The sequence below is a fragment of the Pleurodeles waltl genome, chromosome 6, assembly GCF_031143425.1.
Source record: "Pleurodeles waltl isolate 20211129_DDA chromosome 6, aPleWal1.hap1.20221129, whole genome shotgun sequence".
NCBI lineage: Eukaryota > Metazoa > Chordata > Amphibia > Caudata > Salamandridae > Pleurodeles > Pleurodeles waltl.
In genome coordinates, this window is record NC_090445.1 from 28,493,937 (window position 1) to 29,016,658 (window position 522,722).

General features: G+C 54.0%; 1 protein-coding gene across 2 annotated transcripts; it reads left to right on the forward strand.

Moving 5' to 3' along the window:
- Positions 1 to 30,033: 30,033 nt before the first annotated feature.
- On the forward strand, positions 30,034 to 477,948 carry NTNG2 (netrin G2). Of its 2 annotated transcripts, XM_069237102.1 has the most exons (11): positions 30,034 to 31,687; positions 104,961 to 106,467; positions 152,956 to 153,599; positions 219,312 to 219,484; positions 395,939 to 395,965; positions 428,897 to 429,034; positions 439,231 to 439,323; positions 448,556 to 448,630; positions 453,418 to 453,585; positions 472,793 to 472,927; positions 476,394 to 477,948. In XM_069237102.1, the coding sequence occupies exons 2-11, from the start codon at positions 106,255 to 106,257 to the stop codon at positions 476,615 to 476,617; spliced, it is 1,890 nt and encodes a 629-aa protein (XP_069093203.1). In that variant the 5' UTR covers positions 30,034 to 31,687; positions 104,961 to 106,254; the 3' UTR covers positions 476,618 to 477,948. The 2 variants fall into 2 exon arrangements, with proteins under 2 accessions (XP_069093203.1, XP_069093204.1); XM_069237103.1 differs by lacking the exons at positions 428,897 to 429,034; positions 439,231 to 439,323; positions 448,556 to 448,630.
- The last annotated feature ends 44,774 nt before the right edge of the window (positions 477,949 to 522,722 follow it).

Sequence of the window (522,722 nt, forward strand, 5' to 3'; positions counted from 1 at the left end):
CAAGAGAGGTACAAAGACAGAAACAGAAGGTGGAGGAACACACAGACACACGTCAGGAACACACAGAAACGTACAACATGCCAGAGACAAAAATACACACATATAAGAGAGACACAAAGACGGAGACAGAAGGCAGAGAAACACACAGACACACGTCAGAAATACACAGGAACATACAACATTTGAGAGACAAGAAAACACACATACAAGAGAGGCACAACGAAGGGCACAGAAGGCAGAGGAACACACAAACAGATGTCGGGAACACACAGAAGCATACAACATGCGAGAGACAGGAAGACACACATATAAGAGAGACTCAAAGATGGAGACAGAAGGCAGAGGAACACAGACACACGTCAGAAACACACAGAAACATACAACATGCGAGAGACAAGAAGACAAACATACAAGAGAGACACAAAGACAGACACAGAAGGTGGAGGAACACACAAACACACGTCAGGAACACACAAAAAAAGATACAACATGCGAGAGACAAGAAGACACACATACAAGCGAGACACAAACACACACACAGAATGCGGAGGAACACACAGACAGACGTCAGAAACACACAGAAACATACATGTGTGAGACAAAAATACACACATACAAGAGAGACACAAAGACAGAGAGAGAAGGCAGAGGAACACACAGACACACGTCAGGAACACACAGAAACATAAAACGTGCGAGAGACAAGGAGACACACATATAAGAGAGACACAAAGATGGAGACAGAAGGCAGAGGAACACAGACACACGTCAGAAACACACAGAAACATACAACATGCGAGAGACAAGAAGACAAACATACAAGAGAGACACAAAGACAGACACAGAAGGTGGAGGGACACACAAACACACTTCAGGAACACACAGAAAAAGATACAACATGCGAGAGACCAGAAGACACACATACAAGAGAGACACAAAGACGGACACAGAAGGCAGAGGAACACACAAATACGTCAGAAACACACAGAAACATACAACATGTGAGAGACAAGAAAACACACATACAAGAGAGGCACATAGATGGGCACAGAAGGTGGAGGAACACACAGACACACGTCAGGAAAACACAGAAACATACAACATGTGAGAGACAAGGGGGTGGGGTCAGCCAGTGAGAGCTCACTCACTGGCAGAATGCAGAGCATTCCTCATTCTCCAGGAGCAGCAGGGTCATGAAAGTCTGCACTGTGACCTCTTGACGGGCGTCTCACAATGGATTTACCACAACACGGACTATGACTGATGCAGAAGGGTGACCTCTTGTCATGTGTGTCCAGAGGTGTCAACATGGCGGAGTTACCTCTCGCCCTGACACAGGGGGTGTCCGCTCAGGTGGACACTGGCTGCTGGTAAGATGTGTGACCCCCACCGGATGCCGGTTTCGGACTGACTTGGCTTCGCTCAGGAAATCTGAAGGCCGCACCAGGTGATATTACATAGAAAATCAATGTTTTGGTCCTTTCCTTTGACGTCATGATTTATTTATGACCGGGCACTGCTTGCTCTAAAAACTCCCTCATTTGCATGGGTCAGAGTGAATTGTATGGAGAGATGGCTCATGGGACATTAAATTGTGTTTTTTTTTATAATGCTGTGTATCTCTGGCCTATTTTCATATTCAAATAATTCTTTTTAACAGCTGAACCCTCCCCGAAGCCTCTTCGATGTAGCTAACTTGCGACCAGTGGGGTCTCTCTCAGGTAGGGGGTAGCAGGGCCTCTGCAGCTGACCCCAAGCCGCTATCTTGCATGGAGTGTTTCATGTTTCTTTCAGTCTCGCATTCACGCCGAATGTTTTTGTTTCTTGTAACAATGTCAGGCCTCTTTGTTTTTCATGTGTATGGGGCACTGATAGCTTGCGGATGGGTGCGCTTAAAAATGCAAAAATACATGAATGAAAAAATATTGTATGTGAAATGTATAAGGTGTGTTCGTCTTGTTATTTTGTTTTGGTGAAACTAAGCGAATGTTATTTCATACAAACACATGATATACCAAAAGCCAGACACACAAGGAACACACTTTGCACACAGAGGCTCTGAAAGTGAGAGACACAGAGACACACATGACCGACATATGCAAATCTACCCAAACACATAAACTACACCCATGCAAGTGAAACTGTCTTTAAATGTGTGTACCTAAACATCATACAAAAATAAATACCCATCATATATTAAAAATGCAGTTCATGTGATCATATATTCACTCCAGTGGCTCTCTACAGCTCATTTACAGGTCAAATTGATTACCTGCAACCTCTCCCAATGAACCCAGGTTTTCACAACCTTGACCGCTTGTATCCAACCTGTAGTCCCCTCCTCTACGACCCCTCTAAGGCCCTCACTACGAGTGGTGGGGTTTCATCTGGAATGATAAACCTTGAGTTCTTCTATCCAACCTGTAGCCCCCTCCTCTACGACCCCTCTAAGGCCCTCACTACGAGTGGTGGGATTTCATCTGAAGAGATAAACATTGAGTTCTTCTGTCTAACCTGTAGCCCCCTCCTCTACGACCCCTCTAAGGCCCACACCTTGAGTTCTTCTATCTAACCTGTAGCCCCCTCCTCTACGACCCCTCTAAGGCCCTCACTAGGAGTGGTGGGATTTCATCTGAAGAGATAAACATTGAGTTCTTCTGTCTAACCTGTAGCCCCCTCCTCTATGACCCCTCTAAGGCCCTCACTAGGAGTTCTGGGATTTCACCTGGAATGATAAACCTTGAGTTCTTCTGTCTAACCTGTAGCCCCCTCCTCTACGACCCCTCTAAGGCCCTCACAAGGAGTGGTGGGATTTCACCTGGAATGATAAACCTTGAGTTCTTCTGTCTAACCTGTAGCCCCCTCCTCTACGACCCCTCTAAGGCCCTCACTAGGAGTTCTGGGATTTCACCTGGAATGATAAACCTTGAGTTCTTCTATCTAACCTGTAGCCCCCTCCTCTACGACCCCTCTAAGGCCTTCACTATGAGTGGTGGGATTCCACCTGAAGAGATAAACCTTGAGTTATTTTGTCTAACCTGTAGCGCCCTCCTCTACGACCCCTCTAAGGCCCTCACTAGGAGTTCTGGGATTTCACCTGGAATGATAAACCTTGAGTTCTTCTATCCAACCTGGAGCCCCCTCCTCTACGACCCCTCTAAGGCCCTCACTACGAGTGGTGGGATTTCACCTGGAATGATAAACCTTGAGTTCTTTTGTCTAACCTGTAGTCCCCTCCTCTACGACCCCTCTAAGGCCCACACCTTGAGTTCTTCTGTCTAACCTGTAGCCCCCTCCTCTACGACCCCTCTAAGGCCCTCACTAGGAGTTCTGGGATTTCACCTGGAATGATGAACCTTGAGTTCTTCTGTCTAACCTGTAGCCCCCTCCTCTTTGACCCTTCTTAAGCCCTCACCACGAGTGGTGGGATTTCATCTGAAGATACCTCTGGGTGGATTTGCGCCACCTCACATTTCCGAGTTTCTGGAACTACTGAATTCCCAAACTTGACATCTGATAGTCCTGGCCCCAGACACTTCTGCACGCTGCAGGTGTTGTGCAGCAGCACAGCCCGCACCCGCCCAACTCCTGCAGGACCACGGAGGGAACAGACCCTGTGACCCCCCGCCCCAGACTCCCATCCACCACCTGCCAGGAAGTGACGTGGAGGTAGGAGGTTCCCTTGAGTCATTGCACCACATTCTTACAGCCACGCTAGCCCCAGGCTAGCTGCGGGCCTCAGATCCCAGCCAGCTCGCACTTCTTAAGAAGACTTTTTGTTTAATACAGCCACCTTCAGTACAAAATAATTATAAAATATTTCCCCTTGAGGAACTCCTTCTCCTGACTGCCCCACATTTTGGGGTGTTCACTTCAGCCCCCAAAACTGAAGAGGAAATTACTCCTACCTCGTTTAAGGCATTCACAACCTCACTTGTCTGTAGGTGCTTGCAAAAGATTTCTTGGAAAGCGCAGTCCACACCACTGGTGGGGTTTACTCCACCATAACATACACCACGGTGAGGCACTATCGCATGTGAGTAAAAGGCCACCTGGTGTGAGTCCGAGCAGTCGTAAACCCTGCCAGTGAGAGTGTAAGCTAGATTTACAAACAGAGAGGATGTCTGATACAGACCTTGCCATGGCCAGCACTAAACAGCACACGCACCCCCCCCCCCCCCGCACAAATTAGGAGGCACGCTTTTAAAACACAAACACCCAAAAAATGAACAGGGCAGCGATAAGTACATGCAAAACTCAAAAACTCTAATAGAAAGTCATGAAAGGAAATGCACAGAAATAAATACTCTCGACTTCATTATGAGAGGTCAGTGTTAGGTGAGATATTTATCACACATGATGGAGAAATATGTCAATAAAGATACACAAAGAGAGATACACAACTAGGCGTACACAGCCACAAACATTCACATGTGAAGAGATGATAGTTAAAATCGAATTAAAAGGAAATACTCCGTATCTGAGGATGTGCAGAGTAACACACACAAGTAACACACACACACACACAAGTAACACACACATACACACACACACACATACACAAGTAACACACACAAGTAACACACACACACAAGTAACACACACATACACAAGTAACACACACACACACAAGTAACACACACACACTTATGCACACACCCACATATATACACACATACAACATGACACACACACACACGAGAAATATGGAGAAATAGAGTCAGAACACACACATTTGTAGACAATCCGCAAAGCATACGCAATGAGAGACAGAGATACATATAGACAGACAGGCAGACATGGTTTGAGATAAAACATTGGTGACCATGCAGTCACAACTACAGACACCAGCATAAATCCACAAAGAAATACACACACGTACACACCTAGAGGTGGTCAGTTACTGAGAAACACCACATAGGCAAATAGTGCGCGCGCACACACAAACACGCACACACACACATACACAGACACACAGGGGCACACAGACAAACAGATACACACACAGACACACAGCCACACACAGACACATAGGGACACACACACACACAGACACACACGGGCACACACAGACACACAGGGGCACACAGACACACACACAGACACACACAGGCACACAGATACACACACAGACACACACAGGCACACAGACACACACACATACACACACAGGGGCACACAAACACACACACAGACACACAGGGGCACACAGACATACAGATACACACACAGACACACACAGACACATAGGGACACACACACACACAGACACACACAGGCACAGAGGGGCACACAGACACACACAGGCACACAGGGGCACACAGACACACACACAGACACACACAGGCACACAGATACACACACAGACACACACAGGCACACAGACACACACACACATACACACACAGGGGCACACAAACACAGACACACACAGGCACACTGATACACACACAGACACACAAACACACACACAAACACACACAGGTGCACACAGACACACACAGGGGCACACGGACACACACACAGACACACACAGGCACACAGACACACACACTCACACAGGGGCACACTGATACACACACAGACACACAGACAGGCACACAGACACACACACACACAGGGGCACACAGACACACACAGGCACACTGATACACAGACATACAAACACACACACACACACACACACACACACAGACACACAGACACACACAGGCACACAAACTCACAGGGACACACAGACACATAGGGACACACAGACACACACACAGACACACACAGGCACACAGATACACACAGACGCACACAGGCACACAGATACACACAGACACACACAGGCAAACACAGGAATACTGATACACACACAGACACTAACACACACACACACTCTAAAACATTAGGGGCCATATGTACGAACACATTTTCCCATTGACACAGAATGGGAAAAACCCTTTGCTACATCTGGCCCTAGGAATCTAACTAACAAGGCGTCAATTAACCCTGATGTAGGACAAGGGTCGAGAAGGAAGGACGTGGGCTGGGAGGAGGGTCTAAATCCGATTAGACCAACTGACATCTGTCCGACTTCCGCCTGGACATTGTCAACAAAAGTGACGACAAAGTGAGGTGCAGCGGTTCTGAAAAACACGAAATAAATGAACCAAAGAAATAGAGGTAGATACAAAAGATTAAAGAAATAAACACGAACGCTCTTGTAATTAACAGAGTTCACCATGTATAAATGCAGCAGACGCGGATGGTCAAATTATTGTGGAAATAGACCGTGCAGAAAGAAACCTTCCCATTCTAGCCCAGTCAAAGAAATACACACACAAAATCGTTCGAAGGAATGGAGGCATTGACTGATTCTGGGGAAAAACACAGGCACAACCACACCGTGAAAGATGCACGCATGCAAGCACTACCCTTAGTAGAGAAAGGCACAACTGCCGACAAATTATCCAAGAAGCAGAGCCAGGTGTGCTCATTAGCAAAGAAATAGAGACAAACACACTTATAAACTAACAGGAAAACGTATCAAACTAATACAGACACACGCACACTCTTAAACCATTTAAGAAGTTGACAAATAAGTTTATGAAGTTATTGAAACAAGGTTAACCACGCCATTAAAAATAGATACACGCAGGTATAAACTATTAAAGGAATAGAAACACACACAAACTAAAAATGTAACGACCTCCCAGCTGTTAAAGAAAAATACACAAAGTTAGATATTGTAAAATACATACACATACCCTTTAAAAGAAATACACGTCCAATCTATCAACGTTACTGACTTCAGCTCACAAATGAGTCGTTTCAGCCTTGAGTTAAATGAATATTGTTTAGGCAACAGTGTCACAAAATGTGTCAAACTCTCTAACACCTGAGCACCGATAAAAGTGTGTACTCAGGAAAGGGATTCACCTGCTGTGCACTCAGGAAAGGGATTCACCTGCTGTGCACTCAGGAAAGGGATTCACCTGCTGTGCACTCAGGAAAAGGGATTCACCTGCTGTGCACTCAGGAAAAGGGATTCACCTGCTGTGCACTCAGGAAAGGGATTCACCTGCTGTGAACTCAGGAAAGGGATTCACCTGCTGTGCACTCAGGAAAGGGATTCACCTGCTGTGCACTCAGGAAAGGGATTCACTTGCTGTGCACCCAGGAAAGGGATTCACCTGCTGTGCACTCAGGAAAGGGATTCACCTGCTGTGCACTCAGGAAAAGGGATTCACCTGCTGTGCACTCAGGAAAAGGATTCACCTGCTGTGCACTCAGGAAAGGGATTCACCTGCTGTGCACTCAGGAAAAGGGATTCACCTGCTGTGCACTCAGGAAAAGGATTCACCTGCTGTGCACTCAGGAAAGGGATTCACCTGCTGTTCACTCAGGAAAGGGATTCAGCTTCTGTGCACTCAGGAAAGGGATTCACCTGCTGTGCACCCAGGAAAGAGATTCACCTGCTGTGCACTCAGGAAAGGGATTCACCTGCTGTGCTCTCAGGAAAGGGATTCACCTGCTGTGCACTCAGGAAAGGGATTCACCTGCTGTGCACTCAGAAAAGGGATTCACCTGCTGTGCACTCAGGAAAGACATACACCTGCTGTGCACTCAGGAAAGGGATTCACCTGGCGTGCACCCAGGAAAGGGATTCAGCTTCTGTGCACTCAGGAAAGGGATTCACCTGCCATGCACCCAGGAAAGGGATTCACCTGCTGTGCACTCAGGAAAGACATACACCTGCTGTGCACCCAGGAAAGGGATTCACCTGCTGTGCACTCAGGAAAGGGATTCACCTGCTGTGCACCCAGGAAAGGGATTCACCTGCTGTGCACTCAGGAAAGGGATTCACCTGCTGTGCAACCAGGAAAGGGATTCACCTGCTGTGCACTCAGGAAAGGGATTTACCTGCTGTGCACTCAGGAAAGGAATTCACCTGCCGTGCACTCAGGAAAGGGATTCACTTGCCGTGCACCCAGGAAAGGGATTCAGCTTCTGTGCACTCAGGAAAGGGATTCACCTGCCATGCACCCAGGAAAGGGATTCAGCTTCTGTGCACTCAGGAAAGATATACACCTGCTGTGCACTCAGGAAAGGGATTCACCTGCTGTGCACTCAGGAAAAGGATTCACCTGCCGTGCACCCAGGAAAGGGATTCAGCTTCTGTGCACTCAGGAAAGGGATTCACCTGCCATGCACCCAGGAAAGGGATTCAGCTTCTGTGCACTCAGGAAAGGGATTCACCTGCCGTGCACTCAGGAAAGGGATTCACCTGCTGTGCACTCAGGAAAGGGATTCAGCTTCTGTGCACCCCGGAAAGGGATTCACCTGCTGTGCACTCAGGAAAGGGATTCACCTGCTGTGCACCCAGGAAAGGGATTCACCTGCTGTGCACCCAGGAAAGGGATTCACCTGCTGTGCACCAAGGAAAGGGATTCACCTGCTGTGCACCCAGGAAAGGGATTCAGCTTCTGTGCACTCAGGAAAAGGATTCACTTGCTGTGCACTCAGGAAAGACATACACCTGCTGTGCACTCAGGAAAGGGATTCACCTGCTGTGTACTCTGGGATTCACCTGCTGTGCACTCAGGAAAGGGATTCAGCTTCTGTGCACCCCGGAAAGGGATTCACCTGCTGTGCACTCAGGAAAGGGATTCACCTGCTGTGCACCCAGGAAAGGGATTCACCTGCTGTGCACCCAGGAAAGGGATTCACCTGCTGTGCACCCAGGAAAGGGATTCAGCTTCTGTGCACTCAGGAAAAGGATTCACTTGCTGTGCACTCAGGAAAGACATACACCTGCTGTGCACTCAGGAAAGGGATTCACCTGCTGTGCACTCTGGGATTCACCTGCTGTGCACCCAGGAAAGGGATTCACCTGCTGTGCACCCAGGAAAGGGATTCACCTGCTGTGCACCCAGGAAAGGGATTCACCTGCTGTGCACTCAGGAAAGGGATTCACCTGCTGTGCACCCAGGAAAGGGATTCACCTGCTGTGCACCCAGGAAAAGGATTCACCTGCTGTGCACTCAGGAAAGGGATTCACCTGCTGTGCACTCAGGAAAGGGAAGGGATTCACCTGCTGTGCACTCAGGAAAATGATTCACCTGCTGTGCACCCAGGAAAGGGATTCACCTGCTTTGCTTTCAGAAAGAGCTGTTTCGTATGTCCTGGCTACAAGTTTCGACCATTGATAAACAACACAGGGCCTGATTAGGAGTTTGACGGTTGGACCACCAGACCGCCAAGGCGGCGGTCCCAAAAAGATAGCTGAGTCGATGGTCTCTCGCACGCCGTCTTACAATGTTACCGCTGGCCAGCAGCGGTGTGCTTTGCGGCGGCGGCCTGGCGGGAGATGCGGTCAGCGATACAGCGTAAATGTCTATATTTGTCGATGCAGGTGTGTACATTTTGACCAAAAAGTACACATATGCATGACACGTGTAAAAGTACGCCATGCATGTACCAATCCGTTGCTGGTGACTGGGCCATATATGTCCAGTCCAGTCAATGGCATGAAAATGCTAAATGTACTTATCAGTTTTTTTTCCAGTGGTGCAGATGCTGCACTGAGGAAGGTGGGGGGTGCACTGGATGAAGAGGCCCACATTGCAGACTGGAGGGAAAAGAAGAAAATGGTGGAGCTACAACCTCCGCTAAGGCGGAGAGGCGTCACCCCACTGCTTCGTGCAGTGAAGCAGAAGGAAAAATAAAATGATAATAACGCAACGTTCGGAGCCAGGTTAGTGCAGGACAAGATGGGGCTGGGCTGGACTGAAGGATGAGTGGATTCCACCATAAGCGCGCATGACCGTTTGGCCGGCTGTGTTGGGCCGGCCAAACGGTCATACACACTTAGCTTTTCTCCACTCGGATGTATTGCACAGCCGGGTGGAGAAAGTCCCAAGGCTCCCACTCGCTGTCTGGGGAGAGAAGAGGACAAAGGAGAGATGGAACCATCTCTCCCAACGAAAAAGGTAAGTGTTTTTTTTTTTTATCCCCACCCCGTTGAGTGGTAGCTGCCAATGGCTAGCACCCCATTGCCTTAGATCCCGCCGTTTCATAGCTGGGGGTCTCTCCGGCCATGGTCAGCTCAGATACCGCTCTGTGACGGCTGCTTTTTCCCAGACACTGTCAAGGTGGTCGGCGGATGGGTGGTGGTGTCGGTGGGACTACGGCGGTCTCTAGTTTGGCAAACCGCCAACACAGTGGTGGTCAGACTGCCACCATGGCAGTCCCTATACTGCCACGTTTGTAATCAGGCCCTTAGATATTGATGGATGAGTTACTCCATCATAATGGTGACGGATGTCCTGTCTGCCCAAATCTAAATCCCATAAGATATAATAAGATTTTGATTTCAGCAGACAGGATATATTTCACTGTTGTGACAGAGTAACTTGTCTGCCAGTATTTAAATCAGACCCATGGCCCTTCAGGCTATATACATGTTTCGACCTATATATGAACCATGGGAGGATTCAAAGCTCTGGACACAGCTGCAACTTCACAGGGGCATCTTCGATGCGGCATCTGAAGGTATCCTTGGTGTGGGCGCCCACAACCCAGCTAATAACTTGCAGGTTTCTCCTCCCGCTTGGCTTTAGGGTCCTTGTAGCTCAGGCATTTCTAGTCATCTCCAAAAAATCAATTTCATATAATTCCTGACACTTGTTTCGCTCTGGTTAAAAATCATCAGAGTAAAGTAGCAGCACTGAAAGGCTGGCCTGAACAGAGTCCAGTCTATGAAGGATTGGGTCACTCTGATGACCTCAGGAAGAACAACGAGTATTGCGGTACCAACATAGGGTGCACAGTCCAACAACACAGCTATTGCATTACAGGTATGTTTCATGGTTCAGGCTACACGCATGCACTCAGCTGCTCCAAACCGACCATATTGTTAAGTTTAAAGCATCTATAATCAATATATAGAATCAACTGCTTTCATCCCCCTAGAAACATATTTCAAATAGCCTGGGGCACTTCTATCCTCCCACTGAGTTCTGAACTTGATGAGTGTACTCTTCCCTCGGGAAAGTCTAGGGAGAATCATTAAACTTTATCAATGTGGATACATTATGAATTAATTCACATACATGCTATTTTATTTTATGAATGATCATTTTAAACTATAATTTTTAACCCCAATAACATGTTTATTGTATTTAGTATGTAGTTCATTTGTTATATATGTTTAATTAATTTAAACATGTTTTAATTTTTTAACTACGAATGTAAACCTTTAATTGTTTTTTAAAAATTATATCTAGTATTTTTTAAATAATAAAATAGTTACTAATTATGTATCATTTTTTACATTCAAAATGTTATATATATATATATATATATATATATGTTCATATATATATATATATATATCCACACTTTTTTCCTATCAAAAGGAAAGATGGCACTCCATGGGCATGTTGATTTACCAAGATTTATTTGCACAAGAACGCGTTTCGGCGTTACCGCCTTTGTCAGCTCATCGTTCGCCATTTTACTTTCATTTTTATATCATGTGATCCCATCGTTGATTACAGACAGTTAAATGATTCGATATGTTATGAGAGAATAGACATGAAAAATGCGGAAAGTGTAAAATGCAACTTTGATATGGAATTACAGCAATGGAAAGATAAATGTTTAATTACTGAGGATCAATATAGATTTCTAAAAGTTGATCATCCAAAATTACCTGTTTTTTATTTGATACCCAAAATACACAAGGATGCAGTTAAACCCCCTGGGAGACCTATAGTTTCAAGTAGAGGCAGTCTCTTTGAACCTCTATCACAACACATAGACAAGTTTCTATCCCCTCTGGTTTGTAATTTGTCATCTTATTTGAAGGACAGTACAGATTTCCTAAAAAGGATTTTTGATGTTAGTTGGGAGGCAGACTTTCTGCTAATGACGTTAAATGTGACCGCATTGTACACTAGTATACCCCACAATTTGGGAATCAAAGCCATTGAACACTTTTTGAGAGTTAGACCTATTAGGTTTCTCCAACACAGCAAAATGTTAATAAATATGATTCACTGGTGTCTACAACATAATATGTTCTTCTACAACAATTAAATATTTGAACAAAAGTGCGGAACAGCGATGGGAACCTGTTTCGCACCAAGCTATGCTAATTTGTACATGGGATGGTGGGAAGAACAAGTATTAAACAACCCCCCTTTAGATCAGTGGAGCCAACACATTATTTTGTGGCTAAGATACATAGACGATATTTTCGTCATTTGGAAAGGAGACACTACCAGTGCATCACAATTCCTGCATGATGTCAACAATAATAATTGCAATTTGAAATTCACAGGCAAAGTACATTCCACCGAAATTGAGTTCCTGGATGTGAAAGTGGTGATAGAAAACAACAAAGTAGAGACAACAGTGTTTAGAAAGCCAACTGCAGGCAACAGCATTCTACACACGACCAGCCATCATCTTTCAACCATTGAAAGATAGCATTCCTTTTGTCGAAATGCTGAGGGCCAAAAGAATATGTAGTACCAAAACTAAGTTTCAGGAAGTACAGGGAGAAATGATGAAGAGGTTACAGAATAGGGGTTATACTGATATGACATTAGAAAGAGCAAATAGAAAAGTGAAACCCTGGGCTAGAGAGGATTTGTAGTTCTCTCTATAGGGAAATACAAGTGAGAAAAACAAAGTGAAAAACAAAGGGAAAAGTGGTGATAATACAGTGAGGTTTATCACCACTTTCAATGTGGCACATGAACAGGTGCGCAATTTACTGCAAAAACATTGGCACATGCTAAGGAGTGACCCAGTGATAGGGCAAGACCTAGCAAGGAGACCTCAGATAACTTTCAGAAGAGGGAAATCGATTAAAGATGTTCTAGTTAAGAGTGACATAAGACAGTACAGCAGGCAGACTACATGGCTCAATATGCAGGATGGCTTCTATGAATGCAGGAAATGCAAAGCGTGCAGAAATGGGGAAAATATCAAAAGTTTATCCATCGACAATAGGACACTGCATACTATTAAAGGAAGATACACGTGTAAAAGTGATTATGTAATTTATATTCTTAAATGTAGTTGTCCTAAGTTATATGTGGGAAGCACGAAGCTCCAGGAACATGAAATAATTTTACAACACTTGAGAGCTATCTCAAACAGGGGCGACACATACCTGGTGGCTGGGCACTTGCATGATGTCCACGGAGGGAGAGTGGAAGAGCTATGTTACAGTGTAATTGATGGAATTTCCAAAGAGAGTAGAGGTGGGGATCGAGAGAAGAACTTACGTAAACTAGAGTCAAGGTATATATTATCCTTAGATACCAAGGAACCTAATAGATTAAATATAAGCCAAGAGTTATATATTCATCTTCACTAATTTATGAAATTAATGTATATATTATCTACCACGATATGCCACAGGAAATAATGGACTATATATGGGATATAAGTTTTAGAAAATAAACAAGCTTATAATATCTAAGTATGCTGAAAGATTCTCCACCTAAGCTTCCTTGATAATTAGAAGTGGGATCGCAGTGCAGTTCCAGTTATTTCCATTGAGGAAAATATAATCAAGTGAGTCATAATCACGGATATAAAATTATGAGTAACAACGGTTAAAATATTGGCTTGTGCCTGTAGGACAAGATGTGGAACACCAATCTGCATTGTCATCGACAATGGCTTAAGTAGGCCATCACAAGCATTAGTTAAAAAAGAAAGTAAAATGGTGAACAATATTGGTTAAAACATTGTTTTGTGGCCACAAGACAAGCAATAATACCATCATGCCGAAATTTCAATTGTAATTTTATCAACATCGTTATATGAAGGTTGGATCGTTTTTGTAAGCACAAACGAGAAATCAATACAAGTATAAGAAAATATTTTTTATTGATATTTTTTATTGATATGAATTATGTCAAATGCAGTTAGTCGTAATAGGACTGTGTGAGAAGTACAAAAATATACTTTGTTGCAATGATGGTTAGGTGATTAACGATATACCACCATGCCGAAATTCAAATTGTGTTGTTATTAACATCGTTATATGAAAGTTGGATCGTCCCTGCAAGCACACACGAGATATCAACACAAATGCAATATTTTTCCAAATGATATGAACTGTACTAAATGTAGATAGTAGTAATAGGATTTTGTGAGCAAAATAACAAGATATTTTGTTGTAAAGGTGTTTAGGTAATCAACGATGGGATGACATGATATAAAAATGAAAGTAAAATGGTGAACGATGAGCTGACGAAGGCGGTAATGCCGAAACGCGTTCTTGTGCAAATAAATCTTGGTAAATCAACATGCCCATGGAGTGCCGTCTTTCCTTTTGATAGGAAAAAAGTGTGGAGAATTAGGCGAGGTGGCGCGCGCCATCTGAGGAGCACAGCTGACGGTCAGGAGCAGGACCGGCACGACGACACGAAGTGTGTTTATATATATATATATATATATATATATATATATATATATAGAGAGAGAGAGAGAGAGAGAGAGAGAGAGAGAATTTTGAATGTAAAAAATGATATATCATTATTAACTACTTTATGTATTAACAGATGTTCTACATACTCAGATCCAGGCTGGTTAGATGCCTAAAAGCAGCCCCACCACCTTGCTGGGTCAAACACTGATTTCCCTCTTCCAAGGCTTTACCATCTGGTTACCTCTGTTATGAGGTCACGGTTTAGGATCACTGTCACTTGTACCTAAGCCACTAGCGCTCTGAAGCTACCTGGGTTGCTTGAGGCCCTTCATGGAACTCATACATAAAATGATTCAGGGAGGCTTTGGTTTCTATGAAACACATTTCATGGGTTTGAGGGTACAAGTGCTGCTACTGGCTTTTGGGATACATTTCTCGGCACCAGAAAGGAGCTAACATCAGCCTTGGAGTCAGTTGCGATTGCCACGGTGGTGAGTTCTTGTTTGAGAGGTTTCAAGTTAAAACCCATGAAGAAGCAGCATGATCATTTGTTGAGGTTTTATTGACAGTGGTGGATGGTTCAGGCCAGAGGGCTGTGGTGAAGATGGTACCATGAACCGTCCAACCCACCATTATTTGGAATCTTGCAGCATGGGTTGTCCAATCCCCAATTATTTTGAAGCTTGCAGCATGAGTTGTCCAATCCACCATTATTTGGAATCTTGCAGCATGAGTTGTCCAATACACCATTATTTGGAATCTTGCAGCATGAGCCGTCCAATCCACCATTATTTGGAATCTTGCAGCATGAGTTGTCCAATACACCATTATTTGGAATCTTGCAGCATGAGCAGTCCAATCCATTATTATTTGGAAGCTTGCAGCATGAGCCGTCCAATACACCATTATTTGGAATCTTGCAGCATGAGTTGTCCAATCCACCATTATTTGGAAGCTTGCAGAATGAGTTGTCCAATCCACCATTATTTGGAATCTTGCAGCATGAGCTGTCCAATCCGCCATTATGTGGAGTCTTGCAGCATGAGTTGCCCAATCCGCAATTATTTTGAAGCTTGCAGCATGAGCCGTCAAATCCACCATTATTTGGAATCTTGCAGCATGAGCTATCCAATCCATCATTATTTGGAATCTTGCAGAATGAGCCGTCCAATCCGCCATTATCTGGAATCTTGCAGCATGAGCCGTCCAATCTGCCATTATTTGGAAACTTGCAGCATGAGTTGTCCAATCCATCATTATTTGGAAGCTTGCAGCATGAGCTGACCAATCCGCCATTATTTGGAAGCTTGCAGCATGAGCCGTCCAATCCACCATTATTTGGAATCGTGCAGCATGAGCCGTCCAATCTGCCATTATTTGGAAGCTTGCAGCATGAGTTGTCCAATCCATCATTATTTGGAATCTTGCAGCATGAGCTGACCAATCCGCCATTATTTGGAAGTTTGCAGCATGAGCTGTCCAATCCACCATTATTTTGAAGCTTGCATGGTTGCAAAAGCCAGCTTGACAATGCTGACTTTTAGCTACAATGGTCCAGAGGTCTCTTCAATGCGTTGAGAAGTTTGAACAGGTCTTCTCTCAAAATCCTGCTGGAGGAATTGTCTTGGAGTTTGAAGTCCAAGAGAAAGATATTGGGCCTGATTTCTATTTCGGCAGAGGGGTGACTCTGCCACAACGGTGACGGATGTCCCGTCCGCCGAAATCTAACTCAGGCCCATTGTTGGATTAAATGGAAGAGGAGGTGCTGGTGAGGTCTGTGACTTCCGGGAGGAAGGTTTCGCAGGGGTTGAGTTTGCAGATCAGTTCTGGTGGTGGTGGTCTGTGTTACTGGAGGCAAACATGGATGGTGAGTTTTACAGAAGGCTTATGACGATGGCTTCATTGTTGAGAGTACATGGCCAGGACAATGTGTAGAGATCTGCAAGGTTATGAAGTCCCTTCGAATAATAATTACATTTAAATGTTGAAAGGAGCTTCAACAGCTCCTACCCAAGGGTAGGTCGCTCCCCCTGCCGCTGCAGCTCCTCCAGGTTCCTGAGTTCCTGAGACCCACCCCACAGTAAGTACCCCCCACCTCCCAGCCCCTCGTTCTGCCCCGCGCTACTCACCCTCTCTCCTGCTCCTGCTTCTTTTCCTCTTTCCTTCTTCTCTGTTCTTCCTCCTCGCTCCTCGTCTGTATTCTTCTTCTGTACTCCTCTTCTCCCCGTCTTCTCTCCTCTTCTCTTCTTCCTCATCTTCTGCTGTGGTATTCTGCACCCTGTTTCTTCGTTTTTTGTATCTCCCTCCGTGTTCTTCTGTGTTCTTCTGTGTTCCTCTGTCTTCTTCTGTCTTCCTCTGTCTTCTTCTGTCTTCCTCTGTGTTTTTCTGTCTTCCTCGGTGTTCTTCTGTCTCCCTCTGTGTTCTTCTGTATTCTTCTCTGTTCTTCTGTCTTCCTCTGTCTTCTTCTGTCTTCCTCTGTGTTCTTCTGTATTCTTCTCTGTTCTTCTGTACTCCTCTCTGTTCTTCTGTGTTCTTCTGTGTGTCTTCTGCACTTCTGGTCTTCTGCTCTTCCGGTCTTCAGTCCTTCCGGTCTTCTGCTCTTCTGTTCTTCTTTTCTTTTTGTCTTCTTGTCTTCTGCCTTCGGCTCTTCTGCCTCCTCCGTCCTCTTCTCCCCGCGCCTGCCCTCCTGCTCCTGCCTCATCCCCCTCCCCCACTCGCATCCCCCCCTCTATCTCACCTATCTAACCCGTTCACTTTCTACCTCCCTCACTCCTCCTATCTACCTATCTCTCCATCTCTCTATCCCACTATCCAACTCCCTCACTCTCCACCTCCTCCTATCTTCCTATCCTCCTATCTCTCTATCTTTTTCCCTATCTATCGATTTCTCTATCTACCTTTTCTCTCTACCTATTTCTCTATCTCTCCCCCCCTCCCGCCACCCCCTCTATTACCTATCTTCCTATCACCTCACTCTACCTCTCACCCTCACCCACCTCTACAACCCCCCTCCCCTATCTTCACAACCCTACACCTATCTTTCTCCCTAAACCTCCTAACACTCTCCCCCCTCCACCCTTAAACCCCCCTCCCCCAGCTCTTCCCACTCTACCTGTCCCCCCCCTCCCTCGCGCTTTCCCGCCGCGACCTCCTGCACGCTTCCGCCCCCCAGCTCCCATTCGCCCCCAGCTGACCCCTCCCCCCCTCCTACCTCATATGGCGGCCGCTGCGCGACAGTGGTAGCGACCCTTGACCCAAGGGTAGGTCGCTCCCCCTGCCGCTGCAGCTCCTCCAGGTTCCTGAGTTCCTGAGACCCACCCCACAGTAAGTACCCCCCACCTCCCAGCCCCTCGTTCTGCCCCGCGCTACTCACCCTCTCTCCTGCTCCTGCTTCTTTTCCTCTTTCCTTCTTCTCTGTTCTTCCTCCTCGCTCCTCGTCTGTATTCTTCTTCTGTACTCCTCTTCTCCCCGTCTTCTCTCCTCTTCTCTTCTTCCTCATCTTCTGCTGTGGTATTCTGCACCCTGTTTCTTCGTTTTTTGTATCTCCCTCCGTGTTCTTCTGTGTTCTTCTGTGTTCCTCTGTCTTCTTCTGTCTTCCTCTGTCTTCTTCTGTCTTCCTCTGTGTTTTTCTGTCTTCCTCGGTGTTCTTCTGTCTCCCTCTGTGTTCTTCTGTATTCTTCTCTGTTCTTCTGTCTTCCTCTGTCTTCTTCTGTCTTCCTCTGTGTTCTTCTGTATTCTTCTCTGTTCTTCTGTACTCCTCTCTGTTCTTCTGTGTTCTTCTGTGTGTCTTCTGCTCTTCCGGTTTTCTGCTCTTCCGGTCTTCAGTCCTTCCGGTCTTCTGCTCTTCTGTTCTTCTTTTCTTCTGTTCTTCTTTTCTTCTTGTCTTCTTGTCTTCTGCCTTCGGCTCTTCTGCCTCCTCCGTCCTCTTCTCCCCGCGCCTGCCCTCCTGCTCCTGCCTCATCCCCCTCCCCCACTCGCATCCCCCCCTCAATCTCCCCTATCTAACCCGTTCACTTTCTACCTCCCTCACTCCTCCTATCTACCTATCTCTCCATCTCTCTATCCCACTATCCAACTCCCTCACTCTCCACCTCCTCCTATCTTCCTATCTTCCTATCTCTCTATCTTTTTCCCTATCTATCGATTTCTCTATCTACCTTTTCTCTCTACCTATTTCTCTATCTCTCCCCCCTCCCGCCACCCCCTCTATTACCTATCTTCCTATCCCCTCACTCTACCTCTCACCCTCACCCACCTCTACAACCCCCCCTCCCCTATCTTCACAACCCTACACCTATCTTTCTCCCTAATCTCCTAAACCTCCTAACACTCTCCCCCCTCCACCCTTAAACCCCCCTCCCCCAGCTCTTCTCACTTTACCTGTCCCCCCCCTCCCTCGCGCTTTCCCGCCGCGACCTCCTGCACGCCCCCGCCCCCCAGCTCCCATTCGCCCCCAGCTGACTCCTCCCCCCCCTCCTACCTCATATGGCGGCCGCTGCGCGAGCGCGCCGCTGGCGCGCCAGAGGCATGCCCGTCTGCGCCCGTCCGCGCCTGGCCCGCGCCCAGCGACATGACCCCTGGTCCCCAGCGCTCCCAAGCCCCGATGATCCGCTATGACCCCACCACCCTCCATGCCCTCAACCCAGGACGCTCCAACACCTGCTTCCAAGCTCACTCCAAACGCACCCATGGACCCTTCGCCTGCAACTCCTGCAAACGCATCTTCCACCACGCAACAACTACGACCACAAGCCCACGCGCCATCAACCACCTCAAGTGCATCCTAGTCAACGCTCGCTCCGCTCACAAACACGCCGTTGAACTCTGGGACCTCCTAGACTCCAAAGCACCGGACGTCGCCTTCATCACGGAGACCTGGATGAACGCCTCCTCTGCTCCAGACATCGCCACCGCCATCCCCGAAGGCTACAAGATCTCCAGGAAAGACCGCACCAACCAAGTAGGAGGAGGCATCGCCATCGTCTTCAAAGACTCCATCAGCGTCACCACCTCCACTGAAGACTCCCCTCTTGCCGCTGAACACCTGCATTTTCAGATTCGCACCGACCCGAGGACCACCCTCAGAGGATCCCTCGTCTACCGTCCTCCCGGACCTCGCGCCCCTTTCAGCGACACCATCGCCGACTTCATCTCCCCGCACGCCCTCGCCTCACCGGACTACATCCTCCTAGGCGACCTCAACTTCCATCTGGAACAAAACAACGACCCCAACACCACCACCCTGCTCGACAACCTCGCCAACCTCGGCCTCAAACAACTGGTGAACACTGCCACCCACATCGCCGGACACACACTCGACCCTATCTTCTCCGCCAGCAAACACGTCTTCTTCAGCCACGCCTCCGCCCTTCATTGGACCGACCACAGCTGCGTCCACTTCACATTCCGACGCGAGACCCGCCACCTCCGCACTCAACCCATCCCTCGCCGACAGTGGAACAAGATCCCTGAAGAGCAACTCTTTGCCGCACTCGCCGCCAACCAACCCACCCTCACCACCGACCCCAACGTCGCAGCCCTCAACCTCACAAACTGGATCTCCAACTGCGCAGACAACCTTGCTCCCCTCAAACGCTCGCAGCGACAGAACAACACCAAGAAACCCCTCTGGTTCTCTGACACCCTCAAAGAATCAAAGAAAACTTGTCGCGCACTTGAGAAAGCCTGGCGCAAGGACCGCACCGCTGACAACATGACCGCCCTCAAGAACGCTACCCGCAAACACCACCACCTGATCCGCACTGCCAAAAGGAATTTTTTCACCGACAGACTGGACAAAAACAGCCACAACAGCAGAGAACTCTTCAGCATCGTCAAGGAGTTCTCCAACCCCAGCGCCAACGCCAACGCCGTCACGCCCTCACAGGATCTATGCGAATCCCTCGCCACTTTCTTCCATCGCAAGATCAGCGACCTCCACGACAGCTTCGGACACCAGACCCAACCTAACACCACCGAACCCACATCCCCGACCATCACCCTCAACAACTGGACCCACATCAGCACGGAAGAAACCAAATCCATCATGAACTCTATCCACTCCGGCGCCCCTTCGGACCCCTGCCCGCACTTCATCTTTAACAAAGCCGACAACATCATCGCCCCGCACCTCCAGACCGTCATCAACTCTTCTTTTTCTTCTGCTACCTTCCCCGAATGCTGGAAACACGCCGAAGTCAACGCCCTACTAAAGAAACCTACGGCTGACCCGAGCGACCTGAAAAACTTCCGTCCCATCTCCCTTCTGCCTTTCCCAGCCAAAGTAATAGAGAAGACCGTCAACAAACAGCTGACCACCTTCCTGGAAGACAACAACCTGCTCGACCCCTCACAGACCGGATTCCGAACCAACCACAGCACTGAAACCGCCCTCATCTCAGTCACAGACGACATCAGAACCCTGATGGACAACGGTGAAACAGTCGCCCTCATTCTTCTTGACCTCTCGGCTGCCTTTGACACCGTCTGTCACCGCACCCTAATCACCCGCCTCCGCTCCACCGGGATCCAAGACCAGGCCCTGGACTGGATCGCCTCCTTCCTCGTAAACCGCTCCCAAAGAGTCTACCTCCCTCCGTTTCGCTCAGAACCCACTGAGATCATCTGCGGCGTACCTCAAGGCTCATCACTCAGCCCGACACTCTTCAATGTCTACATGAGCCCCCTCGCTAACATCGTACGCAAGCACGACATCATCATCACCTCCTACGCCGACGACACCCAACTTATACTCTCCCTCACCAAGGACCCCGCCAGCGCCAAGACCAACCTACAAGAGGGTATGAAGGACGTCACAGATTGGATGAGGCTCAGCTGCCTAAAGCTGAACTCTGAAAAAACTGAAGTCCTCATCCTCGGCAACACCCCGTCCGCCTGGGACGACTCCTGGTGGCCCACGGCCCTCGGCACCACACCGACCCCCGCAGACCACGCCCGCAACCTCGGCTTCATCTTGGACCCCCTTCTCACCATGACCAAGCGAGTCAACGCCGTGTCCTCCGCCTGCTTCCTCACCCTCCGCATGCTCCGCAAGATCTTCCGCTGGATCCCTGCCGACACCAGAAAAACCGTGACCCACGCCCTCGTCACGAGCCGCCTGGACTACGGCAACACCCTCTACGCTGGGACCACCGCCAAACTCCAAAATCGCCTGCAACGCATTCAAAACGCCTCAGCCCGCCTCATCCTCGACGTACCCTGCAACAGCCACATCTCCGCACACCTGAGACACCTGCATTGGCTCCCAGTCAGCAAAAGGATCACCTTCCGACTTCTCACCCACGCACACAAAGCCCTCCACGACAAGGGACCGGAATACCTCAACAGACGGCTCAACTTCTACGTCCCCACCCGCCCCCTCCGCTCCTCTGGCCTCGCACTCGCCGCCGTCCCTCGCATCCGACGCTCCACGGCGGGTGGGAGATCTTTCTCCTTCCTGGCGGCCAAGACCTGGAACTCCCCCCCCACCAGCCTCAGGACCACCCAGGACCACTCCGCTTTCCGGAGACTCCTAAAGACCTGGCTGTTCGAGCAGCGATAACCACCCCCTTTGTTCCTAGCGCCTTGAGACCCGCACGGGTGAGTAGCGCACTTTATAAATGCTAATGATTTGATTTGATTTGAAAATGTGTTTGAGCTCAGGGCCCCCAAAAACCTTAAGCTGTTGTGAAAATGATTCTCCAAATTTGTCCAATTTCACCTGCAGTCAGATGCCATTCAATAAAGGCCCTTACTGGAAGGGTGTGAAACTGAGCAGCTGTTTCTAGGAAGACAGTATTTAAAGGGACAACTTTCACACCTTGGCAGAAAAGTTTTGCTTACTGTCTACTTGTTGTGTAAATACATTTTGCATTTAATTCTTCTGTAAAAGGCACATCTCTGCTTTCTACAGAACCGGCAAAATATGAGTCATGGCTGCATACTGTGAATTACCGAAGCAACAACCATGCTCCCTATATATAGGGGACTTTTTTCAATGTGATCCTTAAAGGCACAGGTGCAACAGTGACACTAGGCAGTGATGTCATTGTGTTGCTGACTCAGCGTGCCTTGGACGGGAAGGGCTGATTTGCCAGGCCTTAGGCCATTCTCTCCCATACAAGCTCTTCCTATCCTATCCGTAAAAGGGGAGGGGTCCCAGACTCCTCCCCCTTTTCGATGAAAAAAAAAGTTTGTTAGAGAATAGGCAGTGGTCCATGGGAATACTGCCAACTGTTAAACAAACAAAAAAAGGACACTTTTATTTTTAAACACAGTCCAGTTTCCTTTAAGGAAAAGAATTGATTTAAACAAAAGTGTTTGCTTTATTAAGAAGTATTTTCAGATATGGTGGTCTGCTTACCACTGCCGGCCACTATCCACATGATTTCCATCAATCGCACACAATTCAGTTTGTGACATACCTCATTTATGTTGATGATGTTGGTTGGAGTGCGACCCACTACGATTAGGATTTTTAAGAACCTACCTATTAGTGCATAGTCCGGTTATTAAAAATCTTTTATGGTAGCAAAAATGTTTTGCAACTAGATTTTCGTTCCATCATCCCTCACTGTTTGTGGATCACTGAGTCCTCAAGTTTTTAGGAGAAGGTCAGGTTCACAGTTAAGGGTAAGAAGTGTGTGTTTACCACCTGCCCTAATCGAAACATCTTCTTTCATTTGGATATTTATGGACAAGAACATCCAGAGGCATGAACCTAGTTAGGAAAAGATCTGCCCCGGAACCTCTGGGATGTCTTCCGATGAGTGATGACCTTAGTCATCTGGTCGCTTGGTGGAGTCTGAGTATCTTCCAAATGAGGCCTTGCAGGACTTGTGGGCAATGCGGAGCATCTGGAGCGGTGCTATGTTCATCTCAGGCTGCAGTATAGTATTTTAATACTCGGTGAGGCCATCAATCTAAAGACTTTGTAAGTCACGTGGCCCTAGATCATGTGTAGGTTAGTCGATGATGTAGCTCAGAAGGCGGTGCACTTGACAGTAGAGAGGACCAAGCAGGACATCAACACTCCTCTCACCAGAACACTCTTGTGAGATATTATCAGCAGGAGAAGGACCCCCCAAGAAAGCTGCAAGTGATGGAATGCATCATTGGTCTCCTCCTTGCCTTTGGTTCATGGAGGTGACATCTCCTTGGTTGCAATTAAAGATGACCAACGCGTAAGGCCAATTGAACAATAAGTGTGGGCACATCTGGGGACCAAGAAGACGTCAGATTTGGACAACTTAAGCGAGACCTTGAGCTCTATCCAACTGGGTGTTGAGGGAGTCAAAAACATGCTGCTGGTGTCCAAACCCTTCACAGATTCTCAGTTGAATCTGGGTGCCATCGGTGTACAGGCCATAGTGACTTTTGCATGCATCTAGAATTTGGCCAAATTGGGTGAACCTTGTGACACTATGAAGTTCACTTTGTTGCTCAAGAGAAGAAAGAAGAGACATTCCTGGATGTCCTCGAATGATGTTGACCCAATCAAGGCCAGGCATGGCACGCCATTCATGCCTTTCAGTCGTCTTATCAATATTCCTTCATCCTGACCAGGATGAAGAACGATCAGATAGTACAAAGGTGCAGATCCTCGCTTCCTGCATGGTGGTTGTTCTGTTGTGTGTTCACCTGGGTCGTTTCGATGCCTCAGTGGGGACATAAGACAGACTGAAATTTACCGTAGATGGGGTTCATTTCTGGGTGTGAGGAGGAAGTGGGGGTGTCTACATTGTCCAGTGTGTTTTTAATGTGTGGAAATATATTTTGCTGGTCTCCCAGGAATCGTGAGGGGGGTGGACAGTGGTGATTTCTAGGAGGATATAGGCACTGGATGAGGGGGTACAGGGGTGCTGCAGGCTACCCAAAATAATTGTGCTTTATTTCTAAAGGTGAGTGAGCAATAAATAAGACTTTAAAGTTTGTCTTATTAAAGTTTGTTATTGTCTTCTTTCATTTCTTGTGTGTTCAAAGACAGAGGTCAAATATCAGGCTATTTCTTCTGCCAAATATTCTTTTAACATGGAGATTGGTGTTTACTTTTTCCGACTCCAAAGTGAGTGGAACTTGTATAATGAACTAACTGATAGTCTTAATGGTGTGAAAGGAAAGTCTGCAGGATGGCATTTTTTTCTAACACAGAACAACATTTAAATACCTATAAATGAAGTGTGCATCCATTCCAAAATATATTAGCAGTTAGGAAACCACAAATGAAGTGTTTTTTGTGATTCTGAAGTGTGATGGAAATAAAGATTTTAATGGGCTCAAATAAAATCAAGGCACCTTACTTGGTGATGCGCAAATGCCAAATATTTGCTGAAACCCGTTTTCCACACATCATGGTCTGTGTGCCTTATAGTTTTATCAGCAAAACTGTTTGTCTGCACATGTTGTGGCACTTCAACAGAGATTGTGTGGTCTGTAAATGAGTGGCTACCACACCATGCATCGGTAACATATTTGAGACAGTGTGCTCCAAAATGCACAACTAGCTACATACTAAACCCCTACTCATGAATGGGCATAGCTCATTTGACGCTTGAATTTTTCACAGTCCCTCTGATCTCAGGGATGTAACATTGATGGCAGAACCCTTCTCTGAAAATTGTTCAAGCACCACTGCACGGGGGGAGGGTAAGGAATCCCTTGGCTGGGCCAATCCTCATGCAGACTGCCTGCTGGGATATTTCTCTGCTGTAGTCAATTTGTTGTACGCAGCAGGTCATCAGTTCATAGTAGAGATTGGTTTAATGGTGACATAGCTTCACTGTAGGGGAGACCCCACTTCCTGTGAATTTTAAAGAGTCCTGCTGATACCTTTCTTCTGTCAGGTACATTAATCTGGAATAGATTTTTTGGGTTCTACTTGGTAGGTACTGGTGGCTGTCCAGTTCCCCGGACTTTAAACCTCTTCCAATATCTTCCACACATTACTCCCACAGTCTTCCATTGGTCATCAGTTGGCCATTGGATTGCTTCTGTTTTGCCTGGTTTTGTTTTCTCAGCCGATATAGGGGGAAGCTTCACACAGTAAATCTATTGCTGCTGCAGACTGCTGGTAGATGGTTACCACACCTCAGCAGGGACCGTATCACACATAGTGTCCCGGGGGGGTGCAACGGCCGTTTGGGTCCAAACTGGGGTGGCATGATGAGCAAATAAACAATGGATTCAACCCAGATCTGTGGCTGGGGGTGAGTGTTTGACAATGTTCCTCATTCCGTACTTCGTCTTTTTGTGTTGCTGTGGGTTTTAGGTAGTCTGTTTTGGTTGCGAGGAGGTGGTTGGTTTCTGCCGCTTGCCTTTAAGTTAGAGTTAGAGTTAAGTTAGATTCAAGTTTGGCTGCTTTGTCAGTGAAGTGTTTTGCTGAAGCATCACAGGATTTCTGGGAGTGTTTCATGTATGTTGTGGTGCTGCCAGTGTTGTGAAGTTCATTGACTATCTTCAGCTGTTCCCTCGTAGGGCATGTGGCATGAGTGATGTGATGAGTGTATTAAAATATTTTTGGCATGTTTTTGGAGGTTCTTTGAGTTACTTTCTGTCTTTGGAGGTGCTTTTTGACAGTGTGGTTGTTTGTTTTTCTTCATTTCCTTTGTGGTATCTGATTTATTTCTTTGTTTTATATCAGTGCTGACCTTCCTTTGGTGTGGTCTTAGCTGTGTTGTTTTGAGAGAATAGATTGTGTTGAACGTTTTGGTTACCCATTGGTGAAAGTGTTTTAATGATACTTTTGCTTCTGAGGGGAAGGAGGCGGATGATTGTTCTTGAAACACGTTCACTTGAAAGATGTTTCCAAGGTCTAGAGCAGTGGTCTGCGTTCTGAAGATCCCTGGGGGCCCGTGAGGCCTGACCCTGGAGACCGCAACTATTTGCAAATGTAAAAAATATGAAAAAAATAATGCCTTCAAATAGTAAAGTAAAAACAAACAATGAAGACGAAATAGAATTGTGAAAATTTTGTCTATATTTGAAGTGAATTAAACAAAATATTTCATATTTAAGCATTCGTTTTGTGTATACTGGTTTCTATATTTTTATATACTGTTTTGAAGTTCAATCATAGAGATTGTTTAGGCCGGGGACCCCCAAACCCCAATAATGACTCGGTAGGGCGCTCCCGGATTCTAGTAATTTTTCAATGGGGGTCTACAGAAGTCAAAAGGTTGAGAACCGCTGGTCCAGAGTCAAGGGTTTGTTTTGGATTCCGAGTGGACACGGGCTGCTTAAGCGGTGTGTAGGTGATGTGGTGGCCACTACATGTGGCCAGGGTGTTCCTGAGGTTGGTGTCAGGAGGTCTGGGGCCAGTTTAGCCATAAGGGTTTAGCCTGCTGACTCGCTGGACCCAGTGACCAGTTGATGAAAGGCGGAGAGAGTTATAGATGCAGGGACATCTTAAGCATTTGGGGGGCACTGGGCCAAACGTATTTTGGGGGCCCCTGTTCGGAACACCTTTTAATTTATGATCACGTTTCAGCTTATTTCATGCCCTCTTTGGCCAGTTCACTGACAGTGCACAGGCACATTGGTGCAAATTCTATATGTGTTTACCTCTAGTGTCAAGGGAGATTGATGAGTATTTCAGTATTATAAAACAGCGGGGCTCAGTAATGTTACTATATATAAAATCTCTGTGACACCCCCATTTCTTATATGTGAGGTCCTGTTTGGATCTAAAAGAAACGTTTTTATGGATGTTGCATGAAACATAAACATAACATTTCTCTGCAAAATGTCTGTAATAGACTCTCACACATGACTCACATTCAAATCTGTTGTAAGAATTATTCAAAGTCACCAGGGCAAGGGACTCTGCGGAACAGAGCTGGCTCTATCCGGGGCCCCTGATGGCTGGGGCCCGGGGCCAGAGCCCACTTTGCCCAGACCTTGACACGTCCCTGTGTAGATGGGAGCAGGGGAAGAGCCTCGTCTCAGACTCAGAGATGGCGGGGTCTGGACAGAAGACTGTCCGAGGCTCATGCTTGGGCGGTTTCTAAAGGAGGCAGGGTCGCCTATCGTGGGGTGGGTGACGTGGTGTGATGAAAGGTGGCCTGGTCGAACCCGTACCCTCGCCCTGACTGCAAACAGTAAACCTCACCCTAAACTTGAGACATAAGGAAAGCCCTGGTCTCTTCCTGACCCTCGTGCGTCGGCCAATGTCGCCTCTGGTGAGGGTTACAAGTCACGTGACCTTTTCCAGGATTGGCTTGGATTTGGGAACATTCACATCTTATGTGTGACCATACCTCCCCCAAACCTTCAGTAGTGCACGCGTGGGGGCCTAATCTGAGGACAGAGTCCAACCCCCTGCCCCCCAGCCCCGACTGCGCTAGGGGGGGCATCGGCGCAGCATCTCACCCCATATGACACCCAGAAGCGCAGAGGCGTCTGTGAACACCCCCACCCTCAGCCCACGCACAGCAGGCCTGGTATGTCTCATCCCTTGAAAGCAGAGGCCAAATAAAGACAGAAGAAACAGGGGATGGTAGAAAATATGGAAGCAGAGATGTTCGGGGGGCAACCAAACCTGCCATGGACTGCACTGTCCTGCCGGGTGGGGGTCGCAACCGGGGGGTGGGTAGGTCACCAAAGCCTTAGAGTTGTCTTAGAAGCTATAACTACGTAGTCTGCCAGGGAGGGGATGTTGCTGACAAGCGCTGCATTCGGGGTGCAGCTCACGACGGTGGGGAGGGCGGGGGGGGGGGGGGGGTGTCTTCGGCGTGAGGGTAGCTCAGTGGATTGCCCGGCTGCTTCAGAAATGTGGAACTTGAGGCTTGAGCTCAGCAGGGTCAACTATTTACTTCCTCGTGCTGTTTATTAGCACGTGCCACGTTTTTTCCAAGAGTCAAAGCGCTTTATATGTTCCATTCCTTTCTTGGTTAGTTATTTTCCCAAAGGTACATCATCATTCCGTCCTTTCGAAGCCCATAACATGAGAGGGTGAAGATACTATTCAAGCGCCACGAGGCCGTTCGGTGTATGGTGGGGGCTGTAGATAGAGTCATCATACCACAGGGTGGACAGGACGCGGTGGGGTGAAGCGCTGTGACCAGGGCGCTGTTGCTGCCGCAGAGCACACGGTGCGGGAGCTGCTGGAGCTGTCCGCCGCCAGGTGCTGAAACCTGCTCCGTGTGAAAGTCAGAATCAACTGGAGCTCTCCTCTCTCCGGATTCTTCACATCCCGCTATCTATCTATCTATCTATCTATCTATCTATCTATCTATCTATCTATCTATCTATCTATCTAGGTATCTCCTCTCTTCCCATCTCTCTGTCTCTCCTCCCCATCACCCCCCTCTCCCTCTCTTCCCCTCATATCTATCTATCTGTCAATCTATGTATCTGTCTATCTATCTATCTATCTATCTATCTATCTATCTATCTATCTATCTATCTAGGTATCTCCTCTCTTCCCATCTCTCTGTCTCTCCTCCCCATCACCCCCCTCTCCCTCTCTTCCCCTCATATCTATCTATCTGTCAATCTATGTATCTGTCTATCTATCTATCTATCTATCTATCTATCTATCTATCTATCTATCTATCTATCTATCTCCTCTCTCCCCATTTCTCTGTCTCTCCTCCCCCTCACTCCCCCTCTACCTCTCCTCCCCTCATATCTATCTATCTATCTATCTATCTATCTATCTATCTATCTATCTATCTATCTATCTATCTATCTATCTATCTCTCCTTCTCTTGGTCCTCACCCTGCATCTGCCTCTCTTCCAAACGTGTCTCTGTTCCCCTCTCCTCCCCCGCCTCCCTCTTCCCTCCCTTTGCCCCACCTTCCTCTATTCTTTCTTTTCTTTTCTCCAGGAATTACTTCCCCTGCCCCGCTCCGCGCATCCTCCTTTCTCTCCAAAAATATCTCACTTCCCCTCTCGTCTCTCACTCGGGTCACGCCCGCTTCCCTCCCAATCCGTCTCTCCCTCCCTCCTCCCTTCCGCCATCCATCCGCTCGCAGCCGCCTTTCCGCCCAATACTTCCCTTCTCTCCACGTACCACACTCCTCTCTGTCTCTCTCTCTCCCCAAAGTTTCACAGTTACCCTCCACCACATTTCTCTCAGTGCCTTCCCTCTTTAGATAATCCATCTCCCTACTTCACCACATCTCTCTGCGCTCCCTCCTCTCTCCGTCACCACCGATCTCTCCCCTCCTTTTCCCCTCTCTTTTCTGACCCTCTGTTTCCTTCTGTATCTATCTCCTAAGACACCCCCTACTCGCCCCTTCTCCCCAGGTTTCTTCCTTCCCTCCCCATCACACACACCTGTGCACACAGCCCTCCTCACCTTGTCACCCATCCATCTCTCCACTCCCCTCTCACCTTTTTTCTCGTGTTCATCCAGTGTCCCCTTTCTTCCTCTTTCAGCATCTTCCCCTCGTCCCCTCCCCCAACCCACCAAACTTCTCTCCCTTCTCACGTTCCCTCCTTCGCCCTGTTTCCTTCTAGCCATCAGGCGGTCCCTTTCTCAGTCTTTGGCTCCTTTCCCCGTCCCTCGCTCTCTGGTCCCTCCGTTCTTCTCTCTCTCTCACTTTGTCGCCCTCTCCCTCTCCCAGCGTCCCGTCCCTCCTTCCCCATCCCTGCCTCCCACCCCCCGCCTGGCCCTTTAAGAGCACGCGGCCGTCTGTGGCGCGGCGCACTGTACTCCGGCTCAGAGGAAGTTACGCAGCCGGCTCAGGAGCGAGATCAACGCCGGAGTCTTATTGCAAGTGATGGGCAGAGGATTTGGGCTCCTTCGGAGGCTGGAGCGGTAGGAGAGAGCGGCACCAGTCCCCGGGCTGCAGCAGGGCGGGGAGCCCCTCCTTTGGACCTCTCTGGAGCTGGTGGGGACTCCGTGTGCCGTAGCTGGGACCTGAGCCCTCCGTGCGCCTTGATTGGGACCTACGGGCTCCCCGACTGGGACCCCCGTGCGCCCTGACTGGGATCTTCGTGCGCCCTGGTTGGGACTCCGGACGCCTTGTTGGTGGGGTCTGTGTGCGCCTTGGCTGAAACCTCCGAGCCTAGGCGCGGACCCCGTGCGCTCTTAAGGCGATGTCCCTGCGCTCTGACCAGAAGATTCAGTCACCCTGGCCTGGGACCCCCGCGTGCCCTGAGTAGGACCTTGGCGCTCCCTGACTGGGACCCACATGCGCCCTGACTAGCAACCCCTTGTACACCCACTAGTACCTCCGTGCGCCGTGAATGAGAAATCCGTGCGCCCCGACTGAGGTCCCTGTGCGCCCTGACTGGGACCTCCGTGCGCCCTGACTGTGGGGTCTCCGTGCGCCTTGGATGAAAGCTCCGGGAGCCTTGGATGGGACCCACGTGCGCTCTTAAGAATATGTCGGTGTCCTCTGACTAGAAGCTTCGTACACCCGTGCCTGGAATCCCCGTGCGCCCTGACTGGGACCTCCGTGCGCCCTGACTAGGACTTCCCTGCGTCCTGGCGGAGACCCCCTTGTTCCCCAACTAGGGCATCCGAACGCTCTGGTTGAGATTTTCGTGCGCCCTGGCTGAGGTCCTAGTGCGCCCTGACTGGGGACCCCGTGTGCCTCGACTAGGAACTCCGTGCGCCCTGAGTGAGGCCTCCGTGCCTTTGCCAGGACCTTCGTGCCCCCTGGCCGGGACCAGCTTGGGTCCTGCTGGACTGGACACCTCACGAGTAGACCGGTGGATAACTCCTAAAGAGCATCGTGAGACAGCGCCCAAGAGTGCCAGGGCAGCAGCGCCTCCACAGGATACAGGATAAAGCGCTACGAGAGACCTGGGACGTCTCTCAGGGGGGCGCCAGGGCGTCACAACCTCCCACAGGGCATCACACCAGGAGGACACTGAGGAACAGCCCGCCAGGAGGGCATCACCTCGCGAGGGTCCTCGGAGTACACGGAGGAGTACCAGGGCAAGAAGGCGCCCAGGGCGGCATCACCCTCCCCACAGGGACACTGAGGGCCCCACCCACGAGGAAAGCAGGCGGGGCGTCTCAGAGTTCCCACCCTAAGCGGACACTGGGGGTCTTCGCAGCGGTGGACGCTGGAGGGGACCTTCACTCACACCGAAGTTCAGTCTTCTGCAGGGAGGGCGTGTGCCGGAAGGGCTGTGGATCAGAGCGCCCCTCATCTTGCTCTTAACTTCTAGGGACCGCAGAGTGGGGGGCACAAGATGGTGATATCATGTACCCCCAGGACTGCCAGGCATGATTGACCGGAGGGAGGGGCAGCTCCGCGCACCCCCCGCTGGAGGGACTCCAAGAGAGGGTAAGGAGGTGCGGGGGGGGGGGGGGGCATGGGCAGGGTGCTCCTCGTGGGGATCATGGAGGTGTATACAAGGGGTACATGCGTAACATAGTAGGGGGAGCATGGGTGGGCGTATACAGAGGACACGGGGGTTAAACATTGTGGGGTTGGGTGTATACAGGGGACACACGGTTAAACATGTGGGGTGCACGGGTAGGTGTATACAGGAGACACACGGTTAAACATGTGGGATGCATGGGTGGATGTATACAGGGGACACACGGGTGGGTGTATACAAGGAACACACGGTTAAACATGTGGGGGGCACGGGTGGGTGTATACAGAGGACACAAGGGTAAACAGGGTGGAGTGCTTTGGTGTGCATGGGGCATGGGTGTATACAGGGAATACACGGGTGGACAGGGTGGAATGCCTGGGGCATGGGTGGGTTTATACAGGGGACACACGGGTGGAGAGGGTGGAATGCATGGATGTGCATGGGGCATGGGTGAGTCCATACAGGGGACACAGGTAGACAGGGTGGAATGCCTGGGGCATGGGTGGATGTATACAGGGGACACACGGGTAAACAGGGTGGAATGCCTGGGGCATGGGTGGGTCCATACAGTGGACACACGGGCAAAAAGGGTGGAATGCCTGGGGCATGGGTGGATGTACACAGGGGACACACGGGTAAACAGGGTGGAATGCAGGGGGCATGGGTGGGTCCGTACAAGGGACACACGGGGAGACAGGGTGGAGTGCGTGGGGCTTAGGTGGGTCCATACAGGGGACACACGGGTCAACACGGTGGAATGCATGGGGCATGGGTGGGTCCATACAAGTAACACACAGGAAAACAGGGTGGCGTGCATGGGGCATGGGTGGGAATATACAGGGGACACACGGGTGGACAGGGTGGAATGCATGGATGTGCATGGGGCATGGGTGGGTCCATACAGACGACACACAGGTGAACAGGGTGGAATGCCTGGGGCATGGGTGGGTCCATACAGGGGACACACGGGCAAACAGGGTGGAATGCCTGGGGCATGGGTGGATGTATACAGGGGACACACGGGTAAACAGGGTGGAATGCAGGGGGCATGGGTGGGTCCATACAAGGGACACACGGGGAGACAGGGTGGAGTGCGTGGGGCATGAATGGGTCCATACAGAGGACACACAGGTAGACAGGGTGGAATGCCTGGGGCATGGGTGGATGTATACAGGGGACACACGGGTGGACAGGGTGGAATGCATGGATGTGCATGGGGCATGGGTGGGTACATACAGGGGACACACAGGTAGACAGGGTGGAATGCTTGGGGATGGGTGGATGTATACATGGGACACACGGGTAAACAGGGTGGAATGCCTGGGGCATGGGTGGGCCCATACAGGGGACACACGGGTAAACAGGGTGGGATGCTGGGGGCATGGGTGGATGTATACAGGGCGAGGACCCGAGGTCAATGCCTCAAGACTAGGAGGGAGACGGATGCGGGGGTACACGGGAGTAAAACGTATATCTGAAAGGGGTGCAGTCTACGAAGTATGGGGATGCATTTGCATTTCTATACGTGTTTTAGTTTTTTGGGGAGCAGCGCTTAGGAAGGGCCCCGGCTACAAACCAGCGCCCCACTAAGTTCATACGTATAGTGCGGAGCGCGATTTCCGGAGCAGCTAAGCGCTATGCAAGGCACCACGGAGCCGGGGTAAATGAGGAAGACTCAAGAAGGCTCGGCTCAGCGTCTTCCAGTGACATAAGGCGGTGGGGTAGCACAGCTGGTTCAGCGCCTGCTTCAGCCATCTGTGCGCACCCCGCAGTCACATCCGTGAATCGTGGTAGGCCTGGCCCGGAATTCCACTTTTTTGAAGCAGGTGAGCTTGTTGTTAAGTGCTTAGAAGCTGGCCGAGTATTGCACGAAGCGCTACATACAACAGAGTTGCAATATTGCAGTTTGCAGCGGAGCGCAGGTGTTTTTCTTCGGTGGATGCAGGTGGACACGAAGAGATGGAAAGTAGAACCGTACTAGGTCCCGAGGGTGGGGGGAGATGTACCTCGAGTCTGGGAGGTTCTAGGGCCTAGTGGGGCAAGGGTAGGATGTGCCTCGAGTCTGGGAGGTTCTAGGTGCTTGAGGTTTTGCGGAGAAGATGTGCCTTGAGTCTCGAATGTTCTAGGTGCTAGAGGCGGCGCAGGGAAGACGTGTCTCGAGTCTGGGACCACATGCACGACAGCGGGCACACAGGTTGGCGAAAGCTGGTTGGCGCTACAAAGGGATGGGTTCTGCAGGGAGCAAGGGGGAGAAAGCGGGGTACGCCTCTCCCAGTCCTGGCTTGGGATGCTCCTCACAGGGATCCTGACAAAGGGTCTGCTGCCCCCAGCCAGGCTCCCGCCCCTCTCTCCCAGACCCCTCCTGGGGCACCTGTCTCTGCCAGGGAACACTCTTTCTCAAAGACCTTGCCAGATGTGCCCAATCCCAGACCCTTCCTGGGCACTGCTGCCACAAGCACTGAGAGGATTGAGGGCACCGAAAATAAAGGTGCCCCGCCCCGTTAGTGAGTTAAACAGCTAAAAGGTGGCCCATGTTTGCAAATTGGGGCAGTTTTGAGGTTTTAAGGGGAGGCTGTGGAGGTGTTTTGCAAGATATTGAAGAGGGCAGGGATTGGCGTTTGCAGCAGGCAATGTTCGTTTTGATCACAAGAAAGTCAAAAGTAACCCCCCCCCGACCATAAAACAGGCACTGCTTAAAAACCGGCTCATACCCTGACCTCTCAGACCAGCCCATCAGGCACTGCCTGGTGCCCTATAGGCCAGTCCGACCACACACCCCGTCCCTCAGACCCTGGTTGGGGGACCCCCTTTCTCAGATCTGGCCGGGGGGGCTCAGGTCTCCCAGACCTTATCCGAGAAAGTTCCCCGCACCCTTCTCCCAGACCTTGCATACTTCAGGGTCCTGACATTTAGAACAATAATACATGTATCTAAAATAACGATTTAGGTCATTGTCTAGTTGTCAAGGCCATGGAGTAGGGAAGGTGCACGAGAGGGGGGGAAGAAAAAAAAATAAATATATATATATATATACATATACACACACACACAAGCTGTTTCCTGATTCAACGGATGGCAGGCACTCTGGGCACTTCATAAAGCTCATTTATTGCAGTGACAAAAAAATACATTTCGACAGAACTAGCTGCCTTTGTCAATATATTTATATATATCCCAGCCAATACTTCCTCTTGATTCCGCAGTTCCACCGCTCATATCACAACAGAACAGCAGTGAGTGGCACAGCTTCATGTGTCAGTTCAATATTTTATTTCATAAACTGCAACAGTGCGAATGTGACCAACACGTTTCGTCCGCCTTAGCCTTCAACAGGATCACATATATATATATATATATATATATATGTATATATACACACAATATATATATTTTTGTTAACACATTTGTATCAACTAGTATCACAACTGTAGTTAGTAACACAGCAAGTGAATCGGGGAGGGTGTGGGGGGCACCCCTGCTTTAACCTAGCAGTCTCGAGTCAGTGACTTGAAAGTTCTTGTGCTAAGGTCCCGTTTGCACAGCAGCAAATGCCTCTCCTCTGAGGGAAGGCTCTATTGGTGTTCTAGGCTCTATGAAAACTGCTGGTTTCTGACATGCGTCTGGTTGCTTGATTACCATAAAACATTGCCTGGTGTCTTTTCTTACACAGACAGCCCTTCGCTCCCTCAGCCCGCCAGAGAATGTAACATGGTTGTCAGCTGAGACAGTTCGGCAGTCGAGGCAGCTATGGAACGGATATGCGTGCAGTCACTGCTGAGATAGGACAGAAGCACGGGTGGGTGTGACTTGTACAATTCGCAGTACTGAAAAATTAAGTGAGAGTATGCAGAATTACGTTAGCATTTAGAGCAATTCTCTTAGTGCAAAATGCACCCTTGCATCCAAAATACACCTGAAAAAACAGCGCTCAATACAACAAAACATGACCAGCAGCAGCCGTTCGTCAAGTTCATTGTTGCTGTGCTCCTGCAGTAAGACTTTTGTGTCAAATTAATCGTAATCATGCAAATGGGCGTAATTGCATAATTTTTTATGATATCATTTCAAAAGAGTAATGCTCAATTACTGAAATTACTCCGATTGCTGTGGCGTAAATAAAATTTCACCCAGGCGTAGTCAGCAGTCGAAGTGATACGATGCAGCTAGACCTGCAGTCAGTTGCCCGCTGTTGGTTGGTACCGAGCTGTTACTCAGGGAATGCCAGGGAACGCTTATCCGCAACTTAAATAATGGGATGGGGAGGAGTCCGTGGGCTTCTTAGACCTACTGCGTTTTTAGTCCCTAGCACGTATCTATATTTTATCACCCTATATGTAGAAAAGTCTCCCAGTGGTGCCAGTGGTAATGCGCACCAGGGGCCGACACCACCCTCAGTGGAAGCTCAGAGATACCCATTGGCGTAACAAAACTTGAGGGGGCCTCCCTGCACGGTACATGTAGCGCTGCTATCATCCACTTTAGAGCGCTTCAAAGACACAAACAATTGAGACATTTAAATACAATATTGTAGGCATAAGAGTGCAACTGAGGCGGACGGATATGTGTGACGTTGCACCTGAAGCGGAAAGATATGTGTGATGCTGCACCTGAGGCAGACGGATATGTGTGACACTGCACCTGTGGTGGACGGATATGTGTGACGTTGCACCTGAGGCGGACTGATATGTGTGACGTTGCCCCTGAGGCAGACGGATATGTGTGATGCTGCACCTGAGGCTGAAGGATATGTGTGCCGCTACACCTGAGGCGGACTAATATGTGTGAAGGCGGAAGGATATGTGTGACGTTGTACCCGAGGCGGAAGGATATGTGTGACTTTGCACCTGAGGCGGAAGGATATGTGTGATGCTGCACCTGAGGCGGATGAATATGTGTGAAGGCGGAAGGATATGTGTGACGTTGTACCTGAGGCGGAAAGATATGTGTGACGCTGCACCTGAGGCGGACAGATATGTGTGACGTTGCACCTGAGGCGGAAGGATATGTGTGACATTGCACCTGAGGCGGAAGGATATGTGTGACGTTGCACCTGAGGCTGACGGATATGTGTGACGTTGCACCTGAGGCGGACGGATATGTGTGACGTTGCACCTGAGGCGGACGGATATGTGTGACGTTGCACCTGAGGTGGAAGGATATGTGTGAGTTTGTACCTGATGCGGACGGATATGTGTGACGCTGCACCTGAGGCGGGCGGATATGTGTGACGTTGCACCTGAGGCGGAAGGATATGTGTGACGTTGCACCTGAGGCGGGCGGAAGATGAAAAGCCTGGGGTAACCAAACGCAGACGGGGTTATGACAGGGCATTAAATACCACAGGTGTAAGAATGCAGCAGGCGAGAGACATGATAGACCAGGGCAATTAAATAAATCAGGTGCAAGCGTACAGGAGAGATACGATAGGGGAGAGCATTTAATACCACAGGTGCAAGCGAACAGGAGAGATACGATAGGGCAGAGTGTTTAATACCACAGGTGCAAGCGTACAGGAGAGGAGAGATATTATAGGGCAGAGCATTTAATACCACAGGTGCAAGCATACAGGAGAGATATGATAGGGCAGAGCGTTTAATACCACAGGTGCAAGCGTACAGGAGAGATACGATAGGGCAGAGCATTTAATACCACAGGTGCAAGCGTACAGGAGAGATACGATAGGGGAGAGCATTTAATACCACAGGTGCAAGCGAACAGGAGAGATACGATAGGGCAGAGTGTTTAATACCACAGGTGCAAGCGTACAGGAGAGGAGAGATATTATAGGGCAGAGCATTTAATACCACAGGTGCAAGCATACAGGAGAGATATGATAGGGCAGAGCGTTTAATACCACAGGTGCAAGCGTACAGGAGAGATACGATAGGGCAGAGCATTTAATACCACAGGTGCAAGCGTACAGGAGAGATACGATAGGGCAGAGCGTTTAATACCACAGGTGCAAGCGTACAGGAGAGATACGATAGGGCAGAGCAGTTAATACCACAGGTGCAAGCGTACATGAGAGATACGATAGGGCAGAGCATTTAATACCACAGGTGTAAGCATACAGGAGAGATGTGATAGGGCAGGACAATTAAATACCATAGGTGTAAGCATACAACTGATGAGAGGTATGTCAGGGCATTTAAATTCCTTATCATACAGCCGAGGAGGGACATGATACTGACTTTCAAACACCTCAGGTATAAACACATCACAGAGGAGAGATGTAACAGGGGCATTTAAACACCTCAGGTATAACCACATAACAGAGGAGAGATGTAACAGGGGCATTTAAATCCTACAGGTATAAACACATCACAGAGGAGAGATGCAACAGGGGCATTTAAACACCTCAGGTATAACCACATAACAGAGGAGAGATGTAACGGGCATTTAAATCCCACAGGTATAAACACAGCACAGAGGAGAGATGTAACAGGGGCATTTAAACACCTCAGGTATAAACACATCACAGAGGAGAGATGTAACGGGCATTTAAACACCTCAGGTATAAACACATCACAGAGGAGAGATGCAACAGGGGCATTTAAACACCTCGGGTATAAACACATCACAGAGGAGAGATGTAACGGGCATTTAAATCCCACAGGTATAAACAGACCACAGAGGAGAGATGTAACGGGCATTTAAACACCTCGGGTATAAACAGACCACAGAGGAGAGATGCAACAGGGGCATTTAAACACCTCAGGTATAAACACATCACAGAGGAAGGATGTAACGGGCATTTAAACACCTCGGGTATAAACAGACCACAGAGGAGAGATGTAACAGGGGCATTTAAATCCCATAGGTATAAACACATCACAGAGGAGAGATGTAACGGGCATTTAAACACCTCGGGTATAAACACACCACAGAGGAGAGATGTAACAGGGGCATTTAAATCCCATAGGTATAAACACATCACAGAGGAGAGATGTAACAGGGGCATTTAAACACCTCAGGTATAAACACATCATAGAGAAGAGATGTAACAGGCATTGAAACACCTCAGGTATAAACACATCATAGAGAAGAGATGTAACAGGGGCATTTAAACACCTCGGGTATAAACACACCACAGAGGAGAGATGTAACGGTCATTTAAATCCCACAGGTATAAACACATCACAGAGGAGAGATGTAACAGGGGCACTTAAATCCCACAGGTATAAACACACCACAGAGGAGAGATGTAACGGGCATTTAAACACCTCAGGTATAAACACACCACAGAGGAGAGATGTAACAGGGGCATTTAAACACCTCAGTTATAAACACACCACAGAGGAGAGATGTAACGGGCATTTAAACACCTCGGGTATAAACACACCACAGAGGAGAGATGTAACAGGGGCATTTAAATCCCACAGGTATAAACACATAACAGAGGGGAGATATGTCAGGACATTTAAATCCCACAGGTATAAATACATCACAGAGAAGAGATGTAACAGGGGCATTTAAACACCTTGGGTATAAACACATCACAGAGGAGAAATGTAACAGGGGCATTTAAATCCCACAGGTATAAACACATAACAGAGGGGAGATATGTCAGGACATTTAAATCCCACAGGTATAAATACATCACAGAGAAGAGATGTAACAGGGGCATTTAAATACCTTGGGTATAAACACATCACAGAGGAGAAATGTAACAGGGGCATTTAAACACCTCAGGTATAAACAAACCACAGAGGGGAGATGTAACAGGGGCATTTAAACACCTCAGGTATAAACACATCACAGAGGAGAGATGTAACAGGGGCATTTAAACACATCAGGTATAAACACATCATGGGGGGAGATATGTCAGGGCATTTAAATCCCACAGGTGTGAGCGTTCAAGAGAGGAGAGATATGACAGGGCGGTTAACACCTTGGATGTAAGTACTTCTGATGTAATCATCCAGGAGAAGAGGGCTATACAGGGCATTTAAATACCACAGGGGTAAATCTTACAGGAGATGATGGATATGTTAAGGGCATTTAAATACCACAGAGATAAATACTTCTGATGTAATCATCCAGGAGAGAAGGGCTGTACAGAGCATTTAAATACCACACGGGTAAACCTGCAGGTGAGGAGAGATGTGATGGGGTATTTAAATACCTCTGGCGTAAATCATGCAGGAGAAGAGGGATATGTCAAGTGCATTTCAATGCCTCTGATGTAAAACATCTGAGAGGGGAGAGATACTGCAGGGGCGTTTAAATGCCCGGACTGCAACCGTACCCCAGGAGAGGGATATGACCCAGTATTTAAACACTTATGTGTAATCACTCGATCGAGGAGGAACAGGACTCGGAAGCCGCCAGTGGGCCCTTACCCCCAACACCGGTCATACACCAACCGACAAGACAGTTTAGTTTGATTGGAAGAAGTATTTATTTTGATATATACTTTCAATAAAATTCATAGAAACAATTTATGCAAGTCAATATATGCACATTACTAAAATAAAAACATTTCACTGCAAACTTAATATATGTACTGTTATAGACGATACTTTATCATTTGTAACCATAAATTATTTTTGACAGGATCCCTTCCTGTCCTGAACCTCCATTGGACCACACAGGGACTGGTCGTCACCTGTATCCCTGGGGGGGGCGGTACCCCTGCTTCCTCTGTTTCTTGCCCCCATGCTCAGGGTTCCGCCCCCTCTCCAAACACCAATCAGCCAAGGGGTGTACCGGGGCGGCCCAGGGCATGAGCCCTGTGACCACCCCAGTGATCTGGGCTCCCTACCCCCAAACAGGTGTGTCCATCCGCAGGTTGGTCCAGGACTTCAGGATCCTATCTCTGTTGTTATACCGGGGCCCCACCCTTGGGGTCCCCTCTGTTGCTTCTGGTTACTTTATTCTCTCTTCCTCCAAGCCTAATACTAAGGAGCGGGTGGGTGGGAATCAATAACAGGCCCGTCCGCTCGGGCCACCGCGCAAGAAAGAAGAAGGCTGAACCTTCTGGGGGGGTGCTTTTATGCCCCCCCCACCGGTGCACGGCGGCCCAAACCGGTCCGGCACTGCCGTCGACCACCGACGTTCCTAAGACGTCAGACTTCCGCTCACGCGTCTCGCGAGACGCGCGAGCGGGAGCCCATAGGCCAGCCCGCACACAACTAGTGCGAGGGCCAGGCCCCGGCGTCCCCGACCCCTAAGGGGCCGCGCTCCCCCCATGTTGGGGGGGCGCCTTTCCATACTCCGGGCATTTAAATTCTGCTGGTCTAAATGTACCCCACGGAGGGAGTGTACTTCTGAGTATCGAAACCAACGATATCGAGATAGAAGAATGTCAAAGAACAAAATATCGAAAGGTAGGTGCACACAGGGCAGTATAGATTTACCGTCCTAACTCTACATCTGCGATCCTTGACATATATGCACCTGGTGGGTACATACATGTGCTGTTAGGATAGAAAATCTAGGCTTCACTACCTGGCGATATTTTATCCTCGATATTCTGTCCTTCATGTGATGTCCCATCGATATTCTGCTTTCGATATTCAGGCCTCACAACTGAGGGGAGAAATGGCAGGGGCATTTAAACGTCGCAGGGGGGAGCACATCATAGAGGGGAGATTTGACAGGGGCATTTAAACATCGCAGGTGTAAACATTATAGAGACGAGGTAAAACGGGGGCATTTCACAGGTGTAAATGTTCCACATAGGAGAGGCAAGGCAGGGACACTTAAACACCTCAGTTATAAACACTTTATGGAGGAAAGATGTAACACGGAGATTTAAATACCACAGGTATAAATATACCACAGAGGAGAGACATGACAGGGCATTTAAATACCGCAGGTGTAATGGGCATTAAATGGGGCTTTTAAAGTTTCCGGGCGCAAAAATATGTCAGAGGAGAGACGTGGTATTTACACTCCGCAGCTGAAATAAACGGGAGAGGCAGGAAATGAGATGGTAATACCGCAGGTGTAAAGTTACTGAAGTGGTGAGATGCAGTCGAGGCATCTGGGCGCTCTTGGGCTATAAATAGCTCAGAGAGGCAGAGGAGGGGTAGATATACGTTGAGATATGTAAATACAGAATATGTGAGAATATGCCTCTGGAAGTGGGCTTCGGGGAGAGGGGCTGGCAAGATCAGACTTGACGGGGTGGGGGGAGTACCATCTATCGGTCTCCGTTTACCCCCCTCCGTCACCCTCATCCATGCAACCTCCTTTTCACAGATGCACACACCCATCCATTTGTCAGAATCAGCCGGTGCGTGCGTCCATCCCTCCATTCATCTACCCATCCATTCATCTACCCATCCATTCATCTACCCATCCATCGTGGTTATGTCCCTTCTACAAACTCTGGCTTTTCTCTCAGCCCCTCCCCCTTCTCATCTCTTCCCTGCCCCCCCCCCCCCCCCCCACTCCTTCGCATTAGTCCTTCAGAGGCTGTTACAAACGCCCTGGGAGGAGAAAGGAACCCCGGAAGAGGGACTCGAGGAAGGCAGCACTTTGCCTGGAACCGCAGATGCATTAAGGATTCCCTGAATCTGCAATTTGGCCGCTGGGAACCGCAGACGCTCCTTCTGACCTGGGGCAAATCGGAGGTAATCGTAACTTCCCTGCCAGAGTGCTTGCCGGAGCGTCCCAGCGGAGTGGTCCCCAGAGCAGATCCGCGCCTGCAGCATCTTTGCCTGTCGGAGGGGTACCCGCGGCATCCAGCCTCGTACCAGAGCATCCCGCCAGAGTGGTACCCAGCTAGCGCGGCGCTCAGAGCATCCCGCCGAGGCTATTCTCACAGCATCCTTGTGGGCATGTGAGAGCGGTGACCAGAGCCTCCCAGTACTCCCCGGAGCATCTCTCCTAGAGTGGTACCCCCGCGACATCTTTACCTGTCGAAGAGGTAACATACAAGAGTGGTACTCACGGCATCACATCCCTGATGCCCACACATCCCGTCAGAGCGGTACCACAGAGTCCCATCCCTGAAACTCACACATCCCGCCAGAGGGGTACCACAGAGTGCCATCACTGACATCCAGCCAGAAGGGTACCACAGAGTCCCATCACTGACTCATCCCGCCAGAGGGGTACCACAGAGTGCCATCACTGACACATTCAGCCAGAGGGGTACCACAGAGTCCCATCACTGACATCCAGTCAGAAGGGTACATCCAGTCAGAAGGGTACCACAGAGTCCCATCACTGACACATCCAGCCAGAGGGGTACCACAGAGTGCCATCACTGACATCCAGCCAGAAGGGTACCACAAAGTCCCATCACTGACTCATCCCGCCAGAGGGGTACCACAGAGTGCCATCACTGACACATTCAGCCAGAGGGGTACCACAGAGTCCCATCACTGACATCCAGTCAGAAGGGTACCATAGAGTCCCATCACTGACATCCAGTCAGAAGGGTACATCCAGTCAGAAGGGTACCACAGAGTCCCATCACTGACACATCCAGCCAGAGGGGTACCACAGAGTGCCATCACTGACTCATCCCGCCAGAGGGGTACCACAGAGTCCCATCACTGACATCCAGTCAGAAGGGTACCACAGAGTCCCATCACCGACTCATCCCGCCAGAGCGGTACCACAGAGTCCCATCCCTGAAACTCACACATCCCGCCAGAGGGGTACCACAGAGTCCCATCACTGACATCCAGTCAGAAGGGTACTACAGAGTCCCATCACTGACACATCCAGCCAGAGGGGTACCACAGAGTCCCATCACTGACATCCAGTCAGAAGGGTACCACAGAGTCCCATCACTGACACATCCAGCCAGAGGGGTACCACAGAGTGCCATCACTGACTCATCCCGCCAGAAGGGTACCACAGAGTCCCATCACTGACATCCAGTCAGAAGGGTACCACAGAGTCCCATCACCGACTCATCCCGCCAGAGCGGTACCACAGAGTCCCATCCCTGAAACTCACACATCCCGCCAGAGGGGTACCACAGAGTGCCATCACTGACTCATCCCGCCAGAAGGGTACCACAGAGTCCCATCACTGACATCCAGTCAGAAGGGTACTACAGAGTCCCATCACTGACACATCCAGCCAGAGGGGTACCACAGAGTCCCATCACTGACATCCAGTCAGAAGGGTACCACAGAGTCCCATCACTGACACATCCAGCCAGAGGAGTACCACAGAGTGCCATCACTGACTCATCCCGCCAGAGGGGTACCACAGAGTCCCATCACTGACATCCAGTCAGAAGGGTACCACAGAGTCCCATCACTGACACATCCAGCCAGAGGAGTACCACAGAGTGCCATCACTGACATCCAGTCAGAAGGGTACCACAGAGTCCCATCACTGACACATCCAGCCAGAGGGGTACCACAGAGTCCCATCACTCTGTGATTCTCACACATCCAGCCAGAGGGGTACCACAGCGCCCCATCACTGATAATATTGATCCAGCCAGAGGGGTACCACAGCGCCCCATCACTAATACTCACGGAGTTGATTAAGCCCGTGAGCGTCCAAATAAAGACCAACCCTCCTTAAAGTGTCGAAAAGGAACAGCAGATGCTGGGATCGCGTTAAAATGCTGCATTACCTCTTCTGGGAAGGGTGGGGGGCAATATGTGGACTGTGTCATCTTCTTTCCCCTGGCCCTCCAGCAACTCCCCCACCCCCTGCTCCCAGGGCGGCCCGCGCCCCGGCTCTTCACCGGGCGAGGGAGGGGCCACCGCCGACCACTGCCTGTACTTAACACTTTCCACCAGTGTCAGTGTCGACGGTGAGACTTTTAAGGATGCCCCCCCCTCCAACCACGGGGAGGGGCACACACACACCGCCCCCACCCTATCTCCGGGGCGTTTTCATCCAGAGGGCACAGGGCGTGGGTGATGCCAGGTTCTTTTGTAAAGTGCCTTGCGCGGCCGCGATCTCTTCAAGGTGCTGGGACAAGAGGGAGGAAGGGATCGCGGGAGGGGGGACGGAAAATGAAAGGGGCGATAACGGAGGGGGGAGTCGGCGCCATGAAGCTGACACTGGTGGAGCAAACACATCCGCTTTACGTATTAAATTTACACCGGGCTCTGCTGCCGGGGGGGCCTTCCTAAGGTACATGTGTATCCATTCACAGAGGCGTAGCTTCGGGGGCGGGGGTGTTGTTTGGGGTGGTACACTCCCCTAATAAATGTGTTTTCTGATAAATAGTTGGGTGCAGGTGCTTTCAGTCGGTTATTGTGAGTTTGGCAGGTATTCAGGTATTTTTACGCACACGCAGACCAAAACGCGCGCACACCCCCGCTCCCCCCCCCTCCATGAAAGTCCTCAAAAATATTGGTTACTTTACAAAATATTCTGTTTTCTCTCTTAATACTCCTACAAATCCGCACTCCTCTCCCTGCCCACTGCCCTTAGACCCCTCGCATGCACCCTGCTTGTTGTATATTGTGATTAAACATAAAATGCCCCCCCCCCCACCAATCTCACTGAGCCAGTTACAGCCCTTGTCGATACAGTGCGCTGAATAAGCGCCCGGACTCACTCACTGAATAAAACATGAGCTGTGCACACGTCATCACTTCGATGCAGCACAAGACTTGTGTATGACGTCACACGAGTTTGAATCCTAAAACACAAGTCTAAGGGACTGTGGCTTGCCAAAACAATCTGCGCGCCGGTAATTTAGCAGGCATGTGTGTTCCTTCGTTGTTTCATCCTCGGCGAATGATGTGTTTACACACCCCGGCAGGCCTCCACTTCTATGCTCTATGGTTGAAAGCGCCTAGATGCCGTGGGAAACCATGTTATAGATACTATATAAAAGTCTTGCACCACGTACAGGCTCATTTTTTGGCTGAAACATTCACAAACAAGCAGACTTGAGTGACAGTTTTACATAATAATGCACTCGGGATAGATGCACATTAAATGTCCATGGTTGTGTCCCAGCCTGGACAGTATCCTAGGCCTTTCCGGTGACGGGTATCCTAGCTCCGGGCCACCCAATCAGCTACGGGACTTGTGCGTTATCAAAGCGCCACTTACCAGTTGGTGAGTGACATCACTTCCGCCCTTCCATTCTTCTCCTTGTTATCTTACTGCTCATTCCATATGCTAATTAGTCTCCAGATCGCCTGCACCAGGATGTGTGCCCTGGACAAACGAATATTAGAATGAACATGACTGAATCCCTTTTAACCAGGGTTATCCCGAACACCTGGCCTGGATCCGCTCTCCGGCCGCGCCTCGGACACCCCTGGTCCAGGTGTAGTGGGCAGTAGGCCCGAGCCCCCGCTCTGACAGCTGCACAGAGGGGGGCGGACTGGGCCCTCACACGTCAGGGCGGCTTCAGTGTCAGTGGCTCAGGGTGCGACACCCCACCCCCCATGGCCCCTTTCTCCATGAATGTCCTCCCTACCACCCTCCAGCAGCTCCCCACATCTCTCCATAGCCCCTCTCTGACATACATTTCATTTCTTCAGAGAGACTCACAGTTGACTCACACTTGGGGCCTCATTTACAAGCACCGTGCGCTGCAGGTGCGTCAGTTTTTTTGACGCACCGGCAGCGTAGGATGAAAGGCCATATCTACAAGGCCACGCAAAGCCGCTTTGCACGGCCTTGTAGGTGCGGCCCCCTTTCACACATTACTCTGCGTCACTGAGGCGTTCCATGGGTGTTACGTTGGGTTTTCCCACGCAACACCCATGAAATCTGACGCATTTGCAGATTTACAAGGTTTTGTAAACCTGGGACTGCGTCAGTTTCCTACACCACCCCAGGGCTGGCATAAGGGTGGTGCAAGGGCGAGAATTAACATTATTTTTCCCAGTTTTTCCCTCTGTCTACGCATGCTGCAGCGCACATGGAATGAGGAAAATGCCTCTCGTGATTGTTTTTGGGCAGGAAGCTGTCCCTTCCGGCACAAACACAATCATCCCCGCAACGCAGACACCCTTGCATGGTGCAATGGTGTCGGTGTTGGCACATGGCAGCAAGTTGTGTGCCAGCGCAGAGGAGAAGGCCATGAATTCGATGTATCTTGTAGATACGGCGCATTTCTGCCATTTTGTTTTGACGCAAGGCAGCGCAGCAAGAAGGGTTGCGACGCTGCCATGTGCCAAATCTTTGTAAATGAGTCCCTTAGTTCTGTGATCTGCCTGGTACAGGCCTTTGCAGCAGGCACATTAACCCTCTGCGCAGATATGATGAATCAAAACCGCCACCAGACATCATTCAATCTCTCACCAGCAGGCACATTAACCACCAGAGCTAGCTTGACATTTTTCTTGTTGTCTGAAGAGTACTGGACGCACAAACATGTTCATTTGTTTCAAACCCACGAGCTATTTTTAAACACAGCCCACCCCACCAAAGTCAGCGCCAGGTGCGGCTGCACCGGTCGCACCGCCTTAAAGCAGGCCCTATCTCTGGTCCAAGCAGAGTGAGCTGTTAAATGCCAAAGCCCAGCTGTCGCCGACTGGCGCGGGGTGGGGGGAGGGGGCATACACTGAGGAGTTCAGACTATGGGGCTTTCCACCGGCCTCCTTTACGCAGGAGGACTAAAGCACGCCGCGCCAGCGCCTAGAGACTCCCGTAAAAGCACGAGGCGCTATTAGGAGCGGCCGAAGACAATGCAGGGCCCATTTCAAAGCAATGCACGGGGCGTCCTGAGAGTACCTGGGCCACATTCAAACGGCAGACTGTCTACACCGCTGATATAATGTAATCTTAGCACAGATAATTCTGAAAAATACACCATAAGGAGGCCTTTGGCTCCTGGCACAGGGTGAGCGCTGGAGTGGGAAGCAGGCAGCATAGCGCCTTCTGCCAAGTCTAGGTGCAATATTTCTTCACAAAGAGAGAAAACCCTCAACTTAAACAACCCCATTTATTGCTTTTTGGTGGCAGACTTAAGGCCATGCAATCGTTTTTTTGGTTATGTAGGTTTATGTAGCGCAAACACTGACCAGCAGGTATCGGAGCGCTTTGCACGAACCCCACTTACAGTACAGCAGGTCAGATTCATTTACTTATTTTTTAGGACGGTGAGATTAAGCGATTTGCCCAGAATCACAGGATGTTGTACCGACACCGAGACTCGAACCTGTTTCCCCGTTCCAAAGTCAGCTGCTCTGGCTGTAATATGCCAAATCTTTTTGCGTAAGATACACAAAATAAATACGAAATAAGTTTCGACGCCGAAAGGAACGCATCACCAGAGCTAAAACTTTCTATCCAAACAAAAAAGGGAACATTTCCTAAATCTAAAGTTCTAAAAGTATATATAAAAATATATTAGCAAAATATTCTACAACAATTTTGTTGATCTTTCATCCTCACTTTAATACCTATAAAATGTAACACACACGGACCTTAAATAAAATAATTGCAAGGCTAAGTAATCGTTGGGAAATGCAGTCTTTTACATACTGTGTAAAATTCAGTTTGACGCGCAAATGAATGTTCGCACATCCACTGGAATTCTTAGGTGTGCACCCATTTCTTCATTCTGCAATTTGTTCCCGATAGATCTCCACAGAAAAGACGGGGGAAATCTGTCTGGATAAAATGCTAAAATAAATTCAAAACATGCAGTGGTCGGCGTGGTAAACACTGATTCCACGTTATGCTTTACTCTGAGGTGGGGAACCCAGGAGACTTTGTTGCCCCTTCAATACACTATTGCTGGCTGGCGGTAATTACCATGCACATTAATTATGACTCTAATTCTGCATAACTTGGAAAGATGCCTTTAGTCTCGAAATCTGTCTTTGTGCTTCTATTATGATGATGTCTATAAAGGAATATCAGCCTACAGTATATCAGTCTTCGTTTTGGGGTTCATGTCTGCTGTAACCTCACAGCCTCTAATAAATCTACAGCAGTGTCTTTGCCTTGGCAGTGAAATACACATTATAAGCAGAGAAAGAAGGGGGTGTGGCAAGTGTGTGTATATTTTATATCCACGTCTGTGTGCATTTTTATATCTGTGTATATTTTTATATCATTGTGTGTGGATATGTGGATGTGTGTGTGTGAGTGTGCGTGGGAGTGTGTGTGTATGTGTGGACGTGTGTGTCTGTATATATGTGTGTGAGTATGTGCAGGTGAGATTGTGCAGGTGTGTGTATATGTGTATGTGAGTGTGTGTGGGTGTATGAATGTGTGTGAGTATATTTGATATCTGAATGTGTGTGTATATTTTATGTCCGTGTCTATATTTTTATATCCGTATATATGTGGATATTGTTATATCTGTATGTGTGTATATTTTATTTCTGTGTTTGAGTGTGTGTATTTTAGATCTGTGTATGAGTGTGTGTATATGTGGATATATGTGTGTGTGTGAGTGCATTTGTGTGTGTGTGTATGTGTGTGTGGATGTGCTTGTAAGATTGTGTGTGTGTGTGGGTGTGTGTGTATATGCGTGTGTGTGGGTGTATGAATGTGTGTGTGTATATTTTATATCTGTTTTTGAGTGTGTGTATTTTGGATCTGTGTATGAGTGTGTGTATATGTGGATGTGTGTGTGTGAGTGTATTTGTGTGTATGTATTTGTGAGTGTGTGTGTGCATGTGAGTGTGTGTGTGTGTGGATGTGCGTGTGAGATTGTGTGTGTGCAGGTGTGTGTGTATATGAGTGTGTGTGGGTGTATGAATCTATGTGTGTATATTTTATATCTGTGTGTGTGTGGGTGTATCTTTTATGTCCGTGTGCGTGTGTGTATTTTTATATCTGCGTCTGTGTGTATATTTTAATATCTGTGTGAATGTATATTTTATATCCATGTGTGTGTGTGTATTTTATATCTGTGTGTGTGTGGGTGTATCTTTTATGTGCGTGTGTGTATTTTTATATCTGTGTCTGTGTGTATATTTTTATATCTGTGTGTGTGTATATTTTATATCCGCGTGTGTGTATATATTTTTATATCTGTGTGTGTATTTTTTATATCTCTGTGTGTGCGCTTGTATTTTATATCATTGTGTGTGTGTGTGTAGATATGTGGATGTGTGTGTGTGAGTGTACATTTATGTGAGTGTGTGTGGATGTGTGTGTGTGTCTGTATATATGTGTGTGAGTATGTGCATGTGAGATTGTGTGTGTGCTGGTGTGTGATTCTGTGCATGTGTGTGGGTGTATGAATGTGTGTGTGTATATTTATATATCTGTGTGTATATTGTATATCTGTGTGTGAGAGTGTGTGTGTGTTGAGTGTGTGTATGTGAGTGTGTGTGGGTGTATGAATGTGTGTGTATATTTTTATATCTGTGTGTACATTGTATATCTGTGTGTGAGAGTGTGTGTTGAGTGTGTGTGTATGTGAGTGTGGGTGTATGAATGTGTGTGTGTGTATATTTTTGTATCTGTGTGTATATTGTATACGTGTGTGTTGAGTGTGCGTGTCTGCGTGAGTGTGTATGTGTGTGTATATTTTTATGTCTGTGTGTATATGGTATACCTGTGTGTGTTGAGTGTGTGTCTGCGTGTGTATGAGTGTATGTGTGTGTGTGTGAGTGTGTGTGTGTGTATATATGTGTGTGTAAGTGTGTGTGTGTGAGTGTGTGGATGCCCGTGTGCGGTTGTGTGTGAGTGTGTGTGTGTGTGTGGATGTATGAATGTGTGTGTGTATATATTTTTATATCTGTGTGTATATTGTATATCTGTGTGAGAGTGTGTGTGTTGAGTGTGCGTGTCTGGCGTGTGTATGAGTGTATGTGTGTGTGTATGTGTGTGTATATTTTTATATCTGTGTGTATATTGTATACCTGTGGGTGTGTGTTGAGTGTGCATGTCTGCGTGTGTATGAGTGTATGTGTGTGTATGAATGTGTGTGTGTATATTTTTATATCTGTGTGTATATTGTATACCTGTGTGTGTGCTGAAGTGTGCGTGTATGCGTGTGTATGAGTGAATGTGTGTATATTTTTATATCTGTGTGTATATTGTATACCTGTGTGTGTGTGTGTGTGTGTGTATGAATGTGTGTGCGTATATATTTTTATATCTGTGTGTATATTGTATATCTGTGTGAGTGTGTGTGTGTTGAGTGTGAGTGCGTGTGTATGAGTGTATGTGTGTGTGGGTGTATGAATGTGTGTGTATATGTGTGTATATTTTTATGTCTGTGTGTATATTGTATACCTGTGTGTGTGTGTTGAGTGTGCGTGTCTGCGTGTGTGTGTGTCTGCACACAAGGAGATTGCCCAGACTGCCTATTCTGTCCACTTCCCTGCAGTCGCCAGCTCTGCCTTTGCTCCTGGCCGCGATGCCCTCCCAGAGGACAGTGAAACATATAACCAAGATGATGCCCAAAGTCCACAAGGCTTCCCTGGGATGTCAGATGCCCGGCCTACTGTGACCTTGTGGGGCACCCTTAAGGGGACATTCAGACCCTGGTGGACCTCCGGCAGACCTGCCAGGGGGAGGAACCCATGGCATCTGCCACTCAGACCGAGGGCTGTCAGCCCTATTTATAGATCCCAGCGGCCTGGCTGGGATTTCCGCAGCCACGCAGGCGGGACCTCTTTCAGGCTTGTTAAGTGGGCGCCATTTTTTAAGCCCCTGCTCCACAAACGTCTACGTTTTGAGAAAATAAACTCTGGAGTTTGTTTTCTCAACGCGAATCACATGTAGCTTGACATACAGAGAGCTTTCAACATGCGTTTAGGGGCATTCTACATTTTTCCTGCCTGTACCCCCCATGCTTTGGGTATGAACAATGAGTGATGCTAGACCCACCATCAGTAGAGTGAGGTGACCGTCACTGTGACTTGGCCGCTCCTTGGCAGGCGGAGGTTTACACCAGCAGAGCCAGTGGCTCTTCGGTCCATTCTAAGGAGAGCAGCAGTGCTTAATTTGTAAATAAAACGTGTCGGTGCCCAAAGCTCTCCTATGATACACGCGGCTGCTGCAATTAAATGTGCGAACTCTGAAGCCATCTCGGGCCTCTTTAATCCATTTACAGTCACTCCCTGCCCCTTCAACTCACTCTTGCAGCTTTCTGCTTTCTCCCTTTGTATTGCTTTTTCATTTTTCTCTTCCTCCGTCTTTCCCATTTGTGTATTTTGCTCACAATAAATGCTTAAGGCAGAAAAATAGGTGCCAGCCCCCAAAAATAAGTACCGGCGCCCGCACCAGAAAACACCGGCTCAAATTAAGCACTGGAGAGTGGGAACGCTGAGGTTGGCAGGGAGGATGCACTGCACAGTTATGGTGATGCTCCCGCTTTGCCAAAACTTTAAATAAGGCTCTGTCTTGGCTCCTAGTGCCGTGAAGCTGCCAGCATGGGTTATAGTGCTAGAGACAACATCAAGCACGGTCTGATAAACAGCAGAGCGTGGTTCCTTAGAGAGTAGGACAGCCTGGAGGCACTTCAGACTTATCTGGATAAGGCCAGGAGAAGAGAGGCGGGGCTGCAACCCCTCCACCTTAGTACTTAAAAAACAATATGCAATTTTGCATTTAGCAAAACACAAACTTGTACGTGCACTAACATCAGATTTTAAAGCATCACATACATGTCAAAAACTCTTGCATTAAAAATTTTCTTTTATTGTTACCAAGGCACCTTTAATTTCAAATTCCGTTTCTCAGGCCTGCAAACTCCTCTTTTCCAGACAGTCTCCAATCTCACCAATCAGCCCAGGGTCAAAATCACTTTTCCCCCCTCCAAGTTGCTTGTGACAATTTGTCCTTTTTTTTTATTACGGGAATGTGAAGACCATCCCTACTTGTATTCTTCTTGTACTTGTAAGCTTCTGGTTTCATCCGGTCTCATGCAGCATGATTGCAGGCCTTCACCACTTTGTGTCCGTCCTCTCACAGTTCTCCCTTCGATCAAGGAAGCCGAGGATGTTCCCTCCCTGTATACCTCCCTAAGGGCCAGATGTAGCAAACGTTTTTACCCATTCTGTGTCTATGGGAAAAAGTGTTTGTACATATGGCCCTAAAAGTGATCTCCTCACATCATGTATGTCCAATCAGGACTCTAAAATGTTTATCTCTGGTTGTTACACCTGCCTTTACCTTCATCCTTAACACCGGTTCTCATCTCGCACCGTCCCTAGCAGATGGACCACCTTCCTGGAAGATGGACCACCTTCCTGGAAGACAACAACCTGCTCGACCCCTCACAGACCGGATTCCGAACCAACCACAGCACTGAAACTGCCCTCATCTCAGTCACAGACGACATCAGAACCCTGATGGACAACGGTGAAACAGTCGCCCTCATTCTTCTCGACCTCTCGGCTGCCTTTGACACCGTCTGTCACCGCACCCTAATCACCCGCCTCCGCTCCACCGGGATCCAAGACCAGGCCCTGGACTGGATCGCCTCCTTCCTCGTAAACCGCTCCCAAAGAGTCTACCTCCCTCCGTTTCGCTCAGAACCCACTGAGATCATCTGCGGCGTACCTCAAGGCTCATCACTCAGCCCGACACTCTTCAATGTCTACATGAGCCCCCTCGCTAACATCGTACGCAAGCACGACATCATCATCACCTCCTACGCCGACGACACCCAACTTATACTCTCCCTCACCAAGGACCCCGCCAGCGCCAAGACCAACCTACAAGAGGGTATGAAGGACGTCTCAGATTGGATGAGGCTCAGCCGCCTAAAGCTGAACTCTGAAAAAACTGAAGTCCTCATCCTCGGCAACACCCCGTCCGCCTGGGACGACTCCTGGTGGCCCACGGCCCTCGGCACCGCACCGACCCCCACAGACCACGCCCGCAACCTCGGCTTCATCTTGGACCCCCTTCTCACCATGACCAAGCAAGTCAACGCCGTGTCCTCCGCCTGCTTCCTCACCCTCCGCATGCTCCGCAAGATCTTCCGCTGGATCCCCGCCGACACCAGAAAAACCGTGACCCACGCCCTCGTCACGAGCCGCGTGGACTACGGCAACACCCTCTACGCTGGGACCACCGCCAAACTCCAAAATCGCCTGCAACGCATTCAAAACGCCTCAGCCCGCCTCATCCTCTACGTACCCCGCAACAGCCACATCTCCGCACACCTGAGACACCTGCATTGGCTCCCAGTCAGCAAAAGGATCACCTTCCGACTTCTCACCCACGCACACAAAGCCCTCCACGACAAGGGACCGGAATACCTCAACAGACGCCTCAACTTCTACGTCCCCACCCGCCCCCTCCGCTCCTCTGGCCTCGCACTCGCCGCCGTCCCTCGCATCCGACGCTCCACGGCGGGTGGGAGATCTTTCTCCTTCCTGGCGGCCAAGACCTGGAACTCCCTCCCCACCAGCCTCAGGACCACCCAGGACCACTCCGCTTTCCGGAGACTCCTAAAGACCTGGCTGTTCGAGCAGCGATAACCACCCCCTCTGTCCCTAGCGCCTTGAGACCCGCACGGGTGAGTAGCGCGCTTTATAAATGCTAATGATTTGATTTGATTTGATTTGACGGACCAAATGAGTAGCCAACCCCCTTTTAATGTAGCCAAACCTGGGACCCAGGACAGAGGCTTTACCAGCAGTCACTGGAATTGGTGGTGAGTTCTGTCCCATCAGCTTTCTAAACATCTGGAAGGGCACCAGTTACTAGATGCAGCTGTATGAGTTTGAGGCCTGGTTTAGGCACTGAGACTGCCCCAGTGGCTGCACTGAATGACGTCAGGCAAGATTACAATGACGCCGTTTCCACCCGCCTCAGCCCGCTGTCGCAGTTGTGTCGTCCAGTCACCTCGAAATGAGGACCTTGAAGAAAAACGTTGTTAACATTCTGTGCCAGTTGAACTCTTGTGTTCCCATCATTTCTAGATTGAACTGTGCCAATGCTTGTTGTGCTGTCCTTCCCGAGGCAGCTTCAAGGAGGTTTGATAGGTTCTCCGAGGCTCGCAGTGAGCTGCACTGACTGCCAGTTCTAGAAGGATTCATTACAAGTAAGGCTCCCAGTTTTCAGTTTTTGCTGATTTTTACAGATAAATACAGTCAGAAAACAACATGTTTCTTGTCTGTGTTTATTTTTTAAAGTGGAAAAATACAGACAATTGTGCTCCTTGTGAGTGACTCTCTGTGTTGTTCTTGATGAATTCTAGGCCAACAGCTGAGCAGATAGTAGAAATCATGGAGAGTTAGAAAAATATGATTACATTTCTTTAAATACAGACTATATTATTAACAAATATATGTATGCAATGGTAGTATGTACCTGTGGGTGTAGTGTTCCGTTATATTTGGCTACTTAATTGGCTAAAGTGTGACAAACATCGAAGTATGCGTTAAATAAATGTGGAAATATATCATTTTGCATTTCCATTTATTCTCAAAACTCAAAATAAACAAGGAAAATACCAACAAGATGGCCAAAAAATAAATATGGATAAATATAAGATGAAATGTTACAAAAAAAAATACCATAAAACCGGGACCCTAATATTAAGGCGCTCTGCTTTGGCCACCAAAGGCCCCATATTGCTTATGTGTCTGCTTCCAAGTCTAAGCAACTCGAATTTTGGCTCTTCCCTCCTGCGATTAATCCCTCTTTTTCTGCTTCCTCTATTTGGGCTACGCTAAACAGACGCCCATTCCATGTTTAGGAAGGCTCTTAAAATTCATCTTTATATTGGATTTATTTATTCATATGTTTTCTGATATTGTTAGTCAGGTCTGTGCCAAGATGCCTTAGGGCATTTGTTGCACTTTATTAGTAACTCAACTCTTGCATGTATAGATTTTCAATGTAGATAGCGAGTGCCCTCAAGCAATAAACAGGGGGCCAGAGGCAATTTTCGAAGGAGTCATCCACAAATAATGGGCTGCAGCTCTCGCCCTTTGGTGGTGAAGCATTGTGGTGGGGTGTCTGGCACCTGACATCGTTAGATTGAGAGATAGCTCAGTTATGTGAAGTTTGGCCGTATAGTTTATTTCTAACCAGAATGTTTTGTAAGATAGATGTAGAATTTGCTGTAATGGACGCCTTCTGTGATTTTTTTTCCCATGATGGTGCCTATGCAGAGGCCGCGTTCCTGCACATCTATCGTGTAGGCTTCGCATTGTGGAGGCATCACATCGTGTAGGCATCGCATCGTGGAGGCCTCACATCGTGTAGGCATTGTATTGTGTAGGCATTGCATGGTGTAGGCATCTCATCGTGGAGGCATCACATTGTGTAGGCATGGCATTGTGGAGGCATCGCATCGTGGATGCATCGCATTGTGTAGGCATGGCATTGTGGAGGCATGGCATTGTGTAGGCATGGCATTGTGTAGGCATTGCATTGTGGATGCATCGCATCTTGTAGGCATTGCATCGTGGATGCATCGCATCTTGTAGGCATTGCATCGTGGAGGCATCGCATTGTGTAGGCATCACATCTTGTAGGCATTGCATCGTGTAGGCATTGCATCGTGTAGGCATCGCATCGTGGAGATATCGCATCGTGTAGGCATCGCATCATGGAGGCATCGCATCGTGGAGGCATCGCATCGTGGAGGAATCGCATTGTGTAGGCATGGCATTGTGGAGGCATCGCATCGTGGAGGCATCGCATCGTGGATGCATCGCATTGTGTAGGCATGGCATTGTGTAGGCATTGCATTGTGGATGCATCGCATCTTGTAGGCATTGCATCGTGGATGCATCGCATCTTGTAGGCATTGCATCGTGGAGGCATTGCATTGTGTGGGCATCACATCTTGTAGGCATTGCATCGTGTAGGCATTGCATCGTGTAGGCATTGCATCGTGTAGGCATCGCATCGTGGAGATATCGCATCGTGTAGGCATCGCATCATGGAGGCATCGCATCGTGGAGGCATCGCATCGTGGAGGAATCGCATTGTGTAGGCATTACATTGTGTAGGCATTGCATCGTGTAGGCATCGCATCATGGAGGCATCGCATCGTGGAGGCATTGCATCATGGAGGAATCGCATTGTGTAGGCATTACATTGTGTAGGCATCGCATCATGGAGACATCGCATCATGTAGGCATCGCATTGTGGAGGCATCGCATCGTGTAGGCATTGCATAGTGTAGGCATCTCATCGTGGAGGCATCGCATCGTGTAGGCATCGCATCGTGGAGACAACGCATTGTGGAGGCATCGCATCGTGGAGGCATCGCATCGCTGTGTCTTGCTTCTTCAGACTCGTGAGGTTTGGCAGCAAAACGCTTCTGAAGTTTATTCTGCTACCAAACTGAGCCTGGGTCTGTCACATAGCTCTGATACTGGGTATAAGAGGTTAGAAATGCACAAGCATTGCTCAATGAAAACACTGCCTGGTGCAGTAGCTGTTGCAGCGTTACATTGACAAACAGGTAACCATGTTATCTGCCTTGTGTTTTTCTTGTGCTCCAGTCGAGGTTGTCCCTTTAGCTCCCCAGGCCTCGGTAATTGCTGTATATAGTATAGAGATTTATGAAGGTTTCTACATGCCTTTAGGGGCATTCTACATTTTTCCTGCCTGTACCCACCATGCTTTGGGTATGGACAATGAGTGATGCTAGACCCACCATCAGTAGAGTGAGGTGACCGTCACTGTGACTTCGCCGCTCCTTGGCAGGCGGAGGTTTACACCAGCAGAGCCAGTGGCTCTTCTGCCCATTCTAAGGAGAGCAGCAGTGCTTAATTTGTAACTAAAAGGTGCCAGTGCCCAAAGCTCTCCTATGATACACGCAGCTGCTGCAATTAAATGTGCGAACTCTGAAGCCATCTCGGGCCTCTTTAATCCATTTACAGCCACTCCCTGCCCTTCCAGCTCACTCGTGCAGCTTTCTGCTTTCTCCCTTTGTGACGCTTTTTCATTTTTGTCTTTCTCCTTCTTTCCCAGTTGTTGCAGCGTTACCTTGACAAACAGGTAACCATGTTATCTGCCTCGTGATTCTCTTGTGCTCCAGTCGAGGTTGTCCCTTTAGCTCCCCAGGCCTCGGTAATTTCTATACCTAGTATAGAGATTTAGGAAGAACCATTATAGAGACTATGGTCATTGTTCTCAAAGGACTTTTGGAGAAATCTGTAACAAATGTTGCATTTTCTGACGCGCAGGTGTCCCACCAGGACCACAGTGCTGCTTCAGTGCATTGGATCATTTATGGGGTGCAGAACAGAATCGAAAGCATGGCTGCTTGTTGCAAATGTATTTCAAGGCAGCTACCTTGGTGACAGATCCTCAGGCCTGGCGAATGCACCCAGCATCTCACATGAGACTGCCCAGTGCAGGGTGCTAATGACAGGTATTTTGTTTTATGATACCTCATATTCCTGGCAGATTAATTACAAGGTGCCAATATAGCTTACTGATTGGCGCTCGCTTATTCAATCGCAGGAGGAACGGAAGATGCATTAGGAATCAAACCTGAGACTTGCCAATCACATCCCGGAGTCAGGCATGTTAGTCCCTGAGCTCAGTATCCACAGACCTGTACATGCTGCGGCCTGAGGCCAGCACACAGTTGCAGCATCTTGAAGAGCTGAATAAAACTGAACCTTTGGGCAACAGGAACACAGAAGGGCCTTCCTCAAGATGGAATTAAGAATATTTCATGAGCTGATTGTCATGTCACAAAATCATTTTTGGGGAAATTAGCAAAAAGGACCATCTTCCTGTAATAACTCGGAAAAAATTGGTTGAAAAGTGTTTTCTTTTGAAACCCGTAGAAGCTGCTTTTAGCTGTCAATTCACTCATTCCTGCTTTTAAAGATCATTCATTCCTGTTTTTAAAGATCACTCATTCCTGCTTTTAAAGATCACTCATTCCTGTTTTTAAAGATCACTCATTCCTGCTTTTAAAGATCACTCATTTCTGCTTTTAAAGATCTCTGTCAGCAGCTTGTAACTATTCTCAAATTCACTAAAACGTGTTTGTTGTAATCCCATCAGGTTTGACCAACATGTTTGTACCGAGCAATTTATGACTCCATATTTTTGTATTCGCTCTCAGAATGGATCTCACTCCTTGTTTGAAGACTTACACCCAGCTCTATTGGTTGAGGTGTTACACCTACCTCCATTGGTTGAGCTGTTACACCCGGCTCCATTGGTTGAAGTGTTACACCCGGTTTCATTGGTTGAGGTGTTACACCCACCTCCATTGTTTCAAGTGTTACACCCGGCTTCATTGGTTGAGGTGTTACACCCGGCTCCATTGTTTCAAGTGTTACACCCGGCTTCATTGGTTGAGGTGTTACACCCGGCTCCATTGTTTGAAGTGTGACATCCGGCTCCATTTGTTGAAGTTTTACACCCACCTCCATTGGTTGAGCTGTTACACCCACCTCCATTGGTTGACGTGTTACACCCGGCTCCATTGGTTGAAGTGTTACACCCACCTCCTCCATTGGTTGAAGTGTTACACCCACCTCCATTGGTTGAAGTCTTACACCCGGCTCCATTGGTTGACGTGTTACACCCGGCTCCATTGGTTGATGTGTTACACCCGGCTCTATTGGTTGAAGTGTTACACCTACCTCCTCCATTGGTTGAAGTGTTACATCCACCTCCATTGGTTGAAGTGTTAAACCCAGCTCCATTGGTTGAAGTCTTACACCCGGCTCCATTGGTTGACGTGTTACACCCGGCTCCATTGGTTGATGTGTTAGCCCCAACACCAAAGTTTCAGATTAGTTACGTCTTTGCGTATATATCAGGGAACGCCATCCCCTAAGGCAGTGGTTCCCAACCTGTGGTCCGGGGACCCCTGGGGGTCCGCAAAGCCTCGTCAGGGGGTCCGCGACTGCTTAGAAAATTAAATAATATTAACAGATTAGGTTGGCAGCTTTTAGTAATGACTCAGTGGGAGGCCCCGGATTCCAAGAAAGATTCAGTGGGGGTCCCTGGGCTCCAGGAATGATAAAGTGGGGGTCCACAGAGGTCAAAAGGTTGGGCACCACTGCCGTAAGGCCTATGATAAAGGTGTTTGTTGTATTTCTCCTAGTGCTGTTCAAGGCCAAGAAGTGGTTTGAAAAGATCTTAAAACCACGAGTCTAGCCTGAAATGACCTTCCAAACTCTTACTTTGGAGCAGCAGTACAAACCCTAACAGGTTCTTTGAAAAGTTTAAGTTAATTAAGTTACAGTTTATGTGCTTCATGTACTCCAAAAGGACCTGGGTTCACCACCTACCCGGGGAGATCTAGAAAGAAACTTTTTGGCAGTTCTTTTTTTAAATTTTACTTTTGGTCTCAGAAACAGGTCTTTCTACGCCTGACGTACAAGTTTAAAGTAATGGGGGTTGCCACTAATTGGTGGGTATAGCCTTTGCCCACCTTCATTTAGAGGTCTGACATGGTGGTATTTCTGATGGTGGAGCTGCCATTGGTGAAAGCCCAATCAATGGGGCAACCACTGGTGAACATTGCTTCAAAAGGTCTGTTCTGCCATATGTAGATGGACTTTCTGGTACCATCCTCGAGCTCTGTTTTCCAGCCTTGGACCACCATGTGTGTGGCAGCTCCAAAGAGACATCTGCAAAAATGTACCCAACTCACTGGGCGAAAAACTCCTTGCGAGTCAAAGACATTGGTTCCTACCGGAGACAGTCCCTTGTTGCAAGGTTTGGTCTTTGGAAATTAAAATAAGCATTGGCAAGCTCAGCAGATCTTGCATGTTTGATGGGGATGTGTTTGTTAAGAGTTGAGCGTCGTTGTGCGGTTTTCCACCTTCTGTCCTACAAATAAAATCTCAAAACGAGGCAACATCACTGTGGAAGCTGGGAGGAGAGACTCTTTGCTCAACAGACTGCACTGGGAGAGTTCAAATATATCCTCCAAGAAGTGTTATGAAAAGGAGTCGGAGATGAAATTAAAAGGCATATGCGGCACAAAATTACATGGTACCTACTTTTGACAAATTATCAGTTTTTTTTCGCTGCATCTTTAAGAAAGCCTGTGTGCACACGGTTTTTACTTTGTGACCAAACAAATCTGTAAATCCAAAAAGCATTTTATCACGACAGCAAAGCAAATTAATGCGGTTATTAAAGAACAGGACGGTGTTTGTATGACAGGTGAAGTCATCCAAACAGCAGTCATTTCCCTAAACAAAAACGCCACCAATCAGCAATTTAACGAAGGAGCACACACTGACCCTAGTTTTTAAAATTAATTGGTAGCACATTCCAAAAACCTAATGGGAACGCAAATGAGACAATGTGACCTTCCACAATATGCCATGGCCTTGATCAGTGGGGCAGCCTAATCGAACAATGATGCATCTTGAAAAACACAGGAAATCCCATGGATGAAGGATGCTGATCCAAGGCCCCATCCATCTCTCTACTTCCAGGTGCATTATTTTCGAGGAATCGATGACATGAGCTCTCCAGATAGATAAAGATGTCTGCAACCAGACTTAAAGATGCTGGCAGGTATGTCATGCTGCCGTGACGTTATGATGCTGGCATACCTTTGTTTTTTCACTGATGCATTGCGAAAAAAATATATAAGCCCTGATGAAATTTGTGTTACGCCAGCAATTAGAGCAAGTTCAGTAATTTCGCATTACTTTTGTTACGCAAAATTCCAGCAGCTATGCTTTTACACCACATTGCGTAATTATGTGCTGTTCACTGTCAAACAAATTACCGCAAATGTGCCATTTGTTGTAAAAATGTACCACAAATGCACGAGAACCACACAAATGATAGACTGCGAGTGGGTATTGTACACCTTACTTTTGTCTTTCCGCCTTATTTTTTTAGCACAAAACACATCCTGGCCTCCAAAGAGGATAGAAGAATGTATTTCCTGCTAAAATGCAGTGCCAAATGCAGTTTGGAATTTTGCGTAATCACAAATAATTTCACATACTTTTGCCAAAATATAACATAATTACGCAAAAGCAAATACTTGAATTTTGTACACCCCTAGAGAAAACTCCAAGACACCAGTTTACTTTAGGAATGGCAGGCTGGACCTTAAAGCAGAACTCCAGGGCACCTCGTCCGCCCAGGGCTTAATTTGAGCCGGTGGTTGTAGGTGGGGCCGCCGGGCACATCAGACTTTGACCTAGAGCATTGAAGAGAAAAATACACAAGGGGGGAAGAAATAGAAGAAGAATAAAAAAAACATCAGGAAGGGAGAGAGCAAGTGTGAAACAACCTCCAAAAACTGAGATAAAGGGTCCCGGGGGTGTCTGGTGGGGGATTAAATGGACATGAGGTGGAACCAGAACTATGGGGAGGCCACACTCAGTGGCACTCGCCATGGGCTTCTGGTCACATCTGCTGTCTGTCCCCACTACAAGGCTGGTGCTTCTGCACTTAGTCTCTGCCTGAGACTTCACTCACTGAAGGGTCAGTGAATCTTCCGGGTTTGTTCAGTCACAGGGGCTCTGTTTTTCAAATTTCTGCTTCAAGAGCTGTGTCATTTACGACAAAACTCCCTATACCATTGCCACAGAGAGTGGGTGTCATATGCCTCCCCCCAGGGGCGCCCCAAATAGAGCTACTGGGAGACAGACACAGACCAAAGCAAAGAGCTGCACAGGAAGACACCGAGGCAGCCTTGCTGCAGAGAGCTGTGGAGGGTGATGGCAGCCTAACTGTAAAGAGCTGTGGACGGTGATGGCAGCCAAACTGTAGCCTAGATTCCGAGAGCTGTGGAGGGTGATGGCAGCCTAACTGTAGGATAGAATCAGAGAGCTGTGGAGGGTGATGGCAGCCTAACTGTAAAGAGCTGTGGACGGTGATGGCAGCCTTACTGCAGAGAGCTGTAGAGGGTGATGGCAGCCTAGATTCAGAGAGCTGTGGAGGGTGATGTCAGCCTAACTCCAGAGGGGTGTAGAGGGTGATGGCAGCCTGTGTGCAGAGAGCTGTGCGAGGTGAAGAGATACCAGCTGCAGAGAGCTGCATATGGAGAAAGTCAGAGAGAGAGAGCTCAGTCCCAGTCAGTAGCAGAGAGGCAGAGAGAGACAGCTCAGTTCCAGGGAGGGAGGGAGGAAGGGAGAGAGAGAGAGAGAGCTCAGTAGCAGAGAGACAGGGAGAGACAACTCAGAGAGAGAGAGAGAGCTCAGTTCCATGCAGTATCAGAGGAGGAGAGACATCTCAGTCCCAGGGAGTCGCCCCCCCTTCTCTCCTGGTGTTGCCTGCTCACACATTCACTGCCCGGGTATAAATAGAGCCCAGTGCGCTCCCGCAGGGAGTGCCTTTCAGGGGTGGCCGGCTGGGGTGAAGTCAGCCGCCTTTAACCAGCAGGCAACCAGCTCGAATGGATTTCTGCCCTGGGTCATTAATCTCCATTAGAGGCCCTCCGCACTCGGCGGATGGGTGTGGGAGACGTTAACACAGTCACGGACCCTCAGACTCTCCATCAATACTGAGGGTGACCTGCACAGACACACGGACCCTCAGACTCTGCATCAATACTGAGGGTGGCCTGCACAGACCCTCAGACTCTCCGTCACAGGGACCCTCAGACTCTCCATCAATACTGAGGGTGGCCTGCACAGACACACGGACCCTCAGACTCTCCATCAGTACTGAGGCTGGCCTGCACAGACACACAGACCCTCAGACTCTCCGTCAATACTGAGGGTGGCCTGCACGGACACACGGACCCTCAGACTCTGCATCAATACTGAGGGTGGCCTGCACAGACCCTCAGACTCTCCGTCACAGGGACCCTCAGACTCTCCATCAATACTGAGGGTGGCCTGCACAGACACACGGACCCTCAGACTCTCCATCAGTACTGAGGCTGGCCTGCACAGACACACAGACCCTCAGACTCCCCGTCAATACTGAGGGTGGCCTGCACAGACACACGGGCCCTCAGACTCTCCATCAATACTGAGGGTTGCCTGCACAGACACACGGACCCTCAGACTCTCCATCAATGCTGAGGGTTGCCTGCACAGACACACGGACCCTCAGACTCTCCATCAGTACTGAGGGTGGCCTGCACAGACACACAGACCCTCAGACTCACCATCAATACTGAGGGTGACCTGCACAGACACACGGACCCTCAGACTCTCCATCAATACTGAGGGTAACCTGCACAGACACACAGACCCTCAGACTCCCCGTCAATACTGAGGGTGGCCTGCACAGACACACGGGCCGTCAGACTCTCCATCAATACTGAGGGTTGCCTGCACAGACACACGGACCCTCAGACTCTCCATCAGTACTGATGCTGGCCTGCACAGACACACAGACCCTCAAGCTCCCCATCAATACTGAGGGTGGCCTGCACAGACACACAGACCCTCAAGCTCCCCATCAATACTGAGGGTGGCCTGCACAGACACACGGACCCTCAGACTCTCCATCAGTACTGAGAGTGACCTACACAGACTCACGGACTCTCCATCAGTACTGATGCTGGCCTACACAGACACACGGACCCTCAGACTCTCTATCAATACTGAGACCTGCAGAGACACACGGACCCTCAGACTCTCCATCAATAGTGAGACCTGCACAGACACACGGACCCTCAGACTCCATCAATACTGAGGGTGATCTGCACAGACACAGACCCTCAAGCTCCCCATCAATACTGAGGCTGGTCTGCAAAGACACACGGACCCTCAGACTCTCCGTCAATACTGAGGGTGACCTGCACAGACCCACGGACCCTCAGACTCTCCATCAATACTGAGGGTGGCCTGCACAGACCCACGGACCCTCAGACTCCCCATCAATACTGAGGGTGACCTGCACAGACACACGGACCCTCAGACTCTCCATCAACACTGATGCTGGCCTGCACAGACACACGGACCCTCAGACTCTCCGTCAATACTCAGGGTGACCTACACAGACAGACGGACCCTCAGACTCTCCGTCAATACTGATGCTGGCCTGCACAGACACACGGACCCTCAGACTCTCCATCAGTACTGAGGGTGGCCTGCACAGACACACGGACCCTCAGACTCTCCATCAGTACTGAGGGTGGCCTGCACAGACACACGGACCCTCAGACTCTCCATCAATACTGAGGGTGGCCTGCACAGACACACGGACCCTCAGACTCTCCATCAATACTGAGGGTGACCTGCACAGACACACGGACCCTCAGACTCTCCATCAGTACTGAGGGTGGCCTGCACAGACACACGGACCCTCAGACTCTCCATCAATACTGATGCTGGCCTGCACAGACACACGGACCCTCAGACTCTCCATCAGTACTGAGGGTGGCCTGCACAGACACACGGACCCTCAGACTCTCCGTCAATACTGAGGGTGACCTGCACAGACACACGGACCCTCAGACTCTCCATCAGTACTGAGGGTGGCCTGCACGGACACACGGACCCTCAGACTCTCCATCAGTACTGAGGATGGCCTGCACAGACACACAGACCCTCAAGCTCCCCATCAGTACTGAGGCTGGCCTGCAGACAACGACACAGATACTAGGGTACCAGTCGCCCCGCAAAGCAGAGCCGCTCAGTGGGTTAGTGCTCTCGCCGCAGAGCTCTGGGGCAGGTTGCAGGTGTACTCGCTTTCAGTCTTCTCACCGGAATAAAATCACTACTGTTGAGTAGCTCTCAGCTGTAGGTGGTGGAACAACAAGCGCTATGAATGATGCAATGCACACTTAACGGTACAAGCACTAGAGTCAGTAAATGCACTCCTTTAGCTGTTGTGCAGATGTTGGTGAGTGATTTGAGGGCTTGAATGGGGGAGGCAGGCCAAGAAGACATGAAAAGAAGGCGATATTACAATTTCGCTCTGGGCTAAATTTCCATTATGTTGCCATAATTTTGCATTACACGGGTAAATTAAATTCCTGTAATTACGCGATTTTGCTTCTCCCTCACCCTCCACTTCTTTTCCACTGGGCTCGGGCTATAGATTACCACATACATACATTATGCCATGTCACATAATTCCACGCTTTTCGCTTCCAAGATTTAGCATGAGCGCACAGGGCCAACGCCAATGACCAGGACGTGAACGGCTGCGGTTCGCAGCGCTTGTGTGCAAAAGGTTGCGAAAACATGTCAATGCGTAAACTTTTCACGTAGATGTGTCATTTGCTATCGTGAGCCACGACCCGCGCACAGTCGACTTATCTATCTATCTATCTATCTATCTATCTATCTATCTATCTATCTATCTATCTATCTATCTATCTATCTATCTATCTATCTATCTATCTATCTATCTATCTATCTATCTATCTATCTGTCCGCCAGTCTGCCTGTCTCTCTGTCCGTCTGTCTATCTATCTATCTATCTATCTATCTATCTATCTATCTATCTATCTATCTATCTATCTATCTATCTATCTATCTATCTATCTATCTATCTATCTATCTATCCGTCCGCCAGTCTGTCTGTCTGCCTGTCTCTCTGTCCGTCTGTCTGTCTATCTATCTATCTATCTATCTATCTATCTATCTATCTATCTATCTATCTATCTATCTATCTATCTATCTATCCCATGATGCATGCAGGGGTTGCATTACACACGTCTAACTCTTCTGTGATTGGCTCAGCAGCCCGGGCTCATGTCTCAGTGTATGTCTAAGGCACCGCACTGTGGGTCCAGCGCTGGGACCAGAATCAAAGCCCAAGGAGGTCTGGTCCACTGACTGTCACTGCTGGGTGAGGCTTCGCAGGGGGTGGTGCCTTGCGCCGGGTCCTCAGCAGCCATGGTAGGCATGTGTCATGGCTGTCATGATATATTCAGTGTGTTCTAGCCCCTACATGTGTCATGAGTATCATGATATGTTCACTGTGTTCTGGCCTTTCAGAACTCTGTATTGTGACTGTCGCAATATGTATGTTGTGCTCTAGCCCCTGTCAGGGCATGTCGTGACTGTCATGATATGTTCAGTGTGCTCATACTCTGACTGTCACAATACGTTCAGTGTGATCTAGCCCCTCTCACGGCATGTGTCATGCTGTCATGATATGTTCAGTGTGCACTGGCCTATCAGGACTTTGTGTTGTGACTGTCATGATATGTTCAGTGTGCTCTGGCACTTCAGGACTCTCTATTGTGACTGTCACAATTTGTTTGGTGTGCTCTAGCCCCTGTCAGGGCATGTCGTGACTGTCATGATATGTTCAGTGTGCTCTTACTGTGACTGTCACAATGCGTTCAGTGTGATCTAGCCCCTCTCACGGCATGTGTCATGCTGTCATGATATGTTCAGTGTGCACTGGCCTTTCAGGACTTTGTGTTGTGACTGTTATGATATGTTCAGTGTGCTCTGGCCCCTGCATGAAGATGTGTCATGACTGTCATGATATGTTCACTGTGCTCTGGCACTTCAGGACTCTGTATTGTGACTGTCGCAATATGTTTGTTGTGCTCTAGCCCCTGTCAGGGCATGTCGTGACTGTGATGATATGTTCAGTGTGCTCTTACTGTGACTGTCACAATGCGTTCAGTGTCATCTAGCCCCTCTCACGGCATGTGTCATGCTGTCATGATATGTTCAGTGTGCACTGGCCTTTCAGGGCTTTGTGTTGTGACTGTCATGATATGTTCAGTGTGCTCTGGCCCCTGCATGAAGATGTGTCATGACTGTCATGATATGTTCAGTTTACTCTGGCCTTTCAGGACTCTGGGCCTCATTACGAGTATGGCAGTCAACAGACTGCCAGACTCACAGTGGCGGTCATGTCCACCACCGGTTTGGCGGTTGGATCGCCAAACTACCGCCATCTGTTCCTGATGGGCTGACAGTGGTGTAGGTTGGAATCAGCCAGGGCGGCGCTGAACTCGACGTTACCCTGTTGATTACATCCTGGTTCTCTGACTGCCTTTTCATGGTACTTTCACTGCCCTGAAAAGGCTGGTGGAGAACAGGGGGCCCTGCACTGCCCATGGTATGCGCAGTGCAGGGGTCCCCTACCCAGCACCCTAGTAATGAGCGCTGTGTGCTGTGCAGGCAGTGCGCATTACAAGGGTGCTGTGCCCCCTGCGGACAGCAGCATTGCTGCCAGCTCGATTACGAGGCGTCGACAATGCTGCCACCACTTTCCCGCTGGGCTGATGGGCGGAAACCTTAGTTGCCACCCGTCAGCCCATCTGGAAAGTCGTAATAGGGCCAGCTTAGAGGTCGTCAGTACAGCGGCAACCTCCCCATCTGAAGATTGGCGGATGGGTCTTCCGTCTGCCGAACTCGTAATCGGACCCTCTGTGTTGTGACTGTCACAATATGTTCAGTCTGATCCGGCCCCTGCATGAGGTTGTGTGTCATGGCTGTCACGATACGTTCAGTGTGCCCTGGCCCTTCACAACTCTGCATTGTGACTGTACAATATGGTCAGAGTGATCTTGCCCCTTTGTGAGGGCGTGTGACGTGTCTGTCATGATGATATGTTCGGTGTGCTTAGGCCGTTGTCTAGGGCCATGTGTCCATGACTGTCATGGTATGTTTGGTGTGTTCTGACCCCGTCAGGACTGTGTATTGTATCTGCCATTATATGTCCAGTGTACTCTGGCCCCTGTGTGGGGCCGTGTGTTATGGCTGTCATACCATGACTGTCATGATACATTCGATGTGTTCTGGCCCCTCTCAGAGCTATGTTTGAGGCCTGTCAGGATATGACCTGTGTGCCCTGGACTGTGTCAGGGCTGTGCATCATGACTGTCATTATACTTTCATTGTGCCCTGGCCCCTGGTAAGGCTGTGTATCGTGACTGTCATGATATGTTCAGTGTGCTCTGGCCTTTGTGTAGGGCCATGTGTCCATGACTCTCATAATAAGTTTGGTGTTTAGTGGACCCTGTCAGGACTGTGTGACGTGATTGCTATGATATGTTCAATGTGCTCTGGCCCCAATGTGGGGCTGTGTCAGAACTGACATGATATGTTCTTTATGCCCAAGCTGTGGTCCTAGCCATTGAACAGGGCTCTATGTCATGACTGTCCTGATATGTTCAGTGTCTGGCCCCTGTTAGAGGATTGTGTGGTGATTTATATAATATGTTCAGTATGCTCTAGCCACTGTGTAGGGCTGTGTGTCATGACTGTCATGATATGTTCAGTGTGCCCAGCCATTGCATAGAGCCGCGTGTCATAACTGTCATGATATGTTCAGTGTTCTGGCCCCTGTTGGACTGTCTGTCATGACTGCTGTGATATGGCTCTTGTCAGAGTTGTGTGTGGTGATTTTCATGATACATTCAGTGTGCGCTGGCTCCTGCACAGGATTGTGTGTGATGACTGTCATGATACCTTCAGTGAGCTCTGGTCCCATCATGGCTATGTGTGGCGACTGTCTTGATAAGTTCAGTGTGCTCTGGCCCCCTCCTAGGGCTGTGTGTCGCGACTGTCATATGTTCAGTGTGCTCTGACTCTTCAGAGTGATCTGGCCCCTGTGGGAGGGCGTGTGTCAATGCTGTCAGGATGATATGTTTAGTGAGCTCTGGCCCCGTCATGGCTGTGTGTGGTAACTGTCATGATACATGCAGTGTGCTCAGGCCCCCCTCGTAGGGCTGTATGTCATGACTGTCATGCTACGTTCAGTGTGCTCTGGCCCCTGCGTATGGCTTTGTGTCATGTCTGTCATGATACGTTCAGTGTGCTCTGGCCCCGTCACAGGTGTGTGTCATGACTGTCATGATACGTTCAGTGTGCTCTGGCCCCTGCGTATGGCTTTGTGTCATGTCTGTCATGATACGTTCAGTGTGCTCTGGCCCCTGCGTATGGCTTTTTGTCATGTCTGTCATGATACGTTCAGTGTGCTCTGGCACCGTCACAGGTGTGTGTCATGACTGTCATGATATGTTGAGTGTCCTCTGGCTCCTGTGTCTGGCTGCAGCAGTGTCCTGCTTGGTGTGACGTTAAGAGATAGATTGATGTTCACAGGATCAAAACTGGTTTGCTGCAGAGACTGGGGGGATTTCAAATCACCGACTGTCACTAGAGAGGGGCGTTGGCTCCAGGACATGTTTAGCTTGAAGTCGTGTGCTTCTACAAAAAAAGTGCTTGCCCTCCACACAGTTGTGATCGTTTTGTTTATCCAGCTGCCTGAGCTTGAACTTTCAGGGGCCATTACGTGGCATCATAATGCTCTTAGATAACTAGACAATTTACGTTGTTTTTCTTCAGCAAAGCACAGATGGGAGGAGGAAAGTTGCTGCCGTACAACATTCCTTTGAAGCCAGACCTATTGGCATTGCTAATGCTTGTTAGTATTACTAGAGGCAAAAGTGTCAGTAAGGTCGGAATTATATCAATTGTATTAACAACTGATAATAATAATGAAAATAATAATAATAACAGTTATTAACAATAATAATAGTAAAGATGATAATAATAAAGATAATAATAATAACAATCATAATAATACAGACAATAAAGAAAATAGTAATGATAATAATAGGAATAATAATACTACTAATACAAAATAATAATAAAGATAATAGTAATGATTATAAAAGTAATAATAATACTATTAATAAATAATAATAATAATAAAGATAAAAGAAATTATGATAATAATAATAGAGATAACTGTGAAGATAATAATAATAAAGTTAGTAATATTAACACAAATAATAAGGAAGATAATGATAATAATTATAATGTTAATATTAATAGCACAAATAATAATTAAAATAATAAAGATAATAATATTAGTACTAATAATAATGATAGTAGTAATAATAATAACAATAATGATAGTAATAATAATACTAATAATAGTAATAATAGTAGTAATAATAATAATAGTAATATGAATACAACTAATGCTAGCATTGCTGTAGCTACTGGTGTTACCGAGGCCACCTCCTGCAGCCTTCCTCTGCCTCCTCCCCCCGCCCCTTCCTGGACAGAGCCCTGGGTGTGAGATACAGAGTTAAACCCCCCCTCTGCCTCCTCTCTCCTGCCCCGCCCCCTCCCGGGCAGAGACCTAGGACTGAGATGCAGATATACCCCAACCCTCCCCCCGCCCCTCCCGGGCAGAGCCCTGGGACTGAGATGCAGATATATCCCAACCCTCCGCCCCCTCCTGGGCAGAGCCCTGGGACTGAGATGTGGATATATCCCAACCCTCCTCCCCGCCCCCTCCAGGGCAGAGCCCTGGGACTGAGATGCAGATATATCCCAACCCTCCCCCCGCCCCTCCCGGGCAGAGCCCTGGGACTGAGATGCAGATATATCCCAACCCTTCGCCCGCCCCCTCCCAGGCAGAACCCTGGGACTGAGATGCAGATATATCCCAACCCCCCGCCCCCTCCCGGCAGAGCCCTGGGACTGAGATGCAGATATATCCCAACCCTCCGCCCGCCCCCTCCCGGGCAGAGCCCTGGGACTGAGATGCAGATATATCCCAACCCTCCGCCCCCTCCCAGGCAGAGCCCTGGGACTGGGATGCAGATATATCCCAACCCTCCACCCCGCCCCCTCCCGGGCAGAGCCCTGGGACTGAGATGCAGATATATCCCAACCCCCCGCCCCCTCCCGGCAGAGCCCTGGGACTGAGATGCAGATATATCCCACCCCTCTGCCCCGCCCCCTCCCGGGCAGAGCCCTGGGACTGAGATGTTGATATATCCCAACCCCCCCACCCCCTCCCAAGCAGAGCCCTGGGACTGAGATGCCGATATATCCCAACCCCCCACCCCGCCTCCTCCCGGGCAGAGCCCTGAACTGAGATGTAGATATATCCCAACCCTCCCCCCGCCCCTCCCGGGCAGAGCCCTGGGACTGAGATGCAGATATATCCCAACCCCCCGCCCCCTCCCGGCAGAGCCCTGGGACTGAGATGCAGATATATCCCAACCCTCCGCCCGCCCCCTCCCGGGCAGAGCCCTGGGACTGAGATGCAGATATATCCCAACCCTCCGCCCCCTCCCAGGCAGAGCCCTGGGACTGGGATGCAGATATATCCCAACCCTCCCCCGCCCCTCCCGGGCAGAGCCCTAGGACTGAGATGCAGATATATCCCAACCCCCCGCCCCCTCCCGGCAGAGCCCTGGGACTGAGATGCAGATATATCCCAACCCTCCGCCCGCCCCCTCCCGGGCAGAGCCCTGGGACTGAGATGCAGATATATCCCAACCCTCCCCCCCACCCCCTCCCGGGCAGAGCCCTGGGACGGAGATGCAGATATAAGCCTCCCCCCCGTCCCCTCCCGGGCAGAGCCCTAGGACTGAGATGCAGATATATCCCAACCCTCCGCCCCCTCCCGGGCAGAGCCCTGGGACTGAGATGCGGAGATATCCCAACCCTCCGCCTGCCCCCTCCCGGCAGAGCCCTGGGACTGAGATGCTGATATATCCCAACCCTCCGCCCCGCCCCCTCCCGGGCAGAGCCCTGGGACTGAGATGCAGATATAACCCAACCCTCCGCCCCCTCCCGGGCAGAGCCCTGGGACTGAGATGCAGATATATCCCAACCCTCTGCCCCGCCCCCTCCCGGGCAGAGCCCTGGGACTGAGATGCAGATATATCCCAACCCTCCACCCCCTCCCGGGCAGAGCCCTGGGACTGAGATGCAGATATACCCCAACCCCCCACCCCCTCCCGAGCAGAGCCCTGGGACTGAGTTGCAGATATATCCCAACCCTCCGCCCGCCCCCTCCCTCGGCAGAGCCCTGGGACTGAGATGCAGATATATCCCAACCCTCCGCCCCCTCCCGGGCAGAGCCCTGGGACTGAGATGCAGATATACCCCAACCCACCGCCCCCTCCCTGGCAGAGCCCTGGGACTGAGATGCAGATATATCCTAACCCTCCGCCCGCCCCGTCCCGGGCAGAGCCCTGGGACTGAGATGCAGATATATTCCAACCCCCCGCCCCCTCCCGGGCAGAGCCCTGGGACTGAGATGCAGCTATAACCCAACTCTCCCCCCTGCCCCCTCGCGGGCAGAGCCCTGGTACTGAGATGCAGATATAACCCTCCCCCCCACCCCCTCCCGGGCAGAGCCCTGGGACTGAGATGCAGAGATATCACAACCCTCCGCCCCCTCCCGGGTAGATCCCTGGGACTGAGATACAGATATATTCCAACCCCCCGCCCCCTCCCGGGCAGAGCCCTGGGACTGAGATGCAGCTATAACCCAACCCTCCGCCCCGCCCCCTCCCGGGCAGAGCCCTGGGACTGAAATGCAGATATATCCCAACCCTCCACCTGCCCCCTCCCGGGCAGAGCCCTGGACTGAGATGTGGATATATCCCAACCCTCCTCCCCGCCCCCTCCTGGGCAGAGCCCTGGGACTGAGTTGCGGATATACCCAAACCCTCCGCCCCGCCCCCTCCTCGACAGAGCTCTGGGACTGAGATGCAGATATATCCCAATCCTCCGCCCGCCCCGCCCGGGCAGAGTCCTGGGACTGAGATGCGGATATACCCCAACCCTCCGCCCCTCCCCCTCCTGGACAAGCTATGGGTTCAGGGCACAAATCCGGGGTACACACCGGCACACGGCATCCACCCACTATTTTCACAAGTGGACGCCGTCCACCCTGCAAGAAGCGGGCTCCAGTGTAATAGGCTGACCATGTCCCCGTGTAATTTTCAGACACCTGGACACATTCAGCGGCGCCTGCCCCGTGTCTGCTTTCCTTTGCAGCAGCAACCTGCAGGGGGCTTTCACAGTTCAGACTCTTGCTGGCCAATCAGAAAGGCCAGGTTAAGGGACCATCAGCCCGCCCGTTCCTTCACTGCCCTGAATGGGATCTATCTGAACCTCACCCGTTGATGCAAATCAGTGCTTTAAATGGAAAAAAATAAGTGCAGGTACTCACCAAAAAGAGTGGTGGACTGGGGTGGAGTTTGGGGTGGGCATAGGGGTGGTGCTAAGGGCGGGGCAAGGGGCGGGCTAGGTTTTTGGACATTCTAAGCTTTGTATGCCAGAAATCTGTGTGCACTGTAAGAATGAACGATGTATCTGTCCATGAGTTATTACACTAATGGCCATTTATATAGTACTTATTAAAGAAGTGGTGATTATTAACCAAAGTAATCCTTCTTTAGCAATCTTAGAATAACAATGTATTGAGTAAAAAACAGCAACATTCCCAATGTATGCCTTGCTGTTTTCATGTATTTCCTTGATGTAGGTTCATGAATCATTAAGCTATATCCCAAGGATTTTAACGACAGGTAACACAAGGATCTCTGCAGCAAAAACAATAACCAACTGAGCTACCTACATAAACAAATCTGTGATCTGCATGATTCATTCTGTGCATTATGGCAGACACGTTGATCCAGCCTTCCAGGGGGGCCTCTGATAGAGCCAGCTCTGTTCTGGAGAGAGTCTCGCCCTGATGACCTTGACTAATTCTTAAACAGACTGTATTAAATAGTCTTTTCCTTTAATATATTTTTAATGTAGGTGGTGTTTGCATTTTACAGGCAAATGTTGTGTTTATGTTTAATGCAACCTCCATAAAAAAGTTTATTGTATTTCAAAACAGTACCTCACACATGAGAAAAGGGAGGGTGTCACTGAGATTATTTATAGTAATAGTGAGCTGATGCTGTGTTACAAACTTAAAATCAGGTCACTTTCCCAGAATACTAGATGTAAACACATTTAGAATTTCACCAAGTGTGTCTGTGCACTGACAGTGTCCTGGCCAAAAAAGAGCTGAAACTGGATCATAAATTCAAAGCTGTTCCAAACAGGGGCACCCTAAATACGTTTGGCCAAGGGCCACAAAACCTTAAGATGTCCCTGACTTAAACATCCATTTCATACTCTGAATCACCTTCAGTTTCACACAAACACAAGTTCCACATGTCATTCTCACAGGCATAACTAGTCCCAAGTGGCATCCTATGTAACATTTTAAATCCATCCCCGATTTTTACAGTACATGCTTTATTGCTGAGATTTTTTTAATCACTTGCGTAGAATGAAAAAAAGAACTACAAATCCCAGAATGCACAGGTTTGGCCTCTAAAATTCAAAACTGTATGAAAATGTCACATCTTCCATGGACCATCTTCCATGTAACAATTGCTTTGGATCCGGTTTCCATCTAAAGCAAGAGATTGCCACTTGTAGAACGCTAAAAAAATAATTTTGCCTCTAATGTCGTTTTTCTTTGAGGTTAATCGGGAAAGATGGTGGAGAGGGCAGAGATTTTCTTTCACGCAAACGCCTTCACTTTAAAAATGCTGATGGGTGAAAATGTGCAGGCATCTTAAACAACGGGCTTACTAAACAACCTTCCCTGCCCTGAACAATGCTTCCCACACCCCTGCCCATTAGGTTTCACAATCACCTTTTAAGTTGAAGATAGCGCCCTGCAGCCACACCCTTCCCCTCCTCTGGTAACTTCCAATGCAGCTCAGATAGCTCACCGAAGCCTACAAACAAGAGCCGCTGCTTCGGCGCTCTTACACCAGCTCAGCCCCGGCTTCCACTCTCTCCGAGAGGCATTTGAAACTCAAACTGCTGCCGAGGCAGGAATTAATGAGCAGCACCACTTGTCAATGCCAGGACCCCTGTGAGTACCGGTACTCTCCATCTGAGAGGAAAAGTTCCGGTACTCAAGGGGAGAAAATAAAAAAGTGCCGGTACTCCGTACCGGTGAGTACCGGCCCATTTAAAGCACTGATGCAAATGCAAGGGAGGTGAATCAAGGGCGCACAGCTTGTTATCACTTCACAAAGATTTAAAAGAGGTGCACTCTTTATAGTGTTCAGCCCCTATATATAAGAGATATGCGCGCACCGTAAGAAGGTCGGATGTGTTCGTCTGTCCCATTAGACAACAATTTAAATACCGCTATTTTATTTTGTTTCTTTTATAGCGCTACTCATCCCAATGAAGGGTGTCTTAGAGCGCCTTACATCTGAGGTACACATTATACATTGACAATAAATGTGTAAGATGTGTTAGATAAGACCGCAAGCGTTACAAGGTGTATCAGTCACATTTACTACATAGCTTGCTGTGCTATACAGAAGGATTACAATTTACATACTGCAAGTAACAAAAGAATGTGTTAAAAAGAGTAACTCACTTACTTAGCAGCATAAAATAAAAAGCTGTCATCTGAAGGTTCTCAGCAGGAGACACATTAACCCTCTACGCTACTTTAATTCAAAATTGAGACTAGAAAATATACCAGTCTCTCCAGGCAATGTGTTACCCTCCAAAGTTATGTTACCCTTATTATTGTTGTTCCCTGGGATTTACTGAACACACAAAGATCTCTGCAGGAGGTGCCTTAACCCCATCGGATATTTTAAAATGCAGACTTTGCAACCAGTTAAGCAGAATAGATTTACTGTTACCTTTCTCTGTGGCAGTGTTTTTAAAAAATAAATGTATGACATGAGGAACACATTGTGTCGGGTTGAATCATGATTTTGGCACAAACCAGACACAAAATTCCATTTGTTAAATCTCATAATGCGCTCAAACGTACTCATGATAGACCTGCGAAACGTGTGAAAAATTAGGATCTGATGTCACTTCTTGTGATGTCACTTCCTGTGAGGTCATCGGTTGTGATGTCACTTCCTGTGATAGCGTGATATTGCCCTGTTATGTCACGCACCATGATGTCACTTGAATACTGCCTAACTTTGTTAATCCCGCCACTTCTCTTTTTAGGACTTGTGCCCTGCCTGTGTGTGAGATGCAGAGTTAACCCCCCCTCTACCCCCCCACTCCTGCCCCATCTGGGACAGAGCCATGAGTGTGAGATGCAAAGTTAACCCCCCCTCTACCCCCCCACTCCTGCCTCATCTGGGACAGAGCCATGAGTGTGAGATGCAGAGTTAACCCCCGTCTACCCCCCCACTCCTGCCCCATCTGGGACAGAGCCATGAGTGTGAGATGCAGAGTTAACCCCCCCTCTACCCCCCCACTCCTGCCCCATCTGGGACAGAGCCATGAGTGTGAGATGCAGAGTTAACCCCCCCTCTACCCCCCCACTCCTGCCCCATCTGGGACAGAGCCATGAGTGTGAGATGCAGAGTTAACCACACCCCTCTACCCCCCCACTCCTGCCCCATCTGGGACAGAGCCATGAGTGTGAGATGCAGAGTTAACCCTCCCTCTACCCCCCCACTCCTGCCCCATCTGGGACAGAGCCATGAGTGTGAGATGCAGAGTTAACCACACCCCTCTGCCCCCCCCACTCCTGCCCCATCTGGGACAGAGCCATGAGTGTGAGATGCAGAGTTAACCCCCCCTCTACCCCCCCACTCCTGCCCCATCTGGGACAGAGCCATGAGTGTGAGATGCAGAGTTAACCCCCCCTCTACCCCCCCACTCCTGCCCCATCTGGGACAGAGCCAAGAGTGTGAGATGCAGAGTTAACCCCCCCTCTACCCCCCCACTCCTGCCCCATCTGGGACAGAGCCATGAGTGTGAGATGCAGAGTTAACCCCCCCTCTACCCCCCCACTCCTGCCCCATCTGGGACAGAGCCATGAGTGTGAGATGCAGAGTTAACCCCCCCTCTACCCCCGACTCCTGCCCCATCTGGGACAGAGCCATGAATGTGAGATGCAGAGTTAACCCCCCCTCTACCCCCCCACTCCTGCCCCATCTGGGACAGAGCCATGAGTGTGAGATGCAGAGTTACCCCCCCCCCTCTACCCCCCACTCCTGCCCCATCTGGGACAGAGCCATGAGTGTGAGATGCAGAGTTAACCCCCCCTCTACCCCCCCACTCCTGCCCCATCTGGGACAGAGCCAAGAGTGTGAGATGCAGAGTTAACCCCCCCTCTACCCCCCCACTCCTGCCCCATCTGGGACAGAGCCATGAGTGTGAGATGCAGAGTTAACCCCCCCTCTACCCCCCACTCCTGCCCCATCTGGGACAGAGCCATGAGTGTGAGATGCAGAGTTAACCCCCCCTCTACCCCCTCACTCCTGCCCCATCTGGGACAGAGCCATGAGTGTGAGATGCAGAGTTAACCCCCCCTCTACCCCCCACTCCTGCCCCATCTGGGACAGAGCCATGAGTGTGAGATGCAGAGTTAACCCCCCCTCTACCCCCCCACTCCTGCCCCATCTGGGACAGAGCCATGAGTGTGAGATGCAGAGTTAACCCCACCCCTCTGCCCTCGACCCCCCACTCCTGGCCCCTCCTAGGCAGATCTCTCGGTGCCCCCCGCCCGCTCCCCCATGCCTGCCCCCTCCTAGACAGATTTCTGGGTGTGAGATGCAGACGTAACCCCGCCCCTCTGCCCCCGAACAGTTTATTTCCAGAAAAGTCTCTATTTCTCCACTTCTGACATTTATTTTATTGCAGTGTTTCCTTATTGATCGCCTCCTCTCCCGCGGCCCGAGGGCACGGCCATAAAATCCTACTTTTAATATAAAAATGCAGGGCGCGAGGCCATCCGTCTGCTGGAGGCTCCTATCCGGCCGTGAGGGCTGGGGCTGCCACCGACCCCATTATTACCTGTTATTGGGGAATAAATCCACCGGGGCCCCCGGGGGCGCTCATCCGCGACCTCTTCTGTTCCTGCTGACGCGCACTGTCCACTGGAGGGGTTAATGCACCTGCAACAGAGATCTGACCCTTACATGTCCAGGTCATGCTAATGACATATGTGTGCTCTGTCCCCGGACTCCTCGTCCCCTGGAGGGGGTTAATGCAGAGATCTGCCCCTTACATGTCCCGCCCGTGCTAATGACATATGTGTGCTCTGTCCCTGGACTCCTTCTCCCCTGGAGGGGGCTAATGCAGAGATCTGCCCCTTACATGTCCATACCATGCTAATGACATATGTGTGCTCTGTCCCCGGACTCCTCGTCCCCTGGAGGGGGTTAATGCAGAGATCTGCCCCTTACATGTCCCGCCCGTGCTAATTACATATGTGTGCTCTGTCCCTGGACTCCTTCTCCCCTGGAGGGGGCTAATGCAGAGATCTGCCCCTTACATGTCCATACCATGCTAATGACATATGTGTGCTCTGACCCCGGACTCCTCGTCCCCTGGAGGGGGTTAATGCAGAGATCTGCCCCTTACATGTCCCGCCCGTGCTAATGACATATGTGTGCTCTGTCCCTGGACTCCTTCTCCCCTGGAGGGGGCTAATGCAGAGATCTGCCCCTTACATGTCCATACCATGCTAATGACATATGTGTGCTCTGTCCCCGGACTCCTCGTCCCCTGGAGGGGGTTAATGCAGAGATCTGCCCCTTACATGTCCCGCCCGTGCTAATGACATATGTGTGCTCTGTCCCTGGACTCCTTCTCCCCTGGAGGGGGCTAATGCAAAGACCTGCCCCTTACATGTCCAGGTCACGCTAATGACATATGTGTGCTCTGTCCCCGGACTCCTCGTCCCCTGGAGGGGGTTAATGCAGAGATCTGCCCCTTACATGTCCCGCCCGTGCTAATGACATATGTGTGCTCTGTCCCTGGACTCCTTCTCCCCTGGAGGGGTCTAATGCAGAGATCTGCCCCTTACATGTCCATACCATGCTAATGACATATGTGTGCTCTGTCCCCGGACTCCTCGTCCCCTGGAGGGGGTTAATGCAGAGATCTGCCCCTTACATGTCCCGCCCGTGCTAATGACATATGTGTGCTCTGTCCCTGGACTCCTTCTCCCCTGGAGGGGTCTAATGCAGAGATCTGCCCCTTACATGTCCATACCATGCTAATGACATATGTGTGCTCTGTCCCCGGACTCCTCGTCCCCTGGAGGGGGTTAATGCAGAGATCTGCCCCTTACATGTCCCGCCCGTGCTAATGACATATGTGTGCTCTGTCCCTGGACTCCTTCTCCCCTGGAGGGGGCTAATGCAGAGATCTGCCCCTTACATGTCCATACCATGCTAATGACATATGTGTGCTCTGTCCCCGGACTCCTCGTCCCCTGGAGGGGGTTAATGCAGAGATCTGCCCCTTACATGTCCCGCCCGTGCTAATGACATATGTGTGCTCTGTCCCTGGACTCCTTCTCCCCTGGAGGGGGCTAATGCAGAGATCTGCCCCTTACATGTCCATACCATGCTAATGACATATGTGTGCTCTGACCCCGGACTCCTCGTCCCCTGGAGGGGGTTAATGCAGAGATCTGCCCCTTACATGTCCCGCCCGTGCTAATGACATATGTGTGCTCTGTCCCTGGACTCCTTCTCCCCTGGAGGGGGCTAATGCAGAGATCTGCCCCTTACATGTCCATACCATGCTAATGACATATGTGTGCTCTGTCCCCGGACTCCTCGTCCCCTGGAGGGGGTTAATGCAGAGATCTGCCCCTTACATGTCCCGCCCGTGCTAATGACATATGTGTGCTCTGTCCCTGGACTCCTTCTCCCCTGGAGGGGGCTAATGCAAAGACCTGCCCCTTACATGTCCAGGTCACGCTAATGACATATGTGTGCTCTGTCCCCGGACTCCTCGTCCCCTGGAGGGGGTTAATGCAGAGATCTGCCCCTTACATGTCCCGCCCGTGCTAATGACATATGTGTGCTCTGTCCCTGGACTCCTTCTCCCCTGGAGGGGTCTAATGCAGAGATCTGCCCCTTACATGTCCATACCATGCTAATGACATATGTGTGCTCTGTCCCCGGACTCCTCGTCCCCTGGAGGGGGTTAATGCAGAGATCTGCCCCTTACATGTCCCGCCCGTGCTAATGACATATGTGTGCTCTGTCCCTGGACTCCTTCTCCCCTGGAGGGGTCTAATGCAGAGATCTGCCCCTTACATGTCCATACCATGCTAATGACATATGTGTGCTCTGTCCCCGGACTCCTCGTCCCCTGGAGGGGGTTAATGCAGAGATCTGCCCCTTACATGTCCCGCCCGTGCTAATGACATATGTGTGCTCTGTCCCTGGACTCCTTCTCCCCTGGAGGGGTCTAATGCAGAGATCTGCCCCTTACATGTCCATACCATGCTAATGACATATGTGTGCTCTGTCCCCGGACTCCTCGTCCCCTGGAGGGGGTTAATGCAGAGATGTGCCCCTTACATGTCCTGCCCGTGCTAATGACATATGTGTGCTCTGTCCCTGGACTCCTTCTCCCTTGGAGGGGGCTAATGCAAAGACCTGCCCCTTACATGTTCAGGTCACGCTAATGACATATGTGTGCTCTGTCCCCGGGACTCCTTCTCCCATAGAGGGGGTTAAAGCAGAGATCTGCCCTTGCATGTCCCGCCCATGCTAATGACATATGTGTGCTCTGTCCCCGGAGGCACTAGAAAACACCATCTGCAGGCAGTCTACAGCGCTATGAGGCCAGGCTAATGGTGTATGTGCGCTTGTGTATGGGGTGACCAGATAAAGTGCTGCACAGTGGAGAGCAGGGCCCCATGGCCAGGGCCACTGGAATTATGCTATTGTGCGGCCTCTGTTTTTTTTTGTGCATATTTATAGATTTGCCACATAAGCCATCATCTACTGTATAATCTGCAGATTTGAACAAAAAATGCTTCTAGCTCAAACAGGTCAAAAGTTACCAAAAATGCAGTCACACGTGTTGGGTGATGCGCGGGAGGCCCTTGGCAAGGATTGACTGCTCACCTCTCTGTTGCTTATTGCTGTATTTAAGGGCCAACCTGGGACAACTGAGGTGCACCCTCTTCCCAGACGGTGCTAACAAGTGTTAAATTGACAAAATAATAAGCCAGTGCTATCACGAAATGCGCTGCATTACGCAGCATCATTTGCCTTTTCCTGCCGCATAATTTACTCAACCGTGCTGCTGTGTTTGTCCCTCCCCTGCCGCATCGTTCCAGTGGCCCTGCCTATGTCCTTTTAAACCTCCAAAGTGCAGCACACATTTTAGAGCCTCGATGGATTGCATACTGTAAACTGTTTTTAAAGCAGATGCATATTATTTCTGTCTAATTAAGATTTTAAATGCTCAGTTTTTAAGTCTCCATTTCTTAAATGCCCCCGAGGGTTATTTTTACGCCTCACAGAGATGCACCTGTTGTACTCTGTAGGTGGGATGGAGGTGAGAACACAGATTCCTATTAGAAGAGGTATTTTTGCACCGAGTGCGAAGGGCCCTGAGCAGTGTGGATAAGACAGGCCGCCTTCATCAGCCTCTTATCAATGTAGCTCCAGAGGTGTGAGGCAGATCTAGGCGCCCTGTCCCAGTGTGAGAGAGAAACACTACTACAGAGGCATGAGGGGAGGGAGGCGCGCTGTCCCGTGTGAGAGAAGACAACTCCAGAGGTATGAGGCAGCTGTAGGCGAGTTGTACATAGGTGGGTGGAACTCTCAGAGTTTCACTCTGTGGAATTTTGCAGACTTACATAAAAACTCTGTGAGATTCCGTGGAGTTCTGGCAATGGTGGGAAAACATGAATATTGCACAACATGCGCTGCAACTTAGTGCTGGTAGCACGAGGAGGCCAGGAAAATCCGCTCAAATGGCACCATGACTTGGGTTTTTATTTGGAATTATATTAAAAATTCACCCTTGATTCCTTTGACTTTAACTGATCAATAGAGAGATTCATTGCTTGTATGAGTGAGGTGTGATTGGTTTGCCCATGGGGGATCTTTTTCATGATTTCAGAGCGCTTGGCCATGATTTTGCTGCAGCTCAAGTAGAAAATCCACTCGAGAGGCAGCGAATCTATGTGAGAAGCAGAGCTTTGGCCGTGACCGCTCACAACTGCCCGCGACACCCGCTCAAAGGGTGTTAGGAGACACCAAATCTCGTCACACTTGCGAGCTCACATTTCTGGAGCCTCTCACAAAAACAAGTCCGCCACACGGCGATTTGCGAAATTTGTCCAGAACCCCTCATTACAACAGTAATGCAGTCACAAAATTCTGCAAATTTCGCCGGCGGGATGAAACATTCCGCCCACCCCTTGCGTTGTCCCAGTGTGAGAGAAAAGACAACTCCTGAGGGTTGAGGCAGATGTAGGCGCACTACCCCAGTGTGACAGTGAACACAACTCCAGAGGGATGAGGCAGACGTAGGTGCGTTGTCCCAGTGTGAGAGGAAACAGAACTCCAGAGGGATGAGGCAGACGTAGGTGCGTTGTCCCAGTGTGAGAGAAAAGACAACTCCTGAGGGTTGAGGCAGACGTAGGTGCGTTGTCCCAGTGTGAGAGAAAAGACAACTCCAGAGGGATGAGGATGAGGCAGACGTAGGTGCGTTGTCCCAGTGTGAGAGGAAACACAACTCCAGGGGGATGAGGCAGACGTAGGTGCGTTGTCCCAGTGTGAGAGGAAACACAACTCCAGGGGGATGAGGCAGACGTAGGTGCGTTGTCCGAATGTGAGAGGAAACACAACTCCAGGGGGATGAGGCAGACGTAGGTGCGTTGTCCCAGTGTGAGAGAAAAGACAACTCCTGAGGGTTGAGGCAGACGTAGGTGCGTTGTCCCAGTGTGAGAGGAAACACAACTCCAGGGGGATGAGGCAGACGTAGGTGCGTTGTCCCAGTGTGAGAGGAAACACAACTCCAGAGGAATGAGGCAGACGTAGGTGCGTTGTCCCAGTGTGAGAGGAAACACAACTCCAGAGGGATGAGGCAGACGTAGGTGCGTTGTCCCAGTGTGAGAGGAAACACAACTCCAGAGGGATGAGGCAGACGTAGGTGCGTTGTCCCAGTGTGAGAGGAAACACAACTCCAGAGGGATGAGGCAGACGTAGGTGCGTTGTCCCAGTGTGAAAGGAAACACAACTCCAGGGGGATGAGGCAGACGTAGGTGCGTTGTCCGAATGTGAGAGGAAACACAACTCCAGGGGATGAGGCAGACGTAGGTGCGTTGTCCCAGTGTGAAAGGAAACACAACTCCAGAGGGATGAGGCAGACGTAGGTGCGTTGTCCCAGTGTGAAAGGAAACACAACTCCAGGGGGATGAGGCAGACGTAGAGAAAACACAACTCCAGAGGGATGAGGCAGACGTAGGTGCGTTGTCCCAGTGTGAAAGGAAACACAACTCCAGAGGGATGAGGCAGACGTAGGTGCGTTGTCCCAGTGTGAAAGGAAACACAACTCCAGGGGGATGAGGCAGACGTAGAGAAAACACAACTCCAGAGGGATGAGGCAGACGTAGGTGCGTTGTCCAAGTGTGAGAGAAAAGACAACTCCTGAGGGTTGAGGCAGATGTAGGCGCACTACCCCAGTGTGACAGTGAACACAACTCCAGAGGGATGAGGCAGACGTAGGTGCGTTGTCCCAGTGTGAGAGGAAACACAACTCCAGAGGGATGAGGCAGACGAAGGTGCGTTGTCCCAGTGTGAGAGGAAACACAACTCCAGAGGGATGAGGCAGACGTAGGTGCGTTATCCCAGTGTGAGAGGAAACACAACTCCAGAGGGATGAGGCAGACGTAGGTGCGTTGTCCGAATGTGAGAGGAAACACAACTCCAGAGGGATGAGGCAGACGTAGGTGCGTTGTCCCAGTGTGAGAGGAAACAGAACTCCAGAGGGATGAGGCAAACGTAGGTGCATTGCCGAATGTGAGAGAAAACACAACTCCAGAGGGATGAGGCAGACATAGGTGCGTTGTCCCCGTGTGAGAGGAAACACAACTCCAGAGGAATGAGGCAGACGTAGGTGCGTTGTCCCAGTGTGAGAGGAAACAGAACTCCAGAGGGATGAGGCAGACGTAGGTGCGTTGTCCCAGTGTGAGAGGAAACAGAACTCCAGGGGGATGAGGCAGACGTAGGTGCGTTGTCCAAGTGTGAGAGAAAACACAACTCCAGAGGGATGAGGCAGACGTAGGTGCGTTGTCCCAGTGTGAGAGGAAACACAACTCCAGAGGGATGAGGCAGACGTAGGTGCGTTGTCCCAGTGTGAGAGGAAACACAACTCCAGAGGGATGAGGCAGACTTAGGTGCGTTGTCCGAATGTGAGAGGAAACACAACTCCAGAGGGATGAGGCAGACGTAGGTGCGTTGTCCCAGTGAGAGAGGAAACACAACTCCAGAGGGATGAGGCAGACGTAGGTGCGTTGTCCGAATGTGAGAGGAAACACAACTCCAGAGGGATGAGGCAGACGTAGGTGCATTGCCGAATGTGAGAGAAAACACAACTCCAGAGGGATGAGGCAGACGTAGGTGCGTTGTCCCAGTGTGAGAGGAAACAGAACTCCAGAGGTATGAGGCAGACGTAGGTGCATTGCCGAATGTGAGAGAAAACACAACTCCAGAGGGATGAGGCAGACGTAGGTGCGTTGTCCGAATGTGAGAGGAAACACAACTCCAGAGGGACGAGGCAGACGTAGGTGCATTGCCGAATGTGAGAGAAAACACAACTCCAGAGGGATGAGGCAGACGTAGGTGCGTTGTCCCAGTGTGAGAGGAAACAGAACTCCAGAGGTATGAGCCAGACGTAGGTGCATTGCCGAATGTGAGAGAAAACACAACTCCAGAGGGATGAGGCAGACGTAGGTGCGTTGTCCCAGTGTGAGAGGAAACACAACTCCAGAGGAATGAGGCAGACGTAGGTGCGTTGTCCCAGTGTGAGAGGAAACACAACTCCAGGGGGATGAGGCAGACGTAGGTGCGTTGTCCCAGTTGAGAGGAAACACAACTCCAGAGGGATGAGGCAGACGTAGGTGCGTTGTCCGAATGTGAGAGGAAACACAACTCCAGAGGGATGAGGCAGACGTAGGTGCATTGCCGAATGTGAGAGAAAACACAACTCCAGAGGGATGAGGCAGACGTAGGTGCGTTGTCCCAGTGTGAGAGGAAACAGAACTCCAGAGGGATGAGGCAGACGTAGGTGCATTGCCGAATGTGAGAGAAAACACAACTCCAGAGGGATGAGGCAGACGTAGGTGCGTTGTCCCAGTGTGAGAGGAAACACAACTCCAGAGGGATGAGGCAGACGTAGGTGCGTTGTCCCAGTGTGAGAGGAAACACAACTCCAGAGGAATGAGGCAGACGTAGGTGCGTTGTCCCAGTGTGAGAGGAAACACAACTCCAGGGGGATGAGGCAGACGTAGGTGCGTTGTCCGAATGTGAGAGGAAACACAACTCCAGAGGGATGAGGCAGACGTAGGTGCATTGCCGAATGTGAGAGAAAACACAACTCCAGAGGGATGAGGCAGACGTAGGTGCGTTGTCCCAGTGTGAGAGGAAACAGAACTCCAGAGGGATGAGGCAGACGTAGGTGCATTGCCGAATGTGAGAGAAAACACAACTCCAGAGGGATGAGGCAGACGTAGGTGCGTTGTCCCAGTGTGAGAGGAAACACAACTCCAGGGGGATGAGGATGAGGCAGACGTAGGTGCGTTGTCCCAGTGTGAGAGGAAACACAACTCCAGAGGGAAGAGGCAAATGTAGGCGGTGGCCCAAGTATGAGAGAAAAGACAGATCTGGGCACCAGGGTTTGCTATTCTGCAGCTGCCAAGGGTCTGGATGACAGGCCAGGCGTGTGGTCTACCGCTGACCTTGGGCTCTGTGTAACACACAAATGGCCAGGGCACAGGCACTGATCTGGCAGAACAGAGAGGTCAAAGGTAACCAGTGGGTCAGGAGCGTGCAGCAGGGTGGCCAGACTCGGCCATTAATGTCTGGGTATCTATTGAACCATAGAACCCAGAGACCACCAGACGGCCCTTGCCCCAACACCCACCACACGCAGACCGACATAGAATGTTTAATTCATTGGAAAAAATGTATTTACAACTATGTGATTAAATATTAAACATTACCTCAATAACTTCATAATATTTCAATAAACAATTAAATCAATTAAGTCATTAATCATTCTGACACCCCAATCTGAAAGGATCCCTCCGCATTCTGAAATTCCCTTAGACCACACAGGTGTACCGTACCTCACCTGTATCCCTGGGGGGGGCGGTTTCCCACACTTCATCGTCCCTTGTCCTTGTGCTCCGGGTTCCTCTCCCTCTCCAAACACCAAAACCGCCGTGGGGGTGTAACGGGGCGGCAGGAGCAGGAGCCACATGCCCACCCCAGCGATCTGGGCTCCCTAATCCCCAAGCTGGTGTGTACATACGCAGGTTGGTTCAGGACTGCAGGATCCTAGCTCTGTTGTTATCCAGGGGACCCTGCCTTGGGGACCCCTCTGTTGCTTAGGGTGACATTAGTATCTCAACTCTGACCTAAACCAGGGGATGGGAGGGTGGGATTACGCTGCCTCTGGAGCCAGGAGACTGCTGATGGTGCACACAGGAAAAAAGGGCCGAGCCCTTTCTGGAGGGGCACTTATGTGCCCCCCCAATGGATGCAGTGCCGGTGACCGGATCCTGAAGTGATGCGGCCCGCGCGACCCCTGTTGAAAGCACTTCTACCCTCTCGCCTCAAGGCCAGCCCAATGCACGACTAGTGCGCAGGGCTCAGGCCGCGGCGGTCCGGGGTGTAAGAGCCGCGCCCTACCATAGAACCAGGAGGCCACCAGATGGCCCTTGCCTCAACACCCGCCCCACGAAGACCGCCATAGAATGTTTGTTTCATTGGAAGAAATGTATTTACAACGATGTGATTAAAAATTAAACATTACATCAATAACTTCATAATATTTCAATAAAAAATGCAATCAATTAAGTTATAAATCATTCTGACACCCCAATCTGAAGGGATCCCTCCGCGTCCCGAACTTCTGTTCTACCACACAGGTGAACCGTACATCACCTGTATCCCTTGGGGGGGGGGGGGGGTGGTTCCCCACACTTCACCGTCCCTTGTCCTCGTGCTCCGGGTTCCACCAATCTGCCGTGGGGGTGTAACGGGGCGGCCAGGAGCAGGAGCCCCATGCCCACCCCAGCGATCTGGGCTCCCTAACCCCCAAGCTGGTGTGTACATCCGTAGTTTGGTTCAGGACTGCAGGATTCTACCTCTGTTGTTATCCAGGGGACCCTGCCTTGGGGACCCCTCTGTTGCTTAGGGTGGCTTTAGTATCTCCTCTCCCGCCACAAGGGCGACCAGGGGCCTAGAAGTCCTTCGCCCTCCCGACCACCAAACAAACTGCGAGAGAAGGCCCAAATGTCCGCGATGAAATGGTCCGTGTCCACAAATCAGATAAATGCACCCCATCTTGATGAAACATGCCTACCCCTTTTAGCAGTCTGTGTGGGATGTTCCACAAGCGGCCCGGACCAGGACATAACCTTGACATTTCCACATTGAGTTGACGTATGGACACATTGATGGTCCTAGATTTAGTGTTCAGACCCCAGTTGCGACGGGGTACCATTTGCGACCACGTGATGGCAGTGTTCGGGAATTCTTTGGATAGCTGGGTGATTTCTGTTAAAATTGCTTCTCTGATAGCTTTGCGACCCAATCGAACCAGTCATTTCCACCTATAAACTGTAAACTTTGCACTTGTATAGCGTGCTACTCACCCGTTAGGGTCTCAAGGCGCTGTACTCATACCGCTATGGAACCCCTCCTGCCTTTCCCTGTGAGGTGCCCACTCCTGGGCACCCCCAGGGTGAAGCCAGGCATCCAAGCGCTGTTGGGGCCGTTGTGGAGATTAAGCAAGCTATTGCCCAGAGTTGCAGAGTGGGACCCATTAATTAGATTAGGCACCGAGGCGAGAATTATCTGGTCCAAGGGAATTGAGCCCAAGACCTGCCGAAGCGGGACTTGAACCCTGGTCTTGAGCCAGATCTCTGCTTCAGGGTCTGCCGCTCTAACCATTGTGCCACACTTCTCCATCCTATATGTATGATGATAAGGTCCAGGAACTGGAGTCCCTCGCACCCTTTCGCCATCTTCACCAGTTGTTGCAGCTCAGCGACTTGTAGACCACCAATCCCACACTATCGAAAGGCCACATCAAGAATTGCCACCAGCTTAGGCTTACAGAGCAGTTGCAACCTGTAGGCCGCCCAACAGACACAGGAGTGCCCGAGCACCCAAACCACATGAGACGGCATAATACTGAAACAAAAGAAAACAGCATGAGTAATCAGCACCCAAAGATAAAAAAACAGGCTTGAGTACCACTTATCATTGTAACTCAGGCCGGATGTAACGTTTATAACAATTGGATGACCATCTACCAATTGTCTTGACTTGTTCAGGTGACATCCCAGCACCTGCCGCTAGAGTAGCCACCCCAATCCGGAATGAATGCGATGAGTAACCCTGTGCATCTACCCCAGCAGCCTCTAATGCAGCTTTCATTACTGCTGAGAACTGGTAACGTGATAAGCACTCGCCATTCCTATGGAGAAACAAGGCTGGGGGCCTGGCGGTTGGGCGCACCGCTAAGTAGGAGCCCAAGCGATCTACTGGGCACAAGGGGGAGCCGTGCGCTGCCTTAAGTTCAACGGTTGACCCCCTCCCTTGTTGATCTGTCTTGGACCTTTGTAACTGAATTGTTACACACCCTGGGCCAATATGAACATCGGCCCATTGGAGACCCCCTGCAAAATCATCCTTGGATGACCCCACTAGTTCGCCCACACGGAAAGCGCCATAAAAAGCTGTAGACAATGCTGCCTCAAATAATGTCGCCTCAAAGGGGGAAGAACAAACTTTCCCGAGGCTGGTCAGGAACCCCCCTAAGATGTGAGCCGTTATGGGGCGCCTATCATCCTTTTTTGCGCCATCTCGGCGAGCCCACCCAGCTAATGCCCTCCTAATAATAAATGCGCTAAGCTGGGACTCCTGATAAAAGACAGCCCCGTTCTTCGTTGCAGAATTGTTTCCGCCCGCCGCTGCTGACCCCGGACCTACGAGGCCGCGAAGCTGTACACAGGAACAAAGGGCTGAGCCCTTTCTGGGGGGACACTTATGTACCCCCTCAATGGATGCAGTGCCGGCGGCCGGATCCGGAAGTGACGCGGCCCGCGTGACCCCTGTTGAAAGCACTTCCGCCTTCTCGCCTCGCGAAGTACTCAAGGCCAGCCTAACGCATGACTAGTGCGTAGGGCTCAGGCTGTGGTGGCCCTGGGGTCTAAGAGCCGCGCCCCCCCATTTGGGGGTGGCGCTCTACCATTGTAGAAGGATAGGCTAATAGCCATCTATCTGGGTCAGGAGTAAGAGGTGTGTCTGTGTGTGTGCGCGCACGCATGTGTGCGTGTGTATGTGCGTGGTGTGTGTCTATGTGTGTGTGCTTGCGCATGGTGTGTTTGTGTGTGTATTTATGTGTGTGTGTGTGTGTGTGTGTGTGTGCATGTGGTGTGTGAGTGGTGTGTTTGTGTGCATGGTGTATGTGTGTGTGTTTATGTGTGGGGGTTTGTATGTATATGTGTGGTGTATGGTGTGTGATGTGTATGTATGTGTGGTGTGAGTGTGCTGGTGTTTGTGTGTGTGTGGTACGTGTGTGCGTGGTGTGTATGCTGTGTGTGTGTGACTCCTCAGCTTACAGCATTCTTCAGCTTTGTGGATATGGAGGACGTTGGCTCTGTATATACTATCTCAAAGTGAGAGATAGTGTGCACAGAGTCCAAGGGTTCCCCTTAGAGGTAAGATAGTGGCAAAATTAGATAATTCTAATGCTCTATTTTGTGGTAGTGTGGTCGAGCAGTAGGCTTATCAGCGGTTAGTGTTAAGCATTTGTTGTACACACACAGGCAATAAATGAGGAACACACACTCAAGGACTTAACTCCAGGCCAATAGTTTTTATATAGAAAAATATATTTTCTTAATTTATTTTAGAACCACAAGATTCAAGATTTGAAGTAAATACATAAAATGCAAGGTACTCCACATAGGTAAGAAAGGTCTTTGAATTAGAGCAGTAACATACACAGTTTTAGTAAAAAATGGCAAAAAGGTCTTTTAAAAGTGGACACTGCACAAATCAACAGTTCCTGGGGGAGGTAAGTATTGGTTAGTATTTCAGATAATCAAGGCACCTACAAGTTCAAGTTCCTGGGCATAGGCAGCCCACCGTTGGGGGGTCCAGGCAACCCCAAAGTCACTGCACCAGCAACACAGGGCTGGTCAGGTGCAGAGGTCAAAGGAGGGCCCAAAACACATACGTGCCTATGGAGAACAGGGGTGCCCCGGTTCCAGTCTGCCAACAGATAAGTACCTGAGTCTTCGGAGGGCAGACCAGGGGGGTTTTGTAGAGCACTGGGGGGGGGACATGTAGGCACACAAAACACACCTTCAGCGGCACAGGGGCGGCCGAGTGCAGTGTGCTTAGCAGGCGTCGGGTTTTCAATAGGAATCAATGGAGGGACCTGGGGCTCACTCTAGCAGTGCAGGCAGGGCACAGGGGGGGGCTTCTCGGGCCAGCCACCGACTGGGCTAGGCAGAAGGTCGCCTGATGGTCACTCCTGTACTGGAGTTCGGTTCCTTCTGGTCCTGGAGGCTGCGGGTGCAGTGCTTGGTCCAGGTCTCAGGTTCTTTGTTCCAGGCAGTCGCGGTCAGGGGGAGCTTCTGGATCCTCTCAGCATGAGTCGCTGTGGGAGTCCAAGGGGGTCGTCTCAGGTTACTTACGAGGTTGCAGTCGCCTGGGAGTCCTCCCTGCAGTGTTTGTTCTCTGGAGCTCGAGCCGGGGGCGTCGGGTGCAGAGTGTGAAGTCTCACGCTTCCGGCGGGAAGAGTGAAGTCTTTGAAAGTTGCAATAAAGTTGCAAAGTTGTTGCTGTTTTTGAACAGTGCCGCTGTTCTCTGGAGTTTCTTGGTCCTTCGGGTTCAGGGCAGTCCTCTGAGTCCTCAGAGGTCGCTGGTCCCTGTCAGATGCGTCGCTGTGCAGGTTCTTTGAGTCTGGAGACAGGCCGGTAGAGCTGGGGCCAAAGCAGTTGTCGTGTCCGTCGTCTCTGCAGGGCTTTCAGGTCGGCAGTCCTTCTTCTTTGTGTAGGTTGCAGGAATCTGATTTCCTGGGTTCTGTTTTAGGTCAGGAGGGCAGTAGCCAATGGTTACTGTCCTGGAGGGTGGCTACCCCCTCTTTGTGCCTCCTCCCTGAAGGGAGGGGGGCACATCCCTAATCCTGTTGGGGGAATCCTCCAATCTCAAGATGGAGGATTTCTAAAGGCAGATGTCACCTCAGCTCAGGACACCTTAGGGGCTGTCCTGACTGATGGGTGACTCCTCCTTGGTTTTCTCATTATCTCCTCCAGCCTTGCCGCCAAAAGTGGGGGCAGCGGCCGGAGGGGTGGGCATCTCCACTAGCTGGGATGCCCTGTGGTGCTGTAACAAAAAGCATGAGCCTTTGAGGCTCACCGCCAGGTGTTACAGTTCCTGCAGGGGGAGGTGAGAAGCACCTCCACCCAGTACAGGCTTTGTTCCTGGCCACAGAATGACAAAGGCCCTCACCCCATGTGGCCAGCAACATGTCTGGTGTGTGTGCAGGCTGGCAAAAACTAGTCAGCCCACACTGGAAGTCGGGTATGTTTTCAGGGGGAATCTATAAGATGCCCTCTGGGTGTATTTCACAATAAATTGCACACAGGCATCAGTGCGCATTTATTGTGCTGCGAAGTTTGATACCAGACTTCCCAGTTCTCAGTGTAGCCATTATGGTGCTGCGGAGTTCGTGTTTGGCAAACTCCCAGACCATATACTCTTATGGCTACCCTGCACTTCCAATGTCTAAGGTTTTTGCTTAGACGCTGTAGGGGCACAGTGCTCATGCACATATGCCGTCACCTGTGGTATAGTGCACCCTGCCTTAGGGCTGTAAGGCCTGCTAGAGGGGTGACTTACCTTCAGGCTTCAGGATTACGCTGCCTCAGTATTCTGTGCTCGCACATTTAATTGCAGCATCCGCGAGTGTCAGAGGAGAGCTTTGGGCACCGGCATATTTTTATTTACACATTAAGCACTGGATGCCCCTTTTGCACACCGACTGGTTTATGAATGGGATTGCAATTTATGGTAATTCTTAAGTACTAACAAATAATGCTACAAATCGTCCATTCAGAAAATGCCTCTAAAAGACCTGCCTAATGAATATTAAATTAGGCAGGTCTCAGTCTGTGCCCCCCATTGTGATTGGTTTTGAGTGTAGGGACGGGGGCCCGCAAGGGACAGCAAACTCCTATTTCTGTATACAGTGGTTCCCATCAGGGCCGGCTTTAGCGCTGGTGGCGCCTGGTGCAACAGTCATATTTGGCGCCCCCCATGACCTCCTCTTCAGATTCCCTCACTACCACCCAGCAAAAGTGCCCCTCATCTCTCCATACCTCCTCTCTCACATACATTTTGTTTTTAAGTGCTGGTAAAAGCTGGCTTTACTAAACCACTTAGATATCCACATAGTATGCAGATCAGTTATTTGCAGCAGGCACATTAACCCTCTGCGCTACTTTATGGCGAGTCAAAACTGCCACTTGACAAAACTCCCAACTCTTTCTCTATTAGGATCATTATTCACAAGAGTTATGCTGACATTTTTATTGCTGCCCGAAAGGTGGACACACAAGGAACTCTGCAGCAGGTGCTTTCAAATTGTAAGATATTGCTAGACGTAGCACCCTCTGTCCCCACTAAATCAGTGCCCCCTTCAGATCAGCACCTAGTGCAGCCGCACCGGGCCCACTGCCCTAAACCTGGGCCTGGTTCCCATTTCGGAGGTATTAAGAGGAGAAGGAAGTGACCCTCTGCGGCTCCCCCGAGGCCTCCATTCCCAAGGGCAGGAGCTCTCCCTCAGTGTCTGTCACATGCCAAATGCTTGTGAGCCCAACTGCTGTCAAAAAATTAACATAACTTTTAAAATTGTGAACAGGAGAGCAAAACCACTTTCACACCCCTGCAATTTATGATTTCACAAGGGAAAGGGACGCGCAGGGTGCTGAGTTTGGGTCTCTGCGGTAGTGCCTGTGCGCCTGTGTATACTATATACATGGAGCTCCGCAAAGTGACCATAAACCTCCGCCGCGTTACGCGGAGTTCTGAAAGTGGCGGAGTGAGTCAGGTCACGCTGTGTGTGCTGATTTTTAGCACCAGGTGTTTGTCCCATGCTGAAAAATCAGCACGAATGTCACCACGCGCAGCACAAAAGGGCGCTGCTTCTTTTCTGCCACTCGAGTAGATTTCCTACTCGAGCGGCACCTTGATCAACGCGAATGGAAGGTTTCTCAGTGCGAGCGGTAGTGACTGTCCACAACCGCCCACTTTGAGAAATCTCGCTGGGAGGTGGTCTGAGTAAGATTTTCCTCGCTCGTGCTTTCCAACTTAAAGTTGGCGAGGGCGAATGAGGAAAAAAACTCTGCAATGCAAAGTTTTTCGGAACTGTGTGCACTAAGCGGAGCGCAGAGTGGGAAAAGCGCCACAAACTCTGCCAGCGGAGTTAACCGCCCACCCCTAGTGTATGCGTGTGAGACACAGAGAAGGGTGCTTGCACTGAGGTACTCCTTCGGGAGAGAGTTGTGCGCTACGTTATAACATTGTGTAGTTATGTGTGACTTTAATTTGAGTCTAATGTCACAGTAAGGGTCTTCTGACATCACAGTGGGGCTCTCTGACGTCACAAGCAGTACCCTGACGTCACAGTTGGGCTCTCTGACGTCACAAGCAGTACCCTGACGTCACAGCTGGGCTCTCCGACCTCACAACCATGGGCCAGTGCGCACCGAGGCAGTCTTTACCGTACAGTATGTGATTTAATTTATTCACAGGATCATAGAATATCGAGTTAAAAACCCCATGAATTATGCGTCCAGCACCCGCCAAGGGCGCGCAACAGATTGAATATTTAAAGCGCTATCAATTACGTCCCCAGCCCGCACTGCGCCCGTCGCCTCTTTTAGCCTGGAAGTTTTTCATAATACATAACCTTAATTTCACTTTTTTCCTAGTTAGAAACCATTAGTTACATTACTATTTAGTACCTTAAATAACTCTTTCTTGTCTTGTTCATTAAAACCTCTTAAATATTTATACCCGCTCTCAACGTGCTGCCCCCAGCCTTCTCTTATGAAGAATAAACATATTATTTCAGTCTTTCATCCGATGTGGAACCCTCCAGTCCTAATTAAAATGTTTCTGCCCTTCTCAGTGTTATCTGTGGTTAATCGGTGTTTTGTTTCAATACATTAACCAAAACTATTGCATGTTAATCCCTTTTTTACAGAGGAACTCAGAGGTGAAGAAAAATCATCGTGTTTTTCATTATATTACTAAAAAAGTTAGTTTTGAATTGTTTTAAGAAGTTGTGAACAGGAGAATAATAACTTTTACCAGGTCTTCACTAAATTATGTGGCCAAGAAGGGCACACCTTGCATCTTGTCCAAGACCGGGGCCACAGGAATTATGCAGCAGCGGGCGGGCAAATTATGAGCCAGAGTTGCGTAAATTATGAGGCAAGAAAAGGCAAATTATGTGGCGAAATGCAGCACATTTTGTAATAGTATTACTCCATTATTTCGGCCTTTTTAGGGTCGAGCCTGCGTCGCATGCGCTTGCGCAAGCGTTTTGCTAAGCGAGATGCTTTAGTTACTAAAAAGGGCTCGGAGCCCCGTCCACGTCACGTCATTGGTTCATGGGCTTGCCTGTTAGAATCTGCTTGATTTCACTAGTGGAAGGCATGCATACGTCATGCCTTTTTCGGTGGATAGCCCTCCTCGAGCGCATCGACCAAGTACAGAAAACATGCGAGGCTCGCTGTTTTCCGTCTGGCCCATGGACTCCTTTTTCTCTCTTTTCCCAGCGCGATCTCACTTGGCAGAAGTTGAGCGCTTTCCATAATATCGACCCTGTGACACAGTTAATTGCACTTTTCTGGTTAGTACATAAAAGCACTTTTGCCGATAGATGAAAAGTCGGGTTAGGAGTTTACAACGCTGTCAGCTCTAACACGAGCAAACGCGAGACCCGTTGCATTGCAAATGCTTGTTAAACTTGGTAACACTGTCTGGGCACTGGGTCAACCGCATTACTACCAGTTTAACACCCAGAATATAGCAATAAGCAACAGAAAGGTGGCCAGACCATCTTGCCGAGGGTGTTGAACAGTGCAGCACCACGTGTCGCTGCATTTTCAGTAACTTGTGAACCATTTGAGCTAGAAACAATTTTTTCTAATGAAATCTGCAGATTATGCGGCAGGCAATGGATTATGTGGCAAATCTATAATTATGTGAAAATCGTCACAGCTGCAAAATCGCATAATTCCAGTGGCTCTGTTCATATGGCACATACCTGCCTTTCGGCTGGGTTCATGCAATACAAAGACAACATACATATATATATATATATATATATATATATATATATATATATATATATATATATACATATACATACATAGAATTAAAATAAAACGAGCCAGACACCACATTCTATTCACTATTTAGCTACATTTGTAGTTTAACGCACATTGACACGACAAGGATCCCAGTGTAGCTGTGTGGGGAAAGACACGTGTGGATATTCACTAGATCCCACCCAGTGGCCACGTACCCACAAATAGTGATCTGGTCTTGCACGGAAGCGGTGGTTCACTTTTATTAACACTGCCCTTTCTGTGTCTGAGGACAAAAGAGTTTGTGTAAAACAGGTGATGTTCTGCAGCAGTAACTATCCCAGGCGTACATGGTCCTTGCATGAAAAGCTGGCCCTCGTGCATGTGCCCTCGGTCATGTATAAAACTTATGTTCAGGAGTCATCTGTTCCCACCATGGGGCCTCCAGAAGTACTTCCTAACAGTAGGAAACAGCCAGTGGAGAACAGTACAGTACACTTTCTGTTAAGGGGTGCATTATCTTTGGGGTTCTTCTGAACTCTCCTCAAATAAATGATGCTTTGAGAACAGTGTCTGGTGTAAACACGCATGAGCTTGAAGAGTGAAACAAAACATTTACATGACAAAGAAGGAAACACCTTTAAGCATGTGCGGTTAACTGTTTTTTCCTTCTGAAGGCAAACTCCATCCCTTAGTCTCTTGATGGGGTCCCAGATTGAAGTTTGAAACTAGGCAGCTCGGCCACCGCAGCATAGCTCCTCGTTACCAGCTGCAGAGCTTAATGAAGTTTGGACTGTTGGAGCCTAGTGTATTGTGGGAGAGTCTCATTTAAACCCCCCCCCCCCCAATTAGGGACGTCTGTACAACGCACTTCACTTGGCATATTACACACCAAGCCGCCTTGCCCCGCCTGAATGGTGTTTGTTGTGTGTTCTTTGTGGGGTGCAAATGGCATCAAGGTTAGTGGAAATGTAAACTTGTTTTTTCAAAATCAAGATTAGTGATAACAAAGATTTCTCAGTACTTTTAGATTCCGGATCTTGCATCAAACCAAACTTCATTTGCACGGTTAATTGAACAATTGCAAAAGATTAAAACATGAGAGCGTAGTGAACAAGATTGTGCAATTCATCCAGGCATCTGTGGCAACCATTAAACAATATGAGAAAAGATTGAGGATCTGAGAAAAGATTGAGAATCTGAGAAAAAATATATAAATCATTATTATTTAATTAGTAATTCTCCGTTACGTCATTATTTGTGCATTAGTTACATAACTTACTCCTGAATCTACACTGCACGGAAACCATGTAATAGTTGACACATGTTTCTCTCTGAAGGGCTTACAAAGCCAAAAAGTACATTTGTGCCCTTCGGTTTTAAAGGGTATACTTAAAATGCGTTACCCCATAAGACGCAGATCACTGCGGCGACCCTGAACACACGGAGTTATCAGTGTGTTTACTGTGGTGTATGCTAAACAAACTTAGGGCCAGATTTATCAATCTTTCACGAAACTCAGCAAGAAAACTTGCTACACTGGAGGAAAGAGAGAGGACAGGAATGCGTGATGTTTATATGACACATTCCCGCTCTCTACCTGCGCTGGTACACAATCTGCTGCTTAGCGCCGACGCAGGCACCCTTGCGCCATGGTGCGAGGAAGCCTGCATTGCAGGATGGATTGTTTTGTGCAAGCAGAGGAACCTTCCTGCACAACAACAATCCTCCGAGGCTTTTCCTATTTGTTAGTGTGCTGCGTAATGCAGAACACTTAGAAAGAGGACACTACGAGGGGAAATAACCATATTTCTCTACGTAACACCTGGGAAGGAGTCGCATTTCAACGTTTTCCCAGGTTTACCAGTCTTGGCAAATCTGGGAATGCTACAAAATCCATTGGTAAATACGTGGGAACACCCATGCACAACCTATAGAACACCCTGACAGGGAAAAGTAACGTAAGGCAGTGATTTGCGCTGCCTTGCATTACTCCAGATTTAGCAAGCAACGCAGGGCACGCAAAGTGGCCTGGTGTTGCCTGGTAAATGCAGTATTGTATTTTCCTTGCAAAAACACGCTTCACACAAGAGCAACACAATACTGTGATAAACCTGGGTCTGAGTTATCAGATGATACACAGAGCACTGAGGCACAATCTGAACACACTGATTCGTCAGACGATACAGAAATCACTACGACCAACATCACGTCTCACGACAATGAAACTCCAGTGCTGGCTAAAAAAGGACATGTGCTCCACAAATCCAGTGTTTCTCTCTGTTTCTCCATGTTTAATATGCATTAGTCTGCTCTGGATGGGTGGAATGTTCAAGTGAATGATAGGACATCGGCTATAGGCTTCCGGTAGTCTATAGTAAGTCTGTCCTCTATCCCCCGTTTACTCATCCCAAGCCTCATCCTGTTACTATTAACTCCCAATTAACACTTCTGGATTCTTCCCTCCTCTATCCCTCCATTACTCCAGTCACTCCAACTAACAAACTCACATATCCGCGGCTCAAATTAACTCATAATAATACTAATACTGAACTCATATTTCCCTATACTAATCCACAACTAATTTCTTTTGGGTTCCGAAGTAGTGTGCTACTCACCGAAAAGCGCTTTGACGCCTCGTCAGGGGTAGTAAGCGCTATATAAATACTATTGCAATACAATGCAATAACTACACTAAGCTCACAGTAGAGTATGGTTCAATAATCTGGGCATCTGAAGTCACTGAACACAATACAAAAAGTACCTAATGTGCACACTCTGTTCTTCGTTGTGTGCCTTGCTTGCAGTCTGTGCAATTCCACACTAACAATGTGCTGAGGTTAGTTCCGTCTATGTCTTCAGAGGCACCAATCACGATCTAGACTGCACATTAGTCACAATTTATGTGCATACCTACACTAGCCTGATTTTACAAACAGTGTTGTGTTTGTGATTTGTATTTCTCACTTCACCAAGCACAAGATACAAGTAGTTGAAGTCTTGCAGTCTGCATGCGCGCTTGTACGTCTCATGGTTCTAGGCCAGCGACGGGCACAAGCGTAAGCGGGAAGCATCATTTCAACTCCACTTTAGCGAAACTCCATTCCAAGATGGCCACCAAACATGAACACCATTCCAATATGATCAGTTCCTTTCTGCCACTTGGTTCTAGCTGTAAGGCCAGCCCCTTCCTGTTATGTTTCCTGTTCTCAGGCCAGCCTTTTCCTGTCAGGTGGTTCCTGTTCTCCGTCTCTATAAAGGGCGTTTTCTCTGTGTGCCAGTGTTCCTCATCTGCTATATAGTGTTTTTCTGTCGAGCCCTAGTTCTCATCCTTTCCTGATCTTACCCAGCCTCGCGAGCACAGTCCAGAAGCTGGGGTCCAGCTCCTTGTAGAATTTTTGTACCTTTTGACGTTTTCCCCACTATGCTGTCAGGTGCTGCTTTTCAGGCGGCATCCTCTCTCTAACCCGTGTTACACCCGGGACACACAGTGTACGTGCCAGAAGGGGTCGCCCTTACCCACAGCCTCTAAGCAAAGGAAGGAGGGGTGACCGCTTCAGCTAGTACTTGACAATATAATGCATATAATGCAAAGAAGGCATTGTCTAGAGCAGTTGTCTCCAAACTCTTTGATGCCGTGCCCCCCCCAGTTGAAAAATAAAAACCATTGGGCCCCCGTCAGAATTTTTCACAATTATTTTTTAAAGCTGCCAATGTTTAAATGTGTCTAGACTTATTTAAACATTGCTGTTAAGTACTGTTGCCTTTTAAAAAATGCAATAACATGTTTCTGCTCAAAACAAAGCCCTGTTAGCTCTATAATGCTGCTTTTGGCCAGAGCCTGGCGCCTCCCATGGGATCACTTGAGGCTCCCCGAGGGGGGCCCGCCCCCCAGTTTGAAGACCCCTGGTCTAGAGTTGATGTGTACCCCGGCTCCCAGCACATTAAAAAGAGTGTTGCTTTTAGAGTCTACGTGGACACCTACTCTGACCACACAACACAAAAAGTGTAGTGTCCACCCTACGTGCCTATGCTGAGCAGATTGTGCAGACAGCAGCGTGTCTTCATGCTGTCAGTGGATTCAGCTGGACTAAACGCATAAAATATGCGCCTGTCGAGGCAAAGATAGAAAGACCGAACCAGACCTACAGGCTTTGTCACAACCTTCGCCCAAAAGGCTGTCCCCCTTCATCTTCTCGACACAGTCTGTGGGTGCGCCTTGAGGAAGAACGCGAGCCGACAAGCGCTTAGAAGCTTAAAATGTCTGATGTGTATCAGGTAAAAAAAGTGAATTGTGACGCAAGCCGGGTGTGCGTCAGAGCCTGCGTACTTGTGATCACACCTTATTTTTGTTGATTTTAAGAAACATACACATGAATATGCCGAAAATAAACCACATGCCTGCTAACTACTTAATAATGTGAATAGTTCGCTCAAACCTCATGGGCAATTTAACTCCTGTTACCCGTATGGCTCCAGTAAACTTGGCGCTATGAAAGGAATACTGAAAACCGTACAGGCACTTGGAAAAGTGGCATCCACACTGGTGCCTACCTGCACCGGGTGGCAAGAACGCTGGGGCATAGAGACGGGTGGTCTCTCTATGGGTGGGCAGAACTTGTGGAGTTTTACTACGCTGAATTCCACGGAGTTGCAGAAAAAAACTCCGCGAGATTCTGTGGAATTTCTCCCGGGGCGGAAAATATGCAGCGCGCACTGCAATTTATGCCAGTAGCGTGAGCAGAGCTGAAACTCAGCATGAATTGCACCTTGCGTTGAGCAAGAACGTGCAACCACTTTGCTCCCGCTTGATTAGAAATTCTACTCGAGTGGAAGCAAATCTACTCGAACGGGCGCCCTCTGCCCAGGACTGCTCACAAACGCCACCAATCGCCTGTGTTAGAAAATCACGCTAGGGGACGCCAAATCTCACCCTCCAGCTTGCCTATTCTGCATCCTCCCGGGAGAAAAATTCCACCACACAGCGCTTGGTGAAACTTGGCTAGACCTCAGAAATAAAGAGTAACGCAGAGTGGCCAAAATTTCACCCATTATGCAGGCAGAATGGAATATCTCGCCCCCCTCCTAGGTCTCACCTCAACATCTTCCACCCCATGATTCTAGTGAAATATGTAGAGCTAAAATCAAAGGAGAGAGAAATCCCAAACTCACACTAAAATTGGAAAGGCAATCTGTCTGGCCTTGGTAAGCTGTGCAGTGGGTAATTCTATACATTTTGTATTGGGGAAAAAAGCCTAAACATGGCTGCCACATGCTTGCATTAGACATTTCACATTTAAAGATGGTTCATTGATGTGGGTGCTTCACAAATGATGTTTTTAAAGTACCAAACCTTTCACTTGTGCCATGCATGTTTAATAATTATTTGTTAAAGAGACAACACTAAATCGCTACATAGCCAAACACTCTAATCACAGGCAGCTGCAATGTTACTGAAACACTTTATACCTTTAAAAAGGAGACAGAAAGTAAATCACCCTAGGCAACCACAGTGCAGGCAAAATAAACAGTGGTATTTAAAGTTAATATCCAAAATGCATAAAATAAAAGGTGCATTTAATGCAGCTTTGTCACTGAAGAGGAAGGAACTATTTTCAAATAGATGTGAACAACGTGCACAGGATTTTTGACGTTATTGAAAGTGAAGGGAACCAAGGGACAAAGTGGGCGGAGTCATTACCACATGCTGTGTGCTGTGATGATGGAAGGAACATGTGGGTGGCAATTTAACAGGCCACAGATAAAGCCTGCTGACCAAAAGCCCCTCGATGTATGTATAATATAAAGTGTTTGTTCTAGCAAGACTGTCTCAATGGCCAGACCTAAAACTGAGATGGGTGGTGTGGTTCTAGGTAGATGAGAATCACTGGAGCAGACAGCCAATCACAGCATTAAGTTTGCATTGAAAAGGGGCGGGCTTTGAGCTACCTCACAAAACAAGTCTGTGTTACACTCGTGACACAGAGGTTTTATACTTAAAGCAGTTCAAAGCATATATGCATCTGACATAAACAAAAATAGGCTTACAGGATCTAGCACTATCGAGCATCTAGCACTCTCCAACAGGCTTTGAACATCTAACACTATCCAACAGGCTTTCAGCATCTAACACTGTCCAATAGTCTTTCAAAATCTAGCACTGTCAAGCATCTAGCACTATCCAACGGGCTTTCAACATCTAACACCGTCCAATAGCCTTACAAGATCTAGCAGTATCAAGCATCTAGCACTATCCAACTGGTTTTCAGCATCTAGCACTCTCCAACGGGCTTTCAGCATCTAACACCATCCAATAGCCTTACAAGAAATAGCACTATCCAACGGGCTTTCAACATCTAACACCGTCCAATAGCCTTACAAGATCTAGCAGTATCAAGCATCTAGCACTATCCAACGGGCTTTGAACATCTAACACTATCCAATAGGCTTTGAACATCTAGCACTATCCAACAGGCTTTGAACATCTAACACAGTCCAATAGTCTTTCAAGATCTCGCACTATCAAGCATCTAGCATTATCCAACAGGCTTTCAGCATCTAGCACTCTCCAACGGGCTTTCAGCATCTAATGCTAACCAGTCGGCTTGCACTATCTAGCACTATCGAGCATCTAGCACTATTCAACAGGCTTTCAACGTCTAACACTATCCATCAGTCTTATAGGGTCTAGCACTGTTAAGCATCTAGCACTATCCAATGGGTTTTCAACATCTAACACCGTCCAATAGCCTTACAAGATCTAGCAGTATCAAGCATCTAGCACTATCCAACGGGCTTTCAGCATCTAACACTGTCCAAAAGTCTTTCAAAATCTAGCACTGTCAAGCATCTAGCACTATCCAACGGGCTTTCAACATCTAACACCGTCCAATTGCCTTACAAGATCCAGCAGTATCAAGCATCTAGCACTATCCAACAGGCTTTCAGCATCTAGCACTCTCCAACGGGCTTTCAGCATCTAACACCATCCAATAGCCTTACAAGATCTAGCACTATCCAACGGGCTTTCAACATCTAACACCGTCCAATAGCCTTACAAGATCTAGCAGTATCAAGCATCTAGCACTATCCAACGGGCTTTGAACATCTAACACTATCCAACAGGCTTTGAACATCTAGCACTATCCAACAGGCTTTGAACATCTAACACAGTCCAATAGTCTTTCAAGATCTCGCACTATCAAGCATCTGGCATTATCAAACAGGCTTTCAGCATCTAGCACTCTCCAACGGGCTTTCAACATCAAATACTAACCAGTCGGCTTACACTATCTAGCACTATTGAGCATCTAGCACTATTCAACAGGCTTTCAACGTCTAACACTATCCATCAGTCTTATAGGGTCTAGCACTGTCAAGCATCTAGCACTATCCAACGGGCTTTCAACATCTAACACCGTCCAAAAGCCTTACAAGATCTAGCAATATCAAGCATCTAGCACTATCCAACGGGCTTTCAGCATCTAACACCATCCAATAGCCTTACACGATCTAGCAGTATCAAGCATCTAGCACTATCCAACGGGCTTTCAGCATCTAACACCATCCAATAGCCTTACAATATATAGCACTATTAAGCATCTAGCACTATCCAACAGGCTTTCAGCATCTAACACCATCCAATAGCCTTACAAGATCTAGCACTATCAAGCATCTAGCCCTCTCCAACGGGCTTTCAGCATCTAATACTAACCAGTCGGCTTACACTATCTAGCACTATCAAGCATCTAGCACTATTCAACAGGCTTTCAACGTCTAACACTATCCATCAGTCTTATAGGGTCTAGCACTGTCAAGCATCTAGCAATCTACAACAGGCTTTGAGCATCTAATACTGTCCAGTAGGCTTACAGGATCTAGCACTGTCAAGCATCTAGCACTGTCCAACAGGCTTTGAGCATCTAACACTATCTAGTTGTCTTTTCAGATCTAGCACCATCAAGCATCTAGCACTCTCCAACAGGCTTTGAACATCTAACACTACTGACCACTATCAAACAAGACTAGACTCCCGTATTTAACACTATCAAACATCTAACACTATTGAAAATGCTTTCAAGATCTAGCATTATCTAGCAGTCCTTTCATATCTACTGACATGAAGCGGTCCATTGACGACTACCCAAGGGTGTGCAAAGTTGCAAAGCTCTCTGACCCACTACTTCACAATGTAAAACAAAAAAACATTCAGCAGCTGTTTCCACTGCATTACAGCAGTGCGGAGAAGTGCAGGTACTCTCCCAATACATGTATTACAGCAGTGCTGAGAAGTGCAGGTACTCTCCCAATACATGTATTACAGCAGTGCGGAGAAGTGCAGGTACTCTCCCAATACATGTATTACAGCGGTGCGGAGAAGTGCAGGTACTCTCCCAATACATGTATTCCAGCGGTGCGGAGAAGTGCAGGTACTCTCCCAATACATGTATTCCAGCGGTGCTGAGAAGTGCAGGTACTCTCCCAACACATGTATTACAGCAGTGCTGAGAAGTGCAGGTACTCTCCCAATATATGTATTACAGCAGTGCTGAGAAGTGCAGGTACTCTCCCAATACATGTATTGCAGCAGTGCTGAGAAGTGCAGGTACTCTCCCAATACATGTATTATAGCAGTGCGGAGAAGTGCAGGTACTCTCTCATTAAATGTACTGCAGCACTATTGAGAGTGCAGGTACTCTCCCATTAAATGTACTCTAGTAGTGCAGGTAATCTCGCATTACGTGTACTGCAGTAGTGCTAGTACTCTCCCATTATAAGCAATGCAGCAGTGCTGAAAAGTGCAGGTACTCTCCCATTACATTTATTGCATCAGTGCTGAGAAGTGCCGGTACTCCCACATTTAATGTACTGCAGGAGTGCTGAGAAGTGCCGGTACTCCCCCATTAAATGTGCTGCAGCAGTGCTGAGAAGTGCCGGTACTCTCCCATTAAATTAATTGCAGCAGTGCTGGGAAGTGTCAGTACTCTCCCATTAAATGTATTGCAGCCGTGCTGAGAAGTGCAGGTACTCTCCCATTACATGTGATGCATCAGTGCTTAGAAGTGCCATTACGCTCCCATCAAATGTACTGCAGCAGTGCTTAGAAGTGCCAGTACTCTCCCATTAAATGTACTGCAGCAGTGCTTAGAAGTGCCGGTACTCTCCCATTACATGTACTGGAGCAGTGCTCAGAAATGCCAGTACTCTCCCATTACATGTATTTCGTCAGTGCTAAGAAGTGCAGGTGCTCTCCTTTTCAAATTGAAGAAGTGCATGTGCCGAGTACCGGACAGCACCTGCCCATTTGAAGCACTGCCTGTAGTTGGGCGCGAGAAGGCATGCCTTGAACTCCTGTTGCATGTTTGCTTTCAGTGTGTTTTTTCTCAGACACTTAACATGTTGTTTTTTCCCTTGCAGGTGCTGGCCACCCGCCCTCTGCCCAGTCCGGGCCCACCATGGCAGCCAGGTCAGCTGGGCAGTGCCAAGACAGTCTAAGGACCACTTCCCTCAGGAGGCGGCAGTAACTGATGAGCCCCCGCAGCCCCCCGTCTAATCCAGAATCAGACCCTCTTTCCCCTCCTCCCTACCTGGAGAATACATAAACCTATATTTTTCTGGAAGATGGTGGGCATTTTGTGTGCGGAAGACGGAAAAAAGTCCCGCCACCTCCTGGAAAACCTGCCAACCCCGGCTACGCAGGTTGTCACTTCCAGGTGACACCCTCGGATCGCACAGAGGCATTTATTCCCAGATAGCACATCCACCCGACGCGAGGCTTCGTAAATATCTGCAGCTAAACGCACCGTGGCAAGGACGACAAATCCACACCTTTGTGCTTGGCACGTGGCGAAGCGCGCCCGGCACTGGAGGATGCCCGGAGCGGAAACACACTCCCCGACGCGCAAGGTTGGAGAGCTAAAGTCGGAAGTCTAGGCCCAACTCCGGTGCCTGAAACAAATACAAAATACAACAACAACAAAACAAAAAACAAAAAAGGGGCTTTGGAAAGGACAGTTGTGGGTGACTCAGGTGGGCAAGGAGAAAAGGGACATTTTGGGTGATTTCAGGTGCGTAGGGAAAGAAGTGACATATTGGGTGATTTCAGGTGGCCAAGGAGGGAAAGGACATTTTGGGTGATTTCAGGTGCGCAAGGAAAGAAGGAACATTTTGGGTGGTTTCAAGTGGTCAAGGAGGGAAGGGACATTTTGGGTGATTGCAGGTGGCCAAGGAGGGAACGGACATTTTGGGTGATTTCAGGTGCGCAAGGAAAGAAGGAACATTTTGGGTGGTTTCAAGTGGTCAAGGAGGGAAGGGACATTTTGGGTGATTGCAGGTGGCCAAGGAGGGAAGGGACATTTTGGGTGATTTCAGGTGCGCAAGGAAAGAAGTAATATTTTGGGTGATTTCAGGTGCGCACGGAGAGAAGGGACATTTTGGGTGGTTTCAGGTGGGCAAGCGCCCCTGTCCCCTTCGGGGTGGGCAAGCGCCCCTCGTGTCATTTATTCCAGCTGGCAACTGCCCTCCGCCCCCGCCCCCGGGCCCTCCCACCTCTCTATCCATGGGGAGCACATCTGTTCATCCATAATCCACCTTTCCACCAGCGCCCCCTGCCCCCTCTCATGAGGCGCTTCCATGACTGTGGCTCCTGACGTGGCAGCCGCTGCCCCCCTCAGGACTCTCGGTGACCACCCTGCGCGCGGAGCCGGCGGACATGCTCTCGTTGGTGGCCTTTCTGCTACACTTCCTTCCGCTAGCCATGGGCTACTATGACATCTGTAAATCCTGGGTCACGTCCGACGAAGGCCCCTCCTGGGAGTTCTACGCCTGCCAGCCCAAGCCCGTGGCCATGAAGGAGTACGTGCTGGTGAAGGTGGAGCCGGCGGGGATCACCTGCGGAGAGCCACCCGAGCGCTTCTGTACGCACGTGAGTACCCACCCACTGCTTCACTGCTGCAGTCATTGGCTGAGTGGAGTGTCCATCTGGCCTTGCTACCTTGTGATTGGTCGGAATGGGGAGGGTGGATCACTAACAGCAATGGCCTGGGGAGAGTTGGATGGCAATGGAAGATCTGCCACTCCCAAAAAATTGCAATTGTATTTATGTAGTGCTTACTACCCCAGATGAGGCATCAAAGCGCTTGTTGGTGAGTTGCACGCTACTCCGGAACCCAAAAAGGATTAGTGGTGGATTAGTATAAGGAGATATGAGGTAAGAGTATTTCTTCCACTGTGTGGGTATGCATCAGAGGTTATCTCTACAAGGATTTGCTTCTGGTTTAGCTATTCTTTTACAAATCAGAGGAATTTCAGTTACAAACAAGCTCTAAGTCAGGGGTTAAGTTGGGCTCTGGAAGGAGGGAGTGAAAGAGTGTAGGGTGGCAGTGACGCCTAGTGGCCGGTCAGGGTATGCCATCATCTCAGGACTTGTAGACAGCAAGCAGAGACGGTTGCACAAGAATGTCCCTTCCTGGGGTTTAGAAGGATAGACCAATTATGCACCAGTGGGGCCGGGAACGTGCACTGGTCATCAGATCATGGAAGCTCTTAGGTCCTCAAAGCAGAGGGAGCAGACAATGTGCACCAGTGACCCTTGTGCACCAGTGACCCCTAGTGGTAAGGAGGAGGATCCTATTGGTTGAGCCTCAGGTGGAACGGGGCAGATAGCCATAGTGGTCAGACAGAGAAGAGAAGTGTCTGAGGTCTTTGGTGGAAGTAAGCATCACTACGGGAATGACCCCAACTGGCCACAAGTAAGGCCTCAATAAAGGTCCTACGTGGAGCAGAGAGGCAGCAGAGCGGTTGTAACACATAGTGACCCAAAGAAACGGGTCAGTTTTGAAAAGAGAGAGGAAACTTTTCATGCTGCTGCAGCAACATGTGGTGGCCGGTCAGAGAAGTGCGCAAAGAGCACACAGGCCCATTTTAAGGATTTTTGGGGGCCTATGAAAAACATATTTAGGGTTGCCTTGTTCGGAACAACTTTAAATGTATTACTAATTTTCAAGTAATTTAAGGCCTCATGATGCCAAATAATACTGAATTATATGTCAAACCTTCAGAGACTTGGGCATGCACAAACAGACGGTTACATATTGAGTTTTCGCTCCTCCCTAGCTACAGTTCTGTTTATTCTTGCCCCTTGACCAGATAAGGCAGGAATTCATTCATGTGTTGATCCGTATAAATGTATCAGTCACTCCTGCTGGTTCAACTCTGACTGTTGAATATGGGGCCAGATATACAAAGTCATTTCTACCTTCTGACTCAGCTGTTTGCAAAACCACAGGGTTTGCAAGCATAAAAAGGCCTTTGGGTCTGCATCAAACCCATTTTCAAGTTAGAAAATCATTTCGGACTTGCAAAATTAATTTAGCAACTCATGCCAAACTGCAGTTCGAAAGGAGCATGGAAGGGTTGTCATCTCCTATTTGTGATTTGACATGGCATGTATCAATTGTTTGCAACCACAACTGCCTGTGCAAACCAATGGTGAGTTACAGACTCCTCAAAGGAGAGGGCAACTGATTCTCAAAAGGGTAGATGTATGTTTGGGACACCTTCCCCATTGTGAATGGAGTCGTCGATCTCAAGGGGGGGGTAGGCAGCAGTCCAGACAAACAAGAAACTTTCTTTTTAAAAGCAGCACTGATTCCTTTAAGGAAAACAGACTGCTTTAAAAAAAGGTTCCCTTTAGGACTAAAAACACAGAGATGGTGGTCTGCTGTTCCTTGCGGGCCACCATCTGCATGCTTGAAGCCAATCACAAGGTTTCACAAATCATGATCCGCTGGTCTGCCACCCCCTGAGAATGTATATTTTGCGACCCATCATGTTAGTACTACGTAGGCCATATCACAAAATCAAAGACAAGTTGCGAAAAGTCGATGCCCTGTTTGTGGCCACTTTCTGCAACCTGTTTCTTAGTTCATCTGGACCATGGTCCCTAAGTTCACGCCTCAGGAGAGTACTGTGCCAGGAGAAGAAATATACCCACCTCACCGGGACACCTGAGACCCAGACATGATGTGCAGAGACATACGTATATTTTTCTGTCGTTGTCTATGCTGTGTTACAACATGCAGTGCACTAATGAACAAATGAGTGTTTATTGAATATAGTTAATTAAAAGGTTTATAATATACAATAATGATAAGCCCAGTCTGTTTTACAAAAATTAGCGAGATATTAGAACATATGAAAAAAATCCAATTAAGTAATAGACATGTAGATACCCTTCATCAACAGGTTCCAACGAGAGGCAGGCTGAGAACAGAAAGTGCAAATGCTTGGATGAGGGTCTATTAATGTTGATAAGCACTGATTATACTCTTGGATGGCACCCCACTGCTCAAGACGACAACTGATTATGACCAGCTCCTTCACTAAGACTGACCGCAGGCGATGGCTACCCACGCCGTTCGCCTTTTGAGAGAGACCGGTGGCGTGTTTAATACTAAACATAAAAACCGACTGACAGCACATCGACTAGAACTAGAAGGAGATTCATTTACAAAGTCACCTATGGGCCAGCTGGAGAACTAAGGGGCATATTTACGAGCGTCTAACGCCACCTTAGCACCAACATAGCGTAATTTATTTTACGCTAAGGCGGCGCTAACGTGGATTTTTCCATGCGTCATATTTACAAAGTGGTGCAGTGCATGCATTGCGCCACTTTGTAACCCCTTGTGCCACTTAATTCCTCATTTATTCTGCATTTTTAACACCTGCTCAGAGCAGGCATTAAAATTAGGCTCCCATTATTTTCAATGGGCCTCTATGCGCTTTGCAGGATTAGCACCAACATTTTTGATGATAACCCCGCAAAGCGATAAACTAACATCAAAACTTTTGATGCTGATTCCCTAACTACCACCATGGTGCGCCGTTTGTTAAATACGGCGCACACATGGCGACGTTAGGGGGCGGCTAAGGGGTGCAAGATGAATAAATTTGGTCAGTTGGATACTCAGGGCTGTAGTCTCAGGATTAAGTGCTCCTACGACTCCCTGCCTGCACGATCGAATTCCCAGCCGGTTCCACTCTCCCGGAAGATTGTTCCTGCGCTCTTCCACTAGGGATGGGCAAAGGCCATCGAGGTGCTCAAGGGATTCATCCCTCTGGCCACAGCCCCTACATTTGATGTCTTCCATTGGACGGCACCAGTCGCCTAAGTGCTTCAGAAAAAGCCACTCACCCAACCTGAGACCCATAAATCTTATAAAGGAGTGGAATATTGGCGGGCTAGGTATGGGGGTGGGGGACGCCAGCTGATATGAGTTGATCACCACCCATGCATGTCTGCATTTGGCTAGCATTGCTCTCTCTGCATGGAAGGACCAGAGGCCGGTACGTTTCTTGATACCCGTTTTAAGTGTCAGTTGGCGCGGGTTCAGGTCCCACAGATCCTTTGCTGATAGTAGTTCCTGGCAGCCATTTAGGACCGAACAGTGTGACCCAGCAGGCCCACTGGTCTGAATGGCGCTCCACAGCAGGGCCTCCAGAGAACCAGCTCTGGCCCTGCACAGCTTGTAGCAAACATTTATAAGAGAGCAGCCACCCACAATGCACTACTGTTTGCATAATAAACATTTTAATTTTATGGCAAATTCTGGTAACACACTTCTCTAACACTTGCCCTTTATTGGCACAGCCAGCAGTCTCCTGAGTTATTGTGATACTTGTCGTGTTCACTAAAACACTATTGAGGTGGGAGGAGGGCACCTTCTTTGAATTAGCAAAGCCCTGAATGCTGGAACCGTGCCACAGATGGGGTGCTGCTGGAAGCCTGTGGGGGCCCCCACATGCCAGAAGGGTGGGGAAGGGGGTCTTCGACGGTGGTGGTGCTGTTAGCAGAGTTGCCTCGTCACATATTATCTAGTCACCTGGCTGAGAGGTGGAACCAATCCCCTCTCTGCCTTTGAACCTTTCATAGTTGTCTGTCCTGGGCCTCTTAGTACCGCCTGGAAGGGATGTACTTTTGAGAGACAGGCAGAAGTATTGGTTAAGGGCAAGGGCCCTTCCTCTGGGGGTTCAAATATATTCACCCATGGCTGCTAAGTTCCCCAGGTTCATGTGTGATGTGCTGCTCTAGTCCAGGTTTTTTTCCCTATGGATTCTGGGACTTGTAGTCTTCTTTTATAATGTGATAAACAAGACCACGAGTCCCAGAATTCAAAGAATAACCCGGGACTGGAGCAGCACATCACGTATGGACCTGGGAACCCTGACATGGCTTTTGACCCATTGAAATGGAGCTCCGTTGCTTAGTCTGCCCTCTGAGAGAGGACCTTTGTTTTCAAACTGAGTGCAGATCACACCCCATGTACCTGCAATGTACACACAACAGAATTTCCTATAGGACAACATTGGCTCCAGGTTTTACGTAACTAACCCACCAGTTACCTTTTACGCGCCCCCTGAGGTCTCCCAGATACACTGATTCAGTGACTCGGAATTACATCTGGCTCAGGTACTTCCTTCCGGGTCAGGTTTTTAGATCCAGGTCATGTACTTTACTTCCCGGTCAGCAGGTGGAATCTTGGTCCATTTTTTAGGTCACCTTTGTAATAACTGTATCCTCTCTCTCACTGCAGCTCTGGTGGCCACTCTGTTTGCATTTCATGCGTTTACCAGAGCTTCACATGGCACCTTCCACTCAGGCCTAGCCCCAGCCTGTCTGACGAGCTTTCTCTTCCCTCCTTCTAACACGTCACCTGCATGCGCTACATTAACAAGGTATATGGTGGTTCACTTCCTGCTAGCAGACTGCTGAAGCTAGAGGGGAAGGAAGCAGTCTGATGGGTGACATGTCAGGCCTTCACTTACAGCATCAGGTCCACAATTCTGGTCTACCAGCTTTATATCCTCCTCCAGCGGGTACTAAAGGCTGTGTGAACCCCAAAATCACACACACGCGTACACATTCACACATAATCATACACACAATCACACACCTCGCACACACAACAGCAGTGTTCCATGCATGACTAAAGCATCTCAGACACGGCCAAACTTACCCTCTGGCACTAGGGGCCTGATTTAGATGTTGGCAGTCGCAGCGCCAAGCCGTGTCGGCCGCAGTCCCCAGAAGACCTTCAAGTCGATGGTCTTCCGTCCGCCGTATTTGGACGTTAATGTCAATCCGCTTGCAGAGCTGTAACATCTAAATAGGGCAGGCAGAAGACTGTCAACTTCTTGGGTCCGCGGCTGACGCGCCTTGGTGGTGCAACCGAATCCCAATTCTGGTCCAAATCAGGCCATAAGATTCTACAGCCATCCACCACACCGCCCGTCAGTGTCTTTACTGAATATTCTCTTTTCAGAGTTTGCTCTACTCAACTTCCGGTCATCTCATCCCACTCTCATGCAGCGGTCCCTCCATTGGCTCCTCCCCGAAGTCCCGACCACATGCAAATCACAGGAATTCTAATGACTGCATGTAGTCTAAACAATTCACGCAACGTCACCCGTTCTGAACTAATGCGGACGAACGTCCCACCCAACAAGTACCACAGGTGGTGTGGGGGGTTCGGAATGATCTCCACTTGGCCTCGTCAGATATTGTTTTCTCCGCGCCTGGAAGTCTCTTAATAGGGCTTTCAGGAGCGAGATGAAACATCCTCCTGCAGGTAGATTTAACTCTCAGATTGTAAAAATCACACTTGTAACACTCAGATCTCCTCACAAAGATAACTTACACATAAGTACATCTGCACATGTGAGTTTGCGCTTATATCTGACTATTCTGCATTTACAAATGTAAACTTACTTTCAAGTGCAGACTGACATTTCCTCACCCCCTGTATTCAGGGGGTACAGCCTGATTTATGAGTGTAAAGTGACTGCTAGTAACTTTTCACATATAGGCAGAGATTTCCCACCTGGATGAGTATAGGGAAAAGTAATAAGGCTTATTAGATAAAAAAAAAAAAAAAAAGTACAAATATTTTTACGGCAAATATTAATGTCAAGTAATGTCATATATTCATTTTAAACATAGAACAAAATAAACAGGGTGCATCACTATCAACTTAATTTTGAATAAATATTTGATTAATTTGAATATAATAATTTAAATTGAAAACAGCATTTTAAAGATTTATTTAGAAAACACCCCTACTAAAGTAAAATGTTTGTAATTATTTAATAAGTACGGAAAAAATAGTAAAAGTTATACACACTATTAATTTAAATCAATTTAATTTAAGGATAAAATGACATTTGTTATTAAATACAAATGGTTATTTTAATGTTTAAAAATAAACTTTTTTTTACATTTATTTAAATGTACATATTTTTTAAAACGTTGAAATAAATAAAAAAAATTCAGCATTATTTCTATGGCGGTCCTTTTTTAAGTCTCTGCATCCGTTATTTTCTATGGGAAGGGCTGTAGTGCCAGGGACTCAGATTGTAACCCTTACAATTGTAACAGTCAGTTTGGAACACTTGAATTGTAACGCTCTTGATTGTAACAGTCAGTTTGGAACACTTGAATTGTAACGCTCTTGATTGTAACAGTCAGTTTGTAACATTCAGGGCCTGATTTAGATCTCGGGTAAGAGAATACTCTGTCACAAACGAGACGGATATCCCGTCCGCCGTATTACGATCTCCATAGGATATAATGGGATTGGAATACGGCAGACAGGATGTCCGTCACATTTGTGATAGAGTATTCCCCTCCGCCAAGATCTAAATCAGGCCTTCAAGATTGTTGAACTCAGGTTCTCACACTCACAATTGTAACACGTAGATTGTAACACGTAGATTGTAACACTCATCTTGATACAGTCAGACTCCAACACTCATCTCTCGAACCACGCCACAAAGGGATTCTACCACTGAGCCACCTCCCTCCGAAACACCGCCGCAAACCTCTGCTCTTATCAAACGATGCCCCTTTTATTTAAAATCTGGACTGTGAGTTTTTCCTGTTAAATATTAATCATGTTCTTTTTATTTAGACACCACAAGCCTGGGCAGGAGTGTCTGATTCATAATTCACAAGGATAAACCAGAGATTTGTCTTTCCGGGAAACATGTCAGACAGAATAATATGTAAATACATTGGCCATCTGTGAAGCAGACACCACAGACCAACCTTATGCTTGGCACTGAAATATCAGACACTATTATTATCCAATTGTGAGAACCAAAGGGCCAAATGTTTAAAAAAAAACTGTATTGCATTCATGTTTGCAAAATCACAGGCTTTGCAGCTGCAAAATACCAAGGTCCTGATTTAGAACTTGGGGGACGGGTTACTCTGTCACAGCGGTGATGGCTGTCTCGTTCGCTGAAATCTAAATCCCATAGAATATAGTGGGAGTTAGATTTCAGCGGACGGGATATCCGTCACTGTTATGACGGAGTAACCCGTCGCCGATTTCTGAATCAGGCCCCAAGTTGCCATCACTGGATTAGAGGCAAACTCAGTCGGATCTGGGCTGGACCACGGGGAATCCACTGCGCCCTGAATCTTACTGTGACCCACTGAAGTGTGGGTGAAGGTTAGTAAACAAGCAGTGACACCTACAAGGCAATAGGACGTTCTCCAACGTTCCTTTACTCCTGGGTCTGGCACACTTGAAGGCCAAAAAACTTCTCCCATTGTCCAGCAACAGTGGGTAAGCAGTGTATGTCATAGGATCACAGCTGGAACCTAACACCCTGATGCAAATCTCATACAGACACCTCAAACCCAGAGCAAGGAAAGACAAGCAGAATGTCACTTCACAAGTTGTAAAGAGACATTCTAAGATCTAGAAGCGGTTTTTGTCATTTTTTAGTTCTGTAAATAAGGAAAGTAGGTCTTTGCATGCCTGGTAAGAATATAACGTGTACATGTCTGCGTTATTACAGAAATAACCCTTATTTACCACATAGTCATAGCTGTTTAGAACTAACAAAATAAAACCATTCTAACAATCTTAGAATTATGCCTGGGCAAAATTTCACAAAGGGCCTGATTTATAGTTTGGCGTAGAGGTTACTCCATCAAAATGGATGACGGGTATCTCGTTAAATCCTATGGGATTTAGATTTTTCCGTCACTATTGTGACCAGGAGTCACTCCTCCCCCAACTCTCAATCAGGCCCAAAGTTTTAGACACTTTGCATTATGTTTCTTAACAAGAAATATCCCAAATTATGCTATTACACCACACTGCATATTTATTCCCCATTTATGGCATTTTGTTTTAGCACAAGCGCAAGGGAACTATGCGAATGACCAGAATATAGCAGCTACTCTTTGCGAAGCTCGTGTTTTTGGTCTATTTGTTTTAGCACTAAATGCGACCATGCATCCAATATGGACACTAGGACACATTTTACACTAAAAGTTTGTGCCAAATGCTGGTTTGGCAAATTACACGTAAATTCACGAAATGTTCTCAAAATGTCACAAAATTACCAAGACGAAAATTACATGAGTTCAGCAGAGATTTACTTGTAGCAACTCTGGGAAAGAAACCTGGAACTCTCTAAATGTATATGCCTTACATATTACCAATGCCAATAAAAACAGAACCAGGAGGATAGAGACCAGGGGCCTGACTTAGAGGCCAGGCAAACGTGACGGATATCCCGTCCAACGTATTATGATGCCCATAGGATATAATGGGATTGTTATACCACGGACTGGACATCCGTCATGTGTGTGATGGAATAACCTCATCCGCCAAACTCTAAATCATGTCCCAAGAGGTGCAGTACCAGGGAAACTGGTACCACAAGTGTTATGGTTAATAGAACCAGGGTGAGTGAGAGGAGCAGGAATAGGACCAGACCTAAGAGGGGTACCAGGTTAACCAAGAATAGGCCCACGACCTTGAGGACAGGACCAAGAAGGAGTACAAAGGTACCAGGAGAACCCGGAACTGATGGACCAGGAGAACTAGGATCATGAAGAACACGGGGACCAGGAGAACCAGGAATAGCGGCATTAGGAGACCCGTGGGCAAAAGCACCAGGGCAAGGAGGATACAGGATACCAGATCCAGGGGAACCAACAACAGGACTAGAAGGACCAGGCGGGGGTGAAAAACAATGGGTTTGAATGTTTGCCGGATCAATTGCCAATGGTTCGGACTATTTGCAAGCATTTCTCCCATCACTTTTTGTATATTTGATGTAACACCAAACTATTCCCATGAGTAGCAGGGTCAGTACTGATTTGCATAAAGTGGGCCTCTCTCCAGAGTGGCACACTGGTGAGAAATGATGAGTTGGACTGTTGCCTCGAGCGATTGGTGATGGTTAGACTGTTTGTAAGCATTCGTCCCTTCACCTTCCGTGTGTTGATATAAAACCCTAAGTGGCTCAGGATATTTCCAGATATGGGTCCCTTGCCTGCTGTGCTATAGGGTCCTTTAGGATCCAAGTTATACCTCACTGATAAGGCCTAACATGGCTGAAACCACTTTGCGTTTCCTTCTTGAGGGGCAGTGCCCGACACTTCGGGGTGCACTGCTCCCAGGAGGAGCAGGGGCAGAACTAATTTGCATAACGATTGCCTCTTTCGCGAGTGGCGTAGCAAGTGAAAAACGTTGGGTTGGAATGTTACTCCGACTAACTTTTCTTTGCAAGCATTCCTCCCATCACTTTTTGTGTGTTTGCTCCTTTTTTTTTTAAAAGCACCCAGTTTTCTGATGATGATTCAGTTCACCTGCGCCCCTCTTCCATCGGATATCCGTCCCCTTTGCCGTAGCCGGATCCCACTCCACCTGCACCATGGGCTGTTCTAGAGCAGACACTTCATTAATGCTGTACGTGTAGGGATCGCAGGCCCTCAGCAGAAGCAGTAAAGCCGCAAGGAAATGCTACAATAAATATTAATAGCCATCGATGGTAGACTGTGTTGAGATATAGACTCACCAAGGTGTTTATTTATTCACCATAAACGTGGCGTTATTAACCAGCAGTGGTACCAGCGTGCTGCACAGCATGAAAGCGCTCCAGTATATCAGTCCAGAAGATGAGTCTGAGTAAATTAGACAGCATGGGGAGGGTAAAAAGATACAGGGACGGATTTAGAGTTTGGCCGAGGGGCTACTCCATCGCAAGCTTGCCGTATATCCAGTCCACCGTATTACGCTCTCCACAGGCTATAATGGATCGCAATGCAGCGCACAGGATAACCGTCACCTTTGTGACAGAGCAACCCCCTCTGCCAAAGTCTGCATGGAGTCTGAGTACATTGGTAGAGCAATAGTGAATCACAAAAAGTGAGGCAAAGATTCAGTGAGTGATTGAGAACATTAGCACAGTGATGGTGAAACACAGTGCAGGCAGACGTAATGATACACTACAGAGGGTATGAGTAGATTAGCATAGCGGGGGGTGGGCACTATGATCCAGTACATCCAGTGTGAGCACATTATAACGGTGAAGGTGAATTACAGGAGAGGTGGGGGCACAATGGTCCACTCTAGGGGTTCTAAGAACAAGAACCACAAAACGCCTTCTGGAATGTTGCTTTTTGTGATGACGTTTTCTTGGCTCTTGAGACATATTGTGACATCATTCAATGGACAGCCCTTTTAAGTCCTGCAAGGGGCCTGTGCCTCTCCCCCTGCCTGTCTGCTATTCAAAACCATTAAGGCCTGCCTGGCACCAGAAATCTGGACATGGATCATTTGGATTGTGGGGGTCCAATACTCGTCCCAGGCCATGCGGTGGCAGCCCCTGCATTTCAAAACTGCTCCCCTCACAGGTATGATGGTTGAGATGAGAAGAAAGCTGCAGGGAGATAAAGTAAAAGTGAAGTGTATATGATGGTGGATGGTGAAGAGATGCTTGTGTCCGCAGGCTGGCCTGTATTATCTTTACAGCTGTACATTTATCTTTAGAGCTGTACATTTATCTTTACAGCTGTACATTTAAAGAGATGCTTGTGTCTGCAGGCTGGCCTGTATTATCTTTACAGCTGTACAGGATGGCCTGTATTATCTTTACAGCTGTACAGGATGGCCTGTATTATCTTTACAGCTGTGCAGACAAAGAGATGCTTGTGTCTGCAGGCTGGCCGGTGTTATCTTTACAGCTGTACAGGATGGCCTGTATTATCTTTACAGCTGTGCAGACAAAGAGATGCTTGTGTCTGCAGGCTGGCCGGTGTTATCTTTACAGCTGTACATTTATCTTTAGAGCTGTACATTTATCTTTACAGCTGTACATATAAAGAGATGCATTTGTCTGCAGGCTGGCCTGTATTGTCTTTACAGCTGTACATATAATGAGATGCTTGTGTCTGCAGGCTGGGCCTTGTTATCTTTACAGCGGTATATTTATCTTTAGAGCTGTACATTTATCTTTACAGCTGTACATTTAAAGAGATGCTTGTGGCTGCAGGCTGGCCTGTATTACTCTACAGCAGGCTCACAACCCAGAGATACCCACAGCTTGCTTGCCTCCACAGCAGGCTCATAGACCAAACACACACAGATTCTCTCCCTCCACAGAAGGCCCATAGCCCACCAACACCCCACCTCTTCTCTCCCTCCACAGCAGGCCCACAGACACCCCACAGCTTATCTTCCTCCACACCAGGCCCACAGACACCCCATAGCTTCTCTCCCTCCACAGCAGGCCCACAGACACCCCATAGCTTCTCTCCCTCCACAGCAGGCCCACAGACACCCCACAGCTTATCTCCCTCCATAACAGGCCCACAGACACCCACAGCTTCTCTCCCTCCATAACAGGCCCACAGACACCTCATAGCTTCTCTGCTCTCCCTCCACACCAGGCCCACAGACACCCACAGCTTCTCTCCCTCCATAACAGGCCCACTGACACCCCACAGCTTCTGTCCCTCCACAGCAGGCCCACAGATAGCCCACAGGTTCTCTCCCTCCACCCCAGGCCCACAGACATTCACAGCTTCTTTCCCCCCATAGCAGGCCCACAGACACCCCACAGCTTATCTCCCTCCACACCAGGCCCACAGACACCCCATTGCTTCCCTCCCTCCACAGCAGGCCCACAGACACCCCACAGCTTATCTCCCTCCACACCAGGCCCACAGACACCTCATAGCTTCTCTGCTCTCCCTCCACACCAGGCCCACAGACACCCACAGCTTCTCTCCCTCCATAACAGGCCCACAGACACCCCACAGCTTCTGTCCCTCCACAGCAGGCCCACAGATAGCCCACAGGTTCTCTCCCTCCACCCCAGGCCCACAGACATTCACAGCTTCTTTTCCCCCACAGCAGGCCCACAGACACCCCACAGCTTATCTCCCTCCACACCAGGCCCACAGACACCCCATAGCTTCCCTCCCTCCACAGCAGGCCCACAGACACCCCACAGCCTATCTCCCTCCACACCAGGCCCACAGACACCTCATAGCTTCTCTCCTCTCCCTCCACAACAGGCCCACAGACACCCACAGCTTCTCTCCCTCCATAACAGGCCCACAGACACCCCACAGCTTCTGTCCCTCCACAGCAGGCCCACAGATAGCCCACAGGTTCTCTCCCTCCACCCAAGGCCCACAGACATTCACAGCTTCTTTTCCCCCACAGCAGGCCCACAGACACCCCACAGCTTATCTCCCTCCACAGCAGGCCCACAGACACCCCATAGCTTCCCTCCCTCCACAGCAGGCCCACAGACACCCCACAGCTTATCTCCCTCCACACCAGGCCCACAGACACCTCATAGCTTCTCTCCTCTCCCTCCACAGCAGGCCCACAGATAGCCCACAGGTTCTCTCCCTCCACCCCAGGCCCACAGACATTCACAGCTTCTTTTCCCCCACAGCAGGCCCACAGACACCCCACAGCTTATCTCCCTCCACACCAGGCCCACAGACGCCCCACAGCTTATCTCCCTCCACAGCAGGCCCACAGACACCCCATAGCTTCTCTCCCTCCACACCAGGCCCACAAACACCACAGCTTCTCTCTCTCCACAACAGGCCCACAAATAACCCACAGCTTCTCTCTCTCCACAGAAGGCCCATAGCCCACCAACACCCCACCTCTTCTCTCCCTCTACAGCATGCCCACAGACACCCCACAGGTTCTCTCCCTCCAACCCAGGCCCACAGACATTCACAACTTATTTCTCTGTTTATAGCAGGCCCACAGACACCCTACAGTTTCTCTCTCTCCCAATAGAATGCCCACACACACCCCACAGCTTCTCTCCCTCCAGAGCAGGCCTGCAGACATCCACAGCTTCTCTTTCTCTTTAGCAAGCCCAGAGACACCCCACAGCTTCTCTCCCACCACACCAGGTCCACAGACACCCACAGCTCATCTCCCTCCACAGCAGGCCCTCACACAGACACAGCTTCTCTCCCTCCACAGAAGACCCATAACCCGCTGACACCCCACAGCTTCTCCACCTCCACAGCAGGCCCACAGACATCCACAGCTTCTCTCCCTCCACACCAGACCCACGGACACCCACGACTTCTGTCCCTCCACAACAGGCCCACAGACACCCCACAGCTTCTCTACCTCCACACCAGGCCCACAGACATCCACAGCTTCTCTCCCTCCACACAAGGCCCACGGACACCCACGGCTTCTGTCCCTCCACAACAGGCCCACAGACACCCCATAGCTTCTCTCCCTTCACAAAAGGCCCACAGATACCCCACAGCGTCTCTCCCTTCACATCCACAGCTTCTATCCCTCTACACCAGACCCACAGACACCCACACCTTCTTTCCCTTCACAACAGGTCCACAGACACCCCACAGCTTCTCTCACTCTACAGCAGGCTCACAACCCAGAGATACCCACAGCTTGCTTGCCTCCACAGCAGGCTCATAGACCAAACACACACAGCTTCTCTCCCTCCACAGAAGGCACCTAGCCCACCGACACCCCACCTCTTCTCTCCCTCCACAGCAGGCCCACTGACACCCCACCTCTTCTCTCCCTCCACAGCATGCCCACAGACACACACAGCTTCTCTCCCTCCACAGACGGCCCATAGCCCACTGACACCCCCCAGTTTCTCTACCTCCACAGCAGGCCCACAGACACCCCAACACTTCTCTCACTCCACAGCAGTCCCACAGACACCCGCAGCTGTTCTCCCCCGCAGCAGGCAGTGTTATTCACCATCACCCCTCGACCACTCTCCCTGCACTGTAAACCCTGCTGCTCTCATTTTAAGGCCCTCTGTGAATGGTTAAATATTAATGCCTTCTTGCCAGAGCCTTCTCCAGGCTTCGAGAGTACTGAGGCTTTTAAGGCTCACAGCTCCCTTCTTACCCTGGAAGCACTTTCCGGGCCGGAATCAATAGTGCACTTACACACAGGCTCAGATCCGGAGCCTAGTGGCCGAGGCTGTGCTGAACTGTGTGTCCGGCGCCATGTACAGCTCATGACCCCAGAGAACACGCGTGTCTTTTGCAATGTACACATCATGACCCTAGAGTACACCTGTGTTCGATGCCATGTACACATCATGATCCAAGAGTACACGTGTGTCCGATGCCTTATACACTTCATGATCCAAGAGTACACATATGTCCGATGCCATGTACACATCATGACCTAGGATTACACATGTGTCCGTTGCCATGTACACCTCATGATCCAAGAGTACACATATGTCTGATGCCATGTACATATCGTGACCTAAGAGTACACATATGTCCGATGCCATGTACACCACATGACCCTAGAGTATGCGTGTGTCCATTGGCATGTACACATCATGACCCAATAGAACATGTGTGTCTGGCACCATGTACATACCATTACCCAACAGTGCATATGTGTCCAGTGCCATGTATACATCATGACACAGGAGTACACGTCTGCCTGGTGCCATGTATACACCATAACCCAAGAGTACACGTGTTTACTATGCTGTGCACACATCATGCATGACCTAAGAGTACACGTTTGTCCGGTGCCATGCACACATTATGACCCAAGAGCACCCATGTATCTGGGGCCATGTACACATCATGCCCCAAGATTGCACGTGTGCCCGGTGCCATGCATACATTATAACATAACATAACATGTGTATTTGTAAAGCGCACGTATCACCCAAGGGTATTTTGGCGTTGAAAAAAAAGGTGTTTATTCTTACCCAACGGTACTCATTTTATCAACCTCAGAAGGGTGAAAGGCTGAGTGGACCCGCCGAGATTTGAAACTGTGATCGTGAGGTCGAGCACATGCCCTTACAGTGGATGTATTAGTCCTTTAAGCACCATACTCTGCATGACCCAAGAGCACACGTGTGTCCACGTGACCCACGAGTGCATGCGTGTCTGCTGCCATGCACACTTCGTGACCCAAGTGTGCATGTGTGACCGATAGTACACACACATCGTGTGCTAGCAGTGCACATGTCTGGTGCCGTGCACACCTCGTGACCCATAAGTGCACGTGTCTGGTACCAGACACACATTGTTACCCAGGAGTGCACACATCTGGTGCCATGTACAAATGTCCGGTGCCACACACACCTAGCGACGCAAGACTGCACATGTGTCTGGCGTCAGCTGGGACAGCTCATGCTCAGATAGGCCTCTGAGAGGAAATAAATATGGCGTCCTTGCTGCTGGTAGTGAATACATGGGCACCTTTATGTTCACAGGTCAGTCTCTGGTATCTCTGCACCTCCCCAACTCACCGGAATCACCCACAGTTAGCTGTGTTATGTTGGTTCCACGTTGTGTGTTGCTGGGCAGTGGAGGTGTGTGGCAGCTGTGGATAAGAAGGAGACACAGGAGAAGGGAGAGGGCTGATGGAGTTTTATAAACAGCCCCGGTAGTATGTTAAAAAAAGATTAAGGACACTTTACTCTAGATCACTGGACCCAAGCAAGATGGACGCTGCTGTTTGCATCACCCAGTGCAGAAAGCTCTGTACGCCCACTGAAGACTGGTGCCCTGGACCCTAGTTGAGATGTCTGTGTCCTACACCTAGTCCCCCAGGGAACCAGGACTACTGTCACTCAGGGTCTTTCTGAACCTTCCACATAGAAGACCAGGTTAGCTATATGGGGGGCGCTAAGTCGTACAAGTCACCCGTGATCTCTCCTCTCACAGGCCTCGCCTCCGTAATACCAACACCCGTCAACGAAACAGCCCCGGACATCCTTGGCACTTCCGGATTTCTGACCCGGTAGCCTAAGCCCAACTCCTTTCATGCTTCAAGGTAGTGAGTTTAGAGGGTACATTGGCAGAGTATTGATCAAAAGAGTAATATGCTTTAAATCATCCCACTCAATACATCGACAACCAAAAACTTGTGTTGGCAAATATTTGCAGATAAGAATAGAATTAGTTAATTTTAACACAGTGATATATATTACCTGGTGGCGGTTGCCGCTGGGTAGTTATAGTTACGGTAGGTTTCCATAAGAAATTGATTTTTTTGGTTTGCTAATAACTTTGGCGGAGTTTGACAAATCTTCATGAAACTTTCCAAAAACCAAAAAAGTCCCAACCACCTCAGCTTTTTCCTGGAACGTTTTCAGATGATCCGTCAAGCAGTGGGTGAGAAAAAGGGAGTGTACCAAAGAAACACTTTTCCCATATCGAAAATTGAACAGCAAGAACACTAAAAAAAACTGAACAGAATTACATCAAATTTGGTAGAAAGCTAGATCTTGCTCCAGAATGTGTGCTTTTTCTGGTTTGCTGTAAATCCATTCAGTATCTTTTGAGAAATTAAATGTGAAATGTATGCATATTTCATGCCATGGATCTTCCAACGTAGTGATTGATTGGCTGTGATTGTCAGCGGTATCTCTATCGATCTTTGAGGTCAACCAGACATTGCGATTACCTGGCTTCAACCTAAAGGAACAAGCATTTGCAATGCAAAGGGCCTCGCGTTTGCTCGAGTTATTAGCGTTGTAAACTCCTAACCGTACTTTTCTTGCCACGTTAACTGAAAATAAAAATATAAACAGTTTCACATAAGCGAGCCTCCGGCCGTGAAGCAAACACACAAAAGGAAACAGACGTGAGCTTGCAGTGAAACGTATCCATGTTACCAGCAAAGGTGCAATTAACCATATACCCGGCAAAAGTGCAATTATCTATGTAACAAGATCGATGTCATACAAATCGCGTGACTACTGCCCAGCGCGATTGCGCTACCTACGAAACAAAGAGAAAAAGTAGTCCAGAAACCATATGGAAAACATGGAGCGTCATATGTTTTCAGTAGTTGGCCGGTGCACTCAAGGAGGGCTAAACACCAGAAAAGGCATGACGTGTGCATGCCTTTCACAAATGGAATCAATCGATTTTTCAAAAGCAAGTCCTCGAACCAACCAAACTGATGGGCGTGGTTACAAGCCCGTAGACAGATAACAACAGGGACAGAGCACTTTGGAGGCTCAACCCTAAAAGTGAGGCCACCATCTTAGGACTCGCGGACTCTCCTCCCAAGTCCTAGGAAATAAAATTTAAAAAGATAGAAGAGTGCAGGCTAGGGGTTCCCTGATACCCTGGGCCCTGACAGCCATGGTGGGTTGGGCCTATGTGCCTGGCCAAAGACTTGACCCTGTGCCCAAATGTTTGGCCGTGCTGGCAGGGGATTGGGCACCCACAAGGGTGTGGCACATGGTCTGGTGGTAGGCAGTGCCTGTGCCCAGCCATTTAGACTTGCTCAGGGGGCAGTTGGGTGTCTGCAGGGGGTGGGACACAGGACCTAGCCATGAGCCAGGCTATGCTTCCAATCGCACGCCACGCAAGGCAATAGATATCTTACTGTATGCTAACAAAATATAAAACACATCACTGACAAGCCGTAGGTTAAAGTGATGTTATAGTTAGGAATTGTAATAAAATCTTTTTCAACTTAAAAAAAATTAATTAGAAATTCACTGAAAAAAACAAAGGGTAGGCCACAGAGCAGGTCCTCCAGCCAATCCCCTGTCATTCACAGCCGGAGTCAGTGCATGGCAGTGGGTAGGGTACTAGCGGGGGATGGGCACACTGCCCGGGCAAAGGCCAGGTCTAGCAGCAAACCCACAAAAGGCGTGTGTTGTGGGGTGGTGGCTGCCTGAGGAGGTCGGGAGCAGGGCCTAGTGGGAAGGAGTTGGTCGAATCTGATTAAAAAAAACTGAAACTTACTAACAAAAACAAAGGTTTAAGTAACGGTACAGCTAGGTACGGTAATGACATCCCACTTTACGTTAAAAAGACCTCAGAAATTTACTGACAAAATCAAAGGTTACAGTGAAGTTATAGTTCAGTATGGCAATACCATCTATTCTTATGTTAAAAGAAACTCAGAAATTCACTGAAAAAACAAAGCTTAATGCAACATTATAGTCTAGTGATGAAATAATACAAAAACGAACTGATATTTACTAGCTACAATTTACTGAGCTAAATATACTTTGCACCCCTGCTATGCACTGCTTACGACCTCACAAATGACATCACTTATGACCTGTTAGACATCATTGATTACTTCACAGATCACATCTCCGTTTTTTAGTAAATGTGTGCATATACGTGGCAAGAAAAGTACAGTCATGAATTTACAATGCCAACAGCTCTAACTCAAGAAAATGCGAGACCTATTGCATTGCAAATGCTTGTTTCTATTTCTTTCCACCTGTGGAAAATCTTTGCACGATCCGATCTCGATTCAAAGTTGTGACTATCGTGCACTCAGGCTCCATGAACAAAACTACTAGCAGGCATCAGAGAACCCAAAATGTTGGGGTGCATCAACACAAGGGGTTAAGTCCCACTTTCTAAAAGTTGGAGGATGTTGCATGGGTTCCTTTTGAGCAGAGATGAGTTTAAAGGGGCGACCTGGTGAATGATGCCACAATAGGTCTCAAAACCCCAACTGAGGTCATCAAACAATCAGATACTCTACAGGGAGTGCAGAATTATTAGGCAAGTTGTATTTTTGAGGATTAATTTTATTATTGAACAACAACCATGTTCTCAATGAACCCAAAAAACTCATTAATATCAAAGCTGAATATTTTTGGAAGTAGTTTTTAGTTTGTTTTTAGTTTTAGCTATGTTAGGGGGATATCTGTGTGTGCAGGTGACTATTACTGTGCATAATTATTAGGCAACTTAACAAAAAACAAATATATACCCATTTCAATTATTTATTATTACCAGTGAAACCAATATAACATCTCAACATTCACAAATATACATGTCTGACATTCAAAAACAAAACAAAAACAAATCAGTGACCAATATAGCCACCTTTCTTTGCAAGGACACTCAAAAGCCTGCCATCCATGGATTCTGTCAGTGTTTTGATCTGTTCACCATCAACATTGCGTGCAGCAGCAACCACAGCCTCCCAGACACTGTTCAGAGAGGTGTACTGTTTTCCCTCCTTGTAAATCTCACATTTGATGATGGACCACAGGTTCTCAATGGGGTTCAGATCAGGTGAACAAGGAGGCCATGTCATTAGATTTCCTTCTTTTATACCCTTTCTTGCCAGCCACGCTGTGGAGTACTTGGACGCGTGTGATGGAGCATTGTCCTGCATGAAAATCATGTTTTTCTTGAAGGATGCAGACTTCTTCCTGTACCACTGCTTGAAGAAGGTGTCTACCAGGAACTGGCAGTAGGACTGGGAGTTGAGCTTGACTCCATCCTCAACCCGAAAAGGCCCCACAAGCTCATCTTTGATGATACCAGCCCAAACCAGTACTCCACCTCCACCTTGCTGGCGTCTGAGTCGGACTGGAGCTCTCTGCCCTTTACCAATCCAGCCACGGGCCCATCCATCTGGCCCATCAAGACTCACTCTCATTTCATCAGTCCATAAAACCTTAGAAAATCAGTCTTGAGATATTTCTTGGCCCAGTCTTGACGTTTCAGCTTGTGTGTCTTGTTCAGTGGTGGTCGTCTTTCAGCCTTTCTTACCTTGGCCATGTCTCTGAGTATTGCACACCTTGTGCTTTTGGGCACTCCAGTGATGTTGCAGCTCTGAAATATGGCCAAACTGGTGGCAAGTGGCATCGTGGCAGCTGCACGCTTGACTTTTCTCAGTTCATGGGCAGTTATTTTGCGCCTTGGTTTTTCCACACGCTTCTTGCGACCCTGTTGACTATTTTGAATGAAACGCTTGATTGTTCGATGATCACGCTTCAGAAGCTTTGCAATTTTAAGAGTGCTGCATCCCTCTGCAAGATATCTCACTATTTTTGACTTTTCTGAGCCTGTCAAGTCCTTCTTTTGACCCATTTTGCCAAAGGAAAGGAAGTTGCCTAATAATTATGCACACCTGATATAGGGTGGTCATGTCATTAGACCACACCCCTTCTCATTACAGAGATGCACATCACCTAATATGCTTAATTGGTAGTAGGCTTTCGAGCCTATACAGCTTGGAGTAAGACAACATGCATAAAGAGGATGATGTGGTCAAAATACAAATTTGCCTAATAATTCTGCACTCCCTGTAGGATGCCTGGTGCTGGTGTGTGTTAGGGATGCAGGACTCCCTTTCAATGATTTGGTACCAATGGACAGGTGCCTTGCCCACTTAGGACCTTGCTCTTTATAGGGGAGTCAGCAAGGCCTTAACTCCACATTGCATCAGTCACTCCACATGGAACTCCGGAAACTGGGGTCAAAGTTCAATCTAGAACCGGAAGAAGACGCTCTAGTGCCTGGCCCCTCTCCCTGTCCTGCAGAAATACGTCAGTTTAGGACATTTCTTAAAACAACCGCCCTCTCTTTTTTAATAGCGCTTCTTGGTCAGTATGGATGCCCAGCACTTTCTGAATAGGCACTACATAACATTCTGGGTGGGCAGCCACTCAGCGAACGGGACATTTTTCCAATCTCATTTCCACGGATCAATTGTGAAAAAATGTCTTCCTCTGGCATGATGTGTAATCGAGCCCAAAGCCAGATAGCTCAAACATAACTCCTTATATGGTCACACAGGAGGAAGGGGTTAAGCCGAGGGTCTGGACCTTTATTGGAGAGTAACACTTCCCTAATAAGGCGTCCTCCAAGCACTGGTACAAGCATCTGCACAAGACCTGGGCCTCCTGTAGGACTCTGCAGCCTGTACAGAGTAGGAAATGTCCCTTCAGCCTGTAGAAGACCTGGGCCAGGCTCCAGAGCCTGTACTGACCTGTGGGACTCTGCAGCCTGTAGAGAGTAGGGTCTGTCCCTGCAGCCTCCAGAAGACCTGGGCCTCCTGTGGGACTCTGCAGCCCTAGAGAGTAGGGTCTGTCCTTACAGCCTGTACAAGACCTGGGCCTCCTGTGGGACTCTGCAGCTCTAGAGAGTAGGGTCTGTCCCTGCAGCCTGCAGAACACCTAGGCCTCCTGTGGGACTCTGCAGCCCTAGAGAGTTGGGTCTGTCCTTACAGCCTGTACAAGACCTGGGCCTCCTGTGGCATTCTGCAGCCCTAGAGGGTAGGGTCTGTCCTTACAGCCTGTAGAAGACCTGGGCCTCCTGTGGGACTCTTCAGCCCTAGAGAGTAGGGTCTGTCCTTACAGCCTGTACAAGACCTGGGCCTCCTGTGGGACTCTGCAGCCTGTAGAGAGTAGGACCTGTCCCTGCAGCCTGCAGAAGACATGGGCTTCCTGTAGGACTCTGCAGCCTGTAGAGAGTAGGGTCTCTCCCTGCAGCCTGTAGAAGACCCGGGCCTCCTGTGGGACTCTGCAGCCCCAGAGAGTAGGGTCTGTCCCTGCAGCCTGTAGAAGACCTGGGCCTCCTGTGGGACTCTGCAGCCTGTAGAGAGAAGGACCTGTCCCTGCAGCCTGTAGAAGACCCGGGCCTCCTGTGAGACTCTGCAGCCCTAGAGAATAGGGTCTGTCCTTACAGCCTGTGCAAGGCCTGGGCCTCCTGTGGGACTCTGCAGCCCTAGAGAGTAGGGTCTGTCCTTACAGCCTGTAGAAGACCTGGGCCTCCTGTGAGACTCTGCAGCCCTAGAGAGTAGGGTCTGTCCCTGCAGCCTGCAGAAGACCTGGGCCTCCTGTGGGACTCTGCAGCCTGTAGAGAGTAGGGTCTGTCCCTGCAGCCTGTAGAAGACCTGGGCCTCCTGTGGGACCCTGCAGCCTGTAGAGAGTAGGGTCTGTCCCTGCAGCCTGTAGAAGACCTGGGCCAGGCTTCAAGAGTCTGTACTAACACGTGGCTGGGGTGCATTCAGTGCACCATTGGGAGCCTGTAGAGAGCAGGCACGTTCCCATCATCGCCTGTAGAGAGCATCGGCCTAACTCGGCAGCCTGTGGAGAGCCCCAGATTGACTTGGTGGTCGTGAGAGCAGAAGGGCAGCCGTGCACAGGCCACGCCCCTGTACCTGGTAGCGCAGGTGGTGCCGAGGCGCTGGCAGCTGCTGGTGCCAGGATTAAGGCCCTGGGCAGAGCATTCATTGGGTGACCCCAGACCCTGAGCCCCTGCACAGAGCACAGCAGACATGATCCTCTTAGGGGATTTAAGCAGAGAGCTGTTAACCCTTTGTGTGCTCAGCTGTGAGAGAGCAGGATTCCGACACCCACCCCAGGGGCAGCGAGGAGAGGGTCCCAGGCCAGGGCAGACCCCAGGGCCCTGCGTGGGCCCCTCCCAGGGCAGATCTCACAGCAGGGGCACTCAGTGGGGCAGGACACCTCCTAGAGCCCAGACAGGTCTGAGGAAAAGGGCTGATCCCTTAGGGAATGGGAGCAAGAAAGATACAGGGCAGGGGCTGACTCCCTTGAAAGGGATCCGGGGGGGGGGGGGGGAGTAAAACTATTGAGAGAACATTGAAGGCCCCCTCATGTTACCAGTCACAGACTGACACACAGGTCTGCAGTCCCTCTTCAACCCATAGCTTCTGGACAACCAGAGGGATAGCTCTGCTGTCTGATGTCTTTGTCTGTAACATACCACACAACCTGACGGGTAGCTCTGCTGTCTGATGTCTTTGTCTGTAACATACCACACAACCAGAGGGATAGCTCTGCTGTCTGATGTCTTTGTCTGTAACATACCACACAACCAGAGGGATAGCTCTGCTGTCTGATGTCTTTGTCTGTAACATACCACACAACCAGAGGGATAGCTCTGCTGTCTGATGTCTTTGTCTGTAACATACCACACAACCAGAGGGATAGCTCTGCTGTCTGATGTCTTTGTCTGTAACATACCACACAACCTGACGGGTAGCTCTGCTGTCTGATGTCTTTGTCTGTAACATACCACACAACCTGACGGGTAGCTCTGCTGTCAGATGTCACTGTAACATACCACACAACCTGAAGGATAGCTCTGGTGTTAGACGTCTTTGTAACATACCACAACCACACAACCTGAGGGACAGCTCTGCTGTCAGACGTCTTTGTCTCGTACATTCCACACAACCTGAAGGACAGCTCTGCTGTTTGACGTCTTTGTCTGTAACATACCACAGCCACACAGCCTGAGGGATAGCTCTGCTGTCAGACGTCTTTGTCTGTTACATACCTCACAACCTGAAGGATAGTTCTACTGTCAGACGGCTTTCTCTGCAGCAAAACACACATCCAGAGGGATAGCTCTGCTGTCAGATGTCTTTGTATGCAACATACCACACAACCTGAAGGACAGCTCTGGTGTTAGGCGTCTTTGTAACATACCACAACCACAGATCCTGAGGGTTAGCTCTGCTGTCAGACGTCTTTGTCTGTTACATACCACACAACCTGAAGAACAGCTCTGCTGTCAGACGTCTTTGTATGTAACATACCACACAACCAGAAGGATAGCTCTGGCACATCCAGAGGGATAGCTCTGCTGTCAGATGGCTTCCAAGAGCTACTTTCTTCTGATACTCCCTTGGAGCAAGGCACATTGAGGAGAAGATGGCGGCCCTTCCTGGCGGGGTCAGAGGTCATTGTCACACTTACTACCTCTGAGGGAGGAGTATCCGCGCCCTGAGACCTCCGGTGTGTAAAGTGTGGGGCGGAGCAAACATGCCAAGCTCTCTCTTGCTGCTGTCTAGGATCTGGTCTCGTGCGAACCGAACCCCAGATCTGACGGGCTCCCCCAGTCCTGCCCTTCAGGAGGAACCACAGACCCCTCCAGCTGTGATGAGGGGGGAGAGATGGGGAGAGGGAGGAGAGAGAGAGAGGCAGAGGGAGAGAGAGAGAAGGAGGGGGCGAGGGAGGGATAGAGAGAGCCGGAGGAGAGAGGGGGGAGAGAGAGACGGAGAAGAGAGGGGAGGGAGTGAGAGAGGGAGAGAGAGAAAGCGAGAGAGGGACCGAGAGACAGAGAGACAGAGAAAGAGAGAGAGGGAGAGCTGGGGAAGAGAGAAAGAGCCAGAGGGAGAGAGACAGTCAGAGAGAGGGAGATAGAGAGAGAGAGAGAGGGAGAGAGATAGAGAGAGAGAGAGCGAGAGAGAGAGAGAAGAAGCGAGAGAGCTAGAGCTAGAGAGAGCTAGACAGAGAGACAAAGAGAGGGAGAGAGGAAGAGGGAGGGGGAAGGACCGGGAGAGACAAGGAGAGAGAGAGCGGAGAGAGAGAGAGACAGACAGAGGGAGAGTGAGAGAAAGAGAGAGAGAGCGCTTAAGCAATGAATGAATAAGTGAATTAGCGGAGATACTCAAACATTGTCTTTGAAGCCCCCCTTGAGCGTGGCCACATACAGGGATCCCCATCATGGCTCTTTCTACCCCCGCCTTGTGCTCCCTATTCACACAGGTACATCTAGTCGTACACATTCGTTCACAACCAAACTTACATTCTCCTTACTCCTGCCAGGAGTTCACAAGAGGATGCCTGCCAGATGTAAGCCCCTCGGGGAGCGGATACCCCCTCTGCTCTGCTGCGAGGAGGAAACCCCCCTCAAGGGTGGGACTATGGGCGTCCCAGGGCATTCCAAGGCCTGGTCAGCCTTAGAAGTTCAGAAACTGCCACAAACAACTACATTTGTGGGTATTCAAAACTAGTATCCCTGTTTCCACCCAGGAAGGAGCGGGGTCTTTACTCCAGCACAGTGCTGCTATAAGCCCCTTCCCGGAGTAGGGGCCACTGGCACTCATTTTAGGGCCCACTGGCACTCATTTTTAGGAAACCACTGGCACTCATTTTAGGGCCCACTGGCACTCACTTTATGGCCCACTGGCACTCATTTTTAGGGACCAGCACTTATTTTTTCCATCAGACTTTGACCCAGAGCAAGAGAGAGAAACACCGAAGTGGGAAAGGAGGAGTAAGAAAGAGATGGAAAAACAGTGACAAGGAAAGAAAGTAGGGATGGAACAGAACCTAAAAGAGTGAGATAAAGGAGGAGGGAGTGTCTGGTGGTGGATGAAAGAGGCATGAGGAGGAATCAAGAGCAGGGAGTGTCTATCGGTGGATGAAAGAGGCCTGAGGAGGAATCAAGAGCGGGGAGTGTCTGGCGGTGGATGAAAGAGGCCTGAGGTGGACTCAAGAGCAGGGGGTGTCTGGCTGTGGATGAAAGAGGCATGAGGTGGAATCAAGAGCAGGGAGTGTCTGACGGTGGATGAAAGCGGCATGAGGTGGAATCAAGAGCAGGAAGTGTCTGGTGGTGGATGAAAGAGGCCTGAGGTGGGATCAAGAGCAGGGAGTGTCTGGTGGTGGATGAAAGAGGATGAGGAATCATGAACAGGGAGTGTCTGATGGTGGATGAAAGATGCCTGAGGTGGAATCAACAGCAGGGAGTGTCTGGTGGTGGATGAAAGATGCCTGAAGTGGAATAAAGAGCGGGGAGTGTCTGGCGGTGGATGGAATAGGCATGAGGTGGAATCAAGAGCGGGGAGTGTCTGGCGGTGGATGAAAGATGCCTGAGGTGGAATCAAGAGCGAGGAATGTCTGGCGGTGGAAGGAAGAGGCCTGAGGTGGAATCAAGAGAGGGGTTTGTCTGGTGGTGGATGAAAGAGGCATGAGGTGGAATCAAGTGCAGGGAGTGTCTGGTGGTGGATGAAAGAGGATGAGGAATCATGAACAGGGAGTGTCTGATGGTGGATGAAAGATGCCTGAGGTGGAATCAACAGCAGGGAGTGTCTGGTGGTGGATGAAAGATGCCTGAAGTGGAATAAAGAGCAGGGAGTGTCTGGCGGTGGATGGAATAGGCATGAGGTGGAATCAAGAGCGGGGAGTGTCTGGCAGTGGATGAAAGATGCCTGAGGTGGAATCAAGAGCGAGGAATGTCTGGCGGTGGACGAAAGAGCCCTGAGGTGGAATCAAGAGAGGGGTTTGTCTGGTGGTGGATGAAAGAGGCATGAGGTGGAATCAAGTGCAGGGAGTGTCTGGTGGTGGGTGACAGATGCCTGAGTTGGAATCAAGAGCGGGGACTGTCTGACGGTGGATGAAAGAGGCATGAGTTGGAATCTAGAGCAGGGAGTGTCTAGCGGTGGATGAAAGAGGCATGCAGTGGAATCAAGAGCAGGGAGTGTCTGACGGTGGATGAAAGAGGCATGAGGTGGAATCAAGAGCGGGGAGTGTCTATCGGTGGATGAAAGAGGCATGCAGTGGAATCAAGAGCGGGGAGTGTCTGACGGTGGATGAAAGAGGCATGAGGTGGAATCAAGAGCAGGGAGTGTCTGACGGTGGATGAAAGAGTCATGAGGTGGAATCAGGAGCAGGGAGTGTCTAGCGGTGGATGAAAGAGGCATGCGGTGGAATCAAAAGCGGGGAGTGTCTGATGGTGGATGAAAGAGGCCTGAGGTGGAATCAAGAGCAGGGAGTGTATAGCGGTGGATGAAAGAGGCATGCAGTGGAATCAAGAGCAGGGAGTGTCTGACGGTGGATGAAAGAGGCCTGAGGTGGAATCAAGAGCAGGGAGTGTCTGACGGTGGATGAAAAATGCATGAGGTGGAATCAAGAGCGGGGAGTGTCTGGCGGTGGATGAAGGAGGCCTGAGGTGGTATCAAGAGCGGGGAGTGTCTGGCGGTGGATGGAAGAGGCCTGAGGTGGAATCAAGAGCGGGGAGTGTCTGACGGTGAATGAAAGAGGCCTGATGTGGAATCATGAGCAGGGAGTGTCTTGTGGTGGATGAAAGATGCCTGAGGAGGAATCAAGAGCAAGGGAGTGTCTGACGGTGGATGGAAGAGGCCTGGGGTGGAATCAAGAGCAGGGGGTGTCTTGTGGTGGATAATAGAGGTATGAGGTGGAATCAAGAGCAAGGAGTGTCTGACGGTGGATGAAAGATGCCTGAGGTGGAATCAAGAGCAGGGAGTGTCTAGCGGTGGATGGAAGATGCCTGAGGTGGAATCAAGGCTACACAGCATTGGTATTCAGAACCCCTGACGCTCTGTAGTGACAGCCGCAGGCTTCTGAGCAAAACGTTTGGCCACAGCACTAAGTCCCATATTTAAGAAAAAGTGGCTCATGAGCCATGATGCGCCACTTTTTCTGCGCTCCCCCCCTTACCGGCACCCAATGACAACATGGTTGCGCCGTATTTATGATACGTGCACCATGGCATCCTTTAGCACAATAGCTTCATAAGTTCAAAACGCTTGACGCTAGTGCAGCAAAGGGCAATGAGGTCCATGAGTAACTGTGGGAGCGTCATTTTAACGCCTGCTCTGAGCAGGCGTTAAAAATGACGCCAAAAATGGAGCAGTGAAATCTTTTGAATTTCATTGCACCATTTTTGCGGTCCTCCTACCGCCAGAACGCCCCATTGGCATACATTATGACTGGTGTAGGCATAATGTGGCACAAGGACTAACAAAGTGGCCCGCCACTTTGTAAATATGGCGCGGCAGAACAGCCACTTTAGCAACGCCGTGGTGCTAAGGTGGCTCCCGGGGCTCTTAAATATGCCCCTCATTCTTCTAGAAATCAAGCACTGGGGAAGGGGAAAGAACCACCTCCGAATTTTAAGGGATAGGAGGGAAGGATTTTGTCCTTGAGGAAAAATATTTTCCCCTTGGGGAAAAAGGGGGGGGGAATTGTAGGTTTGTACAGGGGGATCTTATTCCCCGTGTGCAGAGTTCTCCACTTTGGAAAACTCTGCACAGCAGGAACTAGTTCCAGATGGAAAGATTCATGGACATTTCTGTGAATCCCAGATATTAGTAAATTTACAGCCACATGTAGGTATAAATCTATCAATCTACCAGTGTAGATGTACTATTTTCTTTGTGAATCAGGCACCCTTTATCTCACCCTTGCAGGTTCTATGTCCGCTCTGTTCTTTCCTGTGTTAATATGTTCCTGTATTTCTCTTCCCCCGTCCCTCTCCTTTTTCTGCATTTCTCTCGCTGGTGATGAAACATGGCATCCTGAACCCCAAAACGAGTGCTGATGTCCACCACATATTAAGCACTGACGGTGCCTAAGTCTGTGTGTGTGAGGTTTGCGCATGTGTATACATACGCACTAGGACTGGGCAAAATTTAGATTATGATGGCGTAATTCACATAATTTTGGGAAATTCTCTTGTTACGTGAAATTAAGCCATTGCGCCACTTTCATGTAATCGCCTGCAATTCGCGGCATAAATTTACTGTGAAACGTGCCATTTGTGGCGAAAATTTACAGAAAACGCACGCAAACAACAGGCGTGTCTGTTCGTTCGCAGTGCTTCGTTTACATGCATCCTTGTGTCAAAAACTGAAGCAAGGACACGTTTTTGCACTAAAATATAGTGTGAAATGATGGATTTCAATTTCACAGTTACGTGTAATTCACAGCAATTTTGCAGAAATCTCACATAATTACGCGAAAGCAAATAACCTGAATTTTGTACACCGCTAACACGCATGACGTTTCAGTCCTGTTCACACTGTATCTTCTGACTCCGACAAGCACCTTTCATGGGAAGTTTCAGAAGTTCCAGGTCTGGTAGGGGTTACTGGCCTCAGGTAGAGTCAGAGCCTTTTACCACTGGTGCCCTGGGACTGACCCTTACTGTTGAACCCAGAGCTCAGCACCAAGGGCACCCCTTAAGCACTAGACCCTCAGTGTAACAGAGAGAGTCAGTCCAAAGTTTACCCAGGGAGGTGGTGTGGGGGTAGAGGCTCAGAACTCAATTAACCAATTAACTCAGGTCATTAAATCAATATCCACCCAGTGCTTAGTCTTTCAAAAAGAAAAAGCAATTCACCTAAATCACACAGGATTGTAACACTGTACAAAGTGTTTCAGAATAGAGCAAATTCACTTGGGATTCACTAATACCCTTCAACAATTATGGAGCGAGACAGCCTAGGCTGATGCTGTGGGACACATTTGTAAGATGCTCCTTGTGTCACAGTTCCCAATTAGTCTCCGGGGTTCCCCTTTGGTAGTATTGTGGGATTAAAAAAGTCCTTAGAAGATGACCAGCTCAGCTGTTTATCAGTTCTGCTGATTTCCACATCCCCAGTAGTGCCTCCTCACCAATTCCTTCTGCTTTTGGGTTCTCTCTGCTTTTACAGTAGCCTTTGTGTTTGTTTGATCAGCTAGTATTGAAGACATGACATACATCTGTCTTGCATTTCAACAGGGCCCCATTGCTCAATGTGCTGTGGTGCATGGACAGTAGATGGCTGGTACCTCTTGCGGCCCAGCAGACTAGTGTGCAAGTGATCTACTTTCCCGGCACGGAGTTTCTCGCGAGTAGAGGTAGAACCAGCACGATTGAGGAGGTTGCTCTGGGCCTGCAGTGTTTTCGGCTTGGTGGATCTTGCAGTTTGGGGTCTTCCTCAGGCCCAGACATAAAAGTCACTACCCAAACAAGCTAGGTGCCACCCCCTGGTGAGTTCAAATTCTGATGCAGATGTCTCTAGGACCGCAGTCCTTCTCTGGTAGCCTGGCTTGTCTTTCGCGAGCACCAGCAAACCTTCTGGCCTCACGGTGTTCAGGTGTCACAACGGAATTCAGACGGACTAGAGTTTCTCAGTACCGCCCATCCACTTGTCCACATAGGGCCTGATTTTGATCTTGGAGGAGGGGCATACACCATCACAAATGTGACGGATATCCCGTCTGCCATATTACGATCTAATTTTATCCTAAAATGATGGATATCCCATCCACCGAGATCTCAATCAGGCCCACAGTGTGCTCATGCTGCGGAGACAATGCAGGGGTTCCTGGGCCTCAACTCACACAGGGGTGCCGGTCCATCCCTGGTGCTGCAGTGAACATCTTCAGCTCATTCCAACTCGGCTCCATCACGCCTCCGCTTGTTCAGAGCAATGCCTCCCTGGTGCAAGGACACCTCCAGTGCCACTCCCAAGCAGTGGGGCAGCTCTTTCCCTTGAAACAGGGTCCAGGCGGCCTCTGGTTGAAGATCCCAGGTTTCTGGTTCACAACCCAGCTGTGGCATTGTAGATGAATACCCCAACCCTGCGGCACAGAGTTTCTCATCACCACTTGTGTGGATCTCCTGGTTTCTGGTAGAAGAATTTTGGCACACTGGCTGGAAGTCACAGTCCAAAATCTGTACTAAAACTGCAGGCAGCAGTTGTGAGCTCTAATGGTCAACTCCGAAACTGGTTCTGGGCAGTTCTGCTCTTTTTCCTTACTCCACTCACCCTGGTCCAGACAAGGCCTTTGTTACAAGGTGTCCTTGGGAGGCTCCAAGCAGGTGAAATCCAAAACAAGGGTATAAAAGAGAGGGAGCATGTTATCTTGCCAGAAGGCTGCCCTCCCAGTGCACAAAGAGGGAAAAAGGCAGGGTGATTGCCTAGGTTCAAAGAAACCCCATCTCCTCTCTTCCTAAAAGGCATTCAAAAGGGCCACTACAAAATATTCCTGGAATGTCCTGCAGCAGCCCAGCAATTTACATTTGGTGCCTGGACTCTCTCCAGTCCTCCATCTTAGGTACCACTTGGATGTAGCAAATACAAAATGAATTCCAGGGTGGCTATGGCCACCTGTCTCACACATGTTCTATACGGACATTCTTTACATACATAGAAAGGTGTATACATGTGATACCCATGTCCCACATACATATGTGGAGGCCTCAGCTGGCGGAGACTGGCAGACTACTTTAAAATGTGGGAGTGGCCAGTAGGCATCTCCATACGCAGGGCTAGGTAAAAATGACTGCCCTGGCATGATCCCTCTCCCTGCCACTGCTGTCAGCCCTGTGCAGCCCGGCAAGCTGCCGGTAATCACGCTAGGTAAGGAGGTTGGGGTGTCCTGCCATATCACACTCAGGATCTCAGTTCACGTTGCACAATATGCCTCCATCACTCATGCATGATCATCATATGTGCTAAGATGGAACAAACATCTACAGTGTGCTAGGACGCACAGGGGCACACACGCCTTGCAGGGGACATTTCTTTGTCAAACATTATCCGTGTGAGGTCCAAGAACCAGTTTTCATGAGATTCAAATACTTTTCAAACTACTTACAATATATGTTTTTGGTGTGTGCATGTATTTACCTGAACATGTGTTTATAGCTGTTTGATCTGTCTGTGTATACATTCTTGTGAGTGATTGTGTGTCTGTGTGTGTGTGTATTTTCACTTGTAGGTGCGTTGGTGTGTGCATGTGTCATGCACCTACCTAAAAGAATAATTTACTATAAATATTTTGGGGCATTTGCTGAGAGAATTTTTAAAGAATTAAGTGAACTTAAGTGAATTTTAAAGTTAAAGTGAGGTCCATAGCAAACAGTATCGGAAGTTAGGGGGAATGCAGGGACTGGCCCAGCTCCTACCCATGCCACTTTTTTGTGTGATCTGGCCACGTGGAAGTGTTTCACATTAGGCATGTGTCCTGCCCTTCTCTGTGTGGTGCACCTGTGGGCATTGTTTATCCCAAGGGAGGCGGGTGCACAGCTAGTGCCTGTCAAGAAGTGCGCATACATGTTTGTGGAGGTGAGCAGTACATTTAGAGCCCTAAACTCAGTTCTTCCTACCAAGGAATTAATAAAACAAGTGAAGTATGGAACACACAGTAAAAAGGATGATATCAAAGGTTGTTGGAAAATAAGCTAGCTCAGTGGGCTGGTTCACCTGCTGCAGAAATTCGCATGTGTGCTCACACAAGTATGCAACTTGTAGTTCCCAGACTTGCAGGCCAATATGACTGACTAATACTTTCATCATTCTGAGTTTGGTCAAAAGGGCATTGTTGGGGTGGTGATAGTAAGATCTGATATTTAGCGCTGCGAGGCCTCCGGGTAGTTTGGCGCTTTACAAGTTCAAATAACATAACATAATATATTTATAAGGCTGCAAAGCCACAATATTGTATCTGCAGGCCAAAAAAACCATATTATTAAAAACAAGCATTGGCAGAGCCAAGAGGCCCCACCTTTTTAAAGCAAGTCCCACATTTTTGGCTTTGTCACAGAAAAGCATTTTTTATGGTGCATTGAGTGCAATATTTTTAATATTTATAAAAGCTTGCTTCATTTTCACATACTTTTCATGCAGGAAACTCTTAACATAATTTAAAAAGGAAAAGAAAGTCTCATAATTGAAAGGAAAACACTTGCCAAGGCCTAACATATTTTTCATAGGACTCAGAACTAAAACATACTCAAGCTATTTGGTCCTCTGCAGTTGCCTGGTGAGCAGATTTATGGGGCTGTAGGAGGAGAAACTGCTCCTTTTCAGAGATGCTAAATACACCACCTTCGGCCTCAAAGAGCAGCTGAGTGAGTGCAGCAGCCAGTCCCTCCCCTAGTGCCTTTGCGTGCAGAGGTCTGTGCATTGATACAATATGTGGAGTGCCGGAGAGAAAGCAAAAGAACCCTCATCTTTAGTCGTACCCTGCAAAAATAATGTTTCTGTGCTTTAAAAGACAAGCTGGGAGGACCACGGAGCAACACAACGCACAGACTGAAACATCGGGGGTTGGGGTGACGGGAAGCAGCAAACAAGGGAGAGAGCAAGAAAACACATGCACCTTCATGGAGACGTGAATAAGAAGAAAAAAGTATTTCCTTGAAAGTGAGTAGTGGAAGGATACAAGTCATCCAATCAAAAGGATGGTGAAGAGAATATGGTCTAGGGGAGGAACATACACCAAAGAGGAACAAAAGGCATCAAATAAGATGCAAGCAAATGAGAGTGACAAGGAAGTCAACCAATGGAAAGCAGTGGGCGGGCTGTAAACCCAGAATATGTTTTTGTTATGGTCCTTAAGCGGCGCTCACCAACAGGCAGCTAAAAGCTATCCGGTAGGTGTGATCTAATTGTAGGGGCTACCCCGATACCCGTTGCGCCCACATTCTTGCGTATGTCTGAAACAAAATGGGATGACGGCCTCCCATCCTTTTCGGCTGCTTTTTACGGGGACTCTATAAAAAAAACTAAAGAATGGACGCTGGTTTCTCACAATCCTTCGTTTTACTCCCTCTCACGGTCGATAAAACAGAACAGCCCACGTTGAGCGATGGTCCCGCGACAAATAAGAAATTTATAATCCGATGGAGCGCCCTCAAATCCCACGCGGCCTCATTAAAAGCTATTGCTTTCCCCTAATTACCAAATGCACACGACTCGCCGTTGTATGCAAATGGACCTCGTTCCGCCATGGCGGAATCACTTCATCCGTGTTTACAGGTTCCTATTACATGCATGGCCGATGCTTGGGGGGGCAGGATGGTTAGACATGGGGGACAGGCCTTGCTGCAGGCAGTCGGTGACTTTAGGGGGTCATGGTGCGCCAGAGACACGTCAGCAACAATGAGTGTGAATGCTGAGTGGGTCTGAGATCGCAGAACAGACACGTTTAGGCATCTTTTACAGAAGGCTAGACAATATGACTTTGTTTTATTCATGCTGCGGGCTAGACAGCGTGACTTTGTTTTATTCATGCTTCTGTACAGGGCACAAGTCCTAAGAAACACCTAGTGGGCGGACTAATTAACATTTTGGGGGTCATTCTGACCCTGCCGGTCTTTGACCACCAGGGTCGCGAATGACGGAAGCACCGCCAACAGGCTAGCGGTGCTTCCATGCCCATTCTGACCCCGGCGGTAAAGCCGCGGTCAGAAAACCGGGACCGGCGGTTTCCTGCCGGTTTTCCCCCGGCTGGGCGAATCCGCCAGGGCAGCGCTGCAAGCAGTGCTGCCATGGGGATTCTGACCCCCTTCCCGCCAGCCTGTTTCTGGGCGTGGTCACCGCCAGGAAGAGGCTGGCGGGAACGGGTGTCTTGGGGCTCCTGGGGGCCCCTGCACTGCCCATGCCACTGGCATGGGCAGTGCAGGGGCCCCCTAACAGGGCCCCATGAAGCTTTTCACTGTCTGCCTAGCAGACAGTAAAAAGCGCGACGGGTGCAACTGCACCTGTCGCACGCCCGAAACACCGCCGGCTCCCTTCGGAGCCGGCTTCTGTGTTGCAGGCCTCCTTCCCGCTGGGCCGGCCGGCGCTACCATGGGTAGCGCCGGCCGGCCCAGCGGGAAGGTTGGAATGCCGGCAGCGGTCTTTTGACCGCATAGTGACCAAATGGCGGTTCCCGCCTGGTGGGCGGCAACCGCCGCCCGCCAGGGTCAGAATGACCGCCTTTGTTTCTACTGGTGTTCTTTATCCAACTTCAAAAGCTCATCTGCAGTTCATTAAGCAATAGAAGGGTTAATGGTGTGAAGGGCTTGTAAGTTAAAAGACTCAAAGACACCCCCCTCTGGACTTGTCTCAGGACCAAAAAGGACACTGCTTGTGGGAATTAGGGAAACATCACCCTGAACCAGTTTCCCCTCATACAGTGTTTGTGGATACAGGCAGCTGCTGGGTTGGGGTACAAATGTGGCCCATTTAAGCATCACTCAGCCTCGGAGGAAGGGAGGTCCCTCTCTAAAATAGCGTTGGGCTCCGCACCGTTGCGTCCACCGCGGAATTGCGCACTGCTTACATGTATTCAGAGAATGGTTCCTTGATTTTCATATATTCCTACATTTCTCTGCCTAGTCTGACTGAAAACTCAGCCATCGCTATGCTCACTCTGACTCTGATTGGGGATTTTTGTGGTCCGGCTTGACAGCGCAGCTGCCGCCAAACAATTATGTGAGTATTGCTAGAGAGGGGCTTTGGCTCCGCCTACACGGTGGGAGACAGGAGTACATGTTTTGATTGGGCAGAAGTTATACGCTTCCACAAAAAAAGTGCTTGCCCTCCACTAGCTGTGATCGTCTTGTTTATTTTTCCAGCTGACTGAGCTTGAACTTTCAGGGGCACACATCACATAGTAATCCTTGAAAAGTTCCTTGGATAATTTGTGGTTTTGTCTTTCTCTGGAAGCAGCACAGACAGGAAGGCAGCGGTCATTAACCTACATGGATTTTTAGTTCTGGCTTGACTGCAACTGTCACCTGACCTTTTAACCTACACCAGTAGTATTCTACAGATCTTTGCTTCCACGCAAGTGCACATGCTATTCACTTGTAAAGCTTTACGTTACCATTCAACATTCCTTTAAAGTCAGACCTATTGGCATTGCCAATCCTTGTCTCGTTTTAATTTATGACTTTCCGAAAACACAAAAACTGCCCTTTTTTAAAAAAAATAGAGAATTTGGGTCTGGGCAGTAACTCAAAATTTTGCATTGATAACTGGGAGCTGAGATAACAGGGTGAGCTTAGAAAACAGGGTTCACTCCTAAATGGTGGGGACACTTGAAACAGAGGTGCACTGCTGTACTGTGCGAGCACTGGAAGATGGGTGCGCTGCTAAACCGTGCCAGCACCGGAAAGAGGGGTGCTCTGTGAGACACACCCAGCTCTGGAAAGAGGGGTGCACTGCTAAACTGTGCCAGCTCCGGAAAGAGGGGTGCTCTGTTAGACACACCCAGCTCTGGAAAAATGGGGTGCACTGCTAAACGGTGCCAGCACCGGAAAGAGGGGTGCACTGTCAGACACTCTTAGCTCTGGAAAGAGGGGTGCGCTGTTAGACACTCTTAGCTCTGGAAAGAGGGGTGCGCTGCTAAACAGTGACATCACCGGAAAGAGGGGTGCTCTGTTAGACACACCCAGTTCTGGAAAGAGGGGTGCACTGCTAAACGGTCCAGCACCGGAAAGAGGGGTGCCCTGTCAGACACTCTTAGCTCTGGAAAGAGGGGTGCGCTGCTAAACCGTGACAGCACCGGAAAGAGGGGTGCTCTGTGAGACACACCCAGCTCTGGAAAGAGGGGTGCACTGCTAAACTGTTCCAGCTCCGGAAAGAGGGGTGCTCTGTTAGACACACCCAGCTCTGGAAAGAGGGGTGCACTGCTAAACTGTGCCAGCTCCGGAAAGAGGGGTGCTCTGTTAGACACACCCAGCTCTGGAAAAATGGGGTGAACTGCTAAACAGTGCCAGCACCGGAAAGAGGGGTGCACTGTCAGACACTCTTAGCTCTGGAAAGAGGGGTGCGCTGTTAGACACTCTTAGCTCTGGAAAGAGGGGTGCGCTGCTAAACAGTGCCAGCACCGGAAAGAGGGGTGCTCTGTGAGACACACCCAGCTCTGGAAAGAGGGGTTCGCTGCTAAACCGTGCCAGCACCGGAAAGAGGGGTGCTCTGTTAGACACACCCAGCTCTGGAAAAATGGGGTGAACTGCTAAACAGTGCCAGCACCGGAAAGAGGGGTGCACTGTCAGACACTTTTAGCTCTGGAAAGAGGGGTGCGCTGTTAGACACTCTTAGCTCTGGAAAGAGGGTGCGCTGCTAAACAGTGCCAGCACCGGAAAGAGGGGTGCGCTGTTAGACAGTCATAGCTCTGGAAAGAGGGGTGCGCTGTTAGACACTCATACCTCTGGAAAGAGGGGTGCGCTGTTAGACACTCATAGCTCTGGAAAGAGGGGTGCACTGGCAGAAACTCTTTGCTCTGGAAAGAGGGGTGCCCTGTTAAAAAGGCTGACTTTGACCTGGTAAAACCGGGTCCGCATGTTCTTCCCCATTTCACATGCTACAGCTCGTAGTAGCAGATTCAGGTGTTGGAAATATTAAATACTGCCACCAGAGTAACTGCGAGTGTGCCAGTGAGTGAGTGCGTGTGAGTGATTGTGAGTGAGTGAGTGTGAGTGAGTGTGAGTGAGTGTGTCAGTGTGTGAGAGTGCGTGTGAGTGAGTGTGTGTAAGTGAGTGAGTGCGTGTGAGTGTGTGTGTGTGTGAAAGTGAGGGAGTGTGTGAGTGAGTGTGTGAGAGTGTGTGTGAGTGATTGTGAGTGAGTGTGTGAGTGAGTGTGTGAGAGTGTGTGAGTGAGTGTGAGTGATTGTGAGTATGTGTGAGAGTGAGTGAGTGTGTGTGTGTGTGTGTGAGTGAGTGAGTGGGTCAGTGAGTGATTGTGAGTGAGTGTGTGAGTGAGTGTGTGAGTGAGTGTGTGAGAGTGTGTGAGTGAGTGTGTGAGAGTGTGTGAGTGAGTGTGAGTGATTGTGAGTATGTGTGAGAGTGAGTGAGTGTGTGAGTGAGTGTGTGAGTGAGTGTGTGAGAGTGTGTGTGAGTGACTGTGAATGAGTGTGTGAGTGAGTGTGTGAGTGAGTGTGTGAGAGTGTGTGTGAGTGACTGTGAATGAGTGTGTGAGTGAGTGAGTGAGTGACTGTGTGAGAGTGTGTGTGAGTGACTGTGAATGAGTGTGTGAGTGAGTGTGTGAGAGTGTGTGTGAGTGAGTGTGTGAGAGTGTGTGAGTGAGTGAGTGAGTGAGTGTGTGAGAGTGTGTGTGAGTGACTGTGAATGAGTGTGTGAGTGAGTGTGTGAGAGTGTGTGTGAGTGAGTGTGTGAGAGTGTGTGAGTGAGTGTGAGTGATTGTGAGTATGTGTGAGAGTGAGTGAGTGTGTGAGTGAGTGAGTGAGTGAGTGTGTGAGAGTGTGTGTGAGTGACTGTGAATGAGTGTGTGAGTGAGTGAGTGAGTGAGTGGTGAAGGAATCACCTTGACGTGGGTGATCGGATGGTTTGGGTGAAACCACACACAGGCCCTCTACAAGCAGCCCCTGGAGGCGTGTCTGGGGCTGGCTCTAACTAGCATAAGAACAATTAATATGCAAAATAAGAAGAATACGGTTTATTAGATTGTTTAAGTACATACCTTAAGTAAAACTATTCATTCACCAATATGTAGACAAAAAATATTGTCCTAATTGGAAATGGGGGGGGGGGAGATGGAGGGAGGAGAGGAGGGAGGAGAGGAGGGAGGAGAGGAGGGAGGAGAGGAGGGAATGATGAAACAGAGAGAGAACAGAGCACGGAAGGAAAGAGAGAGAGAAACAGATGGTTGTGCGAGTAAGAAAGGAAATAAAAAAATACAAAAACTGATAGAAAAGGAGCAAAGAGAACAAGAGACTGAGAAAGTGGGCAGAGGGGAGAAGAGAGGAAAAGAGGTCGAGAGAGGGACAGACAAGGGGATGTGAAGGGAGAGAAAGAAAGAAAAAATAGAAATGAGACATAGAGACATAGGGACATAGGTGAGGACAGAGAGAAACAGAGTGCACGAGAGAAGGATAAGAAAGAAAGAAACAAAGAAAAAGTGAAAGAAAATAACAAAGAAAGAAAGAACGAAAAAGAAAGAAAGAACGAAAAAGAAAGGAAATAAAGGAATGAAGGAAGAAAGTGAAAGAAAGAAAGAAAGAAAGAAAGAAAGAAAGAACGAAAGAAAGAAAGAAAAGGAAAGAAGGAAGAAAGTGAAAGAAAATAAGAAAGAAAGAAAGAAAGAAAGAAAGAAAGAAAGAAAGAAAGAAAGAAAGAAAGAAAGAAAGAAAGAAAGAAAAGGAAAGGAAAGAAAAATAAAGAAAGAAAATGAAAGGCAATAAAGGAAAGAGGGAAGAAAGTGAAAGGAAATACGAACGAAAGAAAGAAAGAAAGAAAGAGTGAAAATGAAAGAACTTTCTTCCCTTCATTTTCGGAAGTGAAAAGAATGAAGTAAGTGAAAGAACATGGAAGAAAGAAAGAAAGAAAGAAAAAAAGAAAGGAAGAAAGAAAGAAAGAAGGAAAGAAAGAAAGAAAGAAAGAAAGAAAGAAAGAAAGAAAGAAAGAAAGAAAGGCCAATCGAGGAGTTCATAGGCACAGCCTGAACTAGACGAGTGCATAAACCCAGGAGGCGGAAACGAGCGCGCGTGAGTGGGAGACAGAGCGCGAGACCCCGGGTAAAAGGGAGACTTTGAGATATTTCCAGAATTAGAAGCGCTGGAAATAGGAGCCCTCGCGCGCTGTTAATTATTCATCAATGCCCAGACTTTTTCTTTCCAATAAGTAGGAAACGGCCTATTAGTCAGTAATGTACGAGCTGCTCTCCTATTAGTACCGGAAATGAGCTCATGGTGTGGGGGTGTGCCCCCCCCATGCAGCACTAGCGTGTATCTGCAGGGGGTGGGGCTGGGTACCCCTCTATATCTGATGTGCACATAAAACAGACAAGTGGGACCTAATCTGGAGTAACTTTTCTGTCCACCCACTTGCCTTTATTTTACACTATTAAACCCTGTGCTTAATTTGAGCCAGTGTTTTTCGGTGCAGGGCACTGGCACTTATTTTTGAGGGCCGGCACTTATTTTTCTGCCTCAAGCATTCACAGCGAATTAAAGCCACACATGGGAGAGATGGAGGAGGAGAAACACAAAAAAGCGTCACAATGGGAGAAAGCAGAAAGCTGCAGGAGTGAGCTGAAGGGGCAGGGAGTGCCTGTAAATGGATTAAAGAGGCCTGAGATGGCCTCAGGATTACCTGCCTCAGTATTCGGTGTTCACACATTTAATTGCAGCAGCCGCATGTTTCAGAGGAGAGCTTTGGGCACCGGCACGTTTTTATTTGCAAATGAAGTACTGATTACACCACCTTCACTAATTTGCTGAGCACACGTCGAAAACCAGTTTTGTCCCCGATTTCCTCGTCGTAATTCTTTTGTTTTCATCTTCAACAGATGAGACCCCCGAGCCTCTCCTGTGCCTCACACCCCATACACATAAATGTCAATTTCTGTACTCAACAAACATTGGCAAAGCCAAGATGTCTAGCCTTTGTGACCGCTTGGATTTGCCAATGTTTTCTAGCCATGCTGCACAGCATCAGCGAGGCTAAGCAACGTGGCTACATTAACAAAAAAAAGCATTTGACGCAGCTGTTCACGTAATGTTGGCATGCATGCGCGCACCTACAAAATGACGCAGGCACTTTTTTCCATTTAGTTACCAATGAGTTAGATCAGTAACTAAAAATGAAATGTGCAGGAGTGTTTTTTTAAGCGAGCTGGAGGGGCGGGGAGAAAGCAGTGGGGAGCAAAAGGGCCCCAGGAGGATGTGGGAACTTGGAAACGACCTGGGGAGGGTGTGAGTGATAAAGAGCAACACAGGGGTTGGGGGAAAGAAACAAGTCAGGCACAGTTGGGAGGAAGGAAAAAGAGAGAAAAAAAGGGCACGATTGGGGGGAAGCAAAACGAGTATGGGGAGGCGATGGCAGGAAGCACAAGGGTGAGCACAACAGGGAGAAGGCAGCGACCAGCACTCAGGCGACAGAGAGCAACACAAGTGTAGGCGAAGAGAAGTTCACAAGGGAGACGGCTCGAAAATACATGTAGGGTCATGGAGTGTTTAACACAAAAGAAAAAAGTAGTGCTTCAAAAGCAAGGAGTGGAAGCAGAGATGCCAGCCAGTCAAAGAGATGGTAAAAAGGCAATGCTCTGTGGGAGGGACAAACAGAAGATTGACAGGCTGGGACACAAATAAGAAGCAGGCAGATTACAGCAACAAGAAAGCCAACCAATAGTAAGCAATGGGCAGGCTGTTCTTGGTAAGCCACATTAAGCCTCACAACATGCAGAGCATGAGCTGTCTAGTAGCGCCTTGATACCCTCATGGGTGAGAAGCAGCACTCTACAAATTCAGCTTACATTACAATGGGCTTGATACAAAAATAAAGTGAAGTCAGGCGTTAATGAGGGTGATACCTTTAAGATGAATGGAGGATGAAACCTTTTTCTTGGAATCTGATATCAGTTTAATGCATCCGTTGATATAATGCACTGTATTTCTTATTACCTTTAAAAGCAGGTGAAACTATATAACATATTAGCTGAAACCTTTGCTTGGTAGTGAAATGGAACAGAAATAGACTTAACCCTTTTACAGGGTTACACATAATGTTTTACATCACAAGTCACGATGTGGGGTAACGGCCAGAGCTGCCAACTTTGGAACAGGGGAACAAGGTTTGAGTCTCGGCGTTGGCTCAGCATCTTGTGATTCTGGGCAAATATCTTAATGTCCCAGTACCTTAAAAAAAGAATGAATGGGTCCCTGTGTAATGTAAAATGTAACTAGTATTCATGTAAAGCGCTACAATACTTTTGGGTACATAAAGCCGCAAAAAAAAAAAAAAAAGTGAGTTGTTTTTATTAAGTGACGCTTATTTGGAATGGAGCACGTGTTTAGCGCACTGCAATGCGGTGCGGCCTAACCACGGTACTCCTTAATTTACAATTGTGGTGAGAATGAATCATTTCATCTCCTTTCTTCCCCTTGGAACTGAGGTAATTAATGTTGGGTAACAGAACTAACTTTGTGTAGGGTCATACATTTGTATCTGGTTGCTTCCTACCTTGCCTATCCCAGGGACGTTTTAAGGCAAGGGTAAGGTGGGTGATCGCCCAGGGCCCCCACCTTCTCAGAGCCCCCCTGGGAAAGTTAACTTTCTCTCTAAATCACTTCTGTGTATTTTTGTATTTCAATCTTTAACATATAATTCACTATCTGTGGACAACCTAGTGCTTGAATTATTAAAAATAGGTTATAAAAGTCAAAATTGTTCCAAACAAGGGCCCCCAAAATAGTTCTTGCCCAGGGCCCCCAAAATCCTCAAAATTACATTCCCTATCCCCGTATCATGATAGGCTAAGCACTTATTGCTTTTGTTTCCAATATTTTGCAAAAAATCATATTTATTTTTCACTTTCTCTCAGCCCTACATGAGTGGTAAAACAATGAGGAATCCCTTACTTAAATGATGCCAAAAATATGGATCTCTGGTGGTTCACCCGGGCACTAGTTTACACCTCTGGGAGGGCAGCACTCGAGCTGAGGGCAGGAGGGTGGCTCACTGGTACAACGCGGGCGCTCTCAGGAGTCTAGGGCCCCTCAGGGTGAGACTGAGGGAGGTCACTGGTGGGAGGGGCTACCTGTCGAAGGCATCTTCAGGGCAACTGACGTCCAGGATGCAGCTCTGGGACTCAACAGCCCTCTACACTTTACCCTACAGCTGTGGCTCCCAACCTGTGCTCCCGGGACCCCTGGGGGTCCGCGAAGCCTCCTCAGGGGGTCCGTGACTACATAGAAAATTAACTAATATTAACAGATTAATAAAGTGTACATAAATAAAGTGGCTAAATGTACAACTGAACATTTTAAAAGTTGTTGTGAATGTCAAGGAATTTGAAATTGGAGGCTAAAAATTAAATGAGGATCGTCAGCTTGATTCATGGGATCAGCGCAGGTGCGTCAAACAGAATACTGTATGGACAACGTGTGACTTCAACTGAATTTAGAAAAGTTACATTCTTCCAATTAAAATGTAAATGTTTATTTTTGTTAATTGCATGTGCTTGCAAATTAAATTAAATGTTATCATTTGTGTATGTGTTTGATGAATGCTGGTTTCTGTATGTTTTTGTGTACTGTGTTTTGGTCAAATCATCGACAATGTTTAGGCTGGGGTCCCGGACTTCCAAGTAATGGCTCAGTGGGGGGTTCCTGTATTCCAATAATGATTTAGTGGGGTCCCCGGGTTCCAGTAATGATAAAGTGGGGGTCCGCAGAAGCCAAAAGGTTGGGAACAGTTACCCTACAGAATGGATTTTCTTTCCACTGGCCGTGGGTCCCTGGGAGACACCCAGAGGTTTCCAGCGAGGGGGGCCCTCTGATCTCAGGCCGTTTCCCTGAGGGACATGAAGTGTCAATGAGGGAGGAATGATGGAGCCTGGGCAGCCCTCGGGGGATGGGATCCTGTGGTTTGAGGGGGCCACGTGTCCTTTATTTCTCAGGCAAGGGGTTGGGGGGGACCAGTGATCTCAGTTCGGTGACTGAGTAATGAGCCCTATTTCTGATCCACGGCGCCTCCTATTAATAACTTTCCGCAGCCGTGAGCACAGCTAATACTTTCTAATACTGTCTCAGCGCCGCCGCGAGCCAGCTGCGCCCGGGGGAGACCTCTGACCTCTGCTGCTGAGCCCCAGATATCAGTGGGTATCTGTCCCCCTCCGTGACACCCCGCAAGGTGCCCAAAGAGACCCCAAAGCTCTTCATGTGCCGAGGAATGGAAACCCCACAGAGCTGCACCAGGGAAGAGGGGCGGGTCTGTGGTCAGGAGGGGTCTCGTGGGCAAAGGGAGCAGTCTCAGACGAGACTTCACCCAGAGGGTCTTGAGGCTGCCAGAAGAGTGAATGACAATGAATTGTGTTTGTGGAGTAGATTCCGTACAGACCTCAGGTGCACACGCTCGAGTCTATACCCCTCCTCTCAGGTGAAGGTCCCTCCCCATCACGCGGTGAAGCCCCTCCTGGTCCCTAGGGAGCTGCACTACCCCCCTGGGACCCTCCCCATCACAGACCACATCACGCTGTGGAGCCCTCCCTGGACCCTAGGGAGCTGCACTACCCCCCTGGGACCCTCCCATCACCGACCACATCACGCTGTGGAGCCCTCCCTGGACCCTAGGGAGCTGCACTAACCCCCTGGGACCCTCCCCTACCCATCACAGACCACATCACGCTGTGGTGCCCTCCCTGGACCCTAGGGAGCTGCACTACCCCCCTGGGACCCTCCCCATCACAGACCACATCACGCTGTGGAGCCCTCCCTGGACCCTAGGGAGCTGCACTAACCCCCTGGGACCCTCCCCTCCCCATCACAGACCACATCACGCTGTGGTGCCCTCCCTGGACCCTAGGGAGCTGCACTAACCCCCTGGGACCCTCCTCTCCCCATCACAGACCACATCACGCTGTGGTGCCCTCCCTGGACCCTAGGGAGCTGCACTACCCCCCTGGGACCCTCCCCATCACAGACCACATCACGCTGTGGAGCCCTCCCTGGACCCTAGGGAGCTGCACTATCCCCCTGGGACCCTCCCCATCACAGACCACATCACGCTGTGGAGCCCTCCCTGGACCCTAGGGAGCTGCACTAACCCCCTGGGACCCTCCCCTACCCATCACAGACCACATCACGCTGTGGAGCCCTCCCTGGACCCTAGGGAGCTGCACTAACCCCCTGGGACCCTCCCCTACCCATCACAGACCACATCACGCTGTGGTGCCCTCCCTCGACCCTAGGGAGCTGCACTAACCCCCTGGGACCCTCCCCTACCCATCACAGACCACATCACGCTGTGGTGCCCTCCCTCGACCCTAGGGAGCTGCACTAACCCCCTGGGACCCTCCCCTCCCCATCACAGACCACATCACGCTGTGGTGCCCTCCCTGGACCCTAGGGAGCTGCACTAACCCCCTGGGACCCTCCTCTCCCCATCACAGACCACATCACGCTGTGGAGTCCTCCCTGCCCCTCAGCCGCACTACCCTCTCCCGACCACTCCTGTGTGGCCCTCCACTCGCCATCACGCAACACATCCCACCCTTGGAGCCTTCTCACCCCATCATCACGCTGTGGCCCTTTATTCCCATTCATGTGCCACATCAGACTCGCAGGACCACTCCTCAGCTGCGAGGAACGCATCACACTGTGGGATCTCCCACTCCCATCGTGTGCCACATCACACCCTTGGAGCCTTCTCACACCATCATCACCACGCTGTGGCCTTTTATCCCCCTTCATGTGCCACATCACACTCGCAGGACCACTCCTCAGCTGCGAGAAACGCATCACAATGTGGGATCTCCCACTCCCATCGTGTGCCACATCACACCCTAGGAACCACCTTACCCCAACACGCGACAAATCACACCCGAAGAAGCTTCACACCTCATCATGCGTTACATCCCAGGGTGGATACCTCATAACTGATGTTAGCATCTCCCTAACCATGGACCACATCCCTTTCTAGAAACCACTCTATGACCTGCATCGGCCACATGGCATTCTGGGTACCCAAGTCCCCACCACGAGCCACATCATACTTTAGGAGATCGCTCTGCCTTTCTTTGTGAGCTCTTCGACTCTGTTAACAATATCTCACTCTGGGGGTCTTTCCCTCCCATTACGAGCCACATCTCTCTCTGGGGACCTCCTGACCCCATCATGGGCCACATTATTCCCTAGAGCGCCTTTTTCCGCATCAATCTCCGTGGGGACCTTCCCCTCTCATAAGTGACGTCATCACCTGGGTACCAGCCCATCTCATCACGAGCCACCTTATACACTGGGCACCTTCATTACTCATCATGAGCCACATCACCAGCTGGGGCCCACCCCATCACATCACGTCCCATATTATACCCTGGAGACCTTCCCCTCTCATCATGGACCACATCACACCCTGGTCACCTGACTAGCACATCCAAACATGCTACAACCTGAGTACAACCGGTCACAGTATGAGCCACATCACACCATGGAGACCTTAAACTCTCATCATGAGCCACATGACACCCGGGGTACCACCTCATCACATCAACTCCTGCTACAACCTGAGTACAGCCCTTTCACATCATGAGCCAGATCACACCCTGGGTACCTGCCTACCACATCCAAACATGCTACAACCTGAGTTGTCACATCATGAGCCACATCACGTGCCATATTATACCCTGGAGACCTTCCCCTCTCATCATGGACCACGTCACACCCTGGGTACCTGTCTAGCACATCCGAACATGCTACATACAGCCTCAGTACAACCGGTCACATCATGGGCCACATCACACCCTGGGTACCACCCCATCACATCACAAGCCATATTATACTCTTGGAGACCTTCCCCTCTCATCATGAGCCACATGACACCCTGGGTACCTGTCTACCACATCCAAACATGCAACAACCTGCGTACAACCCTGTCACATCATGGGCCACATCACACCCTGGAGACCTTAAACTCTCATCATGAGCCACATCACACCCTGGGTACCACCTCACCACATCGAAGCATATGACAGTCTAGTACCGCCCTGCCACAGCAGGAGCCACATCACACTCTGGAGACCTTCCCTCCATCGTGAGCCACATCACACCCTGGGTACCTGCCTACCGCATCCAAACATGCTACAACCTGAGTACAGCACTGTCACTTCATGGGCCACATCACCAGCTGGGGACCACCCCATCAGATCACGAGCCATATTATACTCTGGAGACATTCCCTCCGTCGTGAGCCATACCACACTCTGGAGAACTTCTCTTCATAGTGTTCCACATCACACCCTGGACACCGCCCCATTCACATCGTGGACCACATCACACCCTGGACACCGCCCCCTTCACATCTAGAGCCTTGCCACACTCGAGGACCACCGCGTGCCACCATGGGCCACATTGCTTCCTACGACCTTCCTCTCCCTGCATCACCGAGACTAGGCGCGGTGTGTGTGGGGGGATGGAGGGTGACCAGGGGTGGGGGGCGCTAGGCGGTGCACAGTAGAGGAAACCGCACCCAGAAACTGTTGTGTCTGTTGCGCCAGGTACCTGTCCACTGACCAGTGTGCGCATCCTCTCTCCCATCCAGGAGAACCCCTACCTGTGCAGCGACGAGTGCGACGCCTCCAACCCGGACCTGGCCCACCCCCCCAGGCTGATGGTGGACACGGAGGTGGACGGCCTGGCCACCTACTGGCAGAGCGTGACGTGGAGCCGCTTCCCGGAGCCGCTGGTGGCCAACATCAGCCTGGGCTGGAACAAGAGCGTCGAGCTGACCGACGACATCGTGGTGACCTTCGAGTACGGCCGGCCCACCGCCATGATGCTGGAGAAGTCCCTGGACCACGGCCGGACCTGGCACCCCTTCCAGTACTACGCCGACGACTGCCCGGAGGCCTTCGGCATGCCCGCCCGGCGCGCCAGGGACCTCTCGGCCACCAGCGCGCACCGCGTCCTGTGCACCGAGGAGTACTCGCGCTGGGCGGGCTCCAAGAAGGAGAAGGACGTGCGCTTCGAGGTGCGTGAGCGCTTCGCCATCTTCGCCGGGCCGGACCTGAAGAGGATGGACAACCTGTACACGCGCATGGAGAGCGCCAAGGGCCTGAAGGAGTTCTTCACCCTGACCGACCTGAGGCTGCGCCTCCTGCGGCCCGCCCTGGGGGGCACCTACGTGCAGAGGGACAACCTCTACAAGTACTTCTACGCCATCTCCAACATCGAGGTGACTGCCAGGTGAGGCGCATGGCTGGCATCTCTGGGGGGCTCTGAGGTCACTGCCTGGCACCGTCGCACTGTGCCTCTCTCCCCACCCCAGTCTCTCCCTCTCCACCCCTGTTCTGATGGCCCCTCCCTGTTACAGTCACACTGCCTGTGCCTCTCTCCCCACCCCAATCTCTCTCTCTGCACCCCTGTCTCTCAGACCCTCTGATGGCCCCTCCCTGGCACCGTCACAGTGTCTCTGCCTCTCTCTTCACCCCAATCTCTCTCTCTCTCGCTACCCCTGTCTCTCAGACCCTCTCATGGCCAATCCCTGGCACCCTCACACTGCCCCTGCCTCTCTCCCCACCCCAATCTCTCTCTCTGCACCCCTGTCTCTCAGACCCTCTGATGGCCCCTCCCTGGCACCGTCACAGTGTCTCTGCCTCTCTCTTCACCCCAATCTCTCTCTCTGCACCCCTGTCTCTCAGACCCTCTCATGGCCAATCCCTGGCACCCTCACACTGCCCCTGCCTCTCTCCCCACCCCAATCTCTCTCTCTGCACCCCTGTCTCTCAGACCCTCTGATGGCCCCTCCCTGGCACCGTCACAGTGTCTCTGCCTCTCTCTTCACCCCAATCTCTCTCTCTCTCGCTACCCCTGTCTCTCAGACCCTCTCATGGGCCCTCCTTGGCACCCTCACACTGCCCCTGCCTCTCTCCCCACCCCAATCTCTCTCTCTGCACCCCTGTCTCTCAGACCCTCTGATGGCCCCTCCCTGGCACCGTCACAGTGTCTCTGCCTCTCTCTTCACCCCAATCTCTCTCTCTCTCGCTACCCCTGTCTCTCAGACCCTCTCATGGGCCCTCCTTGGCACCCTCACACTGTCTCTGCCTCTCTCCCCACCCCAGTCTCTCTCTCCCCACCCCAATCTCTCTCTCTGCACCCCTGTCTCTCAGACCCTCTCATGCCCCCCCCCCCCGGCACAGTCACACTGTCTGTGCCTCTCTCCCCACCCCAGTCTCTCTCTCTCCACCCCTGTCTCTCAGGGCATCTGATGACCTCTCCCTGGCACCGTCACACTGTCTCTGCCTCTCTCCTCCATTCTTCTGCCTCTCAGATTCTCTTTCTGTCACCATGTCCTGGGTCCCCACCCCAATCTCCCTCTCTGCATCCCTGTCTCTCAGACCCTCTGATGGGCCCTCCCTGGCACCGTTACACTGTCTCTGCCTCTCTCTTCACCCCAATATCTCTCTTTCTCTACCCCTGTCTCTCAGACCCTCTCATGGGCCCTCCCTGGCACCGTCACACTGTCTCTGCCTCTCTCTTCACCCCAATCTCTCTCTCTCTCTACCCCTGTCTCTCAGACCCTCTCATGGGCCCTCACTGGCACCGTCACACTGTCTCTGCCTCTCTCCTCCACTTCTTCTACTTCTTAGTTTCTTTATCTGTCACCATGTGCTGGGTCCCCCATCCCAATCTCTCAGGCCCTCTGATGGCCACTCCCTGGCACAGTCCCTCTGTCTGCCTCTCTCCTTGACTATTTCTACCTCTCCCAGTTTCTCTTTCTGTCACCAGGTCCTGGGTCCCCCACCCCTCTCTTCCCTCCCCTGTCTCTCAGGGCCTCTGATGGCCACTCCCTGGCACCGTCACTTAGGCCCTCATTATGAACATGGCGGTACGGACCGCCATGCCGGCGGTGGCGGAAATTACCGCCACCGGCATGGCGGTCTGGACCGCCATATTATAAACACGGAGAGCCCGCCACAGGAGGAACTCCGCCACCGCCAAGCTTCCGCCAGCAGGCAGCCTGACGATGGCGGAGTTCCTTATCCGACAGGGCAGCGCTGCAATCAGCGCTGCCCGCCGGATAATGAACCTGTGATCCCCCAGCCTTTCCCTGGTGGTTCAGGCCGCCAGGGAAAGGCTGGCGGAATGGGGGCCCCTGCACTGCCCATGCACGTGGCATGGGCAGTGCAGGGGCCCCTGTCCACAGCCCCATCGCGCATGTCACTGCCCGATCTACGGGCAGTGATATGCGCGACGGATGCTGCTGCACCTGCCGCAGTGCTACATTGACGACAGCTCCATGTGGAGCCTCTGAGGCCCATGCCGACGGCTCCATGTGGAGCCTCTGAGGGCCACTCCCTGGCAGTCACTCTGTCTGCCCCTCTCCTTCACTACGTCTACGGCTCTCAGGGCCCAATTCACAAATTCACAAAGGTAAAGTTAGACCAAAAGTCTAGGGCCCAGATGTAAGAGGCCCCAGCGCCTCCTTGCGCCACATTAGCGTCATTTTTTACGCTAATTTGGCCCAACGATACCAAAATCTCCACACCATATTTACAAAGTGGCACAGTGGCACAATGCATGCATTGCACCACTTTGTAACCTCTTGCACCACATTATGCCTGCACCAGGCATAATGTATGCAAGGGGGGCATTCCCCCATTAGGGGGACCACAAAAATGGTGCAGTGGAATCTAGAAGATCCCACTGCTTCATTTTTGTGGCTACTTCTAATGCCTGCACAGAGCAGGCGTAAAAATGGTGCACATCATTGCTTTCGATGGGCCCCTATGTACTGTGCAGGATTCTGGCCAACATTTTGGTGCCAATCCTGCACAGTACATCAATAGTGTGAAAAATGTTGACGCTATTGCCCCTACCCTGCGCAATGGTGTGCCGTATTTTAAATGCGGTACACACATGGTGGCGGTAGGGGGCTGCTAAGGGGCACAAGAAAAGGGGCGCTGATTGGATGCAGTGCCACTTTTCTTAAATCAAGCCCTAAGTTTATACCTGAAGTCTAACTTTACACCAGGAGTCTAACTTTACACCTAAAGTCTAACTTTACACCAGAAGTCTAACTTTGCACCTGAAGTCTAACTTTACGCCAGATGTCTAACTTTAGACCAAAAGTCTAACTTTACTCGTAGTAACTTATTTTTGCGAATACTGAAAAGTAGTAAAGTTAGAATTTTGGTCTAAGTTAGTCTTCTGGTATAAACTTATACTTAAGGTCTAAAGTTAGACTTTTGGTCTAACTTTACCTCTGCTTAATCAGGCCCAGAGTTTCTCTCCCTTTCAGTGACACTCCATCCCTCTCTCTCCGTCCCTGTCTGTTAGTCCCTCTACGCCACCCCCTCCGCACCCCCCACTCCCTTTCCCTCACTCATACCCCTATTTGTACTCCATTTTCCACCAATACGTCCTTCCCACCTCTCAATATAGCTTGCTTCTTCCATGCCTCGTCACTGTGTGTGAAATGTTTAGCCAGCATTGGGGTTTCAGCAGTCAGTAGCACACTGTGTTCTGAAACGTATAGTTACATGTTTTGTACTACATGGCTGGGTCCACCAGGGCCAAGGATGTGAAGTGCTGTTAGCTACATTGGCTGGGTTGAAGCAAACCGTGCCCATCACATATTGCCAGGTAACATGAGTTTAACAGAGGTCTGTGTTGGAAACATTCATATGTGAAGTGCAGTGACTTATATATGTCCGGGCGAGAAATCTTCCCACTGGCAGAAACTGAAATATCAACCTCTGGACAGGATCAGACTGGGACAGAAAATAGGTCTGGGCACCTAAATAAAAGTGGCCCCCATTAGTGTATTGGGTAGATAAAAAACAGAGGCCCATGTTTGCACTTTGGAGCAGTTTTGAACTTGTAAGGATACTCCGGATAAGTGTTTTGCAAGGTATGGAATACTGCATGGATTTGCGCTTGCTGCAGCCAATGTTTGTTGAAATATCAGGAAAGTCAAGGGTAAAACCTGGCCCAGCAGACCATAAAACGGGCCCACAAACAGCCCTTTGGGCACTGGCCTGTTGCTCTAAATGCCAGTCCGACCCTGGCTCTGGAGTAAGAGGAATCAGGGATGCATGACTGGAGATACCACCGCCATGTATGGGAGGCTCGCGAGTGTGAGACCCTCAGAAAGTGTGGAGCCCCAGGCAGCCATCTTGTGTTTGTCATGTGAGATTTCTATAGCTCGCCCCCACAGGAGTGTCTAGGCGCTCTAGTGTGCAAGGAAGAAGCCAAGCCCCTGCGAAAGTTACTGATTCCTCTGATTAAACAACCAGGGCTTAAGGAAAGCAGTGATGACCTTAGAGGCCAGTGGTGATGACGTCACATGCCAGTAATGATTACATCAGATGCAGCTGTGTTGGTACCAGGTGGAAGTAGTGATGACATCAGAATGATGCTATTAATGATGACATCAGTTGCCAGTAGTGATGACATCACATTGATGCTATCAGTGGGGACATCAGATGCCAGTAGTGGTGATATCAGGTGCCAGTAGTGATTACATCAGATACCAGTAGTGGTGACATCACATTGATGCTATTAGTGATGACATCAGTTGCCAGCAGTGATGACATCACATTGATGCTATTAGTGATGACATCTGATGGCAGAAGTGATGACATCAGGTGCCAGAACTGATGACATCAGATGCCGCTTGTGATGACATCAGGTGCCATAAGTTTATACATCAGACACCAGTTGTGATGACATCTGATGCCAGTAGTGGTGACATCAGATACCAGTACTGATGACATCAAATGCCAGTAGTAATTACATCAACTGCCAGTAATTATGACATCAGATATCGCTAGTGATGATATCAGATGCCAGAAGTGATGACATCAGGTGCCAGAAATGATGACAGCAGAGGCCATCAGTGATGACATCAGATGCCAGTAGTGTTGACATCAGGTGTCAGAAGTGATGACATCAGATGCCGGTAGTGATGCCATCAGGTGTCAGAAGTGATGACAGCAGATGCCAATAGTGATGACATCAGGTGCCAGAAGTTTATACATCAGATGGCAGTAGTGATGACATCAGGTGTCAGTAGTGATGACATCAGATGTAGGCAGTGATGACATCAAATGCAGGCAGTGATGACATCAGATGCCAGAAGTGATGACAGCAGATGCCGGTTGTGATGACATCAGGTGCCAGAAGTTTATACGTCAGATGGCAGTAGTGATGACAGCAGATGCCAATAGTGGTGACATCAGGTGCCAGAAGTGATTACCTCAGATGGCAGTAGTGATGACATCAGAATGATGCCATCAGATGCCAGCAGTGATGCCATCAGGTGCCAGCACATCAGGAGCTGTGAACCAAGGCCCCCCTTTATTCTTCCTCTCCCATCACCTTGAAGCAGCCTCATGGCTAAGTTAGCACTTTATAGACCCAGCATTACATATCCATTGAACGTACAGTAGCCCCGCTGAAAAGAGATGGTACTAGCATAACAGCTTACTGACAAGTGCATGCACCTTTCATGACTGTCAAAGCAGCCATGCGCTTAAGTGCTAGTACCGTCCATCCCTGGTGCAGTAGCCCTGCTGAGAATCGTTCCTACATTCCATCACTAGTATAACAGCCCTGCTGAGGAGCATTGGTACCGTCCAATCCTACGACATCAGCCCTGCTGAGAATTGTTGGTACTGTCCATTCCTAGTGCAGCAGCCCTGCTGAGAAGCGTTCCTACATTCCATTACTGGTATAACAGCCCCGCTGAGGAGCATTGGTACCGTCCAATCCTACGACATCAGGCCTGCTGAGATGCATTAGTACCGTCCAATCCTAGTGCAGCAGCTTTGCTGAAAAGTCCTGGTACTGTCCATGCCTAGTACATGAGTCCTGCTGAGAGGTCCTGGTACTGTCCATTACTAGTACAGCGGGCCTGCTGAGAATCATTGGTATTTTCCATTACTGGTACATGAGCCCTGCCGAGAAGCGTTGTTACTGTCCATTACTAGTACAGCAGCCCTGCTGAGAAGTGTTGGTACTGTCCATTACTATTACAGCAGCCCTGCTGAGAAGTGTTGGTACTGTCCATGCCTAGTACATGAGCCCTGCTGAGAAGTCCTGGTACTGTCCATTACTATTACAGCGGCCCTGCTGAGAAGCGTTAGTATTCTCCATTACTAGTACAGTAGCCCTGCTGAGAAGCACTGCTACTGTCCAATACTAGTACATGAGCCCTGCTGAGAAGCGTTGGTACTGTCCATTACTAGTACATGAGCCCTGCTGAGAAGCGTTGGTACTGTCCATTACTAGTACATGAGCCTTGCTGAGAAGCGTTGGTACTGTCCATTAGTAGTACATGAGCCCTGCTGAGAAGCGTTGGTACTGTCCATTACTAGTACAGCAGCCCTGCTGAGAAGCATTGTTACTGTCCATTATTATTACAGCGGCCCTGCTGAGAAGCGTTAGTATTCTCCATTACTAGTACAGCAGCCCTGCTGAGAAGCATTGTTACTGTCCATTACTATTACAGCGGCCCTGCTGAGAAGCGTTAGTATTCTCCATTACTAGTACCACAACCCTGCTGAGAAGTCCTGGTAATGTCCATGCCTAGTACATGAGCCCTGCTGAGAAGTCCTGCTAATGTCCATAACTAGTACATGAGCCCTGCTGAGAAGTCCTGGTAATGTGCAGTACTTGTACAGCAGTTTAGCTGAGAACATCAAACTTAAACATCAAATTCTGCAGAAATCATTTTAGGAGTCAACATGGACAGATCCAAATCCTTACAGAAACCCTCATGTGGACATCATAAACATTGCAAGAAAATCCATACAGTAGGAAAAAAACATCAAAAAAATTGATGAGAAACTAGTAGATTGGAAAGGTGTAGAGGGCTAGCCAAGCTCATGTCCTGCAGGACCCTAGGACCAACAATGGTGGGGAGCTCAGCTGGACACCGGCTCCTTCAGAGGGGGTTCATACCCATCACCTGACCTGAGACGTTTTAAGGCCTGGGCAAAGTGGGCTCTGGACCAGGGCCCCAGCATTCCAGGGACCCCTGATAGAGCCAGCTCTGTTCTGCAGAGAGTCTTGCCCCGATTACCTTGAATTATAGTTAAACTGATTCTTTTCAACGCTGCTTTTCTTTAAACCATTTTCAATGTGGCTGGGTTGAGAGAGTGTATTACATACCTTTTGCAGAGGCATGTTGTGTTTATGTTTCATGCAACATTCATAAAAAGTTTCTTTTACATGTAAATAGGACCTCATGTATGAGAAATGAGAGGGTATCACAGAGATTATTTGCAGTAATATCAGTGAGCTGCTGCTGTGTTACAATATTGAAAACACAGGTCACTGTCCCTGAAAACTAGATGTAAGCACATTTAGAATTTGGACAAGTGACCTGGCCGAGGAGGGCATGAAAGAGCTGAAACTGTATCACGAATTCAAAGCTGTTCCGAAAAGGGGTCCCAAAAATACATTTGGCCCAGGACCCCCAAATCCTGAAGATGTCCCTGCACCAGCCCTGATCCCCCGAGGAGTCACTGATCCATCTGTATCACTTCTGCAGCAGCCCGACCCGGAAGTAGATTTCTGAGTAAGTGATCCCAGCATCATTAGGACAGTGCCTCGTGCAGCTCCTGAGCGGTGGAGCGCCCTGTTCTTCCCCTAAAAGGGTGACTTTGAACCCAGTGTCAATAACCTCATCCACGAGGAGGAGTGGGGATGCAAGCGAGCGGTGTCAGCACAATTTCTCACCCCCTCCTTTTAAAAATAAAGTCCTGAATGGATCAGTGGTGGCATGACACGGAAGGGATCCGGTTGCTCTGTAACTGATGCTAATTAAGCGAAGACAAGAAACCCTCTGCATTCAGCAGCTAAATTGGAGCCGGGGTTATTGTTAGCTGTGAATCAATGCCGGATCATGGACCAGGCCCAAAGTGCTAAAACTGGGAGAACCTGAGCTCCCCCTGGGAGCGTGAAAGGATGCTGAGTTCTATCGCAAGAACGACAGCGAGTGCCTGTATCACTGCGCGGAAGAGTCTGGGATACACCTGACTGCGAGTGCCTGTATCACTGCGCGGAAGAGTCTGGGATACACCTGACAGCGAGTGCCTGTATCACTGCGCGGAAGAGTCTGGGATACACCTGAGAGCGAGTGCCTGTATCACTGCGCGGAAGAGTCTCGGATACACCTGATAGCGAGTGCCTGTATCACTGCGCGGAAGAGTCTGGGATACACCTGACAGCGAGTGCCTGTATCACTGCGCGGAAGAGTCTGCGATACACCTGACAGCGAGTGCCTGTATCACTGCGCGGAAGAGTCTGGGATACACCTGACAGCGAGTGTGTGTATCACTGAGCGGAAGAGTCTGGAATACACCTGACAGCAAGTGCCTGTATCACTGCACGGAAGAGTCTTGGACACACCTGACTGTGAGTGCCTGTATCACTGCGCGGAAGAGTCTGGGATACACCTGAGAGCGAGTGCGTGTATCACTGCGCGGAAGAGTCTGGGATGCACCTGAGAGCGAGTGCCTGTATCACTGCGCGGAAGAGTCTGGGATATACCTGAGAGCGAGTGCCTGTATCACTGCGCGGTAGAGTCTCGGATACACCTGAGAGCGAGTGCCTGTATCACTGCGCGGAAGAGTCTGGGATACACCTGACAGCGAGTGCCTGTATCACTGCGCGGAAGAGTCTGCGATACACCTGACAGCGAGTGCCTGTATCACTGCGCGGAAGAGTCTGGGATACACCTGACAGCGAGTGTGTGTATCACTGCACGGAAGAGTCTGGAATACACCTGACAGCGAGTGCCTGTATCACTGCACGGAAGAGTCTGGAATACACCTGACAACAAGTGCCTGTATCACTGCAAGGAAGAGTCTGGGATACACGTGAGAGCGAGTGCCTGTATCACTGTGCGGAAGAGTCTGGAATACACCTGACAGCGAGTGCCTGTATCACTGCACTGAAGAGTCTGGGACACACCTGACTGTGAGTGCCTGTATCACTGCACAGAAGAGTCTGCAAAACACCTGACTGTGAGTGCCTGTATCACTGCGCAGAAGAGTCAGGGGTACACCTGACAGCGAGTGCCTGTATCACTGCGCGGAAGAGTCTGCGATACACCTGACAGCGAGTGCCTGTATCACTGCGTGGAAGAGTCTGGGATACCACTGACAGCGAGTGCCTGTATCACTGCATGGAAGAGTCTGGGAGCCTGTATCACAGCACGGAAGAGTCTGGGACTCACCTGACTATGAGTGCCTGTATCACTGCGCAGAAGAGTGTGGAATACACCTGACAGCGAGTGCCTGTATCACTGCGCGGAACAGTCTGGGATACACCTGACTGTGAGTGCCTGTATCACTGCACGGAAGAGTCTGGGACACACCTGACTGTGAATGCCTGTATCACTGCACGGAAGAGTCTGGGATACACCTGACAGCGAGTGCCTGTATCACTGGGCGGAAGAGTCTGCGATACACCTGACAGCAAGTGCCTGTATCTCTGCGCGGAAGCATCTGAGATACACCTGACTATGGGTGCCTGTATCACTGCGCGGAAGAGTCTGGGGCACACCTGACAGCGAGTGCCTGTATCACTGCGCGGAAGAGTTTGTGATACACCTGACAGCGAGTGCCTGTATCACTGCGCGGAAGAGTCTGGGATACAACTGACAGCGAGTGCCTGTATCACTGCACGGAAGCGTCTGCGATACACCTGACAGCGAGTGCCTGTATCACTGCGCGGAAGAGTCTGGGCTACACCTGACAGCGAGTGCGTGTATCACTGCACGGAAGAGTCTGGAATACACCTGACAGCGAGTGCCTGTATCACTGCGTGGAAGAGTCTGGGATACACCTGACAGCGTGTGCCTGTATCACTCCGCGGAAGAGTCCGGAATACACCTGACAGCGAGTGCCTGTATCACTGCATGGAAGAGTCTGGGACACACCTGACTGTGAGTGCCTGTATCACTGCACGGAAGAGTCTGGGATACACCTGACAGCGAGTGCCTGTATCACTGCGGGGAAGAGTCTGCAATACACCTGACTGTGAGTGCCTGTATCACTGCGCAGAAGAGTCTGGGGTACACCTGACATCGAGTGCCTGTATCACTGCGCAGATGAGTCTGGGGTACAGCTGACAGCGAGTGCCTGTATCACTGCACGGAAGAGTCTGCGATACACCTGACTATGAGTGCCTGTATCACTGCACGGAAGAGTCTGGGATACAGCTGACTGCAAGTGTCAGTATTACTGCACGGAAGAGTCTGGGATACACCTGACAGCGAGTGCCTGTATCACTGCGTGGAAAAGTCTGGGGTACACCTGACTGCGAGTGCCTGTATCACTGCGCGGAAGAGTCTGCGATACACCTGACAGCGAGTGCCTGTATCACTGCGCGGAAGAGTCTGGGATACAACTGACAGCGAGTGCCTGTATCACTGCGCGGAAGAGTCTGGGGTACACCTGACTGCGAGTGCCTGTATCACTGCGCGGAAGAGTCTGGGGTACACCTAACAGCGAGTGCCTGTATCACTGTGCGGAAGAGTCTGCGATACACCTGACTATGAGTGCCTGTATCACTGCACGGAAGAGTCTGGGATACACCTGACAGCGAGTGCCTGTATCACTGCACGGAAGAGTCTGGGATACAACTGACAGCGAGTGCCTGTATCACTGCGCGGAAGACTCTGCGATACACCTGACAGCAAGTGCCTGTATCACTGCGTGGAAGAGTCTGGGGTACACCTGACAGCGAGTGCCTGTATCACTGCACGGAAGAGTCTGGGACACACCTGACTGTGAGTGCCTGTATCACTGCGCGGAAGAGTCTGGGATACACCTGACTGTGAGTGCCTTTATCACTGTGCGGAAGAGTCTGGGATACACCTGATAGAGAGTGCCTGTATCACTGGATACACCTGACAGCGAGTGCCTGTATCACTGCGTGGAAGAGTCTGGGGTACACCTGCAGCGAGTGCCTGTATCACTGTGCGGAAGAGTGTGGGATACACCTGACTGCGAGTGCCTGTATCACTGCGCGGAAGAGTCTGGGATACACCTGAGAGCGAGTGCCTGTATCACTGCGTGGAAGAGTCTGGGATACACCTGACTGCGAGTGCCTGTATCACTGCAAGGAAGAGTATGGGATACACCTGAGAGCGAGTGCCTGTATCACTATGCGGAAGAGTGTGGGATACACCTGACTGCGAGTGCCTGTATCACTGCGCAGAAGAGTCTGGGATACACCTGAGAGCGAGTGCCTGTATCCCTGCGTGGAAGAGTCTGGGATACACCTGACTGCGAGTGCCTGTATCACTGCGCGGAAGAGTGTGGGAAGCATATGATTTGGAATGCCTGAGGACAAAATAGATAACCTCCGGCTGGTGGTTTCCTGCTCAAAGCATAGAAATCTTTGATGTGGATGGAAATGGGCTGATCATTCTGGAGGTCTTATTCAGAGAGATAGCCCTGTGGGTGACCTTGCAGAGTTATATTTGTCTAGTCACCATCTCTAAAGGATGGTTTGTAATGAGGTCGTTCGCTGCTTTGAGATGCAAGATCGTAAGGACCTGACAGCATCAGAGCAATAAAGCCTACCGTGTAAAAACCCTGCCCCACCATTCCTACTACAACTTTCTTGATCAATGTTGTGTGAACACCTCTGGCACAGAGCTTCTTGCTTGATTGAGCACCGTGGAACCAGGGCAGACTGAAAGCCACCGTGGAACCAGGGCAGACTGAAAGCCAATCTCTAGAGCGAGACTGAAAATCTCCAACCTACAGCTGTGTTACAGTGACTGGGGGTGAATGTTTGACAATGTTCAGCATTCCATCCATCATCTTTTTGTGTTGCTATAGTTACCCAAAGTAGGAAAGGTATGCCCAGGCGTGGGTCCTGTGCTCTTGTGCCACTGGATTCAAGTTAGCCTGGCTGATGAGGTGTGATACCTCGAAACCGGTGCCAGGATGCTTGTTTCTGGTCCAGAGAGGACCTGGCCTGTTCTCACAGGGAGCAGGGTCAAGACTGATTCGCATATGGCTGGGTCCAAACTGGGGTGGCATGGTGAGCAACAAATGATGGATTAAACCCAGATCTGTGACTGGGGGGTGAATGTTTGACAATGTTCAGCATTCCATAAATCATCTTTTTGTATTGCAGTTGCTGCAGTAGAGCAGGAATGAACAGCAAGTGACCCACCACTGACGAGCAATGATGGTAACAGCTGTCATCATAGTCATGCATTGAGTGGAACAGGGAGTGGAAACAGTGTTTGTCAGGTAGGGGCATCCATGCTTCTCGGCCCCTCCCTCAAAGGGGCTGCTAAGGCTGTGAAGCCCTTCAAGGACTGAAGTATTGTCTCGCTGAGAGGGAGAGTGGTCTGTGGCAGGGGGCTTTAGGGGGGGGGGGCATAAACTGGCGGCCCTTTGCAGTTTTCCGCATTAGGTCATCTTGCTGGACTACGAATAGCTTCGATCCTGCAAACAGCAATTTCAGCAACATGGCCTCCTGTGTGGAGTCAGCCTTCCTGGCGCTCGTTCACCGGTGATGGCGAGCTGCAGTCGCGGAGCCTGACGCAGAGGCCGAGATGCAAGAACTATCCAAAGATGAGAGGAAGCCAACTTGCTGCTCCATGGGCCCCAGGAAGTCACATCAGCCCTCATCTTTGTCCCAGAATGTCAGAGAGATGCCAGAAATAGAATGGAAATTCAAGAGCAGAGATTGATTTGTACATGTGGTATTTGAATTAGAGAGGACAATGCGTTCATTCTGGAGAAGGGCCACCTTGTGGCCACTGCCACCTTCTGTTCCACCGCATCTTCTAGATGACGACCACCAGAGAGGAGAGGTCCACCATCTAGGTGTCAACTTGTACCACTCATCCAACCTACCCAGGGACCACATCTGGCTAGGAAGTGATGGAAGGATGGGAGTTACACACCGATTCAGAAAGCCTATTTTTTGTAAATTGGTGCAAATCCGTTCAGTAGTTTTTTGAGAATTTAAAGTTCAAGATTTATGTATGTTACTCGCTGCTTCGAACCTGAAAGATCTAAAGATAAGATTCGATTGATTGATTGCCACAACATCAACAAGGATGCAGTGGCAGAATTTTAGGACTCGGGGACTCAGTCCTTTGACCTGTGAAATGATTTTAAAAAGTACAGGGGAACATGGTATGAATACTTGACCCCCTTGGCAATTTTGGGGGGGTGTCAGAGGGACACCCCGGGGACAAAATTGTTTTTTTTTAAACAGTACCACTGATCCACAGAGGCTCAGCGGATCTGTGATGCAGGAAAGAGACGTGAAAAGGGTTGTGATGTTCAGGGGACCCCTCGCAAATCAGGACCCTTAGACCACCATTACAAATGGCTCAATAACTTCTGATATGTGTGGCAATTCCTGTTACTGCACATATTATGTTTTTTGCGTTTTTTTATTGCACTGCTATATACCAGATGTGATAAGAACTGCATCCCTCAGATTAATTTTGGCAGATCAACGTCGACAATATTTATTGGGGGAAAATACACAGTTAATACTGGAAATATTGCTTTTGGATGCAGAAAGCGCCAAAATCTCCATGTTATGCCCCACTTTTAGGGTAAAACCCATGATAGGTGATAATTATCACCCAGAGTAAATTTCATACACCTCTGTGTCCTTTTTGATCATACGCGTTAGTTATCGCTTATACGGAGGCTCAATGTCCTAGCTCAGCCAACGTCATTTGGCCGAGTTAAGTCCCTACTTGGCCGGAAGAGCTGGAGCCATAGAGGACCAATCATGGTGCAACTCATCGTGCGAAATAAGCTGGAGCAGTTCCTGCTTTAACATCTCACCGGGTTTTGCTTGGTGAAAGGCAATGGTGTATTTTCTCCTGTCGCGTTACCACACGAGGTATTGCTGTAACACTTGTAATCCCCACGCAGTCCAAAATGGGAGTTTCCACCAAATCTGATTTACCTCAAACTCATAATGAGGGCCTTAGTGAGAAATGTTTAATTTGAAAGCGGGCGCTGTCAGTGGATTTTAGGCTTCGGTTCCAAACATTTACAGCCAGATGAATGAGTATATGGTCACAAAATAGTAGTCACTACTTGCAACCAGTATTTTTGCGACCAGTAAAGCTTTTTAAGATCTGACTTACGTACCAATAGATAGGTTATTAAAAATCGGAATTGCATTGGGTTGCAATCTGAGCTATCTCATGAATATTAATGAAGAATGTCACAAATTGCCACTCACTGTGATTGGAGGCCATCACGGGGATGGTGGCCCCTGGGGTCAGCAAACCACCTTCTTTGATCACATTTAACCAAAGTCAAATTTATGTGTTTTTCAAATACAGGTCGTTTTCCTTAAATAACACCCATCTGTGTTTAAAAATAAAAGTTTTTTTTCAACTTTGTTTGAGAGTTTGCAGTGGTCGTGTGGGCCACTGCCTGCTCCCCAAAACATTTTTTTAGCATTCACAGAGGGACCTATTCCCGTATGCGAACGGATTACAACTCTACCTCCGGGCTCAGTAACTTTTCAATGGTTTATAACTACTATTTCGGTTCTAAATCCCTGATACATAGGGATAGGAATGACTAATGAAAGGGATGCCTACAGCACACCCCTTCCAAATACTGATTACTTATCCTTTTCTAAACCCAATTTATGAGTCAGTTAAAAGTTACTGACTCCTAAAATAGGTTTAGTACAATGCAAAAATATTTCTTTCTAGTTTCAAACTTTAATTGGAGTGTTTCCAGCTGAAAAAATGGTTTGTGCGCCTGGTCCTTAGGTCAAAAATGGGTTTTAAAAAAAGATGTTAAAGCTTTTGTTTACAAGCTTGGCCTTACTCTTGTTGTTCTGTTGTCAGGACATGAATTCAACTGAGTAGATTAACTATTTTAAACCCAACCCTAGGGTTCTTGCATTTTGCGGATAATCAAGCTATGACAGCCTTATGCCAAATCTAAAAGCAAGGACTGAGTGTTATATAGACAGGGACTATTCTTACAAAAGCCCTGACAAAGGCCATGTGACCCATTGACACCGAAACATGTTGGCTATATAAGACTAGATAGATGACTCATTGTATTTTATGTGACTTCCACATATTATCATTTTAATCATACCTCGGGTACCGAGTTATTAAAGCAAAAAAAAAAAATCTGATGGGTATATCCTAATGTTTTTTAATACTATATATGGATCCCTGCCTCTATCCAGTACCATTTTATCAAGAACTCCTGAACAACTGTTGAGTCCGCCAAGGTGGTATTTCACCTACCTCGTGCTGATAGGCCACCTATGATGAAGGATTCCACAACACAAGTGGGTGATGTGACCATATCTTAAAAAACCTGGAAATACATGTAAGGGACTAACAAGATGGTGTTGTGTGTGTTTTGCTGGAGGTCATGCTAGAGTTGCTACCTCTAACCCTCTACTGATGTACATATAGGTAATTACTGTGGTACCTCACAGTAATACCATCACTGATGCGTGGCATCCACGGGCAGGTGGTGAGAAGAACCATAGTCTACTGATGGTGACCTCATGGCCACATTGTGTTCCCCATCTTTTTTTACACAGACCTATAAATGCAGTTGTAATGCTCACAATAATGTTGTTACCACTCCTAGGTATTACAGCCATACTTGGCTCTAATCCTTTGTGGTTTAAAAATGAAAATTGGCAAAATTAACAGCATGTACAATTCCACTGATTACAATTGGGCTTACAGTTTTATGGGATTTATTTTTTTGCATTTCCGTCTGCATTTATCCATATTTATGTTTTTCTAATTTAATCTGTATTTAACCATATTTAATGTAGGTTTTGTGAAAGAATGAAGCTGAAATGTGTGTATTTCTACATTTATTTAACCAGTAAATGTGCGCTCATAACTGAATGCCTGACAGCTTTCAACGATATGAACACACTCAGATGGTCAAATCTGCACTTATACGAAACTTGCAAATTTTAGTATCAAGGTTGTACAAATCGAGTGCTGTTTAAGGCTCTTTACTAAAACTCCTTTACATTTTAGCTCCCTTGCCTGTCGATCAGCACAGCTATTGGCCTCGCAGTCATGACTGACAGCATTTGGAATCACTCAAAAAACAATTTCCATTTTTATCCACATTTAAAAATAAATACAGATAGAAAAATAAATGGTTTTCTGTCTGTTCTTATCTGCAAAAATCAGTAAAAACTGAAAGCAAGGGCCTTAATTATGAATAAAGGAGGGACAAAGAGGGCGGGCACATTATACAAGTGGAAATAGAGAAAGTGGCAAGTAGACTCTGGGAGGCGTCTCCAGTGTGCACACTGCTGTATCTTTGCACGAGTGCCTGACTCTCCCAAGGCTAGACTTGCAGGTCCCTGGGCTAGCCTTTGAGGGTGTTGGCGGTCCCCACTAACAAGGGAAGACGAGGGACATGAAAGGGTTCACTCCTCCTTGCCCCCCTGTTTATCCTGAACACATCTTACCTGCTGGTCTGAGGCAAGCATCCTGGCTGCTACCGGTTCACGCTGCAACATCTGTCCTCTGTCTTTTTGCTAGAGGGTGGACTCATGCCCTTCACTTGGCCTGGCACACAAGCAAGGGTTGCCCACATTTTCCTGGCTTGGGATCAGCATGGTATGTCCCCTTTTCTTGGCTTGTGACAGGAGCAGAACACACTCTTTGCCCATTCTGGGAGAGGAGCAAGCAGGACATGCCTTTCAGCTGGCCTTGGATAGAAGCATGAATCATGATGGTGCTCTTTCCTGGCTTGGGATTTGTGTCCTTTTCCTGGCCTGGGATAGGACCATGAGTCATGACGTTCTTTTCCTGGCCTGGGATTGGAGCATAAGTCGTGACCTCCTTTTCCTGGCCTGGGATTGGAGCATGAGTCATGATTTCCTCTTCCTGGGGTGGGATAGGAGCATGAGTCATGACATCCATTTCCTGGTTTGAGATTGGAGCATGAGTCATGACGTGTCTTTTTCCTGGCCTGGGATAGGAGCATGAGTCATGACGTCGTTTTCCTGGCTTGGGATTGGAGCATGAGTCAGGACTTCCTGTACCAGGCCTCAGATAAGAGCATGAATCATAGCATCCTCTTCCTGGCTTGGGATAGGAGCATGATTCATGAAGTCCTTTTCCTGGTTTGGGATTGGAGCATGAATCATGACGTGTCTTTTTCCTGGTCTGTGATAGGAGTATGAGTCATGACGTCCTTTTCCTGGCCTGGGATAGGAGCATTAGTCATGACATCTTTTTCCTGGTTTGGGATTGGAGCATGAGTTTCAACGTCCTTTTCCTGGGCTGGGATAGGTCCATGCGTCATGACTTCCTTTTCCTGGCCTGGGATTGGGGCATAAGTCATGACCTCCTTTTCCTGGCCTGGGATTGGAGCATGAGTCATGACTTCCTCTTCCTGGGGTGGGATAGGAGCATGAGTCATGACATCAATTTCCTGGTTTGAGATTGGAGCATGAGTCATGGCGTGTCTTTTTCCTGGCCTAGGATAGGAGCATGAATCATGATGTTGTTTTCCTGGTTTGGGATTGGAGCATGAGTCATGACTTCCTTTACCAGGCCTCGGATAAGAGCATGAATCATGGCGTCCTCTTCCTGACTTGGGATAGGAGCATGAGTCATGACGTCCTTTTCCTGGTTTGGGATTGGAGCATGAGTCATGACGTGTCTTTTTCCTGGCTTGGGATAGGAGTATGAGTCATGACGTCCCTTTCCTGGCCTGGGATAGGAGCATGAGTCATGACATCTTTTTCCTGGTTTGCGATTAGAGCATGAGTCATGATGTGTCTTTTTCCTGGCCTGGGATAGGAGCATGAGTCATGACATCCTTTTCCTGGCATGGCATTGGAGCATGAGTCGTCAATCAATCAATCAGAGTATTTGTAAAGCGCACTACTCAGCCGTGAGGGTCTCAAGGTGCTGATGGGGGGGCTGCTACTGCTCGAAGAGCCATGTCTTGAGGTGTCTCCTGAAGGTAAGTAGGTCCTGTGTCTATTGCAGGTGGGTGGGAAGAGTGTTCCACGTCTTGCGGGGCGAGGTGGGAGAACGATCTGCCACCGGCGGTCGTTCTGTGGATGCGTGGGACAGTGGCGAGGGCAAGGTCGGTGGATCGGAGCTGCGGGTCGGGTGTAGAAGGAGAGCCGTCTGTTGAGGTATTCTGGTCCGGTGTTGTGCAGTGCATTGTGAGCGTGGGTGAGGGGTTTGAAGGTGATTCTCTTGTTGATGGGGAGCCAATGTAGGTCTCTCAGGTGTGCTGTGATGTGGCAGTGGCGGGAAATGTCCAGGATGTGGCGTGGGGAAGCGTTCTGTATGCATTGCAGTCTTTTCTGGAGCTTGGCCGTATTTCCTGTGTAGAGGGCATTGCCGTAGTCCAGTTTACTGCTTATGTGGGCTTGGTGACTGTTCTTCTGGTTTCTGTGGGGATTCATTTATAGATCTTCCGAAGCATGCGGAGGGTGTCCAAGCAGGAGGAAGAGATGGTGTTGACTTGCTGGGTCATTGCTAGTGATGAGTACAGGACGAATCTCAGGTTCTGTGCGTGGTTGGTGGGTCATGACGTTCTTTTCCTGGCCTTGGATAGGAGCATGAGTCATGACATCTTTTTCCTGGTTTGGGATTGGAGCATGAGTCATGACGTGTCTTTTTCCTGGCCTGAGATAGGAGTATGAATCATGACATCCTCTTCCTGGCCTGGGATAGGAGCATGAGTCATGACATCTTTTTCCTGGTTTGGGATTGGAGCATGAGTCATGACGTGTCTTTTTCCTGGCCTGGGATAGGAGCATGAGTCATGACATCTTTTTCCTGGTTTGGGATTGGAGCATGAGTCATGACGTGTCTTTTTCCTGGCCTTGGATAGGAGCATGAGTCATGACGTCCTTTTCCTGGCTTGGAATTGGAACATGAGTCATGACGTTCTTTTCCTGGCCTGGGATAGGAGCATGAGTCATGACATCTTTTTCCTGGCCTGGGATAGGAGCATGAGTCATGACATCTTTTTCCTGGTTTGGGCTAGGAGCATGAGTCATGACGTCCTTTTCCTGGCTTAGGATAGGAGCACGAGTCATGATGTCCTCTTCCTGCCTCGGATAGGAGTGTGAATGATGACGTCCTATGCCTGGCCTAAGATAGGAGCATGAGTCATGACATTTTCCTAGACTAAGATAGGAGCATGAGTCATGAAGTCCTTTTCCTGGTGTAGGACAGGAGCATGAGTCATGACGTGTCTTTTTCCTGGCTTGGGATTGGAGCATGGGTCATAGCGTCCTTTTCCTGGCCTGGGATTGGAGGATTGGAGCGTGAGTCATGACGTCCTTTCCCTGGCTTGGGACAGGACCATGAGTCATAACGTCCTTTCCCTGTCCTAGGATAGGAGTGTGAGTCATGACATCACTATCCTGGCTTGTCATTGGAGTGTGAGTCATGACGTCCTTTTCCTGGCTTGTCATTTGAGCGTGAGTCATGACGTCCTTTTCCTGGCTTAAGACAGGAGCATGAGTCATGACGTCCTTTCCCTGTCCTAGGATAGGAGTGTGAGTCATGACGTCCTTTTCCTGATTTGAGATTGGAGCATGAGTTATGACGTCCTTTTCCTGATTTGGGATAGGAGCATGAGTCATGACGTCCTTTTCCTGGCTTGGCATTGGATTATGAATCATTGACATGTCCTTTTCCAAAACTCGGGCAGGAGCAGGACACACCTTTCACCTGGGATGAGGCAAGATCCAGTGCTTTAAATGGGCCGGTACTGTTCGGTCCTGAGTACCGGCACTTTTTTATTTTGAGAGGGAGAGTACCGGCACATCTCGAGGAAACTTAATACTTTTAATTGGAGAGTACCGGCACTTCTCGGAAACAAGCAATTTAATTTTTCCATTTCAAGCACTGGCAAGATCAAAGCATGTCCTTCTCCTGGCGTGGTTAAAAAGGACACAGCAATACTTTAATCCTGTAAAACAGCAAAACTACACTAAAAGCGCCTTGAAGCGGTCTCTTGTCAGCACAAGTACAATTCAGGAACATTAAAGCAAAGAAGCGAGTACTAGGCTGGTATTGTACTGGCGTGTTTGTATAGCGCTTCGTACCGCTGGCCTGGCCCCAGGCACTGTCCTGGACGGTGTTGGGGCAGGCTCTGGAGGCGCGGACTGTGCGGTAGCGCCTCGCCGCACCCTCCCCGCCGTGGAGGGCCTGGAGGGCGGCTCTGAGGGCATCCATTCTCCGGGCTGGCAGTAGATGTCTGTCCCCCTGGTCGCGCAGTGTTTTATTTTTCAATAAGTGTCCTGTAGTTATCGACCCGGTGAGGGACTGGAGGCGAGTAACACGCATCACAAGGGAAGATGAGATGGGAGGGCGAGGGGAGAGCCAAGCAAGGTGAGGGCGGTGGCGTAACAAAGGGCCCCGCAGCCCCCTCCGGGTAGGGCGAGTCCCACGGGGCCCCTCAGAACAGCACCTGGCCTGAGGGACTCCGGAGGGGAGGGGGCTTCACGTTCTTTGCAGCACCCCCCCCCCCTCCATTTTCGTTGCCCCACTGAGTGGGGGCGGAGAAGGGGAGTGGGGAGATGCTGGGGCTCTGGGAGGAGGGGGGCTACATGAGCGTGACACAGCTTATTGCCACGTGAATACACGTCATACGTGAGATGTCCTCAGGTGTGTGCGAGGATGGAGGCAGGGCTGTGTGCGGGGGGTACACACTGATCGCTCAGGATTTGTAGCTCGAGCCACACGTGTGTGTGTGTGTGTACATTACGCTATGTGTGTGCGTGTGTATCTGCTTGTGTGCACTTCTGCATGCGTCTCTGTTTATTTCAGACACCCGCCTGTGTGTAGGATACTTCGGGTATATGTAGTGTGCCTGTGTGTACTTCTAGTTGTTTCAGACTCACACCTGTGTGTGGGATACCGTGAGTATATGTAGTGTGCCTGTGGGTGTAGGATGCCTCGGGTATCTGTAGTGTGTCTGTGTGTACTTCTAGTAGTTTCAGACTCACACATGTGTGTAGGATACCTCGGGTATATGTAGTGTGTCTCTGTGTGTGCAGGACACCTCGGGTTGATGTAGTGTGCCTGTGTGTACTTCTAGTTGTTTCAGACTCACACCTGTGTGTAGGATACAGTGAGTATATGTAGTGTGCCTGTGTGTGTAGGATGCCTCGGGTATATGTAGTGTGTCTGTGTGTGTAGGATACCTTGGGTATATGTAGGGTGTCTCTGTGTGTAGGGTACCTAGGGTATATGTAGTGTGCCTGTGTGTACTTCTAGTTGTTTCAGACTTACACCTGTGTGTAGGATACCTCAGGTATATGTAGTGTGTCTCTGTGTGTGTAGGATACCTCGGGTTGATGTAGTGTGCCTGTGTGTACTTCTAGTTGTTTCATGCTCACACCTGTATGTAGGATACCGTGAGTATATGCAGTGTGCCTGAGTGTGTAGGATACCGTGAGTATATGTAGTGTGCCTGAGTGTGAAGGATACCGTGAGTATATGTAGTGTGTCTCTGTGTACTTCTAGTTGTTTCAGACTCACACCTGTGTGTAGGATACCGTGAGTATATGTAGTGTGCCTGTGTGTGTAGGATACCTCGGGTATATGTAGTGTGTCTGTGTGTGTAGGATGCCTCGGGTATATGTAGTGTGCCTGTGTGTGTAGGATACCTCGGGTACATGTAGTGTGTCTCTGTGTGTAGGATGCCTCGGGTATATGTAGTGTGCCTGTGTGTGTAGGATGCCTCGGGTATATGTAGTGTGCCTGTGTGTGTAGGATGCCTCGGGTATATGTAGTGTGCCTGTGTGTGTAGGATGCCTCGGGTATATGTAGTGTGTCTCTGTGTGTGTAGGATGCCTCGGGTATATGTAGTGTGCCTGTGTGTGTAGGATACCTCGGGTATATGTAGTGTGTCTCTGTGTGTAGGATACCTCGGGTATATGTAGTGTGCCTGTGTGTGTAGGATGCCTCGGGTATATGTAGTGCGCCTGTGTGTATTTCTAGGTGTTTCAGACTCCCACCTGTGTGTAGGATACCGTGAGTATATGTAGTGTGCCTGTGTGTGTAGGATGCATCGGGTATATGTAGTGTGTCTGTAGGATACCTCGGGTATATGTAGTGTGCCTGTATGTGTAGGATGCATCGGGTATATGTAGTGTGTCTGTGTGTGTAGGATACCTCGGGTATATGTAGTGTGCCTGTATGTGTAGGATACCTCGGGTATATGCAGTGTGCTTATGTGCGTAGGATGCCTCGGGTATATGTAGTGTGCTTATGTGTGTGGGATACCTCGGGTATATGTAGTGTGTATCTGTGTGTGTAGGATACCTCGGGTTGATGTGGTGTGCCTGTGTATACTTCTAGTTGTTTTCGACTCATACCTGTATGTAGGATACTGTGAGTATATGTAGAGTGCCTGTGTGTGTAGGATACCTCGGGTATATGTAGTGTGTCTGTGTGTGCAGGATACCTCGGGTATATGTAGTGGGTCTCTGTGTGTAGGATATCGTGAGTATATGTAGTGTGCCTGTGTGTGTAGGATGCCTCGGGTATATGTAGTGTGCCTGTGTGTACTTCTAGTTGTTTCAGACTCAAACCTGTGTGTAGGATACTGTGAGTATATGTAGAGTGCCTGAGTGTGTAGGATACCTCAGGTATATGTAGTGTGTCTGAGTTCAGTTGTTTCATTCTCCCTTTGGCCTGCACCCAGCTGAGGTGGGTGAGTTCTGCCCCCCAGTGCCCTCCCCAGGGGTGGATGACCGGATAAAGCCCGTGCTCCGGGCCTCGGCCTCCCCCGGCTCGGGCGCTCAGTCACTGAGCCCTCAGTCACCGCGCGGCTCCAATGAGCGGTAATTGGAGTTAATCAGCCGTTCGACGTCGCACAGATGGAGCCGCTTAAAGGAAATGATGTTTGGAAGCGGAGAATCAATGCAGGAGTAATTACCAGCCGGGCCCCCCCATCCTGGAGGCAGACAGCTCACTCTACAGACCGTGGGCGCGTGCAGTGCACGAGAGGGAGCGTGAGAACTGACGCGCAGCTCTACAGGGTGTGAGCCAAGTGTACAACACAGGAGAAGCGCCTAGAAATAGACACGCAGCTCTTCAGGCTGAGAGCCACGTGTACAACACAGGAGAAGCGCCTAGAAATAGACACGCAGCTCTTCAGGCTGAGAGCCACGTGTACAACACGTGAGAAGCGCCTAGAAATAGACACGAAGCTCTATAGGCTTAGAGCCACGTCTACCACACGCGAGAAGCGCCTAGATATAGACACGTGCGCTACAGGCTGAGAGCCAAGAACACAACACGGGAGAGGCGCTTAGAAATAGACACGCAGCTCCATAGGCTGAGAGCCACGTGCACAACGCGTGAGATGCGCCTAGAAATAGACACGCAGCGCTACACGCTGAGAGCCACGTGTACAACACGCGAGAAGCACCTAGATATAGACACGAAGCTCTAGGCTGAGAGCCACGTCTGCCACACGCGAGAAGCGCCTAGATATAGACACGAAGCTCTATAGGCTGAATGCCACGTGTACAATACGCGAGAAGCGCCTAGAAATAGACACTCGGCGCGACACGCTGAGTGCCAAGTGTACAACCGTGAGACGCACCTAGAAATAGACACGAAGCTCTACAGGCTGAGAGCCAAGTGTACCACACGTGAGGAGCGCCTAGAAATAAACACGCAGCTCTACAGGCTGAGAGCCAAATGTACAATACGCGAGAAGCGCCTAGAAATAAACACGAACCTCTACAGGCTGAGAGCCGCGTGTACAACACGTGAGGAGCGCCTAGAAATAGATACAAAATTCTACAGATCATGACCAAGGCATCTGGCAATTATGCCACAAGAGCAACAACATGTGTGGCAAGGTTGACTAAATTATGCGGCAAGGAAGGCCAAATGATGCGGATATAACCTGCACATTTGGTAACAGAATTAATTCAGTATTTTGTCACTGTTATGAAGAGTATGCTCTCTGGATAAATAGTTGTCTATTAATATCAGTGTAACACCCAGTTACAAAAATAAACAAGTAAAAGATGACCAGTCAGCCTTTGAGAAGGTTTTTGCAATGGGTGGAACACGTTTGTTTACAGTAACGTTTACTCCATTTGAGTTAGAAACAAATTTTCTTGTTAAGATCTGTAGGTTATGCAGGAGGTGATGGATTATGCGGGAAATCCATAATTATGTGGAAAACACAGCAGTCGACGAATCGCACATTTCCAGTGACCCAGGCTAGTAGGTGCACAGTGGTGGGGGGGGGGGGGGGAGGGGGAGGGCAGCGCTTAGAAACTGACAGAATTTAGAGGTCCTGTGTATACAAAAAGATATTTTACAAGAGGTGATTCGGGTGTAGGAACTGATAACACAGAAGAGTCGGGTGTACAAAGTCACTAAAAAGTGCAGACAAGGTTGCGAGATCAGGTATAAACCATAAAAGAAGCGCCTAGAAGTGGAAACGTTAGGCTGCTAGGAATCTCTAGCCACACAGAAGACACTGCAATAAATACACTGCGCTTGTTCACAAAGCCACAGCGCAATTGCACATTGCTCGATTTACGTGTGTAAATGTGTAGATTTGAATCACAAAATGTGAACTAAATTTAAAAAAACACAAATTGCACGCACTGGGATAATCTTACATGGGAACAATCGCCCCTCATGTGTTGGGAGTGGATGTTACATGCTGTGGGTGTCCTGGAAACCCACACACGTGGATGTCTTAAACTTCTGTGCATCAGGAAGAAGGAGAGCTGACCTTGTGGGGGACAGTGGGGCCGGACAGTGCAAGACGGCGGACCAGCAGATGATGCCCCTACTTTGGGCCTGGCCAGTGGCGTAAAAATAGTCCCCGCAGCCCCCTCCGGCACTGTGCACGGGTGGCGGGCCCATGGCCTGAGAGCACTTGACCTGGTCTAGGGCGTGGGGGGACCCTCCATGTACAGCCCGGCCAAGTTTCCCAGGTCCATGCATGATGTGCTGCTCCAGTCCAGGTTCTTCCTTTGAATTCTGGGGCTTGTAGTTTTGTTCATTCCATTAGAAAACAGGACTACAAGTCCAAGAATCCAAAGGAAACCCCTGGGCTGGAGCAGCACATCATGCATGGACCTGGGAAACTCTGGAGCTATGATGTATTTTGCAGGAGGGGGGGGGGGTCTCAGGTTTCGTTATGCCCCTGGGTCTGGCCCGCCATCTACCCTTGTGGGGGGCCTTGCACCATGGGGATATCTTGTGGCAGGTGGTGGGGGGCCACAGGAAGGCGCAGGTAAGAGGTGCGGTGTGATAGAGCTGGGACTATTTGTCGCAGCCCTCCTCACGGCGACCACCCCCACCTACAGCTGCTGTGAGACCCTCAGTATTGGAGATTTGATATCTCTTTCCAAACATCAAAACTCAGTCCCAGGTAGTCCTTGGGAGTGGTAAGTCAGTAGGTTTAGGGGAAAAGGGGTGTGGCTGAGGTCATCTCCACCCCCCAACCCCAAAGTGTGGACAGTTGACAGAAGGGGTGGAAGGTTGTTGTGGAGTAAGGGATGGGGTTTAGGGGTCTCACCCTGAGGGATAACATTTGTCTGTGTAGAATACCTAGGAAACAAGTGCAAACAGCCAATGCAAATAGAGTGGTTTGGGAGGGCCTGGTGCTTGACTGCTGTGGCGCGCTCTTCGGTCAGTCAGATCAATCAATCAGAGCATTTGTAAAGCGCACTACTCACCCGTGAGGGTCTCAAGGCGCTGATGGGGGGAGGGGGCGTTGCTACTGCTCGAACAGCCATGTCTTGAGATGTCTCCTGAAGGTAAGTAGGTCGGTGCGCTTTAGCGTGCTGTCTTCGGTTCGTCTTTCGCATGTCCGGGACCGGAAACCAGTACCAACCCTGACAGAAGCGTTCAAAGCAGCCCCACACTGCAGGAGGCCGCGACTTGAATGAGGCAATGGGGGGCATGGCTGGGACACACCCCACCAGCCCCTAGCCTGCAGAGTACCCAGAAATGCCACATTGGCAGAGTGGCCCCTCCGGCCGGGATCACTTTGTGGCAGTAATATTATCCATGTGCAACGGTTCACCGCTGTGATTTACGGGAGCGACATGCTACCAGCAACCCGGACTCCCAGAAAGTGTAAAAATGTCCACTGTATGACCATTTTTCAGAAATGGGGAAAGGACTTTGAGGGTTACGTGGAGCCTTCCTTTGCCCTGCCCAACCCAACCTCCACTGTTTGATGCCTACTTCCAGTCCGGGGGTAGAACACAGGTCCTGCAGCTCCTGTGGTGCAGGGGGGCAGACACCCTTCAGGAGGGCCCATTCAATTTGGATCCTATGGATAGTGGTGATATGTGGAAGTCTCGGGGTCCTGTCGTCACTAGGGGTTAGCGGAATGTTTCATTCCATCCCTGGAATTGGGAGAATTTTGGTCACTCTGAGTTACCCTTTAACGCAGTCGAGCCAGGGGAGGCGCTCTGTCATAGAACCCGGATGCCCCCAGTAGGCCCCCGCCCGAACACCCGCCAAACGTAAACCGACAAAGACTGATTGTTTTTGGCATTGGGATCATTTTATTTGCAAATGTCAAATATGAAAATCATATATCATAAAACATATCGTGTAGTCAAAATTCAATCCTGTCATAAAATAATTAAAATCATAAAAACATTGTGTAGTCAAAATTCAATCCTATCATAATCAATCATGATAACGACCCAACCAAGGATCCACCCGCGTCCAGAACACCGTTGGACCACACAGGTGAACCGTACTTCACCTGTATCCTTGGGGGGGGACGGTTCCCAACACCTTACCGTCCCTTGTCCTTGTGCTCCGGGTTCCGCCCCTCCCCCCAACACCAATCTGCCGTGGGGGTGCAACGGGGCGGCCAGGAGCGGGAGCACCGTGCCCACCCCAGCGATCTGGGCACCCTAACCCCCAAGCTGGTGTGTACATCCGCCGGTTGATTCAGGACTGCAGGATCCTACCTTCGGTGTTATCCAGGGTACCCTGCCTTGGGTACCCCTCTGTTGCTTAGGGTAAATTTATTATCTCCTCTCACGCCTAATATTCCACCTCACACATTATCCTAAAACTTATGTCTAAAGGGATGGGAGGGTGGGTAACGATGAACCCCAGGTGTGCCGCCCACGCCGCATCCATGAAAAAGGCCGAGGCCTGATCTAGGGGGCACTTAAATACCCCCCAATGGATGCAGCGGCATAGGCGGCCGGAAGTGTCACGCGTGACCTCCCCCTAATTTTTGCCCTTCCGCCCTCTCACCTCGCGAGAGGGCAGGAGTGCCAGGCCAGCAACGTAGGACCAGCGAACAGGGCTCGGGCCACGGTGCCCCCGGGTCCTAAGCGCCGCGCCCCCCCAATTGGGGAGGCGCTCTGTCATAGAACCCGGATTCCCCCAGTAGGCCCCCGCCCGAACACCCGCCAAACGTAAACCGACAAAGACTGATTGTTTTTGGCATTGGGATCATTTTATTTGCAAATGTCAAATATGAAAATCATATATCATAAAACATATCGTGTAGTCAAAATTCAATCCTGTCATAAAATAATTAAAATCATAAAAACATTGTGTAGTCAAAATTCAATCCTATCATAATCAATCATGATAACGACCCAACCAAGGATCCACCCGCGTCCAGAACACCGTTGGACCACACAGGTGAACCGTACTTCACCTGTATCCTTGGGGGGGGCGGTTCCCAACACCTTACCGTCCCTTGTCCTTGTGCTCCGGGTTCCGCCCCTCCCCCCAACACCAATCTGCCGTGGGGGTGCAACGGGCGGCCAGGAGCGGGAGCACCGTGCCCACCCCAGCGATCTGGGCACCCTAACCCCCAAGCTGGTGTGTACATCCGCCGGTTGATTCAGGACTGCAGGATCCTACCTTCGGTGTTATCCAGGGTACCCTGCCTTGGGTACCCCTCTGTTGCTTAGGGTAAATTTATTATCTCCTCTCACGCCACAAGGGCGACCAGGGGCCCAGGGTCCTTCGCCCTCCCCACCCGCTGGGGCAAAGAAGTGTTTGTGCCAACAGATATTTGTTCTCCTCCCATTTCACTTCAGCAGTGTGGTAAAGCGAAAGGGGGTCATATAGTCAATTGTGGAAGGTGCTTATTTAATTGTGATATAATTTTGTCATTAATTTGATTGTGTTTGTTTGCGCATTGCGTGACAGTGTCCTAGGACTGATATCCACTGTACTGTGCAAAAGCGTTGTTGGCATTGGGCTAACAGATTATTCCTTTTAGGTTAATAACTTAGATAGTTGCCTTACCACTGCTTACAACTTGTTTACCTAATATTGGCATTATGGCAGCTAATAGGGTGAGAGGAGGTAAGAGGAAGGGCACAGATCCGGATCTTGCCCAGCTATTAAAATTGGTCTTAGCTAAGTTAGGGGGTGGGGATTCAGAAGGTGAGGCTGCTCCTTCAGATGGAGATGACGGTGAAGTAAGGGCTTCCCGCCCGCGCCGCGCGAACGTAGCACCACCCGCAGCTTTTCCCCCAGTTAAGCGTAGGAATAAAAAACAGACTGGGGAGACGGTAGTTCAACAGCCTACGCCTCAGGCAGTTCTGACCCCTCCCCCACCCCCTGTGATTGAGTTAGTCACAGTGGTGACCCCCAGTATTGCAGCGGCTGCGCCTTCTGAAGAAATTGCTGGGCATCACGCAGGGGTAAGGTCATCTAGCACGGGTGTGGCGGGAGGTGTGGAAGCTATGCTGGCGGATATACGGCGTTCTGTAGCAGCATTAGCAGCACCAGCCAGTGATGTACCCACACAAGCATTACCCATTGCGCAGGGAGTGGCACCAGGAGCTAGCGCAGCCACAGAACAGGGGCAGGCGGCTAGGGCCCATCCAGGGGCATCCCAGGACCTGACAACCCAAACATTGGCGTCAGTATCACAGATGTTGGCCAACCTCACTGTGCCAGTGCCAACACCACTCCCCACGACCCCATGGGCTAGAGACCCATTGCAGAACTCGGTACTTGAACTTAAGCGCCAGGTGGAGGCATTGGTAGCAGCGCGTAATGTTCCTTCCTTGCAGGTGGCGACCTCAGGCCCCAGTGTCAGCCAGGCACCGGGCCCGCTGTCACAGACTCCTCCAGGTGGAAAAGAACATGGTAAGGTCATAGAACAGGGTGGTAACACCGTAGTAACACCAGCTGAAGTCACGGGTGCAGACACATTGCTATCTAGGCCGGGGAAGTTAGCTGCACATGTGGCTTCTGAAATCAAGGAAAAAATTTGGAAAGGGGATTTTGTGGACATTTTTAGCCTGGTAAGGGCTAAGAGAAGGGAAGTAGAATCAAAGGATAAAGATACTAAAGCTTCATCATATACAGATAAAAAACCAAAGATAGAAGAGAATATTACAAATTGGTTATTCGGTTTTAATGTGTTTATGTCAGTCATGCTGGAAAAGAAACCTGACATTGGTCTGTCAATGATATTTTATGCAAACAAAATTTTAAAAGCTCACCATATGTACGGTGGGAACGCTTGGCTGGAGTATGACCGTGATTTCAGGTGGGCAAAGTTAGAGGATCCAGCAATTGGTTGGGACCAGACTGAAGTAAATGTTTGGCTGGAGTGCGTGAACAACAAATTACCCAACAAGCAGCCCTTTCGAGCACAGTATACAGGCGACAAAAAAGGGTCCTGCTGGGCGTTTAACAAGAAAGTATGTTCACGCCCCCCTGGGACGTGCAAATTCAGGCACTCCTGTGCATTTTGTGGACACCCCTCTCACCCCGAATTTAAATGCCTTAAAAAAGCAAAGGACAGAGCTAAGGAAGGGAGTAAATCCAGTACCTAGTTCTTCCTTGCCTTCTCCCATTCACTTAGAGTTTTTGTTGCCTTGGCTGAAGGTTTACCCAGTCAAGGCTTCAGCGGAACTACTAATTAAAGGTTTTTCACAGGGTTTTAGAATTCCAGCATCCCAGGTCCCCCCCTTAGGTCACTGCAGAAATCTTATGTCTGCCATAAAAAACCCCGGCGTGGTGGCTAGAAAAATTGCAAAAGAATGCGCCCTAGGGAGACTGGCTGGCCCCTTCACTTTCCCACCCACAGCTAATTTTGTCTGTTCCCCATTAGGAGTAGTACCCAAAAAAGAGCCGGGACAGTTCAGACTGATTCATAATCTATCAGCCCCACGCGGCGCATCAGTGAATGAGGCAATAGACCCGACTTTATGTTCAGTGCGTTATGCTACCGTAGACCAGGCACTAGTGTTGCTGAGGGGTCTGGGGCGGGGTGCGCTCCTAGCAAAAACAGATATCGAAGCAGCTTTCCGGCTTTTGCCAGTTCACCCTGCAGATTACCATTTTTTGGGATTCCAATTTGATGGGGAGTATTTTTATGACAAATGTATGCCCATGGGATGCAGTGTGTCCTGCAGTTATTTCGAACAGTTCAGTTCTGCTTTGCAATGGATTTTCACCAGGCGTACAAGTCATGCAAATGTTATACATTATTTGGATGATTTCCTAGTGTTGGGCCCTCCTGAGTCAAACAAATGCCTTTGGGCTCTGCAGTCTCTGACAACCATGTTCAGGGAATTCGGGGTCCCAATAGCCCAAGAAAAAACAGAAGGCCCCTCCACTTGCATCACTTTCCTGGGCATAGAAATTGACACCGTAGCGGGGGAGTGTCGCCTTCCTCTGGACAAGCTTCAAGTTTTTAAGGGGTCCATCAGAACTGTCTTATCCCATTCCAAGGTCACCCTGCACCAATTGCAAGTCCTGGTGGGTCAATTAAATTTCGCCCTGAGGATCATTCCCATGGCCCGCCCCTTTTCCAGATCCATAGCTAGGTCTAAGGCAGGGTTGACCGAGCAACACCATCACACCAGACTATCTGCGGAAGTAAGGGATGATTTGAGGGTGTGGGAAGCATTCCTTCAAGACTTTAACGGGGCGGTGATCTGGCCTCTTCCCCCTGCCGACAGCCCTTCTCTTGGCCTATTTACAGACGCGGCAGGCAGTGTGGGCTTTGGGGCTATACTTGGTCCTGCATGGTGCCGAGCGGATTGGCCAACTGGTTGGGTAGAGTTGGGGCTCACCAAAAATATTGCATTCTTGGAATTATTTCCCATCATTGTAGCGGTTTCTGTTTGGGAGGACACTTTGAGAAACAAGACAGTAGTATTTTGGTCAGATAACATGGCAGTCGTGGAGTCAATCAATAGACAAAAAGCTAGCTGCAGATGGGTGCTGAGACTACTTAAGTATCTGGTGCTGCAATGTTTGAAACTCAACATCACCTTCCGGGCGAAACATGTTCCTGGGGTAAATAACAATGCAGCTGATGCCTTGTCTCGATCATTAATGCAGGATTTTCAGAGGTTCCACCCACAGGCGTCGGAGAGGATGACAGAGTTTCCAACATCACTGTGGAAGATTGGTGTCCCGCGCTGTCAGCCCTAGTAGGGGCTTCTTTGGCGACACGAACAAAGGGGGCATATGAAAGGGCCTTCTTGAATTATAGACTGTTTTTGAAATCAGTGAACTCCTCAGATTGGTTTTCATCCGAAGCAATCTGTGCCTTTTTGCAACATTTAAAAAACAAGGGAAAGCCGGTCTCGTGCGCCAAGGCCAACTTGGCAGCCATCCGTTTTTTCGCCAAACTAGGAGGGCAAGATGCGAAACTCAATGCCTTTATTATTAAGCAGGCTCTGGTGGGGTGGTCAAGAGCGGAGGGCCCCAAAGTAGACTCCAGGCGACCTATAACCCCCCAGGTATTAGAGAAATTGCTGGGTGCAGTTGCTGTAGTTTCTTCCTCCCCTTTTGAGACTGCCTTATTCACATCAGCTTTTTCAGTGGCCTTCTATGGGGCCTTCCGTATTGGGGAAATGTTAGGTACTTCCAAGAACGACCATGCAGGGGGTCTCCAATGGCCAGATGTAATAATCAATAATAACTCCGCCACCATACTACTGCGCAAATCAAAGACTGATCAATTAGGAAAAGGGGCGAGGATTGCTCTTCGGGCAGCGCAGGGGTCTCTTATCTGTCCGGTTGCCAACCTGGACGCTTACCTAAAGGTGCGCCCTTTAGAAAAATCAACGGCGCTATTCATACACGCAAATGGGGACTGTTTGTCGCGCTACCAATTTACAGAGGTAATGAAAATATCATTAAAGGCAGCAGGCATAGAGCCTTTAGGTTACTCTCCTCACTCGTTCAGGATTGGCGCGGCTACGTTAGCTGCGGGGGCAGGCTTGCCCATCTCTGAAGTCAAGGCCATTGGCAGATGGTCATCTAACTGTTATAAGTGTTACGTTAGGCCAGAGCTGGTCTAATTTGGAGTGTTTGTGTATCTTAACATTCTGTATCATTCCTCACACAATTTTCCCTTTATTGCAGTAGATGGCTCCGCGTGTGGTTTGGGTACTGGGGCATTCATTCGTTCGTCGGGCGGCGTACCGGTTGCAGCAGCTCCGTAAACCGAATCCGGCGACAAACTTAGTCGTGGCCTTCAGGTGGTGCGGGGTTGGCGGCAAAGGAATTAAACAGCTACAGCAGCTGGTTGATTTGGCTCGCGGATGTGCAGGGCTCCAATCCCCGGACCTCATCATCATTCACCTTGGGGGCAATGACCTGGTACATCTGGGGCGAAAAGCCCTCAGAGAGGCAATATTCCTAGAAATAACAAAGCTTGCTAAACAATTTCCTAATGCAGCCATCGCCTGGTCTCACATGGTGCCACGGAAAAGATGGGGCCCAGGAATCAAACCAAGAACAATCAATGTGTCAGTCAGGCGGCTTAATGCGGAGATGTCAAAGCTTTGCCCTGGTCCAGGCCGTTTGTGGAACATCCCACATAGACAATTGAAAGGACCTGAAATGTTCCATAGGGATTTGGTTCATTTATCTGATGCAGGTACTGACCAATTCATGGCAGACATGTGGTTTTTCGCTAAGTGTTTGTTTTCTGGTGGGGAGGGCGTAGGACCCTGGGGCCCTGGTCGCCCTCGTGGCGCAGAAAGAGAGAATAAAGTAACCGGAAGCAACAGAGGGGACCCCAAGGGTGGGGCCCCGGTATAACAACAGAGATAGGATCCTGAAGTCCTGGACCAACCTGCGGATGGACACACCTGTTTGGGGGTAGGGAGCCCAGATCACTGGGGTGGTCACGGGGCTCATGCCCTGGGCCGCCCTGGTACACCCCTTGGTTGAGTGGTGTTTGGAGAGGGGGCGGAACCCTGAACAAGGGGTCAAGGAACAGAGGAAGCAGGGATACCGCCCCCCCTAAGGATACAGGTGACGATCAGTCCCTGTGTGGTCCAAAGGAGGTTCAGGACAGGAAGGGATCCTGTCAAAATCTATGGTTACAAAGTAGCGTCTATAACAGTTTATATATATTAAAGTTTGCAGTGAAATGTTTTTAGTTGAGTAAAGTGCATATGATGACTTCCATAAATTGTGTTTATGAATGTTTATAAAAGTATATTTGAAAATAAATACTTCTTCCAACAAACAAAACTGTCTTGTCGGTTGGTGTATGACCGGTGTTGGGGTGAGGCCCCTATGGCGGCCTCCGAGTCCTATGGAAGAGCGCCCCCCCAACATGGGGGGAGCGCGGCCCCTTAGGGATCGGGGGCGCTGGGGCCGAGCCTCGCACTAGTTGTGCGCAGGCTGGCCATTGGCTTCCGCTCGCGCGTCTCGCGAGACGCGTGGGCGGAAGTTCGACGCTGAAAGAGCGTCGGTGGTCGGGGCAGCGCTGGACCGGTTTGGGCCGCCGCGCACTGGTGGGGGGGCATAAAAGCGCCCCCCCCAGAAGGCTTGGCCTTCTTACTTCGTGCGCGGCGGCCCAGGGACAGGCAGACCCATCGGCGATTCCCACCCACCCTCTCCTTATTATTAGGCTTGGAGGAAGGGCGCAGAAAGAGAGAATAAAGTAACCGGAAGCAACAGAGGGGACCCCAAGGGTGGGGCCCCGGTATAACAACAGAGATAGGATCCTGAAGTCCTGGACCAACCTGCGGATGGACACACCTGTTTGGGGGTAGGGAGCCCAGATCACTGGGGTGGTCACGGGGCTCATGCCCTGGGCCGCCCTGGTACACCCCTTGGTTGAGTGGTGTTTGGAGAGGGGGCGGAACCCTGAACAAGGGGTCAAGGAACAGAGGAAGCAGGGATACCGCCCCCCCTAAGGATACAGGTGACGATCAGTCCCTGTGTGGTCCAAAGGAGGTTCAGGACAGGAAGGGATCCTGTCAAAATCTATGGTTACAAAGTAGCGTCTATAACAGTTTATATATATTAAAGTTTGCAGTGAAATGTTTTTAGTTGAGTAAAGTGCATATGATGACTTCCATAAATTGTGTTTATGAATGTTTATAAAAGTATATTTGAAAATAAATACTTCTTCCAACAAACAAAACTGTCTTGTCGGTTGGTGTATGACCGGTGTTGGGGTGAGGCCCCTATGGCGGCCTCCGAGTCCTATGGCCATGCGCTCTTGCACAACACATGGCACAGTTTGCGCTGATGTTCCAGCACTGCTGGTCCTAAATTGCAGCATTAGCAGCGCGAGCTGCGTACTTTCCACCTGTTGGTGGAACTTCTTGGACTCTCGCGTTGTTTTTTGTGTAACTCCACGGAATCTCACAGAGTGAAACTCCGCGAGTTTACGCCCACCCCTAGTCATCACCTTCTGCATGGGGGTCCCCATCTTTTGGGGTTTCCACTGTTCCAGCCAGGACATGCCTAAAATAGACAACATTGGGGGCCCATTTGGAAGAGCCTCGTGTTTCCATTCTCTTGTCACAGGAGTGCAGGACGGGAAATGGGACGCATCACTTCCGGTTCTGATGTAGTAATGACGAATTGGCTGTTGAGGCCTGGCTCTACTTGGCCTCTCTTTCTGAGAGGCCTTTGCGAGGGACGACAGCACTGGAGTGCAGCAGTCCGCAGTGACCGCGCAATGTGCCTGCTTTCTCCCCAAGGCAGGTGTGCGCACCCCCAAAACAGTGAAGTATATGGTTGGTGCAGGTTTAAAAAACACAGCCCCACACTGTGGGCTGCTTCAGCTATATGGGCCCATGGGGGCATGACTGGGTCATGGCAGGCCATCCACAACCTACATCCCGCGAGGAAACCCACCATGAGCAAAATTACGGCCATATACAAACACTACACCCAAGCGCTACGAGGCGCATTGATTGTGGAGTGGGCACTATTTAAAAATACCGTGCAACATATTTCTCACATATAGGAGTTGAAACCCTACCCATGTTCAGTCTGTTGACCCCCGACCAACCCCCCACCTCCCTCCGCCGCTTCCATCCACTCACCTGGTACTCAGAGCAGGTAATTGAATTCCTGCTGACAGACCCGGAAGGGAGGGGGGGGGGCAGTTCAGACAGCCCCCGAGTGCTCAGAGTGAATGGGACATTGACAGCCCTACCCCACTTCCGTCACTCAGAGGAGGGGCCTGACTGGTTTACAGGAAACGTAATTATTTCATTATTAATAATGATTTTTCCCTGCTTTCGCCCTCCCCCGGGAGGTTTCAGTGCTTTGAAGGTCTTCTCGGCTGGTAAAAAAGATAACAGAACCTTTTGGTTCTTGAAGTGATGGGGGCTTTGAGGGGTGAGGTGGGGGGGGGAGTCGGGGATGGGGGCGATGTTCTTGCAGGCGCCTTTTTGTGGACCGCCCCACTTTAATTCGCTTTCACAGATGATGCCAGACGGAGGGGCTCCTTCCTGTGCGTGGTCCTAAAACAACCCCCCTGGGATCGGAACATCTAGTTTGGAGCGGGGTCCCTGCTCTGTCACTGGACGCGTTGTGTTATCTTGGGCTCATGCTTCTGTTTCGTTTGGCGCGCTGCTTCGCGGGCACATCTTGCGACCGGCTCAATGTCCCCTTTGAAACGCCCCCTTTGAACTTTTAAGCAGTTTCCATAATTTTTATGTTTTCTCAAATGCGGAATCATTTCTAAAGACTGTTTTGAAATAGCTAGTGCTTGGAAGCAGCCGTAGGCACTTTAAGGTCTTCGTGTTTTCAGCTGTCCCCTATATTCCTTGGCTCACAAAAGAAGGGGAGGTCAGTTCGTTATTAATTCATGTAGAGGCGCCCACTTTGTTATTCCTGGTACAGTGCTTTGTTTGTAAATAAAAACGTGCCGGTGCCCAAAGCTCTCATCAGAGACACGCGGCAGCAGCAATTAAATGTGCGAGCACCATATACTAAGGCTGCGTAATCCTGAAGCCATCTCGGGCCTCTTTAATCAATTTACAGCCACTCCCTGCCCCTTCAGCTCACTCTTGCAGCTTTCTCCCTTTCGTGGCGCTTTTTCGTTTTTGTCTTGCCCCGCACTGGAAACCACGGCTCTAATTAAGCATTGTCCTGGTATGAAATACTAAACCCAAACATCAATTACTTGCTTGTCCTTGTGGCCAGTGTAGGACATTTTGTACTCCCTCCCTTCCCTGTGGAGTGGTGTCGCTGGTTCCAGTGTACCTACTACACACAGGTTGCCAGTCACCCAAGTTTGTAGTTCTGCATTCTGATTGGCTGGGTGTATTTGATCCCTCAGGTACTTCATCCTGGTCTAGGGGATGACAGAGGCTGCCCGTTGTCATGCCTGGCACTGCACTTTTAACCCCTGGTCTCATCATGAAAACAGCAACACAAGAAGATGTGAACCAGGGCCTGGTTCACTTTCTGTAGATCTCACTTCCCCGAAGCCGTGGGACACCAGAAGAGGCTCCCTAGCAATCCTGGCGCTGTTTTCACGCTAAAGCTAGCATGAGAGCAGCGTCAGGCTTGGTCTGAGGGGCTGAAACTGCCGCTCAGACCCAACCCTGGGTCCTGTGCAGTTTCTCCAGTCCAGCTGGGTACACAGCTGGGCTGGAGAGACCTAAGTGCGCATGTGTGTTTGGACGGTCGTCTTAGGCCGTTCAAACACACATGCACACTTGTGCACACAATTCCTCATCCCCCCTCCCGCCTCCCGTGGCCTAGCCCTGCCCCTCCCTGCACCTGCTGGCTGAGCTATCAGCAAAAAAATAAAAGGAAACAATATTCAAATATTTTATTTGTCTGCTGCTGGCTGTTAGCCAGTGGGGCGACGCTCCACCCCTGGGTAACAGAGGATGGTATGGAGTGTCATGGAGTGGTGGAGAATGTTGTGAAGTGTCATGGAGGGAGCAGAGCGAAGTGGCACAGAGTGCAGTGGCACAGAGTAGATTATTTCAGAGTAGAGTGGCGTGGCATAGAGTGGCGTGGCGCAGAGTGGAATAGACTGGAGAAGAGCGCAGTGGCATATAGTAGATTGTTTCAGAATAGAGTGCAGTGGCACAGAGTAGATTATTTCAGAGTAGAGTGGTGTGGTGTAGAGTGGCGTGGCGCAGAGTGGAATAGACTGGAGTAGAGGCAGTGGTGTACAGTAGATTGTTTCAGATTAGAGTACAGTGGCACAGAGTAGATTATTTCAGAGTAGAGTGGCGTGGCGGAGAGTGGAATAGACTGGAGAAGAGCTCAGTGGCATACAGTAGATTGTTTCAGAATAGAGTACAGTGGCACAGAGTAGATTATTTCAGAGTAGAGTGGCGTGGTGTACAGTGGCGCAGAGTGGAATAGACTGGAGTAGAGCGCAGTGGCGTACAGTAGATTGTTTCAGATTAGAGTACAGTGGCACAGAGTAGATTATTTCAGAGTAGAGTGGCGTGGCGCAGAGTGGAATAGACTGGAGAAGAGCTCAGTGGCATACATTAGATTGTTTCAGAATAGAGTACAGTGGCACAGAGTAGATTATTTCAGAGTAGAGTGGCGTGGTGTAGAGTGGCGCAGAGTGGAATAGACTGGAGTAGAGCGCAGTGGCGTACAGTAGATTGTTTCAGAATAGAGTGCTATGGCACATAGTAGATTATTTCAGAGTAGAGTGGCGTGGTGTAGAGTGGCGTGGCGCAGAGTATAATAGACTGGAGTAGAGGCAGTGGCGTACAGTAGATTGTTTCAGAATAGAGTGCAGTGGCACAGAGTAGATTATTTCAGAGTAGAGTGGCGTGGTGTAGAGTGGCGTGGCGCAGAGTGGAATAGACTGGAGTAGAGCGCAGTGGCGTACAGTAGATTGTTTCAGAATAGAGTGCAGTGGCACAGAGTAGATTATTTCAGAGTAGAGTGGCGCGGTGTAGAGTGGCGTGGCGTAGAGTGGAATAGACTGGAGTAGAGGCAGTGGCGTACAGTAGATTGTTTCAGATTAGCGTACAGTGGCACAGAGTAGATTATTTCAGAGTAGAGTGGCGCAGAGTGGAATAGACTGGAGAAGAGCTCAGTGGCATACATTAGATTGTTTCAGAATAGAGTACAGTGGCACAGAGTAGATTATTTCAGAGTAGAGTGGCGTGGTGTAGAGTGGCGTGGCGCAGAGTGGAATAGACTAGAGTAGAGGCAGCGGCGTACAGTAGATTGTTTCAGAATAGAGTGCAGTGTCACAGAGTAGATTATTTCAGAGTAGAGTTGCGTGGTGTAGAGTGGCGTGGCGCAGAATGGAATAGTCTGGAGTAGAGCGCACTGGCGTACAGTAGATTGTTTCAGAATATAGTGCAGTGGCACAGAGTAGATTATATCAGAGTAGAGTGGCGTGGCACAGGGTGGCAGGGTAGAGTGGTGCAGAGTGGAGTAGAGTGCAGTGGCGTACAGTAGATTGTTTCAGAATAGAGTGCAGTGGCACAGAGTAGATTATTTCAGAGTAGAGTTGCGTGGTGTAGAGTGGCGTGGCGCAGGGTGGAATAGACTGGAGTAGAGCGCAGTGGTGTACATTAGATTGTTTCAGAATAAAGTACAGTGGCACAGAGTAGATTATTTCAGAGTAGAGTGGTGTGGTGTAGATTGGCGTGGCGCAGAGTGGAATAGACTGGAGTAGAGCGCAGTGGCATACAGTAGATTATTTGAGTAGAGTAAAGTGGCCTAGAGTAGAGTGGTGCAGAGTAGAGTAGAGTGGTGCAGCCTAAAGTGCAGTGGCGTAGAGTACAGTGGCGCACAGTGAAACAGTGACAGTGCAGTGGCGTGGAGTAGATTGTTTCAGAGTAGAGTGAAGTGGTGTAGAGTGGAGTACTGACAAGAAAGTTCTCCCGATGATAGAAACATTCCTGAGCTGACAGGAAAGTTGTCCAGATGATAGAAACGTTCTTGAGGTGAAAATAAATTTCTCCCAATGATAGAAACCTTCTTGTGGTGATAGGCACAGTCTTGAGCCAATAGGAAAGGTCTGGTACTATTAGAAAAGGTTAATGATGAAAGGAACAGACCTGTGTCAATAGCAACCTCCTGGGCTGCCACAGAAGCCTTCTGCTGATAGAAACACCTGAATCTGATGGATAAGGCGCCAAGCTAACTGAATTTTTTTTTTTAGGGGGGAGTGGGCGGCTTATAAAAAAAGGCATCACTCCAGTTCTGCTAACCGATAGGTTTTTGTGGGGATGGGAAAGGTCTCACAGATCTGATAGGTATTTTGGGCCTACAAAGTACTTCTGATCTTAGAAAGGTATTTAGGTAATAAAAGCAATGTGTTCAAACAAGAGCATTGGCTCACAGAAAAAACAATGCACTCTTAAAAAAGCAACGAGTTAATAGGAAAGCTAGTGTATTCGTCAAAAATGCAATTTGTTCAAAGAAGGCAATGTGTTCAATGGAGGTACTGTGCTCAAAAAAGGAACTGTGTTAAAAAAGCTAATGTCTTCAAAAAGGTAATGTGCTCAAAAAAGGCAATGTATTCAAACAAGGCAATGTGCTCAAAGAAGGCAATGTATTCAAACAAGGCAATGTGCTAAAAAAAAAAGGCAATGTGTTCAAAGAAGGCAATGCATTCAAAGAAGGCAATGTGCTCAAAAAAGGCAATGTGCTAAAAAAAGGCAATGTATTCAAAGAAGGCAATGTGCTCAAAAAAGGCAATATGTTTAAAAATGCAATGCGTGCAAAGAAGGCTATGTGTTCAAAGAAGGTAATTTGTTAATAGAAAAGGTAATGTGTTCACAGAAGGTAATTTGTTCATAGAAATGGCAATGTGGTCAAAGAAGGCAGTGTGTTCTGGGAATGCACTCGTAAAAAAGAACACATTCTTAGAAAAGCCAATATGCTTATGGAAAATGCAACTAGTTTTTAGAAAAGGCAATGCAGTCATAAATAAGGAAATATTCTCTTAAAAGAAACGTTCACTTATAAAATATATTGCATTCTAGAAGAGTAAGTATACTTATAGAAAAAGCAATATGCCCACAAACAAGGTAATGTGCTCACGAAAAGGCATTCTGTGCATGGTAAAGAGCCCATGCTCCTAGAACAGGCAATGCATTAGCAGAAAATGCAATGTGCATTCGCTAAAGGCAACATGTTCCTAGAACACGCAATGCACGTGCAGAAAATGCAAAGTGCATACGCTAAAGATAATGTGCTTCCAGAAAATGCAATGTGCTCACAGAAAATGCAATGTGCATATGTTAAAGGCAACGTGCTCCGAGAAAATGCAATGCACTCGCAGAAAATGCAACGTGCATATGTTAAAGGCAGCGTGCTCCTAGAAAAGGCAATACACTTGTAGAAAATGCAATGTGCATATGTTAAAAGCAGCGTGCTCCTAGAAAAGGCAATGCACTTGCAGAAAATGCAATGACAATATGTTAAAGGCGATGTGCTCCTAGAAAAGGCAACGTACATATGTTAAAGGTAATGCTATCCTAGAAAATGCAATGCACTTGCAGAAAATGCAATGACGATATGTTAAAGGCAATGCACTCCTAGAAAAGGCAATGTGCATATGTTAAAGGCAATGCGCTCCTAGAGAAGGCAATGCACTTGCAGAAAATAAAATAACAATATGTTAAAGGTAATGCTATCCTAGAAAATGCAATGCACTTACAGAAAATTCAATGTGCATATGTTAAAGGCAATGCGCTCCTAGAAAAGGCAATGCACTTGCAGAAAATGCAATGACAATATGTTAAATGCAATGCACTCCTAGAAAAGGCAATGTGCATATGTTAAAGGCAATGCGCTCCTGGAGGAGGCAATGCACTTGCAGAAAATACAATAACAATATGTTAAAGGCAATGCTCTCCTAGAAAAGGCAATGCACTAGCAGAAAATGCAATGTGCATATGTTAAAGGCAATGTGCTCCTAGAAAAGGCAATGCACTTGCAGAAAATGCAATGTGCATATGTTAAAGGCAGCGTGCTCCTAGAAAAGGCAATGCACTTGCAGAAAATGCAATGCCAATATGTTAAAGGCAATGCACTCCTAGAAAAGGCAATGTGCATTTGTTACAGACAATGCACTCCTAAAGAAGGCAATGCACTTGCAGAAAATGCAATGACAATATGTTAAAGGCAATGCTCTCCTATAAAAGGCAATGCACTAGCAGAAGATGCAATGTGCATATGTCACAGGCAATGTGCTCATAGAAAAGGCAATGCACGTGCAGAAAATGCAATGATGATATGTTAAAGGCAATGCACTCCTAGAAAAGGCAATGCACTAGCAGAAAATGCAATGTGCATATGTTACAGGCAATGTGCTCCTAGAAAAGGCAATGCACGTGCAGAAAAAGCAATGACGATATGTTAAAGGCAATGCACTCCTAGAAAAGGCAATGAGCATTTGTTAAAGGAAATGCGCTCCTAAAGAAGGCAATGCACTAGCAGAAAATGAAATGACAATATGTTAAAGGCAGCGTGCTCCTACAAAAAGAAGTGCGTTGACAGAAAATGCCCAGTGGTAAAAGAAAAGCTTTGTGCTCATGGAAGAGCGACATCTCGTGCTCCAGTGAATGACACGGTGCTCATTAAAGCGTGAGCATCTTTATGGGAACGCAAGGTGCTCTCATGAAAGGAAACGCTCGGATATTGTGCTCATTAAAAATCAGCATGTTTATGGAAAAGGCAGCGCGCACCTAGAGAAGGAAAGGTGCTCATTAGAAAGACAGGGCTTTATATAAAGATATTTTTCTGATAGAAAAGGGGACCTGCTTTTGGAAAATGTCTGGTGCTGAAGTCAATGTCTTTGTCTGCAGTTTTTTTGCTGAAAGAAAAGTTTTTGCAGCGATATAAAAGTTTACCGATAGATAGAAAGGTTCTTGCACTGATAGAAAACGTTATCGTATTGATGGAAAATTTCTCGTGTTGATGGAAAAGTTCTTATGTTGATGGAACAGTTATTGTGTTGATAGAACAGTTCTTGTGTTGATGGATGGGACAGTTCTTGTGTTGGTGGAACAGTTCTTGTGTTGATGGATGGAACAGTTCTTGTGTTGATGGAACAGTTCTTGTGTTAGTGGAACAGTTCTTGTGTTGGTAGAACAGTTCTTGGGTTGATGGATGGGACAGTTCTTGTGTTAGTGGAACAGTTCTTGTGTTGGGTAGGTCTGGGGGTGTCCTGGGAGGCATGAAAGGTGTCCTGAGAGGCATGTCAGGTGTCCTGAAAGGCATGCCTGGTGTTTGGGAGGCATGGATGGTGTCCAGGGAGGCATACTAGGTGTCCTGGGTGGCATAGGTGGTGTCCTGGAAGATATGGGTGATGTCCTAGGAGGCCTGGGGGTGTCCTGGGAAGCATGTCAGGTGTCCTGAGAGCCATGAAGGGGTTCCTGGGAGGCACGGATGGTATCCCAAGAGGCATGCCTGGTGTCTTGGGAGGCATGGATGGTGTCCGGGGAGGCATAAGTGGTGTCCTGGAAGGTATGGGTGATGTCCTGGAAGGCACGGAGGGTGTCTTGGGAGGCATGTCAGGTGTCCTAAGAGGCATGAAGGGTGTTCTGAGAGGCATGCCTGGCGTCAGGGGAGGCATGGATGGTGTCTGGGTAGGCATAAGTGGTGTCCTGGAAGGTATGGGTGAAGTCCTGGGCGCCACAGAGGGTGTCCTGGGAGGCCTGAAGGGTGTCTTGGGAGGCATACTAGGTGACCTGGGTGGCATAGGTGGTGTCCTGGAAGATATTTGTGATGTCCAGAGAGGTCTGGGGGTGTCCTGGGAGGCATGTCAAGTGTCCTGAGAAGCATGAAGGGTGTCTTGGGAGGCCTGGCTGGTGTCTTGGGAGGCATAAGTGGTGTCCTGGGAGGTATGGGTGATATCCTGGGAGATATGGTATCCTGCGAGGTGTGGAAGTGCTCTGGGCGGTATGGGGGTGTCCTAGGAGCCACGTGGGGTGTCCTGGGAGGAATGAGGGTGTTCTGGGAAGAATAGGGGTGTCCTGTGAGGCACAGAGAGTGTCCTAGGAGGCACAGAGGGTGTCCTGGGAGGCATAGAAGGTGTTCTGTGAGGCATGCCTGGTGTCTTGGTAGTCATGGATGGTGTATAGGAAGCATGGATAGAGTCCTGGGAGGCATGGATGGTGTCTTAGGAGGCATGCCAGGTGTCCTATGAGGCATGGAGGGTGTCCTTGGAGGCGGGGCAGGTGCCCTGGGAGGCACAAGGAGTGTTGTGGGAGTCATGGATGGTGTCCTGTGAGGCACACAGGTGTCCTGTGAGGCATAGAGGGTGTCCTGGGAGGCATGTCTGGTGTCCTGGGAGGCACGGCTGGTGTCCTGGTAGACACAGAGGATATCTTAGGAAGCCCACAGGGTGTCCTGGGAGGCATTGATGTTTTCCTGGGAAGCACAGAAGTTGCCTTGGCGGCACTGAGTGTGTCCTGGAAGACGCAGAGGTTGTCATGGGAGGCATGGATGGTGCCCTGTGAGACACAGAGGGTGTCCTGTAAGGAATAGAGGGTGTCCTGTGAGGAATGGAGGGTGTCCTGGGAGGCATGGATGGTGTCCTGTGAAGCACAGAGGTAGTCCTAGGAGGCATGGCTGGTGTCCTGTGAGGAATGGAGGGTGTCCTGGGAAGCATGGCTCGTATCCTGTTAGGCATGACTGAGAGGTACCAAGGATGTCCTGGGAGGCTTGCTGGGTGTCATTGGACGCACGGATGGTGTCCTGGGAGGCATGACAGGTATCCTGTGAGCCATAGAGGGTGTCTGGGAGGCATGAATGGTGTCCTGTGAGTCACAGCTGGTGTCCTGGAAGACACAGAGGATATCTTAGGAGGCCCACAGGGTGTCCCGGGAGGCATTGACGTATTCCTGGGAAGCACACAAGGTGCCTTGGAGACAATTAGTGTGTCCTGGGAGGCACAAAGAGTGACATGGGAGGCATGGATGGTGTCCTGTGAGACACAGTGGGTGTCCTGTGAGGAATAGAGGGTGTCCTGTGAGGCATGGATGGTGTCCTGTGAAGCATAGAGGTAGTCCCAGGAGGCATGGCTGTTGTCCTGTGAGGAATGGAGGGTGTCCTGGGAAGCATGGCTGGTATCCTGTGAGGCATGGCTGAGAGGCACCGAGGATGTCCTAGGAGGCACAGAGGGTGTCCTGGGAGGCTTACTGGGTGTCGTGGGAGGCACAGATGGTGTTGTAGGAGGCACAGGTGGTGTCCCGGAAGGCATAGATGGTGTCCTGTGAGGCAAAAAGGGTGTCCTCGGAGGCACAGAGTGTCATAGGAGGAATAGAGGGTGTCCTGGGAGGCATGGCTGGTATCGTGTGAGCCATAGAGGGTGTCTGGGAGGCATGAATGACGTCCTGTGAGGCACATAGGGTGTCCTAGGATGGCTTACAGCCATAGAGGGAGTCCTGGGAACACATATAGGGTGTCCTAGGAGGCACAGAGGGTATCCTCAGAGGCAAATAGGGTGTCCTGGGAGGCACAGAGGGTGTCCTGGGAGGCATGGATGGTGTCCTGTGAGCCATAGAGGGTGTCTGGGATGCATGAATGGTGTCCTGTGAGGCACATAGGGTGTCCTAGGAGGTACGGAGGGTGTCCTTACAGCCATAGAGGATGTCCTGGGAGACATATAGGGTGTCCTAGGAGGCATAGAGGAAGGCATGGATAGTGTCCTTGGAGGCACAGAGGGAGCCCTGTGAGGCATAGAGGCACAAGTGTTGTCCTAGGAGGCATGGATGGCGTCCTGGGAGGCATGGCAGGTGTCCTAGGAGGCACACAGGGTGTTCTGGGAGGCATGGCTGGTGTCCTCTGAGGCATAGAGGGTGTCCCGGGAGGTACGGAGGGTGTACTCGGAGGCATGGATGGTGTCCTCTGAGGCTTGAGTGGTGTCCTGTGAGGAACAGAGGGTGTCCTAGGAGGCAAAATGGGTGTCCTCAGAGGCATACCGGGTGTCCAGGGAGGCACAGAGGGTGTCCTGGGAGGCATGGATGGTGTCCTGTGAGCCATAGAGGGTGTCTGGGAGGCATGAATGGTGTCCTGTGAAGCACATAGGGTGTCCTAGGAGGCACGGAGGGTGTCCTTACAGCAATAGAGGATGTCCTGAGAGGCATATAGGGTGTCCTAGGAGGCACAGAGGGTATCCTCAGAGGCATAGAGGGTGTCCTGGAAGGCACAGAGGGAGGCATGGATGTTGTCTTGGGAGGCACGGAGGGAGCCCTGTGAGGCATAGAGGCACAAGAGGTTCCTAGGAGGCATGGATGGCGTCCTGGGAGGCATGTCAGGTGCCTTCTGAAGCATAGAGGGTGACCTGGGAGGCATGGCAGGTGTCCTAGGAGGCCCACAGGGTGCTCTGGGAGGCATGGCTGGTGTCCTCTGAGGCATAGAGGGTGTCCCAGGAGGTATAGAGGGTGTACTAGAAGCATGGATGGTGTCCTCTGAGGCTTGGGTGATGTCCTGTGAGGAACAGTGGGTGTCCTAGGAGGCAAAATGGGTGTCCTCAGAGGCATACCGGGTGTCCAGGGAGGCACAGAGGGTGTCCTGGGAGGCATGGATGGTGTCCTGTGAGCCATAGACGGTGTCTGGGAGGCATGAATGGTGTCCTGTGAGGCACATAGGGTGTCCTAGGAGGCACGGAGGGTGTCCTTTCAGCCATAGAGGATGTCCTGAGAGACATATAGGGTGTCCTAGGAGGCACAGAGGGTATCCTCAGAGGCATAGAGGGTGTCCTGGAAGGCACAGAGGGAGGCATGGATGGTGTCCTGGGAGGCACCGAGCGAGCCCTTTGAGGCATAGAGGCACAAGATGTTCCTATGAGGCATGGATAGCGTCCTGGGAGGCATGTCAGGTGCCTTCTGAGGCATAGAGGGTGACCTGAGAGGCAAGTATAGTGTCCTGGGAGGCATGGATCGTGTCCTGTGAGGCATGACAGGTGTCCCGGGAGGTATAGAGGGTGTACTAGGAAGCATGGATGGTGTCCTCTGAGGCTTGTGTGATGTCCTGTGAGGAACAGTGGGTGTCCTAGGAGGCAAAATGGGTGTCCTCAGAGGCATAGCGGGTGTTCTGGGAAGCACAGAAGATGTCCTGGGACGCATGCATGGTGTCCCAGGAGGCAAGGAGAGTGCCCTGTGAGGCATAGAGGTACAGAGGGTATCATAGGAGGCATGGATGGCGTCCTGGAGGTATGTCAGTTGCCTTCTGGGGTATAGAAGGTGTCCTGTGAGACAAGTATGGTGTCCTGGGAGGCATGGATGGTGTCGTATGAGGCATAGCTAGTGGCCTAGGTGGCACAGAGGGTGATCTGGGAGGCATGGTCGGTGTCCTCTGAGGTCTAGAGGGTGACCTGGGTGGTACAGAGGGTGTACTAGGAGCAGGGCATAAGTCCTAAAAAAAGAGTTGGGGAGAACTACCAAATTAGGCAGTATGCAAGTGACATCGCACGTGGCATTATAGGAAGTGACATCACTGGAAGTGACATCGCAACCCATGACTTTACAGGAAGTGACATCATAAGAAGTAACATTAGATCTAAAGACACCACACATATGCTTAGTAGGTCTATCATGAGTACATTTGAGCGCATTATGAGTAAACACTCGTCGCATGTAATGCGTACCTCACGCAATGTGCGGCCTTGCGTTTGTGTGTTTCTTTTTCTAACAAATCAACTCTAGCAGGATTTGTGTGGCACTAAAAAACCCACATAGATTTTGTATCAGGGTTGCACCAGAAAAGTGACGCAATTCGAACGCAAAATCTGCACCTCAACTTATGCATTTGTTTTTTAAAACTCTGCCTCAAAGAAATTCACAACAAGGAGAAATGGAACAGTAAATGTCTTCTGCTTAATTGGTCACAAAGTCAGAATTTTCAAATATCCTATGGGGTTAAGGCACCCGCTGAAGAGATCTTCATGTTCCAAGGAAATCTGAGAGAATCGTAAAGCTGAGATAACTTTGGTGGTTAACACATTTGCTGGAAAATCTGTGTTTTGTCTCGTGTCCCTTTTAACTCAAGGTAGCATAGATGGTTAATGCATCTGCAGCAAAGCACATCACGAAACATGCAGAGGACAGATTTTTATTTTATGTAGATAGGTAAGTGAGTTATTGCTTTTAACACTGAGATACTTTTGTTTCTTGCAGTTCGTAAATTGTAATCCTTCTACTATAGCTATGAAGGACATGTGACTCCTACACCTTGCAACCCTCACTGTCTAATGTACAAACTTGTGTGACTGAATGTCAATGTAACGAGTGTGGTTGTTTTAAAGCGCTCTGACACCCTGCATTTTGCTGAATAGCGCTATAACAGAAATAAAAAAATAGAGGTTTTTAAATAGTTTTTTTGTGTAAATACGGAACAGACCAACACATCTGACATTCTTACAGCTGTGCATGCACATCGCTCATATACATGGACTGCACAAAGTCGAAGTGTGCCTCTCTTTAGCACTTGTGAAGTGCCAACAAGCTGTGAGCCTTTGTGTCCCCCCCACTGCATTTACAGCTGGATGTTAGGCTCCAGATAGGTGCGAGGCAGGATACTCCTACAAAAGAAGGACTGAAGGCTCCTTAAGTTTGGCCTTTGTTTTGGGCCCAGCTCGAGTCTGAATTATGAAAGCCCCCTGCACGTTGTTGCTTGAATCGAAGCAGACAACGTGCAGGCGCTGCTGAATGTGCCCAGTGACTGAAAATTACACGAGACACGTTCAATTTTTTATAGTAGGGCTCAACTTCTTCTTGGCAGGGTGGATGGCGTCCACCCTGTGAAAATGGTGGGTGGGTGCAGTCCACCTGTGTGCACTCCCGACTTGTGCCCTGTCTAGGAGGTGTCCTCTGAGGCATGGGTGATGTACTGTGAGGCACACAGGGTGTCATAGGAGGCAGAGGAGCCAAAAAGGGTGTCCTGGGAGGCACAGAGGGTGTCCTGGGAGGCATGTGGTGTGTCCTGGGAGGCACAGAGGATGTCCTGGGAGGCATGTGGGGTGTCCTGGGAGGCACAGAGGATGTCCTGGGAGGCATGTGGGGTGTCCTGGGAGGCACAGAGGGTGTCCTGAGAGGTACAGAGGGTGTCCTGGGAGGCATGGATGGTGTCCTGGGAGGTATAGAGGGTGTCCTTGGTCCTGTTCTCTTGCTTCCGGTGCGTCATGTTGTAGTTACCTAAGTAGGTGTCCTCGTGATGCTTTAGTCACATATGCAGCTATTTCTCCTGAGGGAGGTGGATCTGGACTTCCCATGAGTAACTGGTCAATGGCTTCTGCGCAGTCAGTCTCCCAGGGGCGGCCTCAGCCTTTTCCTCCATTTGCACAATTCCATTTAACTGGTCGAACCGAATCCAGACGCGCCAGGACTCTGCTGTCTCACAAGCTTTTAGCAGATTAGATACGGTTCAGAAATTCCGCTGACTTCAAGGATATCCGCCCGTGGAGACTTGTGCTATCAGAAAAGTTCATGTCAATGGAAAGGATCTTGATATGAAGGAAAGGCCTACTGTCTCCAGAATAGTATTGAGATCTGTTGAAAATGGCCCTTTTTGCAGGGTTGTCCCAAACTTTTTGCCTTCTTCCTCCTATTTTTTGAGGTCTGTTTTGCTGGTTTATTGTCTCCCATCACTTTACCACTGCTAATAAGTGCTAAAGTGTGTGTGCAGATTTAAACTGCCAATTCGACTTGGCAAGTGTACCCACTTGCCAGGCCAAAACCTTCCCTTCTACTACATGTCAGGCACCCCTAAGGTAGGCCCTGGGTAGCCCTAGGGGCAGGGTGCAGTGTATGTTTAAGGTAGGACATATATTAGTGTGTTTTCTATGTCCTAACAGTTAAATACTGCCAAATTCGGTTTTCACTGTGCAGAGCCAATCTCTCTCATAGGTTAACATGGGGGCTGCCTTTAAATATCCTTAAAGCGCAGATTCCCTTTGAGAGCAGATAAAAATGTTCCCTGTGCCGCAGCATCCCTCCCTAGATTACAGCACAGTTGCAGGACAATGACTCATGCTTTTGCATGGTTCCCTGTGCTGCATCATCCCTCTCTAGATTGCAGCATGGTTGCAGCAGAGTGCCTCATGCTTTAGCATGGTTCCCTATGATGCAGCATCCCTCTCTAGATTGCAGCATAGTCTCTAATACTTTAGCATGGTTCCCTATGCTGCAGCATCCCTCTCTAGATTGCAGCATGGTTGCAGCACAGTGCCTGATGCTTTAGCATGGTTCCCTATGCCGCAGCATCCCTCCCTAGATTCCAGCACGGTTGCAGCACAGTGTCTAATACTGTAGCATGGTTCCCTATGCTGTAGCATCCCTCTCTAGATCGCAGCATGGTTGCAGCATAGTTCCAAGGTTGCAGCACAGCAGTCTCTGCGGCTGCTGTCCTTCGGACAGCTCTGGCCTCATGATTAAATAATGCTCAGATTGATTGAACTGAAAGTGCTGCATCACCGCTCAGGTTGGAGTTTTCTGCAGGGTGAACTCTCAGAGGTCAAAAACAGAAAGTGATTCCCCAGAAGGTCTGAGCCACAGCTGAGAATACTGTACAATGAGGGGGAGGTGGGCGGGGCAGCTGAGATGGGATATTGGGTCACACCCAGGAGCGTTACAGTGCTTCCATTTACTGGACAACCTCACTGAAGGCACTAACAGACCAACGTGTACCCATATTTCCCTGGTTAGTCTCCAGTTTTATCCTTGCTGTTTCCCAACTCCCAGGCCTCTCAGGCGTATAGTCCTGAGCTGTCTGGGGCTTACATGACAGTACATATATATTCACTGAAAAAAACCAAGGTTAAAGTGACATTCTCGTTAGGTGAAAATGTCAGTTAAACATACTGTTTTTAATTAACAAAGTCACTAAAATTAAAAAGTTATAGTAATTTCAAATAACTCATGCCTTAAAGAAGCCTCTCCGGGGCTAATGTCTTATTAAATACAGGGGAGCAGCCCCAGGGACTGCCACCTCCCCGGGGCTAATATCCAGTTAACTGCAGGGGCCACCCTGCCCACCCCACAGCCCCAGGGACAGCCACCTCCCTGGGTCTAAATTTAAATAGGATAGTGGATCTGTTTCCAACGCCCAACCCAAGGACCACCACCTCCCCAGGGCTAATTGAAATGTTGGAGGGGGTCCCCCCCTCATGGAGCCAATAATTGCCCTGGGGGCCGCCAACGTCCAGGGCTGGCTCCTGCTATGTCCCATGTGCCAACCCTGGCACATGGCTGTTTGCTCTGATTTGGCTGGAGCTTTGACAGCTGTAAGCAGAGGTTTCCTCTGTTTCCCTGCCTGCAGAGATGCCCCTTTGGTTATAGGGGGGTTGTCTGCCTTACAGCCAACCACTGTTACGCCTAGCTGATTGGGTGGTTAAAGCGGGGTCGGTCCTAGGGCCTGGCCACAGGGCTGGCCATGCAGGCAACCCCTACTGTGCATGGCCCTCAAGCCGTCAAGCCCTCTTTGGCCAGGTCACTGAGTACACAGGCCCACTCATCCATAGTCTACATCTAACATTCAGGGATAATGACGTGTGTTTTCAGTTCTGTAACACAGCAGCAGCTAATATTGCTGCAAATAATCTCTGTGACACCCTCCCATTTTCAATACGTGAGGTCCTGTTTTGATCTAAAGGAAACGCTTGTTTATGGTTGTTGCATGAAACTTAAATACAACATTTCTCTGCAAAATGCCTGTAATAAACTCTTACACGTCACCCACATTAAAAATAAATTAAAAGACATTGTTTTTTAAAAGAATCTTTTTAAGAATTATTCAAGGTCATCAGGGCAAGAGACTCTGCTGAACAGAGCTGGCTCTTTTAGGTTGCCCTTGAAAAGCTGGGGCCCGGGGCCAGAGCCCACTTTGCCCATGCCTTACAACATCTATGGCTCCGATGGCCCAAATCACATGGAATTTGTTGCATTTTGTTCAAGATTGCAGGCTGCAGCCACCAGGAGTGATCTTGTGGTCCCTGCTGACCCCAAATTGGCCACATGTTTGAATTGGTGCCTTTATACAACTTGCCCATTGCTGTTTCGTTTTCTTTAGCAGTGGGAGGCTGTAGCAGCCTAGACCTGCCCTTCTGTCTCATCTTGATAGTTTCCTGACCTGGGGTCTTCTTAGCCACAGCATCCAAGGTCCTCAAGGTAGACCACTCTCCCTGCCTGCACATCCTAAACTCTCAGGTTTTCAGTCACTTGCTGGGTGACTGGCTGCCCAGGAGAAGCCTATAGTACCCTCTTATAGAGCAGCCAGTCCACAGAATTCCCAGGTAGCTCTCTCCCTTCAGGGCCACCAGCAGGACCACACTGTATTGCCCTGAGGGGGAGGTAGGGAGCTAGGATAGCTCTGGGCACATGGCTCTCAAACGTCCCTGGAGTACAAGTGTAGAGGGGGTCCATAACAACTCAGATAGGAGGTCATCTCCTGGGTGGGTTCATAATCTTACTCCTGTTATCCTTAGGCTTCTCGGCTGTTCTCACCTGTGCAGGGGTTTAAAAGTGGAGATGGAGTTACAGAATCTGGGACTGCCTAACCAATTAACTCATGCCACATCATCCCTACTCGATACTTGTAGGGATTAGCCTAGCCCCACCATGTCTTATGAGATGAACCGAGATGTCTTGAAGGAAAACGAGGGACTACCTCTTTCGAGCCTCGCCCACCCAGACCTGGTTTCTTCCCCCCTAAACTTCACTGAAGCTCAATGCAGTCAATAGAGCCAGATGTCTGCCTCTCTTGTCTTTGTCCCATGTGGAAACACCCTGCAGGTTCTAGCCTGGGAGGTGTAGCTCATAGGGTTATGGAGATTTCACCCCTACCCCTTTCGTCTCCCAACGGAATGCTACAAGTAGTTAACTTGTCCAGCCATACAGTAAGAATGAATCCCATTTAGGTTGGCTCATTGAACCATACCTAAATATTAAACATTTAAACAAACTCATATGGAGTAACAACACTTCTTCATTAGTTTTTGACCCAGGAATTGTCTTGAAATGTAAGGTAACTTACTTTCCTGCCTCTTGCCAATCAAAAGTTACATTTTCGGCACACTTTATCAAGAGTGAAACAATCAACACAAATGATACATGTTTTACACTCCAACTTAATTAAAAGGGAGGGAACATTTCATCTTGGATTGCCAATTGTATGATAAGTAGGGGTGGGCGAATTATTCCGTACCGCTTGAAGATTGGTGGGATTTTGGGCACTCCGCATTACTGTTTAACCCAGAGTTATGGCCAAATTCTGCTAATCATTGCGTGGCAGAGTTTTTCTCCCAGAAGGCTCCATAATATGGGAGCTGGAGAATCGAGCGGGATTTGGTGTCTCCTAATGTGATTTTCTAATGCAAGCAGTTGCCGTTCGCAGTTAGCGAGAGGGCTGTCGTTCCAGTAGATTTGCTGCCACTCAAGTAGATTTTGGCTGTGTGCAATGCATGGTGGCCTTCGCACTGATTTTCAGTGCTGCTCGCCCTACCAACACCAAACTTTCAGCACCGGCTGCATATTTTCCGCCCATTGCCAGAATTCAGCAGCATCTTGCTGAGTTTTTCAGTAACTCTGCAGAATTCCATGGAGTTCCGCCCACCCCTAATGATAAGGCCTTAAAAGTCCATCACTAATTTATCTGGGTCCCGGCTGCTATGGTGCTACCTGCATGCAGATGCAACACTGAATCAGACTCTTCACATGTGCACGTGCATGAAAACGTGTTGCACACCATCTGCTCGGTGCCATTTTCCACAGTTCTACACAGCAGCTGGCCGTGTTTTAAAAAGCTGGCATTTTTAATAGAAGTCTACAGTGGGTGAGATTCCATAAGAGAGACTTACTCATGGCAGAGCTCCAAAAACAAGAGGTTCAAAAGCAATAACAACTGGGGGGGGTTACAGGCCTTACAGGGGGGAGGTTACAGGCTTATCTTACAAAAATTGTGGATGGATAGAACTACAGAGAATTAAATTGAGTGAATTTATGAAACCAGGTGCACACATACTTAAAGTTGTTGTACTCTCCTGAGCATTCATTCCACTGAATTCTAGCAACATTTGGTCGCCTCTCCTACGACTGACCGCAGGTGGTGGGACCCTCGCTGCAGAAAGGTGGACTGTGTATCTAAAAGAGAGACATACTCTACAGAAACAAAGAGACTGTCACTTGAGGGCCCAAACTAGAGGCAAAACCTGAGAACTACAGACAGACATAAAAGGGTGTAACAGAGGGAGGCTGGCGTAGCCCCGCAGAAGTGAGTGTGCACTAGGCAGCTGAGTGTCCTGTCCCCAGTGACTCTTGACAGTGACAGTGAGTGATGGGGGGTCCTAGCCAGCCTAGTCTGCCCCACACCAGGGATGGAGGGCACCAGGCAGTGACCTAAGCCAATAGCTAGTAGCTGTTTTTACCTAGCCCTGGTTGTGGAAAAAGGGGCGGGGCTTCATTGTGTGTCCAGTTAAAGACTACACATGGGTGCATATTTACAAGCCCCTAGCGCCTCCTTGTGCTGACCTAGAGTCATTTTTTTCACTAAGGCAGTGTCAAGGAGGCCTTTTCCCCGCACCAGATTTACAAAGCGGTGCAACGCTTGCATTGCACCACTTTTTAACCCCTTGTGCCACATTATGTCTGGAGTTACCCCATTAGGAGCCCCATATAATGGTGCAGAGCGGCAGACCCTGATGCAGAGATCTGGCCCGGGACCAGGGTTCAATTCCCACCTCGGCGGGTCTTGGGCTCAATTCCCTTGGACCAGATAATTCTCGCCTCAGTGCCTAATCTAATTAATGGGCCCCACTCTGTAACTCTGGGCAATATCTTGCTTAATCTCCACAATGGCCCTCACAGCGCTTGGATGCCTGGCTTCACCCTGGGGCTGTCCAGGAGTGGGTTCCTCACAGGGAAAAAGCCAGGAGGGGTTCCACAGCGGTATGCGTAGAGCGCCTTGAGACCCTAACAGTGAGTAGTGCGCTATACAAGTGCAAAGTTTACAGTTTTTACAGTTTACAGTGAAAGTAACGAGATTTCACTGTGCCATTTTTCTCATTATTTTTAATTCCTGCCCAAGTCAGGGATTAAAGTGACGCTCCCATTGCTTCCAATGGGCCTCCCCACGCATTGCTGGACTAGCGCCGTAATTTTGGGCACTAGTTGACCAATGCGCCACAATAGCGTCAAAACTTTTGACACTATTGTGCTAACATGTGCCATGGTGCACTGTATTGTAAATACAGCGCCACCATGGTGATGTTAGGTGGGGCACAGGGGGGTGCAAGACCAGTGGCATATCATAGCTTTTGCGCCACTTTCTTGTAAATATGCCCCATGGTGCCCCTAGTGCAGAACCTCACCCCATTCTGGGTAATTTAATATGGGGCAAGGATGGCACTTACTTGTCCCTCCTCCATCTTTCTCTGTCCTCCTGCACTATTGTGCGAAGAAGAGAGCTGTATTTTATGTGGAGAGCTGAGTGGATTAGTAAAGCCAGCCTTTACCAGCGCTTTAAAACAAATGAAATGTATGTGAGAGAGGCGCTATGGAGAGATGAGGGGCACTTTTGCTGGGTAATAGTGAAGGAATCTGAAGAGAAGGTCAGGGAGGGATGCCAAAAAATATTGTCGCACCGGGCATCACCAGCACTAAAGCCCTAAGGCCGGCCTTACAGGGCAGTTATATGTATGGATGTGCTCCTATGGGTGACTTTTGGGTTTGTTTTCCTTTCAGCCCGTCTGCCTGCACCCCTTCCCCGTCGCCCAAAGTGCGCACATGGGCTCAGTGAACTCACACCTTTCCTGGCTACCCAGAATATTCCATCCTTTTACCCAAACACCCCACTGGAGCTGTGCCCGCCTCCCCCACAGAGAGGAGATGTTTAGACCCTGCAGCTAAAGGCTCTCTCTGTTCTTGGACATCCTGTGCCCTGTACCCATGGAGGGTGATCAGGTGCTGCAGGTCCAGGAGCCTGGAAGGTGTCTGAGGATTGCACTCCTCTGAGTCTGAATGATGACTGCCCCTGCATCCCCTTGGGCTGGCACACCTGGAGTCTCACAGTCCCACCGCACTCCCCGCACCATGCGCTCCCTCTGCCTGTATCCAGTGCAGACCTTCAGAGACAGCATCTCTTTCCAACCTCCCTGTGTTCACCCGAGACGACCAGGAGGAAGCACTCTACTTTTCTAGCCAGCAGGAGGACATGCAACCAGTGCTTAATTTGTGCTTGTTGTTTCTGGTGCTGAGCACTGGCACTTATTTTTTAGGGCTGGGGCTTATTCTTCTGCCTCAAGCATTTGCTGCAAGCAAAAGACACATATGGGAAAGACGGATGAAGGGAAAAACGAAAAAGCGTCACAAAGAGAGAAAGTTGAAAGCTGCAAGAGTGGGCTCAAGGGGCAGGGAGTGGCTGTAAATGGATTGAAGAGGCCTAAAATGGCTTCGGGATTACGCTGCCTCAGTATTCTGTGCTCACACATTTAATTGCAGCAACCGCGTGTTTGAGGAGGGCTTTGGGCACTGGCACCTTTTTATTTACAAATTAAGCACTGCATGCAACCCTGCCTCCCTCTACCTCCTCTGCCCTCAGAGACTGAGGAACTGCTGTTTCTACTCAGAGGAGTATTCGGAGAGTAGGTAACTCCTCAGTTATTCTCTGTTGACTTTGTTCTTGGAGTACCACACACAACCCCCTTTTTAGGTCGAGCGTGCAAGCACTCTGACGTGTTGGAATCTTTCTGTGTGCTTTTAACCACGCCCACTGCACACCCATCACTATCACTCATTCATGGGCTTGCCTTCAAACATCCTTTGTTATCATTGGTAAATAATTTACGTTTGTCCCTCCTGGGGGCGGTTTTGTTACCGCCTTGGACACCGACCCTGTTACATGGATAATTGCATGTTTGCCGATACGTTTGACTGCGAGGGAACTTCATTTTCCTTTTGTGTCTCTCCTTCCCGCTCATGGTTGCCATGGCACTATGAATCGGCTCACTTATGTCAACTGTTTTACTTTTCATTTTCAATTTAAGTGGAAATGAAAGTGAAGTTATTGAATTTACAACGCTAATAGCTCTAACTCCAGCAAACGCGAGACCCATTGCATTGCTAATGCTTGTTTTCAGCTTGATGTTGCCAGCCTGCCCACCCTTCTGCACCAGCGTCCTGCAGCCTGCCCTCTCTCACTCAGCAGAGGCCCAGACTGGCTCCCATCACCAGCAGACACTGTGGGGTCTTTGCTCTGCTCCTGACCAGGCAGTGGCTTTCAAGTGCCAGGGCTTGTCTTGGCTCCCAGGGAGTCACCTCCTGCCCCAGGGGCACTGACTGTGCATCAAGAGGCCTAGACTTTGGCACAGGAGAGGACTAACTCCAGGGTAGGGCTCAGTTCATTGGACCCCTCTGTGCTGGTGTTTCCTTCTCCTATGTACAGGGTATAAGGAGAGGTTCACATGTCTTGGTCAGAGCTTTGCTGGGGAGCAAGCTTCCATATGATAAATATTGTTTATGGCTTGTGTGCTGCTCTCTCCTGCAGAGACCATGGGGAAGACTTAGGAGCCCCTAGACCCTCATTTGTGTCATTTTTTGTTTTGTTTGTTTACACTAATGTGGCCCAACCAGGCCAAACTTGCTGCACCAAATTTACAAAGTGCCAAAATGCATGCATTGCACCACTTTGTAACCCTGTGCGCTACATTATGCCTGCGCCAGGCATAATGTATGTAAAGGGGGCGTTCCCCAGTTAGGGGGGCCCCAAAAACTGGTGCAAAAAAAATCTATTTTCTACACCTTTAGCGCCTACTCAGAAAAGGCGTTAAAAGGAGGCATGCCATTGTTTCCAATGGACCTCAATGGGCTTTTCAGATTAGCTTCAACATTTGTATGCTAATCATGAAAAGCTACGACCTTGCGTCAAAAATTCTGATGTTAGTTCCCTAGCTAGCGCCATGGTGTGCCATATCTTAGATACGGGGCACACACTGTGGCGTAGGTAGGCGCTAAGGGGGGGCGCCACTTTTGATAAATCTGCCCCCATGTTTTGAGCCCATCTCCCACTGTGCTGACCCGTAGATGGTCTCATTCCCAAGGTGAGGCGCACGCACCCCAAACACATCCAACCCCAAGATGGGAGACCCGTTTCAAAGCCCCTTGGCGGAACCTCCCATCGCCCACAGACTCGGACCCCCAGTGGTTAAATGCACAAAAAAGTATTGGAACTGTGGCCCTGAGTACCATGGGGTGGGCTCGCCGTCCCCCTTAGATCCCACCCATTTCGAGCTCCGTAGACCACCCTCTCTAGCTTGCCTTACCAGTCACTACCCCCACCCAGGGAGGCCCTGAGTGCTCTCCCGTGAGCCCTGGAAACCCTTCGGCATATTTAATCAGAGTGGGGGAGGTCGCCAGTGGCTTGGCTCCCGTCAGCAACAGAGCCCCTTCTAGGGTCCTAATGTCATCTGAATCAGCCCGGACCGAAGCACAGGGGGACCCGCTTTTCAGAATAAAAAACCGGAAGGACCGCAGACAGAGACATAGGGCCATGTTTTGGCTGGTTGCATCGTGGTCACTGGAGGACGTCACTGAAAACATTTAGGGCCTCTTTTCGTAGATAGATAGATAGATAGATAGATAGATAGATAGATAGATAGATAGATAGATGGATGGATGGATGGATGGATGGATGGATGGATGGATGGATGGATGGATGGGTGGGTGGGTGGGTGCCAAGACACTCGTTGCCTCCGGGTGGTCTGGTCACCCCACTGGAGCAGGATGTGGATTCCAGCCTGCGACCAGACACAATAAAATCCTCTCCTTAAACGGTAGCGCGCAACGCTGCAAGCTTCCTTCAGTTCTTAGTAAGAAGGGCTGGTGGGGCGTCATGTACTCACCCCAGCTTGTCCAACAAGGTGAGCTAGGGCGCGAGGACAGCACGCGCCGAGAAAGGGAAGAGGCTTGGAGAAGTCCCCCACTGCAGGAACAGTGGAAACATCAGTTTCCCACACATGTCCTACCACGGACTGAGGGCATTTTTCGGAGGGAACTGTAAGGAGCTGTAGACTTCTGTCTTTGTGAGGCCTTTTGGCGCTATAAGCAGCAGGCAAACAAATACCTCTATCTGCGGGGGGGGGGGGGGGGGAGAGGCTCCACCTTCTCAGTGTGGTAATTATGTGAACAGGTGGGGGAGTTTATTAGCACAGCCTTTCATCGTGAAGGTTGGCATGAACCAGTGATGCCCGTGAGCGGTTAATGTGCTTTAAGTTTAGTTGTTGGAATCGAAGCGCTATGGGAGGATGAGGTGTGTTGAAGCAGCGAACATGCCCTGTCCTGTGGTTTCTTCGCTCCTGTGGCACTGGAGAAAGTGCCTGCATGTGGGGAGACCAGCCGAGGGGCGCCCCCTCTCCACAGCAAGACACGATTTATCAGGGTTTGTCTGCAGAGCCTGGCGCTGAGCATCACACACACCTTTTTAAAAAAAAAATATTCTTCTGTTTTTGCATTTTTCTGATTAATGGGGTTTTCAAAATAAAACAGCTCCCTCGGATTATCGTGCGGCAGATGCGTTGCTGTGGTAAGCAGCTCTGTGCAGGGCAGACGTACCGCGGCGCGGAGCCTAGTGGGAAATGTGCCGAAGGTCACGGGTTTGTGAACACGAGCAATGCATTACACGGAGAGGTGCTCTCAGGCACTGAGCGCCGGCACTTCTAACCTTTGTGAACACGAGCAATGCATTACATGGAGAGGTGCTCTCAGGCACTGAGTGCCGGCACTTCTAACCTTTGTGAACACGAGCAATGCATTACACGGAGAGGTGCTCTCAGGCACTGAGCGCCGGCACTTCTAACCTTTGTGAACACGAGCAATGCATTACACGGAGAGGTGCTCTCAGGCACTGAGTGCCGAGCAATGCATTACATGGAGAGGTGCTCTCAGGCACTGAGTGCCGGCACTTCTAACCTTTGTGAACACGAGCAATGCATTACACGGAGAGGTACTCTCAGGCACTGAGCGCCGGCACTTCTAACCTTTGTGAACACGAGCAATGCATTACACGGAGAGGTACTCTCAGGCACTGAGCGCCGGCACTTCTAACCTTTGTGAACACAGCAATGCATTACACGGAGAGGTACTCTCAGGCACTGAGCGCCGGCACTTCTAACCTTTGTGATCAGGAGCAATGCATTACATGGAGAGGTACTCTCAGGCACTGAGTGCCGGCACTTCTAACCTGAAATTAAGAGTGACGAAGCGGAGCCTAGTGGGAAATCTGCCGAAGGTCACGGGTTTGTGAGCACGAGCAATGTATTACCTGGAGATGTGCTCTCAGGCACTGAGTGCCGGCACTTCTAACCTTTGTGATCATGAGCAATGCATTACCTGGAGAGGTACTCTCAGGCACTGAGCGCCGGCACTTCTAACCTTTGTGATCAGGAGCAATGTATTACATGGAGAGGTACTCTCAGGCACTGAGCGCCGTCACTTCTAACCTTTGTGAACACGAGCAATGCATTACACGGAGAGGTACTCTCAGGCACTGAGCGCCGTCACTTCTAACCTTTGTGAACACAAGCAATGCATTACACGGAGAGGTACTCTCAGGCACTGAGTGCCGGCACTTCTAACCTGAAAGGAAGAGTGACGACGCGGAGCCTAGTGGGCAACGTGCCGAAGGTCACGGGTTTGTGAACACGAGCAATGCATTACATGGAGAGGTACTCTCAGGCACTGAGTGCCGTCACTTCTAACCTTTGTGAACACGAGCAATGCACTACATGGAGAGGTACTCTCAGGCACAGAGAACAGTGGCATAGAGTACAGTGGTTCAGAGTAAAGGGCAGTGGCATACAGTGCAGTTGTTTAGAGTGCACTGGTGTAGAGTGCAGTTGCATAGAGTGGCACTGGGCAGAGTAGAGTGGCATAGAATGCAGTGGAATAGAGTACATTGGTGCAAAATGCAGTAGTACAGGGCAGAGTGGTGTGGAGTATAGTGGAGGCCAGTGCAGTGTTGCAGAGTGTCAGCTTGCAGTGGTGTAGAATGCATTGAACTAGAGTGCAGTGGTCAGAGTGGTATAGAGTACAGTGGCGTAGAATAGATTGTTTCAGAGTAGAGTGCAGTGGCATAGAGTAGAGAGGTGCAGGGTAGAGTGCAGTGGCATAGAATGCAGTGGCACAGAGTGCAGTGGCATAAAGTAGATTGTTTCACAGTAGAGTGAGTTGGCTTACAGTGGAGAGGTGCAGGGTAAAGTGGAGTTGCATAGAGTGGCATAGAGTGTGATGGCATAGAGTAAAGTAGTGTAGAGTGCCGTGGCGCAGAGGTGCAGAGTAGATGAGAGTGATGTACAGTGTATTGATGTAGAGTGCCGTGGCGCAGAGGTTCAGAGTAGATCAGGGTGACGTACAGTGTATTGATGTAGAGTGCCGTGGCGCACAGGTGCAGAGTAGATCAGAGTGACGTACAGTGTATTGATGTAGAGTGCCGTGGCGCAGAGGTGCAGAGTAGATGAGAGTGACGTACAGTGTATTGATGTAGAGTGCCGTGGCGCAGAGGTGCAGAGTAGATTAGAGTGACGTACAGTGTATTGATGTAGAGTGCCGTGGCGCAGAGGTGCAGAGTAGATCAGAGTGACGTACAGTGTATTGATGTAGAGTGCCGTGGCATAGAGTGCAGAGTAGATTAGAGTGACGTACAGTGTATTGATGTAGAGTGCCGTGGCGCAGAGGTGCAGAGTAGATGAGAGTGACGTACAGTGTATTGATGTAGAGTGCCGTGGCGCAGAGGTGCAGAGTAGATGAGAGTGACGTACAGTGTATTGATGTAGAGTGCCGTGGCGCAGAGGTGCAGAGTAGATTAGAGTGACGTACAGTGTATTGATGTAGAGTGCCGTGGCAGAGAGTGCAGAGTAGATGAGAGTGACGTACAGTGTATTGATGTAGAGTGCCGTGGCGCAGAGGTGCAGAGTAGATCAGAGTGACGTACAGTGTATTGATGTAGAGTGCCGTGGCGCAGAGGTGCAGAGTAGATGAGAGTGATGTACAGTGTATTGATGTAGAGTGCCGTGGCGCAGAGGTGCAGAGTAGATCAGAGTGACGTACAGTGTATTGATGTAGAGTGCCGTGGCGCAGAGGTGCAGAGTAGATTAGAGTGACGTACAGTGTATTGATGTAGAGTGCCGTGGCGCAGAGGTGCAGAGTAGATCAGAGTGACGTACAGTGTATTGATGTAGAGTGCCGTGGCGCAGAGGTGCAGAGTAGATTAGAGTGATGTACAGTGTATTGATGTAGAGTGCCGTGGCGCAGAGGTGCAGAGTAGATCAGAGTGACGTACAGTGTATTGATGTAGAGTGCCGTGGCGCAGAGGTGCAGAGTAGATCAGAGTGACGTACAGTGTATTGATGTAGAGTGCCGTGGCGCAGAGGTGCAGAGTAGATCAGAGTGACGTACAGTGTATTGATGTAGAGTGCCGTGGCGCAGAGGTGCAGAGTAGATTAGAGTGACGTACAGTGTATTGATGTAGAGTGCCGTGGCGCAGAGGTGCAGAGTAGATCAGAGTGACGTACAGTGTATTGATGTAGAGTGCAGGGGCATAGAGTTGAGTGTTACAGAGTAAAGTGCATTAGCATAGAGTGTATTAGCTTAGAGTGCAGTGGCGTACAGTGCAGCGTTGCAGAGTGGCAGAGAGTGGAGTTGTGCGGATTAGATTGGTGTTGCCTAGACTGGAGTGGTATGGCGTGCAGACGAGCAGAGCTCAGTGGTGTAGAGAGGCGTAAAGTGCAGTGGCATAGAGTAGAGTGGTACAGAGTACCCCGGTCACACATGCTCACTGGGACTTTAGCCACGCCCACACATCTTTATTGAGGCTTTAGCCCCGCCCACACTTGCTTATTGAGGCTGTCGCCCCGGTCACACATGCTCACTGGGACTTTAGCCCCACCCACACATGCTTATTGAAGCTGTAGCCCCGCCCACACATGCTCACTGGGACTTTAGCCCCACCCACACATGCTTATTGAAGCTGTAGCCCTGCCCACACATGCTCATTGGGGCTTTAGCCCTACCCACACAAGCTTATTGGGGCTTTACGTCTGCCCCTAGATGTTAAACGTCTATTGCTCTCAACACTTGTAGTGAGCTTCTAATCCTTCCTTACATGTACGACAGAAACTTGGCTCTGCCCACGAATGTTTCTGACCCTTTGCTTCTGCCCCATATGTTTATTAGGGCTAATAATGCAGAGGTGGGCTGTCCGGTCTGCCTCAGACCTCGAACAGGCCATTTACTCTAAAATGCTATTAGGGCTTGGATATAATCAATTACATCTCACGTTCTGCCTTAATCAAACAGGCATTTTAAGGGCACTGGACTGGGGAGACCTCTTAAATTGTACTTGTATTTATGTAGCGCTTACTACCCCTGAGGAGGCATTGAGGCACTTTTTGGCAAGTAGCACTCTACTCCGGAACCCAAAAGGATTAGTGGTGGATTCGTTTATGGAAATATGAGTTAATTTGAGCTGGATGTGTGAGTCTGTTAGTTGGTTTGAATCGAATAATGGAGATACAGAAGAGGGGAGATTCTAGAAAGTGTTAATTGGGAGATCATACTTATAAGGAAATGCCTCCTTGGCATGGTTACCCCCTGACCTTTTGCTGATGCCAAGTTATGATTGAAAGTGTGCTGGGACCCTGCTAACCAGGCCCCAGCAACAGTATTCTTTCCCTAAACTGTACCTTTGCTTGGCACAGCCCTGGCACTCAGATAAGTCCCTTGTAAATGGTACCCGTGGTACCAAGGGCCCTGATGCCAGGGAAGGTCTCTAAGGGCTGCAGCATGTCTTATGCCACCCTGGGGACCACTCACTCAGCATATGCACACCTCCTCACAGCTTGTGTGTGCTGGTGGGGACAAAATGACTAAGTCGACATGGCACTCCCCTCAGAGTGCCATGCCAACCTCACACTGCCTACAGGTATAGATAAGTCACCCCTCTAGCAGGCCTTACAGCCCTAAGGCAGGGTGCACTATACCACAAGTGAGGGCATAGGTGCATGAGCACTATGCCCCTACAGTGTCTAAGCAAAACCTTAGACATTGTGAGTGCAGGGTAGCCATAAGAGTATATGGTCTGAGAGTTTGTCAGACACGAAATCCACAGTTCCATAATGGCTACACTGAAATCTGGGAAGTTTGGTATCAAACTTCTCAGCACAATAAATGTACACTGATGCCAGTGTGGAATTTATTGTAAAATGCACCCAGAGGGCATCTTAGAGATGCCCCCTGAATACCAATCCGGCTTCTAGTGTTAGGCTGACCAGTTTCTGCCAGCCTGCCACAACCAGACGAGTTTCTGGCCACATGGGGTGAGTGCCTTTGTCACTCTGTGGCCAGGAACAAAGCCTGTACTGGGTGGAGGTGCTTCTCACCTCTCCCTGCAGGAACTGTAACACCTGGCGGTGAGCCTCAAAGGCTCACCCCCTTTGTTACAGCACCACAGGGCATCCCAGCTAGTGGAGATGCCCACCCCTCCTGCCACTGCCCCCCCTTTTGGTGGCAAGGCCGGAGGAGATAATGAGAAAAACAAGGAGGAGTCACCCACCAGTCAGGACAGCACATAAGGTGTCCTGAGCTGAGGGGACCCCTGCATTTAGAAATCCTCCATCTTAAGTTTGGAAGATTCCCCCAATAGGATTAGGGATGTGCCCCCCTTCCCTCAGGGAGGAGGCACAAAGAGGGTATAGCCACCCTCCAGGACAGTAGCCATTGGCTACTGCCCTCCCAGACCTAAACACACCCCTAAATTTAGTATTTAGTGGCACCCCAGAACGCAGGAAATCAGATTCCTGCAACCTGAACTAAGAAGAAGGACTACTGACCTGAAAGCCCTGCAGAGACGACGGAGGATGACAACTGCTTTGGCCCCAGCCCTACCGGCCTGTCTCCTGACTCAAAAAACTGCAACAGCCATGCATCCAACAGGGACCAGCGACTTCTGAAGCCTCAGAGGACTGCCCTGAACCTAAGGACCAAGAAACTCCGTGAGCAGCGGCTCTGCTCAACAAACAGCAACAATATTGCAACTTTTCTGCAACTTCTAAGGACTTCACTCTTCCCGCCGGAAGCATGAGACTTCACCCTCTGCACCCGACGCCCCCGGCTCGAGATCCAGAGAACCAACACCACAGGGAGGACTCCCAGGCGACTGTGGCCCCGTGAGTAGCCCGAGACGGCCCCCCTGGACCCCTACAGCGACGCATGCAGAGAGAATCCAGAGGCTCCACCTGACCGTGGCTGCCTGTAACAAGGGACCCGACGCCTAGACCAAGCACTGCACCCGCAGCCCCCAGGACCAGAAGAAACCGAACCTCAGTGCAGGAGTGTCCCCCAGGCAACCCTCTTCCTAGCCCAGGTGGTGGCTGGCCTGAGAAACCCCCCTGTGCCCTGCCTGCACCGCTAGAGTGACCCCGGGTCTCCCCATTGAATCCAATACAAAACCCGAAGCCTGCTTTGCACACTGCACCTGGCTGCCCCTGTGCCACTGAGGGTGTGTTTTGTGTGCCTGTTTGTGTCTCCCCCAGTGCTCTACAAAACCCCCCTGGTCTGCCCCCCGAGGACGTGGGTACTTACCTGCTGGCAGACTGGAACTGGAGCACCCCTGTTCTCCATAGGCGCCTATGTGTTTTGGGCACCTCTTTGACCTCTGCACCTGACCAGCCCTGAGCTGCTGGTGTGGTAACTTTGGGGTTGCCTTCAACCCCCAACGGTGGGCTACCTATGTCCAGGAACTGAGACTTGTAAGTGCCTTACTTACCTGACAAACTAACCATTACTTACCTCCCCCAGGAACTGTTGATTTTTGCACTGTCTACTTTTAAAATAGCTTATTGTCATTTTAACAAAAACTGTATATGTTGTTGCTCTAATTCAAAGTTCCTAACTTACCTGTGTGGAGTACCTTGCATTTTATATATCTACTTCAAATCTTGAACTTGTGGTTCTAAAAATAAATTAAGAAAATATATTTTTTATATAAAAACTATTGGCCTGGCGTAAAGTCTTTGAGTGTGTGTTCCTCATTTATTGCCTGTGTGTGTACAACAAATGCTTAACACTACCCTCTGATAAGCCTACTTCTCGACCACACTACCACAAAATATAGCATTGGAATTATCTAATTTTGCCACTATCTTACCTCTAAGGGGAACCCTTGGACTCTGTGCACACTATTCTTACTTTGAGATAGTATATACAGAGCCAACTTCCTACAATACTAGTAAGAAGAGGTTTGGGACGAGTAAAGGAGAAAAGGAGGAGGGAGGAGTCTGTAGAAAGGGATTAGGGAGACCATAGTAGTAAAATGAGGTTTGGGATGAGTAAAAGGAGAGATACATGCAAGAAGAATTTAGAAGGGTTGTTTAGGAAGTCATTGTAGTAAACTGAGGTTTGTGGCGATCCAAGGAATGATACAATAGGGAAGAGTCTAGAAAGGGTTATTTTGGAGATCATAGTAGTAGAATGAGGCTTGGGATGAGTCAGAGAGTGGAGATCGAGGTCAGATTGAGAGACGTATAGAGTGAGACAGAGTAGTGTACTGGAGAGAGTGATATTTCCCTGTTGACCAACTCACTGTGATAGCCGTTGATAGCCTGGGTGGTTGGGTGGTCACCATCTTTCATCACCTGCATGGGGTTGACTGAGGAGGTGATGGGAATTGATGGTCCAGTGTGTGTTTCCATCCTCTGGTGACACCCATTCTCTTTCCCCCCCGTTGTCTACCAACAGGTGCAAGTGCAATCTTCACGCCAACACCTGCACCTTCCGGGACGGCAGCCTCCAGTGTGAGTGTGAGCACAACACGACAGGCCAGGACTGTGGCAAGTGCAAGAAGAACTTCCGCACCAAATCCTGGCGGGCCGGAGCCTACACCCCCACGCCCCATGGATCGCCCAACGCATGTAGGTACAAGACTTCCTTTCCCAGCCGTGTTTAACCACCGTCGCCAGGAGGCCACGCCAACTTGTGTGGTGGTGGCCTCCATGGGCCCAGGAGTGATGCCCACCACTGACCTTGGGTGTTTACCTGGGGCAGGAACCTCGATCGCACCCCCTCTGGGTCTCAGCCTCTCTAGGTAGTGGTGGGAGGTACTCACATGACATGAGGGCATGAAACAAGCACTGGTAAATTATGAGAACAGCAGGCATCTCCCAAGCTTTGTGTCATCAGATAAAGGAATGTTGACATCTTAAGGGACCTGTCTGTAAACTGACCACAACTTTGCCTTGCTGCTCACAAGGACAGTTTATAGCTCATCTGTGTGTCGTGTAACAAACCCCTAACTCCCAACAGTTGTGGTGGCGTTCTGAGGCGCACTTAAGGTTATCCACCACCTCTGTGGGTGGGTCAATGACCCATGTGGGTGGGTCAATGTGCTCTGTTGGTTTGTGAAACAACAGTTTCCTGTCTGGAGTCACTCCTGGGAGATTACTGTAGTTATTCACCAGAACTCTGTGAGATTACTGTAGTTGTTTAACCGACTGCTGCAAGATTACTGTCATTATTGACCAGACATCTGTGAGATTACTCTCGTTATGCACTAGATCTCGGTGAGATTACTATCGTTACTCGTTAGATCCCTGTGAGGTTACTGTGGTTATTCATTGGATCTCTGTGAGATTGCTATCAATATTCATTAGATCTCTGAGATTACTATCGTTATTAGATCTCTGTGAGATTACTGTCATTATTAACCAGACATCTGTGAGATTACTCTTGTTATGCACTACATCTCTGTGAAATGACTATCGTTATTTGTTAGATCTCTGTGAGATTGCTATTGATATTCATTGGATCTCTGTGAGATTTTTATCATTATTCATTAGATTTCTGAGATTACTATCGTTATTCTTTAGATCTCTGTGAGATTACTATTGTTATTCATTGGATCTCTGTGAGATTATTATCATTATTCATTAGATTTCTGAGATTACTATTGTTATTCTTTAGATCTCTGTGAGATTGCTATTGTTATTCATTGGATCTCTGTGAGATTATTATCATTATTCATTAGATTTCTGAGATTACTATTGTTATTCTTTAGATCTCTGTGAGATTACTATCGTTATTCATTTGATCTCTGAGATTACTATCATTATTAACTAGTTCTCTGTGAGATTACTGTCGTTATTCACCAGACCATATGTGTGGGATTGCTGTCATTATTCACCAGATCTCTGTGAGATTACTGTTGGTATTCACCAGACCGCTGTGAGATCACTGTCATTATTCACCAGATCTCAGTGCGATTGCTGTTGTTATTCACCAGACCACTGTGAGATTGCTGTTGTTATGCACTAGATCTCTGTGAGATTATTATCATTATTCATTAGATCTCTGTGAGATTACTATTGTTATCCATTGAAAGTGTGAGATTACTATTGTTATTCATTAGATCTCTGTGAGATTACTATTGTTATCCATTGGATGTGTGAGATTACTATAGTTATTCATTAGATCTTTGTGAGATTACTATTGTTATCCATTGGATGTGTGAGATTACTATAGTTATTCATTAGATCTTTGTGAGATTACTATTGTTATCCATTGGATGTGTGAGATTACTATCGTTATTCATTAGATCTCTGTGAGATTACTATTGTTATCCATTGGATGTGTGAGATTACTATCGTTATTCATTAGATCTCTTTGAGAATACTATCGCTATTCATTAGATCTCTGTGATTACTAGTTATTAATTAGATCTCTGTGAGATTACTATCGTTATTCACTAGATCTCTATGAGATTACTGTCATTATTCACCAGACCGCTGTAAGATTACTGTTGTCATGCACTAGATATCTGTGAGATTACTATCATTATTCATTAGATCACAGTGAGATTACTATCGTTATTCATTAGATCTCTGAGATTACTATAGTTATTCATTAGATCTCTGTGCCCTATTAATTAGACCTCTGTGAGATTACTATCGTTATTCATTAGATCTCTGTGAGATTAATATTGCTATTCATTAGATCTGTGAGATTACTATCATTATTCATTAGATCTCTGTGAGATTACTATTGTTATTCATTAGATCTCTGAGATTACTATCATTATTCATTAGATATCTGTGAGATTACTATTGTTATTCATTAGATCTCTGAGTTTACTATCATTATTCATTAGATCTCTGTGAGATGACTAGTGTTATTCATTAGATGTCTGAGATTACTATCAATATTCAATAGATCTCTGTGAGATTACTATTGTAATTTGTTAGATGTGTGAGATTACTATTGTTATTCATTAAATGTCTGAGATCACTATTGTTATTCATTAGATCTCTGTGAGATTAATATTGTTATTCTTTAGATCTCTGAGATTACTATCATTAGTCATTAGATCTCTGTGAGATTACTATTGTTCTTCATTAGATCTCTGAGATTACTATCTTTATTCATTAGATCTCTGTGCCCTATTCATTAGATCTCTGTGATATTACTTTCGTTATTCGTTAGATCTCTGTGAGATTACTATTGTTATTCATTCGATCTCTGAGATTACTATCGTTATTCATTAGATCTCTGTGAGATGACTAATGCTATTCATTAGTTGTCTGAGATTACTATCATTATTCATTAGATTTCTGTGAGATTATTATATTGCTATTTGTTAGATGTCTGAAATTACTATTGTCATTCATTACATCGCTTTGCGATTTCTATTGTTATTCATTATATGTCTGAGATTACTATTGTTATTCATTAGATGTCTGAGATTACTATTGTTATTCATTAGATGTCTGAGATTACTATCATTCATTGGATCTCTGTGAGATTACACTTGTTATTCATTAGTTCTCTGTGAGATTACTATCATTATTGATTATATCTCTGAGATTACCATTGTTATTCATTAGATCTCTGAGATTACTAACATTTTTTATTAGATCTCTGTGAGATTACTGTAATTATTCACTAGATCTCTGTGAGATTACTTACAATATTTCCTAGATCTCTGTGAGATTACTTTTGCTATTCACCCCTGGGTGTCACAAGGCTGTGTGCCTCAGGTCTATTAGGAAGCTAGCGTTTGTTCCCTGGCCCTTGGATATATTAGGAGGCTGGATTCTGATCTGTAGGTCTCTTGCACATGTGTGAACGTAGCCTCTGGTCTGAGCACCTCTGGCCCGTTCCTGAAGCTAGCCTCCTTTCTATTGGGCTCCAGTTCATCCATGAAGCTAGCCACTGGTCTGTGAACCTCCAGTACCTTTATGAAGCTAGCCACTGGTCTGTGAGACTCCAGTACATTTATTAAACCAGTCACTGGCCTGCGAGCCTCCAGTACGTGAAGCTAGCCACTGGTCTGTGAGCCTCAAGTACATTTATGAACCAAGCCTGTGGTCTGTGGACCTCCAGTACATTTATGAAACAAGCCTCTGGTCTGTGGCCCTCCAGTACAGGTCTGTGGACCTCCTGTACATTTATGAAACAAGCCTCTGGTCTGTGGACCTCCAGTACATTTATGAACCAAGCCTCTGGTTTGTAGGCCTCCAGTACATTTATGAACCAAGCCTCTGGTCTGTGGGTTTCCAGTACATTTATGAAACTGCCTCTGGTCTGTGGGCCTCCAGCACAGGTGTGTGAGCCTCCAGTACATTTATGAAACAAGTGTCTGGTCCTTAGGCCGCCAGTGCAGGTCTGTGGGCTTCCAGTACATTTATGAACCAAGTCTCTGGTCAGTAGGCCTCCAGTACATTTCCGAAACAAGCCTCTGGTCTGTGGACCTCAGGTACAGGTCTGTGGGCCTCCAGTACATTCATGAAGCAGGCCTCTGGTCTGTGGGCTACCAGTACATTTATGAAACTCGCCTCTGGTCTGTGGGCCTCCAGCACAGGTGTGTGGGCCTCCAGTACATTTATGAAACAAGTGTCTGGTCCTTAGGCCGCCAGTGCAGGTCTGTGGGCTTCCAGTACATTTATGAACCAAGTCTCTGATCAGTAGGCCTCTAGTACATTTCCGAAACAAGCCTCTGGTCTGTGGCCCTCCGGTACAGGTGTGTGGGCCTCCAGTACATTTATGAAACAAGTGTCTGGTCCTTAGGCCGCCAGTGCAGGTCTGTGGGCTTCCAGTACATTTATGAACCAAGTCTCTGGTCAGTAGGCCTCCAGTACATTTCCGAAATAAGCCTCTGGTCTGTGGACCTCAGGTACAGGTCTGTGGGCCTCCAGTACATTCATGAACCAAGCCTCTGGTCTGTGGGCTTCCAGTACATTTATGAAACTCGCCTCTGGTCTGTGGGCCTCCAGCACAGGTGTGTGGGCCTCCAGTACATTTATGAAACAAGTGTCTGGTCCTTAGGCCGCAAGTGCAGGTCTGTGGGCTTCCAGTACATTTATGAACCAAGTCTCTGGTCAGTAGGCCTCCAGTACATTTCCGAAACAAGCCTCTGGTCTGTGGCCCTCCAGTACAGGTCTGTGGACCTCCTGTACATTTATGAAACAAGCCTCTGGTCTGTGGACCTCCAGTACATTTATGAACCAAGCCTCAGGTTTGTAGGCCTCCAGTACATTTATGAACCAAGCCTCTGGTCTGTGGGCTTCCAGTACATTTATGAAACTCGCCTCTGGTCTGTGGGCCTCCAGCACAGGTGTGTGGGCCTCCAGTACATTTATGAAACAAGTGTCTGGTCCTTAGGCCGCCAGTACAGGTCTGTGGGCTTCCAGTTCATTTATGAACCAAGTCTCTGGTCAGTAGGCCTCCAGTACATTTCCGAAACAAGCCTCTGGTCTGTGGACCTCAGGTACAGGTCTGTGGGCCTCCAGTACATTTATGAAACAAGTGTCTGGTCCTTAGGCCGCAAGTACAGGTCTGTGGGCTTCCAGTACATTTATGAAACTCGCCTCTGGTCTGTGGGCCTCCAGTACATTTATGAACCAAGTCTCTGGTCAGTAGGCCTCCAGTACATTTCCGAAACAAGCCTCTGGTCTGTGGACCTCCAGTACATTTATGAACCAAGCCTCTGGTTTGTAGGCCTCCAGTACATTTATGACACAAGCTTCTGGTCTGTGGCCCTCCAGTACAGGTCTGTGGGCCTCCAGTACATTTATGAACCAAGTCTCTGGTCAGTAGGCCTCCAGTACATTTCCGAAACAAGCCTCTGGTCTGTGGACCTCAGGTACAGGTCTGTGCGCCTCCAGTACATTTATGACACAAGCCTCTGGTCTGTGGGCCTCCAGTACATTCATGAACCAAGTCTCTGGTCAGTAGGCCTCCAGTACATTTCCGAAACAAGCCTCTGGTCTGTGGACCTCCAGTACAGGTCTGTGGGCCTCCAGTACATCCATGAACCAAGCCTTGCACCACTGCTGCCTGCTTTGAAGGTGTCCTGTGATGGGGGAAGCTCTCCCGGCTGGTGCTCCAGCTATATCTGTTCTCTGAAGGTGGGGCGCTTGCACTATTTCAGAGACAGCTCTCGGGAGCAGGTGCTTAACTCACTGAGTGGAAGGTGTGCGTGAATGAGTGAATATGCAGGGTACAGACACCATTCTCACTTATGTGATATTCCTCGCCAGCATCTTATAAAGGCCCCATATATTGAGAAGTGGTCATCAAGCTGCAGGGTATTCTCATTTGGAGCAGCTCACACACAGCATAAGTAACAAAGGGCCTAATTTAGATTCGAATATCCCGTCCACCAAAATATAAATCCTTTAGGATATAATGGGATTTATATTTCGGTGGACGGGAAATCCGTCGCCGTTGTGACGGAGTCACCCCTTCACCAAACTCTAAATCAGACCATAAGTGCTAAATGTATATACCTTGGATTTGATAAACGTGGTCATAATTTGCACACTGACTTTTAGAAAATCCAATGGTATTTTGGAAAATCAACCAATGTACTAATAGATCACTATGTAAACTATCGCATCATAGTGGGTCGCAATGCGATCTGCCTCACGGATATTAACTACGATTCGCTGCCATCAAACCAACGGTAGCCTGATGGGGTCAGTATACCACCATGTCATGACCAGTTTTAAATAAAGCAATCACTTTTTATCCAAATACTGTCTTTCCCATAAATGAGAATGGGTTACATTAAAAAAAGAAGAAAAGATTTAGAAACTTATTTTAGGACTAGGGAGTGGTCCATGGCACCCCTGCCTAGCCTTAAAAATCTTTTTTGTCAACATTCACAAAGCTTGAGTGGTTCCTGGTGGACTCAGTACCGTTTGCAAATGGGTTGTCACCTCCTTTGAGGTTTCGGTAAAGTTTTAATGTGTTGCGACAGGATTTAAATCGCAGAACATTAATATAGTCTATTGAGAATTACTATTTGGAAGTGCCACCCTAAACACGCCCCATCCAAACAGCAATTCCGTATGGTTTACTAAACCCATTCAGTGATTCTGTAACTTGTTACCAAAATGCCAAATGGGATTAGAGCATACGAAAAACACATTTATTGGTCACAAAACATGTGATATACTGAACCACAGTGTTTGCAACCAATAAATGCTTTTGTACACCATCTTCAGGAAGAACCTCAAGACGTGGCTCTTCGGATGAGGCACCACCCCTTTCCCCCAGCGCCTTGAGACCCTCACGGGTGAGTAGCTGCGCTTTACAAATACTGATTGATTGATTGATACATCTGACCCAAAGCTCTGTGCAGGCACGCAGGTGGCAGCCTTTTAAAAAGGTTTTGAATACATGTGTACTGGATGCTCTGAAATCCCAGGCTCGGTGCTGCACCCGGTCGATTTGTTGAAGGCAGAAAGTAAACAGGGGCCATGTGGCAGAGTGGTGGTGACCTGAAGAGCTTGAAGACGTAACCAGGCCACCGTGTGGAAGAAGAACACATGGTGTAGACACGGCAGGGCACATGGTGTAGACACTGCAAGGATATTACAAAACTCAACCAACAAGGCAGATGCATCCCCCAGGCTCAACACCAACTAGTGGGTCTGCGAACTGAGTGCCTGGGGAGAAAGTACAGTCAAGGATGACTGTTGAGACACCAGCCACACAATGGAGCCCTCAACAAAGTGGGTCTGGACAATGAGTCTGTCCTGCACCCCCAATATGCAGTCCATAAGCACAAAACTGCCTGCCCAGCTTGGCCCCTGCCAACCATCACCCCACCAAGCTGTCTCCAGAAAGATTCCAAGAAAGCAATCACAGAAGCAGGCGGTGATGATGCAAGCCCAACGCAACTCCTGACACCATACATGCGGCACTCGTGGATAGGAAGACAGGGCTTAGACTGAGTAACTTTTCACTCCATCCCAAATCAACATCTTTCTTGAACAATTATAATTCCCCCTGAACTGTGGGACTGAGCTCTGTGGGTTGGTGTAGGCAACCACTTGTCGTCCCGCAGACTCCTTCAGCATGGTCACTATAGGAAATATAAATCCTACAAATTGAACACCCGACAGGACCTGAGATCAGTAGCCCCAGGTGTAGGAGCAGACAATCCTGCTAATGTTTACAAACCTGGGCTTTGGTGCTGATGTATTGAAATGGGTTAGGCTACCGTACACAAAACCAATGGTGAACGTTCACACAGGTTGTATCATCTCAAAGTGGCGGGCGGTGGACATGGCTGCCCCTCTTGCTGCCACTCTCTGCCATGCCATGGAGCCTCCGACCTATCTTTGTAGGGGGAGGGGCCAAACTGGGATATACCATTGACTAATAGACACAACATTATATCACTACATGCGGACGATGTGCCTCTGCACATAATGGACTTCCAAGTAATTGTGGATGCCTTGGTAAATTTTGGTAAATTAACTGTCTCGAGAATAAATTGGGAACAATCTTGAATCTTCCCCCATTGAATCTTGAGGGGGGGGGGGCATGATGAGTGCAACTGCCGGCATCAAGTCTCAGACTGAAGCAGCACATGCTTAACAATTCGGTACACCAATTTACCAGGAAGAAAACATTTGATCTCAACATAGAGAAGACAGATGCAACTGCATTCTGGTCCACACTCCTGCTATCCAAAATGGGTAGAATTGTAACCTCTAAAATGTTAATCCTGCCTAAACGCCTATACCTGACATCAGTCCCAAGCTTGCTTCACTGGACTTCCTTTAAAGATGTCCAAATGATGTTATCATTCCTGATCTAGAGCAGTGGGAGGAAAAGAATGGGGCTAGATAGGCTGCAGGAATCCACAGCCAAGGTCCGTTAGGGGGTCCCCGACTTCAGACTGTACTACCCAACAGCACATCTCTGGTGGGCCACCAGGGGCCGTATTAAGGAAAGTGCCCGGAGGGCGCTACGGGCATGTGCGCCCACTTTGCACCCCCCAAGAGCACTTTGGTATTACAGAAAGGGGTGCAGAAGCTCCCTATACAGATAGCATTGGCACACATATAGGCTATCACCAGAGGGTGTTCTCTCATTTGCATGGGGGCGTGGCCCCATGCAAATGAGGGAATCCCTTAGCCTCTGCCCCAGCGCCATATTATAGACGTGGACGCAGAGGCAAAGAAACTGTCAAGAGGAGCACTGTCAGTGTGCCCCCTGATGGGTGCCCTCTGGAGAGGGGGATCTATGGACTCCCCAGACATCCTCTTGCAGGTGGGTGCACCCACCTGCAAGGGGATCTCTAATCCCCCTTAAAAGTGCAGGTGGGCTGCCCCGTGCCCTGTGAAACACGGAGCAGCTGCTTCAAAGCTTACTCCATTTTTCACTTGAATGTGCTGCCTCCGGGGTGCCGCGACTGCGGCACCCCTGTTTTAAGGTGCACCGTAGCACAAACAGAGAACGTGCACCCTATGTGTAATAGGGCCCCTGGTGCTTCCTTCGAACATCAACACTGACACTACTTACCTGACAACTGAATTACCGGACCTCACGCTCAATGAGGTCATAGCCAGAGGCACAGCATTGCCATCTCTCTGCTCCAGTCTAGTCAGGGTAGGCAGATTACGCTGAACAAACTGCGTCAAGCGCTCCTGGCACACATCAATATACTCACGAAATCCCAATAGACTGCCTGGCGCAGTCCCGGGAAGAGATCGACCACCGAGATCACTGCTATGATTGACAAGGTGGGCGACTTGTACGCCAACGATATACTCTGCTCACTTGAGGAGTTGAATGGATCTTACGCCGGAGTAATTCATAACATATAGCCCGGACCACTGGAATAACGAAGCAGGAAATGACCAAATTATGCTGCAGGGTTGACTAACTTATGCGCCAAGAAAAGGCAATCTTTACAGCGTAATGAGGCCCATTTTGTGATAGTATTACTTCATTACTTTGTCATTTTTACTCATGCTAACACTGTTTCATCTCATTATATCACTTTGGTAATTGCAACAGCAATAACCTACTGAAAGGTGATTGGTCAGTCTTTGCACAGGGTCTTCCAATGCACAGCAACACCTTTCACTGCTTTTTTAGTAACTTTAGATCCATATGAGCTACACACAATTTTTTGTTAAAATCTGCAAATCAGCAGCGGGTGCTAAATTATGTGGCAAATGCAGTAAATCCATAATTATGTGAAAAATGTCAAGGGTGCAGAGTTGAATAATTCCAGTGGTCCTGCATAAAATGCACTAGTACGAGCCGCACACCTCACTTGGGAAAACGCACCAGATGAGCCACATGCACTGGGTTCAGGCTTGTTGCATGGACTTGGAAGGAAACCTGTATCCATCCTATACACGTCTCCGAAGGACTTTCCAAACTGAGGTCACAAAATTACAGTACCAGCAGGGCACCAAAAAGCACACAGAGCTCTGAATAGTCTAAACCACTCTAGTATGGAAAGAATCAATCCAGAAATGTAAGGCTTAAACCCCTCTAGTTTTACTACCTACCAGGGCCGGTGCCCGGTGCAGAAATCTTTTTTGGAGCCCCCCACCCCATGACCACCTCCTCGGATTCCCTCACTACCACTTGGCAAAAGCGCCCCTCATCTCTCCAAAGCCCCTCTCACATACATGATATTTGTTTGAAAGCGCTTATAAAGGCTGGCTTTACTAATCCACTCAGCTATCCACACAAAGTATAGTTCTGTTTTTTGCAGCAGGCACATTAACCCTCTGCGCTACTTTATGGTGAGTCAAAGCTGCCGCTAGACAAAACTCCCATCCCTCTCCCTGGCAGTAACGTTAATTACAAGCGGTATCTTGACATTTTGTTTCATGAAGGCTGGACGCACAAGGAACTTCTTAGCAGGTGCTTTTAAATCGCAGGTTTGGTACGTTATTGTTAAACACACACCCCCACTGAGGTCAGCGCCCCCCCATCCAGGTCAGGACCTGGTGTGGCCGCACCCCTCGCACCACCCTAAAGCCGGTCCTGTTACCTACACCAAACATACCTGTCCTCTGAACGGATAGGGCACATGTTTGAAGGCACCAGTGACAAGTGCCCTAGATGCGGACCTCATGACGCAGAACTCTAGCATATGGTTTGGGATTGTCCAGTAATTTGGAATTCTGGACTGGGGTGGTCTCCACAACTTCAAAGTTTATGGAGATGACACTTGTTTGTGAATGAGAGTCATATTTATTGGGGCTAAAACCTAGAACCAAAAGAAGGAAATATGTTAGCAAATTTACAGACCTGGCTTACACCCTGGAAAAAATATGGATTGTGATGACCTGGAAATCCCCTATGGCACCCACAAAGTCCTTAGGGTTAAGAGACCTGAAGAAAGGACAGAGGCAGAAGCCATACCCAAGTACAGCAACAACACAGAGGGCAGGTGACCTGTCACACCTGGGCTAGAAAAAATGTAGCCTAACCCAACAAGACAGGGACAGACCAGCGTGGACTCCCAGTGGCCACAAGCACTCCTTATCCCACTGGACATACTCCTGTACACTGAAGTAACCTAATAACCTAACTGACTTTGGATAACATTAACTTACATACCTGGCCAAGCAACTATAGGTGTAGGCTGGTGATATCCAATCTCGAATATCGATGGGAGAGACTATAGTTATACTGTCGAGGGACAAAATATTGAAAGGAAAGTTTCCATACATTTTCTATACCCATGTCCACATATATGTACCTTGGTTTATATATATATATATATATATTTTAACTACTGGTGGTCGCCAGTAGATAGTTATAGTTAGGGCTTGCCTATATCTTTGGCACTGTTTGACAAAACTATATGAAATTTTCCAAGAGAAGTGTCACTGTAGGTTTTGTTTTGCATGGAAAATTTCGGGATGATCTGCCAAGCGTGGGCCGAGAAAAAGGGGGCGGCGGGTTCAAAAAAGTGTTTTTCCCATTTTAATTCCCATCTGGTTTTTGGAAGCAACTACAGCCCGAACCATTGGATGGAATTACACCAAATTTGGCAGAAAGGTTACTTTTGGTCCAGAAAGAACCGTTTTTGGTATTTGGTATAAATCCATTTAGTCATTTTTGAAAGATTAAAAGAAAACCAAATTAATATCTCTAGAGGCGCGAAGAGTTCAAGAAACCTCCTGATCTCATGCAGAGATCTGATTGCCAACACTTCAATCAGGAAGTGTTGGCAGCCATTTTGAGACTCAGCTTGAGCAGAGTCTAAAACAATATGAAAAAAAGAAAAGGGGGCAGGATACCGTTACCCTAACCCCCTAGCCTTGGTCCAGGGGTCCCCCAGGGCTAAAAAGCAATTTTTAAAAAACCATGGCAAAAATCATGAGTTTTCTCAAATTTCATTGTGCTTTAAAAAGAAATGTGTGGTCTCTCGCGTTTGTTTATAATTGGGCCCCCGGGTGGGCCAGGACCCGGGGGCATTGCAGGCAAAATAGGAGGTGCGCATAGGGTCCCCCTCCTAGGGTACCACCCCCTTCCCGGAGCTAAATGCTAAAAATATGCAGAGGCACTTGGCCCCTCCGGTGATCACCACCTCCCCGGGGCTATGTTAATAAAGTTTGCAGGGAGCTGCCTGCCCCCTCATACTCCTGGGAAATACCACCTTCTTGTGGCAAAAAATACATTTAAGATTGGGGGTCCTGTGGACCTCCCTGGCCCAAGTGATCGCCACCTCCCCATGGCTATAATTTAGAAATATGTGGGGCGGCACACCCCCCGCACCCCTGGGACCACCACCTCCCCGGGGCAACAAAGAAAAAAAACTGATAGGGGTGTCCTATGGACCCACCTGGGCCCCGGGGACTGCCACCTCCCCGGGGCTATAGAATTAATTAGATAGGGGGTTCATCGCTGACTCCCCCGCCCCGGGGACCACCACCTCCCCAGGGCAAAATGAAAAGATGGAGGAGGGCCGCGAGACCCCCCTTGTGGAGCCATAGATGGCCATAGGGACGCCACCCCCCAGAGCCAGCTCCTGCTACCTCCTGAGGTGCCCTCCTTTGGGAGGTGGCTGTTTGCTTTTGTTAGGCGGGAACTGACAGCTCCCACCAAGCAAAAGCAAACATAACTCTGCTTTTAGCAAGCAGGAGCTGTCAAACAGCTCCCGCTTGTTGATAGCGGAGTTTTTATCTCTTTCCCTGAAAACAAATATGTGTGCAGGGAAAGAGATGAAAACACTGCTCCAGCAAGAAGAGAGCTGCTATTTAAAGCAGCTCCCTGCGTGCGGGAGCAATGCTGGCTCCTGCAGGCCACCCCGCTGTCCCAAATGCAAGCATGTTTTCTCTGCAGATAAACCTTGTAAAGTTACCTGAAGAAGACGGAAGAGGAACAATCACACTAGTAAAGTTACAGAAACACAAGCTCACCGAAGACATTTACTCTGTGTCTTTTATGCAGCTGTAGTGTAGGAGATGCACTGTAACTTTACTCAACGAGGTAGCACTTACTAATTAGCCAGTAGAAAGTATTCCAGTTGGGTAGACCTTTTGCACAAAATGGTGGCCTCTTCTTGGATAAATAGGCAGGGCAGGATTCATTCTGGCACGATGCTCATTTCACAGAAATTAACCCTCAACAGGAGACACTTACAGATATACACGAAGCAGATGCTGAAGTTGAAGCTCCACTTCTATAAAGTACTAAGGATCCAAATTTGTTGCGCAGGGTGAAGGCAAAGCAAGTGTTTTTTTCTCTGTATTTCGACCTTGCAAAGTTATCTGTATACCTTGATGGAGGTGTTTGCATCCTTGCTTTGTTTTTTAGTGCAATATCTCATGTAGTGACTGTTACGTCAGTCGTGCGCGACGCAGGATTGGGTAGTTGTAAGGGGTGGCAACATGGCAATGGTTGGATTAATGAAAACTAATTACTTCATGTTAAAAAAACATAGAAATTCACTGAAAAAACAAAAGTTACAGGGACTTTATAGTTAGGATCAGAATTTACACGCAGAAGACCATAGACTGTTACGGTTAGAGTTATTTCAAGTAGCTATAACTCGTGCCCTAAGGTAGCTATAGCTTGCTCCGTCGCCTTGCCCTGATAATTACCCCAGATATTACAGCACTTATGACATCTCTTATAACATCATTGACTATATCTCTGCAACATTTGCTGTAAAAGCACTCATAAAAAACTGTGCACGGTTGGGATGCGAGTTATAGTGACCTTATGGCACGAGTTATAATTACTTGAAATAACTAACTATAACAGGTGAATTTCCATAGTTTTGTGCGTGTAAATTCTGATGCTAACTATAATGTCGCTCACAACATGCTTCTTTGGCTATCACAAAAAAGAAACATGGTAGGCATTCAGCACTTATTCACTTACTAACACAGGCACTCAGTAGGAGTTGCACAGGCAAGCAGGACTACTACTGCACCACGATCACACAGACACATGCCTTTGATGTGAATTACACACACATGCTGGCCTTCACTACTGTATGATCACTCATATTCATTAGGAGTGGCACACGCTTACTGTTCTTCCTCCTCACTATGGTCACTCACACATGGTAGGCGTTACGCAACATGTTGTCCTACATTCATGCCACGGTTACTCATACTTAGTAGCAGTTGCACACATGTGATGGCCTTCGTCTGCACCGTGGTCGGTTGCACTCAATAAGGGTTGAGCACACATGCTGGCCTTCCACCGCCCCATGATCACTCACACTCATTACGAGCTGCACATATATGCTGCTGTGACTTCACTACAAGCTCGCTCACACATGGGAAGGGTTGTACATACATGCTTGCATGCCTCCACACCATGGTCACTCACACATGGCAGGAGGAGCTCACATGCTGTCCTACCTCCACGCCATGACTACATACATTTGCAGCAGTTGTATACACATGAAGGCCTTCAACTGCTCCATGATCACTCACACTCATTACAAGTTGCACAAATATGCTGTTGTTTCATCACCTCAGGGTCACTCACACACGGTAAGGGTTGTACACACATGCTAGCCTACCTCCACACCATGGCCACTCACTCGAGGAAGGAATTGCAGACATGTGCTGGCCCTCCAGCTCTCCAGGATCACTCACATGTTAGGAATTGCACACCTATCTGTCCCTCCTCTACACCATGATCATCCAGACAGTCACACTCATGTTCAGTAGAAGATGCACACGCATGCTGGCCATCCTGCTTGCCATGGTCACTCACACACAGTAGGAATTGGACACACATGCTTGCTTTTGTTGAATTACACTCGCACACCATTGCACATGGTAGACGTTGCACACATATGGCGGTCTTCTGCTGTTCCATGGTCCATCACACGCTCACATGGTAGGAGTGGCATGCAGATGGTGGTCTTCTACCGCTCCAAAGCCCATCACATCCTCACATGGTGGGACTGGCACACAGATGGTGATCTTCCACCGCTCTATGGCCGCTCTATGGCCCATCACACGCTCACATGGCAGAAGTGGCACACTGACGGTGATCTTCCACCACTCCATGGCCCATCACACGCTCACATGGCAGGAGTGGCACGCTGATGATGATCTTCCACCGCTCTATGGCCCATCACTCGCTTACATGGCTAGAGCGGCACGCTGATGGTGATCTTCCACCGCTCCGTGGCCCATCACATGCTCACATGGTAGGAGTGGCACACTGATGGTGATCTTCCACCACTCCGTGGCCCATTACACGCTCACATGGTAGGAGCGGCATGCTGATGTTGATCTTCCACCACTCCGTGGCCCATCACACACACACGTGGCAGGAGTGGCACACTGATGGTGATCTTCCACCGCTCCGTGGCCCATCACACGCTCACGTGGCAGAAGTGGCACACTGATGGTCCTCCGTGGCCCATCACACGCTCACATGGTAGGAGAGGCATGCTGATGGTGATCTTCCACCACTCCATGGGCCATCACACACACATGTGGCAGGAGTGGCACACTGATGGTGATCTTCCACCGCTCCGTGGCCCATCACACGCTCATGTGGCAGAAGTGGCACACTGATGGTGATCTTCCACCGCTCCGTGGCCCATCACACGCTCACATGGTAGGAGCGGCACGCTGATGGTGATCTTCCACCACTCTGTGGCCCATCACACACACACGTGGCAGGAGTGGCACATGGATGGTGATCTTCCACCGCTCCATGGCCCATCACACGCTCACGTGGCTGAAGTGGCACACTGATGGTCCTCCGTGGCCCATCACACGCTCACATGGTAGGAGCGGCACGCTGATGGTGATCTTCCACCGCTCCGTGGCCCATCACACACTCATGTGGCAGGAGTGGCACACTGATGGTGATCTTCCACCGCTCCGTGGCCCATCACATGCTCACATGCAAGGAGTGGCACACTGATGGTGGTCTTCCACCGCTCCGTGGCCCATCACACGCTCACATGGTAGGAGTGGCACACTGATGGTAGTCTACCACCGCTCCGTGGCCCATCACATGCTCACATGGTAGGAGTGACACACTGATGGTGATCTTCCACCGCTCCGTGACCCATCACACACTCATGTGGCAGGAGTGGCACACTGATGGTGATCTTCCACCGCTCCGTGGCCCATCACATGCTCACATGCAAGGAGTGGCACACTGATGGTGGTCTTCCACCGCTCCGTGGCCCATCACACGCTCACATGGTAGGAGTGGCACACTGATGGTAGTCTACCACCGCTCCGTGGCCCATCACATGCTCACATGGTAGGAGTGGCACACTGATGGTGATCTTCCACTGCTCCGTGACCCATCACACGCTCACATGGTAGGAGCGGCACACTGATGGTGATCTTCCACCGCTCCGTGGCCCATCACATGCTCACATGGTAGGAGCGGCACGCTGATGGTGATCTTCCACCGCTCCGTGACCCATCACACACACACATGGCAGGAGCGGCACACTGATGGTGATCTTCCACCGCTCCGTGGCCCATCACACGCTCACATGGCAGGAGGAGCACGCTGATGGTGATCTTCCACCGCTTCGTGGCCCATCACACACTCACGTGGCAGGAGTGGCACGCTGATGGTGATCTTCCACCGCTCTGTGGCCCATCACACACTCACATGGCAGGAGCGGCACGCTGATGGTGATCTTCCACCGCTCCGTGGCCCATCACAAACTCACGTGGCAGGAGCGGCACGCTGATGGTGATCTTCCACCGCTCCGTGGCCCATCACACTCTCACATGGCAGGAGCGGCACGCTGATGGTGATCTTCCACCGCTCCGTGGCCCATCACAATCTCACGAGGCAGGTGCTGCACACTGATGGTGATCTTCGACCGCTCTATGGCCCATCACACGCTCACGTGGCAGGAGTGTCACTCAAATGCTGCACTTCCCTCCCAGTATGGTCTATTGCACTTTGTATAAGTTGAACATGGCCCTGGCCTTCATTCACTCCTGGTCACTCGGTACAAGTTGCACCCACAGGCCCACCTTCCACCGCTTAGTGCTTAACTTGAGCCGGTGGTTGGCACTTATTGGCCAACACCGGCACACAGCTGTCACATGGTGGCCCCGTTTGTGAAATATAAAGATGGGTAGAACAACGGTTGTTTAATATTAAAAACAACTAATGCGTGCCATCCAAGCCATTCTTACAGCTTTGGGGACTTTGAACAGTCTGAATTGTCACACTTGTAGCTGTGCGATGGTTAGTAGGTGTACCAGGGCTTCTGGAATTATGGGATTGTGCGGCCGTAGCGATTTTCGCATAATTATAGATTTACTGCATTGCCACAGTCCATCATATGCTGCATAATCTGCAGATTTTAACCAAAAAATGTGTTTCTAGCTCAAATGGTTTAAAAGTTACTAAAAATGCAGTGACATGTGTTATGTCGCTGTTGGAGGGCATGTTTTAAAGTTTGCCTGATCACCTTTCTGTTGATTATTGCTATATTTTGGTGTTAAACTAGTACTAATGAGGTGAAATCAATGCCCAGACACTGCTACCAATTTTAAAAACAAGCATTTGCAATGCAAACGGTCTCGCATTTGCTCGAGCAATTAGCATTGTAAACTCCTATTGGGACTCTTCTTGCCACATAAATTGAAAATGAAAATAAAGCAGTTTCACATAACTAACTGGACTTTTCTTGCCATATAAACTGAAAAGTAAAAGTTTCACATAAGCGTGCTGACGGCCGCCATCAGTGCAAAGCAGACACACAAACGGAAACAACAGTTCACTCGTAGTGAAACCTATCGGCAAAAGTGCAATTATCTAGTATCCGGCAAAAGTGCAATTAACTATGTAACAGGGTCGATGTCATGCAAAGCGCTCGACTTCTGCCAAGAAAGATCGCACTGCGAAAAAAAGAGAAAAAGTAGTCCACAAACCAGACGGAAAACAGTGAACCTCATATGTTTGCAGTACTTGATCGCTGCACTCAAGGAGGGCTAACCACCGGAAAAGGCATGACGTATGCATGCCTTTCACTAATGAATGCAAGCAGATTTTAAAAGGCAAGCCCACGAACCAATAAAAGACACTGACGTGACATGGGCGAGGTTTGAAGCCCAAAGAGAGATAACAACACGGGATGAAGCAATTCTATTACCAAATGTGCTGTTTTGTGCTGGATGATTTGCCTTTTTCTTGCCGCATAATTTACTCAACCCTGCTCCATAATTTGCCCCATATAATTCCAGTGTCCCTGGCCACTGGCAGTGCTGACAGTGGCAATGTGCGGTGCAAGCTGTGGTGGTACAAATTAAGCATTGCTGGGATGTGAGAGGGCCCGCGGGCTTGGGGCACTATTGCCAGCCCTTCCCCTCTATCCAGCCCTCAAAGCCGCTGAGTGGTATACTAAAATCGATGGATTTCTCTTAAAAGGCCGATGATCAAAGGTGTGAAGGCAGTCTGAGGCCTGACAGCCCGAGCGTGCGTCCTGTGGGTGCGGGAAGGGAGGCCGCTCTCTGGGAACCGGCGGCTGTCAGGGCGAGGGAAGAGGCGCGCACATCAAAGACTCGTCAGCCTTGTGATCTGAGGCACGACACACTGAATTAAACTCTGGGGTTCATTTACAAGTCCCTGTGTGCCGCTGGAACGTCACTTTTAGTGACAGTCCAGCATCCCACATTGCAGGGCCATACGTAAAGCTACTGTGCGTGGCTTTTCATGGCCATGTAGATATGGTGTGAGGCAACGCAGGGCAATTCGCTGGGTTGACTCACCCTGTGCTAGGGAGGCGTGCCGTGGGTATTATGGTGGCTGTTCCAACATAACACCCATGTCATTTGACACATTCCCAGATTTACGAGATTTCGTAAACCTGGGAATACGTCAAAAGCCCACGCCTCCCTGGGGGAGGCGCAAGGAAGGCACAACGAGGAGAAATAGTTTTATTCTAGTGATTGCTTTTGGTCAGGAGTGTGCCTCTGCCTGCACAAAAACAAGCCTGGATACAGCGCACCATGGTGCAAGGGTGCCTGCATTGGTGCACGGCAGCCAACTGCGCACCAGCACAGGGGAAAAGGACAGGAATGCACGGTATCTCGTAGATAAGACGCATTCCTGCAGCGCAACAAGAATCCTTGCGGCGCTGTCCTGCACCAAAACCTGGTAAGTGAGGCCCTCTGTCTCTCCGGTGCCCAGCCCCACCTGGTGCAGTCTCCCTGCCTCCTATCTCGACTGTACCTAGTCCCGCCTGGTGCAGTCTCCACGCCTCCTATCTCTCTGGTGTCTAGTCCCGCCTGGTGCAGTCTCCCCGCCTCCTATCTCTACAGTGCCTAGTCCCGCCTGGTGCAGTCTTCCCGCATCCTATCTCTCCGGTGCCGAACCCCGCCTGGTGCAGTCTCCCCACCTCCTATCTCTCAGGTGCCTAGCCCCGCCTGGTGCAGTCTCCCAACCTCCTGTCTCTCCTGTGCCTAGCCTCGCCTGGTGCAGTCTCCCCGCCTACTGTCTCTTCGGTGCCTAGCCCCGCCTGGTGCAGTCTCCCTGCCTCCTATCTCTCTGCTGCCTAGCCCCGCCTGGTGCAGTCTCCCCGCCTCCTATATCTCCGGTGCCCAGCCCCGCCTGGTGCAGTCTCCCCGCCTCCTGTCTCTCCGGTGCCAAGCCCCGCCTGGTGTAGTCTCCCCACCTCCTATCTCTCCGGTGCCGAACCCTGCCTGGTGCAGTCTCCCCACCTCCTATCTCTGCGGTGCCTAGCCCCGCCTGGTGCAGTCTCCCCACCTCCTGTCTCTCCGGTGCCAAGCCCCGCCTGGTGCAGTCTCCCCACCTCCTATCTCTCCGGTGCCTAGCCCCGCCTGGTGCAGTCTCCCCGCCTCCTATCTCTCCGGCGCCTAGCCCCGCCTGGTGCAGTCTCCCCACCTCCTATCTCTCTGGTGCCGAGCCCTGCCTGGTGCAGTATCCCCGCCTCCTATCTCTGCGGTGCCTAGCCCCGCCTGATGCAGTCTCCCCGCCTCCTATCTCTCCGGTGCCTAGCCCCGCCTGGTGCAGTCTCCCCACCTCCTATCTCTCCGGCACCTAGCCCCGCCTGGTGCAGTCTCCCCACCTCCTATCTCTCCGGTGCCGAGCAGCACCTGCTGCAGTCTCCCAGCCTCCTATCTCTCCGGTGCCTAGCCCCTCCGGGTGCAGTCTCTTCACCTCCTATCTCTCCGGTGCCTAGCCCCGCCTGGTGCAGTCTCCCAGCCTCCTATCTCTCCGGTGCCTAGCCCCGCCTGGTGCAGTCTCCCCGCCTCCTATCTCTCCGGTGCCTAGCCCCGCCTGGTGCAGTCTCCCCGCCTCCTATCTCTCCGGCGCCTAGCCCCGCCTGGTGCAGTCTCCCAGCCTCCTATCTCTCCGGTGCCTAGCCCGGCCTGGTGCAGTCTCCCCGCCTCCTATCTCTGCGGCGCCTAGCCCCGCCTGGTGCAGTCTCCCCGTCTCCTATCTCTCCAGCGCCTAGCCCCGCCTAGTGCAGTCTCCCAGCCTCCTATCTCTCCGGTGCCTAGCCCCGCCTGGTGCAGTCTCCCCGCCTCCTATCTCTCCGGTGCCTAGCCCGGCCTGCTGCAGTCTCCCAGCCTCCTATCTCTCCGGTGCCTAGCCCCGCCTGGTGCAGTCTCCCCGCCTCCTATCTCTCCGGTGCCTAGCCCCGCCTGGTGCAGTCTCCCCACCTCCTATCTCTCCGGTGCCTAGCCCCACCTGGTGCAGTCTACCCGCCTCCTATCTCTGCGGCGCCTAGCCCCGCCTGGTGCAGTCACCCCGCCTCCAATCTCTCCGGCGCCTAGCCCCGCCTGGTGCAGTCTCCCCGCCTCCTATCTCTCCGGTGCCTACCCCGCCTGGTGCAGTCTCCCAGCCTCCTATCTCTCCGGTGCCTAGCCTCGCCTGGTGCAGTCTCCCCGCCTCCTATCTCTCCGGCGCCTAGCCCCGCCTTGTGCAGTCTCCCAACCTCCTATCTCTCCGGTGCCTACCCCGCCTGGTGCAGTCTCCCAGCCTCCTATCTCTCCGGTGCCTAGCCCCGCCTGGTGCAGTCTCCCCGCCACCAATCTCTCCAGCGCCTAGCCCCGCCTGGTGCAGTCTCCCCGCCTCCTATCTCTCCGGTGCCGAGCCCCCCTTGGTACAGTCTCCCCACCTCCTATCTCTCCGGTGCCTAGCCCCGCCTGGTGCAGTCTCCCCGCCTCCTATCTCTCCGGTTCCTAGCCCCGCCTGGTGCAGTCTCCCCACCTCCAATCTCTCCAGCGCCTAGCCCCGCCTGGTGCAGTCTCCCCGCCTCCTATCTCTCCGGTGCCTACCCCGCCTGGTGCATTCTCCCAGCCTCCTATCTCTCCGGTGCCTAGCCTCGCCTGGTGCAGTCTCCCCGCCTCCTATCTCTCCGGTGCCTACCCCGCCTGGTGCAGTCTCCCAGCCTCCTATCTCTCCGGTGCCTAGCCTCGCCTGGTGCAGTCTCCCCGCCTCCTATCTCTCCGGCGCCTAGCCCCGCCTTGTGCAGTCTCCCAGCCTTCTATCTCTGCGGTGCCTAGCCCCACCTGATGCAGTCTCCCCGCCTCCTATTTCTGCGGCGCCTAGCCCCGCCTGGTGCAGTCTCCCCGCCACCAATCTCTCCGGCGCCTAGCCCCGCCTGGTGCAGTCTCCCCGCCTCCTATCTCTCCGGTGCCTAGCCCCACCTGGTACAGTCTCCCCACCTCCTATCTCTCCGGTGCCTAGCCCCGCCTGGTGCAGTCTCCCCACCTCCTATCTCTGCGGCGCCTAGCCCCGCCTGGTGCAGTCTCCCCGCCTCCAATCTCTCCAGCGCCTAGCCCTGCCTGGTGCAGTCTCCCCGCCTCCTATCTCTCCGGTGCCTACTCCGCCTGGTGCAGTCTCCCAGGCTCCTATCTCTCCGGTGCCTAGCCTCGCCTGGTGCAGTCTCCCCGCCTTCTATCTCTCCGGCGCCTAGCCCCGCCTTGTGCAGTCTCCCCGCCTTCTATCTCTGCAGTGCCTAGCCCCACCTGATGCAGTCTCCCCGTCTCCTATCTCTGCAGTGCCTAGACCCGCCTGGTGCAGTATCCCACCCTCCTATCTCTCCAGTGCCTAGCCCCGCCTGGTGCAGTCTTCCAGCCTCCTATCTCTCCGGTGCCTAGCCCCACCGGGTGCAGTCTCCCCGCCTCCTACCTCTCCGGTGCCTAGCCCTGCCTGGTGCAGTCTCCCAGCCTCCTATCCCTCCGGTGCCTAGCCCCGCCTGGTGCAGTCTCCCAGCCTCCTATCTCTCCGGTGCCTAGCCCAGCCTGGTGCAGTCTCCCCGCCTCCTATCTCTCCGGTGCCTAGCCCCGCCTGGTGCAGTCTCCCCGCCTCCTATCTCTCCGGTGCCTAGCTCTGCCTGGTGCAGTCTCCCCGCCTCCTATCTCTGCAGCCTACCCCCGCCTGGTGCAGTCTCCCAGCCTCCTATCTCTCCGGTGCCTAGCCCCGCCTGGTGCAGTCTCCCGACCTCCTATCTCTCCGGTGCCTATCCCTGCCGGGTGCAGTCTCCCCGCCCCCTATCTCTGCGGTGCCTAGCCCCCCCTGGTGCAGTCTCCCCGCCTCCTATCTCTCCGGTGCCTAGCCCCACCTGGTGCAGTCTCCCCACCTCCTATCTCTCCGGTGCCCATCCCTGCCGGGTGCAGTCTCCCCGCCTCCTATCTCTCTGGTGCCTAGCGCCACCTGATGCAGTCTCCCCACCTCCTATCTCTCCGGTGCCTAGCCCCACCTGGTGCAGTCTCCCCGCCTCCTATCTCTCCGGTGCCTAGCCCTGCCTGGTGCAGTCTCCCAGCCTCCTATCTCTGCGGCGCCTAGCCCCGCCTGGTGCAGTCTCCCAGCCTCCTATCTCTCCGGTGCCTAGCCCCACCTGATGCAGTCTCCTCGCCTCCTATCTCTCCGGTGCCTAGCCCCGCCTGGTGCAGTCTCCCAGCCTCCTATCTCTCCGGTGCCTAGCCCCGCCTGGTGCAGTCTCCCAGGCTCCTATCTCTCCCGTGCCTAGCCCCGCCTGGTGCAGTCTCCTAGCCTCCTATCTCTCCGGTGCCTAGCCCTGCCGGGTGCAGTCTCCCCATCTCTCCGGTGCCTAGCCCCACCTGGTGCAGTCTCCCAGCCTCCTATCTCTCCGGTGCCTAGCCCCGCCTGGTGCAGTCTGCCCACCTCCTATCTCTCCGGTGCCTAGCCCCGCCTGGTACAGTCTCCCCGCCTCCTATCTCTCCGGTGCCTAGCCCCGCCTGGTGCAGTCTCCCCACCTCCTATCTCTCCGGTGCCTAGCCCCACCTGGTGCAGTCTACCCGCCTCCTATCTCTGCGGTGCCTAGCCCCGCCTGGTGCAGTCACCCCGCCTCCAATCTCTCCGGCGCCTAGCCCCGCCTGGTGCAGTCTCCCCGCCTGCTATCTCTCCGGTGCCTACCCCGCCTGGTGCAGTCTCCCAGCCTCCTATCTCTCCGGTGCCTAGCCTCGCCTGGTGCAGTCTCCCCGCCTCCTATCTCTCCGGCGCCTAGCCCCGCCTTGTGCAGTCTCCCAACCTTCTATCTCTGCGGTGCCTAGCCCCACCTGATGCAGTCTCCCCGCCTCCAATCTCTGCGGCGCCTAGCCCCGCCTGGTGCAGTCTCCCCGCCACCAATCTCTCCGGCGCCTAGCCCCGCCTGGTGCAGTATCCCCGCCTCCTATCTCTCCGGTGCCGAGCCCCCCTTGGTACAGTCTCCCCACCTCCTATCTCTCCGGTTCCTAGCCCCGCCTGGTGCAGTCTCCCCGCCTCCTATCTCTCCGGTTCCTAGCCCCGCCTGGTGCAGTCTCCCCACCTCCAATCTCTCCAGCGCCTAGCCCCGCCTGGTGCAGTCTCCCCGCCTCCTATCTCTCCGGTGCCTACCCCGCCTGGTGCAGTCTCCCAGCCTCCTATCTCTCCGGTGCCTAGCCTCGCCTGGTGCAGTCTCCCCGCCTCCTATCTCTCCGGTGCCTACCCCGCCTGGTGCAGTCTCCCAGCCTCCTATCTCTCCGGTGCCTAGCCTCGCCTGGTGCAGTCTCCCCGCCTCCTATCTCTCCGGCACCTAGCCCCGCCTTGTGCAGTCTCCCAGCCTTCGATCTCTGCGGTGCCTAGCCCCACCTGATGCAGTCTCCCCGCCTCCTATTTCTGCGGCGCCTAGCCCCGCCTGGTGCAGTCTCCCCGCCAACAATCTCTCCGGTGCCTAGCCCCGCCTGGTGCAGTCTCCCCGCCTCCTATCTCTCCGGTGCCTAGCCCCGCCTGGTACAGTCTCCCCACCTCCTATCTCTCCGGTGCCTAGCCCCGCCTGGTGCAGTCTCCCCACCTCCTATCTCTGCGGCGCCTAGCCCCGCCGGGTGCAGTCTCCCGCCTCCAATCTCTCCAGTGCCTAGCCCCGCCTGGTGCAGTCTCCCCGCCTCCTATCTCTCCGGTGCCTACCCCGCCTGGTGCAGTCTCCCAGGCTCCTATCTCTCCGGTGCCTAGCCTCGCCTGGTGCAGTCTTCCCGCCTTCTATCTCTCCGGCGCCTAGCCCCGCCTTGTGCAGTCTCCCCGCCTTCTATCTCTGCGGTGCCTAGCCCCACCTGATGCAGTCTCCCCGTCTCCTATCTCTGCAGTGCCTAGACCCGCCTGGTGCAGTATCCCACCCTCCTATCTCTCCAGTGCCTAGCCCCACCTGGTGCAGTCTTCCAGCCTCCTATCTCTCCGGTGCCTAGCCCCACCGGGTGCAGTCTCCCCGCCTCCTACCTCTCCGGTGCCTAGCCCTGCCTGGTGCAGTCTCCCAGCCTCCTATCCCTCCGGTGCCTAGCCCCGCCTGGTGCAGTCTCCCAGCCTCCTATCTCTCCGGTGCCTAGCCCAGCCTGGTGCAGTCTCCCCGCCTCCTATCTCTCCGGTGCCTAGCCCTGCCTGGTGCAGTCTCCCCGCCTCCTATCTCTGCGGTGCCTATTTCTGCCTGGTGCAGTCTCCCCGCCTCCTATCTCTGCAGCGCCTTCCCCCGCCTGGTGCAGTCTCCCAGCCTCCTATCTCTCCGGTGCCTAGCCCCGCCTGGTGCAGTCTGCCGACCTCCTATCTCTCCGGTGCCCATCCCTGCCGGGTGCAGTCTCTCCGCCCCCTATCTCTGCGGTGCCTAGCCCCACCTGGTGCAGTCTCCCCACCTCCTATCTCTCCGGTGCCTAGCCCCACCTGGTGCAGTCTCCCCACCCCCTATCTCTCCGGTGCCCATCCCTGCCGGGTGCAGTCTCCCCGCCTCCTATCTCTCTGGTGCCTAGCGCCACCTGATGCAGTCTCCCCACCTCCTATCTCTCCGGTGCCTAGCCCCGCCTGGTGCAGTCTCCCCGCCTCCTATCTCTCCGGTGCCTAGCCCTGCCTGGTGCAGTCTCCCAGCCTCCTATCTCTGCGGCGCCTAGCCCCGCCTGGTGCAGTCTCCCAGCCTTCTATCTCTCCGGTGCCTAGCCCCACCTGATGCAGTCTCCTCGCCTCCTATCTCTCCGGTGCCTAGCCCCGCCTGGTGCAGTCTCCCAGCCTCCTATCTCTCCGGTGCCTAGCCCCGCCTGGTGCAGTCCCCCAGGCTCCTATCTCTCCCGTGCCTAGCCCCGCCTGGTGCAGTCTCCTAGCCCCCTATCTCTCCGGTGCCTAGCCCTGCCGGGTGCAGTCTCCCCATCTCTCCGGTGCCTAGCCCCACATGGTGCAGTCTCCCAGCCTCCTATCTCTCCGGTGCCTAGCCCCGCCTGGTGCAGTCTGCCCACCTCCTATCTCTCCGGTGCCTAGCCCCGCCTGGTACAGTCTCCCCGCCTCCTATCTCTCCGGTGCCTAGCCCCGCCTGGTGCAGTCTCCCCACCTCCTATCTCTCCGGTGCCTAGCCCCGCCTGGTGCAGTCTCCACACCTCCTATCTCTGCGGCGCCTAGCCCCGCCTGGTGCAGTCTCCCCACCTCCTATCTCTCCGGTGCCCATCCCTGCCGGGTGCAATCTCCCCGCCTCCTATCTCTGAGGAGCCTAGCCCCGCATGGTGCAGTCTCCCCGCCTCCTATCTCTCCGGTGCCCATCCCTGCCGGGTGCAGTCTCCCCACCTCCTATCTCTGCGGCGCCTATCCCCGCCTGGTGCAGTCTCCCAGCCTCCTATCTCTCCTTTGCCTAGCCCCGCCTGGTGCAGTCTCCCCGCCTCCTATCTCTGCGGCGCCTAGCCTCGCCTGGTGCAGTCTCCCCGCCTCCTATCTCTCTGGTGCCAAGCCCCTCCTGGTGCAGTCTCCCCGCCTCCTATTTCTCCGGTGCCTAGCCCCGCCTGGTGCAGTCTCCCCGCCTCCTATCGCTCCGGTGCCTAGCCCCGCCTGGTGCAGTCTCCCCGCCTCCTATCTCTTCGGTGCCTAGCCCTGCCGGGTGCAGTCTCCCCGCCTCCTATCTCTCCGGCGCCTAACCCCACCTGATGCAGTCTCCCCGCCTCCTATCTCGCCGGTGCCTAGCCCCGCCTGGTGCAGTCTCCCCAACTCCTATCTCTCCGGTGCCGAGCCCTGCCGGGTGCAGTCTCCCCGCCTCCTATCTCTCCGGCGCCTAACCCCACCTGATGCAGTCTCCCCGCCTCCTATCTCTCCGGTGCCTAGCCCCGCCTGGTGCAGTCCCCCCGCCTCCTATCTCTGCGGTGCCGAGCCCCGCCTGGTGCAGTCTCCCTACCTCCTATCTCTCCGGTGCCTAACCCCGCCTGGTGCAGTCTCCCCACCTCCAGTCTCTCCGTCGCCTAGCCCTGCCTGGTGCAGTCTCCCAGCCTCCTATCTCTGCAGTGCCGAGCCCCGCCTGGTACAGTCTCCCCACCTCCTATCTCTCCGGTGCCTAGCCCCGCCTGGTGCAGTCACCCCGCCTCCAATCTCTCCGGCGCCTAGCCCCGCCTGGTGCAGTCTCCCCGCCTCCTATCTCTCCGGTGCCTACCCCGCCTGGTGCAGTCTCCCAGCCTCCTATCTCTCCGGTGCCTAGCCTTGCCTGGTGCAGTCTCCCCGCCTCCTATCTCTCTGGTGCCTAGTGCCACCTGATGCAGTCTCCCCACCTCCTATCTCTCCGGTGCCTAGCCCCGCTGGGTGCAGTCTCCCAGCCTCCTATCTCTCCGGTGCCTAGCCCCGCCTGGTGCAGTCTCCCCGCCTCCTATCTCTCCGGTGCCTAGCCCCGCCTGGTGCAGTCTCCCCACCTCCTATCTCTCCGGCGCCTAGCCCCGCCTGATGCAGTCTCCCCACCTCCTATCTCTCCGGCTCCTAGCCCCGCCTGGTGCAGTCTCCCCGCCTCCTATCTCTCCGGTGCCTACCCCGCCCGGTGCAGTCTCCCAGCCTCCTATCTCTCCGGTGCCTAGCCTCGCCTGGTGCAGTCTCCCCGCCTCCTATCTCTCCGGCGCCTAGCCCCGCCTTGTGCAGTCTCCCAAGCTTCTATCTCTCCGGTGCCTAGCCCCACCTGATGCAGTCTCCCCGCCTCCACTCTCTGCGGCGCCTAGCCCCGCCTGGTGCAGTCTCCCCGCCACCAATCTCTCCGGCGCCTAGCCCCGCCTGGTGCAGTCTCCCCGCCTCCTATCTCTCCGGTGCCGAGCCCCGCCTGGTACAGTCTCCCGACCTCCTATCTCTCCGGTGCCTAGCCCCGCCTGGTGCAGTGTCCCCGCCTCCTATCTCTCCGGTTCCTAGCCCCGCCTGGTGCAGTCTCCCCACCTCCAATCTCTCCAGCGCCTAGCCCCGTCTGGTGCAGTCTCCCCGCCTCCTATCTCTCCGGTGCCTACCCCGCCTGGTGCAGTCTCCCAGCCTCCTATCTCTCCGGTGCCTAGCCTCGCCTGGTGCAGTATCCCCGCCTCCTATCTCTCCGGTGCCTACCCCGCCTGGTGCAGTCTCCCAGCCTCCTATCTCTCCGGTGCCTAGCCTCGCCTGGTGCAGTCTCCCCGCCTCCTATCTCTCCGGCGCCTAGCCCCGCCTTGTGCAGTCTCCCAGCCTTCTATCTCTGCGGTGCCTAGCCCCACCTGATGCAGTCTCCCCGCCTCCTATCTCTGCGGCGCCTAGCCCCGCCTGGTGCAGTCTCCCTGCCACCAATCTCTCCGGTGCCTAGCTCCGCCTGGTACAGTCTCCCCGCCTCCTATCTCTCTGATGCCTAGCCCCGCCTGGTAAAGTGTCCCCACCTCCTATCTCTCCGGTGCCTAGCCCCGCCTGGTGCAGTCTCCCCGCCTCCTATCTCTGCGGCGCCTAGCCCCGCCTGGTGCAGTCTCCCCGCCTCCAATCTCTCCAGCGCCTAGCCCCGCCTGGTGCAGTCTCCCCGCCTCGTATCTCTCCGGTGCCTACCCGCCTGGTGCAGTCTCCCAGGCTCCTATCTCTCCGGTGCCTAGCCTCGCCTGGTGCTGTCTCCCCGCCTTCTATCTCTCCGGCGCCTAGCCCCGCCTTGTGCAGTCTCCCCGCCTTCTATCTCTGCGGTGCCTAGCCCCACCTGATGCAGTCTCCCCGTCTCCTATCTCTGCAGTGCCTAGACCCGCCTGCTGCAGTATCCCACCCTCCTATCTCTCCAGTGCCTAGCCCCACCTGGTGCAGTCTTCCAGCCTCCTATCTCTCCGGTGCCTAGCCCCACCGGGTGCAGTCTCCCCGCCTCCTACCTCTCCGGTGCCTAGCCCTGCCTGGTGCAGTCTCCCAGCCTCCTATCCCTCCGGTGCCTAGCCCCGCCTGGTGCAGTCTCCCAGCCTCCTATCTCTCCGGTGCCTAGCCCAGCCTGGTGCAGTCTCCCCGCCTCCTACCTCTCCGGTGCCTAGCCCCGCCTGGTGCAGTGTCCCCGCCTCCTATCTCTCCGGTGCCTAGCTCTGCCTGGTGCAGCCTCCCCGCCTCCTATCTCTGCGGCGCCTACCCCCGCCTGGTGCAGTCTCCCAGCCTCCTATCTCTCCGGTGCCTAGCCCCGCCTGGTGCAGTCTCCCGACCTCCTATCTCTCCGGTGCCCATCCCTGCCGGGTGCAGTCTCCCCGCCCCCTATCCCTGCGGTGCCTAGCCCCACCTGGTGCAGTCTCCCCGCCTCCTATCTCTCCGGTGCCTAGCCCCACCTGGTGCAGTCACCCCACCTCCTATCTCTCCGGTGCCCATCCCTGCCGGGTGCAGTCTCCCCGCCTCCTATCTCTCTGGTGCCTAGCGCCACCTGATGCAGTCTCCCCACCTCCTATCTCTCCGGTGCCTAGCCCCGCCTGGTGCAGTCTCCCCGCCTCCTATCTCTCCGGTGCCTAGCCCTGCCTGGTGCAGTCTCCCAGCCTCCTATCTCTGCGGCGCCTAGCCCCGCCTGGTGCAGTCTCCCAGCCTCCTATCTCTCCGGTGCCTAGCCCCACCTGATGCAGTCTCCTCGCCTCCTATCTCTCCGGTACCTAGCTCCGCCTGGTGCAGTCTCCCAGGCTCCTATCTCTCCCGTGCCTAGCCCCGCCTGGTGCAGTCTCCTAGCCTCCTATCTCTCCGGTGCCTAGCCCTGCCGGGTGCAGTCTCCCCATCTCTCCGGTGCCTAGCCCCACCTGGTGCAGTCTCCCAGCCTCCTATCTCTCCGGTGCCTAGCCCCGCCTGGTGCAGTCTGCCCACCTCCTATCTCTCCGGTGCCTAGCCCCGCCTGGTACAGTCTCCCCGCCTCCTATCTCTGCAGCGCCTATCCCCGCCTGGTGCAGTCTCCCAGCCTCCTATCTCTCCTTTGCCTAGCCCCGCCTGGTGCAGTCTCCCCGCCTCCTATCTCTGCGGCGCCTAGCCTCGCCTGGTGCAGTCTCCCCGCCTCCTATCTCTCTGGTGCCAAGCCCCTCCTGGTGCAGTCTCCCCGCCTCCTATTTCTCTGGTGCCTAGCCCCGCCTGGTGCAGTCTCCTCGCCTCCTATCTCTCCGGTGCCTCGCCCCGCCTGGTGCAGTCTCCCAGGCTCCTATCTCTCCCGTGCCTAGCCCCGCCTGGTGCAGTCTCCTAGCCTCCTATCTCTCCGGTGCCTAGCCCTGCCGGGTGCAGTCTCCCCATCTCTCCGGTGCCTAGCCCCGCCTGGTACAGTCTCCCCGCCTCCTATCTCTCCGGTGCCTAGCCCCGCCTGGTGCAGTCTCCCCACCTCCTATCTCTCCGGTGCCTAGCCCCGCCTGGTGCAGTCTCCACACCTCCTATCTCTGCGGCACCTAGCCCCGCCTGGTGCAGTCTCCCCACCTCCTATCTCTCCGGTGCCCATCCCTGCCGGGTGCAATCTCCCCGCCTCCTATCTCTGAGGAGCCTAGCCCCGCATGGTGCAGTCTCCCCGCTTCCTGTCTCTCCGGTGCCCATCCCTGCTGGGTGCAGTCTCCCCGCCTCCTATCTCTGCAGCGCCTATCCCCGCCTGGTGCAGTCTCCCAGCCTCCTATCTCTCCTTTGCCTAGACCCGCCTGGTGCAGTCTCCCCGCCTCCTATCTCTGCGGCGCCTAGCCTCGCCTGGTGCAGTCTCCCCGCCTCCTATCTCTCTGGTGCCAAGCCCCTCCTGGTGCAGTCTCCCCGCCTCCTATTTCTCCGGTGCCTAGCCCCGCCTGGTGCAGTCTCCCCGCCTCCTATCGCTCCGGTGCCTAGCCCCGCCTGGTGCAGTCTCCCCGCCTCCTATCTCTGCGGTGCCTAGCCCTGCCGGGTGCAGTCTCCCCGCCTCATATCTCTCCGGCGCCTAACCCCACCTGATGCAGTCTCCCCGCCTCCTATCTCGCCGGTGCCTAGCCCCGCCTGGTGCAGTCTCCCCAACTCCTATCTCTCCGGTGCCGAGCCCTGCCGGGTGCAGTCTCCCCGCCTCCTATCTCTCCGGCGCCTAACCCCACCTGATGCAGTCTCCCCGCCTCCTATCTCTCCTGTGCCTAGCCCCGCCTGGTGCAGTCTCCCCGCCTCCTATCTCTCCGGTGCCTAGCCCCGCCTGGTACAGTCTCCCGCCTCCTATCTCTGCGGTGCCGAGCCCCGCCTGGTGCAGTCTCCCTACCTCCTATCTCTCCGGTGCCTAACCCCGCCTGGTGCAGTCTCCCCACCTCCAGTCTCTCCGTCGCCTAGCCCTGCCTGGTGCAGTCTCCCAGCCTCCTATCTCTGCAGTGCCGAGCCCCGCCTGGTACAGTCTCCCCACCTCCTATCTCTCCGGTGCCTAGCCCCGCCTGGTGCAGTCACCCCGCCTCCAATCTCTCCGGCGCCTAGCCCCGCCTGGTGCACTCTCCCCGCCTCCTATCTCTCCGGTGCCTACCCCGCCTGGTGCAGTCTCCCAGCCTCCTATCTCTCCGGTGCCTAGCCTCGCCTGGTGCAGTCTCCCCGCCTCCTATCTCTCTGGTGCCTAGCGCCACCTGATGCAGTTTCCCCACCTCCTATCTCTCCGGTGCCTAGCCCCGCCGGGAGCAGTCTCCCAGCCTCCTATCTCTCCGGTGCCTAGCCCCGCCTGGTGCAGTCTCCCCGCCTCCTATCTCTCCGGTGCCTAGCCCCGCCTGGTGCAGTCTCCCCACCTCCTATCTCTCCGGCGCCTAGCCCCGCCTGGTGCAGTCTCCCCGCATCCTATCTCTGCGGCACCTAGCCCTGCCTGGTGCAGTCTCCCCGTCTCCTATCTCTCCGGCGCCTAGCCCCGCCTAGTGCAGTCTCCCAGCCTCCTATCTCTCCGGTGCCTAGCCCTGCTTGGTGCAGTCTCCCCGCCTCCTATCTCTCCGGTGCCTAGCCCTGCCTGCTGCAGTCTCCCAGCCTCCTATCTCTCCGGTGCCAAGCCCCGCCTGGTGCAGTCTCCCCGCCTCCTATCTCTCCGGTGCCTAGCCCCGCCTGCTGCAGTCTCCCCGCCTCCTATATCTGCGGCGCCTAGCCCCGCCTGGTGCAGTCTCCCCGCCTCCAATCACTCCGGCGCCTAGCCCCGCCTGGTGCAGTCTCCCCGCCTCCTATCTCTCCGGTGCCTAGCCCCGCCTGGTGCAGTCTCCCCACCTCCTATCTCTCCGGTGCCTAGCCCCGCCTGGTGCAGTCTCCCCGCCTCCTATCTCTGCGGCGCCTAGCCCTGCCTGGTGCAGTCACCCCGCCTCCAATCTCTCCGGCGCCTAGCCCCGCCTGGTGCAGTCTCCCCGCCTCCTATCTCTCCGGTGCCTACCCCGCCTGGTGCAGTCTCCCAGCCTCCTATCTCTCCGGTGCCGAGCCCCGCCTGGTACAGTCTCCCCACCTCCTATCTCTCCGGTGCCTAGCCCCGCCTGGTGCAGTCACCCCGCCTCCAATCTCTCCGGCGCCTAGCCCCGCCTGGTGCAGTCTCCCCGCCTCCTATCTCTCCGGTGCCTACCCCGCCTGGTGCAGTCTCCCAGCCTCCTATCTCTCCGGTGCCTAGCCTTGCCTGGTGCAGTCTCCCCGCCTCCTATCTCTCTGGTGCCTAGTGCCACCTGATGCAGTCTCCCCACCTCCTATCTCTCCGGTGCCTAGCCCCGCTGGGTGCAGTCTCCCAGCCTCCTATCTCTCCGGTGCCTAGCCCCGCCTGGTGCAGTCTCCCCGCCTCCTATCTCTCCGGTGCCTAGCCCCGCCTGGTGCAGTCTCCCCACCTCCTATCTCTCCGGCGCCTAGCCCCGCCTGATGCAGTCTCCCCACCTCCTATCTCTCCGGCTCCTAGCCCCGCCTGGTGCAGTCTCCCCGCCTCCTATCTCTCCGGTGCCTACCCCGCCCGGTGCAGTCTCCCAGCCTCCTATCTCTCCGGTGCCTAGCCTCGCCTGGTGCAGTCTCCCCGCCTCCTATCTCTCCGGCGCCTAGCCCCGCCTTGTGCAGTCTCCCAACCTTCTATCTCTCCGGTGCCTAGCCCCACCTGATGCAGTATCCCCGCCTCCACTCTCTGCGGCGCCTAGCCCCGCCTGGTGCAGTCTCCCCGCCACCAATCTCTCCGGCGCCTAGCCCCGCCTGGTGCAGTCTCCCCGCCTCCTATCTCTCCGGTGCCGAGCCCCGCCTGGTACAGTCTCCCGACCTCCTATCTCTCCGGTGCCTAGCCCCGCCTGGTGCAGTGTCCCCGCCTCCTATCTCTCCGGTTCCTAGCCCCGCCTGGTGCAGTCTCCCCACCTCCAATCTCTCCAGCGCCTAGCCCCGTCTGGTGCAGTCTCCCCGCCTCCTATCTCTCCGGTGCCTACCCCGCCTGGTGCAGTCTCCCAGCCTCCTATCTCTCCGGCGCCTAGCCCCGCCTTGTGCAGTCTCCCAGCCTTCTATCTCTGCGGTGCCTAGCCCCACCTGATGCAGTCTCCCCGCCTCCTATCTCTGCGGCGCCTAGCCCCGCCTGGTGCAGTCTCCCTGCCACCAATCTCTCCGGTGCCTAGCCCCGCCTGGTACAGTCTCCCCGCCTCCTATCTCTCTGATGCCTAGCCCCGCCTGGTACAGTGTCCCCACCTCCTATCTCTCCGGTGCCTAGCCCCGCCTGGTGCAGTCTCCCCGCCTCCTATCTCTGCGGCGCCTAGCCCCGCCTGGTGCAGTCTCCCTGCCACCAATCTCTCCGGTGCCTAGCCCCGCCTGGTACAGTCTCCCCGCCTCCTATCTCTCTGATGCCTAGCCCCGCCTGGTACAGTGTCCCCACCTCCTATCTCTCCGGTGCCTAGCCCCGCCTGGTGCAGTCTCCCCGCCTCCTATCTCTGCGGCGCCTAGCCCCGCCTGGTGCAGTCTCCCCGCCTCCAATCTCTCCAGCGCCTAGCCCCGCCTGGTGCAGTCTCCCCGCCTCGTATCTCTCCGGTGCCTACCCGCCTGGTGCAGTCTCCCAGGCTCCTATCTCTCCGGTGCCTAGCCTCGCCTGGTGCTGTCTCCCCGCCTTCTATCTCTCCGGCGCCTAGCCCCGCCTTGTGCAGTCTCCCCGCCTTCTATCTCTGCGGTGCCTAGCCCCACCTGATGCAGTCTCCCCGTCTCCTATCTCTGCAGTGCCTAGACCCGCCTGCTGCAGTATCCCACCCTCCTATCTCTCCAGTGCCTAGCCCCGCCTGGTGCAGTCTTCCAGCCTCCTATCTCTCCGGTGCCTAGCCCCACCGGGTGCAGTCTCCCCGCCTCCTACCTCTCCGGTGCCTAGCCCTGCCTGGTGCAGTCTCCCAGCCTCCTATCCCTCCGGTGCCTAGCCCCGCCTGGTGCAGTCTCCCAGCCTCCTATCTCTCCGGTGCCTAGCCCAGCCTGGTGCAGTCTCCCCGCCTCCTACCTCTCCGGTGCCTAGCCCCGCCTGGTGCAGTGTCCCCGCCTCCTATCTCTCCGGTGCCTAGCTCTGCCTGGTGCAGCCTCCCCGCCTCCTATCTCTGCGGCGCCTACCCCCGCCTGGTGCAGTCTCCCAGCCTCCTATCTCTCCGGTGCCTAGCCCCGCCTGGTGCAGTCTCCCGACCTCCTATCTCTCCGGTGGCCATCCCTGCCGGGTGCAGTCTCCCCGCCCCCTATCCCTGCGGTGCCTAGCCCCACCTGGTGCAGTCTCCCCGCCTCCTATCTCTCCGGTGCCTAGCCCCACCTGGTGCAGTCACCCCACCTCCTATCTCTCCGGTGCCCATCCCTGCCGGGTGCAGTCTCCCCGCCTCCTATCTCTCTGGTGCCTAGCGCCACCTGATGCAGTCTCCCCACCTCCTATCTCTCCGGTGCCTAGCCCCGCCTGGTGCAGTCTCCCCGCCTCCTATCTCTCCGGTGCCTAGCCCTGCCTGGTGCAGTCTCCCAGCCTCCTATCTCTGCGGCGCCTAGCCCCGCCTGGTGCAGTCTCCCAGCCTCCTATCTCTCCGGTGCCTAGCCCCACCTGATGCAGTCTCCTCGCCTCCTATCTCTCCGGTACCTAGCTCCGCCTGGTGCAGTCTCCCAGGCTCCTATCTCTCCCGTGCCTAGCCCCGCCTGGTGCAGTCTCCTAGCCTCCTATCTCTCCGGTGCCTAGCCCTGCCGGGTGCAGTCTCCCCATCTCTCCGGTGCCTAGCCCCACCTGGTGCAGTCTCCCAGCCTCCTATCTCTCCGGTGCCTAGCCCCGCCTGGTGCAGTCTGCCCACCTCCTATCTCTCCGGTGCCTAGCCCCGCCTGGTACAGTCTCCCCGCCTCCTATCTCTGCAGCGCCTATCCCCGCCTGGTGCAGTCTCCCAGCCTCCTATCTCTCCTTTGCCTAGCCCCGCCTGGTGCAGTCTCCCCGCCTCCTATCTCTGCGGCGCCTAGCCTCGCCTGGTGCAGTCTCCCCGCCTCCTATCTCTCTGGTGCCAAGCCCCTCCTGGTGCAGTCTCCCCGCCTCCTATTTCTCTGGTGCCTAGCCCCGCCTGGTGCAGTCTCCTCGCCTCCTATCTCTCCGGTGCCTAGCCCCGCCTGGTGCAGTCTCCCAGGCTCCTATCTCTCCCGTGCCTAGCCCCGCCTGGTGCAGTCTCCTAGCCTCCTATCTCTCCGGTGCCTAGCCCTGCCGGGTGCAGTCTCCCCATCTCTCCGGTGCCTAGCCCCGCCTGGTACAGTCTCCCCGCCTCCTATCTCTCCGGTGCCTAGCCCCGCCTGGTGCAGTCTCCCCACCTCCTATCTCTCCGGTGCCTAGCCCCGCCTGGTGCAGTCTCCACACCTCCTATCTCTGCGGCACCTAGCCCCGCCTGGTGCAGTCTCCCCACCTCCTATCTCTCCGGTGCCCATCCCTGCCGGGTGCAATCTCCCCGCCTCCTATCTCTGAGGAGCCTAGCCCCGCATGGTGCAGTGTCCCCGCCTCCTGTCTCTCCGGTGCCCATCCCTGCCGGGTGCAGTCTCCCCGCCTCCTATCTCTGCGGCGCCTATCCCCGCCTGGTGCAGTCTCCCAGCCTCCTATCTCTCCTTTGCCTAGACCCGCCTGGTGCAGTCTCCCCGCCTCCTATCTCTGCGGCGCCTAGCCTCGCCTGGTGCAGTCTCCCCGCCTCCTATCTCTCTGGTGCCAAGCCCCTCCTGGTGCAGTCTCCCCGCCTCCTATTTCTCCGGTGCCTAGCCCCGCCTGGTGCAGTCTCCCCGCCTCCTATCGCTCCGGTGCCTAACCCCGCCTGGTGCAGTCTCCCCGCCTCCTATCTCTGCGGTGCCTAGCCCTGCCGGGTGCAGTCTCCCCGCCTCATATCTCTCCGGCGCCTAACCCCACCTGATGCAGTCTCCCCGCCTCCTATCTCGCCGGTGCCTAGCCCGCCTGGTGCAGTCTCCCCAACTCCTATCTCTCCGGTGCCGAGCCCTGCCGGGTGCAGTCTCCCCGCCTCCTATCTCTCCGGCGCCTAACCCCACCTGATGCAGTCTCCCCGCCTCCTATCTCTCCTGTGCCTAGCCCCGCCTGGTGCAGTCTCCCCGCCTCCTATCTCTCCGGTGCCTAGCCCCGCCTGGTACAGTCTCCCCGCCTCCTATCTCTGCGGTGCCGAGCCCCGCCTGGTGCAGTCTCCCTACCTCCTATCTCTCCGGTGCCTAACCCCGCCTGGTGCAGTCTCCCCACCTCCAGTCTCTCCGTCGCCTAGCCCTGCCTGGTGCAGTCTCCCAGCCTCCTATCTCTGCAGTGCCGAGCCCCGCCTGGTACAGTCTCCCCACCTCCTATCTCTCCGGTGCCTAGCCCCGCCTGGTGCAGTCACCCCGCCTCCAATCTCTCCGGCGCCTAGCCCCGCCTGGTGCACTCTCCCCGCCTCCTATCTCTCCGGTGCCTACCCCGCCTGGTGCAGTCTCCCAGCCTCCTATCTCTCCGGTGCCTAGCCTCGCCTGGTGCAGTCTCCCCGCCTCCTATCTCTCTGGTGCCTAGCGCCACCTGATGCAGTTTCCCCACCTCCTATCTCTCCGGTGCCTAGCCCCGCCGGGAGCAGTCTCCCAGCCTCCTATCTCTCCGGTGCCTAGCCCCGCCTGGTGCAGTCTCCCCGCCTCCTATCTCTCCGGTGCCTAGCCCCGCCTGGTGCAGTCTCCCCACCTCCTATCTCTCCGGCGCCTAGCCCCGCCTGGTGCAGTCTCCCCGCATCCTATCTCTGCGGCACCTAGCCCTGCCTGGTGCAGTCTCCCCGTCTCCTATCTCTCCGGCGCCTAGCCCCGCCTAGTGCAGTCTCCCAGCCTCCTATCTCTCCGGTGCCTAGCCCTGCTTGGTGCAGTCTCCCCGCCTCCTATCTCTCCGGTGCCTAGCCCTGCCTGGTGCAGTCTCCCCGCCTCCTATCTCTCCGGTGCCTAGCCCCGCCTGCTGCAGTCTCCCCGCCTCCTATATCTGCGGCGCCTAGCCCCGCCTGGTGCAGTCTCCCCGCCTCCAATCACTCCGGCGCCTAGCCCCGCCTGGTGCAGTCTCCCCGCCTCCTATCTCTCCGGTGCCTAGCCCCGCCTGGTGCAGTCTCCCCACCTCCTATCTCTCCGGTGCCTAGCCCCGCCTGGTGCAGTCTCCCCGCCTCCTATCTCTGCGGCGCCTAGCCCTGCCTGGTGCAGTCACCCCGCCTCCAATCTCTCCGGCGCCTAGCCCCGCCTGGTGCAGTCTCCCCGCCTCCTATCTCTCCGGTGCCTACCCCGCCTGGTGCAGTCTCCCAGCCTCCTATCTCTCCGGTGCCTAGCCTCACCTGGTGCAGTCTCCCCGCCTCCTATCTCTCTGGCGCCTAGCCCCGCATTGTGTAGTCTCCCCGCCTTCTATCTCTGCGGTGCCTAGCCCCACCTGATGCAGTCTCCCCGCCTCCTATCTCTGCGGCGCCTAGCCCCGCCTGGTGCAGTCTCCCCGCTTCCAATCTCTCCGGCGCCTAGCCCCGCCTGGTGCAGTCTCCCCGCCTCCTATCTCTCCGGTGCCTAGCCCCGCCTGGTGCAGTCTCCCCACCTCCTATCTCTCCGGCGCCTAGCCCCGCCTGGTGCAGTCTCCCTGCCTCCAATCTCTCCAGCGCCTCCTAGCCCCACCTGGTGCAGTCTCCCCGCCTCCTATCTCTCCGGTGCCTACCCCGCCTGGTGCAGTCTCCCAGCCTCCTATCTCTCCGGTGCCTAGCCTCGCCTGGTGCAGTCTCCCCGCCTCCTATCTCTCCGGCGCCTAGCCCCGCCTTGTGCAGTCTCCCCGCCTTCTATCTCTGTGATGCCTAGCCCCACCTGATGCAGTCTCCCCGTCTCCTATCTCTCCAGTGCCTAGACCCGCCTGGTGCAGTATCCCACCCTCCTATCTCTCCAGAGCCTAGCTCCGCCTGGTGCAGTCTTCCAGCCTCCTATCTCTCCGGTGCCTAGCCCCACCGGGTGCAGTCTCCCCGCCTCCTACCTCTCCGGTGCCTAGCCCTGCCTGGTGCAGTCTCCCAGCCTCCTATCCCTCCGGTGCCTAGCCCCGCCTGGTGCAGTCTCCCCGTCTCCTATCTCTCCGGTGCCTAGCCCCGCCTGGTGCAGTCTCCCCGCCTCCTATCTCTCCGGTGCTTAGCCCCGCCTGGTGCAGTCTCCCCACCTCCTATCTCTCCGGTGCCTAGCCCCGCCTGGTGCAGTCTCCCCGCCTCCTATCTCTCCAGTGCCTAGCCCCGCCTGGTGCAGTCTCCCCGCCTGCTATCTCTCCGGTGCCTAGCCCCGCCTGGTGCAGTCTCCCCGCCTCCTATCTCTCCGGTGCCTATCCCCGCCTGGTGCAGTCTCCCAGCCTCCTATCTCTCCGGTGCCTAGCCCCGCCTGGTGCAGTCTCCCCACCTCCTATCTCTCCGGCGCCTAGCCCCGCCTGGTGCAGTCTCCCAGCCTCCTATCTCTCCGGTGCCTAGCCTCGTCTGGTGCAGTCTCCCCGCCTCCTATCTCTCCGGCACCTAGCCCCGCCTTGTGCAGTCTCCCCGCCTTCTATCTCTGCGGTGCCTAGCCCCGCCTGGTGCAGTCTCCCAGCCTCCTATCTCTCCGGTGCCTAGCCCCACCTGATGCAGTCTTCCCGCCTCCTATCTCTCCGGCGCCTAGCCCCGCCTGCTGTAGTCTCCCCGCCTCCTATCTCTCCGGTGCCAAGCCCCGCCTGGTGCAGTCTCCCAGCCTCCTATCTCTCCGGTGCCTAGCCCCGCCTGGTGCAGTCTCCCAGGCTCCTATCTCTCCCGTGCCTAGCCCCCCCTAGTGCAGTCTCCTAGCCTCCTATCTCTCCGGTGCCTAGCCCTGCCGGGTGCAGTCTCCCCATCTCTCCGGTGCCTAGCCCCACCTGGTGCAGTCTCCCAGCCTCCTATCTCTACGGTGCCTAGCCCCGCCTGGTGCAGTCTGCCCACCTCCTATCTCTCCGGCGCCTAGCCCCGCCTGGTACAGTCTCCCCGCCTCCTATCTCTCTGGTGCCTAGCCCCGCCTGGTGCAGTCTCCCCACCTCCTATCTCTCCGTGGCTAGCCCCGCCTGGTGCAGTCTCCCTGCCTCCTATCTCTCCGGTGCCTAGCCCCGCCTGGTGCAGTCTTCACACCTCCTATCTCTGCGGCGCCTAGCCCCGCCTGGTGCACTCTCCCCACCTCCTATCTCTCCCGTGCCCATCCCTGCCGGGTGCAGTCTCCCCGCCTCCTATCTCTGAGGAGCCTAGCCCCGCATGGTGCAGTCTCCCCGTCTCCTATCTCTCCGGTGCCCATCCCTGCCGGGTGCAGTCTCCCCGCCTCCTATCTCTGCTGCGCCTATCCCCGCATGGTGCAGTCTCCCAGCCTCCTATCTCTCCTTTGCCTAGCCCCGCCTGGTGCAGTCTCCCCGCCTCCTATCTCTGCGGCGCCTAGCCCCGCCTGGTGCAGTCTCCCCGCCTCCTATCTCTCTGGTGCCAAGCCCCTCCTGGTGCAGTCTCCCCGCCTCCTATTTCTCTGGTGCCTAGCCCCCCCTGGTGCAGTCTCCCCGCCTCCTATCGCTCCGGTGCCTAGCTCCGCCTGGTGCAGTCTCCCCGCCTCCTATCTCTGCGGTGCCTAGCCCTGCCGGGTCCAGTCTCCCCGCCTCCTATCTCTCCGGCGCCTAACCCCACCTGATGCAGTCTGCCCGCCTCCTATCTCTCCGGTGCCTAGCCCCGCCTGGTGCAGTCTCCCCGCCTCCTATCTCTCAGGTGCCTAGCCCCGCCTGGTACAGTCTCACCACCTCCTATCTCTGCGGTGCCTAGACCCGCCAGGTGCAGTCTCCCCACCTCCTATCTCTGCAGTGCCTAGCCCCGCCTGGTGCAGTCTCCCCACCTCCTATCTCTCCGGTGCCGAGCCCCGCCTGGTGCAGTCTCCCTACCTCCTATCTCTCCGGTGCCTAACCCCGCCTGGTGCAGTCTCCCCACCTCCAGTCTCTCCGTCGCCTAGCCCCGCCTGCTGCAGTCTCCCAGCCTCCTATCTCTGCAGTACCGAGCCCCGCCTGGTACAGTCTCCCCACCTCCTATCTCTCCGGTGCGTAGCCCCACCAGGTGCAGTCTCCCCACCTCCTATCACTGCGGCGCCGATCCCCCCGGTGCAGTCTCCCAGCCTCCTATCTCTGCGGTGCCCAGCCCAGCCTGGTGCAGTCTCCCAGCCTGCTATCTCTGTGGTGCCCAGCCCCGTCTGGTGCAGACTCCCCACCTCCTATCTCTGCGGTGCCTAGCCCCGCCTGGTGCAGTCTCCCCACCTCCTATCTCTCCGGTGCCGAGCCCTGCCTGGTGCAGTCTCCCCGCCTCCTATCTCTGCGGTGCCTAGCCCCGCCTGGTGCAGTCTCCCCACCTCCTATCTCTCTGGCGCCTAGCCCCGCCTGGTGCAGTCTCCCCGCCTCCTATCTCTGCGGCGCCTAGCCCCGCCTGGTGCAGTCTCCCCGTCTCCTATCTCTCCGGCGCCTACCCCGCCTAGTGCAGTCTCCCAGCCTCCTATCTCTCCGGTGCCTAACCCTGCCTGGTGCAGTCTCCCCGCCTCCTATCTCTCCGGTGCCTAGCCCCGCCTGCTGCAGTCTCCCAGCCTCCTATCTCTCCGGTGCCTAGCCCCGCCTGATGCAGTCTCCCCGCCTCCAATCTCTCCAGCGCCTAGCCCCGCCTGGTGCAGTCTCCCCGCCTCCTATCTCTCCGGTGCCTACCCCGCCTGGTGCAGTCTCCCGCCTCCTATCTCTCCGGTGCCTACCCCGCCTGGTGCAGTCTCCCAGCCTCCTATCTCTCCGGTGCCTAGCCTCGCCTCCTATCTCTGCGGCGCCTAGCCCCGCCTGATGCAGTCTCCCCGCCTCCAATCTCTCCAGCGCCTAGCCCCGCCTGGTGCAGTCTCCCCGCCTCCTATCTCTCCGGTGCCTACCCCGCCTGGTGCAGTCTCCCCGCCTCCTATCTCTCTGGCGCCTAGCCCCGCCTTGTGCAGTCTCCCCACCTTCTATCTCTGCGGTGCCTAGCCCCACCTGATGCAGTCTCCCCGTCTCCTATCTCTGCAGTGCTTAGACCCGCCTGGTGCAGTATCCCACCCTCCTATCTCTCCAGTGCCTAGACCTGCCTGGTGCAGTCTTCCAGCCTCCTATCTCTCCGGTGCCTAGCCCCACTGGGTGCAGTCTCCCCGCCTCCTACCTCTCCAGTGCCTAGCCCTGCCTGGTGCAGTCTCCCAGCCTACTATCCCTCCGGTGCCTAGCCCCGCCTGGTGCAGTCTCCCAGGCTCCTATCTCTCCGGTGCTTAGCCCCGCCTGGTGCAGTCTCCTAGCCTCCTATCTCTCCGGTGCCTAGCCCTGCCGGGTGCAGTCTCCCCATCTCTCCGGTGCCTAGCCCCGCCTGGTACAGTCTCCCCGCCTCCTATCTCTCCGGTGCCTAGCCCCGCCTGGTGCAGTCTCCCCACCTCCTATCTCTCCGGTGCCTAGCCCCGCCTGGTGCAGTCTCCACACCTCCTATCTCTGCGGCACCTAGCCCCGCCTGGTGCAGTCTCCCCACCTCCTATCTCTCCGGTGCCCATCCCTGCCGGGTGCAATCTCCCCGCCTCCTATCTCTGAGGAGCCTAGCCCCGCATGGTGCAGTCTCCCCGCCTCCTGTCTCTCCGGTGCCCATCCCTGCCGGGTGCAGTCTCCCCGCCTCCTATCTCTGCGGCGCCTATCCCCGCCTGGTGCAGTCTCCCAGCCTCCTATCTCTCCTTTGCCTAGACCCGCCTGGTGCAGTCTCCCCGCCTCCTATCTCTGCGGCGCCGAGCCTCGCCTGGTGCAGTCTCCCCGCCTCCTATCTCTCTGGTGCCAAGCCCCTCCTGGTGCAGTCTCCCCGCCTCCCATTTCTCCGGTGCCTAGCCCCGCCTGGTACAGTCTCCCCACCTCCTATCTCTCCGGTGCCTAGCCCCGCCTGGTGCAGTCTCCCCGCCTCCTATCTCTGCGGCGCCTAGCCCCGCCTGATGCAGTCTCCCCGCCTCCAATCTCTCCAGCGCCTAGCCCCGCCTGGTGCAGTCTCCCCGCCTCCTATCTCTCCGGTGCCTACCCCGCCTGGTGCAGTCTCCCAGCCTCCTATCTCTCCGGTGCCTAGCCTCGCCGGGTGCAGTCTCCCCGCCTCCTATCTCTCCGGCGCCTAGCCCCGCCTTGTGCAGTCTCCCCACCTTCTATCTCTGCGGTGCCTAGCCCCACCTGATGCAGTCTCCCCGTCTCCTATCTCTGCAGTGCTTAGACCCGCCTGGTGCAGTATCCCACCCTCCTATCTCTCCAGTGCCTAGACCCGCCTGGTGCAGTCTTCCAGCCTCCTATCTCTCCGGTGCCTAGCCCCACTGGGTGCAGTCTCCCCCCCTCCTACCTCTCCGGTGCCTAGCCCTGCCTGGTGCAGTCTCCCAGCCTACTATCCCTCCGGTGCCTAGCCCCGCCTGGTGCAGTCTCCCAGCCTCCTATCTCTCTGGTGCCTAGCCCCGCCTGGTGCAGTCTCCCCGCCTCCTATCTCTCCGGTGCCTAGCCCTGCCTGGTGCAGTCTCCCCGCCTCCTATCTCTGCGGCGCCTACCCCCACCTGGTGCAGTCTCCCAGCCTCCTATCTCTCCGGTGCCTAGCCCCGCCTGGTGCAGTCTCCCGACCTCCTATCTCTCCGGTGCCCATCCCTGCCGGGTGCAGTCTCCCCGCCCCCTATCTCTGCGGTGCCTAGCCCCACCTGGTGCAGTCTCCCCGCCTCCTATCTCTCCGGTGCCCATCCCTGCCGGGTGCAGTCTCCCCGCCTCCTATCTCTCCGGTGCCTAGCCCCACCTGGTGCAGTCTCCCCACCTCCTATCTCTCCGGTGCCCATCCCTGCCGGGTGCAGTCTCCCCGCCTCCTATCTCTCTGGTGCCTAGCACCACCTGATGCAGTCTCCCCACCTCCTATCTCTCCGGTGCCTAGCCCCGTCTGGTGCAGTCTCCCCGTGTCCTATCTCTCCGGTGCCTAACCCTGCCTGGTGCAGTCTCCCAGCCTCCTATCTCTGCGGCGCCTAGCCCCGCCTGGTGCAGTCTCCCAGCCTCCTATCTCTCCGGTGCCTAGCCCCACCTGATGCAGTCTCCCCGCCTCCTATCTCTCCTGCACCCAGCCCCGCCTGGTGCAGTATCCCCGCCTCCTATCTCTCCGGTGCCTAGCCCCGCCTGGTGCAGTCTCCCAGGCTCCTATCTCTCCCGTGCCTAGCCCCACCTGGTGCAGTCTCCCAGCCTCCTATCTCTCCGGTGCCTAGCCCCGCCTGGTGCAGTCTACCCACCTCCTATCTCTCCGGCGCCTAGCCCCACCTGGTACAGTCTCCCCGCCTCCTATCTCTCCGGTACCTAGCCCCACCTGGTGCAGTCTCCCCGCCTCCTATCTCTCCGGTGCCTAGCCCCGCCTGGTGCAGTCTCCCCGCCTCCTATCTCTGCGGCGCCTAGTCCAGCCTGGTGCAGTCTCCCCGCCTCCAATCTCTCCGGCGCCTAGCCCCGCCGGGTGCAGTCTCCCCGCACCCTATCTCTGCGGTGCCTAGCCCCACCTGGTGCAGTCTCCCCGCCTCCTATCTCTCCGGTGCCCATCCCTGCCGGGTGCAGTCTCCCCGCCTCCTATCTCTCCGGTGCCTAGCCCCACCTGGTGCAGTCTCCCCACCTCCTATCTCTCCGGTGCCCATCCCTGCCGGGTGCAGTCTCCCCGCCTCCTATCTCTCTGGTGCCTAGCACCACCTGATGCAGTCTCCCCACCTCCTATCTCTCCGGTGCCTAGCCCCGCCTGGTGCAGTCTCCCCGTGTCCTATCTCTCCGGTGCCTAGCCCTGCCTGGTGCAGTCTCCCAGCCTCCTATCTCTGCGGCGCCTAGCCCCGCCTGGTGCAGTCTCCCATCCTCCTATCTCTCCGGTGCCTAGCCCCACCTGATGCAGTCTCCCCGCCTCCTATCTCTCCTGCACCCAGCCCGCCTGGTACAGTATCCCCGCCTCCTATCTCTCCGGTGCCTAGCCCCGCCTGGTGCAGTCTCCCAGGCTCCTATCTCTCCCGTGCCTAGCCCCACCTGGTGCAGTCTCCCAGCCTCCTATCTCTCCGGTGCCTAGCCCCGCCTGGTGCAGTCTACCCACCTCCTATCTCTCCGGCGCCTAGCCCCACCTGGTACAGTCTCCCCGCCTCCTATCTCTCCGGTACCTAGCCCCGCCTGGTGCAGTCTCCCCGCCTCCTATCTCTCCGGTGCCTAGCCCCGCCTGGTGCAGTCTCCCCGCCTCCTATCTCTGCAGCGCCTAGTCCCGCCTGGTGCAGTCTCCCCGCCTCCAATCTCTCCGGCGCCTAGCCCCGCCTGGTGCAGTCTCCCCGCCTCCTATCTCTCCGGTGCCTAGCCCCGCCTGGTGCAGTCTCCCCACCTCCTATCTATCCGGTGCCTAGCCCCGCCTGGTGCAGTCTACCCGCCTCCTATCTATCCGGTGCCTAGCCCCGCCTGGTGCAGTCACCCCGCCTCCAATCTCTCCGGCGCCTAGCCCCGCCTGGTGCAGTCTCCCCGCCTCCTATCTCTCCGGTGCCTACCCCGCCTGGTGCAGTCTCCCAGCCTCCTATCTCTCCGGCGCCTAGCCCCGCCTTGTGCAGTCTCTCAGCCTTCTATCTCTGCGGTGCCTAGCCCTACCTGATGCAGTCTCCCCGCCTCCTATCTCTGCGGCGCCTAGCCCCGCCTGGTGCAGTCTCCCCGCCACCAATCTCTCCGGCGCCTAGCCCCGCCTGGTGCAGTCTCCCCGCCTCCTATCTCTCCGGTGCCTAGCCCTGCCTGGTACAGTCTCCCCACCTCCTATCTCTCCGGTGCCTAGCCCCGCCTGGTGCAGTCTCCCCGCCTCCTATCTCTGCGGCGCCTAGCTCCGCCTGATGCAGTCTCCCCGCCTCCTATCTCTCCGGTGCCTAGCCCTGCCTGGTGCAGTCTCCCCGCCTCCTATCTCTGCGGCGCCTACCCCCACCTGGTGCAGTCTCCCAGCCTCCTATCTCTCCGGTGCCTAGCCCCGCCTGGTGCAGTCTCCCGACCTCCTATCTCTCCGGTGCCCATCCCTGCCGGGTGCAGTCTCCCCGCCCCCTATCTCTGCGGTGCCTAGCCCCACCTGGTGCAGTCTCCCCACCTCCTATCTCTCCGGTGCCCATCCCTGCCGGGTGCAGTCTCCCCGCCTCCTATCTCTCCGGCGCCTAGCCCTGCCTTGTGCAGTCTCCCCACCTTCTATCTCTGCGGTGCCTAGCCCCACCTGATGCAGTCTCCCCGTCTCCTATCTCTGCAGTGCCTAGACCCGCCTGGTGCAGTATCCCACCCTCCTATCTCTCCAGTGCCTAGACCCGCCTGGTGCAGTCTTCCAGCCTCCTATCTCTCCGGTGCCTAGCCCCACTGGGTGCAGTCTCCCCGCCTCCTACCTCTCCGGTGCCTAGCCCTGCCTGGTGCAGTCTCCCAGCCTACTATCCCTCCGGTGCCTAGCCCCGCCTGGTGCAGTCTCCCAGCCTCCTATCTCTCCGGTGCCTAGCCCCGCCTGGTGCAGTCTCCCCGCCTCCTATCTCTCCGGTGCCTAGCCCTGCCTGGTGCAGTCTCCCCGCCTCCTATCTCTGCGGCGCCTACCCCCACCTGGTGCAGTCTCCCAGCCTCCTATCTCTCCGGTGCCTAGCCCCGCCTGGTGCAGTCTCCCGACCTCCTATCTCTCCGGTGCCCATCCCTGCCGGGTGCAGTCTCCCCGCCCCCTATCTCTGCGGTGCCTAGCCCCACCTGGTGCAGTCTCCCCACCTCCTATCTCTCCGGTGCCCATCCCTGCCGGGTGCAGTCTCCCCGCCTCCTATCTCTCCGGTGCCTAGCCCCACCTGGTGCAGTCTCCCCACCTCCTATCTCTCCGGTGCCCATCCCTGCCGGGTGCAGTCTCCCCGCCTCCTATCTCTCTGGTGCCTAGCACCACCTGATGCAGTCTCCCCACCTCCTATCTCTCCGGTGCCTAGCCCCTCCTGGTGCAGTCTCCCCGTCTCCTATCTCTCCGGTGCCTAGCCCTGCCTGGTGCAGTCTCCCAGCCTCCTATCTCTGCGGCGCCTAGCCCCGCCTGGTGCAGTCTCCCAGCCTCCTATCTCTCCGGTGCCTAGCCCCACCTGATGCAGTCTCCCCGCCTCCTATCTCTCCTGCACCCAGCCCCGCCTGGTGCAGTCTCCCAGGCTCCTATCTCTCCCGTGCCTAGCCCCACCTGGTGCAGTCTCCCAGCCTCCTATCTCTCCGGTGCCTAGCCCCGCCTGGTGCAGTCTACCCACCTCCTATCTCTCCGGCGCCTAGCCCCACCTGGTACAGTCTCCCCGCCTCCTATCTCTCCGGTACCTAGCCCCGCCTGGTGCAGTCTCCCCACCTCCTATCTCTCCGGTGCCTAGCCCCGCCTGGTGCAGTCTCCCTGCCTCCTATCTCTCCGGTGCCTAGCCCCGCCTGGTGCAGTCTCCACACCTCCTATCTCTGCGGCGCCTAGCCCCGCCTGGTGCAGTCTCCCCACCTCCTATCTCTCCGGTGCCCATCCCTGCCGGGTGCAATCTCCCCGCCTCCTATCTCTGAGGAGCCTAGCCCCGCATGGTGCAGTCTCCCCGCCTCCTATCTCTCCGGTGCCCATCCCTGCCGGGTGCAGTCTCCCCGCCTCCTATCTCTGCGGCGCCTATCCCCGCCTGGTGCAGTCTCCCAGCCTCCTATCTCTCCTTTGCCGAGCCCCGCCTGGTGCAGTCTCCCCGCCTCCTATCTCTGCGGCGCCTAGCCTCGCCTGGTGCAGTCTCCCCGCCTCCTATTTCTCCGGTGCCTAGCCCCGCCTGGTGCAGTCTCCCCGCCTCCTATCGCTCCGGTGCCTAGCCCCGCCTGGTGCAGTCTCCCCGCCTCCTATCTCTGCAGTGCCTAGCTCTGCCGGGTGCAGTCTCCCCACCTCCTATCTCTCCGGCGCCTAACCCCACCTGATGCAGTCTCCCCGCCTCCTATCTCTCCGGTGCCTAGCCCCGCCTGGTGCAGTCTCCCCGCCTCCTATCTCTCAGGTGCCTAGCCCCGCCTGGTACAGTCTCCCCGCCTCCTATCTCTGCGGTGCCTAGCCCCGCCAGGTGCAGTCTCCCCACCTCCTATCTCTGCGGTGCCTAGCCCCGCCTGGTGCAGTCTCCCCACCTCCTATCTCTCCGGTGCCGAGCCCCGCCTGGTGCAGTCTCCCTACCTCCTATCTCTCCGGAGCCTAACCCCGCCTTGTGCAGTCTCCCCACCTCCAGTCTCTCTGTCGCCTAGCCCCGCCTGGTGCAGTCTCCCAGCCTCCTATCTCTGCAGTGCCGAGCCCCGCCTGGTACAGTCTCCCCACCTCCTATCTCTCCGGGGCCTAGCCCCACCAGGTGCAGTCTCCCCGCCTCCTATCTCTGCGGCGCCGATCCCCCCGGTGCAGGCTCCCCACCTCCTATCTCTCCGGTGCCTAGCCCCGCCTGGTGCAGTCTCCCTGCCTCCTATCTCTCCGGTGCCTAGCCCCGCCTGGTGCAGTCTCCACACCTCCTATCTCTGCGGCGCCTAGCCCCGCCTGGTGCAGTCTCCCTACCTCCTATCTCTCCGGTGCCCATCCCTGCCGGATGCAATCTCCCCGCCTCCTATCTCTGAGGAGCCTAGCCCCGCATGGTGCAGTCTCCCCGCCTCCTATCTCTCCGGTGCCCATCCCTGCCGGGTGCAGTCTCCCCGCCTCCTATCTCTGCCGCGCCTATCCCCGCCTGCTGCAGTCTCCCAGCCTCCTATCTCTCCTTTGCCTAGCCCCGCCTGGTGCAGTCTCCCAGCCTACTATCCCTCCGGTGCTTAGCCCCGCCTGGTGCAGTCTCCCAGCCTCCTATCTCTCCGGTGCCTAGCCCCGCCTGGTGCAGTCTCCCCGCCTCCTATCTCTCCGGTGCCTAGCCCTGCCTGGTGCAGTCTCCCCGCCTCCTATCTCTGCGGCGCCTACCCCCACCTGGTGCAGTCTCCCAGCCTCCTATCTCTCCGGTGCCTAGCCCCGCCTGGTGCAGTCTCCCGACCTCCTATCTCTCCGGTGCCCATCCCTGCCGGGAGCAGTCTCCCCGCCCCCTATCTCTGCGGTGCCTAGCCCCACCTGGTGCAGTCTCCCCGCCTCCTATCTCTCCGGTGCCCATCCCTGCCGGGTGCAGTCTCCCCGCCTCCTATCTCTCCGGTGCCTAGCCCCACCTTGTGCAGTCTCCCCACCTCCTATCTCTCCGGTGCCCATCCCTGCCGGGTGCAGTCTCCCCACCTCCTATCTCTCTGGTGCCTAGCGCCACCTGATGCAGTCTCCCCACCTCCTATCTCTCCGGTGCCTAGCCCCGCCTGGTGCAGTCTCCTCGTCTCCTATCTCTCCGGTGCCTAGCCCTGCCTGGTGCAGTCTCCCAGCCTCCTATCTCTGCGGCGCCTAGCCCCGCCTGGTGCAGTCTCCCAGCCTCCTATCTCTCCGGTGCCTAGCCCCACCTGATGCAGTCTACCCGCCTCCTATCTCTCCTGCACCCAGCCCCGCCTGGTGCAGTATCCCCGCCTCCTATCTCTCCGGTGCCTAGCCCCGCCTGGTGCAGTCTCCCAGGCTCCTTTCTCTCCCGTGCCTAGCCCCACCTGGTGCAGTCTCCCAGCATCCTATCTCTCCGGTGCCTAGCCCCGCCTAGTGCAGTCTACCCACCTCCTATCTCTCCGGCGCCTAGCCCCACCTGGTACAGTCTCCCCGCCTCCTATCTCTCCGGTGCCTAGCCCCGCCTGGTGCAGTCTCCCCACCTCCTATCTCTCCGGTGCCTAGCCCCGCCTGGTGCAGTCTCCCTACCTCCTATCTCTCCGGTGCCTAGCCCCGCCTGGTGCAGTCTCCACACCTCCTATCTCTGCTGCACCTAGCCCCGCCTGGTGCAGTCTCCCCACCTCCTATCTCTCCGGTGCCCATCCCTGCCGGGTGCAATCTCCCCGCCTCCTATCTCTGAGGAGCCTAGCCCCGCATGGTGCAGTCTCCCCGCCTCCTATCTCTGCGGCGCCTAGCCTCGCCTGGTGCAGTCTCCCAGCATCCTGTCTCTCCGGTGCCTAGCACCGCCTGGTGCAGTCTCCCCACCTCCTATCTCTCCGGCGCCTAGCCTCGCCTGGTGCAGTCTCCCCGCCTCCTATCTCTGCGGCGCCTAGCCCCGCCTGGTGCAGTCTCCCCGCCTCCAATCTCTCCGGCGCCTAGCCCCGCCTGGTGCAGTCTCCCCGCCTCCTATCTCTCCGGTGCCTACCCCGCCTGGTGCAGTCTCCCAGCCTCCTATCTCTCCGGTGCCTAGCCTCGTCTGGTGCAGTCTCCCCGCCTCCTATCTCTCCGGTGCCTAGCCCCGCCTTGTGCAGCCTCCCCACCTTCTATCTCTGCGGTGCCTAGCCCCACCTGATGCAGTCTCCCCGCCTCGTATCTCTGCGGCGCCTAGACCCGCCTGGTGCAGTCTCCCCGCCTCCAATCTCTCCGGCGCCTAGCCCCGCCTGGTTCAGTCTCCCCGCCTCCTATCTCTCCGGTGCCTAGCCCCGCCTGTTGCAGTCTCCCCACCTCCTATCTCTCCGGTGCCTAGCCCCGCCTGGTGCAGACTCCCCGCCTCCAATCTCTCCGGCGCCTAGCCCCGCCTGGTGCAGTCTCCCCGCCTCCTATCTCTCCGGTGCCTACCCCGCCTGGTGCAGTCTCCCAGCCTCCTATGTCTCCAGTGCCTAGCCTCGCCTGGTGCAGTCTCCCCACCTCCTATCTCTCCGGCGCCTAGCCCCGCCTTGTGCAGTCTCCCCGCATTCTATCTCTGCGGTGCCTAGCCCCACCTGATGCAGTATCCCCGTCTTCTATCTCTCCAGTGCCTAGACCCGCCTGGTGCAGTATCCCACCCTCCTATCTCTCCAGTGCCTAGCCCCGCCTGGTGCAGTCTCCCAGCCTCCTATCTCTCCGGTGCCTAGCCCCATCGGGTGCAGTCTCCCCACCTCCTACCTCTCCAGTGCCTAGCCCTGCCTGGTGCAGTCTCCTAGCCTCCTATCCCTCCGGTGCCTAGCCCCGCCTGGTGCAGTCTCCCAGCCTCCTATCTCTCCGGTGCCTAGCCCAGCCTGCTGCAGTCTCCCCGCCTCCTATCTCTCCGGTGCCTAGCCCCGCCTGGTGCAGTCTCCCCGCCTCCTATCTCTCCGGTGCCTAGCCCTGTCTGGTGCAGTCTCCCCGCCTCCTATCTCTGCGGCGCCTACCCCCGCCTGGTGCAGTCTCCCAGCCTCCTATCTCTCAGGTGCCTAGCCCCGCCTGGTGCAGTCTCCGACCTCCTATCTCTCTGGTGCCCATCCCTGCCGGGTGCAGTCTCCCCGCCCCCTATCTCTGCGGTGCCTAGCCCCACCTGGTGCAGTCTCCCCGCCTCCTATCTCTCCGGTGCCCATCCCTGCCGGGTGCAGTCTCCCCACCTTCTATCTCTCCGGTGCCTAGCCCCACCTGGTGCAGTCTCCCCACCTCCTATCTCTCCGGTGCCCATCCCTGCCGGGTGCAGTCTCCCCGCCTCCTATCTCTCTGGTGCCTAGCGCCACCTGATGCAGTCTCCCCACCTCCTATCTCTCCGGTGCCTAGCCCCGCCTGGTTCAGTCTCCAAGCCTCCTATCTCTCCGGTGCCTAGCCCTGCCTGGTGCAGTCTCCCAGCCTACTATCCCTCCGGTGCCTAGCCCCGCCTGGTGCAGTCTCCCAGCCTCCTATCTCTCCGGTGCCTAGCCCCGCCTGGTGCAGTCTCCCCGCCTCCTATCTCTCCGGTGCCTAGCCCTGCCTGGTGCAGTCTCCCCGCCTCCTATCTCTGCGGCGCCTACCCCCACCTGGTGCAGTCTCCCAGCATCCTATCTCTCCGGTGCCTAGCCCCGCCTGGTGCAGTCTCCCGACCTCCTATCTCTCCGGTGCCCATCCCTGCCGGGTGCAGTCTCCCCGCCCCCTATCTCTGCGGTGCCTAGCCCCACCTGGTGCAATCTCCCCGCCTCCTATCTCTCCGGTGCCCATCCCTGCCGGGTGCAGTCTCCCCGCCTCCTATCTCTCCGGTGCCTAGCCCCACCTGGTGCAGTCTCCCCACCTCCTATCTCTCCGGTGCCCATCCGTGCCGGGTGCAGTCTCCCCGCCTCCTATCTCTGCGGCGCCTAGCCCCGCCTGATGCAGTCTCCCCGCCTCCAATCTCTCCAGCGCCTAGCCCCGCCTGGTGCAGTCTCCCCGCCTCCTATCTCTCCGGTGCCTACCCCGCCTGGTGCAGTCTCCCAGCCTCCTATCTCTCCGGTGCCTAGCCTCACCGGGTGCAGTCTCCCCGCCTCCTATCTCTCCGGCGCCTAGCCCTGCCTTGTGCAGTCTCCCCACCTTCTATCTCTGCGGTGCCTAGCCCCACCTGATGCAGTCTCCCCGTCTCCTATCTCTGCAGTGCCTAGACCCGCCTGGTGCAGTATCCCACCCTCCTATCTCTCCAGTGCCTAGACCCGCCTGGTGCAGTCTTCCAGCCTCCTATCTCTCCGGTGCCTAGCCCCACTGGGTGCAGTCTCCCCGCCTCCTACCTCTCCGGTGCCTAGCCCTGCCTGGTGCAGTCTCCCAGCCTACTATCCCTCCGGTGCCTAGCCCCGCCTGGTGCAGTCTCCCAGCCTCCTATCTCTCCGGTGCCTAGCCCCGCCTGGTGCAGTCTCCCCGCCTCCTATCTCTCCGGTGCCTAGCCCTGCCTGGTGCAGTCTCCCCGCCTCCTATCTCTGCGGCGCCTACCCCCACCTGGTGCAGTCTCCCAGCCTCCTATCTCTCCGGTGCCTAGCCCCGCCTGGTGCAGTCTCCCGACCTCCTATCTCTCCGGTGCCCATCCCTGCCGGGTGCAGTCTCCCCGCCCCCTATCTCTGCGGTGCCTAGCCCCACCTGGTGCAGTCTCCCCACCTCCTATCTCTCCGGTGCCCATCCCTGCCGGGTGCAGTCTCCCCGCCTCCTATCTCTCCGGCGCCTAGCCCTGCCTTGTGCAGTCTCCCCACCTTCTATCTCTGCGGTGCCTAGCCCCACCTGATGCAGTCTCCCCGTCTCCTATCTCTGCAGTGCCTAGACCCGCCTGGTGCAGTATCCCACCCTCCTATCTCTCCAGTGCCTAGACCCGCCTGGTGCAGTCTTCCAGCCTCCTATCTCTCCGGTGCCTAGCCCCACTGGGTGCAGTCTCCCCGCCTCCTACCTCTCCGGTGCCTAGCCCTGCCTGGTGCAGTCTCCCAGCCTACTATCCCTCCGGTGCCTAGCCCCGCCTGGTGCAGTCTCCCAGCCTCCTATCTCTCCGGTGCCTAGCCCCGCCTGGTGCAGTCTCCCCACCTCCTATCTCTCCGGTGCCTAGCCCTGCCTGGTGCAGTCTCCCCGCCTCCTATCTCTGCGGCGCCTACCCCCACCTGGTGCAGTCTCCCAGCCTCCTATCTCTCCGGTGCCTAGCCCCGCCTGGTGCAGTCTCCCGACCTCCTATCTCTCCGGTGCCCATCCCTGCCGGGTGCAGTCTCCCCGCCCCCTATCTCTGCGGTGCCTAGCCCCACCTGGTGCAGTCTCCCCACCTCCTATCTCTCCGGTGCCCATCCCTGCCGGGTGCAGTCTCCCCGCCTCCTATCTCTCCGGTGCCTAGCCCCACCTGGTGCAGTCTCCCCACCTCCTATCTCTCCGGTGCCCATCCCTGCCGGGTGCAGTCTCCCCGCCTCCTATCTCTCTGGTGCCTAGCACCACCTGATGCAGTCTCCCCACCTCCTATCTCTCCGGTGCCTAGCCCCTCCTGGTGCAGTCTCCCCGTCTCCTATCTCTCCGGTGCCTAGCCCTGCCTGGTGCAGTCTCCCAGCCTCCTATCTCTGCGGCGCCTAGCCCCGCCTGGTGCAGTCTCCCAGCCTCCTATCTCTCCGGTGCCTAGCCCCACCTGATGCAGTCTCCCCGCCTCCTATCTCTCCTGCACCCAGCCCCGCCTGGTGCAGTATCCCCGCCTCCTATCTCTCCGGTGCCTAGCCCCGCCTGGTGCAGTCTCCCAGGCTCCTATCTCTCCCGTGCCTAGCCCCACCTGGTGCAGTCTCCCAGCCTCCTATCTCTCCGGTGCCTAGCCCCGCCTGGTGCAGTCTACCCACCTCCTATCTCTCCGGCACCTAGCCCCACCTGGTACAGTCTCCCCGCCTCCTATCTCTCCGGTACCTAGCCCCGCCTGGTGCAGTCTCCCCACCTCCTATCTCTCCGGTGCCTAGCCCCGCCTGGTGCAGTCTCCCTGCCTCCTATCTCTCCGGTGCCTAGCCCCGCCTGGTGCAGTCTCCACACCTCCTATCTCTGCGGCGCCTAGCCCCGCCTGGTGCAGTCTCCCCACCTCCTATCTCTCCGGTGCCCATCCCTGCCGGGTGCAATCTCCCCGCCTCCTATCTCTGAGGAGCCTAGCCCCGCATGGTGCAGTCTCCCCGCCTCCTATCTCTCCGGTGCCCATCCCTGCCGGGTGCAGTCTCCCCGCCTCCTATCTCTGCGGCGCCTATCCCCGCCTGGTGCAGTCTCCCAGCCTCCTATCTCTCCTTTGCCGAGCCCCGCCTGGTGCAGTCTCCCCGCCTCCTATCTCTGCGGCGCCTAGCCTCGCCTGGTGCAGTCTCCCCGCCTCCTATTTCTCCGGTGCCTAGCCCCGCCTGGTGCAGTCTCCCCGCCTCCTATCGCTCCGGTGCCTAGCCCCGCCTGGTGCAGTCTCCCCGCCTCCTATCTCTGCAGTGCCTAGCTCTGCCGGGTGCAGTCTCCCCACCTCCTATCTCTCCGGCGCCTAACCCCACCTGATGCAGTCTCCCCGCCTCCTATCTCTCCGGTGCCTAGCCCCGCCTGGTGCAGTCTCCCCGCCTCCTATCTCTCAGGTGCCTAGCCCCGCCTGGTACAGTCTCCCCGCCTCCTATCTCTGCGGTGCCTAGCCCCGCCAGGTGCAGTCTCCCCACCTCCTATCTCTGCGGTGCCTAGCCCCGCCTGGTGCAGTCTCCCCACCTCCTATCTCTCCGGTGCCGAGCCCCGCCTGGTGCAGTCTCCCTACCTCCTATCTCTCCGGAGCCTAACCCCGCCTTGTGCAGTCTCCCCACCTCCAGTCTCTCTGTCGCCTAGCCCCGCCTGGTGCAGTCTCCCAGCCTCCTATCTCTGCAGTGCCGAGCCCCGCCTGGTACAGTCTCCCCACCTCCTATCTCTCCGGGGCCTAGCCCCACCAGGTGCAGTCTCCCCGCCTCCTATCTCTGCGGCGCCGATCCCCCCGGTGCAGGCTCCCCACCTCCTATCTCTCCGGTGCCTAGCCCCGCCTGGTGCAGTCTCCCTGCCTCCTATCTCTCCGGTGCCTAGCCCCGCCTGGTGCAGTCTCCACACCTCCTATCTCTGCGGCGCCTAGCCCCGCCTGGTGCAGTCTCCCTACCTCCTATCTCTCCGGTGCCCATCCCTGCCGGATGCAATCTCCCCGCCTCCTATCTCTGAGGAGCCTAGCCCCGCATGGTGCAGTCTCCCCGCCTCCTATCTCTCCGGTGCCCATCCCTGCCGGGTGCAGTCTCCCCGCCTCCTATCTCTGCCGCGCCTATCCCCGCCTGCTGCAGTCTCCCAGCCTCCTATCTCTCCTTTGCCTAGCCCCGCCTGGTGCAGTCTCCCAGCCTACTATCCCTCCGGTGCTTAGCCCCGCCTGGTGCAGTCTCCCAGCCTCCTATCTCTCCGGTGCCTAGCCCCGCCTGGTGCAGTCTCCCCGCCTCCTATCTCTCCGGTGCCTAGCCCTGCCTGGTGCAGTCTCCCCGCCTCCTATCTCTGCGGCGCCTACCCCCACCTGGTGCAGTCTCCCAGCCTCCTATCTCTCCGGTGCCTAGCCCCGCCTGGTGCAGTCTCCCGACCTCCTATCTCTCCGGTGCCCATCCCTGCCGGGAGCAGTCTCCCCGCCCCCTATCTCTGCGGTGCCTAGCCCCACCTGGTGCAGTCTCCCCGCCTCCTATCTCTCCGGTGCCCATCCCTGCCGGGTGCAGTCTCCCCGCCTCCTATCTCTCCGGTGCCTAGCCCCACCTTGTGCAGTCTCCCCACCTCCTATCTCTCCGGTGCCCATCCCTGCCGGGTGCAGTCTCCCCACCTCCTATCTCTCTGGTGCCTAGCGCCACCTGATGCAGTCTCCCCACCTCCTATCTCTCCGGTGCCTAGCCCCGCCTGGTGCAGTCTCCTCGTCTCCTATCTCTCCGGTGCCTAGCCCTGCCTGGTGCAGTCTCCCAGCCTCCTATCTCTGCGGCGCCTAGCCCCGCCTGGTGCAGTCTCCCAGCCTCCTATCTCTCCGGTGCCTAGCCCCACCTGATGCAGTCTACCCGCCTCCTATCTCTCCTGCACCCAGCCCCGCCTGGTGCAGTATCCCCGCCTCCTATCTCTCCGGTGCCTAGCCCCGCCTGGTGCAGTCTCCCAGGCTCCTTTCTCTCCCGTGCCTAGCCCCACCTGGTGCAGTCTCCCAGCATCCTATCTCTCCGGTGCCTAGCCCCGCCTAGTGCAGTCTACCCACCTCCTATCTCTCCGGCGCCTAGCCCCACCTGGTACAGTCTCCCCGCCTCCTATCTCTCCGGTGCCTAGCCCCGCCTGGTGCAGTCTCCCCACCTCCTATCTCTCCGGTGCCTAGCCCCGCCTGGTGCAGTCTCCCTACCTCCTATCTCTCCGGTGCCTAGCCCCGCCTGGTGCAGTCTCCACACCTCCTATCTCTGCTGCACCTAGCCCCGCCTGGTGCAGTCTCCCCACCTCCTATCTCTCCGTGCCCATCCCTGCCGGGTGCAATCTCCCCGCCTCCTATCTCTGAGGAGCCTAGCCCCGCATGGTGCAGTCTCCCCGCCTCCTATCTCTGCGGCGCCTAGCCTCGCCTGGTGCAGTCTCCCAGCATCCTGTCTCTCCGGTGCCTAGCCCCGCCTGGTGCAGTCTCCCCACCTCCTATCTCTCCGGCGCCTAGCCTCGCCTGGTGCAGTCTCCCCGCCTCCTATCTCTGCGGCGCCTAGCCCCGCCTGGTGCAGTCTCCCCGCCTCCAATCTCTCCGGCGCCTAGCCCCGCCTGGTGCAGTCTCCCCGCCTCCTATCTCTCCGGTGCCTACCCCGCCTGGTGCAGTCTCCCAGCCTCCTATCTCTCCGGTGCCTAGCCTCGTCTGGTGCAGTCTCCCCGCCTCCTATCTCTCCGGTGCCTAGCCCCGCCTTGTGCAGCCTCCCCACCTTCTATCTCTGCGGTGCCTAGCCCCACCTGATGCAGTCTCCCCGCCTCGTATCTCTGCGGCGCCTAGACCCGCCTGGTGCAGTCTCCCCGCCTCCAATCTCTCCGGCGCCTAGCCCCGCCTGGTTCAGTCTCCCCGCCTCCTATCTCTCCGGTGCCTAGCCCCGCCTGTTGCAGTCTCCCCACCTCCTATCTCTCCGGTGCCTAGCCCCGCCTGGTGCAGACTCCCCGCCTCCAATCTCTCCGGCGCCTAGCCCCGCCTGGTGCAGTCTCCCCGCCTCCTATCTCTCCGGTGCCTACCCCGCCTGGTGCAGTCTCCCAGCCTCCTATGTCTCCAGTGCCTAGCCTCGCCTGGTGCAGTCTCCCCACCTCCTATCTCTCCGGCGCCTAGCCCCGCCTTGTGCAGTCTCCCCGCATTCTATCTCTGCGGTGCCTAGCCCCACCTGATGCAGTATCCCCGTCTTCTATCTCTCCAGTGCCTAGACCCGCCTGGTGCAGTATCCCACCCTCCTATCTCTCCAGTGCCTAGCCCCGCCTGGTGCAGTCTCCCAGCCTCCTATCTCTCCGGTGCCTAGCCCCATCGGGTGCAGTCTCCCCACCTCCTACCTCTCCAGTGCCTAGCCCTGCCTGGTGCAGTCTCCTAGCCTCCTATCCCTCCGGTGCCTAGCCCCGCCTGGTGCAGTCTCCCAGCCTCCTATCTCTCCGGTGCCTAGCCCAGCCTGCTGCAGTCTCCCCGCCTCCTATCTCTCCGGTGCCTAGCCCCGCCTGGTGCAGTCTCCCCGCCTCCTATCTCTCCGGTGCCTAGCCCTGTCTGGTGCAGTCTCCCCGCCTCCTATCTCTGCGGCGCCTACCCCCGCCTGGTGCAGTCTCCCAGCCTCCTATCTCTCAGGTGCCTAGCCCCGCCTGGTGCAGTCTCCGACCTCCTATCTCTCCGGTACCCATCCCTGCCGGGTGCAGTCTCCCCGCCCCCTATCTCTGCGGTGCCTAGCCCCACCTGGTGCAGTCTCCCCGCCTCCTATCTCTCCGGTGCCCATCCCTGCCGGGTGCAGTCTCCCCACCTTCTATCTCTCCGGTGCCTAGCCCCACCTGGTGCAGTCTCCCCACCTCCTATCTCTCCGGTGCCCATCCCTGCCGGGTGCAGTCTCCCCACCTCCTATCTCTCTGGTGCCTAGCGCCACCTGATGCAGTCTCCCCACCTCCTATCTCTCCGGTGCCTAGCCCCGCCTGGTTCAGTCTCCAAGCCTCCTATCTCTCCGGTGCCTAGCCCTGCCTGGTGCAGTCTCCCAGCCTACTATCCCTCCGGTGCCTAGCCCCGCCTGGTGCAGTCTCCCAGCCTCCTATCTCTCCGGTGCCTAGCCCCGCCTGGTGCAGTCTCCCCGCCTCCTATCTCTCCGGTGCCTAGCCCTGCCTGGTGCAGTCTCCCCGCCTCCTATCTCTGCGGCGCCTACCCCCACCTGGTGCAGTCTCCCAGCATCCTATCTCTCCGGTGCCTAGCCCCGCCTGGTGCAGTCTCCCCGCCTCCTATCTCTCCGGTGCCCATCCCTGCCGTGTGCAGTCTCCCCGCCTCCTATCTCTCCGGTGCCTAGCCCCACCTGGTGCAGTCTCCCCACCTCCTATCTCTCCGGTGCCCATCCGTGCCGGGTGCAGTCTCCCCGCCTCCTATCTCTCTGGTGCCTAGCGCCACCTGATGCAGTCTCCCCACCTCCTATCTCTCCGGTGCCTAGCCCCGCCTGGTGCAGTCTCCCCGTCTCCTATCTCTCCGGTGCCTAGCCCTGCCTGGTGCAGTCTCCCAGCCTCCTATCTCTGCGGCGCCTAGCCCCGCCTGGTGCAGTCTCCCAGCCTCCTATCTCACCGGTGCCTAGCCCCACCTGATGCAGTCTCCCCGCCTCCTATCTCTCCTGCACCCAGCCCCGCCTGGTGCAGTATCCCCGCCTCCTATCTCTCCGGTGCCTAGCCCCGCCTGGTGCAGTCTCCCCGCCTCCTATCTCTGCGGCGCCTAGCCTCGCCTGGTGCAGTCTCCCCGCCTCCTATTTCTCCGGTGCCTAGCCCCGCCTGGTGCAGTCTCCCCGCCTCCTATCGCTCCGGTGCCTAGCCCCGCCTGGTGCAGTCTCCCCGCCTCCTATCTCTGCAGTGCCTAGCTCTGCCGGGTGCAGTCTCCCCGCCTCCTATCTCTCCGGCGCCTAACCCCACCTGATGCAGTCTCCCCGTCTCCTATCTCTCCGGTGCCTAGCCCCGCCTGGTGCAGTCTCCCCGTCTCCTATCTCTCAGGTGCCTAGCCCCGCCTGGTTCAGTCTCCAAGCCTCCTATGTCTCCGGTGCCTAGCCCTGCCTGGTGCAGTCTCCCCGCCTCCTATCTCTCCGGTGCCTAGCCCCACCTGGTGCAGTCTCCCCGCCTCCTATCTCTCCGGTGCCTAGCCCCGCCTGGTGCAGTCTCCCCGCCTCCTATCTCTGCGGCGCCTAGCCCCGCCTGATGCAGTCTCCCCGCCTCCAATCTCTCCAGCGCCTAGCCCCGCCTGGTGCAGTCTCCCCGCCTCCTATCTCTCCGGTGCCTACCCCGCCTGGTGCAGTCTCCCAGCCTCCTATCTCTCCGGTGCCTAGCCTCGCCGGGTGCAGTCTCCCCGCCTCCTATCTCTCCGGCGCCTAGCCCCGCCTTGTGCAGTCTCCACACCTTCTATCTCTGCGGTGCCTAGCCCCACCTGATGCAGTCTCCCCGTCTCCTATCTCTGCAGTGCTTAGACCCGCCTGGTGCAGTATCCCACCCTCCTATCTCTCCAGTGCCTAGACCCGCCTGGTGCAGTCTTCTAGCCTCCTATCTCTCCGGTGCCTAGCCCCACTGGGTGCAGTCTCCCCGCCTCCTACCTCTCCGGTGCCTAGCCCTGCCTGGTGCAGTCTCCCAGCCTACTATCCCTCCGGTGCCTAGCCCCGCCTGGTGCAGTCTCCCAGGCTCCTATCTCTCCGGTGCCTAGCCCCGCCTGGTGCAGTCTCCTAGCCTCCTATCTCTCCGGTGCCTAGCCCTGCCGGGTGCAGTCTCCCCATCTCTCCGGTGCCTAGCCCCGCCTGGTACAGTCTCCCCGCCTCCTATCTCTCCGGTGCCTAGCCCCGCCTGGTGCAGTCTCCCCACCTCCTATCTCTCCGGTGCCTAGCCCCGCCTGGTGCAGTCTCCACACCTCCTATCTCTGCGGCACCTAGCCCCGCCTGGTGCAGTCTCCCCACCTCCTATCTCTCCGGTGCCCATCCCTGCCGGGTGCAATCTCCCCGCCTCCTATCTCTGAGGAGCCTAGCCCCGCATGGTGCAGTCTCCCCACCTCCTGTCTCTCCGGTGCCCATCCCTGCCGGGTGCAGTCTCCCAGCCTACTATCCCTCCGGTGCCTAGCCCCGCCTGGTGCAGTCTCCCAGGCTCCTATCTCTCCGGTGCCTAGCCCCGCCTGGTGCAGTCTCCTAGCCTCCTATCTCTCCGGTGCCTAGCCCTACTGGGTGCAGTCTCCCCATCTCTCCGGTGCCTAGCCCCGCCTGGTACAGTCTCCCCGCCTCCTATCTCTCCGGTGCCTAGCCCCGCCTGGTGCAGTCTCCCCACCTCCTATCTCTCCGGTGCCTAGCCCCGCCTGGTGCAGTCTCCACACCTCCTATCTCTGCGGCACCTAGCCCCGCCTGGTGCAGTCTCCCAACCTCCTATCTCTCCGGTGCCCATCCCTGCCGGGTGCAATCTCCCCGCCTCCTATCTCTGAGGAGCCTAGCCCCGCATGGTGCAGTCTCCCCGCCTCCTGTCTCTCCGGTGCCCATCCCTGCCGGGTGCAGTCTCCCCGCCTCCTATCTCTGCGGCGCCTATCCCCGCCTGGTGCAGTCTCCCAGCCTCCTATCTCTCCTTTGCCTAGACCCGCCTGGTACAGTCTCCCCGCCTCCTATCTCTCCGGTGCTAGCCCTGCCTGGTGCAGTCTCCCCGCCTCCTATCTCTGCGGCGCCTACCCCCACCTGGTGCAGTCTCCCAGCCTCCTATCTCTCCGGTGCCTAGCCCCGCCTGGTGCAGTCTCCCGACCTCCTATCTCTCCGGTGCCCATCCCTGCCGGGAGCAGTCTCCCCGCCCCCTATCTCTGCGGTGCCTGGCCCCACCTGGTCCAGTCTCCCCGCCTCCTATCTCTCCGGTGCCCATCCCTGCCGTGTGCAGTCTCCCCGCCTCCTATCTCTCCGGTGCCTAGCCCCACCTGGTGCAGTCTCCCCACCTCCTATCTCTCCGGTGCCCATCCCTGCCGGGTGCAGTCTCCCCGCCTCCTATCTCTCTGGTGCCTAGCGCCACCTGATGCAGTCTCCCCACCTCCTATCTCTCCGGTGCCTAGCCCCGCCTGGTGCAGTCTCCCCGTCTCCTATCTCTCCGGTGCCTAGCCCTGCCTGGTGCAGTCTCCCAGCCTCCTATCTCTGCGGCGCCTAGCCCCGCCTGGTGCAGTCTCCCAGCCTCCTATCTCTCCGGTGCCTAGCCCCACCTGATGCAGTCTCCCCTCCTCCTATCTCTCCTGCACCCAGCCCCGCCTGGTGCAGTATCCCCGCCTCCTATCTCTCCGGTGCCTAGCCCCGCCTGGTGCAGTCTCCCAGGCTCCTTTCTCTCCCGTGCCTAGCCCCACCTGGTGCAGTCTCCCAGCATCCTATCTCTCCGGTGCCTAGCCCCGCCTGGTGCAGTCTACCCACCTCCTATCTCTCCGGTGCCCATCCCTGCCGGGTGCAGTCTCCCCGCCTCCTATCTCTCTGGTGCCTAGCACCACCTGATGCAGTCTCCCCACCTCCTATCTCTCCGGTGCCTAGCCCCGCCTGGTGCAGTCTCCCCGTGTCCTATCTCTCCGGTGCCTAGCCCTGCCTGGTGCAGTCTCCCAGCCTCCTATCTCTGCGGCGCCTAGCCCCGCCTGGTGCAGTCTCCCAGCCTCCTATCTCTCAGGTGCCTAGCCCCACCTGATGCAGTCTCCCCGCCTCCTATCTCTCCTGCACCCAGCCCCGCCTGGTGCAGTATCCCCGCCTCCTATCTCTCCGGTGCCTAGCCCCGCCTGGTGCAGTCTCCCAGGCTCCTATCTCTCCCGTGCCTAGCCCCACCTGGTGCAGTCTCCCAGCCTCCTATCTCTCCGGTGCCTAGCCCCGCCTGGTGCAGTCTACCCACCTCCTATCTCTCCGGCGCCTAGCCCCACCTGGTACAGTCTCCCCGCCTCCTATCTCTCCGGTACCTAGCCCCGCCTGGTGCAGTCTCCCCGCCTCCTATCTCTCCGGTGCCTAGCCCCGCCTGGTGCAGTCTCCCCGCCTCCTATCTCTGCGGCGCCTAGTCCCGCCTGGTGCAGTCTCCCCGCCTCCAATCTCTCCGGCGCCTAGCCCCGCCTGGTGCAGTCTCCCCGCCTCCTATCTCTCCGGTGCCCATCCCTGCCGGGTGCAATCTCCCCGCCTCCTATCTCTGAGGAGCCTAGCCCCGCATGGTGCAGTCTCCCCGCCTCCTATCTCTCTGGTGCCCATCCCTGCCGGGTGCAGTCTCCCCGCCCCCTATCTCTGCGGTGCCTAGCCCCACCTGGTGCAGTCTCCCCGCCTCCTATCTCTCCGGTGCCCATCCCTGCCGGGTGCAGTCTCCCGCCTCCTATCTCTCCGGTGCCTAGCCCCACCTGGTGCAGTCTCCCCACCTCCTATCTCTCCGGTGCCCATCCCTGCCGGGTGCAGTCTCCCCGCCTCCTATCTCTCTGGTGCCTAGCACCACCTGATGCAGTCTCCCCACCTCCTATCTCTCCGGTGCCTAGCCCCGCCTGGTGCAGTCTCCCCGTGTCCTATCTCTCCGGTGCCTAGCCCTGCCTGGTGCAGTCTCCCAGCCTCCTATCTCTGCGGCGCCTAGCCCCGCCTGGTGCAGTCTCCCAGCCTCCTATCTCTCCGGTGCCTAGCCCCACCTGATGCAGTCTCCCCGCCTCCTATCTCTCCTGCACCCAGCCCCGCCTGGTGCAGTCTCCCCACCTCCTATCTCTCCGGTGCCTAGCCCCGCCTGGTGCAGTCTCCACACCTCCTATCTCTGCGGCACCTAGCCCCGCCTGGTGCAGTCTCCCAACCTCCTATCTCTCCGGTGCCCATCCCTGCCGGGTGCAATCTCCCCGCCTCCTATCTCTGAGGAGCCTAGCCCCGCATGGTGCAGTCTCCCCGCCTCCTGTCTCTCCGGTGCCCATCCCTGCCGGGTGCAGTCTCCCCGCCTCCTATCTCTGCGGCGCCTATCCCCGCCTGGTGCAGTCTCCCAGCCTCCTATCTCTCCTTTGCCTAGACCCGCCTGGTGCAGTCTCCCCGCCTCCTATCTCTCCGGTGCCTAGCCCCGCCTGGTGCAGTCTCCCCGCCTCCTATCTCTCCGGTGCCTAGACCCGCCTGGTGCAGTCTCCCGACCTCCTATCTCTCCGGTGCCCATCCCTGCCGGGAGCAGTCTCCCCGCCCCCTATCTCTGCGGTGCCTAGCCCCACCTGGTGCAGTCTCCCCGCCTCCTATCTCTCCGGTGCCCATCCCTGCCGTGTGCAGTCTCCCCGCCTCCTATCTCTCCGGTGCCTAGCCCCACCTGGTGCAGTCTCCCCACCTCCTATCTCTCCGGTGCCCATCCCTGCCGGGTGCAGTCTCCCCGCCTCCTATCTCTCTGGTGCCTAGCGCCACCTGATGCAGTCTCCCCACCTCCTATCTCTCCGGTGCCTAGCCCCACCTGATGCAGTCTCCCCGCCTCCTATCTCTCCTGCACCCAGCCCCGCCTGGTGCAGTATCCCCGCCTCCTATCTCTCCGGTGCCTAGCCCCGCCTGGTGCAGTCTCCCAGGCTCCTTTCTCTCCCGTGCCTAGCCCCACCTGGTGCAGTCTCCCAGCATCCTATCTCTCCGGTGCCTAGCCCCGCCTGGTGCAGTCTACCCACCTCCTATCTCTCCGGTGCCCATCCCTGCCGGGTGCAGTCTCCCCGCCTCCTATCTCTCTGGTGCCTAGCACCACCTGATGCAGTCTCCCCACCTCCTATCTCTCCGGTGCCTAGCCCCGCCTGGTGCAGTCTCCCCGTGTCCTATCTCTCCGGTGCCTAGCCCTGCCTGGTGCAGTCTCCCAGCCTCCTATCTCTGCGGCGCCTAGCCCCGCCTGGTGCAGTCTCCCAGCCTCCTATCTCTCCGGTGCCTAGCCCCACCTGATGCAGTCTCCCCGCCTCCTATCTCTCCTGCACCCAGCCCCGCCTGGTGCAGTATCCCCGCCTCCCATCTCTCCGGTGCCTAGCCCCGCCTGGTGCAGTCTCCCAGGCTCCTATCTCTCCCGTGCCTATCCCCACCTGGTGCAGTCTCCCAGCCTCCTACCTCTCCGGTGCCTAGCCCCGCCTGGTGCAGTCTACCCACCTCCTATCTCTCCGGCGCCTAGCCCCACCTGGTACAGTCTCCCCGCCTCCTATCTCTCCGGTACCTAGCCCCGCCTGGTGCAGTCTCCCCGCCTCCTATCTCTCCGGTGCCTAGCCCCGCCTGGTGCAGTCTCCCCGCCTCCTATCTCTGCGGCGCCTAGTCCCGCCTGGTGCAGTCTCCCCGCCTCCAATCTCTCCGGCGCCTAGCCCCGCCTGGTGCAGTCTCCCCGCCTCCTATCTCTCCGGTGCCCATCCCTGCCGGGTGCAATCTCCCCGCCTCCTATCTCTGAGGAGCCTAGCCCCGCATGGTGCAGTCTCCCCGCCTCCTATCTCTCTGGTGCCCATCCCTGCCGGGTGCAGTCTCCCCGCCCCCTATCTCTGCGGTGCCTAGCCCCACCTGGTGCAGTCTCCCCGCCTCCTATCTCTCCGGTGCCCATCCCTGCCGGGTGCAGTCTCCCCGCCTCCTATCTCTCCGGTGCCTAGCCCCACCTGGTGCAGTCTCCCCACCTCCTATCTCTCCGGTGCCCATCCCTGCCGGGTGCAGTCTCCCCGCCTCCTATCTCTCTGGTGCCTAGCACCACCTGATGCAGTCTCCCCACCTCCTATCTCTCCGGTGCCTAGCCCCGCCTGGTGCAGTCTCCCCGTGTCCTATCTCTCCGGTGCCTAGCCCTGCCTGGTGCAGTCTCCCAGCCTCCTATCTCTGCGGCGCCTAGCCCCGCCTGGTGCAGTCTCCCAGCCTCCTATCTCTCCGGTGCCTAGCCCCACCTGATGCAGTCTCCCCGCCTCCTATCTCTCCTGCACCCAGCCCCGCCTGGTGCAGTATCCCCGCCTCCTATCTCTCCGGTGCCTAGCCCCGCCTGGTGCAGTCTCCCAGGCTCCTATCTCTCCCGTGCCTAGCCCCACCTGGTGCAGTCTCCCAGCCTCCTATCTCTCCGGTGCCTAGCCCCGCCTGGTGCAGTCTACCCACCTCCTATCTCTCCGGCGCCTAGCCCCACCTGGTACAGTCTCCCCGCCTCCTATCTCTCCGGTACCTAGCCCCGCCTGGTGCAGTCTCCCCGCCTCCTATCTCTCCGGTGCCTAGCCCCGCCTGGTGCAGTCTCCCCGCCTCCTATCTCTGCAGCGCCTAGTCCCGCCTGGTGCAGTCTCCCCGCCTCCAATCTCTCCGGCGCCTAGCACCGCCTGGTGCAGTCTCCCCGCCTCCTATCTCTCCGGTGCCTAGCCCCGCCTGGTGCAGTCTCCCCACCTCCTATCTATCCGGTGCCTAGCCCCGCCTGGTGCAGTCTACCCGCCTCCTATCTCTGCGGCGCCTAGCCCCGCCTGGTGCAGTCACCCCGCCTCCAATCTCTCCGGCGCTAAGCCCCGCCTGGTGCAGTCTCCCCGCCTCCTATCTCTCCGGTGCCTACCCCGCCTGGTGCAGTCTCCCAGCCTCCTATCTCTCCGGTGCCTAGCCTCGCCTGGTGCAGTCTCCCCGCCTCCTATCTCTCCGGCGCCTAGCCCCGCCTTGTGCAGTCTCTCAGCCTTCTATCTCTGCGGTGCCTAGCCCTACCTGATGCAGTCTCCCCGCCTCCTATCTCTGCGGCGCCTAGCCCCGCCTGGTGCAGTCTCCCCGCCACCAATCTCTCCGGCGCCTAGCCCCGCCTGGTGCAGTCTCCCGGCCTCCTATCTCTCCGGTGCCTAGGCCTGCCTGGTACAGTCTCCCCACCTCCTATCTCTCCGGTGCCTAGCCCCGCCTGGTGCAGTCTCCCCGCCTCCTATCTCTGTGGCGCCTAGCCCCGCCTGATGCAGTCTCCCCGCCTCCAATCTCTCCAGCGCCTAGCCCCACCTGGTGCAGTCTCCCCGCCTCCTATCTCTCCGGTGCCTACCCCGCCTGGTGCAGTCTCCCAGCCTCCTATCTATCCGGTGCCTAGCCTCGCCGGGTGCAGTCTCCCCGCCTCCTCTCTCTCCGGCGCCTAGCCCCGCCTTGTGCAGTCTCCCCACCTTCTATCTCTGCGGTGCCTAGCCCCACCTGATGCAGTCTCCCCGTCTCCTATCTCTGCAGTGCCTAGACCCGCCTGGTGCAGTATCCCACCCTCCTATCTCTCCAGTGCCTAGACCCGCCTGGTGCAGTCTTCCAGCCTCCTATCTCTCCGGTGCCTAGCCCCACTGGGTGCAGTCTCCCCGCCTCCTACCTCTCCGGTGCCTAGCCCTGCCTGGTGCAGTCTCCCAGCCTACTATCCCTCCGGTGCCTAGCCCCGCCTGGTGCAGTCTCCCAGCCTCCTATCTCTCCGGTGCCTAGCCCCGCCTGGTGCAGTCTCCCCGCCTCCTATCTCTCCGGTGCCTAGCCCTGCCTGGTGCAGTCTCCCCGCCTCCTATCTCTGCGGCGCCTACCCCCACCTGGTGCAGTCTCCCAGCCTCCTATCTCTCCGGTGCCTAGCCCCGCCTGGTGCAGTCTCCCGACTTCCTATCTCTCCGATGCCCATCCCTGCCGGGTGCAGTCTCCCCGCCCCCTATCTCTGCGGTGCCTAGCCCCACCTGGTGCAGTCTCCCCGCCTCCTATCTCTCCGGTGCCCATCCCTGCCGGGTGCAGTCTCCCCGCCTCCTATCTCTCCGGTGCCTAGCCCCACCTGGTGCAGTCTCCCCACCTCCTATCTCTCCGGTGCCCATCCCTGCCGGGTGCAGTCTCCCCGCCTCCTATCTCTCTGGTGCCTAGCACCACCTGATGCAGTCTCCCCACCTCCTATCTCTCCGGTGCCTAGCCCCTCCTGGTGCAGTCTCCCCGTCTCCTATCTCTCCGGTGCCTAGCCCTGCCTGGTGCAGTCTCCCAGCCTCCTATCTCTGCGGCGCCTAGCCCCGCCTGGTGCAGTCTCCCAGCCTCCTATCTCTCCGGTGCCTAGCCCCACCTGATGCAGTCTCCCCGCCTCCTATCTCTCCTGCACCCAGCCCCGCCTGGTGCAGTATCCCCGCCTCCTATCTCTCCGGTGCCTAGCCCCACCTGGTGCAGTCTCCCAGGCTCCAATCTCTCCCGTGCCTAGCCCCACCTGGTGCAGTCTCCCAGCCTCCTATCTCTCAGGTGCCTAGCCCCGCCTGGTGCAGTCTACCCACCTCCTATCTCTCCGGCGCCTAGCCGCACCTGGTACAGTCTCCCCGCCTCCTATCTCTCCGGTACCTAGCCCCGCCTGGTGCAGTCTCCCCACCTCCTATCTCTCCGGTGCCTAGCCCCGCCTGGTGCAGTCTCCCTGCCTCCTATCTCTCCGGTGCCTAGCCCCGCCTGGTGCAGTCTCCACACCTCCTCTCTTTGCGGCGCCTAGCCCCGCCTGGTGCAGTCTCCCCACCTCCTATCTCTCCGGTGCCCATCCCTGCCGGGTGCAATCTCCCCGCCTCCTATCTCTGAGGAGCCTAGCCCCGCATGGTGCAGTCTCCCCGCCTCCTATCTCTGCGGCGCCTATCCCCGCCTGGTGCAGTCTCCCAGACTCCTATCTCTCCTTTGCCGAGCCCCGCCTGGTGCAGTCTCCCCGCCTCCTATCTCTGCGGCGCCTAGCCTCGCCTGGTGCAGTCTCCCCGCCTCCTATTTCTCCGGTGCCTAGCCCCGCCTGGTGCAGTCTCCCCGCCTCCTATCGCTCCGGTGTCTAGCCCCGCCTGGTGCAGTCTCCCCGCCTCCTATCTCTGCAGTGCCTAGCTCTGCCGGGTGCAGTCTCCCCGCCTCCTATCTCTCCGGCGCCTAACCCCACCTGGTGCAGTCTCCCCGCCTCCTATCTCTCCGGTGCCTACCCCGCCTGGTGCAGTCTCCCAGCCTCCTATCTATCCGGTGCCTAGCCTCGCCGGGTGCAGTCTCCCCGCCTCCTATCTCTCCGGCGCCTAGCCCCGCCTTGTGCAGTCTCCCCACCTTCTATCTCTGCGGTGCCTAGCCCCACCTGATGCAGTCTCCCCGTCTCCTATCTCTGCAGTGCCTAGACCCGCCTGGTGCAGTATCCCACCCTCCTATCTCTCCAGTGCCTAGACCCGCCTGGTGCAGTCTTCCAGCCTCCTATCTCTCCGGTGCCTAGCCCCACTGGGTGCAGTCTCCCCGCCTCCTACCTCTCCGGTGCCTAGCCCTGCCTGGTGCAGTCTCCCAGCCTACTATCCCTCCGGTGCCTAGCCCCGCCTGGTGCAGTCTCCCAGCCTCCTATCTCTCCAGTGCCTAGCCCCGCCTGGTGCAGTCTCCCCGCCTCCTATCTCTCCGGTGCCTAGCCCTGCCTGGTGCAGTCTCCCCGCCTCCTATCTCTGCGGCGCCTACCCCCACCTGGTGCAGTCTCCCAGCCTCCTATCTCTCCGGTGCCTAGCCCCGCCTGGTGCAGTCTCCCGACCTCCTATCTCTCCGATGCCCATCCCTGCCGGGTGCAGTCTCCCCGCCCCCTATCTCTGCGGTGCCTAGCCCCACCTGGTGCAGTCTCCCCGCCTCCTATCTCTCCGGTGCCCATCCCTGCCGGGTGCAGTCTCCCCGCCTCCTATCTCTCCGGTGCCTAGCCCCACCTGGTGCAGTCTCCCCACCTCCTATCTCTCCGGTGCCCATCCCTGCCGGGTGCAGTCTCCCCGCCTCCTATCTCTCTGGTGCCTAGCACCACCTGATGCAGTCTCCCCACCTCCTATCTCTCCGGTGCCTAGCCCCTCCTGGTGCAGTCTCCCCGTCTCCTATCTCTCCGGTGCCTAGCCCTGCCTGGTGCAGTCTCCCAGCCTCCTATCTCTGCGGCGCCTAGCCCCGCCTGGTGCAGTCTCCCAGCCTCCTATCTCTCCGGTGCCTAGCCCCTCCTGATGCAGTCTCCCCGCCTCCTATCTCTCCTGCACCCAGCCCCGCCTGGTGCAGTATCCCCGCCTCCTATCTCTCCGGTGCCTAGCCCCACCTGGTGCAGTCTCCCAGGCTCCAATCTCTCCCGTGCCTAGCCCCACCTGGTGCAGTCTCCCAGCCTCCTATCTCTCCGGTGCCTAGCCCCGCCTGGTGCAGTCTACCCACCTCCTATCACTCCGGCGCCTAGCCCCACCTGGTACAGTCTCCCCGCCTCCTATCTCTCCGGTACCTAGCCCCGCCTGGTGCAGTCTCCCCACCTCCTATCTCTCCGGTGCCTAGCCCCGCCTGGTGCAGTCTCCCTGCCTCCTATCTCTCCGGTGCCTAGCCCCGCCTGGTGCAGTCTCCACACCTCCTCTCTTTGCGGCGCCTAGCCCCGCCTGGTGAAGTCTCCCCACCTCCTATCTCTCCGGTGCCCATCCCTGCCGGGTGCAATCTCCCCGCCTCCTATCTCTGAGGAGCCTAGCCCCGCATGGTGCAGTCTCCCCGCCTCCTATCTCTGCGGCGCCTATCCCCGCCTGGTGCAGTCTCCCAGCCTCCTATCTCTCCTTTGCCGAGCCCCGCCTGGTGCAGTCTCCCCGCCTCCTATCTCTGCGGCGCCTAGCCTCGCCTGGTGCAGTCTCCCCGCCTCCTATTTCTCCGGTGCCTAGCCCCGCCTGGTGCAGTCTCCCCGCCTCCTATCGCTCCGGTGCCTAGCCCCGCCTGGTGCAGTCTCCCCGCCTCCTATCTCTGCAGTGCCTAGCTCTGCCGGGTGCAGTCTCCCCGCCTCCTATCTCTCCGGCGCCTAACCCCACCTGATGCAGTCTCCCCGCCTCCTATCTCTCCGGTGCCTAGCCCCGCCTGGTGCAGTCTCCCCGCCTCCTATCTCTCAGGTGCCTAGCCCCGCCTGGTGCAGTCTCCCCGCCTCCTATCTCTGCGGCGCCTAGCCCCGCCTGGTGCAGTCTCCCCGCCTCCTATCTCTCTGGTGCCAAGCCCCTCCTGGTGCAGTCTCCCCGCCTCCTATTTCTCCGGTGCCTAGCCCCGCCTGGTGCAGTCTCCCCGCCTCCTATCGCTCCGGTGCCTAGCCCCGCCTGGTGCAGTCTCCCTGCCTCCTATCTCTGCGGTGCCTAGCCCTGCCGGGTGCAGTCTCCCCGCCTCCTATCTCTCCGGCGCCTAACCCCACCTGATGCAGTCTGCCCGCCTCCTATCTCTCCGGTGCCTAGCCCCGCCTGGTGCAGTCTCCCCGCCTCCTATCTCTCAGGTGCCTAGCCCCGCCTGGTACAGTCTCACCGCCTCCTATCTCTGCGGTGCCTAGACCCGCCAGGTGCAGTCTCCCCACCTCCTATCTCTGCAGTGCCTAGCCCCGCCTGGTGCAGTCTCCCCACCTCCTATCTCTCCGGTGCCGAGCCCCGCCTGGTGCAGTCTCCCTACCTCCTATCTCTCCGGTGCCTAACCCCGCCTGGTGCAGTCTCCCCACCTCCAGTCTCTCCGTCGCCTAGCCCCGCCTGCTGCAGTCTCCCAGCCTCCTATCTCTGCAGTGCCGAGCCCTGCCTGGTACAGTCTCCCCTCCTCCTATCTCTCCAGTGCGTAGCCCCACCAGGTGCAGTCTCCCCACCTCCTATCTCTGCGGCGCCGATCCCCCCGGTGCAGTCTCCCAGCCTCCTATCTCTGCGGTGCCCAGCCCCGCCTGGTGCAGTCTCCCAGCCTGCTATCTCTGCGGTGCCCAGCCCCGTCTGGTGCAGACTCCCCACCTCCTATCTCTGCGGTGCCTAGCCCCGCCTGGTGCAGTCTCCCCACCTCCTATCTCTCCGGTGCCGAGCCCTGCCTGGTGCAGTCTCCCCGCCTCCTATCTCTGCGGTGCCTAGCCCCGCCTGGTGCAGTCTCCCCACCTCCTATCTCTCCGGCGCCTAGCCCCGCCTGGTACAGTCTCCCCACCTCCTATCTCTCCAGTGCCTAGCCCCGCCTGGTGCAGTCTCCCCGCCTACTATCTCTGCGGCGCCTAGCCCCGCCTGATGCAGTCTCCCCGCCTCCAATCTCTCCAGCGCCTAGCCCCGCCTGGTGCAGTCTCCCCGCCTCCTATCTCTCCGGTGCCTACCCCGCCTGGTGCAGTCTCCCAGCCTCCTATCTCTCCGGTGCCTAGCCTCGCCGGGTGCAGTCTCCCCGCCTCCTATCTCTCCGGCGCCAAGCCCCGCCTTGTGCAGTCTCCCCACCTTCTATCTCTGCGGTGCCTAGCCCCACCTGATGCAGTCTCCCCGTCTCCTATCTCTGCAGTGCCTAGACCCGCCTGGTGCAGTATCCCACCCTCCTATCTCTCCAGTGCCTAGCCCCGCCTGGTGCAGTCTTCCAGCTTCCTATCTCTCCCGTGCCTAGCCCCACTGGGTGCAGTCTCCCCGCCTCCTACCTCTCCGGTGCCTAGCCCTGCCTGGTGCAGTCTCCCAGCCTACTATCCCTCCGGTGCCTAGCCCCGTCTGGTGCAGTCTCCCAGCCTCCTATCTCTCCGGTGCCTAGCCCCGCCTGGTGCAGTCTCCCCGCCTCCTATCTCTCCGGTGCCTAGCCCTGCCTGGTGCAGTCTCCCCGCCTCCTATCTCTGCGGCGCCTACCCCCACCTGGTGCAGTCTCCCAGCCTCCTATCTCTCCGGTGCCTAGCCCCGCCTGGTGCAGTCTCCCGACCTCCTATCTCTCCGGTGCCCATCCCTGCCGGGTGCAGTCTCCCCGCCCCCTATCTCTGCGGTGCCTAGCCCCACCTGGTGCAGTCTCCCCGCCTCCTATCTCTCCGGTGCCCATCCCTGCCAGGTGCAGTCTCCCCGCCTCCTATCTCTCCGGTGCCTAGCCCCACCTGGTGCAGTCTCCCCACCTCCTATCTCTCCGGTGCCCATCCTTGCTGGGTGCAGTCTCCCCGCCTCCTATCTCTCTGGTGCCTAGCGCCACCTGATGCAGTCTCCCTACCTCCTATCTCTCCGGTGCCTAGCCCCGCCTGGTGCAGTCTCCCCGTCTCCTATCTCTCCGGTGTCTAGCCCTGCCTGGTGCAGTCTCCCAGCCTCCTATCTCTGCGGTGCCTAGCCCCGCCTGGTGCAGTCTCCCAGCCTCCTATCTCTCCGGTGCCTAGCCCCACCTGATGCAGTCTCCCCGCCTCCTATCTCTCCTGCACCCAGCCCCGCCTGGTGCAGTATCCCCGCCTCCTATCTCTCCGGTGCCTAGCCCCGCCTGGTGCAGTCTCCCAGGCTCCTATCTCTCCCGTGGCTAGCCCCACCTTGTGCAGTCTCCCAGCCTCCTATTTCTCCGGTGCCTAGCCCCGCCTGGTGCAGTCTACCCACCTCCTATCTCTCCGGCGCCTAGCCCCACCTGGTACAGTCTCCCCGCCTCCTATCTCTCCGGTGCCTAGCCCCTCCTGGTGCAGTTTCCCAACCTCCTATCTCTCCGGTGCCTAGCCCCGCCTGGTGCAGTCTCCCTGCCTCCTATCTCTCCGGTGCCTAGCCCCGCCTGGTGCAGTCTCCACACCTCCTATCTCTGCGGCGCCTAGCCCCGCCTGGTGCAGTCTCCCCGCCTCCTATCTCTCCGGTGCCCATCCCTGCCGGGTGCAATCTCCCCGCCTCCTATCTCTGAGGAGCCTAGCCCCGCATGGTGCAGTCTCCCCGCCTCCTATCTCTCCGGTGCCCATCCCTGCCGGGTGCAGTCTCCCCGCCTCCGATCTCTGCGGCGCCTATCCCCGCCTGGTGCAGTCTCCCAACCTCCTATCTCTCCTTTGCCTAGCCCCGCCTGGTGCAGTCTCCCCGCCTCCTATCTCTGCGGCGCCTAGCCTCGCCTGGTGCAGTCTCCCCGCCTCCTATTTCTCCGGTGCCTAGCCCCGCCTGGTGCAGTCTCCCAGGCTCCTATCTCTCCCGTGGCTAGCCCCACCTGGTGCAGTCTCCCAGCCTCCTATTTCTCCGGTGCCTTGCCCCGCCTGGTGCAGTCTACCCACCTCCTATCTCTCCGGCGCCTAGCCCCACCTGGTACAGTCTCCCCGCCTCCTATCTCTCCGGTGCCTAGCCCCGCCTGGTGCAGTTTCCCCACCTCCTATCTCTCCGGTGCCTAGCCCCGCCTGGTGCAGTCTCCCTGCCTCCTATCTCTCCGGTGCCTAGCCCCGCCTGGTGCAGTCTCCACACCTCCGATCTCTGCGGCGCCTAGCCCCGCCTGGTGCAGTCTCCCCACCTCCTATCTCTCCGGTGCCCATCCCTGCCGGGTGCAGTCTCCCCGCCTCCTATCTCTGCGGCGCCTATCCCCGCCTGGTGCAGTCTCACAGCCTCCTATCTCTCCTTTGCCTAGCCCCGCCTGGTGCAGTCTCCCCGCCTCCTATCTCTGCGGCGCCTAGCCTCGCCTGGTGCAGTCTCCCCGCCTCCTATTTCTCCGGTGCCTAGCCCCGCCTGGTGCAGTCTCCCCGCCTCCTATCGCTCCGGTGCCTAGCCCCGCCTGGTGCAGTCTCCCCGCCTCCTATCTCTGCAGTGCCTAGCTCTGCCGGGTGCAGTCTCCCCGCCTCCTATCTATCCGGCGCCTAACCCCACCTGATGCAGTCTCCCCGCCTCCTATCTCTCCGGTGCCTAGTCCCGCCTGGTGCAGTCTCCCCGCCTCCTATCTCTCAGGTGCCTAGCCCCGCCTGGTACAGTCTCCCCGCCTCCTATCTCTGCGGTGCCTAGCCCCGCTAGGTGCAGTCTCCCCACCTCCTATCTCTGCGGTGCCTAGCCCCGCCTGGTGCAGTCTCCCCACCTCCTATCTCTCCGGTGCCGAGCCCCGCCTGGTGCAGTCTCCCTACCTCCTATCTCTCCGGAGCCTAACCCCGCCTCGTGCAGTCTCCCCACCTCCAGTCTCTCCGTCGCCTAGCCCCGCCTGGTGCAGTCTCCCAGCCTCCTATCTCTGCAGTGCCGAGCCCCGCCTGGTACAGTCTCCCCACGTCCTATCTCTCCGGGGCCTAGCCCCACCAGGTGCAGTGTCCCCGCCTCCTATCTCTGCGGCGCCGATCCCCCCGGTGCAGTCTCCCAGCCACCTATCTCTGCGGTGCCCAGCCCCGCCTGGTGCAGTCTCCCAGCCTGCTATCTCTGCGGTGCACAGCCCCGTCTGGTGCAGACTCCCCACCTCCTATCTCTGCGGTGCCTAGCCCCGCCTGGTGCAGTCTCCCCACCTCCTATCTCTCCGGTGCTGAGCCCTGCCTGGTGCAGTCTCCCCGCCTCCTATATCTGCGGTGCCTAGCCCTGCCGGGTGCAGTCTCCCCACCTCCTAGCTCTCCGGTGCCTAGCCCCACCTGGCGCAGTCTCCCAGCCTCCTATCTCTCCGGTGCCTAGCCCCGCCGGGTGCAGTCTCTCCACCTCCTATCTCTCCGGTGCCTAGCCCCGCCTGGTGCAGTCTCCCAGCCTCCTATCTCTCCGGTGCCTAGCCCCGCCTGGTGCAGTCTCCCCGCCTCCTATCTCTCCGCTGCTAAGCCCCGCCTGGTGCAGTCTCCCCGCCTCCTATCTCTCCGGTGCCTAGCCCCGCCTGGTGCAGTCTCCCCGCCTCCTATCTTTCCAGCGCCTAGCCCTGCCTGGTGCACTCTCCCCGCCTGCTATCTCTCCAGTGCCTAGCCTCGCCTGGTGCTGTCTCCCCGCCTCCTATCTCTCCGGTGCCTAGCCCCGCCTGATGCAGTCTCCCCGCCTCCTATCTCTCCGGCGCCTAGCCCCGCCTGGTGCAGTCTCCCCGCCTCCTGTCTCTCCGGCGCTAGCCCCACAGGGTGCAGTCTCCCCGTCTCCTATCTCTCCGGTGCCTTGCCCCGCCTGGTGCAGTCTCCCCGCCTCCTATCTCTCCAGTGCTTAGCCCCGCCTGGTGCAGTCTCCCTACCTCCTATCTCTCCGGTGCCTAGCCCCGCCTGGTGCAGTCTTCCCACCTCCTATCTCTCCGGTGCCTAGCCCCGCCTGGTGCAGTCTCCCCGCCTGCTATCTCTCCGGTGCCTAGCCCTGCCTGGTGCAGTCTCCCCGCCTCCTATCTCTCCGGTGCCTAGCCCCGCCTGGTGCAGTCTCCCAACCTCCTATCTCTCCTTTGCCTAGCCCCGCCTGGTGCAGTCTCCCCGCCTCCAATCTCTCCAGCGCCTCCTAGCCCCACCTGGTGCAGTCTCCCCGCCTCCTATCTCTCCGGTGCCTACCCCGCCTGGTGCAGTCTCCCAGCCTCCTATCTCTCCGGTGCCTAGCCTCGCCTGGTGCAGTCTCCCCGCCTCCTATCTCTCCGGCGCCTAGCCCCGCCTTGTGCAGTCTCCCCGCCTTCTATCTCTGTGGTGCCTAGCCCCACCTGATGCAGTCTCCCCGTCTCCTATCTCTCCAGTGCCTAGACCCGCCTGGTGCAGTATCCCACCCTCCTATCTCTCCAGTGCCTAGCCCCGCCTGGTGCAGTCTTCCAGCCTCCTATCTCTCCGGTGCCTAGCCCCACCGGGTGAAGTCTCCCCGCCTCCTACCTCTCCGGTGCCTAGCCCTGCCTGGTGCAGTCTCCCAGCCTCCTATCCCTCCGGTGCCTAGCCCCGCCTGGTGCAGTCTCCCCGTCTCCTATCTCTCCGGTGCCTAGCCCCGCCTGGTGCAGTCTCCCCGCCTCCTATCTCTCCGGTGCTTAGCCCCGCCTGGTGCAGTCTCCCCACCTCCTATCTCTCCGGTGCCTAGCCCCGCCTGGTGCAGTCTCCCCGCCTCCTATCTCTCCGGTGCCTAGCGCCGCCTGGTGCAGTCTCCCCGCCTGCTATCTCTCCGGTGCCTAGCCCCGCCTGGTGCAGTCTCCCCGCCTCCTATCTCTCCGGCGCCTAGCCCCGCCTGGTGCAGTCTCCCAGCCTCCTATCTCTGCGGTGCCTAGCCCCGCCTGGTGCAGTCTCCCAGCCTCCTATCTCTCCGGTGCCTAGCCCCACCTGATGCAGTCTTCCCGCCTCCTATCTCTCTGGCGCCTAGACCCGCCTGCTGTAGTCTCCCTGCCTCCTATCTCTCCGGTGCCAAGCCCCGCCTGGTGCAGTCTCCCAGCCTCCTATCTCTCCGGTGCCTAGCCCCGCCTGGTGCAGTCTCCCAGGCTCCTATCTCTCCCGTGCCTAGCCCCGCCTAGTGCAGTCTCCTAGCCTCCTATCTCTCCGGTGCCTAGCCCTGCCGGGTGCAGTCTCCCCATCTCTCCGGTGCCTAGCCCCACCTGGTGCAGTCTCCCAGCCTCCTATCTCTACGGTGCCTAGCCCCGCCTGGTGCAGTCTGCCCACCTCCTATCTCTCCAGCGCCTAGCCCCGCCTGGTGCAGTCTCCCTGCCTCCTATCTCTCCGGTGCCTAGCCCCGCCTGGTGCAGTCTTCACACCTCCTATCTCTGCGGTGCCTAGCCCCGCCTGGTGCAGTCTCCCTGCCTCCTATCTCTCCGGTGCCTAGCCCCGCCTGGTGCAGTCTTCACACCTCCTATCTCTGCGGCGCCTAGCCCCGCCTGGTGCAGTCTCCCCACCTCCTATCTCTCCCGTGCCCATCCCTGCCGGGTGCAGTCTCCCCGCCTCCTATCTCTGAGGAGCCTAGCCCCGCATGGTGCAGTCTCCCCGCCTCCTATCTCTCCGGTGCCCATCCCTGCCGGGTGCAGTCTCCCCGCCTCCTATCTCTGCGGCGCCTATCCCCGCATGGTGCAGTCTCCCAGCCTCCTATCTCTCCTTTGCCTAGCCCCGCCTGGTGCAGTCTCCCCGCCTCCTATCTCTGCGGCGCCTAGCCCCGCCTGGTGCAGTCTCCCCACCTCCTATCTCTCTGGTGCCAAGCCCCTCCTGGTGCAGTCTCCCCGCCTCCTATTTCTCCGGTGCCTAGCCCCGCCTGGTGCAGTCTCCCCGCCTCCTATCGCTCCGGTGCCTAGCCCCGCCTGGTGCAGTCTCCCTGCCTCCTATCTCTGCGGTGCCTAGCCCTGCCGGGTGCAGTCTCCCCGCCTCCTATCTCTCCGGTGCTTAGCCGCGCCTGGTGCAGTCTCCCCACCTCCTATCTCTCCGGTGCCTAGCCCCGCCTGGTGCAGTCTCCCCGCCTCCTATCTCTCCGGTGCCTAGCCCCGCCTGGTGCAGTCTCCCCGCCTGCTATCTCTCCGGTGCCTAGCCCCGCCTGGTGCAGTCTCCCCGCCTCCTATCTCTCCGGTGCCTAGCCCCACCTGGTGCAGTCTCCCAGCCTCCTATCTCTCCGGTGCCTAGCCCCGCCTGGTGCAGTCTCCCCACCTCCTATCTCTCCGGCGCCTAGCCCCGCCTGGTGCAGTCTCCCAGCCTCCTATCTCTCCGGTGCCTAGCCTCGTCTGGTGCAGTCTCCCCGCCTCCTATCTCTCCGGCGCCTAGCCCCGCCTTGTGCAGTCTCCCCGCCTTCTATCTCTGAGGTGCCTAGCCCCGCCTGGTGCAGTCTCCCAGCCTCCTATCTCTCCCGTGCCTAGCCCCGCCTAGTGCAGTCTCCTAGCCTCCTATCTCTCCGGTGCCTAGCCCTGCCGGGTGCAGTCTCCCCATCTCTCCGGTGCCTAGCCCCACCTGGTGCAGTCTCCCAGGCTCCTATCTCTACGGTGCCTAGCCCCGCCTGGTGCAGTCTGCCCACCTCCTATCTCTCCGGCGCCTAGCCCCGCCTGGTACAGTCTCCCCACCTCCTATCTCTCCCGTGCCCATCCCTGCCGGGTGCAGTCTCCCCGCCTCCTATCTCTGAGGAGCCTAGCCCCGCATGGTGCAGTCACCCCACCTCCTATCTCTCCGGTGCCCATTCCTGCCGGGTGCAGTCTCCCCGCCTCCTATCTCTGCGGCGCCTATCCCCGCATGGTGCAGTATCCCAGCCTCCTATCTCTCCTTTGCCTAGCCCCGCCTGGTGCAGTCTCCCCGCCTCCTATCTCTGCGGCGCCTAGCCCCGCCTGGTGCAGTCTCCCCGCCTCCTATCTCTCTGGTGCCAAGCCCCTCCTGGTGCAGTCTCCCCGCCTCCTATTTCTCCGGTGCCTAGCCCCGCCTGGTGCAGTCTCCCCGCCTCCTATCGCTCTGGTGCCTAGCCCCGCCTGGTGCAGTCTCCCTGCCTCCTATCTCTGCGGTGCCTAGCCCTGCTGGGTGCAGTCTCCCCGCCTCCTATCTCTCCGGCGCCTAACCCCAACTGATGCAGTCTGCCCGCCTCCTATCTCTCCGGTGCCTAGCCCCGCCTGGTGCAGTCTCCCCGCCTCCTATCTCTCAGGTGCCTAGCCCCGCCTGGTACAGTCTCACCGCCTCCTATCTCTGCGGTGCCTAGACCCGCCAGGTGCAGTCTCCCCACCTCCTATCTCTGCAGTGCCTAGCCCCGCCTGGTGCAGTCTCCCCACCTCCTATCTCTCCGGTGCCGAGCCCCGCCTGGTGCAGTCTCCCTACCTCCTATCTCTCCGGTGCCTAACCCCGCCTAGTGCAGTCTCCCCACCTCCAGTCTCTCCGTCGCCTAGCCCCGCCTGCTGCAGTCTCCCAGCCTCCTATCTCTGCAGTGCCGAGCCCTGCCTGGTACAGTCTCCCCACCTCCTATCTCTCCGGTGCGTAGCCCCACCAGGTGCAGTCTCCCCACCTCCTATCTCTGCGGCGCCGATCCCCCCGGTGCAGTCTCCCAGCCTCCTATCTCTGCGGTGCCCAGCCCCGCCTGGTGCAGTCTCCCAGCCTGCTATCTCTGCGGTGCCCAGCCCCGTCTGGTGCAGACTCCCCACCTCCTATCTCTGCGGTGCCTAGCCCCGCCTGGTGCAGTCTCCCCACCTCCTATCTCTCCGGTGCCTAGCCCTGCCTGGTGCAGTCTCCCCGCCTCCTATCTCTCCGGTGCCTAGCCCCGCCTGGTGCAGTCTCCCAGCCTCCTATCTCTCCTTTGCCTAGCCCCTCCTGGTGCAGTCTCCCCGCCTCCTATTTCTCCGGTGCCTAGCCCCGCCTGGTGCAGTCTCCCCGCCTCCTATCTCTCCGGTGCCTACCCCGCCTGGTGCAGTCTCCCAGCCTCCTATCTCTCCGGTGCCTAGCCTCGCCTGGTGCAGTCTCCCCGCCTCCTATCTCTCCGGCGCCTAGCCCCGCCTTGTGCAGTCTCCCCGCCTTCTATCTCTGTGGTGCCTAGCTCCACCTGATGCAGTCTCCCCGTCTCCTATCTCTCCAGTGCCTAGACCCGCCTGGTGCAGTATCCCACCCTCCTATCTCTCCAGTGCCTAGCCCCGCCTGGTGCAGTCTTCCAGCCTCCTATCTCTCCGGTGCCTAGCCCCACCGGGTGCAGTCTCCCCGCCTCCTACCTCTCCGGTGCCTAGCCCTGCCTGGTGCAGTCTCCCAGCCTCCTATCCCTCCGGTGCCTAGCCCCGCCTGGTGCAGTCTCCCCGTCTCCTATCTCTCCGGTGCCTAGCCCCGCCTGGTGCAGTCTCCCCGCCTCCTATCTCTCCGGTGCTTAGCCCCGCCTGGTGCAGTCTCCCCACCTCCTATCTCTCCGGTGCCTAGCCCCGCCTGGTGCAGTCTCCCCGCCTCCTATCTCTCCGGTGCCTAGCGCCGCCTGGTGCAGTCTCCCCGCCTGCTATCTCTCCGGTGCCTAGCCCCGCCTGGTGCAGTCTCCCCGCCTCCTATCTCTCCGGCGCCTAGCCCCGCCTGGTGCAGTCTCCCAGCCTCCTATCTCTGCGGTGCCTAGCCCCGCCTGGTGCAGTCTCCCAGCCTCCTATCTCTCCGGTGCCTAGCCCCACCTGATGCAGTCTTCCCGCCTCCTATCTCTCCGGCGCCTAGACCCGCCTGCTGTAGTCTCCCCGCCTCCTATCTCTCCGGTGCCAAGCCCCGTCTGGTGCAGTCTCCCAGCCTCCTATCTCTCCGGTGCCTAGCCCCGCCTGGTGCAGTCTCCCAGGCTCCTATCTCTCCCGTGCCTAGCCCCGCCTAGTGCAGTCTCCTAGCCTCCTATCTCTCCGGTGCCTAGCCCTGCCGGGTGCAGTCTCCCCATCTCTCCGGTGCCTAGCCCCACCTGGTGCAGTCTCCCAGCCTCCTATCTCTACGGTGCCTAGCCCCGCCTGGTGCAGTCTGCCCACCTCCTATCTCTCCAGCGCCTAGCCCCGCCTGGTGCAGTCTCCCTGCCTCCTATCTCTCCGGTGCCTAGCCCCGCCTGGTGCAGTCTTCACACCTCCTATCTCTGCGGCGCCTAGCCCCGCCTGGTGCAGTCTCCCTGCCTCCTATCTCTCCGGTGCCTAGCCCCGCCTGGTGCAGTCTTCACACCTCCTATCTCTGCGGCGCCTAGCCCCGCCTGGTGCAGTCTCCCCACCTCCTATCTCTCCCGTGCCCATCCCTGCCGGGTGCAGTCTCCCCGCCTCCTATCTCTGAGGAGCCTAGCCCCGCATGGTGCAGTCTCCCCGCCTCCTATCTCTCCGGTGCCCATCCCTGCCGGGTGCAGTCTCCCCGCCTCCTATCTCTGCGGCGCCTATCCCCGCATGGTGCAGTCTCCCAGCCTCCTATCTCTCCTTTGCCTAGCCCCGCCTGCTGCAGTCTCCCCGCCTCCTATCTCTGCGGCGCCTAGCCCCGCCTGGTGCAGTCTCCCCACCTCCTATCTCTCTGGTGCCAAGCCCCTCCTGGTGCAGTCTCCCCGCCTCCTATTTCTCCGGTGCCTAGCCCCGCCTGGTGCAGTCTCCCCGCCTCCTATCGCTCCGGTGCCTAGCCCCGCCTGGTGCAGTCTCCCTGCCTCCTATCTCTGCGGTGCCTAGCCCTGCCGGGTGCAGTCTCCCCGCCTCCTATCTCTCCGGTGCTTAGCCGCGCCTGGTGCAGTCTCCCCACCTCCTATCTCTCCGGTGCCTAGCCCCGCCTGGTGCAGTCTCCCCGCCTCCTATCTCTCCGGTGCCTAGCCCCGCCTGGTGCAGTCTCCCCGCCTGCTATCTCTCCGGTGCCTAGCCCCGCCTGGTGCAGTCTCCCCGCCTCCTATCTCTCCGGTGCCTAGCCCCACCTGGTGCAGTCTCCCAGCCTCCTATCTCTCCGGTGCCTAGCCCCGCCTGGTGCAGTCTCCCCACCTCCTATCTCTCCGGCGCCTAGCCCCGCCTGGTGCAGTCTCCCAGCCTCCTATCTCTCCGGTGCCTAGCCTCGTCTGGTGCAGTCTCCCCGCCTCCTATCTCTCCGGCGCCTAGCCCCGCCTTGTGCAGTCTCCCCGCCTTCTATCTCTGAGGTGCCTAGCCCCGCCTGGTGCAGTCTCCCAGCCTCCTATCTCTCCCGTGCCTAGCCCCGCCTAGTGCAGTCTCCTAGCCTCCTATCTCTCCGGTGCCTAGCCCTGCCGGGTGCAGTCTCCCCATCTCTCCGGTGCCTAGCCCCACCTGGTGCAGTCTCCCAGGCTCCTATCTCTACGGTGCCTAGCCCCGCCTGGTGCAGTCTGCCCACCTCCTATCTCTCCGGCGCCTAGCCCCGCCTGGTACAGTCTCCCCACCTCCTATCTCTCCCGTGCCCATCCCTGCCGGGTGCAGTCTCCCCGCCTCCTATCTCTGAGGAGCCTAGCCCCGCCTGGTGCAGTCTCCCCACCTCCTATCTCTCCGGCGCCTAGCCCCGCCTGGTGCAGTCTCCCAGCCTCCTATCTCTCCGGTGCCTAGCCTCGTCTGGTGCAGTCTCCCCGCCTCCTATCTCTCCGGCGCCTAGCCCCGCCTTGTGCAGTCTCCCCGCCTTCTATCTCTGAGGTGCCTAGCCCCGCCTGGTGCAGTCTCCCAGCCTCCTATCTCTCCCGTGCCTAGCCCCGCCTAGTGCAGTCTCCTAGCCTCCTATCTCTCCGGTGCCTAGCCCTGCCGGGTGCAGTCTCCCCATCTCTCCGGTGCCTAGCCCCACCTGGTGCAGTCTCCCAGGCTCCTATCTCTACGGTGCCTAGCCCCGCCTGGTGCAGTCTGCCCACCTCCTATCTCTCCGGCGCCTAGCCCCGCCTGGTACAGTCTCCCCGCCTCCTATCTCTCCGGTGCCTAGCCCCTCCTGGTGCAGTCTTCACACCTCCTATCTCTGCGGCGCCTAGCCCCGCCTGGTGCAGTCTCCCCACCTCCTATCTCTCCCGTGCCCATCCCTGCCGGTTGCAGTCTCCCGGCCTCCTATCTCTGAGGAGCCTAGCCCCGCATGGTGCAGTCACCCCACCTCCTATCTCTCCGGTGCCCATTCCTGCCGGGTGCAGTCTCCCCGCCTCCTATCTCTGCGGCGCCTATCCCCGCATGGTGCAGTCTCCCAGCCTCCTATCTCTCCTTTGCCTAGCCCCGCCTGGTGCAGTCTCCCCGCCTCCTATCTCTGCGGCGCCTAGCCCCGCCTGGTGCAGTCTCCCCGCCTCCTATCTCTCTGGTGCCAAGCCCCTCCTGGTGCAGTCTCCCCGCCTCCTATTTCTCCGGTGCCTAGCCCCGCCTGGTGCAGTCTCCCCGCCTCCTATCGCTCCGGTGCCTAGCCCCGCCTGGTGCAGTCTCCCTGCCTCCTATCTCTGCGGTGCCTAGCCCTGCCGGGTGCAGTCTCCCCGCCTCCTATCTCTCCGGCGCCTAACCCCACCTGATGCAGTCTGCCCGCCTCCTATCTCTCCGGTGCCTAGCCCCGCCTGGTGCAGTCTCCCCGCCTCCTATCTCTCAGGTGCCTAGCCCCGCCTGGTACAGTCTCACCGTCTCCTATCTCTGCGGTGCCTAGACCCGCCAGGTGCAGTCTCCCCACCTCCTATCTCTGCAGTGCCTAGCCCCGCCTGGTGCAGTCTCCCCACCTCCTATCTCTCCGGTGCCGAGCCCCGCCTGGTGCAGTCTCCCTACCTCCTATCTCTCCGGTGCCTAACCCCGCCTGGTGCAGTCTCCCCACCTCCAGTCTCTCCGTCGCCTAGCCCCGCCTGCTGCAGTCTCCCAGCCTCCTATCTCTGCAGTGCCGAGCCCTGCCTGGTACAGTCTCCCCACCTCCTATCTCTCCGGTGCGTAGCCCCACCAGGTGCAGTCTCCCCACCTCCTATCTCTGCGGCGCCGATCCCCCCGGTGCAGTCTCCCAGCCTCCTATCTCTGCGGTGCCCAGCCCCGCCTGGTGCAGTCTCCCAGCCTGCTATCTCTGCGGTGCCCAGCCCCGTCTGGTGCAGACTCCCCACCTCCTATCTCTGCGGTGCCTAGCCCCGCCTGGTGCAGTCTCCCCACCTCCTATCTCTCCGGTGCCGAGCCCTGCCTGGTGCAGTCTCCCCGCCTCCTATCTCTGCGGTGCCTAGCCCCGCCTGGTGCAGTCTCCCCACCTCCTATCTCTCCGGCGCCTAGCCCCGCCTGGTACAGTCTCCCCACCTCCTTTCTCTCCAGTGCCTAGCCCCGCCTGGTGCAGTCTCCCCGCCTACTATCTCTGCGGCGCCTAGCCCCGCCTGATGCAGTCTCCCCGCCTCCAATCTCTCCAGCGCCTAGCCCCGCCTGGTGCAGTCTCCCCGCCTCCTATCTCTCCGGTGCCTACCCCGCCTGGTGCAGTCTCCCAGCCTCCTATCTCTCCGGTGCCTAGCCTCGCCGGGTGCAGTCTCCCCGCCTCCTATCTCTCCGGCGCCAAGCCCCGCCTTGTGCAGTCTCCCCACCTTCTATCTCTGCGGTGCCTAGCCCCACCTGATGCAGTCTCCCCGTCTCCTATCTCTGCAGTGCCTAGACCCGCCTGGTGCAGTATCCCACCCTCCTATCTCTCCAGTGCCTAGCCCCGCCTGGTGCAGTCTTCCAGCTTCCTATCTCTCCGGTGCCTAGCCCCACTGGGTGCAGTCTCCCCGCCTCCTACCTCTCCGGTGCCTAGCCCTGCCTGGTGCAGTCTCCCAGCCTACTATCCCTCCGGTGCCTAGCCCCGTCTGGTGCAGTCTCCCAGCCTCCTATCTCTCCGGTGCCTAGCCCCGCCTGGTGCAGTCTCCCCGCCTCCTATCTCTCCGGTGCCTAGCCCTGCCTGGTGCAGTCTCCCCACCTCCTATCTCTGCGGCGCCTACCCCCACCTGGTGCAGTCTCCCAGCCTCCTATCTCTCCGGTGCCTAGCCCCGCCTGGTGCAGTCTCCCGACCTCCTATCTCTCCGGTGCCCATCCCTGCCGGGTGCAGTCTCCCCGCCCCCTATCTCTGCGGTGCCTAGCCCCACCTGGTGCAGTCTCCCCGCCTCCTATCTCTCCGGTGCCCATCCCTGCCGGGTGCAGTCTCCCCGCCTCCTATCTCTCCGGTGCCTAGCCCCACCTGGTGCAGTCTCCCCTCCTCCTATCTCTCCGGTGCCCATCCTTGCTGGGTGCAGTCTCCCCGCCTCCTATCTCTCTGGTGCCTAGCGCCACCTGATGCAGTCTCCCTACCTCCTATCTCTCCGGTGCCTAGCCCCGCCTGGTGCAGTCTCCCCGTCTCCTATCTCTCCGGTGTCTAGCCCTGCCTGGTGCAGTCTCCCAGCCTCCTATCTCTGCGGTGCCTAGCCCCGCCTGGTGCAGTCTCCCAGCCTCCTATCTCTCCGGTGCCTAGCCCCACCTGATGCAGTCTCCCCGCCTCCTATCTCTCCTGCACCCAGCCCCGCCTGGTGCAGTATCCCCGCCTCCTATCACTCCGGTGCCTAGCCCCGCCTGGTGCAGTCTCCCAGGCTCCTATCTCTCCCGTGGCTAGCCCCACCTGGTGCAGTCTCCCAGCCTCCTATTTCTCCGGTGCCTAGCCCCGCCTGGTGCAGTCTACCCACCTCCTATCTCTCCGGCGCCTAGCCCCACCTGGTACAGTCTCCCCGCCTCCTATCTCTCCGGTGCCTAGCCCCTCCTGGTGCAGTTTCCCCACCTCCTATCTCTCCGGTGCCTAGCCCCGCCTGGTGCAGTCTCCCTGCCTCCTATCTCTCCGGTGCCTAGCCCCGCCTGGTGCAGTCTCCACACCTCCTATCTCTGCGGCGCCTAGCCCCGCCTGGTGCAGTCTCCCCACCTCCTATCTCTCCGGTGCCCATCCCTGCCGGGTGCAATCTCCCCGCCTCCTATCTCTGAGGAGCCTAGCCCCGCATGGTGCAGTCTCCCCGCCTCCTATCTCTCCGGTGCCCATCCCTGCCGGGTGCAGTCTCCCCGCCTCCGATCTCTGCGGCGCCTATCCCCGCCTGGTGCAGTCTCCCAGCCTCCTATCTCTCCTTTGCCTAGCCCCGCCTGGTGCAGTCTCCCCGCCTCCTATCTCTGCGGCGCCTAGCCTCGCCTGGTGCAGTCTCCCCGCCTCCTATTTCTCCGGTGCCTAGCCCCGCCTGGTGCAGTCTCCCAGGCTCCTATCTCTCCGGCGCCTAGCCCCGCCTGGTGCAGTCTCCCAGCCTCCTATCTCTCCGGTGCCTTGCCCCGCCTGGTGCAGTCTACCCACCTCCTATCTCTCCGGCGCCTAGCCCCACCTGGTACAGTCTCCCCGCCTCCTATCTCTCCGGTGCCTAGCCCCGCCTGGTGCAGTTTCCCCACCTCCTATCTCTCCGGTGCCTAGCCCCGCCTGGTGCAGTCTCCCTGCCTCCTATCTCTCCGGTGCCTAGCCCCGCCTGGTGCAGTCTCCACACCTCCTATCTCTGCGGCGCCTAGCCCCGCCTGGTGCAGTCTCCCCACCTCCTATCTCTCCGGTGCCCATCCCTGCCGGGTGCAGTCTCCCCGCCTCCTATCTCTGCGGCGCCTATCCCCGCCTGGTGCAGTCTCACAGCCTCCTATCTCTCCTTTGCCTAGCCCCGCCTGGTGCAGTCTCCCCGCCTCCTATCTCTGCGGCGCCTAGCCTCGCCTGGTGCAGTCTCCCCGCCTCCTATTTCTCCGGTGCCTAGCCCCGCCTGGTGCAGTCTCCCCGCCTCCTATCGCTCCGGTGCCTAGCCCCGCCTGGTGCAGTCTCCCCGCCTCCTATCTCTGCAGTGCCTAGCTCTGCCGGGTGCAGTCTCCCCGCCTCCTATCTATCCGGCGCCTAACCCCACCTGATGCAGTCTCCCCGCCTCCTATCTCTCCGGTGCCTAGTCCCGCCTGGTGCAGTCTCCCCGCCTCCTATCTCTCAGGTGCCTAGCCCCGCCTGGTACAGTCTCCCCGCCTCCTATCTCTGCGGTGCCTAGCCCCGCTAGGTGCAGTCTCCCCACCTCCTATCTCTGCGGTGCCTAGCCCCGCCTGGTGCAGTCTCCCCACCTCCTATCTCTCCGGTGCCGAGCCCCGCCTGGTGCAGTCTCCCTACCTCCTATCTCTCCGGAGCCTAACCCCGCCTCGTGCAGTCTCCCCACCTCCAGTCTCTCCGTCGCCTAGCCCCGCCTGGTGCAGTCTCCCAGCCTCCTATCTCTGCAGTGCCGAGCCCCGCCTGGTACAGTCTCCCCACGTCCTATCTCTCCGGGGCCTAGCCCCACCAGGTGCAGTGTCCCCGCCTCCTATCTCTGCGGCGCCGATCCCCCCGGTGCAGTCTCCCAGCCACCTATCTCTGCGGTGCCCAGCCCCGCCTGGTGCAGTCTCCCAGCCTGCTATCTCTGCGGTGCACAGCCCCGCCTGGTGCAGACTCCCCACCTCCTATCTCTGCGGTGCCTAGCCCCGCCTGGTGCAGTCTCCCCACCTCCTATCTCTCCGGTGCTGAGCCCTGCCTGGTGCAGTCTCCCCGCCTCCTATATCTGCGGTGCCTAGCCCTGCCGGGTGCAGTCTCCCCACCTCCTAGCTCTCCGGTGCCTAGCCCCACCTGGCGCAGTCTCCCAGCCTCCTATCTCTCCGGTGCCTAGCCCCGCCGGGTGCAGTCTCTCCACCTCCTATCTCTCCGGTGCCTAGCCCCGCCTGGTGCAGTCTCCCAGCCTCCTATCTCTCCGGTGCCTAGCCCCGCCTGGTGCAGTCTCCCCACCTCCTATCTCTCCGCTGCTAAGCCCCGCCTGGTGCAGTCTCCCCGCCTCCTATCTCTCCGGTGCCTAGCCCCGCCTGGTGCAGTCTCCCCGCCTCCTATCTTTCCAGCGCCTAGCCCTGCCTGGTGCACTCTCCCCGCCTGCTATCTCTCCAGTGCCTAGCCTCGCCTGGTGCTGTCTCCCCGCCTCCTATCTCTCCGGTGCCTAGCCCCGCCTGATGCAGTCTCCCCGCCTCCTATCTCTCCGGCGCCTAGCCCCGCCTGGTGCAGTCTCCCCGCCTCCTGTCTCTCCGGCGCTAGCCCCACAGGGTGCAGTCTCCCCGTCTCCTATCTCTCCGGTGCCTTGCCCCGCCTGGTGCAGTCTCCCCGCCTCCTATCTCTCCAGTGCTTAGCCCCGCCTGGTGCAGTCTCCCTACCTCCTATCTCTCCGGTGCCTAGCCCCGCCTGGTGCAGTCTTCCCACCTCCTATCTCTCCGGTGCCTAGCCCCGCCTGGTGCAGTCTCCCCGCCTGCTATCTCTCCGGTGCCTAGCCCTGCCTGGTGCAGTCTCCCCGCCTCCTATCTCTCCGGTGCCTAGCCCCGCCTGGTGCAGTCTCCCAACCTCCTATCTCTCCTTTGCCTAGCCCCGCCTGGTGCAGTCTCCCCGCCTCCAATCTCTCCAGCGCCTCCTAGCCCCACCTGGTGCAGTCTCCCCGCCTCCTATCTCTCCGGTGCCTACCCCGCCTGGTGCAGTCTCCCAGCCTCCTATCTCTCCGGTGCCTAGCCTCGCCTGGTGCAGTCTCCCCGCCTCCTATCTCTCCGGCGCCTAGCCCCGCCTTGTGCAGTCTCCCCGCCTTCTATCTCTGTGGTGCCTAGCCCCACCTGATGCAGTCTCCCCGTCTCCTATCTCTCCAGTGCCTAGACCCGCCTGGTGCAGTATCCCACCCTCCTATCTCTCCAGTGCCTAGCCCCGCCTGGTGCAGTCTTCCAGCCTCCTATCTCTCCGGTGCCTAGCCCCACCGGGTGAAGTCTCCCCGCCTCCTACCTCTCCGGTGCCTAGCCCTGCCTGGTGCAGTCTCCCAGCCTCCTATCCCTCCGGTGCCTAGCCCCGCCTGGTGCAGTCTCCCCGTCTCCTATCTCTCCGGTGCCTAGCCCCGCCTGGTGCAGTCTCCCCGCCTCCTATCTCTCCGGTGCTTAGCCCCGCCTGGTGCAGTCTCCCCACCTCCTATCTCTCCGGTGCCTAGCCCCGCCTGGTGCAGTCTCCCCGCCTCCTATCTCTCCGGTGCCTAGCGCCGCCTGGTGCAGTCTCCCCGCCTGCTATCTCTCCGGTGCCTAGCCCCGCCTGGTGCAGTCTCCCCGCCTCCTATCTCTCCGGCACCTAGCCCCGCCTGGTGCAGTCTCCCAGCCTCCTATCTCTGCGGTGCCTAGCCCCGCCTGGTGCAGTCTCCCAGCCTCCTATCTCTCCGGTGCCTAGCCCCACCTGATGCAGTCTTCCCGCCTCCTATCTCTCCGGCGCCTAGACCCGCCTGCTGTAGTCTCCCCGCCTCCTATCTCTCCGGTGCCAAGCCCCGCCTGGTGCAGTCTCCCAGCCTCCTATCTCTCCGGTGCCTAGCCCCGCCTGGTGCAGTCTCCCAGGCTCCTATCTCTCCCGTGCCTAGCCCCGCCTAGTGCAGTCTCCTAGCCTCCTATCTCTCCGGTGCCTAGCCCTGCCGGGTGCAGTCTCCCCATCTCTCCGGTGCCTAGCCCCACCTGGTGCAGTCTCCCAGCCTCCTATCTCTACGGTGCCTAGCCCCGCCTGGTGCAGTCTGCCCACCTCCTATCTCTCCAGCGCCTAGCCCCGCCTGGTGCAGTCTCCCTGCCTCCTATCTCTCCGGTGCCTAGCCCCGCCTGGTGCAGTCTTCACACCTCCTATCTCTGCGGCGCCTAGCCCCGCCTGGTGCAGTCTCCCTGCCTCCTATCTCTCCGGTGCCTAGCCCCGCCTGGTGCAGTATTCACACCTCCTATCTCTGCGGCGCCTAGCCCCGCCTGGTGCAGTCTCCCCACCTCCTATCTCTCCCGTGCCCATCCCTGCCGGGTGCAGTCTCCCCGCCTCCTATCTCTGAGGAGCCTAGCCCCGCATGGTGCAGTCTCCCCGCCTCCTATCTCTCCGGTGCCCATCCCTGCCGGGTGCAGTCTCCCCGCCTCCTATCTCTGCGGCGCCTATCCCCGCATGGTGCAGTCTCCCAGCCTCCTATCTCTCCTTTGCCTAGCCCCGCCTGGTGCAGTCTCCCCGCCTCCTATCTCTGCGGCGCCTAGCCCCGCCTGGTGCAGTCTCCCCACCTCCTATCTCTCTGGTGCCAAGCCCCTCCTGGTGCAGTCTCCCCGCCTCCTATTTCTCCGGTGCCTAGCCCCGCCTGGTGCAGTCTCCCCGCCTCCTATCGCTCCGGTGCCTAGCCCCGCCTGGTGCAGTCTCCCTGCCTCCTATCTCTGCGGTGCCTAGCCCTGCCGGGTGCAGTCTCCCCGCCTCCTATCTCTCCGGTGCTTAGCCGCGCCTGGTGCAGTCTCCCCACCTCCTATCTCTCCGGTGCCTAGCCCCGCCTGGTGCAGTCTCCCCACCTCCTATCTCTCCGGTGCCTAGCCCCGCCTGGTGCAGTCTCCCCGCCTGCTATCTCTCCGGTGCCTAGCCCCGCCTGGTGCAGTCTCCCCGCCTCCTATCTCTCCGGTGCCTAGCCCCACCTGGTGCAGTCTCCCAGCCTCCTATCTCTCCGGTGCCTAGCCCCGCCTGGTGCAGTCTCCCCACCTCCTATCTCTCCGGCGCCTAGCCCCGCCTGGTGCAGTCTCCCAGCCTCCTATCTCTCCGGTGCCTAGCCTCGTCTGGTGCAGTCTCCCCGCCTCCTATCTCTCCGGCGCCTAGCCCCGCCTTGTGCAGTCTCCCCGCCTTCTATCTCTGAGGTGCCTAGCCCCGCCTGGTGCAGTCTCCCAGCCTCCTATCTCTCCCGTGCCTAGCCCCGCCTAGTGCAGTCTCCTAGCCTCCTATCTCTCCGGTGCCTAGCCCTGCCGGGTGCAGTCTCCCCATCTCTCCGGTGCCTAGCCCCACCTGGTGCAGTCTCCCAGGCTCCTATCTCTACGGTGCCTAGCCCCGCCTGGTGCAGTCTGCCCACCTCCTATCTCTCCGGCGCCTAGCCCCGCCTGGTACAGTCTCCCCACCTCCTATCTCTCCCGTGCCCATCCCTGCCGGGTGCAGTCTCCCCGCCTCCTATCTCTGAGGAGCCTAGCCCCGCATGGTGCAGTCACCCCACCTCCTATCTCTCCGGTGCCCATTCCTGCCGGGTGCAGTCTCCCCGCCTCCTATCTCTGCGGCGCCTATCCCCGCATGGTGCAGTATCCCAGCCTCCTATCTCTCCTTTGCCTAGCCCCGCCTGGTGCAGTCTCCCCGCCTCCTATCTCTGCGGCGCCTAGCCCCGCCTGGTGCAGTCTCCCCGCCTCCTATCTCTCTGGTGCCAAGCCCCTCCTGGTGCAGTCTGCCCGCCTCCTATCTCTCCGGTGCCTAGCCCCGCCTGGTGCAGTCTCCCCGCCTCCTATCTCTGCGGTGCCTAGCCCTGCTGGGTGCAGTCTCCCCGCCTCCTATCTCTCCGGCGCCTAACCCCAACTGATGCAGTCTGCCCGCCTCCTATCTCTCCGGTGCCTAGCCCCGCCTGGTGCAGTCTCCCCGCCTCCTATCTCTCAGGTGCCTAGCCCCGCCTGGTACAGTCTCACCGCCTCCTATCTCTGCGGTGCCTAGACCCGCCAGGTGCAGTCTCCCCACCTCCTATCTCTGCAGTGCCTAGCCCCGCCTGGTGCAGTCTCCCCACCTCCTATCTCTCCGGTGCCGAGCCCCGCCTGGTGCAGTCTCCCTACCTCCTATCTCTCCGGTGCCTAACCCCGCCTAGTGCAGTCTCCCCACCTCCAGTCTCTCCGTCGCCTAGCCCCGCCTGCTGCAGTCTCCCAGCCTCCTATCTCTGCAGTGCCGAGCCCTGCCTGGTACAGTCTCCCCACCTCCTATCTCTCCGGTGCGTAGCCCCACCAGGTGCAGTCTCCCCACCTCCTATCTCTGCGGCGCCGATCCCGCCGCTGCAGTCTCCCAGCCTCCTATCTCTGCGGTGCCCAGCCCCGCCTGGTGCAGTCTCCCAGCCTGCTATCTCTGCGGTGCCCAGCCCCGTCTGGTGCAGACTCCCCACCTCCTATCTCTGCGGTGCCTAGCCCCGCCTGGTGCAGTCTCCCCACCTCCTATCTCTCCGGTGCCTAGCCCTGCCTGGTGCAGTCTCCCCGCCTCCTATCTCTCCGGTGCCTAGCCCCGCCTGGTGCAGTCTCCCAGCCTCCTATCTCTCCTTTGCCTAGCCCCGCCTGGTGCAGTCTCCCCGCCTCCAATCTCTCCAAGCGCCTCCTAGCCCCACCTGGTGCAGTCTCCCCGCCTCCTATCTCTCCGGTGCCTACCCCGCCTGGTGCAGTCTCCCAGCCTCCTATCTCTCCGGTGCCTAGCCTCGCCTGGTGCAGTCTCCCCGCCTCCTATCTCTCCGGCGCCTAGCCCCGCCTTGTGCAGTCTCCCCGCCTTCTATCTCTGTGGTGCCTAGCTCCACCTGATGCAGTCTCCCCGTCTCCTATCTCTCCAGTGCCTAGACCCGCCTGGTGCAGTATCCCACCCTCCTATCTCTCCAGTGCCTAGCCCCGCCTGGTGCAGTCTTCCAGCCTCCTATCTCTCCGGTGCCTAGCCCCCCCGGGTGCAGTCTCCCCGCCTCCTACCTCTCCGGTGCCTAGCCCTGCCTGGTGCAGTCTCCCAGCCTCCTATCCCTCCGGTGCCTAGCCCCGCCTGGTGCAGTCTCCCCGTCTCCTATCTCTCCGGTGCCTAGCCCCGCCTGGTGCAGTCTCCCCGCCTCCTATCTCTCCGGTGCTTAGCCCCGCCTGGTGCAGTCTCCCCACCTCCTATCTCTCCGGTGCCTAGCCCCGCCTGGTGCAGTCTCCCCGCCTCCTATCTCTCCGGTGCCTAGCGCCGCCTGGTGCAGTCTCCCCGCCTGCTATCTCTCCGGTGCCTAGCCCCGCCTGGTGCAGTCTCCCCGCCTCCTATCTCTCCGGCGCCTAGCCCCGCCTGGTGCAGTCTCCCAGCCTCCTATCTCTGCGGTGCCAAGCCCCGCCTGGTGCAGTCTCCCAGCCTCCTATCTCTCCGGTGCCTAGCCCCACCTGATGCAGTCTTCCCGCCTCCTATCTCTCCGGCGCCTAGACCCGCCTGCTGTAGTCTCCCCGCCTCCTATCTCTCCGGTGCCAAGCCCCGTCTGGTGCAGTCTCCCAGCCTCCTATCTCTCCGGTGCCTAGCCCCGCCTGGTGCAGTCTCCCAGGCTCCTATCTCTCCCGTGCCTAGCCCCGCCTAGTGCAGTCTCCTAGCCTCCTATCTCTCCGGTGCCTAGCCCTGCCGGGTGCAGTCTCCCCATCTCTCCGGTGCCTAGCCCCACCTGGTGCAGTCTCCCAGCCTCCTATCTCTACGGTGCCTAGCCCCGCCTGGTGCAGTCTGCCCACCTCCTATCTCTCCAGCGCCTAGCCCCGCCTGGTGCAGTCTCCCTGCCTCCTATCTCTCCGGTGCCTAGCCCCGCCTGGTGCAGTCTTCACACCTCCTATCTCTGCGGCGCCTAGCCCCGCCTGGTGCAGTCTCCCTGCCTCCTATCTCTCCGGTGCCTAGCCCCGCCTGGTGCAGTATTCACACCTCCTATCTCTGCGGCGCCTAGCCCCGCCTGGTGCAGTCTCCCCACCTCCTATCTCTCCCGTGCCCATCCCTGCCGGGTGCAGTCTCCCCGCCTCCTATCTCTGAGGAGCCTAGCCCCGCATGGTGCAGTCTCCCCGCCTCCTATCTCTCCGGTGCCCATCCCTGCCGGGTGCAGTCTCCCCGCCTCCTATCTCTGCGGCGCCTATCCCCGCATGGTGCAGTCTCCCAGCCTCCTATCTCTCCTTTGCCTAGCCCCGCCTGGTGCAGTCTCCCCGCCTCCTATCTCTGCGGCGCCTAGCCCCGCCTGGTGCAGTCTCCCCACCTCCTATCTCTCTGGTGCCAAGCCCCTCCTGGTGCAGTCTCCCCGCCTCCTATTTCTCCGGTGCCTAGCCCCGCCTGGTGCAGTCTCCCTGCCTCCTATCGCTCCGGTGCCTAGCCCCGCCTGGTGCAGTCTCCCTGCCTCCTATCTCTGCGGTGCCTAGCCCTGCCGGGTGCAGTCTCCCCGCCTCCTATCTCTCCGGTGCTTAGCCGCGCCTGGTGCAGTCTCCCCACCTCCTATCTCTCCGGTGCCTAGCCCCGCCTGGTGCAGTCTCCCCGCCTCCTATCTCTCCGGTGCCTAGCCCCGCCTGGTGCAGTCTCCCCGCCTGCTATCTCTCCGGTGCCTAGCCCCGCCTGGTGCAGTCTCCCCGCCTCCTATCTCTCCGGTGCCTAGCCCCACCTGGTGCAGTCTCCCAGCCTCCTATCTCTCCGGTGCCTAGCCCCGCCTGGTGCAGTCTCCCCACCTCCTATCTCTCCGGCGCCTAGCCCCGCCTGGTGCAGTCTCCCAGCCTCCTATCTCTCCGGTGCCTAGCCTCGTCTGGTGCAGTCTCCCCGCCTCCTATCTCTCCGGCGCCTAGCCCCGCCTTGTGCAGTCTCCCCGCCTTCTATCTCTGAGGTGCCTAGCCCCGCCTGGTGCAGTCTCCCAGCCTCCTATCTCTCCCGTGCCTAGCCCCGCCTAGTGCAGTCTCCTAGCCTCCTATCTCTCCGGTGCCTAGCCCTGCCGGGTGCAGTCTCCCCATCTCTCCGGTGCCTAGCCCCACCTGGTGCAGTCTCCCAGGCTCCTATCTCTACGGTGCCTAGCCCCGCCTGGTGCAGTCTGCCCACCTCCTATCTCTCCGGCGCCTAGCCCCGCCTGGTACAGTCTCCCCACCTCCTATCTCTCCCGTGCCCATCCCTGCCGGGTGCAGTCTCCCCGCCTCCTATCTCTGAGGAGCCTAGCCCCGCATGGTGCAGTCACCCCACCTCCTATCTCTCCGGTGCCCATTCCTGCCGGGTGCAGTCTCCCCGCCTCCTATCTCTGCGGCACCTATCCCCGCATGGTGCAGTATCCCAGCCTCCTATCTCTCCTTTGCCTAGCCCCGCCTGGTGCAGTCTCCCCGCCTCCTATCTCTGCGGCGCCTAGCCCCGCCTGGTGCAGTCTCCCCGCCTCCTATCTCTCTGGTGCCAAGCCCCTCCTGGTGCAGTCTCCCCGCCTCCTATTTCTCCGGTGCCTAGCCCCGCCTGGTGCAGTCTCCCCGCCTCCTATCGCTCTGGTGCCTAGCCCCGCCTGGTGCAGTCTCCCTGCCTCCTATCTCTGCGGTGCCTAGCCCTGCTGGGTGCAGTCTCCCCGCCTCCTATCTCTCCGGCGCCTAGCCCCGCCTTGTGCAGTCTCCCCGCCTTCTATCTCTGTGGTGCCTAGCCCCACCTGATGCAGTCTCCCCGTCTCCTATCTCTCCAGTGCCTAGACCCGCCTGGTGCAGTATCCCACCCTCCTATCTCTCCAGTGCCTAGCCCCGCCTGGTGCAGTCTTCCAGCCTCCTATCTCTCCGGTGCCTAGCCCCACCGGGTGCAGTCTCCCCGCCTCCTACCTCTCCGGTGCCTAGCCCTGCCTGGTGCAGTCTCCCAGCCTCCTATCCCTCCGGTGCCTAGCCCCGCCTGGTGCAGTCTCCCCGTCTCCTATCTCTCCGGTGCCTAGCCCCGCCTGGTGCAGTCTCCCCGCCTCCTATCTCTCCGGTGCTTAGCCCCGCCTGGTGCAGTCTCCCCACCTCCTATCTCTCCGGTGCCTAGCCCCGCCTGGTGCAGTCTCCCCGCCTCCTATCTCTCCGGTGCCTAGCGCCGCCTGGTGCAGTCTCCCCGCCTGCTATCTCTCCGGTGCCTAGCCCCGCCTGGTGCAGTCTCCCCGCCTCCTATCTCTCCGGCGCCTAGCCCCGCCTGGTGCAGTCTCCCAGCCTCCTATCTCTGCGGTGCCTAGCCCCGCCTGGTGCAGTCTCCCAGCCTCCTATCTCTCCGGTGCCTAGCCCCACCTGATGCAGTCTTCCCGCCTCCTATCTCTCCGGCGCCTAGACCCGCCTGCTGTAGTCTCCCCGCCTCCTATCTCTCCGGTGCCAAGCCCCGCCTGGTGCAGTCTCCCCACCTCCTATCTCTCCCGTGCCCATCCCTGCCGGGTGCAGTCTCCCCGCCTCCTATCTCTGAGGAGCCTAGCCCCGCATGGTGCAGTCTCCCCGCCTCCTATCTCTCCGGTGCCCATCCCTGCCGGGTGCAGTCTCCCCGCCTCCTATTTCTGCGGCGCCTATCCCCGCATGGTGCAGTCTCCCAGCCTCCTATCTCTCCTTTGCCTAGCCCCGCCTGGTGCAGTCTCCCCGCCTCCTATCTCTGCGGCGCCTAGCCCCGCCTGGTGCAGTCTCCCCACCTCCTATCTCTCTGGTGCCAAGCCCCTCCTGGTGCAGTCTCCCCGCCTCCTATTTCTCCGGTGCCTAGCCCCGCCTGGTGCAGTCTCCCTGCCTCCTATCGCTCCGGTGCCTAGCCCCGCCTGGTGCAGTCTCCCTGCCTCCTATCTCTGCGGTGCCTAGCCCTGCCGGGTGCAGTCTCCCCGCCTCCTATCTCTCCGGTGCTTAGCCGCGCCTGGTGCAGTCTCCCCACCTCCTATCTCTCCGGTGCCTAGCCCCGCCTGGTGCAGTCTCCCCGCCTCCTATCTCTCCGGTGCCTAGCCCCGCCTGGTGCAGTCTCCCCGCCTGCTATCTCTCCGGTGCCTAGCCCCGCCTGGTGCAGTCTCCCCGCCTCCTATCTCTCCGGTGCCTAGCCCCACCTGGTGCAGTCTCCCAGCCTCCTATCTCTCCGGTGCCTAGCCCCGCCTGGTGCAGTCTCCCCACCTCCTATCTCTCCGGCGCCTAGCCCCGCCTGGTGCAGTCTCCCAGCCTCCTATCTCTCCGGTGCCTAGCCTCGTCTGGTGCAGTCTCCCCGCCTCCTATCTCTCCGGCGCCTAGCCCCGCCTTGTGCAGTCTCCCCGCCTTCTATCTCTGAGGTGCCTAGCCCCGCCTGGTGCAGTCTCCCAGCCTCCTATCTCTCCCGTGCCTAGCCCCGCCTAGTGCAGTCTCCTAGCCTCCTATCTCTCCGGTGCCTAGCCCTGCCGGGTGCAGTCTCCCCATCTCTCCGGTGCCTAGCCCCACCTGGTGCAGTCTCCCAGGCTCCTATCTCTACGGTGCCTAGCCCCGCCTGGTGCAGTCTGCCCACCTCCTATCTCTCCGGCGCCTAGCCCCGCCTGGTACAGTCTCCCCACCTCCTATCTCTCCCGTGCCCATCCCTGCCGGGTGCAGTCTCCCCGCCTCCTATCTCTGAGGAGCCTAGCCCCGCATGGTGCAGTCACCCCACCTCCTATCTCTCCGGTGCCCATTCCTGCCGGGTGCAGTCTCCCCGCCTCCTATCTCTGCGGCGCCTATCCCCGCATGGTGCAGTATCCCAGCCTCCTATCTCTCCTTTGCCTAGCCCCGCCTGGTGCAGTCTCCCCGCCTCCTATCTCTGCGGCGCCTAGCCCCGCCTGGTGCAGTCTCCCCGCCTCCTATCTCTCTGGTGCCAAGCCCCTCCTGGTGCAGTCTCCCCGCCTCCTATTTCTCCGGTGCCTAGCCCCGCCTGGTGCAGTCTCCCCGCCTCCTATCGCTCTGGTGCCTAGCCCCGCCTGGTGCAGTCTCCCTGCCTCCTATCTCTGCGGTGCCTAGCCCTGCTGGGTGCAGTCTCCCCGCCTCCTATCTCTCCGGCGCCTAGCCCCGCCTTGTGCAGTCTCCCCGCCTTCTATCTCTGTGGTGCCTAGCCCCACCTGATGCAGTCTCCCCGTCTCCTATCTCTCCAGTGCCTAGACCCGCCTGGTGCAGTATCCCACCCTCCTATCTCTCCAGTGCCTAGCCCCGCCTGGTGCAGTCTTCCAGCCTCCTATCTCTCCGGTGCCTAGCCCCACCGGGTGCAGTCTCCCCGCCTCCTACCTCTCCGGTGCCTAGCCCTGCCTGGTGCAGTCTCCCAGCCTCCTATCCCTCCGGTGCCTAGCCCCGCCTGGTGCAGTCTCCCCGTCTCCTATCTCTCCGGTGCCTAGCCCCGTCTGGTGCAGTCTCCCCGCCTCCTATCTCTCCGGTGCTTAGCCCCGCCTGGTGCAGTCTCCCCACCTCCTATCTCTCCGGTGCCTAGCCCCGCCTGGTGCAGTCTCCCCGCCTCCTATCTCTCCGGTGCCTAGCGCCGCCTGGTGCAGTCTCCCCGCCTGCTATCTCTCCGGTGCCTAGCCCCGCCTGGTGCAGTCTCCCCGCCTCCTATCTCTCCGGCGCCTAGCCCCGCCTGGTGCAGTCTCCCAGCCTCCTATCTCTGCGGTGCCTAGCCCCGCCTGGTGCAGTCTCCCAGCCTCCTATCTCTCCGGTGCCTAGCCCCACCTGATGCAGTCTTCCCGCCTCCTATCTCTCCGGCGCCTAGACCCGCCTGCTGTAGTCTCCCCGCCTCCTATCTCTCCGGTGCCAAGCCCCGCCTGGTGCAGTCTCCCAGCCTCCTATCTCTCCGGTGCCTAGCCCCGCCTGGTGCAGTCTCCCAGGCTCCTATCTCTCCCGTGCCTAGCCCCGCCTAGTGCAGTCTCCTAGCCTCCTATCTCTCCGGTGCCTAGCCCTGCCGGGTGCAGTCTCCCCATCTCTCCGGTGCCTAGCCCCACCTGGTGCAGTCTCCCAGCCTCCTATCTCTACGGTGCCTAGCCCCGCCTGGTGCAGTCTGCCCACCTCCTATCTCTCCAGCGCCTAGCCCCGCCTGGTGCAGTCTCCCTGCCTCCTATCTCTCCGGTGCCTAGCCCCGCCTGGTGCAGTCTTCACACCTCCTATCTCTGCGGCGCCTAGCCCCGCCTGGTGCAGTCTCCCTGCCTCCTATCTCTCCGGTGCCTAGCCCCGCCTGGTGCAGTATTCACACCTCCTATCTCTGCGGCGCCTAGCCCCGCCTGGTGCAGTCTCCCCACCTCCTATCTCTCCCGTGCCCATCCCTGCCGGGTGCAGTCTCCCCGCCTCCTATCTCTGAGGAGCCTAGCCCCGCATGGTGCAGTCTCCCCGCCTCCTATCTCTCCGGTGCCCATCCCTGCCGGGTGCAGTCTCCCCGCCTCCTATCTCTGCGGCGCCTATCCCCGCATGGTGCAGTCTCCCAGCCTCCTATCTCTCCTTTGCCTAGCCCCGCCTGGTGCAGTCTCCCCGCCTCCTATCTCTGCGGCGCCTAGCCCCGCCTGGTGCAGTCTCCCCACCTCCTATCTCTCTGGTGCCAAGCCCCTCCTGGTGCAGTCTCCCCGCCTCCTATTTCTCCGGTGCCTAGCCACGCCTGGTGCAGTCTCCCCGCCTCCTATCGCTCCGGTGCCTAGCCCCGCCTGGTGCAGTCTCCCTGCCTCCTATCTCTGCGGTGCCTAGCCCTGCCGGGTGCAGTCTCCCCGCCTCCTATCTCTCCGGTGCTTAGCCGCGCCTGGTGCAGTCTCCCCACCTCCTATCTCTCCGGTGCCTAGCCCCGCCTGGTGCAGTCTCCCCACCTCCTATCTCTCCGGTGCCTAGCCCCGCCTGGTGCAGTCTCCCCGCCTGCTATCTCTCCGGTGCCTAGCCCCGCCTGGTGCAGTCTCCCCGCCTCCTATCTCTCCGGTGCCTAGCCCCACCTGGTGCAGTCTCCCAGCCTCCTATCTCTCCGGTGCCTAGCCCCGCCTGGTGCAGTCTCCCCACCTCCTATCTCTCCGGCGCCTAGCCCCGCCTGGTGCAGTCTCCCAGCCTCCTATCTCTCCGGTGCCTAGCCTCGTCTGGTGCAGTCTCCCCGCCTCCTATCTCTCCGGCGCCTAGCCCCGCCTTGTGCAGTCTCCCCGCCTTCTATCTCTGAGGTGCCTAGCCCCGCCTGGTGCAGTCTCCCAGCCTCCTATCTCTCCCGTGCCTAGCCCCGCCTAGTGCAGTCTCCTAGCCTCCTATCTCTCCGGTGCCTAGCCCTGCCGGGTGCAGTCTCCCCATCTCTCCGGTGCCTAGCCCCACCTGGTGCAGTCTCCCAGGCTCCTATCTCTACGGTGCCTAGCCCCGCCTGGTGCAGTCTGCCCACCTCCTATCTCTCCGGCGCCTAGCCCCGCCTGGTACAGTCTCCCCACCTCCTATCTCTCCCGTGCCCATCCCTGCCGGGTGCAGTCTCCCCGCCTCCTATCTCTGAGGAGCCTAGCCCCGCATGGTGCAGTCACCCCACCTCCTATCTCTCCGGTGCCCATTCCTGCCGGGTGCAGTCTCCCCGCCTCCTATCTCTGCGGCGCCTATCCCCGCATGGTGCAGTATCCCAGCCTCCTATCTCTCCTTTGCCTAGCCCCGCCTGGTGCAGTCTCCCCGCCTCCTATCTCTGCGGCGCCTAGCCCCGCCTGGTGCAGTCTCCCCGCCTCCTATCTCTCTGGTGCCAAGCCCCTCCTGGTGCAGTCTCCCCGCCTCCTATTTCTCCGGTGCCTAGCCCCGCCTGGTGCAGTCTCCCCGCCTCCTATCGCTCTGGTGCCTAGCCCCGCCTGGTGCAGTCTCCCTGCCTCCTATCTCTGCGGTGCCTAGCCCTGCTGGGTGCAGTCTCCCCGCCTCCTATCTCTCCGGCGCCTAACCCCAACTGATGCAGTCTGCCCGCCTCCTATCTCTCCGGTGCCTAGCCCCGCCTGGTGCAGTCTCCCCGCCTCCTATCTCTCAGGTGCCTAGCCCCGCCTGGTACAGTCTCACCGCCTCCTATCTCTGCGGTGCCTAGACCCGCCAGGTGCAGTCTCCCCACCTCCTATCTCTGCAGTGCCTAGCCCCGCCTGGTGCAGTCTCCCCACCTCCTATCTCTCCGGTGCCGAGCCCCGCCTGGTGCAGTCTCCCTACCTCCTATCTCTCCGGTGCCTAACCCCGCCTGGTGCAGTCTCCCCACCTCCAGTCTCTCCGTCGCCTAGCCCCGCCTGCTGCAGTCTCCCAGCCTCCTATCTCTGCAGTGCCGAGCCCTGCCTGGTACAGTCTCCCCACCTCCTATCTCTCCGGTGCGTAGCCCCACCAGGTGCAGTCTCCCCACCTCCTATCTCTGCGGCGCCGATCCCCCCGGTGCAGTCTCCCAGCCTCCTATCTCTGCGGTGCCCAGCCCCGCCTGGTGCAGTCTCCCAGCCTGCTATCTCTGCGGTGCCCAGCCCCGTCTGGTGCAGACTCCCCACCTCCTATCTCTGCGGTGCCTAGCCCCGCCTGGTGCAGTCTCCCCACCTCCTATCTCTCCGGTGCCGAGCCCTGCCTGGTGCAGTCTCCCCGCCTCCTATCTCTGCGGTGCCTAGCCCCGCCTGGTGCAGTCTCCCCACCTCCTATCTCTCCGGCGCCTAGCCCCGCCTGGTGCAGTCTCCCCGTCTCCTATCTCTCCGGCGCCTACCCCGCCTAGTGCAGTCTCCCAGCCTCCTATCTCTCTGGTGCCTAACCCTGCCTGGTGCAGTCTCTCCGCCTCCTATCTCTCCGGTGCCTAGCCCTGCCTGCTGCAGTCTCCCAGCCTCCTATCTCTCCGGTGCCTAGCCCCGCCTGGTGCAGTCTCCCCGCCTCCTATCTCTCCGGTGCCTAGCCCCGCCTGGTGCAGTCTCCCCACCTCCTATCTCTGCGGTGCCTAGTCCCGCCTGGTGCAGTCTCCCCGCCTCCAATCTCACCGGCGCCTAGCCCCGCCTGCTGCAGTCTCCCCGCCTCCTATCTCTCCGGTGCCTAGCCCCGCCTGGTACAGTCTCCCCACCTCCTATCTATCCGGTGCCTAGCCCCGCCTGGTGCAGTCTACCCGCCTCCTATCTCTGCGGCGCCTAGCCCCGCCTGGTGCAGTCACCCCGCCTCCAATCTCTCCGCCGCCTAGCCCCGCCTGGTGCAGTCTCCCCGACTCCTATCTCTCCGGTGCCTACCCCGCCTGGTGCAGTCTCCCAGCCTCCTATCTCTCCGGTGCCTGGCCTCGCCTGGTGCAGTCTCCCCGCCTCCTATCTCTCCGGTGCCTAGCCCAGCCTTGTGCAGTCTCCCAGCCTTCTATCTCTGCGGTGCCTAGCGCCACCTGATGCAGTCTCCCCGTCTCCTATCTCTGCAGTGCCTGGTGCAGTATCCCACCCTCCTATCTCTCCAGTGCCTAGCCCCGCCTGGTGCAGTCTTCCAGCCTCCTATCTCTCCGGTGCCTAGCCCCACTGGGTGCAGTCTCCCCGCCTCCTACCTCTCCGGTGCCTAGCCCTGCCTGGTGCAGTCTCCCCACCTCCTATCTCTCCGGTGCCGAGCCCTGCCTGGTGCAGTCTCCCCGCCTCCTATCTCTGCGGTGCCTAGCCCCGCCTGGTGCAGTCTCCCCACCTCCTATCTCTCCGGCGCCTAGCCCCGCCTGGTGCAGTCTCCCCGTCTCCTATCTCTCCGGCGCCTACCCCGCCTAGTGCAGTCTCCCAGCCTCCTATCTCTCTGGTGCCTAACCCTGCCTGGTGCAGTCTCTCCGCCTCCTATCTCTCCGGTGCCTAGCCCTGCCTGCTGCAGTCTCCCAGCCTCCTATCTCTCCGGTGCCTAGCCCCGCCTGGTGCAGTCTCCCCGCCTCCTATCTCTCCGGTGCCTAGCCCCGCCTGGTGCAGTCTCCCCACCTCCTATCTCTGCGGCGCCTAGTCCCGCCTGGTGCAGTCTCCCGCCTCCAATCTCACCGGCGCCTAGCCCCGCCTGCTGCAGTCTCCCCGCCTCCTATCTCTCCGGTGCCTAGCCCCGCCTGGTACAGTCTCCCCACCTCCTATCTATCCGGTGCCTAGCCCCGCCTGGTGCAGTCTACCCGCCTCCTATCTCTGCGGCGCCTAGCCCCGCCTGGTGCAGTCACCCCGCCTCCAATCTCTCCGCCGCCTAGCCCCGCCTGGTGCAGTCTCCCCGACTCCTATCTCTCCGGTGCCTACCCCGCCTGGTGCAGTCTCCCAGCCTCCTATCTCTCCGGTGCCTGGCCTCGCCTGGTGCAGTCTCCCCGCCTCCTATCTCTCCGGCGCCTAGCCCCGCCTTGTGCAGTCTCCCAGCCTTCTATCTCTGCGGTGCCTAGCCCTACCTGATGCAGTCTCCCCGCCTCCTATCTCTGCGGCGCCTAGCCCCGCCTGGTGCAGTCTCCCCGCCACCAATCTCTCCGGCGCCTAGCCCCTCCTGGTGCAGTCTCCCCGCCTCCTATCTCTCCGGTGCCTAGCCCCGCCTGGTACAGTCTCCCCACCTCCTATCTCTCCGGTGCCTAGCCCTGCCTGGTGCAGTCTCCCCGCCTCCTATCTCTGCGGCGCCTAGCCCCGCCTGATGCAGTCTCCCCGCCTCCAATCTCTCCAGCACCTAGCCCGCCTGGTGCAGTCTCCCCGCCTCCTATCTCTCCGGTGCCTACCCCGCCTGGTGCAGTCTCCCAGCCTCCTATCTCTCCGGTGCCTAGCCTCGCCGGGTGCAGTCTCCCCGCCTCCTATCTCTCCGGCGCCTAGCCCCGCCTTGTGCAGTCTCCCCACCTTCTATCTCTGCGGTGCCTAGCCCCACCTGATGCAGTCTCCCCGTCTCCTATCTCTGCAGTGCCTGGTGCAGTATCCCACCCTCCTATCTCTCCAGTGCCTAGCCCCGCCTGGTGCAGTCTTCCAGCCTCCTATCTCTCCGGTGCCTAGCCCCACTGGGTGCAGTCTCCCCGCCTCCTACCTCTCCGGTGCCTAGCCCTGCCTGGTGCAGTCTCCCAGCCTACTATCCCTCCGGTGCCTAGCCCCGCCTGGTGCAGTCTCCCAGCCTCCTATCTCTCCGGTGCCTAGTCCCGCCTGGTGCAGTCTCCCCGCCTCCTATCTCTCCGGTGCCTAGCCCTGCCTGGTGCAGTCTCCCCGCCTCCTATCTCTGCGGCGCCTACCCCCACCTGGTGCAGTCTCCCAGCCTCCTATCTCTCCGGTGCCTAGCCCCGCCTGGTGCAGTCTCCCGACCTCCTATCTCTCCGGTGCCCATCCCTGCCGGGTGCTGTCTCCCCGCCCCCTATCTCTGCGGTGCCTAGCCCCACCTGGTGCAGTCTCCCCACCTCCTATCTCTCCGGTGCCCATCCCTGCCGGGTGCAGTCTCCCCGCCTCCTATCTCTCCGGTGCCTAGCCCCACCTGGTGCAGTCTCCCCATCTCCTATCTCTCCGGTGCCCATCCCTGCCGGGTGCAGTCTCCCCGCCTCCTATCTCTCTGGTGCCTAGCGCCACCTGATGCAGCCTCCCCACCTCCTATCTCTCCGGTGCCTAGCCCCGCCTGGTGCAGTCTCCCCGTCTCCTATCTCTCCGGTGCCTAGCCCTGCCTGGTGCAGTCTCCCAGCCTCCTATCTCTGCGGTGCCTAGCCCCGCCAGGTGCAGTCTCCCAGCCTCCTATCTCTCCAGTGCCTAGCCCCACCTGATGCAGTCTCCCCGCCTCCTATCTCTCCTGCACCCAGCCCCGCCTGGTGCAGTATCCCCGCCTCCTATCTCTCCGGTGCCTAGCCCCGCCTGGTGCAGTCTCCCAGGCTCCTATCTCTCCCGTGCCTAGCCCCACCTGGTGCAGTCTCCCAGCCTCCTATCTCTCCGGTGCCTAGCCCCGCCTGGTGCAGTCTACCCACCTCCTATCTCTCCGGCGCCTAGCCCCACCTGGTACAGTCTCCCCGCCTCCTATCTCTCCGGTGCCTAGCCCCGCCTGGTGCAGTCTCACCACCTCCTATCTCTCCGGTGCCTAGCCCCGCCTGGTGCAGTCTCCCTGCCTCCTATCTCTCCGGTGCCTAGCCCCACCAGGTGCAGTCTCCCCACCTCCTATCTCTGCGGCGCCGATCCCCCCGGTGCAGTCTCCCAGCCTCCTATCTCTGCGGTGCCCAGCCCCGCCTGGTGCAGTCTCCCAGCCTGCTATCTCTGCGGTGCCCAGCCCCGTCTGGTGCAGACTCCCCACCTCCTATCTCTGCGGTGCCTAGCCCCGCCTGGTGCAGTCTCCCCACCTCCTATCTCTCCGGTGCCGAGCCCTGCCTGGTGCAGTCTCCCCGCCTCCTATCTCTGCGGTGCCTAGCCCCGCCTGGTGCAGTCTCCCCACCTCCTATCTCTCCGGCGCCTAGCCCCGCCTGGTGCAGTCTCCCCGTCTCCTATCTCTCCGGCGCCTACCCCGCCTAGTGCAGTCTCCCAGCCTCCTATCTCTCTGGTGCCTAACCCTGCCTGGTGCAGTCTCTCCGCCTCCTATCTCTCCGGTGCCTAGCCCTGCCTGCTGCAGTCTCCCAGCCTCCTATCTCTCCGGTGCCTAGCCCCGCCTGGTGCAGTCTCCCCGCCTCCTATCTCTCCGGTGCCTAGCCCCGCCTGGTGCAGTCTCCCCACCTCCTATCTCTGCGGTGCCTAGTCCCGCCTGGTGCAGTCTCCCCGCCTCCAATCTCACCGGCGCCTAGCCCCGCCTGCTGCAGTCTCCCCGCCTCCTATCTCTCCGGTGCCTAGCCCCGCCTGGTACAGTCTCCCCACCTCCTATCTATCCGGTGCCTAGCCCCGCCTGGTGCAGTCTACCCGCCTCCTATCTCTGCGGCGCCTAGCCCCGCCTGGTGCAGTCACCCCGCCTCCAATCTCTCCGCCGCCTAGCCCCGCCTGGTGCAGTCTCCCCGACTCCTATCTCTCCGGTGCCTACCCCGCCTGGTGCAGTCTCCCAGCCTCCTATCTCTCCGGTGCCTGGCCTCGCCTGGTGCAGTCTCCCCGCCTCCTATCTCTCCGGTGCCTAGCCCCGCCTTGTGCAGTCTCCCCGCCTCCTATCTCTGCGGCGCCTAGCCCCGCCTGATGCAGTCTCCCCGCCTCCAATCTCTCCAGCACCTAGCCCGCCTGGTGCAGTCTCCCCGCCTCCTATCTCTCCGGTGCCTACCCCGCCTGGTGCAGTCTCCCAGCCTCCTATCTCTCCGGTGCCTAGCCTCGCCGGGTGCAGTCTCCCCGCCTCCTATCTCTCCGGCGCCTAGCCCCGCCTTGTGCAGTCTCCCCACCTTCTATCTCTGCGGTGCCTAGCCCCACCTGATGCAGTCTCCCCGTCTCCTATCTCTGCAGTGCCTGGTGCAGTATCCCACCCTCCTATCTCTCCAGTGCCTAGCCCCGCCTGGTGCAGTCTTCCAGCCTCCTATCTCTCCGGTGCCTAGCCCCACTGGGTGCAGTCTCCCCGCCTCCTACCTCTCCGGTGCCTAGCCCTGCCTGGTGCAGTCTCCCAGCCTACTATCCCTCCGGTGCCTAGCCCCGCCTGGTGCAGTCTCCCAGCCTCCTATCTCTCCGGTGCCTAGTCCCGCCTGGTGCAGTCTCCCCGCCTCCTATCTCTCCGGTGCCTAGCCCTGCCTGGTGCAGTCTCCCCGCCTCCTATCTCTGCGGCGCCTACCCCCACCTGGTGCAGTCTCCCAGCCTCCTATCTCTCCGGTGCCTAGCCCCGCCTGGTGCAGTCTCCCGACCTCCTATCTCTCCGGTGCCCATCCCTGCCGGGTGCTGTCTCCCCGCCCCCTATCTCTGCGGTGCCTAGCCCCACCTGGTGCAGTCTCCCCACCTCCTATCTCTCCGGTGCCCATCCCTGCCGGGTGCAGTCTCCCCGCCTCCTATCTCTCCGGTGCCTAGCCTCACCTGGTGCAGTCTCCCCATCTCCTATCTCTCCGGTGCCCATCCCTGCCGGGTGCAGTCTCCCCGCCTCCTATCTCTCTGGTGCCTAGCGCCACCTGATGCAGCCTCCCCACCTCCTATCTCTCCGGTGCCTAGCCCCGCCTGGTGCAGTCTCCCCGTCTCCTATCTCTCCGGTGCCTAGCCCTGCCTGGTGCAGTCTCCCAGCCTCCTATCTCTGCGGTGCCTAGCCCCGCCAGGTGCAGTCTCCCAGCCTCCTATCTCTCCAGTGCCTAGCCCCACCTGATGCAGTCTCCCCGCCTCCTATCTCTCCTGCACCCAGCCCCGCCTGGTGCAGTATCCCCGCCTCCTATCTCTCCGGTGCCTAGCCCCGCCTGGTGCAGTCTCCCAGGCTCCTATCTCTCCCGTGCCTAGCCCCACCTGGTGCAGTCTCCCAGCCTCCTATCTCTCCGGTGCCTAGCCCCGCCTGGTGCAGTCTACCCACCTCCTATCTCTCCGGCGCCTAGCCCCACCTGGTACAGTCTCCCCGCCTCCTATCTCTCCGGTGCCTAGCCCCGCCTGGTGCAGTCTCACCACCTCCTATCTCTCCGGTGCCTAGCCCCGCCTGGTGCAGTCTCCCTGCCTCCTATCTCTCCGGTGCCTAGCCCCACCAGGTGCAGTCTCCCCACCTCCTATCTCTGCGGCGCCGATCCCCCCGGTGCAGTCTCCCAGCCTCCTATCTCTGCGGTGCCCAGCCCCGCCTGGTGCAGTCTCCCAGCCTGCTATCTCTGCGGTGCCCAGCCCCGTCTGGTGCAGACTCCCCACCTCCTATCTCTGCGGTGCCTAGCCCCGCCTGGTGCAGTCTCCCCACCTCCTATCTCTCCGGTGCCGAGCCCTGCCTGGTGCAGTCTCCCCGCCTCCTATCTCTGCGGTGCCTAGCCCCGCCTGGTGCAGTCTCCCCACCTCCTATCTCTCCGGCGCCTAGCCCCGCCTGGTGCAGTCTCCCCGTCTCCTATCTCTCCGGCGCCTACCCCGCCTAGTGCAGTCTCCCAGCCTCCTATCTCTCTGGTGCCTAACCCTGCCTGGTGCAGTCTCTCCGCCTCCTATCTCTCCGGTGCCTAGCCCTGCCTGCTGCAGTCTCCCAGCCTCCTATCTCTCCGGTGCCTAGCCCCGCCTGGTGCAGTCTCCCCGCCTCCTATCTCTCCGGTGCCTAGCCCCGCCTGGTGCAGTCTCCCCACCTCCTATCTCTGCGGTGCCTAGTCCCGCCTGGTGCAGTCTCCCCGCCTCCAATCTCACCGGCGCCTAGCCCCGCCTGCTGCAGTCTCCCCGCCTCCTATCTCTCCGGTGCCTAGCCCCGCCTGGTACAGTCTCCCCACCTCCTATCTATCCGGTGCCTAGCCCCGCCTGGTGCAGTCTACCCGCCTCCTATCTCTGCGGCGCCTAGCCCCGCCTGGTGCAGTCACCCCGCCTCCAATCTCTCCGCCGCCTAGCCCCGCCTGGTGCAGTCTCCCCGACTCCTATCTCTCCGGTGCCTACCCCGCCTGGTGCAGTCTCCCAGCCTCCTATCTCTCCGGTGCCTGGCCTCGCCTGGTGCAGTCTCCCCGCCTCCTATCTCTCCGGTGCCTAGCCCCGCCTTGTGCAGTCTCCCAGCCTTCTATCTCTGCGGTGCCTAGCCCCACCTGATGCAGTCTCCCCGTCTCCTATCTCTGCAGTGCCTGGTGCAGTATCCCACCCTCCTATCTCTCCAGTGCCTAGCCCCGCCTGGTGCAGTCTTCCAGCCTCCTATCTCTCCGGTGCCTAGCCCCACTGGGTGCAGTCTCCCCGCCTCCTACCTCTCCGGTGCCTAGCCCTGCCTGGTGCAGTCTCCCCACCTCCTATCTCTCCGGTGCCGAGCCCTGCCTGGTGCAGTCTCCCCGCCTCCTATCTCTGCGGTGCCTAGCCCCGCCTGGTGCAGTCTCCCCACCTCCTATCTCTCCGGCGCCTAGCCCCGCCTGGTGCAGTCTCCCCGTCTCCTATCTCTCCGGCGCCTACCCCGCCTAGTGCAGTCTCCCAGCCTCCTATCTCTCTGGTGCCTAACCCTGCCTGGTGCAGTCTCTCCGCCTCCTATCTCTCCGGTGCCTAGCCCTGCCTGCTGCAGTCTCCCAGCCTCCTATCTCTCCGGTGCCTAGCCCCGCCTGGTGCAGTCTCCCCGCCTCCTATCTCTCCGGTGCCTAGCCCCGCCTGGTGCAGTCTCCCCACCTCCTATCTCTGCGGCGCCTAGTCCCGCCTGGTGCAGTCTCCCGCCTCCAATCTCACCGGCGCCTAGCCCCGCCTGCTGCAGTCTCCCCGCCTCCTATCTCTCCGGTGCCTAGCCCCGCCTGGTACAGTCTCCCCACCTCCTATCTATCCGGTGCCTAGCCCCGCCTGGTGCAGTCTACCCGCCTCCTATCTCTGGGGCGCCTAGCCCCGTCTGGTGCAGTCACCCCGCCTCCAATCTCTCCGCCGCCTAGCCCCGCCTGGTGCAGTCTCCCCGACTCCTATCTCTCCGGTGCCTACCCCGCCTGGTGCAGTCTCCCAGCCTCCTATCTCTCCGGTGCCTGGCCTCGCCTGGTGCAGTCTCCCCGCCTCCTATCTCTCCGGCGCCTAGCCCCGCCTTGTGCAGTCTCCCAGCCTTCTATCTCTGCGGTGCCTAGCCCTACCTGATGCAGTCTCCCCGCCTCCTATCTCTGCGGCGCCTAGCCCCGCCTGGTGCAGTCTCCCCGCCACCAATCTCTCCGGCGCCTAGCCCCTCCTGGTGCAGTCTCCCCGCCTCCTATCTCTCCGGTGCCTAGCCCCGCCTGGTACAGTCTCCCCACCTCCTATCTCTCCGGTGCCTAGCCCTGCCTGGTGCAGTCTCCCCGCCTCCTATCTCTGCGGCGCCTAGCCCCGCCTGATGCAGTCTCCCCGCCTCCAATCTCTCCAGCACCTAGCCCGCCTGGTGCAGTCTCCCCGCCTCCTATCTCTCCGGTGCCTACCCCGCCTGGTGCAGTCTCCCAGCCTCCTATCTCTCCGGTGCCTAGCCTCGCCGGGTGCAGTCTCCCCGCCTCCTATCTCTCCGGCGCCTAGCCCCGCCTTGTGCAGTCTCCCCACCTTCTATCTCTGCGGTGCCTAGCCCCACCTGATGCAGTCTCCCCGTCTCCTATCTCTGCAGTGCCTGGTGCAGTATCCCACCCTCCTATCTCTCCAGTGCCTAGCCCCGCCTGGTGCAGTCTTCCAGCCTCCTATCTCTCCGGTGCCTAGCCCCACTGGGTGCAGTCTCCCCGCCTCCTACCTCTCCGGTGCCTAGCCCCACTGGGTGCAGTCTCCCCGCCTCCTACCTCTCCGGTGCCTAGCCCTGCCTGGTGCAGTCTCCCAGCCTACTATCCCTCCGGTGCCTAGCCCCGCCTGGTGCAGTCTCCCAGCCTCCTATCTCTCCGGTGCCTAGTCCCGCCTGGTGCAGTCTCCCCGCCTCCTATCTCTCCGGTGCCTAGCCCTGCCTGGTGCAGTCTCCCCGCCTCCTATCTCTGCGGCGCCTACCCCCACCTGGTGCAGTCTCCCAGCCTCCTATCTCTCCGGTGCCTAGCCCCGCCTGGTGCAGTCTCCCGACCTCCTATCTCTCCGGTGCCCATCCCTGCCGGGTGCTGTCTCCCCGCCCCCTATCTCTGCGGTGCCTAGCCCCACCTGGTGCAGTCTCCCCACCTCCTATCTCTCCGGTGCCCATCCCTGCCGGGTGCAGTCTCCCCGCCTCCTATCTCTCCGGTGCCTAGCCCCACCTGGTGCAGTCTCCCCATCTCCTATCTCTCCGGTGCCCATCCCTGCCGGGTGCAGTCTCCCCGCCTCCTATCTCTCTGGTGCCTAGCGCCACCTGATGCAGCCTCCCCACCTCCTATCTCTCCGGTGCCTAGCCCCGCCTGGTGCAGTCTCCCCGTCTCCTATCTCTCCGGTGCCTAGCCCTGCCTGGTGCAGTCTCCCAGCCTCCTATCTCTGCGGTGCCTAGCCCCGCCAGGTGCAGTCTCCCAGCCTCCTATCTCTCCAGTGCCTAGCCCCACCTGATGCAGTCTCCCCGCCTCCTATCTCTCCTGCACCCAGCCCCGCCTGGTGCAGTATCCCCGCCTCCTATCTCTCCGGTGCCTAGCCCCGCCTGGTGCAGTCTCCCAGGCTCCTATCTCTCCCGTGCCTAGCCCCACCTGGTGCAGTCTCCCAGCCTCCTATCTCTCCGGTGCCTAGCCCCGCCTGGTGCAGTCTACCCACCTCCTATCTCTCCGGCGCCTAGCCCCACCTGGTACAGTCTCCCCGCCTCCTATCTCTCCGGTGCCTAGCCCCGCCTGGTGCAGTCTCACCACCTCCTATCTCTCCGGTGCCTAGCCCCGCCTGGTGCAGTCTCCCTGCCTCCTATCTCTCCGGTGCCTAGCCCCACCAGGTGCAGTCTCCCCACCTCCTATCTCTGCGGCGCCGATCCCCCCGGTGCAGTCTCCCAGCCTCCTATCTCTGCGGTGCCCAGCCCCGCCTGGTGCAGTCTCCCAGCCTGCTATCTCTGCGGTGCCCAGCCCCGTCTGGTGCAGACTCCCCACCTCCTATCTCTGCGGTGCCTAGCCCCGCCTGGTGCAGTCTCCCCACCTCCTATCTCTCCGGTGCCGAGCCCTGCCTGGTGCAGTCTCCCCGCCTCCTATCTCTGCGGTGCCTAGCCCCGCCTGGTGCAGTCTCCCCACCTCCTATCTCTCCGGCGCCTAGCCCCGCCTGGTGCAGTCTCCCCGTCTCCTATCTCTCCGGCGCCTACCCCGCCTAGTGCAGTCTCCCAGCCTCCTATCTCTCTGGTGCCTAACCCTGCCTGGTGCAGTCTCTCCGCCTCCTATCTCTCCGGTGCCTAGCCCTGCCTGCTGCAGTCTCCCAGCCTCCTATCTCTCCGGTGCCTAGCCCCGCCTGGTGCAGTCTCCCCGCCTCCTATCTCTCCGGTGCCTAGCCCCGCCTGGTGCAGTCTCCCCACCTCCTATCTCTGCGGTGCCTAGTCCCGCCTGGTGCAGTCTCCCCGCCTCCAATCTCACCGGCGCCTAGCCCCGCCTGCTGCAGTCTCCCCGCCTCCTATCTCTCCGGTGCCTAGCCCCGCCTGGTACAGTCTCCCCACCTCCTATCTATCCGGTGCCTAGCCCCGCCTGGTGCAGTCTACCCGCCTCCTATCTCTGCGGCGCCTAGCCCCGCCTGGTGCAGTCACCCCGCCTCCAATCTCTCCGCCGCCTAGCCCCGCCTGGTGCAGTCTCCCCGACTCCTATCTCTCCGGTGCCTACCCCGCCTGGTGCAGTCTCCCAGCCTCCTATCTCTCCGGTGCCTGGCCTCGCCTGGTGCAGTCTCCCCGCCTCCTATCTCTCCGGTGCCTAGCCCCGCCTTGTGCAGTCTCCCCGCCTCCTATCTCTGCGGCGCCTAGCCCCGCCTGATGCAGTCTCCCCGCCTCCAATCTCTCCAGCACCTAGCCCGCCTGGTGCAGTCTCCCCGCCTCCTATCTCTCCGGTGCCTACCCCGCCTGGTGCAGTCTCCCAGCCTCCTATCTCTCCGGTGCCTAGCCTCGCCGGGTGCAGTCTCCCCGCCTCCTATCTCTCCGGCGCCTAGCCCCGCCTTGTGCAGTCTCCCCACCTTCTATCTCTGCGGTGCCTAGCCCCACCTGATGCAGTCTCCCCGTCTCCTATCTCTGCAGTGCCTGGTGCAGTATCCCACCCTCCTATCTCTCCAGTGCCTAGCCCCGCCTGGTGCAGTCTTCCAGCCTCCTATCTCTCCGGTGCCTAGCCCCACTGGGTGCAGTCTCCCCGCCTCCTACCTCTCCGGTGCCTAGCCCTGCCTGGTGCAGTCTCCCAGCCTACTATCCCTCCGGTGCCTAGCCCCGCCTGGTGCAGTCTCCCAGCCTCCTATCTCTCCGGTGCCTAGTCCCGCCTGGTGCAGTCTCCCCGCCTCCTATCTCTCCGGTGCCTAGCCCTGCCTGGTGCAGTCTCCCCGCCTCCTATCTCTGCGGCGCCTACCCCCACCTGGTGCAGTCTCCCAGCCTCCTATCTCTCCGGTGCCTAGCCCCGCCTGGTGCAGTCTCCCGACCTCCTATCTCTCCGGTGCCCATCCCTGCCGGGTGCTGTCTCCCCGCCCCCTATCTCTGCGGTGCCTAGCCCCACCTGGTGCAGTCTCTCCACCTCCTATCTCTCCGGTGCCCATCCCTGCCGGGTGCAGTCTCCCCGCCTCCTATCTCTCCGGTGCCTAGCCTCACCTGGTGCAGTCTCCCCATCTCCTATCTCTCCGGTGCCCATCCCTGCCGGGTGCAGTCTCCCCGCCTCCTATCTCTCTGGTGCCTAGCGCCACCTGATGCAGCCTCCCCACCTCCTATCTCTCCGGTGCCTAGCCCCGCCTGGTGCAGTCTCCCCGTCTCCTATCTCTCCGGTGCCTAGCCCTGCCTGGTGCAGTCTCCCAGCCTCCTATCTCTGCGGTGCCTAGCCCCGCCAGGTGCAGTCTCCCAGCCTCCTATCTCTCCAGTGCCTAGCCCCACCTGATGCAGTCTCCCCGCCTCCTATCTCTCCTGCACCCAGCCCCGCCTGGTGCAGTATCCCCGCCTCCTATCTCTCCGGTGCCTAGCCCCGCCTGGTGCAGTCTCCCAGGCTCCTATCTCTCCCGTGCCTAGCCCCACCTGGTGCAGTCTCCCAGCCTCCTATCTCTCCGGTGCCTAGCCCCGCCTGGTGCAGTCTACCCACCTCCTATCTCTCCGGCGCCTAGCCCCACCTGGTACAGTCTCCCCGCCTCCTATCTCTCCGGTGCCTAGCCCCGCCTGGTGCAGTCTCACCACCTCCTATCTCTCCGGTGCCTAGCCCCGCCTGGTGCAGTCTCCCTGCCTCCTATCTCTCCGGTGCCTAGCCCCACCAGGTGCAGTCTCCCCACCTCCTATCTCTGCGGCGCCGATCCCCCCGGTGCAGTCTCCCAGCCTCCTATCTCTGCGGTGCCCAGCCCCGCCTGGTGCAGTCTCCCAGCCTGCTATCTCTGCGGTGCCCAGCCCCGTCTGGTGCAGACTCCCCACCTCCTATCTCTGCGGTGCCTAGCCCCGCCTGGTGCAGTCTCCCCACCTCCTATCTCTCCGGTGCCGAGCCCTGCCTGGTGCAGTCTCCCCGCCTCCTATCTCTGCGGTGCCTAGCCCCGCCTGGTGCAGTCTCCCCACCTCCTATCTCTCCGGCGCCTAGCCCCGCCTGGTGCAGTCTCCCCGTCTCCTATCTCTCCGGCGCCTACCCCGCCTAGTGCAGTCTCCCAGCCTCCTATCTCTCTGGTGCCTAACCCTGCCTGGTGCAGTCTCTCCGCCTCCTATCTCTCCGGTGCCTAGCCCTGCCTGCTGCAGTCTCCCAGCCTCCTATCTCTCCGGTGCCTAGCCCCGCCTGGTGCAGTCTCCCCGCCTCCTATCTCTCCGGTGCCTAGCCCCGCCTGGTGCAGTCTCCCCACCTCCTATCTCTGCGGTGCCTAGTCCCGCCTGGTGCAGTCTCCCCGCCTCCAATCTCACCGGCGCCTAGCCCCGCCTGCTGCAGTCTCCCCGCCTCCTATCTCTCCGGTGCCTAGCCCCGCCTGGTACAGTCTCCCCACCTCCTATCTATCCGGTGCCTAGCCCCGCCTGGTGCAGTCTACCCGCCTCCTATCTCTGCGGCGCCTAGCCCCGCCTGGTGCAGTCACCCCGCCTCCAATCTCTCCGCCGCCTAGCCCCGCCTGGTGCAGTCTCCCCGACTCCTATCTCTCCGGTGCCTACCCCGCCTGGTGCAGTCTCCCAGCCTCCTATCTCTCCGGTGCCTGGCCTCGCCTGGTGCAGTCTCCCCGCCTCCTATCTCTCCGGTGCCTAGCCCCGCCTTGTGCAGTCTCCCAGCCTTCTATCTCTGCGGTGCCTAGCCCCACCTGATGCAGTCTCCCCGTCTCCTATCTCTGCAGTGCCTGGTGCAGTATCCCACCCTCCTATCTCTCCAGTGCCTAGCCCCGCCTGGTGCAGTCTTCCAGCCTCCTATCTCTCCGGTGCCTAGCCCCACTGGGTGCAGTCTCCCCGCCTCCTACCTCTCCGGTGCCTAGCCCTGCCTGGTGCAGTCTCCCCACCTCCTATCTCTCCGGTGCCGAGCCCTGCCTGGTGCAGTCTCCCCGCCTCCTATCTCTGCGGTGCCTAGCCCCGCCTGGTGCAGTCTCCCCACCTCCTATCTCTCCGGCGCCTAGCCCCGCCTGGTGCAGTCTCCCCGTCTCCTATCTCTCCGGCGCCTACCCCGCCTAGTGCAGTCTCCCAGCCTCCTATCTCTCTGGTGCCTAACCCTGCCTGGTGCAGTCTCTCCGCCTCCTATCTCTCCGGTGCCTAGCCCTGCCTGCTGCAGTCTCCCAGCCTCCTATCTCTCCGGTGCCTAGCCCCGCCTGGTGCAGTCTCCCCGCCTCCTATCTCTCCGGTGCCTAGCCCCGCCTGGTGCAGTCTCCCCACCTCCTATCTCTGCGGCGCCTAGTCCCGCCTGGTGCAGTCTCCCGCCTCCAATCTCACCGGCGCCTAGCCCCGCCTGCTGCAGTCTCCCCGCCTCCTATCTCTCCGGTGCCTAGCCCCGCCTGGTACAGTCTCCCCACCTCCTATCTATCCGGTGCCTAGCCCCGCCTGGTGCAGTCTACCCGCCTCCTATCTCTGCGGCGCCTAGCCCCGCCTGGTGCAGTCACCCCGCCTCCAATCTCTCCGCCGCCTAGCCCCGCCTGGTGCAGTCTCCCCGACTCCTATCTCTCCGGTGCCTACCCCGCCTGGTGCAGTCTCCCAGCCTCCTATCTCTCCGGTGCCTGGCCTCGCCTGGTGCAGTCTCCCCGCCTCCTATCTCTCCGGCGCCTAGCCCCGCCTTGTGCAGTCTCCCAGCCTTCTATCTCTGCGGTGCCTAGCCCTACCTGATGCAGTCTCCCCGCCTCCTATCTCTGCGGCGCCTAGCCCCGCCTGGTGCAGTCTCCCCGCCACCAATCTCTCCGGCGCCTAGCCCCTCCTGGTGCAGTCTCCCCGCCTCCTATCTCTCCGGTGCCTAGCCCCGCCTGGTACAGTCTCCCCACCTCCTATCTCTCCGGTGCCTAGCCCTGCCTGGTGCAGTCTCCCCGCCTCCTATCTCTGCGGCGCCTAGCCCCGCCTGATGCAGTCTCCCCGCCTCCAATCTCTCCAGCACCTAGCCCGCCTGGTGCAGTCTCCCCGCCTCCTATCTCTCCGGTGCCTACCCCGCCTGGTGCAGTCTCCCAGCCTCCTATCTCTCCGGTGCCTAGCCTCGCCGGGTGCAGTCTCCCCGCCTCCTATCTCTCCGGCGCCTAGCCCCGCCTTGTGCAGTCTCCCCACCTTCTATCTCTGCGGTGCCTAGCCCCACCTGATGCAGTCTCCCCGTCTCCTATCTCTGCAGTGCCTGGTGCAGTATCCCACCCTCCTATCTCTCCAGTGCCTAGCCCCGCCTGGTGCAGTCTTCCAGCCTCCTATCTCTCCGGTGCCTAGCCCCACTGGGTGCAGTCTCCCCGCCTCCTACCTCTCCGGTGCCTAGCCCTGCCTGGTGCAGTCTCCCAGCCTACTATCCCTCCGGTGCCTAGCCCCGCCTGGTGCAGTCTCCCAGCCTCCTATCTCTCCGGTGCCTAGTCCCGCCTGGTGCAGTCTCCCCGCCTCCTATCTCTCCGGTGCCTAGCCCTGCCTGGTGCAGTCTCCCCGCCTCCTATCTCTGCGGCGCCTACCCCCACCTGGTGCAGTCTCCCAGCCTCCTATCTCTCCGGTGCCTAGCCCCGCCTGGTGCAGTCTCCCGACCTCCTATCTCTCCGGTGCCCATCCCTTCCGGGTGCTGTCTCCCCGCCCCCTATCTCTGCGGTGCCTAGCCCCACCTGGTGCAGTCTCCCCGCCTCCTATCTCTCCGGTGCCCATCCCTGCCGGGTGCAGTCTCCCCGCCTCCTATCTCTCCGGTGCCTAGCCCCACCTGGTGCAGTCTCCCCATCTCCTATCTCTCCGGTGCCCATCCCTGCCGGGTGCAGTCTCCCCGCCTCCTATCTCTCTGGTGCCTAGCGCCACCTGATGCAGCCTCCCCACCTCCTATCTCTCCGGTGCCTAGCCCCGCCTGGTGCAGTCTCCCCGTCTCCTATCTCTCCGGTGCCTAGCCCTGCCTGGTGCAGTCTCCCAGCCTCCTATCTCTGCGGTGCCTAGCCCCGCCAGGTGCAGTCTCCCAGCCTCCTATCTCTCCAGTGCCTAGCCCCACCTGATGCAGTCTCCCCGCCTCCTATCTCTCCTGCACCCAGCCCCGCCTGGTGCAGTATCCCCGCCTCCTATCTCTCCGGTGCCTAGCCCCGCCTGGTGCAGTCTCCCAGGCTCCTATCTCTCCCGTGCCTAGCCCCACCTGGTGCAGTCTCCCAGCCTCCTATCTCTCCGGTGCCTAGCCCCGCCTGGTGCAGTCTACCCACCTCCTATCTCTCCGGCGCCTAGCCCCACCTGGTACAGTCTCCCCGCCTCCTATCTCTCCGGTGCCTAGCCCCGCCTGGTGCAGTCTCACCACCTCCTATCTCTCCGGTGCCTAGCCCCGCCTGGTGCAGTCTCCCTGCCTCCTATCTCTCCGGTGCCTAGCCCCGCCTGGTGCAGTCTCCACACCTCCTATCTCTGCGGCGCCTAGCTCCGCCTGGTGCAGTCTCCCCACCTCCTATCTCTCCGGTGCCCATCCCTGCCGGGTGCAATCTCCCAGCCTCCTATCTCTGCGGTGCCCAGCCCCGCCTGGTGCAGTCTCCCAGCCTGCTATCTCTGCGGTGCCCAGCCCCGTCTGGTGCAGACTCCCCACCTCCTATCTCTGCGGTGCCTAGCCCCGCCTGGTGCAGCCTCCCCACCTCCTATCTCTCCGGTGCCGAGCCCTGCCTGGTGCAGTCTCCCCGCCTCCTATCTCTGCGGTGCCTAGCCCCGCCTGGTGCAGTCTCCCCACCTCCTATCTCTCCGGCGCCTAGCCCCGCCTGGTGCAGTCTCCCCGTCTCCTATCTCTCCGGCGCCTACCCCGCCTAGTGCAGTCTCCCAGCCTCCTATCTCTCTGGTGCCTAACCCTGCCTGGTGCAGTCTCTCCGCCTCCTATCTCTCCGGTGCCTAGCCCTGCCTGCTGCAGTCTCCCAGCCTCCTATCTCTCCGGTGCCTAGCCCCGCCTGGTGCAGTCTCCCCGCCTCCTATCTCTCCGGTGCCTAGCCCCGCCTGGTGCAGTCTCCCCACCTCCTATCTCTGCGGCGCCTAGTCCCGCCTGGTGCAGTCTCCCCGCCTCCAATCTCACCGGCGCCTAGCCCCGCCTGCTGCAGTCTCCCCGCCTCCTATCTCTCCGGTGCCTAGCCCCGCCTGGTACAGTCTCCCCACCTCCTATCTATCCGGTGCCTAGCCCCGCCTGGTGCAGTCTACCCGCCTCCTATCTCTGCGGCGCCTAGCCCCGCCTGGTGCAGTCACCCCGCCTCCAATCTCTCCGCCGCCTAGCCCCGCCTGGTGCAGTCTCCCCGACTCCTATCTCTCCGGTGCCTACCCCGCCTGGTGCAGTCTCCCAGCCTCCTATCTCTCCGGTGCCTGGCCTCGCCTGGTGCAGTCTCCCCGCCTCCTATCTCTCCGGCGCCTAGCCCCGCCTTGTGCAGTCTCCCAGCCTTCTATCTCTGCGGTGCCTAGCCCCACCTGATGCAGTCTCCCCGTCTCCTATCTCTGCAGTGCCTGGTGCAGTATCCCACCCTCCTATCTCTCCAGTGCCTAGCCCCGCCTGGTGCAGTCTTCCAGCCTCCTATCTCTCCGGTGCCTAGCCCCACTGGGTGCAGTCTCCCCGCCTCCTACCTCTCCGGTGCCTAGCCCTGCCTGGTGCAGTCTCCCCACCTCCTATCTCTCCGGTGCCGAGCCCTGCCTGGTGCAGTCTCCCCTCCTCCTATCTCTGCGGTGCCTAGCCCCGCCTGGTGCAGTCTCCCCACCTCCTATCTCTCCGGCGCCTAGCCCCGCCTGGTGCAGTCTCCCTGTCTCCTATCTCTCCGGCGCCTACCCCGCCTAGTGCAGTCTCCCAGCCTCCTATCTCTCCGGTGCCTAACCCTGCCTGGTGCAGTCTCTCCGCCTCCTATCTCTCCGGTGCCTAGCCCCGCCTGCTGCAGTCTCCCAGCCTCCTATCTCTCCGGTGCCTAGCCCCGCCTGGTGCAGTCTCCCCGCCTCCTATCTCTCCGGTGCCTAGCCCCACCTGGTGCAGTCTCCCCACCTCCTATCTCTGCGGCGCCTAGTCCCGCCTGGTGCAGTCTCCCCGCCTCCAATCTCACCGGCGCCTAGCCCCGCCTGCTGCAGTCTCCCCGCCTCCTATCTCTCCGGTGCCTAGCCCCGCCTGGTACAGTCTCCCCACCTCCTATCTATCCGGTGCCTAGCCCCGCCTGGTGCAGTCTACCCGCCTCCTATCTCTGCGGCGCCTAGCCCCGCCTGGTGCAGTCACCCCGCCTCCAATCTCTCCGCCGCCTAGCCCCGCCTGGTGCAGTCTCCCCGACTCCTATCTCTCCGGTGCCTACCCCGCCTGGTGCAGTCTCCCAGCCTCCTATCTCTCCGGTGCCTGGCCTCGCCTGGTGCAGTCTCCCCGCCTCCTATCTCTCCGGCGCCTAGCCCCGCCTTGTGCAGTCTCCCAGCCTTCTATCTCTGCGGTGCCTAGCCCTACCTGATGCAGTCTCCCCGCCTCCTATCTCTGCGGCGCCTAGCCCCGCCTGGTGCAGTCTCCCCGCCACCAATCTCTCCGGCGCCTAGCCCCTCCTGGTGCAGTCTCCCCGCCTCCTATCTCTCCGGTGCCTAGCCCCGCCTGGTACAGTCTCCCCACCTCCTATCTCTCCGGTGCCTAGCCCTGCCTGGTGCAGTCTCCCCGCCTCCTATCTCTGCGGCGCCTAGCCCCGCCTGATGCAGTCTCCCCGCCTCCAATCTCTCCAGCACCTAGCCCGCCTGGTGCAGTCTCCCCGCCTCCTATCTCTCCGGTGCCTACCCCGCCTGGTGCAGTCTCCCAGCCTCCTATCTCTCCGGTGCCTAGCCTCGCCGGGTGCAGTCTCCCCGCCTCCTATCTCTCCGGCGCCTAGCCCCGCCTTGTGCAGTCTCCCCACCTTCTATCTCTGCGGTGCCTAGCCCCACCTGATGCAGTCTCCCCGTCTCCTATCTCTGCAGTGCCTGGTGCAGTATCCCACCCTCCTATCTCTCCAGTGCCTAGCCCCGCCTGGTGCAGTCTTCCAGCCTCCTATCTCTCCGGTGCCTAGCCCCACTGGGTGCAGTCTCCCCGCCTCCTACCTCTCCGGTGCCTAGCCCTGCCTGGTGCAGTCTCCCAGCCTACTATCCCTCCGGTGCCTAGCCCCGCCTGGTGCAGTCTCCCAGCCTCCTATCTCTCCGGTGCCTAGTCCCGCCTGGTGCAGTCTCCCCGCCTCCTATCTCTCTGGTGCCTAGCCCTGCCTGGTGCAGTCTCCCCGCCTCCTATCTCTGCGGCGCCTACCCCCACCTGGTGCAGTCTCCCAGCCTCCTATCTCTCCGGTGCCTAGCCCCGCCTGGTGCAGTCTCCCGACCTCCTATCTCTCCGGTGCCCATCCCTGCCGGGTGCTGTCTCCCCGCCCCCTATCTCTGCGGTGCCTAGCCCCACCTGGTGCAGTCTCCCCGCCTCCTATCTCTCCGGTGCCCATCCCTGCCGGGTGCAGTCTCCCCGCCTCCTATCTCTCCGGTGCCTAGCCCCACCTGGTGCAGTCTCCCCATCTCCTATCTCTCCGGTGCCCATCCCTGCCGGGTGCAGTCTCCCCGCCTCCTATCTCTCTGGTGCCTAGCGCCACCTGATGCAGCCTCCCCACCTCCTATCTCTCCGGTGCCTAGCCCCGCCTGGTGCAGTCTCCCCGTCTCCTATCTCTCCGGTGCCTAGCCCTGCCTGGTGCAGTCTCCCAGCCTCCTATCTCTGCGGTGCCTAGCCCCGCCAGGTGCAGTCTCCCAGCCTCCTATCTCTCCAGTGCCTAGCCCCACCTGATGCAGTCTCCCCGCCTCCTATCTCTCCTGCACCCAGCCCCGCCTGGTGCAGTATCCCCGCCTCCTATCTCTCCGGTGCCTAGCCCCGCCTGGTGCAGTCTCCCAGGCTCCTATCTCTCCCGTGCCTAGCCCCACCTGGTGCAGTCTCCCAGCCTCCTATCTCTCCGGTGCCTAGCCCCGCCTGGTGCAGTCTACCCACCTCCTATCTCTCCGGCGCCTAGCCCCACCTGGTACAGTCTCCCCGCCTCCTATCTCTCCGGCGCCTAGCCCCGCCTGGTGCAGTCTCCCCGCCTCCTATCTCTCCGGTGCTAAGCCCCGCCTGGTGCAGTCTCCCCGCCTCCTATCTCTCCGGTGCCTAGCCCCGCCTGGTGCAGTCTCCCCGCCTCCTATCTCTGCGGCGCCTAGCCCCGCCTGGTGCAGTCTCCCCGCCTCCAATCTCTCCGGCGCCTAGCCCCGCCTGGTGCAGTCTCCCCGCCTCCTATCTCTCCGGTGCTAAGCCCCGCCTGGTGCAGTCTCCCCGCCTCCTATCTCTCCGGTGCCTAGCCCTGCCTGGTGCAGTCTCCCAGGCTCCTATCTCTCCCGTGCCTAGCCCCACCTGGTGCAGTCTCCCAGCCTCCTATCTCTCCGGTGCCTAGCCCCGCCTGGTGCAGTCTACCCACCTCCTATCTCTCCGGCGCCTAGCCCCACCTGGTACAGTCTCCCCGCCTCCTATCTCTCCGGTGCCTAGCCCCGCCTGGTGCAGTCTCACCACCTCCTATCTCTCCGGTGCCTAGCCCCGCCTGGTGCAGTCTCCCTGCCTCCTATCTCTCCGGTGCCTAGCCCCGCCTGGTGCAGTCTCCCCACCTCCTATCTCTCCGGTGCCCATCCCTGCCGGGTGCAATCTCCCCGCCTCCTATCTCTGAGGAGCCTAGCCCCGCATGGTGCAGTCTCCCCACCTCCTATCTCTCCGGTGCCCATCCCTGCCGGGTGCAGTCTCCCCGCCTCCTATCTCTGCGGCGCCTATCCCCGCCTGGTGCAGCCTCCCAGCCTCCTATCTCTCCTTTGCCTAGCCCCGCCTGGTGCAGTCTCCCCGCCTCCTATCTCTGCGGCGCCTAGCCTCGCCTGGCGCAGTTTCCCAGCCTCCTATTTCTCCGGTGCCTAGCCCCGCCTGGTGCAGTCTCCCCGCCTCCTATCGCTCCGGTGCCTAGCGCCGCCTGGTGCAGTCTCCCCGCCTCCTATCTCTCCTTTGCCTAGCCCCGCCTGGTGCAGTCTCCCCGCCCCCTATCTCTGCGGCGCCTAGCCTTGCCTGGTGCAGTCTCCCCGCCTCCTATTTCTCCGGTGCCTAGCCCCACCTGGTGCAGTCTCCCCGCCTCCTATCTCTCCGGCGCCTAACCCCACCTGATGCAGTCTCCCCGCCTCCTATCTCTCAGGTGCCTAGCCCCGCCTAGTACAGTCTCCCCGCCTCCTATCTCTGCGGTGCCTAGCCCCGCCAGGTGCAGTCTCCCCACCTCCTATCTCTGCGGTGCCTAGCCCCGCCTGGTGCAGTCTCCCCACCTCCTATCTCTCTGGTGCCGAGCCCCGCCTGGTGCAGTCTCCCTACCTCCTATCTCTCCGGAGCCTAACCCCGCCTCGTGCAGTCTCCCCACCTCCAGTCTCTCTGTCGACTAGCCCCGCCTGGTGCAGTCTCCCAGCCTCCTATCTCTGCAGTGCCGAGCCCCGCCTGGTACAGTCTCCCCACCTCCTATCTCTCAGGGGTCTAGCCCCACCAGATGCAGTCTCCCCGCCTCCTATCAATGCGGCGCCGATCCCCCCGGTGCAGTCTCCCAGCCACCTATCTCTGCGGTGCCCAGCCCCGCCTGGTGCAGTCTCCCAGCCTGCTATCTCTGCGGTGCCCAGCCCCGGCTGGTGCAGACTCCCCACCTCCTATCTCTGCGGTGCCTAGCCCCGCCTGGTGCAGTCTCCCCACCTCCTATCTCTCCGGTGCTGAGCCCTGCCTGGTGCAGTCTCCCCGCCTCCTATCTCTGCGGTGCCTAGCCCTGCCGGGTGCAGTCTCCCCACCTCCTAGCTCTCCGGTGCCTAGCCCCACCTGGCGCAGTCTCCCAGCCTCCTATCTCTCCGGTGCCTAGCCCCGCCGGGTGCAGTCTCTCCACCTCCTATCTCTCCGGTGCCTAGCCCCGCCTGGTGCAGTCTCCCAGCCTCCTATCTCTCCGGTGCCTAGCCCCGCCTGGTGCAGTCTCCCCGCCTCCTATCTCTCCGGTGCTAAGCCCCGCCTGGTGCAGTCTCCCCGCCTCCTATCTCTCCGGTGCCTAGCCCCGCCTGGTGCAGTCTCCCCGCCTCCTATCTTTCCAGCGCCTAGCCCTGCCTGGTGCACTCTCCCCGCCTGCTATCTCTCCAGTGCCTAGCCCCGCCTGGTGCTGTCTCCCCGCCTCCTATCTCTCTGGTGCCTAGCCCCGCCTGATGCAGTCTCCCCGCCTTCTATCTCTCCGGCGCCTAGCCCCGCCTGGTGCAGTCTCCCCGCCTCCTGTCTCTCCGGCGCTAGCCCCACCGGGTGCAGTCTCCCCGTCTCCTATCTCTCCGGTGCCTTGCCCCGCCTGGTGCAGTCTCCCCGCCTCCTATCTCTCCTGTGCTTAGCCCCGCCTGGTGCAGTCTCCCTACCTCCTATCTCTCCGGTGCCTAGCCCCGCCTGGTGCAGTCTCCCCACCTCCTATCTCTCCGGTGCCTAGCCCCGCCTGGTGCAGTCTCCCCGCCTGCTATCTCTCCGGTGCCTAGCCCTGCCTGGTGCAGTCTCCCCGCCTCCTATCTCTCCGGTGCCTAGCCCCGCCTGGTGAAGTCTCCCAGCATCCTATCTCTCCGGTGCCTAGCCCCGCGTGGTGCAGTCTCCCCACCTCCTATCTCTCCGGCGCCTAGCCCCGCCTGGTGCAGTCTCCCCGCCTCCTATCTCTGCGGTGCCTAGCCCCGCCTGGTGCAGTCTCCCCGCCTCCAATCTCTCTGGCGCCTAGCCCCGCCTGGTGCAGTCTCCCCGCCTCCTATCTCTCCGGTGCCTACCCCGCCTGGTGCAGTCTCCCAGCCTCCTATCTCTCCGGTGCCTAGCCTCGTCTGGTGCAGTCTCCCCGCCTCCTATCTCTCCGGTGCCTAGCCCCGCCTTGTGCAGTCTCCCCGCCTTCTATCTCTGCGGTGCCTAGCCCCACCTGATGCAGTCTCCCCGCCTCATATCTCTGCGGCGCCTAGCCCTGCCTGGTGCAGTCTCCCCGCCTCCAATCTCTCCGGCGCCTAGCCCCGCCTGGTGCAGTCTCCCCGCCTCCTATCTCTCCGGTGCCTAGCCCCGCCTGTTGCAGTCTCCCCACCTCCTATCTCTCCGGTGCCTAGCCCCGCCTGGTGCAGTCTCCCGGCCTCCTATCTCTGCAGCGCCTAGCCCCGCCTGGTGCAGACTCCCCGCCTCCAATCTCTCCGGCACCTAGCCCCGCCTGGTGCAGTCTCCCCGCCTCCTGTCTCTCCGGTGCCTACCCCGCCTGGTGCAGTCTCCCAGCCTCCTTTATCTCCGGTGCCTAGCCTCGCCTGGTGCAGTCTCCCCGCCTCCTATCTCTCCGGCGCCTAGCCCCGCCTTGTGCAGTCTCCCCGCCCCCTATCTTTGCGGTGCCTAGCCCCACCTGGTGCAGTCTCCCCGCCTCCTATCTCTCTGGTGCCTAGCGCCACCTGATGCAGTCTCCCCACCTCCTATCTCTCCGGTGCCTAGCCCCGCCTGGTGCAGTCTCCAAGCCTCCTATCTCTCCGGTGCCTAGCCCCGCCCCGCCTGGTGCAGTCTCCCAGCCTCCTATCTCTGCGGCGCCTAGCCCCGCCTGGTGCAGACTCCCAGCCTCCTATCTCTCCGGTGCCTAGCCCCACCTGATGCAGTCTCCCCGCCTCCTATCTCTCCGGCACCTAGCCCCGCCTGGTGCAGTCTCCCCGCCTCCTATCTCTCCGGTGCCTAGCCCCGCCTGGTGCAGTCTCCCAGCCTGCTATCTCTCCGGTGCCTAGCCCCGCCTGGTGCAGTCTCCCAGGCTCCTATCTCTCCCGTGCCTAGCCCCGCCTGGTGCAGTCTCCTAGCCTCCTATCTCTCCGGTGCCTAGCCCTGCCGGGTGCAGTCTCCCCATCTCTCCGGTGCCTAGCCCCAACTGGTGCAGTCTCCCAGCCTCCTATCTCTCCGGTGCCTAGCCCCGCCTGGTGCAGTCTGCCCACCTCCTATCTCTCCGGCGCCTAGCCCAGCCTGGTACAGTCTACCCGCCTCCTATCTCTCCGGTGCCTAGCCCCACCTGGTGCAGTCTCCCAGCCTCCTATCTCTCCGGTGCCTAGCCCCTCCGGGTGCAGTCTCTCCACCTCCTATCTCTCCGGTGCCTAGCCCTGCCTGGTGCAGTCTCCCAGCCTCCTGTCTCTCCAGTGCCTAGCCCCGCCTGGTGCAGTCTCCCCACCTCCTATCTCTGCGGTGCCTAGCCCCGCCTGGTGCAGTCTCCCCACCTCCTATCTCTCTGGTGCCGAGCCCCGCCTGGTGCAGTCTCCCTACCTCCTATCTCTCCGGAGCCTAACCCCGCCTCGTGCAGTCTCCCCACCTCCAGTCTCTCTGTCGACTAGCCCCGCCTGGTGCAGTCTCCCAGCCTCCTATCTCTGCAGTGCCGAGCCCCGCCTGGTACAGTCTCCCCACCTCCTATCTCTCAGGGGTCTAGCCCCACCAGATGCAGTCTCCCCGCCTCCTATCAATGCGGCGCCGATCCCCCCGGTGCAGTCTCCCAGCCACCTATCTCTGCGGTGCCCAGCCCCGCCTGGTGCAGTCTCCCAGCCTGCTATCTCTGCGGTGCCCAGCCCCGGCTGGTGCAGACTCCCCACCTCCTATCTCTGCGGTGCCTAGCCCCGCCTGGTGCAGTCTCCCCACCTCCTATCTCTCCGGTGCTGAGCCCTGCCTGGTGCAGTCTCCCCGCCTCCTATCTCTGCGGTGCCTAGCCCTGCCGGGTGCAGTCTCCCCACCTCCTAGCTCTCCGGTGCCTAGCCCCACCTGGCGCAGTCTCCCAGCCTCCTATCTCTCCGGTGCCTAGCCCCGCCGGGTGCAGTCTCTCCACCTCCTATCTCTCCGGTGCCTAGCCCCGCCTGGTGCAGTCTCCCAGCCTCCTATCTCTCCGGTGCCTAGCCCCGCCTGGTGCAGTCTCCCCGCCTCCTATCTCTCCGGTGCTAAGCCCCGCCTGGTGCAGTCTCCCCGCCTCCTATCTCTCCGGTGCCTAGCCCCGCCTGGTGCAGTCTCCCCGCCTCCTATCTTTCCAGCGCCTAGCCCTGCCTGGTGCACTCTCCCCGCCTGCTATCTCTCCAGTGCCTAGCCCCGCCTGGTGCTGTCTCCCCGCCTCCTATCTCTCTGGTGCCTAGCCCCGCCTGATGCAGTCTCCCCGCCTTCTATCTCTCCGGCGCCTAGCCCCGCCTGGTGCAGTCTCCCCGCCTCCTGTCTCTCCGGCGCTAGCCCCACCGGGTGCAGTCTCCCCGTCTCCTATCTCTCCGGTGCCTTGCCCCGCCTGGTGCAGTCTCCCCGCCTCCTATCTCTCCTGTGCTTAGCCCCGCCTGGTGCAGTCTCCCTACCTCCTATCTCTCCGGTGCCTAGCCCCGCCTGGTGCAGTCTCCCCACCTCCTATCTCTCCGGTGCCTAGCCCCGCCTGGTGCAGTCTCCCCGCCTGCTATCTCTCCGGTGCCTAGCCCTGCCTGGTGCAGTCTCCCCGCCTCCTATCTCTCCGGTGCCTAGCCCCGCCTGGTGAAGTCTCCCAGCATCCTATCTCTCCGGTGCCTAGCCCCGCGTGGTGCAGTCTCCCCACCTCCTATCTCTCCGGCGCCTAGCCCCGCCTGGTGCAGTCTCCCCGCCTCCTATCTCTGCGGTGCCTAGCCCCGCCTGGTGCAGTCTCCCCGCCTCCAATCTCTCTGGCGCCTAGCCCCGCCTGGTGCAGTCTCCCCGCCTCCTATCTCTCCGGTGCCTACCCCGCCTGGTGCAGTCTCCCAGCCTCCTATCTCTCCGGTGCCTAGCCTCGTCTGGTGCAGTCTCCCCGCCTCCTATCTCTCCGGTGCCTAGCCCCGCCTTGTGCAGTCTCCCCGCCTTCTATCTCTGCGGTGCCTAGCCCCACCTGATGCAGTCTCCCCGCCTCATATCTCTGCGGCGCCTAGCCCTGCCTGGTGCAGTCTCCCCGCCTCCAATCTCTCCGGCGCCTAGCCCCGCCTGGTGCAGTCTCCCCGCCTCCTATCTCTCCGGTGCCTAGCCCCGCCTGTTGCAGTCTCCCCACCTCCTATCTCTCCGGTGCCTAGCCCCGCCTGGTGCAGTCTCCCGGCCTCCTATCTCTGCAGCGCCTAGCCCCGCCTGGTGCAGACTCCCCGCCTCCAATCTCTCCGGCACCTAGCCCCGCCTGGTGCAGTCTCCCCGCCTCCTGTCTCTCCGGTGCCTACCCCGCCTGGTGCAGTCTCCCAGCCTCCTATATCTCCGGTGCCTAGCCTCGCCTGGTGCAGTCTCCCCGCCTCCTATCTCTCCGGCGCCTAGCCCCGCCTTGTGCAGTCTCCCCGCCCCCTATCTTTGCGGTGCCTAGCCCCACCTGGTGCAGTCTCCCCGCCTCCTATCTCTCTGGTGCCTAGCGCCACCTGATGCAGTCTCCCCACCTCCTATCTCTCCGGTGCCTAGCCCCGCCTGGTGCAGTCTCCAAGCCTCCTATCTCTCCGGTGCCTAGCCCCGCCCCGCCTGGTGCAGTCTCCCAGCCTCCTATCTCTGCGGCGCCTAGCCCCGCCTGGTGCAGACTCCCAGCCTCCTATCTCTCCGGTGCCTAGCCCCACCTGATGCAGTCTCCCCGCCTCCTATCTCTCCGGCACCTAGCCCCGCCTGGTGCAGTCTCCCCGCCTCCTATCTCTCCGGTGCCTAGCCCCGCCTGGTGCAGTCTCCCAGCCTGCTATCTCTCCGGTGCCTAGCCCCGCCTGGTGCAGTCTCCCAGGCTCCTATCTCTCCCGTGCCTAGCCCCGCCTGGTGCAGTCTCCTAGCCTCCTATCTCTCCGGTGCCTAGCCCTGCCGGGTGCAGTCTCCCCATCTCTCCGGTGCCTAGCCCCAACTGGTGCAGTCTCCCAGCCTCCTATCTCTCCGGTGCCTAGCCCCGCCTGGTGCAGTCTGCCCACCTCCTATCTCTCCGGCGCCTAGCCCAGCCTGGTACAGTCTACCCGCCTCCTATCTCTCCGGTGCCTAGCCCCACCTGGTGCAGTCTCCCAGCCTCCTATCTCTCCGGTGCCTAGCCCCTCCGGGTGCAGTCTCTCCACCTCCTATCTCTCCGGTGCCTAGCCCTGCCTGGTGCAGTCTCCCAGCCTCCTGTCTCTCCAGTGCCTAGCCCCGCCTGGTGCAGTCTCCCCGCCTCCTATCTCTCCGGTGCCTAGCCCCGCCTGGTGCAGTCTCCCCGCCTCCTATCTCTCCGGTGCCTAGCCCCGCCTGGTGCAGTCTCCCCACCTCCTATCTCTCCGGCGCCTAGCCCTGCCTGGTGCAGTCTCCCCGCCTGCTATCTCTGCGGCGCCTAGCCCCGCCTGGTGCAGTCTCCCCGTCTCCTATCTCTCCGGCGCCTAGCCCCGCCTAGTGCAGTCTCCCAGCCTCCTATCTCTCCGGTGCCTAGCCCTGCTTGGTGCAGTCTCCCCGCCTCCTATCTCTCCGGTGCCTAGCCCTGCCTGCTGCAGTCTCCCAGCCTCCTATCTCTCCAGTGCCTAGCCCCGCCTGGTGCAGTCTCCCCGCCTCCTATCTCTCCGGTGCCTAGCCCCGCCTGGTGCAGTCTCCCCACCTCCTATCTCTGCGGCGCCTGGCCCCGCCTGGTGCAGTCTCCCCGCCTCCAATCTCTCCAGCACCTAGCCCGCCTGGTGCAGTCTCCCCGCCTCCTATCTCTCCGGTGCCTACCCCGCCTGGTGCAGTCTCCCAGCCTCCTATCTCTCCGGTGCCTAGCCTCGCCGGGTGCAGTCTCCCCGCCTCCTATCTCTCCGGCGCCTAGCCCCGCCTTGTGCAGTCTCCCCACCTTCTATCTCTGCGGTGCCTAGCCCCACCTGATGCAGTCTCCCCGTCTCCTATCTCTGCAGTGCCTGGTGCAGTATCCCACCCTCCTATCTCTCCAGTGCCTAGCCCCGCCTGGTGCAGTCTTCCAGCCTCCTATCTCTCCGGTGCCTAGCCCCACTGGGTGCAGTCTCCCCGCCTCCTACCTCTCCGGTGCCTAGCCCTGCCTGGTGCAGTCTCCCAGCCTACTATCCCTCCGGTGCCTAGCCCCGCCTGGTGCAGTCTCCCAGCCTCCTATCTCTCCGGTGCCTAGTCCCGCCTGGTGCAGTCTCCCCGCCTCCTATCTCTCCGGTGCCTAGCCCTGCCTGGTGCAGTCTCCCCGCCTCCTATCTCTGCGGCGCCTACCCCCACCTGGTGCAGTCTCCCAGCCTCCTATCTCTCCGGTGCCTAGCCCCGCCTGGTGCAGTCTCCCGACCTCCTATCTCTCCGGTGCCCATCCCTGCCGGGTGCTGTCTCCCCGCCCCCTATCTCTGCGGTGCCTAGCCCCACCTGGTGCAGTCTCCCCGCCTCCTATCTCTCCGGTGCCCATCCCTGCCGGGTGCAGTCTCCCCGCCTCCTATCTCTCCGGTGCCTAGCCCCACCTGGTGCAGTCTCCCCATCTCCTATCTCTCCGGTGCCCATCCCTGCCGGGTGCAGTCTCCCCGCCTCCTATCTCTCTGGTGCCTAGCGCCACCTGATGCAGCCTCCCCACCTCCTATCTCTCCGGTGCCTAGCCCCGCCTGGTGCAGTCTCCCCGTCTCCTATCTCTCCGGTGCCTAGCCCTGCCTGGTGCAGTCTCCCAGCCTCCTATCTCTGCGGTGCCTAGCCCCGCCAGGTGCAGTCTCCCAGCCTCCTATCTCTCCAGTGCCTAGCCCCACCTGATGCAGTCTCCCCGCCTCCTATCTCTCCTGCACCCAGCCCCGCCTGGTGCAGTATCCCCGCCTCCTATCTCTCCGGTGCCTAGCCCCGCCTGGTGCAGTCTCCCAGGCTCCTATCTCTCCCGTGCCTAGCCCCACCTGGTGCAGTCTCCCAGCCTCCTATCTCTCCGGTGCCTAGCCCCGCCTGGTGCAGTCTACCCACCTCCTATCTCTCCGGCGCCTAGCCCCACCTGGTACAGTCTCCCCGCCTCCTATCTCTCCGGTGCCTAGCCCCGCCTGGTGCAGTCTCACCACCTCCTATCTCTCCGGTGCCTAGCCCCGCCTGGTGCAGTCTCCCTGCCTCCTATCTCTCCGGTGCCTAGCCCCGCCTGGTGCAGTCTCCACACCTCCTATCTCTGCGGCGCCTAGCTCCGCCTGGTGCAGTCTCCCCACCTCCTATCTCTCCGGTGCCCATCCCTGCCGGGTGCAATCTCCCCGCCTCCTATCTCTGAGGAGCCTAGCCTTGCATGGTGCAGTCTCCCCACCTCCTATCTCTCCGGTGCCCATCCCTGCCGGGTGCAGTCTCCCCGCCTCCTATCTCTGCGGCGCCTATCCCCGCCTGGTGCAGTCTCCCAGCCTCCTATCTCTCCTTTGCCTAGCCCCGCCTGGTGCAGTCTCCCCGCCTCCTATCTCTGCGGCGCCTAGCCTCGCCTGGCGCAGTTTCCCAGCCTCCTATTTCTCCGGTGCCTAGCCCCGCCTGGTGCAGTCTCCCCGCCTCCTATCGCTCCGGTGCCTAGCGCCGCCTGGTGCAGTCTCCCCGCCTCCTATCTCTCCTTTGCCTAGCCCCGCCTGGTGCAGTCTCCCCGCCCCCTATCTCTGCGGCGCCTAGCCTTGCCTGGTGCAGTCTCCCCGCCTCCTATTTCTCCGGTGCCTAGCCCCACCTGGTGCAGTCTCCCCGCCTCCTATCTCTCCGGCGCCTAACCCCACCTGATGCAGTCTCCCCGCCTCCTATCTCTCCGGTGCCTAGCCCCGCCTGGTGCAGTCTCCCCGCCTCCTATCTCTCAGGTGCCTAGCCCCGCCTAGTACAGTCTCCCCGCCTCCTATCTCTGCGGTGCCTAGCCCCGCCAGGTGCAGTCTCCCCACCTCCTATCTCTGCGGTGCCTAGCCCCGCCTGGTGCAGTCTCCCCACCTCCTATCTCTCTGGTGCCGAGCCCCGCCTGGTGCAGTCTCCCTACCTCCTATCTCTCCGGAGCCTAACCCCGCCTCGTGCAGTCTCCCCACCTCCAGTCTCTCTGTCGACTAGCCCCGCCTGGTGCAGTCTCCCAGCCTCCTATCTCTGCAGTGCCGAGCCCCGCCTGGTACAGTCTCCCCACCTCCTATCTCTCCGGGGTCTAGCCCCACCAGATGCAGTCTCCCCGCCTCCTATCAATGCGGCGCCGATCCCCCCGGTGCAGTCTCCCAGCCACCTATCTCTGCGGTGCCCAGCCCCGCCTGGTGCAGTCTCCCAGCCTGCTATCTCTGCGGTGCCCAGCCCCGCCTGGTGCAGACTCCCCACCTCCTATCTCTGCGGTGCCTAGCCCCGCCTGGTGCAGTCTCCCCACCTCCTATCTCTCCGGTGCTGAGCCCTGCCTGGTGCAGTCTCCCCGCCTCCTATCTCTGCGGTGCCTAGCCCTGCCGGGTGCAGTCTCCCCACCTCCTAGCTCTCCGGTGCCTAGCCCCACCTGGCGCAGTCTCCCAGCCTCCTATCTCTCCGGTGCCTAGCCCCGCCGGGTGCAGTCTCTCCACCTCCTATCTCTCCGGTGCCTAGCCCCGCCTGGTGCAGTCTCCCAGCCTCCTATCTCTCCGGTGCCTAGCCCCGCCTGGTGCAGTCTCCCCGCCTCCTATCTCTCCGGTGCTAAGCCCCGCCTGGTGCAGTCTCCCCGCCTCCTATCTCTCCGGTGCCTAGCCCCGCCTGGTGCAGTCTCCCCGCCTCCTATCTTTCCAGCGCCTAGCCCTGCCTGGTGCACTCTCCCCGCCTGCTATCTCTCCAGTGCCTAGCCCCGCCTGGTGCTGTCTCCCCGCCTCCTATCTCTCTGGTGCCTAGCCCCGCCTGATGCAGTCTCCCCGCCTCCTATCTCTCCGGCGCCTAGCCCCGCCTGGTGCAGTCTCCCCGCCTCCTGTCTCTCCGGCGCTAGCCCCACCGGGTGCAGTCTCCCCATCTCCTATCTCTCCGGTGCCTTGCCCCGCCTGGTGCAGTCTCCCCGCCTCCTATCTCTCCTGTGCTTAGCCCCGCCTGGTGCAGTCTCCCTACCTCCTATCTCTCCGGTGCCTAGCCCCGCCTGGTGCAGTCTCCCCACCTCCTATCTCTCCGGTGCCTAGCCCCGCCTGGTGCAGTCTCCCCGCCTGCTATCTCTCCGGTGCCTAGCCCTGCCTGGTGCAGTCTCCCCGCCTCCTATCTCTCCGGTGCCTAGCCCCGCCTGGTGAAGTCTCCCAGCATCCTATCTCTCCGGTGCCTAGCCCCGCGTGGTGCAGTCTCCCCACCTCCTATCTCTCCGGCGCCTAGCCCCGCCTGGTGCAGTCTCCCCGCCTCCTATCTCTGCGGTGCCTAGCCCCGCCTGGTGCAGTCTCCCCGCCTCCAATCTCTCTGGCGCCTAGCCCCGCCTGGTGCAGTCTCCCCGCCTCCTATCTCTCCGGTGCCTACCTCGCCTGGTGCACTCTCCCAGCCTCCTATCTCTCCGGTGCCTAGCCTCGTCTGGTGCAGTCTCCCCGCCTCCTATCTCTCCGGTGCCTAGCCCCGCCTTGTGCAGTCTCCCCGCCTTCTATCTCTGCGGTGCCTAGCCCCACCTGATGCAGTCTCCCCGCCTCATATCTCTGCGGCGCCTAGCCCCGCCTGGTGCAGTCTCCCCGCCTCCAATCTCTCCGGCGCCTAGCCCCGCCTGGTGCAGTCTCCCCGCCTCCTATCTCTCCGGTGCCTAGCCCCGCCTGTTGCAGTCTCCTCACCTCCTATCTCTCCGGTGCCTAGCCCCGCCTGGTGCAGTCTCCCGGCCTCCTATCTCTGCAGCGCCTAGCCCCGCCTGGTGCAGACTCCCCGCCTCCAATCTCTCCGGCACCTAGCCCCGCCTGGTGCAGTCTCCCCGCCTCCTGTCTCTCCGGTGCCTACCCCGCCTGGTGCAGTCTCCCAGCCTCCTATATCTCCGGTGCCTAGCCTCGCCTGGTGCAGTCTCCCCGCCTCCTATCTCTCCGGCGCCTAGCCCCGCCTTGTGCAGTCTCCCCGCCCCCTATCTCTGCGGTGCCTAGCCCCACCTGGTGCAGTCTCCCTGCCTCCTATCTCTCCGGTGCCCATCCCTGCCGGGTGCAGTCTCCCCGCCTTCTATCTCTCCGGTGCCTAGCCCCACCTGGTGCAGTCTCCCAGCCTCCTATCTCTCCAGTGCCTAGCCCCACCGGGTGCAGTCTCCCCGCCTCCTACCTCTCCAGTGCCTAGCCCTGCCTGGTGCAGTCTCCTAGCCTCCTATCCCTCCGGTGCCTAGCCCCGCCTGGTGCAGTCTCCCAGCCTCCTATCTCTCCGGTGCCTAGCCCAGCCTGCTGCAGTCTCCCCGCCTCCTATCTCTCCGGTGCCTAGCCCCACCTGGTGCAGTCTCCCCGCCTCCTATCTCTCCGGTGCCTAGCCCTGTCTGGTGCAGTCTCCCCGCCTCCTATCTCTGCGGCGCCTACCCCCGCCTGGTGCAGTCTCCCCGCCTCCTATCTCTCCGGTGCCTAGCCCCGCCTGGTGCAGTCTCCGACCTCCTATCTCTCCGGTGCCCATCCCTGCCGGGTGCAGTCTCCCCGCCCCCTATCTCTGCGTTGCCTAGCCCCACCTGGTGCAGTCTCCCCGCCTCCTATCTCTCCGGTGCCCATCCCTGCCGGGTGCAGTCTCCCCGCCTTCTATCTCTCCAGTGCCTAGCCCCACCTGGTGCAGTCTCCCCACCTCCTATCTCTCCGGTGCCCATCCCTGACGGGTGCAGTCTCCCCGCCTCCTATCTCTCTGGTGCCTAGCGCCACCTGATGCAGTCTCCCCACCTCCTATCTCTCCGGTGCCTAGCCCCGCCTGGTGCAGTCTCCAAGCCTCCTATCTCTCCGGTGCCTAGCCCTGCCTGGTGCCGTCTCCCAGCCTCATATCTCTGCGGCGCCTAGCCCCGCCTGGTGCAGTCTCCCAGCCTCCTATCTCTCCGGTGCCTAGCCCCACCTGATGCAGTCTCCCCGCCTCCTATCTCTCCGGCGCCTAGCCCCGCCTGGTGCAGTCTCCCCGCCTCCTATCTCTCCAGTGCCTAGCCCCGCCTGGTGCAGTCTCCCAGCCTCCTATCTCTCCGGTGCCTAGCCCCGCCTGGTGCAGTCTCCCAGGCTCCTATCTCTCCCGTGCCTAGCCCCGCCTGGTGCAGTCTCCTAGCCTCCTATCTCTCCGGTGCCTAGCCCTGCCGGGTGCAGTCTCCCCATCTCTCCGGTGCCTAGCCCCACCTGGTGCAGTCTCCCCGCCTCCTATCTCTCTGGTGCCTAGCGCCACCTGATGCAGTCTCCCCACCTCCTATCTCTCCGGTGCCTAGCCCCGCCTGGTGCAGTCTCCAAGCCTCCTATCTCTCCGGTGCCTAGCCCCGCCTGGTGCAGTCTCCCAGCCTCCTATCTCTGCGGCGCCTAGCCCCGCCTGGTGCAGACTCCCAGCCTCCTATCTCTCCGGTGCCTAGCCCCACCTGATGCAGTCTCCCCGCCTCCTATCTCTCCGGCACCTAGGCCCGCCTGGTGCAGTCTCCCCGCCTCCTATCTCTCCGGTGCCTAGCCCCGCCTGGTGCAGTCTCCCAGCCTCCTATCTCTCCGGTGCCTAGCCCCGCCTGGTGCAGTCTCCCAGGCTCCTATCTCTCCCGTGCCTAGCCCCGCCTGGTGCAGTCTCCCCGCCTCCTATCTCTCCGGTGCCTACCCCGCCTGGTGCAGTCTCCCAGCCTCCTATCTCTCCGGTGCCTAGCCTCGCCGGGTGCAGTCTCCCCGCCTCCTATCTCTCCGGCGCCTAGCCCCGCCTTGTGCAGTCTCCCCACCTTCTATCTCTGCGGTGCCTAGCCCCACCTGATGCAGTCTCCCCGTCTCCTATCTCTGCAGTGCCTAGACCCGCCTGGTGCAGTATCCCACCCTCCTATCTCTCCAGTGCCTAGCCCCGCCTGGTGCAGTCTTCCAGCCTCCTATCTCTCCGGTGCCTAGCCCCACTGGGTGCAGTCTCCCCGCCTCCTACCTCTCCGATGCCTAGCCCTGCCTGGTGCAGTCTCCCAGCCTACTATCCCTCCGGTGCCTAGCCCCGCCTGGTGCAGTCTCCCAGCCTCCTATCTCTCCGGTGCCTAGTCCCGCCTGGTGCAGTCTCCCCGCCTCCTATCTCTCCGGTGCCTAGCCCTGCCTGGTGCAGTCTCCCCGCCTCCTATCTCTGCGGCGCCTACCCCCACCTGGTGCAGTCTCCCAGCCTCCTATCTCTCCGGTGCCTAGCCCCACCTGGTGCAGTCTCCCGACCTCCTATCTCTCCGGTGCCCATCCCTGCCGGGTGCTGTCTCCCCGCCCCCTATCTCTGCGGTGCCTAGCCCCACCTGGTGCAGTCTCCCCGCCTCCTATCTCTCCGGTGCCCATCCCTGCCGGGTGCAGTCTCCCCGCCTCCTATCTCTCCGGTGCCTAGCCCCACCTGGTGCAGTCTCCCCATCTCCTATCTCTCCGGTGCCCATCCCTGCCGGGTGCAGTCTCCCCGCCTCCTATCTCTCTGGTGCCTAGCGCCACCTGATGCAGCCTCCCCACCTCCTATCTCTCCGGTGCCTAGCCCCGCCTGGTGCAGTCTCCCCGTCTCCTATCTCTCCGGTGCCTAGCCCTGCCTGGTGCAGTCTCCCAGCCTCCTATCTCTGCGGTGCCTAGCCCCGCCTGGTGCAGTCTCCCAGCCTCCTATCTCTCCAGTGCCTAGCCCCACCTGTTGCAGTCTCACCGCCTCCTATCTCTCCTGCACCCAGCCCCGCCTGGTGCAGTATCCCCGCCTCCTATCTCTCCGGTGCCTAGCCCCGCCTGGTGCAGTCTCCCAGGCTCCTATCTCTCCCGTGCCTAGCCCCACCTGGTGCAGTCTCCCAGCCTCCTATCTCTCCGGTGCCTAGCCCCGCCTGGTGCAGTCTACCCACCTCCTATCTCTCCGGCGCCTAGCCCCACCTGGTACAGTCTCCCCGCCTCCTATCTCTCCGGTGCCTAGCCCCGCCTGGTGCAGTCTCACCACCTCCTATCTCTCCGGTGCCTAGCCCCGCCTGGTGCAGTCTCCCTGCCTCCTATCTCTCCGGTGCCTAGCCCCGCCTGGTGCAGTCTCCACACCTCCTATCTCTGCGGCGCCTAGCTCCGCCTGGTGCAGTCTCCCCACCTCCTATCTCTCCGGTGCCCATCCCTGCTGGGTGCAATCTCCCCGCCTCCTATCTCTGAGGAGCCTAGCCCCGCATGGTGCAGTCTCCCCACCTCCTATCTCTCCGGTGCCCATCCCTGCCGGGTGCAGTCTCCCCGCCTCCTATCTCTGCGGCGCCTATCCCCGCCTGGTGCAGTCTCCCAGCCTCCTATCTCTCCTTTGCCTAGCCCCGCCTGGTGCAGTCTCCCCGCCTCCTATCTCTGCGGCGCCTAGCCTCGCCTGGCGCAGTTTCCCAGCCTCCTATTTCTCCGGTGCCTAGCCCCGCCTGGTGCAGTCTCCCCGCCTCCTATCGCTCCGGTGCCTAGCGCCGCCTGGTGCAGTCTCCCCGCCTCCTATCTCTCCTTTGCCTAGCCCCGCCTGGTGCAGTCTCCCCGCCCCCTATCTCTGCGGCGCCTAGCCTTGCCTGGTGCAGTCTCCCCGCCTCCTATTTCTCCGGTGCCTAGCCCCACCTGGTGCAGTCTCCCCGCCTCCTATCTCTCCGGCGCCTAACCCCACCTGATGCAGTCTCCCCGCCTCCTATCTCTCCGGTGCCTAGCCCCGCCTGGTGCAGTCTCCCCGCCTCCTATCTCTCAGGTGCCTAGCCCCGCCTAGTACAGTCTCCCCGCCTCCTATCTCTGCGGTGCCTAGCCCCGCCAGGTGCAGTCTCCCCACCTCCTATCTCTGCGGTGCCTAGCCCCGCCTGGTGCAGTCTCCCCACCTCCTATCTCTCTGGTGCCGAGCCCCGCCTGGTGCAGTCTCCCTACCTCCTATCTCTCCGGAGCCTAACCCCGCCTCGTGCAGTCTCCCCACCTCCAGTCTCTCTGTCGACTAGCCCCGCCTGGTGCAGTCTCCCAGCCTCCTATCTCTGCAGTGCCGAGCCCCGCCTGGTACAGTCTCCCCACCTCCTATCTCTCAGGGGTCTAGCCCCACCAGATGCAGTCTCCCCGCCTCCTATCAATGCGGCGCCGATCCCCCCGGTGCAGTCTCCCAGCCACCTATCTCTGCGGTGCCCAGCCCCGCCTGGTGCAGTCTCCCAGCCTGCTATCTCTGCAGTGCCCAGCCCCGGCTGGTGCAGACTCCCCACCTCCTATCTCTGCGGTGCCTAGCCCCGCCTGGTGCAGTCTCCCCACCTCCTATCTCTCCGGTGCTGAGCCCTGCCTGGTGCAGTCTCCCCGCCTCCTATCTCTGCGGTGCCTAGCCCTGCCGGGTGCAGTCTCCCCACCTCCTAGCTCTCCGGTGCCTAGCCCCACCTGGCGCAGTCTCCCAGCCTCCTATCTCTCCGGTGCCTAGCCCCGCCGGGTGCAGTCTCTCCACCTCCTATCTCTCCGGTGCCTAGCCCCGCCTGGTGCAGTCTCCCAGCCTCCTATCTCTCCGGTGCCTAGCCCCGCCTGGTGCAGTCTCCCCGCCTCCTATCTCTCCGGTGCTAAGCCCCGCCTGGTGCAGTCTCCCCGCCTCCTATCTCTCCGGTGCCTAGCCCCGCCTGGTGCAGTCTCCCCGCCTCCTATCTTTCCAGCGCCTAGCCCCGCCTGGTGCACTCTCCCCGCCTGCTATCTCTCCAGTGCCTAGCCCCGCCTGGTGCTGTCTCCCTGCCTCCTATCTCTCTGGTGCCTAGCCCCGCCTGATGCAGTCTCCCCGCCTCCTATCTCTCCGGCGCCTAGCCCCGCCTGGTGCAGTCTCCCCGCCTCCTGTCTCTCCGGCGCTAGCCCCACCGGGTGCAGTCTCCCCGTCTCCTATCTCTCCGGTGTCTTGCCCCGCCTGGTGCAGTCTCCCCGCCTCCTATCTCTCCTGTGCTTAGCCCCGCCTGGTGCAGTCTCCCTACCTCCTATCTCTCCGGTGCCTAGCCCCGCCTGGTGCAGTCTCCCTACCTCCTATCTCTCCAGTGCCTAGCCCCGCCTGGTGCAGTCTCCCCGCCTGCTATCTCTCCGGTGCCTAGCCCTGCCTGGTGCAGTCTCCCCGCCTCCTATCTCTCCGGTGCCTAGCCCCGCCTGGTGAAGTCTCCCAGCATCCTATCTCTCCGGTGCCTAGCCCCGCGTGGTGCAGTCTCCCCACCTCCTATCTCTCCGGCGCCTAGCCCCGCCTGGTGCAGTCTCCCCGCCTCCTATCTCTGCGGTGCCTAGCCCCGCCTGGTGCAGTCTCCCCGCCTCCAATCTCTCTGGAGCCTAGCCCCGCCTGGTGCAGTCTCCCCGCCTCCTATCTCTCCGGTGCCTACCCCGCCTGGTTCAGTCTCCCAGCCTCCTATCTCTCCGGTGCCTAGCCTCGTCTGGTGCAGTCTCCCCGCCTCCTATCTCTCCGGTGCCTAGCCCCGCCTTGTGCAGTCTCCCCGCCTTCTATCTCTGCGGTGCCTAGCCCCACCTGATGCAGTCTCCCCGCCTCATATCTCTGCGGCGCCTAGCCCCGCCTGGTGCAGTCTCCCCGCCTCCAATCTCTCCGGCGCCTAGCCCCGCCTGGTGCAGTCTCCCCGCCTCCTATCTCTCCGGTGCCTAGCCCCGCCTGTTGCAGTCTCCCCACCTCCTATCTCTCCGGTGCCTAGCCCCGCCTGGTGCAGTCTCCCGGCCTCCTATCTCTGCAGCGCCTAGCCCCGCCTGGTGCAGACTCCCCGCCTCCAATCTCTCCGGCACCTAGCCCCGCCTGGTGCAGTCTCCCCGCCTCCTGTCTCTCCGGTGCCTACCCCGCCTGGTGCAGTCTCCCAGCCTCCTATATCTCCGGTGCCTAGCCTCGCCTGGTGCAGTCTCCCCGCCTCCTATCTCTCCGGCGCCTAGCCCCGCCTTGTGCAGTCTCCCCGCCCCCTATCTCTGCGGTGCCTAGCCCCACCTGGTGCAGTCTCCCCGCCTCCTATCTCTCCGGTGCCCATCCCTGCCGGGTGCAGTCTCCCCGCCTTCTATCTCTCCGGTGCCTAGCCCCACCTGGTGCAGTCTCCCAGCCTCCTATCTCTCCGGTGCCTAGCCCCACCGGGTGCAGTCTCCCCGCCTCCTACCTCTCCAGTGCCTAGCCCTGCCTGGTGCAGTCTCCTAGCCTCCTATCCCTCCGGTGCCTAGCCCCGCCTGGTGCAGTCTCCCAGCCTCCTATCTCTCCGGTGCCTAGCCCAGCCTGCTGCAGTCTCCCCGCCTCCTATCTCTCCGGTGCCTAGCCCCGCCTGGTGCAGTCTCCCCGCCTCCTATCTCTCCGGTGCCTAGCCCTGTCTGGTGCAGTCTCCCCGCCTCCTATCTCTGCGGCGCCTACCCCCGCCTGGTGCAGTCTCCCCGCCTCCTATCTCTCCGGTGCCTAGCCCCGCCTGGTGCAGTCTCCGACCTCCTATCTCTCCGGTGCCCATCCCTGCCGGGTGCAGTCTCCCCGCCCCCTATCTCTGCGTTGCCTAGCCCCACCTGGTGCAGTCTCCCCGCCTCCTATCTCTCCGGTGCCCATCCCTGCCGGGTGCAGTCTCCCCGCCTTCTATCTCTCCAGTGCCTAGCCCCACCTGGTGCAGTCTCCCCACCTCCTATCTCTCCGGTGCCCATCCCTGACGGGTGCAGTCTCCCCGCCTCCTATCTCTCTGGTGCCTAGCGCCACCTGATGCAGTCTCCCCACCTCCTATCTCTCCGGTGCCTAGCCCCGCCTGGTGCAGTCTCCAAGCCTCCTATCTCTCCGGTGCCTAGCCCTGCCTGGTGCAGTCTCCCAGCCTCATATCTCTGCGGCGCCTAGCCCCGCCTGGTGCAGTCTCCCAGCCTCCTATCTCTCCGGTGCCTAGCCCCACCTGATGCAGTCTCCCCGCCTCCTATCTCTCCGGCGCCTAGCCCCGCCTGGTGCAGTCTCCCCGCCTCCTATCTCTCCAGTGCCTAGCCCCGCCTGGTGCAGTCTCCCAGCCTCCTATCTCTCCGGTGCCTAGCCCCGCCTGGTGCAGTCTCCCAGGCTCCTATCTCTCCCGTGCCTAGCCCCGCCTGGTGCAGTCTCCTAGCCTCCTATCTCTCCGGTGCCTAGCCCTGCCGGGTGCAGTCTCCCCATCTCTCCGGTGCCTAGCCCCACCTGGTGCAGTCTCCCCGCCTCCTATCTCTCTGGTGCCTAGCGCCACCTGATGCAGTCTCCCCACCTCCTATCTCTCCGGTGCCTAGCCCCGCCTGGTGCAGTCTCCAAGCCTCCTATCTCTCCGGTGCCTAGCCCCGCCTGGTGCAGTCTCCCAGCCTCCTATCTCTGCGGCGCCTAGCCCCGCCTGGTGCAGACTCCCAGCCTCCTATCTCTCCGGTGCCTAGCCCCACCTGATGCAGTCTCCCCGCCTCCTATCTCTCCGGCACCTAGCCCCGCCTGGTGCAGTCTCCCCGCCTCCTATCTCTCCGGTGCCTAGCCCCGCCTGGTGCAGTCTCCCAGCCTCCTATCTCTCCGGTGCCTAGCCCCGCCTGGTGCAGTCTCCCAGGCTCCTATCTCTCCCGTGCCTAGCCCCGCCTGGTGCAGTCTCCTAGCCTCCTATCTCTCCGGTGCCTAGCCCTGCCGGGTGCAGTCTCCCCATCTCTCCGGTGCCTAGCCCCAACTGGTGCAGTCTCCCAGCCTCCTATCTCTCCGGTGCCTAGCCCCGCCTGGTGCAGTCTGCCCACCTCCTATCTCTCCGGCGCCTAGCCCAGCCTGGTACAGTCTCCCCGCCTCCTATCTCTCCGGTGCCTAGCCCCACCTGGTGCAGTCTCCCAGCCTCCTATCTCTCCGGTGCCTAGCCCCTCCGGGTGCAGTCTCTCCACCTCCTATCTCTCCGGTGCCTAGCCCTGCCTGGTGCAGTCTCCCAGCCTCCTGTCTCTCCAGTGCCTAGCCCCGCCTGGTGCAGTCTCCCCGCCTCCTATCTCTCCGGTGCCTAGCCCCGCCTGGTGCAGTCTCCCCGCCTCCTATCTCTCCGGTGCCTAGCCCCGCCTGGTGCAGTCTCCCCACCTCCTATCTCTCCGGCGCCTAGCCCTGCCTGGTGCAGTCTCCCCGCCTGCTATCTCTGCGGCGCCTAGCCCCGCCTGGTGCAGTCTCCCCGTCTCCTATCTCTCCGGCGCCTAGCCCCGCCTAGTGCAGTCTCCCAGCCTCCTATCTCTCCGGTGCCTAGCCCTGCTTGGTGCAGTCTCCCCGCCTCCTATCTCTCCGGTGCCTAGCCCTGCCTGCTGCAGTCTCCCAGCCTCCTATCTCTCCAGTGCCTAGCCCCGCCTGGTGCAGTCTCCCCGCCTCCTATCTCTCCGGTGCCTAGCCCCGCCTGGTGCAGTCTCCCCGCCTCCTATCTCTGCGGCGCCTGGCCCCGCCTGGTGCAGTCTCCCCGCCTCCAATCTCTCCGGCGCCTAGCCCCGTCTGGTGCAGTCTCCCCGCCTCCTATCTCTCCGGTGCCTAGCCCCGCCTGGTGCAGTCTCCCCACCTCCTATCTCTCCGGTGCCTAGCCCCGCCTGGTGCAGTCTCCCCACCTCCTATCTCTGCGGCGCCTAGCCCAGCCTGGTGCAGTCACCCCGCCTCCAATCTCTCCCGCGCCTAGCCCCGCCTGGTGCAGTCTCCCCACCTCCTATCTCTCCGGTGCTTACCCCGCCTGGTGCAGTCTCCCAGCCTCCTATCTCTCCGGCGCCTACCCCCGCCTGGTGCAGTCTCCCCGCTTCCTATCTCTCCGGTGCCTAGCCCCGCCTGGTGCAGTCTCCACACCTCCTATCTCTGCAGCGCCTAGCCCCGCCTGGTGCAGTCTCCCCACCTCCTATCTCTCCGGTGCCCATCCCTGCCGGGTGCAATCTCCCCGCCTCCTATCTCTGAGGAGCCTAGCCCCGCATGGTGCAGTCTCCCCGCCTCCTATCTCTCCGGTGCCCATCCCTGCCGGGTGCAGTCTCCCCGCCTCCTATCTCTGCGGCGCCTATCCCCGCCTGGTGCAGTCTCCCAGCCTCCTATCTCTCCTTTGCCTAGCCCCGCCTGGTGCAGTCTCCCCGCCTCCTATCTCTCTGGTGCCAAGCCCCTCTTGGTGCAGTCTCCCCGCCTCCTATTTCTCCGGTGCCTAGCCCAGCCGGGTGCAGTCTCCCCGCCTCCTATCGCTCCGGTGTCTAGCCCCGCCTGGTGCAGTCTCCCCGCCTCCTATCTCTGCAGTGCCTAGCTCTGCCGGGTGCAGTCTCCCCGCCTCCTATCTCTCCGGCGCCTAACCCCACCTGATGCAGTCACCCCGCCTCCTATCTCTCCGGTGCCTAGCCCCGCCTGGTGCAGTCTCCCCGCCTCCTATCTCTCAGGTGCCTAGCCCCGCCTGGTACAGTCTCCCCGCCTCCTATCTCTGCGGTGCCTAGCCCCGCCAGGTGCAGTCTCCCCACCTCCTATCTCTGCGGTGCCTAGCCCCGCCTGGTGCAGTCTCCCCACCTCCTATCTCTCCGGAGCCTAACCCCGCCTGGTGCAGTCTCCCCACCTCCAGTCTCTCCGTCGCCTAGCGCCGCCTGGTGCAGTCTCCCAGCCTCCTATCTCTGCAGTGCCGAGCCCCGCCTGGTACAGTCTCCCCACCTCCTATCTCTCCGGTGCCTAGCCCCACCAGGTTCAGTCTCCCCGCCTCCTATCTCTGCGGCGCCGATCGCCCCGGTGCAGTCTCCCAGCCACCTATCTCTGCGGGGCCCAGCCCCGCCTGGTGCAGTCTCCCAGCCTGCTATCTCTGCGGTGCCCAGCCCCGCCTGGTGCAGACTCCCCACCTCCTATCTCTGCGGTGCCTAGCCCCTCCGGGTGCAGTCTCTCCACCTCCTATCTCTCCGGTGCCTAGCCCCGCCTGGTGCAGTCTCCCCGCCTCCTATCTCTCCGGTGCCTAGCCCCGCCTGGTGCAGTCTCCCCACCTCCTATCTCTCCGGCGCCTAGCCCTGCCTGGTGCAGTCTCCCCGCCTGCTATCTCTGCGGCGCCTAGCCCCGCCTGGTGCAGTCTCCCCGTCTCCTATCTCTCCGGCGCCTAGCCCCGCCTAGTGCAGTCTCCCAGCCTCCTATCTCTCCGGTGCCTAGCCCTGCTTGGTGCAGTCTCCCCGCCTCCTATCTCTCCGGTGCCTAACCCTGCCTGCTGCAGTCTCCCAGCCTCCTATCTCTCCGGTGCCTAGCCCCGCCTGGTGCAGTCTCCCCGCCTCCTATCTCTCCGGTGCCTAGCCCCGCCTGGTGCAGTCTCCCCGCCTCCTATCTCTGCGGCGCCTGGTCCCGCCTGGTGCAGTCTCCCCGCCTCCAATCTCTCCGGCGCCTAGCCCCGTCTGGTGCAGTCTCCCCGCCTCCTATCTCTCCGGTGCCTAGCCCCACCTGGTGCAGTCTCCCCACCTCCTATCTCTCCAGTGCCTAGCCCCGCCTGGTGCAGTCTCCCCACCTCCTATCTCTGCGGCGCCTAGCCCAGCCTGGTGCAGTCACCCCGCCTCCAATCTCTCCTGCGCCTAGCCCCGCCTGGTGCAGTCTCCCCACCTCCTATCTCTCCGGTGCTTACCCCGCCTGGTGCAGTCTCCCAGCCTCCTATCTCTCCGGCGCCTACCCCCGCCTGGTGCAGTCTCCCCGCTTCCTATCTCTCCGGTGCCTAGCCCCGCCTGGTGCAGTCTCCACACCTCCTATCTCTGCAGCGCCTAGCCCCGCCTGGTGCAGTCTCCCCACCTCCTATCTCTCCGGTGCCCATCCCTGCCGGGTGCAATCTCCCCGCCTCCTATCTCTGAGGAGCCTAGCCCTGCATGGTGCAGTCTCCCCGCCTCCTATCTCTCCGGTGCCCATCCCTGCCGGGTGCAGTCTCCCCGCCTCCTATCTCTGCGGCGCCTATCCCCGCCTGGTGCAGTCTCCCAGCCTCCTATCTCTCCTTTGCCTAGCCCCGCCTGGTGCAGTCTCCCCGCCTCCTATCTCTGCGGCGCCTAGCCTCGCCTGGTGCAGTCTCCCCGCCTCCTATCTCTCTGGTGCCAAGCCCCTCCTGGTGCAGTCTCCCCGCCTCCTATTTCTCCGGTGCCTAGCCCCGCCTGGTGCAGTCTCCCCGCCTCCTATCGCTCCGGTGTCTAGCCCCGCCTGGTGCAGTCTCCCCGCCTCCTATCTCTGCAGTGCCTAGCTCTGCCGGGTGCAGTCTCCCCGCCTCCTATCTCTCCGGCGCCTAACCCCACCTGATGCAGTCACCCCGCCTCCTATCTCTCCGGTGCCTAGCCCCGCCTGGTGCAGTCTCCCCGCCTCCTATCTCTCAGGTGCCTAGCCCCGCCTGGTACAGTCTCCCTGCCTCCTATCTCTGCGGTGCCTAGCCCCGCCAGGTGCAGTCTCCCCACCTCCTATCTCTGCGGTGCCTAGCCCCGCCTGGTGCAGTCTCCCCACCCTGGTTCAGTCTCCCTACCTCCTATCTCTCCGGAGCATAACCCCGCCTGGTGCAGTCTCCCCACCTCCAGTCTCTCCGTCGCCTAGCCCCGCCTGGTGCAGTCTCCCAGCCTCCTATCTCTGCAGTGCCGAGCCCCGCCTGGTACAGTCTCCCCACCTCCTATCTCTCCGGTGCCTAGCCCCACCAGGTTCAGTCTCCCCGCCTCCTATCTCTGCGGCGCCGATCGCCCCGGTGCAGTCTCCCAGCCACTTATCTCTGCGGGGCCCAGCCCCGCCTGGTGCAGTCTCCCAGCCTGCTATCTCTGCGGTGCCCAGCCCCGCCTGGTGCAGACTCCCCACCTCCTATCTCTGCGGTGCCTAGCCCCGCCTGGTGCAGTCTCCCCACCTCCTATCTCTCCGCTGCCTAGCCCCACCTGGTGCAGTCTCCCAGGCTCCTATCTCTCCCGTGCCTAGCCCCTCCTGGTGCAGTCTCCTAGCCTCCTATCTCTCCGGTGCCTAGCCCTGCCGGGTGCAGTCTCCCCATCTCTCCGGTGCCTAGCCCCACCTGGTGCAGTCTCCCAGCCTCCTATCTCTCCGGTGCCTAGCCCCGCCTGGTGCAGTCTGCCCACCTCCTATCTCTCCGGCGCCTAGCCCCGCCTGGTACAGTCTCCCCGCCTCCTATCTCTCCGGTGCCTAGCCCCGCCTGGTGCAGTCTCCCCACCTCCTATCTCTCCGGTGCCTAGCCCCGCCTGGTGCAGTCTCCCTGCCTCCTATCTCTCCGGTGCCTAGCCCCGCCTGGTGCAGTCTTCACACCTCCTATCTCTGCGGCGCCTAGCCCCGCCTGGTGCAGTGTCCCCACCTCCTATCTCTCCGGTGCCCATCCCTGCCGGGTGCAGTCTCCCCGCCTCCTATCTCTGAGGAGCCTAGCCCCGCATGGTGCAGTCTCCCCGCCTCCTATCTCTCCGGTGCCCATCCCTGCCGGGTGCAGTCTCCCCGCCTCCTATCTCTGCGACGCCTATCCCCGCCTGGTGCAGTCTCCCAGCCTCCTATCTCTCCTTTGCCTAGCCCCGCCTGGTGCAGTGTCCCCACCTCCTATCTCTGCGGCACCTAGCCCCGCCTGGTGCAGTCTCCCCGCCTCCTATCTCTCTGGTGCCAAGCCCCTCCTGGTGCAGTCTCCCCGCCTCCTATTTCTCCGGTGCCTAGCCCCGCCTGGTGCAGTCTCCCCGCCTCCTATCGCTCCGGTGCCTAGCCCCGCCTGGTGCAGTCTCCCCGCCTCCTATCTCTGCGGTGCCTAGCCCTGCCGGGTGCAGTCTCCCCGCCTCCTATCTCTCCGGCGCCTAACCCCACCTGATGCAGTCTCCCCGCCTCCTATCTCTCCGGTGCCTAGCCCCGCCTGATGCAGTCTCCCCGCCTCCTATCTCTCCGGTGCCTAGCCCCGCCTGGTGCAGTCTCCCCGCCTCCTATCTCTCAGGTGCTTAGCCCCGCCTGGTACAGTCTCCCCGCCTCCTATCTCTGCGGTGCCTAGACCCGCCTGGTGCAGTCTCCCCACCTCCTATCTCTCCGGAGCCTAACCCCGCCTGGTGCAGTCTCCCCACCTCCAGTCTCTCCGTCGCCTAGCGCCGCCTGGTGCAGTCTCCCAGCCTCCTATCTCTGCAGTGCCGAGCCCCGCCTGGTACAGTCTCCCCACCTCCTATCTCTCCGGTGCCTAGCCCCACCAGGTTCAGTCTCCCCGCCTCCTATCTCTGCGGCGCCGATCGCCCCGGTGCAGTCTCCCAGCCACCTATCTCTGCGGGGCCCAGCCCCGCCTGGTGCAGTCTCCCAGCCTGCTATCTCTGCGGTGCCCAGCCCCGCCTGGTGCAGACTCCCCACCTCCTATCTCTGCGGTGCCTAGCCCCTCCGGGTGCAGTCTCTCCACCTCCTATCTCTCCGGTGCCTAGCCCCGCCTGGTGCAGTCTCCCCGCCTCCTATCTCTCCGGTGCCTAGCCCCGCCTGGTGCAGTCTCCCCACCTCCTATCTCTCCGGCGCCTAGCCCTGCCTGGTGCAGTCTCCCCGCCTGCTATCTCTGCGGCGCCTAGCCCCGCCTGGTGCAGTCTCCCCGTCTCCTATCTCTCCGGCGCCTAGCCCCGCCTAGTGCAGTCTCCCAGCCTCCTATCTCTCCGGTGCCTAGCCCTGCTTGGTGCAGTCTCCCCGCCTCCTATCTCTCCGGTGCCTAACCCTGCCTGCTGCAGTCTCCCAGCCTCCTATCTCTCCGGTGCCTAGCCCCGCCTGGTGCAGTCTCCCCGCCTCCTATCTCTCCGGTGCCTAGCCCCGCCTGGTGCAGTCTCCCCGCCTCCTATCTCTGCGGCGCCTGGTCCCGCCTGGTGCAGTCTCCCCGCCTCCAATCTCTCCGGCGCCTAGCCCCGTCTGGTGCAGTCTCCCCGCCTCCTATCTCTCCGGTGCCTAGCCCCACCTGGTGCAGTCTCCCCACCTCCTATCTCTCCAGTGCCTAGCCCCGCCTGGTGCAGTCTCCCCACCTCCTATCTCTGCGGCGCCTAGCCCAGCCTGGTGCAGTCACCCCGCCTCCAATCTCTCCTGCGCCTAGCCCCGCCTGGTGCAGTCTCCCCACCTCCTATCTCTCCGGTGCTTACCCCGCCTGGTGCAGTCTCCCAGCCTCCTATCTCTCCGGCGCCTACCCCCGCCTGGTGCAGTCTCCCCGCTTCCTATCTCTCCGGTGCCTAGCCCCGCCTGGTGCAGTCTCCACACCTCCTATCTCTGCAGCGCCTAGCCCCGCCTGGTGCAGTCTCCCCACCTCCTATCTCTCCGGTGCCCATCCCTGCCGGGTGCAATCTCCCCGCCTCCTATCTCTGAGGAGCCTAGCCCTGCATGGTGCAGTCTCCCCGCCTCCTATCTCTCCGGTGCCCATCCCTGCCGGGTGCAGTATCCCCGCCTCCTATCTCTGCGGCGCCTATCCCCGCCTGGTGCAGTCTCCCAGCCTCCTATCTCTCCTTTGCCTAGCCCCGCCTGGTGCAGTCTCCCCGCCTCCTATCTCTGCGGCGCCTAGCCTCGCCTGGTGCAGTCTCCCCGCCTCCTATCTCTCTGGTGCCAAGCCCCTCCTGGTGCAGTCTCCCCGCCTCCTATTTCTCCGGTGCCTAGCCCCGCCTGGTGCAGTCTCCCCGCCTCCTATCGCTCCGGTGTCTAGCCCCGCCTGGTGCAGTCTCCCCGCCTCCTATCTCTGCAGTGCCTAGCTCTGCCGGGTGCAGTCTCCCCGCCTCCTATCTCTCCGGCGCCTAACCCCACCTGATGCAGTCACCCCGCCTCCTATCTCTCCGGTGCCTAGCCCCGCCTGGTGCAGTCTCCCCGCCTCCTATCTCTCAGGTGCCTAGCCCCGCCTGGTACAGTCTCCCTGCCTCCTATCTCTGCGGTGCCTAGCCCCGCCAGGTGCAGTCTCCCCACCTCCTATCTCTGCGGTGCCTAGCCCCGCCTGGTGCAGTCTCCCCACCCTGGTTCAGTCTCCCTACCTCCTATCTCTCCGGAGCATAACCCCGCCTGGTGCAGTCTCCCCACCTCCAGTCTCTCCGTCGCCTAGCCCCGCCTGGTGCAGTCTCCCAGCCTCCTATCTCTGCAGTGCCGAGCCCCGCCTGGTACAGTCTCCCCACCTCCTATCTCTCCGGTGCCTAGCCCCACCAGGTTCAGTCTCCCCGCCTCCTATCTCTGCGGCGCCGATCGCCCGGTGCAGTCTCCCAGCCACTTATCTCTGCGGGGCCCAGCCCCGCCTGGTGCAGTCTCCCAGCCTGCTATCTCTGCGGTGCCCAGCCCCGCCTGGTGCAGACTCCCCACCTCCTATCTCTGCGGTGCCTAGCCCCGCCTGGTGCAGTCTCCCCACCTCCTATCTCTCCGCTGCCTAGCCCCACCTGGTGCAGTCTCCCAGGCTCCTATCTCTCCCGTGCCTAGCCCCTCCTGGTGCAGTCTCCTAGCCTCCTATCTCTCCGGTGCCTAGCCCTGCCGGGTGCAGTCTCCCCATCTCTCCGGTGCCTAGCCCCACCTGGTGCAGTCTCCCAGCCTCCTATCTCTCCGGTGCCTAGCCCCGCCTGGTGCAGTCTGCCCACCTCCTATCTCTCCGGCGCCTAGCCCCGCCTGGTACAGTCTCCCCGCCTCCTATCTCTCCGGTGCCTAGCCCCGCCTGGTGCAGTCTCCCCACCTCCTATCTCTCCGGTGCCTAGCCCCGCCTGGTGCAGTCTCCCTGCCTCCTATCTCTCCGGTGCCTAGCCCCGCCTGGTGCAGTCTTCACACCTCCTATCTCTGCGGCGCCTAGCCCCGCCTGGTGCAGTGTCCCCACCTCCTATCTCTCCGGTGCCCATCCCTGCCGGGTGCAGTCTCCCCGCCTCCTATCTCTGAGGAGCCTAGCCCCGCATGGTGCAGTCTCCCCGCCTCCTATCTCTCCGGTGCCCATCCCTGCCGGGTGCAGTCTCCCCGCCTCCTATCTCTGCGACGCCTATCCCCGCCTGGTGCAGTCTCCCAGCCTCCTATCTCTCCTTTGCCTAGCCCCGCCTGGTGCAGTGTCCCCGCCTCCTATCTCTGCGGCACCTAGCCCCGCCTGGTGCAGTCTCCCCGCCTCCTATCTCTCTGGTGCCAAGCCCCTCCTGGTGCAGTCTCCCCGCCTCCTATTTCTCCGGTGCCTAGCCCCGCCTGGTGCAGTCTCCCCGCCTCCTATCGCTCCGGTGCCTAGCCCCGCCTGGTGCAGTCTCCCCGCCTCCTATCTCTGCGGTGCCTAGCCCTGCCGGGTGCAGTCTCCCCGCCTCCTATCTCTCCGGCGCCTAACCCCACCTGATGCAGTCTCCCCGCCTCCTATCTCTCCGGTGCCTAGCCCCGCCTGATGCAGTCTCCCCGCCTCCTATCTCTCCGGTGCCTAGCCCCGCCTGGTGCAGTCTCCCCGCCTCCTATCTCTCAGGTGCTTAGCCCCGCCTGGTACAGTCTCCCCGCCTCCTATCTCTGCGGTGCCTAGACCCGCCAGGTGCAGTCTCCCCACCTCCTATCTCTGCGGTGCCTAGCCCCGCCTGGTGCACTCTCCCCACCTCCTATCTCTACGGTGCCGAGCCCCGCCTGGTGCAGTCTCCCTACCTCCTATCTCTCCGGTGCCTAACCCCGCCTGGTGCAGTCTCCCCACATCCAGTCTCTCCGTCGCCTAGCCCCGCCTGGTGCAGTCTCCCAGCCTCCTATCTCTACAGTGCCGAGCCCCGCCTGGTACAGTCTCCCCACCTCCTATCTCTCCGGTGCCTAGCCCCACCAGGTGCAGTCTCCCCGCCTCCTATCTCTGCGGCGCCGATCCCCCCGGTGCAGTCTCCCAGCCTGCTATCTCTCCGGTGCCTAGCCCCGCCTGGTGCAGTCTCCCCACCTCCTATCTCTCCGGTGCCTAGCCCTGCCTGGTGCAGTCTCCCCGCCTCCTATCTCTCCGGTGCCTAGCCCCACCTGGTGCAGTCTCCCCGCCTCCTATCTCTCCGGTGCCTAGCCCTGCCTGGTGCAGTCTCTCAGCCTCCTATCTCTCTTGTGCCGAGCCGCACCTGGTGCAGTCTCCCCGCCTCCTATCTCTCCGGTGCCTAGCCCCGTCTGGTGCAGTCTCCCCACCTCCTATCTCTGCGGCGCCTAGCCCCGCCTGGTGCAGTCTCCCAGCCTCCTATCTCTCCGGTTCCTAGCCCCGCCTGGTGCAGTCTCCCCACCTCCTACCTCTCCGGTGCCCATCCCTGCCGTGTGCAGTCTCCCCGCCTCCTATCTCTACGGTGCCTAGCCCCGCCTGGTGCAGTCTCCCCGCCTCCTATCTCTCCGGTGCCCATCCCTGCCGGGACCAGTCTCCCCGCCTCCTATCTCTCCGGTGCCTAGCCCCACTTGGTGCAGTCTCCCCACCTCCTATCTCTCCGGTGCCCATCCCTGCCGGGTGCAGTCTCCCCACCTCCTATCTCTCCGGTGCCTAGCCCCGCCTGGTGCAGTCTCCCCGTCTCCTATCTCTCCGGTGCCTAGCCCCGCCTGGTGCAGTCTCCCAGCCTCCTATCTCTCTGGTGCCTAGCGCCACCTGATGCAGTCTCCCCACCTCCTATCTCTCCGGCTCCTAGCCCCGCCTGGTGCAGTCTCCCCACCTCCTATCTCTCCGGTGCCTAGCCCCACCTGGTGCAGTCTCCCCGTCTCCTATCTCTCCGGTGCCTAGCCCCGCCTGGTGCAGTCTCCCAGCCTCCTATCTCTCTTGTGCCTAGCGCCACCTGATGCAGTCTCCCCACCTCCTATCTCTCCGGCTCCTAGCCCCGCCTGGTGCAGTCTCCCCGCCTCCTATCTCTCCGGTGCCTAGCACCGCCTGGTGCAGTCTCCCAGGCTCTTATCTCTCCGGTGCCTAGCCCCGTCTGGTGCAGTCTCCCAGCCTCCTATCTCTCCGGTGCCTAGCCCTGCCTGGTGCAGTCTCCCCATCTCTCCGGTGCCTAGCCCCACCAGGTGCAGTCTCCCAGCCTCCTATCTCTCCGGTGCCTAGCCCCGCCTGGTGCAGTCTCCCCACCTCCTATCTCTCCGGTGCCTAGCCCTGCCTGGTGCAGTCTCCCCGCCTCGTATCTCTCCGGTGCCTAGCCCCGCCTGGTGCAGTCTCCCCACCTCCTATCTCTGCGGCGCCTAGCCCCGCCTGTTGCAGTCTCCCCACCTCCTATCTCTCCGGTGCCCATCCCTGCGGGGTGCAGTCTCCCCGCCTACTATCTCTGCGGCGCCTAGCCCCGCCTGTTGCAGTCTCCCAGCCTCCTATCTCTCCGGTGCCTAGCCCCGCCTGGTGCAGTCTCCCCGCCTCCTATCTCTGCGGCGCCTAGCCCCGCCTGGTGCAGTCTCCCCGCCTCCTATCCTCCGGTGCCTATCCACGCCTGGTGCAGTCTCCCCGCCTCCTATCTCTTTGGTGGCGAGCCCCTCCTGGTGCAGTCTCCCCGCCTCCTATCTCTCCGGTGCCGAGCCCCTCCTGGTGCAGTCTCCCCATCTCTCTGGTGCCTAGCCCCACCAGGTGCAGTCTCCCAGCCTCCTATCTCTCCGTTGCCTAGCCCCGCCTGGTGCAGTCTCCCCACCTCCTATCTCTCCGGTGCCTAGCCCTGCCTGGTGCAGTCTCCCCACCTCCTATCTCTGCGGCGCCTAGCCCCGCCTGGTGCAGTCACCCCGCCTCCAATCTCTCCGGCGCCTAGCCCCGCCTGGTGCAGTCTCCCCGCCTCCTATCTCTCCGGTGCTTACCCCGCCTGGTGCAGTCTCCCAGCCTCCTATCTCTCCGGCGCCTAACCCCGCCTGGTGCAGTCTCCCCGCCTCCTATCTCTCCGGTGCCTAGCCCCGCCTGGTGCAGTCTCCACACCTCCTATCTCTGCAGCGCCTAGCCCCGCCTGGTGCAGTCTCCCCACCTCCTATCTCTCCGGTGCCCATCCCTGCCGGGTGCAATCTCCCCGCCTCCTATCTCTGAGGAGCCTAGCCCCGCATCGTGCAGTCTCCCCGCCTCCTATCTCTCCGGTGCCCATCCCTGCCGGGTGCAGTCTCCCCGCCTCCTATCTCTGCGGCGCCTATCCCCGCCTGGTGCAGTCTCCCAGCCTCCTATCTCTCCTTTGCCTAGCCCCGCCTGGTGCAGTCTCCCCGCCTCCTATCTCTGCGGCGCCTAGCCTCGCCTGGTGCAGTCTCCCCGCCTCCTATCTCTCTGGTGCCAAGCCCCTCCTGGTGCAGTCTCCCCGCCTCCTATTTCTCCGGTGCCTAGCCCCGCCTGGTGCAGTCTCCCCGCCTCCTATCGCTCCGGTGTCTAGCCCCACCTGGTGCAGTCTCCCCGCCTCCTATCTCTGCAGTGCCTAGCTCTGCCGGGTGCAGTCTCCCCGCCTCCTATCTCTCCGGTGCCTAGCCCCGTCTGGTGCAGTCTCCCCGCCACCTATCTCTCCGGCGCCTAGCCCCACCTGATGCAGTCTCCCCGCCTCCTATCTCTCCGGCACCTAGCCCGGCCTGGTGCAGTCTCCCAGGCTCCTATCTCTCCCGTGCCTAGCCCCGCCTGGTGCAGTCTCCTAGCCTCCTATCTCTCCGGTGCCTAGCCCTGCCGGGTGCAGTCTCCCCATCTCTCCGGTGCCTAGCCCCACCTGGTGCAGTCTCCCAGCCTCCTATCTCTCCGGTGCCTAGCCCCGCCTGGTGCAGTCTGCCCACCTCCTATCTCTCCGGCGCCTAGCCCAGCCTGGTACAGTCTCCCCGCCTCCTATCTCTCCGGTGCCTAGCCCCACCTGGTGCAGTCTCCCAGCCTCCTATCTCTCCGGTGCCTAGCCCCTCCGGGTGCAGTCTCTCCACCCCTTATCTCTCCGGTGCCTAGCCCTGCCTGGTGCAGTCTCCCAGCCTCCTGTCTCTCCGGTGCCTAGCCCCGCCTGGTGCAGTCTCCCCGCCTCCTATCTCTCCGGTGCCTAGCCCCGCCTGGTGCAGTCTCCCCGCCTCCTATCTCTCCGGTGCCTAGCCCCGCCTGGTGCAGTCTCCCCGCCTCCTATCTCTGCGGCGCCTGGTCCCGCCTGGTGCAGTCTCCCCGCCTCCAATCTCTCCGGCGCCTAGCCCCGTCTGGTGCAGTCTCCCCGCCTCCTATCTCTCCGGTGCCTAGCCCCACCTGGTGCAGTCTCCCCACCTCCTATCTCTCCAGTGCCTAGCCCCGCCTGGTGCAGTCTCCCCACCTCCTATCTCTGCGGCGCCTAGCCCAGCCTGGTGCAGTCACCCCGCCTCCAATCTCTCCTGCGCCTAGCCCCGCCTGGTGCAGTCTCCCCACCTCCTATCTCTCCGGTGCTTACCCCGCCTGGTGCAGTCTCCCAGCCTCCTATCTCTCCGGCGCCTACCCCCGCCTGGTGCAGTCTCCCCGCTTCCTATCTCTCCGGTGCCTAGCCCCGCCTGGTGCAGTCTCCACACCTCCTATCTCTGCAGCGCCTAGCCCCGCCTGGTGCAGTCTCCCCACCTCCTATCTCTCCGGTGCCCATCCCTGCCGGGTGCAATCTCCCCGCCTCCTATCTCTGAGGAGCCTAGCCCTGCATGGTGCAGTCTCCCCGCCTCCTATCTCTCCGGTGCCCATCCCTGCCGGGTGCAGTCTCCCCGCCTCCTATCTCTGCGGCGCCTATCCCCGCCTGGTGCAGTCTCCCAGCCTCCTATCTCTCCTTTGCCTAGCCCCGCCTGGTGCAGTCTCCCCGCCTCCTATCTCTGCGGCGCCTAGCCTCGCCTGGTGCAGTCTCCCCGCCTCCTATCTCTCTGGTGCCAAGCCCCTCCTGGTGCAGTCTCCCCGCCTCCTATTTCTCCGGTGCCTAGCCCCGCCTGGTGCAGTCTCCCCGCCTCCTATCGCTCCGGTGTCTAGCCCCGCCTGGTGCAGTCTCCCCGCCTCCTATCTCTGCAGTGCCTAGCTCTGCCGGGTGCAGTCTCCCCGCCTCCTATCTCTCCGGCGCCTAACCCCACCTGATGCAGTCACCCCGCCTCCTATCTCTCCGGTGCCTAGCCCCGCCTGGTGCAGTCTCCCCGCCTCCTATCTCTCAGGTGCCTAGCCCCGCCTGGTACAGTCTCCCTGCCTCCTATCTCTGCGGTGCCTAGCCCCGCCAGGTGCAGTCTCCCCACCTCCTATCTCTGCGGTGCCTAGCCCCGCCTGGTGCAGTCTCCCCACCCTGGTTCAGTCTCCCTACCTCCTATCTCTCCGGAGCATAACCCCGCCTGGTGCAGTCTCCCCACCTCCAGTCTCTCCGTCGCCTAGCCCCGCCTGGTGCAGTCTCCCAGCCTCCTATCTCTGCAGTGCCGAGCCCCGCCTGGTACAGTCTCCCCACCTCCTATCTCTCCGGTGCCTAGCCCCACCAGGTTCAGTCTCCCCGCCTCCTATCTCTGCGGCGCCGATCGCCCCGGTGCAGTCTCCCAGCCACTTATCTCTGCGGGGCCCAGCCCCGCCTGGTGCAGTCTCCCAGCCTGCTATCTCTGCGGTGCCCAGCCCCGCCTGGTGCAGACTCCCCACCTCCTATCTCTGCAGTGCCTAGCCCCGCCTGGTGCAGTCTCCCCACCTCCTATCTCTCCGCTGCCTAGCCCCACCTGGTGCAGTCTCCCAGGCTCCTATCTCTCCCGTGCCTAGCCCCTCCTGGTGCAGTCTCCTAGCCTCCTATCTCTCCGGTGCCTAGCCCTGCCGGGTGCAGTCTCCCCATCTCTCCGGTGCCTAGCCCCACCTGGTGCAGTCTCCCAGCCTCCTATCTCTCCGGTGCCTAGCCCCGCCTGGTGCAGTCTGCCCACCTCCTATCTCTCCGGCGCCTAGCCCCGCCTGGTACAGTCTCCCCGCCTCCTATCTCTCCGGTGCCTAGCCCCGCCTGGTGCAGTCTCCCCACCTCCTATCTCTCCGGTGCCTAGCCCCGCCTGGTGCAGTCTCCCTGCCTCCTATCTCTCCGGTGCCTAGCCCCGCCTGGTGCAGTCTTCACACCTCCTATCTCTGCGGCGCCTAGCCCCGCCTGGTGCAGTGTCCCCACCTCCTATCTCTCCGGTGCCCATCCCTGCCGGGTGCAGTCTCCCCGCCTCCTATCTCTGAGGAGCCTAGCCCCGCATGGTGCAGTCTCCCCGCCTCCTATCTCTCCGGTGCCCATCCCTGCCGGGTGCAGTCTCCCCGCCTCCTATCTCTGCGACGCCTATCCCCGCCTGGTGCAGTCTCCCAGCCTCCTATCTCTCCTTTGCCTAGCCCCGCCTGGTGCAGTGTCCCCACCTCCTATCTCTGCGGCACCTAGCCCCGCCTGGTGCAGTCTCCCCGCCTCCTATCTCTCTGGTGCCAAGCCCCTCCTGGTGCAGTCTCCCCGCCTCCTATTTCTCCGGTGCCTAGCCCCGCCTGGTGCAGTCTCCCCGCCTCCTATCGCTCCGGTGCCTAGCCCCGCCTGGTGCAGTCTCCCCGCCTCCTATCTCTGCGGTGCCTAGCCCTGCCGGGTGCAGTCTCCCCGCCTCCTATCTCTCCGGCGCCTAACCCCACCTGATGCAGTCTCCCCGCCTCCTATCTCTCCGGTGCCTAGCCCCGCCTGATGCAGTCTCCCCGCCTCCTATCTCTCCGGTGCCTAGCCCCGCCTGGTGCAGTCTCCCCGCCTCCTATCTCTCAGGTGCTTAGCCCCGCCTGGTACAGTCTCCCCGCCTCCTATCTCTGCGGTGCCTAGACCCGCCTGGTGCAGTCTCCCCACCTCCTATCTCTCCGGAGCCTAACCCCGCCTGGTGCAGTCTCCCCACCTCCAGTCTCTCCGTCGCCTAGCGCCGCCTGGTGCAGTCTCCCAGCCTCCTATCTCTGCAGTGCCGAGCCCCGCCTGGTACAGTCTCCCCACCTCCTATCTCTCCGGTGCCTAGCCCCACCAGGTTCAGTCTCCCCGCCTCCTATCTCTGCGGCGCCGATCGCCCCGGTGCAGTCTCCCAGCCACCTATCTCTGCGGGGCCCAGCCCCGCCTGGTGCAGTCTCCCAGCCTGCTATCTCTGCGGTGCCCAGCCCCGCCTGGTGCAGACTCCCCACCTCCTATCTCTGCGGTGCCTAGCCCCTCCGGGTGCAGTCTCTCCACCTCCTATCTCTCCGGTGCCTAGCCCCGCCTGGTGCAGTCTCCCCGCCTCCTATCTCTCCGGTGCCTAGCCCCGCCTGGTGCAGTCTCCCCACCTCCTATCTCTCCGGCACCTAGCCCTGCCTGGTGCAGTCTCCCCGCCTGCTATCTCTGCGGCGCCTAGCCCCGCCTGGTGCAGTCTCCCCGTCTCCTATCTCTCCGGCGCCTAGCCCCGCCTAGTGCAGTCTCCCAGCCTCCTATCTCTCCGGTGCCTAGCCCTGCTTGGTGCAGTCTCCCCGCCTCCTATCTCTCCGGTGCCTAACCCTGCCTGCTGCAGTCTCCCAGCCTCCTATCTCTCCGGTGCCTAGCCCCGCCTGGTGCAGTCTCCCCGCCTCCTATCTCTCCGGTGCCTAGCCCCGCCTGGTGCAGTCTCCCCGCCTCCTATCTCTGCGGCGCCTGGTCCCGCCTGGTGCAGTCTCCCCGCCTCCAATCTCTCCGGCGCCTAGCCCCGTCTGGTGCAGTCTCCCCGCCTCCTATCTCTCCGGTGCCTAGCCCCACCTGGTGCAGTCTCCCCACCTCCTATCTCTCCAGTGCCTAGCCCCGCCTGGTGCAGTCTCCCCACCTCCTATCTCTGCGGCGCCTAGCCCAGCCTGGTGCAGTCACCCCGCCTCCAATCTCTCCTGCGCCTAGCCCCGCCTGGTGCAGTCTCCCCACCTCCTATCTCTCCGGTGCTTACCCCGCCTGGTGCAGTCTCCCAGCCTCCTATCTCTCCGGCGCCTACCCCCGCCTGGTGCAGTCTCCCCGCTTCCTATCTCTCCGGTGCCTAGCCCCGCCTGGTGCAGTCTCCACACCTCCTATCTCTGCAGCGCCTAGCCCCGCCTGGTGCAGTCTCCCCACCTCCTATCTCTCCGGTGCCCATCCCTGCCGGGTGCAATCTCCCCGCCTCCTATCTCTGAGGAGCCTAGCCCTGCATGGTGCAGTCTCCCCGCCTCCTATCTCTCCGGTGCCCATCCCTGCCGGGTGCAGTATCCCCGCCTCCTATCTCTGCGGCGCCTATCCCCGCCTGGTGCAGTCTCCCAGCCTCCTATCTCTCCTTTGCCTAGCCCCGCCTGGTGCAGTCTCCCCGCCTCCTATCTCTGCGGCGCCTAGCCTCGCCTGGTGCAGTCTCCCCGCCTCCTATCTCTCTGGTGCCAAGCCCCTCCTGGTGCAGTCTCCCCGCCTCCTATTTCTCCGGTGCCTAGCCCCGCCTGGTGCAGTCTCCCCGCCTCCTATCGCTCCGGTGTCTAGCCCCGCCTGGTGCAGTCTCCCCGCCTCCTATCTCTGCAGTGCCTAGCTCTGCCGGGTGCAGTCTCCCCGCCTCCTATCTCTCCGGCGCCTAACCCCACCTGATGCAGTCACCCCGCCTCCTATCTCTCCGGTGCCTAGCCCCGCCTGGTGCAGTCTCCCCGCCTCCTATCTCTCAGGTGCCTAGCCCCGCCTGGTACAGTCTCCCTGCCTCCTATCTCTGCGGTGCCTAGCCCCGCCAGGTGCAGTCTCCCCACCTCCTATCTCTGCGGTGCCTTGCCCCGCCTGGTGCAGTCTCCCCACCCTGGTTCAGTCTCCCTACCTCCTATCTCTCCGGAGCATAACCCCGCCTGGTGCAGTCTCCCCACCTCCAGTCTCTCCGTCGCCTAGCCCCGCCTGGTGCAGTCTCCCAGCCTCCTATCTCTGCAGTGCCGAGCCCCGCCTGGTACAGTCTCCCCACCTCCTATCTCTCCGGTGCCTAGCCCCACCAGGTTCAGTCTCCCCGCCTCCTATCTCTGCGGCGCCGATCGCCCGGTGCAGTCTCCCAGCCACTTATCTCTGCGGGGCCCAGCCCCGCCTGGTGCAGTCTCCCAGCCTGCTATCTCTGCGGTGCCCAGCCCCGCCTGGTGCAGACTCCCCACCTCCTATCTCTGCGGTGCCTAGCCCCGCCTGGTGCAGTCTCCCCACCTCCTATCTCTCCGCTGCCTAGCCCCACCTGGTGCAGTCTCCCAGGCTCCTATCTCTCCCGTGCCTAGCCCCTCCTGGTGCAGTCTCCTAGCCTCCTATCTCTCCGGTGCCTAGCCCTGCCGGGTGCAGTCTCCCCATCTCTCCGGTGCCTAGCCCCACCTGGTGCAGTCTCCCAGCCTCCTATCTCTCCGGTGCCTAGCCCCGCCTGGTGCAGTCTGCCCACCTCCTATCTCTCCGGCGCCTAGCCCCGCCTGGTACAGTCTCCCCGCCTCCTATCTCTCCGGTGCCTAGCCCCGCCTGGTGCAGTCTCCCCACCTCCTATCTCTCCGGTGCCTAGCCCCGCCTGGTGCAGTCTCCCTGCCTCCTATCTCTCCGGTGCCTAGCCCCGCCTGGTGCAGTCTTCACACCTCCTATCTCTGCGGCGCCTAGCCCCGCCTGGTGCAGTGTCCCCACCTCCTATCTCTCCGGTGCCCATCCCTGCCGGGTGCAGTCTCCCCGCCTCCTATCTCTGAGGAGCCTAGCCCCGCATGGTGCAGTCTCCCCGCCTCCTATCTCTCCGGTGCCCATCCCTGCCGGGTGCAGTCTCCCCGCCTCCTATCTCTGCGACGCCTATCCCCGCCTGGTGCAGTCTCCCAGCCTCCTATCTCTCCTTTGCCTAGCCCCGCCTGGTGCAGTGTCCCCGCCTCCTATCTCTGCGGCACCTAGCCCCGCCTGGTGCAGTCTCCCCGCCTCCTATCTCTCTGGTGCCAAGCCCCTCCTGGTGCAGTCTCCCCGCCTCCTATTTCTCCGGTGCCTAGCCCCGCCTGGTGCAGTCTCCCCGCCTCCTATCGCTCCGGTGCCTAGCCCCGCCTGGTGCAGTCTCCCCGCCTCCTATCTCTGCGGTGCCTAGCCCTGCCGGGTGCAGTCTCCCCGCCTCCTATCTCTCCGGCGCCTAACCCCACCTGATGCAGTCTCCCCGCCTCCTATCTCTCCGGTGCCTAGCCCCGCCTGATGCAGTCTCCCCGCCTCCTATCTCTCCGGTGCCTAGCCCCGCCTGGTGCAGTCTCCCCGCCTCCTATCTCTCAGGTGCTTAGCCCCGCCTGGTACAGTCTCCCCGCCTCCTATCTCTGCGGTGCCTAGACCCGCCAGGTGCAGTCTCCCCACCTCCTATCTCTGCGGTGCCTAGCCCCGCCTGGTGCACTCTCCCCACCTCCTATCTCTCCGGTGCCGAGCCCCGCCTGGTGCAGTCTCCCTACCTCCTATCTCTCCGGTGCCTAACCCCGCCTGGTGCAGTCTCCCCACATCCAGTCTCTCCGTCGCCTAGCCCCGCCTGGTGCAGTCTCCCAGCCTCCTATCTCTACAGTGCCGAGCCCCGCCTGGTACAGTCTCCCCACCTCCTATCTCTCCGGTGCCTAGCCCCACCAGGTGCAGTCTCCCCGCCTCCTATCTCTGCGGCGCCGATCCCCCCGGTGCAGTCTCCCAGCCTGCTATCTCTCCGGTGCCTAGCCCCGCCTGGTGCAGTCTCCCCACCTCCTATCTCTCCGGTGCCTAGCCCTGCCTGGTGCAGTCTCCCCGCCTCCTATCTCTCCGGTGCCTAGCCCCGCCTGGTGCAGTCTCCCCGCCTCCTATCTCTCCGGTGCCTAGCCCTGCCTGGTGCAGTCTCTCAGCCTCCTATCTCTCTTGTGCCGAGCCGCACCTGGTGCAGTCTCCCCGCCTCCTATCTCTCCGGTGCCTAGCCCCGTCTGGTGCAGTCTCCCCACCTCCTATCTCTGCGGCGCCTAGCCCCGCCTGGTGCAGTCTCCCAGCCTCCTATCTCTCCGGTTCCTAGCCCCGCCTGGTGCAGTCTCCCCACCTCCTACCTCTCCGGTGCCCATCCCTGCCGTGTGCAGTCTCCCCGCCTCCTATCTCTACGGTGCCTAGCCCCGCCTGGTGCAGTCTCCCCGCCTCCTATCTCTCCGGTGCCCATCCCTGCCGGGACCAGTCTCCCCGCCTCCTATCTCTCCGGTGCCTAGCCCCACTTGGTGCAGTCTCCCCACCTCCTATCTCTCCGGTGCCCATCCCTGCCGGGTGCAGTCTCCCCACCTCCTATCTCTCCGGTGCCTAGCCCCGCCTGGTGCAGTCTCCCCGTCTCCTATCTCTCCGGTGCCTAGCCCCGCCTGGTGCAGTCTCCCAGCCTCCTATCTCTCTGGTGCCTAGCGCCACCTGATGCAGTCTCCCCACCTCCTATCTCTCCGGCTCCTAGCCCCGCCTGGTGCAGTCTCCCCACCTCCTATCTCTCCGGTGCCTAGCCCCACCTGGTGCAGTCTCCCCGTCTCCTATCTCTCCGGTGCCTAGCCCCGCCTGGTGCAGTCTCCCAGCCTCCTATCTCTCTTGTGCCTAGCGCCACCTGATGCAGTCTCCCCACCTCCTATCTCTCCGGCTCCTAGCCCCGCCTGGTGCAGTCTCCCCGCCTCCTATCTCTCCGGTGCCTAGCACCGCCTGGTGCAGTCTCCCAGGCTCTTATCTCTCCGGTGCCTAGCCCCGTCTGGTGCAGTCTCCCAGCCTCCTATCTCTCCGGTGCCTAGCCCTGCCTGGTGCAGTCTCCCCATCTCTCCGGTGCCTAGCCCCACCAGGTGCAGTCTCCCAGCCTCCTATCTCTCCGGTGCCTAGCCCCGCCTGGTGCAGTCTCCCCACCTCCTATCTCTCCGGTGCCTAGCCCTGCCTGGTGCAGTCTCCCCGCCTCGTATCTCTCCGGTGCCTAGCCCCGCCTGGTGCAGTCTCACCACCTCCTATCTCTGCGGCGCCTAGCCCCGCCTGTTGCAGTCTCCCCACCTCCTATCTCTCCGGTGCCCATCCCTGCGGGGTGCAGTCTCCCCGCCTACTATCTCTGCGGCGCCTAGCCCCGCCTGTTGCAGTCTCCCAGCCTCCTATCTCTCCGGTGCCTAGCCCCGCCTGGTGCAGTCTCCCCGCCTCCTATCTCTGCGGCGCCTAGCCCCGCCTGGTGCAGTCTCCCCGCCTCCTATCCTCCGGTGCCTATCCACGCCTGGTGCAGTCTCCCCGCCTCCTATCTCTTTGGTGGCGAGCCCCTCCTGGTGCAGTCTCCCCGCCTCCTATCTCTCCGGTGCCGAGCCCCTCCTGGTGCAGTCTCCCCATCTCTCTGGTGCCTAGCCCCACCAGGTGCAGTCTCCCAGCCTCCTATCTCTCCGTTGCCTAGCCCCGCCTGGTGCAGTCTCCCCACCTCCTATCTCTCCGGTGCCTAGCCCTGCCTGGTGCAGTCTCCCCACCTCCTATCTCTGCGGCGCCTAGCCCCGCCTGGTGCAGTCACCCCGCCTCCAATCTCTCCGGCGCCTAGCCCCGCCTGGTGCAGTCTCCCCGCCTCCTATCTCTCCGGTGCTTACCCCGCCTGGTGCAGTCTCCCAGCCTCCTATCTCTCCGGCGCCTAACCCCGCCTGGTGCAGTCTCCCCGCCTCCTATCTCTCCGGTGCCTAGCCCCGCCTGGTGCAGTCTCCACACCTCCTATCTCTGCAGCGCCTAGCCCCGCCTGGTGCAGTCTCCCCACCTCCTATCTCTCCGGTGCCCATCCCTGCCGGGTGCAATCTCCCCGCCTCCTATCTCTGAGGAGCCTAGCCCCGCATCGTGCAGTCTCCCCGCCTCCTATCTCTCCGGTGCCCATCCCTGCCGGGTGCAGTCTCCCCGCCTCCTATCTCTGCGGCGCCTATCCCCGCCTGGTGCAGTCTCCCAGCCTCCTATCTCTCCTTTGCCTAGCCCCGCCTGGTGCAGTCTCCCCGCCTCCTATCTCTGCGGCGCCTAGCCTCGCCTGGTGCAGTCTCCCCGCCTCCTATCTCTCTGGTGCCAAGCCCCTCCTGGTGCAGTCTCCCCGCCTCCTATTTCTCCGGTGCCTAGCCCCGCCTGGTGCAGTCTCCCCGCCTCCTATCGCTCCGGTGTCTAGCCCCACCTGGTGCAGTCTCCCCGCCTCCTATCTCTGCAGTGCCTAGCTCTGCCGGGTGCAGTCTCCCCGCCTCCTATCTCTCCGGTGCCTAGCCCCGTCTGGTGCAGTCTCCCCGCCACCTATCTCTCCGGCGCCTAGCCCCACCTGATGCAGTCTCCCCGCCTCCTATCTCTCCGGCACCTAGCCCGGCCTGGTGCAGTCTCCCAGGCTCCTATCTCTCCCGTGCCTAGCCCCGCCTGGTGCAGTCTCCTAGCCTCCTATCTCTCCGGTGCCTAGCCCTGCCGGGTGCAGTCTCCCCATCTCTCCGGTGCCTAGCCCCACCTGGTGCAGTCTCCCAGCCTCCTATCTCTCCGGTGCCTAGCCCCGCCTGGTGCAGTCTGCCCACCTCCTATCTCTCCGGCGCCTAGCCCAGCCTGGTACAGTCTCCCCGCCTCCTATCTCTCCGGTGCCTAGCCCCACCTGGTGCAGTCTCCCAGCCTCCTATCTCTCCGGTGCCTAGCCCCTCCGGGTGCAGTCTCTCCACCCCTTATCTCTCCGGTGCCTAGCCCTGCCTGGTGCAGTCTCCCAGCCTCCTGTCTCTCCGGTGCCTAGCCCCGCCTGGTGCAGTCTCCCCGCCTCCTATCTCTCCGGTGCCTAGCCCCGCCTGGTGCAATCTCCCCGCCTCCTATCTCTCCGGTGCCTAGCCCCGCCTGGTGCAGTCTCCCCACCTCCTATCTCTCCGGCGCCTAGCCCTGCCTGGTGCAGTCTCCCCGCCTGCTATCTCTGCGGCGCCTAGCCCCGCCTGGTGCAGTCTCCCCGTCTCCTATCTCTCCGGCGCCTAGCCCCGCCTAGTGCAGTCTCCCAGCCTCCTATCTCTCCGGTGCCTTGCCCTGCTTGGTGCAGTCTCCCCGCCTCCTATCTCTCCGGTGCCTAGCCCTGCCTGCTGCAGTCTCCCAGCCTCCTATCTCTCCGGTGCCTAGCCCCGCCTGGTGCAGTCTCCCCGCCTCCTATCTCTCCGGTGCCTAGCCCCGCCTGGTGCAGTCTCCCCGCCTCCTATCTCTGCGGCGCCTGGCCCCGCCTGGTGCAGTCTCCCCACCTCCAATCTCTCCGGCGCCTAGCCCCGTCTGGTGCAGTCTCCCCGCCTCCTATCTCTCCGGTGCCTAGCCCCGCCTGGTGCAGTCTCCCCACCTCCTATCTCTCCGGTGCCTAGCCCCGCCTGGTGCAGTCTCCCCACCTCCTATCTCTGCGGCGCCTAGCCCAGCCTGGTGCAGTCACCCCGCCTCCAATCTCTCCCGCGCCTAGCCCCGCCTGGTGCAGTCTCCCCACCTCCTATCTCTCCGGTGCTTACCCCGCCTGGTGCAGTCTCCCAGCCTCCTATCTCTCCGGCGCCTACCCCCGCCTGGTGCAGTCTCCCCGCTTCCTATCTCTCCGGTGCCTAGCCCCGCCTGGTGCAGTCTCCACACCTCCTATCTCTGCAGCGCCTAGCCCCGCCTGGTGCAGTCTCCCCACCTCCTATCTCTCCGGTGCCCATCCCTGCCGGGTGCAATCTCCCCGCCTCCTATCTCTGAGGAGCCTAGCCCCGCATGGTGCAGTCTCCCCGCCTCCAATCTCTCCGGTGCCCATCCCTGCCGGGTGCAGTCTCCCCGCCTCCTATCTCTGCGGCGCCTATCCCCGCCTGGTGCAGTCTCCCAGCCTCCTATCTCTCCTTTGCCTAGCCCCGCCTGGTGCAGTCTCCCCGCCTCCTATCTCTGCGGCGCCTAGCCTCGCCTGGTGCAGTCTCCCCGCCTCCTATCTCTCTGGTGCCAAGCCCCTCCTGGTGCAGTCTCCCTGCCTCCTATTTCTCCGGTGCCTAGCCCCGCCTGGTGCAGTCTCCCCGCCTCTTATCGCTCCGGTGTCTAGCCCCGCCTGATGCAGTCTCCCCGCCTCCTATCTCTGCAGTGCCTAGCTCTGCCGGGTGCAGTCTCCCCGCCTCCTATCTCTCAGGCGCCTAACCCCACCTGATGCAGTCACCCCGCCTCCTATCTCTCCGGTGCCTAGCCCCGCCTGGTGCAGTCTCCCCGCCTCCTATCTCTCAGGTGCCTAGCCCCGCCTGGTACAGTCTCCCAGCCTCCTATCTCTGCGGTGCCTAGCCCCGCCAGGTGCAGTCTCCCCACCTCCTATCTCTGCGGTGCCTAGCCCCGCCTGGTGCAGTCTCCCCACCCTGGTGCAGTCTCCCTACCTCCTATCTCTCCGGAGCCTAACCCCGCCTGGTGCAGTCTCCCCACCTCCAGTCTCTCCGTCGCCTAGCCCCGCCTGGTGCAGTCTCCCAGCCTCCTATCTCTGCAGTGCCGAGCCCCGCCTGATACAGTCTCCCCACCTCCTATCTCTCCGGTGCCTAGCCCCACCAGGTTCAGTCTCCCCGCCTCCTATCTCTGCGGCGCCGATCGCCCCGGTGCAGTCTCCCAGCCACCTATCTCTGCGGGGCCCAGCCCCGCCTGGTGCAGTCTCCCAGCCTGCTATCTCTGCGGTGCCCAGCCCCGCCTGGTGCAGACTCCCCACCTCCTATCTCTGCGGTGCCTAGCCCCTCCGGGTGCAGTCTCTCCACCTCCTATCTCTCCGGTGCCTAGCCCTGCCTGGTGCAGTCTCCCAGCCTCCTGTCTCTCCGGTGCCTAGCCCCGCCTGGTGCAGTCTCCCCGCCTCCTATCTCTCCGGTGCCTAGCCCCGCCTGGTGCAGTCTCCCCGCCTCCTATCTCTCCGGTGCCTAGCCCCGCCTGGTGCAGTCTCCCCACCTCCTATCTCTCCGGCGCCTAGCCCTGCCTGGTGCAGTCTCCCCGCCTGCTATCTCTGCGGCGCCTAGCCCCGCCTGGTGCAGTCTCCCCGTCTCATATCTCTCCGGCGCCTAGCCCCGCCTAGTGCAGTCTCCCAGCCTCCTATCTCTCCGGTGCCTAGCCCTGCTTGGTGCAGTCTCCCCTCCTCCTATCTATCCGGTGCCTAGCCCTGCCTGCTGCAGTCTCCCAGCCTCCTATCTCTCCGGTGCCTAGCCCCGCCTGGTGCAGTCTCCCTGCCTCCTATCTCTCCGGTGCCTAGCCCCGCCTGGTGCAGTCTCCCCGTCTCCTATCTCTCCGGTGCCTAGCCCCGCCTGGTGCAGTCTCCCCACCTCCTATCTCTCCGGTGCCTAGCCCCGCCTGGTGCAGTCTCCCCACCTCCTATCTCTGCGGCGCCTAGCCCAGCCTGGTGCAGTCACCCCGCCTCCAATCTCTCCTGCGCCTAGCCCCGCCTGGTGCAGTCTCCCCACCTCCTATCTCTCCGGTGCTTACCCCGCCTGGTGCAGTCTCCCAGCCTCCTATCTCTCCGGCGCCTACCCCCGCCTGGTGCAGTCTCCCCGCTTCCTATCTCTCCGGTGCCTAGCCCCGCCTGGTGCAGTCTCCACACCTCCTATCTCTGCAGCGCCTAGCCCCGCCTGGTGCAGTCTCCCCACCTCCTATCTCTCTGGTGCCCATCCCTGCCGGGTGCAATCTCCCCGCCTCCTATCTCTGAGGAGCCTAGCCCCGCATGGTGCAGTCTCCCCGCCTCCTATCTCTCCGGTGCCCATCCCTGCCGGGTGCAGTCTCCCCGCCTCCTATCTCTGCGGCGCCTATCCCCGCCTGGTGCAGTCTCCCAGCCTCCTATCTCTCCTTTGCCTAGCCCCGCCTGGTGCAGTCTCCCCGCCTCCTATCTCTGCGGCGCCTAGCCTCGCCTGGTGCAGTCTCCCCGCCTCCTATCTCTCTGGTGCCAAGCCCCTCCTGGTGCAGTCTCCCCGCCTCCTATTTCTCCGGTGCCTAGCCCCGCCTGGTGCAGTCTCCCCGCCTCCTATCGCTCCGGTGTCTAGCCCCGCCTGGTGCAGTCTCCCCGCCTCCTATCTCTGCAGTGCCTAGCTCTGCCGGGTGCAGTCTCCCCGCCTCCTATCTCTCCGGCGCCTAACCCCACCTGATGCAGTCACCCCGCCTCCTATCTCTCCGGTGCCTAGCCCCGCCTGGTGCAGTCTCCCCGCCTCCTATCTCTCAGGTGCCTAGCCCCGCCTGGTACAGTCTCCCCGCCTCCTATCTCTGCGGTGCCTAGCCCCGCCAGGTGCAGTCTCCCCACCTCCTATCTCTGCGGTGCCTAGCCCCGCCTGGTGCAGTCTCCCCACCCTGGTGCAGTCTCCCTACCTCCTATCTCTCCGGAGCCTAACCCCGCCTGGTGCAGTCTCCCCACCTCCAGTCTCTCCGTCGCCTAGCCCCGCCTGGTGCAGTCTCCCAGCCTCCTATCTCTGCAGTGCCGAGCCCGCCTGGTACAGTCTCCCCACCTCCTATCTCTCCGGTGCCTAGCCCCACCAGGTACAGTCTCCCCGCCTCCTATCTCTGCGCGCCGATCGCCCCGGTGCAGTCTCCCAGCCACCTATCTCTGCGGGGCCCAGCCCCGCCTGGTGCAGTCTCCCAGCCTGCTATCTCTGCGGTGCCCAGCCCCGCCTGGTGCAGACTCCCCACCTCCTATCTCTGCGGTGCCTAGCCCCGCCTGGTGCAGTCTCCCCACCTCCTATCTCTCCGCTGCCTAGCCCCGCCTGGTGCAGTCTCCCAGGCTCCTATCTCTCCCGTGCCTAGCCCCGCCTGGTGCAGTCTCCTAGCCTCCTATCTCTCCGGTGCCTAGCCCTGCCGGGTGCAGTCTCCCCATCTCTCCGGTGCCTAGCCCCACCTGGTGCAGTCTCCCAGCCTCCTATCTCTCCGGTGCCTAGCCCCGCCTGGTGCAATCTGCCCACCTCCTATCTCTCCGGCGCCTAGCCCCGCCTGGTACAGTCTCCCCGCCTCCTATCTCTCCGGTGCCTAGCCCCGCCTGGTGCAGTCTCCCCACCTCCTATCTCTCCGGTGCCTAGCCCCGCCTGGTGCAGTCTCCCTGCCTCCTATCTCTCCGGTGCCTAGCCCCGCCTGGTGCAGTCTTCACACCTCCTATCTCTGCGGCGCCTAGCCCCGCCTGGTGCAGTGTCCCCACCTCCTATCTCTCCGGTGCCCATCCCTGCCGGGTGCAATCTCCCCGCCTCCTATCTCTGAGGAGCCTAGCCCCGCTTGGTGCAGTCTCCCCGCCTCCTATCTCTCCGGTGCCCATCTCTGCCGGGTGCAGTCTCCCCGCCTCCTATCTCTGCGGCGCCTATCCCCGCCTGGTGCAGTCTCCCAGCCTCCTATCTCTCCTTTGCCTAGCCCCGCCTGGTGCAGTCTCCCCGCCTCCTATCTCTGCGGCGCCTAGCCCCGCCTGGTACAGTCTCCCCACCTCCTATCTCTCCGGTGCCTAGCCCCACCAGGTTCAGTCTCCCCGCCTCCTATCTCTGCGGCGCCGATCGCCCCGGTGCAGTCTCCCAGCCACCTATCTCTGCGGGGCCCAGCCCCGCCTGGTGCAGTCTCCCAGCCTGCTATCTCTGCGGTGCCCAGCCCCGCCTGGTGCAGACTCCCCACCTCCTATCTCTGCGGTGCCTAGCCCCGCCTGGTGCAGTCTCCCCACCTCCTATCTCTCCGCTGCCTAGCCCCGCATGGTGCAGTCTCCCCGCCTCCTATCTCTCCGGTGCCCATCTCTGCCGGGTGCAGTCTCCCTACCTCCTATCTCTCCGGAGCCTAACCCCGCCTGGTGCAGTCTCCCCACCTCCAGTCTCTCCGTCGCCTAGCCCCGCCTGGTGCAGTCTCCCAGCCTCCTATCTCTGCAGTGCCGAGCCCCGCCTGGTACAGTCTCCCCACCTCCTATCTCTCCGGTGCCTAGCCCCACCAGGTTCAGTCTCCCCGCCTCCTATCTCTGCGGCGCCGATCGCCCCGGTGCAGTCTCCCAGCCACCTATCTCTGCGGGGCCCAGCCCCGCCGGGTGCAGTCTCCCAGCCTGCTATCTCTGCGGTGCCCAGCCCCGCCTGGTGCAGACTCCCCACCTCCTATCTCTGCGGTGCCTAGCCCCGCCTGGTGCAGTCTCCCCACCTCCTATCTCTCCGCTGCCTAGCCCCGCCTGGTGCAGTCTCCCAGGCTCCTATCTCTCCCGTGCCTAGCCCCGCCTGGTGCAGTCTCCTAGCCTCCTATCTCTCCGGTGCCTAGCCCTGCCGGGTGCAGTCTCCCCATCTCTCCGGTGCCTAGCCCCACCTGGTGCAGTCTCCCAGCCTCCTATCTCTCCGGTGCCTAGCCCCGCCTGGTGCAATCTGCCCACCTCCTATCTCTCCGGCGCCTAGCCCCGCCTGGTACAGTCTCCCCGCCTCCTATCTCTCCGGTGCCTAGCCCCGCCTGGTGCAGTCTCCCCACCTCCTATCTCTCCGGTGCCTAGCCCCGCCTGGTGCAGTTTTCCTGCCTCCTATCTCTCCGGTGCCTAGCCCCGCCTGGTGCAGTCTTCACACCTCCTATCTCTGCGGCGCCTAGCCCCGCCTGGTGCAGTGTCCCCACCTCCTATCTCTCCGGTGCCCATCCCTGCCGGGGGCAGTCTCCCCGCCTCCTATCTCTGAGGAGCCTAGCCCCGCATGGTGCAGTCTCCCCGCCTCCTATCTCTCCGGTGCCCATCCCTGCCGGGTGCAGTCTCCCCGCCTCCTATCTCTGCGACGCCTATCCCCGCCTGGTGCAGTCTCCCAGCCTCCTATCTCTCCTTTGCCTAGCCCCGCCTGGTGCAGTCTCCCCGCCTCCTATCTCTGCGGCGCCTAGCCCCGCCTGGTGCAGTCTCCCCGCCTCCTATCTCTCTGGTGCCAAGCCCCTCCTGGTGCAGTCTCCCCGCCTCCTATTTCTCCAGTGCCTAGCCCCGCCTGGTGCAGTCTCCCAGCCTCCTATCTCTCCTTTGCCTAGCCCCGCCTGGTGCAGTCTCCCCGCCTCCTATCTCTGCGGCGCCTAGCCTCGCCTGGTGCAGTCTCCCCGCCTCCTATCTCTCTGGTGCCAAGCCCCTCCTGGTGCAGTCTCCCCGCCTCCTATTTCTCAGGTGCCTAGCCCTGCCTGGTGCAGTCTACCAGCCTCCTATCTCTGCAGTGCCGAGCCCCGCCTGGTACAGTCTCCCCACCTCCTATCTCTCCGGTGCCTAGCCCCACCAGGTGCAGTCTCCCCGCCTCCTATCTCTGCGGCGCCGATCCCCCCGGTGCAGTCTCCCAGCCACCTATCTCTGCGGTGCCCAGCCCCGCCTGGTGCAGTCTCCCAGCCTGCTATCTCTGCGGTGCCCAGCCCCGCCTGGTGCAGACTCCCCACCTCCTATCTCTGCGGTGCCTAGCCCCGCCTGGTGCAGTCTCCCCACCTCCTATCTCTCCGGTGCCTAGCCCCGCCTGGTGCAGTCTCCCAGGCTCCTATCTCTCCCGTGCCTAGCCCCGCCTGGTGCAGTCTCCTAGCCTCCTATCTCTCCGGTGCCTAGCCCTGCCGGGTGCAGTCTCCCCATCTCTCCAGTGCCTAGCCCCACCTGGTGCAGTCTCCCAGCCTCCTATCTCTCCGGTGCCTAGCCCCGCCTGGTGCAGTCTGCCCACCTCCTATCTCTCCAGCACCTAGCCCCGCCTGGTACAGTCTCCCCGCCTCCTATCTCTCCGGTGCCTAGCCCCGCCTGGTGCAGTCTCCCCACCTCCTATCTCTCCAGTGCCTAGCCCTGCCTGGTGCAGTCTCCCTGCCTCCTATCTCTCCGGTGCCTAGCCCCGCCTGGTGCAGTCTCCCCACCTCCTATCTCTCCGGTGCCCATCCCTGCCGGGTGCAGTCTCCCCGCCTCCTATCTCTGAGGAGCCTAGCCCAGCATGGTGCAGTCTCCCCGCCTCCTATCTCTCCGGTGCCATCCCTGCCGGGTGCATTCTCCCCGCCTCCTATCTCTGCGGCGCCTATCCCCGCCTGGTGCAGTCTCCCAGGCTCCTATCTCTCCTTTGCCTAGCCCCGCCTGGTGCAGTCTCCCCGCCTCCTATCTCTGCGGCGCCTAGCCCCGCCTGGTGCAGTCTCCCCGCCTCCTATCTCTCTGGTGCCAAGCCCCTCCTGGTGCAGTCTCCCCGCCTCCTATTTCTCCGGTGCCTAGCCCCGCCTGGTGCAGTCTCCCCGCCTCCTATCGCTCCGGTGCCTAGCCCCGCCTGGTGCAGTCTCCCCGCCTCCTATCTCTGCGGTGCCTAGCCCTGCCGGGTGCAGTCTCCCCGCCTCCTATCTCTCCGGCGCCTAACCCCACCTGATGCAGTCTCCCCGCCTCCTATCTCTCCGGTGCCTAGCCCCGCCTGGTGCAGTCTCCCCGCCTCCTATCTCTCAGGTGCCTAGCCCCGCCTGGTACAGTCTCCCCGTCTCCTATCTCTGCGGTGCCTAGACCCGCCAGGTGCAGTCTCCCCACCTCCTATCTCTGCGGTGCCTAGCCCCGCCTGGTGCAGCCTCCCCACCTCCTATCTCTCCGGTGCCGAGCCCCGCCTGGTGCAGTCTCCCTACCTCCTATCTCTCCGGTGCCTAACCCCGCCTGGTGCAGTCTCCCCACCTCCAGTCTCTCCGTCGCCTAGCCCCGCCTGGTGCAGTCTCCCAGCCTCCTATCTCTACAGTGCCGAGCCCCGCCTGGTACAGTCTCCCCACCTACTATCTCTCCGGTGCCTAGCCCCACCTGGTGCAGTCTCCCCGCCTCCTATCTCTGCGGCGCCGATCCCCCCGGTGCAGTCTCCCAGCCTGCTATCTCTCCGGTGCCTAACCCCGCCTGGTGCAGTCTCCCCACCTCCTATCTCTCCGGTGCCTAGCCCTGCCTGGTGCAGTCTCCCAGCCTCCTATCTCTCCGGTGCCTAGCCCCGCCTGGTGCAGTCTCCCCGCCTCCTATCTCTCCGGTGCCTAGCCCCGCCTGGTGCAGTCTCCCCGCCTCCTATCTCTCCGGTGCCTAGCCCTGCCTGGTGCAGTCTCTCAGCCTCCTATCTCTCTTGTGCCGAGCCGCACCTGGTGCAGTCTCCCCGCCTCCTATCTCTCCAGTGCCTAGCCCCGCCTGGTGCAGTCTCTCGCCTCCTATCTCTTCGGCGCCTAGCCCCGCCTGGTGCAGTCTCCCAGCCTCCTATCTCTCCGGTTCCTAGCCCCGCCTGGTGCAGTCTCCCCACCTCCTATCTCTCCGGTGCCCATCCCTTTCGGGTGCAGTCTCCCCGCCTCCTATCGCTGCGGTGCCTAGCCCCGCCTGGTGCAGTCTCCCCACCTCCTATCTCTCCGGTGCCCATCCCTGCCGGGTGCAGTCTCCCCACCTCCTATCTCTGCGGTGCCTAGCCCCGCCTGGTACAGTCTCCCCGTCTCCTATCTCTCCAGTGCCTAGCCCCGCCTGGTGCAGTCTCCAAGCCTCCTATCTCTCTGGTGCCTAGCGCCACCTGATGCAATCTCCCCACCTCCTATCTCTCCAGCTCCTAGCCCCGCCTGGTGCAGTCTCCCCACCTCCTATCTCTCCGGTGCCTAGCCCCACCTGGTGCAGTCTCCCCGTCTCCTTTCTCTCCGGTGCCTAGCCCCGCCTGGTGCAGTCTCCCAGCCTCCTATCTCTCTTGTGCCTAGCGCCACCTGATGCAGTCTCCCCACCTCCTATCTCTCCGGCTCCTAGCCCCGCCTGGTGCAGTCTCCCCGCCTCCTATCTCTCCGGTGCCTAGCACCGCCTGGTGCAGTCTCCCAGGCTCCTATCTCTCCGGTGCCTAGCCCCGTCTGCTGCAGTCTCCCAGCCTCCTATCTCTCCGGTGCCTAGCCCTGCCTGGTGCAGTCTCCCCATCTCTCCGGTGCCTAGCCCCACCTGGTGCAGTCTCCCAGCCTCCTATCTCTCCGGTGCCTAGCCCCGCCTGGTGCAGTCTCCCCACCTCCTATCTCTCCGGTGCCTAGCCCTGCCTGGTGCAGTCTCCCCGCCTCCTATCTCTCCGGTGCCTAGCCCCGCCTGGTGCAGTCTCCCCACCTCCTATCTCTGCGGTGCCTAGCCCCGCCTGGTGCAGTCTCCCCACCTCCTATCTCTCCGGTGCCCATCCCTGCCGGGTGCAGTCTCCCCGCCTACTATCTCTGCGGCGCCTAGCCCCGCTTGTTGCAGTCTCCCAGCCTCCTATCTCTCCGGTGCCTAGCCCCGCCTGGTGCAGTCTCCCCGCCTCCTATCTCTCTTGTGCCGAGCCGCACCTGGTGCAGTCTCCCCGCCTCCTATCCTCCGGTGCCTATCCACGCCTGGGGCAGTCTCCCCGCCTCCTATCTCTTTGGTGGCGAGCCCCTCCTGGTGCAGTCTCCCCGCCTCCTATCTCTCCGGTTCCTAGCCCCGCCTGGTGCAGTCTCCCCACCTCCTATCTCTCCGGTGCCCATCCCTGCCGGGTGCAGTCTCCCCGCCTCCTATCTCTACGGTGCCTAGCCCCGCCTGGTGCAGTCTCCCCGCCTCCTATCTCTCCGGTGCCCATCCCTGCCGGGTGCAGTCTCCCCGCCTCCTATCTCTCCGGTGCCTAGCCCCACCTGATGCAGTCTCCCCACCTCCTATCTCTCCGGCTCCTAGCCCCGCCTGGTGCAGTCTCCCCGCCTCCTATCTCTCCGGTGCCTAGCCCCGCCTGGTGCAGTCTCCCAGGCTCCTATCTCTCCGGTGCCTAGCCCCGCCTGGTGCAGTCTCCCAGCCTCCTATCCCTCCGGTGCCTAGCCCTGCCTGGTGCAGTCTCCCCACCTCCTATCTCTCCGGCTCCTAGCCCCACCTGGTGCAGTCTCCCCACCTCCTATCTCTCCGGTGCCTAGCCCCACCTGGTGCAGTCTCCCCGTCTCCTATCTCTCCGGTGCCTAGCCCCGCCTGGTGCAGTCTCCCAGCCTCCTATCTCTCTTGTGCCTAGCGCCACCTGATGCAGTCTCCCCACCTCCTATCTCTCCGGCTCCTAGCCCCGCCTGGTGCAGTCTCCCCGCCTCCTATCTCTCCGGTGCCTAGCACCGCCTGGTGCAGTCTCCCAGGCTCCTATCTCTCCGGTGCCTAGCCCCGTCTGGTGCAGTCTCCCAGCCTCCTATCTCTCCGGTGCCTAGCCCTGCCTGGTGCAGTCTCCCCATCTCTCCGGTGCCTAGCCCCACCAGGTGCAGTCTCCCAGCCTCCTATCTCTCCGGTGCCTAGCCCCGCCTGGTGCAGTCTCCCCCCCTCCTATCTCTCCGGTGCCTAGCCCTGCCTGGTGCAGTCTCCCCGCCTCCTATCTCTCCGGTGCCTAGCCCCGCCTGGTGCAGTCTCCCCACCTCCTATCTCTGCGGCGCCTAGCCCCGCCTGTTGCAGTCTCCCCACCTCCTATCTCTCCGGTGCCCATCCCTGCGGGGTGCAGTCTCCCCGCCTACTATCTCTGCGGCGCCTAGCCCCGCCTGTTGCAGTCTCCCAGCCTCCTATCTCTCCGGTGCCTAGCCACGCCTGGTGCAGTCTCCCCGCCTCCTATCTCTGCGGCGCCTAGCCCCACCTGGTGCAGTCTCCCCGCCTCCTATCCTCCGGTGCCTATCCACGCCTGGTGCAGTCTCCCCGCCTCCTATCTCTTTGGTGGCGAGCCCCTCCTGGTGCAGTCTCCCCGCCTCCTATCTCTCCGGTGCCGAGCCCCTCCTGGTGCAGTCTCCCCATCTCTCCGGTGCCTAGCCCCACCAGGTGCAGTCTCCCAGCCTCCTATCTCTCCGGTGCCTAGCCCCGCCTGGTGCAGTCTCCCCACCTCCTATCTCTCCGGTGCCTAGCCCTGCCTGGTGCAGTCTCCCCACCTCCTATCTCTGCGGCGCCTAGCCCCGCCTGGTGCAGTCACCCCGCCTCCAATCTCTCCGGCGCCTAGCCCCGCCTGGTGCAGTCTCCCCGCCTCCTATCTCTCCGGTGCTTACCCCGCCTGGTGCAGTCTCCCAGCCTCCTATCTCTCCGGCGCCTAGCCCCGCCTGGTGCAGTCTCCCCGCCTCCTATCTCTCCGGTGCCTAGCCCCGCCTGGTGCAGTCTCCACACCTCCTATCTCTGCGGCGCCTAGCCCCGCCTGGTGCAGTCTCCCCACCTCCTATCTCTCCGGTGCCCATCCCTGCCGGGTGCAATCTCCCCGCCTCCTATCTCTGAGGAGCCTAGCCCCGCATCGTGCAGTCTCCCCGCCTCCTATCTCTCCGGTGCCCATCCCTGCCGGGTGCAGTCTCCCCGCCTCCTATCTCTGCGGCGCCTATCCCCGCCTGGTGCAGTCTCCCAGCCTCCTATCTCTCCTTTGCCTAGCCCCGCCTGGTGCAGTCTCCCCGCCTCCTATCTCTGCGGCGCCTAGCCTCGCCTGGTGCAGTCTCCCCGCCTCCTATCTCTCTGGTGCCAAGCCCCTCCTGGTGCAGTCTCCCCGCCTCCTATTTCTCAGGTGCCTAGCCCCGCCTGGTGCAGTCTCCCAGCCTCCTATCTCTGCAGTGCCGAGCCCCGCCTGGTACAGTCTCCCCACCTCCTATCTCTCCGGTGCCTAGCCCCACCAGGTGCAGTCTCCCCGCCTCCTATCTCTGCGGCGCCGATCCCCCCGGTGCAGTCTCCCAGCCACCTATCTCTGCGGTGCCCAGCCCCGCCTGGTGCAGTCTCCCAGCCTGCTATCTCTGCGGTGCCCAGCCCCGCCTGGTGCAGACTCCCCACCTCCTATCTCTGCGGTGCCTAGCCCCGCCTGGTGCAGTCTCCCCACCTCCTATCTCTCCGGTGCCTAGCCCCGCCTGGTGCAGTCTCCCAGGCTCCTATCTCTCCCGTGCCTAGCCCCGCCTGGTGCAGTCTCCTAGCCTCCTATCTCTCCGGTGCCTAGCCCTGCCGGGTGCGGTCTCCCCATCTCTCCAGTGCCTAGCCCCACCTGGTGCAGTCTCCCAGCCTCCTATCTCTCCGGTGCCTAGCCCCGCCTGGTGCTGTCTGCCCACCTCCTATCTCTCCAGCACCTAGCCCCGCCTGGTACAGTCTCCCCGCCTCCTATCTCTCCGGTGCCTAGCCCCGCCTGGTGCAGTCTCCCCACCTCCTATCTCTCCAGTGCCTAGCCCTGCCTGGTGCAGTCTCCCTGCCTCCTATCTCTCCGGTGCCTAGCCCCGCCTGGTGCAGTCTTCACACCTCCTATCTCTGCGGCGCCTAGCCCCGCCTGGTGCAGTCTCCCCACCTCCTATCTCTCCGGTGCCCATCCCTGCCGGGTGCAGTCTCCCCGCCTCCTATCTCTGAGGAGCCTAGCCCAGCATGGTGCAGTCTCCCCGCCTCCTATCTCTCCGGTGCCCATCCCTGCCGGGTGCATTCTCCCCGCCTCCTATCTCTGCGGCGCCTATCCCCGCCTGGTGCAGCCTCCCAGGCTCCTATCTCTCCTTTGCCTAGCCCCGCCTGGTGCAGTCTCCAGCCTCCTATCTCTCCGGTGCCTAGCCCCGCCTGGTGCAGTCTCCCCGCCTCCTATCTCTGCGGCGCCTAGCCCCGCCTAGTGCAGTCTCCCCACCTCCTATCTCTCCGCTGCCTTGCCCCGCCTGGTGCAGTCTCCCAGCCTCCTATCTTTGCGGCGCCTAGCCCTGCCTGGTGCAGACTCCCCGCCTCCTATCTCTGCGGCGCCTAGCCCCGCCTGGTGCAGTCTCCCCACCTCCTATCTCTGCGGTGCCTAGCCCCGCCTGGTGCAGACTCCCAACCTCCTATCTCTGCAGTGCCCAGCCCCGCCGGGTGCAGTCTCCCAGCCTCCTATCTCTGCTGTACCTAGCCCCGCCTGGTACAGACTCCCCACCTCCTATCTCTGCGGTGCCTAGCCCGCCTGGGGCAGTCTCCCAGCCTCCTATCTCTGCGGTGCCCAGCCACGCCTGATGCAGTGTCCCCGCCTCACATCTCTCCGGTGCCTAGCCCCGCCGGGTGCAGTCTCCCCACCTCCTATCTCTCCGGCGCCTAGCCCCGCCTGGTGCAGTCTTCCTGCCTCCTATCTCTCCGGTGCCTAGCCCCGCCTGGTGCAGTCTCCCCGCCTCCTATCTCTCCGGTGCCTAGCCCCGCCTGGTGCAGTCTCCCAGCCTCCTATCTCTCCGGTGCCTAGCCCCGCCTGGTGCAGTCTCCCCGCCTCCTATCTCTCCGGTGCCTAGCCCCGCCTGGTGCAGTCTCCCAGCCTCCTATCTCTCCGGTGCCTAGCCCCGCCTGGTGCAGTCTCCCCACCTCCTATCTCTCCGGTGCCTTGCCCCGCCTCGTGCAGTCTCCCAGCCTCCTATCTCTGCGGCGCCTAGCCCCGCCTGGTGCAGTCTCCCCACCTCCTATCTCTCCGGTGCCTAACCCCGCCTGGTGCAGTCTCCCCACCTCCTATCTCTGCGGTGCCTAGCCCCGCCTGGTGCAGACTCCCCGCCTCCTAACTGCACTGTTCGCACCCCGGCCCTCCAGGCACTTCTGGTCTGCCCCTCCCCGCTGCTATGACTCTCTCTGACAGTCACCTCCTTTCATTATATCTTTTTAATTCTTCCTTCCCAGTTCTCCCCTTTGGTAGAAGTCTCTCTGGCCCTTTCATCTCCTCGCGCCTCTTCCCCTCTGGCGGGGTCACGTGTGCACGTGTCCCCTGGTTTCTCTCTCTCGCTCTCTCCTTTCTACACTCTGTCATTCACTGTCTATTCAGTCCTGCCGCATTCACTCTCATTTCGTTTCATTCTCTGTAATGCGTTATGTGTGGCATGGCTTGGCACATACCCAGAGAGACCACAGAGGTTATGTGGGGGACGAGTATCCACTAAAAAACAAAATACCAAGACAGCCAATGGTATGGCCCTCAGGGGCTGACATCAAAGAGGTCAATGGAGGTCAAGGACATTTCTCAAGGTCCTGTGTGGGACTGGGCTTTAAGAAGCCGTGGGAGAGGCCTGTGTCATGGGAGGCGAGAAGGGATTGGACAATATCCAGGGCCCTCCCTGACAGCCTGTGGCAATTGGGTGTTTTTTCTTAGCCCTGCATATCAAGGACTGAGTCAGCTAAACATTAGGCTGAGTCATGGTGGCATTAAGCTGAGCCATGGTGGCATTAAGCTGAGCCATGGTGGCATTAAGCTGAGTCGAGCTGGCATTAAGCTGAGTCATGGTGGACATAAACAGGCGTGACTCGCTTGTTTGGATGTCACCCCCTGTCCTTAACACACAGTATCCAAACTAATGGCCCGTTATGTTGCTTCCTGAGATGTTCTGACTCATGCCAGATAATAACATCGACTCCTTTAAATTCCTGCCGCTCTGTCGTTTATTGCGTTAAAGTTTATTTCTGAGCAACAAATTGTAAGGTTGGGGACTGGCAGCACACTGTGTGATAAAGTTTTATCTCCCCCATGGTTCGAGCAGCACTCATCAGTGATGGATCCTTGTGAGCACAAGTGTTATCGCAGCCCGGGTCCTTCAAAGGCCTGAACACCTCCCCGACCAGCAGAACGGGGCAAGGTTTTCACGAGCCCCAGGGCAGTCATAGGTCAAAGGGCAAAGGTTGTGACCTGGGGCTTTACTATTGAGCCCAAAGCTGAGCACCAAGTACGCTTTTAAGCACTCGACACTCAGGGTGTGAAGGCGAGAGGTCATTTGAAACTCAGGATAGTAAAGGTAGGTAATCAGTTGACACTCAGGTTAGTGAACGCCAGCAATCACTCAACTCTCGGCAGTGAACACGACATTCAGGGTAGTGAAGGCAAATGATCCCTCGACACTCAGGGCAGTGAACTCAAGCAGTCACTCAACACTCAGGGTAGTGAAGGTGAGCAATCACTCAACACTCAGGGTAGTGAAGGCGAGCAATCACTCAACACTCAGGGTAGTGAAGGCGAGCAACCACTCAAAACTAAGGGTAACAGAGGCGAACAATCACTCCACACTCGTAGTGAAGGTGAGCAATCACTCAACACTCATTGTGGTGAATGTGAGTGATCCAAGGCTTACTCAGTGAGGTGGTGTGGGGGTACAGACTCAGAACTCAATAAAACATATAATAACAGTCAATAATTCATTGTCCAGTTGCCACTTTCATTTAAACCTCTGGCGCACTACACAATACTGTACGTAAAAGTTAGATGGCTTCCAGATGGGAGCAACTTCTTTGGGACTGCTCATGGCAGGGCATGTCCTTGTTTGAGAATGTTCCTTGGGCACCAACAAAACCTGCCACCCAAACAAGCAAAAAGTGTACCCCAGGTCATAGCCCGTACCCGGACAAAGGACGAAGTCGCCTCCTATTACGGGGGAGGTCTTTGTTCTAGTGCAAACCTTCTCAAGGGCTTCAGTCCTGCTGCTCTGTCCATTGACTGTTGTCAAAGCGCTGAGCCCTCACAGCTGATGCCTGTTTTGTAGGGAAGTCATGAGATGTGAGTGTGGTTTTCACGTGTGCTCTGCTGTTAGAGGCACTCTGGCTTCTAAGCAGGCCTCAGAGCACCAGGGTACTCGAGGTCTCACCGCATGGCCTGACGGTGCTGGTCCTTCCCTGGGCTTCAGCCTCAGCTTCTGTCTTCCTGGGTCAGCTCACGAGGAATGAGGAAAAAACGAGGAGAAATAGAGATATTGCTGTTCCAGGTGGCATCTTACATGCCCAAGGATGATTGCAGCAGAAGGGGCGCAGGTTAGGTTGTGCCAGAGATTCGTGCACATGGGCAGGACGCTAGCGCCCCCTCTGGACATCTTGTGGAGGAATGCGCTATATTTTAGTTCAGGAAGAACAACATTTCAAAGACTGAGGTCTTTCCGGGTCTAAACAAACCAAGGGTGGGGTGTTTTCCTCCGAGTATTCTCGTGTTCTGAAATGAAGCCCATGTCCAGGACTGGCTTTAGGGCAGTGTGATGGGTGCAGCTGCACTGGGTGCTGACCTGGATGTGAAGCGCTGACCTCAGAGGGGGTGCTGTGTTTATCAATAACTTATGATTTAAAAGCACTTGCTGCAGAGTTCCTTGAGTGTCCAGCTTTCAGACAGCAATACAAATATTAAGATAACTCGTGTGATTAATGTTTTTGCTAAAGAGAGAGAGAGATCAGATTTTTGTCTAGTGGCAGCTTTGACTCGCCATAAAGTAGCGCAGAGGGTTAATATGCCTATGGTAAAGAACAGATCTGTATTTTATGTGGATAGCTGAGTGGATTAATAAAGCCAGCCTTTACCTGAGCTTTAAAACAAATGAAATGCAATGCTTTAAATGGGCAGGTACGTGTTGGGTACTGAGTACCTGGACTCCATTAATTTGTAAGGGAGAGCACGTACACTTCTCAGCACTGCTGCAATTCTTTTAATGGGGGAGTACCAGCAAACAGGTACTCAGCTGATTGAATACCTGCACTTTGACATTTTCATTTAAAGCACTGATGAAATGTATGTGAGGGGGGCTATGGAGAGATGAGGGCACTTTTGGCGGGTGGTAGTGAGGGAATCCGAGGAGGAGGTCTCAGGGGGTAGGGGCAAAAAGATTGCTGCAACGGGCGCCACCAGCGCTAAAGCCGGCCCTGCCCATGTCAACACTTATTTGATGACACAGACTCTCTCCAGGCCTTCTCTAACCTCTGCTGTCCCTTCCCTTGCAGGTGCAGCGACGGGCTCGGCCTTCGGCAGTAAGTAAACAGCTGGATCCTGTATATCCGCCATCCCATCAGCATGTTCCCGCTACCACCCTTCTTCCACCCTGCATTCATGCTTCCTTCCTCCATCCAGTTATCTTTTTATTTCAAAGACTAGACCTCTTTAATATCTCATTAATTCCTATGAATCATGTTTTGTTTATTAATGGTGGGCCACCGAATGATGATGGTAAACCTGCGTAAGAAAATAGCAACATTCTTTAATGTTCAACATTTACAGCTTGATATATGCATTTAGCCTGCTTCTTAGCGCTCACAACTATTGTACGTATGGAAACCGAGGCATTGGGCAGTGTAGCAGGGTCCTAAAACCAGGCAGTGCGGCCAAGTGAGAAAGTTATGGTGGGAACTTGGTAATTCTGGATCCAAGGTTGGGTACTTGAACCCTAGAGTCCTTCACTGCCCTTCTTTCAGGATTTGGGTGCTTCTTGTTGTGAACACAACCGCCTTTCACCGCCCCTCTTTGAAAATTTGGGTGCTTCTTGTTGTGAACACAACTGCATGGGTGTTGTTGGCCTGCTCCGAGCTGCCTTGTCTGTTTGATTTATTGAAACTACTGCAAGAATTATTTTTGTAGCGCCAATTACCCGGTGTTAGCCGCTTCAAGGTGTTGTAAACAGCAGATTCTATTAGTATTGTAGTTTATCAACCTGAGAAGGATGACGTGCTGAAGGACCACATTTGATTTGAAGCTATGAGTTGCAGGTTGCACACAGACCTAGCAGCAGGTGCAGCATGGAACAGTGGCGTGGTGGCCCCTCCAGACAAAGGGGTGCTCTGTGCATTCGCTTTTCAGGGCACATCTTACCATCTGTGATGTAGACGGCCATGTCCAGGTCATGCCGACAGGCACCTCTGTGCCTGCTGAAAGTTAATACTGTATGTGTATCTGGGGTTTGTGTATGGTGCTCCTCATCTGTGTTTAGACTCATGGGTGTCCCACACTCCAAGAGAGTTCGCCAGTTGGATAGTTGGGAAGCAGCATTGCTGCTGTCGGATGGGCAAGGTGGCAGACTGGCATCTGCGGAGCTCAGCTGGTGCCCTTGGAAGAGCAGCACCAGTGTAGGGCCAGGAGGGCATGAAACTTAAAAAAAAACACATTGACCTATATATATATATATTTATTTATGTATTTATTTATATTGATAGGTCAAGAATGTAACATTAATCATATTTTATGGTATTTGTTTTAGGAGAAACAAGTCTTTAGATTATTCAGACTTACAATTTCTTGTGTCAGTTGAAAGTAATAGTATATATATATATATATATATATATATATATATATATAGATATATAGATACACACATATCTACACACACACACACACATATATATATATATATATGATATGCACATATATATATATATATATATATATATATATATATATATATATATATATATATATATATATATATATATACACATATATGCATACATATATATGTGTGTATAAAGAGAGAGAGACATAAATGCCATCCTCAACTGGTGGTTTTGGTGTTTATCCTTCAAAACCCTGTTTACAACTATCATTCAGTGCGACCACATAAATAAAATAACACCATTCACCCAAGTCTTTGATGCCAATGCATGGGGACAGAGATGTGTCAAGCGCTGTATGACCATTACAATGGACTCACAGCACTATCAGGTTTGTGGACCTTCATACACTGGTCTTGAAGGTTCTGTCGCAAACCTATGATTGTGTCTTGAGTCGGTCTTCCCGTTTGTGGGTTCTCTCACGTGAATGATGCGCTCGTCCATATGTTGGGTTTCTAATCCTTCATGTCTGGATTTCACTTTTATCACACAATTGCTGACAATCCACATGTCACACTTTTGCACAAAAGAGGTCAGTTACCAATGAATTCCCAGGGACTGAAAAAGGGGCGCTGCATCCCTGTTGGCCCATTACAAAGACAGCACATGATACTAGCACCTAATAGACGACGCTGCTGGTTTGAAGACAAAAGCTGCCACTGTTGGAACACTGAGGATCGACAACAGCAGCATTCGCCATTTTGAAAACTGGACTACAAGCGCTGATGGTCTGAAACAGACAATATTTAATATAAGGTAGATGATCTGAGAGCAGGTACACTTCCACTGTCGTGTTCTGAATAGGAAAGGATTCAGACTTTGGAACTCTGTGCCTTCCCATCTGAAAATCTAAATGAATCATCTCTCTTTAAGTAAAAATTAAGGGTGGGCGGATTTTTTGATTCCGCTGGCGGAATTTGAGTAATTAAGTAATTCCACGCTACTCAGGTAACACAGAATTACTTATTAATTCCACTGTTCCACCAACGGAATGAAATCAGCACTGTAAAATGGTACTCAAACAGGGTTGAGAGGGAGCAGTCCCTCTATGTTTAAAAACCACTGCAGATTAAACTTAAACCTGCAGTGATTTTTAAACATCGAGGGACCGCTCCCCCTTCCAGCCCTGTTTAAGCACCACTGCAGTGCACATACCCCTCTGTCCCCGTACTTAAGTATGTAAGGGCACCGGGGGGGTATGCACTGCAGTGGAATGTCCTGCGTACCCCTCAATGCCCCTATATACTTAAGTAAGGGCATCGAGCGGTATGCCCTGGAGTGCGCTGCATACCCCTCGGGCCCTTACAGAACTATGTAAGGGCCTGAGGGTATGCACTGGAGTGGATACCCCTTGGGGCCCTTACATACTCATGTAAGGGCACTGAGGGGCAAGCACTGTACACTGTGGTGCCCACTCTGCCACTTGGCTGAATTCTGCAGAATTCCACACGGAATTCCGCAGAATGAAACTCCACCAGTTCTGCCCACCCCTAGTAAAAATCTGGCTTTTTGATTAAAAATGAGAGACCCACTGAGTGGGTGGTGCACTGAATGAATACCCTATACTGTATACATAGGTCTAACTTGGAAATATTTGAGGGAAAGCGTAAAGGTTTTGTAAAGCCCGCCTGTACACAAAGAGCAGCACCAGCGAACACTCGCTCCCTATAGAAGTGAATGCAAGTGTGAAACTTTTGAACGGATTCTCCACTTAGTTCTTGCAATTCACCTTCAGCATTATTAGGAGCGTTGACAGCAGCAAACCAAAGTGGAAAAAAGCTGGAACACACACTTCCCAAAACAGAGCCATAAGCCATAGTGGAAATGTTCTAAAGCGGGTCGTATGATGCTATACCAAGATCAGGAGTATCGATCTACAAGTATATTACACCCAGCTCCTGGTGGCCCGTGACGTTATTGTAACGAGCTTTTTATTACTATATTTACCTTCATTTTGACTATCTAACCCTATTGCTCTATTGAGTATTATACTGACCTATAGCAACCTTGTTATTTACTGGTACGATTATGTAATGGGTGTGATATGATTGCCACATAATACAGAGGGGATATGCCCAATGAAACATCGCTTAAAGGGTTCATTCCATAAGACAAAGAAGGAGTCCGGGTGGACGTTGGGTGACCTGTGTGCATCGAGCAAAACAGGAGATCCCAGAAGACAACCGAGTCGGAATGTTGGAGTCAATTAAGACCATGGACCTGCTTTAGAACTCGTCGGTTACTCCGTCACAACGATGACGGCTATCTGGTCCGCTGAAGTCTAAATCCCATAGGACATAATGTGATTTAGATTTAGGAGGACGGGATACCCGTCACCGTTGTGACGGAGTAACCCTTCTGCCGAGTTCTAAATCAGGTGCTGTATTTTCAAATAGTTCATGCAACGGAGTGCAACAAGCGAATTTGCTACGCCGTGGGAACACGCAAGAGCAGTTCTGCGTTGTACCTTCAAAGAAACGGAGCAGTTTGCTCTCTCCGTGCGCTGGCGCACTTGTGGTGGTCTAGCACCAACGCAGGCACCCTTGCACCGTAAGCAGAAGGGTATCCTCAGTAAGGGCAGGATAGTTTTTGTGCAGAAATGGATGCCTTCCTGCACAAAAGCTGTACTTTGGGGGTATTTCCTGCAGATTTACAGGGACAGATTGAGTGAGTTCTGCACCTTGGCAGATTCTTGGGTTTAGCAGAAGGGGCGCAAAGTGTAGTGAGCGGAAGTTACGCAGAATGTAACTCTGGCCCCTTCTCTCGAGACCCAGAAAAGGCACCGGAACAAGGGATCAGCAAACCCACGCTGACTTGTTTCTAGCTAACTTTCGGTAATTATCACAAATATTACACATATTATCCATAGGTCACTAAGTTCACTGCAAGTGGGTTTCCAAGGAAATATCAGGAGTTTTTCCCTCCTTTAGTTGTGAGGAAAAAAGGATCCCCAGCATTCACAAAGCCTTAAAGTCGAGAGTAAAAAACCTTTACAATTAACTTACGAGAAAGTAGCACATCCATCTCCAGTGCCAACTAGCATCAGAAAAGAAACGTTGCACTAATGAGGAAACATTACACTAGGAAACATTGCACTAGTGAGGAAACATTACACTAGCAAACATTGCACTAGTGAGGAAACATTACATTAGTGAGGAAACATTGCACTAGGAAACATTGCACTAGTGAGGAAACACTGCACTAGGAAGCATTGCACTAGTGAGGAAACATTGCACTAGTGAGGTAGTGAGGAAACATTGCACTAGTGAGGAAACATTCCATTAGGATACATTACACTAGTGAGGAAACATTACATTAGTGAGGAAATATTGCACTAGTGAGTAAACATTGCACTAACGAGGATACATTCCACTAGTGAGGAAACATTGCAATAGGAAACATTGAACTAGTGAGGAAACCTTGCACTAGGAAACATCGCACTAGTGAGGAAACATTACACTAGCAAACATTGCACTAGTAAGGAAACATTACATTAGTGAGGAAACATTGCACTAGGAAACATTGCACTAGGAAACGTTGCACTAGTGAGAAAACATTGCACTAGTGAGAAAACATTGCACTAGTGAGGTAGTGAGGACACATTGCACTAGTGAGGTAGTGAGGAAACATTGCACTAGTGAGGAAACATTCCATTAGGATACATTACACTAGTGAGGAAACATTACATTAGTGAGGAAACATTGCACTAGTGAGGAAACAGTGCACTAGGAAACATTGCACCAGTGAGGAAACATTAAATTAGTGAGGAAATATTGCACTAGTGAGTAAACATTGCACTAACGAGGATACATTTCACTAGTGAGGAAACATTGCAATAGGAAACATTGAACTAGTGAGGAAACATTGCACTAGGAAACATCGCACTAGTGAGGAAACATTACACTAGCAAACATTGCATTAGTGAGGAAACATTACATTAGTGAGGAAACATTGCACTAGGAAACATTGCACTAGGAAACGTTGTACTAGTGAGGAAACACTGCACTAGGAAACATTGCACTAGTGAGGAAACATTGCACTAGTGAGGTAGTGAGGAAACATTGCACTAGTGAGGAAACATTCCATTAGGATACATTACACTAGTGAGGAAACATTACATTAGTGAGGAAATATTGCACTAGTGAGGAAACATTGCACTAGGAAACATTGCACCAGTGAGGAAACATTACATTAGTGAGGAAATAGTGCACTAGTGAGTAAACATTGCACTAACGAGGAAACATTCCACTAGTGAGGAAACGTTGCAATAGGAAACATTGAACTAGTGAGGAAACATTGCACTAGGAAACATTGCACTAGTGAGGAAACATTGCACTAGGAAACATTTACTAGTGAGGAAACATTGCATTAGTGAGGAAACATTGGACTAGTGATGAAACTTTGCACTAGGAAACATTGCACTAGTGAGGAAACATTGCACTAGGAAGCATTGACTAGTGAGGAAACATTGCATTAGTGAGGAAACATTGGACTAGTGACGAAACATTGCACTAGGAAACATTGCACTAGTGAGGAAATATTGCGCTAGTGAGTAAACATTGCACTAGTGAGGAAACATTGCACTAGGAAACATTGCACCAGTGAGGAAACATTACATTAGTGAGTAAACATTGCACTAGTGAGGAAACATTGCACTAGGAAACATTGCACTAGTGAGGAAACATTACATTAGTGAGGAAACATTGCACTAGGAAACATTGCACCAGTGAGGAAACATTACGTTAGTGAGGAAATATTGCACTAATGAGTAAACATTGCACTAACGAGGAAACATTGGCACTTGCGAGGGTGATGATACCACTCACCAGGAAGGGCTGACACTCGCTACAAAACATATGAACTATAGAAGGAGTGTTTGCACTTGGGAGGAAATGTGCCAGTTTGTGTGGAAGACCCAATGCATGGGAGAAATGGAGAGCTATGAAAACCCAGAATAATTGGATTTTTGCAACAATTCACTTACGTCATAAACATTTGCCCACCCCAAGCAGGAGCTTACCACATACAATGTGTGTGCATGTGTTACTGCCTCATGAATAGCCAGAGACCGGATGGTAAGTACACTTCACCCCCCTCTGGCACAGTGTTTTTTCCCCTAAACCTGTTTCCATTGCTGACTGCCACTGGGGTGCTGGTGGGTGTGGTGGATCTATGGCACCTACCTTTCTGGAAGTTTCTTGGGAGGAATCAAGGGATGCAGTTATAACAGGGTCTTACCTCTCCTGCATGTCTTTTGAGGTGAGGGAGTAAGACCCGTCTTGTCTTATAGGCCACAACCTCCTGAGGATGTAGAGTGTGGGGGGATGAACGGGTCTCTTTCTGTAAACCTCTTCTTGTTTTCTGCAGTCATTGTTCCCTGCCAAGTACCACGCATCAAGCATTAGACTAATGCATTTCAGTGCGGTGGTCCGCATCACCACACTGAAATGGTGTGTCATGCTTTATAGCGCCTCCTTAGAATGCGGGGTTTGGGGGATGAACAGGTCTCTTTCTGTCACTCTTTTCTTGTTTTCTGCAGTCATTGTTCCCTGCCAAGTACCACGCATCACACGTTAGACTATTGCATTTCAGTGAGGTGGTCTGCATCACCACACTGAAATGGTGTATCACGCTTTATAGCGCCTCCTTAGGATGCGGGGGTTGGGGATGAACTGGTCTCTTTCCGACAATCTCTTCTTGTTTTCTGCAGTCATTGTTCCCTGCCAAGTACCACGCATCAAGCATTAAACTAATGCATTTCAGTGTGGTGGTCCACATCACCACACTGAAATGGTGTGTCACGCATTATAGCGCCTCCTTAGGGTGCGTGGTTTGGGGGATGAACAGGTCTCTTTCTGTCACTCTCTTTTTGTTTTCTGCAGTCATTGTTCCCTGCCAAGTACCACGCATCACGCCTTAGACTATTGCATTTCAGTGAGGTGGTCTGCATCACCACACTGAAATGGTGTGTCACGCTTTATAGCGCCTCCTTAGGATACAGGGGTTGGGGGATGAACTGGTCTCTTTCTGTCAATCTCTTCTTGTTTTCTGCAGTCATTGTTCCCTGCCAAGTACTACGCATCAGGCGTTAGACTAATGCATTTCAGTGCGGTGGTGCGCATCACCACATTGAAATGGTGTGTCACGCTTTATAGCGCCTCCTTAGGATGCGGGGCTTGGGGGATGAACGGGTCTCTTTCTGTCACTCTCTTCTTGTTTTCTGCAATTATTGTTCTTTGCCAAGTACCACGCATCAGGCGTTAGACTAATGCATTTCAGTGCGGTGGTCCGCATCACCACACTGAAATGGTGTGTCACGCTCTATAGCGCCTCCTTGGGATGCGGGAGTTGGGGGATGAACGGGTCTCTTTCTGTCACTCTCTTCTTGTTTTCTGCAGTCATTGTTCCCTGCCAAGTACCACGCATCACGTGTTAGACTAATGCACTTTAGTGCGGTGGTCCGCATCACCACACTGAAATGGTGTATCATACTTTATAGCGCCCCCTTAGGATGCGGGGGTTGGGGATGAACAGGTCTCTTTCTGTCACTCTCTTCTTGTTTTCTGCAGTCATTCTTTTGCAGCTGTGCTTCTCTCATTCTGTTTTTTCTCCCCCTTGGGTGGCTCTCTGTGTCTCATCACTTCATTACCTTGAGTATTATTCTTTCTCCTCCACATCTGTTTCTTGTTCACTTTTCGTTGCTTTGTTTGTCTCTTTCTGTTATTCGCTCCCTTCATCTTTCTTCTCCTCCCACTTGGTCCTTCTTACCGGTTTCTCCTTTTTATTTTCGACCTTTATCTTGGCACTTTCTTCTCTTCTAATGTATTTGCTCTCTCTAACTTCCTCTCATTTGTTCTCTTTCCCTTGTTCCTATTCACTTCCTTTCATTTATTTACTATGTCTTCCTTTACTCACTCCCTTTCATCTGACTCACACTTTCTTCTTATTTATAGCTGCCTTTCTTTCTTCTTCTTTTATTTGCCCTTTACCTTTTCTCGTATCCAACCCTCTTATTACTCCATCCCTTTTTCTTCTTTTATTCACCCGTTTATCCCATCTATTTTTATTCTATTATTCACTCTTACTTCTATTTTGTCCCTTGTTTCTTCTCTTATTCTGTCTCTTTTCTAGTCTCCTGTCCATTTTCTTTCTTCTTCTCTTACTCCGTCCATTTTATTTTCTCTTATTCATTCTTTATTTTTCTCTTATTCCACCCTTTGTACTTCTTACTCCCTATCACCTTCTTTCAACCACGCCTTTCTCCCTCTCATGTTTGTTCTGTTTCATTTTTCTTGTGTTTCCGCCCCATTTATTCTCCTATGCACCCTAGTATTTCATCTATTTTTATTCCATTCCCCAATGGAAGGAACTCCTTTCCTTCTTCTTTTCTTTGATCTTTCATCTTGTTTTATTTGCTCTTTCTTCTTCTCCTATTTGCTCTTTCTTCTTCTTATTCAGTCTTTCTTCTTCCCTTATTCATTCTCTTTCTTCTTTTATCATCCACTTCAGTATTTCTTTTATTTTTATACCATTGCTCCCTTTCTTCTTAGCCGAGTCCCTTTCTTGTTCTCCTGTATATTCCCATTCTCTGTCCTTCTTTCTCCCTTATTTGCTTTTTCTCTTTCCTGGTTCTTCTCTTATCCGTCCCTTCCTTTCTTCCTCATACATTTCTCACTTTCAAGATTTGTATATTTTATTTTTTTCTCTCATATTCACCCCCTTCCTGTTCTTCTTGTTTTCCATTCTCATCCTGTCTCTTTCCTTCCCATCCAGTCCTTTCTTCCACTTTCATTTGCTCCAATTCACCATGTTCTTTCCTCACTTGGATGCATCATAGGGTCTTTTGTTTGTTTACACTTTGGCCATGCTGCAAAGCATCAGGGATGCTGTACAATATTACTAAAAACCATTGGTAAAGCCATTACATCCCAAAGACGAGACCTATGGTCTTTGCCAAAGGCTCTATTCATTTTGTCGCTTGCTCTTTTTTTATGCTTCTCACGTGCTAGTCTTTCTTCTCTTCACCCACCCTTTCTCAGACATTTGATTTCCCCTCTCTCTGTATCTCTTTGGACATTGTCCAGTGCCCTTGTGTAAGATTCATCCCCTATAGGAATGCAGTCAGTTTTCTAATCTCAGGTTTACAGGAGTTTTCTCCTGACTTCAGAATCCTCCAATGTTCATTGGTCACCCCAAGAACCAATGCTGCCAGTTGAACCTCCCCGGCTCCGCCCGATGGTCCCTTTATCACCTAAACTGTACGTTTTGTCTTTTACTTTCTGCCAGTACTACACAGGCTTAGGCACCTGGGCATCACCAGGACGACCTCTACCACCACTACTACTACGACCTCTGACCCGCCCGATACTAAGCAGCCAGGTGGGTTCTTCACCATATACCCTCCGCTGATCAGGAGAACATTACTAGGTGTTCCCATCCCACCCGCTAATCCTCTTCAAGCTTTCTTCCACCCTTCTCCTGAAGCAGCCAATGCCCAGCTTGCATTCCAAGCCCCGCCTTCGAGCCCCCTGGACCACTGCTAGGAGTATGCTAGAGACTTCAAAGTAGGCCCTGTGGTGGACTGGAAACAGGTTGAAAGACCCCCTAGAGGACGTCCTGCAGAAAATCTCCACTTGTCCAGTTAGGAGTGGTTTTCAACATTCAGAGGCCAGATGTGCAAAAGTTAGTGTTTGCAATTACCAAATTTTTGCAACTCCCTATTTGGTAATTGCAAGCACCTATGTACAGAAGTGTGTTTCACACTTTCTGCGATTCCCAGTGGGTTGCAAATAGGCCTACCTTATGAATATTCATGAGGTCGTTTTTAGTTTGTGACCAGTGGGCATGGCGAAAATCACTGTGATGGGGGCCTGCTGGGGTCAGTAGACCACTATGTCTGTGATTGCTTTTAAATAAAGCAATGTTCTTTTTTAATGCAGCCCATTTTTCTTAAAGGAAAATGGGATGTGTCTCAAAAAGAAAAAAGAAAAGTTTTCTTTTAATTTTTTAAGAGTAGGCAGTGGTCCGTGGGACCACTGTCTGCTCTTAAAAATATTTTTACCACCATTCTCAAAGAATTAGGTCCCTTGGAGACCCCTCCCCATTTGCAAATGGGTTACCACCCACTTGAAGTAGGCGGTAAATTGCAAATGTTTTGCAACGGCATTTTGGTTGCAAAACATTCACACATACCAGTGCGATTTGGTATTAGGAATGGACGCCCTAAACATGCCTCTTTCAAATACCGACTTGCAAACCCTATCTTTGATTCGGTAATAGCGCTAAAAAAGAGCTTTTTAGCGGTTGTAAATGGCCCGATTCTTCGATTCAGACCGTTTGCAACAGCTAATAAGCTTTGTACATCTGGCCCCACGTCTCTTAGCATCTGGCATCGCCCAACAGCTAGTGCTTGAAGTTCACCTAAAATACTCTATTAGTCCGCAGTCGTCCAGTTACCCATATTTAAAAAAATGAGAAACCTTTTGTATCATCTTAGTAACAGAGTTAAATAGGCTTAGCCTGTTCAAAGATGGGTGTTTATTGTTAATTATTATTCGTTCTCTGCAGAGCCTGGAGGCCTGTCTCTTCACTAGAAATAAAGGCTTTGTTCTCGTTCACAAAGTCCATATCCACGTATGTTGTCTCTGTCTCTCACCACCCAGGGGAGTGAGGGAGGTACAGCCAGCGTACTCCTCCCTAGTCATCTACACTCAGTCTCACCAGGTAGAGCAGCCAATGAGCAAAGTCAATTGAAAGTTTCCCTGTATGGGAAACCACTCTGTGTCCAACATAGGGACGTCACAGGACTACTGTCACAACACAACTCAAGGGCACTGTCCTACCAGGGTAGGGAGAGGTGTAGAGCAGTGGTACTCCCCCGGACAGAGCAATACAGATGACTGCTATAGATGGAATGCTCCAGAACTATGGTACTGCTATAGATGGAGCAACGCCCTATTAGTGTGATACTACTATTGATGGAACTCCTAGAACTATACTGTTACTGTAGATAGTACTTCTAGAACAGTGGTACTCCCCCAGGCAGAGCAATACAGATTACTGCTACAGATGGAACGCTCCAGACCTATGGTACTGCTATAGATGGAGCAACGCCCTATTAGTGTGATACTACTGTTGATGGAACACCTGGAACTAGGCTGTTACTGCAGATAGTACTTCTAGAACAGTGGTACTCCCCCGGACAGAGCAATACAGATTACTGCTACAGATGGAACGCTCCAGAACTATGGTACTGCTGTAGATGGAGCAACGCCCTATTAGTGTGATACTACTGTTGATGGAACACCTGGAACTAGGCTGTTACTGCAGATAGTACTTCTAGAACAGTGGTACTTCCCTGGACAGAGCAATACAGATTACTGCTATAGTTGGAATGCTCCAGACCTATGGTATTGCTATAGATGGAGCAACGCCCTATTAGTTTGATACTACTATTGATGGAACACCTAGAACTAGACTGTTACTGTAGATAGTACTTCTAGAACAGTGGTACTTCCCTGGACAGAGCAATACAGATTACTGCTATAGATGGAACGCTCCAGACCTATGTACTGCTATAGATGGAGCAACGCCCTATTAGTGTGATACTACTGTTGATGGAACACCTAGAACTGGACTGTTACTGTAGATAGTACTTCTAGAACAGTGGTACTTCCCTGGACAGAGCAATACAGATTACTGCTATAGATGGAACGCTCCAGACCTATGGTATTGCTATAGATGGAGCAACGCCCTATTAGTTTGATACTACTATTGATGGAACACCTAGAACTAGACTGTTACTGTAGATAGTACTTCTAGAACAGTGGTACTTCCCTGGACAGAGCAATACAGATTACTGCTATAGATGGAACGCTCCAGACCTATGGTACTGCTATAGATGGAGCAACGCCCTATTAGTGTGATACTACTGTTGATGGAACACCTGGAACTAGGCTGTTACTGCAGATAGTACTTTTAGAACTGTGGTACTCCCCCCCAGATCAATACAGAGTACTAGATGACTGCTGTAGATAGAATGCCCCTGAACTAAGGCACTGCAATACATGGAACAACGCCCCATTAGTGTGATACAGCTATTGATGGAACACCTAGAAATAGGCTGTTTCTGTAGATAGTACTTCTAGAACAGCAGAACTCCCCCAGACAGAGCAATACCGAGTACTAGATTACTTCTATAGATAGAATACTCTTAATCAATGGTTCTGATATAGATTGGGCAACCCCCATTAGTGAGATACTACTATTAATGGAACACCTAGTACTAGGCTGTTACTCTAAATAGTACTTCTAAAACAGCGGTCCTCCCCCAGAAAGAGTAATACAGAGTACTAGACAGCTGCTATAGAACGCTCTAGAACTATGGTACTGATATAGATTGAGCAACACCCTATTAGTGTGGTACTAATATTGATGGTACGGTTAGGACTAGGCTGTTACTGTAGATAGTACTTTTAGAACAGTGGTACTCCCCCAGACAACGCAATACAGAGTACTAGATTGCTGCTATAGATAGACCGCTCTAGTACTATGGTATTGTATAGATGGAGTAACATCCTATTAGTGTGATGCTACTATTAATGGAACACCTAGGACTAGGCTGCTTCTGTAGATAGTACTTCTAGAACAAGACAGAGCAGTACAGAGTACTAGATTCCTCCTGTGGGCAGGAAAGACTGGAACTACGGCCATGAGGTAGCCCTAACACTCTAGAACCATGGCTCGGCCCTACATAGAACAATGCATAGTGCTGCAATACTTTCACAGAGAATTCCAAAATTATCGAACTGCTGTAGATAGAAGAGTCTAGCGCTTTGATGCCGCTGTAGATAAGAACTCCCACACGATACCCCTGCTGTAGGTAAAACTTTTTGTACCCTAATAATGGAATTGCTAGAGTGACGTATTACAAAAGTCCTACATATAGTCTGTGTGATTTTATAATTAAAGCTCCCAGTGGTATGATAATTATTGTTTTGACATTAACTTGTATTTATCCATTTTTTGTTACAATTTAACAGTAATTAACAACTTTTAATTTTTTTGTCAACAGTAAAATTGCAATAAGTATTTTTTCCATAGATATACGGAGCTGTACTCTTGAGCCGGGGCACTTTTACTGTTTTTTAGAAGCTGACACTATCCTGATGTCTATAGCGCTTGGAGGCATCCAAACTCTGCACATAGAAGTGCTGGTGTGAAAGTGGCTGTAGCAGAGGCACTCACACTTGCAGTGTTGGTGAGCTCACACTGCTCACCAGTGAGCAGAGAACCTGCCACTTGTTTTGAGAAGATAGATAAGTTACTCTTGTGCAAAACTGCGTCTCCATCCAATCCTTGATAGGGCTGCAAGAAAGAGAAGTGAGGAAGATTATTAGTCCTACGTCTCTTTTTATTAAACAAAAGATTGGAGCCTGGTTTACAAACCCCAGGTAAATCCAGATGAACCTGTTACTGGCCGGTAATCTTCATTACTCTGAATCAGGAGCTCCTCGTCCCAGGCCTCACCTGGGAGGTTCTGCCCTCGCCAGCTCCTTCCCGCGCCATTTCCCATGATCTAATGAGTCCTTCCTTTGTTTCAAGGACCATCACATAATGCTCTTCTCCTGCCTAGACACTGCCTGTCTGCACAAGCCACATGTATCTGTGCCATGATGGGAGGATGGGCAGGATCTGAACTGGGACAAGGGGCTCCTGATCTGAAGTAATGAAGATTACCGGTAAGCCATACGTTCATTACCTCCTCATGGTCTCTCCTCGTCCCAACCCTCACCTGTGAAGATATACTCTCTGGCACCAAAAATATTTGACGCATCTTTTAATCTGACGTCCAGGTATGGAAACAAACCATGTAACCGCAGGAAAGAAACAAATGGTGCCAACACCTGTGTGAACGACAGACCGAAGGGGGGTGCCTTGAACTGAAAATGTTGCTCCTGTAATGCCAATGCATCTTCCAGTCCAAGGTCGCTGGAAAGTCCTATTTTGTCATCATTTGGATCACTATTTGCAGTGGTAGCATCCTGACCTTTGTCTATCAAACAAACTTGTTCAACCACTTGAGGTTCAGCACAGGTCTGTCATGTTGAATAGCCCCTTCTGAAGGCAACCTCCATCTTTCCGTCCACCTCATCCAGTAGAGATGACAACTTGAAGGCCAAACATGAACTGGAAGCCACGCTGGCCAAAATAGTATTGATCGTCAAAGATGAGGTAAGTTTACATCAAACTGGTCCACAGGATACTTTTTTTGCTAGAAATCTGGGGAAAGAGGACTTTGCCAAAACCTTTCACTCTTTGAGGACCATGGAAGGGTAGAGCATCAGCCCGCAAGGCCATGTCCTGCACAAAGAAACACCTTGTCTTCCTGCAGGGGCTTCTCCTGGAACCTTAAGAAAACCCTCATAAGTGCACTCACCTCCACCAACTGATGCCCTTGAATGTACTGTCCCCTCGGATCCTCATCCAAGTCCTCATCAGAGCCCAGCCTCTTCCTTATGTCATGCGGCTCCCCCAACGCTGATTACAGCATCCTCCATCACAGACTCTGAGGCTCTCCAGTAACCTGTCCCACCCAGTTCACTGCCTTCTCCAGCACAGAGACTCTGCATTCAGGTGAACCGAGCATGTCAACTAGCTCTGGCTAGCTAACTTATTTAAAGGGCCCATAATTAGGCAGTTAGTAATTAATTAACGAATTAATCAGTTACCCTGGGTTTACATCGCCATCAAAGCAGACACATAACCCTTGATACTTTAGTAAGAAGGAAGGTCTAACACCTTAACCATTAGGCCCCAAAAGATGCTCTGTTATGGCCCCAACCACTGTCACTATGTGTAATCCGGAGCATCTGATCCACCAGCCAGGGGAACAAGCCGGGACTGGGAACCCATCAACCTGGTTCTCATGCACGAAGCTCACCGCTGCCTCATTGCCCAGCACATGAGCAGGGAGTGCGCAGTGTTCCGCATTGTCAGTAGGGGTGGGCGAAAAATTCTTCTCCGCCGGTGGAGTATGCTGAGTTTTGCCCACTCCACGCTCCGCTTGGAGTGTGGAATTCTGGCAAAACTCAGCCAACCGCCGTGTGGCAGAATATTTTCTCATGTGCGGCTCGCTAATGTTAAGTTGGTGAGCGAGAATTTGCAGCCCTCAGTGCGATTTTCAGGCACTAGAACGCTTTCTGGCAAGATTTCTCAATGCGGGCGGTCGCAGCAGGTCACTGTCATTAGCGCTGAGAAAGCTGCTGCTTGAGTAGAAAATCTATTTGAGCAACAGAAAGAAGCAGCGCCCTCTCGTTCGCGCTGATTTTACACCCCAGAAGAGGCTTCCAGCGTGAGCAGCATGAAATGTCCAACTCCGCCCACTTGCAGAACTCCACAGAATCTCACTGAGTTTTTGGTTAACTCCGTCGAATTCTGTGGAGTGAAACTATACAAGTTCCACCCAGGCCTAATGGTGAGCTTCCCGACGGGCCACGAAACAACACGTTTAACTTTCACATTAACAACAACATTAGATTTACTTTGTCCAGTACACGCGGAAGGCTGAACATGGACCAAGCAGGAAGCGCCCAGGGAGGAGAAGAGCATTGTGGTGCAGTCCTTGAAAGAAAGGAAGGACTCACCTTGTGTGGAGGCAACCACATGGGAAGGCACTAATGAGGGATGGAGCCTGACAGGTAAAGACTGGGACGAGAAGCGACTGTGAAGAGCTAATGTTTTGTTATGTTATGGAAATTTATAGAGTGCATAGCTAGCCCAAGGCCTCCAAGCGCTATACAGAAATCTCCAACAGCTAAGCATAGGGGGACAGATAGTAGTAGAGCCATGTTTTTAATAGCCGACGAAAAGATAGTTTGTGGCTAGTTTGCCGAAGAGAAATAGGCAGAGAGTTCCAAAGTTTGGCAGCAAGATAGGCCATCGATCATCCGCCCTATTTAGCTTTTTGATTGGCTTATGAAAAGTAACTAGAGTATGCAGGAACGGAGGGCCCTTGGCATAAAGAGCTCTATGAATACAACAGAGTGCCTTGAACTTCAATCATTGTTCCAGTGGGAGCCAGTGTAATGTTAAATGGCCAGCTTTAGACGATTGACTTCTGGGCACGTTGAAGAGAAGGCGAGCAGCCATATTCTGAACCACCTGCAATTTCTTTTTAACATAGTTTGGGGACCCTAAAAACAGGGCGTTCCCATATTCCAGGCGTTAAATGTTTAAAGCCTGTATAGTGAGTCTCTTTGCAAAGAAAGGGAGCACTTTAAAGACTTTCCTAAAGAGTCTAAATATCCCAAAACAGGTGGAGGATATTTTCTTTGCCTGATGGTCCATGGTAATGCTAGCAGTTGTTAACCAGGATGGAACGGTAACTGGAAGGGGCCTGGAATGGCTGCTGAGCATTAATGACGTATCAACACTTTCCTTGTTGTCAGTAGCATGTTTCTTTGAAGGACAAACATGCTGTACTTTTCAGTGTGCATATTTTGGCAAAAATCAGTAAAAACGGAGGACTGGGAGCCTTAATTATAATAATTACTTGTAACCATACGTGTATTCCATCATAAAGCTGTTGGTTTTGCACCTGTTGTAACAAGGATGTCCCATTGTTCGTCACATCACTAATCAATCCATCACATCACTGGCCTGATGACAATATGGCGGGTTTGTTACAACAATGGCACAACTTCGCACCAGCCCCACGTGGAGCTTCCGAACAACAGTGGTGCCAGTACCTGAACGGTCATGCAATGTTTCTTTTTTTTTTTTATTCGGTTTCTCTTCTTCCACATTAAATGCACCTTCTTTCCCCCTGGACATGCGCAGAGTCGGCCCAGTGGTGGACCACGCCCTCAACACCTGCCTCCACCCACGAGACGCAGGAGCACACAGGTACAGCTCGGATTAGGAGCTATGATAGCGCACAGTTTAGTGTACCAAGCACTAGGCGACTGCTTGCGGGCCTCTGGTGAAACTGGGGGGGTCCCCAGGAGGCTGGTACCTCTGAAAGGCGAATGAGGCGCTAGCCTGTTGGAAACCACCTCGTTCCCTACAGAGCATCCCTGCACCCCTGATAGACAAGAAGCACCCCTATATGTCTGTGTGTCTCCCCTGTCACGCTGCCCTCCTCGCTGCTCATCTGTAGGCTCTATAAGTGCCCTGAGCAGGTGCTCAGTGACCTGCCTCATAGCGCTGTACACAAACTCCAAAAAAGTCTGATTAGGTTGGACGCTTTCTCACTACAGCCACAGAGCCCAACTCTGTGTAAACAATGGTTTCTGCGCATGCGCATCGTAGTCAGACTAGTTCATCTGTGGCAAAGGACCAGGATACCTGCAGAAACTGACTCGGGGTGTGCACCGGGGGCCCTATTACACACAGTGCGCACTTTCTCCTTGTGCGCCTTGGCACACCTCTAAAGAGGTGCGTCATGTGCAAACAGATAAAGTACATCCTATTACATCGAAGGCGCTGCCCCCGGGGCGCCCGTGAACTCGAGATGCCCTGAGAGCTGCGCATTCAAGTGAAAAATGGAGCAGATTTGGAGCTTTGAAGCAGCTGCGCCGTGTTTCACTGTGGAGACGACAACCCGCCTGCACTTTTAAGGGGGATTAGAGATCCTCTTGCAGGCCGATGCAGTGAGTGAATGCACCCACCTGCAAGGGGATGTCTGGGAACCCCCGTTTCACCCTCCAGAGAGCTGCCATCAGGGGGCGCACTGACAATGCACCACATCATAGGTGGTGCACTGACCGTACGGCTCCTGACAGCTTTGTTGCTTCTGTGCCCGCGTCTATACTGTGGCGCAGAGGCAAAGGGACTCCCTCCTTCACATGAGGTCACGCCCCATGCAAATGAGGGAACACCCTCTGGTGATAGCGCTGGTGATATACATGCACCAGCGCTCTCTGTAGTGCAGAAGGGGCTGTACAAGCGTCTGCTGCCTTTTTTGTAACACCAAAGTGCCCCAGAGGTGCACAATGTGGGCACACATGCCTGTTGCGCCCCAGGGGCACTTCGTATAATATGGTCCCAGAGAGGCACCTGTGCCCAGTGAGGGCAGGCACTAGGACCCCTCGCTCAGATTAGGCATGCAGCAGGGGTCAGCAACGGCAGGCACTAGGGATACACTCTCAGGAGCTGCAGGCACTAGGAATTGACACCAGGGACAACTGACAAACTTACTCACAGCTGAAAGATGGAGGTATCCCCTACACCGTGGAGTGCACTGCACCAAACCCGGAAGCCGAATCAAACTCTTGAAGGCCAGGAGCCGGACCCTGAACTCCTCAAGTTCTCTTTGGACTGGACTGAACTTCATGCCCTAAAGTGTTTCTGACTGAAAAACAAAACCAAAAACTCAATTTCTACCTTATGACACTGGAATCTTGCCTCACCATTAATTCCTGCATGAAGCATAGTGCTTTAACACATATATATTCAGTGCCCCTAAGTATCTGAAACTGTCATGCAGTGCTTTGTAAAAGTACAGAAACTAGGAATATAAATCCAGTCTGATGAGAAGTGCCAACCAAATGTCCAAGCACTTCTCCAAAGTTCAGCTGCCGGATAAATGTTTATAAAGCGCTTTTCACACAAACCACACATACTGACGGGTCTTTTGGCCCCTAATAAGTGCTTTTATTGGCATGAATGGTTGCAAAAGCAGGCTGCCATGTTTACACTACAGAATATCATTTACACCAGGGGAAGGCCAGTGGATTGCATCATGCCACCACAATCTACCTGTTTATATGGACAAGGCCTGTCCTATGGGGATCTGCCTCAGTCAGCAGCACAGTGCTTAATTTGTAAAAACAAAAGCTTGCACCATACATTGCCTCTGCCAGTGCTGCCAGTAACATAACTACATAGCTACAAGTCTGACAATTCAGACTGTTCAAGGCCCCCAAAGCTGTAAGAATGGCTTGGGCAGCAGGTATTAGTTGTTTTTAATGAAAAAATGAATGAATTAAATTAAATTAGACCAACACTGCCACCATGTGACAGCTATCATAAGTGCCAGTGTTGACAATTAAATGCCGGTGCCAAGCACTAGAAAGCCAAGCTCAAATTAAGCACTGCAGCAGCCAAAACACCGGTCAAGACCTCTATGTATGGACCAGCAGCAAAGTCCACTTGTCTCTGAAGAGGCCCATGTGCAAATGACCCTACCATCGCTTAGAAACCACAATACTGCAAGATCACAACCAAACACCACTAGGAAATAACTCTCAGTGGTGAGGCCTGCAGAGATTGGGTTAATCTTGTGGGCATCAGCCTAGAAAGTAATCTGCATCTCAGTGTCGAGTCCGGGATTTGGTTGGATTGGAGGGCAGTGTTAACCTTGAATCAGGAGGCAATATGTCCTAGGGACAAGGTTCAAAACAGCATCTCAACATATTGTGAATGAAGGAAGGACTTGCTCAAAAAGTGTGTTCTAGAGCAGAATTTAGAAGAACCATGAAGGCATATTACAAAATTCAAAAATACAATATGCAATAAAAAAGGTAGAAGCAGCAAATCTGATTTAAATGCATAAAGTCATTGCCATGAGGGCTGCGAGTAATAAGAACTATTCAGAATAATAGGTAAAATCAGAAATGGAGTAAATCTCAAAAGTGCAGCAAAGTAATTAAGAATTTGAGCAACATCCCTACAAGCATTGGAAAGATCTCTGGCCCACCTCTCAAATTCAAGGGTTTATACTGCCAATTTCTCCATAAGAAAGCAAGTGAACTGCAAACTCACCATGGTGTGAGATTTACGTTTTGAACAAATCAGTTCACAGCAATTTAAATCATCAAATAAACGTCTTACCTGAATACTGATTCACCCCTCTGAACTAATATCACTCAGAGGTGTCAGAAAACAACAGTGAACCATCGTGAATGAATGTAATACTGCGTGTGAGCAGAAGGTCCCTGGAAATATGTCACAGTAGGCCCTCTAGGAGGCTTTCTTCGAGAACAATGCCAATGCAGAAATAAACATATGCACATCTTTCTTAACTATGGGCAGCAGAATTATAAACTGAGGATAAACACAATGGTATTGCATCCATTTTGGACAAGATGGGGTCGAGGCCTAGCTGAGGCACAGTTAGCATAAGTCAAGAAAGCACACGTCAACAAGTCAAAGCCAATTCATTTCAGCTGGACTAACTCCATGTAAGAATGCACATGTGATACGAGTGTAGAGTAATTGGTCTACACACTATTCAACACAGAAAATCTTTATGAATCTTTAACAAAGATAGACTTGTACCCTCATCACCAGCGGATAGTGCGGCTTTCTGTATGCTGCTTGCTGGTACCCGTTCTTAGTGCTGTAATTGACACAAAATATTAGTTGTGCCAAACTCATTAGTATGCCCAGCTTGGGCCTAATCCTCTCGTGCGCCCACTGAACTCTTTCACTGGCTTGCATAGCGCCCACATGCCTGCTAGACGCTTCCTGGCGCAGTGGAAGTGTGCCCGAGTGTTAACTCTCTCCTGTGTTCCTGTTGTGGTCAGATCACCCAGTCACCTCGGCGAGCACCTCAACGGACCCCTCACCTGGCTCCCCGGCGGTGGCACCCCTCAGCACCCATGCCCATCTGTACATGGGCTGCCCCTCCTGGAAGGAAACCGGTGCCCACACTCAAGGTACAGCTGTATCCGCCTGCTGGGTAGAGCCTGGTGGTGTAGCCGGGCAAGGCGCTGCTTGGCTGCTCGCTGCCTGCTTGGGGCCTGGCGGGGGGGGGGGGGGGGGGGGGGGGGGGTAGAGGTTACCCGTGGTGTAGATTTATTCTACCTCTGACATGTGATTCAGGGCTTCTGATAATGTAATAACCACTCATAGTGAGAATCACGAGGCAGGCAGGCCTGGGCTGATTCATGGTGCACTTATTGGAAAACCACAATGGAAACACTTACTGCGGGATGTGCGCGAGGGTCGGTGATTACAGCTCAGACCTGGGAGGAAACCACAGACCAGAGCCCTCCCTTCAGCTTGTGTTGGGAGTCTGTCCAGCTACAGTCCACACCTGAGCCCTCAGCAGCTCATCCTAGGGGACAGGTTACTCCACAGACCAGAGCCCTCACTTCAGCTCATCCTAGGGGACAGGTTACTACACAGACCAGAGCCCCCGCTGCAGCTCATCCTAGGGGATGGATTACTCCACAGACCAGAGCCCTCGCTGCAGCTCATCCTAGGGGACAGGTTACTACACAGACCAGAGCCCACGCTGCAGCTCATCCTGGGGGATAGATTACTCCACAGACCAGAGCCCTCGCTGCAGCTCATCCCAGGGGATGGGTTACTACACAGACCAGAGACCCCTCTGCAGCTCATCCTAGGGGACAGGTTACTACACAGACCAGAGCCCCAGCTGCAGCTCATCCTAGGGGACAGGTTACTACACAGACCAGAGCCCTCGCTGCAGCTCATCCTGGGGGATAGATTACTACACAGACCAGAGCCCTCCCTGCAGCTCATCCTAGGGGATAGGTTACTACACAGACCAGAGCCGTCGCTGCAGCTCACCCCAGGGGATAGGTTACTCCACAGACCAGAGCCCCCGCTGCAGCTCATCCTGGGGGATCGTTTACTACACATACCAGAGCCCCAGCTGCAGCTCATCCTAGGGGACAGGTTACTACCCAGACCAGAGCCCTCACTGCAGCTCATCCTGGGGGATAGATTACTACACAAACCAGAGCCCTCCCTGCAGCTCATCCTGGGGGATAGATTACTACACAGACCAGAGCCCTCCCTGCAGCTCATCCTAGGGGATAGGTTACTACACAGACCAGAGCCCTCAAGCAGCTCCTCGTAGGGATAGGTTACTACACAGACAAGAGCCCTCAAGCAGCTCAACCAAGGGGACAGGTTACTACACAGACCAGAGCCCTCGCTGCAGCTCATCCTAGGGGATAGGTTACTACACAGACCAGAGACCTAGCTGCAGCTCATCCTGGGGGATAGGTTACTACACAGACCAGCGCCCCCTCTGCAGCTCATCCTAGGGGACAGGTTACTACCCAGACCAGCGCCCTCCCTGCAGCTCATCCTAGGGGATAGGTTACTACACAGACCAGAGACCCCTCTGCAGCTCATCCTAGGGGACAGGTTACTACCCAGACCAGAGCTCTCGCTGCAGCTCATCCTAGGGGATAGGTTCCTACACAGACCAGAGACCCCTCTGCAGCTCATCCTAGGGGACAGGTTACTACACAGACCAGAGCCCTCGCTGCAGCTCATCCTGGGGGATAGGTTACTACACAGACCAGAGCCCTCGCTGCAGCTCATCCTGGGTGATAGGTTACTTCACAGACCAGAGCCCCAGCTGCAGCTCATCCTAGGGGACAGGTTACTACCCAGACCAGAGCCCTCCCTGCAGCTCATCCTAGGGGATAGGTTACTACACAGACCAGAGACCCCTTTGCAGCTCATCCTAGGGGACAGGTTACTACACAGACCAGAGCCCTCGCTGCAGCTCATCCTGGGGGATAGGTTACTACACAGACCAGAGCCCTCGCTGCAGCTCATCCTGGGGGATAGGTTACTACACAGACCAGAGCCCCAGCTGCAGCTCATCCTAGGGGACAGGTTACTACCCAGACCAGAGCCCTCCCTGCAGCTCATCCTAGGGGATAGGTTACTACACAGACCAGAGCTCCAGCTCATCCTAGGGGACAGGTTAATACACAGACCAGAGCCCTCGCTGCAGCTCATCCTGGGGGATAGGTTACTACACAGACCTGAGCCCTCGCTGCTGCTCATCATAGGGGACAGGTTACTACACAGACCAGAGCCCTCCGTGCAGCTCATCCTAGGGGGATAGGTTACTACACAGACAAGAGCCCTCAAGCAGCTCAACCAAGGGGACAGGTTACTACACAGACCAGAGCCCTCGCTGCAGCTCATCCTGGGGGATAGGTTACTACACAGACCAGAGCCCCAGCTGCAGCTCATCCTAGGGGACAGGTTACTACCCAGACCAGAGCCCTCCCTGCAGCTCATCCTAGGGGATAGATTACTACACAGACCAGAGCCCTCGCTGCAGCTCATCCTAGGGGATAGATTACTACACAGACCAGAGCCCTCGCTGCAGCTCATGCTAGGGGATAGGTTACTACACAGACCAGAGCCCTCGCTGCAGCTCATCCTAGGGGATAGATTACTACACAGACCAGAGCCCTCGCTGCAGCTCATCCTAGGGGACAGGTTACTACACAGACCAGAGCCCGCGCTGCAGCTCATCCTAGGGGATAGCTTACTACACAGACCAGAGCCCTCAAGCAGCTCATCCTAGGGGATAGGTTACTACACAGACCAGAGCCCCAGCTGCAGCTCATCCTAGGGGATAGGTTACTACACAGACCAGAGCCCCAGCTGCAGCTCCTCCTAGGGGATAGATTACTCCACAGACCAGAGCCCTCGCTGCAGCTCATCCTGGGGGATAGGTTACTACACAGACCAGAGCCCTCACTGCAGCTCATCCTAGGGGACAGGTTACTACACAGACCAGAGCCCCCGCTGCAGCTCATCCTAGGGGATAGATTACTACACAGACCAGAGCCCTCGCTGCAGCTCATCCTAGGGGACAGGTTACTACACAGACCAGAGCCCTCGCTGCAGCTCATCCTAGGGGATAGATTACTACACAGACCAGAGCCCTCGCTGCAGCTCATCCTAGGGGATAGATTACTCCACAGACCAGAGCCCTCGCTGCAGCTCATCCCAGGGGATAGATTACTCCACAGACCAGAGCCCTCACTGCAGCTCATCCTAGGGGATAGGTTACTCCACAGACCAGAGCCCTCGCTGCAGCTCATCCTAGGGTTTAGGTTACTACACAGACCAGAGCCCTTGCTGCAGCTCATCCCAGGGGATAGATTACTCCACAGACCAGAGCCCTCGCTGCAGCTCATCCTAGGGGATAGATTACTCCACAGACCAGAGCCCTCGCTGCAGCTCATCCCAGGGGATAGATTACTACACAGACCAAAGCCCTCGCTGCAGCTCATCCTAGGGGATAGGTTACTACACAGACCAGAGCCCTCAGCAGCTCATCCTAGGGGATATATTACTACACAGACCAGAGCCCACAAGCAGCTCAACCAAGGGGACAGGTTACTACACAGACCAGAGCCCTCAAGCAGCTCATCCTAGGGGACAGGTTACTACACAGACCGGAGCCCTCAGCAGCTCATCCTAGGGGATAGATTACTACACAGACCAGAGCCCTCGCTGCAGCTCATCCAAGGGGACAGGTTACTACACAGACCTGAGCCCTCGCTGCAGCTCATCCTAGGGGACAGGTTACTACACAGACCTGAGCCCTTGCTGCTGCTCATCATAGGGGACAGGTTACTACACAGACCAGAGCCCGCGCTGCAGCTCATCCTATGGGATAGGTTACTCCATAGACCTGAGCCCTCAGCAGCTCATCCTAGGGGATAGATTACTACACAGACCAGAGCCCTCGCTGCAGCTCATCCTAGGGGACAGGTTACTACATAGACCTGAGCCCTCGCTGCTGCTCATCCTAGGGCATAGGTTACTACACAGACCAGAGCCCTCAGCAGCTCATCCTAGGGGATAGATTACTACACAGACCAGAGCTCTCAAGCAGCTCAACCAAGGGGACAGGTTACTACACAGACCAGACACCCCTCTGCAGCTCATACTGGGGGATAGATTACTACACAGACCAGAGCCCCAGCTGCAGCTCATCATAGGGGATAGATTACTACACAGACCAGAGCCCGCGCTGCAGCTCATCCTAGGGGACAGGTTACTACACAGACCAGAGCCCTCGCTGCAGCTCATCCTGGGGGACAGGTTACTACACAGACCAGAGCCCTCCCTGCAGCTCATCCTGGGGGATAGATTACTACACAGACCAGAGCCCTCGCTGCAGCTCATCCCGGGGGATAGGTTACTACACAGACCAGAGCCCTCGCTGCAGCTCATCCTAGGGGATAGGTTACTACACAGACCAGAGACCTAGCTGCAGCTCTTCCTGGGGGATAGGTTACTACACAGACCAGCGCCCTCGCTGCAGCTCATCCTAGGGGATAGGTTACTACACACACCAGAGCCCGCGCTGCAGCTCATCCTGGGGGATAGATTACTCCACAGACCAGAGCCCTTGCTGCAGCTCATCCCAGGGGATAGATTACTCCACAGACCAGAGCCCTCGCTGCAGCTCATCCGTGGGGATAGGTTACTACACAGACCAGAGACCCCTCTGCAGCTCATCCCAGGGGACAGGTTACTACACAGACCAGAGCCCTCCCTGCAGCTCATCCTAGGGGATAGGTTACTACACAGACCAGAGACCCCTCTGCAGCTCATCCTAGGGGACAGGTTACTACCCAGACCAGAGCCCTCGCTGCAGCTCATCCTAGGGGATAGGTTACTACACAGACCAGAGACCCCTCTGCAGCTCATCCTAGGGGACAGGTTACTACACAGACCAGAGCCCTCGCTGCAGCTCATCCTGGGGGATAGGTTACTACACAGACCAGAGCCCTCGCTGCAGCTCATCCTAGGGGACAGGTTACTACACAGACCAGAGCCCTCGCTGCAGCTCATCCTAGGGGATAGATTACTACACAGACCAGAGCCCCCTCTGCAGCTCATCCTGGGGGACAGGTTACTACACAGACCAGACACCCCTCTGCAGCTCATACTGGGGGATAGATTACTACACAGACCAGAGCCCCAGCTGCAGCTCATCATAGGGGATAGATTACTACACAGACCAGAGCCCGCGCTGCAGCTCATCCTAGGGGACAGGTTACTACACAGACCAGAGCCCTCGCTGCAGCTCATCCTGGGGGACAGGTTACTACACAGACCAGAGCCCTCCCTGCAGCTCATCCTGGGGGATAGATTACTACACAGACCAGAGCCCTCGCTGCAGCTCATCCCGGGGGATAGGTTACTACACAGACCAGAGCCCTCGCTGCAGCTCATCCTAGGGGATAGGTTACTACACAGACCAGAGACCTAGCTGCAGCTCTTCCTGGGGGATAGGTTACTACACAGACCAGCGCCCTCGCTGCAGCTCATCCTAGGGGATAGGTTACTACACACACCAGAGCCCGCGCTGCAGCTCATCCTGGGGGATAGATTACTCCACAGACCAGAGCCCTTGCTGCAGCTCATCCCAGGGGATAGATTACTCCACAGACCAGAGCCCTCGCTGCAGCTCATCCGTGGGGATAGGTTACTACACAGACCAGAGACCCCTCTGCAGCTCATCCCAGGGGACAGGTTACTACACAGACCAGAGCCCTCCCTGCAGCTCATCCTAGGGGATAGGTTACTACACAGACCAGAGACCCCTCTGCAGCTCATCCTAGGGGACAGGTTACTACCCAGACCAGAGCCCTCGCTGCAGCTCATCCTAGGGGATAGGTTACTACACAGACCAGAGACCCCTCTGCAGCTCATCCTAGGGGACAGGTTACTACACAGACCAGAGCCCTCGCTGCAGCTCATCCTGGGGGATAGGTTACTACACAGACCAGAGCCCGCGCTGCAGCTCATCCTGGGTGATAGGTTACTACACAGACCAGAGACCCCTCTGCAGCTCATCCTAGGGGACAGGTTACTACACAGACCAGAGCCGTCGCTGCAGCTCATCCTAGGGGATAGGTTACTACACAGACCAGAGACCCCTCTGCAGCTCATCCTAGGGGACAGGTTACTACACAGACCAGAGCCCTCGCTGCAGCTCATCCTAGGGGACAGGTTACTACACAGACCAGAGCCCTCGCTGCAGCTCATCCTAGGGGACAGGTTACTACACAGACCAGAGCCCTCGCTGCAGCTCATCCTAGGGGATAGATTACTACACAGACCAGAGCCCCCTCTGCAGCTCATCCTGGGGGACAGGTTACCACACAGGTCAGACTGCCAAAATGTAACAGGGGGAAAGGCTCACGAAATGGAGGGACAAAAACCCCCAGGTTACATACCACTTGAAAGGGGAAACCCCGGTTTTGAAGGTAATGATTACAGCAGTTATCATGTCATAACACTACAGAGCATGTTACACAACTCAACAGGACGTATTTTGTAGACTTTTGAAAAATGAGAGCCGAGTGGGCCCCGCCTAGCTGGAATCATTCACTCCCAAGTTACTCACCGCAGCGGCTGTGAAAACACTAATTTGTTTCACGAAGTTGTGTTACCCCTTTCACGAAACCCACGGGGAACTGGTGGGGTTGTGTCTTACCACCCACAGAGGTGAACCCACATTTGTGTTCTGCTGTTTATTGTATTTAATTATCGTTTTCCATAAAATCTGGGCACGAAACTGCAGCTAATTAGGAGCCAAAGTGCAATACGAGGGTTTGTTTCGTGTTCAGGCAAATACGGAACAGATGGCCGATTAATTTTACAAGCACACTCGGTACAAGCATAAACTCATTAAATGTATGTTTTTGTATTCAAGTTTCTTTCGGGCTTATTTTCAGCAGCACACTTTGTAGTATTAAATCCTAAACACGAAATAAATTATATGCAACAATGTGTTGTGACAGAAAAGTGCAACAACATGAAATGCAGATCTGTTGTGTCTGAATTCAGCGTCTACGAAGACCGGTTTTAACTATGTGGTTCCTGTTGATTGAGTTTTCCCTGAAATCCCATCAAACAGCTGTACTTTGGTGTCCCCTAACAATAAGTTTCACATAAAAAGTGTATGATAGGTCACGCTTGATATCACATAGAGAAAAACACCATGCAGCTAACTTTGTCCTACAAGGACTGGGACATCTTAAGGATTTTGAGGTCCCTGGGCCAAACATATTTTAGGGGACCATGTTCAGAACATCTTTGAATGTATACTCCAGTTTTATTTCTTTCAAGCCCTCTTTGGCCAGGTCACTGACAGTACACAGGCACACTCGTCCAAATTCTAAAGTGTTTACAGCTAATATTTAGGGATAGTGACGTATTTTCAGTATTATAACACAGCAGCAGTTCGCTAATATTACTGCAAATAATCTCTGTGCCCCCCCCCCTCATTTCTCATATGTGAAATCCTATTTTGATCTAAAATCAGCTTTTTTATGGATGTTCCATGAAACATAAATGCACATTTCTCTCCAAAATGCCTGTAATAGACTCTCACACATAACCCACATTAAAATAAAGGCAAACAGTATTTAAAAGAATCTGTTTAGGAATTATTCAAGGTCGTCGGGGCAAGACTCTCAGCAGAACAGAGGTGTCTCTATCAGGTGGTCCCTGAAAGGCTGGGGCCCCCGGGGCAGAGCCCACTTTGCCCAGGCCTTAAAACTAATAGGTTTAACAAGGATATTTAGACTTAGATTTCAGCTACATGCAAAAAAAACTGTGCTTGTCTCAGATGGGGCACCTATATTGATGTAGATTCCAGTGTGAAAGCACATTGTATTTCAAAGTGTAAGGCTCTGGTACCCACCCTCAGCTAAAGGTGATTCGCTCACTCCCAAAGGCTGAAGCCCACACTCCCAAGGCTGGGGCAATCATTGCCAAACCTCTGGTAACTGTATTACAGAGCAGCCTGTTGTGTGTCTGCACACAAATTACACACCTTGTTCCACACGCTGCACTCTGAGGCCCAGATTTACAAACATGTCACACAGCGCAGAGTAGCGAAGTGCTGTGCTGCGTGAAATGGAGGCAGCAGAACTGCGCCATGTTTTCAAAGAAATGGTGCAGTTGTGCACTGTCGCTGAGCGGGCTCTCTTTGGGCTGCCTAGCGCCAACGTATGCACCCTTGCACCACAGTGAACGCATGCAAAGAGGAAAAAACAAGTAGAAGTAAAGGTATTCCTCCTTGTTACACCAGCCTCAGGCAGGCACACCATTTTGGGGCAAACACATCTACAACTCTTTGGATTTTGATGCAAACCCACATTTACAAAGGATGATCCATGGGGATGCCAACGCACCATCCATGGAACGTCTCCTTGATGCAAAGTAATGCAAGGCAGTGTAATATGCTGCGTTCAGTACATTTTCTTTTTACAAAGCAACACAAATCGACATTTGCAGTGCTTTGTAAATACAAAATTAGATTTTTGTGTTGGGTCTGGTCAGAAAAATTATGCAAGCCTGATGCAAAGTTTTTGAGAATCTGGGCCTTAATTTGAAGCAGGTTTTCACCCTCTTCTCCTCAGTGACACCGCACTAGATAAACAGGCCACTTGAATTATGCGGCAGGCCACAATTTGTAGCTGCATTGACCAAGTTAAGTGGCAAAGAAAGGCAATTTATGCAGCAATTACAACATTTCATTCAAAGGAGTAATACCCCTACAGAACAGCGTAGCATATTTCATATTCATTGTGTAAGTATCAGGCCAGCGGTATTTTAGGAGTCAGTACATGGGACTTAAAAAGTGATGCAACATGTTCCTGGTTCTCATAATGGCTGAGTGCCCAGCTGAAGTAATTGCACCTTTGAGAGTGGTGTCCATAACATGCACAAGTTTGTCTTACTAGAGAAATAAATGACATCATGAAAAAAGAAGACATTCTATCCCTATTTAAATTACATTGAAATATTTAAGTAAGTAGGTAAGCAGCTTAGAAAGCGCTTGAATGCCCGAGGGTGTCTTGCTGCTGGTGTTCCCAACACAAATGCAATGGCTTAAATATTTAATTGGAGCCCTGAGAAAAGAACCAGGTTTTTAGACCTTTCCTAAAAAGAAGCAGATTGGAATGGGATGTCCAGGGCAGTGAGCTCCACAGCTTAGAGGCACAGAAAGAAGTCCCCACAGCCCATCAAATGGGAATGTTTACACTTTCTAGCCTCTTAAAATGAACAACTATGGCACACAATAGCTGAAGGGAACTGGTTAAGTTTGGTAAAGGGTCTGTCAGGGCATTGCAACTTGAGCGCAGAAAACATTAAATAACCTTTAAGCGTTTTAGCCTAGGGACACATTCTTTTTTGTTACAATCTGCATGTCACGCAGCAGGTGGTGGATTTTGTGGCACGTGTGGTAACTTTATGTTCACATTGAAAGAACTGCAGATGCGCATTGACGTTTCTTGCTGTGATCCTGTACAAAAGTATGGTCACATAACTAAGGGCCTGGTTTAGAGATTGGTGAACAGGTCACTCCGTCCTAAACATTGACGAATGCCTCATCTGCATTATTAGAACTGAATTATATCCTACGGCACTTGTAATAAGGCACACAGACTATTCATCTGCCAAACTTTAAATCAGAATCTTGGAAACTTCTAGACCAATCAGAGGAATCTACCACCCAATGCAGTATCATTTCATCAGACTAAACCCCTCATTATAAACATGTTGGTCCGGACCGGCATGCCGGCGGTGGCGGAAATTACCGCCATCGGCATGGCGGTCTGGCACGCCATATTCTGAACACAGGGAGACCGCCACAGGCAGCCCTTCGCTACTGCCAGGCTACCGCCACCAGGCAGCCTGACGATGGTGGATTTCCTTATCCGACAGGGCAGCGGAACCCGTATTCCCCCAGCCTTTCCCTGGCGGTTTCCCCCGCCAGGGAAAGGCTGGCGGAAGGGGGTGCTCCGGGCCCCCCTGGGGGCCCCTGCACTGCCAAATGCACTTGGGATGGGCAGTGCCGGGGTCCCTGTGCACAGCCCTGTCGAGCATGTCCATGCCCAATTTACGGGCAGTGATATGCGCGATGGGTGTTGCTGCACCCGTCGTACAGCGGCATTGACGACGGCTTCATGTGGAGCCATCGGCAATGTCCAGGCCCGGCATTCTGCTGGGCCGGCTGGCGGAAACACTGATTCCGCCCGCCGGCCCAGCGGAATGTTCATTATTGGGCCGGCAGGGTCTTCAACTGGCTGGTGGTCTGTGTTTAGACCACCAGCATGTTCCCTGCCGTGTTCATAATGACCCTCTAAATCATAAGTATTTGGAAAAAAGAGACCAATGGACTGATAGGGGTGACTGTCAATCACATATATTCACATTTCATATGCAGTAGTCTGTGAATGAGTGGACAAAGTGCGGACGGAACAGTGCTCAAAAAGTGAACTAATGTATATCAAAAAAGTGAACACAAGTATATCATAAGACACTGTACATTTCCCTGGTTCTGTATATTACTTACAAGTGTACATGTTAGGAATCTGTAAGACAATCTGCAGTTCCTGCTAATGTCATTATATCCAAATACCAAGGTATTGGTCTGGTGAAGTGACATTACATTGGATGCCGGGTTCCTCTGATTGGTCTGGAGGTTTCCAAGACTCTGAATGAGTCCCATGGGACCATGTTCATGCATAAGACATTGACTCTGGTCCCCTCGGGCATATGGGGTTGTCCTTGTTTTTGTGTTACAAACTTTAAATCAGTGCATAGGGGGTCATTCTGACCCCGGCGGGCGGCGGGAGCCGCCCGCCTGGAGGGAACCGCCAGAATACCGCTGTGCGGTCAAAAGACCGCCACGGGTATTCTGGGTTTCCCACTGGGCTGGCGGGCGACCGCCAAAAGGCCGCCCGCCAGCCCAGTGGGAAACACCCCTCCATGAGGATGCCGGCTCCGAATGGAGCCGGCGGAGTGGAGGATGTGCGACGGGTGCAGTGGCACCCGTCGCGTATTTCAGTGTCTGCAAAGCAGACACTGAAATACAAAGTGGGGCCCTCTTACGGGGGCCCCTGCAGTGCCCATGCCATTGGCATGGGCACTGCAGGGGCCCCCAGGGGCCCCACGACACCCCTCACCGCCATCCTGTTCCTGGCGGGCGGAACCGCCAGGAACAGGATGGCGGTGAGGGGGTCGGAATCCCCCATGGCGGCGCAGCAAGCTGCGCCGCCATGGGGGATTCCCAGGGCAGCGGAAAACCGGCGGGAGACCGCCGGTTTTCCTGTTCTGACCGCGGCCAAACCGCCGCGGTAAGAATGCCCTGCGGGGCACCGCCAGCCTGTTGACGGTGCTCCCGCCAACCCCGGAATGACCCCCATAGTTGCCCTTAAAGGAAAAACTTCCCATTTGTGAGGGATTTTTTTTGTTGACCATCAAGTAAAGCTGATTATTTTGTTACTTTTTCCACCTTGCAGTATTTTTTTAATTCTCCACGAAGAGATGGAAGGAGGAAAAAAAGTGTTGTGAAACTACATTTAATATTGTATAAGACCTCCAAACTGTTTGGGGTATGAGGTCATGGTGGAGCACAGTTTCTGGGCTCCCCCATAGCAAGGACTCGCCCCAGGGTGGCACATATGTGTATAATACTCTGCTATGTATACGTTAATGTGCACGCTCATTAGGGCACCTCCATGAACGACTTGTGTTTAGTGATATCATTTGAGGTTTTGTAACATTCTTCAGTGTTGACTTGCTTGCATCATGTTGACAGTAGGTACACCAGCGTTCTGAGAGGCGTCTAATGTTTTCTAATAAGGTGACTTGTCTTAGGTAAGTTTGTGGGCCGGCCTCTCATGGGTGGATTCCATCCACTGTGGGAAAGGCTGCCTTTTGCAAGCAGGGATGACTCTCAAATCCATGTGCAGGACAATTGTGACTGTTGTGCCCACACTCATAAACTGCTCTGCATGCCTTTATCAGAAGGAACCCAAGAAATCGAGGACATACCCAGCGAAACCCCAAACTCAGTGCCATTCCAAGGGGTGCAGAGCACACCAACCCCACCCGCAACAGAGCCCAGCAGAGTCCAGCGGCCAGACCCACCCGAGAACATCCAAGGTAAGGAATGGATGGAAGGGCACTTGACATGGTCGCATGGTCCAGGATGCCACGGAATGAGGGTACTGCCCAGGAAGGTGGTTGGTGGTACGCGCCAAGCCATAGGCTGACTAGAAACAAGTAGTGAAGACCTCAATAAAGTAGGGAGAGAAGCAGCCCGCGGGCTATTAAAACAGAGCATGGGCTGCAGAGGAAAATTAAAATGCTCCATTGACCAAAATGCACATTCCCACCCCATCACTTAATGTTACAATCAAAGTATCTCAGGTTTAAGTTAGCTTTAGTTGCCTGATGGTCAGACCTCTTGTTTCCAGAGCGGGCTTTGGGTCAGCCTCTTGCTTATGATTAGACCGTCTTGTTGTCTAACTTGGTTGTCTCTTTATTCAATCGCTTTCCTTCCTGTTCTTGCATTTGTCCCGCTTGGGAGCATGTCGGCCTCACAATGTTGTGATTGGCTGGCTCCCAAGCTGTCTCCGCTGGTCGGCCCCTGCCCAGGCTCCTCTCAACTCATTTTTTTAAATAAACTTTTTCGCCCACTGTTCTACTGTGTTAAACAGAGTTTTTACCCATCTCAAGATGGTCGCCCCCTAGTGCCCGAAGCCAGCAGCTTTCAGTACCAAGGCCTAGTAGCTTCGTCAAAGCGTGTTTCCCTCTGCTCCTCTTCCCAGCATTTACTGCATTTTACTTCCGGGTTCACTGAGCAGAACACACAATGGTACCAGCTAATGTGAGTCCTGAGATGACAGGATGGAAGGAAGTTGATTGACGTGGGTTGGGGGGGTGGTGCAATTTGAGGAAGTGGAGGGGTTAACTTTAGCTAGTTTTAGAAAGCTCAGAACTTTATCAAGTGAAGCACCAAGGGGCATATTTATACTCTGTTTGCGCCGAATGTGCGTCAAAAAAGTTTGACGCACAATCGGTGCAAACCCTGCCCCATATTTATACTTTGACGTCCGACCCCGCGGGCGTCAAAATTCCACCATGTGCGTAATTTTTTGGAAGGGGGAACCTTCCTTGCGTTAATTATATGCAAGGTTGGCGTTCCCTTCCAAAAAATGGCTTTAAGGTCTGTGCCCCATATTTATACTCTGACGTCATTTTGACGCACAGGAGGGGGTGGGCCTTAAAAAATGACGCACAGCCTGATGGGCGCCGTTTTTTAACGCCTGGGTCAGGGCAGGCGTTAAGGGACCTGTGGGCTCGGAAGGAGCCCAGAGGTGCCCTCCCCTGCCCCCAGGGACACTCTCTGCCACCCTTGCCCACCCCAGGAGGACACCCAAGGATGGAGGGACCCATCCCAGGGAACTAAAGGTAAGTTCAGGTAAGTATTTTTTTCAGATTTTTTTTGTGGCATATGGGGGCCTGATTTGGGCCCCCCTACATGCCACTATGCCCAATGACCATGCCCAGGGGACATAAGTCCCCTGGGCATGGCCATTGGGCAAGGGGGCATGACTCCTGTCTTTGCTAAGACAGGAGTCATGTCAATGGAGGTTGGGCGTAAAAAAAAATGGCGCAAATCCGGTTTGAGGCCTGAATTTTGCCTCAGACCTGACCTGCCCCATTTTTTGACGCACAACCCCCATTTTCCCATACGCCGGCGCTGCCTGGTGTGAGTTATTTTTTTTTATGCACACCAGTCCGCAGCGCCGGCTAACGTCATTCCATAAATAAGGCGCCCGCATGGAGCGTTGGAATGGCGTTAGCCGGCGGTAACATTTTTGACGCACAACTGCGTTGGCGCAGTTGTGCGTCAAAAAGTATAAATATGGGCCCAAATGTGTAGAGCTGCACACTGGAGTCAGGAAATGACGTAAGAGTAGCAGAAAGCTGCCACGTGACGTCAGGTTTATGGAGACATCTAGATAGTGGCAAAGAGGCCTGTTTTTCTGCAGAGTCTGACTTTGCAAGACCGGCACCAGTGCAAACCTGGCCCAGGGCTGTTGGCAAGGGCACTGAATGTTACAGAACACAAAGCTATGAGCACTGGCACGTCACGTGACAGGTAGAGCTGATGCTCAACTTTGGGGGGCATGTTAGGTTTCTAAGGGGGAACCCACAAATGAAACAACTGAAACTGTACCTAAAAGAGCACACATTAACCAAAGGGGACGGAGGCCCGTTGGGTAACTCACCCGGGGACGGAAGTAATGACTTTGCCTCTGCAAGGACCCCCAATATTTAATGGATGCGTGGGGGCAGCCGCTGACTGACAGGGCACGTGCAGAGCTGAGAGCGGGGAGTGCAGTAAATACACTTAGAGACTGAAATCAGGGTTCGGAAAGATCCAAAAAGATGAAGTTTCACTGTAACCTGAAAGGATAGTTAGAATATAACGCAATGCAGCGATGCAATGACGTCACGGAAGCATTATGTGTAGGGCTGTGGCATCAGACGAGAGCAGAGTACATAATGGCATCAGAGTGACATCAGAGCTACTCAGTGCAATCAGATTGTGATATCATAGCAGCGCAATGCATCGACTTAATGACGCCACAGAAGCATGATGTGCAGGGTTGTGGCATCAGACGAGAGCAGAGTGCATAATGACATCAGAGTGACATCAGAGCTACTCAGTGCAATCAGACTGTGATATCATAGCAGCGCAATGCATCGACTCAATGACGTCATGATGTGGAGGGATGTGGTATCAGACGAGAGCAGAGTGCATAATGACATCAGAGTGACATCAGAGCTATTCAGTGCAATCAGGTTGTGATATCATAGCAGCGCAATGCAACCACACAGGGACGTCACAGAAGCATGATGGGCAGGGTTGTGGCATCAGACGAGAGCAGAGTGCATAATGACATCCGAGTGACATCAGAGCTACTCAGTGCAATCAGACTGTGATATAGCAGCTCAATGCATCAACTCAATGACGTCATGATGTGCAGGGCTGTGGTATCAGACAAAAGAAAAGTACACAATGACGTCAGTGTGACATCAGAGCTACGTAGTGCAATAGATTGTGATATCATAGCAGCGCAGTGCATCAACCGAGTGACGTCACAGGAGCATGATGTGCAGGGCTGTGACATCAGAAGAGAGCAGAGTACATAATGACATCAGAGTGACATCAGAGCTATGCAGTGAAATAAGATTGCCATATCAAAGCAGCGCAATGCTGCAGAGAAGGGACGTCAGAGCTAAATAATCCAGGAAAGGAGTGACGTCACAGGCGCAGTGACACATGTTCCCAAGGGGTGGTTCACACTAGTTATTCCAGCTTGTGTGACTGGTGACACTCCTCCGCCAAACAGGACGCCCTCAACTCTCGGGGACCCCTCGGGGAGGGCTCTGATGTTTAAGGGGGGAGCTTTAGTGGGACAGAGCCCCTCGGGGTTAGTTTTGGCTTCATGGCTTGTCTCTCCAGAGTCCCCCGGGGACCCTCCATTGACTTTAACATTAAAATGGTTGGTACTTTGGACAGCCCCGGGGCTTTTAGCGTGAAGACGGCCTGAAAATGATCCTCGGGGCTCCTGTGTGAGTTTGTATCGCCCCAGCCCTTGAATATAGCGCCTTGTTAACGTTCATGCAACACTTTTGCTTAAATTAAGTAATAACAAGGAGAAACACTAGCCTGGGCCCTGATATAACATGTGCAGATCCCCGGGGGTACCCCGATCTAAGGGTACCCAGACTCCCTGGGGTGTGGTAATTGATTCACGGGAAACCCCCCCCCCCCCCCCCCCCCCCCCCCCAGGGTAGGAGGAGGGCACAGGGCGCACCTCCCCCCGCCCTCTGGCTGCTCACGGGCGCCGGTGTCAGTGAATGGGACCAGTAGAAGGTGTAACTGGTCACCAGTGAAGTGGGATGAATGTTTTCAATGTCACAGTCTCTCAGAAGGAGTGAGACCCCTCAAAAACAGAGGGATGACCCTAGGGGTCACAGCCCCTGGAGAGGGATGCTGAGTCCATTATCAATATATAGGGGACGTCACCCCTTAAGTATTGTATATATACCCTGATGGAACCCGTGAGGAGACGAGCTGTTGTGATGTGGAGGGGGGAGGGGCGACCGGGTGGTTGTGGGGGGGTCACAGTAAAGCGCACGAGAAATCAGGTTACATCTGTGCGCACGTTTGCGTCGTTAATCCGCCGAGCCCGGGCCGGCCCCTTAATCCGCTGCTTTTCGGCCACGTGTGGGGCGGTGCTCCGGGGGTTGGGGCGTCCCCTGGGGTAGCCCACCCGCCTCCCCCCTCTTCTTTTTCCATCCGAGGAGATGTTTGAAAAGCAGATCTTTCTATTTGCATTGCACCCATTGCAGCACTAAACTCTTCGGGGAGATTTACACACATTTTGCGCTGGGCTAGCATCACGGAAGTGCCTTTAACCATCGTAAAGGCGCAACTTTACAAGAAGCTTTGGGCCAGAATTACAAGACGGTGACGCGACACTTTCCTTGTGCCCCCTTACGGCACCTAAGGACACCATAGTAGCGCCGTATCTACGACATGGGTCACCATGGCGCACATAAGGACAATAGCGTCATCGTTTATGACACCATTGTGCTACTTCGCAGGATTCGCGCCATGAATAATGGCGCTAATCTAGCAAAGTAAAGGGAGGCCCACTGAAAGTAACGGGCGGTCATTCCAACGCCCGTTCTGAGCAGGTGGTAAAAATCACGCTAAAAATGGCACATTTCACTGCACCATTTTTACGGGCCTTCCACTGCCGGGACGCCGCCCCGCCATGTATACATTATGCCTGACGCAGTCATAATGTGGCACAAGGGGTCACAAAGTGGGGCAATGCAATCCTTGAGCCACTTTGTAAATATGGCTGGGCTGCACTATCTCGGGGTGCCCCCTCATTCCGAGGCCGCCCTTTGCGCGCAGTGCCACAATTGGGGCCTGGCATAGAGAGGATGACGACCGTTGAGAAAATTCAATCACATGTCCAACATAACATGTTCTAGTTTATTTTTTTGGGGTGTGTCAGCCCAATTGATTCCATACAGTGACCCTTGACTACAGATATGTCCAGGTATTTTTTTCCAGTTTTAAATACCTCGAACTCGATCCAGAGGTAGGAGCCCTCTACATGAGCACCAGTCAAGCTCCACAAGGACACATATATATTTTTGGGGGGCGCTGGGAAATTAAGTGATTTGCCCAGAATCACAGGATGTTGAGCGACGCCAAGATTCGAACCTGATTCCCCAGAGCCAAGGTGGGCATCTCAGTCAAGTCAGCCCTTACTCCACCTCCGCTCCTCTAGAGCCGTGCAGCTGGGGGGGCCTCCTGCAACCAAGGGGCAGAGAGATGAGCTAACAAGGGGGCAAGGGAGGCTGCGGTGCCCCGCCCTGCCCCCGGCAGAGCTCCCGCCTGGGCACCCCGTGCAGTGCCACCTGCTGAGGGTGTCACCAGCATGGAACAAAGCGCTGCTGATGTGGGCGCCGCTGAGTTCAGCAAGAGACGCCATCTGTGGGTGCAAAGTAGGCGAAACAGTGCCTCGTGCCCACGCCAGACCCCAGCAGGCAGCTGGTGATATTGCCAGGCTCTCCGGTGCCAGCTGAGGGCACAGTCACTGTGAGTGAGAAGGGCACGCGGCGCTCCCAGTTCACCTCAAATCTGATCCAGTTCTTAGAACCCAACCATTTCAAAAGATGGAATGCGCCTTGAACCACTTCATGGCGCTATGTGAATTTACGGTGGGTAGATTGTTCTCGTGAAGTCTGCCAGATTGAGAGGTCCTTATCATTCTCCTTGGCAGTGCGACATTCTCATACTGACTCGAGTGCCAGCCTCACACACTACGCCCCAGTGCCAGCCTGCTTGTAAAATACTGCTTAGCAGTGCCATGTCCACATATTACTCACTAGTGCCAGTTTCTGACCCTGCCTACCAAAGAGAGTTTATAACTATATTCATTGGTGCTGGTTTCTAACACTGCCTACCAGTGCCAGCTTATAACGCTGTTCACCAGTGCCGGTTTCTCACGTTGCCTACCGGTGCCACCTCGCACACCGATGACTCTGCCTGTTTGTCCAATACTGTTCAGCAGTGCCATCTTCACATGCTGCCCACCAGTGCCAGTTTCTGACACTGCCTACCCATACCGGCTTATAACCCTGTTCGCCAGTGCCAGATTTTCACGCTGCCTACTACTACCAGCTTATAATACTGTTCACTAGTGCCAGTTTCTCACAGTGCCTATCAGTACCAGCTTATAACCCCGTTTACCAGTGCCAGTTTCTCACAGTGCATACCAGTGCTAACTTATCACGCTCTATTCATCAGTGCCAGCTCCAGGCACTACACACCAGTGGCAGCTTTGCACAATGCTACCTCTGCCACCTTCTCACACGGCCCATCGATGCCCCATCACACACTTCATCCAGTGCCACCTTCACATAATGCCTACCAGTGCCAGCTTCTCATGTTACCCCCGTGCAAATCCTCGTACTGCCTACAGTACCACCTTTTCACGCTATTTTACAATGCCCGATTGCCACTCTGCCCCTTACTTCCAGCTTCTCAAGCTGTCCACAGTGCCAGCTTCTCTCACTGGTCACCAGTGCCAGCTTCTCACGCTGCTCACCATTGCAAGCTTCTCTCACTGGTCATCAGTGCCAGCTTCTCTCACTAGTCACCAGTGCCAGCTTCTTTCACTGGTCATCAGTGCCAGCTTCTCTCACTAGTCACCAGTGCCAGCTTCTCTCACTGGTCATCAGTGCCAGCTTCTTTCACTGGTCATCAGTGCCAGCTTCTCTCACTGGTCATCAGTGCCAGCTTCTCTCACTGGTCATCAGTGCAAGCTTCTCTCACTGGTCATCAGTGCCAGCTTCTCTCACTAGTCACCAGTGCCAGCTTCTCTCACTGGTCATCAGTGCCAGCTTCTCTCACTAGTCACCAGTGCCAGCTTCTTTCACTGGTCATCAGTGCCAGCTTCTCTCACTGGTCATCAGTGCCAGCTTCTCTCACTAGTCACCAGTGCCAGCTTCTCTCACTGGTCACCAGTGCCAGCTTCTCTCACTGGTCACCAGTGCCAGCTTCTCTCACTGGTCATCAGTGCCAGCTTCTCTCACTGGTCACCAGTGCCAGCTTCTCACATTGTCCACCAGTGCAGCTTCTCACACTTTTCACCAGTGCCAGCTTCTCTCACTGGTCACCAGTGCCAGCTTCTCACATTGTCCACCAGTGCAGCTTCTCACACTTTTCACCAGTGCCAGCTTCTCTCACTGGTCACCAGTGCCAGCTTCTCTCACTGGTCATCAGTGCCAGCTTCTCTCACTAGTCACCAGTGCCAGCTTCTTTCACTGGTCACCAGTGCCAGCTTCTCTCACTGGTCATCAGTGCCAGCTTCTCTCACTGGTCATCAGTGCCAGCTTCTCTCACTGGTCATCAGTGCCAGCTTCTCTCACTAGTCACCAGTGCCAGCTTCTCTCACTGGTCACCAGTGCCAGCTTCTTTCACTGGTCACCAGTGCCAGCTTCTCTCACTGGTCATCAGTGCCAGCTTCTCTCACTGGTCACCAGTGCCAGCTTCTCACATTGTCCATCAGTGCCAGCTTCTCACATTGTCCACCAGTGCAGCTTCTCACACTTTTCACCAGTGCTATGTTTGGTATCAAATTAACTGATAGACTGGATCATGTCACGTGATATCACGTGGTCTCAAAGGCTCTTTTGTATAAGTAATGCTACATGATCTCTCTAGTGTTGCAATTCTGATATCACATATCTGCGATCCCTGATATTGCAGGGTATCCGCTGTCATCTCAGTTCTATTCCCTCATTTCACGTGATCTCACCAATCTTTGGTACCAGTGAAATCACAAATGCATACTCTGCTTTCTACTCCTATTGCATGATGTCGCTGATATTTCGTATCTCTATCACATGATTTCACAGGTGTTCGGTTCTCTGTTATTACATGATTTTACGACTGTATCGTAGCTCTGATATCACATTATCTCACAGCAGCTCTTATCTTATACATACTATATGATCCCACAGGAGCTTAAGGCTCTGACATCACATGATTTCACAGGTGTTGCGTTCTCAGTTTTCACATGATTTCAAGAATGTTTTGTGACCCTGCTATCACATGAGCTCACTGTAGCCCTGATTCCATATATTATATGTTACAGTGTGAGCTTTGAATATTTAAAATCACATGATTTCATAGACGTTCTGGTCTGTGATCACCTCACATGACGTCACTGCTTCCTTGTAGCTTTGATATCACATGATCTTACAAGGATTGCATTCTCTGTTCTCACATGATTTCACGAGTTACATAATCCCACAGGAGTTTAAGGCTCGGACATCACATGATTTCGCAGACCTGTTCTTTGACCACATCACATGATGCCACTGATATGACGTAGCTTTATTGGAGTTGTGTTCACTAAGACCACATGGTCTGTGTGAGGTCTTGCAGCTCTGATAACTCATGATCTCACAGGTGCAGTAGTCATTGATATCACGTGATTTCGCAGGTGTTCTGATCCCTGCTATCACAGGATCTCGCAACAGCTCTGATCTTATATGTATTATATGATCCCACAGGAGCTTAAGGCTCTGCCTTCACATGATTTCTATGACCTTCTGTTCTCTGACCACATCACATGATGTCACTGATATGTCATAGCTTTATTAGAGTTGTGTTCTCCAAGATCACATGGTCTGTGTGATATCTCATGATGTAACAAGTCTTCAAGTCCATGATAGCTCATGATCTCACAAGTGCTGTAGACTTTGATATCACATGATTTCATAGGTGTTGCGTTCTCTGTTATTACATAATTTCACAGCTGTATCGTAGCTCTAATATCATATGATCTCACGGCAAATCTGATCTTATATATATTATATGATCTCACAGGAGCTGAAGGCTCCGACATCACATGATTTCACAAACCTTCTGTTCTCTGACCACTTCACAGATGTGTTGTAGCGTTGTTATTAGAGTTGTGATCACTAAGAACACATGGTCTGTTGGATGTCTTGTAGCTCTGACATCTCATGATCTCACAGGTCCTCAGGTCGTTGATATCTCATGATCTCACAGGTGCTGTAGTCTTTGATATCACATGATTTCACTGGTGTTGTGTTCTCTCTTATCAAATGGTTTCACCACTGTATCTTAGCTCTGATGTCACATGACCACACAGCAGCTCCGATCTTATATGATCCCACAGGAGCTTAAGGCTCTGACATCACGCGATTTCGCAGACCTTCTGTTGTGTGATCACATCATATGATGATACTGATATCTTGTGGCTTTGATATCACATGATCGCAAAAGGGTTGCATTCTCTGTTATCACATGATTTTTCGAGTGTATAGTAGCTCTGATGTCACATGATCTCATGGTAGCACTGATCCCTTTTATTACACGATCCCACAGGAGCCTAAGGCTCTGACATCACATGATTTCACAGACCTTGTGTGCTATGACCACATCACCTGATTCCACTGAATCTGGTCGCTGTGTTATCGGAGTTGGGTTCACTAAGATCGCATGGTCTTTGTGACATCTATAGCTCTGATTTCTCATGTTCTCAGGGGTGCTGTAGTCTCTGACATCACATGATTACACAGGTGTTCTGATCCCTGACAGAACTCTTGAAGGCCTGAAATCACGTGATCTCATGGATGCTCTCTCCTTGCTGAAGCCCTCATCTCATGACCTCACAGGCATTCACATGATCTCAGGTGATACATTGCCTAAAATCATGACTGGCGCAGTGACAGACGTAGGTTTGTGCTGTGTACCACATCATGTGGGGCTCCTTGGGTGTGCGACGGTGTCAGGCAACACATTACACAACACAACCCTCTTTCTATTCACTGCAAAGTAAATACAACTTTTATTTCAAGGGGGCTAACTCCCCTCGGCGCTCATGTGCCTGTTTTAAACACCCACGGTTAACAGACTGCGGCCCAAATTTATTTAGAAGAATCTAGTGTTGAGTGGTGGGACTTCTAGGCGCTGGTTTGTCATCATTTGGTTTACAGCGGCAGATCCCCCCTCGGAAGAAGAGTTTACAAACTGCTGAAACGGTTTTAATCAGCTCTTATTCGGGGGTGCGTGGGGTATAATTATAATTCGGGAGAAGGGGGGTCTAACTCCGTGGGGGGCTGAGGGCGTTGGCAATTAGTACCCCCAGAGCACGGGTACATGCTGAGAGGGTCTCCCAGCAGGCTGACGTCTGTCCCCCTCCTCTCCTGTGCACTTTCAGCTCTGTTAATCTGCTCCAGCTGTCCAGCCAAGCACCCGCCAGAGAAGCCCAGGCACGTGGCGCCCTCTGCAGGCCGAAAGCATGGAAACACAGGTATGGCTGGGCTCCGGGGGTTCTAGCCAGTGTTAGCACTCTTCCTTCCGCCCCTGGGGTGGGAGGGGGCGCCCTCTGCTGGAGACTCTGCGTAAATAAGGTTGCTTGAGAGAATGCCTTTCAACCTGCAAAGAATGAGAGAGGGTGAACGAGAAAAAAAGAGACAGAGAGTGAAAGAGAGAGAGTGGGAGAGAGCAAAAAAGAGAGAAGTTACCTGAGCAAAAGAGAGAGCGCGTGCAAGCAAAGGGGAGTGTTTAAGAGGGAGAAGCTGAAGGCATGTACAAACACATCGAGCGAGACACGGGGAGAAAGGAACAGAGTGAGCTCACGGGGAGAGAGAGAGCGGTCAGGAGTGAGGGAGCAAATGAGAGAACATATGAGCACGAAGGAGAGGAACAGACAAGTTTAAAAGAGCATTGAGCGAGACAGAGAGAGTGAGACAAAGAGGAAAAAAAGAGAGAGCGGAAAAAAGAGACCTAGAGAGAGTGAGACAGAGAGAGTGAGATAAAAACAGCGAGACAAAGAAGAAAAAAGAGAGCGGAAAAAAGAGAGACCTAGACAGAGTGAGACAGAGAGGAAAAAAGAGAGAGCGGAAAAAAGAGACAGAGAGAGAGCGAGACAGAGAGAGTGAGACAAAGAGGAAAAAAGAGAGAGCGGAAAAAAGACACACCTAGAGAGTGAGACAAAAAGAGACAGTGAGACAAAGAGGAAAAAAGAGAGAGTGGAAAAAAGAGACCGAGAGAGAGTGAGACAGAGAGAGTGAGACAAAGAAAGTGAGACAAAGAGGAAAAAAGAGAGAGCGGAAAAAAGAGACCAAGAGAGAGTGAGACAGAGAGAGACAAAGAAAGTGAGACAAAGAGGAAAAAAGAGAGCGCGGACAAAAGAGACCGAGAGAGAGTGAGAGAGAGAGAGTTAGAGAAAGAGATAAAGAGAGAGAGTGAGTCAAAGAGAAAATAAGAGCATGTAAAAAAGAGGACGAGAGAGCGGGGAAACAAACAAGAGAGAACATATGAGCAAGAAGGACAGAAAAATAGCAAATAAAAATGTCGAGCAAGGGAGAGTGACAGAGAGAGAGACAGAGAGAGAGTGACACAGAGAGAGTGACACAGGGAGAGTGACACAGGGAGGGTGACAGAGAGAGTGACACAGGGAGAGCGACAGAGAGAGTGACACAGGGAGAGAGACAGAGAGAGAGTGACACAGAGAGAGTGACACAGGGAGAGTGACACAGGGAGGGTGACACAGAGAGAGTGACACAGGGAGAGGGACACAGGGAGAGTGACACAGGGAGAGTGACAGAGAGAGTGACACAGGGAGAGCGACAGAGAGAGTGACACAGGGAGAGTGACACAGGGAGAGTGACACAGGGAGGGTGACAGAGAGAGTGACACAGGGAGAGCGACAGAGAGAGTGACACAGGGAGAGTGACAAAGAGAGTTAGACGGAGGGGCGGTGAGAGCAAGAGATGGCGCAAGAGCGTACGGAGGACTGGCCACAACAGGGGTATACCACTCCTCCTCCTGTGGGGGTTCACTCTTTTTCTGCAAAGATCTCTGTTCAGCTGCTCTGTCTGTGGTCCCCCCCCTTAGAGAGTGTGAACTCTTGGTGGCAGATTTACTAAAAACTCATGCAACACAGCGCAGCAACTAAAAGTGCTGCACTCTTCCGAGAGGGGGCGAGCAGGAAGCACCATATCTATCCCTGGCACACAATCGTGGTACCGAGCGCCATATATGCACCTTTGCACCATGGTGCAAAGGTGCTCACGTCATGTCTAGCGCAAGCTTTGCACTACGCCTAGGCAAACTTGAAAACTGTTTCCACTTTTGATGTGTGCTGTACAGTTGGGAATAGTTTTCCTTGTTAACACCTATCTCAAAAAGGAGTTAATGTTTGGCGCAAAGCCCTGCCTACTATTGTTAGTAAATAGGGCTTTGCATCAAAAACCATAGGTGGTTGTATGGGAACGTGGAAATACCAGGGTCGGACTGGGTCAGAAAACAGTCATGGACACCAAATTAAAAGTGGCCACCATCAATAGATCAGCTAGCTAAAGAAGTACCCCACGTTTGCAAATCAGGGCAGTTTTGAACCTGTAAAGACACACAATATTCATGTTTTTCAAAATATGGGCCACTAGTTGCATGTGTGCTTGCTGGAGGCAATGTTAGTGGCAATATCAAACAAATGCAGAGTAAAAACTGGCCCACCAATCCATAAAACAGGCCTACAAACAGCCAAAAAACAGCTCGTCCACTGAACTGTGAGATCAGCTTTTCAGGTACAGCCAGGTTACCCTATAGTCCACCACAACCCTGGCAAGTAGAACCCACGTAATACCCCTTGGACGCAAAGTAATTGAAAGCAACGCAAAGTTCTGCTCTGCATTACTTTCAGACACCTTTCTAGTGCAAAACAAGTGGAACGGAATTCCCTGAACAAAATTTTGCTCCACTTTGCACCACTTTTTCAACACATACTTGGCACAAAATGATAGTTAATCACTCCCCACCCCCCCCTTCATGTGTTCACCAGGAGCACCGGGTGTGCTTCTAGCTCAGGAATACCAAATATGCCTTTTGACCTGCCCTATGTGGTGACAGTTTGGCAGATGGGAACCAACTTTACTTTGTTGTTACAAAGTTCTTCACTCCTGATCTCCAGGGAGGAACAGAAGCCCCTCCTGCTCAGGTAACCCCTGGTATGATGAACTCCAGTTTGGTACCCTCCCTCGGACTGCCTGCATCCCTTCTCCATCTTCTTCTCTTGTCCTGCACCTAGCACAGTGCCAGGTTGGTGCTAAATAAACCCCCATACATACATATATTTAGTAGGGCACAACATATGCTGTTCACACCATGGTCTCTGAGCCCTGCTGGTGGTGAGGATCCCGCCTCTTTCTAGACCCTGGGGTGTGACCTGATAAAGATCCCTTCCCACCGAGGCACGTCCCACTCAGTACTCCTGGGGGAGAGCCGGTGAAAGAGCCCTCTTCACTGACGGCTCAGGGCATCTGAAATCCCACCAATGTTACATTTCTAATGTGATCTGAAGTTGTGTCCATCTCACTTGAGTAAAACATTTAGGGATTAAATTTGACAATAAAATGTCATTTCACAATCAAATTATCTCGGTGGTTGTTGTACGTCTTGGCATTCTGCGCATGGCGAAAACAAGTTTGTACTTTTTTCAGCTCCAGCTAAGATTACTGTGGTATTGGCCCTGCTAATGTCCAGATTGGACTACGCCGATGCATTATATGAAGGCCTGCCAAGGTGTCTTCTGAATAGACTCCAGACTGTTCAGAATGCAGCAGCTCGGTTGGTTCTTCATCTCCCAAGACGGGAACATATCTCCAGTCATTTGTGTAATCTACACTGGCTTCCCATTGAAAAACATATTCTTTTTAAATCAGCTCTCCCAATGCATAGAGCTCTCCATCAGTCTGGACGTGACTATCTCTCAGCCAGGATCGGCTTTTACAGCCCGGCCAGAGTTTTACGCTCCTCTGATAATCATCTGGCCAAGATCCCTAGGATTCGTCTGGCTACAGCAGGCGGTCACTCCTTTTCTTGGCCCTTTAGGGTGGAACAAGCTCCCTCTGGACTTGCGTCAAGCAAAGGCTGAGGCTGTCTTCAAGAAAAAGCTTAAGACCTGGCTCTTCTCACAGTAATGTGCCACTTGTATCTGTTTCACTCATAGACCATATAGCGCCGTGAAACTCTAGAGTAGCCATGTGCTTTATACATTTTTATCACTATCGCTTGTGTTGGATTCCTGCATCACGGGCAGAGCCCTGGGGACCGGGATGGCTCTGACGTCTGCCTTCCTGGGCGTGGATGTGTGTGCCACCCAACCCCTCCAGCTGGGACCAGGCCAGGTGAAGTCCTTCTCCTGGACCCTGGTCTTCAGTGCCTGTCAGGAGTGCTTCAGTGCCTGCCGGAAGCACCTCAGTGCCTGCCGGAAGTGCCTCAGTGCCTGCTGGAAGCGCTCTTTGTAGACTGAAGGCATCAGTCTTCAGAAGGAAGCGACAAGCATCATCCCAAGATCCGTCTCGCTCTCCTGAGAACACAGTGGGGGTCATTTCGACCCTGGCGGTCCATGACCGCCATGGCGGAGGGCAGCGGAAGCACCGCCAACAGGCTGGCGGTGCTTCCTGGGCTATTCTGACCGCAGCGGTAAAGCCGCAGTCAGAAAAGGGGAACCAGCGGTTTCCCGCCGGTTTTCCCCTGGCCCAGGGAATCCGCCATGGCGGCGCTGCTTGCAGCACCGCCACAGGGATTCCGACCCCCTTCCCGCCAGCCTGTTTCTGGCGGTTGTCACCGCCAGAACCAGGATGACGGGAACGGGTGTCGTGGGGCCCCTGGGGGCCCCTGCACTGCCCATGCCACTGGCATGGGCAGTGCAGGGGCCCCCTCGCAGGGCCCCATACAGATTTTCACTGTCTGCTTAGCAGACAGTGAAAATCGCGACGGGTGCCACTGCACCCATCGCACCCCTGCAACTCCGCCGGCTCCATTCGGAGCCGGCTTCCTCGTTGCAGGGGCTTTCCCGCTGGGCCCGCGGGCGGCCTTTTGGCGGTCGCCCGCCGGCCCAGCGGGAAAGTTGGAATGACCGCCGCGGTCTTTTGACCGCGGGCGGTCATTCGGCGGTAACCACATGGCGGGCGGCGACCGTCGCCCGCCGCGGTCAGAATGACCGCCAGAGTTGCTCCAAGTGCCGTGAAAGTGAGCCATGGCGAAGGGCTGACCAGGCTGGCCATTACAAATACTGAGGTGCTGGACGTCAGCCCTAGGAACAACCCTTCCTGGCAGACACCCTCAACCTACACCAGCTACCATGCAGTCTTTGAAGTGGCCCCCTCCACATCACACAGCTCACTTCAGTGTGGCATCGAGAAGGGGCCCGCCATCTCCCACCTGTGTGCTGCCAGCGTGGGCTGAGACACACTCGAGATCTCCTTGTGTCATCCCTGCAGCAGCTGGAATCTGGGACACCTGAAAACTCTGCCACACCTGCTGGTAAAAACAGAGATAGGGCACCGGAAAACTCTGCAACAACTGATAAAAACAGAGATAGGGCACCGTAAAACTCTGGAACAACTGGTAAAAACAGAGATAGGGCACCGGAAAACTCTGAAACACCTGGTAAAAACAGAGATAGGGCAATGGAAAACAATGGAACAACTGGTAAAAACAGAGATAGGGCAATGGAAAACTCTGGAACAACTGGTAAAAACAGAGATAGGGCACTGGAAAACAACTCTGGCACAACTGGCAAAAAAGAGATAGGGCACTGGAGAACTATGGAACAACTGGTAAAAACAGAGATAGGGCACCGGAAAACTCTGGCACCACTGGTAAAAACAGAGATAGGGCACCGGAAAACTCTGCAACACCTGATAAAAACAGAGATAGGGCACCGGGAAACTCTAGCACAACTGGTACAAACAGAGATGGGGAACTGGAAAACTCCACCACAACTGCTGAAAAAAAACAGGGGCTTGAGAAACATTACCACAACTGGTAAAAACAGAGTTATGGACCAGGATCCGCTACTGCCTTGGATTCTACAAACCCCCAACTTTACTCCAAAACAGTCTTTCCAAATAGGGGACTCTTGTGAAAACTTCAGGGGGTGCAACAAAGTGCACCCCCATGGTCCTGCTGAGACTTAAACCCTCCTGGCTGAGTTCCTCCAGCCAAGCACGAGTTTATTAGACACCTCTTTTCATGTTACGCTGCTCGGCAAGGGGACCTTCCGCACTGCGTAAAAGGGAGAGAGCAATAAAGCACTGTAGTTACAAAAATATGGAGCACCCCTGTCCTCTCCTTGCACTGGCGCACTGCAGGCACCCTTGCACCATAGTGCATTTGAGGAAATTATTTTGAAATGTATTTTTGTAATAAACAAAATTTACTACTGTTTGCCACAGGGCAGTGCCGCAAGCCTTCCTGCTGTGCTGCCCTGCGTCAAAAGAAAAGGGCAGCAATGCGCTGTACATATAAGATACGACGCATTCCTGTCCTGTGCCACAACGCTGGAGCACAGTTTGCTGCCATGCACCAACCGGGCACCAGGGTTTCTGCGTTGTAGGTGTGATTGTTTTTGTGCAGGAAGAGACACCTTCCTGCAAGAAAACAATGAATGGAGGTGGTTTTCTCTTACCATGTGTGCATAGAGGCAAAAACAGGGAGAGATAATGTAATTTCTCATCGTTTACCTCCATTACGCCTCCCCTGGAAAGGCGTAGGCTTTTGACACATTCCCGGGTTGACAACATGTTGTAAATCTGGGAATGTGTCAAATGCCATAGGTGTTACATGGGAGCACCCACCGTACGCCCATGACACATCTCCCCATCGCAGGGTGAGGCAACGCATCGACTTGCAACGCATTGCCTCAGTTCATGTCTACAAGGCCGTGAAAAGCCACGCAGGGTGCGTTACGTCGCCTTGTACATATGTCTCTGCAGTGTGCGCCGCAGGAACCTCATTAAAGGGTGACGCTCTGGCGAGGCGCAGGGGCTTGTAAATAGGCCCCTAATTCAATAATAATATGACATGAAGATATGTTTTTCTGGCTCCCCAGCCTTAGTCAATACAATCAACTGAAGCAATCCTAGAAACTTTCATCACTGCTTTCCACTTTTCGAGAGAAAATGTTGCTTTAACAAGTCCCACATATCAAAACTCCAGGTTGCACGTCTCGCTGCATTGAGCCCACACTCCGCTGGGGAAAAAATCTGTCAGAGAGAGACAGCCAGGGAAGAGACAGCAGACAAGTGAGAGCAAAACAGAGAGAGGAAGGAACACATAGAAACTGAAAGACAGAGAGAGAAACAGTGGCAGAGTGTGAGAGAGAGAGATTGTGAAAAGTAGGGGGAGGGGAGGATGCAACTCAGTGGGTTCAAAAGAGGGCCTGTCTGCTAGAGGGAGCATGTTTCTGTGAGTGAGTGCTTCTGTTATGGTCCTCAATAGCCACGTGTCACTCCTGAGTTAATATATTTCTCTAAGGTGTGTGCGAAGGCCATTATGCAAATGAGATTGCACTGGTGAGTGATTCACATGCGATTACAATAGAGTGTGTGAGATCCTATGATATGTACAAAAAACAAGAGGAAAAACCTAGGATCGAGCTGTTCATAAGGGAACAGGTGACAAAGGAAAGAAGTTATAAGATGAAAAGAGGAAAATAATATAGAAAGAGATCCAGAGGGAACAAAAAACACAGACATTGATAATAAAATAAGAGAACAATGAAAGAAATAAAGGGTAAGAAACACAGAAAAAGAAAAATGGAGAAATGAAAAATGCACGAAAGGAAAATATAGGAAAAGTGGATCAAAAGAAAACAATAAAGAAATGAAAAACAAAAACTAATAAAAAGCATAGAAAGTAATAAAGCAGAAGAAAGAGAACAAAAAATAGGTGATCGAATTGAAAGTAGGAAAAGGTGACAATATTAAACATGGAAAATAAATGAAGGACATTGATACATGATAGGTGGGAAGGAAAAGGAAGGAAAGAAAACACAAAAGAAAACTTAGAAAGGAGCAAACAGAAAAAAGATGTGCGGACTAAATAGAAAAAGAGTGCGCCAAAAAATAAAAGAAAAATAGCAAATGGAATAGGAGATACGAAAGATAAACAGAAGAGAGAGGAGTTAAAGTGGATGAAACAAAACATAAGGGATGGAATAGAAGAAACAAAAGAAAATAGAATAAAGGAAAATGCACAAAAGAGAAGACATAGCAGGTTGGAGAGAAAAACAGAAGAAAGAGGAGAAAAAACGAAGGCCCATATTTATACTCTGTTTGCTCCGGATTTGCGTCATTTTTTTAACGCAAATTCGGCGCAAACTTAACTCCATATTTATACTTTGGCGCTAGACCCGTCCAGCGCCAGAGTTATGGAGTTTGAGTCATTTTTTGTACGTGAAAACCTACCTTGCGCTAATGACAAGCAAGGTAGGCGTTCCCGTGCAAAACATGACTCTAATGCATGTGCGCCTTATTTATCCTCTGGCGTCAAAATGATGCACAGGAGGAGGCGGGCCTTAAAACATGGCGCCCAGACGGATTTGCGCTGTTGTTTAACGCCTGGGTCAGGGCAGGCGTTAAGGGACCTGTGGGCTCATTTCCATGGTGGGAGACCATGGAAGCAGTCCACAGGTGCCGTTCCCTGCACCCAGGGACACCCCCTGCCACCCTCGCCCACCCCTGGATGACACCCATGGATGGGGGGACCCATCCATGGTAAGTACAGGTAAGTATTATTCTTTTTTTTTAAAGTGGCATGGGGGGCCTAACTTGGGCCCCCCTACATGCCACTGTGCCCAATGGCCATGCCCAGGGGACAGAAGTCCCCTGGGAATGGCCATTGGGCAGGGGGGCATGACTCCTGTCTTTGCTAAGACAGGAGTCATTTACATGGGGGTTGTGTGTCAAAAAATGGCGCAAGTCAGGTTAGAGACAATATTTGTGACTCTAACCTGACTTGCACCATTCTTTGGCGCACAACCCCCAGTCTTCCCTTCGCCTGTGCTGCCCGGTTAGAGTCTTTTATTTTGACGCTCACCAGGCCTCAGCGCCGGCTAACATAATTCCATAAATAAGGCATCCGGCTGGCGCAGTGGAATGGCGTTAGCCGGCGGTAAACTTCTTGACGCAAATCTGCTCTAGCGCTGATTTGCGTCACAAAGTATAAATATGGGCCTTAATGACAGACACATCAAACAAAACGCATTAAAATGGATGAAAAAGGAATAAAGTACTGACCAGAAAAGAAAGAGTAGGGCAAGAAGAGGGAAAAAGAACACGTCAAGAGCTAGATAAAAAGAGATGCTAAAGGGATGTTAATAGAAGTTACTGAGAAAGGAAATCAGAAAAGGTTGAATAAAAAAACTGGTCGCGTTAAAACGAAAAGAGGTTACTGAGAGTTCAAAAGCAGCGAAAGGAGACAGGTCTATAGTGGAAGAGACACCGAAAGAGAGGGAGAAATGGAAAAGAGACGGACAGGTGGAGAGGTACAGAAAAGAGGGAGCCCTGGAGAAGGAGAGAAGAGAGTCTGAGTGGAGGAGTAACAATGGCCCCTGACAGGCTAACCATGGGCCCCGCCCTCTCCATGCCCTCCCTAGGCATAGCCCTCCCCGTGGATAGCATCCCCCACCCTAGTCGCCCCAACTTGTACTAACTCGTTGCTGAGACTCCCCTCTCTCCGTTCCTCCCAAGTGCCATGGAGGGCGCCCAGCCCTCAGGAGCCGGAGCCCGCCTCGGTGCCTGGGGCCCTGATCGAGTCTTTCCAAGGTAAGTCGGGGCCTCTCTGAGGCTGGGGGTGCAGGTGGAGGGAGGAGAGCTAGAGTGCCTGGTCCCCTTCAAGGACCCTTCCCTCTGCTCCCATCCATGGGGAAGGGGTGCCACCTGCAGGCCACAGGGGGAGCTGCAGGCTTCCGAATCTATACCACGACAGTACCAGTACGCCTCTGCTCCCATCCATGGGCCAGGGGCGCCACTTGCAGGCCACAGGGGGAGCTGCAGGCTTCCAAATCTATACTACGACAATACCAGTACGCCTCTGCTCCCATCCAAGGGGCAGGGGCGCCACTTGCAGGCCAAAGGGGGAGCTGCAGGCTTCCAAATCTAGAGGGTCAAAAATTAATGCTTCAAATAGGACCTGCGGGCACGAGCCCAGACCACTGTACCCCCCCCCCTTACCCCCCCTCTTCGTTTTAATGGGAGGTACATGCGCTTCTCAGTGGGTGGCAATCATATTAACGAGCGAGTAACAACACTTGGCCGCAGAATGTTATCATTTTAATGGGACAGTGCCCGACCCGCCTGGCAGGGCTGATGGGTCTTTAATGGGCCTGGACATGCTGATGGGAGGGGACTGGCAGCTCTCAGGAGTCTGCTGTCCTTTCAATGGGACAGGGACAGCGCTGCTCAGCAGGGCTGAGGATTTATTTAATGGGGTGTCTTATCAGGGAAAAGCACATGTATCCTACGACAGTACCAGTACTCCTCTGCAGGGATGGGTATAATATAGTTGAAAATCTCAGCAGGGTTGACTACACCTGTAATGGGACCTCTCCCCACGGTTGAGTATACTTGTAATGGGACCTCTCCCCACGGTTGAGTATACTTGTAATGGGACCTCGCCCCAGGGTTGTGCTGTTCAATGTAAATGTCTGGGGTGCTGGACCATCTGGGCATCTGCTGTCATAGATCGGGGGTCTCCAAACATTTCAGTACGAGGGCCACCTCCAAAAATGTTTAAAAAAACAATTTGAGCCGCAAACAATCAGTTTTATATATGAATGAATAAAATGTAAATTAATGCATAAGGTTTACTTGGATCTTTTTTGTGATAAGTATGATATGATTCAGAACAAAAGAGAAATGTGACACTTACAAAGAATTTTTTTTATGCATAAACTGAGGTAATACATAATTATTATAAATAGAATGTAATGATATATAACGATATATAAATAATTTATAAATAACAATATTACATATATAATATAAATAAATACGATACAAATAATATAAAATATAATCATTTGTAACTAATTAAAGTGATATATAAATAAGAAATAAATAATATATACATATGATATAAATAATAGAGAATATTCAAAAGGCTTTGCCGCCACCTACTGGCTTTCAAAGAAATTGCATATTCCTATTTCTAGCGACATACATAGCCTATTATTTCTAAAGTTGCTGCGGGTTGGATAAAATATTTCAGAAGGCCGGATGTGGCCGGCGGGTCGTAGGTTGGAGACCCCTGGCATAGACGTGTGCATCCGCTTCATAGTCCGGCTCTCCACTCTGTATACCTGGACGGCTAGGCCTTCCCGGACATAGACCTGCGCATTACACACACAGAAGGGGGAGGAGAGAGGGTTTGACACTTACTAATACATGGTCCCTGAGACATCCCTGCCAGATAGTATAGTGAGTGATTATTAATTTGACGTTGCATATGATGTCATACTCCAAGGAAAAATAGTTTTTGTTTTGGAAAAATAGCCCTGGCTCACAGTTTGTTGCATGCTTGATCATTGGATTCCACCTCCCAACAAGGTGTTTGTCTGGATGGGCCCAACCAGTTAAGCAGGAGTTCTTTGCAAGTCATTTCCCCAGGCAAGGTGAAAATCATAAATTTGGATGGTTGGAGAATGTGTTATCCCTGAATCCTATGGAATAGAATTGTTTCGGCCTTTTTCTGCTGCCCACAGGGTCACAGGTTTTCTTCAGGACTGTATGATCCCTATTTACTTATGGGCAGCTGTCTATAATCCTTTAAAATCCAGTCTGGGTTTACAACACATCTATTGCAGATGACAAAGGACTTAAAACATGCAGAATACTCGCTTTGTATTTGGAAATGTAATGAATCCCCACTTGCGAAAGTTTCTGTCCTCATACTGAATGCAGAGAACATTTCCCTGTAGCCACACATTCGTCAAGGGACCTGTGTCTCTGAGTGCTGGGCGCTCACTGCCACAGGTCTGTGCAGCCACATGTATAGGTCCAGCTATATGTATATACCTGGGGTGCTGGACATTCGCTGGCATAGGTCTGCGCATCCATATGTGTAGGTCCAGCTATATGTATGTACCTGGCGTGCTGGGTGTTGGTTGACAAAGGTCTGCACATCCATATGGATAGGTCCAGCAGTCCAGTGTACATGTTTGGGGTGCTGGGCGTCAGCTGGCATAGCTCTGCACAGCTGTATGCATAGGGCCAGCTATCCAATGGATAAATCCGGGGTGCTGGGGATGAGACGTGTGCATCCACTGGTATAGATCTGGGCAGTCATTAGTAGAGAATGTAGCGCACACTGGCATACACCTGGGCATCCACTGGCCTGGGCATCAGGGCATCCATGTTGTAGATGTAGGCACACAGAGCATAGATCTGAGCAGTTACTGCCCCAGAACTAAGTATCCACCGGCATAGAGTGGGACACCCACCAGCATAGTTTGAAGCCCCACTGGCACAGACTGGGTATACACTGGCATAGATTATGACACTCACCAGCATAGTTTGAAGCTTCCACTAGCACAGGCTGGGTATCCACGGGCACACACTGGGTATCCACTGGAATAGATTGGAACACCCACCAGCATAGATCGAAATATCCATTGGCACAGACTGGGCCACCCATTGTATATATTAGGCCATCTACCATAATACACTGGACATACATTGGCATAGACCTGAAAATCAGATGGCATAGCCCGGGCCATCCATTGGAATAGCACAGCGCCCACTGGGTATCTACTGACATAGATTGGGGCATGCATTGGAATACAATGGGCATAAAGTACGATAGATTAAAACATCAGCTGGCGTGTACTGGTCCATACTTGGAGATCTGGGCATCCGAGCAGTCATTCACAGGGCACCGATCTGGGCATCAACTGCAATTAATCTGGTCATCTGCTGGCATCTGCTGGCATACACATGGAGATCTGGGCACCTGTAAGCCTGGGTGTAGTTATACACCGAGAATGAACTGGGTATCCAGTGCAATAGATCTGGGCACCTTGGCAGGCGCTGGCATAGATTTCGCCATCCTCTGCCTAGATTTGGCATGAAATCTACCTTCTGCAGTCTCCTTCCGCCGTCCTTCGACTCACGTGACTCTAGCGTCGCCCTGGTGGTGGAATCCAAAGCGAACCTTCAGTCGATCAAACTCAACTTTAAGAGGTTTTTATAAGCATATGTTATCATTAGTAGCCCTCAACCTGCATGAAGGGCCTAGTGCCACTCTCATCGCATGCCTTTCATTCCACAGACGTGGGTTCATCATTCATTCACTCATTCTTTACCGTACCATCCCACGCTGCCTTCATCCTGCCATGACCTCGTGTCACGCACTGCATGTCACGTGCACCCGTGGGAGAGGGGCGGGATGGGGGAGAACTGGGCACTAGCCCTGCACATGGGCACCTCCCCATGCTTGTAAGGGGGTGGTGAAAGCAGAGGGCACACTGGTGAGGGTGGGTGGTAGAGGATTGGTGGTGTGCAGGATACAATGAGACAGAGGCACCGAGGGGCTGGGGCGGGTAGAGTATGACATGGATGGGTAAAAAAAGTGCTTATGGGGGACGCAGTGGAAGAAGGGAATGTGGAAGGGAGAGGTGAAAGACGGGGTAGGGAGGCTAGAATGAGAGGGAAGGGGGTGCTTGAATGGGGAAAGGGTGGGTGCACAGATGGCTAGGAGATGAAGACCCGGAGAGAGGAGGGTGGAGTGCTCGATTAAAGGGGTAAAAGCGGTAGGCGATGGAGAGAGAGCAGGGCACTGAGAGGAAACATACAGAGGAGGTGGGGACACAAGAAGGGCCTGAGGGAGGGGCAGAGAGGGGGATTAGGGGGTCCTTATCGGGCAAGAATGCAGCAGAGAGTCGAGGGTGGGGTCTACCTGCTAGAAGGTCACTTAGAAAGCGCTTGAGTTTCAGTGTAGCGCCAAGTGGTCCGGGTGTGTAATCTGTGCCATCTGACGCCACATTAGCGTCATTTTTCTGATGCCAATGTGGCGTTAGATTGCCAAAAACGCTAGTGTCAGAATTGTTGACGCTAGTGGAGAAAAGCGCCACAATAGTGTCAAAACTTTTGACGCTATTGCTCCTAATACTTCCATGGTGCGCCATATCTTAAATACGGCGCTCACATGGTGGCGTTAGGGGTGTGCGGGGGGCACAAGGAATGTGGCGCTTCACGCTATGAAGCACCACTTTTCTTAAATCTCGGCCTCAGTGTCCTCTAGAAATGGACGTCCAGAATTCCTCATCGGAAAGTCGCCCACAAATTTCAGAGTGCTCTAGAATGGGTTTTAGGGAACCCGGGAAGGGCCTTAGACCAGACTCCAGGGGGTGTCACTTGGGAGCAGTGGGGCCCGCACCCCGTCTCTTGGCTGCAGTGATAGATGGGGTGCGGTGGGTCCCACCAGTGACCCCATGCACAGTCAGTCAGTCCTCGGGTGTGCCTGCTGGGGTAGGCGATGGGGGCTAGGCGTCAGCCAATGAGCGCAAAGTTACCTGACTCTTGCTGTTTTCCTCCCCCCAACCCCTCCGGCTCAGACTGCGAGTGCTACGGGCACTCGAACCGCTGCAGCTACATCGACTTCCTGAACGTGGTGACATGTGTGAGCTGCAAACATTATACGCGTGGCCAGCACTGTCAACATTGCCGCCTGGGATTCTACCGGAACCAGTCCGCTGAGCTGGACGACGAGAACGTGTGCATAGGTAAGAGGGGGTCACCAGGGTGGGGGGGCAGCTGCTAGGGCCACAGGCAAGACATACTATAGGTAGCATTGGCCATGCAGGGGGAAGAAGTGCGTTGCATAATGTATTGCACACATTTAGGCCCATATTTATACTTTTTTAGCGCCGCATTTGCACCTCTTTTTGACACAAAAGTGGCGCAAACTTCCAAAATACAGTTGTATTTTATACGTTTGCACTGCTTTTGCATAAAAAAATGATGCAAATGTGACGCAAAAAAAGTATAAATATGGGCCTTAGAGTTTCCAGTTTTTGGTGAAGACTGTTTATAACTGATGCAACACAACCACAGGGACTGTTTGCTTTTCAGTAGAGACCAGAAATCAGCAGATTGTGCTGCACGTTTGGTGGTTTGGTGCCCTCTGGTGTCAAACTAGTGTCAGTGCAGCCTCTAGGTCCAAGCATTTTTGTGTGATGGATGGATGCTCCCATTATAACCCATAAACTGGGCATTTATTGGCATACAATGGGCATCAGTTGGAATAAATTGGAACATCTGCTGGCACGCATTGGGCTGCATATAGCAATCTGGGCATCGGTGAGCAAAGGTTTAGTCTTTTACAGGCATCAATCTGGGCATCAACTGCAATTAATCTGGGCATCCACCCGCAACTGGGCATCTGCTGGCATGTATATGGTGATCCAGGCATCCATGAGCCTGGATGTAGTTGTACACAGACCCCAACCTGAGCATCCGCTGCAATATACCTGGGCACCTTGGCACGCACTGCCATAGATTTTGCAACCCACTGCTTAGATTTAGCAGTAAACAGTGCTTTAAATGGCCAGGTACTGTCCGGTACTGACAGTACTGAGTACCTGCACTTTTTAAATTTGAAATAGAGAGCACCTGCACGTCTCAGCAATGATGCAATACATTTAATGGGTAGAGTACCATCTCTTCTCAGGAGCAAACTGGTACTCTAACTAGTGAGTACCTCCACTTCTATACTTCAGTGGCGGCTTGCAAGTACAAATTTGAGGGGCTGGGATTGGGGAGGTGCACACACACACGCACACTCACTTACACCAAAGCCTCAGTGGTGCCAGGAGGGTTGGGACTGCTTCCTCCCCTTATTGGCTGACATTAGGGTGGCAGCAGTCCCCTGCATCGTCACAGAGTAGGATGGGGTCAGAGAGACTGCTGTGTACTGTGTGACGAGGTGTCAGTGTTAGACACTCAGCTGTGGGCCCTTCAGAGCTTAAACCTGAAGCGCCCAGGTGTGAGGCTTTCACTGACGCTCTCCCTCGTCAGATGGGAGGGCCTCTAGGCCCTTTGCTGAGCTGAAGAGGTCACTCTTACAGGAGATGTGACCTCTTCAGCCCAGCAAAGTTCAGCTCAGGCAGCCAGGATCTGGCACATTTAGCACATGTCTCGCTCCAGGCTGCCTGACCTGAAAATGAAGAGTGTCTGCCAGGCTTACCTTTGTTCAGCCTGACAGACACTCTTTATGTCCAAAAGGTGCAGGGGCATGGCCCCTCCACCCTTACGGAAGGGCCACTGCTGCTATATTCAGTCTCTTCTGCCTTCCTTCCAGTCACCAAGTTCATTGTTATTACAGCCGTGTCAAAATTAAGCTTGGAACTGATGGTGTGGGAACGAGGCCTGACTATCTCTTGGCAAAGTCACCGGCACAAACCATAGTTGATATACTTAATGGAAACATATTGAGCTGTGCTCATTGTTCCTCCCAAGATGGCACATGCACTTGAACAGTGAAAGCTGCACAGAAAGACAACAATAAAGTGCCTTGGACAACTCTCAAAAACGCCCGGCAGTCGCCCAGACCCAGCACTGCTTTCAAATAAATATAGGCTCAAACGCTCTGTAAAAGTCAGTGTAAGTGGTCCTTGAGCTTGCTTTCAGTAAACTCAAGATACAATAGACATGGCCAAACAATGTAGAATAAACTTAATTCACACTGTAAACTACTCAGACAAGAAGCTCAAGGCACCCCACAGGTCACCAAGTTACTACTTCAGCTGCTGTTTTATACAGAAGCAAAGCCTGCTGCATATGTATTCCTTAACAAACTTCTTCCCTTTAGCCACGAATGACTGGAATAGGTCCAAGGCAGACACTAATACCACATTTATTTATCCCACACCTTCCTTGCTATCTCAAGACAAAGAACAGAGCAGAGTGACCCTGGCTTGCAGTAACAGAGCACCTACCACTCCACAATATACACATCTCATGTCCTAAGATGAGTTTCTTCAATCTTTGCCCTTTGTCTGAAGGGCAGAGCAGTATGGAGGTGTGGTCAGGGCTCACCATTAACCTTTTTGTTGCAATCAAACCTTCATGAGATGCAACCATATCCCGCTGGACCACTGGAAACTGGAGTTTGAGTGCTCAGACATGAGACTGCCAGGGAGGTTAGGAAATGAATGAAAAGTTACTTGTAAGAAGAAATTCAAGGACAAGGTACAGAGAAATTAGGAGCAGGGAAGAAGGCAGCACTGACTATAGGAATGAATGACCGAGTGAAGGGAATAAATGCAAATTCCTCAGAAGCACAGGAAAACACCATCCCTGTGATTTTTTTACAGAGCAAAAACGAATAATCACTCATAATCACTGATTTTACAATTTGTGAAAACATTGGAAAACACTGAAATAAAGCATGAGAATTTACGAGAAACTAAAAACAGGACAGCCTATACATTTATATATATTCCTATGTATTTAATAAAGGGGTGTTGTTAGTCAATGTAGGTGCTTACATATTGCATTGTGGAAAGCTGCTTGCCTCCAGGCACTAAATATACCCTTAAAGTGCTCAGAGACCGCATCTGTGCTTCAACTTCAAAATATCCAACGATTCCTTCATTCAGGCCTGTGTTTGCTTTTCAAATATTGTTTAAATCTTGAAACTGGATTCTTAAAAAGGGCCCCTGGTGGGTAATTTTTAACTAGTTCAAGGCAACTGTGGTTGCACAGGAGGTCAGTGAAAGAGAATCAGTGGTTTCACCATTTGAACAATAACTAGGAGTTGTGTAGTGAATGCACCGGGGGCATATTATACAAACTGCCCTGGGGGTGCAACGGCATGTGCACCTGCTTTTGCACGCCGGGGGTCTTTGGTATTACAGGATGATCTGCAGATACCTGTGCGGCCCTTTCTGTAAAACAGATAGCACTGGCGTACATATAGTGCCAGTACATGGGGCGTGGCTCCACGCAAATGAGAGAGTCCCTCTGCCTCTGCTCCAGAGGATCTCTAACCCCCTTAAGAGTGCAGGTGGGTTTCCACTTACAGAGCGAAACACGGAGCAGCTGCTCGAAAGCCGTTCCATTTTTCACTTGAATACGCTGCCCTCCCGGGCAGTGCGAGGTTGCAGCTGTTTCAAAGCTCCTCTGTTTTTCACCTTAATGCGCTGCCCCCAGGATAGTGCAAGTTTGCGGCTGCACTAGGGGCAGCGCACTCAATGTAATAGGGTGCAAGTTCTCTGTTTGCGCCCGGCGCACCTGTCTTAGGGTGCACACGGTGCAAACTGAGAAAATGTGCTCTATGTGCACCAGGACAGAAACTGAGGCCTGAAGCAGGAGCGGCGTCAGCTGTGAGTAGGTCATCGATATGCCACAGAACCAGCCTAGCCCTGGAGCAGTGTACTCAGTACAGGGGGGGGGGGGTAGCACTGCCACAGAACCAGCCCAGCCCTGGAGCAGTGCACTCAGTACAGGGGGGGGGTTAGCACTGCCACAGAACCAGCCCAGCCCTGGAGCAGTGCACTCAGTACAGTGGGGGGTAGCACTGCCACAGAACCAGCCCAGCCCTGGAGCAGTGCACTCAGTACAGTGGGGGGTAGCACTGCCACAGAACCAGCCCAGCCCTGGAGCAGTGCACTCAGCACAGTGGGGGGTAGCACTGCCACAGAACCAGCCCAGCCCTGGAGCAGTGCTCTCAGTACGGGGGAGGTGGCAGGAGTGGGGTCAGCTGTGAGTAGGTCATTGCACTGCCACAGAACCAGCCCTGGAGCAGTGCACTCAGTACAGGGGGGGGGGGGTAGCACTGCCACAGAACCAGCCCAGCCCTGGAGCAGTGCACTCAGTACAGTGGGGGGGGGGGGTAGCACTGCCACAGAACCAGCCCTGGAGCAGTGCACTCAGTACAGTGGGGGGTAGCACTGCCACAGAACCAGCCCAGCCCTGGAGCAGTGCACTCAGTACAGTGGGGGGTAGCACTGCCACAGAACCAGCCCAGCCCTGGAGCAGTGCACTCAGTACAGTGGAGGGTAGCACTGCCACAGAACCAGCCCAGCCCTGGAGCAGTGCACTCAGTACAGTGGGGGGTAGCACTGCCACAGAACCAGCCCAGCCCTGGAGCAGTGCACTCAGTACAGGGGGGGGGTAGCACTGCCACAGATCCAGCCCAGCCCTGGAGCAGTGCTCTCAGTACAGTGGGGGGTAGCACTGCCACAGAACCAGCCCAGCCCTGGAGCAGTGCTCTCGGTACAGTGGGGGGTAGCACTGCCACAGAACCAGCCCAGCCCTGGAGCAGTGCACTCAGTACAGTGGGGGGTAGCACTGCCACAGAACCAGCCCAGCCCTGGAGCAGTGCACTCAGTACAGTGGGGGGTAGCACTGCCACAGAACCAGCCCAGCCCTGGAGCAGTGTACTCAGTACAGTGGGGGGTAGCACTGCCACAGAACCAGCCTAGCCCTGGAGCAGTGTACTCAGTACAGGGGGGGGGTAGCACTGCCACAGAACCAGCCCAGCCCTGGAGCAGTGCTCTCAGTACGGGGGAGGTGGCAGGAGTGGGGTCAGCTGTGAGTAGGTCATTGCACTGCCACAGAACCAGCCCTGGAGCAGTGCACTCAGTACAGGGGAGGGGTGTGTAAAGTACACTCCAAGCAAACCAACTTTATTTGTGTTTAACCCTTACTACGGAACAGTGAAAAAAAGATCACACATCCATTTGAGAAGTCATCCAAGCAGATGTCACAAGAAAGCCTATCGCGTTGACACAGGGTAGGAGAATTAAAAGTTTAAAAAACCCAGAAAATATATCCCTACACCGCTGGCACAAAGAAGCGGAACAACCGTACAGAACACACTGTGGACAGTAAACAAGAACACAACACAAGAGAAATTGCCACAGACCATGAACAGGGTCTAGAGTCCCAGAGACCATGTAAAGAGAACAAACAACCGCTATCAATTGCAATGAGTCTGCCCTGCAGTGTTATCGACTCCGTGTAATACACACATTGAGCCACATGGTGGCACTACTAATCCAGCATCCTAAAATAGAGACACACCTCATATCATGAGGAAGCCGTAAAGTGAATTCTGTATCAACTGTGTAAACCTGCAAACATCCGCAAGGTGTCAGTGTGAGGACGCAGTGATATAACCGTTCAGCAACAGAGAGCCAAACCTGTCTCTAGCCAAACACTGAAACCATTGAGCCCAGGCAAACAGTGGCCAGATAGAGGGCAAGTGACTAAGAATTGGAAATAGTGTCAGACAGGGAATTGAAAGCTGGAGGACGTATAGAAGACAAATCTAAGTTTATTATCCACTAATATGACGTAATGCGGAGATATTTCAAAGTTTGAGAAGTGAATTCAGTGACTTTGTAAACAGCTGGTCTTTGGCAGTACATGTATAGTGTCTCAATAAAGATGCTCTCTACAGTACTGTATAGTGATGTGTTGACACTGAGAGGGGCTCTGCGGAAGGGCCAGGGGAAGACAGGCAGTAGCAATGGAGCATAGGGCAGTAACAGAAGCAGCTCCAGGACAGAGTGTCGAGCACCGAGAGCCTTCACCGGGACCGAAGAAGGGTCACACCCAAGACACAGGGGCATCTTAAGGATTTTGGGAGCCCGGGACAAAACGTATTTTAGGGCCACTGTTCGGAACAGTTTTGAATTTATGATCCAATTTCAGCTCTTACATTCCCTCCTTGTCCAGGTCACTGACAGTGCATTGGCATATCCAAAGTCTGTTTGTGTTTACATATAATATTCAAAGAAAGTGACATATTCTTTTAATATTGTAACACAGCAGCAGCTCTCTAATATTACTGCAAATAATTACTTCCAATTTCTCATATGTGAGGCCCTGTTTTGAACTAAAAGAAACCTTTTTTATGGATGTTGCATGAAACCTAAACACAACATTTCTCTGCAAAATGTCTGTAATAGGCTCTCACATATCACCTGCATTAAAAATAAATTCAAGGAAAACGGTATGTTCAGCACAGCTGTTTAAGAATTATTCAAGTTCATCAGGGCAAGACTCTGCAGAACAGAGCTGGCTCTATCGGAGTCCCCTTAAAGCCTGGGTGCCCTGGGCCAGAGCCCACTTTGCCCATGCCTTAACTCTCTGCCAAGACACTCAGGACGGTGATGTGTACTCAGCGGCAGATGGAATCACAGGCAGTGCGGACTCTCTGAGGGCACTTCTTGGTGCCTTGGTGCCCACACTGCTGGTTACAGGAGTTTCTGAGCCCCTAATGCCAAGTGTGATTGGACAGACCTCCCTGTCCAGACATTGCAGTTGTCAGCTGAGGAGCGATATGTGCGGGTACAAAGTTCTGTATGGATCTCTTTTGACAAAGAAGGTGGCACCAACTCAGTGCATAATTTGAGTCAGTGGTTTCCAATGTGGGCACTGGCACTTATTTTTCTGCCTCAGGCATTTACTGCGAGCAGTGGAAAGATATAGGAAGAGAAAAACAGGAAAGTGCGCAAAGGGAGAAAGCAGAAAGCAGAAAGCTGCAAGAGTGAGGTGAAGGGGCAGGGAGTGTCTGCAAAGGGATTAAAGAGGCCCGAGGTGGCTTCAGGATTACGCTGCCTCAGTATTCCGTGCTCGCACATTTAATTTCAGCAGCTGTGAGTGTCAGAGGAGAGCTTTGGGCACCACCAAGTTTTTGTTTACAAATTAAGCACTGCACCGGCTTAAGCAGAGAGTGTGGTGGACAGGGTCAACTTGGAGCATGCTGCAAAGCAAGAGGGACACCGGTCATTGGCAGTGGCGTAACATAGACCCCACAGCGTATGGAGTGTGGGGGGGACCGTGAGCTCTGGGGGCCCCCTCAGCACAGTACCCTGGCCTGAGAGCTCCTGACTGAATACGGATAGGGACCCTCCATGTACTTTGTAGGGGGGCCTCCTCAGTTTCTGTTACTCCACTTGTCACTGGGTACAAGTCAGAATCGTTCCATACATCGTCACTCCATTGATTAACCCCACACCTCTTCCCCACTGAGGATCAGGGAGCTGTAAAAACCAACAGCTGGTACCGGATGATTCGAAGTCAAGATACATGAGTGGCAGAACTCTCAGAGAGCCTCAGGCGATGATGTAACTTAGGAAAAGTTTGCAACAAGAAGTTTAACAAACACCTCACAAGTATTTTTAAAAACAAATATATATTTTATTGAGCAAAGAACAAACAAAAAAATATGGAAATACACTGCTAATCCATATAGTGAAATGATCTACTCAAACATACTTTAGTGATATAGCAGTGAACTTTTCACATCAAAAATAAAATTACTAATGTTGAATAAATATGTCAGTATAAGGTCAATGCATCCATTTTATATAGGGGAAAGTAAGGAGACTAGATGAGAGAAACTGTAGAAAATAGAAAGAAGTGGTAGCCTTACATATATGTGTGCAACAATAAACAAAGTACACAGCGCATAGAAGATACAAATGATGCATTTGCAAGAATAGAGATATATAATTAGGAGGGAGGGCAGAAGTCCAGTTCTTTTGCAATGCGTGAGAAATAATTACTGAGTGACATCCACAATTGATGATGTTTGATTAAAAAAAACGAACAATTATTAGGTGATGCAGGTCCTGGCGCGTGCATCACGAGCCATGCATAGGAACACGGTGGGTTATGCAACGCTGGCGGGCAGGTGCACCTAAACCATCAAAAGTTACAAGAAGTTTGCACAAGCCTGGCACAAAACTGCCAAATCTAAACACAGCAAACAGAAGGGATGGGCCTGAAATCCAACGCTGAAAACGTGACACACGCAGATTTAATGTGATCAGAGTGGAACATGTGCCACCTTAGAGGTGAGCTGAGCAACATAACCGGAGCTTCAGGTAAGCAGCTCAAGGCGCTGCTGAGAAAGGGGAACAGCAAAGCGGTCAGAGGCAGTAGCAAAGGAACTGTAAGCTAGAAAGTAATGCAGAGGAACAGCTGAAGGGGACACCAACAAAGGGGCAATCACAGAGGCCAGCAGCAAAAGACTGACCACACCGGACTGGTACACCGAACTGGGGTGGCGTGGTGAGCAAAAAAATGATGGATTAAACCCAGATTTGTGACTGGGGGTGAATATTTGATTGGTACAGCATTCCGTCCGTCAATCTGTTCTTTTTGCTTTTAACACCTGAAGCACAGCCAGGAACAGACAAGATCATTAGAAACCACCTAGAAATACCTCCGCAAATGCAACAAATGCATTCTCCTTAGGAGAGTGCCTCAAAGCAGAACTCAACATGCGTTGAGCAGCCCAACTGTGAGGAAACAGAGGTGGGGTACTTGGCAAACCGCTCAGTAGGTATGGAATAAGGCAGGAAGGCACTGCCAGGCAGTGCAAAGGCTCAGGAAAGTGGCTAAGTCAAAGCCCTGCCTCCTACAGAGGCCAACCAAGGTGGACTGCCTCAAAACAGAACTTAACATGGGTTGGCCAACCTGGCTGTAAGGACACAACGGTGGTGTACTTGGCTACGTGCTCAGCAGATATGGAACAAGGCAGGTGGGCACTTGCAGGCTGTGTGAAGGCTCAAGAAAGTGGCTATGGCAAAGCTCTGTCTCCTACAGAGCTCAAGCAAAGGTGGGTCAGGGATCCAACCCAAGATGAGCCCCTTGCACCAGTCTCTTCCCTGCGCCTACGTCAGAGCAGATGATGCAGAGGTTCTGTGGGGCGGAGTCAGTCGTAGGGATCTTATCACTTCCTGGCAATTCTAAATCTGGATCTGGATTCCTGGATAACAATAGTGCTATCTCTGAGCAACTTTTCCTCCAAAAAGGATTCCCCATACTCCAGAAGGTACCCAGAGGACCGTCAGATACTGCTCTACCTATCCTGCTGGCCAAGCCATTTAGTCCTGGAAGGAGGCTTCTTTAAGACATATTGGAAATGGAAAATTGTTTTGCAAAAATGCTATACGTGCATTGAGATACTTTTTGTAATATTACTAAAATAGAACTTCTACCCTCCTCTACATGACGTACGGAGCTCTTAGTAAAAGTTCCACAAACGTCCAAAACCCTGGACTGGTCCATTCGGACTCTTGAGATTCTGTAGCCGGAGACGCCTCCTGGGCTGCCCTCTCAATCCTTGCCCACACTGTCCCTGGCACAGGACAATGTGAATGCCACCCTAGGCTTGGCACAATGTAAGAAAGAGGCACAGTGTTCGGTGCCTTCCCTGGGCCATTCCTGGATAATGAATATATTTTGTCAGAACAGCATGAATTAACCCAAATATTACATGGCTTCTGATCTGTCTATCTGTAGGTCTGGCCTAGACACAGCTTTAGCTGTCTTTTTAGTATTTTGATCAATAAAAACTATAAATAAAAATATATACATACTTTTTTGAGAATCCCTCTCCATCCATTGGTCTGCTAACTTGTAACTCACATTATGCCCTCTCCAGCCATTGGCCCTCCTACACTCGGAGAGGCATACTTTTTTCCTAATCACATATCCACATCCACTTCAAAAGTAATGCACTTCAGTGCCAGGGCTTTTGGGTCAATTTCTCTTATCATTTTATGAAGTTTTTTTCAATTTCTATTGCATAAGCTTGCATCATTACATAAATATCATGGTGCAATTGCAAGGCCAGACCCAGTGGCTTTGCCAATGCTAGTTTGCAGATTAAATGACCCCTGGAACAGTAGGCGAGGTTGTTGCCGGATTCCTCAAGGGGGTACTACTGCTGGATGTCATGCTGTGCCTTGGACTCCCTGCACACAAAGGCACCTGGTTTGTGTTTAAGTTACCAAATGGGTAAACTTTCTTGATAAAAAAATTCTCACAGACATGGGGGTGCTTGGTCTGTTTTGTTCGTATTTTAAAATTAGTTTATTAAAAATAAACAAAGTATAACATAATTAGTCATTCAAACTAATAAGAAATATATAATTTACTGTGGAAAGGGGAGGAGAAAAGGGGAAAAATAGGTAATATTACAAGATAATCATACATGGTCAATCTAATTACAATTTGAGCATAGCAGAAGGTGATAATGTGCACTAATATGTCGTGTACATAAAACAAATCATAATTCAAAATTAGAACGCAAAGTGCCATCAAGGAGGCTTTGGAACTTCCTCTCTTCTGGGTTGATGATGCCAAGAGGGTGATCTGTGTTTATTTAGACAAATATTCCTTCATATGCTGCAGTGAAACCCCCAGACAGGCTCCCCCAACCCTTTACAATAGGTTTTCAGTTCCTCCAGTGATTCACATTGGGGTTGATTTCCTCGGGTGTAATTAAGGCTTGCTCTGATTCCTGCCAAAACCAGCTGTTGTTGCCTCTGGGGGCACTTGGCCCCCCAGTGACGTCACTCCATACAAAGTTTTATTGTTAAAGCCTTCTGTATCACTCCAATGCTCATAGACACAGAACGAGTAAAACCCTTTGCTACATCAGGGGGCTGCTAATAGTATGTCTCCCAATTGTATAGGCCACGGCTTTAGTTTATTAAAATCAAAACACGAGTAAAAAATAAAAAAATATGTCCTTTCAAAGTACCACTGGGCAATTAATATTGTTATGTTATGACTCCGGATGTGGAGAGTCTGCTCTCTGACTTCGTCTGTCTTTATTTTGTTTTTGTTAATCCTGCGTTTCTTACAACCCTCTTATGATTGTTTGGTACTGTCCTTAGGGGTAGTAATTTCAGGCTTCTTCAGCTTGACTCCCAAACTATCCCGCCCTATAATAGTATAGATGTCGGAAATAATTTTCGGTAGTTGACGCGCCTGTTCCACCTGTGGAATCTCCCGGAGCTACTGGCATGTATACAAGACTGCCACTTCCCCTTTAATGTTACTGAGTATTATTGAGGAGACTATGTTGAAGTTACGCATCAGTTTCATCCCCAAATCCAGGGCTGGAGCAGCCCTTTGCTCATTTTGAATTTGTTTTAACACTGCCTGCAAATTTGCACGTGTCGGGGTACCATTCGTGGTAGTGTAAATTGCAGCAAAGACTGTACCCCATGTGGTGCAGTCGTCCACTGAGGGAACCATTCTGAATGGCAAACACATTGTGAGAATTCTATGTTTATCTTGGAGTCCCGTATGGGGAAACACTGCTTCCAGCTGGTTAGTTTTTTTTTTAGCTATCCAGAATGGAATTTGTTCAGGTTCTGTGGTTGCTTTGCCCACGATAGAATGTACTGTTTGTGGGTTAATCCCAGTAACGGCCAATTGGTGAGCAGCTGGCGCAGCCCGTGCTGGGGGCGGTATTCAAGGACCGCATAGCGAATTGTACTAATCGTCTGTAAAGATTTACTAGCTCGTTACAAAGTGCACGTACATCAGCTATTTGCATAGCCTGTATGCCAGAATGTGGTTTATATGTGGCAAACATGGGCCACGTCGGTCCGTCATTACATGTGGTAGGGCACCATTGAATCAATTTTGATGTTCTTTGTAGGAAAGGGGTATCTCTAAATACTAGTAAGGTTGGTACTGCTGCAGTACATTCACTATTTTATATGTGTGAAATGTCTGTGTTCTGCCATCTTTTTAAGGGAAAGGTGACCCAGGAATAGAATGTTTCTGTTTGGGAAGCTTTATGAGCTTCTATGTCAGCATCCCAGCCCTCATCTGATAAGCCATGGGCTTCTAGATGTTGTGTTAATGTATGTCTGACATTTTCTGAAATGACCATGGCGTTAGCCATGTTGAATAATCGGTGCAGAGATGGAACACCAAATGGGGAGAAAGTCCTCTCAGGAGTTCAAGCTTGAACAATCTACAGCCTAGTTAGATGCTCCCGGTTCAGTTGAGGAGGATTATCTCCAAGATCATGGATGTCTCCGTTTAATGGTGCCTCGGGTACCTCTTGTGTGTGAGACAGAGATACTCAGGTATCCGTAAATTAGTGCCAAAACACCATCTTTGGTGGCGCATGTCGTAGTTGAACTCTCGCTCCTAGGCGAGACTGCTGGTTTAGGGATGACAGCACTTTTGTTTGTAGGTGACTGAGACACTCCTACAAGTCACAACTGTTGGCCCACCCCTCCCGGCTCATAAACAGTACCTCACCAAAAACCCAAACAGTAAAATGTGATTTCTGGCAATCTTACGCATGGAGTCTAGATAGCGACACCTCAGGGGAGTCGTGGTGGCACGGAAGTTACCCTATTGTCATGTTAGCAATCAGTCTCAGTCACACACAGGCAATGAGGGAGATGCAGGAAAGTTTTCAATATATTTATTGACAGGACTATTATCTATGGTAAAATGCATGCACTGCAGTGATTTAGGATAACGAACAATAAAAGAAGCATAATTGTGAAGATGAGAGTCGTTAATACAAAAAAAACCACCATCTTGCTATAAACATGAGATGTAAAATTCTTAGCAAAGAGAACCTAATCTCAAACCTAAAGAGAGGTAGCTGTAATAAACCTAATCTGCCAGCACCATGTGCATGAGAAGCGCCTCCAACCCTTGTTACCTTGGAATGAGGTCTCTAGCTCAGACTCCGTGGGGACACGAAGGCTGGGTCTGCATCAAGTGATGTGCAGCATAGATAGCGTTGATGGCATCTGGTAGGAATCCCTCTGATAATCTTGTCCATGTGAGATGTATTTATACAGATCTTGTAGGACCCCTGACACAGGTATGTTCCCAAACAATTGAAAAGGAGGCATGCTTGGGGCGGCAATTATGTAAACAATCCCCAACAAGTGTACATTATGTTCCTGTCTCACGCAAGTGAGAAAGGCAGCTGATGTGAATACCTCAGTACATCACTTGATTCTGATGCTGATAGTGACGCCTTCACAGAGCGGCACTGATAACGCTTATCAAAGCATTTTTATAACAATAAACAATGGCAGCCATCTTGGAAGAAATAATAAAATAAAAGTGCTAAGACAGAGCAAGCTAAGTAGGTTAAAAGTCACTGGGTGACGGGGGCACTGGCCTGCAAGCCAGAGGCTAAGCGAACTCCTGATTCCCAATAAAACTAAATAGGATCCACTACGGTCCCAGAGGGGAAATTAGGACTAAGGTGAGCTGCTGTATGTTGGGCCACTTGAAGTTTAGTAAGAAGTGTCTCATTGCAAGCGGCCAGTAGGGCATTACAATAATCCAAGCGGCTATTAACCAAAGCTTGGACCAAGGTTTTCCTCACAGTAAGTGGAAGTAGAGGAAAGACCCTCCGCAGTAGTGGAATCACATAGAAGCAGGTGCCAGTGTTACCCACCACCGGTTCTTTCACAGTCAGCGACTGATGGAGGTGCACACCCAGGTTTTTAACTTGCCATGTTGGGAATGGGTGCAGAGCCTAATTCAGAAGTACACCAGTCAGGGGCCCAGAGCTGCTGGGCCATGGCAAGTAGCATGATCGCGGTTTTGCTGGTATTCAGCTGGAGACAGTTTTCTGTCATCCAGCCTGCAATGGCTTTCATACCAGCAGCAAAACGCACTTTCACATTATTCAGATCTTTATCGAATCAGATTACAAGCTGAGTATCATCAGCATACGAAAGAGGTTCAAAACAACAAGCTCTAATGGTTTTGGCAAGGGGGGGCCACCTAGATATTAAATGAAGGGGGGGCTAAGGCAGGAGCCCAGGGGCACTCCTTTGTCCAGTTCTATGGTGCGTGATTTAGAAGGGCGAGTGTTGACAGTCTGGGTTCTGTTAGGTAAAAATTCAGCAAAACACTTTAGAGCCATGCCATGGACACCTATGTAGCCTCTGAAGCAACCTAGAATGAAGCACAGTATCATATCCATCAGCACTAGCAGTGATGGACTGTCATCATCTAAAGGACATCCTATGTGGCCAGTGACTGCCATAAGTGTTGTTTCAGTACTATGCATTGTGAGTCAACTACAGTGCAAAGTCCTGAAAGCGAGCATCAAACAAAAAACTGGAATGATCCAAGTAAACGTATTTAAAAGTTGATTGAGCCAAGTACTGGTCTTTCCATAGCATTGCAATTTGTGTCCTTCACCAATAAAAAGAGACAATTCTGCCCCATCCTGTTAGGCCACACCCATGGGGTCTGCATGGCCACACCCATGGGGTCTGCATTCTTATATAAGTTTCTGGAATCCCAATGTAGGCCCCCCACCAGAAAATATATTTTTTCCTTGAAGTTAAATTCAATTTCCAAAGAAGACCTGATTAAGAGAAACAAAAACCTGTAGTTTAAAATGTAAAATATATTAACCAAGATGGGCAGAGTGGCTAGACAGGGGGAAGGGTCAAAAGGTGGGTACAGGTGGGAAGGAGCCATGTTAGGCAAAAAAATAGTACTCAGAATGAGATGCCAATCAAGCACATCAAAAATATGTCAGCATTGTCACATAATTCAAGCATCAGGTAACATAGTGGTAGGAAACTGCTATATTAAATGTCTTGGTTGAGGATGCCAAAATATACAAATCACCATACCCTAGTGCAATACAACTATACAGGATTATCACTTTTCGTGATGCCAAGGCTTAACATAAATATACATAAACATTACCTCCTGAAAATCAGTTTCTCACATGTCACACAGGCAATAAAAACAAAGTGGCTGTTAGCAACACAGCACCCAAGCCACTGAGGCGAGAGCATGAAAGACGGAACACCCTCCGACTTGGTAGCCGACATTCAGAATATTCCTATAACCCCTATCACTCTGAATTCCAAAATTAGGATAATGATAAACAAATTATAACTTAATTATAGTCCCCTCTCTTGAATTTGAATTGCTTGAAGAACAGAGAGTATGGTGCATATGTGTTGGCCCAGTAAATGTTACCCAAAGAGTCACAGATGCAACCACAAACCACCCAAGAACTTCCTGTAGCGTGGAATTACAAAAATATGGAAGCACTCTGGAGCAGAGACCCGACACCTCTCCTGAACTTTGGAACTCCCCTGGGGTGCCGGCGTTGGCAAACTGTGAGTGCGTAAGAGAAGCACCCACGTGCGCACAGTTCAAAGGCCACAATACCGCACCAGCGATCAGGAGAACACGGCAGAATCCAGCGCTTTCCCACTGGCTAGCATCTGCCTGTAATCCAAACTTTTCACACGTCGCAGGAAATGAACCACTCTGGGAGTGTTTTGGGGGGGGTGAGCCTCCTACCAGTGAAAAGGAATTCCCTGTCAATGGTAGGGCCTACCGCCATGGTTTTCGTGGCTGTAGGCTAGCTCAAAATTCCGCCGGAAACAAACCATGAATAGCAGGCACATGTCCCACAACTCTTCAGTCGCTTATACTTTTGTTGGCCAATAGGAACAAAGATTCAATTCTCTCACTAATTCAGATGTCTAACAATCCAGGGAATACATGGCAGCCATCTTGGAGTGAAGTGCACAATTCATGATATTCTCTTCAAGCTCTACCACCATTTTCAACCCACAGCCAAATGTTGTTTACCAAACAAACGGTTATATGGTTGATCGCGCTGTTTCATGACAGCAGCCATATTGAACGTGGGATGGGCGCTGCCATAGCACCTCTTGACAGATAAGGGTGAGATAGCCCCACTTCAAAACGTTGGAGTCCTGGACCTCGGGGTTCATGTTTTCAGGGGTATGGGCTTAAGTGCACCACCTATTACCACTCTTTTAGTGGTGTTACCAGTGCTTAATTTGTAAAAAAGAAAATTAAAAAGTGAATTGTCAGGGCCCAAGGTATTTCACACGGGCCCACTACAGCTGGCCAGTTCACTTTAAACTGAAGGTTCAAATCCTAGTTTTGTCATGTTTTTAACATACAGTTAAGTGCTCCACTAATGAATTCTGCTAAAAAAAATAACCAAACAGGACCACCATGAAAATAGATTACTGTAAGTGCCAGCAGACACCGGCACAAATTAAGCACTGGCTGTTACCCATGGGTGGGGGGGCTTCATACCTGCAGACCTGGCAAGTTTGAGGTAAATCTCACCAGGCTTAAAGGGGAGCGGCTTTGAGCCCATTGCTTCTAGTAGTCATGAGGGAGTGGGGCCACGTAGAAAGGGTGGGGCTTTGTGGCAAGTACTTACTGGCAACCCCCAAAGAACCTCTGAGGCTACCACTAGTGTCCTGTGAAGCTTTCAGCTCCCACCCCCATGCACATCAGGTGTATTCAGTAGCCAAACACAAGCTGGAAACCCAACCCACACTGCTCAGGTATCTCCAGCTCATGGTATCTTCTACAGTGTGTTATAGGCTTCTCACCTGGAGACCGTATGAGCAGAGGTGATAGATATATCGTGACACACTGCAGGGTCCTGTGTGTGCTCCCAGGTCTGCATCTGGGACCCTGGTACTTGGCAGGGGTGACCTGGGCTGGCCGTGCCCAGACTGTCAGCAGCCTGGGTGGGATGCAAACCACAAGCGGGTTTGAATTCACATGCCGGCTGCACAGGAGGGAACCATCCAGCCATTCTCAAGAAAAACGTATTTGACAACACAAAAGCTATTCAGGTTTTGGCTGAGGGGTTTCGTTTATATGAACTCCCCCACCCCATCTACCAGTCAATGTTCAGTGACTCTGGAATATTCCATTGGATTGTAGCACGCTTCCTAGAATACCCTTGGGTGTCCATCAGGGGTGTAGCTTCAAGGGGTGATTGGGGTGTTACACCCCCAATAAATGCATTTTTTGATAAATAGTTGGGTACCTGTGCTTTCAGTCGGGTATTGTGAGATTCCAGTCGGATTCCAGCAGGAATTTTCACACACACAGACAAAAACACACACACCCTCTCCCTCTCCCTCTCTGGTTTGAAGTCCTCATACATATTGGTTATTTTACAAAATATTGTGTTTTCTCTCTAAGTGCTTCTGCCAGTCAGGATTCCTCTCCCTTACCACTGCCCCTTAAGTTCCTCTCCTGCCCCCTGCTTGTCGTGTAATGTTTTTAAACATTACATGCCAGCCTGATTGTTGGAAAATCTGAGGCTCAGACATACTCAATCTTACTGACCTAGCTACTCCCCTGGTGTCTACGTGGGCCCAGGAGGGCGGGTACATGTCAGAGTTCAGAGCTCTGTTTATATTCACTGCTTGCATGCTCACCTTTGATGTGTATGGTAAAAGTCCTGCATGCATCATACCCTGCTGGGCCTAGCTTGGATACCCCTCTAGTGAAGGTACCAGCATTAAAAGAGAAGGGGGACCTCTTCTTCCATGCACAGGTCTCTGTCAGCTCACCCCCAAACTCTTTAGGTGGTGAGGGGGTGAGTGTGTCAGTGGGCCAGGGGTGTGAGGAATGGGAGTAAAGTTGGGGCAGCAGAGGCCTGCAAGGTCCAAGTACCATGTTCGCAGAGATATCCTCCTCCCAAGTGAGACAGCCTGAGAAGCCCCTCTACAGGCAGCCTCGGGGTGCTCCACCTCAGCCTCCCCTATGGCAGCAGCAACAAAACAGGGAAAGGACTACTTTAGCGGTGCTGGCTGCAGACGTGCAATACTGTATTGTACCATTTATGTAGTGCTGATGTACCCCTCTGTGGGGTGCTCACACGGGTAGCACGCTGATCAGTGGGGGGGTACAACCTATGCGGGAACGTTTTTGCATCGTGAGTGAGAGTCAGAGAGATGTTCTTTTCTTTGGGTGACCAGATATCAAGAAGCAAAAAATAGGAAGCCAGACATAAAAGTAGGACTTTAGGCTTTAGCCTTAGTGGCCTGTGCTGGTTTTTGGCAACACAAAAGGATGATGGACGGAGTGCTGAACAATGCAAACACTCACCCCGTCACAGATCTGTGTGTAATCCATCGTTCTTTTGCTCACCATGCCACCCCAGCTTGGACCCAGTCATATGCAAATCAGTCTTGACCCTGTTCCTCATGGGAACAGTCCAGCCAAAACTGCCAAGCCAGGTCCTCACTGGACCGGAATCAAGTATCCTGGGACCGGTTTCAGGGTTTCACCCTTCATCAGCCAGGCTAGCTTGAATCCAGTGGCACAGTGAGCAAGGGACCCACGTCTGGGCATACCCTTCCCACTTAGGGCAACTTTAGCAACACAAGAGGATGATGGACGGAGTGCTGAACAATGCAAACACTCACCCCCAGTCACAGATCTGGTTTTTGGTAAATATATATCAAAACAATACACTTTCAGGCTTAGAATACTGTAGACATTATGCAAAAAAAGAAGCAGAGAACTCTGGGTAGTTCCCAAGTTTAGGTGGAGAGCAGCTCCTGTATAGAGCACCCTGCAACACTAGCGACACTCTGAACTGCTCACCTCAAATATCTGTTTTTCTAGCAAGGTTTTTAAGCGTACAATAGGATTAGCACAGTGCCCTCCACACTAAGCTAGAAAGGGACAAAAGGGCCTATGGGATTTATATTTTGGCTGACGGGATATCTGGTACCGTTGTGATGGAGTAATCAGTCTGCTAGAATATAATTCAGGCCTAAAGTCTTTGAGCATTGGATTAGTGCCAATTTATCAGAGTTTCCTTGATGTGTCTAGTGAGGCAACCTTAAATTTTGTGTTGCTTGGAGGCAGTCTGTAGATCAGGAGGAAGGATTATTCAAAATTCGGGTAGCACCTTTCAAGCATGGACTCACAGTCAGTCATGGCAAATGCCTAAATGTGGGGGATTTTCAAAGACTTCTTAAAGGTGTTACCTCTTTGTCCTCCTGTCCCGCTAGAGCAGTTTCTGTTGATGATGCTGTATTCAGGTGGAATGGACTTATGGCATGTGAGGGCGCAGTGTTGATGAGTCAAGTTTCTGTGATGAACTTGAGATCTGCTGCTGCAATATGATTTGTGCTATAGTATGAACAGAAGAACTGCAAAATGGACCAGTGATGCAGTGATGCTGGCTGCAGCCTATGCGGTAGATCCTGCAACGTGATTGGTGCAATAGTCCAAATGGCAGAGCTGGGGGAATGGACCTCTGAAACACTGGCGCTGGCTGCAGCCTAAACAGTAGGTCCTGCAATGTTTTGCTTTAGTCTGAACACTCCTGTCTCTGCTCTTCCGTAGAATGCAACTGCAACCAGAAGGGCTCGAAGCATGACCGCTGCAATGACACCGGCTACTGCGAATGCTTGGACGGCGCCACCGGGCCCAAATGCGATGACTGCCTGCCTGGCTACTATTGGAGACAGGGCTGCCTACGTGAGTATCCTTAGGGCTGGGGAAGGGGCTTGCGCTAAGATGTCATGACAAATTCAGGTCCATATTTATACTTTTTTTGCGCCGCTTCCGCGTCATTATTTGACGCAAAATCGGCGCTAACTTACAAAATACAATTGGGCCTCAGTGTACAGGACAGGTCCAGAACCCATCACCCAGAGCATGTTTTAGAAGCCAAGAACTGTTCCATTTTATGCCATGCCAGGGATGTTCTGGGCATGGTTTCCAGTCAGTAGGGACACTCTCATGCCTCTTTATAATCTTAGTGGGGTGACTCCTACAGATGGGGAGCATTTAAGGGTTCCCTTCTACAAAGAGATTCCTTATGCACTGTCATTGTGTCATACACTCCCTCCTGTGCATGCCTTTGGTGCCAGTCCAGCAGGGGAGGTTTGTGGCACTTGCATGGCAGCTCTTCCTGAGCAGGCAAGCTTCCTGGGGTAATTGTCCCTCTGCTGTAGGGTCTGGGGAGGGGATGTTAGACTCAGAAAGTGGCTCCTTTAGGGTGCAAAAGGAATAAATTAAGCAAAATGTGTGACAACCCCTGTCCTCCAGAGGACGGCCTGAAAGAAAGCCCGTTAGCCCAGGGCTTGTGGAGTAAGGGCTTATGAACATCAAAGTCTGTTGACTGGAGGTCCCTCTGTGGGCTGTCCATCACAGGCCACTAACTGATAATCACTCTAGTTCCAGCCAATGGCGGGGGCTACTGGGCTGACTCGTTCCACATCGATCTGTAGGCTAGCACCGAACTTCTGGGCTTTGGACCCTGGTCGTACTTTCATCCGTCTGTGGACTGACACCGAATACGTGGATGTTGGTCATTGTGTCACATCCACCTTTTGGACCACGGCTGCACATCTGTCTGTGGGCTATGGTCTCACATCCATCTGTGGGCTGTCTCTGAACATCCGTCTGTGGGTCATGGATTCAGACCCGCCTATAGGCCATGGCTGAGCACAGTGGCAGAATGCCTGTCTGCGGCTGAAGCTCTCTCTGTGCACAGTGGATGAATGTTTGTTTTCTGTGGCTGCACCTCTGTTCTTGGCTGTGGTTGAATATCTGTGGGCCATGACTATATCTCTGTTTCCATGCATGCACATAGTGGTTGATGGTCTGTGAGGGACATGGCTCAATGTGTGTCTGAGGGAGGAAGCTGCCTGTTTGTGTAGTGGTTGAGCATCTAAGGACCATGTCTGTCTGTCTTCAGGCATGCACCTAGTGGATGGAGGATTGCAACCTATTAACTGAAAGTAGAAGTGTCTGTGTGTCAAAGGCAGTAACCAATCTACATAAAATAGAGATCTGTGGCCTGTATGTTGCACAATGAGCTTCTTACCAGGCCCATTAACCCTTTGTGCGCCCTTAAGAGTCAAAGCTGTGACTAGACAAAACACAGATCTCTCCACCAAGTGCATTAACCACCAGAACTATTGCACCGTTATTATTATTCCCTGGCATTTGCTAGACACACAAACATCTCTGACGCAGGCGTCGTAACCCAGAAGATTATTTTAAAATGCAGCTTTTCTGTGACCAATTATTTAAGCAGAACAGATTTGCTGTCACACTTGTCCTTGCTGACAACTTCTTTGCGGCAGATTTTCAAAAACTAAGGCCCATATTTATACTTTTTTAGTGCTGCATTTGCATTGTTTTCTGACGCAAAATCAGCACAAACTTACAAAATACAATTGTATTTTGCGCCGATTTTGCGTCAAACACGCCACAAATGCGGCGCTTAAAAAGTATAAATATGGGCCTAAATCTATACGTTGGATACCAGACTCAACTTCTCATGACTCCGTCCCGCGTGGCTTCACCCCCTTTCCTGTGCCACACCTTGAGTCTCAATTTATGGGTTCACAGAATATTTATTTTCAATTTTAGCTGCATACACCCAAGTTTCTTGGCGCTGCAGGAACAACAGCAGAGCAATCTTGCAAACATTGTTGAAGCACATTGTGCGCTACATTTAAAAAACAGGTCTGCAAACCCTTCCTGTACATCAGCAGCTGGAATCTTTTTCATAGGTGAAGTGGGAGATTGTTCCACAGCTTTGGTGCCACAATAGAGAGTACCTGGCCTCCTGGGCTAGATAATCTGGCCGCAGGAAGCATCAAGTAAAAATAAGTGAGACTCACCACCCCCAGTCACAGTTGAGGTTGGTGCAACACTGCAGGGGACATAATTGGGGGGGAGGGTGCAAACTTAGAGGGCCCCCTCAACCTAAGAACCAAGCTCTGGGGATTCAATCCATTGAAGAGAGATATTTCTTAATGAACATGCTTAATGGTTGTGGCCACTTAGAGAAAATAAAAAACCAGCAGCAACCTTACAGTGTCCTGTCAGCCAATCAACACAGAGCAGGGGTGCACGCCCTCCAGAGCCATGCTGGGGACATTTCCCACCCAAAATTAAAGGTCCAACCTTTGCCTATGGACCACTACCCAATGTCTGTTTCTGAGCAATGGCTGAACATCTGTCCGTGAGCGGTGGATGGATGTCTGTGGCAATCTACAAATGCCTCCCACGGCTGTGAGAGAACATCTGTTTGTAGCAGCTGCACATCTGTCTGTGTGAGCCATAGCTGAATGCATCTGTGAAGTGCCTTTTGTGGGTAGTGTTCATGGACCAGCAATGGATGCTAACTAGAGATCCAACTGTAGGGCATGTCAGAATGTCCATCTGGGCAGTGGTTTGCTCCTCCACTATGCTGGAGGAGTGCCCCCCTCCGCCAGCAGCTGCAAACCTTTAAAATAAAATGATAATAAACAAAGTTTATTATAATTTTATTGGAAAAGGGGCAGGGCCACGGGTGATGACAGGGATGGAGGGGTAGTGAACAGCACTCCCCTCAGTGCGCATTTATGTTTGGCCGGCCATCTTGGTCCAGCCAAACGCACATGCGCACTGAGCTTTCTCCAGCCCGGCACTGTGTTGCCGGGTTGGAGACAGCAGGCAGAGGCTCGCGCTCTGGCCAATCCTAATGGTGCTTTCATGCAGCATGAAAGCAGCGTTATGATTGGCTGCAGGGCAGGCTGGAAGCCTGTGCCTGCAAGCAGAACCAGAGGAGCAGAGCAGCGCCCTGCGGTAAGGTAAGTTTTTTTATTTTTTTAAATGTTATTAAAAAATGTAATGTTGTGCTTTGCGTCCCCCACTCCTGCTGCATGTCAAGCGCCGCCTCCACCCTTACCGCAGGGCGAGCCGCGACTGCAGCTGGGGCCATTTACTTTTGCTCAAAAAACTCTGGGTGGGAATGGAAGGGTGAAAACTAGACACAGCGTATCAGGATTTCCCTAAAAGAAGATGGCTGCCCTGCTGACCTTTTTATGTAGCCTGCCAAGGGCACCATCCCTTCCCCGCCATGCGTAGTCCTGATAAAGAACAATGAAACAAAAGTATTTATTTATGATATGCAGAACTGACTGTCTCTTGCCCTTCTCTGCAGCTAATGTGTGCGACGATGAGTTCCTGATATGCCAAAATGGCGGAACTTGCCACGAGAACCAGCGCTGTCTCTGTCCAGTTGGCTTCAAGGGGGTCCTTTGTGAACAACCCAAGTGTGACTCCCATCACAAGGATTGTGACGTGGCATCCAGTATGCACATTAGCTTGACTGCCTTCGTCCTGTGTGCCCTGGCCCTTCTGCTATCACATCTGCAGGACTTCTAGATTGTTAAAAGGGCAGGAATTACAAAAGGAAGAAAAAACAGACCATGAGGGCCACTCCCAGAAGGGATACCAGGCCCATATGCAACTTCGCCACTGCCCTGGACGACAAGTAAAAAAGTACTTTTTGTTACATGGGATGGCTCACTTGCAAAAAACCTGAAGCTGGTTAATACTCCTGGAATGGAAACCCAGACCTCCTGTGGAATATTTCTTGGACAGTTGGTCACTTGGAATGTTGGCCTTGTGGATTCAGGATCGTTGGCCATGTAGAGTTGGCCAGAGAAACTATTTACCACTTGGACTGTTGGCCATGTAGAGATGGCCATGCAGACTGTTGGCCGCTTGTACTGTTGGCCATGTGGATGTTGGCTGTATAGAGTAGGCCACTTGTACTGTTGGCCATGTGGATGTTGGCTGTATACAGAAGGCCACTTGGACTGTTGGCCATGTGAATTGATGGCCATGTAGAGTTGGCCACTTGGACTGTTGGCCATGTGAATTGATGGCCATGTGGAGTTAGCCACTTGTACTGTTGGCCATGTGGATGGTTGTCCATGTGGACTGTTGGTCATGGGTCTGTTGGCGACGTAGACTTGGCCGCTTGGCCTGTTGGTCATGTGAACTGGTGACCATGCTGATGGTTGACCATGCGGGTTGTTGGTCATGGGCCTGGTGGCCATGCAGTCCCTGTCTTTCCTGAGACACTGAGGCCTGGTAAGGTGTTTACTGTGATTAGCAATCGATGGCACGGCTTCACAATGGCAGAATCACATTAGATTCTCCAAAAATTTCTTATTACGAGACACGGGTTTCTCTGCCAAAAGCAAACAGGGAGGAAAAATAGGGTAATTAAATATGTGCTTGCAGTTTTTATTTTATTCTTAATTTCTATTCATTTCGCTTTTCAAGTTGGAGCAGAAGGCGTAGAATCGGGATTCGTCCACACCAAGACCCCACAGGCTCTGACTGTTCTGTCGTCACTTCCTCCTTGGATGGCCTACGACTGCGTTCCTCTTCGGCATATCACAAACTGCACAGCTAGCCATTGCGTCCATAGTTATATATATACATATATATATACATATATATATATTTTTGTTAATTTGTTCAATGTGCAATCTACTGGGACACACCGTAAACACGAGGTGGAGAAACCATCAGGTACAGAATGAGACATGATCGCAGAATGGCTCGTAATGTCCCTTATAGAAAGAGTTATTTTATTTTTGTTCTGTATAAACTTATTTTTGTTGCAGTGTATTGTTTGGAGATGGTCATGAGATGGTTACCATGGACATTCTGTTAAGGTGTATAATCCCACAGTAAAAATGATGTAAATCTGAATGGATGCTGTGTGCTGTGTCTTTCCTTGGTTTTCATTAGTTGGGGCAGTTTGCCCCTGTAGTTGTGGTAAGATCTGGACCCATCTGCCCAACATCTTACACACGCCTGCAAGCAAGGTACTGCAGAGTTCAACAAACCCAACCATGGCTTTAGAGACTTCCCTAATTGTCTGTACAAATTTAAACATATAACACAGTAGCATGAAGGCTGTGACAAACTTGTATGTAGTCAAGACAGGTACCTACCATGGCAGAGTGTGGTGTATGGCAGATAGTGAAATACTCTGTCACCTTAAAGAAAGTCTACACAGGCAGAGAAAACTAAACAAAGACTTTACTAGCAAAAATGCATTCTCGCGACAAGGGTATTTACACTTGGTTCTTCTGAAAAACTTTGAGTAAACCTCCAGTTGTAACTTCAATGCAACACTTTTAATTTCTGATACGTGGCTGATGGCAATGTTCTCCAACCCAGAGGCAAATGTTTTATGTCCAATGAAATGTGAGCCTCTAATAGTATGAGATATCAGTTATATCAAATGCTCTTGAGAGTAATTTCCCAGCTTGGCTGTCTGTATTCTGGCCAGTGCAAGCACTTTCTGATGGCATGGTTTCAGAATTCCACATTGTACACTGCGACTGAGGGGTTCTAGGACTCTGCAATGCAACCTCATATATGGTTTCATCCAAGACCAGGTGTCATTTTGGACAGACAAGCATTATTCACCCTTTCAGGTAGTGCCTGGAAGCTGTAGAAAATTTGCTGCACTCTGGGTCTGGCAGTTCCCCCAGTAAGAATGGGAGCTACGAGATGCTATAGGAAAAACAACCATTTTATGCCCTTGTCATTTTTGGGGCCCATCACCTAATTTCAGCGTAGTTAGGCGGCACATCAATATACTGTCACCGAAAGAACTAACACAGCTCCCGAATTTAAACTGGGCCTGATTCCGGCCACAGGCCCCCTGTCCTCACGTTTACCACTGAAATATTTGGGGCCTTGTTATTAGGTCTGGCGTTAGCCAAGACCTTTTAATTGAAATTACATTACATAATATATACTGATAGGGGCTTTCATCCAGCCCTATCATTGATTGGTCTGTTGTTGTGTCATTCACATTTTGCTTCCGCCCATTCCAGCATGGGGCACTGAGTCAGCCCTCCAGCCATTGGCTAACTTCACTGTGAGTGACGGCATTCTGCTCTTGCACAATGTGCACGTCTACAGAAATGTAGGGGCATAGTTACAAGAAAGCGGCGCATCAGCTGTGATGCACCACTTTTCTTGCACCCCCTCTGTGCTCCCAGATGTCACAATGGTAACGTCATATTTACAATACAGTGCACCATGCCACGTTAGCACAATAACATCAACATTTTTATGCTATCGTGGCGCATTGGTCCACTAGCCCAAAACATTATTGGAATAATGGCTCAGTGAAATCTCACAAATTTCACTGCTCCATTTTTGTGGGCCTCCTATCGCTGGAACGCCCCTCTTGCATACATTATGCCTGGCGCAGGCATAATGTGGCGCCAGCGGTTAGAAAGTTGCGCTGTGCTTGCATTGCGCCACTTTGTAAATATGGCACAGGGAAAAGGCGTGCTTGACGCTGGCTTAATGTAAAAATAAATGACGATAGGCTGGCACAAGGAGGCGCTAGGGGCTTGTAAATATTCCCCGTAGTCTCGTTTAGTGCCAGAGACTACTGGCCCAGTGTTTGCTTTTTGATGGAACAAAAATGGATTTTGTAATAAAGTTTTGCAAATACTTTGCAAAACAAAAAAACACTGTTAAAACCAAAAGGCTGGCAGTTTGGCAGTAAACGCTACCTATTGGCTTTTCAGGTTCTTGTTCGAAGAGCTAGTGGGCTTTAGACCTCGTCTTGTCAATTTTATTGTTATTTTAAGTCAAGATGCTGAGGCCAATATTTTACACTCAGTTCTAGGGGCAGCTGTCCAACAGCTACAATATTCTCCTACGGTGACGTCAGAGAGAGAAGCCAGAACACCCTTCCTCCTCCTCCACTACTCACATTAGAGCAGAGTGGCTCTGTTTCCTCTTCTCTGTACACTTTGTTGTTCTTCTCCAGATCTTAAGCTGCTAGTTTGAGTGCCTCTTGTATGCACTTTGTCTGGTTTTCTTAACATCTCATTCCAACGCCCTTCTGTGGCCTCGTGCAGTCGCTGCGCAATCCTTTCCACAGTACTGCGGTTCCCCTGCCTCTCCTGGTGTCCCAGTCCTTCTTCACCTCCGCCATCTTTTGACTTGTGCTGTGCTTACAACCAGTGGCAGCTGCCAATGAAGCGGGGAGCTGGGCGAAGTGAGGGGGGGAGATAAAAAAAGAAATGTTTTAAAAAACACTTTTCTTCTGGAGACACGTTCACTTCTCCTCCATCCTCTTCCCAGCAGCGCACAGGCTCCCAGCCAATCATGATACTGTTGTCCCCAGCATGACAGCTGCTTCATGAGTGGTGTGAGCCAGTGCTTAATTTGTGCTTGTTGTTTCCGGTGCTGAGCACCGACACTTATGTTTGAGGGCCAACGCTTAGTCTTCAGCCTCAGGCATTTGCTGCGAGCAAAAGACCCATACGGGAAAGACGGAGGAAGGGAAACATGAAAAAGCGTCACAAAGGGAGAAAGCTGCAAAAGTGAGCTGGAGTGGCAGGGAGTGGCTTTATATGGATTAATGAGGCCTGAGATGGCTTCAGAATTACACTGCCTCAGTATTCTGTGCTCGCACATTTAATTGCAGCAGCCGCAAGTTTAAGAGGAGGGCTTTGAGCACCGACGCCTTTTTATTTACAAATTAAGCACTGGTGTGAGCGTCCTGCTTCGGCGCTCAGACAGGGAGTGGGACCCTGTGCACTTTCTCCACCTGGCTGTTTAACACAGCCAGGTGGAGAAATGCAAAAGTACGCATGCCAAACAGACATGCGCACTTATTGCGCACTCAACTCCTCCCTCCAGCCCTCCTCCGGCCCCCTCTAGCCCAGCCCCACCCCGCCCTAACCCGTCTCCCAGGAAAAATAAAATGATAACGCTTCTTATTATAATTTATTTTTTCTTTCCCTTCTGCTTAAAAGCAGCAGAGCGACGCTCCTCCGCCTTAGTGGAGGAGCTTCCCCTGGTTACAGCAGGTGACCTCCTCACGGCTGCCCTTCCTCTCACAGACAGCTCATGCCACGTGTCCACATGTCACATGCCTCCTCTTTTGAGATGCCATCATCTTAAGACTTAAGCACATTCCCAAGCCTTGTCACCATTTTATTTTTGAATGTTCCTGTCCCTGTGGCTGCCCTCCTAAGCCTGCTCCTGGTGGCTTGTGCACACTGAGCTGCTCCTCTACAAGCCCATCTGATCTTTTAACATCTTAACTATTTACATGAAAGAGAAACTGAGACTTGCAAAGGGCCTTTTCTCTGTTCCTTGGGCTGGATTCTGGGTCCCCTCTGATGTTGGGCCTCGCTATTGAGGGCGAATTTGCCTTTCCATTGTAGATGCCCCTTATGGACACTTAGGCTGCAGAAAGGAGATGGTCATACAGAAAGCATCGCAGGCCCTGGTCATTCTAGGAAGAAGGCACACCTGATACCTTCTGCCACCAGCCCTAAGGCCCAGTGTGTGGAGAAGCAAAGGCCCCTTATTTCCCCTCACTCTGGCTTTCAGGGAGTGCAGATAGCTGGCCTGGTGTGTGGTGGGTACCGAAGGTACTTCCACTTAATACCAGGTCCAGGTATCCCGTCTTAGTAAAGTGTAGGCAGTGCCTAGAAGCCAGGCTCTCTAGGGGTAGCTGTGGATGAGCAGCCAAGGATTATCTAGGAGACATCCAAAGCTCATGCAATACCACTGTAGTCACACAGCACTTACACACCAGAGACAACCCTCCAATAGGAGGTAAGTAAAACGCTAAATATATACACTAGTAAACAGTAATAGGCACAGAAAATGTTAGAAAACAGTGCAAATAGCAATAACCAATAGTGATCCTAGCAGGAGCCCAAATCATATACTAAAAAAATGTAATGCGAACATAGGACCCCCACCTAGGTAAGCTGAATGTGTACAGGGGAGCTGAGAGTACTAGAAAACCACAGAGGTAAGTAACATAGTACCCCCCAGCGACCAAGAAAACAGGAGTAAATCACTGGAAATTCCACAAACCACCCAAAAGGACGAAAATGTAGAAAAGAAGACACCCAGACAAGACTGCAAGAAACCAGTGGTGGATTCCTGCAGAGGAAGACCTGTGGGGAGAGGGGACCAAGTCCAAAACTCACAGTGGAGTCCAGGGGGATTAGCGGCTACTACCCACCCAGCTGTACTTGCAGGAGTTGGTCAACTGTGATGGAGAGAAGGTCAGCCCTGCAGCCCCGGAGTCAGAGAAGAGTTCCTGAGGGATGCAGAAGATGTCCCATGCTGGAATGAAGATTGCAGATGGGTGTCGGTGCAGGAATTCCTCCAACAAGCCCTGGCAAAGGCAAAGCCGCGTTTAGTGAAAAAGTGGTGCTGCCAGGGACCAGCAAGGCCCAGGAGGACTCAACCCAGGAGGAGGAGTCCCAGGGGACCCCCAGCGACACAGAGGGCCCACAGAAGCAGAGGCAATGCCCACAGGAGTCCCACAGGATGGGGACACAGAAGTCGCAGAAGGAGCCCACGCAGCACTATAGAAAAGGATCCCACGTCACAAGAGAACCATGCAGAGGGCTGTGCGTCACAGGAAGGAGTACTTGGGACTGACGCTGCAGGTAGCCTGAAGTTCCCTTAAAGAAGATGCAAACAGGTCTTGGCAGCTGCAAGAGACGCGGTGCATGGGGGTACTGTTCTGCTTGGGAAGGCAAAGGCTTACCTCCACCAAAGTTGGACAGCTGGCAGAGAGGACCAAGAGGACTACTCCAGACCACCATCCGTGAGGCAGGATCCACGCAGCTCAGGATGAGAGAAGATCCATGCAGCCGGTCATCATTGCAGTAGATGCCTTCGGATGCAGGGGAGTGACTCCTTCACTCCAAGGGAGATTCCTTTGTCCTTCTTGTGCAGACTGAAGACTTGCCACCCTCAGAGGATGCACAGCCGGAGAAATGTTGCAGAAGCTGGAAGGAGCAGTAGAAACAAAGTTGCAAGAAAAGTCTTCTTCATGGATGCAGATTGTCAGTTTCTGGAGGATCCAGTTGCGGTTCCAGTGGCCGGAAGTCAAAGTGGAGGTTGCAGAGGAGCCCTGCTGGAATTTTGCAAGCTGAATCCGAGGACCCACCCCAGATGAAGACCCTAAATAGGCCAGAGAGTGGGTGCCAGGTGACCACCTATCAGAGGGTGCCTCTGACGTCACCTGCCTGGCCTGGCCACTCAGATGCTCTAAGATTTCCCTGCCAACTTTGGAAGCAAGATGGCAGAACCCAGGGACCCTCTGGAGAAGCTCTGAGCACCACCCCTGGGGTAGTGATGGACAGGGGAGTGGTCACTCTCCTTTCCATTGTCCAGTTTTCCACCAGAGCAGAGACTGTGGCTCCCTGAAATGGTGTGGACTGGTTTATGCACGGAAGGCACCAAATGTGCCCTTCAAAGCACAACCTGTGGCTTGGAGAGGCTACCCCTCCCAAGCCAGTCACACCTATTTCCAAAGGGAGAGGGTGTCACCTCCCTCTCCCAAAGGAAATCCTTTGTTCTGCCTTCCTGGGCTTGATCAGATCAAGCAGCAGGCGGGCAGAAACCTGTCTGGGGGGTGGCAGCAGCTTGGGCTGCCCGGAAAACCCTGTAAGACTGCTGGTAGCAATGCTGGGGGTCCTTCAAGGAGCCCCCAGAGTGCATGGAATCATACTTCCAATACTTGCAACAGTATTGGGGTACGATTCAGACATTTTTCATACCAAGCATGCCTAGGTTTGGAGTTACCATGATGTAGATGGACATAGGTAGTGACCTATGTCCAGTACACACGTAAAATGGTGTCCCCACACTCATGAAGTCCAGGAAACTGGAGCTGGAGTTTGTGGGGGCACCTCCGCTAGAGCAGAGGTGCCCTCACACACAGATACATGCACCCTACCCTCTGGGTTCAGAGGGCCTGCCATAGGGGTGACTTATATTGACCCGGTGCAGTGACACTTTGCATGGGCTCCCCATGGGTGGCATAATACATGCTGTAGCCCATGGGGATCCCCTGGTGCCCCAATGCCCAGGGTGCCTAAGTACAAAATACTAGGGACTTACAAGGGGGCACCAGTATGCCAAATGTGGTGTGAAAAAGGTTCCAGCAACCACGTTGAAAAGGAGAGAGCATAATCACTGGGGTCCTGGTTAGCAGGATTCCAGTGAACACAGTCAACACACTGACAAACAGGCAAAAAGTGGGAGTAACCATGCTAGAAAGAGGCTACTTTTTTACAGGGAGAGATCCTTTTCTCCAAGAGCTGGGCACTTGCAGGATTTCTCTGACGTTAACCCCGGAGGACCCTCGAGTTCATGAATTCACCTCTCTTGTCATGGGACCTTCTAGAGACTTTTATTTCTGGCCATGTTGGCAGCCCTTCTTATAAAACGTTTTCAGCTCATTGAGACCTTTCATGCAATAAGTCACATGAATGGCTATATTAGCCATGGGTGTTTTCTCTTCCATGGGCCAAGCCTTCTTGCAAGTTACTTGAAGAACCCTACAGATACCTGATGCGTGATCCTAGCAGCCCCTTCTCCTTCTGGTGGTCTCTGTATCCTCGTGGCAGTGACTCTGTGGAATATTGACAAAGCAACTCCACACCTACAGATGTTAAGGCCAGGGCCACTGGAATTATGCATCAGGAGAGGGTCAAATTATGCGGCAGGGTTGAGTAAATTACGCAGCAAGAAAAGGCAAATTATGTGGCAAAATGCTGCACATTTTGTAATAGTATTAGTTCACTATTTTATCATTTTAAAACTTGGTAACTCTCTGGGTTTTGGTTGAATCTCATTAGTACCAGTTTAACAATTGAATATAGCAAAAAGCCTTCCACTGTGCAGCAACGTGTATTCACATTTTTAGTAACTTTTGAGCTAGAAACAAAATTTATTTTGTTCAGATCTGCAGATTATACACAGATGATAGATTATGTGGCAAATGCAGCAAATCTATAACTATGCAAAAAATCACCGCAGCCGCACAATCTCATAATTCCAGTGGCTCTGCTTATGGCGAATCTACATTACAACTGCCCTCATCCCTTCTTTGAGTATCTTCAGTTCAGCCCTCAATTGGTACCCCGTGGAGGGAGTCCAAGGCTTTTTTTCCTGGGTCATGGACTCCTGGAAAGGTCAGAGGTTACTCCACTGTGTTGCAAAGTTTGGGATCTCACTGGTGTTTAGTTTCGAAGATAGATTCCATTCCAGCCTGTCCTAAAAGAGAACAATATTATAACTTCTCTTTTTAATGCAGCAAAGTTTACCCTAGGTTTTTGGTCGGCCACTTCTGCCGGCCGCCATCTTGTCTAGGTCATTTCCCTGGGCTGGGTTCCCCTTAGTGTGCTGATTCCTCAAGAGCAGTAGACTGTGTAGCCTGCATGCAGTCACAACTCACACCCTTTAGGATGTGGACTGCTTTGATCAGATCTCCTTAGTCTTGGGCTCACATGCTGATTATCAGGGTAGAAAACTTCTCAAACTCACTTCAATTCTAGCCCAGCCACGTTTCCCAGGTCCATGCATGATGTGCTGCATCATACTAAGTTTTACTTTGCATTCTGGGACTTATAGTTTTGTTTATTCCATTATAAAACAGGACTACAGGTCTCAGAATTCAGAGGAAAAAACCTGGACCGGAGCAGCACATCACATATGGAGCTGGGTATCTTTGCAGCTTTTGTTTCTAGCTACCTCCCACAGGACGATGGATGTCGAAAATTTGAACATCATCACTAGGAACATGGGCCTTTTTGCTGAAGTCAGTGTGCTCTTACATGTCCCGCAGGGTTAGGTCCCTTTCAGCTCCTGGTTTGTACCCACCTGTTCTAGACACCACATACCTCCGTGGCATGTAGTGTATTAAAGACGATGAGGACAGAACATCTTCCCTTAGGCATGTTCCCCTACTCCAAGTCTCTGTCAGTAGCCCTCGGAGAGATTAACTCACCCAGTGCTTAATTTGAGCCGGTGGTTTCCAGTGCTCGGCACCTGCACTTAACTGTCAACACCACCACTTATGACAGACTGCCACACGGTGGCGCTGTTTGTATAATTTAAAGACGAGCAGAACAATAGTTGTTTATTATTTCATTTTACTTAAAAAAAAAAACTAATACCTGCAACCCAAGCCATTCTTACAGCTTTGGGGGCCTCGAACTGTCTAAATTGTCAGACTTGTAGTCATATGACGATTAGTAGTTATATAGGTGCTGTCATTGGCAGCAGGGGCAATGTATGGTGCAAGCTGTGATGGCATCCCGAGGAGGGCCCGGGCGCTTATTTACATATTTATTTTCAAATTAAGCACTGAGCCCACCCCCATTATTGCTCAATGGCTTCGCCTGGTTATGTCTGAAGCGTTCTTTGCAGCACCCACTCCATTGAATCTGCATGGAAATGGCCTCCACGCCTGTGATTACAGGAGGCCAAATATACCGGCTTTTATTTTGGGGTAGTTGAGACATCAGCAGCTGGTGTGGTTCAAGTACAACCTATATGTAATCTGCAAAGCAATAGGGAAAGCAAATGAAATTATTGAAAAGTATTAATCCCGGGATCCTCAGCTCCACCTAGTTTTGTGATTAGTTTATGACAATCATAAATGTTGGTTAATAGATGATAATGGCCTGTTCTGAATTAACAGGTGTAGGAAGCTGGCTCAGTATATACTGTATCAAAGTGAGATATAGTGCACAGAGTCCAGGGGTTCCCCAGAGGCTTAACAGAGGCTTAAGTAGATAACACTAATGCTCTCTTTTGTGGTACTGTGGTCGAGCAGTTAGGCTTATCAGAGGGTGATCCACAGCATTTGTTGCACACACACAGGCAATAGAAGAAGCACACACTCAATGACTTAACTCCGGACCAATGGTTTTATATAGCAAAAATATATTGTGTTACTTTATTTCTAGAACCACAAGATTCAAGTTGCAGGTAAGTACGTTTGCGAATAAGTAGCAAGCATATGTATCAACACCACTTTGTGTCAATTTGGCAAGTTAAACGGTTTCCAAGTAAATAGCAATAATCTGTTTTAAAAGTTGACAGTGCAATATTCAAACACAGTTCCAGGGGGGAAGAAAAGTTAGTACAGTTTCAAGGTAAGTACAAGACTTAGAGTTCCAGTCTTCAGGGATTAGGATGTCCACAGATTGGGGTTCAAGGTAACCCCAAACACCCACCACCAGCAACATTGGTCCGGTCGGGTGCAGAGATCAAAGTTGATGCAAGATTTAAAATGGGCTCCTATGAAGTCTTGGGGCACTCTGAATTGGAATTACCAGTAGATAAGTACCTGTGTCTTCAGAGGTCAGCGCTGGGGGATTTAGGAGAGCACTGGGGGGGTCACAGGTCAGCGCCAAACACACACCCTCAGCCGCACAGCAGTGGCCGAGTGCAGGGTGCAAACTAAGCGTCGGGCTTCCAATGCTTTTGAAAAAGGGGACCCCGTGGTCACAAGTAGGCTGTCGGCTGGGTCCAGGAGGTCAATTCAGGGAAACCACAGGCTGGACAGAGGGGAGGGCCACCTGCTGCATGTTGCTGTACCAGAGGTTGTATTCCCCAAGGACAGGGAGCTGCAGGTGCAGAGTACCTTTTGGCATCGGGTATCTTCATCCGAATCCTTCACGGGCATGGGGTCCTCTGGATTTAGTCTATAGGCGTCGTTGTGTTGGTCAGGAGGGGGATCAACCCAGGGTGGACACTAGGGGGCATATTTATACCCCACTTGTGCCTAATTTGCATCATTATTTTTTACGCAAATTCAGCGCAAAACTCCATATTTTTACGTTATACCAGTCTAATGTCAAAATTTTGGAGTTTGCACCATTTTATAGATGCGTGAACCTAACTTGATCAATCAGATGCAAGGTAGGCATTTCCATCTAAAAAATTGTGCTAACCCCATATTTATCCCCCACTGCTAAAATGACGCACGGGTGGGAGGAGGGCCTAAATAATGGTGCCCTCCTCAAGCCCCAGGAACACCCCCACCCACACCAGAGGGACACTGGAAGATGGGTGAACCCATCCCATGTAAGTAGGGTAAGTAATTAATTTTTTTAAATTAAAGTGCCATTGGGGACCCAACTTGGGGCCCCCTGCATGGCACAGGGTGCAGTGGCCATGCCCAGGGGACACTGGTCCCCTGTGCTGACCATTGAGGTGGAGAGCACGACTCCTGCCTTTTCTAAGACAGGAGTCATGTGGTATTGATGGGTTTGCATCAGAAAATGAGGCTAGGCTGGTTAAAGTCATCTTTTTTTACTATAACCAGCCTAAAGTCATTTTTTGGTGCAAAACCCCCTTCTCCCGTACCGGCAGCCCCACCCGGCTAATGTTATTATTTTTACGCCAGCCCACCCTTTGCACCGGCTTGCACCATTCCATAAATATGGCGTCCGGCTGGTGCTCAGGAGTGGCGCAAGCCGGTGCTAAACATTTTGGTGCAAAACTGCATTAGTGCCGTTTTGCACCTAAAAGTATAAATATGCCCCTAGGTTGGAATGCCTGGGGACCTGCTCTAGACTGGTGGGCCACCTGGACATGGGCTGTGGGCGTCTTGTGCAGAGTGGGCAGGGCTCGCGGATCCGGTGGGGGGGAGAAGGAAGTCCTTTGTTGGAGTTTCTTTGTGGACAGGGCCACTGTCATCAGAAAAACTTGGTCCTCTGGTGGGCAGGCAGTCCTCTTGGGGTTTTGAAGAGGTCGCTGGTCCTGCAGTATGCGCCGCCTTTTTGTAGCAGGGGCTTCAGAAGCTGTAGACAGGCCAGTAGGGCTGGGGCCAAGTCAGTTGGTGTCTGCAGTCTTCTCTGCTGGGGGTCAGCTTAGCAGTCCACCTTCTTTTTTCTAGTTGTCTTCTTGAGATCGCCAGGAATCTGACAAGCTAGGTTCAGAGGAGCCCTTAAATCCTGGATTTAGAGGTCATTACAGGGATCAGAAGGCAGTAGCCAATCGCTACTGTCCCTGAGGGTGACTACACCCTTCCGGTGTCCACTCACTTTGGAGAGGGGGACACGTACCTAACCCTACTGGCCCCTGTCCTCCAAACTAAGATGGAGGATTCTGCAGGGAGGGGTCACTTCATCTATGGACACATTAAGGGTGGTCCTAGCTGAAGTGGTCACTCCTCCTTGATTTGCCTAATTTTCCAGCTGGACTTGCTGCCAAAAGTGGGGCCTTGTCCGATGGGCGGGCATCTCCACTAGCTGGAGTGCCCAGGGGCACTGTAACAGGAGGCCTGAGCCTTTGAGGCTCACTGCCAGTTGGTACAGTTCCTGCAGGGCGGGAGGTGTGAAGCACCTCCACCCAGTGTAGGCTTTGTTTCTGGCCCCGGCAAGCACAAAGGCTCTCACCCCATGAGGTCAAAAACTTGGCTGGAAGTGGCAGGCTGGCACAGACCGGTCAGTCCTGCACTAGAAGTGTGGTTAAAATACAGTGGGCATCTCTACGATGCCCTCTGGGTGCATTTTGCAATAAATCCCACACTGGCATCAGTGTGGGTTTATTGTTCTGAGACGTTTGATACCAAACTTCCCAGACTTCAGTGGAGCCATCATGGAGCTGTGGAGTTCGTAATGACAAACCCCCAGTCCATGTTGTCAATAGGGCCACACTGCACTTGCAATGTCTAAGAATGGACTAAGATACTGTAGGGGCATATTGCTCATGCAGCTATGCCCTCACCTGTGGTATAGTGCACCCTGCCTAAGGGCTGTAAGGCCTGCTAGAGGGGTGACTTACCTTTGCCATGGACAGTGGTTTGTGGGCATGGCACCCTGAGGGGGATGCCATGTTGACTTAGTCTTTTCTCCCCACCAGCACACACAAGCTGTGAGGCAGTGTGTCTGTGCTGAGTGAGGGGTCCCCAGGGTGGCATAATACATGCTGCAGCCCTTGGGGACCTTCCCTGGCCACAGGACCCTTGGTACCAGGGGTACCATTTACAAAGGACTTAGCTGTGTACCAGGGTTGTGCCAATTGCGTGAACAATGGTACAGTTTTGGGAAAGAACACTGGTGCTGGGGCCTGGTTAGCAGGGTCCCAGCACCCAGTCAAGTCAGCATCCGTATCAGGCAAAAAGTGTGTGTGTGGGGGGTAACCATGCCAACAAGGGCACTTTCTTACAACAGGTATGAGATTAAAAAGTGTATTAATTTTCCTATTTTAATTAAAAGTACGAAAACAGTATGTTAAGACAACATCTTTAATATCACATTAACATTTAATATAAAACGAAGTTGTTTCATATAGAGGATTATGAAAATGTTGATCACGATATGTACAAAATCATCACGAGTCATAACAGAATTTCTGTGATGTTTTGTCTTATGATAGATAAATTCCTGGACTTATTGATTCTTAAACTTCACTATGAATTAATATAGCCACAGCCAGCACGTGTTTCACGATGATGAGCTGCTTCTCAGGGCCAGGAGAAGGTGCGGGTAGGTTTTGTCCAAAGAATTCTATACTCCACAATGAAATATGCTGTTTCTTTATACACTTTCAATCTCTTTCAACACTGATCCTCAGAGGTTTTCATCATTAAAGTGAACCAGAAGATCCTCACATGTAGTAAAGGGAACATATCCTCAAGTATCCCAAATAGATTTTAATTGTTCTCATTAAGAGATGTCATTCAAGTCTCCTTTGCCTTCCCTATAATTGTATCTTTTCTCATTTGTTCCATGATTAAACACAGTGGTTATCAACCTTTTGACTTCTGTTGACCCCAACTTTATCATGACTCGAACCTGGGGACCCTCACTGAATCACTATTGGAATCTGGGGACACCCCCTCACCCCACTGAGTCACTACTGGAAGCCGGGGACCCACGCCTAAACATTGTCGATGATTAGAGCTGCAAAACAATACACACAAAAAACAGAAACAAGCATTTTATGTAATTTGCAAACAATTATTAAAAAGAAAGTAAGAGGCAGGTCGGGGCTTTTCTAAATTCAATTGAAGCAACACGTCGTCCATACAAAATTCTCTTTGATGCACCTGCACGGCTCCCATGAATCAATCTGAAGATACTAGTTTAATTGAACAAGCCATATGGGGAACCGATCGGCATGGAAACAGGTCAGGTTCTCCACAATAGGAAACCTGCTACAGAACGGACAGCTCATGACATTTCACATGCTGACTGATCAGTATGAACTTCCAGAGGGTCAATTTCTCTCACACGCCTCATTAAGGGAGGCCCTCTGGGATGTCTCCTGTGCAGTCCAGGAAGCAGAAACCATCACACACCAACTCATACAAGCATCGCACACTATGGCCAACTGCCACAAACAGATTAGCTGGCTCACTAAGGCCCATATTTATACTTTTTTAGCACCACATTTGCGCCGCCTTTTGATGCAAAATCAGCGCAAACTTACAAAATACAATTGTACTGTGCAAGTTTGCGCCGCTTTTGCGTAAAAAAATGACACAAATGCAGCGCTAAAAAAGTATAAATATGGGCCTAAGTCCCTAATTGTCCATACAAAACTACACAAACTAAACAAACTACACTACAACCCCTGAGGGACACATGGGAGATGGAATGTGGCAGACAGCTCCATGACGAAGAATGGGAGCCGGCATTTCCAAAGAGAGTGTCGCTGAATGCCTGCCTGAAACTGATCCAATTCTATACCCTCCACAGGGCATACCGCTCCCTTATGTGGCTTTACAGCATATTCCCAAGTAGCCTAGATTTGTGCGCTAGATGTGGCGCCCCTGAAGCACATACTGTGGGAGTGCGCCCAATTATGGACTTACTAGACCACTGTTCTATCCCAGCTCATACGAGTCAGAAGAATAGCAGGCCTTATGTCCTGGGAGGCAGTGTCCCTGGGTATATACAAGAGACCCCGGAAAATAAAACCGCAGCATGCTCCTTGGATCTCGCCCTTATCCTGGCCAAAAGAAAAAATCTTGATGCAATGGAAACTCACTTCCACCAACGCCAGAGCTCTGGCTAGGCACATTTTCATGCTGGGCGAAAGCAGCGACAGTGGCGTTGCACCTGGTGGACACTAGAGGAGTACGCCGCCGCCCGATGGCTCGTAGCTGGAAAACATTGTACTCTCACCTGCTTGACCCACCCCAAGAAACCAACTAGGTCCCTGTTTCCGCGACCCCTGACTCCTCTCTTGGGCCAGCGACAATAGCCTGAATTCCGCCAACAGTCCCATTTCAGATTTTTTCTGGGATCCAGTGTATCCGCTTGACTTATTTGCAGAAGAACTCCACATTGCCCCTTCGACGTTCATCACTAACAGTTCTACCAGGACCCCACACCACCTTCAACCTGACTCATGTCTGTCAGCGTTCCCTACCAGCTCAACGGCAATACTCCATGTAAGCAAACGCTCTTATAATACGCACCTCTGTTGTATCATTGTCTATACCGTATGCCTTTTAATTCTAAATGCTCTAACTGTAAATTCCAAATTTGGAATTACGATGACTACACTGCACTACCGAGAGCTATAACTTTCCTTCTGTTATTAACACTCAATAAAAAGATTTTGAAAAAATATGGGAAAATGATCCTCTCCAAACAAATCTCAGCCTTACTTAAATACATCTTTGCAAAAATCTTGCTTAATATTGCAAACAGGTCAATATGTTTTGTAAGGATAGATTTATTTAAGATCCACATATTGTTAGTCTAGATTTTGCAGTCTATATTTTTGACATGGATGTTATTTTTCACATGGATATTTTTGACATGGATGTTCACATCCTATCCTTTTGTGAAAAATAAAACACAACACATCAGGAAGCCTACAGTTCAAATAACATTTAATACAAAACAGCAAGCAGCACAGCAAAATGATTATAGGCAGCTGTCTTTTCAAATGACCAAGGTTCTTGCTAAAAAAAAAAAAAAAGGCTAGTTGACCCATAACATTTTAATTACACAAAATTTAGACTAGTATATATTTTTTCTTTCAACCCAAGTCTTTGGAATTTAATCATGTAACAGAAACTTTCAGCAAAAAGCATATTTAATTAGCAGTTGGGAGGATATTCTCCTCAAGGATGTGTGAAACTTGCTTGAGGAGGAGACATCACTGATATATACACTACTGGGCTCATTATTCTCCTAAAATTCCACTTCTATAAGCCGGGTTTGAAAGCAAGGCTGTACTTCTTGGAAATGTACAAATGTACAACCTTGCATAACATGAAATTAATTCATTCGGAAGTAGCAGTGCTTGTGGTATTCTACTTTCCAATGGTCCATACGTGACATTTTCAAATAAATGTGCAACCACACTAAAAGGTTAAAAACAGATGAAAGGCGGAATATATGTCCAACACAAGGGTGAGAAATTCAAAAGGCCGGTACAAATTCATATGTGTAATCACTATAAGTTGGGCAAAATTAACGGTGTAACTTCAACATATTGCTGTATTTAATAAATTTTACCTACATGAACTGGCAATTTATCATCAATGTTAAGTCCTATTGGATGTAGTGTATTGAGACTAATATTCATTTTGGACTCTAATCTTTTCAACTCAAGAGTTCTCTTCCATCCTCTCTCGTTTATTGGAATTCTGTCCAGTGCCACAAATATAAGAAGGTTAACTTTCTTATCATAGTATATTTTGAAGTGCCTTGCTACTGGGCAAGCTCTGCCTTAATGTAGAATGGCTTGTGTTGCCGACATAGTATTTATCACATGGGCAACGCAATGCATAAAAACAGTATTCTGAATTACAGGTCAGATGTTTCTTTATGATAAATGATTTGGGTACTGTGAGAAATTCTACAGATTTCTGATCTTTCATTGTGCTTACACGCCTTGCAGCTTCCACAAATAAAGAACACCTGAACGGGTTTCCCTATCACTGGTTGGGGTACCAGACATTGACTTAGGGAGTATTTGAAGGATGAAAGTCTTCTAAATATAAATTTAGGTTGTTACTCTATGTATTTAGAAAGTGTCTAATCTGTTTATAGGACAAGCCAGAATTTATGAAAAATCTTTTTGACTTCCTTTGTTTTGCTACGAGTGGTGATGAACCTGATTGATTTCGCACCTTCTTATAATCTCTTTTTAGGTACTAATAGATTTTCTCTATTAACTGGACTCACCCTGACAAGGATCTCCTCTATGCTAGCTTTTGGATATCCTTGCTCTGCAAATCTGTTAACCATGGTCTCAGCTTCATTCAAATAGGCTGCATCTGAGCTACAGATGCACATAGCTCTCCATAGTTCCCCGTAGGGAATGCTCTGTATCAAGCTCAGCGGTGATGCTTCTAGCATGTAGTAGTCTATTGCCCGCAGTTTTCTTCCTTAACAAAGTACTATCTAATTTCCCGTTTTTACACAGATTTGTACATCCAAGAATTTAATATTTGTAGTGTACACTGGTTTATACCTTGGCTGGTGGGAGGAACTGGTGGTTGGGAACATCTGTCAGTTTGATGAACAAGTGGTCCTCTGGGTCAGATATACAGACGACATCTTTTGCATTTGGAGAGATGATGAGGATTGTTTTGTCAACACTTTGAATGAGTACTCCTTGAAGTTAAAGTTCATGTCACATTGACACTACAATGAATGAATTCTTGGATGTATAATAGCACAAATGTAGGGACACTCTAGCAGTCGGTGCCGTAACGGAGAAGATGAAGACAAGAGTCATTATACCTGATGGGTATTCCGATCAAAGCAATGCTATCCCCCACATCAGCACGCATGTGCCTGCAAATACAGTAGAATGAATTAACGGTCTCTCTGTACTTTTCTAACAGCAGCACATAGGAGTTGCCCTTAAATCAGACCGGCGTCTCCATGCAAGTTCAGTACAGTTTGGTCTTCAGATAAATCCACATTCTGCAGCAAGAATGTATCCTACCACTAACCAGATGCTCCGAGCAGCCATGAGGATGTCAGGCCAGACCACACAGGAATCCGATATCCAGAAGCAGAAGGATGCATACATTGGACGTAGGTAATAGCAATGAGAGGCTGCAGATGCAATATCACGTGGCAATGGTGGACCAGGCAAAGAATATGATCATGAAGAACCTGGCTTCAGCAGGAACAGCTTAGGTAGAAGATCCAGGGCTCTGCACAGGCCCTAATGCAGTGACCTGAACACCATTGTCTCTAGGAGCAGCAGCTCATTTGCAGTGGGAAGAGGGGATCCTACACAGTTTAACAGCTGTGTAAGTGATGAGCAGAATCTGAGAGGGCTGTAGTGCAGCCTGCCTCTTGTGCACACAAATGTAGATCCAATCCCTAGGCCTTCCAAACTGCCTGCACTACTGTGAACTCACAGTATGTTCCGCGGTCACTGCTGATTTGGCATGGTACCCAAACCGAGGAATGAAATCTCTGGGTAATCGCTTAGCCACCATGAAGGCATCTGCAAGGGCACAGAAGTTTGCTTCCACCCATCCTGAAAACATACATACAATTTGCACATTTGGGCATCTGAATAAAGTATATTTGGTGGGCACCAAGGGGCACCAAGGGAGAGGGTGAGCAGCAGGGGCGACCTTTATCCCTTTTCTACATCCTGACAGGCAGATGGCACAGGACTGGCAATCACTGTCGGCTATGGAAGAAGCAAAGGTACATGGCGATGGGTTGCAGTGGCGTGTATCATACCGGCCCTACCAACATGAATTGCTCCGTGATACAATCTGGTGAGGTCAGGGAGTAGACATTTGTGAAATAGAACTTTTGGTGCAACCACACATCCTGTGCTGCCTCGCCGCACTCTCCCAGGGTCTCTGACATTGCTGCTTGGTCTAGAACAGGGTTCTGCAAAGTCGGTCCTGGAGAGCCGGGTCCATGCCAGATTTTTAGCATATCCACATTTAGAAAAATGTAGATTTCTGAAACATCTTTTCTCTAAATGTGGATATGCTAAAAACGTGGCATGGACCCGACTCTCGAGGATCGACTTTGCAGAACCCTAGTCTAGAACCGTTTTTCATTTTCAGAAGCTTTCTCTTGCACTTGAGACAAATCCTTTAAAGTGGGTGCAGGAATTAGATCAGTTCTCATAACATACATAGCAACATTAGCCGCTAGATAATGAAGCATTCGTAGCAAAACCCCTTTGCATCCACAGGATGCCAAAGTTGTGTGTTCTTGGCTTGGATGCAGGTGTGAGTGAGAGTAACAAGTTCTATGACTTGAGCTGATCTAACAGGTGGTAATTGGCAACTCTCTACAATGTGGTAGACATTATGTACATACAGTCTAGCCAATAACCAGGACTCTGGTTGTCTCTGAGACTTGATCCATCATTAAAGTAGGTTAACTCACAGTCATTATTGGGCACATCAGTCAAGTCAATGCGGGGTTTCATGATACTGGCAGGTGGGATCTTAATCCACACTTGTGGGCATTAGTGAGGTGAGGCTCGAAGCGGAACAAGCAATACGGGAAGCAGGCAACAATATTCCATATTGAGACAGTCAGGCAGTGGAGAGGTGCTGGGTGTTTGTAGCAGCAGAGGGGCAGTCAGAATAGGGAACAGCAACAGCTGAAGGGGAGCTCAATACAATATTCCTAGAAGCTTCAACAAGATTTGCAGCCACCTACCGTAAACATGGTGATAGCCCGGCTGCAACTGTGTCCAGAACTGGAGAGTAATGAGCTATAGGCTTTCTCTCATCCCCACAGCCCTGTAGTAACACTCCAAGCCCAAATCCATCACATTCATGACAATACAAAGTGAGAGTTTTGGCATAATCAGGACGCCCTCAAGCGAGCGCAGAAGTCAGCGCTTGTTTAATTTTTACAAAGTATTTTCAGCTTCACTACATCACTGCAAGGGTTCAGGGCAGTGCTTAATTTGTAAATAAAAACGTGCCGGTGCCCAACGCCCTCTTCTTAAACACATAGCTGCTGCAATTAAATGTACAAACACGGAATACTGAGGCAGCATAATCCTGAGGCCATCTCAGGCCTCTTTAATCCATTTACAGCCACTCCCTGCCCCTTCAGCTCACTCCTGCAGCTTTCTGCTTTCTCCCTTTGTGACACTCTTCGTTTTTCTCTCCCTCCGTCTTTCCCATTTGTGTCCTTTGCTCGCAGCAAATGCTTGAGGCAGAAGAATAAGCCCCAGCCCTCAAAAATAAGTGTTGGTGCTCAGCACCGGAAACAACAAGCGCAAATTAAGCACTGGTTCAGGGGTATCTTTTCATATGTATCTTTGAAAATATGTGGCTATTTCGGCATACCCCAGTATCCACTATTCAGCCATTCCAGAAAAGGTATGTACCGGGAGTCAGTTACAGGGCGGAGCAACTTGCAGATAGATCAACTCTTTCAGCAGACAGGTGGCACTTACCAGCAGGAATCTCATGACCAAAGTACGACACTCCGGGAAGGCAGACCTACAGATTTTCCTTTGAAGCCCTTTATTAGCTAGTTTTTTTAGGAGTCCAATTGAGTCCAATTTGCACTAATCTAAACCAACCATAAATTGTCCACATTTTGGATTAGAGAGGATCCCAGTGGAAAAACCAGAGGGCCAAAATTCTTCTTGAGCTTGGGAAAAAGATTGATGGAGATTCTGTAAATTCTTGTGGAAGTCATGTCCACGAAGAAAGTTGGGACCTTCGGAGTGTGGGTGAGAAGAGGTGGTGACTCCCCTCATTTATAGGGATAGAGCAGAAGTGGGCGACAGTCAATCAGAGTGAACCACTGAGGCCCATATTTATACTTTTATAGCGCTGCATTTGCGCCACTTTTTGACACAAAAGTGGCACAAACTTACAAAATATAACTGTATTTTGTAAGTTTGCGCCATTTTTGCATCAAAAAATGACGCAAATGCGGCGCGAAAAAAGTATAAATATGGGCCTCATATTTGCAGGGTCTCCAGAAAGGACAGTGGCAGAGTTGGTGACCTCAGGGAAGCTTGAGATGAATACAATATTTATGGCCCTAAGGTCTTTGATGAATCAGTACATGTTGGCTTTCCCTGCCTTGCTCGTTTGTATCCGCACAAGATCAGGTCTCACGAAGAGGGAGAAACACACAAAAAAGCCTGTCACAACGACACCTAATATCTTCATTTTTAGAGGAAAAGACTGATTTTGGAGGCCAACATAACAACGAGGTAAGTCTTTCAAGATTCAATCTGAAGAAAAAGATAAGAGTGTTCATGGTGAGCAAAGGCTCATGTATGTGCCTCTTCATTGAGCAGTGACAGAAATGCCAGTTTGAAGCTCTGTTACCTTTGCAAGAATGGTCTCAATGCTGCCTGGAAAATGCTTCTCTGAAGTATTGAGACAAGTGTGAAACATTCTCATAAAACTATGATCTCAAGTTCAGTAATTCAGGGAGGTGTGTAGACTTTGAACCCCTGGTTCATAAAGAGATCCTTCCACAGCAGCATAGACTGCAAGATTGGTGGTCTTATGTAGGGGGTGGTCTTGGGCAGGGAGTTGGGGTTCACCTATCTTCACAAGATTAGAGAATTAGACCTGACTGGGTTGAAGCAAGTGATGAGGTGCACCCTCCAGGGAGACATCCGACAAGGTTTTACAATGAACCCAAATGACGAAGTGGGGGTGGTACAGGAACCTCCCAGCTCACTGCAGATGGAGCACAATCGCCTACCCCTCCACCCCCAAACACAGAGCCATAGTGACAATGAGCCTCCTCTTCATTGCCAACAGGTGCTGAAGGTTCAGTTGCACAAGCCCTGTGTGTAGCCACTGCTCCTGGAGCTCAGGGTGCACCCATTTCTGTCTGTCCTTGAAGGAAACAGATCTGTTGAACAATGGGTTGGGGACAGTCCTAGAGGTTGGCGTTCCTTGTGGCTGAGCCCTCAGAAAGTCAAAACAATCTAATTCCCATTAAATAAACAGGTTTATGTGAGGGCTTCTCGGTTACTCCTGGGACTTTGGCACAAGCTGTGAAGCCTGTGGCACATGGACAGCAACACCACAAACATTGTCACTAAGAAAGAAGCACATTGAAAATCCCAAACCAATTTAGTTAAAGAGAACACATTTTAATGGCACAAAATGAAGTCAATCTTATTTATGGATCAGTAGATATTACAAATGAATTGGATTTTTTTTATTGCAAAACAAAGTTGTCTTTGGAAGTAAAGTTAAACTGAACAAGCATTGGCAAAGCCAATAGGTCCCCCTTAGCAAACTGATGCCTTTGCTAATATTTAAAAAAAAAAATTGAAAATCATATGCCATAAAGAGAAGAAAACAGAAAACCTGTTGCACCTAAATGTGGTAGCCATATGCTTGCAATATAAAATAAATGTAAAAAGCAAGACCCAAAGCACATATTGTAATCAGAACAGTACAGGACATGAGACAGCTCACTCTGTGCAAACAGATCACATCCACTGCCTGAGCTTGTAGCTACCAAATATGGATCCCCAGGAAGGTCTTCCCTTCCCTTACTCCTGCAGGAATTCAAATGGTGGTCAAGACCTTGATAGAATCATGCCGAGAACACGCAAATACCCTGTACTTAGAATTGCCTCTTACCTTGATCATGAAACTCTAGCTCGCCAAAACGCAGTGCCTCGCCTAATCACAGGGATTTCTTGGTCTGCGTATGCCAGGTTTATTTCAAACAAACTTCGCTGGCTGACAGGGCCGGCTTTAGGGCAGCAGGACCAATGAGGCTGCACCGGGCGCTGACCTCAGGGGGGAGGGGGGGAGGGGGGGCACTGTGATCAGCAATAGCTTACGATTTAAAAGCACCTGCTGCAAGTTCCTTGAGCGTCCAGCTTTCAGGCAGCAATAAAAATGTCAAGATAACTCTTGTGATTAAAGTTCCTGTGAGAGAGGGATCGGAATTTTTCATGGTGGCAGTTTTCATGCCATGAAGTAGCGCAGAGGGTTCATGTGCCTGCTGCAAAGAACAGATCTGTATTTTATGTGGATAGCAGAGTAAAATGGAAAACCCAGCATTTACCAGCGCTTGAAAAAAATGAAATGTATGTGAGAGAGACGCTATGGACAGATGAGCGGCGCTTTTGCTGGGTGATAGTGAGGGAAACCGAGGAGGTGGTCATGGAGTGACGCGGCGCCAAATATGATTGTTGCAACAGGCGCCTCCAGCGCTAAAGCCGGCCCTGCTGGCTGCCAATTGAAGAAAGAATTATTTTGAAAGCGCTGTGCCTGGGACACGAGATCTTTTATTGGGAGTGCCTTCTTTATCAAAATGCGCATGTCGAGATCCTCTCGAAGAGGACGCCATGCTTCTCTGCGAGTCGCTTTTTTAAAGGTTCTTAGAGTACAGAGGAGAACAGGTGGTCGTTGCTTCTCCTATTTCACTCCCAAACTGTGGAATTCTTTACCTTTTCAGTTACACCTTGAAGGGTCTCGCATTATATTAGGCACGGTATCAAAACACGGGTTTTCCCTCCAGCATATCCATAAATCTACAGGATCCCCGTCTGCAACACACAAAACTCTCTGCGCCTAAAGACCCACGGGGCTAGTGCGCATTATACGTGTCCTCTTTACTGCGTTTCACAGGAAAATAGGATTCTCACTGGAGCAAAGAAAATGCACCATTGGCTTTGAATTATGCAACCTAAAAACATAGTTTGAACAAGCAAGGATGACTTAAAAATGGACATGGACAAAGAATGGAAAGAAAAAAAGTGCACTAAAGTGCACTTCTTTCTAGGTGGAGGTTGCACCTGTGACTAGGAAACATGCCTTCACTAACAGTGCAAGACAGCCAATGGCTTCAGTGGGCTGACCAAATACCCCGGGCTGTATTCTGTGGGGGGGGGGAGCAAAAAAATGAATGACAGTTGAACAGACCAATGGAAAAAAGGACTAACCCAAAGGCTCGCTATGCATGCATGTATGTATTGCATATTTGTATTTTTATTATGATTTTTCTTTTAACTACATGAGGCCTTCAAACAAAGTGTTCTCTAAGTCAAATCAAAAGGGATGTGTGCTGTAGGTCCCATAATAGCCACTGGAGGGCAGCAGTGCATTCATTTTTGGCATCGAAATAAAGTCCCGCCCCAAGAACATTCACCTAACAGAAAATAGATTTAGAACTATTTATGTCCTTCAAAACCATTTACTGGCCTGCTGCAGCAAACCTTTTTTTTTTCTTTCAAGTAGCTGATGCCTAAAATGTACCGGGCTGGTTCTCCAGACACCAGTCCTCATTTCCACTCACAACTGGAGAGTGTGCCTGGTGATGCAGTTCACCAAAAAGTAGAACAAGAAACAGAGGTCCCGAGTTGAAGGAATATTGAAAACGTATGTGCAGTCAAATGACATTTTTAATCACTTAAACAATTAAAGTCACAAAAATGGTGCAGTGAGTGCCGGTGCAGAAGAACATGTTCAGTGCTCCTTCATAACAGTCGCACGCGTGTGATAAACGTGATCATCTAGTGTGTCAAAATAACAAGAGTAACATTGCCTCTCATAACAAATCATATATTCAAAAGTGGGTCTGCTGCATAATCGACCAAGCGCGTTTCAATCCTCAACACGCGCCAGGGTCATCGCAGGGACTCCAGCATCTATCATGAGGCGGTATTTTGTAAGTTTGTGCACTTTTGCATCAATAAATGACAGTAATGCGGCGTAAAAAAAGTATAAATCATGGCCTGGGAAGCTTAACTCCCCGGCAGACATCAATCGATAAAGAATTTGTCCCAGTAGCCTTAAATCCCAATGCTTCAGACAACACAGTTGTCGCGTTGGCACATGGCTGCCTATAGTGCACCCGCGTAGGGAAAGCTCAGACACCATCTTATCTTTGTAGATATGGCATTGTTCTGTTCTCTCCCTTTCATTCTGCGCAGCAACTCGAACTGTGTTGCGTGATTTCTTCATAAATCTGGGCCTAAGCAGCTTGTGTACAGCATTTTAACACACACTTACAGATGACTTACATCTGTGTCTGGCTTTTGCTGCGACATGACTGTTTCCAGACATCAAGAGACAGTCTGTGGTGCGCCTTATACACGTTTTCTCACCCAAAATGTGTTGCAGTTTTTGCTTGAGATGTGTCATAAATTTCTCCTGTAGCAATGTATCTAGGATTTCGGTTTTCTGCAACCTGCGCAGATGTATGTGCACACTACGACACTTACAAAACTGCCAGACTTGCTGATTTAATGACAAATACGTTTTTCATAATTAAGGAAGGGCATCTGCAGCTGGGGCGGGTTAGTTCAACATTCCTCTTTTACAGAGCGGACAATTCAAAGAAATTTAGGGGTATACATAAAAAAGACAAATGTTTTGCAGCTGCCATGCTGACGGCAATGCTTAATTAGAACTGGTGTTTTCTGGTACTCTGCCCAGGCACTTAATTGACAACACCAGACGTTGTGATGGGACTGCCACAAGGTGGCACTGTCTCTCTAATTTAGAGATGAGCACAACAACAGTTAATTATTATTTCACCATACATTAAAAATGCCTATTACCTGCCGCCCAAGTCATTCTTATAGCTTCAGGGGCGAGCAATACTCTAAATTGTCATACTTGCAGGAGTGTCATTGGCAGGATGGTAGGGGCAATGCATGGCGCAAGCTGCGGTGGCCTCCTGACGAGAGCCCTGGGACTTCTTTTTTTAACAAATTAGGCACTGGCTGACGGTGGTTGCATGTGAGGTTAGCTGTTGCGTGACGTTTTCTTATGTAATACCCACGCCAAAGTTCTATTGCTAGACAGAGTTGTTTTTGTATGAATCCTGTCTGTTGGATCTAGAACATTTTTCTAGTGTTGTCCGTGCAAATCGCACCCTCTGTTCCAACAAAGGCGTTTCCAGCTGAGAACGCTGATGTCATTCAAGGCACTACCCGGCATCCAGGGGGCAGACATCTTCAGCAGCCATAGATTGTTTCCCCATCCTTATCTTAACAACTCTGATGTTAGTTGAACTCCTTGTCACCGGTGGGCGAACAAGAAAGCCCCTGCAGTGTTCTGGTGCTCGGCTGAGAGGGCTGTGCCCAATGGTGCAGCTCTGAGACTGTGGACAGTGGGACATGTGCTACTGGAACATTGGCACATTTCAGGTTAAAGGTTTGACATTTCTCAGGCTGGAGGCTGAACCTCATGGCCCTGTGCACCACCCTCTTGTTTGTACTGATGGGAACCTGAGAGAAATTTTACATCATTGGGCCCTGCTTCCCTGCAGGGGATTTAGACTGAAGGGACTTGGCTGCTAGACTGGGACACCCTCCCACTAAGTGACAGTGAGGAAGAACTTACATAGCCAGTGCTTGGCAGCCAAGTACCATCCATTCCATGCTGCCAGCTGTCAACAAGATCTCCGGCAGTGGTTCCTTGGAATGGGTGGCAGGCAGCTGCTGAGCAACAGTGGTTCCTTGGAATGGGTGACACGGCCTGCTGAGAGACAATAGTTCCCTGGAATGGGTGACACGGCCTGCTGAGAGACAATAGTTCCTTGGAAAGGGTGGCATGTGGCTGCTGAGCTGCAGTGGTTCCTTGGAATGGGTGACACGGCCTGCTCAGAGACAATAGTTCCTTGGGATGGGTGGCATGTGGCTGCTGAGAGACAATAGTTTGTTGGAAAGGGTGGCATGTGGCTCCTGAGAGACAGTAGTTCCTTGGAATGGGTGACACGGCCTGCTGAGAGACAATAGTTCCTTGGAAAGGGTGGCATGTGGCTACTGAGCTGCAGTGGTTCCTTGGAATGGGTGACACGGCCTGCTGAGAGACAATAGTTCATTGGAAAGTGTGGCATGTGGCTACTGAGCTGCAGTGGTTGCTTGGAATGTGTGACAAGGCCTGCTGAGAGACAATAGTTCATTGGAAAGTGTGGCATGTGGCTACTGAGCGGCAGTAGTTCCTTGGAATGGGTGACACGGCCTGCTGAGAGACAATAGTTCCCTGGAATGGGTGACACGGCCTGCTGAAAGACAATAGTTAATTGGAAAGGGTGGCATGTGGCTACTGAGCTGCAGTGGTTGCTTGGAATGGGTGACAAGGCCTGCTGAGAGACAATAGTTCCTTGGAAAGGGTGGCATGTGGCTACTGAGCTGCAGTGGTTCCTTGGAATGGGTGACACGGCCTGCTGAGAGACAATAGTTCATTGGAAAGTGTGGCATGTGGCTACTGAGCTGCAGTGGTTGCTTGGAATGGGTGACAAGGCCTGCTGAGAGACAATAGTTCCTTGGAAAGGGTGGCATGTGGCTGCTGAGAGACAGTAGTTCATTGGAAAGGGTGGCATGTGGCTACTGAGCGGCAGTAGTTCCTTGGAATGGGTGACACGGCCTGCTGAGAGACAATAGTTCCCTGGAATGGGTGACACGGCCTGCTGAGAGACAATAGTTCCTTGGAAAGGGTGGCATGTGGCTACTGAGCTGCAGTGGTTGCTTGGAATGGGTGACAAGGCCTGCTGAGAGACAATAGTTCCTTGGAAAGGGTGGCATGTGGCTGCTGAGAGACAATAGTTCCTTAGAATGGATGGCACACAGCTGCTGAGCAGCAGTGGTTCGTTGAAATGGGTGCACTGGGCTGCTGAGTGACAGCTGTTCCCTGGAAAGGGTTGCAAGCGGTAGCTGAGCAGCAGTGGTGCCTTGGACTGGGTCAGTCCAAGGAAGGGCCAGTACTTTTGTTTCATCTTTAAGAAAGGCTATATGGACACGTTTTTGATTTGGGAACAAAAAAAAGTTGTAAATCCAGCTAACAGAAACAAAGAAAAGTGCAGAGATTGCAGAGGTGATTAGTTACTAGCACTGTCTCTTTCTTACAGGCTAAGGCATCCACTCAACACACATGTGCTAAACAAAAAAAGTCATAAATCAGCAATTAAAATGTTTCTGTGTCAGCAAGTAAATACATCAAAACACGTGGGGTCTCAATACGAAGCTACATGTCACATCTGCGGTCTAACTGAAAGATTACGTGATGCCCCAGCTCCCAAACCTAACGAGAACACACGTCAGAGACGATGCAACTAATCAAAGAGGCCATGGTCTTGATGGTCAGCCCATCCAAGCAATGACAAATCATGAAAAATGCATGTGAACCAGTGGTTGACAGGGGCTAATCCAAAGTCTATTCTCTCTCTGTACTTCCTATTGTATTGTTTTGAAAGAATTGATGGATGCACAGATGTAAAGCAATGATATATGTAAATGCCATTTCAGCAGGTGAACTTACTTCACTCTCATTCGCACAGCACATCTGATATCTTATAAAAATTGTATTTATTCATATTGCTAGGTTTCCATTTTTTTCTATTTGGGGTTGTGTTTTTCAGTAGTTCATTTACGGTCTTGATCCTGCTCCAGTGGGAAGAGTCCAGCTCGAACTGCCAGGCGTGCAACTCCCTGAACCGAAACACAACAACCCAGAACTGTTATAGGTTTCACGGCGTGCACGTGACCCACGTCTGGCAATACCCGTTTCACTTGGGACAAAAATGTGATGGATGGAATGCTTGAATTAATCTCAGCCACTGGTAATCACTTGGGGCCGCATCCCAGTCCATCGTTATGTTGCCCACCACGCCACCTCAGTTTGGACCCAGACATAGGCAAATCAGTCTTGGCCCTGCGCCAAAGGGAACAGTCCAGCCCAAACTGCTAGGCCAGGTCCTCCCTGAACCGGAACACACGCAACCCAGGGCCGGTTTTGCTCTGATTGGGGCTCATCAGTGGGGTATAGCTTAGGTTCAGTGGCAGTGTTGATGGGACTCGTGTCTGGACATTCCCATCCCACCTAGGATGTGTCATTGAAGTATAAAAAACAGCTGTGGGATTTGCAGTTTTCAAGGCTGGTTATAGAAAAGGGAAGAAAACATTGTATGTTTTGTCAATTACCAAACTACACTTAAATAATGTTCTCCACCTAAATAGACAGTGCAAACCATACAAAAAAAGAGAAACTTTCTCAAGTGAGGAAGGGGAACGTCCGTACGAACCTAGTGTGTCGCTGTGCACCACAAAAAGCAAGAGAACATATGATGCTAGGTCGTGTGACACACGTTTGTATAAATTTCCTCTTAGTTTGGTGTACGTTTATAATGTTCTTTAATAGCATTCATTCTGATATGGGTTGTGGGCCTTAATCTCTGGCATGTTGTACCAGAATTTCTTAATGGAGAAAGAAAAAAGAGAACTGAGGCATGCAAAATTACTTTCATGTGTTGTGCTTCAGTCTATGTTGGGGCAAAGCAATGGTCTCAGTGGTCAGTCAGGTCTCTTTTCATAGATGAAGAATACACTATGCAAGCCATTATATCTATCTCAATTAAACATTTAAATAAATGTAAAAACAAATGCATGCTTCATAAATAAAGAAAGATCAATGCAAGCTAATTAACAACGATAAGGAGGCAGATGTCTAATGCATTAAATCAGCCAATAAAACATTTCTGCATCCTTAGAGTTCTTAGGAAAAGCATAGGTCTGATTCACAAAGGTAAACGTACAGTGTTATGTACGTTTACTATTGTTATGGAATTAAACTTTGATTTAATAGTAAGTTTATGACTGTGGAGACTCCGGCTACTGGGGCAGAGAACTCCGCACATACAAATATACACCATGCTTAGAGTTTTATGTGCGGAATTCTCCTCCTCGATTGTGGGACCTCTGCACTTACCTTACTATTAAACTGGAGTTTGTGAATTCCAAAACAAACATACTTACACGAAAGTGGAAGTTCACCCTTGTGAATCAGGCCTTGTGTTAAAGGCAAAGGAATCCAATAACTTTCTTGTTAGAGTAGTTTAAAATCTTGGACACCTCCTGTAGTTTATTTTTTTAATTCCATGAAATTGAACTCTGGTTTGTGGTCAGGTTTTTCAAGAAACTGATCAACCATAGGATGTTTGTCGTCGTCTTTGTTGATGTTGCGGTAAAGTCCTTGGATCTGATTCTTCGGAGGTCACATGGTGCTTCCCATGTAAGTAGTTTTGCTTGTGTAAAATATTACGTATTCTACATAAGTGACCTCTGATGTGCTGCTCTTTCTATAGGGTGTTTATATTGCACTCATGCCTTGTTGCACAGCTTATGCGCTACATAGTAAGTCTGAGGGTGTTATCATGACAAGCCATAATGCCATATGTTCGAAATCACCCACCTGATTAGCTTACTATGAAAATTTGCAATAAAGGCTAACTGATTATTGTGGGAAAAAAAAGCCATTTGTTAACTCCAGTAAGGGGTTAAGAGGAGATTGCTATTACATTGGGTTAATTCTAAATGTTAGTACCCCACTGCACCTGGTGGGTGTTTTATTCAGTAAGTGGGAGGGGTGTTTTGTGTCTGAAGGGGGTTCTCTAGTTGACATTAACCATGTAGTAGCATGGTGCAGGCCTCTTCTCATGGTTCGGTCTTCTTGCTTTGGGCCTCTCCAAGGTCACTCAAGGACCTCCATAGATGCTGCACATCTTCCACATCTGAATCCAGGGACAGGATGCGGCGTAACGGCCAGAGCTGCTGACTTTGGAGCTGGGGAACCAGGTTCAAATCTCAGCGTTGGCTCAGCATCCTGTGATTCAGGGACAATCACTTAATCCCCCATGCCTACAAAAAATGAATGTGTCCTTGTGTAATGTAACTGGTGCTCATATAAAGTGCTTCAATACCTTTGGGTCGAGTTCGCACTATAAAAAAAAAACTGCACAATAAATAAAAGTCTTATTCTTTTGCCTCACAACATCGCCCTGCGCCAGGCGTGGACCAGGAATCCTCAAGAGCCCTCGAAGGATGCAGACGGAGCATTGGGTGGATGGGCATAATATCTCTCTCACAGCCCTAGACATTGTGGACCAGAGGGGTCAGTGTACAGCAGTGGTCTTCACATATTTTAATGCTGCGTCCCCCTCCCCCAGTGAAAAGAAAATTACCGGGCCACCTACACATTTTTCACAATTATTCTATTAAATTGGCAACGTTTAAATATGTGTAGCCTTATTTAAATATTGCAGTTAAGTTGTGTTACTGTTTTAAAAATGCAATCAAATACATGATGGCAACGTACTATTCTGGTCAGACAGGCCTTACTAATGTGTAAAAGTATCCACCGTGTGATTATTAGAAGGGGGTGGGGGTTTTGAAGAGTGTTTGGAGTCCCTTCCCTTTTGACACACACTCCCAGCTTGGATATAAAAGACAAAACATGTTAGTGACGGGCCATTCCAGAGCGGTTTACTGCTGATCATGTTTTTTTTAATATTTTTTTTTTTAGCTTAAAACAAATAATTGTCATCAGCATAAGACTGCTCTTGGCCAGAGCCTGGTGCACCCCCTGGGAAACTTAAGGCCCCCCTAGAGAGTTTGAAGACTCCTGGTGTCCAGTGTGGGAGGGAGAGACTGCAGCACAGAAAGTGTCTACACAACACAGCTTTAGAAAGATATCCATAAACGGTGATGCTGGCAATAGGGATTGTGGACACTTACAGTGAAGGGGCCCTAAACCAACAGGATACCAGATCCGCACCCTTTAATGGACCCCACGCCTCTGGCATTAGCCAGTTTGAGTGAATGGTGACCTGGTCTGGCTTGGGGCCTGGCTCTAAAGACCAAAGTGTCCTTCAATCAATCAATCACAATATTTATAGTGTGCACTACGTACGCGTTAGGGTTTCAAGGCGCTGAGAGGGAAGGGGGGGGGGGGGGGGCTGCTGCTACTGGTCGAAGAGCCAGGTCTTGAGGAGTCTCCTGAAGGTGAGAAGGTCCTGAGTATGTCGCAGGGCGGTCGGAAGGGCGTTCCAGTTCCAGGTCTTGGCGGCGACATAGGAGAAGGATCTGCCGCCGGAGGTCTTGCGTTGGAAGCGGGGAACGATGGCGAGGGCGAGGTTGGCGGAGCAGAGTTGGCGGGTGGGGACGTAGAAGTTGAGTCTGTAGTTCAGGTAGGCTGGTCCGGTGTTGTGGAGTGCCTTGTGAGCGTGGGTGAGGAGTTTGAAGGTGATCCTCTTGTCCACAGGGAGCCAGTGGAGGTCCTTCATGTGGTGGGAGATGTGGCAACGGCGGGGTACGTCAAGGACCAGTCGGGCGGAGGCGTTTTGGATGCGTTGTAGGCAACGGATGTCTTTAGCTGGGATGCCTGTGTAGAGTGCGTTGCCGTAGTACAGTCTACTGCTGACGAGGGCCTGGGTCACAGTTTTTCTGGTTTCCGTCGGGATCCACTTGTAGATTCTACGGAGCATGCGGAGGGTGTTGTAGCAGGAGGAGGAAACTGCGTTGACCTGCTTGGACATGGTGAGGGCGGAGTCGAGGACGAAGCCCAGGTTGCGTGCGTGGTTGGTTGGTTGGTGTTGGAGGAGGTCCCAGTGCGGTAGGCCACCAGGAGTCGTCCCAGGCCGAGGGGGTGTGTCCGAGGATGAGGACCTCCGTCTTGTCGGAGTTCAATTTCAGGCGGCTGTTTCTCATCCATTCGGCGATGGACTTCAGTCCCTCGTGGAGGTTGGCTTTGGCGGTGTGTGGGTCTTTGGTGAGGGAGCGGATGAGCTGGGTGTCGTCGGCGTAGGAGCGAATGTTGAGGTTGTGCTGACGGGCCAGTTGTGCGAGGGGGGCCATGTAGATGTTGAACAGCGTCGGGCTTAGGGAGGAGCCTTGGGGTACGCCGCAGATGATGTTGGTGGCTTCGGAGCAGAAGGGAGGGAGTCGGACTCTCTGGGTTCTGCCGGAGAGGAAGGAGGAGATCCAGTGGAGGGCTTTTTCTTGTATTCCGGCTTTGTGGAGGCGTGTTAGTAGGGTGTGGTGGCAGACCGTGTCGAAGGCTGCGGAGAGGTCCAGGAGGATGAGGGCCGATGTTTCGCCGTTGTCCATGTGCTGTCTGATGTCGTCTGTGGCGGCGAGGAGGGCAGTTTCGGTGCTGTGGTTGCGTCTGAAACCGGACTGGGAGGGGTCCAGGATGGAGTAGTCTTCGAGGTGGTGGGTGAGCTGAGCGTTGACGATCTTCTCGATGACCTTCGCCGGGAAGGGGAGGAGGAGATCGGGCAGAAGTTTTTGAGGTCGTTGGGGTCTGCCTTGGGTTTCTTGAGGAGGGAGTGGATTTCGGCGTGCTTCCAGCTTTCCGGGAAGGTTGCGGCTTCGAAGGATAAGTTGATGATCTTTCGAAATTGGGGGGCGATGGTAGAGTCGGCTTTGTTGTAGACATGGTGGGGGCATGGGTCTCAGGAGGCTCCTGAGTGGATGGAGTTCATGATCTTGCAGGTTTCCGAGTCATCTACGTGGGTCCAGGCCGTCAGGCGGTTGGTGTAGGTGGAGCTGTCAGAGGTGGGGTCTGGCGGAGGCGTGGTGTTGAGGCTGTCGGCGATCTTCTGATAGAAGAAGGTGGACAGGGTGTCGCAGAGTTCTTCGGAGGGTGGTATGTCGTTGGCGTTGGCACTGGGGTTGGATAGCTCTTTTACGATGCAGAAGAGTTCCTTGCTGTCGTGTGCATTGTTGTTCAGGCGTTCTGTGAAGTGGGAGCGTTTGGCGAGTCGGATTAGCTGGTGGTGCTTGCGGGTGGCTTCCTTGTGGGCTGTTAGGCTGTCTGGTGTGCGCTCGAGGAGCCATTTCTTCTTTAGTTTCTGGCAGGTGCGTTTGGAGGTGATGAGTTCGTCCGTGAACCAGGCGGCTTTTTTCTTTCCTTGGTTGTCGGTGGGCTTTTTAAGAGGTGCAAGGGTGTTGGCGCAGTCGTTGATCCACTGTCGTAGGTTGATGGCGGCGGTGTCTGGGTCGGTGGGGTTGGTAGGCGGGTCCTAGGCGAGGGTGCTGGTCAGTTGGTCTTCGGTGACTTTACTCCAGCGGCGGTGAGGTGGTAGTTGGGTGCGGTGGTGTTTGGTGTGCTTCTTGAATGTGAAGTGGACGCAGGGGTGGTCGGTCCAGTGAAGTTCGGTGGTGTGGCTGAAGGTGACGTGGTTGCTTGCGGAGAAGATTGGATCAAGCGTGTGGCCGGCGATGTGGGTGGGTGTGTTGACCAGTTGTCTGAGGCCGAGGTTGGAGAGGTTGTCGATCAGAGATGTGTTGTTGGCGTCGTCGTTTTCCAGGTGGAAATTGAGGCTTCCAAGGAGGATGTAGTTCGTAGAGGCGAGGGCGTGGGTGCTCGTGAGGTCGGCGATAGAGTCGCTGAATGGTGCTCGTGGTCCTGGGGGTCGGTAGATGAGCGTTCCCGAGGGTGGTGTTGGGGTCAGTGTGGATCCGGAACGCAGGTGTTCGGCGGTCTTGTGGGTGTCGTCCATGTGGGTGTGGATTTTGAGGGTGGATTTGTGGGTGATGGCTATTCCTCCTCCGATTCCGTTGGGGCAGTCTCTTCTGGTGATCTTGTAGCCGTCCAGGACGGCTATGGCGTTGTCAGGTGCTGAGGAGTCGTTCCACCAGGTTTCGGTCAGGAAGGCTACGTCTGGGGCGGTGGTGTCGAGCAGGTCCCAGAGCTCGATGGCGTGCTTTCGTGCGGAGCGTGTGTTGAGGAGTATGCAGTGGAGGTGGTTAGTGCTGGTTTTTGCAGGTTTCCTTGTTCTGTTGCAGGTGAAGTTGCAGGCGCGGCAGGAGAAGGGTCCTTTGGTGTGCTTCGGTTTGGCCTGGTAGCAAGCTGCGGAAGGGCCGGGGATGAGGGCGATGAGTTAGCTGGCCGAGTAGCGATGTCTGCTGGTGCGGGGCGTGCAGACTGGGGGGGGGGGGGGTGGCGCTGGGCGCGGTCCAGGCGTGGATGGGCGCAGAAAGGCTTGCCTCTGCCGCGGACGCGCAGCACCAGCCATTAAGAAGGGAGGGAGGAGCAGCTGGGAGGCGGGAGGGAGCGGCGAATGGAGGTGCGAGGGGGGCGGGGCCGCAGGGAGGCAGCGGCAGGGAAAAGCGGCAAGGGGGAGCGCCCAAGGGGCGTAAAAAGCGGAAAACAACAAAAAGGCATGAATTGGAAGAAAAAGCACAAAGGCACAAAAGGCAAATCACAGAATACGGAGTACAGTCACAAATACGGTAAACGGCACAAGCGGAATACAGCAATCTAAGAAAGGCACAGATGGGGGCAAAAGCGCAAGGAAGCAAGGCGCAGAGAGGCAGAGTACAGACACAAATATGTCGAAAGCGGCACAATGTAAAAGCGTATTACAGCAATCTGAAAAGGCACAAATGCGGGCAAGAGCGCAAGGAGGCAAGGCGCAGAAAAACAAATTACAGTCACAAATACGGCGAAAACGGCACAGTGCACACGGGTCTAGCGACGCTTACCAGAAGCCCACTAGACACCAGGGATGAGGCGCAGGAGGAAGCCTGCGGGTGGAGGAGGGCCTCGAACACACTAGCAGCAGCGTGGGTGGGGGTCAGGGACACGGAGACAGCAAGGTGGTGCTGCGGACGTGGGGGGCGAGCTCTTGACTGAAAACAGGTCAGAGGTCCCTCACCCTCGACGTGCAGCCATTAAGAAGAGAGGGGGGAGGGAGGAGCAGCTGGGAGGCCGGAGGGAGCGGCGAATGGGGGCACGAGGGGGGTGGGGCCGCAGGGAGGCAGCGGCAAGGGGGAGCGCCCAAGGGGCGAAAAAAGCGGAAAACAGCAAAAAGGCACGAAGTGGGATATCCCTCGTGCTGGGGTTTCTACCTCCCAGTCATGCAGTAAAGAAATGCTTGCTGCAGACAGGCACATCTGAACAGCTCATGTGGTGCTGAAAGAAGAGATTACCATTTCATTCCTTTTGTTTAACAGATTTTTTCAATCTAAACTTCCCTCCTCAAAGGTGGTCAAGGGACTGGAAGTCAAGCTCAATATCCAGCTAAGATATATCTTTTAAAGGAGCCTGATTTAGAGAAGGTTATGAAATAAAACCCACAAAATGTGCCCCATGCCTATAAGTACCCTTGGTACCCACACAGACATCTTCAGGTGTATCCGCGCATCCAGTGTGTCTAGGGACGCAAAGTGCCCTGCAAAGCAGAAATGGAAGGTTGGACACCCTATATTTCACTGTTTTGAAACCACCATCTTCTGTTTTGTTAGGCAGCATCTCTAGTGAGTTAGATACCTCCAAGGGCCTTACTCCTCCAGACAAGAAAGCACAGATGTGAGTGGCTGAGTGTGTGTCCCAGTCCCTCAAGCCACCAGTGTTCACAAACCTATATATCCTCGAGAGTGCCTGCTGGATGTCTCTTATTTGGTGCTCTGTGACCGCCTCATTCACTTCATCAATTTCCTGCACTTTCTTCCTTTTCTGCACATGGACCATGGAGGTCTTAATGTGCTAAGTGCTACCGGGCAGCAGGAAGCATGATCGAGACAGTCTCCCCTACATCAGTTCATCCTCCTAGGCTCTTCTACGGGAGAAACAGTCCCTTCTCCCTGCATCTATGAGGTATTCAGCTGTCTGGTGTTGTCAGTCTCTGCCTGTTACCCCCCATTCGAGGTGCAGCTGGTTGCGTGGTGTCTGGTGCCCAAGGACTGTCTCGGCATCCAGGCACTTTTCAATAAATTGAAAACAGTAGCTGACGTGCATTAAAAAAAGTATGGGAACTGTGACGCTGTGCGCAAGGGGGTGGGGTAAGTGAGTTTGGGGGCAGGGTCAAAGTCATGGATAACAAAACAAAATATTCTGTACCTTATTTTTTGGTCTTTCACCTTCTGGTAACCACATATATAATAATGCGTAGCTTAATTGAAAATTGAATACATTAGGTTAAACTGTGGGAAATCGTACATTATGAAAACTCTATTAGTTAATGCACTGAACGAAAGAGCCACATTAATTGAATCCTGGTTGGTGCAGTGAAGAATAGTGACGTGTATGTTTAGTGCTACGAGGTCCTAGCCTGTGAAAGGAAGCACTGTGAACATGGAAGACATTATTTTAAACACCCATTACACACAGTATGATAAGCTGCTACAAAATGTGCAAAAAGGTTTATTACAAAAGTGCTTTTAAATATAGAATTATTTGCAGACCGTACATAGTGTTGTTCTTTTTATACCTGTCTTTTAAAAGCACACACTGGACATATCTGTCATCAGGAAGTATCAAGTGACTCCATGGATTAAAGCCAATACCGGTTTCCAAGCAGCCTTTACATTTGCAGATTAACCAGTTGTGCACAATGACATTTCTTTCAGGCAGCAGCACCCTGGCAGGAAGGCTTGTTTAGCTGTCTGCCCCTCCCTCAGTTTCATAGCACAGGAGGCTCCCTGCCTTACATTTCAGTTGAAGCATTACAACTTTCAGTATTAACCATTCCAGGGCGGTTGTCTTTTCACAAAAAAGTAGGAGAACTGTTTTTCTAAAATTAAAAAAGTAAGGGCACGTCCTGCCTCACAGATCCGCCCCCCCCCCCCATCCCCAACTTCAACCTGATTAAAAACATGTCCCGGTTTCCACAGAGCAGGCCAGGTGAGCTTGCATTCCACTGACCCGCTCTTGCTGTCACACAATGGACATAAGTGGACTTTACTGACTTCTTTGTGCAGCAGAGGAGGTGTTGGTGTGTCAGCCTAGGTGCAGGTCCTCAGCCAACACTCAGGGCAAAGGTCCTTTAACTGGGCTTCATCAGAGCCTGGGGGAGCAAGAGAAGAGGTCTCTCCTGCCTTGGAGGAAAGGAGTCTTCACACATTCAGGTACAACCAGAGTGAGATTACTTCCAGCTACAGGTTAAATTTAGGTTTTTACGTACCGAGGAAACACTAAACCCCACCACGAGCTATTGATGCGTCTAGCTCACTCCAGATGCTCTGTGGTCCTTCCAGCACACACAAGTGGGATCAGTAAAGAAACCACCTATGCACAGACAATATCCCATGCATTAAAACTCTCAGCCAGGCCAGGAGCCACACAGGACACTGCACTGTTTCCCTTTTGTGTTTTGGTGTAAGAGCCTTTAAATGTCTTCACATGATTTTAATAGTTACATCAATTAAAGAAAAGCATCCCCTGGATGTTTTCTATTTGGGTACCTGCAAAGAGAGTAAAAATAATTCTCATTTAGGACTTATAAGGCATCACTCCACCACCAGTGCTCCACAGAAAGGCATACAGAAGCTGATCCATTCCTCTTGCTTGTGGATGTTTAATCCATATAAATTAACAACTACAATTCCCAGACTGCATGTGTTGTACCAGTCAGATGAGACAGCCTGAATTTATTTTACATGGTCTAACCAAAACCTTCTTCTGAAATGTTGTAAAGACAAAACAAGTTGAAAGCCTCACATGGAGGGCGTGCAGCTCATGTGCACCCACCTCCCTCCTGAGACACATGATCTCAGAGGTGCACACCCAGGGTAACTGTCATGCACCAACATGGCACAGCCAGAGCTCTGCACCCACCCAGCTGCACTGTCATGTGCTCCACACAGGGTGGCTTTAGCACACAACAAAAGTGCCCCTCATCTCTCCATAGCCCCTCTCTCACACATTTCATTTTTTTTTTTTTAAAGCGCTTGTAAAGTCTGACTTTACTAATCTAGTCAGCTATCCACATAAAATGCAGGTATGTTCTTTGCTGCAGGCACATTAACCATTGGAGCTACTTTATGATAAGTCAAACCTGCCACTAGACTAAACTCCCATCTCTCTCTCTAGCAGGAACATCAATCAGAAGAGTTATCTTGACATTTTCAATGCAGCCTGAAAGCTGGACTCACAAGGAACTTTATAGCAGGTGTTTTTATACAGTAAGTTATTGCTAAACACACAACACCCCCTAAGGTGAGTGCCCCCTACTCCAGGTCAGCACCAAGTGCGGCCACGCAGGTCGCATCCTAGACAACACAGGGAATAGGGAAGATGCTTTCAGAATGAGCAAGAGATCTGAGAACTGTGAACAACAGGGGTCTCCAACCTTTTCTGTAATAAGAGATTCTTATGCTCAACAAAACCCATCGAGCGCTATGAATATTAGTGTTGTAATAGTGACCACTAAGAACACATCAGCAGCCGCCGTATGCAAGATTAGTACCCGCAACCCTCTCAGTGCATCCATCAGTCACGGTCGCCAGCAGGAAGCTAAAAAAAAATAAAGACTTTGTAAATATGGAATGTCTCTACATGGGTAAAACGTAACAGCCATCACTCATTGCCTCAGGCACTAAAGTAATACCATTCCTAAAAAGTCACTCTAATACCACATGCTTTGTCACACAAATATCAACTCTGAATACATACTGAAAAATCAGCCATTTTACTCCAAATATCAGCTTATGTGCTCTGAAAATAAACACACTTTCCTATTACATTCTCTATTTTGGTATATGTGTATTAAGTCAACCACACAAAAGTTTCTTATGTAGTAGGCTGGTCTGCACACAGGAGAGCTACTTACAGGTTGCTGGAGAGCTGCCAGTAGCTCCCGAGCTACTCATTGGAGATGTCTGGTGTAGAAGATACACAGGGGCATAGCTTCAGGAAATGGCGTTTGGGGTGTTACACGCCCTCTATTTCGTGAAATAAAAGTTGGGTGCAAGTGCATTCAGTTGGGTATGTTGATGTGTCTGCCGGATTTTACCATGAAGGGGTGAGGTGATACCATTCTGTTGAGAAGAGGTGGGCATATCAGGAGGAAGCCCTCCCTGTGGCATTACTATATCTTAAAAACTAATTTAATTCAAATCAAAAATGGATATGTCGAGCGCTCTAATCACCCGTGAGGTTATCCAGGCACGAACTGTTTCATCCTTGCATTGACACCATTCACACATTCTGCCTGTACTGTGCAACTCTTTGGGGACATATTCCAGTGTGTACCTCGGTGCCCAACTATTTTTCTAATGGCCATTTTCACTCTATGGGAAAGATACCTGCACTGCGTGCAAATGGCCACCCGAGGGCAGCATTTCCCTGTTTAGTGAAATAGAATAGCTTCTGGTAGGGAATGCGGAGTCTCCAAACTGGGTGAGAGGAGAATCTGGATTTTATTAGACACCGAGCAGGGGGACTAGCATTATAAGGACCCTAGCTTGGTCAGTCAGATTTGTATTTTTTTTGGGCGGGGGGCTTCAGATTTCCAACAATCAGGCTAGCCGATCATGTAAAAATATCTCATATGAAAAGCAGGGTACTAAGTGAGGTAAAACACAATGGGCCAGATTTAAGAAATGAGGTGCTTCACCCAGTGCAGTGCCACTTTTCCTGCGCCCCTTAGCACCCCCTAACGCCACCATGTGTGCGCTGTATCTAGGATATGGTGCACCATGGTGGTAGTTAGGGAACTAGCATTAAAATGTTGCTGCTAGTTCGGACTTTTCCAGCATGAACGTCAAAAAATGTTAGGCCAATACGGAAAAGGTCATTGAGGCCCATGATGAATAATGATGCTCTGAGCAGACATTAAAAGCGCCGAAAAAAATTAAGCAAAGAAATCCCTTAGATTTCTTTGCACCCTTTGTTTGCCCCCCCCCCTAATGGGGAAATGCACCCTTTGCATACATTATGCGTGGTGCATGTATGATGTAGCGCCAAGGGTTACAAAGTGGCGCAATTCATGCATTGCACCACTTTGTAAATCTGGTGTGGCATTTTTGGCCATCCAAAGCCACATTAGCGTAAAAAAAATTACGCTAATGTGCACTTGGCGCAAGGGGCTTTTAAATCTGTCCCAAAGTTTTGTAAAATATCCAACTTTTTTTAAGGACTTTCAAATCAGAGAGGGAGTGTGTGTTTTTGTGTGTACGTAAACATTTCTGGTGAAATCTGACAGACACCTCACCATACTAAACTGAAAGCATCCACACCCAACAATCAGAAAATATATTGTGGTGGGGGTGTAATACCCTAAAAACCCTTCAAGCTATGCCTCTGAGCATTGTGCACGCAATCTTTTATTGTAGGCAGGTGGAAGCAGCAGTACAAGCTTCCTTCACACAGATACAGCAGAGGGAGGTGGGAGCAGCAGTACAAGCTTCCTTCACACAGACAGCAGAGGCAGGCGAGAGCAGCAGTACACGTTTCCTTCACACAGATACAGCAGAGGCCAGTGGGAGCAGCAGTACAAGCTTCTTTCACACAAAAACAGCAAAGGCAGGTGGGAGCAGCAGTACAAGCTTCCGTCACACAGAGAGAGGTATTGCAAAGACAGCAGTTAAAGCTTGCTTCGCACAGATACAGCAGAGGCAGGTGGGAGCAGCAGTACAAGCTTCTGTTACACAGATACAGCAGAGGCAGGTGGGAGCAGCAGTACAAGCTTCTGTTACACAGATACAGCAGAGGCAGGTGGGAGCAGCAGTACAAGCTTCTGTTACACAGATACAGCAGAGGCAGGTGGGAGCAGCAGTACAAGCTTCCTTCACACACATACAGCAGAGGCAGGTGGGAGCAGCAGTACAAGCTTCTGTCACACAGATACAGCAAAGGCAGGTGGGAGCAGCAGTGCAAATTCTTCACAAAGACCCGGGGCACAGCAGATGCAGCAACAATACAAAATTTCCTCACATGCACAAGAGAAGCTATATCCGAAGCAGTGAAAGCTTCCGTTAGACAGAGACAGGTATTGCACACTCAGCAGTGAAAGCTTCCTTAACACTGGTACAACAGATGCCAGTGGGAGCAGCGGTGCAAGCTTCTTCACACAGACCGGGGGAACTGCGGATGCAGGAGCAATACAAGCTTTTCTAACATTCAGGAAACTGTTACAAGCACCTCAAGCTTCTTCTACACACAAATACCAGTTTACAACTCAAAAGGCGACTGTTGAAGATTCTCTTGTCCTTCAGCATCTTCAGACTCTCGCACTGGATGACCTAAACGCGAGTAAACAATATCACAAGGAGAGCAAACGGAGTGTTACGGCATGGACAAAGCAAAGTAAAATAAGATGACTGTGTTACAACTACACATCACTGCTAAGGTGTCAGAGAGTACAAGTGTCTATAACAAATGAAAAGCCTGTGATATTGTGCCTAGTTCTTAATGCCCCACGTAGGGAGCATGGCTAATATATATATATATATATATATATATATATATATATATATATATATATATATATATATATATATATATATATATGGAAAATGTCACTTACCCAGTGTACATCTGTTCGTGGCATGAGACGCTGCAGATTCACATGCTGTGCATTATCCTGCCATCTATTGTTGGGCACGGAGTGTTACAAGTTGTTTTTCTTCGAAGAAGTCTTTTCAAGTCACGAGACCGAGGGACTCCTCCCTTTCGGCTCCATTGTGCATGGGCGTCGACTCCATCTTAGATTGTTTTCCCCGCAGAGGTAGGAGTTGTGAATATAGTAACTGTGCCCATGCAATGGAGTAACTATGTATGTACATAACAGGTCTTAAAAAGTATTTATTTACCAATTTACAAGATTTACAGTTTTAATGCAACTTCTAACGGTTACAGGCTCCCGGGGAGGTGGGAGGGCGCATGTGAATCTGCAGCGTCTCATGCCACAAACAGATGTACACTGGGTAAGTGACATTTTCCGTTCGGTGGCATGTGTAGCTGCAGATACACATGCTGTGCATAGACTAGTAAGCAGTAATCTCCCCAAAAAGCGGTGGCTTAGCCTGTAGGACTTGAAGTTGTTTGAAATAATGTTCGTAATACAGCCTGTCCTACTGTGGCTTGCTGTGTTGTTAACACATCTACACAGTAATGTTTAGTGAATGTATGAGGCGTAGACCATGTGGCTGCCTTACAGATTTCGGTCATAGGTATATTTCCTAGAAAAGCCATTGTGGCGCCTTTCTTTCTAGTGGAGTGCGCCTTTGGCGTAATAGGCAGATCTCTTTTTGCTTTAATATAGCAGGTCTTAATACATTTCACTATCCATCTGGCAATGCCTTGTTTGGATATTGGATTTCCTGCATGAGGTTTTTGGAAGGCTACAAATAATTGTTTTGTTTTGCAAAACTGTTTTGTTCTATCGATGTAATACATTAGTGCTCTTTTAATGTCTAATGTATGTAAGGCTCTTTTAATAGAAGAGAATGCTAGTTTAGATTTTTGTAAGTGTAATAAGTAGCTTACAATGTTCTTTGCAGAAGCATGTAGTGGTTGAATTTGATTATTATGGCAGTAATAAACAAATCTTTTCCATTTGTTTGCATAACAATGTCTTGTAGTAGGTTTTCTAGCCTGTTTAATGACCTCCATACATTCTTGTGTAAAGTCTAAATGTCCAAATTCTAAGACTTTAGGAGCCAGATTGCTAGACTGAGCGATGCTGGATTCGGGTGTCTGATCTGTTGTTTGTGTTGAGTTAACAGATCTGATCTGTTTGGTAGTTTGATATGAGGTACTACTGACAGGTCCAGCAGTGTTGTGTACCACAGTTGGCGAGCTCAGGTTGGTGCGATGAGTATTAGTTTGAGTCTGCTTTGACTCAATTTGTTTACCAGATAAGGAAGGAGTGGGAGAGGGGGAAAAGCGTAAGCAAATATCCCTGACCAACTCATCCATAGTGCATTGCCCTTGGACAGAGGGTGTGGATACCTGGACGCAAAATCTTGTCTTGGCATTTTTCGTTTTCTTTTGTTGCGAATAGGTCTATTTGTGGTGTTCCCCAGCGTAGAAAGTAAGTTTGTAGGATTTGGGGATGAATTTCCCATTCGTGTGTTTGTTGGTGCGCTCGACTGAGATTGTCGGCCAGCTGGTTTTGGATACCTGGGATGTACTGTGCTATTAGGCAAATGTGATTGTGGATTGCCCAATGCCAAATTTTTTGTGCTAAGAGACACAGTTGTGAGGAGTGTGTCCCTCCCTGTTTGTTGAGGTAATACATTGTCGTCATGTCTGTTTTGACAAGAATGTGTTTGTGGGCTATCAGTGGTTGAAATGCTTTTAATGCTAGAAACATTGCCAACAGTTCTAAATGATTTATGTGCAGTTGTTTTTGTTGAACGTCCCATTGTCCCTGTATACTGTGCTGGTTGAGGTGTGCTCCCCACCCTATCATGGAAGCATCTGTTGTGATCACGTATTGAGGCAAGGGGTCTTGGAATGGCCGCCCTTGGTTTGAATTTATAGGGTTCCACCATTGAAGCGAGAGGTGTGTTTGGCGGTCTATCAACACTAGATCTTGGAGTTGACCCTGTGCCTGTGTCCATTGTGATGCTAGGCACTGTTGTAAGGGCCGCATGTGTAGTCTTGCATTTGGGACGATGGCTATGCATGAAGACATCATGCCTAGGAGTTTCATTACAAACCTTGATAGTGTTGGTTTGGGTACATATTTAATATTACATTTTGGAAGGCTTGTACCCTTTGTGGACTTGAAGTGGCAATCCCCTTTTGTGTGTTGATTGTTGCTCCTAAGTATTGTTGTATTTGGCACGGTTGTAGATTTGATTTTTGGTAGTTTAGAGAGAACCCTAGTTTGTGTAGGGTTTCTATGACATATTTTGTGTGTAGAAGACACTGTTGCTGAGTGCTGGATTTTATTAACCAGTCGTCTAGGTAAGGGAATACGTGCATGTGCTGTCTCCTGATGTGAGCGGCTACTACTGCCAGGCATTTTGTGAATACTCTTGGGGCTGTTGTTATGCCGAATGGTAACACTTTGAATTGGTAATGCACGCCTTGGATTACAAACCTTAAGTATTTCCTGTGGGAAGGATGTATGGGTTTGTGGAAATAAGCATCCTTGATATCTAATGTTGACATGTAGTCCTGTTGTTTGAGCAAGGGAATCACGTCTTGAAGTGTCACCATGTGAAAGTGATCTGATTTGATGTAAAGATTCAGTGTTCTGAGGTCTAATATGGGCCTCTACGTTTTGTCTTTCTTTGGAATTAGGAAATACAGGGAGTAGACCCCTGTTCCTTTTTGATGGTTGGGTACCAGTTCTATTGCTTGTTTTTGTAACTATGCTTGAACTTCTAGTTGTAACAGGTCTAGGTGTTGTTTGGACATGTTGTGTGCTCTTGGTGGCACATCTGGTGGAAATTGTATGAATTCAAGGCAATAACCATGTTGCATAATGGCTAGGACCCATCTGTCCATAGTTATGTTTTCCCAGTTGTGGTAGTGTGCGGTAAGTCTCCCCCCCACTGGTGTTGAGCGGTGAAGGTTTGTGACATTGAAGTCACTGTTTGGTTTGAGGGGTTTTTGGGCTCTGGAATTTCCCTCTTGCCTTTGGGAATTGTCCACCCGTGTATGTGCCTCGAAAAACGTCCTCTTTGATACTGGCCCTGATATGTGGGTCTGACTTGTGAGGTGGAAGGCTCTGTGGTTTGGGAACGAAACCCCCCCTCTAAAGTGCTGCTTTCTAAAAGTGCCTCTGCTTTACGGGGAGTAGAGTACGCCCGTGGCTTTGGCCGTGTCTGTGTCCTTTTTGAGTTTTTATATTGCCGTATCCACCTCCGGCCCAAACAATTGTTCTTGGTTGAATGGCATATTTAGCACAGCTTGCTGGATTTCTGATTTGAAACCCGAGCTTCGGAACCATGCGTGCCTGCGAATGGTTACCGCAGTGTTCACGGTCCTTGCTGCTGTGTCTGCCGAGTCCATTGCAGACCTTATTTGGTTGTTTGAGATCGTTTGTCCTTCCTCAACAACCTGTTGGGCACGTTTTTGGTACTCCTTGGGCAAGTGCTGGATGATATGTTGCATCTCGTCCCAGTGTGCCCTATCGTAGCGAGCCAATAGAGCCTGAGAATTGGCAATTCGCCATTGGTTGGCTGCCTGTGCTGCTACCCTTTTGCCTGCTGCGTCGAATTTCTGACTTTCCTTGTCGGGCGGTAGTGCGTCTCCTGATGATTGTGAGTT

Bases quoted from the DNA above. Each gene is read 5' to 3' on its own strand.
- NTNG2 (XM_069237102.1), top strand. From the start codon at position 106,255: ATGCTCTCGTTGGTGGCCTTTCTGCTACACTTCCTTCCGCTAGCCATG. The intron at 106,468-152,955 runs GTGAGTACCCAC...TCTCCCATCCAG, and splicing joins CCGAGCGCTTCTGTACGCAC to GAGAACCCCTACCTGTGCAG. The intron at 472,928-476,393 runs GTGAGTATCCTT...CCTTCTCTGCAG, and splicing joins TTGGAGACAGGGCTGCCTAC to CTAATGTGTGCGACGATGAG.